The sequence below is a fragment of the Chiloscyllium plagiosum genome, unplaced genomic scaffold (assembly GCF_037043375.1).
Source record: "Chiloscyllium plagiosum isolate Xiang-an unplaced genomic scaffold, Cpla_swu_hap1 HiC_scaffold_2, whole genome shotgun sequence".
Classification (NCBI taxonomy): domain Eukaryota; kingdom Metazoa; phylum Chordata; class Chondrichthyes; order Orectolobiformes; family Hemiscylliidae; genus Chiloscyllium; species Chiloscyllium plagiosum.
Genome location: NW_028270140.1, coordinates 88,894,922 through 89,471,637, shown reverse-complemented (window position 1 = coordinate 89,471,637; position 576,716 = coordinate 88,894,922). Strand labels below are relative to the sequence as shown.

The window sequence follows — 576,716 nt, the reverse complement described above, 5'->3', positions numbered from 1 at the left end:
GGATTCCGTTTTCACTGCTCCGGGATTTGGGATTCCACTTGAACTACTCCGGGTTTCGAGTTTCCCCTCGCTCTGCTCCGGGATTCGGAATTCCACTTGCTCTACTCCGGATTTCGGGTTACCCCTCGCTATACTCCGGTACTCAGGGTTTCCTTGCATTGCTCCGGGATGCGGGCTTTCCTTCACTCTTGTCTGAGACTCTGTTGTCTTCTCGCTCTGCTCCGGGACTCGGAATTCCACTTGCACTACTCCAGGATTTGTGTAATCCCTCACACTTGTCCAAGACTCGCATTTCCCTTCGTTCTGCAGGACTTGGGTTTCCTCTCGTTCTGCTCCGGCACTCGGGTTTCCCCTCACTCTGCTCCGTGACTCGGGTTTCCTCTCGCTCTGCACCGGGACTCGGGTTTCCTCTCGTTCTGCTCCGGGACTCGGGTTTCCTCTCGCTCTGCACCGGGACTCGGGTTTCCTCTCATTCTGCTGTGCGACTCGGATTTCCTCTCGCTCTGCACCGGATCTCGGTTATCCCACGCATTGCTCCGAGACCCGGGTTTCCTTCGTTCAGTTCTGGGACTCGGGTTTTCCCCTCGCTCTGCACCGGGACTCGTGTTTCCCCTCGCTCTGCTCCGGGTCTCGGGTTTCCCCTCGCTCTGCTCCAGGTCTCGGTTTTCCCCTCGCTCTGCACCGGGACTCGGGTTTTCCTTCGCTCTGCTCCGGGACTCGGGTTTCCCCTCGCCCTGCACCGGGACTCGGGTTTCCCCTCGCTCTGCACCGGGACTCGGGTATCCCCTCGCCCTGCTCCGGGACTCGGGTTTCCCCTCGCCCTGCTCCAGGACTCGGGTTTCCCCTCGCTCTGCACCGGGACTCGGGTATCCCCTCGCCCTGCTCCGGGACTCGGGTTTCCCCTCGATCTGCTCCGGGACTCGGGTTTCCCCTCGCTCTGCACCGGGTCACGGGTTTCCCCTCACTCTGCACCGGGACTCGGGTTTTCCCTCACTCTGCACCGGGTCTCGGGTTTCCCCTCGCTCTGTTCCGGGACCCGGGTTTCCCTCGTTCAGCTCTGGGACTCGGGTTTCCCCTCGCTCTGCTCCGGGACTCGGGTTTCCTCTCGTTCTGCTCCGGGACTCGGGTTTCCCCTCGCCCTGCTCCGGGACTCGGGTTTCCCCTCGCTCTGCTCCGGGACTCGGGTTTCCCCTCGCTCTGCACCGGGACTCGGGTTTCCCCTCGCTCTGCACCGGGACTCGGGTATCCCCTCGCCCTGCTCCGGGACTCGGGTTTCCCCTCGATCTGCTCCGGGACTCGGGTTTGCTCTCGTTCTGCTCTGCGACTCGGATTTCCTCTCGCTCTGCACCGGATCTCGGTTATCCCAAGCATTGCTCCGAGACCCGGGTTTCCCTCGTTCAGCTCTGGGACTCGGTTTCCCCTCGTTCTGCTCCGGGACTCGGGTTTCCTCTCGTTCTGCTCTGCGACTCGGATTTCCTCTTGCTCTGCTCTGCGACTCGGATTTCCTCTCGCTCCGCACCGGATCTCGGTTATCCCACGCATTGCTCCGAGACCCGGGTTTCCCTCGTTCAGCTCTGGGACTCATGCTTCATCTCGCTCTGCTCCGGGTCTCAGGTTTCCCCTCGCTCTGCTCCAGGTCTCGGGTTTCCCTTCGCCCTGCTCCGGGACTCGGGTTTCCCCTTGCTCTGCACCAGGACTCGGCTTTCCCCTCGCTCTGCTCCGGGACTCGGGTTTCGACTCGATCTGCATCGGGACTCGGGTTTCCCCTCGCTCTGCTCCAGGATTTGGGTTTCCCCTCGCTCTGCCCCGGGACTCGGGTTTCACCCCACCCTGCACCGGGACTCGGGTTTCCCCTCGCCCTGCACCGGGACTCGGGTCTCCCCTCGCTCTGCACCGGGACTCGGGTTTCCCCTCGCTCTGCTCCAGGCCTCGGAATTCCCCTCACTCTGCACCGGGACTCTGGTTTCCCAATGCTCTGCTCAGGGACTCGGGTTTCCCTCGTTCTGCTCCGGGACTCGGGTTTCCCCTCGCTCTTCACCGGGACTCGGGTTTTCCCCTCGCTCTGCACCGGGACTCGTGTTTCCCCTCGCTCTGCTCCGGGTCTCGGGTTTCCCCTCGCTCTGCTCCAGGTCTCGGTTTTCCCCTCGCTCTGCACCGGGACTCGGGTTTTCCTTCGCTCTGCTCCGGGACTCGGGTTTCCCCTCGCCCTGCACCGGGACTCGGGTTTCCCCTCGCTCTGCTCCGGGACTCGGGTTTCCCCTCGCCCTGCACCGGGACTCAGGTTTCCCCTCGCTCTGCTCCGGGACTCGGGTTTCCCCCCACCCTGCTCCGGGACTCGGGTTTCCCCTCACTCTGCTCCTACACTCGGGTTTCCCCCTGCCCTGCTCCGGGACTCAGGTTTCCCCTCGCTCTGCACCGGGTCTCGGGTTCCCCCTCGCTCTGCTCCGGGACTTGGGTTTCCCCTCTTTGTGCACCGGGTCTCGGGTTTCCCCTCACTCTGCACCGAGACTCGGATTTTCTCTCGCACTGCACCAGGACTCGGGTTTCCCTTCGTTCTGTTCCGGACTCGGGTTTCCCCTCGTTCTGCTCCGGGACTCCGGTTTCCCAATGCTCTGCTCCGGGACTCGGGTTTCCCCTCACTCTGCACCGGGACTCGGGTATCCCCTCGCCCTGCTCCGGGACTCGGGTTTCCCCTCGCCCTGCACCGGGACTCGGGTCTCCCCTCGCTCTGCACCGGGACTCGGGTTTCCCCTCGCTCTGCTCCAGGCCTCGGAATTCCCCGCACTCTGCACCGGGACTCGGGTTTTCCTTCGCTCTGCTCCGGGACTCGGGTTTCCCCTCGCCCTGCACCGGGACTCGGGTTTCCCCTCGCTCTGCTCCGGGACTCGGGTTTTCCTCTCACCCTGCACCGGGACTTGGGTTTCCCCTCGCCCTGCACCGGGACTCAGGTTTCCCCTCGCTCTGCTCCGGGACTCGGGTTTCCCCCCACCCTGCTCCGGGACTCGGGTTTCCCCTCACTCTGCTCCTACACTCGGGTTTCCCCCTGCCCTGCTCCGGGACTCAGGTTTCCCCTCGCTCTGCACCGGGTCTCGGGTTTCCCCTCGCTCTGCTCCGGGACTTGGGTTTCCCCTCTTTGTGCACTGGGTCTCGGGTTTCCCCTCACTCTGCACCGAGACTTGGATTTTCTCTCGCACTGCACCAGGACTAGGGTTTCCCTTCGTTCTGCTCCGGGACTCCGGTTTCCCAATGCTCTGCTCCGGGACTCGGGTTTCCCCTCACTCTGCACCGGGACTCGGGTTTCCCCTCGCTCTGTTCCGGACTCGGGTTTCCCCTCGTTCTGCTCCGGGACTCCGGTTTCTCAATGCTCTGCTCCGGGACTCGGGTTTCCCCTCGTTCTGCTCCGGGACTCGGGTTTTCCTTCGCTCTGCTCCGGGACTCGGGTTTCCTCTCGCCCTGCACCGGGACTCAGGTTTCCCCTCGCTCTGCTCCGGGACTCGGAATTCCCCCCACCCTGCTCCGGGACTCGGGTTTCCCCTCACTCTGCTCCTACACTCGGGTTTCCCCCTGCCCTGCTCCGGGACTCGGGTTTCCCCTCGCTCTGCACCGGGTCTCGGGTTTCCCCTCGCTCTGCTCCGGGACTTGGGTTTCCCCTCTTTGTGCACTGGGTCTCGGGTTTCCCCTCACTCTGCACCGAGACTCGGATTTTCTCTCGCACTGCACCGGGACTCGGATTTCCCCTCGTTCTGCTCGGGTCTCGGTGTTCCCTCGCTCTGCACCCGGACTCGGGTTTCCCCTCGCTCTGCACCGGGTCACGGGTTTCCCCTCGCTCTGTTCCGGGACTCGGGTTTCCCCTCGTTCTGCTCCGGGACTCTGGTTTCCCAATGCTCTGCTCAGGGACTCGGGTTTCCCCTCGTTCTGCTCCGGGACTCGGGTTTCCCCTCGCTCTTCTCCGGGACTCGGGTTTCCCCTCGCTCTGCTCCGGGACTCGGGTTTCCCCTCACTCTGCACCAGGACTCGGATTTTCTCTCGCACTGCACCGGGTCTCGCTTTTCCCTCACATTGCTCCAAGACCCGGGTTTCCCTCGCTCTGCTCTGGGACACAGGATTCCCCTCATTCTGGACAAGGACTCAGGTTTCCCCTCGTTATGCTCCGAGACTCGGATTTCACCTTGTTTTGCACCGGAACTCGGGTTTCCCCTCGCTCTGTTCCGGGACTCGGGTTTCCTCTCGTTCTGCTCTGTGACTCGGATTTCCTCTCGCTCTGCTCTGCGACTCGGATTTCCTCTCGCTCAGCACTGGATCTCGGTTATCCCACGCATTGCTCCGAAACCCGGGTTTCCCTCGTTCAGCTCTGGGATTCATGCTGCCCCTCGCTCTGTTCCGGGTCTCGGGTTTCCCCTCGCCCTGCTCCGGGACTCGGGTTTCCCCTCGCTCTGCTCCGGGACTCGGGTTTCCCCTCGCTCTGCACCGGGACTCGGGTATCCCCCCGCCCTGCACCGGGACTCGGGTTTCCCCTCGCTCTGCTCCGGGACTCGGGTTTCCCCTCGCTCTGCACCGGGACTCGGGTATCCCCTCGCCCTGCTCCGGGACTCGGGTTTCCCCTCGCCCTGCTCCGGGACTCGGGTTTCCCCTCGCTCTGCACCGGGACTCGGGTATCCCCTCGCCCTGCTCCGGGACTCGGGTTTCCCTTCGATCTGCTCCGGGACTCGGGTTTCCCCTCGCTCTGCACCGGGTCACGGGTTTCCCCTCGCTCTGCACCGGGACTCGGGTTTCCCCTCGCTCTGCACCGGGTCTCGGGTTTCCCCTCGCTCTGTTCCGGGACTCGGGTTTCCCCTCGTTCTGCTCCGGGACTCCGGTTTCCCAATGCTCTGCTCCGGGACTCGGGTTTCCCCTCGTTCTGCTCCGGGACTCGGGTTTCCCCTCGCTCTGCTCCGGGACTCGGGTTTCCCCTCACTCTGCACCAGGACTCGGATTTTCTCTCGCACTGCACCGGGACTCGGGTTTCCCCTCGCTCTGCTCCAGGCCTCGGAATTCCCCTTGCTCTGCACCGGGACTCGGATTTTCTCTCGCACTGCACCGGGTCTCGCTTTTCCCTCACATTGCTCCAAGACCCGGGTTTCCCTCGCTCTGCTCTGGGACACAGGATTCCCCTCATTCTGGACTAGGACTCAGGTTTCCCCTCGCTCTGCTCCGGGTCTCGGGTATCCCCTCGCCCTGCTCCGGGACTCGGGTCTCCTCTCGTTCTGCTCTGCGACTCGTGTTTCCTCTCGCTCTGCACCGGATCTCGGTTATCCCAAGCATTGCTCCGAAACCCGGGTTTCCCTCGTTCAGCTCTGGGATTCATGCTGCCCCTCGCTCTGCTCCGGGTCTCGGGTTTCCCCTCGCCCTGCTCCGGGACTCGGGTTTCCCCTCGCTCTGCACCGGGACTCGGGTATCCCCTCGCCCTGCTCCGGGACTCGGGTTTCCCCTCGCTCTGCTCCGGGACTCGGGTTTCCCCTCGCTCTGCACCGGGACTCGGGTATCCCCTCGCCCTGCTCCGGGACTCGGGTTTCCCCTCGATGTGCTCCGGGACTCGGGTTTCCCCTCGCTCTGCACCGGGTCACGGGTTTCCCCTCACTCTGCACCGGGACTCGGGTTTCCCCTCACTCTGCACCGGGTCTCGGGTTTCCCCTCGCTCTGTTCCGGGACCCGGGTTTCCCTCGTTCAGCTCTGGGACTCGGGTTTCCCCTCGCTCTGCTCCGGGACTCGGGTTTCCTCTCGTTCTGCTCCGGGACTCGGGTTTCCCCTCGCCCTGCTCCGGGACTCGGGTTTCCCATCGCTCTGCTCCGGGACTCGGGTTTCCCCTCGCTCTGCACCGGGACTCGGGTATCCCCTCGCCCTGCTCCGGGACTCGGGTTTCCCCTCGATCTGCTCCGGGACTCGGGTTTGCTCTCGTTCTGCTCTGCGACTCGGATTTCCTCTCGCTCTGCACCGGATCTCGGTTATCCCAAGCATTGCTCCGAGACCCGGGTTTCCCTCGTTCAGCTCTGGGACTCGGGTTTCCCCTCGTTCTGCTCCGGGACTCGGGTTTCCTCTCGTTCTGCTCTGCGACTCGGATTTCCTCTTGCTCTGCTCTGCGACTCGGATTTCCTCTCGCTCCGCACCGGATCTCGGTTATCCCACGCATTGCTCCGAGACCCGGGTTTCCCTCGTTCAGCTCTGGGACTCATGCTTCATCTCGCTCTGCTCCGGGTCTCAGGTTTCCCCTCGCTCTGCTCCAGGTCTCGGGTTTCCCTTCGCCCTGCTCCGGGACTCGGGTTTCCCCTTGCTCTGCACCAGGACTCGGCTTTCCCCTCGCTCTGCTCCGAGACTCGGGTTTCGACTCGATCTGCATCGGGACTCGGGTTTCCCCTCGCTCTGCTCCAGGATTTGGGTTTCCCCTCGCTCTGCCCCGGGACTCGGGTTTCACCCCACCCTGCACCGGGACTCGGGTTTCCCCTCGCCCTGCACCGGGACTCGGGTCTCCCCTCGCTCTGCACCGGGACTCGGGTTTCCCCTCGCTCTGCTCCAGGCCTCGGAATTCCCCTCACTCTGCACCGGGACTCTGGTTTCCCAATGCTCTGCTCAGGGACTCGGGTTTCCCCTCGTTCTGCTCCGGGACTCGGGTTTCCCCTCGCTCTTCTCCGGGACTCGGGTTTTCCCCTCGCTCTGCACCGGGACTCGTGTTTCCCCTCGCTCTGCTCCGGTTCTCGGGTTTCCCCTCGCTCTGCTCCAGGTCTCGGTTTTCCCCTCGCTCTGCACCGGGACTCGGGTTTTCCTTCGCTCTGCTCCGGGACTCGGGTTTCCCCTCGCCCTGCACCGGGACTCGGGTTTCCCCTCGCTCTGCTCCGGGAATCGGGTTTTCCTCTCACCCTGCACCGGGACTCGGGTTTCCCCTCGCCCTGCACCGGGACTCAGGTTTCCCCTCGCTCTGCTCCGGGACTCGGGTTTCCCCCCACCCTGCTCCGGGACTCGGGTTTCCCCTCACTCTGCTCCTACACTCGGGTTTCCCCCTGCCCTGCTCCGGGACTCAGGTTTCCCCTCGCTCTGCACCGGGTCTCGGGTTTCCCCTCGCTCTGCTCCGGGACTTGGGTTTCCCCTCTTTGTGCACTGGGTCTCGGGTTTCCCCTCACTCTGCACCGAGACTCGGATTTTCTCTCGCACTGCACCAGGACTCGGGTTTCCCTTCGTTCTGTTCCGGACTCGGGTTTCCCCTCGTTCTGCTCCGGGACTCCGGTTTCCCAATGCTCTGCTCCGGGACTCGGGTTTCCCCTCACTCTGCACCGGGACTCGGGTTTCCCCTCGCTCTGTTCCGGACTCGGGTTTCCCCTCGTTCTGCTCCGGGACTCCGGTTTCCCAATGCTCTGCTCCGGGACTCGGGTTTCCCCTCGTTCTGCTCCGGGACTCGGGTTTTCCTTCGCTCTGCTCCGGGACTCGGGTTTCCTCTCGCCCTGCACCGGGACTCAGGTTTCCCCTCGCTCTGCTCCGGGACTCGGATTTCCCCCCACCCTGCTCCGGGACTCGGGTTTCCCCTCACTCTGCTCCTACACTCGGGTTTCCCCCTGCCCTGCTCCGGGACTCAGGTTTCCCCTCGCTCTGCACCGGGTCTCGGGTTTCCCCTCGCTCTGCTCCGAGTCTTGGGTTTGCCCTCTTTGTGCACTGGGTCTCGGGTTTCCCCTCACTCTGCACCGAGACTCGGATTTTCTCTCGCACTGCACCAGGACTCGGATTTCCCCTCGTTCTGCTCGGGTCTCAGTGTTCCCTCGCTCTGCACCCGGACTCGGGTTTCCCCTCGCTCTGCACCGGGTCACGGGTTTCCCCTCGCTCTGTTCCGGGACTCGGGTTTCCCCTCGTTCTGCTCCGGGGCTCTGGTTTCCCAATGCTCTGCTCAGGGACTCGGGTTTCCCCTCGTTCTGCTCCGGGACTCGGGTTTCCCCTCGCTCTTCTCCGGGACTCGGGTTTCCCCTCGCTCTGCTCCGGGACTCGGGTTTCCCCTCACTCTGCACCAGGACTCGGATTTTCTCTCGCACTGCACCGGGTCTCGCTTTTCCCTCACATTGCTCCAAGACCCGGGTTTCCCTCGCTCTGCTCTGGGACACAGGATTCCCCTCATTCTGGACTAGGACTCAGGTTTCCCCTCGTTATGCTCCGAGACTCGGATTTCACCTTGTTTTGCACCGGAACTCGGGTTTCCCCTCGCTCTGCTCCGGGACTCGGGATTCCTCTCGTTCTGCTCTGTGACTCGGATTTCCTCTCGCTCTGCTCTGCGACTCGGATTTCCTCTCGCTCAGCACTGGATCTCGGTTATCCCACGCATTGCTCCGAAACCCGGGTTTCCCTCGTTCAGCTCTGGGATTCATGCTGCCCCTCGCTCTGTTCCGGGTCTCGGGTTTCCCCTCGCCCTGCTCCGGGACTCGGGTTTCCCCTCGCTCTGCTCCGGGACTCGGGTTTCCCCTCGCTCTGCACCGGGACTCGGGTATCCCCCCGCCCTGCACCGGGACTCGGGTTTCCCCTCACTCTGCTCCGGGACTCGGGTTTCCCCTCGCTCTGCACCGGGACTCGGGTATCCCCTCGCCCTGCTCCGGGACTCGGGTTTCCCCTCGCTCTGCTCCGGGACTCGGGTTTCCCCTCGCTCTGCACCGGGACTCGGGTATCCCCTCGCCCTGCTCCGGGACTCGGGTTTCCCTTCGATCTGCTCCGGGACTCGGGTTTCCCCTCGCTCTGCACCGGGTCACGGGTTTCCCCTCGCTCTGCACCGGGACTCGGGTTTCCCCTCGCTCTGCACCGGGTCTCGGGTTTCCCCTCGCTCTGTTCCGGGACTCGGGTTTCCCCTCGTTCTGCTCCGGGACTCCGGTTTCCCAATGCTCTGCTCCGGGACTCGGGTTTCCCCTCGTTCTGCTCCGGGACTCGGGTTTCCCCTCGCTCTGCTCCGGGACTCGGGTTTCCCCTCACTCTGCACCAGGACTCGGATTTTCTCTCGCACTGCACCGGGTCTCGCTTTTCCCTCACATTGCTCCAAGACCCGGGTTTCCCTCGCTCTGCTCTGGGACACAGGATTCCCCTCATTCTGGACTAGGACTCAGGTTTCCCCTCGTTCTGCTCCGGGTCTCGGGTATCCCCTCGCCCTGCTCCGGGACTCGGGTTTCCCCTCGCTCTGCTCCGGGACTCGGGTTTCCCCTCGCTCTGCTCCGGGACTCGGGTTTCCCCTCGCTCTGCACCGGGACTCGGGTTTCCCCTCGCCCTGCTCCGGGACTCGGGTTTCCCCTCGATCTGCTCCGGGACTCGGGTTTCCTCTCGTTCTGCTCTGCGACTCGGATTTCCTCTCGCTCTGCACCGGATCTCGGTTATCCCAAGCATTGCTCCGAAACCCGGGTTTCCCTCGTTCAGCTCTGGGATTCATGCTGCCCCTCGCTCTGCTCCGGGTCTCGGGTTTCCCCTCGCCCTGCTCCGGGACTCGGGTTTCCCCTCGCTCTGCTCCAGGACTCGGGTTTCCCCTCGCTCTGCACCGGGACTCGGGTATCCCCTCGCCCTGCTCCAGGACTCGGGTTTCCCCTCGATCTGCTCCGGGACTCGGGTTTCCCCTCGTTCTGCTCTGCGACTCGGATTTCCTCTCGCTCTGCACCGGATCTCAGTTATCCCAAGCATTGCTCCGAGACCCGGGTTTCCCTCGTTCAGCTCTGGGACTCGGGTTTCCCCTCGTTCTGCTCCGGGACTCGGGTTTCCTCTCGTTCTGCTCTGCGACTCGGATTTCCTCTTGCTCTGCTCTGCGACTCGGATTTCCTCTCGCTCCGCACCGGATCTCGGTTATCCCACGCATTGCTCCGAGACCCGGGTTTCCCTCGTTCAGCTCTGGGACTCATGCTTCATCTCGCTCTGCTCCGGGTCTCAGGTTTCCCCTCGCTCTGCTCCAGGTCTCGGGTTTCCCTTCGCCCTGCTCCGGGACTCGGGTTTCCCCTTGCTCTGCACCAGGACTCGGCTTTCCCCTCGCTCTGCTCCGGGACTCGGGTTTCGACTCGATCTGCATCGGGACTCGGGTTTCCCCTCGCTCTGCTCCAGGATTTGGGTTTCCCCTCGCTCTGCCCCGGGACTCGGGTTTCACCCCACCCTGCACCGGGACTCGGGTTTCCCCTCGCCCTGCACCGGGACTCGGGTCTCCCCTCGCTCTGCACCGGGACTCGGGTTTCCCCTCGCTCTGCTCCAGGCCTCGGAATTCCCCTCACTCTGCACCGGGACTCGGATTTTCTCTCGCTCTGCACCGGGTCTCGGTTTTCCCTCACATTGCTCCAAGACCCGGGTTTCCCTCGCTCAGCTCTGGGACACAGGATTCCCCTCACTCTGGACTAGGACTCAGGTTTCCCCTCGTTACGCTCCAAGGCTCGGATTTCACCTTGTTTTGCACCGGGACTCGGGATTCCCCTCACTCTGCTCCAGGATTTGGGTTTCCCCTCGCTCTGCTCGGGGCATCGGAATTCCCCTCACTCTTCCCCGGAATTCAGGATTCCCTTTTCACTGCTCCGGGATTTGGGATTCCACTTGAACTACTCCGGGTTTCGAGTTTCCCCTCGCTCTGCTCCGGGATTCGGAATTCCACTTGCTCTACTCCGGATTTCGGGGTACCCCTCGCTATACTCCGGTACTCAGGATTTCCTTGCATTGCTCCGGGATGCGGGCTTTCCTTCACTCTTGTCTGAGACTCTGTTGTCTTCTCGCTCTGCTCCAGGACTCGGAATTCCACTTGCACTACTCCAGGATTTGTGTTATCCCTCACACTTGTCCAAGACTCGCATTTCCCCTCGTTCTGCAGGACACGGGTTTCCTCTCGTTCTGCTCTGGGACTCGGGTTTCCCCTCGCTCTGCTCCGGGACTCGGGTTTCCTCTCGCTCTGCACCGGGACTCGGGTTTCACCTCGCTCTGCTCTGGGACTCGGGTTTCCTCTCGTTCTGCTCTGCGACTCAGATTGCCTCTCGCTCTGCACCGGATCTCAATTATCCCACGCATTGCTCTGAGACCCGGGTTTCCCTCGTTCAGCTCTGGTACTCGGGTTTTACCCTCGATCTGCACCGGGACTCGTGTTTCCCCTCGCTCTGCTCCGGGTCTCGGGTTTCCCCTCGCTCTGCTCCAGGTCTCGGTTTTCCCCTCGTTCTGCACCGGGACTCGGGTTTTCCTTCGCCCTGCACCGGGACTCGGGTTTCCTCTCGCCCTGCACCGGGACTCGGGTTTCCCCTCGCCCTGCACCGGGACTCAGGTTTCCCCTCGCTCTGCTCTGGGACTCGGGTTTCCCCTCGCTCTGCTCCGGGACTCGGGTTTCCCCCCCACCCTGCTCCGGGACTCGGGTATCCCCTCGCTCTGCTCCTACACTCGGGTTTCCCCCTGCCCTGCTCCGGGACTCAGGTTTCCCCTCGCTCTGCACCGGGACTTGGGTTTTCCCTCTTTGTGCACTGGGTCTCGGGTTTCCCCTCGCTCTGCTCCGGGTCTTGGGTTTCCCCTCTTTGTGCACCGGGTCTCGGGTTTGGCCTCACTCTGCACCGAGACTCGGATTTTCTCTCGCACTGCACCAGGACTCGGATTTCCCCTCGTTCTGCTCCGGGTCTCGGTGTTCCCTCGCTCTGCACCGGGTCTCGATGTTCCCTCGCTCTGCACCGGGACTCGGGTTTCCCCTCGCTCTGCACCGGGTCACGAGTTTCCCCTCGCTCTGCTCCAGGATTCGGAATTCCACTTGCTCTACTCCGGATTTCGGGTTACCCCTCGCTATACTCCGGTACTCAGGATTTCCTTGCATTGCTCCGGGATGCGGGCTTTCCTTCACTCTTGTCTGAGACTCTGTTGTCTTCTCGCTCTGCTCCGGGACTCGGAATTCCACTTGCACTACTCCAGGATTTGTGTTATCCCTCACACTTGTCCAAGACTCGCATTTCCCCTCGTTCTGCAGGACTTGGGTTTCCTCTCGTTCTGCTCCGGGACTCGGGTTTCCTCTCGCTCTGCACCGGGACTCGGGTTTCCCCTCGCTCTGCTCTGGGACTCGGGTTTCCCCTCGCTCTGCACCGGGACTCGGGTATCCACTCGCCCTGCTCCGGGACTCGGGTTTCCCCTCGCTCTGCTCCGGGACTCGGGTTTCCTCTCGTTCTGCTCTGCGACTCGGATTTCCTCTCGCTCTGCACCGGATCTCGGTTATCCCACGCATTGCTCCGAGACCCGGGTTTCCCTCGTTCAGCTCTGGGACTCGGGTTTTCCCCTCGCTATACTCCGGTACTCAGGATTTCCTTGCATTGCTCCGGGATGCGGGCTTTCCTTCACTCTTGTCTGAGACTCTGTTGTCTTCTCGCTCTGCTCCGGGACTCGGAATTCCACTTGCACTACTCCAGGATTTGTGTTATCCCTCACACTTGTCCAAGACTCGCATTTCCCCTCGTTCTGCAGGACTTGGGTTTCCTCTCGTTCTGCTCCGGGACTCGGGTTTCCTCTCGCTCTGCACCGGGACTCGGGTTTCCCCTCGCTCTGCTCTGGGACTCGGGTTTCCCCTCGCTCTGCACCGGGACTCGGGTATCCCCTCGCCCTGCTCCGGGACTCGGGTTTCCCCTCGCTCTGCTCCGGGACTCGGGTTTCCTCTCGTTCTGCTGTGCGACTCGGATTTCCTCTCGCTCTGCACCGGATCTCGGTTATCCCACGCATTGCTCCGAGACCCGGGTTTCCCTCGTTCAGCTCTGGGACTCGGGTTTTCCCCTCGCTCTGCACCGGGACTCGTGTTTCCCCTCGCTCTGCTCCTGGTCTCGGGTTTCCCCTCGCTCTGCTCCAGGTCTCGGTTTTCCCCTCGCTCTGCACCGGGACTCGGGTTTTCCTTCGCTCTGCTCCGGGACTCGGGTTTCCTCTCGCCCTGCACCGGGACTCAGGTTTCCCCTCGCTCTGCTCCGGGACTCGGGTTTCCTCTCGCCCTGCACCGGGACTCAGGTTTCCCCTCGCTCTGCTCTGAGACTCGGGTTTCCCCTCGCTCTGCTCCGGGACTCGGGTTTCCCCCCACCCCGCTCCGGGACTCGGGTTTCCCCTCGCTCTGCTCCTACACTCGGGTTTCCCCCTGCCCTGCTCCGGGACTCAGGTTTCCCCTCACTCTTCCCCGGAATTCAGGATTCCCTTTTCACTGCTCCGGGATTTGCGATTCTACTTGAACTACTCCGGGTTTCGAGTTTCCCCTCGCTCTGCTCTGGGATTCGGAATTCCACTTGCTCTACTCCGGATTTCGGGTTACCCCTCGCTATACTCCGGTACTCAGGATTTCCTTGCATTGCTCCGGGATGCGGGCTTTCCTTCACTCTTGTCTGAGACTCTGTTGTCTTCTCGCTCTGCTCCAGGACTCGGAATTCCACTTGCACTACTCCAGGATTTGTGTTATCCCTCATACTTGTCCAAGACTCGCATTTCCCCTCGTTCTGCAGGACTTGGATTTCTTCTCGTTCTGCACCGGGACTCGGGTTTCCCCTCGCTCTGCTCCGGGACTCGGGTTTCCTCTCATTCTGCTCTGGGACTCGGATTTCCTCTCGCTCTGCACCGGATCTCGGTAATCCCACGCATTGCTCCGAGACCCGGGTTTCCCTCGTTCAGCTCTGGGACTCGGGTTTTCCCCTCGCTGTGCACCGGGACTCGTGTTTCCCCTCGCTCTGCTCCGGGTCTCGGGTTTCCCCTCGCTCTGCTCCAGGTCTCGGTTTTCCCCTCGCTCTGCACCGGGACTCGGGTTTTCCTTCGCTCTGCTCCGGGACTCGGGTTTCCCCTCGCCCTGCACCGGGACTCGGCTTTCCCCCCACCCTGCTCTGGGACTCGGGTATCCCCTCGCTCTGCTCCTACACTCGGGTTTTCACCTGCCCTGCTCCGGGACTCAGGTTTCCCCTCGCTCTGCACCGGGTCTCGCGTTTCCCCTCGCACTGCTCCGGGACTCGTGTTTCCCCTCTTTGTGCACCGGGTCTCGGGTTTCCCCTCACTCTGCACCGTGACTCGGATTTTCTCTCGCACTGCACCGGGACTCGGATTTCCCCTCGTTCTGCTCCGGGTCTCGGTGTTCCCTCGCTCTGCACCGGGACTCGGGTTTCCCCTCGCTCTGCTCCGGGACTCGGGTTTCCCCTCACTCTGCACCGGGTCTCGGGTTTCCCCTCGCTTGGTTCCGGGACTCGGGTTTCCCCTCGTTCTGCTCCGGGACTCCGGTTTCCCAATGCTCTGCTCCGGGACTCGGATTTCCCCTCCTTCTGCTCCGGGACTCGGGTTTCCCCTCGCTCTTCTCCGGGAATCGGGTTTCCCCTCGCTCTGCTCCGGGACTCGGGTTTCCCCTCACTCGGCACCGGGACTCGGATTTTCTCTCGCACTGCACCGGGACTCGGATTTCCACTCGTTCTGCTCCGGGTCTCGGTGTTCCCTCGCTCTGCACCGGGACTCGGGTTTTCCCTCGCTCTGCACCGGGACTCGGGTTTCCCCTCGCTCTGCTCCAGGCCTCGGAATTCCCCTTGCTCTGCACCGGGACTCGGATTTTCTCTCGCACTGCACCGGGTCTCGGTTTTCCCTCACATTGCTCCAAGACCTGGTTTTCCCTCGCTCTGCTCTGGGACACAGGATTCCCCTCACTCTGGACTAGGACTCAGGTTTCCCCTCGTTATGCTCCGAGACTCGGATTTCACCTTGTTTTGCACCGGGACTCGGGTTTCCCCTCGTTCTGCTCCACGATTTGGGTTTCCCCTCGTTATGCTCCGGGACTCGGGTTTCCCCTCGTTCTGCACCGGGACTCGGGTTTCCCCTCGTTCTGCTCCACGATTTGGGTTTCCCCTTGCTCTGCTCCGGGACTCGGGTTTCCCCTCGTTCTGCACCGGATCTCAATTATCCCACGCATTGCTCCGAGACCCGGGTTTCCCTCGTTCAGCTCTGGGACTCGGATTTCCTCTCGCTCTGCACCGGATCTCGGTAATCCCACGCATTGCTCCGAGACCCGGGTTTCCCTCGTTCAGCTCTGGGACTCGGGTTTTCCCCTCGCTGTGCACCGGGACTCGTGTTTCCCCTCGCTCTGCTCCGGGTCTCGGGTTTCCCCTCGCTCTGCACCGGATCTCAATTATCCCACGCATTGCTCCGAGACCCGGGTTTCCCTCGTTCAGCTCTGGGACTCGGGTTTTCCCCTCGCTCTGCTCCGGGTCTCGTGTTTCCCCTCGCTCTGCTCCGGGTCTCGGGTTTCCCCTCGCTCTGCTCCAGGTCTCGGGTTTCCCCTCTTTGTGCACCGGGTCTCGGGTTTCCCCTCACTCTGCACCGAGACTCGGATTTTCTCTCGTACTGCACCGGGACTCGTTTTTCCCCTCGTTCTGCTCCGGGTCCGTTGTTCCCTCGCTCTGCACCGGGATTCGGGTTTCCCTCACATTGCTCCAAGACCCGGGTTTCCCTCACTCTGCTCTGGGACACAGGATTCCCCTCACTCTGGACTAGGACTCAGGTTTCCCCTCGTTATGCTCCGAGACTCGGATTTCACCTTGTTTTGCAGCGGGACTCGGGTTTCCCCTCGCTCTGCTCCGGGACTCGGGTTTCCTCTCGTTCTGCTCTGCGACTCGGATTTCCCCTCGCTCTGCTCTGCGACTCGGATTTCCTCTCGCTCAGCACCGGATCTCAGTTATCCCACGCATTGCTCCGAGACCCATGCTTCCCCTCGCTCTGCTCCGGGTCTCGGGTTTCCCCTCGCCCTGCTCCGGGACTCGGGTTTCCCCTCGCTCTGCTCCAGGTCTCGGGATTCCCCTCGCCCTGCTCCGGGACTCGGGTTTCCCCTCGCTCTGCTCCGGGACTCGGGTTTCCCCTCGCTCTGCACCGGGACTCGGGTATCCCCTCGCCCTGCTCCAGGACTCGTTTTTCCCCTCGTTCTGCTCCGGGTCTCGTTGTTCCCTCGCTCTGCACCGGGATTCGGGTTTCCCTCACATTGCTCCAAGACCCGGGTTTCCCTCGTTCAGCTCTGGGACACAGGATTCCCCTAACTCTGGACTAGGACTCAGGTTTCCCCTCGTTATGCTCCGAGACTCGGATTTCACCTTGTTTTGCACCGGGACTCGGGTATCCCCTCGCCCTGCTCCGGGACTCGGGTTTCCCCTCGCTCTGCTCCGGGACTCGGGTTTCCTCTCGTTCTGCTCTGCGACTCGGATTTCCTCTCGCTCTGCACCGGATCTCGGTTATCCCACGCATTGCTCCGAGACCCAGGTTTCCCTCGTTCAGCTCTGGGACTCGGGTTTTCCCCTCGCTCTGCACCGGGACTCGTGTTTCCCCTCGCTCTGCTCCGGGTCTCGGGTTTCCCCTCGCTCTGCTCCAGGTCTCGGTTTTCCCCTCGCTCTGCACCGGGACTCGGATTTCCTTCGCTCTGCTCCGGGACTCGGGTTTCCACTCGCCCTGCACCGGGACTCGGGTTTCCCCTCGCCCTGCACCGGGACTCGGGTTTCCCGTCGCCCAGCACCGGGACTCAGGTTTCCCCTCGCTCTGCTCTGGGACTCGGGTTTCCCCTCGCTCTGCTCCGGGTCTCGGTGTTCCCTCTCTCTGCACCGGGACTCGGGTTTCATCTCGTTCTGCTCTGCGACTCGGATTTCCTCTCGCTCTGCTCTGCGACTCGGATTTCCTCTCGCTCAGCACCGGATCTCCGTTATCCCACGCATTGCTCCGAGACCCATGCTTCCCCTCGCTCTGCTCCGGGTCTCGGGTTTTCCCTCGCTCTGCTCCAGGTCTCGGGATTCGCCTCGCCCTGCTCCGGGACTCGGGTTTCCCCTCGCTCTGCTCCGGGACTCGGGTTTCCTCTCGCTCTGCACCGGGACTCGGGTATCCCCTCGCCCTGCTCCGGGACTCGGGTTCCCCCTCGCTCTGCTCCGGAACTCGGGTTTCCTCTCGTTCTGCTCTGCGACTCGGATTTCCTCTCGCTCTGCACCGGATCTCGGTTATCCCACACATTGCTCCGAGACCCGGGTTTCCCTCGTTCAGCTCGGGTTTCCCCTCACTCTTCCCCGGGATTCGGGATTCCCTTTGCACTGCTCCGGGATTTGGGATTCCTCTTGAACTACTCCGGGTTTCGAGTTTCCCCTCGCTCTGCTCCAGGATTCGGAATTCCACTTGCTCTATTCCGGGATTCGGGTTACCCCTCGCTATACTCCGGTTCTTAGGATTCCCTGGCATTGCTCCGGGTTTCGGACTTTCCTTCAGTCCTGTCTGAGACTCTGTTGTCCTCTCGCTCTGCTCCGGGACTCAGAATTCCACTTGCACTACTCCGGGATTTGTGTTTTCCCTCACACTTGTCCCAAACTCACATTTCCCCTCGTTCTGCAGGACTCGGGTTTCCTCTCGTTCTGCACCGGATCTCGATTATCCCACGCATTGCTCCAAGACTCGGATTTCCCTCGTTCTGCTCTGGGACTCGGGTTTCCCCTCGCTCTGCTCCGGGACTCGGGTTTCCTCTCGTTCTGCTCTGCGACTCGGATTTCCTCTCGCTCTTCACCGGATCTCGGTTTTCCCTCGCATTTCTCCGAGACCCGGGTTTCCCTCGTTAATCTCTGGGACTCGTGTTTCCCCTCGCTCTGCTCCAGGACTCAGGTTTTCCCCTCGCTCTGCTCCGGGACTCAGGTTTTCCCTCGCTCTGCACCGGGACTCGGGTTTCCCCTCGCTCTGCTCCGGGACTCGGGTTTCCTCTCGTTCTGCTCTGCGACTCGGATTTCCTCTCGCTCTGCTCTGCGACTCGGATTTCCCCTCGCTCTGCTCCAGGTCTCGGGTTTCCCCTCGCCCTGCTCCGGGACTCGGGTTTCCCCTCGCTCTGCTCCGGGACTCGGGTTTCCCCTCGCCCTGCTCCAGGTCTCGGGTTTCCCCTCGCTCTGCACCGGGACTCGGGTTTTCCTTCGCTCTGCTCCGGGTCTCGGGTTTCCCCTTGCTCTGCACCAGGACTCGGCTTTCCCCTCACTCTGCACCGGGACTCGGGTTTCCCCTCACTCTGCTCCAGGATTTGGGTTTCCCCTCGCTCTGCTCCGGGACTCGCGTTTCCCCTTGTTCTGCTCCGGGACTCGGGTATCCCCTCGCACTGCTCCAGGCCTCGGAATTCCCCTCGCTCTGCACTGGGTCTCGGTTTTCCCTCTCATTCCTCCAAGACCCGGGTTTCCCCTCACTCTGCACCGTGACTCGGATTTTCTCTCGCACTGCACCGGGACTCGGATTTCCCCTCGTTCTGCTCCGGGTCTCGGTGTTCCCTCGCTCTGCACCAGGACTCGGGTTTCCCCTCGCTCTGCTCCGGGACTCGGGTTTCCCCTCACTCTGCACCGTGTCTCGGGTTTCCCCTCGCTCGGTTCCGGGACTCGGGTTTCCACTCGTTCTGCTCCGGGACTCCGGTTTCCCAATGCTCTGCTCTGGGACTCGGATTTCCCCTCGTTCTGCTCCGGGACTCGGGTTTCCCCTCGCTCTTCTCCCGGAATCGGGTTTCCCCTCGCTCTGCTCCGGGACTCGGGTTTCCCCTCACTCGGCACCGGGACTAGGATTTTCTCTCGCACTGCACCGGGACTCGGATTTCCACTCGTTCTGCTTCGGGTCTCGGTGTTCCCTCGCTCTGCACCGGGACTCGGGTTTCCCCTCGCTCTGCACCGGGACCCGGGTTTCCCCTCGCTCTGCTCCAGGCCTCAGAATTCCCCTTGCTCTGCACCGGGACTCGGATTTTCTCTCGCACTGCACCGGGTCTCGGTTTTCCCTCACATTGCTCCAAGACCTGGTTTTCCCTCGCTCTGCTCTGGGACACAGGATTCCCCTCACTCTGGACTAGGACTCAGGTTTCCCCTCGTTATGCTCCGGGACTCGGGTTTCCCCTCGTTCTGCACCGGGACTCGGGTTTCCCCTCGTTCTGCTCCACGATTTGGGTTTCCCCTCGCTCTGCTCCGGGACTCGGGTTTCCCCTCGTTCTGCACCGGATCTCAATTATCCCACGCATTGCTCCGAGACCCGGGTTTCCCTCGTTCAGCTCTGGGACTCGGGTTTTCCCCTCGCTCTGCTCCGGGTCTCGTGTTTCCCCTCGCTCTGCTCCGGGACTCGGGTTTCCCCCCACCCTGCTCCGGGACTCGGGTTTCCCCTCACTCTGCTCCTACACTCGGGTTTCCCCCTGCCCTGCTCCGGGACTCAGGTTTCCCCTCACTCTTCCCCGGAATTCAGGATTCCCTTTTCACTGCTCCGGGATTTGGGATTCTACTTGAACTACTCGGGGTTTCGAGTTTCCCCTCGCTCTGCTCCGGGATTCGGAATTCCACTTGCTCTACTCCGGATTTCGGGTTACCCCTCGCTATACTCCGGTACTCAGGATTTCCTTGCATTGCTCCGGGATGCGGGCTTTCCTTCACTCTTGTCTGAGACTCTGTTGTCTTCTCGCTCTGCTCCGGGACTCGGAATTCCACTTGCACTACTCCAGGATTTGTGTTATCCCTCACACTTGTCCACGACTCGCATTTCCCCTCGTTCTGCAGGACTTGGGTTTCCTCTCGTTCTGCTCCGGGACTCGGGTTTCCTCTCGCTCTGCACCGGGACTCGGATTTCCCCTCGTTCTGCTCCGGGTCTCGGTGTTCCCTCGCTCTGCACCAGGACTCGGGTTTCCCCTCGCTCTGCTCCGGGACTCGGGTTTCCCCTCACTCTGCACCGTGTCTCGGGTTTCCCCTCGCTCGGTTCCGGGACTCGGGTTTCCACTCGTTCTGCTCCGGGACTCCGGTTTCCCAATGCTCTGCTCCGGGACTCGGATTTCCCCTCGTTCTGCTCCGGGACTCGGGTTTCCCCTCGCTCTTCTCCGGGAATCGGGTTTCCCCTCGCTCTGCTCCGGGACTCGGGTTTCCCCTCACTCGGCACCGGGACTCGGATTTTCTCTCGCACTGCACCGGGACTCGGATTTCCACTCGTTCTGCTCCGGGTCTCGGTGTTCCCTCGCTCTGCACCGGGACTCGGGTTTCCCCTCGCTCTGCACCGGGACCCGGGTTTCCCCTCGCTCTGCTCCAGGCCTCAGAATTCCCCTTGCTCTGCACCGGGACTCGGATTTTCTCTCGCACTGCACCGGGTCTCGGTTTTCCCTCACATTGCTCCAAGACCTGGTTTTCCCTCGCTCTGCTCTGGGACACAGGATTACCCTCACTCTGGACTAGGACTCAGGTTTCCCCTCGTTATGCTCCGGGACTCGGGTTTCCCCTCGTTCTGCACCGGGACTCGGGTTTCCCCTCGTTCTGCTCCACGATTTGGGTTTCCCCTCGCTCTGCTCCGGGACTCGGGTTTCCCCTCGTTCTGCACCGGATCTCAATTATCCCACGCATTGCTCCGAGACCCGGGTTTCCCTCGTTCAGCTCTGGGACTCGGGTTTTCCCCTCGCTCTGCTCCGGGTCTCGTGTTTCCCCTCGCTCTGCTCCGGGACTCGGGTTTCCCCCCACCCTGCTCCGGGACTCGGGTTTCCCCTCACTCTGCTCCTACACTCGGGTTTCCCCCTGCCCTGCTCCGGGACTCAGGTTTCCACTCACTCTTCCCCGGAATTCAGGATTCCCTTTTCACTGCTCCGGGATTTGGGATTCTTCTTGAACTACTCCGGGTTTCGAGTTTCCCCTCGCTCTGCTCCGGGATTCGGAATTCCACTTGCTCTACTCCGGATTTCGGGTTACCCCTCGCTATACTCCGGTACTCAGGATTTCCTTGCATTGCTCCGGGATGCGGGCTTTCCTTCACTCTTGTCTGAGACTCTGTTGTCTTCTCGCTCTGCTCCGGGACTCGGAATTCCACTTGCACTACTCCAGGATTTGTGTTATCCCTCACACTTGTCCAAGACTCGCATTTCCCCTCGTTGTGCAGGACTTGGGTTTCCTCTCGTTCTGCTCCACGATTTGGGTTTCCCCTCGCTCTGATCCGGGACTCGGGTTTCCCCTCGTTCTGCACCGGATCTCAATTATCCCACGCATTGCTCCGAGACCCGGGTTTCCCTCGTTCAGCTCTGGGACTCGGGTTTTCCCCTCGCTCTGCTCCGGGTCTCGTGTTTCCCCTCGCTCTGCTCCGGGTCTCGGGTTTCCCCTCGCTCTGCTCCAGGTCTCGGGTTTCCCCTCTTTGTGCACCGGGTCTCGGGTTTCCCCTCACTCTGCACCGAGACTCGGATTTTCTCTCGTACTGCACCGGGACTCGTTTTTCCCCTCGTTCTGCTCCGGGTCTCGTTGTTCCCTCGCTCTGCACCGGGATTCGGGTTTCCCTCACATTGCTCCAAGACCCGGGTTTCCCTCGCTCAGCTCTGAGACACAGGATTCCCCTCACTCTGGACGAGGACTCAGGTTTCCCTTCGTTATGCTCCGAGACTCGGATTTCACCTTGTTTTGCACCGGGACTCGGGTTTCCCCTCGCTCTGCACCGGGACTCGGGTTTCCCCTCGCTCTGCTCCGGGACTCGGGTTTCATCTCGTTCTGCTCTGCGACTCGGATTTCCTCTCGCTCTGCTCTGCGACTCGGATTTCCTCTCGCTCAGCACCGGATCTCAGTTATCCCACGCATTGCTCCGAGACCCATGCTTCCCCTCGCTCTGCTCCGGGTCTCGGGTTTTCCCTCGCCCTGCTCCGGGACTCGGGTTTCCCCTCGCTCTGCTCCAGGTCTCGGGATTCCCCTCGCCCTGCTCCGGGACTCGGGTTTCCCCTCGCTCTGCTCCGGGACTCGGGTTTCCTCTCGCTCTGCACCGGGACTCGGGTATCCCCTCGCCCTGCTCCGGAACTCGGGTTCCCCCTCGCTCTGCTCCGGAACTCGGGTTTCCTCTCGTTCTGCTCTGCGACTCGGATTTCCTCTCGCTCTGCACCGGATCTCGGTTATCCCACACATTGCTCCGAGACCCGGGTTTCCCTCGTTCAGCTCTGGGACTCGGGTTTCCCCTCGCTCTGCTCCGGAACTCGGGTTTCCTCTCGTTCTGCTCTGCGACTCGGATTTCCTCTCGCTCTGCACCGGATCTCGGTTATCCCACACATTGCTCCGAGACCTGGGTTTCCCTCGTTCAGCTCGGGTTTCCCCTCACTCTTCCCCGGGATTCGGGATTCCCTTTGCACTGCTCCGGGATTTGGGATTCCTCTTGAACTACTCCGGGTTTCGAGTTTCCCCTCGCTCTGCTCCAGGATTCGGAATTCCACTTGCTCTATTCCGGGATTCGGGTTACCCCTCGCTATACTCCGGTTCTTAGGATTCCCTGGCATTGCTCCGGGTTTCGGACTTTCCTTCAGTCCTGTCTGAGACTCTGTTGTCCTCTCGCTCTGCTCCGGGACTCAGAATTCCACTTGCACTACTCCGGGATTTGTTTTTTCCCTCACACTTGTCCCAAACTCACATTTCCCCTCGTTCTGCAGGACTCGGGTTTCCTCTCGTTCTGCACCGGATCTCGATTATCCCACGCATTGCTCCATGACTCTGATTTCCCTCGTTCTGCTCTGGGACTCGGGTTTCCCCTCGCTCTGCTCCGGGACTCGGGTTTCCTCTCGTTCTGCTCTGCGACTCGGATTTCCTCTCGCTCTTCACCGGATCTCGGTTTTCCCTCGCATTTCTCCGAGACCCGGGTTTCCCTCGTTAATCTCTGGGACTCGTGTTTCCCCTCGCTCTGCTCCAGGACTCAGGTTTTCCCCTCGCTCTGCTCCGGGACTCAGGTTTTCCCTCGCTCTGCACCGGGACTCGGGTTTCCCCTCGCTCTGCTCCGGGACTCGGGTTTCCTCTCGTTCTGCTCTGCGACTCGGATTTCCTCTCGCTCTGCTCTGCGACTCGGATTTCCCCTCGCTCTGCTCCAGGTCTCGGGTTTCCCCTCGCCCTGCTCCGGGACTCGGGTTTCCCCTCGCTCTGCTCCGGGACTCGGGTTTCCCCTCGCCCTGCTCCAGGTCTCGGGTTTCCCCTCGCTCTGCACCGGGACTCGGGTTTTCCTTCGCTCTGCTCCGGGTCTCGGGTTTCCCCTTGCTCTGCACCAGGACTCGGCTTTCCCCTCACTCTGCACCGGGACTCGGGTTTCCCCTCACTCTGCTCCAGGATTTGGGTTTCCCCTCGCTCTGCTCCGGGACTCGCGTTTCCCCTTGTTCTGCTCCGGGACTCGGGTATCCCCTCGCACTGCTCCAGGCCTCGGAATTCCCCTCGCTCTGCACTGGGTCTCGGTTTTCCCTCTCATTCCTCCAAGACCCGGGTTTCCCCTCACACTGCACCGTGACTCGGATTTTCTCTCGCACTGCACCGGGACTCGGATTTCCCCTCGTTCTGCTCCGGGTCTCGGTGTTCCCTCGCTCTGCACCAGGACTCAGGTTTCCCCTCGCTCTGCTCCGGGACTCGGGTTTCCCCTCACTCTGCACCGTGTCTCGGGTTTCCCCTCGCTCTGCTCCGGGACTCGGGTTTCCCCTCGCCCTGCTCCAGGTCTCGGGTTTCCCCTCGCTCTGCACCGGGACTCGGGTTTTCCTTCGCTCTGCTCCGGGTCTCGGGTTTCCCCTTGCTCTGCACCAGGACTCGGCTTTCCCCTCACTCTGCACCGGGACTCGGGTTTCCCCTCACTCTGCTCCAGGATTTGGGTTTCCCCTCGCTCTGCTCCGGGACTCGCGTTTCCCCTTGTTCTGCTCCGGGACTCGGGTATCCCCTCGCACTGCTCCAGGCCTCGGAATTCCCCTCGCTCTGCACTGGGTCTCGGTTTTCCCTCTCATTCCTCCAAGACCCGGGTTTCCCCTCACACTGCACCGTGACTCGGATTTTCTCTCGCACTGCACCGGGACTCGGATTTCCCCTCGTTCTGCTCCGGGTCTCGGTGTTCCCTCGCTCTGCACCAGGACTCGGGTTTCCCCTCGCTCTGCTCCGGGACTCGGGTTTCCCCTCACTCTGCACCGTGTCTCGGGTTTCCCCTCGCTCGGTTCCGGGACTCGGGTTTCCACTCGTTCTGCTCCGGGACTCCGGTTTCCCAATGCTCTGCTCCGGGACTCGGATTTCCCCTCGTTCTGCTCCGGGACTCGGGTTTCCCCTCGCTCTTCTCCGGGAATCGGGTTTCCCCTCGCTCTGCTCCGGCACTCGGGTTTCCCCTCACTCGGCACCGGGACTCGGATTTTCTCTCGCACTGCACCGGGACTCGGATTTCCACTCGTTCTGCTCCGGGTCTCGGTGTTCCCTCGCTCTGCACCGGGACTCGGGTTTCCCCTCGCTCTGCACCGGGACCCGGGTTTCCCCTCGCTCTGCTCCAGGCCTCAGAATTCCCCTTGCTCTGCACCGGGACTCGGATTTTCTCTCGCACTGCACCGGGTCTCGGTTTTCCCTCACATTGCTCCAAGACCTGGTTTTCCCTCGCTCTGCTCTGGCACACAGGATTCCCCTCACTCTGGACTAGGACTCAGGTTTCCCCTCGTTATGCTCCGGGACTCGGGTTTCCCCTCGTTCTGCACCGGGACTCGGGTTTCCCCTCGTTCTGCTCCACGATTTGGGTTTCCCCTCGCTCTGCTCCGGGACTCGGGTTTCCCCTCGTTCTGCACCGGATCTCAATTATCCCACGCATTGCTCCGAGACCCGGGTTTCCCTCGTTCAGCTCTGGGACTCGGGTTTTCCCCTCGCTCTGCTCCGGGTCTCGTGTTTCCCCTCGCTCTGCTCCGGGACTCGGGTTTCCCCCCACCCTGCTCCGGGACTCGGGTTTCCCCTCACTCTGCTCCTACACTCGGGTTTCCCCCTGCCCTGCTCCGGGACTCAGGTTTCCCCTCACTCTTCCCCGGAATTCAGGATTCCCTTTTCACTGCTCCGGGATTTGGGATTCTACTTGAACTACTCGGGGTTTCGAGTTTCCCCTCGCTCTGCTCCGGGATTCGGAATTCCACTTGCTCTACTCCGGATTTCGAGTTACCCCTCGCTATACTCCGGTACTCAGGATTTCCTTGCATTGCTCCGGGATGCGGGCTTTCCTTCACTCTTGTCTGAGACTCTGTTGTCTTCTCGCTCTGCTCCGGGACTCGGAATTCCACTTGCACTACTCCAGGATTTGTGTTATCCCTCACACTTGTCCACGACTCGCATTTCCCCTCGTTCTGCAGGACTTGGGTTTCCTCTCGTTCTGCTCCGGGACTCGGGTTTCCTCTCGCTCTGCACCGGGACTCGGATTTCCCCTCGTTCTGCTCCGGGTCTCGGTGTTCCCTCGCTCTGCACCAGGACTCGGGTTTCCCCTCGCTCTGCTCCGGGACTCGGGTTTCCCCTCACTCTGCACCGTGTCTCGGGTTTCCCCTCGCTCGGTTCCGGGACTCGGGTTTCCACTCGTTCTGCTCCGGGACTCCGGTTTCCCAATGCTCTGCTCCGGGACTCGGATTTCCCCTCGTTCTGCTCCGGGACTCGGGTTTCCCCTCGCTCTTCTCCGGGAATCGGGTTTCCCCTCGCTCTGCTCCGGGACTCGGGTTTCCCCTCACTCGGCACCGGGACTCGGATTTTCTCTCGCACTGCACCGGGACTCGGATTTCCACTCGTTCTGCTCCGGGTCTCGGTGTTCCCTCGCTCTGCACCGGGACTCGGGTTTCCCCTCGCTCTGCACCGGGACCCGGGTTTCCCCTCGCTCTGCTCCAGGCCTCAGAATTCCCCTTGCTCTGCACCGGGACTCGGATTTTCTCTCGCACTGCACCGGGTCTCGGTTTTCCCTCACATTGCTCCAAGACCTGGTTTTCCCTCGCTCTGCTCTGGGACACAGGATTACCCTCACTCTGGACTAGGACTCAGGTTTCCCCTCGTTATGCTCCGGGACTCGGGTTTCCCCTCGTTCTGCACCGGGACTCGGGTTTCCCCTCGTTCTGCTCCACGATTTGGGTTTCCCCTCGCTCTGCTCCGGGACTCGGGTTTCCCCTCGTTCTGCACCGGATCTCAATTATCCCACGCATTGCTCCGAGACCCGGGTTTCCCTCGTTCAGCTCTGGGACTCGGGTTTTCCCCTCGCTCTGCTCCGGGTCTCGTGTTTCCCCTCGCTCTGCTCCGGGACTCGGGTTTCCCCCCACCCTGCTCCGGGACTCGGGTTTCCCCTCACTCTGCTCCTACACTCGGGTTTCCCCCTGCCCTGCTCCGGGACTCAGGTTTCCACTCACTCTTCCCCGGAATTCAGGATTCCCTTTTCACTGCTCCGGGATTTGGGATTCTTCTTGAACTACTCCGGGTTTCGAGTTTCCCCTCGCTCTGCTCCGGGATTCGGAATTCCACTTGCTCTACTCCGGATTTCGGGTTACCCCTCGCTATACTCCGGTACTCAGGATTTCCTTGCATTGCTCCGGGATGCGGGCTTTCCTTCACTCTTGTCTGAGACTCTGTTGTCTTCTCGCTCTGCTCCGGGACTCGGAATTCCACTTGCACTACTCCAGGATTTGTGTTATCCCTCACACTTGTCCAAGACTCGCATTTCCCCTCGTTGTGCAGGACTTGGGTTTCCTCTCGTTCTGCTCCACGATTTGGGTTTCCCCTCGCTCTGATCCGGGACTCGGGTTTCCCCTCGTTCTGCACCGGATCTCAATTATCCCACGCATTGCTCCGAGACCCGGGTTTCCCTCGTTCAGCTCTGGGACTCGGGTTTTCCCCTCGCTCTGCTCCGGGTCTCGTGTTTCCCCTCGCTCTGCTCCGGGTCTCGGGTTTCCCCTCGCTCTGCTCCAGGTCTCGGGTTTCCCCTCTTTGTGCACCGGGTCTCGGGTTTCCCCTCACTCTGCACCGAGACTCGGATTTTCTCTCGTACTGCACCGGGACTCGTTTTTCCCCTCGTTCTGCTCCGGGTCTCGTTGTTCCCTCGCTCTGCACCGGGATTCGGGTTTCCCTCACATTGCTCCAAGACCCGGGTTTCCCTCGCTCAGCTCTGAGACACAGGATTCCCCTCACTCTGGACGAGGACTCAGGTTTCCCTTCGTTATGCTCCGAGACTCGGATTTCACCTTGTTTTGCACCGGGACTCGGGTTTCCCCTCGCTCTGCACCGGGACTCGGGTTTCCCCTCGCTCTGCTCCGGGACTCGGGTTTCATCTCGTTCTGCTCTGCGACTCGGATTTCCTCTCGCTCTGCTCTGCGACTCGGATTTCCTCTCGCTCAGCACCGGATCTCAGTTATCCCACGCATTGCTCCGAGACCCATGCTTCCCCTCGCTCTGCTCCGGGTCTCGGGTTTTCCCTCGCCCTGCTCCGGGACTCGGGTTTCCCCTCGCTCTGCTCCAGGTCTCGGGATTCCCCTCGCCCTGCTCCGGGACTCGGGTTTCCCCTCGCTCTGCTCCGGGACTCGGGTTTCCTCTCGCTCTGCACCGGGACTCGGGTATCCCCTCGCCCTGCTCCGGAACTCGGGTTCCCCCTCGCTCTGCTCCGGAACTCGGGTTTCCTCTCGTTCTGCTCTGCGACTCGGATTTCCTCTCGCTCTGCACCGGATCTCGGTTATCCCACACATTGCTCCGAGACCCGGGTTTCCCTCGTTCAGCTCTGGGACTCGGGTTTCCCCTCGCTCTGCTCCGGAACTCGGGTTTCCTCTCGTTCTGCTCTGCGACTCGGATTTCCTCTCGCTCTGCACCGGATCTCGGTTATCCCACACATTGCTCCGAGACCTGGGTTTCCCTCGTTCAGCTCGGGTTTCCCCTCACTCTTCCCCGGGATTCGGGATTCCCTTTGCACTGCTCCGGGATTTGGGATTCCTCTTGAACTACTCCGGGTTTCGAGTTTCCCCTCGCTCTGCTCCAGGATTCGGAATTCCACTTGCTCTATTCCGGGATTCGGGTTACCCCTCGCTATACTCCGGTTCTTAGGATTCCCTGGCATTGCTCCGGGTTTCGGACTTTCCTTCAGTCCTGTCTGAGACTCTGTTGTCCTCTCGCTCTGCTCCGGGACTCAGAATTCCACTTGCACTACTCCGGGATTTGTGTTTTCCCTCACACTTGTCCCAAACTCACATTTCCCCTCGTTCTGCAGGACTCGGGTTTCCTCTCGTTCTGCACCGGATCTCGATTATCCCACGCATTGCTCCATGACTCTGATTTCCCTCGTTCTGCTCTGGGACTCGGGTTTCCCCTCGCTCTGCTCCGGGACTCGGGTTTCCTCTCGTTCTGCTCTGCGACTCGGATTTCCTCTCGCTCTTCACCGGATCTCGGTTTTCCCTCGCATTTCTCCGAGACCCGGGTTTCCCTCGTTAATCTCTGGGACTCGTGTTTCCCCTCGCTCTGCTCCAGGACTCAGGTTTTCCCCTCGCTCTGCTCCGGGACTCAGGTTTTCCCTCGCTCTGCACCGGGACTCGGGTTTCCCCTCGCTCTGCTCCGGGACTCGGGTTTCCTCTCGTTCTGCTCTGCGACTCGGATTTCCTCTCGCTCTGCTCTGCGACTCGGATTTCCCCTCGCTCTGCTCCAGGTCTCGGGTTTCCCCTCGCCCTGCTCCGGGACTCGGGTTTCCCCTCGCTCTGCTCCGGGACTCGGGTTTCCCCTCGCCCTGCTCCAGGTCTCGGGTTTCCCCTCGCTCTGCACCGGGACTCGGGTTTTCCTTCGCTCTGCTCCGGGTCTCGGGTTTCCCCTTGCTCTGCACCAGGACTCGGCTTTCCCCTCACTCTGCACCGGGACTCGGGTTTCCCCTCACTCTGCTCCAGGATTTGGGTTTCCCCTCGCTCTGCTCCGGGACTCGCGTTTCCCCTTGTTCTGCTCCGGGACTCGGGTATCCCCTCGCACTGCTCCAGGCCTCGGAATTCCCCTCGCTCTGCACTGGGTCTCGGTTTTCCCTCTCATTCCTCCAAGACCCGGGTTTCCCCTCACACTGCACCGTGACTCGGATTTTCTCTCGCACTGCACCGGGACTCGGATTTCCCCTCGTTCTGCTCCGGGTCTCGGTGTTCCCTCGCTCTGCACCAGGACTCGGGTTTCCCCTCGCTCTGCTCTGGGACTCGGGTTTCCCCTCACTCTGCACCGTGTCTCGGGTTTCCCCTCGCTCTGCTCCGGGACTCGGGTTTCCCCTCGCCCTGCTCCAGGTCTCGGGTTTCCCCTCGCTCTGCACCGGGACTCGGGTTTTCCTTCGCTCTGCTCCGGGTCTCGGGTTTCCCCTTGCTCTGCACCAGGACTCGGCTTTCCCCTCACTCTGCACCGGGACTCGGGTTTCCCCTCACTCTGCTCCAGGATTTGGGTTTCCCCTCGCTCTGCTCCGGGACTCGCGTTTCCCCTTGTTCTGCTCCGGGACTCGGGTATCCCCTCGCACTGCTCCAGGCCTCGGAATTCCCCTCGCTCTGCACTGGGTCTCGGTTTTCCCTCTCATTCCTCCAAGACCCGGGTTTCCCCTCACACTGCACCGTGACTCGGATTTTCTCTCGCACTGCACCGGGACTCGGATTTCCCCTCGTTCTGCTCCGGGTCTCGGTGTTCCCTCGCTCTGCACCAGGACTCGGGTTTCCCCTCGCTCTGCTCCGGGACTCGGGTTTCCCCTCACTCTGCACCGTGTCTCGGGTTTCCCCTCGCTCGGTTCCGGGACTCGGGTTTCCACTCGTTCTGCTCCGGGACTCCGGTTTCCCAATGCTCTGCTCCGGGACTCGGATTTCCCCTCGTTCTGCTCCGGGACTCGGGTTTCCCCTCGCTCTTCTCCGGGAATCGGGTTTCCCCTCGCTCTGCTCCGGCACTCGGGTTTCCCCTCACTCGGCACCGGGACTCGGATTTTCTCTCGCACTGCACCGGGACTCGGATTTCCACTCGTTCTGCTCCGGGTCTCGGTGTTCCCTCGCTCTGCACCGGGACTCGGGTTTCCCCTCGCTCTGCACCGGGACCCGGGTTTCCCCTCGCTCTGCTCCAGGCCTCAGAATTCCCCTTGCTCTGCTCCGGGACTCGGATTTTCTCTCGCACTGCACCGGGTCTCGGTTTTCCCTCACATTGCTCCAAGACCTGGTTTTCCCTCGCTCTGCTCTGGCACACAGGATTCCCCTCACTCTGGACTAGGACTCAGGTTTCCCCTCGTTATGCTCCGGGACTCGGGTTTCCCCTCGTTCTGCACCGGGACTCGGGTTTCCCCTCGTTCTGCTCCACGATTTGGGTTTCCCCTCGCTCTGCTCCGGGACTCGGGTTTCCCCTCGTTCTGCACCGGATCTCAATTATCCCACGCATTGCTCCGAGACCCGGGTTACCTCGTTCAGCTCTGGGACTCGGGTTTCCCCTCGCTCTGCTCCGGGTCTCGTGTTTCCCCTCGCTCTGCTCCGGGACTCGGGTTTCCCCCCACCCTGCTCCGGGACTCGGGTTTCCCCTCACTCTGCTCCTACACTCGGGTTTCCCCCTGCCCTGCTCCGGGACTCAGGTTTCCACTCACTCTTCCCCGGAATTCAGGATTCCCTTTTCACTGCTCCGGGATTTGGGATTCTACTTGAACTACTCCGGGTTTCGAGTTTCCCCTCGCTCTGCTCCGGGATTCGGAATTCCACTTGCTCTACTCCGGATTTCCGGTTACCCCTCGCTATACTCCGGTACTCAGGATTTCCTTGCATTGCTCCGGGATGCGGGCTTTCCTTCACTCTTGTCTGAGACTCTGTTGTCTTCTCGCTCTGCTCCGGGACTCGGAATTCCACTTGCACTACTCCAGGATTTGTGTTATCCCTCACACTTGTCCAAGACTCGCATTTCCCCTCGTTCTGCAGGACTTGGGTTTCCTCTCGTTCTGCTCCGGGACTCGGGTTTCCTCTCGCTCTGCACCGGGACTCGGGTTTCCCCTCGCTCTGCTCTGGGACTCGGGTTTCCTCTCGTTCTGCTCTGCGACTCGGATTTCCTCTCGCTCTGCACCGGATCTCGGTTATCCCACGCATTGCTCCGAGACCCGGGTTTCCCTCGTTCAGCTCTGGGACTCGGGTTTTCCCCTCGCTGTGCACCGGGACTCGTGTTTCCCCTCGCTCTGCTCCGGGTCTCGGGTTTCCCCTCGCTCTGCTCCAGGTCTCGGTTTTCGTTCGCTCTGCTCCGGGACTCGGGTTTCCCCTCGCCCTGCACCGGGACTCGGCTTTCCCCCCACCCTGCTCTGGGACTCGGGTATCCCCTCGCTCTGCTCCTACACTCGGGTTTTCACCTGCCCTTCTCCGGGACTCAGGTTTCCCTCGCTCTGCACCGGGTCTCGGGTTTCCCCTCGCACTGCTCCGGGACTCGTGTTTCCCCTCTTTGTGCACCGGGTCTCGGGTTTCCCCTCGCTCGGTTCCGGGACTCGGGTTTCCACTCGTTCTGCTCCGGGACTCCGGTTTCCCAATGCTCTGCTCCGGGACTAGGATTTCCCCTCGTTCTGCTCCGGGGCTCGGGTTTCCCCTCGCTCTTCTCCGGGAATCGGGTTTCCCCTCGCTCTGCTCCGGGACTCGGATATTCTCTCGCACTGCACCGGGACTCGGATTTCCACTCGTTCTGCTCCGGGTCTCGGTGTTCCCTCGCTCTGCACCGGGACTCGGGTTTCCCCTCGCTCTGCACCGGGACTCGGGTTTCCCCTCGCTCTGCTCCAGGCCTCGGAATTCCCCTTGCTCTGCACCGGGACTCGGATTTTCTCTCGCACTGCACCGGGTCTCGGTTTTCCCTCACATTGCTCCAAGACCTGGTTTTCCCTCGCTCTGCTCTGGGACACAGGATTCCCCTCACTCTGGACTAGGACTCAGGTTTCCCCTCGTTATGCTCCGAGACTCGGATTTCACCTTGTTTTGCACCGGGACTCGGGTTTCCCCTCGTTCTGCTCCACGATTTGGGTTTCCCCTCGTTATGCTCCGGGACTCGGGTTTCCCCTCGTTCTGCACCGGGACTCGGGTTTCCCCTCGTTCTGCTCCACGATTTGGGTTTCCCCTCGCTCTGCTCCGGGACTCGGGTTTCCCCTCATTCTGCACCGGATCTCAATTATCCCACGCATTGCTCCGAGACCCGGGTTTCCCTCGTTCAGCTCTGGGACTCGGGTTTTCCCCTCGCTCTGCTCCGGGTCTCGTGTTTTCCCTCGCTCTGCTCCGGGTCTCGGGTTTCCCCTCGCTCTGCTCCAGGTCTCGGGTTTCCCCTCTTTGTGCACCGGGTCTCGGGTTTCCCCTCACTCTGCACCGAGACTCGGATTTTCTCTCGTACTGCACCGGGTCTCGGTTTTCCCTCACATTGCTCCAAGACCTGGTTTTCCCTCGCTCTGCTCTGGGACACAGGATTCCCCTCACTCTGGACTAGGACTCAGGTTTCCCCTCGTTATGCTCCGAGACTCGTTGTTCCCTCGCTCTGCACCGGGATTCGGGTTTCCCTCACATTGCTCCAAGACCCGGGTTTCCCTCGCTCAGCTCTGAGACACAGGATTCCCCTCACTCTCGACGAGGACTCAGGTTTCCCCTCGTTATGCTCCGAGACTCGGATTTCACCTTGTTTTGCACCGGGACTCGGGTTTCCCCTCGCTCTGCACCGGGACTCGGGTTTCCCCTCGCTCTGCTCCGGGACTCGGGTTTCCTCTCGTTCTGCTCTGCGACTCGGATTTCCTCTCGCTCTGCTCTGCGACTCGGATTTCCTCTCGCTCAGCACCGGATCTCAGTTATCCCACGCATTGCTCCGAGACCCATGCTTCCCCTCGCTCTGCTCCGGGTCTCGGGTTTCCCCTCGCTCTGCTCCAGGTCTCGGGATTCCCCTCGCCCTGCTCCGGGACTCGGGTTTCCCCTCGCTCTGCTCCGGGACTCGGGTTTCCTCTCGCTCTGCACCGGGACTCGGGTATCCCCTCGCCCTGCTCCGGGACTCGGGTTCCCCCTCGCTCTGCTCCGGAACTCGGGTTTCCTCTCGTTCTGCTCTGCGACTCGGATTTCCTCTCGCTCTGCACCGGATCTCGGTTATCCCACACATTGCTCCGAGACCCGGGTTTCCCTCGTTCAGCTCTGGGAGTCGGGTTTCCCCTCGCTCTGCTCCGGAACTCGGGTTTCCTCTCGTTCTGCTCTGCGACTCGGATTTCCTCTCGCTCTGCACCGGATCTCGGTTATCCCACACATTGCTCCGAGACCTGGGTTTCCCTCGTTCAGCTCGGGTTTCCCCTCACTCTTCCCCGGGATTCGGGATTCCCTTTGCACTGCTCCGGGATTTGGGATTCCTCTTGAACTACTCCGGGTTTCGAGTTTCCCCTCGCTCTGCTCCAGGATTCGGAATTCCACTTGCTCTATTCCGGGATTCGGGTTACCCCTCGCTATACTCCGGTTCTCAGGATTCCCTTGCATTGCTCCGGGTTTCGGACTTTCCTTCAGTCCTGTCTGAGACTCTGTTGTCCTCTCGCTCTGCTCCGGGACTCAGAATTCCCCTTGCTCTGCACCGGGACTCGGATTTTCTCTCGCACTGCACCGGGTCTCGGTTTTCCCTCACATTGCTCCAAGACCTGGTTTTCCCTCGCTCTGCTCTGGGACACAGGATTCCCCTCACTCTGGACTAGGACTCAGGTTTACCCTCGTTCTGCTCCACGATTTGGGTTTCCCCTCGCTCTGCTCCGGGACTCGGGTTTCCTCTCGTTCTGCTCTGCGACTCGGATTTCCTCTCGCTCTGCTCTGCGACTCGGATTTCCTCTCGCTCAGCACCGGATCTCAGTTATCCCACGCATTGCTCCGAGACCCATGCTTCCCCTCGCTCTGCTCCGGGTCTCGGGTTTTCCCTCGCCCTGCTCCGGGACTCGGGTTTCCCCTCGCTCTGCTCCAGGTCTCGGGATTCCCCTCGCCCTGCTCCGGGACTCGGGTTTCCTCTCGCTCTGCACCGGGACTCGGGTATCCCCTCGCCCTGCTCCGGGACTCGGGTTCCCCCTCGCTCTGCTCCGGAACTCGGGTTTCCTCTCGTTCTGCTCTGCGACTCGGATTTCCTCTCGCTCTGCACCGGATCTCGGTTATCCCACATATTGCTCCGAGACCCGGGTTTCCCTCGTTCAGCTCTGGCACTCGGGTTTCCCCTCGCTCTGCTCCGGAACTCGGGTTTCCTCTCGTTCTGCTCTGCGACTCGGATTTCCTCTCGCTCTGCACCGGATCTCGGTTATCCCACACATTGCTCCGAGACCTGGGTTTCCCTCGTTCAGCTCGGGTTTCCCCTCACTCTTCCCCGGGATTCGGGATTCCCTTTGCACTGCTCCGGGATTTGGGATTCCTCTTGAACTACTCCGGGTTTCGAGTTTCCCCTCGCTCTGCTCCAGGATTCGGAATTCCACTTGCTCTATTCCGGGATTCGGGTTACCCCTCGCTATACTCCGGTTCTCAGGATTCCCTTGCATTGCTCCGGGTTTCGGACTTTCCTTCAGTCCTGTCTGAGACTCTGTTGTCCTCTCGCTCTGCTCCGGGACTCAGAATTCCCCTTGCTCTGCACCGGGACTCGGATTTTCTCTCGCACTGCACCGGGTCTCGGTTTTCCCTCACATTGCTCCAAGACCTGGTTTTCCCTCGCTCTGCTCTGGGACACAGGATTCCCCTCACTCTGGACTAGGACTCAGGTTTCCCCTCGTTATGCTCCGGGACTCGGGTTTCCCCTCGTTCTGCACCGGGACTCGGGTTTCCCCTCGTTCTGCTCCACGATTTGGGTTTCCCCTCGCTCTGCTCCGGGACTCGGGTTTCCCCTCGTTCTGCACCGGATCTCAATTATCCCACGCATTGCTCCGAGACCCGGGTTTCCCTCGTTCAGCTCTGGGACTCGGGTTTTCCCCTCGCTCTGCTCCGGGTCTCGTGTTTCCCCTCGCTCTGCTCCTACACTCGGGTTTCCCCCTGCCCTGCTCCGGGACTCAGGTTTCCCCTCACTCTTCCCCGGAATTCAGGATTCCCTTTTCACTGCTCCGGGATTTGGGATTCTACTTGAACTACTCGGGGTTTCGAGTTTCCCCTCGCTCTGCTCCGGGATTCGGAATTCCACTTGCTCTACTCCGGATTTCGGGTTACCCCTCGCTATACTCCGGTACTCAGGATTTCCTTGCATTGCTCCGGGATGCGGGCTTTCCTTCACTCTTGTCTGAGACTCTGTTGTCTTCTCGCTCTGCTCCGGGACTCGGAATTCCACTTGCACTACTCCAGGATTTGTGTTATCCCTCACACTTGTCCAAGACTCGCATTTCCCCTCGTTCTGCAGGACTTGGGTTTCCCCTCGCTCTGCTCCGGGACTCGGGTTTCCTCTCGTTCTGCTCTGCGACTCGGATTTCCTCTCGCTCTGCACCGGATCTCGGTTATCCCACGCATTGCTCCGAGACCCGGGTTTCCCTCGTTCAGCTCTGGGACTCGGGTTTTCCCCTCGCTGTGCACCGGGACTCGTGTTTCCCCTCGCCCTGCTCCGGGTCTCGGGTTTCCCCTCGCTCTGCTCCAGGTCTCGGTTTTCCCCTCGCTCTGCACCGGGACTCGGGTTTTCCTTCGCTCTGCTCCGGGACTCGGGTTTCCCCTCGCCCTGCACCGGGACTCGGCTTTCCCCCCACCCTGCTCTGGGACTCGGGTATCCCCTCGCTCTGCTCCTACACTCGGGTTTTCACCTGCCCTTCTCCGGGACTCAGGTTTCCCTCGCTCTGCACCGGGTCTCGGGTTTCCCCTCGCACTGCTCCGGGACTCGTGTTTCCCCTCTTTGTGCACCGGGTCTCGGGTTTCCCCTCACTCTGCACCGTGACTCGGATTTTCTCTCGCACTGCACCGGGACTCGGATTTCCCCTCATTCTGCTCCGGGTCTCGGTGTTCCCTCGCTCTGCACCGGGACTCGGGTTTCCCCTCGCTCTGCTCCGGGACTCGGGTTTCCCCTCACTCTGCTCCAGGTCTCGGGTTTCCCCTCGCTCGGTTCCGGGAGTCGGGTTTCCACTCGTTCTGCTCCGGGACTCCGGTTTCCCAATGCTCTGCTCCGGGACTCGGATTTCCCCTCCTTCTGCTCCGGGGCTCGGGTTTCCCCTCGCTCTTCTCCGGGAATCGGGTTTCCCCTCGCTCGGCACCGGGACTCGGATTTTCTCTCGCACTGCACCGGGACTCGGATTTCCACTCGTTCTGCTCCGGGTCTCGGTGTTCCCTCGCTCTGCACCGGGACTCGGGTTTCCCCTCGCTCTGCACCGGGACTCGGGTTTCCCCTCGCTCTGCTCCAGGCCTCGGAATTCCCCTTGCTCTGCACCGGGACTCGGATTTTCTCTCGCACTGCACCGGGTCTCGGTTTTCCCTCACATTGCTCCAAGACCTGGTTTTCCCTCGCTCTGCTCTGGGACACAGGATTCCCCTCACTCTGGACTAGGACTCAGGTTTCCCCTCGTTATGCTCCGAAACTCGGATTTCACCTTGTTTTGCACCGGGACTCGGGTTTCCCCTCGTTCTGCTCCACGATTTGGGTTTCCCCTCGTTATGCTCCGGGACTCGGGTTTCCCCTCGTTCTGCACCGGGACTCGGGTTTCCCCTCGTTCTGCTCCACGATTTGGGTTTCCCCTCGCTCTGCTCCGGGACTCGGGTTTCCCCTCGTTCTGCACCGGATCTCAATTATCCCACGCATTGCTCCGAGACACGGGTTTCCCTCGTTCAGCTCTGGGACTCGGGTTTTCCCCTCGCTCTGCTCCGGGTCTCGTGTTGCCCCTCGCTCTGCTCCGGGTCTCGGGTTTCCCCTCGCTCTGCTCCAGGTCTCGGGTTTCCCCTCTTTGTGCACCGGGTCTCGGGTTTCCCCTCACTCTGCACCGAGACTCGGATTTTCTCTCGTACTGCACCGGGACTCGTTTTTCCCCTCGTTCTGCTCCGGGTCTCGTTGTTCCCTCGCTCTGCACCGGGATTCGGGTTTCCCTCACATTGCTCCAAGACCCGGGTTTCCCTCGCTCAGCTCTGAGACACAGGATTCCCCTCACTCTGGACGAGGACTCAGGTTTCCCTTCGTTATGCTCCGAGACTCGGATTTCACCTTGTTTTGCACTGGGACTCGGGATTCCCCTAGCTCTGCTCCGGGACTCGGGTTTCCTCTCGCTCTGCACCGGATCTCGGTTATCCCACACATTGCTCCGAGACCTGGGTTTCCCTCGTTCAGCTCGGGTTTCCCCTCACTCTTCCCCGGGATTCGGGATTCTCTATGCACTGCTCCGGGATTTGGGATTCCTCTTGAACTACTCCGGGTTTCGAGTTTCCCCTCGCTCTGCTCCAGGATTCGGAATTCCACTTGCTCTATTCCGGGATTCGGGTTACTCCTCGCTATACTCCGGTTCTCAGGATTCCCTTGCATTGCTCCGGGTTTCGGACTTTCCTTCAGTCCTGTCTGAGACTCTGTTGTCCTCTCGCTCTGCTCCGGGACTCAGAATTCCACTTGCACTACTCCGGGATTTGTGTTTTCCCTCACACTTGTCCCAAACTCACATTTCCCCTCGTTCTGCAGGACTCGGGTTTCCTCTCGTTCTGCACCGGATCTCGATTTTCCCACGCATTGCTCCGAGACTCGGATTTCCCTCGTTCTGCTCTGGGACTCGGGTTTCCCCTCGCTCTGCTCCGGGACTCGGGTTTCCTCTCGTTCTGCTCTGCGACTCGGATTTCCTCTCGCTCTTCACCGGATCTCGGTTTTCCCTCGCATTTCTCCGAGACCCGGGTTTCCCTCGTTAATCTCTGGGACTCGTGTTTCCCCTCGCTCTGCTCCAGGACTCAGGTTTTCCCCTCGCTCTGCTCCGGGACTCAGGTTTTCCCTCGCTCTGCACCGGGACTCGGGTTTCCCCTCGCTCTGCTCCGGGACTCGGGTTTCCTCTCGTTCTGCTCTGCGACTCGGATTTCCTCTCGCTCTGCTCTGCGACTCGGATTTCCCCTCGCTCTGCTCCAGGTCTCGGGTTTCCCCTCGCCCTGCTCCGGGACTCGGGTTTCCCCTCGCTCTGCTCCGGGACTCGGGTTTCCCCTCGCCCTGCTCCAGGTCTCGGGTTTCCCCTCGCTCTGCACCGGGACTCGGGTTTTCCTTCACTCTGCTCCGGGTCTCGGGTTTCCCCTTGCTCTGCACCAGGACTCGGCTTTCCCCTCACTCTGCACCGGGACTCGGGTTTCCCCTCACTCTGCTCCAGGATTTGGGTTTCCCCTCGCTCTGCTCCGGGACTCGCGTTTCCCCTTGTTCTGCTCCGGGACTCGGGTATCCCCTCGCACTGCTCCAGGCCTCGGAATTCCCCTCGCTCTGCACTGGGTCTCGGTTTTCCCTCTCATTGCTCCAAGACCCGGGTTTCCCCTCACTCTGCACCGTGACTCGGATTTTCTCTCGCACTGCACCGGGACTCGGATTTCCCCTCGTTCTGCTCCGGGTCTCGGTGTTCCCTCGCTCTGCACCGGGACTCGGGTTTCCCCTCGCTCTGCTCCGGGACTCGGGTTTCCCCTCACTCTGCACCGTGTCTCGGGTTTACCCTCGCTCGGTTCCGGGACTCGGGTTTCCACTCGTTCTGCTCCGGGACTCCGGTTTCCCAATGCTCTGCTCCGGGACTCGGATTTCCCGTCGTTCTGCTCCGGGACTCGGGTTTCCCCTCGCTCTTCTCCGGGAATCGGGTTTCCCCTCGCTCTGCTCCGGGACTCGGGTTTCCCCTCACTCGGCACCGGGACTCGGATTTTCTCTCGCACTGCACCGGGACTCGGGTTTCCCCTCGCTCTGCTCCAGGCCTCGGAATTCCCCTCGCTCTTCTCCGGGACTCGGGTTTCCTCTCGCTCTGCACCGGGACTCGGGTATCCCCTCGCCCTGCTCCGGGACTCGGGTTCCCCCTCGCTCTGCTCCGGAACTCGGGTTTCCTCTCGTTCTGCTCTGCGACTCGGATTTCCTCTCGCTCTGCACCGGATCTCGGTTATCCCACACATTGCTCCGAGACCCGGGTTTCCCTCGTTCAGCTCTGGGACTCGGGTTTCCCCTCGCTCTGCTCCGGAACTCGGATTTCCTCTCGTTCTGCTCTGCGACTCAGATTTCCTCTCGCTCTGCACCGGATCTCGGTTATCCCACACATTGCTCCGAGACCTGGGTTTCCCTCGTTCAACTCGGGTTTCCCCTCACTCTTCCCCGGGATTCGGGATTCCCTTTGCACTGCTCCGGGATTTGGGATTCCTCTTGAACTACTCCGGGTTTCGAGTTTCCCCTCGCTCTGCTCCAGGATTCGGAATTCCACTTGCTCTATTCCGGGATTCGGGTTACCCCTCGCTATACTCCGGTTCTCAGGATTCCCTTGCATTGCTCCGGGTTTCGGACTTTCCTTCAGTCCTGTCTGAGACTCTGTTGTCCTCTCGCTCTGCTCCGGGACTCAGAATTCCACTTGCACTACTCCGGGATTTGTGTTTTCCCTCACACTTGTCCCAAACTCACATTTCCCCTCGTTCTGCAGGACTCGGGTTTCCTCTCGTTCTGCACCGGATCTCGATTTTCCCACGCATTGCTCCGAGACTCGGATTTCCCTCGTTCTGCTCTGGGACTCGGGTTTCCCCTCGCTCTGCTCCGGGACTCGGGTTTCCTCTCGTTCTGCTCTGCGACTCGGATTTCCTCTCGCTCTTCACCGGATCTCGGTTTTCCCTCGCATTTCTCCGAGACCCGGGTTTCCCTCGTTAATCTCTGGGACTCGTGTTTCCCCTCGCTCTGCTCCAGGACTCAGGTTTTCCCCTCGCTCTGCTCCGGGACTCAGGTTTTCCCTCGCTCTGCACCGGGACTCGGGTTTCCCCTCGCTCTGCTCCGGGACTCGGGTTTCCTCTCGTTCTGCTCTGCGACTCGGATTTCCTCTCGCTCTGCTCTGCGACTCGGATTTCCCCTCGCTCTGCTCCAGGTCTCGGGTTTCCCCTCGCCCTGCTCCGGGACTCGGGTTTCCCCTCGCTCTGCTCCGGGACTCGGGTTTCCCCTCGCCCTGCTCCAGGTCTCGGGTTTCCCCTCGCTCTGCACCGGGACTCGGGTTTTCCTTCACTCTGCTCCGGGTCTCGGGTTTCCCCTTGCTCTGCACCAGGACTCGGCTTTCCCCTCACTCTGCACCGGGACTCGGGTTTCCCCTCACTCTGCTCCAGGATTTGGGTTTCCCCTCGCTCTGCTCCGGGACTCGCGTTTCCCCTTGTTCTGCTCCGGGACTCGGGTATCCCCTCGCACTGCTCCAGGCCTCGGAATTCCCCTCGCTTTGCACTGGGTCTCGGTTTTCCCTCTCATTGCTCCAAGACCCGGGTTTCCCCTCACTCTGCACCGTGACTCGGATTTTCTCTCGCACTGCACCGGGACTCGGATTTCCCCTCGTTCTGCTCCGGGTCTCGGTGTTCCCTCGCTCTGCACCGGGACTCGGGTTTCCCCTCGCTCTGCTCCGGGACTCGGGTTTCCCCTCACTCTGCACCGTGTCTCGGGTTTACCCTCGCTCGGTTCCGGGACTCGGGTTTCCACTCGTTCTGCTCCGGGACTCCGGTTTCCCAATGCTCTGCTCCGGGATTCGGATTTCCCGTCGTTCTGCTCCGGGACTCGGGTTTCCCCTCGCTCTTCTCCGGGAATCGGGTTTCCCCTCGCTCTGCTCCGGGACTCGGGTTTCCCCTCACTCGGCACCGGGACTCGGATTTTCTCTCGCACTGCACCGGGACTCGGATTTCCACTCGTTCTGCTCCGGGTCTCGGTGTTCCCTCGCTCTGCACCGGGACTCGGGTTTCCCCTCGCTCTGCACCGGGACTCGGGTTTCCCCTCGCTCTGCTCCAGGCCTCGGAATTCCCCTTGCTCTGCACCGGGACTCGGATTTTCTCTCGCACTGCACCGGGTCTCGGTTTTCCCTCACATTGCTCCAAGACCTGGTTTTCCCTCGCTCTGCTCTGGGACACAGGATTCCCCTCACTCTGAACTAGGACTCAGGTTTCCCCTCGTTATGCTCCGGGACTCGGGTTTCCCCTCGTTCTGCACCGGGACTCGGGTTTCCCCTCGTTCTGCTCCACGATTTGAGTTTCCCCTCGCTCTGCTCCGGGACTCGGGTTTCCCCTCGTTCTGCACCGGATCTCAATTATCCCACGCATTGCTCCGAGACCCGGGTTTCCCTCGTTCAGCTCTGGGACTCGGGTTTTCCCCTCGCTCTGCTCCGGGTCTCGTGTTTCCCCTCGCTCTGCTCCGGGTCTCGGGTTTCCCCTCGCTCTGCTCCAGGTCTCGGGTTTCCCCTCTTTGTGCACCGGGTCTCGGGTTTCCCCTCACTCTGCACCGAGACTCGGATTTTCTCTCGTACTGCACCGGGACTCGTTTTTCCCCTCGTTCTGCTCCGGGTCTCGTTGTTCCCTCGCTCTGCACCGGGATTCGGGTTTCCCTCACATTGCTCCAAGACCCGGGTTTCCCTCGCTCAGCTCTGAGACACAGGATTCCCCTCACTCTGGACGAGGACTCAGGTTTCCCCTCGTTATGCTCCGAGACTCGGATTTCACCTTGTTTTGCACCGGGACTCGGGTTTCCCCTCGCTCTGCTCCGGGACTCGGGTTTCCCCTCGCTCTGCTCCGGGACTCGGGTTTCCCCTCGCCCTGCTCCAGGTCTCGGGTTTCCCCTCGCTCTGCACCGGGACTCGGGTTTTCCTTCGCTCTGCTCCGGGTCTCGGGTTTCCCCTTGCTCTGCACCAGGACTCGGCTTTCCCCTCACTCTGCACCGGGACTCGGGTTTCCCCTCACTCTGCTCCAGGATTTGGGTTTCCCCTCGCTCTGCTCCGGGACTCGCATTTCCCCTTGTTCTGCTCCGGGACTCGGGTATCCCCTCGCACTGCTCCAGGCCTCGGAATTCCCCTCGCTCTGCACTGGGTCTCGGTTTTCCCTCTCATTGCTCCAAGACCCGGGTTTCCCCTCACTCTGCACCGTGACTCGGATTTTCTCTCGCACTGCACCGGGACTCGGATTTCCCCTCGTTCTGCTCCGGGTCTCGGTGTTCCCTCGCTCTGCACCGGGACTCGGGTTTCCCCTCGCTCTGCTCCGGGACTCGGGTTTCCCCTCACTCTGCACCGTGTCTCGGGTTTCCCCTCGCTCGGTTCCGGGACTCGGGTTTCCACTCGTTCTGCTCCGGGACTCCGGTTTCCCAATGCTCTGCTCCGGGAGTCTGATTTCCCCTCGTTCTGCTCCGGGACTCGGGTTTCCCCTCGCTCTTCTCCGGGAATCGGGTTTCCCCTCGCTCTGCTCCGGGACTCGGGTTTCCCCTCACTCGGCACCGGGACTCGGATTTTCTCTCGCACTGCACCGGGACTCGGATTTCCACTCGTTCTGCTCCGGGTCTCGGTGTTCCCTCGCTCTGCACCGGGACTCGGGTTTCCCCTCGCTCTGCACCGGGACCCGGGTTTCCCCTCGCTCTGCTCCAGGCCTCGGAATTCCCCTTGCTCTGCACCGGGACTCGGATTTTCTCTCGCACTGCACCGGGTCTCGGTTTTCCCTCACATTGCTCCAAGACCTGGTTTTCCCTCGCTCTGCTCTGGGACACAGGATTCCCCTCACTCTGAACTAGGACTCAGGTTTCCCCTCGTTATGCTCCGGGACTCGGGTTTCCCCTCGTTCTGCACCGGGACTCGGGTTTCCCCTCGTTCTGCTCCACGATTTGGGTTTCCCCTCGCTCTGCTCCGGGACTCGGGTTTCCCCTCGTTCTGCACCGGATCTCAATTATCCCACGCATTGCTCCGAGACCCGGGTTTCCCTCGTTCAGCTCTGGGACTCGGGTTTTCCCCTCGCTCTGCTCCGGGTCTCGTGTTTCCCCTCGCTCTGCTCCGGGTCTCGGGTTTCCCCTCGCTCTGCTCCAGGTCTCGGGTTTCCCCTCTTTGTGCACCGGGTCTCGGGTTTCCCCTCACTCTGCACCGAGACTCGGATTTTCTCTCGTACTGCACCGGGACTCGTTTTTCCCCTCGTTCTGCTCCGGGTCTCGTTGTTCCCTCGCTCTGCACCGGGATTCGGGTTTCCCTCACATTGCTCCAAGACCCGGGTTTCCCTCGCTCAGCTCTGAGACACAGGATTCCCCTCACTCTGGACGAGGACTCAGGTTTCCCCTCGTTATGCTCCGAGACTCGGATTTCACCTTGTTTTGCACCGGGACTCGGGTTTCCCCTCGCTCTGCACCGGGACTCGGGTTTCCCCTCGCTCTGCACCGGGACTCGGGTTTCCCCTCGCTCTGCTCCAGGCCTCGGAATTCCCCTTGCTCTGCACCGGGACTCGGATTTTCTCTCGCACTGCACCGGGTCTCGGTTTTCCCTCACATTGCTCCAAGACCTGGTTTTCCCTCGCTCTGCTCTGGGACACAGGATTCCCCTCACTCTGGACTAGGACTCAGGTTTCCCCTCGTTATGCTCCGAGACTCGGATTTCACCTTGTTTTGCACCGGGACTCGGGTTTCCCCTCGTTCTGCTCCACGATTTGGGTTTCCCCTCGTTATGCTCCGGGACTCGGGTTTCCCCTCGTTCTGCACCGGGACTCGGGTTTCCCCTCGTTCTGCTCCACGATTTGGGTTTCCCCTCGCTCTGCTCCGGGACTCGGGTTTCCCCTCGTTCTGCACCGGATCTCAATTATCCCACGCATTGCTCCGAGACACGGGTTTCCCTCGTTCAGCTCTGGGACTCGGGTTTTCCCCTCGCTCTGCTCCGGGTCTCGTGTTGCCCCTCGCTCTGCTCCGGGTCTCGGGTTTCCCCTCGCTCTGCTCCAGGTCTCGGGTTTCCCCTCTTTGTGCACCGGGTCTCGGGTTTCCCCTCACTCTGCACCGAGACTCGGATTTTCTCTCGTACTGCACCGGGACTCGTTTTTCCCCTCGTTCTGCTCCGGGTCTCGTTGTTCCCTCGCTCTGCACCGGGATTCGGGTTTCCCTCACATTGCTCCAAGACCCGGGTTTCCCTCGCTCAGCTCTGAGACACAGGATTCCCCTCACTCTGGACGAGGACTCAGGTTTCCCCTCGTTATGCTCCGAGACTCGGATTTCACCTTGTTTTGCACCGGGACTCGGGTTTCCCCTCGCTCTGCACCGGGACTCGGGTTTCCCCTCGCTCTGCTCCGGGACTCGGGTTTCCTCTCGTTCTGCTCTGCGACTCGGATTTCCTCTCGTTCTGCTCTGCGACTCGGATTTCCTCTCGCTCAGCACCGGATCTCAGTTATCCCACGCATTGCTCCGAGACCCATGCTTCCCCTCGCTCTGCTCCGGGTCTCGGGTTTTCCCTCGCCCTGCTCCGGGACTCGGGTTTCCCCTCGCTCTGCTCCAGGTCTCGGGATTCGCCTCGCCCTGCTCCGGGACTCGGGTTTCCCCTCGCTCTGCTCCGGGACTCGGGTTTCCTCTCGCTCTGCACCGGGACTCGGGTATCCCCTCGCCCTGCTCCGGGACTCGGGTTTCCCCTCGCTCTGCTCCGGGACTCGGGTTTCCTCTCGCTCTGCACCGGGTCTCGGGTATCCCCTCGCCCTGCTCCGGGACTCGGGTTCCCCCTCGCTCTGCTCCGGAACTCGGGTTTCCTCTCGTTCTGCTCTGCGACTCGGATTTCCTCTCGCTCTGCACCGGATCTCGGTTATCCCACACATTGCTCCGAGACCCGGGTTTCCCTCGTTCAGCTCTGGGACTCGGGTTTCCCCTCGCTCTGCTCCGGAACTCGGGTTTCCTCTCGTTCTGCTCTGCGACTCGGATTTCCTCTCGCTCTGCACCGGATCTCGGTTATCCCACACATTGCTCCGAGACCTGGGTTTCCCTCGTTCAGCTCGGGTTTCCCCTCACTCTTCCCCGGGATTCGGGATTCTCTATGCACTGCTCCGGGATTTGGGATTCCTCTTGAACTACTCCGGGTTTCGAGTTTCCCCTCGCTCTGCTCCAGGATTCGGAATTCCACTTGCTCTATTCCGGGATTCGGGTTACTCCTCGCTATACTCCGGTTCTCAGGATTCCCTTGCATTGCTCCGGGTTTCGGACTTTCCTTCAGTCCTGTCTGAGACTCTGTTGTCCTCTCGCTCTGCTCCGGGACTCAGAATTCCACTTGCACTACTCCGGGATTTGTGTTTTCCCTCACACTTGTCCCAAACTCACATTTCCCCTCGTTCTGCAGGACTCGGGTTTCCTCTCGTTCTGCACCGGATCTCGATTTTCCCACGCATTGCTCCGAGACTCGGATTTCCCTCGTTCTGCTCTGGGACTCGGGTTTCCCCTCGCTCTGCTCCGGGACTCGGGTTTCCTCTCGTTCTGCTCTGCGACTCGGATTTCCTCTCGCTCTTCACCGGATCTCGGTTTTCCCTCGCATTTCTCCGAGACCCGGGTTTCCCTCGTTAATCTCTGGGACTCGTGTTTCCCCTCGCTCTGCTCCAGGACTCAGGTTTTCCCCTCGCTCTGCTCCGGGACTCAGGTTTTCCCTCGCTCTGCACCGGGACTCGGGTTTCCCCTCGCTCTGCTCCGGGACTCGGGTTTCCTCTCGTTCTGCTCTGCGACTCGGATTTCCTCTCGCTCTGCTCTGCGACTTGGATTTCCCCTCGCTCTGCTCCAGGTCTCGGGTTTCCCCTCGCCCTGCTCCGGGACTCGGGTTTCCCCTCGCTCTGCTCCGGGACTCGGGTTTCCCCTCGCCCTGCTCCAGGTCTCGGGTTTCCCCTCGCTCTGCACCGGGACTCGGGTTTTCCTTCGCTCTGCTCCGGGTCTCGGGTTTCCCCTTGCTCTGCACCAGGACTCGGCTTTCCCCTCACTCTGCACCGGGACTCGGGTTTCCCCTCACTCTGCTCCAGGATTTGGGTTTCCCCTCGCTCTGCTCCGGGACTCGCGTTTCCCCTTGTTCTGCTCCGGGACTCGGGTATCCCCTCGCACTGCTCCAGGCCTCGGAATTCCCCTCGCTCTGCACTGGGTCTCGGTTTTCCCTCTCATTGCTCCAAGACCCGGGTTTCCCCTCACTCTGCACCGTGACTCGGATTTTCTCTCGCACTGCACCGGGACTCGGATTTCCCCTCGTTCTGCTCCGGGTCTCGGTGTTCCCTCGCTCTGCACCGGGACTCGGGGTTCCCCTCGCTCTGCTCCGGGACTCGGGTTTCCCCTCACTCTGCACCGTGTCTCGGGTTTACCCTCGCTCGGTTCCGGGACTCGGGTTTCCACTCGTTCTGCTCCGGGACTCCGGTTTCCCAATGCTCTGCTCCGGGACTCGGATTTCCCCTCGTTCTGCTCCGGGACTCGGGTTTCCCCTCGCTCTTCTCCGGGAATCGGGTTTCCCCTCGCTCTGCTCCGGGACTCGGGTTTCCCCTCACTCGGCACCGGGACTCGGATTTTCTCTCGCACTGCACCGGGACTCGGATTTCCACTCGTTCTGCTCCGGGTCTCGGTGTTCCCTCGCTCTGCACCGGGACTCGGGTTTCCCCTCGCTCTGCACCGGGACTCGGGTTTCCCCTCGCTCTGCTCCAGGCCTCGGAATTCCCCTCGCTCTTCTCCGGGACTCGGGTTTCCTCTCGCTCTGCACCGGGACTCGGGTATCCCCTCGCCCTGCTCCGGGACTCGGGTTCCCCCTCGCTCTGCTCCGGAACTCGGGTTTCCTCTCGTTCTGCTCTGCGACTCGGATTTCCTCTCGCTCTGCACCGGATCTCGGTTATCCCACACATTGCTCCGAGACCCGGGTTTCCCTCGTTCAGCTCTGGGACTCGGGTTTCCCCTCGCTCTGCTCCGGAACTCGGGTTTCCTCTCGTTCTGCTCTGCGACTCGGATTTCCTCTCGCTCTGCACCGGATCTCGGTTATCCCACACATTGCTCCGAGACCTGGGTTTCCCTCGTTCAACTCGGGTTTCCCCTCACTCTTCCCCGGGATTCGGGATTCCCTTTGCACTGCTCCGGGAATTCGGATTCCTCTTGAACTACTCCGGGTTTCGAGTTTCCCCTCGCTCTGCTCCAGGATTCGGAATTCCACTTGCTCTATTCCGGGATTCGGGTTACCCCTCGCTATACTCCGGTTCTCAGGATTCCCTTGCATTGCTCCGGGTTTCGGACTTTCCTTCAGTCCTGTCTGAGACTCTGTTGTCCTCTCGCTCTGCTCCGGGACTCAGAATTCCACTTGCACTACTCCGGGATTTGTGTTTTCCCTCACACTTGTCCCAAACTCACATTTCCCCTCGTTCTGCAGGACTCGGGTTTCCTCTCGTTCTGCACCGGATCTCGATTTTCCCACGCATTGCTCCGAGACTCGGATTTCCCTCGTTCTGCTCTGGGACTCGGGTTTCCCTTCGCTCTGCTCCGGGACTCGGGTTTCCTCTCGTTCTGCTCTGCGACTCGGATTTCCTCTCGCTCTTCACCGGATCTCGGTTTTCCCTTGCATTTCTCCGAGACCCGGGTTTCCCTCGTTAATCTCTGGGACTCGTGTTTCCCCTCGCTCTGCTCCAGGACTCAGGTTTTCCCCTCGCTCTGCTCCGGGACTCAGGTTTTCCCTCGCTCTGCACCGGGACTCGGGTTTCCCCTCGCTCTGCTCCGGGACTCGGGTTTCCTCTCGTTCTGCTCTGCGACTCGGATTTCCTCTCGCTCTGCTCTGCGACTTGGATTTCCCCTCGCTCTGCTCCAGGTCTCGGGTTTCCCCTCGCCCTGCTCCGGGACTCGGGTTTCCCCTCGCTCTGCTCCGGGACTCGGGTTTCCCCTCGCCCTGCTCCAGGTCTCGGGTTTCCCCTCGCTCTGCACCGGGACTCGGGTTTTCCTTCGCTCTGCTCCGGGTCTCGGGTTTCCCCTTGCTCTGCACCAGGACTCGGCTTTCCCCTCACTCTGCACCGGGACTCGGGTTTCCCCTCACTCTGCTCCAGGATTTGGGTTTCCCCTCGCTCTGCTCCGGGACTCGCGTTTCCCCTTGTTCTGCTCCGGGACTCGGGTATCCCCTCGCACTGCTCCAGGCCTCGGAATTCCCCTCGCTCTGCACTGGGTCTCGGTTTTCCCTCTCATTGCGCCAAGACCCGGGTTTCCCCTCACTCTGCACCGTGACTCGGATTTTCTCTCGCACTGCACCGGGACTCGGATTTCCCCTCGTTCTGCTCCGGGTCTCGGTGTTCCCTCGCTCTGCACCGGGACTCGGGTTTCCCCTCGCTCTGCTCCGGGACTCGGGTTTCCCCTCACTCTGCACCGTGTCTCGGGTTTCCCCTCGCTCGGTTCCGGGACTCGGGTTTCCACTCGTTCTGCTCCGGGACTCCGGTTTCCCAATGCTCTGCTCCGGGACTCGGATTTCCCCTCGTTCTGCTCCGGGACTCGGGTTTCCCCTCGCTCTTCTCCGGGAATCGGGTTTCCCCTCGCTCTGCTCCGGGACTCGGGTTTCCCCTCACTCGGCACCGGGACTCGGATTTTCTCTCGCACTGCACCGGGACTCGGATTTCCACTCGTTCTGCTCCGGGTCTCGGTGTTCCCTCGCTCTGCACCGGGACTCGGGTTTCCCCTCGCTCTGCACCGGGACTCGGGTTTCCCCTCGCTCTGCTCCAGGCCTCGGAATTCCCCTTGCTCTGCACCGGGACTCGGATTTTCTCTCGCACTGCACCGGGTCTCGGTTTTCCCTCACATTGCTCCAAGACCTGGTTTTCCCTCGCTCTGCTCTGGGACACAGGATTCCCCTCACTCTGAACTAGGACTCAGGTTTCCCCTCGTTATGCTCCGGGACTCGGGTTTCCCCTCGTTCTGCACCGGGACTCGGGTTTCCCCTCGTTCTGCTCCACGATTTGGGTTTCCCCTCGCTCTGCTCCGGGACTCGGGTTTCCCCTCGTTCTGCACCGGATCTCAATTATCCCACGCATTGCTCCGAGACCCGGGTTTCCCTCGTTCAGCTCTGGGACTCGGGTTTTCCCCTCGCTCTGCTCCGGGTCTCGTGTTTCCCCTCGCTCTGCTCCGGGTCTCGGGTTTCCCCTCGCTCTGCTCCAGGTCTCGGGTTTCCCCTCTTTGTGCACCGGGTCTCGGGTTTCCCCTCACTCTGCACCGAGACTCGGATTTTCTCTCGTACTGCACTGGGACTCGTTTTTCCCCTCGTTCTGCTCCGGGTCTCGTTGTTCCCTCGCTCTGCACCGGGATTCGGGTTTCCCTCACATTGCTCCAAGACCCGGGTTTCCCTCGCTCAGCTCTGAGACACAGGATTCCCCTCACTCTGGACGAGGACTCAGGTTTCCCCTCGTTATGCTCCGAGACTCGGATTTCACCTTGTTTTGCACCGGGACTCGGGTTTCCCCTCGCTCTGCACCGGGACTCGGGTTTCCCCTCGCTCTGCTCCGGGACTCGGGTTTCCTCTCTTTCTGCTCTGCGACTCGGATTTCCTCTCGCTCAGCACCGGATCTCAGTTATCCCACGCATTGCTCCGAGACCCATGCTTCCCCTCGCTCTGCTCCGGGTCTCGGGTTTTCCCTCGCCCTGCTCCGGGACTCGGGTTTCCCCTCGCTCTGCTCCAGGTCTCGGGATTCGCCTCGCCCTGCTCCGGGACTCGGGTTTCCCCTCGCTCTTCTCCGGGACTCGGGTTTCCTCTCGCTCTGCACCGGGACTCGGGTATCCCCTCGCCCTGCTCCGGGACTCGGGTTCCCCCTCGCTCTGCTCCGGAACTCGGGTTTCCTCTCGTTCTGCTCTGCGACTCGGATTTCCTCTCGCTCTGCACCGGATCTCGGTTATCCCACACATTGCTCCGAGACCCGGGTTTCCCTCGTTCAGCTCTGGGACTCGGGTTTCCCCTCGCTCTGCTCCGGAACTCGGGTTTCCTCTCGTTCTGCTCTGCGACTCGGATTTCCTCTCGCTCTGCACCGGATCTCGGTTATTCCACACATTGCTCCGAGACCTGGGTTTCCCTCGTTCAACTCGGGTTTCCCCTCACTCTTCCCCGGGATTCGGGATTCCCTTTGCACTGCTCCGGGATTTGGGATTCCTCTTGAACTACTCCGGGTTTCGAGTTTCCCCTCGCTCTGCTCCAGGATTCGGAATTCCACTTGCTCTATTCCGGGATTCGGGTTACCCCTCGCTATACTCCGGTTCTCAGGATTCCCTTGCATTGCTCCGGGTTTCGGACTTTCCTTCAGTCCTGTCTGAGACTCTGTTGTCCTCTCGCTCTGCTCCGGGACTCAGAATTCCACTTGCACTACTCCGGGATTTGTGTTTTCCCTCACACTTGTCCCAAACTCACATTTCCCCTCGTTCTGCAGGACTCGGGTTTCCTCTCGTTCTGCACCGGATCTCGATTATCCCACGCATTGCTCCGAGACTCGGATTTCCCTCGTTCTGCTCTGGGACTCGGGTTTCCCCTCGCTCTGCTCCGGGACTCGGGTTTCCTCTCGTTCTGCTCCGCGACTCGGATTTCCTCTCGCTCTTCACCGGATCTCGGTTTTCCCTCGCATTTCTCCGAGACCCGGGTTTCCCTCGTTAAGCTCTGGGACTCGTGTTTCCCCTCGCTCTGCTCCAGGACTCAGGTTTTCCCCTCGCTCTGCTCCGGGACTCAGGTTTTCCCTCGCTCTGCACCGGGACTCGGGTTTCCCCTCGCTCTGCTCCGGGACTCGGGTTTCCTCTCTTTCTGCTCTGCGACTCGGATTTCCTCTCGCTCTGCTCTGCGACTCGGATTTCCTCTCGCTCAGCACCGGATCTCAGTTATCCCACGCATTGCTCCGAGACCCATGCTTCCCCTCGCTCTGCTCCGGGTCTCGGGTTTTCCCTCGCCCTGCTCCGGGACTCGGGTTTCCCCTCGCTCTGCTCCAGGTCTCGGGATTCCCCTCGCCCTGCTCCGGGACTCGGGTTTCCCCTCGCTCTTCTCCGGGACTCGGGTTTCCTCTCGCTCTGCACCGGGACTCGGGTATCCCCTCGCCCTGCTCCGTGACTCGGGTTCCCCCTCGCTCTGCTCCGGAACTCGGGTTTCCTCTCGTTCTGCTCTGCGACTCGGATTTCCTCTCGCTCTGCACCGGATCTCGGTTATCCCACACATTGCTCCGAGACCTGGGTTTCCCTCGTTCAACTCGGGTTTCCCCTCACTCTTCCCCGGGATTCGGGATTCCCTTTGCACTGCTCCGGGATTTGGGATTCCTCTTGAACTACTCCGGGTTTCGAGTTTCCCCTCGCTCTGCTCCAGGATTCGGAATTCCACTTGCTCTATTCCGGGATTCGGGTTACCCCTCGCTATACTCCGGTTCTCAGGATTCCCTTGCATTGCTCCGGGTTTCGGACTTTCCTTCAGTCCTGTCTGAGACTCTGTTGTCCTCTCGCTCTGCTCCGGGACTCAGAATTCCACTTGCACTACTCCGGGATTTGTGTTTTCCCTCACACTTGTCCCAAACTCACATTTCCCCTCGTTCTGCAGGACTCGGGTTTCCTCTCGTTCTGCACCGGATCTCGATTATCCCACGCATTGCTCCGAGACTCGGATTTCCCTCGTTCTGCTCTGGGACTCGGGTTTCCCCTCGCTCTGCTCCGGGACTCGGGTTTCCTCTCGTTCTGCTCTGCGACTCGGATTTCCTCTCGCTCTTCACCGGATCTCGGTTTTCCCTCGCATTTCTCCGAGACCCGGGTTTCCCTCGTTAAGCTCTGGGACTCGTGTTTCCCCTCGCTCTGCTCCAGGACTCAGGTTTTCCCCTCGCTCTGCTCCGGGACTCAGGTTTTCCCTCGCTCTGCACCGGGACTCGGGTTTCCCCTCGCTCTGCTCCGGGACTCGGGTTTCCTCTCGTTCTGCTCTGCGACTCGGATTTCCTCTCGCTCTGCTCTGCGACTCGGATTTCCCCTCGCTCTGCTCCAGGTCTCGGGTTTCCCCTCGCCCTGCTCCGGGACTCGGGTTTCCCCTCGCTCTGCTCCGGGACTCGGGTTTCCCCTCGCCCTGCTCCAGGTCTCGGGTTTCCCCTCGCTCTGCACCGGGACTCGGGTTTTCCTTTGCTCTGCTCCGGGTCTCGGGTTTCCCCTTGCTCTGCACCAGGACTCGGCTTTCCCCTCACTCTGCACCGGGACTCGGGTTTCCCCTCACTCTGCTCCAGGATTTGGGTTTCCCCTCGCTCTGCTCCGGGACTCGCGTTTCCCCTTGTTCTGCTCCGGGACTCGGGTATCCCCTCGCACTGCTCCAGGCCTCGGAATTCCCCTCGCTCTGCACTGGGTCTCGGTTTTCCCTCTCATTGCTCCAAGACCCGGGTTTCCCCTCACTCTGCTCTGGGACTCGGACTTTCTCTCGCACTGCACCGGGTCTCGGTTTTCCCTCGCATTGCTCCAAGACCCGGGTTTCTCTTGCTCAGCTCTGAGACACAGGATTCCCCTCACTCTGGACTAGGACTCAGGTTTCCCCTCGTTATGCTCCGAGACTCGGATTTCCCTTTGTTTTGCACCGGGACTCGGGATTCCCCTCACTCTGCTCCAGGATTTGGGTTTCCCCTCGCTCTGCTCCAGGCATCGGAATTACCCTCACTCTTCCCCGGGATTCGGGATTCCCTTTGCACTGCTCCGGGATTTGGGATTCCTCTTGAACTACTCAGGGTTTCGAGTTTCCCCTCGCTCTGCTCCAGGATTCGGAATTCCACTTGCTCTACTCCGGGATTCGGGTTACCCCTCGCTGTACTCCGGTTCTCAGGATTCCCTTGCATTGCTCCGGGTTTCGGACTTTCCTTCAGTCCTGTCTGAGACTCTGTTGTCCTCTCGCTCTGCTCCGGGACTCAGAATTCCACTTGCACTACTCCGGGATTTGTGTTTTCCCTCACACTTGTCCCAAACTCACATTTCCACTCGTTCTGCAGGACTCGGGTTTCCTCTCGTTCTGCACCGGATCTCGATTATCCCACGCATTGCTCCGAGACTCGGATTTCCCTCGTTCTGCTCTGGGACTCGGGTTTCCCCTCGCCCTGCTCCAGGACTCGGGTTTCCGCCCACTCTGCACCGGGACTCAGGTTTTCCCTCGCTCTGCACCGGGACTCGGGTTTCCCCTCGCTCTGCTCCGGGACTCGGGTTTCCTCTCGTTCTGCTCTGCGACTCGGATTTCCTCTCGCTCTTCACCGGATCTCGGTTTTCCCTCGCATTTCTCCGAGACCCGGGTTTCCCTCGTTAAGCTCTGGGACTCGTGTTTCCCCTCGCCCTGCTCCAGGACTCGGGTTTCCGCCCACTCTGCTCCGGGACTCAGGTTTTCCCTCGCTCTGCACCGGGACTCGGGTTTCCCCTCGCTCTGCTCCGGGACTCGGGTTTCCCCTCGCTCTGCTGCAGGCCTCGGAATTCCCCTTGCTCTGCACCGGGACTCGGATTTCCTCTCGCTCTGCACCGGGTCTCGGTTTTCCCTCGCATTGCTCCAAGACCCGGGGTTCCCTCGCCCAGCTCTGGGACACAGGATTCCCCTCACTCTGGACTAGGACTCAGGTTTCCCCTTGTAACGCTCCAAGGCTCGGATTTCACCTTGTTTTGCACCGGGACTCGGGATTCCCCTCACTCTGCTCCAGGATTTGGATTTCCCCTCGCTCTGCTCCAGGCATCGGAATTTCCCTCACTCTTCCCCAGGATTCGGGATTCCCTTTGCACTGCTCCGGGATTTGGGATTCCACTTGAACTACTCCGGGTTTCAAGTTTCCCCTCGCTCTTCTCTGGGATTCGGAATTCCACTTGCTCTACTCCGGATTTCGGGTTACTCCTCGCTATACTCCGGTACTCAGGATTCCCTTGCATTGCTCCGGGATTCGGGCTTTTCTTCACCCTTGTCTGAGACTCTGTTGTCCTCTCGCTCTGCTCCGGGACTCGGAATTTCACTTGCACTACTCCGGGATTTGTGTTTTCCCTCACACTTGTCCAAGACTCGCATTTCCCCTCGTTCTGCAGGACTCGGGTTTCCTCTCGTTCTGCACCGGATCTCGGTTATCCCACGCATTGCTCCGAGACTCGGATTTCCCTCGTTCTGCTCTGAGACTCGGGTTTCCCCTTGCTCTTCTCCGGGACTCGCGTTTCCCCTCGCTCTGCTCCGGGACTCGGGTTTCGCCTCGCTCTGCTCCGGGACTCGGGTTTCCCCTCGCTCTGCTCCGGGACTCGGGTTTCCCCTTGCTCTGCACCCTGACTCAGCTCTCCCCTAGCTCTGCACCGGGACTCGGGTTTCCCCTCGCTCTGCTCCGGGACTCATGTTTCCCCTTGCTCTGCACCGTGACTCGGCTTTCCCCTCGCTCTGCACCGGGACTCGGGTTTCCCCTCGCTCTGCACTGGGACTCGCTTTTCCCCTCGCTCTGCTCCAGGGTTTGGGTTTCCCCTCGCTCTGCTCCGGGACTCGGGTTTCCCCTCGCTCTGCACTGGGACTCGGTTTTCCCATCGCTCTGCTCCAGGGTTTGGGTTTCCCCTCGCTCTGCTCCGGGACTCGGGTTTCCCCTCGCCCTGCTCCGGGACTCGGGTTTCCCCCTTGCTCTGCACCGGGACTCGGGTTTCCCCTCGCTCTGCACCGGGACTCGGGTTTCCCCTCGCTCTGCACCGGGACTCGGATTTTCCCTCGCTCTGCACCGGGACTCGGGTTTCCCCTCGCTCTGCTCTGCAACTTGGATTTCCTCTAGTTCTGCACCGGATCTCAGTTTTCCCTCACATTTTTCCGAGACCTGGGTTTCCCTCGCTCAGTTCCGGGACTCGGGTTTCCCCTCGCTCTGCACTGGGACTCGGTTTTCCCCTCGCTCTGCACTGGGACTTGGGTTTCCCCTCGCTCTGCTCCGGGACTCAGCTTTCCCCTCGCTCTGCTCCAGGACTCGGTTTTCCCCTCACTATGCACCGGGACTTGGGTTTCCCCTCGCTCTACACCGGCACTCGGGTTTCCCCTCGTTCTGCACCGGGACTCGGGTTTCCTCTCGCTCTGCTCCAGGACACGGGTTTCCCCTCACTCTGCACCAGAATTGGTGGTAATCCTCACACTAACCTCTCTGCTTGGGGATAGTCTTCTTTCCTGTCCCTTCTACCTGAGCATTATATTTTTTTGTGCATCTCAGTTTAGTCATTTTTCAGCATCCTCTGTTTTAAGGAAAATTCTCCTGGTTTCTCTCGTCTTTCCTCACAGCTATAATTTTCAATCCTTGGCAGCATTCTTGTGACTGTTCTGCTGAGCAAATATGCCCTTCCTGCAATATGGTGACCAGAACTGTCCACAGAATTCCAGCTGTGGCCTAACCAACACCTCCAGTAGTTCCAGTATTATATCCAGCACTCAACAACTTGCCCAATGAAGGAATGGATCCCGTATGCATTCTTCACGACTTGTCAGGTACCTGTGGTCATGCAGTCCAATGTCTCTCACTATCTCAACCCCTCTCAGTATCCTTTCACTTATTGTGTCCCCTTCTTTGTTTACCCTCCCCAATGTTTACCATCACCTTTCTCTGCACTGTTTACCATTTCCTACTTTTCCAGCCACTCAACCAAACCATTGATATATTTCAGCAGTCAACAGCCACTCTCTTCACAGTCAAATACCTGGCCAATGTCTGTGTCATTCTCCCACATTTTTAGATTCAATTCCTTCGGCCCAACAAGTCCAAACCGACCCTCCGAAGAGGAACCCACTCAGACCCATTCCCCCTACCCTATATTCACCCCTGACTAATGCACCTAACCTACACATCCCTGAATACTATAGGCAATTTAGCATGGCCGATTCACCTAATTTAAATCTCACTCATTAATATGTATCACAAACAGTGAGTGACCTAAACTGAGACCTGTGCAACAGCATTAGAAAGCATTTCCATTTGTCAAAACATTAGTTAACCATTACCCTTTGTTTCCTGTCACTGAGCAAATCTTTGATCCAATTCACCATAGTACCTGACGTTCCATGTTTGTTATATTTTGTCGCCAACCATGATCATATTGGCTTGAATTATGGAATTTACGGTACAGAAGGAGATCATCTGAACCACTGGCTCTGTACCAGCTCCCAAAAGTACAAACTCGTTTGTCACATTCTCCAGCCCTGTCTCTGTAGTGCTCTCAATTCATCACTTTCAAATATATATCCAGTCCTCTTTTGAAACCTCATATGGAGCTGCCTCCACCACTCTCCCAAGCAGTGTATTCCAAATCCCAACAATCCTCAGAGTAAATATGTTTCTCCTCATCTCACTCTTAGCTATCTTGCTGACAATCTTAAATTGTGACCCCTCATTACTGACATACCAACTAATGGAAACAGAATATCCTGCAGTTCCCTGTCAAAATTGTTCATTTTGAACTCTTCCATAAGGTCACTTCTTAATTTTCCCTGCTCCAAGGAGAATAAGCCCAAGACCGGGAGCAGTGTGAGGGAAAACCTGCAAACCAGAGCAGAGCAAGGGAAAGTCCATTGCTCTAATCATTCTGTATACCTAAAATTACTCATTCCCTGGTATCATTGGAGTCAATCTCCCTTGCACTCTCTAAACGCCTTGAATATCCTTCCTTAAATAAGATGCCCAAAACTAAAAACAATTCTGCAAATGTCATCTGACCAATGATTTGTAGAGGTGTAATCTGTCCTATATTTATAAACCGAAGGATCTTCCTAATAACGTGCCAGACCACCTTCAGAGAATTCTGCATTTGAATTCCAAGGCCCCTCTGCTCCTGTACATATTGTAAGTTGTACATTAAGCCTGTATCATTTCTCCATGTTTCTTCTATCAAAGGGCATTGCCTCAGAAATGGTCCAAGTTTCATATTTCTGCTCTGATTTTCTATGCTTCTATGTTAATTGAGTGGGTAAATATAAAGAGGGAGCAGAGGGACCAGCGGGTGCAGAAAATGTGGGGTACATAGTTGACAAAAAAAAGCAGTCTTGTAGTGTACTGGTAGTGTCTCTTTCTTTAGGTTAGGAGGTATGCGTTGAAGCTGCACCTGCTCCAGAGGTGTGCAATAACATCTCTGCAGAAGTTGATGAGAAAGTATCTAGATTTAAGTACAAAGAACAAAGAAAACTTTCAGCCCAGGAACAGGCCCTTTGGCCTTCCAAGCCTGAGCCGATCCAAATGTACTGTCTAAACCTGTCAGTCAATTCCTAAGCATCTGTATCCCTCTGCTCCCCACCTACTCATGCATCTGTCCAGATACATCTTAAAGGAATCTAATGTGCCTGTCTCTACTACCTCTGCTGGCAAGGCATTCCAGGCACCAACCACCCACTGTGTAAAGTACTTCCCATGTGTATCCCCCTTAAACTTTTCATCTCTCACCTTGAAAGCATGAACTCTCGTTATTGAATCCTTCACCCTGGGAAAAAGCTTGTCTCGATCCACCTTGTCTATACCCTTCATGATTTTGTAAACCTCAATCAGGTCCCCCTCAATTTCCTTTTTTCTAATGAAAATAAATCTACCCTACTCAACCTCTCTTCATAGCTAGCACCTTCCATACCAGGCAACATCCTCGTAAACCTTCTCTGCACCCTCTCCAAAGCGTCCACATCCTTTTGGTAATGTGGCAAGCAGAACTGTACACAGTATTCTAAATTGGGCCAAACCAACGTCTTGTACAATTTTAACAAGATCTGCCAGCTCTTATACTCAATACCCCATCAGATGAAGGAAAGCATACCATATACCTTCTTGACCACTCTATCCACCTGTGCAGCAACCTGCAGGGTACAATGGACCTGAACGCCTACATCTCTCTGCCCATCAACTTTTCCCAAGGCTCTTCTGTTTACTGTATAATTCGCTTTAGAATTATACTTGCCTAAATGCATCACCTCACATTTGCCTGGATTGAAATCCATCTGCCACTTCTCCGCCCAACTCTCCAGTCTATCTATATTCTCCTGGATTCTTTGACAGTCCCCTATGCTTTCTGCTACTCCACCAATCTTCATGTCATCTGTAAACTTGCTGATCATACCAACAGTGCCCTCTTCCAGATCATTTATGTATATCACAAACAACAGTGGCCCCAACACTGACCCCTGTGGAACACCACTGGTCACCTTTCTCCATTTCGAGAACCTCCTTTCAACTATTACTGTCTGTCGCCTGTTGCTCAACCAGTTCTTTATCCACCTAGCTAGAACACTCTGCACACCATGTGACTTCACTCTCTCCAATGGTTTACCATGGGGATCCTTATCAAACACCTTACTAAAGTCCATGTATATGACATCTACAGCCCTTCCTTCATCTATCAACTTGCTCACTTCCTCAAAGAACTCTATTAAGTTGGTAAGGCACAATCTTCCTCACGCAAAACCATTTTGCCTATCACTGATAAGCCCATTCTTTTCCAAATATAAACAGATTTTATCCCTCAGTACCTTCTCCAGCAACTTTCCCACCACTGAAGTCAGGGTCTGTAGTTACCCGGAATATCCCTACTACCCTTCTTGTACAGGGGAACAACATGAGCAACCCTCCAGTCCTCCGGCACCTCACCTGTATTTAAGAATGCAACAAAGATATCTGTCAGGGCCCCAGCTATTTCCTCTCCCACCTCCCTCAGCAACCTGGGATAGATCCCATCCAGTCCTGGGGATTTGTCCACATAAATAACCTCTAGCCTACCCAACAATCTTCCCTCCATATATCAACGTGATCCAGAATAATCAAACTTCTATCTCTAATCTCAACATTCATCATGTCCCTCTCCTCAGTGAACACTGATGCAAAGTAATCATTGAGAATCTCACCCATTCTCTCAGGTTTGACGCACAGCCTTCCTTCCTTGTCCTTTAGTGGACCAATCCTTTCTCTAGTTACCCGCTTGCTTCTTATATAAGAATACAATGCTTTGGGATTATCCGTAATTCTGCTTGCTAAGGCTATTTAATGACCCCTTTTAGCCCTCTTGATTCCTCATTTAAAACTGGTCCTACTCTACCGATATTCCTCCAGGGCCCGTTCTGTTCTGAGCTGCCTGGACCTTATGTACGCTTCCCTTTTCCTCTTGGCTCATTGTAAGGTTTCTCTTGTCATCCACAGTTCACGAATCTTGCCCTTCCTATCCTTTGCTTTCAACTGGACATGCCTATCCTGCACTATCTTTGAAAGCCTCCCACATATCAAATGTGGACTTCCCTTCAAATTAGTTGTGTCAAATCTACATTTCCCAGCTCCTGCTGAATTTTGATATAATTAGCCTTGGCCCAGTTTAGTAGCTAAAGATCTTGAGGTACAGTGGTAATATTTCTCCCTCAGAGTCAAAGGTCTGGATTCAATCTCCATCTACACCAAAAGAGTACCACAACATAACTGAATAAATTAATTTTAAAAAGTACCTAAACTGAATAGTTAACATGTCTATCCACAAGGAAAGATAACTTGGTTCCATCTCATTGCTGGCTTTGCTTCAAACTGATAGATAAGGAAGTTCAGATCCAGATCAGACATTATCTCATTGAATGGTGAGTGTCTTTCCGGAACTGAATGATATCATTCTGGACATCCATTTGTTGCCTACTCCGCTGGATTGATTTGGGGTCATGGAGACTGTGATGAAAACTGAAACCTGGCACATCTGGGTATTGCTCTAGTTTGTGACAAATTCCACAGCATGCCAGAGATTATGACAGGAATGTTTGAGGATTTCTGCAGATTTTGTTTTGTCCCATTCTATTTGATTGTTCAAATATTCCTTTTGTGTATTATGTTTAATATTTAGTTAAAAGCTAAACAACTGCTGCTCTGGAGCAGCAACAAGAAGGGTCATTCATTTCTGAAGACTATATTTATTCTTTTTTTTGCATCCAGCAGTCTGAGGAGAATACAGAGGTCAAACCTCTGGTTTACTAATAAAAAAGGACTAGCATTTGACCCCTTGTAACCTATAGCAGAGCAAATTTCTATTTTGCGAGAGTTTTGTTGGACAAATGCATTCATTTCTCTGGCAGATTGATTGGCCTGAGGGAAAGTTGAGCCTTCTCATTATTTATATGCAGTCAATGTTCATGCCCATATGATTATAGCTGATGCCCCGATCCCTGCTGATTCCCCCGTGCCAGCATTTTAGATTAGCTTTGGTTTCAACCTCACTGATATCTGGAACACACACTGGCTCTAAAAGCAACATTGAAACTTGACGACTCATTCGTTCCCTATGGAACGATGGATAATTCACAATTCCTCTTGGGAAAATGTAAATTCAACTATGAACTTTCATGAGACTGCCTCAGCATTAGCTTAATGACATTTCAAATTACTCATAAAATAGTGCATAATTAGGCCAGGCCTTTCAGATCTTAAGCACTGTGGGTTGCATTTTGTGACTTAACTGGAAGGCTAATCTCTGGAGCTGAAAATAGAAGGTGACCCTGCAGTAATGGTAACAATTTGCTCCTACTGGTCAATGAAGACTGGTCTGGGAATGTATTCCAATAAATGCGACTGCCCCACCGACAGCCCTGCCAGCTCAACCAGCACTCCAGGCTGAGGCTGCAACTCCCGGCTGAGTATCTCAATGGCAAGACAGCTTTGGTCTGAAAGTAAATCAGGATGCTCCACGCAGTCTGGAAGGAGAGACCACATCCGGACGGAGACGCAGCCTGAGTGAGTATACAGTTTGGAGAATTTCGAGGCAGCATGGGAATTCAGTGCAGAGAAGAAGAGGTGCTTTTTGCTTGCCTTTTTTGGCTCATAGTTTGCGAATGTTTTAAATTGAAGACTAAGATAAAGAGCCCAGCACAATAGACTGACCTCATAGGTAAACTGTAAGTTCATTGGTTGGTGATAGCAACTAATCTGACTATCCATAATAGGTAACTTTCAGATTGAAGGTAAGTAGGGAAAATATTTACAGATTACAAACTAAAAGACCAGTAGGATTTAAAAAAATATTAAGAATGAAGTAAATAAAGTAGAGATCCCAGAACAGGCGATATGTTGCACCTGCATGATGTGGGAGCTGATGGACCCCACTGTGGTTCATAGTGACCACATCTATAGCAAGTGTTGGCTGCTTGAGAAAATCTGGTTTAGAGCTGATGAGCTGGAGTCTGAGCTTTAAACACACGAGAGGGAGAGGGAGAGGGAGAGGGAGAGGGAGAGGGAGAGGGAGAGGGAGAGGGAGAGGAAGAGTTACCAGGATACTGTGTTTCAGGAGACAATCACACTCTTTAGACTAACTACCTCAACTTTGGTCACTGGTCAAGGACAGGAGGGCATGACTACCAGCGAGGCAAGGAGAGGAATCCTGGAGGTAGTTCTGAAGGAGCCTCAGCTCTTGAGCATGTCTAACAGGTTTGAAATGCTTACTCCCTGTGTGGATGAGAGCAGTAGGGAGCATGAGCAAATTGACCATAACACCATGGTACAGGGGGCCATTAAAGAGGGGGAAGAATAGAGAAAAGTAGTTGTAATCAAGGTAGTAGAATTAGGGGAATAGACTCAGTTCTCTGTGAGCAGGATCGAAAGTCCCAAAGGCTGCGTTGTCTGCCTGGTGATTGGGTTCAGGATATCTCATCAGGGCTGCAGAGGAACTTTCAAGTGGGTAGAGAAAGATCCAGTTGTCATGGTTCAATTAGGGTCCAATGGTATTGACAGAAAAAGGAAAGAGTTTCTGCCGAGAGAATATGAGCAGCTAAGGGCTAAATTAAAAAGCAAAACGACAAAGGATTACTACCTGAACCATGAGCTAATTAGCACAGAATCAACATGATTGAAGAAGTAAGTGTGCTACTCAAAGACTGATGTTGGAGAAACGGGTTTGAATTCACGAGGAATCGGCGTCAGTACTGGGGACGGAGGGAGCTGTTCCAATGAGACAGGCTCCATCTGAATCATGCTGGAACCGGGGTCCTGGCAAATCATAATAATAGAGCTGGGGATAGGGCTTTAAGCTAAATAGTCAGGGGGAGGGTTCATTTGAGTGGAAAGTTATGGGGTAAGGTAAAGTGGGGAAGGGCTCAGCAGAGGTTATTAAAGTTTCCAGAACAAGTAATAGGACAGATTATAGAAAGGGTCGGGAATCTAACTTCTGGAACAGCAGGTAAGAGGACAAGTAGGAGAAGGGGAATGGCAGTGATTGTAAGACTGAGGGTGTTGAACGTAAATGCACGCAGTTTACAAAGCCAGGTCGATGAGCTTGTAGTGGAGATTGAACGTGGCAGGAACGATGTTGTAGGTATCACAGAGACGTGGCTGCAAGGGGATCAGAGCTGGCCACTAAATGTCCAAGGACAGACAGATGGACAGAGGGGGTGGTGTTGCCTAGTCAGTAAGAAATAAAGTTAAATGATAGCAAGAAGTGATATTGTGTCGGAAGAGAATCTGTTTTGGTAGAATTGCAGAGTTGTAAAGGGAAAAAAAGACCCTGATTGGATTTTTGTACAGGACTCCTTGCAGTAGTCAGGATGTGGGAAAGTAAATATCACAGGAGATAGAGAGAGCATGTAGGAAAAGCGCTATTTCAACAAAGATCAGGTTGGTAACAGATCTCAAGAAAAGGAATTTGTAGATGTTTTCGCAAACCAGTTTATGGTAAAGCCCATCAGGAACAGGAAGTTCTGGATTTGTTGATGTATACAGAGGCAAACTTGATTCGGGAGCTTAAGATGAAGGAACCTTTGACAAGGTGCTGCTGAATAAAATAAGAGCCCATGGTATTCGGGCAAGTACTGGCATTGTTAGAGAACTTGCTAACTAGCAGAAGGCAGAAAATAGGGACTTTTTCAGAATGGCAGTCAGTGACTGATGGAATTCCGCAGCGGTCAATGATGGAACCAGACCTATTCATGTTATACATTAATGATCTAGATTAACAAACTGAGGACATTGTTTCTAAGGTTGTAGAAGACACAAAAGTGCAGGGATAGGTGGTGTTGAGAAGACGGGAAAGCTGTGGAAGGATTTGAGCAGGCTAGGAGAGTAGGCAGGGAAGTGGCAGATTGAATACAATGTGGGAAAGAATGAGGTAATGCATTTTGGTAGGAAGAATAGAGGCATAGACTATTTTCTAAATGAGGAAAGGGTTTGGAAATCTGAAGCACAAAGAGATTGCGGAGTCTCAGCCAGGTTTCTCTTAAGGTTAACATGCAGGTTCAGTTGGCGGTTAAGAAGGAAAATGCAATGTTAACATTTGTCTCAAGAGGGCTAGAATACAAGAGATGAAATGTACAGCTGAGACTGTATAAGGCTGTGGTTAGACTGCATTTGGAAAGTTGAGAGAAGATTTGGGCACCGCATCTAAGGAAGGATGTATTAGCATTAGAAAGCGTCCAGAGGAGGTTTACAAAAATGATCCCAGGGATTAAGGGCATGTCGTAGGAGGAACAGTTGAGGGCTCTGGATGTGTACAGTATGGAGGTTAGAAAGATGAGGGAGAATCTCATTGAAACTTACAGAATGCTGAGAGGCCTAGATAGGGTGAACATGGGGAAGATGTTGCTACCAGTAGGAGAGGCTAGGACCTAGGGCATGATCCTTTAGAACTGAGATGAGAGGGAGTTTCTGCAGCCAGAGGGTGGTGAATTGTCTCCAGAAAGCTGTGGGGAGGAGGGGAGGGGTAAATTCATTGAGTGTATTTAAGATGCCGAGATTTGGCTTCTTGATTGGTAAGGGGATAAAGAGTTACAAGGAGAAGGTAGGCGAATGGTGTTGAGAAATATATCAGCCTAGTATGGGGCAGTACAGACTCAATGGGTCAAATGGCCTAATTATGCTTGCATATCTTATGGTCTATATCTCCGTCAGAATCATTAAAATGAAGTGGGAGTCAGGGATTTGTCTGGAATTCCTGTGTTCCTCAACTCATTTATCTGTGGTTTGGACAATTGTGTGTGCACAAAATAAAACATGTCTTTCTTTTTGAAATAACTGCTTTCAAAAATTCAAGTTGTGTGGATATTCTTGATAGATTACTTTATTTGCTGCTGTTTCTGTGACCCACTTACCCCAGTTTACAAATGTTTGTATACTGCAAATATTCAACATGAATCCAGCAAGACAAAAACTGGTGTTAATTTTAGGGGAGACACTGGCACAGTGGGACAAGACCAATAATTCAGAAAGTCAAATCTTGTTGTTCAAATCTCACCTGAGAGTTGATGGAATTTAAATTCATTTAAAAATAGACTGGAGTTGAAAGTTAATCTCAATAACAGTAACCATGAAACCATTATAGATTTTTGTGAAAACTTATCTAGTTTACTAATGCCACTTAGGGTAAGAAATTTACGAGATTACACAGTTTGGTCTAATTGAGAAGTCAGATCAACAAGAATGTAATTGACACTTAACTGTCTTCTGAAATGGCCGTGCAAACTACTCATTTCAAGAATAAGTGAGAATGGGTAATAAATGCCAATTTTTGCTAATGGTGCCCACATCCCTGTAAGAATAAATATCAAAAACTGACAGTAATATGTTTTGTGCCTCAGAGATATGCAGAGAATACATAGCAATTTTTATATGCCTAGTTTATTTTACTTATTTACCATGCTGTTATAAAGCTGTCTGTTCTTTTCTGCTTCGAAGTTGGCTACTTCTCTCAGTATACTCAATAATTGCATGTAGATTTGAGCAATAAAACACAGCAGTCAATGAACAGTCAACATGCAGACATAATCAAACATTCAACAATTGAATGCTACACTATTATCAGAAACCAGAGAACAGTGCAGTATGAAGGTACATAGACTCGAGCATTCAAAGCTACTTAAGGGAAGAGTAAATATCAGCATAAACTAAAGTTCCCAAAGTTTTCAAGGAGATGTTTTGCTGGATAAATTTGATAAAATCCATTGTATTATTTACATATATTTTTAATTTGTTTTCTAAATTTGGGAGGCTTCTCCAAGAGCGCTAGATTTGTAATACAAATATTGCCAGTTCACATTGTCTCGTAGGGAAAATCCTTGTGCTTGTGTTCTTAAAAAGCATATCATATCAGGGGAACTTGGGAATAGTCTGTGCTTGAGGCTGTCTTTGACATTGAATCTATCCTGCCTTTGTTCCCCTTCTTCATTTGAAAAAAGCAAAATTCCCATTCCCAAATGTAATTGATATGGAACCAACTTGATATTAATATCAAAATCTGAAATCAGTCTAGTTCTCACCATCCCTCTAAAACAATATGAGGTCAATAAGAGGAAATGACCTTTGCACTTGACCCTTTAATCATATTCATGAATTATTTAAAGCAAAAACTCTAATATCAAGGGCAACAGAAACAATACATTTTAAAAATTTTGTACAGGACCGAAAATACATGTAGGCATAACCAGATCTTTATTACAATGAAAAATATTTTTAAAACTAAATACCTAAAAAAAGCTATTAAAAATGTAATAGCCCCAGAGGACTATAGCAATAGTGTGAGCCATTGGAGCAACATTACCGCTGAACCAAGATCTGAATAATTCTTGATGAAAGTGCATGAGATTTGTGGAAATGTCTGACTCTGACATGAATGCTTCATTATAACTTTGCTGCTAGCTTCTGTATCAACATTCCTGCCTCTTTCTTCTGAGGAGGAAAGCTATATGAGTAATTGCTTTACAATAATTTATTGTTCTATTCAAGCTTCTGGTCCAGAGAATGGTAGAACTGATATGCCTACATGCCGGAAGGAAGATGATGGTGAAAGAGAAATGGAAGTTTGACTCCACTAAAAGTGTTTTCACATCTCGCTAACTCAGCACCCACACAATTCAGTCAGTAAGCTTTCTCATCATTCAGTGACTGAGTCGACCTCTGCACAATCAGGCTGCTTTTAGAGGTGCTCTTATTGCCTCCGTCACCTAGAATTGGCCAAGGGTATCTTGTCACCTTCTGTGAAGTGGACAGTATTGAGAGGGGATCTGATAGAGGTATACAAGATTATGAAGGGCATGGGCAGGGAGAATAGCTAGTCCTTTGTATCAAAGGTCAATAATAAGGGGATACTATTTTAAGATTTTTTTCACCCAGAAGGTGGCGGAATCCTGTAATGCACTGCACGGTAATGTAGTTGAGGCAGGTAACCTCACAACATTTAAAGCACACTTGAATGAGCACTTGAAATGTCATAGCATTCAAGACTATGAGCTGGATGGATGCTGAAAGATGGCACTAATGTGTATGCAGTGTTGTGGCACAGACTTGATGGGTTTTCTATACTCTATGATTCTGCCTCATGGTCAGACCAAGGAGTTGAATGGCCTATCTCTTACCTCTGCTGCAGAGGGATTGCATTGTGTATGAGTGAAAAGTAAACTCGAAAGCACTCAGGAAGGTCAACCCAAACAAGTAGCTTGCTTTAATTGGCACTTCATTCACCAATTTAAATATTCTTCAGACTTCTTTCCAGCTCTGAAAGCTTAGACAGCCGCAAAATAGGATTGTCTAAGGATTGTAGATGCATAAAAGTTCCTGTGGAAGGCATGCACTATCCTGATATGGAATTATGTTAATGTTCCTTCATTGTCACAGCACTGTGGGTGTATTTACATGTGATTATGGGAGTTGAGTGTCACTGGCAAGGTCAACATTTATTATCCATCCCAACTGACATGGAAGTGTTAGGGGTGAGCTGCCTTCTTGAACTGCTGAAGTCCAACTGGTTAATACATCCAGCAATTGGACTTCAGCAGGTCAAGAAGATAGCTCATCCCTAACTCTTCAATGTCAGTTGGGATGGATAATAAATGTTGACCTTGCCAGTGACACTCAACTCCCATAAACAAATTTAAATATCTGAAATAAGATGCAAGGTTCTAACCACTGGGACATAACAACTAAATGAGGGTTGGGCCCATTTTCAGATCACAGCTACACTATGGATGGGCAATTGTCTGGCACCATGATTGCTGTGATCCCAGATGACAGTAATTTGGACAAGTTAGGTCTCAGACTAAAGCTTAGTTTGATAGATCATAAGCTTTATTTTTTCTGTTTGGCTACCGCAATGCTCTGTTACACATTATATGGATGTGAGTCTGCCAATGTTCTTTTAAGAAATGAATTCAAGTTTATTAAATAAAATAAAAAAGCTATATATAGGACGAGTTTAAAAGTCATGACATAAATGGCAAAAAGAAGCATTCAATATTTATCCTAGATATATATTTTACAGACACTTGACCCCAAAAAGTATCACTCCTCCTTTAATTCCTTAATTTCTCACTTAACTAATGAGATTCCAAGCATTTCCCATTCAGTTACTTTCTAGCCAATGATGAGGCAGGATTCTCTTTGTTACTGTCTCTTCTTGAGGTAGACAGATACTGGCTTCTTCACTCACATTTCCCAATTGAGCTTTAAGCAAAACCCTGTCTACTTAAACTGCTACAATGATTTCAAGGCTTCTTTCCAGCTCTGAAAGCTGGGCTGTCACAAATTAAATTGCTGTTCTACAAATACAAAGATGTTCAAAACTGAAACCTGATTATGACCTTAGTCAGTTTATCTGTACGTTATGAAAACTCAACTTTATAGTCATCTAGCAGTTCACCCTCCAGGAGACTTATCTAGTTTAAGTCACATGCTTTCTTGGCTACAATGCAATGTTTAAAAATGGCATTCTGATCTCTTAAAAAAGATTATCTTCAGAGAACTAAAACAAAACTCCCATTTACCATTACTTTAAAATCCAAATGATCAAATGATAGTAATATATTATAAACCGATATCACATGATGTTTTGGGAAATAGGCAATTGACAGCCAGTATCCATGTTCAGTGTCTGATTAGGAATGGAGAGAGAGGCAGTGACTTGGGAAACCCAATGAGAGAACCTGCAGATGTAAAGGATCAACAACACCGCTAGGAGAATGGATACTACTGAGGTAGTTTGGTGATCATGGCCCATCTCAAAATGGACCTGTGCATGCAAAACATTTGAAACAAAACCTAAGGCAGAATTTTCCAAGCCACGAAAATAAGGGGAGATAAAAAAAATATGTTTTTTTTGTGGCAAGAAAAAGCTTGCTTCTCCAACTAAGTTTTGAAATGCTAGATGAGTATCCCGCTACCGAGTGACAAGAAGTCAATTTGCATCCAAATATGTGCATCATTATGACATAATCTTGCCCCATTGACATGCAGTTCCCCGTTTCTCCACCCTCTGGTTAGATTCTAGACAGTGACAACTCCCGACCTGAAAGTTAGAGCATGATTGACATTTAGAATTTACATTTAGAAAAATATGGATTTATTAGTGACAAGCAGCATCGTATTGTGGGTACGATTGTCTCTCACAAACTTGATTTTGAAGAAATAAGAATGGTTATTGATGACAGCAGAGTGGTGGATGTTGTCCACATGGACTGTAGCACAGCTTTTGACAAAGTCTTTCATGGCAGGCTGATACAGAAAGTGGAGTCACTTGGGATCCACTGTGAGCTGGTAAGGTGGCTACAGATCTGGCATACACTGGATATCTTTGACCAGTGGTGTTTCAGAAGGATCAGTACTGGGACCACTGTTGTTTTTAATGTATGTAAATGATTTGGAAGAGAATGTAGGTGGCCTGATTAGTAATTTTGTGAATGACAAGTTGGGGGAGCTGCGGAGACTTGGGTGGAATAATAAAAAATAGATTTTAATCCAGACAAATGTGAAGCAATACATTTTGGAAGGGTTAATGCAGGAGGGGAGTATGTCATAAATGGCAGAATCCTCAGTAGCATCAACATACAGAGGTATTGAGGCATACAGGTGCACAGTTTCCTGACAATGGCAACACAAGCGGATAAAATGGTCAAGAAGGCATAGAGCATGCTTAGCTTCATCAGTAGAGGCATAGTGTATACAAGTTAGCAAATTATGTTGCAGCTGAATAGAACTTCAGTTAGACCACATTTGGAAAATTGCATCCAATTCAGGTTGCCGTACTACAAGAAGAATATAAAGGTCTTGGAGTGGACACCGAAACGGTTTACCAGGACTGCTTGGTTTATTAGCTGTGAGGAGAAACTGGGCAAACTTGGTTTGTTTTCACATGAACATCAAAGAGTGAGAGGTGTGCTTATAGAAGTTCACAAGATGCTGTGTGGCATGGATAGAATGGATTAGATTAGATTACTTACAGTGTGAAAACAGGTCCTTCGGTCCAACAAGTCCACACTGCCCCGCCGAAGCGCAACCCACCCATACCCCTACCTTTACCCCTTTCCTAACACTACGGGCAATTTAGCATGGCCAATTAACCTGACCTGCACATCTTTGGACTGTGGGAGGAAACCGGAGCACCCGGAGGAAACCCACGCAGACACGGGGAGAATGTGCAAACTCCACACAGTCAGTCGCCTGAGGCGGGAATTGAACCCGGGTCTCTGGCGCTGTGAGGCAGCAGTGCTAACCACTGTGCCACCGTGCCACCCACACAGATAGTCAGTCTTGTTCCCAGGGTAGAAATGTCAGTTAGTAGTGGACATAGGTTTAAGATAAAAAGGGGTATATTTAAAGGAGATGTGAGAGGCAATTAGTTTTGACACAGGTTGGTAAATTCCTGGAATGCACTGCCAGAGGAGCTGGTGGAGACAGATACAATGGCAACATTTAAAAGGCATCTTGACAGACCCATGAATAGGCAAAAGTGAGGACTGCAGATGCTGGAGATTAGAGTCAAGAGTGTGGTGCTGGAAAAGCACAGCAGATACATTAATAGGCAGGGAATAGGGGGATAGAGACCATGTCGGGGCAAAAGGCTTCCAGTTTAGAAAGGCAGCTTGTGCTGGCACAGTTTTGGTGAGCTAAAGGGGTCTGTTCCTGTTCTGTACTATTTATTGACAGGGAAAATAGAAGAATGTTCAGAAATAGTTAATATGCAATCTTCTAGAACTGTGTTATCACTGTCAGGCTAGCACAAAGTTAGGTTAAGAGTTTCCATAAGAATGTAACCCCGTACTTTCTAGAGAATAGGAAGTACTGTGTCAATGTAAATGGAATGTATTGTTATAGATGATGTAAGGAGAATGTGCACAGAATCATACACATGGATAATGGAAACAGTCCTGAAATGCTGGAAACAATATAACCAAACCCTGTGCATCTAATCAGTGGAATTGTGCATTATCTTCGAATCTATATAGTTCCTCTTGCCTGTGCTCAAATGAAACTGTTGAACAAAGGAACTCAAGGCTTGCCTGATCATTGCAGGTATAGGAGCGAGGAAAACCTTTCTGCTTCATGGCAGTAACCTGGAGACTCCAGTTTACCTCTTGTTTCTCAGCCTCCATTTTGGACATCAGTTGCCAACATCTCAGGGCATGTTCTGTGGGCAGCAATCACTTGCCCACCTGGTCCATTGGTGTTGGCACGGGACACATATCAGCTTAATGTACCTTGTTAGCATATGTCTGATTCAATTACAATGCAGTTCTGCAATGTTACACCGGCACCTTTCATTGCACTGCTGCTGCTGGGACACCTTGCACACTGAGATAGACAGGTAGCTCATGGATTTGACCAGGGTACACCTTAGGGTTCCTTACTTGCTCTCTCACTGCTCACTCACTTGTTTGTACTTGAATGCTCACAAAATCTTGCCTTGCCCTGCCTTTTCAAACTTCACCCCCTCAGCCAGAGAGTAAAGTACTCATTTTGCTGTTCAGCACAGATACAAGTCCAGGCAACTTTGCACAGTTGTCAGCACTCATCAGTCAAGGGGGTGGACACATTGCTGTATATCATTGAGCATCACCAGTCCTGATCATATGGAGGACAGAAGGTTATTGCTGAAGCAGCTGAGTGTGATTGGGCCAAGGGCGGTACACTGAGGAAGTCCTGCCCAATTGACCTGAAGCTGAGATGATTGCTGTCCAGCAATCATAACAATCTGTCTTTGTGCCAGGGATGACTCCAACTAATGGAGAACCTATTCCTTTGCCTGAAACCCCAGTGAAATATTGATAGAAGCGTCATATTATGGAAGAGATATTAAACCAAAGCCGTATCTGACTTTGCAGGTGACTGTGAAAGAGAGGACAATGGATTTAACCTGCTGCCTTCACAATAATAATCCATCATCCAGCATCACCAGAACACAATACTTGGTCATTCTCCCATTGGTGGCTGTTGGAGCTTGTTGAACATAATCTGGCTTCCTCATTTCCCTATGTCAACTGTGCATGCATTTCAAAACTAATTCCTTTGTTGTAAAGTTAATTAGATAATCAAGTTATTCTTCCATTTTCCCCTGTCACGAAACAGTATTGTTTCTTGAAGGAGAATATTGATCAAAATACAAAGGAAAAATCCCCTGATCTTCTTGAAATAGCTTCATATGATCCTTCATTTAAAACAAACACCAGTTTCTATCTCTCCTTTCTCGGTCCTTTTCTGGTTCAGAAGTCAATACTGCAATTTGAGAAATAAAAGCTAGATCTTTTTAATCAACCCATTCAGATGCATAATGTCAGATATCAGCAGCTGGTATGACTTGAATTGAGACTTACCTGCGGTAGAGAAAATAGCTCTTTCATTTTGTAACGAAACTCCATCAATAAATTGCATACACTGACCAGCACACTGAAGAAATGCTCATGCCTGAAACGTCGATTCTCCTGCTCCTTGGATGCTGCCTGACCTGCTGCGCTTTTCCAGCAACACATTTTCAGCCCCGCAGGATAATTGTCAAATTAACTTGTTCAGAGTTGTTATTGTGCACCTCAAGAGCAGGTGGGCCCTGAATGCAAGCCTCCTGGTCCAGAGGCATGTATACTTCATCTCACCTACTGCCAATGAACTCTGGAACTGCCTGGTTTACACTTAAAGAAAACTGCATTTCAAATATTGTTATCTATTATAATTAAGCAGTATCGTAGCTCACAGTATCGGGGACCGGGGTTTGAATCCTTCTTCGGACAATTCTCTGCATGGAGTTTGCACACTCTGCATGGGTTTGCTCTGGTTTCCTCCCAGAGTCCAAAGCTGTGCAGGTTAGATGCATTGGCCATGGGAAATTACCCATTGTGCGGGTTAGGTGGATTGGCCATGGGCAATTGCCCATTGTGCAGGTTAGGTGGATTGGCCATGCTAAATTACCCATTGTGCAGGTTAGGTGGATTGGCCATGGGAAATTACCCATTGTGCAGGTTAGGTGGATTGGCCATGGGAAATTACCCATTGTGCAGGTTAGGTGGATTGACCATGCTAAATTACCCATTATATAGGTTAAGTGGATTGGCCATGGGAAATTGCCCATTGTGCAGGTTACGTGGATTGGCCATGCTAAATTACTCATTGTGCAGGTTAGCTGGATTGGCCATGCTAAATTACCCATTGTGCAGGTTAGGTGGATTGGCCATGGGAAATTACCCATTTTGAAGGTTAGGTTGATTGGCCATGCTAAATTACTCATTGTGCAGGTTAGGTGGATTGACCATGCTAAATTGCCCATTGCACAGGTTAAGTGGTTTGGCCATGGGAAATTGCATATTTTGCAGGTTAGGTGGATTGATCATGCTAAATTACCATTGTGCGGGTTAGGTGGATTGGCTATGGGAAATTGCCCATTGTGCAGGTTAGATGGATTGACCATGCTAAATTACCCATTATGTAGGTTAAGTGGATTGGCCATGCTAAATTACCCATTGTGCAGGTTAGGTGAATTGGCCATGGGAAATTGCATATTTTGCAGGTTAGGTGGATTGACCATGCTAAATTACTCATTGTGCAGGTTAGATGGATTGACCATGCTAAATTACCCATTGTGCAGGTTAGGTGAATTGGCCATGGGAAATTGCATATTTTGCGTTAGATGGATTGACCATGCTAAATTACCCATTATGTAGGTTAAGTGGATTGACCATGCTAAATTACCCATTATGTAGGTTAAGTGGATTGGCCATGCTAAATTACCCATTGTGCCGGTTAGGTGGATTGGCCATGGGAAATTGCCCATTTTGCAGGTTAGGTGGATTGACCATGCTAAATTACCCATTATGTAGGTTAAGTGGATTGGCCATGCTAAATTACCCATTGTGCCGGTTAGGTGAATTGGCCATGGGAAATTATCCATTGTGTAGGTTAGATGGATTGACCATGGGAAACTGCCCATTGTGACGGTTAGGTGGATTGGCCATGCTAAATTACCCATTGTGCGGGTTAGGTGGATTGGCCATGGAAAATTACTCATTATGGCGGTTAGGTGGATTGGCTATGGGAAATTACCCATTGTGCAGGTTAGGTGGATTGACCATGCTAAATTACCCATTATGTTGGTTAAGTGGATTGGCCATGCTAAATTGCCCATTGTGCAGGTTAGGTGGATTGACCATGGGAAATTACCCATTATGTTGGTTTAGTGGATTGGCCATGCTAAATTGCCCATTGTGCAGGTTAGGTGGATTGGCCATGCTAAATTACCCATTGTGCGGGTTAGGTGGATTGGCCATGGAAAATTACTCATTATGGAGGTTAAGTGGATTGGCTATGGGAAATTCCCCATTGTGCAGGTTAGGTGGATTGACCATGCTAAATTACCCATTATGTTGGTTAAGTGGATTGGCCATGCTAAATTGCCCATTGTGCAGGTTATGTGGATTGGCCATGGGAATTTTCCCATTGTGCAGTTTAGGTGGATTGAGCATGGAAAATTACCCATTGTGCAGGTTAGGTGGGTTGGCCATGGGAAATTACCCATTGTGCAGGTCAGGTGGATTGGCCATGGGAAATTGCCCATTGTGCTGGTTAGGTGGATTAGCCCTGCTAAATTTCCCATTGTGCAGGTTAGGTGGATTGGCTGTGGGAAATTGCCCATTGTGCTGGTTAAGTGGATTAGCCCTGCTAAATTTCCCATTGTGCAGGTTAGGTGGATTGGCTGTGGGAAATTGCCCATTGTGCAGGTTAGGTGGGCTGGCCACGGGAAATTGCCCATTGTGCAGGTTAAGTGGATTAGCCATGGGAAATTACCCATTGTGCAGGTTATGTGGGTTGGCCATGGGAAATTACCCATTGTGTAGGTTAGGTGGGTTGGCCATGGGAAATTACCCGTTGTGAAGGTTAGGTGGGTTGTCCATGGGAAATTGCATATTTTGCAGGTTAGGTGGATTGGCCATGGGAATTTACCCATTGTGAAGGTTAGGTTGATTGGCCATGGGAAATTACCCATTGTGAAGGTTAGGTTGATTGGCCATGCTAAATTACTCATTGTGCAGGTTAGGTGGATTGGCCATGCTAAATTACTCATTGCACAGGTTAAGTGGTTTGGCCATGGGAAATTGCATATTTTGCAGGTTAGGTGCATTGATCATGCAAAATTACCCATTGCACAGGTTGGGTGGATTGGCTATGGGAAATTGCCCATTGTGCAGGTTAAGTGGATTAGCCATGGGAAATTGCCCATTGTGCAGGTTAGATGGATTAGCCATGGGAAATTACCCATTGTGCAGGTTATGTGGGTTGGCCATGGGAAATTACCCGTTGTGCAGGTTAGGTGGGTTGACCATGGGAAATTACCTGTTGTGCAGGTTAGGTGGGTTGGCCATGGGAAATTGCCCATTGTGCAGGTTAGGTGGATTGGCTGTGGGAAATTGCCCATTGTGCAGGTTAGGTGGACTGGCCACGGGAAATTGCCCATTGTGCAGGTTAAGTGGATTAGCCATGGGAAATTACCCATTGTGCAGGTTATGTGGGTTAGCCATGGGAAATTACCCATTGTGCAGGTTATGTGGGTTGGCCATGGGAAATTACCCGTTGTGCAGGTTAGGTGGGTTGACCATGGGAAATTACCCGTTGTGCAGGTTAGGTGGATTGGCCATGGGAAATTGCATATTTTGCAGGTTAGGTGGGTTGGCCATGCTAAATTACTCATTGTGCAGGTTAGGCGGATTGGCCATGGGAAATTGCCCATTTTGCAGGTTAGGTGGATTGGCCATGCTAAATTTCCCATTGTGCAGGTTAGGTGAATTGGCCATGGGAAATAGCATATTTTGCAGGTTAGGTGGATGGCCATGCTAAATTACTCATTGTGCGGGTTAGGTGGATTGACCATGCTAAATTACCCATTATGTAGGTTAAGTGGATTGGCCATGCTAAATTACCCATTGTGCAGGTTAGGTGGATTGACCATGGGAAATTGCCCATTGTGCAGGTTAGGTGGATTGGCCATGCTAAATTACCCCCATTGTGCAGGTTAGGTGGATTGACCATGGGAAATTACCCATTATGTTGGTTAAGTGGATTGGCCATGCTAAATTGCCCATTGTGCATGTTAGGTGGATTGGCTATGCTAAATTACCCATTGTGCGGGTTAGGTGGATTGGGCATGGGAAATTACTCATTATGGAGGTTAAGTGGATTGGCTATGGGAAATTACCCATTGTGCAGGTTAGGTGGATTGACCATGCTAAATTACCCATTATGTTGGTTAAGTGGATTGGCCATGCTAAATTACCCATTGTGCAGGTTAGGTGGATTGACCATGGGAAATTGCCCATTGTGCAGTTTAGGTGGATTAGCCATGGGAAATTGCCCATTGTGCAGGTTTGGTGGATTGGCCATGGGAAATTGCCCATTTTGCAGGTTAAGTGGATTGACCATGCTAAATTACCCATTGTGCAGGTTAGGTGGATTGGCCATGGGAATTTACCCATTGTGTAGGTTAGGTGGATTGACCATGGGCAATTGCCCATTGTGCAGGTTAGGTGGATTGACCATGCTAAATTGCCCATTGCACAGGTTAAGTGGTTTGGCCATGGGAAATTATCCATTGTGCAGGTTAGGTGGATTGACCATGCTAAAGTACCCATTATGTTGGTTAAGTGGATTGGCCATGGGAAATTGCCCATTGTGCAGGTTATGTGGATTGGCCATGGGAAATTGCCCATTGTGCAGGTTAGGTGGATTGGCCATGCTAAATTACCCCCATTGTGCAGGTTAGGTGGATTGACCATGGGAAATTACCCATTATGTTGGTTAAGTGGATTGGCCATGCTAAATTGCCCATTGTGCATGTTAGGTGGATTGGCCATGCTAAATTACCCATTGTGCGGGTTAGGTGGATTGGGCATGGGAAATTACTCATTATGGAGGTTAAGTGGATTGGCTATGGGAAATTACCCATTGTGCAGGTTAGGTGGATTGACCATGCTAAATTACCCATTATGTTGTTTAAGTGGATTGGCCATGCTAAATTGCCCATTGTGCAGGTTAGGTGGATTGGCCATGGGAAATTTCCCATTGTGCAGTTTAGGTAGATTGAGCATGGGAAATTACCCATTGTGCAGGTCAGGTGGATTGGCCATGGGAAATTGCCCATTGTGCTGGTTAAGTGGATTAGCCCTGCTAAATTTCCCATTGTGCAGGTTAGGTGGATTGGCCATGGGAAATTGCCCATTGTGCAGGTTAGGTGGACTGGCCACGGGAAATTGCCCATTGTGCAGGTTAAGTGGATTAGCCATGGGAAATTACCCATTGTGCAGGTTATGTGGGTTGGCCATGGGAAATTACCCGTTGTGCAGGTTAGGTGGGTTGACCATGGGAAATTACCTGTTGTGCAGGTTAGGTGGGTTGGCCATGGGAAATTGCATATTTTGCAGGTTAGGTGGGTTGGCCATGGGAAATTACCCGTTGTGCAGGTTAGGTGGGTTGACCATGGGAAATTACCTGTTGTGCAGGTTAGGTGGGTTGGCCATGGGAAATTACCCATTGTGCAGGTTAGGTGGGTTGGCCATGGGAAATTACCCATTGTGCAGGTTAGGTGGGTTGGCCATGGGAAATTACCCATTGTGCAGATTAGGTGGATTGACCATGTGAAATACAAGGTGACAAGAATAGTGTAGGAGTGTCAGTGTAGGTGGGATGCTCTTCGGAAGGTCAGTGTGGACTCGGTGAATTGAATGGCCAGCTTCCACATTGTAGGGATTCCATGATTTACCCCAAATGGAAAAGACAAATGAGAGCTTTGATTAATTTCTCAACTGAAAGTTGCATCTTCCGAAATGGAGTGCTTCTTCACGCTGCACTGACTCCTCAACTGACCCTCTGTGCTAATGTCTCCAGCATGGAACTTTGCACCAATAACCTTCTCATTCAAAATACAGAGTGCTGCCACTGGGTTAAGGCAGGCTTTATTGACGTTGTGTAGATACCACTGGGTTAAGGCAGGCTTTATTGACGTGGCGTAGCTACCACTGTGTTAAGACAGGCTTCATTGACGTGGTGTAGCTACCACTGGGTTAAGACAGGCTTTATTAATGTGATGTAGATACCACTGGGTTAAGGCAGGCTTTAGTGATGTGGTGTAGATACCACTGGTTAAGACAGGCTTCATTGACGTGGTGTAGATACCACTGGGTTAAGACAGGCTTCATTCATGTGGTGTAGATACCACTGGGTTAAGGCAGGCTTTATTAACGTGATGTAGATACCACTGGGTCAAGGCAGACTTTAGTGATGTGGTGTAGTTACCACTGGTTAAGACAGGCTTCATTGATGTGGTGTAGATATCACTGGGTTAAGACAGGCTTTATTGGTGTGGTGTAGATACCACAGGGTTAAAACAGGCTTTATTGGTGTGGTGTAGATACCACTGGGTTAAAACAGGCTTTATTGATGTGGTGTAGATACCACTGGGTTAAGGCAGGCTTTATTGACGTGGTGTAGATACCACTGGGTTAAGGCAGGCTTTATTGACGTGGTGTAGATACCACTCGGTTAAGGCAGGCTTTATTGATGTGGTGTAGATACCACTGGGTTAAGGCAGGCTTTATTGATGTGGTGTAGATACCACTGGGTTAAGGCAGGCTTTATTGATGTGGTGTAGATACCACTGGGTTACGGCAAGCTTTATTGATATAGTGTAGATACCACTGGGTTAAGGCAGGCTTTATTGACGTGGTGTAGATACCACTGGGTTAAGGCAGGCTTTATTGATATAGTGTAGATACCACTGGGTTAAGGCAGGCTCTATTGACGTGGTGTAGATACCACTGGGTCAAGGCAAACTTTATTGATGTGGTGTAGATACCACTGGGTTAAGGCAGGCTTTATTGATGTGGTGTAGTTACCACTGGTTAAGACAGGCTTCATTGATGTGGTGTAGATATCACTGGGTTAAGACAGGCTTTATTGGTGTGGTGTAGATACCACTGGGTCAAGGCAGGCTTCATTCATGTGGTGTAGATACCACTGGGTCAAGACAGGCTTTATTGATGTGGTGTAGATACCACTGGGTCAAGGCAGGCTTCATTGATGTGGTGTAGATATCACTGGGTTAAGACAGGCTTCATTGATGTGGTGTAGATACCACTGGTTAAGACAGGCTTCATTGATGTGGTGTAGATATCACTGGGTTAAGACAGGCTTTATTGGTGTGGTGTAGATACCACTGGGTCAAGGCAGGCTTTATTGATGTGGTGCAGATACCACTGGGTCAAGACAGGCTTTATTGATGTGGTGTAGATACCACTGGTTAAGACAGGCTTCATTGATGTGGTGTAGATACCACTGGGTTAAGACAGGCTTTATTGGTGTGGTGTAGATACCACTGGGTTAAAACAGGCTTCATTGATGTGGTGTAGATACCACTGGTTAAGACAGGCTTCATTGATGTGGTGTAGATATCACTGGGTTAAGACAGGCTTTATTGATGTGGTGTAGATATCACTGGGTTAAGACAGGCTTTATTGGTGTGGTGTAGATACCACTGGGTCAAGGCAGGCTTCATTCATGTGGTGTAGATACCACTGGGTCAAGACAGGCTTTATTGATGTGGTGTAGATACCACTGGGTTAAGGCAGGCTTCATTGATGTGGTGTAGATACCACTGGGTCAAGGCAGGCTTCATTGATGTGGTGTAGATACCACTGGGTTAAGACAGGCTTTATTGGTGTGGTGTAGATACCACTGGGTTAAAACAGGCTTTATTGGTGTGGTGTAGATACCACTGGTTAAGACAGGCTTTATTGACGTGGTGTACATACCACTGGGTTAAGACAGGCTTCATTCATGTGGTGTAGATACCACTGGGTCAAGACAGGCTTTATTGACGTGGTGTAGATACCACTGGTTAAGACAGGCTTCATTGATGTGGTGTAGATATCACTGGGTTAAGACAGGCTTAATTGGTGTGGTGTAGATACCACTGGGTCAAGGCAGGCTTCAGTCATGTGGTGTAGATACCACTGGGTCAAGACAGGCTTTATTGATGTGGTGTAGATACCACTGGGTTAAGGCAGGCTTTATTGGTGTGGTGTAGATACCACTGGGTCAAGGCAGGCTTCAGTCATGTGGTGTAGATACCACTGGGTCAAGACAGGCTTCATTGATGTGGTGTAGATACCACTGGGTTACGACAAGCTTTATTGATGTGGTGTAGATACCACTGGGTTAAGGCAGGCTTTATTGATATAGTGTAGATACCACTGGGTTAAGGCAGGCTTTATTGATATAGTGTAGATACCACTGGGTTAAGGCAGGCTTTATTGACGTGGTGTAGATACCACTAGGTTAAGACAGGCTTCATTCATGTGGTGTAGATACCACTGGGTCAAGACAGGCTTTATTGACGTGGTGTAGATACCACTGGTTAAGACAGGCTTTATTGATGTGGTGTAGATACCACTGGGTCAAGACAGGCTTTATTGATGTGGTGTAGATACCACTGGGTTAAGGCAGGCTTTATTGATATAGTGTAGATACCACTGGGTTAAGACAGGCTTTATTAACGTGATGTAGATACCACTGATTCAAGGCAGACTTTATTGATGTGGTGCAGATACCACTGGTTAATACAGGCTTCATTGATGTGGTGTAGATATCACTGGGTTAAGACAGGCTTTATTGGTGTGGTGTAGTTACCACTGGTTAATACAGGCTTCATTGATGTGGTGTAGATATCACTGGGTTAAGACAGGCTTTATTGGTGTGGTGTAGATACCACTGGGTTAAAACAGGCTTTATTGGTGTGGTGTAGATACCACTGGTTAAGACAGGCTTTATTGACGTGGTGTAGATACCACTGGGTTAAGGCAGGCTTTATTGACGTGGCGTAGCTACCACTGTGTTAAAACAGGCTTCATTGACGTGGTGTAGCTACCACTGGGTTAAGGCAGGCTTTATTGACGTGGTGTAGATACCACTGGGTTAAGGCAGGCTTCATTGATGTGGTGTAGATACCACTGGGTTAAGACAGGCTTCATTCATGTGGTGTAGATACCACTGGGTTAAGGCAGGCTTCATTGATGTGGTGTAGATACCACTGGGTCAAGGCAGGCTTCATTGATGTGGTGTAGATACCACTGGGTTAAGACAGGCTTCATTCATGTGGTGTAGATACCACTGGGTTAAGGCAGGCTTCATTGATGTGGTGTAGATACCACTGGGTCAAGGCAGGCTTCATTGATGTGGTGTAGATACCACTGGGTCAAGGCAGGCTTCATTCATGTGGTGTAGATACCACTGGGTTAAGGCAGGCTTTATTAACGTGATGTAGATACCACTGGGTTAAGGCAGGCTTTATTGATATGGTGTAGATACCACTGGGTTAAGGCAGGCTTTATTAACGTGATGTAGATACCACTGGGTCAAGGCAGACTTTATTGATGTGGTGTAGTTACCACTGGTTAAGACAGGCTTTATTGATGTGGTGTAGATACCACTGGGTCAAGGCAGACTTTAGTGATGTGGTGTAGATACCACTGGGTTAAGACAGACTTTATTGGTGTGGTGTAGATATCACTGGGTTAAGACAGGCTTCATTGATGTGGTGTAGATACCACTGGGTCAAGGCAGGCTTCATTCATGTGGTGTAGATACCACTGGGTCAAGACAGGCTTTATTGATGTGGTGTAGATACCACTGGGTTAAGGCAGGCTTCATTGATGTGGTGTAGATACCACTGGGTCAAGGCAGGCTTCATTGATGTGGTGTAGATACCACTGGGTTAAGACAGGCTTTATTGATGTGGTGTAGATACCACTGGGTTAAGGCAGGCTTTATTGACGTGGTTTAGATACCACTGGGTTAAGGCAATCTTTATTGATGTGGTGTAGATACCACTGGGTTAAGGCAGGCTTTATTGATATAGTGTAGATACCACTGGGTTAAGGCAGGCTTTATTGACGTGGTGTAGATACCACTGGGTTAAGGCAATCTTTATTGATGTGGTGTAGATACCACTGGGTTAAGGCAGGCTTTATTGACGTGGTGTAGATACCACTAGGTTAAGGCAATCTTTATTGATGTGGTGTAGATACCACTGGGTTAAGGCAGGCTTTATTGATGTGGTGTAGTTACCACTGGTTAAGACAGGCTTCATTGATGTGGTGTAGATATCACTGGGTTAAGACAGGCTTTATTGGTGTGGTGTAGATACCACTGGGTCAAGGCAGGCTTCATTCATGTGGTGTAGATACCACTGGGTCAAGACAGGCTTCATTCATGTGGTGTAGATACCACTGGGTTAAGACAGGCTTTATTGACGTGGTGTAGATACCACTAGGTTAAGGCAGGCTTTATTAACGTGATGTAGAGACCACTGGGTCAGGGCAGACTTTATTGATGTGGTGCAGATACCACTGGGTTAAGGCAGGCTTTATTGATGTGGTGTAGTTACCACTGGTTAAGACAGGCTTCATTGATGTGGTGTAGATATCACTGGGTTAAGACAGGCTTTATTGGTGTGGTGTAGATACCACTGGGTCAAGGCAGGCTTCATTCATGTGGTGTAGATACCACTGGGTCAAGACAGGCTTTATTGACGTGGTGTAGATACCACTGGTTAAGACAGGCTTCATTGATGTGGTGTAGATATCACTGGGTTAAGACAGGCTTTATTGACGTGGTGTAGATACCACTGGTTAAGACAGGCTTCATTGATGTGGTGTAGATATCACTGGGTTAAGACAGGCTTTATTGGTGTGGTGTAGATACCACTGGGTCAAGGCAGGCTTCATTCATGTGGTGTAGATACCACTGGGTCAAGACAGGCTTGATTGATGTGGTGTAGATACCACTGGGTTAAGACAGGCTTCATTGATGTGGTGTAGATATCACTGGGTTAAGACAGGCTTTATTGGTGTGGTGTAGATACCACTGGGTTAAAACAGGTTTTATTGGTGTGGTGTAGATACCACTGGTTAAGACAGGCTTTATTGACGTGGTGTAGATACCACTGGGTTAAGACAGGCTTCATTCATGTGGTGTAGATACCACTGGGTCAAGACAGACTTTATTGACGTGGTGTAGATACCACTGGTTAAGACAGGCTTCATTGATGTGGTGTAGATATCACTGGGTTAAGACAGGCTTTATTGGTGTGGTGTAGATACCACTGGGTCAAGGCAGGCTTCAGTCATGTGGTGTAGATACCACTGGGTCAAGACAGGCTTTATTGATGTGGTGTAGATACCACTGGGTTAAGGCAGGCTTTATTGATGTGGTGTAGATACCACTGGGTTACGACAAGCTTTATTGATATAGTGTAGATACCACTGGGTTAAGGCAGGCTTTATTGACGTGGTGTAGATACCACTGGGTTAAGGCAATCTTTATTGATGTGGTGTAGATACCACTGGGTTAAGGCAGGCTTTATTGATGTGGTGTAGATACCACTGGGTTAAGACAGGCTCTATTAACGTGATGTAGATACCACTGGGTTAAGGCAGACTTTATTGATGTGGTGCAGATACCACTGGGTTAAGGCAGGCTTTATTGATGTGGTGTAGTTACCACTGGTTAATACAGGCTTCATTGATGTGGTGTAGATATCACTGGGTTAAGACAGGCTTTATTGGTGTGGTGTAGATACCACTGGGTCAAGGCAGGCTTCATTCATGTGGTGTAGATACCACTGGGTCAAGACAGGCTTTATTGATGTGGTGTAGATACCACTGGGTTAAGGCAGGCTTTATTGATGTGGTGTAGTTACCACTGGTTAAGACAGGCTTCATTGATGTGGTGTAGATACCACTGGGTTACGGCAAGCTTTATTGATATAGTGTAGATACCACTGGGTTAAGGCAGGCTTTATTGATGTGGTGTAGATACCACTGGGTTAAGGCAGGCTTTAATGATGTGGTGTAGTTACCACTGGTTAAGACAAGCTTCATTGATGTGGTGTAGATATCACTGGGTTAAGACAAGCTTTATTGGTGTGGTGTAGATATCACTGGGTCAAGGCAGGCTTCATTCATGTGGTGTAGATACCACTGGGTCAAGGCAGGCTTCATTGATGTGGTGTAGATACCACTGGGTTAAGACAGGCTTTATTGACGTGGTGTAGATACCACTGGGTTAAGACAGGCTTTATTGACATGGTGTAGATACCACTGGTTAAGACAGGCTTCATTGATGTGGTGTAGATATCACTGGGTTAAGACAGGCTTCATTGGTGTGGTGTAGATACCACTGGGTTAAAACAGGCTTTATTGGTGTGGTGTATATACCACTGGTTAAGACAGGCTTTATTGACGTGGTGTAGATACCACTGGGTTAAGGCAGGCTTTATTGACGTGGTGTAGATACCACTGGTTAAGGCAGGCTTTATTGACGTGGTGTAGATACCACTGGGTTAAGGCAGGCTTTATTGACGTGGTGTAGATACCACTAGGTTAAGGCAGGCTTTATTGATGTGGTGTAGATACCACTGGGTCAAGGCAGGCTTCATTGATGTGGTGTAGATACCACTGGGTCAAGGCAGGCTTTATTGATGTGGTGTAGATACCACTGGGTTAAGGCAGGCTTTATTGATGTGGTGTAGTTACCACTGGTTAAGACAGGCTTCATTGATGTGGTGTAGATACCACTGGGTTAAGACAGGCTTTATTGGTGTGGTGTAGTTACCACTGGTTAAGACAGGCTTCATTGATGTGGTGTAGATATCACTGGGTTAAGACAGGCTTTATTGGTGTGGTGTAGATACCACTGGGTCAAGGCAGGTTTCATTCATGTGGTGTAGATACCACTGGGTCAAGGCAGGCTTCATTGATGTGGTGTAGATACCACTGGGTTAAGACAAGCATAATTGATGTGGTGTAGATACCACTGGGTTAAGACAGGCTTTATTGACGTGGTGTAGATACCACTGGGTTAAGGCAGGCTTCATTGATGTGGTGTAGATACCACTGGGTCAAGGCAGGCTTCATTGATGTGGTGTAGATACCACTGGGTTAAGACAGGCTTTATTGGTGTGGTGTAGATACCACTGGGTTAAAACAGGCTTTATTGATGTGGTGTAGATACCACTGGGTTAAGGCAGGCTTCATTAATGTGGTGTGGATACCACTGGGTTAAGGCAGGCTTCATTGACGTGGTGTAGATACCACTGGGTTAAGACAGGCTTTATTGACGTGGTGTAGATACCACTGGGTTAAGGCAGGCTTCATTGATGTGGTGTAGATACCACTGGGTCAAGGCAGGCTTCATTGATGTGGTGTAGATACCACTGGGTTAAGACAGGCTTTATTGGTGTGGTGTAGATACCACTGGGTTAAGGCAGGCTTCATTAATGTGGTGTGGATACCACTGGGTTAAGGCAGGCTTCATTGACGTGGTGTAGATACCACTGGGTTAAGGCAGGCTTCATTGATGTGGTGTAGATACCACTGGGTTAACGCAGGCTTTATTGATGTGGTGTAGATACCACTGGGTTAAGGCAGACTTTATTGACGTGGTGTAGATACTACTGGGTTAAGGCAGGCTTCATTGATGTGGTGTAGATATCACTGGGTTAAGGCAGACTTTATTGGCGTGGTGTAGATATCACTGGGTTAAGGCAGGCTTTATTGACGTGGTGTAGATACTACTGGGTTAAGGCAGGCTTTATTGATGTGGTGTAGATACCACTGGGTTAAGGCAGCCTTCATTGATGTGGTGTAGATATCACTGGGTTAAGGCAGACTTTATTGGCGTGGTGTAGATATCACTGGGTTAAGGCAGGCTTTATTGACGTGGTGTAGATACTACTGGGTTAAGGCAGGCTTTATTGATGTGGTGTAGATACCACTGGGTTAAGGCAGCCTTCATTGATGTGGTGTAGATACCACTGGGTTAAGGCAGCCTTCATTGATGTGGTGTAGATACCACTGGGTTAAGGCAGCCTTCATTGATGTGGTGTAGATACCACTGGGTTAAGGCAGCCTTCATTGAAGTGGTGTAGATACCACTGGGTTAAGGTAGGCTTTATTGGTGTGGTGTAGATAGCTGGGAAATACACAAGAGGCCAGAGTCAGAAAGAACAAGCAACTTTAATTACTAAAGATTCAGAGAATCATCTATCGGAAACAGTAACACTTAGATGCAGTTTTAAAAAATGAAATTATCAATTAAATAATTCCCTTGCTGCCCTTGAAAGGGTTGAATGTAAGATATTGTTATCTCGGTAGTTCCAGGAAAAATCAAGTATCTTGACTTCCCTTTACTCTATTTTAGTAGAGTGCTGAGCTAAGCTGTTGCCTGTCGGGCTGTTAATTAATTGAATATAATTAGTCTACAAACTCCAAATGCGATAGCACTTTTCCTTATTTTGGTAACACAATACTAACCACAAGACAAAAGTGTTGTCTGCTGCATGTGATTCCTCTGTCATCAGCACATTTAATACACAATAATAAACCAATGGTTTGTTGGATGATGATGATTTTTAACTATAGTACATAATGGGCGGAATAAGCAATACAGGTTAGATAAAATAACTTATTTCCAAAGCATGAATAATTCTTTACTGAGACATTGAGCTCTATCTACTGGTAGGACATTACATTTCTGTCATCTGCTTCTAAATAAATTATTGAGACAGCCAATTGGTGTGTTGATACTGCCCCTCAGATTGACAGACTATTGTATGTTGTAGATGCACTCGAGTATAGCTTTCACTGAAACAAAGAACTCACCTGTCCATTATTGTCAGATCCAAGATATTCTTTAATCTGTTTGGAACATCTAGATGGCTCATTGGTGTCAAGTAATCACTTATGAGCTCTTTTATCTCATTTCTTGAGAATAATAGTGTTCTTCTGCTGGTTGGAAAAATCTGTGGTGTTAATTTGAACACTTTGAAATCACATGAGACTGACTGCTTTGGCACATTTTGCCATTCAAATGGAATTGCCATTGCTTTGTCATAAACACAAGCTGGAAGGTGTCTGAATCCCAAATATCACCATTTTCTGATTTCAGAGAAGGATACCAATGCACGTTTATCAGAAATATCATAGAGTCATAGAGATGCTTGGAATAAATCTACATTCCTTTAGATTTGTATATGTTCTCATGTTTCTGTCATGGGTGACCTCTAAGCGTTGTTGATTCTGGCTTTATCATTTTATTTAATTAAATTTAGCACATAAACCAGTGTCTCACACACATACCAATTTCTGTGACATCTCCCTGAGAAGATTAGATTACATTACAGCATGGAAACAGGCCCTTCGGCCCAACAAGTCCACACCGACCCGCCAAAGTGCAATCCACCCATAACCCTACATTTACCCCTGACAATAGAGCTGGTCATCTGCCTTCAAAGTAGTTTCAATGCAGCCATTAGTGAACTTCTCTTGCTGCATTTTTAACTGGAGAAACAAAAGGATAAGGTCCCTAACTGGGCATCAGTTGCCCACTGGGGACCTTCAGTTGAGCCACAGATGGATGACACACCTGACACTTCCCCAGTCATTCATAAACTCACGGTGGAAGAAGATAGGTGACATGCACCCCAATTTAAGATTCCAATTCACCCACTGGTGGATCTGAAAATTAAAGGTCATGCAATAGCGAATTCTGTATTACCACCTCTTTCCATGTTGGAAATATTACTCCCAATTTCCTAGTTGGATTCCATGTGATTGAGAATGGAGGATGCTCATTGGCCGAAACTACATCCAGGAGAAGTACCTTTACCATTATACAAAGATGCTCTTGATATATTTAGAGAAAAATGTCCAATCTTAGAAATGGCACGTCAACAGAAGGTTCAACAGCTACATGAAATTAATAAAAGCTATGGAGGGAAAAGGGGCTGCTTAACCTCAAACTAGAACAAGCCAGCCTTGTTCATACAGAGCTCCTGCAAAAACAGCTAGGTCATAGTGACAGCAAATTACATGGAAATGTAACCTGAGTCTGTAAACTTTAAGGAGCATGTCCTCTCTGAAAAAGGTTTGGAGATGGTCTCTTCAATAATGTTGATGTTCACTTATAAGAGTTGCAGGTATCACATTTTTACAAGGACTGATAATAACAGTCCATTTGAGGCTACACCTGCGTTTTATTGATTTTTGTCATATGTTATTGGCTTTATCCTCTCTACCATTATTTACAAAGTCCAGGATTCCACGTGCTTTCCAAACTATGTGTTCAATTTGCCCTCAACCTTCAATGATTTGTATATGGATTTTCTTTTTGTTATTCGTGTGTCATCTCCTAAACATTTTACATCATTTGATAATTTCAATTTTAATTTCCTTTCTGTCATTGTCTCATCATTTCCTGCCCTCCTTTGTTATCATTCATCTTATTGCCTTATGTTTGTGAATCCCCTTTCCTTTCATTGTAATTTTAACTCTCTCTCTCTTTGGATTGGCATGGTGTCTTATGTATTGAGTTAAATGGCATAACCGACATCACACAAAACTTGAACAGCAGGTATTTTGAATTAAGCAACTTTAAGTCAACCTGGACTATTTTATGAATCAGTATTCAAGGAAACTGAATGTGATGAAGAATGAAATAAAACACTTTAGAGTAGTGTCCACTTTGAAAGATCTCTGAAAATCAGTCCAGCAATTTCTAGATGTTTTATCTAACACTTAGTGTTATAACTTAAGGAAGAATTTCTCAGGTCTCCATGGAAACTATGTATCAAAGCTTCTGAGATTACAATTCATTCCAGATAATGTTACACTGAATCCTATGAAAAATGAATGACTTCTGACTAACCCCAGATGGACAATGTCTTCAAATGTTATTGAATTTTAACCAACTATAAGATTTGAATATTATGGAGCAGGTTTATCCTTAGATGAGATAAAATTTGATTTGTCAAATGATAATTTTATAAGTGTACCACTTAGTATTTTAGAAACCCAGAGATCAGTCCTGTTCAGTTTTTACCATGATGAAGAAGCTCTTCTTTAACAAAAAAATAATTTATTGCTTTCTTCCTTCACTGCATCCTATTTGGCAGAAACTATTTTCCTTCTCCCACTTCATTGGAATGAGAGAGTAGAAGTGAAGCCAGGACAGAACCACTAGTGCTGATGGTGAATGAAATTTACATCCACAATTGGAAAAGGTTAGAACAGAAATACTTTCCCAGTAAAATTACAGAATTATAGAATGGCTACAGCACAAAGGGAGACCATTTGGCCTGTTGTGTCACTGAATGATCTCTGAATGAACAACTCACCTATTCTGGTGCCTTCTGGGGCCTACTCCTCATAAAACCCCAATATTCCTCCTTTTCAAATAATAGTCCAACTTTCTCTTGGGTACCTGTGTTGATGAGTGTAAAAGCACCACTTAATGCTGAATGCTTTACTTAACCCTTACATTTTGAAAGATGTTTGTTTTAAATTCCCATTATGATAGGGGATGCATTGGCCAGCTAGTGGGAGCAAGTCATGTGCTGAAACCTCCAAGAATGGAATAGATCATGGTTGAGGAGAAAGTGAGGTCTGCAGATGCTGGAGATCAGAGATGGAAATGTGTTGCTGGAAAAGCGCAGCAGGTCAGGCAGCATCCAGGGAACAGGAGAATCGACGTTTCGGGCATTAGCCCTTCTTCAGGAATGGGGAAAGTTTGTCCAGCAGGCTAAGATAAAAGATAAGGAGGAGGGACTTGGGGGAGGGGCGTCGGAAATGTGATAGGTGGAAAGAGGTCAAGGTGAGGGTGATAGGTCAGACTGGGGTGGGGGCGGAGAGGTCGGGAAGAAGATTGCAGGTTAGGAAGGCGGTGCTGAATTTGACTGAGACAGGCTGGGGGGAGGGGAAATGAGGAAACTGGTGAAATCCGAGTTCATCCCTTGTGGTTGGAGGGTTCCTAGCCGGAAGATGAGGCGTTCTTCCTCCAACCGTCGTTTCGCTGTGGTCTGACGATGGAGGAGTCCAAAGACCTGCATATCCTTGGTGGAGTGGGAGGGGGAATTGAAATGTTGAGCTACAGGGTGGTTGGGTTGGTTGGTCCGGGTGTCCCAGAGGTGTTCCCTGAAACGCTCCGCAAGTAGGCGGCCCGTCTCCCCAATATAGAGGAGGCCACATCGGGTGCAAAGGATGCAATAGATGATATGTGTGGAGGTACAGGTGAATCTGTGGCGGATATGGAAGTTTCCTTTGGGGCCTTGGAGGGAGGTGAGGGGGGAGGTGTGGGCGCAAGTCTTGCACCTCCTGCGGTTGCAGGGGAAGGTGCCGGGAGTGGAGGTTGGGTTGGTGGGGGGTGTGGATCTGACGAGGGAGTCACGGAGGGAGTGGTCTTTACGGAATGCTGATAGGGGAGGGGAGGGAAATATATCCTTGGTGGTGGGGTCCGTTTGGAGGTGGCGGAAATGGCGGCGGATGATGCGCTGTACATGGAGGTTAGTGGGGTGGTAGGTGAGGACCAGTGGGGTTCTGTCCTGGTGGCGGTTGGAGGGGCGGGGTTCAAGGGCGGAGGATCGGGAAGTGGAAGAGATGCGGTGGAGGGCATCGTCGACCACGTCGGGGGGGAAATTGCGGTCCTTGAAGAAGGAGGCCATCTGTGATGTGCGTTTTTGGAACTGGTCCTCCTGGGAGCAGATGCGGCGGAGTCGAAGGAATTGGGAGAATGGGATGGCATTTTTACAGGGGGCAGGATGGGAGCAGGTGTAGTCCAGGTAGCTGTGGGAGTCGGTTGGTTTGTAGTAGATGTCCGTGTTGATTCGGTCGCCTGAGATAGAAATAGAAAGGTCGAGGAAGGGGAGGGAGGAATCTGAGACTGTCCAGGTGAATTTGAGGTCGGGGTGGAAGGTGTTGGTGAAGTGGATGAACTGTTCAACCTCCTCGTGGGAGCACGAGGCGGCGCCGATACAGTCATCGATGTAGCGGAGGAAAAGGTGGGGGGTGGGGCCAGTGTAGTTGCGGAAGATGGATTGTTCCACATATCCTACGAAGAGGCAGGCATAGCTGGGGCCCATGCGGGTTCCACATATCCTACGAAGAGGCAGGCATAGCTGGGGCCCATGCGGGTTCCACATATCCTACGAAGAGGCAGGCATAGCTGGGGCCCATGCGGGTTCCACATATCCTACGAAGAGGCAGGCATAGCTGGGGCCCATGCGGGTTCCACATATCCTACGAAGAGGCAGGCATAGCTGGGGCCCATACGGGTTCCACATATCCTACTATGCCTGCCTCTTCGTAGGATATGTGGAACAATCCATCTTCCGCAACTACACTGGCCCCACCCCCAACCTTTTCCTCCGCTACATCGATGACTGTATCGGCGCCGCCTCGTGCTCCCACGAGGAGGTTGAACAGTTCATCCACTTTACCAACACCTTCCACCCCGACCTCAAATTCACCTGGACAGTCTCAGATTCTTCCCTCCCCTTCCTCGACCTTTCTATTTCTATCTCAGGCGACCGAATCAACACGGACATCTACTACAAACCAACCGACTCCCACAGCTACCTGGACTACACCTCCTCCCATCCTGTCCCCTGTAAAAATGCGATCCCATTCTCCCAATTCCTTCGACTCCGCCGCATCTGCTCCCAGGGGGACCAGTTCCAAAAATGCACATCCCAGATGGCCTCCTTCTTCAAGGACCGCAATTTCCCCCCCGACGTGGTCGACGATGCCCTCCACCGCATCTCTTCCACTTTCCGATCCTCCGCCCTTGAACCCCGCCCCTCCAACCGCCACCAGGACAGAACCCCACTGGTCCTCACCTACCACCCCACTAACCTCCATGTACAGCGCATCATCCGCCGCCATTTCCGCCACCTCCAAACGGACCCCACCACCAAGGATATATTTCCCTCCCCTCCCCTATCAGCATTCCGTAAAGACCACTCCCTCCGTGACTCCCTCGTCAGATCCACACCCCCCACCAACCCAACCTCCACTCCCGGCACCTTCCCCTGCAACCGCAGGAGGTGCAAGACTTGCGCCCACACCTCCCCCCTCACCTCCCTCCAAGGCCCCAAAGAATCTTCCATATCCGCCACAGATTCACCTGTACCTCCACACATATCATCTATTGCATCCTTTGCACCCGATGTGGCCTCCTCTATATTGGGGAGCCGGGCCGCCTACTTGCGGAGCGTTTCAGGGAACACCTCTGGGACACCCGGACCAACCAACCCAACCACCCTGTAGCTCAACATTTCAATTCCCCCTCCCACTCCACCAAGGATATGCAGGTCTTTGGACTCCTCCATCGTCAGACCACAGCGAAACGACGGTTGGAGGAAGAACGCCTCATCTTCCGGCTAGGAACCCTCCAACCACAAGGGATGAACTCGGATTTCACCAGTTTCCTCATTTCCCCTCCCCCCAGCCTGTCTCAGTCAAATTCAGCACCGCCTTCCTAACCTGCAATCTTCTTCCCGACCTCTCCGCCCCCACCCCAGTCTGACCTATCACCCTCACCTTGACCTCTTTCCACCTATCACATTTCCGACGCCCCTCCCCCAAGTCCCTCCTCCCTATCTTTTATCTTAGCCTGCTGGACCAACTTTCCTCATTCCTGAAGAAGGGCTAATGCCCGAAACGTCGATTCTCCTGTTCCCTAGATGCTGCCTGACCTGCTGCGCTTTTCCAGCAACACATTTCCATAATAGATCATGGTTGGCAATCTTAGGTCTACTGTTGCACCCTAGTCTTCTCAGGTAGTTGATAGCGCCTGAGCCTCAATTATCTTCTCCCTGGTGATTTCTTCTTGATTTCTTCCAGATAGGGGAGAAAACAAATACATAATTAATTCCCCTGTTGAGTACCTAGACCTGCTGAGTTTGGCCAGCAATTTCTGATTTGTTTCCGATCTCCAGCATCCACAGTTCTTTGTTTTATTTTGCTGCTTCTATTGTAAGCTGTCCTCAACGCTTGACGATCCTTTGCCACTGATTGTCCAAGAAGCTCTTGTTCTTCTTTGATGCCTTTTGCCATTAATAAGGCCTTTAACCATTGTTATGAATATGTGGGGTTAGTATAGGTTGGAGGGTATTTTTGGTGGCACACATCAATGGGCCGAAGGTCCTCCGCTGTAATGTCTGATTCTCCGATTCTGCTTTAATAGATGGCTAACCTAACATTGTTTTCAAATCTAAATTATTACAAAAATACTTTGTAATTAATATTTATTGGAGAAATTTAGTTTTAAAGAATTGTGGAAAGACTGATTGTTTCAGGTTTTATGTAAATATCTGGAGTGGTTTGTTTAAAAGAAATATTTGAAACATCACTGCGAACATTTGAAGCTCCTTTTAACAAGGCCTCCTGACATTATATGATTGATGATAACTGCTTGACTTACTGTAGGATACTGCTGGGCCTGTTGGAACAGTGACTGGATGGACAGCGCTTTGGTGTCTGAAATTGTTTGGGGAGCAAGAAACCTTTGAGGCAGAGCTTCCCAGCTGATCTCTCCTAATTCAGAGAAGAACCATCTTGTTGTGTTCAGAGTGAAACTCATTCGTTCTTCTGACTGATTGAAGAAACTTCAACATGTACTTTTTGAGCAAGATTCCAGGGACTACCACCATGCTTGATAAATGACTTGACACCAAATGCTAGGACGTCAAAGCAACAGACTCCAGAATAGTCGAAGCTTTATTCTAATGCTTTCAAGAATTAACCTCATCGCTAGAGAGTGCTTTATTTTAAATAAACCACTGCAGAGAGAAATCTATTTTCTCTTCCTGATATATATATTGAGTTATTTATAAAGTTAAAAATCACACAACACTAGGTTATAGTCCAACAGGTTTAATTGGAAGCACACTAGCTTTCGGAGCGACGCTCCTTCATCAGGTGATAGTGGAGGGCTCGATCCTAACACACAGAATTTATAGCAAACATTTACAGTGTGATGTAACTGAAATTATGCATTGAAAAATCGATTGTCTGTTAAGCCTTTCATCTGTTAGAATACAGTGATAGTTTCCCTTCTTTCATGTGTAAATCACAAAACCTTTTTTTTTAAAACGTTAGCTGTTAACAAAGGTGATAGCTAGACAATATGTTGAAGCTGTTGGCCCCCTGTGTTCTCTGTCTATGCCATGATGTTTAGATTGATTCTAATCTAAAAAGTGAGATAATGGAGTTTTACATAAATTCATGCAGTTTTTGAGCTCAGAGTTCTACATGAATGCATGCAGTTTTTAAGAAAAGTACAATGTAACCCTGCAAGTACAAATTCACCCCACAAAATATATGTGTGTATGTGGGTCTTTGTCTATCTGTGTGTGTGTGTGTCTGTCTGGGTTGGAGGTTGTGAGTGTGAGAAAGTGTGTGTGTATGTGTAGTGAGTGCAGAGTGCCTTAAGTCTGTGAGGGGGTGCATGTGTGAATGTGGATGTGTGTGTGTCTGTAAAGGTGTGTGTGGGTGTCTGTGTGTGCGTCTGTGTGTCCATGTGTATGTGTGTATAGAAGTGCCTGTGTGTGTGTGAGAGTGTGTGTGTGTTTGTAGGAGTACCTGTGTGTGTGTATAGTGCAATGGTGGTCACCTGTAATGTGACATGAACCCAAGGTCCCGGTTGAGGCCCTCCCTATGGGTACCGAACTTAGCTATCAGCCTCTGCTTGGCCACTTTTCTTTGCTGCCTGTCCCGAAGTCCGCCTTGGAGGATGGTCACCCGAAGGTCCGAGGCTGAATGTCCTGGACCACTGAAGTGTTCCCCAACTGGGAGGGAACCCTCCTGTCAGTTATTTATAGGGATATTCATAAGGTTTCAGAAAAGATTTACAAGGATGTTACCAGGGTTGGAGGATTTGAGCTATAGGGAGGGGGTGAATAGGCTGGGGTTGCTTTCCCTGGAGTGTCGGAGACTGAGGGGTGGCCTTATAGAGGTTTATGAAATGATGAGACATATGGATAGGATAAATAGACAAAGTCTTTTCCCTAGGATGGGGGAGTCCAGACCTTGAGGGCATAGGTTTAGGGTAGGAGGGGAAAGATATAAAAGAACCTAAGGGCAACTTTTTCAATAAGAGGGTGGTATGTGTATGGAATGAGTTGCCAGAGGAAGTGATGGAGGCTGGTACAATTGCAACATTTAAGAGGCATTTGGATGGGTATATGAATAGGAAGGGTTTGGAGGGATATGGGCCAGGTGCTGGCAGGTGAGACTAGATTGGGTTGGGATATCTGGTCAGCATGGACAAGTTGGACCGAAGGGTCTGTTTCCGTGCTGTACATCTCTATGAGTCTATGACTCTATATCATAGAAGTACTAAGCATTCTTCTTTAAGCCCACATTTTGAAAGCTTTATTATTTGGTTACATATTATTCAGGCTTCTGAGATATAGATAACTGTTAATTAAGAATAACACATGAGTAAATATTTTCTTGTATACAGATTTGTTTGGTTTGTGTCTGCAAACAAATACCTTTAATAGAAAACACCTTTTGCCATTTAAATTGTACTGATAACTTCAAAGATGAATTTAGCATCTTTTATATCCATTTGACCAAGGTACATGTATTTGTCCACTTAGAGTTAGAGAGTTGTACAACACGGAAACAGACCTCTCGCCCAATCAGTCCATGCTGAACATAATCCCAAACTAAACTAGTCCTGCCTGCCTGCTTCTGGCCATATCCCTCCAAATCTTTCCTATTCATGTACTTATCCAAATGTCTTTTAAACATTGTAATTGTACCCACATCCACCATTCCCTCAGGAAGTTCATTCCACACGCGAACAACCCTCTATGTAAAAACTTTGCCCTTGTGTCTTTTTCAAATCTCTCTCGTCTCACCTTAAAGGTAATTCTTTAAGTTGGGGATTTGATTTTGTGGAATTTTTACCAAAAATCAGTAATTTGGTTTTCTTAACATTATTTTTTATTCTAAATTCCTCACTTACATTGTTAACATCATTTGCAACCCATTGCAATAGCTCTTTAGTCTCAGACATCAACAAAATGTGATCTGCATATATAAGATTGCATTTCTATCACATTTACTTATCCCTTCAAGGTTTCTACTGATTATAAACATCACCAAGTGTAGGGATGTACTGTAAATGTTTATAACAAAATGACTCATATCTGATCACATAAAATGGCCAAAAAACAGAAAGAGGCAGCCTGCCTTAGAATTAAAACACAAGATGGCTGAGAGGAGATAAATAAGACTAACAGTCTGTTTCAGCCTTTAATTAAAGAAAATGACAACATCTTTGAACAAAGTCACACCAAGGCCATGATTTCCCATTCCAGATAATACTGATATGGGCATGTCTGTAAAATACATGCCTTTCCTGAAGAAGGGCTTATGCCCGAAACGTCGATTCTCCTGTTCCCTGGATGCTGCCTGACCTGCTGCGCTTTTCCAGCAACACATTTCCAGCTCTGATCTCCAGCATCTGCAGACCTCACTTTCTCCCCATGTCTGTAAAATAGACAAGCAACTAATCTTAGCCCACATTAATGGAAAAGTAACTGCCCCTGTGTATGAATGAATACCAGGCATGCGTTAAGCCCAGTCAACTTTTTAACTCGTTATCAGAACAACGGTTAAAGTTATTTTGTAGTTGTTTCTTTGGAATTAATTACTCTGCAATAAGTTCTCATGAGAAATTCCCTTGGGATTCTAAGGATAACTTTTAGCATGAAGAATATATACATGCAACTAACACTTAATAAAAGTATTAAAGAAAAAACCATTTAGACCAGGATGTGAAAGTTAGTTAACTTCAGGAATTACCATCATGCACCTGGACAAAATAGATTGCTTACAGACTATTAAACATAAAGTACTAAGAGAAGGAAAAGCTGTATTTAATTTACTCTTTATAACTAACTTCCTAACAAAAATCAATTTTACAAATCTTATAGCAACTAGTTGAAACTAACTGTCTTTTGTATTTTTGCACGCATAATTAGGACAGTGGGCAAAATAACAGTAATAACTGAATTTGACAAAGACAGTACATGAGATACAAGAAATAATTGAATTTAAACCATCTCTAAAGCCTGCCTGAGAGGCCTGAAGGAGTACAGCAATAAATTTTGGAATCTGAGTGAATAGGATGCACAGAAAGATCCCAAACCCTAGAGATTATAGAGTTCGTTATACACCATGAGATTATGAGAACATAAGGCTGGACATGGGAATGCTCATCATTGATTAGGTGTTTTACCAGATTGGGTGTATGGACTGGAGGGAAGGGCTGTACCCATATTGTGTGTGATCATTATAATACAGCAATGTATAAAATACTGCTTTTCACTGCCCGAGTTACAGTGTGTCATTGACCTATCTTCTGATCTGAGCCAAAGATTAAGCGAATAATTGAGTTCGTAGGACGAGGCGAGATTCAGGGAAGATCGTTTGGCCCTCTCCCTGTTTGGCCCCTCCCCCAGGCCCCTCCTCCCTCTCTTTTATCTTAGCCTGCTGGACAAACTTTCCTCATTCCTGAAGAAGGGCTTATGCCCGAAACGTCGATTCTCCTGTTCCCTGGATGCTGCCTGACCTGCTGCGCTTTTCCAGCAACACATTTTCACCTCTCACTGCTTTAACTTGTTTCCGTATGAATAAACTTCCCCTTGCCTGCGTTCTGCCTGCCTCCTGAGTTTTCATTCCGTGTTATGGGAAAACGCTCCGATACCAAGTAAAGCAATTAAATAAGTATGGCAACAAAACACAACCCTGACATACTCCTCATTTGATTTGTATTTCATTTAAAACATTTTTAAAATTTTTATTCATTACAAAATTTCATAATAATCTTAGGTCTTGCCTATTCATTCCTATCTGTTGACATGCAATAAATGTTCACAATTCACAATAAACCATGCTAATGGTTTATTCATCATCTATGAAACATATGTACACTTCTTCATCCATCTCACATGTGTCCTCCATGGATAGTTCACATCTGAACATTGTTTTGTGCATTTGTTTGCCAGATTTAATAACCTTTGATTGGAATGCCTTACAAGAATCGATCCACCACTGCCTTCAAAGTTTTAAATAACCGTGCTTCTGCTGCATCAAAGACTTCCAAAGTTGCACAGTCGGCTGAGGGACAATAAATCTTCTCAACTCTGCCCTAAAAGAGCAATCTCTAATTTTAAATGGTGCTCCCTGGACTCACTCACCCGCACCAGGATACATTCTTCCCATGTCCACCTTCTCCAGACCATTCAGAGTTTCTATACTCCAACCTCACTCTTCTAATCTCCAGTGGAAAAGGCCTGTCCAACCTTTCCTCATAAGATACACATTTATAACAGATGTCAATCTGGTAAAATCTCCTCTGAATCACCTCCAACAAATTTACACTGCTCCTTAGATAAGGAGACTAAAACTGCATATAGTATTTGAGATATGGTCTCACCCATGCCATGTGTAACTCATAGAGTCATAGAGATGTACAGCACAGAAACAGACCCTTTGGTCCAACTCATCCATGCCAACCAGATATCCTAACTTCATCTAGTCCCATTTGCCAGCACTTGGCCCATATCCCTCTAAACCCACGCTATTCATGTACACATCTTATAAATGTTGCAATTGTACCAGCCTCCAACACATCCTCTGGCAGCTCATTCCATACATGCACCACCCTCGACGTGCAAATATTGCCCCTTAGGTCCCTTTTATATCTCTCCCCTCTCACCCTAAACCTATGCCTTCTAGTTCTGGACTCCCCCACTCCAGGGAAAAGGCATTACTTATCCTATCAACGCCCCTCATGATTTTATTAACGTCTATGAGGTCACCCCTCAGCTTTTGATCCTCCAGGGAAAACAGCCCCAGCCTGTTCAACCTCTCCCTATAACTCAAATCCTCCAACCCTGGCAATATCCTTGTAAATCTTTTCTGAACTCTTTCAAGTTTCACAACATCCTTCCGATTGGAAGGAGACCAGAATTGCACGCAATCTTCTAAAAGTGGCCTAACCAACATCCTGTACAGCTGCAGCATGACCTCCCAACTCCTGTACTCAATGTTCTGACCAATAAAGGAAAGCATACCAAATGCCGTCTTCACTATCCTATCTACCTGTGACTCTACTTTCAAGGAATAATGAAGCTGCACTCCAAGGTCTCTTTGTTCAGCAACACTCCCTCGGTGTATAACATCCTTAGTTTTTTATTCAATTTCTCTCATATTAAAGAATTCCATCCCATTAGCCTTCTAGATTACATGCTAAGTCTTTATCTAACTTTTTGTAACTCATGCATTAAAATGCTTAAATCCCACTGCACCTGGGATTTCTCCTGCTATTCTCCATTTACGTAACACTCTTTCTTCTAACTGAAGTGGACAACTTCACTTTTTTCCATATTCCACTTGATCAGCCAGACTTTTGCCGTGCACTCAACTTATCAAAATACTTCTACAAACATACTATTTTAACTATCCTGTGTCATCTGTAAATTCAGTTACCATATCTTCACTGTCCTCTGAGTCAATGATGCAAGTTGCAAAATGTTGAGGGCCCAACACAGACTTCACTCACCACATCCTGCCAATCAGGTAAAGTTTTCTACCTATAGCCAATCTTCTCTCCATACTACTATGTTGTCCCTTACACCATGAGCTTTCATTTTCCACAAAACATCTTTAACGTAGCACCTGTGGAAACGCCCTGCGGAAATCTAACTACAATACCTACTGGCTCCCTTTAATCTACCGCACATGTTATTCCTTCCAAATATTATTTCCTCATCATGAAACCATGCTGACTGTTCCCCAATTATCTTGTGTTTCTCTAAGTGCCCAACTATAATCTTTTTAATGGTCAATTCTAACACCATATTCATGACAGATGTCAAGCTAACTAACCTATGGGGGTTTCCTGTTTTCTGCCTCCATCTTTTCTCGAATAGAAGGGTTACATTTGCTACACATCAATCCAACAAAACCTTTTCTGAATCAAGGGAATTTTGGAATATTAACCCAATGCATCTACGACCTCAGCAACATTCTCTTTCAAGATGCTCATATGAATTGCATCTGGACCCAGAGACTTGACAGACCATAGTTCCATCAGTTTGTTTAGTTCCACTTCCCTGGTGATTATAATTCCACTAAGTTACCTTTCCTTCCACCTCCTAATTTACAGCGATTACAGGAATGTTTTTCATATCTTCCATAATGAAGGCAGAAGTAAAATGTTAGTTTATTTTATCCAACATTTCCTTGTTATCTATTAATTCTTTTTATTCTTACTCTGCAGAGCATCAGCGTTTCATAATATTCGTGTTCTGTAATGCTACTCTCAGAATATGACTCAAATGTTCAGTGCTGTTAAATATCCCTGGCTTCTTTGGTACCTTAATGAAAAGAGAGTGATTCATGTCTTTTGATATTACACCTGTATTGTTGCACTGATTGGTAATAACCTTTATGCCTACTTCATCTAAAACCTGGATCATATCTGTAGATACTTTGTCTGCTTTGAGTTCTCTCATCGTTTTTTTTCCAGTTCTTCTACCATAATTTCACATCCGTTTAATTGGTCTCTTTTGGTGGTTCCACTTTTATCAAGGTACAGTTCATAGAACATATAATATAAAATAGTACAGCACAGCAACAGGCCCTTCATCCCATTATATCTGCAAACCATGATGCCATTCTAAACTAATCCCATCTGCCTGCACGTGGTCCATATTCCTCTATTCTCTGCCTGTTTATGGGCCCGTTTAAATTTCTCTTAGACAGTGCTAGCATATCTACTTGCACCACCTCCTCTGGCTGTATGTTCCAGGCATCTACCATCCTCTATTTAAAAGACTTTCTTCACACATCTCATTTAAACCTTTCCCCTCTCCTCTTAATCGCATGCTCCTTTGTATTTGACATTACCAACCTGGGAAAAGGACTCCAAATATCCACCCTATCTATGCATCTTAGAATTTTATCAGGTCGCCCCTCAGCCTCCAATGCTCTAGCTAAAGCAATCCTTACACTCCAACCCAGGCAACATCCTGGTAAACTCCTTTGCACCCTCTCCAAAGCCTCCACATCCTTTCTATAGTGTGGTGACCAGAACTGCACACAATATTCCAAATGTGCCCTAACTAAAGTTTTATATAGCTGCAACATGATTTGGCAACCTTTACACTTAATGCCTATCCGATGAAGGTAATCTATCCATATAAGTATTTTGCCACCTTATTCACTGTGCTGCCATTTTCAGGGAGCTACGGACTTGTACCCCAAGATTCCTCTGTGTATCAATGCTCCTAAGAGTCTTGCCATTTACTGTAAACTTTCCTCTTGCATTTGATCTCCCAAAATGCATCACCTCACACTTGTCTGGATTAAACGCCATCTGCCATTTGTCTACCCAACTTTCTAACTGAGCTATATCCTGCTGTATCCTTTGACAACCTTCCTCACTATCTGAAACTCCACCAATATTCACCTACAAACTTATTAATCAGACCACCAAATCAAAATCATTTATATATATTACAAACAACAGTAGTTCCAGCACTGGCCCTTTGAACATCACTGGTCACAGACTGCCAGCCAGAGAAAAACACCCTCCACAACTATCCTATATTTTCTAAGTTTAAGCTAACGTTGTACCCAACTTACTAACTCACTGTGGATCCCACATGACTTAATCTTCTGGACAAGCCTCCCATGGGGGATCTTGTCAAATGCTTGGTCCATGTAGACTAGAAAAATCCATGTCGATTATGTATAGTACCCTAGCCTCATCAATCATCTTAAATATTCACTTACATATTCTTCCCAATTTGTCATAATTTCATATAATATATTCACACATCTGTCTCTGATAGATTCACCACCTTTGTGTTTATTTTTTGAAGCTGTCATCTTTTTTGTTGAATCACAAATTATTGTATTGTTTCTTTGTTAATTTGGTTTATTTCATCTTGGGTACGTTTCACTTTCATTGCATTGTTGTACTCACCGTGTCAAGTTTTTTTATGAGTCAAATAACATTACTTGTCATGGTTTTCTTTTCTGGTGTAATTTTCTTTGGAACTTTAGTCACGCTTTCTTTCAACTTCACCCATTTGTTTCCAACTTTACCCTTGTCTGCATCTCTTTGTACAGATTCACGGCAATGCTTAGCATGTCAATCACATTGTTAATGTCAATCCCTCATTTTTGTCTTCTCTCTAAATATCTCATACCTAAATAAAGATTTTTTTTTAATTTGAACTCTGCATTGTTTCTTGTATTTTCACAGCTAAAGACATCGTGACTGGGTTATGATCAGATCCAATGTTTTTCTTTCTTCAAATGTGGGTGTTACAGATAAGACCAGCACTTGTGCCCCATCGCTAATTCCCTTCAAAGTTAAGCACATTGCTGTGGCTCTGGAGTCACATGACCAGGTAAGGATGGCAGATGTCCTTCCTAAAAGGCATTAATAAATTAAATGGACTCTTGTGACAATTGGCTTATTGTTACCCTTTACTTTATTTGAATTTTATGAACAGTTGTGATGGGATTTGTACCCATGCTCCCAAAGCATTTCTTAAGCATCTGGATTACTACTTAAAAATGTGTGGCTGGAATAGCGCAGCAGGTCAGGCAGAATCAAAGGAACAGGAGAATCGATGTTTCGGGCATAAGCCCTTCTTCAGGATTACTAGCCCAGTAACAGAACCACCACACCAGCTCCTCCCCGTAATACTGTAGTTTTTACTTATCATACACAGTTCCTAATTCTTTGGTTCACCATAAGAAGGCTCAGGCAGCTTAGGAAATTCAACATGTCCATTCAGACCCTCACCAACTTTTAGAGAAGCACCATAGAAAGCATTCTATCCAGGTGAATAACAGCCTGGTACAGCAACTGCTCTGAACAGTAAGAAACTACAAGAAGTTGTGCACACAGACCAGACCATCACAGAAGCCAACTTTCCATCCATGAACTCCATTTACACTTCTCATTGCCACGGAAAGGCTGTCAATCTGGAAGTGCTCTCTTCCAAGCGCTTCCGTCAGGCAGAGGATACAAAAGTTCAAAGACATGCACCAACAGGTTCAAGAACAGCTTCTTCCCTGCTGTTATTAGAGTGCTGAATGGATTCTCTAATTTCAAATCTAATGTAGATCTTGTTTTGTGCACATCCTGTCCAGCCGTAACCTTGTATGCTTCAGTCTGCCTAAATACCCTATGATCTTTATATCCTTGTTTGCTATGATCTACCTGTACTGCTTGCAAAACAAAACTTTTCATTGTACTTAGGTACATGTGACAACAATAAACAATAACAATAAAAATAAGATGATCTATTTGGTTTTGATGATCTTTTCCATGAATACAGCCTTCTCTTAAACAGAATGTTCATGAGTATAAAGTTTTGTTTTTTGATTTTATAAATTGTAATATGATCAGCTTCACAAAGTTCAATCCATTTTGACCCACATTCATTGATTGTATCTGAACCAAGTTTTCCTGTGACTGAATAATCTTTCTCTTACTCTACTTTTGCAAACAAACCACTCAAGATGACTGTCTGTTTGTTTGTCTTAATACACATTTAAAATTTATTTTCTGTTCAAATATATCTTCATCAATGAGCTGGTGTTGCAGCATGTACCTGGCAATGATATTGAAAGCATTTCCATCTAACTTCACTGTCAAGATTCTGTTAGAAACGGGTCAAAAAGTTATCACAGAGTTAAGAGTCTTCTTTTCAGCAATATGGCAGCACCATGCTTATAATCGTCACTTTCTGAATGAACCATTACCTATTCTTCCACTGCTATCTTTGGCGTTCTGATCCATCTAGTCTCAGTCATAGCAAGAATGTCAATGTTCACATCTGCAATTTGCCTTTTGACCTTGTTACTGTTTTCAGCTTTCAATAAACATCCTGTTCTGCTAATTTGAACACTTTTCCTCTCAAATTCAGAAGCCTGTTCTCAGATTTAAGCTGTCCTTTGGAATTTAAACTGACATTGTCACTGTTTGATGTCCTGATCTGAGTCACATCTTCCACATTTAAATGAATCCATTGTAAGGTCCTTAGTATCTTTCTTTCCAACTTGTCTTTCTAGCTATGGAATGATACTCCCTATGGTCCCATCTTTTTCTGAGGCGACTGCTCACAAGTCTCCATTGTCATGTTGCTGATATCTGCCTTCAGAGTCATTTCCCTCTTTTTAGGATCATCTGTCTGTTCCATTTGTTCAAGACTTTACCCACATCTAGGAATGACATCTTTTATCTTCACTAGAAAAGGTTGATGATAGTTTCACTTGGTTTAGCTCATCAGCTGAGGTGAGGTACATTAGCAGCTGTCTGCTGGCATAAGGGAAAGCTTTTAGGTGGGGCATCAATGAGCCTCAGCCAAATACACTAACCGTGTAGCCAGAAGTGACTCATCCTAGCCCTATCCTGTATGTGCTCCCAGTTTTGTTTTTAATTCATTAGGTAAGATTTCCACTCCTTCAGGTGACAAGAATAATGGGAAGCATGATGAATTAAGAATGCAAAATTTAGATTCCCACCTCCTGCATAAACCTTTGTAATGAAGGTCTCCATCCTCAGGCTTCAAAACCATTTTGAGATGCATTGGCATCTCATTAATTACACTATTCACTAGAATTGACTTCCTCCTCTCAATTCTGCCCAATGAAGGTACCAGATGCTATTGAAACTCAACTATGTACACCAAGCATGTATCTAGTGACCTTAATCAAACATACACACCTAAATATGTGAGTTAGGAGTAGGAGTATGCCATTCAGCCCCTCAGGTGTGCTCTGTAATTTAATAAAACAATGGCTGATCAGATTGTCACCTCAACTCCACACTTCCATCTACCCCTGATGACCTTTCACCTCTTGCTTATCAAGAAGACATCCACCTCTGCCTTTAAGCTATTCAAAGACTCTGTTTCCATGGCCTTTTAAGGAAGAGAGTTCTAAGGAGAGTTTTTAAAAAAGCCTGATGTTTGTCTTAAGTGGGCAATCCCTTACTTCTAGATCAACTTCTCCTTGTTCTTGATTATACCACAACAGAAAACATTTTCTCCACATCCAGGCTGTCATGATCCCTTGGATCTTAAATGTTTCAATCAAGTCAACTTTTACCCTTTAACTCCAACAGGTACAAGCCAAGCCTGTCCAACCTCGTCTGGCTGTTCCAGGTATTAGTTTAGTAGACCGTTAATGAACTCCTACGCATTCACATCCTTACCTAATTGAGGAAATCAATATGTGCCCAGTATTCCAGGTGCGGTGTCACCTATGGTGTGTATAACTGCAACATAATGTCACTATTTTGTGCACAATTTTCCTTAATATGAACATTTTATTATTTTCTTTCCTTGCTGTGCCTGCATTCTAACCTTTTGCAGTTCATGCAATGAGGCACCCAGAGACCTCTGTAACTCAGAGATCTGCAGTCTCTCACCATTTAGAAAATGTGATTCATTTAGATTCTTCCTGCCAAAATGGACAATATCACATTTTCTCACATTACAATTGATTTGTCAGAATTTTGCTCCTTCACTTAACTCCCTTTGGAATTTTTCTTGCCTTTGGAAAGTATTCCAAAATATCCCCTTAAACATTTGTCACTACACAACAATTGACGTATTCCTTAACCAACATTGCTAGTTCACTTGAACTAGCTCTGCTTTTATGCCATCATAATTACCTTTATTTACATTTAAAATACTAGTTGTGGACTCACTCTTCTCTCCCTCAAACTAAATATAAAACTCAATCACGTTAACATCGTTGCGACTTAAATGAGCTTTTACACTGAGGTCATTAGTTAATCCTATCTCATTACACAATATCAGGTCTAGGATAATCTACTCTTTGGTCAATTCCAGGATGTGCTTTCCTAGGAAACTATCCAGAAAACAATTAATTAATGCCTTTTCTGGGCTACTTTGTCCATCTGATTTTTCCAGTCTGGAAGTAAATTAAAATCCCCAGTGATTAGCGAGAAAACTCCTGGTATTACTTCATTAGCAGCTCACTAAAAACTAGTCCCTGGAGACCGTCCAGAGATTATTACTTTTGTGGTTCTGTATTTTCATTTCATGCTACACTCACATATTGCCCATGCAGAACCCCTTTCTTTGTCCTGTCCATGTCAGTGATACCTACATACACCATGACAACTGGATCACTCCCCTGTTACTGTAAACTCCTCTTCAGCCCTGAACTGATGTCCTGTCATCTGGTACCGATAGGCAACACAGCTTTGTGGATTCTCACTCTTTGTTGCAGAGAAATGTGCTGATCTTCCACTACATTATCCCCTGCTACCACTATATTCCCTAATGCACCCACCACTTTAATAGCTCCCTGCACAATGATGCCATGATCCTGCTGATTGACCCTGTAGAGGTCAGTTGTATCCAAACGATCCAAAATTACCTCAAACTTGTTGGATAAGCCTGAAGATCTGAAGAAAATTCATATTAGACTTGAAATATTACCTCTCTCTATCCACAGACACTTGGGCCTGCTGAAGTTCTCTAGCACTTCCTGTTTTATTTCAAATTTCCATCATTTGTACTTTTCAGACTGTATAGCCTGTGAAACACCGGCACAGTGGCAGAGTCAGACTGAGTGGTGCCCTATGACTATGAGGTAGCTGAAAAAACATGGTGCTATTTGTTCTTTTGCAGTACAGGAGATCATTGACTTTGCATTCAGCACAATTTTCCAGTCCATTAGTGTGAAACAGTGGCAATGACCTTGGCCCAGGCTGAAAGTCTCCTGTGCAGTTATCCTGGAAGAGATTGTCCCTACATCAGTGATCTGGTCCAGTAGCCTCTGGAGGGCAGCACTGATGAATCGGGAGCCAGCATGGATTTCATAGGAGGCACCTCTAAGCTCCTATACCACGGGCTAAGGGCTACTACCTGGTTTGCAGCATCTAAAGTGGTACCCAGTCAGCCTTTAAAACTGGCACAGGAACGTTCAAACCCAGAAGGTGCTGCCAGTGACAAGAACCTCTGGCTTGCTTGCCATGTGGTTTGCTGAGTACTTTTGTGTGTAGATAATAAGCTGAGGGGCACATGATCATGCGGGATACCTCCGCCCTGAGCTTTGGTGGATATGATGCCATCCTGCAAACTCAAAGTCTTTTTCTTAACTTTCAAATGGAAAATATCAGCCCTTTCCAAATAAAATATGCTTATAGTTACTAATACTTCAATCAAATGTAGAGGATTGATAGGACTTAAGTCTGACCATTAAAATACCAGCCTATTTGAAAAAGTGATTTATGTAGCATATTCGGGGCAACATTTAGATATAAATAGCAATATATATATCTTAAATTGGAATTTCACTAGCAATTTATTTACACCGGCAATAATTTTAAAATATCCCATATTAAATGGATTGACTGTATAGATTCCACTCTAAGTTAAGTAAATGCTTTTCAATTTGTTCAAAGGGTCAGTGGCTGGCCTCTTACATTGGATAAGTATAGTTGCCTTTGACCAGCAACATAAAATATCACATTCAAGATAGCAAGGTGTCAGGACTTGCTTTCAAAATTGTTGTCGCCGCTCTGTGCCTTCTTGTAGCTGTTTTGGTTGTACATGCAATTCATGTCCTTTCATTGCCACTTTAAAACCACTTCAAATAATTACCTTACTCCAAGGCATCACTTAACATTGTGTCATCAATCTGAAAGATTACTATTTTGCTCTCTCTCTCTCTCTCTCTCGCTACACATTGCTAGTGTTCTTTATGCTTCTTCAATTCCAGTCTCGGCCACCTTCTCAATTTTGCCTGCTTCGTCATTAGTGACCATACCTTCTGCTGCCATGGCCCTTGGCTCCATAATTCCCCTTGATAACATTGTCTCCTCCTTTCAGATACTCCTTGAAACCTACCTGTCTGACAAGTGGTTAGTCACCTATTCTCAAATCTCTGTATATAGCTTGCAGTTTGGTATCGATTTCTGTTTGATGCCCTTGCTGTGAGCAGCCTGGCGACATTTAGGAAACAAATACCAGTTGTGGTCTTATTACCGTGATGGGCTGTGTGAAATGTTGGTGTTAGAGTGGAGAGGAGATATCCTTGACCACCATTGTGATGCTATTGAATATTTTTAATCACAGCAGTCAGGTCTTCAGGGTCATATTTGGGAATTGAGCTCTCTTGTCACCCGCTACCTTTCCCTTCTCAACTTGTGCCTTGAGGACCTCTTGATCTCAATGCAGATTAACCTTCTCTCCACCTACTCAACTCCATTACTAAGGCCTCCAGCTTTGCATCTGTAAAACTGGGAGTCCTTCTGTCTGGTCCACTTGCTGTACATTCCTTACAGCCAAATTTCCAGAAATAGTTGCAGCAGTTTTTGTTGCATGAGTGCAGTTCCACTTCAGGAGCGGCGCATTGCCTTCAGGAGTCCCAGCTTAACTGAGCATTATGTGTGCACCTGATGCCCCTGCTAAACATACAGCCAATTGTCTCAGAGGTTCATGAGAATAAGCAGCTCCCTGCAACTTATCCTGCTCCTTATATCAGCAGACCAGGAATACAGGATTGCAATGCTCAGTTACCAAAGTCTGATATTGGGCCTAATTTGATCTTTCCCAAAACTGCTCTAACAATTATGGTCGGCTCCAGCAGATTAATTCAATCTGATCCTCTAAGGTAAAGATTTGTTCCATAAGAGCTTGCGCAAATTTTAATGTGAAAGCTGTAAAATCCAAGAAACTAAACCATGTAGCAGTTTCATCACCCACATCTATCGCAATGAATAGCTGTTTGCTACCAACATTGATGTATCAATGATCAACAAGGACAAAATAGTGCCCCTGGGGAAGATAGAATAGGAAAAAGAAAACTTGTCATATCAGATGGCTGAATATTAATTACTTGAATCCCAAAAGGGTAATATTTCATATTGTATCAACGATTCTTCCTGGCTCCGCGTATTGGTTCAGTGAGAATAATTTGTGAGTTTGTCTCCCAAATGCTGCAAATTCCCAATGACCGCTTCATCAGGAGAGACCAGACAGCAAGAATGTAGGTGTTCTCTTTGAGAAAAGACAGAAATAAATTAAATCAGAGGACAAGTAACCCTGAGGACACACTTGCAAATCTTTTAGCTGCAAATGACTAGAGTGGAATTGACAGGTATAGCAGCTGATCAGCTGCTTGCTCTTCTAACAGTGAAATAGCACAAGGACACAGAGCACTTGGGTGAGCAAATAACAAAATCTTCAATATGAAGAAAGATAATGTTTCTGAAAGCCTTACATGTCAGAGTTTGACTTGATTTGCTTTCCAAATTCAATCATCATTTCAGCATGCTATCAGTTGACTTTCTCTGTGCCAGTATTTAGTTTATTTTAAAATGGTTCTTTTTTTACTAATTGCGATCCCCCAGAAGTCTGCAGCTGTAAGTCCCTGTTTGGGAGGAGTTTTCACTGTCTCCTGTCTCTCTCTGGAGCATTTTCATCAAATGTACCAGTGGTAGCAAATATATAGGAGATAGAGCAGCTTAAACAGCAACATTCCTGATTTAGCATTTAATTGCATAAATGTTAAGTACTGAAGTTGTTATGTGATTTTTCCCTTGTAGTGCTGAATGCTGTTTGCCTTGTACTTATTGATTTTCCACCAAAATCTGGACCAATATTTAAATATAAATACAATGTAACAAGAAACTAGGGAGTTCACAGTGGTGGATAAAGGCACGTTTTCTCTGACAGTATTATTGACATTCGAACTTTATACAATCAACACGGGTCTAATACTATGCTATTTGAGCAAAGTGAATCCTGCCATCCATTTCAGAAAGCTGCACATTATATTTCACAGCAGACAGTATTCATTTGAAACTTGATATATTAATGAAATAAGGAATAATAATCTGTATGCAATGTTTTGCAATAAAGTGCATTTTGAATAGGATACAATGGCCTGAATCTTAACAGAAATTGGCTAAGTTGTTGAGTTTGAATGAGGGCTTCTCTCCATGAGGCCCAGTAAATTTTCTGACACTACCATTCCGATCTCACCTCATGAACTATGCAAGGTTCTCCTTCTGATTATCTAGCTTCTCCTACTCATCATGGGTGGAATTTTTGCTGCTGCTGGGATATTCCCTGGTTCCTGCATCATCTTGAAAAGCCATGTGGTCAAGTGCTTACAGTCAGTGCAGTTTGATAAACTTACCCTGGACATGGCAGTGAATGGGAAATTGGTACCGTGGTCAGTGAACCTGGATGACTGAGGTCATGGTGATGCAGAAGAGGGCTGTTTCCTTCTGCCAGGGCCAGTCGAGGAGGCCATGACACCAGACCATGTCAACTTGGTCTGATGTTGCTCTGGATCAGGGTATTGCCCACAGATGAGACATGAGGCCAGCAACGTAGCAAGAAAGTGAATAACCTTCTCTGCTCAGCCAAAGTGCATGCCACCATCTTCTCTCTGCTACATCATGCTACCTCTGTCTCTGCTCCTGCACATATCTCCCACCGATCTCTCATGGTCTACCATTTTCTATATTACATGTGAATTTTTTCCTCATTCAAGACTTAGTAATGACTGAGAGATAAATTGGAAGCTGTGTGGCTTTCCTATTCCTCAAAAAGGCTGATCAGCAAATGTTGTCAGGATTGGCAATAATTGGATTCCCTTATAGTCAGTGCATGATTCAGGGATCTAGCATCAGACAGGGTGTGCCCACTGAAGGCTCCCTTCACTCCTCATGACCCTATATACAGGACTTCAGGTACCAGGCACAGATAGCTCATAGTTGGGATTGCACATTGCCATCAATCTTCCTTTCTACGTGCATCTCCGAACCTATCTAATTATCAATGGTAGAAGATAACCCACTAGTGAGTATTAGCATGAAGAGGCACTTGCCTTCCACAACTAGGGGTAGGTTATTTCATAATATTCTACCAATCACTTCTCTTACAACTTCTGCAAAAAAACTTTTTAAAAATCAGTGATTGAGGACTGTCTTTTCACTAACATGTTGTATTGTTTAACAGTCCAATCTCTTTCGAGAAGAGTATATTTCACAAATTCTTTCTGGCATCCACCTTAGACTGAAATTAAAATAAGAGACTAATCATTTCCTATTTCAGATCTGATGCCTATTTATAAAAATGCACATATTAAACCCTTCCTCTGTGTAACATGTAGGTCAGAGCCATCCCTTCAAGAGTAGATTCCTAGCTCAAGCAACAATCAAGCTCCCAAATGCAGCAGTCAGAGCAACAAATCTAAAAACAGCTACACCAACAGGCACTGATGTGCTCAAAAACTCAAGGAAAACTCATCTGGAAATTCCTGAACTCATTTTAACAGACAAAAGTACAAATTGGAGTTTGAGTATACCATTTGGTCCCTTAAACCTGCTCTATTATTCAGCGAGATCATGGCTGTATCTGACTATGGCCTCAATTCAACATTCTTGTCTAACCCTAACCTTTTGACTCCCTGTTTAATCAAAAATCTATCTGTCACTGCCTTAAAAATATTTGATGATGCTGCCTCCACCGTTCTCTGTGGGAGAGAGTTCCACAGACACAAAATTTCCTCGGTGCCACTTTGTCCCTAGTTCTAATCTCTCCACACGAGGAGCATTATTTTAGAATCCACCCTGTCAAGTCTCCTCAAGATATCATGTTTCAATAAGATGAACATTTTTTTCTTAAGTGAACCATTTCTGCACCCATTTCTGATTACAATCTGCTGTCTGTCGGTTTCCCAATACACTGTATATGCTAAAGTGTTCCTCCAATACCATGAGTCCTTATCTTGTGCAGTAGCACCTGATGTGGCACTTTGTCAAATGTCTTCTAGACATCTAATTACACCATATCTCCAGATTTACTTTTCACCACCTTACTTGTTACAATTTCAAAGAACTCAAATAAATCAGACAAACACAATTCACAAAACTGAGATGATTCTATTTGATTGCGTTGCTATTTTCTAAGTATCATGTTATAACCTCCTTAATAATAGATTCTGGCATCCTTTTCATGTGAAAGCAAACAGGCATTTAGGTTTCTTCTTAGCGACTCCCTTCTTTCTTCAATAGAAGAGTTGCATTCTGATAGAATCTTGGGAATTTTGGAAAAGTGAAACCAATGAATCCATTACTTTGAGGGTCCTTCTTTTAAGGTCCCAGAATTAAGTCCTTCAGGACCCTGGGACTTGATAACTCCTATTTCTAAGCATTTATCATTACCTGTCCCCAGTGATTGTAATGTTTGAAGTTCTTCCCTCTTTTGTAGAGCGTGGGGAATTGTACCTTTACTCTGAACATAGCTACTGAGCTTGCTATGCCATAGTGACTTTATATCTGTAGAGCTTTCAGTAAGATATCCTTTCTTTTATCCTCTGCATAAAGTCTGTTGCTATTCAGTTATGAGTGTAAATCTCACATTACTACATCACTCACTGCTTGGTTTTCAAATATTTCTGACATACCATTTATATCCTTTACAGTGAGGACAAGATATCTGTTCAATTCACATACGTTTCTTTATTTTCCATTATTTATTCGCCAGATTTGCTTTCTGGTTATCAATATTCACTTTATTTACACTTTTCTTTTTAAGAATTTGTAGAAAATTTTCCCATCCATTTTATATATTTCTAGCTAACTTTGTTTTTTTTTACTTGTTCGCCCCTTTTAAAATCATTATTTCTGCTTTTTATTATATTCTGTCCAATCTTCTGAACAATCACTATTTTGTTGCACAATTGTACACTTGTTATTTCAATGTGAAACCATCTTTATTTCCTTAGTTTGCATTAGATAATGCATGCTTTCCCTAGAGTCGTTCATATTTGAATGAATCTCTCCTGACATAGAATATATTTTAAAATATCTGCCACTGGATCTCTACTGACCTATCACTTAACCCAATTGTCCAGTTCACTTTCATTAGCTTTTTCCACTTAGTCCCATAATTGCCTTTATTTCAATTTAAAATTCTAGTTTTAAACTTATTTTTCTCTCCCTCAAACTGAATGTGAAATTCAATCGTGTTATGTAAACTGTAACCTAATATATCTTCCACTCTGAGGTTATTACTTAATCCCATGTTGTCGTACATTACCATACCAAGAAAAACTTGCTCTATTACACACTTACTTCAACTCTTTCTTTCTGTAGCTCTTCAATGAATATCTGGGCCATTTAAACTTACTAGAATGTGCTGGCTACCCCATGTAAGAAGGAGTTGTCACTGATCTATCCTTTAAAATCCAGTGCTGTGAAAAAAAACCTCTATTTCAGGTATACCCCGCATATCTTAAGAAGCCAGGATCACAATTTACAAGCAAAAATGTAAAGACTCAGCATTATTGTACATATAGGCGTAATGAACTCAGACACTAATTGACAGTCCTTGGAAGATTCAGGATTGTACATCATCCATTTTTGAACACCAGAACTTTATTTGAACAGAGGAACCAGTTTTGACACTATGATATTATTTCACCATTTCATTTTTGTCTGTTGTATTATCTGCGGTATGATAATATCTGATGATTTTTGGTTGGTTAATTGCATGATATATCCGTGCTAATAAGCTTTTAATAGAAGAGTCAGAAGCAGAGCAGTAAAATAATTGTCAGGCAAAAACGTTTGTGAGGCAGGAATACAATAATTTTTTTAAAAAATGGCAGGAGTCAGCCAAAGCTTTTGTTTAAGCTTTTTTCTGCTCTGGCTCTTGGTCTCCTCCCCCAGTGGCTCACATCCTTTTGTATGTAGACAGCAGTTCTACATGACTACTAGTGTGAAAAACAAATTGCAGGCTTGAGTGCCTACAACAGCTGAGTTTGCTCCTCGATCAGTCAGAGAGTTGCTCAGTTAATTTGAGGCAGCTTGTGTTAATGATAAGGTTCATTATTTTTCTGCCAGGTTTGGGTGGTAGCCACACAGTTATTCTGACTGTGAACTAATGGAAGGTTTGGGGAATGGCAGCGGGTGTTTTGGGACACTGAACAAGTTGCCACCCACATAAAAGAATCTTTGAAAAGCAATTATATTAATGCTCACACGGCATTCTTTATCCTGCACAATGTATGCAAGAAAATAAAGCATCATTCTTTTAAAAAGGAATATTTTCTTTTCAAATTAGTACCTCCTTTTACATAAGTTACTGCTTGAAGAAGCAAATCTTCTGATAACTAGGTCAATTTTCAAAGCAGGTGTTGGATGATACACGTGGCTTAGCTACAAAACATGACCTTGACTTAGCAAAATAAACATTTATAAGGAGGCTTTTGTAATAGAGCCAAATTCTCTTTCTGAATGAATGCCTAGTTATAGTTGGAATATTAACTTTTGGATTCATTTTAGTTAATGGATATTCTTCCAAGCAAATAATATCTTTGAGAGATATCAACACATAATATTGATCTCAACAAAGGTCAAAAGATTTACAAATATCTTTGATTACAAATATATTGATTCATATTAACTATTAACTGCTTGCCTGTCGGTGACGTTCAAGGCCATAAAGTTCTTAAATAACCTTTGTTTTAAGTAGTTGTCTTTGTAGGGCTACTCCTCTTTTAAGCAAATCTTGTAGCAATCACAATAGGAAGTATAAGCCAAGGGGGAATTCCTTTGGAATGTGCTTGCTTCATAACACTAGTGTCAGAAAGATCAGATTTAGAAACCGTTCACAGCTCGTCTGTTTTCTTCACTGTCTGGCAACTAGCTGCTGTGTTTTAGCAAACCAGCTGCAACAAGCAAACAGTTACCAACTGTGAGGTCTCAGCCACAAGGAAAGATGTGCATAAGTTCTAAATCAAAGCTGCATTTTTAAATTGAACACCTAGTCCTGTCCATCTATTAACTATCAAGAGAAGTGGCACCAATTTCTGGAAATTCCATAGGATTTCGAGGTCGCGCTTTTGGATTGCTATTATATTCAAATTCCAAAGCATCTTATCCAATTGGATACCAACATTCAAATTCACACTGCAGTTCCTAACAGCCCAAATTTCAGATCTAAATTACAAACCAACCAACTTATTCTGTGCAAACCTGATTTCCTCAGACAATATTTTATGCCATTTGGAGTTTTAGTACTTATAATAGATTAAATATGTGAAGGTTAGCACAAAGGTCAAACAGACTAAGGTTGTAATTACCACCATTTTGTTTTGAATGGCATTACGAATCTAACAATAGGCATCTACAGCTATATCACAAAATTTGAATGGATAGCACACGTAATTTTGGTACAATCAGTACCATTTGGGTTCCAAAAGAGCATTTAGAAGCACACCTCTGCTCCTGCTCTCCATATTCACCATTACAGTGAGTATTTGCGCATGTGCAGGGGATGTGATGCTGGGTAAATAGAACAGAATAGAATATCCTCTGTTGTCACTAAATCATTGCCACTGTTCCTTATATGTTATCCCTTGTAATATATACCACAAAGATGTAGCTCTTGTTGAGAATAATTTCTTGAAGTTTCTTAATACACTAGTATTTCCAAAGCAATAAGATCTCAGACTTACACAGTCTGAACTCTGTGCTTACTGATTACATAGAGCAAATCCATAGTAACTGCAGGTAAGCTAGTTTTTTTTTGTTGCTGAACATGAGGAGGGTGTCTTTATACTGGAATGTTCCATTCAGGTCCAGTGGAGGATGAAGGACCATTGGGTTCCTCTGAATGGGGGTGGGTCAGGGAGAGTGGTGTGAAATGTAGGCTCAGAGCCTGCAGGGTGTAAGAGATCTGGGAAAAGTGTAGTTGGAGGTCTGTGAGGGAAATATGGTGTCAGTTCAATAGCTAGTCAGGAGTTAGGTTATGTATTTAATAGTCCAACTTTTCCCGAGTCGCTATTTTGCTTAGTTTCATTGGATCCCAATTCAAATGGAGACATTCAGAGGCTTCCGGGTGTTAGCAAACTGCTGAGCGGAATATTCAAAATCCCGGGGAATTTCCATTGGAGCTTGCCACCCTTGGCTCCCTTACCCTAGTTGTGGGTCAATTTCTCCTGCAATGAGACAAAGGGAGAGATTGATGATGATGGAATAATGGAAGAGCTGTTAGCAGTGATACAGGAGCAGGAGCAGTGATGAGGTTTGCCCAGTTAATGGTTAGGGAAACACAGTGTTTCCTAACCAAAGGAAGAGTTAGTACTTTGGGAGAATGGGGTGTGTGAGATCAATTGAGTGCACATAGTGCATGAAATAAAGTTGGAATCCATGAGCCTAAGTGAAATGTGTGTCCAGTGGCAGAGTTAGATAAGTCCTGACCCTGTGAGTGTGAGGTAACAGAGAGAAGCTGGTGCCAATTACATTTACAGAGTGCAGAATATCACTGACCTTCTCCCTGTATTACCAGGCATTCCATTTTATTTGAGACACTGCATTGACCCAGGCTGCTATCTCAGTTCAGGCTGCTGAGTCTGGTGGCACGAACGCCTTTGATGGTTAGTAGGATAAAGCACATCCTCCTCTCTGCAGGTACTTGCACCTCCAGGTCACTGTTGGCGAATGGGGTATCAGCTTCCATATCAATGTCATGTCCTCGGTTTTAATCCTTCAGCAAAAACAGTGTAAGGACCAGTTTTGGTTCCCAGTGTGTAGCTAGTCTTTAAATGTGGTGTCAGTGGAGTGAACACTGGAAGCAGTGGCTAGCATTTCCTTCTTTCCTACCATCAGATTCCCAAAGAAGTCTCCCAAGTCTATGGATGCATAATTAATGAGGTCATAAAGTTATAGAGATCTACCAGCGCAGAGAAGGGTCCTTTAGCCCATGGAAGTTGTGTTAGTCTCAAACAACCACCTAACTATTCTAATCCTATTTTCCAGCACTTGGATCATTGGCTTGACGTCACAGTGCATATCTAAATAGTCCTTAAATGTTATGAGAGTTTCTGACTCTGATACGATTACAGGGAATAATTTCCAGATTCCCATCACCCTCTGGATGAATAGAGAATCTTTACATCCTCTCTAAACATCCTGCACAATACCTTAAATTAATGCCTCCTTGTCATCGAGACCTTCACCAATGGGTGAAGTATCTTCCTGTCATTCCTATGCCTCCCATACTTTTATACAGCTCAATCATGTCCCTATTCAGTCTCCTCTGCTCTAATCCAAACTTTCTTTGGAACTAAAATTCTCCATCCCAGGCAACATCTCGATGAATCTCTTCTGCACCCACTCCAGTGCAATTACATCCCCTTTCGAATGTAAATTCCAGAACCACACACAATATTCTAGTTGTGGCCTAACCAGTTCCAGCATCACTTCCCTGCTCTTAAATTCTATGCTTCAGCTAATAAAGGAGAGTATCTCATATGCCTTCTTAACCATTTTCATCTACCTGTCCCACTACCTTAAGGAACCAGTAGACATGCATACCAAGGTGTTCCCTTATATCATGTGTTAATTTTGCTTTGTTTGTTCTACCCAGTGCATCACCTCACATTTATCCAGGTTAATTTCCATTTGCCACTGATCACCCCGGCCGACCAGCCTGTATATATTATCCTATAATCTCCTCCACAATATTTACCATCCCACTAATTTTCATATTTTTGTGAACTTACTAATCAATGTTCCCACATTCCAGTCTAAATAGTTTTGGATCTACCACAAACAGCAAGGGCCCAACCAGACGCAGGTTTCCTGTCGCGAAACAAACTCAACCATTACCCTCTGCTTCCTGCCACTCAGCCAATTCTGTACCTAATTCACCAAATTTCCTTGGATTCCTTGGCCTCTTACCTTCACTATCAATCTCTCATGTAGGACCTTATCAAAAGACTTGCTGAATCCAAGTAGACTACTTGAATATATTGAGCAAAAGTGAGGACTGTAGATGCTGGAGATTAGAGTCGAGAGTGTGGTGCTGGAAAAGCACAACAGGTCAGGCAGCATCCGAGGATCCAGGAGAATTGACATTTTGGGCATAAGCCCTTTTTCCTGAAACTTCAATTCTCCAGCTCCTCGGATACTGCCTGATCTCCTGTGCTTTTCCAGCACCACACTCTCTGCTTGAATATATTGCCCTCATCTACTCATTTGATCACCTCTTCAAACAATTCAGTCAATTTGATGAGACATGACCTCCCCTTAATGTAACCAAGAGGAAGAGAAGAAGATTAGGTAAGAACAGTTGCTTTGAGCCATGGCAAACTAGGCACCATGAGTTTCATTTGACAAAACACTTTAAGTCAAAAAAGGAAAATTCAAAACATCGTGTCAGAGAGGGAGGAAGAAATGAAAGCCTTTGTATTTTCAGATATCGTTTCTGCAAATTCAAAACAACTAATAACAGTACAATAATATTACATGACTTTATAAAAGTTATTCATGCATAACAAGGAGCTATTTTACCTATTTTACAATGAATCTTTCCTGACATTTCAATATCAGAAACTGAGTAAATATCTCCGACAAAATTCTGGGTAATTTGACAAACAGGAATGAAAGAAAGTCATGTTACCTTTGATGCGACATTCCATATTCTATTTTAAAAATATCTTGTAAACTGTCTCACATGACAGCTTGACTACGCAATGGCATTTTAATGTTTAGCATGTTGCATAGATTGCTAAGTGAGAACATTCTCTGTATTGACGAGAAAGTTAGTTAAATCAAATATGAGGCATGTCGTCTGAAGTACTCCTGGCATTGTAATAGATCAAGGATTAACTGGGAATTATGTCAATCTTATCAAAACTATTTTAAGGACAACATGATTTTATTTATTCCTGGAATGTGGGTAATGTGGGCAGGACCACACTGATGTCCCATCTCTAGCTTGTCTGGTGCTGGCCTACACTTGAACTGCACAGTCTTTTCAATGATGATATTCTCACATTAGGGTTATAATGTCTTCCACATAGATTAGTTTTCAATTGCAATTTCCACTGTTTTGTATAGCAGTAAATATGAACACAATAAAGTATCACACACAACAATGGAGTCAAAAACTAATTAATTAATTTTAGTTTTTATGATTAAGGATTTCTTTTTTTTTTAATCGGAACACACAAAATATTCCTTGGTTTTTTCATGACTTTCTGTCATATATTTGACATCCATCTCCAGGAACAAGAAAACTTCAATTTAACATCTCATCCAATAGACAATATTTTCAATGCACTCAACTATTGGCTAGATTGTATGCTAAGTCCTGGAGTAGGTCTGAATCCACAATTTTCTGTCTCTAATTAAGAAACCTATGACTGAGCCAAGCTAAAACATTGATGTGTGTCTTTACCAGGTATCCACTGGAACAAACATAACATTAAAAAAATTCAAATAACATGAACAACCACCTTGCTGGCTATGAAGAGGAATAGCTTTAACAAATGTCATATTTGGTACACATAGGGAAGTGATGGCATAGTTATATTGCTGCTGGAATAATAATCCACAGGCCTACATAATGCTCTTGGGCACCATGTTCAAATCCATGATGACAAATGGTGAAATATGAATTCAAGTTGAATCTGGAATTAAACCTGTAATGAAAATTTACAGGAAAAAAGCAGGACAAATCCAACACAGCCAATTACTGCCCCTCAGTTTACTCTGGATTATCAGTAATATGATAGAAGTTGTCATCAACAGTGCTATCAAACAGCAAATGCTCAGCAATTATCTGCTCAGTGACACCCAGTTTGAGGTCTGCCAGGTCACTCAGCTTCTGAACTTATTGCAGCCTTGATCCAATGCACAAAAAAGAGTGGAACTGCAGAGGGGAGGTGAGAGTAACTGCACTTCACATTAAGGTAGGGTTTGATCAAATGTGGCATCAAGAAGCCCTAGCAAAACTATGGTCATGGTGGGGGGAACTCAGAGTTTGTTGGAGTCATTCAGGCAATTAGATGGATGGATGCAGTTGTTGAAGATCAGTCATCTCAGTTCCAGGACATCACTGCAGGAGTTTTTTGGTGTACTGACCAAGGCCCAATCATCATCAGCTACTCCATCAATGACCTTCCTTCCCTTATAAGGTCAGAAGTGGTGATGTTCGCTTATGGTTAAACAATATTGAGCACCATTTATGGCTCCTTAGATACTGGAAGAGTCTATGTCCAAACGCAACAAGATTTGCATGATATCCAGGCTTGGGCTGACAAGAGGCAAGTTGCATTCACACAAACAAGTGCCCAGCAAAGACCATCTTTAACAAGGAGAGATTCTAACTATTGTCCTTTGAAATTACCATCATGGAATTCCTCATTAACAACAGAGATTCATAGAATCCCTACAATGCGGAAACAGGCCATTCAGCCCATTGAGTCATCACCAACCCTCCAAACAGCATTCCACCCAGACTCACCACCCCTCCATCCCTGTAAACCTGTAATTCCCATGGCTTATCTACCTAGCTTTAACATCCCCAGACTCTATGGGCAATTTAGCATAACCAATCCACCTAACTCGAACATCTATGGATTGTGGGAGGAAATCGGAGCACCCGGGAGGAATCTCATGCAGACATGGTAAGAATGTACAAACTCCATACGGACAGTCATTAAAATGTGGAATCAAACCCATGTCCCTGGTGCTGGGAGGCAATATTGCTAACCACTGAGCTATTGTGCCATCCAGGTGGTGGAGGTGACAAACACCTTGGAGGTTCCAATTAATCGGAAAGTGGACTGGACTAGCCATATATTATGCTGCTGCAAGAGCAGGTCTGAGGGTTAGAATCCTGCAGCAAGTAACTCACCTCCTAACCTCTCAAAGCCTGCCCACCATCTACGAGGCAAAAGGCATGAGTGCAGTAGAATACTCTCAACTGATTGCAGCTTCAACGACACTGAAGAAGCCTGACACCATCTAAGACAAAACAGATACTCAATTGGCACATTCATAAACATTTTCTTCCTCCACTACCAATGCTCAATACTAACAGTGTGTACTGGCTACAAGATGCACTGCAGGAATTCACCAAGCTTCTTAATCAACAGCTTCCAAACCCATGGTCACTTCTATCTAGAAGGACAAAGGCAGCTGATACATGGGAGCTCCACCACCTGGAAGTACATTGCTGTTCCTTCTGTGTCCCTGGGTCAAAATCCTGGAACTCTCTCCCCAGCATATTGTCGTTCAACCTACAGCAAATGGACTGGAGTGGTTCAAGAATTCAGATCATCATAACCTTCTCAAGGGCAACAAAGAGATGAGTAATAAATACTGACTCAAGTTAAGAGATGCAGAAATCTTAGCCTCTGACCTGCTCCTGCAGTAATATGGCTACTGGAGATGGTAGCTGCACAAGCACACCATCATTCATGTACAAACCAGTACAGGCACACAATCCAGGCATTAGCAGTGGGATAAGGCACCCTGACACTAGCAGAGACAGTGCAAGCCAAGTGCACTTGCATAACTCTTCCAGTTGCATTTTCAATCAGCCTCAGGCTTTTCTAAACAGATTACCTGGCTACTTAACTCATTTCTGTTCATGGGAGATGGTTCTCACAAGCTGCTGCTTCATTTATGTAAATAATGGTTTAAGAACAGTCCATTGACAGTGACCTATATTGGAAGGAATTACAAATTCTTTCTTTCACAGCATTGACCACATGTCTCTCCCTTACTGAAGCTCTAAAAATCTACCAGGAGGTTTTTTTCTCGTGTTGGCCTCTTAGCTAAGTCTAAAATGTTTATTTTGTCTGTATCGAGCAACTAAAATTATGCATATTCCAAGGATGTCAAGTTTTTTTGGCAACAATATCCCCCATAATCATCATGTCCTTTTGTCAGAATAGCCTTTCTGCAGATGGTGACACTGTGGTGTCTCCGAGATGTTGCCAACAGTTAATATCAGCAGCTGAAGGGGACGTTTCTCTATTCCTTTACCCTTACATTGATAATCTGGTCAGAAGACTGTATCTGAAAAAGTTTCTGATTTTGATATTGTTATCTTCATTGTTACTAAATAATCCAGATTCATTATTGTATTGTAGTGATCACGTTTTTTGACTGTGTAACATACAGTCTGTCTAGGTCCTGGGAAAGTGGTGTAGGTAACGGTGATATGCACATTGTTTATGTTAGGAACCCAAACTCCTGTGATCTTTTACTTAACTGCCTTAAAAGAGGTGTAAAGGAAGTACTTTATTTGAGTGACAGGAGAGTTTCTAAATTCTAGAAAGCAAAAGTAAGGCAATTTGGCAGAACAATTCTCTATGAATTGGTGCAAATCATCAAGAATATTGAGCAGTTGGAATTGAAAGGCTACAACTTCTGAAACCTTCCAGGTTTGCAACTTCTTTTTGCAATTTCAAACACATCCATAAATTTTATTCAGAAGTGCCAGATTCAAAATTTCACAGACCTTACAGAAATCTTCACTAATCAAAGAAAAGGACAGCAATAAATCCCCAAATTTCACAACTTCCAAGATGTTCCAAAGGGTTTATGGCTAATGAAGCTGTTGTCTTCAGTGTCTGCTAAACCTCAATTCCTTGGTTATTGACTCTCTCTAACTCCCCATCAACTCTCTGAGACTGTTCAAAACTATCAGGTCATGTTTGACCTTAAGATGAGCTTCTGACTGTCACTCAGACAAGCTAATTCTACTACTTTAACAGGGCCTGACTCCACCCTTAACCTGTCTATTACTGAATCACTCATCCATTCCTGTGTTACGTCTAGACCTGACTATTCCAATGCCAGCCTTCCACTTTCTACCCTCCATAAACCTGAGGTTATCCAATGTACTTATTCACATCAAGCCCCACATCACCCTTGATCTCACTGATTTGCACTGGCTCGCACTTAAATCACACCTCAGCTTTTACATTCACATCCTTATTTTCAATTCCTTTCTTGACCTAAACTCTCCCTATCTCTGGAAACTCCTCCAGCCCTACAAGATTTCTGCACTCATTCCAACTTTAATTGGTCCAGTATTTTCTGTGCCTGCAGTTATCTAGGGGTGCTAAGTTATGGAATTGCTTCCCTGCACTTCTCCATCGCTTTTCCACTTTTCCACTTTTAAGATACTCCATAAACATCTAACCCTTTGATCAAGTTGTGGGCCATCTCGCCTAACATTGCTTAATATGGTTCATTCACAAAATTTACTTTGTAACACTCCTGTGAATCACCTTGTGATGTTTTACTGCATGAAAATGCACTATATAGAGTCACACTGTTGTTGGACCTTTCAGTTGTAGTCACAATTTGAATACAAGAAATGCAGCAGTCATTTTGTACACAGCAAGGTCCCACAAAACACAACTACGAAAGCAACTCATCTATTTCAGGCAAAGGATGACGGATAAATGTTGACCAGGATATCAGGAGAACTTCCTTGTTCTTTGAAAAGAATCATTTATGCTCACCTTAAAGGCTAGATGTGTCTCAGTTTATTATTTCATTACAATGAATAACACCAGTAGCAAATGCAATGATTGTTTCTTCATTACGTATTTCTGGAGAATAAAGAACTGCTTATCTGAAAGGTAGATTGACATGATCCATCTTTCTCTGTTATGTGCCAGGAGAATCCTCAGTCATGCCAGGTTTTCACACATTCTGTTATCAAAGGCACTCTCGTGTTTCTCCATAGTGGACTGTACAGTCAGCGAGCAAGCAATCTGAAGAGTGGCTAGAAGCAGGAGGCTTCAGCTTTACCAGCTCATCCGATTGAAGCATGATTCCAGACATATCATTGATCCAAGATGGAGGACAGGAAAAATTTCTGGCTGTAACAGCTGCTTCTTTTTTGAGGTGTTTTAGGTGTTGGTGGTGATTTCCTTGAATTCCAGAAGCAGCATTTAAAATTTTATATGCTGTTGTATTGTTTTGGAACTTTGGAGAAAAACAAGTCAAAACAACAGCACTTTTAAAAGGGAGAAGAACAGACAAAGGAAGCACCTGGTGAGGTCATTGCAGGAGAGAGAGAGAGAAAGAAACCTACATTGCTAATTGACAGAGTTAGCAGTTACTGCCTTTGCTGTTGAATTCATGTATGATGGCCACCACTTGGAATCATAGGAAAATCAACTTCTTTCCACTTGCCTCGTAGACAGAACTGGATCAAGGTCATTGTCATTGGACATCTGTCCATAGAGGCCATAGTTAACTGGAATAGGCAGATCCATGGAGCACAGACAAACCCATACAAATTAGGCAAGGTCTACATCACTAGCAAAGCTTTGCTAGATGTTCTGAACATAGCATGAAACCTTATATAATTTCACATAAATTATGGTTATGCTTGCACAAAAGTCTCAGATTGGTCAGATGGCTTACTTTGCCTGTTCCCTCCCACATCTTGTCAAACACTATGCCTGTACTGGAGAAGCATGGGATCTATTTAAATGGTCGAACCCGTAAGTGCCGATGGATTTAGATCAAACCAGATGCAGTTCATCTGCTGCTCCATTATTATCCAAAATCACTCACTATACCAATAAGCTCTGAAATTATGAAGGTGTGGCTGTTACACATTCCCCCTGGTGACATGACTCAATGGCAAAAGTAGGCCCACAACCTTATGCTCCTGACTGATTCAGCATAGAATTATGTGAAGGCAAAACAGGCTGCTTTTCAAGACAGTGTAACCATCATTCCTGTGAAACAATTAATTTACTAAGGCTGCTATTGAATTCGGAATTGCTGGCAAAATTCTGTTCCCAATGTGAGCTCGCCTAATTTATAAAAGTGTTTCAGTGTTCCATGGACCAGCCCTCTTTAATAATATCTTTAAAATACATTTACTATTTTCAGTGTTGGTTTACTGTAGTTTGCTTGCTGACACGCATTTAACAACTTTTCCATTTAATATTTCAAATAAAAATGTTCCGTGTGTATTTTACTGTGCAAGATTTTTCTGAATTTTATTTATTTTGTTGTTCTTTAGAGGGAATAGCAGGTCTGACGCTCCTGGGTTTGTTTTTCTTCCCCCCACACTACCACCTAACAGTGGTAGTGCTTAAATTTCCCTAGCAACAAACGTCATGCATGTGCAAGTGTCGGACATGGTGAAAAACAACAAATGTGTAAATTCTTTTCCTGAATGTTATTGTGTTAGAGGAGCTGTACAAATGAACAATGCTGTAATTGCTGTCATACTGCAAGTTTCTCCAAACAGTTGACAGCTTGAGAATTCCTTTGAATGCATCCATTGTGTATTTGATTTCGACGAGAAGGGCAATCTTATGAGGGGCTCAAATTACCTGAAATAAAAACCAGCTCAAGCAGTAGGTTCACTCTTGTTAAAAGCCAGCAACAATGTATATAGAACATGTTGTTCTACCTGGTATGTCAGGGAAAGATTTTCTTTGTTGCTTCCACTTTATTGTCGAGGCAGTGACCAAGCTGGGCCATCTGCTGTGAACTGCCAGATCTACAATCTCAAGGACAATGCCTGCTCTTCCTGTGGCTGTGTAAACCACAAAGACATTAAGCCTTTAAGCTGCACCTCAAGGGGTATCTGTTAGATAATCTGGTCTGCTGAACCAGAGTTACATAGAGAAAAGGACTGATGCCACATTTGCCAACACTTTTATAATTGCGAAGGAGCCTATAAGCCAATATACTTAGATACAGATGCACAAATGCAAATACAATCTCTGTACACCAATGTAGGATGTAATCTTGTATTAAGTATTTTGAATCATGTAACTGCGCTTTTATTTCTTTCCTGTTCATCAATGGGAGCTAGTTGCGGTGAAGTCCTGTGTGTTGGATTTCCCTCATAGAATCGGTATTGAAAATGAGATTGGTATCCTGAACAAATACTGCGTGATGGGCATGAAGACAGAATGGCAGGATGGGAAATATTGGGTAAACCAAAGAGATTTGCGAAAGATCTGACACTGTTTTGAAGCTGTGAGAGAACTGTGCCAAACTGTATTTGCGACCATAAAGTTAAATGAGTTCAAGACATCACCCACAAACAGCTGCTATTTTTCTTCCTCTTGAAAAGAGGCCAGAGGAAGTATATCTGCTGAGGGCTTCAAGCCGAACAATGTTGCTATTAAAAAATACAATGAGAGGGACCAAAATAAGGTATGATTTATATAGTATTCTGTCAAAGTCCCAAGGTAAAGGTGTAAAGGAAGAAGTGAAGAGCAAGTCAGGGCTGCGGCCAAGTGGAGTAGTTTGGTCACTTGCTCCAAAGATGCACCAGGCAATCTGTTGCTGGATTGATCACTGAGACAGATTTTGTTTCACAAGATTTCTAAGCAACCAGTGTCATTGTGTATGTACTTCATAGTTTAATAAAAGTTTATTACACTTATGTAAATGTATCAAAGTTGTTGGGCACTATTGATATCTAGGCAAGACCGTTACGATCCAATATGAGAATATTCCACCCAACACCTGGAGAGGGAACTGAAGTTAACTGGCCAACTTCCCAAAAGTCTAGATGGCAGCATAGGTTACCAAAGCATTCCCTTTGACAGACTTACCGTCTAATTGAACAGAAAGGTTTATCATTCGACAAATACCCTGATGGCTTCTGGCCAGAAAAATACAATTGTCCCTCTTCACGATATTATCAATGCTTGTTTTTACTTCAGTGTCTGTATTATTCAATACTCTCAAGAAAATGAATGAAGATTTTTGAGAGACCAAGAATATACCTTTTACCCAAAACTGATTATCCCAGTCAGAAATCCCTATTCAATAGCAGATTGCAAATTTCTCGAAGTTCATACCATCAGCTGAACAATTGGGGAGCATACCATTGCAGAGAAAAATAGCAATTCCGCTCCGCATACATTTGGTTGTGTTTAGCTGGAGTTGAACTACAGCCAATCAGTTTATTCTGATTGATTTGAGCAGACTGTGTGAAATCCAGGAAAAGACTGATAGGTAACTGCGCTAAATGCTTAGTATATTGTCAGGCCTGCCAAACAAATTACTGTCACTGTCAAGAAGCATGCTGCAAAGACCAAGCTATAGGCACAGAGTTTTACAGCAAACTTGGAGTTTATTTTTTCCAGTGTGGAGGTGGTGGCCAAATCCATCAAAACACTGACAGACAAAACAGTGTTGCAGCATCTGATGGCCAATGTCTAAGCTCCAGGGCAATGCCAGCAGAAACCACCTAATCTCTGAGTGCTGCCGTGGAAACCCAGAGTGAACTTACGGAGTCTCAAACTGCTGTCATCGTGGCTACAAATATCAGTGGTCAATGAAGATTTTAGAGCCTCACATTAGTCTAAGAATTTATGTTCCGGCCGAATTATTAAGATTACAATGATGCTAGGGGCATGTAGAGCTGTGGAGCATGATCTTGTTATTTTATTTGAGGTGATAACATTACTGTTTCCATTCTTGTCACTCAGCTAATGCCCATGGTATTGCCTAGAAACCAGTCAGTGATGACATCCATGTCAAGTTGATGCAGTCTGAAGTTTGGGCTTTTTTGGCCATAACAGTCCAGAAACCAGAAGCATTGCTTCATCATTCTCATTTTTGGTATTTTGAGTAACAACATGGCTCTCATTTAGCACATACTGCCAATAGGTGCAGTGGCTACACTCTGATCTCCAACATCTGTAGTCCCCACTTTCTCCTATCCAGATAATGAGCCAGGCTTCAGCAGTTAGTCCTTGGTGAAAGTGAGGACTGCAGATGCTGGAGATCAGTGTCAAAAAGGGTGGCACTGGAAAAGCACAGCAGGTCAGGCAGCATCTGAGGAGCAGGAGAGTCAATGTTTCGAACATAATCTCTTCATCAGGCCATAGCTCTTGGTGCCCAGTAACCATGGCATTTCTTGTTGTGCCACAAAATAAAGGCAGTTTGGCTGCTGCTAGGATGTTTGGCAGTGATCATTGTGATACTATAAGTATGATGGCACGACATCTAATATTGACAATATAACCCTTTACTCTCTAAAATGACATTTTCCACCCAAAAAGCAGCATTCATGCAGTCAATGACATGCTGCAGAATGGGAAAGGCTACTATCCTTGTGAGAGTGCATGTCCTACCTGTTATTCTCTGTAAGGATAGAATGCTAAGTATACTGCCTTTATGTGCATATAGAACATCAGCCATCTCTTTTTTACAATCTTAAATGGTAAACTGTGAATTGGTAGAGATGTTCCATGCTCTGGTTTATAAAGATTCCATCACAAAATGGCCATGGTGATCTTTATAGTCATCGGCAATACTATCTGTGCCCTACTCCAAGCCGGTAGGAGATGGCAGATGCTCAGAAAGAAGCTGTTCAGTAAAGATAGGAGCAGGATACTTCAGAGCAGGTCGATGACAGTTGACTCCTCAAGCCAGCTCTCCCATTTCTGAGATCATAGCTGATTTGGTTATAGTTTCCAGCTCCACTCTCCTATCCATAATCCTTAACCCTTGACTCCTTTGTCTGTTAAAAATTAATCAATCTCTGGTTTAATCAAATTCAAAGATCTCATCTTCACTACCTTTTAGAGAAGAGAATGACACATTCTTAACAGACAAATTGGTCACTCTATTCTTGGCTTCAGTTGGAATGAAGAATTGATTCCTCAAGATATTGGGAGAATATTTTCTTCTGAGACTGTTTTGCCTTCTCTTGTCCTCCTTCTTAGAGCTGCTTGACCTCTTCTACTCTGTATCTGCTCATTCTTCCTGTCATGCTATTAGTTGAGTGAAGTGAAAACTGTAGCCACCTTTCACTGGAGGCATGTGGTCCCACCAAACCTTTGAAGTCAGCCAAGTTGTTCACCACAAGCCTCTAAAGTAAATAGACTTTACAACTTCAAGTTGCACCACAAACTCCTTCTACGAACTCAATGGGACCCAGTAGAAAATCAATCCATCAATTATAATAAAAGTAGTTGCTTTTCGCTGAGGTTATCTCTGGGGACCCAAGGAACAATGGGTTAGTTAGCATAATGGCTATCATTAGGCAAAAGTGAAAATCCATTAATAAGGAGATAGCAGAGCAGCTGGACAATTAGAAAATGATAGTATAATCAGACTGAGTCCACCTGATTTTGTGAAAGAGGAACCATAGCTGATCAATTTAGTAAAGTTCTTAAAGATGTAACAGTTGGTTAAGGAGTAGTAGCTTCAAAAAGACATTCAATAAGCTGTTACATACAAGGTTAATAGACAAGATAAGAGCTTATGTATTGCCATGGATTGAAGATAGGCTAATAAACAAAACAAATGAGATTTGGGTAAATAGGTCATTTTCATCGTAACTGGTAGATCGCTAGAATGCTATCATGGATGACTGCGTTAAAAACACATCTGCTTACAATATAGCATTTAATAGTGATACTTGAATACATCAAAACATTTTACACATAACTTTCAAAATGGTCCCAGTTCTTGATCAGGCATCACACACTCTCCAATGAGGTATCATCTTTTAGAGATTACTTACAAAACTCACATAAGCAACAAATAAGAGGACCCTAATCTTGGAAAATGTGTTAATGCATTTTACAACCTCGGCCTTCACAACTCACCAAAAAGTCATAAAAAAAGTCACTAAATTGTGAGTGCACAGGACAGGAATTTCGGAAAGAATAAATTCAGCTTGCAGTTCAGATTTGTGTTTCTATTAAGAGACAAAAATCCAGCCTAAGCCTGCCTCTATTTAAAAAGACAAGGTCCCATATATTTTTCTAACAGCCTTCTGAACTCGTCTTGTTACTTTCAAAGTGAGGCTGTGTTTATCCCCCTTTAGAATTGTGCCATTTTGTTTATATGCTTCCTATCAGAATGAATCACATCATACTTTTTTGTATTGAATTTCACATATCTGGCAACTTCAACAGTATATTTTTTTGGTAGTCTGCAACTATCTTCCTAAATTTTTTTAATATATTTCTAAATTTTAAGTAATTTTGTGTGGACCCTGTGACAATTGGAGAGATGCTAAGCGAATATTTCTCATCAGTTTTCACTCAGGAAAAGAAGAACTTTGTAGAGGAGAAGAATGAGATATGAGATATTAGACTAGAAAGGATCGAGGTTAGTAAGGAAGAGGTGTTGTCAACTCTAGAAGGAGTGAAAATAGACAAGTCACCTCAGCCAGATGGGATTTGTCTGAGGATTCTCTGGGAGGCTAGGGAAGAGGTGTTGGAGCCGTTGACTGTGATCTTTGAGTCATCATTGTCTACAGGTTTAGTACCAGAGGACTGGAGAATTTCAAATGTTGTGCCCTTGTTCAAGAAGGGCAGTAGAGATGACCCGGTAATTATAGATCAGTGAGCCTTACATCTGTTATAGGAAAAGTTTTGGAAAGGATTATGAGAGATAGGATTTATAATCATCTAGCAAGCAACAAGTTAATTGCAGATAGTCAACATGGTTTTGTCAAGATTAGAGTGGTGGTGGAAAAGCACAGCAGGTCAGGCAGCATCCAGGGAGCAGGAAAATCAATGTTTCGGGCAAAAACCCTTCATCAAGAATGTTTCGTCAAGGGCAAGTCATGTCTCACAAACCTCATTGAGTTTTTTGAGAAGGTGACCAAGCATGTAGATGAGGGTAAGGCAGTTGATGTGGTGTACATGGACTTCAGTAAAGCCTTTGATAAGGATCCGCATGGTACGCTGTTGGAGAAAATGCAGAGGCATGGAATTGAGGGTGATTTAGCAGTTTGGATTAGAAACTGGCTTTCTGAAAGAAGGTAGCGAGTAGTGGTTGATGGAAAATATTCATCCTGGAGTCTGGTTACTAGTGGTGTGTAACAAGGATCTGTTTTGGGGCCACTGCTGTTTGTCATTTTTATAAATTAGTTAGATGCAGTCATAGGTGGATGGGTTAGTAAGTTTGCAGATGATACTAAAGTCGGTAGAGTAGTGAACAGTGTGAAAGAATGTTGCAGGTTACAGGGGGACTTGGATAAACTGCAGAATTGGGCTGAGAGGTAGCAAGTGGAGTTCAATGCAGATAAATGTGAGGTGATTCACTTTGGGAAGAATAACAGGAAGAGGGATCTTGGAGCCCAAGCACATAGATCTGTGAAAGTTGCCACTCAGGTTGATAGTGCTGTGAAGGCATACGATGTGTTAGGTTTTATTGGGAGAGGGATTGAGTTCTGGAACCGTAACATCATGCTGCAACTATACAAAACGCTAGTGCGGCTACTCTTGGAATATTGTGTACATTTCTGGTCGCCCCATTACAGGAAGGATGTGGGAAAGATGCAGAGGAGATTTACCGGGATGTTGCCTGGTCTGGAGGGAAGGCCTTATGAGGAAAGGCTTAGAGACTTGGATCTATTCTCATTGGAAAGAAGAAGGCTAAGAGGGGATTTGATACAGACACACAAGATGATCAGAGGATTAGATAGGGTAGACAGTGAAAGTCTTTTTCCTAGGATAATGACGTCAGATTGTACGAGAGGTAATTGCTACAAATTGAGGGGTGATAGATTGAAGACAGATGTCAGAGGCAGGTTCTTTACTCAGAGAGTGGTAAGGGCGTGGAATGCCCTGCCTGCCAATATAGTTAACTCAGCCACATTAAGGGCATTGAAAAAAAATCCTTGGATAAGCATATGGATGATGATGGGATAGTGTAGGGGGTTGAGCTTAGATTACTTCACAGGTCAGTGTGACATCGAGGGCCAAAGGGCCTGTTCTGCGCTGTATTGTTCTATGTTCTATGTTCTAATCGGCAAACTTTGTATACTCAAATAAAACAAAAAAATTGTGGATGCTGCAGATCTGAAACAAACAAAAACAGAAGTGCTAGAGAAACTCCGCTAGTCGGGCAACATCAGTGGAGAGTGAGAAACAGAGTTTCACTTTGACTCCAGTGTGGGTCTTTGGACTTGAAGCGTTAACTCAGTTTTTCTCTCCCCAGAGACTGCCAAATCTGCTGAGTTTCTCCAGCAATTCTTGCATACCCCAGTTAAGGTCATTAATATATATCAAAAGTTGAAGTAGACTCAAAACCAGAAGACATGTGTTCACTTCTCTCCAATCTGAGAAACAACAAATAATTCAACATTCCTGTCTGCTAACTCTGTTTCCATCCAGCATGAGAATTTAAATTTTCTCCTTTTTATTATTTACCTTTTCATATAGTTTTAAGATGAACACATTAGTTACTTCAAGAATTATTGACTACACATATCATTATGGAATGTCTTGATCGCTATCACTCTGTCTTTTAACCAGAAGGTTGTGGTTTCGAATTGTACCCCAAGGACTTGAGCGCAAAATCACTGCTGACATTGCCAGTGCAGGACTGAAAATTTGCTGCACTGCTGTCTTTCAGATGATAAACCAAGCCCCAATCTGCCTCATAGATCGATGTTAAAGATCAAATGATGTTATTTTTAAAAAGGAAGTTATCCTGGCTTTCCTAGTGAATATTTATGCCTCAATTAGCATCCCCCAAAAATAATTTATCTGATTATTATTGTGTTGCTGCTTGTGAGAACTTGCAGTGGGAAAATTAGTTGCTGCACTTATTATATGACAACACTGACTACACTTCAAAAGTAGTTAATTGGCTGTAGAGCACTTTGAGATATATTATATTCATGAAAGGTGCTATAAAATGGCATATTTTAATCCTCGGTGTATTATATTTTACTCCTTTCAAGTGAAATATTTAAAACCAGTGAGACAGGTTAATTAACAATACTTTTTTTGGACTAATCTTAGTTTATTTTTTGTCATATTCAACCAAATGTGAAATACAACTGACAATTCATCTTTAAAAATTGGCATTAATTGTCACTACTGGGGACAATATACAGAACTAGAGTTAGTTTTTTTTTGTATCTATTCGCTGTAGGTAAAATTGTCTTTATCATTTTAATGATGTCATTTATTATAGTTTGTTTGGACAGCCATTTACAAAGGGGCATGTAAAAAGCTTCTGATTTGTTATAACAAAGCCTCTACATGCCTCTTGTTTCCCTTGCTCTTCTATTAACACAATGTGAAAAATACATACCAGGAGAGTCAGAACAGTGAAGAAATGCATAGGCTAGATATTGGTATGCTTATACTAGTTGCAAGAGAACATTCATATCAATTGGAACCATTGATGTTCCATTGTTCCATTGAAAATACCAAGTGTAACAAAGTTCCAGTGTGGGAGAAAGTTCAAATGTTAACAACATAAGGGAAAAGGGAAAGAAAGTAAATTGTGCTTTTCTTGCAATGATGCAGAAAGTCTGACAAAAAGGATGCTTGACCTGGAAAGTCTTGCATGAAGTGATAGATTGAATATCATTAGCATCGCAGACACATTGGTGGAATAGTTCCAATTAACAGTATACATTTACGAAAGGGAATAAATTCTTCAATGAGATCATATCAGGAGATAAGATTGTTTTGTGTCAGCACGTGTAAATTCCATAACAGAGGCATAAACGGGAAAGGACGTGAAAGCAGAAAGGATATACACAGATCAACTTTAGATAGAATTAGTGCATGATATCATTGGTAAACTGTTATTGGGCAAAAGTTATAGATCCTAGGCTGGGAGAATGCTGTGAATAGGGTGAGTCAGAGAATTGCAAAATTATTACAATGCAGAAGGAGGCCCTTCGGCCCATTGTGTCTGTACTAGCTCACTGCGCATTTTAACTAAATGCCAATCTCCTGCCTTTTATTATAATCCTAAACATTGGTTCAGTTTAAATAATCACTCAATGCATCCTTGAACTATATCCACATCCAAGAAATATATTCCGGACCCAATGACATGCTGTGACAATAACCTTTTTATCACCTCAGATCTACATTCTTCATAAAGTACTATAAAACTGGGCCTTTTAGTTCTTGTCACAAGCAGTTTCTCCTTAGATACTCATGATTCAGTCAACTTGGAGTAAATCTCCTCTCAGCCTTTTCCTGTCCAAAAAATCCTAACTTTTCCAAACTTACCTCATAACTGATGTGTCTCACTCTGAGGATCATTCTCATAAATCTCTTCTGTGCTCACTACAATATTCACATTGTGTAGTTTCCAGATCTGCACACAATAATCCAGCTGAGATCGAATCGGTACATCAGGTGAAAGTGAGGAGAATCAGTGGATCAGTGCAGATGCTGGAGATCAGTGTTGAGAGTGTGGTGCTGGAAAAGCACAAAAGGTCAGGCAGCATCCAAAGAGCAGGAGAATCGACATTTCAGGCAAAAGTCCTTCATCAGGAATGAGACTGTGAGTCAAGAGAGTGGAGAGATAAATGGGAGGGGACTGGGGCTAGGGGAAAGGGAGTTAAGAGTGCAATAAGTGGATAGAGGTGGGCGTAATGGTGATAGGACAGAGGAGAGGGTGGAGTGGATGGGTGGGAAAGATGATGGGCAGGTAGGACAGGTAATGAGAGTGGTGCCAAATTGCAATGTTGGATCTGGGATAAGGTAGGGGGAGGGGAAATGAGCAAACTGGTGAAATCCACATTTTTCCCTCTCCCCACCTTATCCTAGTTCCAACCTTCCAATTTGGCACTGACCTCATGATCTGTCCTACCTGTCCATCTTCTTTCCCAACTACCAGCTCCACCCTCCCCTCTAACCTATCACCATTATCCCCACCGCCATCCACCTATCGCACTCCCAGCTACCTTCCCCCCAGCCCCATCCCCCTCCCACAAATAATCTCTCCACCCGTTCGGCTCACAGTCTCATCCCTGGTGAAGGGCTTCTGCCCAAAACATTGACTCTCCTGCTCCTCGGATGTTGCCTGGCTGCCTAACCAGTATATTCATAAGAAGTCCATTATGACATCCCTGCTGTTGTTCTCTGTGCAACTATATCTAAAGCCTAGAACACGGTGTGATTTATTAACCACCCAACCTAACTGTCCTGCCAAATTGAATGACTTAAATAGACATACCCCATGTCTTTCTGCTCCCACATGACATGTAGAACAGTGCCCTTTGTTTATATTGTCTCACTATGTCCTTTCTACCAGAGTGTATCACTTTACACATCTCACTGAACTTCACCTGCCTCCTAACCACCTACTCCAACATCCTGTCAATGTCCTTTTGAAGTTCTACGTAGAGCACCTCTCAGTGTGTCACCTGCAAAACTTTGAAATTGTCCCCTGCACATCAAGATCTAAATCTTTTATATATATATTATATATATCAAGAAAAGCATTGGGCCCTAGCACAGATCTCTGAGGATTTCAACTACAAATCTTCTTCAGGCCTGTAACATACTCATTAATTGTTTTTCTTTGTTCTATTCTGAAAGAAGACATATTGGACTCAAAGTATGATGCCAACCTGCTGGGTGTTTATAGCAGTTTGTCTTTTATAATCATTTCTCTTTGTTTCCTACCTTTCAAGCAATATTGTATCCACATTGCAGCTGTCTCTTTTATTCCATGAGCAATAACTTACCTCACAAATGTGTTTTGTAGCATTTTGCTGAATGGCTTTTGAAACTTTATCTAAACTATACCAACAATATCTCTGCTACCACTTCATGCAATTCTAAAAGTTAGTTAGACACTATTTTCTCTTAACAAATCCACACTAATGCTTCCAAATTAATACATATTATGCCATGTGATTATTAATTTCATCCCAAATAATTGTTGCTCAAAGTTGCCCCTTCACCAAAGTTAAAACTGACTGGTCTGTAATTGATGGGCCTATATTTACAATATATTTTGGACAAAAGTATATTGTTTGCAATTTTCCAGTCCTCTGTTACCACACCCAAATTCAAGGAAGATTAAAAGGTAATTGTCAGTGTCTCTGTAACTTTCATTCTTTGGATGTATCTCAGCCAGCCCAAGTGTCTGAACAACATTAAATACCAATAACTCATCCAATGCATCTTCCTTATCAATTTTAAACATTTCTAATGTCATAGAGTCATTGAGGCCCCCATAGCTTTGTATGTCTGGGCATCAGAAATGCACATCTAAATGCTTCTTAAATGTCAGGGGTATTTATGCCATTAGCACCCTTACAGGCAGTGAGATTCCTCTGATCTATTTGGCCCAAGTCATTCCTAAAAACCAGATCCAGCAGTGCCCCTATCTATTTGGTGTTGACAGATACCGCTGTGGGAAATTCTCCTGAACAGAATCCAGGGACACTTACATCTCACTGGCCCTTACGCTATCATTATCTTTGTCTATAGATGGGAAATTAAAATCCCTTATTCTAACTACTCTAGAATGCTGTCCATTTTAAATTTTAAATCTGAGTTGTATGATTTTTTATTAAACAAAGGTGTTAAGGGATTTTGACCAAAGGCAGCTATATGGAATTAGGTCCACAGATCAGATAGGATCTCATTGAATATTGGAACAGGTTTGAAATGCTGAATGGTCTACCTGTGGTACATTCCTATGTTCCTATGTTAATGATCTCTATAATTTCCTTGCCAATCTGTTCCTCCATGTCTTTCGCACTAGTTAGTGGTCTATTGATTATACTGAGTAATTTAATTGAATTCTTCTTATTTCTAACTTTAACCAAATCGATCTTTCCTTGAACCCTCTGATAAATCCTCCTTCTCTCCAACTACAATGGTTGCCTTAATCAAAAACACTACCTTTTTTTATCCCGCCTTTTTATATATTTTATGAACGCATTGTAACCAGCAATATTTAACACTCAGACTTGCCCTTCCTTAATCCATGACTCTTAACACCACAACATTATCAACCCACAAGGCAACCTGTGCCTGTAATACATCTCTGAACCTAATAAGCATACTCCATGCATTCACACACATGATATTGTACCAGAAATTAATTGAGACATTTAGCAAAACAGGAAAGAAACTTCTCGAGTTAACAGAAGACTGCTTTATGGTGCAATTCCATTCAAGGACAGGCTAATCAAAAAGAATAAAAGAGAGTCCGAGAGTTGATTATAATTAATTGGGTCAATCTCAAGCATAAGTGTGGACAAGGCTTTTGAGTACCAGTGATCATGCACTAATCATATTCAAGATTCTAAGTATTGGAAAAATTATAAAAACTGAAACAAAAATGCCACATTACAAGAGGAACAATCTTACATATTTGTGACGTTATACCTGGAATACTTGCGTATGGCAGAACATAGGAATTCCTTCATGACGGTGATTCTAATAAAAATGGATCAGTGCAGGCCAACGCAGAGAAGAATTAACTTAAAGACACTGTATTTTATTGAAAGCACGAAGAAACTCAAGCATTAAAGAAGGAATACAAGTTCGAATGGTGTAGAGATGTAAAATAGACTACAAACCGACAAGGATAAGTTTTCAAAATGATAGGAAGATTTTTTTTAATTTGCTCAGAGAAAAAAGGAAAACAAACATTATGAGGTCACTGACAATAGGATAGGTGAGAGCATATCAACTGATGCTTCTTCACTGCTACAAACATTCAAAACCAACAAACAGAAAGTACTGGAGGAACTCAGCATCTGTGGATAATATAACTAAATAATTAATTAACAGCTCATCAAGAATGGCAGTATAATGAATGTGTTCAAGTTGCACTATGTGGAAGCTCACAGATATGATTTTGATCAGGGAAAATCTATTTGTGATCAGTGTTTGAAGTCTGAACAACTTCAGTTCTGAGTTTGACTGGACATTGAACGACAGACGCTGTACTTCACCAGGGAGGGGGACAGCTCCCTTGTTTCTTTGTACCAGGAGGCAGTCACATCTCCCAGAGTGTTCTGATATGGTCAGTGGTCAGCAACAGGCAGGTGTGATAGTAAGTAAGTAGGTAAGGGGACCAGAAGACAGGAGTGTCAGCCTATGGAATTGTCCAACAGGTTTGAGATTTGAATGAGAACAGGGGCTGTGGGATGGATGAGCAAAATTAACATGGCACCATAGTATAGAAAACCATCCCAATGGGGGGAGCCAAAAGGAATGCAGTAGTGGTAAAGGACAGCATGGTCAGGGAGAATGACACTTTTCCTTGCAGCAAAAAGCCTGAATCAAGGTGACTGTGCTGTGTGCTGTTGCCAGGGTTCAGGGCACATATTCACAGCTGGAGAACATGCAGTCAGAGGATGGAGAATCCAGTTGTTGTGGTCTATGTAAGTACCAATAATATAGGTAGAACTAGGAAAGAGGTTCTGCACAGTCAATATGAGGAACTACGCACTAAATTAAGAAGCAGAATCATAAAAGTAATCGCCTCTGGAATATTACCTGAGCCACATGCAAATTGGCGTAAGATAAAGACAGTTAGAGACTACAAGTAAGAAAAATTCTAAGAGACAGACCTGCCATTATGGTGAACTCTAAAAGCCAATGATTGTATCTAACTCAAAGAAAATACATATAATTCTACCAAGATAGGTGGCAGGTCAGAAGATTGGACCGAATATGAAGTACAATATAAATATATGTATAAAAGATTACTAAAGAGGGAAAAAATTAAAGTATGTGCAAAAGTTAGCCAACAATATAGAAACGGAGAGGAAATATAAAGATATTTAAAGATAAAGGAAATTGATGTTATATTTTAAAAAATGAAGTAAATGTTTATCTTAGAGAAAATGAGCCTGGAGACTGAGTAATGGATGATAAAAAGAAGCGGATGAATTGAACGGATAGTTTTCAGGCTTTTTCAAGTTGGGAGGATGTCACAATGGTTTGTGCTGTGGCCCCAGTTGCTTACAATTTATATCAATTCTATGGATGAAAAGATCAAAGATACACTCATTAAATTTTGCTGATGCTAGACCAAAGATGAGGAAACATTTCTCTCAGAGAGTTGTGAGTCTTTGGAAATCTTTTCCTCAAAAGGCAATGAATGTAAAACTTTTAAAGTATTTTTAAGGTAAAGATAGAAAGATGTTTGATTACCAAGAGGATGCAGGATTATTTTGAGATTAAAATAAGATCACCCATGATCTTGTTAAATGGTAGAGTAGGATTGGAGGACAGTGTGGCCTATTCTTGTTCCTTGTTCATAAGTTTATACAAAAGTGGAAACTAATAATTAACTTGATTTGTCAAAAGAAATGAAATATTTTACAGAGTTAACTTATTACTGCCAGTATGGTTGCTGAACAGCTAGTCAACCCTAAGGTAAGTAAATTCTTGTAAGGATATGATGAATCTAAAGATCCTTAAGGAACTAAATTAGAAAACTGCAGAAATTCTGGGACAAACCTACTGGAAATTTCTGTACTGTATACAATACCAGGAACGTCCGCTAGGATCAAGGGAAGGCAAATTAAACTTTCCAAAAATGGAGTAATAGTGACCCAACAAACTACAGACCAGAGATTCTGATGCTCATTGTAGATAATGTTATGACAGATGCTTATTAAAAATAAGATTGCAGAACATATAGTGGAAAAAAATCAAATGAGGCAGCTCGTATGGGTTTCACAAAGGGGCGATAGTATTGGTCTAATTCACTGGTTTTCTAAGAGAGATAAATTACCTAAATGGAGTTATGGCTGTGGTGTGATGTACTTGGATTTCAATAAGATATTTGATCTAAGTGCTCAGGATAGACTCGAACTGAAGCTAATAAAGAGGGAATCAACTGAAATATTTTCCAATGGATATGCTATTGATGGACAAATAGAACTTTGAAGCTTGTGATGTGGGGATTGCTATCATGTTGGAAGAAACTTCCTCGTGAGATCTCATTGAGCAAAAAAAGCAAAATTGACTCAGTTCTGAAGAAGGGTCACCGAAGCCGAAATATTAACTCTTCCTTCCCACAACAGGTGCTGTCAGACCTGCTGAGTATTTCCAGCAATTTCTGTTTTTGTTTCTGAGGTCTCATTGGGATCTGTTTTGCCGTCATAATGGAGAAGATCAGGAGCTGAGAACTTCTCATGCATGCCATCTTTGGTGAACCAGACTACAGCCGTTACCGCACATAGGGGATTGATGTCTTAGCCTCTTATACATTTCAACTACAAATACTGATTGACCAATAAGCACAAATTTCCCTTCAAGTAACTTAATCCTTCATATTCTTTCCAACCTACCTACAGCCTTTAACAGACCACATCAACTTCCTCCAAAGACTTTCCAACTTCATCCAGGTGGATAGAAATACACTCTCCTCATTCCATTCTCATTTAATGGCAGACACAGCATTACTGGAAGTGGTTTCTCTTCCTGATCCCACACTATTACCTCCAATGTCCCCAATGACACAACCTTGGCCTCTCCTATTCCTCATCTACATACTACCCCTGAGGAACATCATCCAATTACAGTCTCCATATTTATGCTAGTGACATGCAATTCTACCTCATTACCATCTCTCAAAATCCTTTCAATGTTTAAAGTATCAAATTGCTTGTACAGCAGTCAGTACTGAATAAGCAGAACTTTTCTTCAATTGAATAATGGGAAAAACAATATCAGAATCTTTGATCCCCATTACAAACTCTACTCCCCAGCCAGTAAATCCATCCCTCCCCTTTGGCAACAGCCTACAGCTGAACCAGAAAGATGACATTGCTTGTGCCATATTGAATGCCATAATGAGCTTCCAACCAAACTATATCATCACAAAAAACAACTATAACCACCTCCTCAACATTATCCAGTTCCACCTCCAGCTCAGACTAGCTGTTAAAACCCTAATTCATGTCTTTTTATCTCGAGGTTTGACTATTCTAACTGACTGTTTGCTCACCTCCCACATTACATAGCCCAGAACCTTTAGCTTAGCCAAAACTCTGCTGTGTCCTAATCTGCACCTAACCTCATTAACCCACCCCTCTGTGCTTGTTGATATACTTTGTCTCTCAGATGGACTATGCCTTGATTATAAAGCTCTCATCATTTTTTTCAAGTATCTTCATAGTTCAATCCTCTTGTATCTCTGCAATCTACTCCAACACCACGACTTTCTGAGTTAGCTGTGTTCAACTAATTCTGAATTTTTAGCATCCCCAATTTGAATCTCTGCATTACTGGCTGCGTCTTTGGCTGCCTACAATCCTAAACACTGGAATTCTTTCCCTTATCTCCTCTATCTCTTTAATTTACTTTCTCCTTTAGGACACACCTTAGAATCTACCTCTTTGACCAAGCTTTGGTTATCTGGACTAATACCAGTTTAAGTGACCCTGTATTATATCTAGTTAACTTACGATTACCTATGAGGCACCTTAGAGGTGCTTTATGAATATAACTTGTTGTTCAGCAAAAGGCAGACGCAGTATAGCAGGGGAAGAAGTGCCCTGAAACACCTTTACCAAGATACGAGCCTGTCTCATGTTCTTGAGTGGTATATCCATGATTATCCACTTATGTACAAACATCCATGTATGGTATTCAAAATGATGGAAAAACAGAGAGAGAGAATAGTATATAAATTATCAGTCATAACAGCTATTGTCTATTTGTTTCCAGGTGCTAGTTTTTAAACTGCTTGTTTAAATGGACAGTGAATGGCAACAGCATATCGGAGAGAGAAACCTGAGGCCGTTGTCATCGATTACAATGTATAATATCTTTGCAAATGATCTGGAGCTCAGAACCACAAGCACAGTGGCTGAATTTACTGGGGATGCAATACTAATGAAGGTAGCAGATTGTAAAAATTGAACAGGATTAACTCCAGAAGGATATGAATATGCTTGGGAATTGGGCCGACAAAACATGGACAAAATTCAATAACGAAATCTGTGAAGAAATATTGAAAACCCTGGTTGAGAATCAGTTGCAGCTAAAGAACGACAGTAGAGATTAAAACAAAGTGGATTTTGGGAAGTATTAAAAGGTCATTATTGAACTAAAATGGCAAGGCATTCTGCCACTGTACACATATTAGCACAATTACCTGTGTATCGTCTGGCCACTACAATACATTAAAGATAATGAAACTATCGAAAGGATACAGAAGAATGATTGAGTGGAGAACGAGATTGGCATTGGAACTTAAGGATTGAGTGTATAACTTCAGTATGTTTTCAGCAAAAGACAAAAGATTAAGAGGTGATATAATTTTTGTCTCCTCTATCTCTTTTAGACTATAACGAGCTACTTCACTTTGTCCAGAACAGTAGAGCCAGAGGATACTGCCTGTCCTTGGAGAGGGGTGAATTCATTTATTTTCTGTGAGATCTGGACCAATGGTCAGGTTGTCATGGGACAGTGCAGACTGGATAGCATATCGAAACTCTGCAGAATCCCAGACGCTCAAACTCCATGGGAATTGTCCAGAAAATTGTAATGTACTCTAATTCCTGGATAATTATTAAGTTGTCTCCTCAATTAAACATGTAATTTCCCTCCACCCTCCCCTAACTCCTTACACCTCACCCCGACACCTTATACCCACACCATCAACCAGAGCCTGACAACCCAAGAAGATTCCATTGCCCAAACCTGACAATAATCCCCCTCCACCTGTAGCCCTTTCTTAGTTGCTCACCTGAACCACTGCAATTCCCCCACTGGACCTGATAACACCACCCACTGCCAGCCTACATTCCCTCAGCTCCTGCCAGACCAGATACCCACCAACTGCCTGCCTATTGTGCCCACTCAAACACAGCCCTCCAGAGTGCTAGATCCAACACACCCACCTCCTGACTTAAAGCATTCCTTCATTTACTGCAAGGAGAAAGTGAGGACTGCAGATGCTAGAGATCAGAGCTGAAAAATGTGTTGCTGGAAAAGCGCAGCAGGTCAGGCAGCATCCAAGGAGCAGGAGAATCGACGTTTCAGGCATAAGCCCTTCTTATGCCCGAAACGTCGATTCTCCTGCTCCTTGGATGCTGCCTGACCTGCTGCGCTTTTCCAGCAACACATTTTTCAGTTCATTTACTGCAACCCTATCCATCTGGCACCAATTGGATCTCTACCCTGCACCTAATCCATCTAGCACTGTGACTCCCTTAATTAACTGCCACTCTAACCCCACATTTGCCTTACACACTTCCCCTTTCACAGCAGCTGTCAAATTGTCTATTGCTGGACATTTAAATCTCTGAGAACATGGCACACACTGCTGCAAAAGAGGCATTGTCTAACATCCTTCGACTAACTTGAACTACAAGGGAACTGAGAGAAAGTGAGGACTCTCGATGCTGGAGATCAGAGTCAAAAAGTGTGGTGCTGGAAAAGCACAGCAGGTCAGGCAGCACCCGAGGAGCAGGAGAGTTGATGTTTCAGACATAAGCCCTTCATCAGGAATGGTTTGACTTTAGTTACATTCCGCATTTCCGAAGGAGCCGGGATTGGAATTCCCAGCTAGAAAAGTGGAGTTCAGTCGTAGCAGAAATAAAACGAGAGCCAAATGGCAAGCTGTGATCACCACACCTTGGAATATCCAGACATTCCTTTAGCAGGATGTGCTAAATAGCTTAAATGACCTGGTGTCATTATACAGCTGCCGAGTGTCTAATTCCAAGAAAAAAATTCCATATGGTTTTACAATAATAATTAAGTCCTTTGTGCTATGTTAGTTTCTACCTAAGTTCCATGTGTATGAGCTACCACTTGCAAATGTAAAATTAAAAGTGAAGAGATGAGTTTTTTTATGATCTCACTTGCTGCCTGTGAAAACACTGCATTATGATTGATTGTTTAAACTGCTCGAAGACATAATTACTACTGGATCCCTGGAAATCCTCATGAGCTGGCACTGGATTCAAAATGAGATCAGGAAACAGGACATGCAGACCATAGAGTCCACTTGATATTTGTGACCAGCTTTCAACGATATCAGCAGTGAGTGCTCTTACTTCACAATGGATTACAAAATACAGCCCAATATTTTGGAACACAGAATACTATATGAATAATGTGAATCATGATTTGTGTGATAAGTGAAGCATGTTTTGGGAAGAGAGGACTTCCAATCCAGTATTTTCAAATATCCTCCAATGGATCTTTTTCATACTTTGAGTGGAATTTTCCCAACATCTTGGTGGTGGCTTCAGTTCCAAGGGAAGAAGGTAAGCAAATAATCTACTTAATTAAGACCCAAATTTAGGATCATTATCTCAAACTGATGGCATTTTTAAAAATCGAATCTGGAGTCCAGTAGCTAGATGAAGGTAATATCCCAGCTGCATACTAAAGTACCATCAGGAATCCATTCAAATTCCCAGTGACAGAGCCATAAAAGAACCCTCAGTCACACTCATAAACATTCCTGTGAAAACATTCCCCTTATAAGGCTGATGACCCTAACACCAATAAATAACATGCTTTCACATCTCTCCACAGTCATGCCAATTTTGAGGTGACATGCTTAACTCCCTGCTTCAGTGGGACCCATCTCTTTTGGTAGGTCTGCTGACTCTCCAGTGTTTTGGGCCCTCTCATTCAGCTCATGAATCATCAACTTTTCCACCATACTTAATTGCAAAATGAACTCAAAGTTGGCCTGTTTATTGACTGCCTCCAAACAGATCCATGCAGAATGCAGAAACTAAGTTAGTGGTTGGATGATGCCTGACTTTCTATTACTTTCAATGTCACAAAGGTTCTGCTCGTCATGACTAATTCCATTGCAAACTATCTCATAACAATTGATTATCATAATTATTCAACAACTTCATTACTGTTGTATTGTATCATATCAAGATGATAGAAGACAAGCTAAATTAACCAAGGTTTTTCTTTGTCCAGCACTTACAACATTTGAGGCAGGGGCTCTGCAACAAGAAGATGGTTCCAAGAGTTAATTCTGTTGTCTCCAACATCAGCCTGAAATGTAAAGGTAGTATTGTTTCTCCCCTGAAAATTTGAAATCCTTTTCCTGAGTTTATCCCACCTTCACCTCCAACAGTATATGGGAGGAGATTGTGGACTTATTGTCATTAGCATTGAGCCTATTCAACAGACTGCCTCTGGATTTCCCTCCCTTCTCCTAGTCCACTGAACTTTGCTTCCAGTTGCCATACATGCAATAATCCTCCAGTAGGTTGTTGTCATCATTCACCTGTATGACAGGCCTTACATCCTTGGACAGTCTCTATGAATCTTCGCCTCAGAGTGATTGTCATAAAGTTCTTGTCTGCCCTTGCTATGAATTTGCAATTTCTCCAATTTCCTTCCTATTTCTTTCCGTACCCTCCTTTGTCTTGTGAGACTCTCCTCCTCTCTCATCAAACCTGTTCCCACTAAGGACTCGACATCCTTTATTGACCCCATGTTAGTTGATATTATTAAAGGTTCTCACGCCAAATCTGCCATCATAGCCATTCTCCTCAGTAAACATCCTTTAGCTTTCTCCCTGCTTGCATGCTAATACCCACTTCCAGTTTCCTTTTCCTCCTCAAATTCCCGTCTCCTTAAGACTGTTCTTAAAACTTATCTATTTTATAAAGCCTTTGTTCATCTGTCCTAATATTTAATTTTGTGACTTCATGTCATATATTTGCATGTGTGCTGTTAATCTGGATTTCAAACAGTCTGTTTGTGTACATTTCTAAAAGCATATGTCTTTTTAATTCCTCCCACACAGCTTCTCAGTAAAGACAGGAAAGATTCAGGTCTCTCGAAAGAACTAATTGTAGTCAAAATGTAATTTCAAATCTTTCTTATTTTTTATAATAACCTGAAGGCACTTAGGTTTCTAGTTGTGTAGTTAATAGAGATAAGATTGTACAGTACATCCCTGTCTTATAAATCTCAGCCTCAATGTTCCAGTTTCCATTACCTAAGGAAACAAATCTGCACAATGCAGTTTAACCTTGAACACAAAGACCTTGATTTCCACTCTCACACACTTCTTACACAGGCAATCATTTGAAGTGTAATAAACAAATCTTTCCAGAAAACCTTGAGCCACTTTCACAAAGTTGAATTATTGGATTTAGAAATATGCACCCCATTGTGATTAAGACAAACCAACTAAATTATATATCCTTGCATGTTATTTGCTGGATTTTATAATTAAAGTGGAACTAAAAATTGACAAAAGCATATTTCGTTTTCATATTTAAAAAGATAAAACAGTCATAATAATACCATTTGTATGTATTTATGACATTGCTAAAGATCACAGATCATTCCTATTTATTTTTCCCTAAATTATGTCAGAAATGTTGGCTTGTGTATTCATGATTATGCATATGCTGTATTCTCTGGTAGGAAGCTTGATTGCCAGGTTTGTAATTGACGAAACATTGGTCTTTATTGCCCTCTACTGTTCATGTTAATACAGTCACGTCTGTTTCTGCCCAAACCTGATGTTCCAAGGCTTTTTCATCTTTCAGTTGTATGTAATTTCATCTTTATTCTAATTCTTGTGCAATTGAATTGATTTGATTTCTGCAATGTAAATGTTCCAATCATTCTTTATTAAATGAATTCATAATCTTTTGATTGTCCTTGCTATTTTTGATGTTCTGATCATCTAATTTAAACAGATTCTTTCACTTGGAAATTTGATTTCTTATATAATGAGTGAATCTGTGTACAAGGTACAAATATAAATGTTTAATTATTCTCAAAAGGCAATACTGGTAATTACCTGATGTCAGCTGGATTTTAGTGTTGAGTCTGTATTTTGCTGCCACTTTTATTAAATGATGGTTGGCATTCTTACAAATTGGATGACTATCCTGTTATTCCAAAACAATCAAATATTCAATACCTGCCACAACCAGCGATTATTGACTTATTTAGTCAAGGTGACTTTTTTTTTACTGGATATACTTTCAACCCACTCTTCCCAGTGCCTGAAGGCTTAGAGGAAAGCGTTTTCTTAGCATGAATGTTTTTGACCTCATAATAGATTGGTGAATACTTAGGAGAAAGTGAGGACTGCAGATGCTGGAGATCAGAGTCAAGAGTGTGTTGCTGGAAAAGCACAGCAGGTCAGGCAGCAGCCAAGGAGCAGAAGAATCGACGTTTCAGGCATAAGCCCTTCATCAGGAAAGGCTTACACCCAAAATCTCGATTCTTCTGCTCCTCGGATGTTGCCTGACCTGCTGTGCTTTTCCAGCAATGCAGTGCTGAATACTTAGGCATAGAAAGCGGTATAAGTAATAGCAAAAGGTAAAGATCACTTCAAAGTGACTAAAAAATAAAAATCTTTGTGCAGGGAAATACAGAGGGTCATTCTTCAGATGGAAAGATTCAAACATTGAAATAGGTCCTTAGTCTCCCTTCAACACATTTTTAACATTGGTTTATGATCTGTGGTAACCAACCGAGCATGTCCTCCACCATTTTGCTCTTGTGAAAAGCTTACAAATTGAACTTCTGAAGGGGAGAGCACACATGAAAGATCCAAGATAACATGTATGGACAATATCTAAATGTTGCTTGGACTCTTTTTCTGTCAGTGAAGGCAGCAAAGAATAGAACTTTGTCAAAAAGATGGTTCCTAATGTGGACAATCCTCAGAATGAGGACCGATGAAAAATGAGGAGAATCATAGAATCCCTACAATGCAGGAAAAGGTCAATTGGCTTAACAATTCTGCACTGAAGTCTTTCCAAAGAGCATCCCATTCAGACTCGCCCCATCCCTGCATGGAGTTTTTAAACCAAGGCCAACCCATCTAATCTGCACATCCCTGGACACTACAGAACAATTCTTTTTTAGCATGTCCAATCCACTTAACCAGCACTTTTTACTGTGGAAGCGAACCCACACAGACATGGTGACTCCACAAAGTCACCCAAGACTGGAATCAAATGCAGGTACCTGGCACTGTGAGTCAGCAGTGCTAACTACTGAGCCACCCTCTAAACTAGCTTTGTGATCAGTATGAGTTCAGCCTTTTTTGTTTGTAAATTCCAGATAATCTTATGAATGCAAATGTCCCCATATGAACGGCATTCCTGAATTGCAGGATCACTGGCCCAGTGAGAGCACCAGTATGGCACCAACCCCCTCTACTGGTTACCATTGAAATCAAAAATGACCTCGCGAGAAATAGAAATTCAACAAGGGGACGTTAAGGCAGGCTGTTAGTAGAGAACTAGAAGACAGATTCAGAGAGCTAATAAACATTATCATATTGTACGATATCTATAACCGAATTGTTCCATAATGTGAAAATATAGAATCAACCAAAGTGCTCCATTCATCGCCAGAGGCCAAGTTTTCTAATGGTTTCAAATGCTGACACTCCCTCTCTGCAGTAAAACCTTGAAGTAGATTTCCTTACGATTTTCAGTGATGATGGTGTCATTATGCCATTATTGCATCACAAAGGTTACTTTGTGTTTTTGCACATTATACTACAGGCACAGTGTTATTGCACTACATGTTCTTCCCTTGATTTTTTAAATGGTATTAATCTTACATCCATCAAATAACTTCAGGGCTGTTTTGCATTATGCAAATATGTGGAGGTTTATCATACCATTCTTGTAAATATAAGTGCTAGCTCCATTAACACAAGAGCTGTTGAGAACTAAGTGAGTCAGAGAAAAAATGAGACTCACTTATTACCTACTTCAAGACAATATATTTCTTAAGCCCCTTCCTTCATAGTGGTTAGTGCTGCTGTCTTACAGCACCAGAGACCCAGGCTTGATTCCACCCTTGGGTAACTGTCAATGTGGAGTTTGCACATTTGCACCCATGTCTGTGTGCATTTCCTTTGTGTGCTCTGATTTCCTCCCTCAGTCTGAAGATGTGCAGGTTGGGTGGATTGGCCATGTTAAATGTGGAGTTACAGGGATGGGGATGGAGGGAGTGGGCAGGGCAGGAAGGTCACTACACACTTAACGGGTCAAATGGCCTCTATCTGCATTGTAGGGATTCTATGATTTTTAAAATCACTGACATCTGCACTTTATAGTGCCTCTCAGGAAAACCATCTCGGTCATTTCCACCCTCAAACTTGCACTCAGGTCAAAATTGGAGAGATGATGATGCTCTCAGGGAGCAATCCAAGCCACTTCTGGTGGAAGTCCATTGGGGCAACCATCAGTAACATGTGCAGAAACCTGACTGGGAAGCTGTGTATCAATGGCTGAGGCTAAGTCATTAGGAATCCCCAGAGAAGTGATTACACAGATTTGTAAAGCAATTCAACTGAGACAGCTACTCTGTCTATGATAACTAGAATTACAAAATCCCTGAATATTCATGACTTCATACATTTCCAGGTTGCCATAAGGATCTTCACAACATGAGACATGATAACGCATGGGGCACAGAGGGAGCTTGGGGTTGTATTGCTGGCCTAGTGATCCAGCGACTTGGGTTACTCCTTTGTGGACATAAGTTCAAATCCCATCACAGCAGCTTGGAGCTTTAAATTCAATTAATTGTAAAAAAGCTGGAATAAATGCTTTGTCATAGTTTTGTGGTAACCATTATTATCAAATTGACTTGAAAATCCGTCTGTTCAGTAACATCCCTTCAGGAAGGGTGCCTGCCACTTTTGTTCAATCTGGCCAGCGGTTAGACATCGACTCTTAACTGCTTTCTGAAATGCTCTCACAAACCAGTCTGTTATGCTCAAGAGTACTTAGTTCTCCAAAACAATTCATGATGAACAAGGAATCGTTAGCCTGTACTGCATGGATAGCCCGTGGTTGTTGGAATTTTCTGCAAAATATTTTAATCAAATGATTAGCAGCAATGACATCACCTTCGTCAACACACACTAACCAATTACACTATAGAAAACCTATATGCCCCAACAGCATTAAAGCCTCAACTGAATGTGAAACCACAAATTAGCAGAGTGGTTCCCCCTCCTGAGAAACATTCACATCCATAAATAACAAAGGAACAGGTAGCTACAGAATGGGCTGGATTTTCTGAGGATTGGCAATCTCTCAGAGATTACAACATCTCTCCACTTGCAATAAAGAAATCTACATTTCTGACAGGAGATTCTGATCAGGGCTCCCTCAGAAATGCAGAGCCACCTTTCCATTCAGAAAGAGAAAAACTACAACCCCTTTTTTCATAGCAGTCAGCTGCTGTATTCTGAAATTTAAAGGTCATTTAAATCACAGACAAGAACCTTGACAGCTACTGTCAAACGGTAAGTGTATAGATGAAGAGTATGTTTAGGATGGTGGGAGGGCAGTGTATCAGATAGGTGTGGGGTAGGGTGCCGGGGGGAAAGGAGAGAACATAAGAACATTAGAATTAGGAACATGAGTAGGCTATCTGGCCTTTCGAGCCTGCTCCACCATTCAATAAGATCATGGCCTCAGCTCCACTTACCAGCCCTCTCACCAGGACCCTTAATTCCTTTATTGTTCAAAAAAACTTAGCTTTAAAAACATTGCTGAAGTGATGTCAACTACTTCACTGGGCAAGGAATTCCATGGATTCACAATCCTCTGGATGAAGAAGTTCCTTCTCAATTCAGTCCTAAATCTGCTCCTTTTAATTTTGAGGCTATGCCCTCTTGTCCTAGTTTCACCCGCCAGTGAAACATCCTCACCACTTCTTTCTTATCTATTCCCATCATTATTTTATATGTTTCTATAAGATCCCCCCTCATTCTTCTAAATTCCAATGAATATCATCTCAGTCTACTCAGTCTCTCCTCGTAAGCCAATCCCTCAACTCCGGAATCAACCTAGTGAACCTCATCTACACCCCCTCAGGTGCTAGTGCGTTCTTTCTCAAGTATGGAGACCAAAACTGCATGCAGTACTCCAGGTGTGGCCTCACCAGACCCTGTACAGCTACAATATGACCTCCCTGCATTTAAACTCAATCCCTTTGATGAAGGATAAAATTCCATTTGGCTTCCCAATTACCTGTTGTACCTGCAGACCAATCTGCTGTGATTTATGTACAAGGACACCCAGATCCCTCTGCACAGCAGCATGTTACAACATTTTGGACATCATGTGAATAGGGGTTAGGGTGCCTGCTGGGTAGGATTTAAGGTGCCAGGTTTGAAGGCGGTAGGCTTCCAGTTGGATAGGAGGTAGGCTGCCAGTTGGGTAGGGGGTATGCTGCCAACTGGGTAACACATTAGGGTGCAAATTGACAACAGTGGTAGCTAGGTGAAGTGTTTTGGGTAGGTTGTGATGGGTCAAGACATCAGTTCTGGTGGGTGTTGGTCAGATCTGGAGATTGAGGGATTGGGCTCAGCTGCAAAAGGTAGGTAGGCTCCAAAATAGGGAAGCGGGTAGTTGGGTCTGTAGCATTGGAGGGAAGAGGGAATCTGGTCCCAAGGGGAAGATTTGGAGAGATATAATTGGAGATGGATGAGGTTAGAATCGGGTCAATGTAATAGTCATTTAGAAGTTCAATTTTGTATTTAATAGTCTAGCTTTTCTTGAGCAACTATTTACTTATCTTCAGGGTTTCAGTTGTAGAGGAATTGTCCATTGTAATTTCCAATTTCCTGAGCTAATCCTTCATCTTCTCCTCAAATGAAAATTCTGCAGAGTCTCCATACAGGACTCCATCCACACTGGAATAATGACTGGCTGGCCAATGGAAAATTCAGGCCATTGTTTTCAGTCTTGGCCTTCCTCTACTCTTCAACCAGTTGAACATTCGGAAGAACACTGTAATTATATCACTGTGAAACTGCTTAGGAAGTTCTATGTTAAAGTAGTCATACTTATTGCCATTATCATTCTGCAACATTCTTCCTGTCACAAACTAGTTTATTCCTGACATTCAAGCTTATGATAGGAGAGATAAGGAGATTTGAACAGAAATAGCTAGCTTGCTTGTTGCAGTCAATCATAGTGCATTTGAATACATTGATCAATGTATCATGTTTTTCCCAATAGAGGCAGAGAACCTTCTGTATGCCTGATAAAAAAATTCTAATCTTGAAATATTGGCTAGGGTGACAAATGAAGCCATGATGATTTTACAAAGTTCATCCTGCTGAAATCATTTCAGGCTTTGACCAGAGCAGGGAAATCTCGCCATTAACTTCCAAGAACGAGTTTTAAAGCGCAGGCAAAATGGAGTAGTTGTTTCATTAATGCCAATTCACAAAATTACAACCTTAATGCACAATTACTGCATGCATTGGCTGTAATGCGCAGAGAAAATTAAACCTTCCGGTTATTACTTACCCATCATTTACTTCTCACACAAGCATAGCTAAAAGGTTAATCATGTGTAAACCTCTTAGCCTCCACACCACATGAAGATTTCTGACTGTCAGGATCATTTAGACACTCTCTGCATGCCCCCAACCTGGCCAAGCCGCAATGTGCTAAACAAGCTCCTTAGTGAACTCAATCTGTTCTCCTCACAGCCCGTCATATCATTCACTGCACAGTTTTAGTAAACAAACAGCAGTGGCTGTTAACCAGGGGTCAAAAGTCTGTGTTTAATTTAGCAAAGGCATTGATTTTTTTTTAAAGATCAGTCAGTAATAAGGTAAATCTGTAACAAACAAATAAAGGGATTGACAAGTTGAGACAATATAGGAGAGGTGAGCTCCTAGCCCTGACTGAACATCAATTAATCATTCACTTTTGAGCTCCAAACTGAATTCTCAGTCCAAACATGACATAACCTGCACATACAGCTGTAATAGAATGCTCCATGAGAACTGGCAGAGCTTGCACAAAGCAGAGGCAAAATATTTTATGGTGTGCAGTTGAATATCATTTGCAAAAATTTATTTTCAAATAGTTCAGTTGTTAGAAAGGAACTATTTTAAAGTACATGTTGTCTGCTGTGGTAGCAAGAGCAGTCAAGTGGTGCATTAACACTGTCTGAAATCTCACTAACATTCAATGTCACCTGCTGGTACTAGCACAAAGCAGTTTTCTGTTATTGGTGCAACCATCTTCAGCTACTTCATCAATGGCCTTCTCTCCATCTCAAGGTCAGACTGGGGATGAATGCCCTCTGTTCAGCACCATTCATGACCCCTTAGGTACTGAAACAGTCTGTGTTCAAATGCAGCAATTCGGATAATATCCAGATTAAGGCTGACAGAGGTATGTAATATTCATGTCACTCACGAAAGCCAGACAATGACTTTCTCCAACAAGAGACAATCTAACCACCACCCCTTGACATTAAATAGCATTATCATCACTGAATACCCACTATCAGCATCCTAAACATTACCATTGAAACTGAACGAGACTAGCTGTATCAATACTGTCGTTACAAGAGTATGTCAGAGACTAGGAATCTTGCAGTGAATAACTCACCTCCTGACTCCCCAATGCCTGCCCACAATCCACAAGGTATATGCCAGGAGTGTAATCAGATATTCCCCACTTGCTTGGATGAGTGTAAAAACACTTAAGAAGCTTCAAAAAGTCTTGGACAAAGTAACCCACTTCATTGGCATCACATCCACCAAACATTCAGTCTCTCTAACAACCACTTGCACAGCAGTAGCATTTTGTACAATAGAAGACAGCACCATCCAAACACACAACCATTATTAGACCATAAGAATAGAAACAGCAGTAGGCCACTCCGCCTCTCGAATCTGTTCCACCATTGAATACGATCATGGCTGATCCAAAATTCCTCACTTCCACTTTCCTGCCCTTTTCCCATTTGAAACCCTTATTGATCAAGAAACTATCTCGGCCATAAATATTCACAAGGACTCTGCCCACGTAGCTCTCTGTGGCAAGGAGTTACAAAGATTCACAACACTCAGAAAAAAGAAATTTCTCCTCATATCAATATTAAATTGGCGTCCCTTCATTCTAACATCATGCCCTCCCCTGACTCTCCCATGAAAGAAACATCCTCTCAGCATTTACGCTGCCAAGCCCCTTAAGAATCCTACCCATTTCAATGAGTTCACCTCTCATTCTTCTAAACTCCAACGACTAGAGTCCCAACCTGTTTAGCCTTTGCTCAAAGAGAGGTGGGAGAGTCCAGAACTAGAGGACATAGGTTAAGGGTGAGAGGGGAAAGATATAAAAGAGACCTAAGGGGCAACTTTTTCACGAAGAGGGTGGTACGTGAATGGAATGAGCTGCCAGGGGAAGTGGTGGAGGCTGGTACAATTGCAACATTTAAAAGGCATCTGGATGGGTATATGAATAGGAAGGGTTTGGAGGGATATGGGCCAGGTGCTGGCAGGTGGGACTAGATTGGGTTGGGATATCTAGTCGGCATGGACGGGTTGGACCGAAGGGTCTGTTTCCATGCTGTACATCTCTATGTGATCTCATCGAAACATTATACAGTTTCAAAAAGACTTCCCTACTGTTATGCTCCAACCCTCTTGAAATAAGGGCCAACATTCCGTAAGCCTTCCTGATTACCTGCTGCACCTGAATTCCCTCCCCAACAAAGCAAATGGACTGCAGCAGTTCAGAATTACTACTCATCATCACCTTCTCAATGGCAACGAGGGATGGGAAATTAATGTTGGCCCATTGCATGAATTAATAATAAAAAAAGTTATCTTAGCAGGTTAGAAGCAAAAGGTAATGGTGTCTGTGAAATATTCTTGACAGACAATTCAACCAGTTTATTAGTCAAAAATGCCTTTACTCAGGCATTCTCATTTTATGAGATAAACAAGGGACTACAGTTCAAAGTTAATTTTATTAAAACACTTGCAAATTAAAGAAACAAGTCTTATGCAATAAATAAAGCTTTCCCCAAACTAGGCTGACCAGGCTTCCTAGAGATAGGAAGGAGTAAAGTCATACAGGGAGTTGAAAATGTTAGTTAAGACATTGGTGGTCTTGGACCCTGCATACTTGAAAAGGTTCAGTGCAAGTTAAGGTATGGGCAGCAGAGTTTGGACTAACTCAAGTTCATGCAATCAGGCAGAAGATCCTAACATTGCTGAGTCTGAAAGTTATACGTGCACAAATGATGGTTTTAGCAGTGTGTGGCTGAACAGAGGATACTGACCATTGGCGTTCTGGAGGTGGAAGTAAGCTGTTTCATATGGACAGGGTATGGGGCAGAAATTGATGCTAGGTAGCAGATAGATCACCACTCCCTGAAAGAAAGTCATCAGCCACCCTTCAGAAGCCTGCTCCATAGCTATAAAGCTCTGTGGGTGGGCTATATTGGTGCAGAGTGTGACTTCTGGCCCTCAGTGGGAAAAGGTTCCATTCTCTGGAGTTTCCAGTCAACCTGACCAACTGGCAGCTCCAACTGTCCCTGCAGCACCAGTGCTCAGTAGTGGATGCTGCTGGGATTGCACTCAGGGTGAAGGCCCCAGTGGTTCCCCAGACTAAGGTAAGTTTGGCATCACTGAGTAAGGTTTGAACATATTAGGAAAGGGAAGAGAAGTGTTGCATTTTCTATGTCTTGCCTTGCCAATTGGCATAATCACACGACCAGCACAGCTTGTCTTGTTGGTCAGCAGTCTTCTGTCAAGGGGGAAGATATGTTACTGCACAGCAATGCTGTACTTCAATTTCACACTGCACCCTGTGTCAGCAGCTTACATAGTAAGTACAGTGCATGTACTGTCAGCAGAAAACCAAGTCCCATAGTCTTGGGGAAGTACTCCTCACCAAGGTCCATGGATACACCTCTCAGTCTCATCACTATAAGTCAAGGGGAGAGCCCATTCTATTCCAGGGGATTGGCCATAATCAGGCATTCAGTCAAGAGTTCTGGGTCAGGGGATCTGAGTCTTTTTAGCCCAAGGTGTATGTCACGATCAGTCCTGTAGCTCCATAGCAACTAGCCCATGGTCTAGGTCTAATGCAGTCAGGGAGATGTACAGTTATCAGTCAGGGGTATGAACACTTCCCATCCAGGGCTGCCTGGTTAGGTCACTCAATTCACTCAAGAGGGTGGCCACTCCATTGGTCTGTCAATTTGCAACCACACCTGGAATGGGTGAGTGACTGGACCTGTGAGGGAGGGGCCTGAAAGTCCAACTAATGCTGGGACTTTTAAAGAGAAAGAACATCGCTTTTGGACACATGCCAGAAAAAAAGTATCCAGATGTTGTAAGAAGATGGATCAATTTCCCAAAAGAATCTTGTGTTTCCAGATGCTGCAGTAGGTACTCAACACAGACACTGATCCCTGTGAGATTCTGTGTGGCCAGGAAGCCATGCCTTCTTCTGAAACAGGTACAGCCAGTGAGTCAAGCAAACAGACGTACAAGTAAAACAATGCAATTTAAAGAAAAGTACAAAATAATGTACACAGCCTTATCGCATGTGCCACCAAAGTTCCCTCAGTAAATTTTCTTCTTCCATTGCTATTGAAGAGAGCCTGCTTGGATGGGGAGCCCCTTGGCCCTGGATATTTGTTCACGTGATTAGGGGGACATTTGAATCCGAACACACAGACATGCCAAGGTGTTTATCGTCAGAGACAAGTGGACAATCCTTATCTTCAATTTCCAAGAGCCGGGGTGGGGAGCAGGTAGGATGGTGATCATCTTTGCAATATGTAAAAACGAGGAGACTTCTGAGGGGGCTGCATGTGGTTCCTCCTCCAGATGGTATCGGCTTGTGTCCTGGACAGCTCCCCAGGTTCCCACCTCCCTGTCACCATGCCTTCAGTCCTGAAGACCATTGACTGAATGGTGGAGTGCAGTTGTGTGTGTCTCTAGCAGACCTTGTAGGGTCTACATGGCAGCAGCCAACCTATCCATAGCAGCAGACTGAAAGTTGTATTACTCGTAATACTGCTACAGCTTCTGGGCAATATTATGTTCCTCTCTGGGCATATGGACAAAGTCCCAAATTGCTAACATCACAGGGTGTTCTCGTGCTGGGGCTGAGCAGGTACCTGGTCTCTGGCAGTCCTCCAAATGCCAGTGGCCTGGGGAGTTGTTTCTTCAGCCAGTTGCCAAGCTGTTGCAGTGAGGTACTCACCAGCTTGTGCTCCCAAAATTAGTGGTATAGTAGACAGTAAAGAAGATTATCTAAAGTTACAAAGAGATCTTGATCAATTGGGTCAATAGACTGAGGAGTGGCAGACAGAGTTTAATTTGGTTAAATGCGTGGTATTGAAGTTTGGTAACAAACAAGGCCTGGACTCATAGTTAACAGTAGGGCCCTGGGTAAGGTTGTAAAGCAGAGAGACTTAGGATTTAAGTACAGAATTCTTTGTGTCACAGGTAGACAGGGTGGTTAAGAAGGCATTAGCCCATTTGCCTTCATTGTTCAAACCTTTGAGTATCAGAGTTTTTCGGGTTGTGCAGGAAGTTGGCGATGCCTCTCCTGGAGCACTGTGTCCAGTTCTGGTCACCCTGTTATAGGAAGGATATTATTAAACTGAAGAGGGTTCACAGAAGATTTACCAGGATGCTGCTGGGAACAGGGAGTTTGAAACATAAAAATAGACTGGAAAAGCTGGGATTTATTTCCACTAGAGTGTAGGATGTTGAAGAATGACCTTATTGAGGGTTTATAAAATTATGAGGGGTATAGATAAGGTGAATGGCAAGGGTCTTTTCCCTATTGTAGGGAAGTTCAAATCTCGGGGGCATATCTTTAAGAAAAGAGGAGAAAGATTTATAAAGGACATGAAGGGCAACTTTTTTTATCCAGAGAGTGGTTTGTGTGTGGAATGAACTGTCAGAGAAAGTGGTGGATGCAAGTGCAGTTACAGCATTTAAAAGACATTTGGATAAGATCATGTATAGGAAAGGTATGGAGGGATATGGGCCAAGTGCAGGCAGGTGGGATTGGTTTAGTTTGAAAACATGGTTGACGTGGACTGTTTCCATGCTGTATGACTCTATGATTTTATGCAGGGTTCAGGAGGCAGCCTTGCCAATATTTCCTCTGTTGTCTCAGTATTCCCATCCTCTGAGGTTAAGCAAGTGGCTTCTTGGCAAGCAAGCTGTTTCACCATGGAGGATGTGATGAAGATGCTGGCAGTAACTGCAAGACACAAGAGAGAAGGTATCATGGCCTGTGGTTAGAAATGATGTGCAATGAATGACACTGTTGGCAGGGTGGAAGAAAGAATGGTTCCTCTTCAGTTAGAGGGACATGGATATCCCAAGATCCCTGCAGGAGCGGTCCTAGTCTATTCCCATGAGGTCTAGGACTCCATCATCATATTGTGTGAGAGGGTTAATGTTGGCATCCAGCCATCTGCTGGGCCCTTTTGGTGGTATAATGGACAGTAAAGAAGGCCCTTCAGCCCAACAAGTCCACGCCAACCCGCTGAAGCGCAACCCACCCAGACCCATTCCCCTACATTTACCCCTGCCCCTAACACTATGGGCAATTTAGCGTGGCCAATTCACCTAACCTGCACATTTTTGGACTGTGGGAGGAAACTGGAGCACCCGGAGGAAACCCACACAGACACGGGGAGAATGCGCAAACTCCACACAGTCAGTTGCCTGAGGCAAGAATTGAACCCGGGTCTTTGGCGCTGTGAGGCAGCAGTGCTAACCACTGTGCCACCGTGCCACCCATAAAAGTTACCAAGAGATCTTTATCAATTGGGTCAATGGACTGACGAGTGGCAGACAGAGTTTATTGGCCTCTCCTGGGAGGAGAGAAAGGGAGGGACTGAATGAGATGAAAGTGAGGTAATGCTGGTGCGGGTGATCAAAACGCGGTTCTTTGTTCTGAGGGAGTGAGGAGGCAGTGTGGAATCTGTGCAGTCTGGGAGGCTGGGGAGAACAAACAAGAGTAACAGAAGATGCTACAGACATTAATGAGAATGCCTTGGTGGGAGGTTGGCTGCAGTAGCAGAGATGGAGTGAATGCAAGGCCACAACGAGTAGAATATGGTACTAACCTGGCAGAGTGGAGGTCATTGACCTTCTTCCAGCACTGTCGGCCATTCCTCTGTTCCAGGAATGGTGCATTTTGGGGTTAGAATTCGATGGGATGGACACTATACGGGCAAGTAAGTAGGTCCCCTTCCTGGACCTCTCCATCTCCATTAATGACGACCGACTTGACACTGGCATTTTTTACAAACCCACCGACTCCCACAGCTACCTGGATTATACTTCTTCCCACCCCATCTCTTGCAAAAATGCCATCCCGTATTCCCAATTCCTCCGCCTCCGCCGTATCTGCTCCCAGGAAGACCAGTTCCACCATAGAACACACCAGATGGCCTCCTTCTTTAGAGACCGCAATTTCCTTTCCCACATGGTTAAAGATACCCTCCAACGCATCTCGTCCACATCCCGCACCTCCGCCCTCAGACCCCACCCCTCCAACCGTAACAAGGATAGAACACCCCTGGTGCTCACCTTCCACCCTACAAACCTTCGCATAAACCAAATCATCCGCCGACATTTCCGCCACCTCCAAAAAGACCCCACCACCAGGGATATATTTCCCTCCCCACCCCTTTCCGCCTTCCACAAAGACCGTTCCCTCCGTGACTACCTGGTCAGGTCCATGCCCCCCTACAACCCACCCTCCCATCCTGGCATTTTCCCCTGCCACCACAGGAACTGTAAAACCTGTGCCCACACCTCCTCCCTCACCTCTATCCAAGGCCCTAAAGGAGCCTTTCACATCCATCAAAGTTTTACCTGCACATCCACTAATATAATTTATTGTATCCGTTGCTCCCGACGTGGTCTCCTCTACATTGGGGAGACTGGGCGCCTCCTAGCAGAGCGTTTTAGGGAACATCTCCGAGACACCCGCACCAATCAACCACACCACCCCATGGACCAACATTTCAACTCCCCCTCCCACTCTGCCGAGGACATGGAGGTCCTGGGCCTCCTTCACCACCACTCCCTCACCACCAGATGCCTGGAGGAAGAACTCCTCATCTTCCGCCTCGGAACACTTCAACCCCAGGGCATCAATGTGGACTTCAACAGCTTCCTCATTTCCCCTTCCCCCACCTCATCCTAGTTTCAAACTTCCAGCTCAGCACTGTCCCCATGACTTGCCCGGACTTGTCCTACCTGCCTATCTCCTTTTCCACCTATCCACTCCACCCTCTCCTCCCTGACTTATCACCTTCATCTCCTCCCCCACTCACCCATTGTACTCTATGCTACTCTCTCCCCACCCCCACCCTCCCCTAGCTTATCTCTCCACGCTTCAGGCTCACTGCCTTTATTCCTGATGAAGGGCTTTTGCCCGAAACGTCGATTTCGCTGCTCGTTGGATGCTGCCTGAACTGCTGTGCTCTTCCAGCACCACTAATCCAGAATCAAATAAACATTGGCCAGCAAATTACTATTGCAGAGGGAGGGGGAAGTTGTAAGCCCTGTTAGACATCTAGGATGGGATATCTAGTGGGAAAGAGTGTAGGCTGTGAACCCAACGTCAGTTCAAGACAATTTAAAGACACCCTTCCCTTTCTCTGCGTTTTGCCAAATGTTGCCAACTTCAGCAGCAGCTACTGCTATGTCACCCATGTTCCATTTACAGACCTTACATCCCAACCTTCCTCATACTTGATGTCTCACCCCAACTTTTTTTTGTGTGTAACAACAAATTTGGCAGTCCTTTGGCTTATTAACAAGTTCAATAGCTTGTTAATTATCTTATTTTTCAGAAGGGTGGGTGGGCATCTATTCACAGCACCCTCTCACTTTCCATATTAATGGAGACTAGCTGAATGATATCAGATTATTGACCTGATGTCAGCACACCACATTTTATGGAAATGTGAGGGGGAGATCTGCGCTGTTTGTGTCCAGTTCAGTCTCCCCATTACAGGAAGGATATTATTAACCTGGAGAGGTTCAGAAGAGATTTAGCCAGGATGTTGCCAGGAATGGAAGGTTTGTGCTATAAAGAAAGGCTACATAGGCTGGGATTTTTTCACTGGAGCATAGGAGGTTGAGAGGCGACCTTATCTAAGTTTATAAAATAATGAGAGGTATAGATAGAGTTAATGTAATTGTCCTTTCCCTCAGATGGGGGACTTCAAGACTAGGGGGCACATTTTTAAGGTGAGAGGAGAGAGATTTAAAAAAGACATGGGGGCAATCTTTTTACACAAAGGATGGTTCCAGTGTAGAAAGAATTTCCTGAGGAAGTGGTGGATGCAGGTACAATTACAATGACATTTGGGTGAGTACACAAATAGGAAAGGTTTGGAGAGGTATCTACCAGGAACAGGCAGGTGGGATTAGTTTAGTTTGGGATTATGAACTGGTTGGACTGAAGGGTTTGTTTCCATGCTGTGTGGTTCTATGACTCTGTAACATTAAAATCCAATCCATTAATTCTGTGTCTCTTCCCACAGGGGCTGGCAAATGTGTATTCTCAATATTTTCTGCTTCTATTTCACAAAAAGAATTGATTGTCTGGTGATTTATTTCATTGTTTATTGGGTTTGGCTGGCACACAAATTGGTTGCTGCATTTCTTTCTCTTCATTATAACTGTCACTGCAGTGTGAAGGTACTATATAAAGCACTTTGGGATGTTCCAAATTTGTGAAAATTCTTCTATATGATGTAATCTATAGCTTCTCCGCCTGTCCAGTCTGCTCCAAATCAGTTGCTTAATCAATGTATTATAGAGATTGATTGATATTTGCATATTCAAATACGTATTAAACTTGACAATTTCTGTGTTCCTACAACCACTGGGCAGTGCAGTATGACAGTGATTCTGTTGATCTTTCTTCTACTTTAAGAGATTTGTACTCTGATATATTTTTAGTAAACCTCAAATACTTAGTTGTGATATCAATATTCTGAGGTTTGTTTGATATTGTTCTGGCAATGATGGCTTTTTATAAAAATTATCCTTACTTGGAAATCATTGAGCAGTGCAGATCGGTTAAAATGTTAACAATTTGTCCTTGGCAGGACAGTGATCTCTACAGAGGACAAGCATGCATATGGACACACTTTGAATATAATCACAAAGTTACAAAGGGTAGGCCATCAGCACTGAAACACAGAAGGGGACAATTTTAGCTGTAGATGGAGAATGGGGGAAAACACTGAGACAGACATCTGCCCAACATTGTGTCAAACTAAGACCACTCCTCTCCACCCATTTGTCTACACCTGAACCTAGCAAGAAGTGCCAGGGAATGGCATCATCTGGTATATTTAAGGGGTAGCCTGTTGTTAGACTGCCTCCCTCAGCTACAGCTGAAAGCTACACTTCACAGTTGCACTGAGTTCAGTGCAGGTTAAATCTCACAGAGCATGTTAACAGTACACCTGCAATTTCCAATAGTCAGACAGGATGAATATTGTCCCTTGTTGACGCATAAACATCATGTAAATACAAGAAAAAAAAGTTTGAAATCCATATTGTATCCAATAATGTAATCATTGGAATTTACTCGTATGACCTACTTCAATGCACGAATACATCTGCAAATGTGCAAGAATGTATAAATTTTCTTCCAGTATACTCAGTAATCTGTTTTGCCATATTTGAATACATTTTATGGACTTAACTTTCAAAATAGTAATTGTTCTTAATTTTTTTTGGAAGTACACTTCAAACATTTATTTTAAAATGTTTACAGTTTTCCATTTTGGGCCCAATGTGTCAAAGATATTTGAACCATAGATTTCAAATTCCAGCAAAGATCATCTGCATCCTTGTTCAAAACAGACCTGGAATCCAATACAGAATGCCCCTGCTGAGCATTTCATCCTGTTCACCTGCCAGAAAACAACCAAGTTACAAGACGATCAATTTAATTGAGAGTGGAGAGTGCTGTTAAGGTGCCAAATTTAAATGCCAATGGTGATTTTAAAGACCAGGCATCATCACAGTGTGTTTTTTAAAAGGTCAAAAATCATATGACTCCAGGTAATATAGACTGGGACTGCCATAGTGTTAAGGGTTTAGATGGAGAGGTATTTGTTAAATGTGTACAAGACAATTTTCTGATTCAGTATGTGGATGTACCTACGAGAGAAGATGCAAAACTTGACCTACTCTTGGGAAATAAGGCAGGGCAGGTGACTGAGGTGTCAGTGGGGGAGAACTTTGGGGCCAGCAAGCATAATTCTATTAGTTCTAAAATAGTGACGGAACAGGATAGACCAGATCTAAAAGTTGAAGTTCTAAATTGGAGGAAGGCTAATTTTGACGGTATTAGGCAAGAACGTTCAAAAGCTAATTGGGGGCAGATGTTTGCAGGTAAAGGGGCGGCTGGAAAATGGGAAGCCTTCAGAAATGAGATGATGAGAGTCCAGAGATGGTATATTCCTGTTAGGATGAAAAGAAAGGCTGGGAGGTGTAGGAATGCTGGATGGCGAGAGAAATTAAGGGTTTGGTTAAGAAAAAGAAGGAAGCAAATGTCAGGTATAGACAGGATAGATCGAGTGAATCCTCAGCAGAATATAAAGGCAGTAGGAGTATACTTAAGAGGGAAATCAGGAGGGCAAAAAGGGGACATGAGATAGCTTTGCCAAAGAGGGTTAAGGAGAATCCAAAGGGTTTTTACAAATACATTAAGGACAAAATGGTAACTAAGGAGAGTATAGGGCCCCTCAAAGATCAGCAAGGCGGCCTTTGTGTGGAGTTGCAGGAGATCGGGGAGATACTAAACGAGTATTTTGCATCAGAGTTTACAATGGAGAAAGATATGCAAGATTTAGAATGTAGGGAAATAGATGGTGACATTTGGAAAAAGGTCCATATTACAGAGAAGAAGTGCTGGATGTCTTGAAATGCATAAAGGTGGATAAATCCCCAGGACCTGATCAGGTTAGCAAGGTTAGATCTCATGGAATACAAGAGGAACTAGCCATTTCAATACAGAACTAGCTTAAAGGTAGAAGACAGAGGGTGGTGGTGGAGGGTTGCTTTTCAGACTGGAGACCTGTGACCAGTGGGGTACCATCAGGATCAATGCTGGGTCCACTACTTTTCGTCATTTATATAAATGATTTGGATGTGAGCATAAGAGGTACAGTTAGTAAGTTTGCAGATGACACCAAAATTAAAGGTGTAGTAGACAGCAAAGAAGGTTACCTCGGACTACAATGGGATCTTTATCAGATGGGCCAGTGGGCTGAGAAGTGGCAGATGGAGCTTAATTTAGATAAATGCGAGCTGCTGCGTTTTGGGAAAGCAAATCTTAGCAGGCCTTATACAATTAATGGTAAGGTCCTAGGGAGTATTGCTGAACAAAGAGACCTTGGAGTGCAGGTTCATAGCTCCTTGAAAGTGGAGCCGCAGATAACTAGGATAGTGAAGAAGGTGTTTGGTATGCTTTCCTTTATTGGTCAGAGTATTGAGTACAGGAGTTAGGAGGTCATGTTGTGGCTGTAAGGGCATTGGTTAGGCCACTGTTGGAATATTGTGTGCAATTCTGGTCTCCTTCCTATCAGAAGGATGTTGTGAAACTTGAAAGGGTTCAGAAAAGATTTACAAGGATGTTGCCAGGATTGGAGGATTTGAGCTATAGGTAGAGGTTGAATAGTCTGGGGCTGTTTTCTCTGGAGCGTCGGAGGCTGAGGGGTGACCTTATAGAGGTTTATAAAATCATGAGGGGCATGGATAGGATAAATAGACAAAGTCTCTTCCCTGGGGTTGGGGAGTCGAGAACTAGAGAGCATAGGTTTAGGGTGAGAGGAGAAAGATATAAAAAGGACCTACCGGGCAACTTTTTCACACAGAGGGTAGTACGTGTATGGAATGTGCTGCCAGAGGAAGGGATGGAGGCTGGTAAAATTGCAACATTTAAAAGGCGTTTGGATGGATTTGAAGGGATATGGGCTGGGCGTTGGCAGATGGGTCTAGATTGGGTTGGAATATCTGGTCGGCATTGACGGTTGGACCAAAGGGTCTGTTTCCATGCTGTACATCTCTATGACTCTGACTCTATGACAGGCTGTGGAGAGTCAGGAGGTGAGTTATTTGTCACAGTATTCCTAGCCTCTGAACTAATGTTGTGCTGATTGTGCTTATGTGGTGAGTCCATTGAGTTTCTAGTCAATGGTAATCCCCAGGATATTGATAGTGGGGGATTTAGTGATTGTAACACCATTGAAAGTCAGGGGATGCTGGTTGGATTGTCTCGATTGAAGGTGGTCATTGTGTGGTGTGAATGTTACTTGCCACTTGTCAGCCAAAGCCTGGATATTGCCAGATCTTGAATTTGAAAATGGACTGCTTCAATATCTGAGAAGTTGTAAATGGTGTTGACCATTATGCAATCATCAGGGAACCTCCCGACTTCTGACCTTATGATGAGGGAAGGTCATTGATGAAGCAGCTGAAGATGTTTAGGCCTAGGACACTAACTCGGAGGAACACCTGCAGAGATGTCCTGGAGCTGAGATGATTGGCCTCCAAAAACCACAACCATCTTCCTTTGTGGCAGTATGACCGTAACCAGCAGAGAGTTTGATCTCTGATACTTACTGATTCCAACTTTGCTAGGAATCCTCGATGCCACACTCGATCAAATGGAACTTTGATAGCAAGGGCTGTCACTCTCACCAACCACTGGAATTTAGCTCTTTTGTCCATGTTTGAACCATGGCTGTAATGAAGTCAGGAGCTGAGTGACCCTGGCAGAACCCAAATTGGACATTACCGAGCAGGTTGTTGCTGAGCAGGTGCTGCTTGACAGTACCGTTGATGATCACTTTACTGATGATCGAGAGTAGACTGATGGAGTGGAAGGTTGGCCAGATTGGTTTTGTCCTGCTTTGTGTACAGGACATTCCTGATCAGTTTTCCACATTGTTGGGTAGATGTCAGTGTTGTAATTGTACTGAAAGAGCTTGGTTAAGGAAGCAGCAAGATCTGGAACAGAGATCTTCAATGCTATTTCTGGAATGTTGTCTTTGCAGTATTCAGTGTCTTCAACCTTTCTTGAGATCATGTGGAGTGAATCAAATTGGCTGAAAACTGGTATCAGTAATGCTGGAGACCTCTGAGGAGGCCAAGATGGATCATCCATTCTGCACTCTGGCTGAAGATTGTTGCAAATGCTTTCGCCTTACATTTTACACTGATGTGTTGAGCTACTCCATCATTAAGGATGGGGATATTTGTGGAGTATCCTCCTCCAATTGGTTAATTAATTATCCACCACCATTCATGACTGGATGTGGCAGGACTGCAGAGCTTCGATCTGATCTGCTGGTTGTGGGATTGCTTAGCTCTGTTCATCACTTGCTGCTTATGCTGTTTTATTCAAGTTGTCCTGTTTGGTAGCTTCACCAATTTATTACCTCAATTTTAGGTATATTTATACTTATCCTTATAACTGACATTTCTCATTACTGGAACCATTCTTGTAAATCGCTTCTGTGTTCTCCAGTGCACACTTTCCTATAGTGTGGTGCCCACAACTGTACACAATACCTCAGTTGAGATTTAACAAGTGTCTTGTACAATTTAAGCATCACATACTGCTTTTGTACTTTATACCCCTATTAACAGCCAAAACCATGTTGTGCTTTATTAACTACTCTCTCCACTTGTCCTGCTTCCTTCAATGATCTGCGCACATTTGCACCAAGGTCCCTCTGCTCTAGCACCCCTTTAGAATTGTATTCCCTATTTTATATTGTCTTTCAATGTTCTTCTGACCAAACTGCACCACCTCACATTTCTCTACATTGAACCTTATCTGCCACTTATTTGCCTACTCCATCAACTCATCTATGTCCTTTTGGAGTTCCACACTTGCCTCTTCACAATTTACAATTCTTCTAAATTTCAAGTCATCTGCAAACATTGAAATTGTTCTCTGCACATAAAGATCCAAATCATTATATCTATCAGGAAAAACAAAGTTTCCCATACCAATCCTTGGTGAACTCCACAAAAAAACCTTCTTCAAGCCTGAAAAAGTTCCATTCATTCTGTTTCCTATCACTCAGCCAATCTTGTATTCACATTATACCTAGCCCTTTTATATCATGACATATAGCTTTCCTCACAAGTCTGTTGTGTCCCATTGTATCAAGCACCTTCTAGGAATCCATGTATACCACATTGAAACTTTCTGTTACCTTTTCAAAAAAGTCCAACAAGCCAGTTAACATGATTTCCTCATTAGAAGTTGACTCTTCCTACTCAACCCACCTTTCCCCTTGTTCTGTTCAGGAATGTAGCCAGAGAAGTTAGTGCTGCCTCCTTGTGCACACAAAGCAATTCATTGTGCTAAGGGTGTAATGGCCTTACCAGTTCAAGCAAAGAAAGAGGAGGCAGAGAACAGTTCCCTGCATTCCTCCGGATTTGTCTGACCCAGCTATCGGTTTACAGTCAATCTCTCACTCCTGGCTCTAAACATCACTGGGTCAGTTCAACTCCAAATAAATAGTTCATGAAAATTACTTGCGCTAAAATTATACATGAAATCCTTTTCTATTAATGCTTTAATATATTTTACTAAAATGATGCAGAGTAATCACAAGCATACATCTAAATGAGTGAGGCACTTAATGGGCTGAGCCGCTAATAAATCTCAGCAAAGGAATTAAACTGGACAGACTATATGGCACTGAACTAAGCAACAAAAATGACAATGGCAAATTCTGACTGTGCAAAGCCCTCCTTACCAAAATGTGGGCGCCAATATTAAACTCGGAGGAAGTGCCTTGCAGACTGTTAAACTCAGATATCAAGCTTCACGCACAATGTTCCACCATCACCAACCCCGAGTAAGCCTTGCCCAGCATCAGGACTGACCGTGTAGAGGCAGTGGCACAGTGGCAAACAGTCGGGAGAAAGGTGCCCTGTCAGTGTTCAGCATTGATCCTGACACCATGATGTCTCATGGCACTAAGTCAAACATAGGCACAGAAACCTCCTGGTGAAGCTGGTTAGTGGCAAGTGACAGACCATTCAGCCTCAGTGAGTTCGAGGCCAGGCGGTTACTGAATATGTGGCAAGGCTCAAGGGTGGGGTTTTGCGGGGGGTCTCGAGGAGGCTGAAGGAGGGGAGAGGGGAAGGGTGATGGCATGTGGTGGATGAGGGTTGAATGTGGTGTGGTTGGGGGCATGGGTGTGGGAGAGAATGGAAATTGGGATGGGTATGGGCTGGCGAGTGCGGTGGCGGTGTGGGAAGGGGTGTAGGGGCCGTCCTGAAGTCCCAGTCACCGCCCATTTTAATTCCCCTCCCCACTCCCTTTCCAACATGACCATCCTTGGCCTCCTCCATTGCCACAGTGAATCAAATCGCAAATTGGAGGGACAACACCTCACCTTCAGCCTGAAGGACTCAGCATTGAGTACTCCAATTTCAAATAACTTCCCTTCCCATTCCCTGACTTCCTTCCCAGACTCCCCCCTCCCTTCCATTGCTCCCATCAATCCTTCCTTCCAGCCACCAATTGCATTCATTCCTCCCATTGACCAACCTGGTCTTACCCTCTACCTGCCATCACCTATCCCATCTCACCACCCTGCCCCCATCTCCCCCTTTATCTGCAGCTCCACTTACACCCACCCCCCCATTCTGGAGATGAGTTACACCCGAAACGTTGACTTCTCTACCTCCTGATGCTGCCTGTATTCTTCCAGCCTCCTGCTTGTCTACCCTGCTAAATGCTAAAGACAACAAATTGCCGACAGGCCTAAGCAATTCTGCTTGAAAATGCTGGAGTCCATGAGACCATAAGAAATAGGAACAGGAGTAGACTATTCAGCCCCTCAAGCCTGCTCCAACATTCAATAGGATCATTGCTGATCCGACACTCCTCATGCCTACATTCCCCATAATCCAGGATTCCCTATCAATCAAGAATCCAATCACTGTGGAATTCAGCTGGTAATTGAAAGTAAGTTGGTGGAGCAATAATCTTTTGTATTGAATGTATCCTGCTTTAGTGGACTGAGATATCTGGGCAATTTTGCACATTGTAGTCAGATGGCTGTGCTGCAGCTAGCTGTATTACCACTGCCCAGGAATTTTTCTGTGCCCGACTATATTGTGAATTCTTAGTCAGGATATCGGATCCCAGCTGGAGCTGAAATCAGCCAATGCTGTATCTCCAAGTCAAGACCAGCAAGTACATCAAAATGACTTACACTCCTTTTTCCGGCCATATTATGGTAATCTCTAAAAGTTCCCAGTCTATTAATGAGTGGTCAACTGGATGAGTGAATGCATGAGTAGGTGAGTGAGTGAGTGATAGAGAGAGTCGGTGATTATATAATTGAGTGAGTGGGTGGCTAGGTGGGTGGTTGTGTGAAGGGTAGTGGAATGCGGTCAGGATGTAGTTGTGCTGGCAGGATAATAGGGGTGAGGAGATAGTTGGGTCAGAGAAATAGTTCAGATAATGGTTAGTGAGAGAAATATTCAAGTCAGTCAGGGGCAGACAATTATTGGAGGAGTCAGCCGAAGTGCTCAATGCAGTTATGCTGGTTACTCCGTGAGTTACACCAGCTCAAACCAGCCCAGGTTTCAGGCTCCTGACATTACCTTCACTGTTGCATTCAAAACCATTTCAACACAGATTTGAATTTAACACAGTTAGCTCGGATTCTCTGGAATTCCAATAATATTCCAGTTCATTCTGTTCCAGGTTTCCTTTCAGGAGATGAGGGACATTGCCAGACTGTAAAATAGCATTAGGTTACCTCCCTCCCCTTCCTGGACCTCTCCATCTCCATTAGTGACGACCGACTTGACACTGACATTTTTTACAAACCCATCGACTCCCACAGCTACCTGGATTACACCTCTTCCCGCCCTATCTCTTGCAAAAATGCCATCCCGTATAGCCAATTCCTCCGCCTCCGCCGTATCTGCTCCCAGGAAGACCAGTTCCATCATAGAACACACCAGATGGCCTCCTTCTTTACACTCCGCAATTTCCCTTCCCACGTGGTTAAAGATGCCCTCCAACGCATCTCGTCCACATCCCGCACCTCCGCCCTCAGACCCCACCCCTCCAACCGTAACAAGGATAGAACGCCCCTGGTGCTCACCTTCTACACTACAAACCTTCGTATAAACCAAATCATCCGCCGACATTTCCGCCACCTCCAAAAAGACCCCACCACCAGGGATATATTTCCCTCCATACCCCTTTCCGCCTTCCGCAAAGACCGTTCCCTCCGTGACTACCTGGTCAGGTCCACGCCCCCTACGACCCACCCTCCCATCCTGCCACTTTCCCCTGCCACCGCAGGAACTGTAAAACCTGTTCCCTCACCTCTATCCAAGGCCTTCCACATCCATCAAAGTTTTACCTGCACATCCACTAATATCATTTATTGTATCCATTGCTCCCGATGTGGTCTCCTCTACATTGGGGAGACTGGGCGCCTCCTAGCAGAGCGCTTTAGGGAACATCTCCGAGACATCCGCACCAATCAACCAAACCACCCCGTGGCCCAACATTTCAACTCCCCCTCCCACTCTGCCGAGGACATGGAGGCCCTGGGCCTCCTTCACCGCCACTCCCTCACCACCAGATGCCTGGAGGAAGAACGCCTCATCTTCCGCCTCGGAACACTTCAACCCCAGGGCATCAATGTGGACTTCAACAGCTTCCTCATTTCCCCTTCCCCCACCTCATCCTAGTTTCAAACTTCCAGCTCAGCACTGTCCCCATGACTTGCCCGGACTTGTCCTACCTGCCTATCTCCTTTTCCACCTATCCACTCCACCCTCTCCTCCCTGACTTATCACCTTCATCTCCTCCCCCACTCACCCATTGTACTCTATGCTACTCTCTCCCCACCCCCACCCTCCCCTAGCTTATCTCTCCACGCTTCAGGCTCACTGCCTTTATTCCTGATGAAGGGCTTTTGCCCGAAACGTCGATTTTGCTGCTCGTTGGATGCTGCCTGAACTGCTGTGCTCTTCCAGCACCACTAATCCAGAATCAAATAAACATTGGCCAGCAAATTACTATTGCAGAGGGAGGGGGAAGTTGTAAGCCCTGTTAGACATCTAGGATGGGATATCTAGTGGGAAAGAATGTAGGCTGTGAACCCAACGTCAGTTCAAGACAATTTAAAGACACCCTTCCCTTTCTCTGCGTTTTGCCAAATGTTGCCAACTTCAGCAGCAGCTACTGCTATGTCACCCATGTTCCATTTACAGACCTTACATCCCAACCTTCCTCATACTTGATGTCTCACCCCAACTTTTTTTTGTGTGTAACAACAAATTTGGCAGTCCTTTGGCTTATTAACAAGTTCAATAGCTTGTTAATTATCTTATTTTTCAGAAGGGTGGGTGGGCATCTATTCACAGCACCCTCTCACTTTACATATTAATGGAGACTAGCTGAATGATATCAGATTATTGACCTGATGTCAGCACACCACATTTTATGGAAATGTGAGGGGGAGATCTGCGCTGTTTGTGTCCAGTTCAGTCTCCCCATTACAGGAAGGATATTATTAACCTGGAGAGGTTCAGAAGAGATTTAGCCAGGATGTTGCCAGGAATGGAAGGTTTGTGCTATAAAGAAAGGCTACATAGGCTGGGATTTTTTCACTGGAGCATAGGAGGTTGAGAGGCGACCTTATCTAAGTTTATAAAATAATGAGAGGTATAGATAGAGTTAATGTAATTGTCCTTTCCCTCAGATGGGGGACTTCAAGACTAGGGGGCACATTTTTAAGGTGAGAGGAGAGAGATTTAAAAAAGACATGGGGGCAATTTTTTTACACAAAGGATGGTTCCTGTGTAGAAAGAATTTCCTGAGGAAGTGGTGGATGCAGGTACAATTACAATGACATTTGGGTGAGTACACAAATAGGAAAGGTTTGGAGAGGTATCTACCAGGAACAGGCAGGTGGGATTAGTTTAGTTTGGGATTATGAACTGGTTGGACTGAAGGGTTTGTTTCCATGCTGTGTGGTTCTATGACTCTGTAACATTAAAATCCAATCCATTAATTCTGTGTCGCTTCCCACAGGGGCTGGCAAATGTGTATTCTCAATATTTTCTGCTTCTATTTCACAAAAAGAATTGATTGTCTGGTGATTTATTTCATTGTTTATTGGGTTTGGCTGGCACACAAATTGGTTGCTGCATTTCTTTCTCTTCATTATAACTGTCACTGCAGTGTGAAGGTACTATATAAAGCACTTTGGGATGTTCCAAATTTGTGAAAATTCTTCTATATGATGTAATCTATAGCTTCTCCGCCTGTCCAGTCTGCTCCAAATCAGTTGCTTAATCAATGTATTATAGAGATTGATTGATATATTTGCATATTCAAATACGTATTAAACTTGACAATTTCTGTGTTCCTACAACCACTGGGCAGTGCAGTATGACAGTGATTCTGTTGATCTTTCTTCTACTTTAAGAGATTTGTACTCTGATATATTTTTAGTAAACCTCAAATACTTAGTTGTGATATCAATATTCTGAGGTTTGTTTGATATTGTTCTGGCAATGATGGCTTTTTATAAAAATTATCCTTACTTGGAAGTCATTGAGCAGTGCAGATCGATTAAAATGTTAACAATTTGTCCTTGGCAGGACAGTGATCTCTACAGAGGACAAGCATGCATATGGACACAATTTGAATATAATCACAAAGTTACAAAGGGTAGGCCATCAGTACTGAAACACAGAAGGGGACAATTTTAGCTGTAGATGGAGAATGGGGGAAAACACTGAGACAGACATCTGCCCAACATTGTGTCAAACTAAGACCACTCCTCTCCACCCATTTGTCTACACCTGAACCTAGCAAGAAGTGCCAGGGAATGGCATCATCTGGTATATTTAAGGGGTAGCCTGTTGTTAGACTGCCTCCCTCAGCTACAGCTGAAAGCTACACTTCACAGTTGCACTGAGTTCAGTGCAGGTTAAATCTCACAGAGCATGTTAACAGTACACCTGCAATTTCCAATAGTCAGACAGGATGAATATTGTCCCTTGTTGACACATAAACATCATGTAAATACAAGAAAAAAAAGTTTGAAATCCATATTGTATCCAATAATGTAATCATTGGAATTTACTCGTATGACCTACTTCAATGCACGAATACATCTGCAAATGTGCAAGAATGTATAAATTTTCTTCCAGTATACTCAGTAATCTGTTTTGCCATATTTTATGGACTTAACTTTCAAAATAGTAATTGTTCTTAATTTTTTTTGGAAGTACACTTCAAACATTTATTTTAAAATGTTTACAGATTTCCATTTTGGGCCCAATGTGTCAAAGATATTTGAACCATAGATTTCAAATTCCAGCAAAGATCATCTGCATCCTTGTTCAAAACAGACCTGGAATCCAATACAGAATGCCCCTGCTGAGCATTTCATACTGTTCATCTGCCAGAAAACAACCAAGTTACAAGACAATCAATTTAATTGAGAGTGGAGAGTGCTGTTAAGATGCCAAATTTAAATGCCAATGGTGATTTTAAAGACCAGGCATCATCACAGTGTGTTTTTTAAAAGGTCAAAAATCATATGACTCCAGGTAATATAGACTGGGACTGCCATAGTGTTAAGGGTTTAGATGGAGAGGTATTTGTTAAATGTGTACAAGACAATTTTCTGATTCAGTATGTGGATGTACCTACGAGAGAAGATGCAAAACTTGACCTACTCTTGGGAAATAAGGCAGGGCAGGTGACTGAGGTGTCAGTGGGGGAGAACTTTGGGGCCAGCAAGCATAATTCTATTAGTTCTAAAATAGTGACGGAACAGGATAGACCAGATCTAAAAGTTGAAGTTCTAAATTGGAGGAAGGCTAATTTTGACGGTATTAGGCAAGAACGTTCAAAAGCTAATTGGGGGCAGATGTTTGCAGGTAAAGGGGCGGCTGGAAAATGGGAAGCCTTCAGAAATGAGATGATGAGAGTCCAGAGATGGTATATTCCTGTTAGGATGAAAAGAAAGGCTGGGAGGTGTAGGAATGCTGGATGGCGAGAGAAATTAAGGGTTTGGTTAAGAAAAAGAAGGAAGCAAATGTCAGGTATAGACAGGATAGATCGAGTGAATCCTCAGCAGAATATAAAGGCAGTAGGAGTATACTTAAGAGGGAAATCAGGAGGGCAAAAAGGGGACATGAGATAGCTTTGCCAAAGAGGGTTAAGGAGAATCCAAAGGGTTTTTACAAATACATTAAGGACAAAATGGTAACTAAGGAGAGTATAGGGCCCCTCAAAGATCAGCAAGGCGGCCTTTGTGTGGAGTTGCAGGAGATCGGGGAGATACTAAACGAGTATTTTGCATCAGAGTTTACAATGGAGAAAGATATGCAAGATTTAGAATGTAGGGAAATAGATGGTGACATTTGGAAAAAGGTCCATATTACAGAGGAAGAAGTGCTGGATGTCTTGAAATGCATAAAGGTGGATAAATCCCCAGGACCTGATCAGGTTAGCAAGGTTAGATCTCATGGAATACAAGAGGAACTAGCCATTTCAATACAGAACTAGCTTAAAGGTAGAAGACAGAGGGTGGTGGTGGAGGGTTGCTTTTCAGACTGGAGACCTGTGACCAGTGGGGTACCATCAGGATCAATGCTGGGTCCACTACTTTTCGTCATTTATATAAATGATTTGGATGTGAGCATAAGAGGTACAGTTAGTAAGTTTGCAGATGACACCAAAATTAAAGGTGTAGTAGACAGCAAAGAAGGTTACCTCGGACTACAATGGGATCTTTATCAGATGGGCCAGTGGGCTGAGAAGTGGCAGATGGAGCTTAATTTAGATAAATGTGAGCTGCTGCGTTTTGGGAAAGCAAATCTTAGCAGGCCTTATACAATTAATGGTAAGGTCCTAGGGAGTATTGCTGAACAAAGAGACCTTGGAGTGCAGGTTCATAGCTCCTTGAAAGTGGAGCCGCAGATAACTAGGATAGTGAAGAAGGTGTTTGGTATGCTTTCCTTTATTGGTCAGAGTATTGAGTACAGGAGTTAGGAGGTCATGTTGTGGCTGTAAGGGCATTGGTTAGGCCACTGTTGGAATATTGTGTGCAATTCTGGTCTCCTTCCTATCAGAAGGATGTTGTGAAACTTGAAAGGGTTCAGAAAAGATTTACAAGGATGTTGCCAGGATTGGAGGATTTGAGCTATAGGTAGAGGTTGAATAGTCTGGGGCTGTTTTCTCTGGAGCGTCGGAGGCTGAGGGGTGACCTTATAGAGGTTTATAAAATCATGAGGGGCATGGATAGGATAAATAGACAAAGTCTCTTCCCTGGGGTTGGGGAGTCGAGAACTAGAGAGCATAGGTTTAGGGTGAGAGGAGAAAGATATAAAAAGGACCTACCGGGCAACTTTTTCACACAGAGGGTAGTACGTGTATGGAATGTGCTGCCAGAGGAAGGGATGGAGGCTGGTAAAATTGCAACATTTAAAAGGCGTTTGGATGGATTTGAAGGGATATGGGCTGGGCGTTGGCAGATGGGTCTAGATTGGGTTGGAATATCTGGTCGGCATTGACGGTTGGACCAAAGGGTCTGTTTCCATGCTGTACATCTCTATGACTCTGACTCTATGACAGGCTGTGGAGAGTCAGGAGGTGAGTTACTTGTCACAGTATTCCTAGCCTCTGAACTAATGTTGTGCTGATTGTGCTTATGTGGTGAGTCCATTGAGTTTCTAGTCAATGGTAATCCCCAGGATATTGATAGTGGGGGATTTAGTGATTGTAACACCATTGAAAGTCAGGGGATGGTGGTTGGATTGTCTCGATTGAAGGTGGTCATTGTGTGGTGTGAATGTTACTTGCCACTTGTCAGCCAAAACCTGGATATTGCCAGATCTTGAATTTGAAAATGGACTGCTTCAATATCTGAGAAGTTGTAAATGGTGTTGACCATTATGCAATCATCAGGGAACCTCCCGACTTCTGACCTTATGATGAGGGAAGGTCATTGATGAAGCAGCTGAAGATGTTTAGGCCTAGGACACTAACTCGGAGGAACACCTGCAGAGATGTCCTGGAGTTGAGATGATTGGCCTCCAAAAACCACAACCATCTTCCTTTGTGGCAGTATGACTGTAGCCAGCAGAGAGTTTGATCTCTGATACTTACTGATTCCAACTTTGCTAGGAATCCTCGATGCCACACTCGATCAAATGGAACTTTGATAGCAAAGGCTGTCACTCTCACCAACCACTGGAATTTAGCTCTTTTGTCCATGTTTGAACCAAGGCTGTAATGAAGTCAGGAGCTGAGTGACCCTGGCAGAACCCAAATTGGACATTACCGAGCAGGTTGTTGCTGAGCAGGTGCTGCTTGACAGTACCGTTGATGATCACTTTACTGATGATCGAGAGTAGACTGATGGAGTGGAAGGTTGGCCAGATTGGTTTTGTCCTGCTTTGTGTACAGGACATTCCTGATCAGTTTTCCACATTGTTGGGTAGATGTCAGTGTTGTAATTGTACTGAAAGAGCTTGGTTAAGGAAGCAGCAAGATCTGGAACAGAGATCTTCAATGCTATTTCTGGAATGTTGTCTTTGCAGTATTCAGTGTCTTCAACCTTTCTTGAGATCATGTGGAGTGAATCAAATTGGCTGAAAACTGGTATCAGTAATGCTGGAGACCTCTGAGGAGGCCAAGATGGATCATCCATTCTGCACTCTGGCTGAAGATTGTTGCAAATGCTTTCGCCTTACATTTTACACTGATGTGTTGAGCTACTCCATCATTAAGGATGGGGATATTTGTGGAGTATCCTCCTCCAGTTGGTTAATTAATTATCCACCACCATTCATGACTGGATGTGGCAGGACTGCAGAGCTTCGATCTGATCTGCTGGTTGTGGGATTGCTTAGCTCTGTTCATCACTTGCTGCTTATGCTGTTTTATTCAAGTTGTCCTGTTTGGTAGCTTCACCAATTTATTACCTCAATTTTAGGTATATTTATACTTATCCTTATAACTGACATTTCTCATTACTGGAACCATTCTTGTAAATCGCTTCTGTGTTCTCCAGTGCACACTTTCCTATAGTGTGGTGCCCACAACTGTACACAATACCTCAGTTGAGATTTAACAAGTGTCTTGTACAATTTAAGCATCACATACTGCTTTTGTACTTTATACCCCTATTAACAGCCAAAACCATGTTGTGCTTTATTAACTACTCTCTCCACTTGTCCTGCTTCCTTCAATGATCTGCGCACATTTGCACCAAGGTCCCTCTGCTCTAGCACCCCTTTAGAATTGTATTCCCTATTTTATATTGTCTTTCAATGTTCTTCTGACCAAACTGCACCACCTCACATTTCTCTACATTGAACCTTATCTGCCACTTATTTGCCTACTCCATCAACTCATCTATGTCCTTTTGGAGTTCCACACTTGCCTCTTCACAATTTACAATTCTTCTAAATTTCAAGTCATCTGCAAACATTGAAATTGTTCTCTGCACATAAAGATCCAAATCATTATATCTATCAGGAAAAACAAAGTTTCCCATACCAATCCTTGGTGAACTCCACAAAAAAACCTTCTTCAAGCCTGAAAAAGTTCCATTCATTCTGTTTCCTATCACTCAGCCAATCTTGTATTCACATTATACCTAGCCCTTTTATATCATGACATATAGCTTTCCTCACAAGTCTGTTGTGTCCCATTGTATCAAGCACCTTCTAGGAATCCATGTATACCACATTGAAACTTTCTGTTACCTTTTCAAAAAAGTCCAACAAGCCAGTTAACATGATTTCCTCATTAGAAGTTGACTCTTCCTACTCAACCCACCTTTCCCCTTGTTCTGTTCAGGAATGTAGCCAGAGAAGTTAGTGCTGCCTCCTTGTGCACACAAAGCAATTCATTGTGCTAAGGGTGTAATGGCCTTACCAGTTCAAGCAAAGAAAGAGGAGGCAGAGAACAGTTCCCTGCATTCCTCCGGATTTGTCTGACCCAGCTATCGGTTTACAGTCAATCTCTCACTCCTGGCTCTAAACATCACTGGGTCAGTTCAACTCCAAATAAATAGTTCATGAAAATTACTTGCGCTAAAATTATACATGAAATCCTTTTCTATTAATGCTTTAATATATTTTACTAAAATGATGCAGAGTAATCACAAGCATACATCTAAATGAGTGAGGCACTTAATAGGCTGAGCCGCTAATAAATCTCAGCAAAGGAATTAAACTGGACAGACTATATGGCACTGAACTAAGCAACAAAAATGACAATGGCAAATTCTGACTGTGCAAAGCCCTCCTTACCAAAATGTGGGCGCCAATATTAAACTCGGAGGAGGTGCCTTGCAGACTGTTAAACTCAGATATCAAGCTTCACGCACAATGTTCCACCATCACCAACCCCGAGTAAGCCTTGCCCAGCATCAGGACTGACTGTGTAGAGGCAGTGGCACAGTGGCAAACAGTCGGGAGAAAGGTGCCCTGTCAGTGTTCAGCATTGATCCTGACACCATGATGTCTCATGGCACTAAGTCAAACATAGGCACAGAAACCTCCTGCTGAAGCTGGTTAGTGGCAAGTGACAGACCATTCAGCCTCAGTGAGTTCGAGGCCAGGCGGTTACTGAATATGTGGCAAGGCTCAAGGGTGGGGTTTTGGGGGGGGTCTCGAGTAGGCTGAAGGAGGGGAGAGGGGAAGGGTGATGGCATGTGGTGGATGAGGGTTGGATGTGGTGTGGTTGGGGGCATGGGTGTGGGAGAGAATGGAAATTGGGATGGGTATGGGCTGGCGAGTGTGGTGGCGGTGTGGGAAGGGGTGTAGGGGCCGTCCTGAAGTCCCAGTCACCGCCCATTTTAATTCCCCTCCCCACTCCCTTTCCAACATGACCATCCTTGGCCTCCTCCATTGCCACAGTGAATCAAATCGCAAATTGGAGGGACAACACCTCACCTTCAGCCTGGGCAGCCTACAACCTGAAGGACTCAGCATTGAGTACTCCAATTTCAAATAACCTCCCTTCCCATTCCCTGACTTCCTTCCCAGACTCCCCCCTCCCTTCCATTGCTCCCATCAATCCTTCCTTCCAGCCACCAATTGCATTCATTCCTCCCATTGACCAATCTGGTCTTACCCTCTACCTGCCATCACCTATCCCATCTCACCACCCTGCCCCCATCTCCCCCTTTATCTGCAGCTCCTCTTACACCCACCCCCCCATTCTGGAGATGAGTTACACCCGAAACGTTGACTTCTCTACCTCCTGATGCTGCCTGTATTCTTCCAGCCTCCTGCTTGTCTACCCTGCTAAATGCTAAAGACAACAAATTGCCGACAGGCCTAAGCAATTCTGCTTGAAAATGCTGGAGTCCATGAGACCATAAGAAATAGGAACAGGAGTAGACTATTCAGCCCCTCAAGCCTGCTCCAACATTCAATAGGATCATTGCTGATCCGACACTCCTCATGCCTACATTCCCCATAATCCAGGATTCCCTATCAATCAAGAATCCAATCACTGAGGAATTCAGCTGGTAATTGAAAGTAAGTTGGTGGAACAATAATCTTTTGTATTGAATGTATCCTGCTTTAGTGGCCTGAGATATCTGGGCAATTTTGCACATTGTAGTCAGATGGCGGTGCTGCAGCTAGCTGTATTACCACTGCCCAGGAATTTTTCTGTGCCCGACTAAATTGTGAATTCTTAGTCAGGATATCGGATCCCAGCTGGAGCTGAAATCAGCCAATGCTGCATCTCCAAGTCAAGACCAGCAAGTACATCAAAATGACTTACACTCCTTTTTCCGGCCATATTATGGTAATCTCTAAAAGTTCCCAGTCTATTAATGAGTGGTCAACTGGATGAGTGAATGCATGAGTAGGTGAGTGAGTGAGTGATAGTGAGAGTCGGTGATTATATAATTGAGTGAGTGGGTGGCTAGGTGGGTGGTTGTGTGAAGGGTAGTGGAATGCGGTCAGGATGTAGTTGTGCTGGCAGGATAATAGGGGTGAGGAGATAGTTGGGTCAGAGAAATAGTTCAGATAATGGTTAGTGAGAGAAATATTCAAGTTAGTCAGGGGCAGACAATTATTGGAGGAGTCAGCCGAAGTGCTCAATGCAGATATGCTGGTTACTCCGTGAGTTACACCAGCTCAAACCAGCCCAGGTTTCAGGCTCCTGACATTACCTTCACTGTTGCATTCAAAACCATTTCAACACAGATTTGAATTTAACACAGTTAGCTCGGATTCTCTGGAATTCCAATAATATTCCAGTCCATTCTGTTCCAGGTTTCCTTTCAGGAGATGAGGGACATTGCCAGACTGTAAAATAGCATTAGGTTACCTCCCTCCCCTTCCTGGACCTCTCCATCTCCATTAGTGACGACCGACTTGACACTGACATTTTTTACAAACCCACCGACTCCCACAGCTACCTGGATTACACCTCTTCCCGCCCTATCTCTTGCAAAAATGCCATTCCGTATTCCCAATTCCTCCGCCTCTGCCGTATCTGCTCCCAGGAGGACCAGTTCCACCACAGAACACACCAGATGGCCTCCTTCTTTACAGACCGCAATTTCCCTTCCCACGTGGTTAAAGATGCCCTCCAACGCATCTCGTCCACATCCCGCACCTCCGCCCTCAGACCCCACCCCTCCAACCGTAACAAGGATAGAACGCCCCTGGTGCTCACCTTCCACCCTACAAACCTTCGCATAAACCAAATCATCCACCGACATTTCCGCCACCTCCAAACAGACCCCACCACCAGGGATATATTTCCCTCCACACCCCTTTCCGTCTTCCGCAAAGACCGTTCCCTCCGTGACTACCTGGTCAGGTCCACGCCCCCCTACGACCCACCCTCCCATCCTGGCACTTTCCCCTGCCACTGCAGGAACTGTAAAACCTGTGCCCACACCTCCTCCCTCACCTCTATCCAAGGCCTTCCACATCCATCAAAGTTTTACCTGCACATCCACTAATATCATTTATTGTATCCATTGCTCCCGATGTGGTCTCCTCTACATTGGGGAGACTGGGCGCCTCCTAGCAGAGCGCTTTAGGGAACATCTCCGAGACATCCGCACCAATCAACCAAACCACCCCGTGGCCCAACATTTCAACTCCCCCTCCCACTCTGCCGAGGACATGGAGGTCCTGGGCCTCCTTCACCGTCGCTCCCTCACCACCAGACGCCTGGAGGAAGAACTCCTCATCTTCCGCCTCGGAAAACTTCAACCCCAGGGCATCAATGTGGACTTCAACAGCTTCCTCAGTTCCCCTTCCCCCACCTCATCCTAGTTTCAAACTTCCAGCCCGCACTGTCCCCTTGACCTGTCCAGACTTGTCCGACCTGCCTAGCTCCTTTTCCACCTATCCACTCCACCCTCTCCTCCCTGACCTATCACCTTCATCTCCTCCCCCACTCACCTATTGTACTCTATGCTACTTTCTCCCCACCCCCACCCTCCTCTAGCTTATCTCTCCACCCTTCAGGCTCTCTGCCTTTATTCCTGATGAAGGGCTTTTGCCCGAAAGGTCGATTTTGCTGCTCGTCGGATGCTGCCTGAACTGCTGTGCTCTTCCAGTGCCAGTAATCCAGAATCTGGGTTCCAGCATCTGCAGTCATTGTTTTTACCTTAGGTTACCTCAGCCTAATGGCCATAATTGTTGCAATTTTGTGAGATGTTTAGTTTTATATTTCTTTATTAGTGCTTTTCTGCCCCCAGCCCATAAAAATCTTGTCAATTTTCTATCCCCTCTTGCAAAGAATACCTACGTTAATAATTTCAGTGCTTCAAAATGGATACACAAAGTCTTCCCTTATCAGAGCGACTATTTTTGTCCACTATTCCAAATTTTCCATGAATGATTTAACATGTTTTTACACTTTATACGTTTGTTATGGTGGAAAGATTACTGACCCAGCTTCTAGTTAATATTCAAGGGCATCGTATAATTAGAAACATGAGAAGTAGATGACAGATGGTAACACACCAGGTAGGCTTCAGACACTCGCAGACAACTGAGAACAGTCTAATCTGAGCAGACTCAATTCAACTGACTAGCATCTGATAGGTTTAGTCATTTAGTGAGCTACAGACACTTCATATGATGGGGTGGGGGGGCGAGATTTCCTTGAGTCTCTGTGTATTAATCTGATAGAAAATTCCTGCAAAAACATAAATGTACTCTTCTAAAATGCCTTTACAAATCTAGAGTAAATTGATAGAAATATTCTGGATTGTATCAGGAGTATTGTTCAAGAATTATGGCGTAATGAAGATATTCAAAATAAAACTGTTGAAAGGGCCTCTTCAACGATTGTATTTCCGTTTTCACGATGAGCTTTTTTTTATTTTGAGTTTTTGAAAAGTGCCAGTTTGGATTGAAAACATTAACTTTATTTCTCTCTCCACAGATGCTGAGTTTCTCCAGCATTTCCTGGTTTTAGTTCAGACCTCCACTATCCACAGTATTTTGCTTTTATCTGAGCAGTTTTGATTGGTGATGGCTTTATTGTGCTCCATCTTGGCAGTGGTGCAACCTGGGATTCTAAAACATGATTCGGTCAAAAACAGGGCAACTCACAACAGTTGGGTTTACATTTTTACTTTGAAAACATTAAATAAGCCAAATGCAGTTGGTCACATCTGCATATCTTAACAAAATAATTAACACATCTCAACAGTCTTATTTCTTTGAAAAGGTGCATTTCCAACTAATTTTAAACAATCCAGTTTGTATGAAAACAAAGTGAAGCCAAGGTGAAGGAGGATAAAAGGAAGATATTTGACAGCCACAACCATCCACTACCACTTTCTATTGTCTATTCAGTGGCTGTGTATTGCACAAACTCTACCGAGAACCAAGTGGAACCAGTTATAGAGGCTCTTCAAGCAATGCATGCCTTAAAGTGCTATAAACAGGGAAGCAAACATTTTTTTTTACTGTTTTTAAATCTATGGAGAAAAATGCCTCCCATCAATCAAGAATCGAGAAAGAAACCAGGTTTTGTAGATTCTTTCAGTGTAATTAATTCATCCAGATGTACTGCCCCACCTCCCATTAGCCCAAAGGCAGGATACATTGTTCCAGAACATTCCACCCTTCTTTCATACAAACACTGCATAGTATCAGCATTGTAGAAATTCACTTTCCCTTTGTCGTAGTCCAGGCAAATGCCAATCCGGCTGGGAGTGGATACAGAGCGCTTGCAAGATTCTGTGGATGAACTGGCAGAACCTTTCGGGATGAAAAGTCTCTTCATCCCTATGGTAACAAAAGTGAAAGGTTGGGACTGTTCCAAAGCAATATCTTCACTCCCGCTGTCGTGGCCACTGTCTTGATCATACCTGTGAAAAACAAGCAGTTAAGTCAGAGAAGAGAGACAAAATAAACACAGATGATGTCTATCCATTACTGGCATATGCAGCTGTGCTTTCGAACAAAACAAGGTAGTTTTCAGTTGGAGAAAAGGAGGTTGACTAGAGACAAAATAAGCTCTCACAAATCTAAGACTCATTTCTCAGCATTTGCTCCAGACGGGGTTTTGTGAGATTAATTGAAAGGCTTTGTATATATTTACAAACTACAATACTTTCTTTTATCAATTGCGTATTCATGTTCACCACATGCTAGAAGAATCAAAGAGAATGACAGACTACAGTTTCAAGCTAATAGTTCATCTCTATTATGTGTTGTACCACACCCACAATTATGTTGTATCTATTCTATTCTGTCCACTTTCTTTAGATAGATTAAATTACCTACAGTGTGGAAACAGGAGCCCTTCAGCCCAACCAGACAACACTGACCCTCTGAAGAGTAACCCACCCAGACCCATTTCCCTCTGAATGATGCATCTAACACTATGGGCAATTTAGCATGGCCAATTCACCTGACCTGCATATCTTTGTAACTGTGGGAGAAACCGGAGGAAACCCATGCAGACACGGGGAGAACGTGCAAATTCCACACAGATTGGAATCCACCCAAGGCTGGAATCAAACCTGGGACCCTGGTGCTGTGAGGCAGCAGTGCTAACCACTGAGCTACCATGCCATTCCTATTGTATGAGAAGTGTGAAGTCTCAATTAGGCCTGACTGGGGCAGTAACAAATGTCCCCCTTAAAACTAATAACGGAATGTTAAAAAAAACAGCAGCCCTGTAGTTATCGTAGCCAGATGTTTTTATTTAACATGTTTAGCAGTGTCCTTATTGGGCTATTAACAGTTTAGGAAGCTGAAGAGTATCTCACACAGATTGTAAATTCAGGTATGCGCAGAGTATGTTCCTCAATTTGCTAATAGCAAGGACAGAATTTAGAATACTTCATCTTCCAGTTCTTGACTGTATAACCAGCAGCCAGCTGAGAAACTTCACGTGCAACATCAGCAGTCTGTAAGACCATAACATATAGTAGCAGAATTAGGCCATTTGACCCAACCAGGCTCCTCCACCATTCTATCATGACTGGTATGTTTCTCAATCCAATTCTCCTACTTTCTTCCCATAACCTTTGATCCCCTTACCAATCAAGAACTTACTTATCTCTGTCCTAAATGTGCTCAATGACTTGGCCTCCCCAACCTCTGTGGTAATGTGTTCTACAGATTCACCACTCTCTGGCTAAAGAAATTCGTCCTCATCTCAGTTCTAAAGGGAGATCCCTTCACTCTGAGACTGTGCCATCAGGTCCTAGTCTCTCTTACCTGTTCACTCTATCCAAGCCTCTCAATATTCGATAAGTTTCAAACAGATCCCCTCTTCATCCTTCTAAATCCCATCAACTACAAACCCAAAGTCCTCAACCATTACTCACTTGACAAGCTCTTAATCCCTAGGATCATTCTTGTAAACCTCCTCTGGATCCCCTCCAAGGCCAGCATATCCTTCTTTAGATACAAGGCCCAAATCTGCTCAGTTTCTAGCCTTCTTGAAATCAATGTCATCATTGCATTTGCCTTCCTGCCAACTGAACCTGCATGTTAACCTTAGGAGAATCCTGAACCAGGTCTCTAAAGTCTCTTGTATTTCAGATTTCTGAAGTATTTCCCCATTTAGAAAATAATCTATTCCTCTGTTCTTCCTAACAAAGTGCATAACCTCACACTTCCCCACATTGTCTGCCATCTGCCATTTCTTTGCCCACCTGCCTAGCATGTCCAAGTCCTTCTGCAGCCTCCCGGTTTCCTCAACGCTATCTGTCCCACCAACGTTTTGTATCATCTTCAACCCTAGCAACAATACCCTCAGTTCCTTGTTCAGATCGTTAATGTATAACGTGAATAGTTGGGGTACCAATACTGACCCCTGTGGAATTGCACTAGTCACTGACTGCCATCCTAAAAAAGACCCCTTTATCCTCACTCTCTACTCTCTGCCAGTCAGCCAATCCATTATCCACACCAGTATCTTGCCCCTAACACCACAAGCTCTTATGTTATTTAACAGCCTCTTGTGTGGCATCTTGTCAATGGCCTTTCAGAAATCCAAATAATCAGATCCACTGCCTCTCCTTTGTCTAACTTGCTTGTTACTGCCTCATAGAGTTCTATGAGGTTGGTCAGGTCCTGTATAATGCTGTAGAATGTACACAGGAACCTTGATTATCCGAAGGACATGGGCAGGAAGTATTTTGTTCAGTTAATCAAATTCCAGATAATCAAATGTTGGATAATATAGTGTAGCTCAGCATCGGGACCTTGCGATCTTGCTGGATAATCTGATATTCGGATAATCGAATGCCAGATAATCGAGGTTCCTGTGTCAACTGTATTATGCAATTTTCAGGTGGGCTTTCATACACCTAACATTAAACCTACTTTCCTCACATTTTTAGATCAAGCTTTTGATTGTATCTGTCTTTATCAGCTTTATACTTAATTGGTCATATCTAGACTAGAATTGCTGAGGCTAAGTGACTTTACATTTATGCTCCATTTGCATGGCAATTCTAAATAATAACAGCCATTTAATTCAGTAAGTAATGTGGGTGATTATAATTGTCAAATTCATTAAGCAGTGGTCTGGACCATATGTTATTGATGTGTTTGACTAAGTTATTGACAGCTTTTGGCAAAATTCGAAGAAAGGTGGATAAAGAGGAATTAGTAGAAAAGGTACCGAGATTTTCACAAGGTGTTGATAAGGTGCCTTGACAAGGATTTCTATATAAAATGAGAGCTTGTAATGTTAAGTTAACAAGACATAGAGAATGGGGATAAATGGGTTTTTTCAGGCTGCAAACTGTAACTAGTTGATGTTATAGGAATCAATATTTATGCATCTATATCAATGACTTGGATAAAGAGTCTGACTAAATGGTGGTTAGTTAGGATAGTAAGTTGGCAAGGAAGATATAGTGTCTATAAATGGGATAAATTCAGTGAGTGGGCAAACGTTTGGTAGATGAATATAATGCAGAAAAATGTGGACTTGCCAACTTTTATTAGAAGATATAAAATCATTATACTATTTAACAGAGATATATTGCAGAACTCAATGGTACAGAGGGACCTAGGTGTCTTGATACACAAATCATAAAAGGTTAGTGTGCAGGTATAGCTAGCGATTAGCAAGGAAAATACAATCTCGTCGTTTATTACAAGGACAATGGAATACAAAAGTAGGGAAGTGTTACTGCAGCTATACAGGTGATGGTGGGATCACATTTGGAACATTGTATAGAATTTTGGTCTCTTAGCTTGAAAAAGGACAAATTTCTATTAACAACAGTTCTGAAAATGTTCACTTGATTCATTTCTGGGGTGAAGGAATTATGTTATGTCGAAAGGGTAATCAGAATGGCCCCAAACCATTGGAATTGAGAAGAAACAGAAGTGATCATAATGAAACATGTAAGATCCCAATGGAACTTGACAGTAGGGGAGTCTAGCACTAGGGAACACAGTTTAAAACCAGCAAGTGTCTCTTTTAAGACAGAGAAGAAGATTTTTTTTCTCTGTCAAAGGATTGTTAGTTTGTCAGTCTCTCTTCTCCAGAAAATAGTGGAGGCTGGGTCATTGAACTTGAAGTTATATTTGGAAGATTTTAAAACATTTTTAACCAACAAGGGAATCAAGTGTTGAGGGAGTAGACAGAAAAGCCAATTTGAGACCATAATCAGATTTGCCATGATCTTAATGAGTATTGGAGCAGTTCGAAGAGCCAAAGGCCTACTCCACTGTCATCGGAGGGGGTCCAGAGGAGGTTTCCAAGAATGATGTCAGGGATGAAGGGCTTGTCTTATGAGGATCGGTTGAGGATTCTGAATCTGTACTCAATTGGCGAGGGGGGGAAGTGTGGTGGTTCTTATTGAAACCAACAGTATACTGAGAGGCTGGATGGAGTGGATGTGGAGAAGATGTTTCCGCTAGTCGGAGAGACTCGGACCTTTTGAACTGAGATGATGAGGAATTTCTTCAACCAGAGTGCGGTGAATCAGTAGAACTCTTCGCCACAGATCGCTATGGAGGCCAAGTATTGGTTGTATTTAAGATACAGCTCAGTAGTTTCTTAATTAGCAGGGAGATCAAGGGTTATGGGGAGATGGCAGGAGAATTGGATTGAGGAACATATCAACATGATTGATTGGTGGAGCACACTCGATAGACTGAATGACCTAATTCTGCTCCCACATCCTCTGGTCTTATGGTCCACCTCTAAGTCCTATATTCTGATGTGAACTTAAAGACATTTAAGGAACCTGCCAGACATCCCAAAACCTGCCGCTAAGATTGATACACATTTGGACAGTACTCTCACTAACCACTCTTTAAGACCCTCACTTTCTTACCGTGACTTTCCTTATTTTCTTACATTTTGTCTTTATGTATGAGAACATTACATCACATGTCAGACTACTATGGTGCACAATGGCATCCAGAAATTCTTATCAAAAAACTCACTTAGTAACCTTTCCTGCACCATTGCATTAGAACACAACAAAAATCAGCAGATGTCTCTTTTAAGACAGAGAAGAAGATTTTTTTTCTGTCAAAGGACTGTTAGTTTGTCAGTCTCTCTTCTCCAGAAAACAGTGGAGGCTGGGTCATTGAACTTGAAGTTATATTTGGAAGATTTTAAAACATTTTTAACCAACAAGGGAATCAAGTGTTGATGGAGTAGAATGGAGGTTTTGGGATGTCTGGCAGGTTCCTTAAATGCCTTCACCAAAAATGGTGAACTAGGATTCTATTAAAGAATTTATTATTGACGATTAAGCAGTCCTGCAGTTGATCAATTTTGTAATCATGCTAAATAAAGAGGATATACCTCAGCATCATTCACACAATTGACTGGCAACAGTTTCAAATAGTCCAACATCCGCTACTGGTTCGAGATGGTTTCATTTTTCTCTTCATGTATTATTCAGGAAAAGTTTTCCAAAACTTTATTCAAAAATTGCAATAGAAAGTGGATAATCAACTTGACCTTCACTCTATGGCCACAAATTCATTGCCAGAAAATGTTTGCAGCCAATGTTTACAGCTTGTAAATTGATGTACAGTTAGTGCCATGCAGCTACACTGAATAGGTAACGAGGGACAAACCTGGGACTGTTGATATCTGGTGGACTGTGAAACCACTCTTGAAGCTTTGTGTCGGACACCACACCTACTTTAACCAAGTATGAGCAGAGCTCCACGCGGAAAGCCCAGTAGTATTTTCCTTTTGTTACTCCTGTGTCTCCGGTGATGAAGTTGAGAGACATATAACTTCCAACCACAATCCGTTCTGCACTGAGCAACATGGGGAGCCCAGCGACACTCTCCACAGAGTCTCTCTGTTTGTTTAAGATCAGGTGATCACTGTTGTAGCCACACTTCTCATCAAACAAAAACCTTAAAACTATATTTAAAAAGAAAGAAAAATGTTTTCAATCATGAGTTCACTATTTCCATTACTAAGTAAAATAAAACTGACAGTTTGTGTTTGTTTCCTGGCTCTCATTCCCAGAATATATTGTGTTTACTTACTCATGGGACATGGACATCACTGGCTGGGCCAGCATTTATTGACCATTTACTCTGCCTAAAACACATCATTACTTCTGTTCTCAAGAAGCAATGATGCTTCTCTAGCAATACTGTTATAAATCATCTGTGTGGGGGTTGCTTTCGGTGTGATATAAATGATACTGGCTGCAGTGGTTCATGGAGACATTCCTCTTCATCTCGCCCCACACTCGCAGTCTGGTGCCCCCAGCTATATGTAACCAGTTCTCTCTTTCTAATGGAGAGGACTACCTGTGGTGTTTGTGCACTATGACTAGTTTCTAAGTGTTAGAACAATGCATTTCGATTCATTGCGATGAAAGTCAGGAGTGTGATGGAATACTCCACACTTGCCTGGATGAGTGCAGCTCGCATAACACTAAAGAGGCTTCACACAATCCAGGACAAAGCAGCGCCCCTGATTGGCACCCGATCCACCACTCAATCATTGTGCCCCTTCACTGCTGATATACAGTGGCCACATTTGCATGCTGCCCTGCAGTAACTCACTAAGGCTCTTTTGACTGCACTTTCCAACCTAAACCTCACCTCAGAGGACAAAGGGCTCCTCTGGGCCAATCAGCAGTACTTTGCAAGGGTTTCTCTTCGTTTCAAAGTTGTTCTCCCTTTCCTCCATGATTCCTGGGGCAGCTTACCAGAGTTAAACTGCAGGCTGTAAATCAGAGGCTACAGAATAAATATAACATCTACATTATCCAGCGACCTTCCAAAGGTAGATGCCCTGCCTCTATCAAGCCTGAAGTGAGCTATTTGGAAATGGGATTTTGTTGGGTCTCAAAGTTTTAAAATCTTGTCATCCTGATGCAAATTGGACCCATCTGATTTTATGCACTACGTTTTCTGCAAAATCAATTGTTTGATATGAGCTAGGCATGTGATTACTTTCCTCATCTACTTTAAAGGCTGTACTTCTGAATAAAAAATCCTCAAAATATTTCATCTTTCAGCACTCTGTCAGAGACAAGGAAATATTGTCAAAACCAATCATATCTCATGCAAAATTATCATCTACGTGCAAATGACAAAACAGCATTAATACAGGGTAGACCACTCCAGACTTCTGCTTGACAGTCATATAACTAATTTCCAGTCATGGAAGTGTCACATTACAAAAAGCTGATCTTATCTTTATCGTGCAACTGTCAATGTTATATTTTGTCAAAGAGTTGTTTTCCAGAGAAAGGTAAATCATATAAAACATTCAGCACGGACATTTGGAAACCGTGATGGAAGATTTAAGACTGGAACTGAATGATCTAATTACCATCTATAAGAAAATTAAAATTAATCACCAAAAATATTAAGAGCACCAATTTCAGCATCAAATTCTTCAATCATGAACAATTCTACATCAGGAGCTGAGCCCTATTAAATTGGTTTTATACTATCTCCGTACTACATGACACATAATTACATGCATAACAGTAATAAGCCTTTCTTTTATAATATCACGGGTCTGCCCACACACATTGTTCAAAGGCAGTTTACATCTCCAATGTTTGAAAAGATGTTTTTGCTGGCTTGGTGTTGTTGGGTACTTCAAAGCTTGATCTATTTGAAGCAAATTTATCTTCACTTGAGAGTACTAAGCAAAACTGCCTTGGGCATACAGGAGAACCAGAAAATCTTTGTGTCAACGGTTTTTGACATAATCTCTTCTGTAATACACATGATGCTACATTTCAATTTGATTTATGTTGCTGCATTGTATTTTTGAATAAAACTGAGAAATGGTTTACTGAGCACTTGGTCATGACAATATGAAACCTTTTAAAGTCTACAAAATACTTTATTGCTGTCAGGAGAACATTACAAAATTAAGTGCAATAATTCATATTGGTCATTCTGGTGAGAAAAGTTTAAATGTTTGAATAAGACAACTCTAAAAGCTTTGGTGTAAAGGCATGTTGTACAACTCAATGTACAATGTAACTTCTGCTGTAATTAATAACATTTCATATCTATTTACATACTGGGAAAGTCTAAATTAAAGTACTCAACCATTGTACAAAAGTAAGTCCACCCATGACTGCACCTAAACAAAAGTGAATCCTGCTTTTATAGCACAAAGAAACACAGAAATAATAAAATGCAAACAACTGAATGTAGGTAGACATGGCAACCTATTTTACCCACATCAAGCTCCCATAGACGTAATGGTATTTACCAAGTTCAGTAAGTATAAATGAGAATATCACATATGAGATAAATTAAAATAAACAAGAATGTTAGGAAGAGCAAGCTGTATATAACAGTAAAAAATGTTAAAAATGTCATTGTTTAGAAAGTGCAAAACAACCAACCTAGATGGCAATAGTTTAACATTATATAATAGTTATGGCAATAGTTTAACATTATATAATAGTTATGTGATGAATGCAGAATCTATTAACATCATACTGTGGAACCAACATGACCTAATTCAGTTGTGATGCTCCAAATACAGTCTGGTCTATTATTCTGCTTTAATTTGTACAAGTAAACAAAATGCTTGAGAACTAAATGGATATTTCAACCTTCAGTGGCTTTGATGTAGACTTGGATTCTTTTTTGTTTAATGTGCTTCTTACTTTGTCTTATAGCATGCTCATAGGGCAATATAAATTACTAACTATAGATATTTCTGAATATTGCTGAACAGAGGGATATGTTACTGAAGTTTTTCATCTCATACCCATCAGGACAAATGCCAAAAATGCTAAATTTCAAATGATTACTTCAAATTATATTACATGAGAAAAGGATGCTAATTAGTCAGCAAGTCATTTCAGATTGACTGAGGCATTGCCATCAAGAAAACAGCATGAAACTAGAAACTTACTCTGATTCTCCAAGTTAATTCAAGAAAGGGATAAGTCTTGAACACATTCCTTTTGCTTAGAGAATGGACCCCTGCATTTGAATGTGTTTACTTCGACCAAGTGTAAACCAACCATGTAATCAGTTTGACTGATTATCTTGAACTGGTTGTGAATGTGGCTATTTAGCACACTCAGGATTCTCAGCAAGTGCTGTTCACACATGCCTGACTTTCAGATCTGAAAAGTGTTCAGGGACCTAAATTTACCCACAATTAATCAGGGGTAAATATAGAGTAATGAGTAATGGTTTTGGGTGGGAGACTCTTCAGGGGGTCGGTGTGGACTAGTTGGGCTGAAGGGCCTGTCTCCACACTGTAGGGATCCTAAATTCTGAAAAAATTCTAAATTCTAAAAGACATAGTTTCTCAAAGTTTGATCAACATGTTAGCAAACCATTTCACACTCTAAATAGACAGTGGTAATTCCAAAAACATTTTCTTCGAACACGATACTGCTATCATTCTAAAGGGATATTATGCTTTTTAAGCCGTCTCTGAACATGTGATCATCATTCAACGTTACTGATTATGACTGAACTCACTTATTCACGGTCAAAAGTCTGGGCTGACCTTTATGAACCATACTGGAAAAAAAATGAATAATGCAATCAATATTGCTTTTAGATTTTGAATAATGAGAGTATGTTTCATACATTTAGTGAATCTCAATATAGCAGAACAAATGCTAAATGTTCTTATGATTAATTACAAAATAGTTCTTAAACTCCCAAAAATCTGTGGTTCGGACATGTGGGGCAACTTTCCACATGGCAGCGGGTTGTATGCAGGCCCTGGATGAAGTCTCTTATCTGGTTAACATCCTTGGGGTTGTTACTGCTCCTTGGATGCTGCCTGAACTGCTGTGTTCTTCCAGCACCACTAATCCAGAATCTGGTTTCCAGCATCTGCAGTCATTGTTTTTAAGATTTTACTGCTCCTCAGATGCTGCCTGAACTGCTGTGTTCTTCCAGCACCATTAATCCAGAATCCTTGGGGTTGTACCTACTCCTTGGCATATGTAACTTCCTTTGGTCCTGATTATAAAGACAGAGAATAGGAGTTTGCCTCCATGTTTCTTTCTTTCTTCCACTATTAACCCCTTCGTTTCTGAGGATGCCCCACCTATATCATTTTCGGACTGCTCCACTCAGACAGCAAGAACAAATAAAATTGCCTTGACTGGTTGTCTGGACAGAAAGTTTGTTTGAATGTATATTGTTTTCCAGCCCCTTGACCAGCTGGCATTGTGAAACAATGGGAACTCCAGGTCTTGAATATTGTACAATGTGCGAACTGCCTTCCAGTGGGCTCTATCATCTCCTTGATTATATCAAACTTGTTGATGTCAGTATCTCCCTGGCCAATTTGGAGCAAGGGATTAGATGATCAATGTCTCTTTTGGCTGGGATTGGTTTAGTTTATTGTTTGAAAAAGATTTGTCCTTTCTGGTCTTGGGACCAACAACCAGTGTTGGGGTTGTTTTCCTCAAAAATGAGATATTCTCAAGAAAATCCTTGGATTAAAATTATGACCCTTCAGATTATCAAACAACTGAGCAATGTTGTGTATGAATTTCAATGCCAGATTAACCAGTTTAAGATAATCAGTGAAGCTCATAACATGCCCCATCCATGCTTTTCAAAGGGACATGCATACACTAGGCCCCATTCTCTGCAAGTAAAAGGAATATGTTCAAACTTTACACCTGTTTTGACATACCCAGAAGCTGGGGGAGATTACAGTTCTTCATTGCTTTCTCGATCACAAAACTCTAGTCAATCAGAATAACTTGATAAACAATCAACAATCATTTTCTCCTGTGATATAAATTGTTCTGATCATTTAGAACATAGAAGATTACAGCTCAGTACAGGCCCTTCGGTCCTCAATGTTGCGCCGACCTGTGAAACCAATCTGAAGCTCATCTAACCTACAATTTCATTTTCGTCCATATGACTATCCAATGACCACTTAAATGCCCTTAAAGTTGGCGAGTCTACTACTGTTGCAGGCAGTGTGTTCCACCCCCCTACTGCTCTCTGAGTAAAGAAACTACCTCTGAAATCTGTCCTATATCTATTACTCCTCAAGTAAAGCTATGCCTCCTTGTGCTAGCCATCACCATTTGCCCTGACAAGTGCAAGATGAAAAGCTACAGCAGCATATCTCAGTTTTTAGCAAACTGTACTATTGAGTGATTATTGATTTTTCATCACTTCATTTGTAAATATATGCTACTGGATACACCACTACTATCCTATACACCATAAACCCTCATTATCACCAACCCTAATAGTACCATTATTGGTCTGTAAACAGTCCCTTTTGTTCAATGTACTACATTGAAACTAAAACAGGAGTCCACTAGGCACTGCCAACATTAATGTTATATTTTATACTGCAAGTGGAAACTGAAAACAAGGTCTGCACCAGTTTAAACCAAATGCACATCCAAGTACTTTAGTGTAAATGAGGGTGTAGGTTACCTCTCATTTAAATTGATTGATCTTTCAGAATCCATACTATATTTCTGATACAATGACTCACAACAGGACACTGAACTGCATCAGGGAGTAGTGATAATGTCATTGGACTCGCAATCCAGAAGCTCAGGTCCATGCTCTGGAGACATGGATTTGAATGTCAACTTGTTTGTCAATTTTCTAAATTTGAGTTCAATAAAAATTTGGAATGAGAAACTAGCCTAATGACCACAGTGTCGATTGCTGTAAAAACCCATCTGGTTCACTCATGTCCTTTAGGAAAGGAAATGTGACATCCTTATCTGCTCTGGTCAACATGAGACTCCAGAACCACAGCAATGTAACTGCCTCTTTACTGCCTTCTGAACAATTAGGGATGGGCAACAAATTTTGGCCCAATCAGTGACCCTAGCATTCCATGAATGAATAAAAAGAATGTAAAATTTACTCTGAGTGTGGAATATCATGCCCCCAGAGGCAATGGGCCTGAAAGCTGGAAGGCAACATAATTAGACTGGGTGGAGGCCAGAGTACCTGAGCCTTGTTCTCTTCACAACTCCATCAAAATTAAGTTCTGGTAGAAAGACCCACGTTCAACTTCCCTGCCTGGCCACCAATTATTTAGTTTATTAATGATCACATAAGGAAACCTCCTTGCCACTATCTGGATGAATCCAACTCCAACACCCAATGGGTTACAGAGCTTCAAGCACAGACTTGGTTCATTTTAGATGGGTTGAGGACTTTCAACTCAATCACCAGCCGAGCAACAAATTCCACACACCTAACAATCTCTCAGTTAAGAAAATTTGCTTCATTTCCTCAATAATGCTTCTACCAATCACCTTACAACTGCTTCCCCTAGTACTTAACCTCTCTGAGAGGGAAAACAGGTCTTCTTTGTCCATTCTAAACAAGCCCTTCATTATTTCTACACCTCAATTAATTAACCCTCAGCTTCCTATTCTGTAAGAAAAGCAACCCGAGCTGAGCTTGCAATTTTCTGTCCTGGAAATATACTTGCAATTCTCCCCTGTACTCTATCTGAAGAAATTATTTTCCTGCTACAACGTGTAAACCAGTACTGTTAACAAAACTCCAGTTGTGTCCTGAACAATGTCTTATATAGTTACAGCATTACTTCCCTGCTAATATAATCAGCACCACACCCAATGAAGGAAAACATCCCAGATGCCTTCTTCACATCCTGCCACCTTCAGGGACCAGTGAGCATGCACTCCAAGAGTTCTCACCTCCTCTAATACTCTCAATGCCCTCCCATTTATTCTGCATTCCCTTGCTTAGTTTGCTCTTTACAAGCACAAAACTTCATATTTCTCCAGATTGAGTTCAATTTAACACTTTTCTGCCCAATGAACAAAACCATTGATACCTTACTGCAGTCAACAGCTGTCCTCTTCATGACCAGCTCCCATCCAATTTTTTGTGTCATCTGGAAGTTTCCCAATTATGCATTACACATTTAAGCTTTTAAATAGAATACATACCACAAAGAGCAAGCGACTAAAACTGATCCCTGTGGGCCATCATTGGAAACAGTTTCCATTCATATAAATATCCAATGACCATTACCTCTTATGTCCTGTCATTGACCCAATTTAAAATCCAATTCCACTTTCGCCCAAATCCCATGGGTTTTAATTTTTCTTAGCAGTCTGCCACGAGGGACCTTGTCAGTTGGTTTATTAAAATTCATATAGCCAACATCCACTACACTAACCTCCCTGTTACTTCAAATCCCTACAGTGTGGAAACAGACCCTTCAGACCAACAAATCCACACCAACCCTCCGAAGATTAACCCAAGCAGACCCATTCTCCCTATCTTATATTTACCCCTGACTAATGCACCTAGCCGACACATCCCTGAACACTATGGCCAATTTAGCACTACCAATTCACCTAACCTGCACATTTTTTGGACTGTGGGAGGAAACTCACGCAGACACGGGGAGAACGTGAAAACTCCACACAGTCACTGAGACTGAGACTGGAATCAAACCCATCAGACAGCAGTGCTAACCATTGAGCCATCATGCTGCTACTGACTAAACCCTTAACAAAATCATGCTGACTATCCCTGGTTAATCTATTAATCTCCAGGAAATAGTTAATCTATCTCTAAAATATGTAGTTCATGAAAGGCAGGCAGATTTCAAGATATAGATCAAAGTAAGTGAATTGAAGACAATTGGAGAATAGTCCCAAATTGTCGGTCTACCTATAGACCAGCTAGGCCAGCATCTAACGCCTATCCCTAATCACTCAAAGGAAAGCTATGAGTTAGCCACATAGCTGTGGGTTGGTGGAGCATATTGGGCAGACCAGATAAAGATAAAGATGGCTGATTTTTTTTGTATGACGAACATTAGCAAACCAGATGGGCTTTTATGACAATTGGCAATAATCACCATTAGCCTAACTTTCTATCCCAGATTTTTTTTATTTAATTCAAACTTCAAGACCTGCCATGGTGGAATTCAAAGCTGAAAATGTGTTGCTGGAAAAGCGCAGCAGGTCAGGCAGCATCCAGGGAACAGGAGAATCGACGTTTCGGGCATAAGCCCTTCTTCCTGAAGAAGGGCTTATGCCCGAAACGTCGATTCTCCTGTTCCCTGGATGCTGCCTGACCTGCTGCGCTTTTCCAGCAACACATTTTCAGCTCTGATCTCCAGCATCTGCAGACCTCACTTTCTCCTCATGGTGGAATTCAAACCAATGTCACCAGGATATTAGCCTGGTCCCCTGGATTACTATCGCAGTAACAATATCACCAGGCCATCACCTCCGATCAATGTCTTAAATTTCTTAAGAGTGTCTGATATGAAAAGTCGGTTGTCAAGATGGAATTCCAAAACATGAATCTCGTCAAGGACTCCAAGTGGTAAAATAATGTGCTCTAAGACAAATAGGCAATCATCAATTAAAGCTAGTGAAATTTGGGGATATACAAGAGGCCAAAATTAGAAGACAGATATATTGGACAGTTGTAGGGCTGAAGAAATTCACAGGAAGCAGTTATCAGGTGAAATAAGGTCATGAAGTTTTTTGAAACCAAGATGAGAATTTCAAAATCAAGACACTACAACACCAGGCCCCAGTGTAGGTCAGTGAACATGGAGATGATGGATGAATGTGATATGGTGTGAACCAGGACATAGCAGCAAAGCTTTGGAAAAAAATCAGGTTTATGAAGGTTGCAAGTTGGGAGACACTGAGGAAAACAATGAGTTTGTTAAACTCAGAAGTAATTTAGATTTTCAGCACTGAGACAGTGATAGGCTGAGACAGTCCATAGAAGACAGTAAAGCAACAGATTTGACTGCCATAGACTTCATTCATAATCAAGGTGATTCATCACTAACACAGGTTTCTTGGATAGACATGGACATGAACTGAGGCAATTAATTCAAACATGTGTGATTAAATCCATTCTACACTAACATCAGCAAACTTGTTCATGCATGTATGGATCTTTTTAAAAGGGTAACTTCAAAGGGTGCATTCTTAATGACCAATTGCAGAATATTGGAAGAAGGATTTAAGGGAGCATCTACCAATTATGTATTGCTAATCAAATTCTACAGGCTTGCATAAAAATAAAGACATTCTTTCTAATTTAATACATTGCTAAATGTGAATATTTATGAGAGCTAAGATGCCCAACAATCCTGGAATTAACGGAATTAATGACAACTGATCTTCAGTTAGTTTGAATAGTTAAGAAAAACTTATTTTTCAAATGGTGGCAAATCCTGTCCTGTCGAATAAACGAGTTGGCAGGGAGCCCAGCCCTCCTCTTGATGGTTGTTCTAGTTATACATTAAGGAGTAAAAATTACCTTTGGGAGTGTCTTCCACTTCTGTCTTGGGAGGAGGTTCCAGCCTAGTGAGTGCTTGGCTGCTCTCCAGCCCCAGCACTGAATTCCATTGCCATTGCTGAGACTACATCAATTCCATGGAATTCAGTGGGACCCCAGGAGAACAGTGCCATGTTGATGGGGAATGATGTGGGTGGGAAAATGTGTTGCAATGGTCAGGGCATGAGGATACACATGTAGATGCTCCAGTTGGGTAAAGGGCTCACAAGAGAGGCATTCCAGCCAAATACCCAGAAAGGTCCAGCACTGAGTGGAAAGTGACCACGTAAGAGGTTCAATTGAGGGAAAAATGGACCTCATTTACCACTCCACCTCCAAGTAAAATCCAGGGTGGTAGCAGGTAGCATGATAAACCAACCAAAGAATTTTACATCTCCATTTACAAATTCCCCAATGGAGTTGTGGGGAGGGGACACAAATGTCCAATCTTAGAAAATGCAGATGGTTAGAGTTGAACTCTTTAAGCCAGCCACTAAAGCATCAATTGCAATGTCTGATTTACAAGGACTTTACTTTTAGAATTTTGGAATTGTATTGAATCCAAAATCATTTTCTTCATTAAGTAAATCAGAAAATGAAAAACAATTCAATGCATACAGAATCAAAATACTTTTGTCTCAAATTCAATCACAATGGAAACATATTTAATGTGCATATGAAAATATAATGAAATGTCTTGGTATCAGGCAACAAAGGAGTTTTTACTTCAACAACACATCCATAAACTTCATGACAAGTTGTCCAGAATTAGAACATAAAATGAAGCTCTGCGATTTTCTGCCCAAGGGTTGGTCCTAACTCATATTTTATATGTGAAACCCTTGTGTCACATTCGGGGCAGCAGTGTTGATGAACTTTCTGTACAGATTTTCTCTTCAATCTGCAAGTGAAGTTTGGGTGACACGGTGGCTCAGTCGTTAGCACAGCCGCCTCACAGCAGTAGGGGCACGGGTTCAATTCCAGGCTCGGGCGACTGTCTGTATGGAGTTTGCATGTTCTCCCCGTGTCTGCGTGGATTTCTTCCAAGTGCTTTGGTTTCCTCCCACAGTCCAAAGATGAGCAATTTAGGTGGATTGGCCATGCTAAATTGTCCTGTAGTGTCTAGGGATATATAGGCTAGGTGGGTTAGCCATGGGAAATGCAGTGGTGGATTAGGGTGGGCCTGGTGGGAGGGTTTAGGAGGATTGGTACAGATGCAATGGGTCAAATGGACTCTCTCTGCAATGTAGGATTCTAAGTGAAAGTTACCATAGTCCCAGAGGACCATAAATGGTTCCTTCATTGCAGAAAGTTGACTGGTGATCAGTTTAAACTCAGGTTCACCATGCTTCACATGAGGGACAGAATTGGGAAGGTAGGGTCTCAAATGGTTTCAATTTGGGATCGATTAGAGGCAGAGAAAGTGTGTGGGGGAGGGGGGGGAGGGATCCAATTGAGTGCCCTCTGAAAACCATCCCCGATCCCTTTGCTTTTAACATCTGTGAGCCCCTTCTCCCATGACACTGTTCCCCACGGAAAAGAGAGACCTACCTCCTTGTAGTTGATACTGGAGGAATAGGCCCAGACTTTAGGAACCAGCCTCTGATTGTCCACCATTTAAACTCATCAGCTGATTGGCATACAATTGTTCAAGTTACCTTGGCAATACAGGTGGTGGGTCATTTGGCATATTGCACACCTGCCTCCACAATTAATTTCAAACAATGGAAAATCACCCAGTATCTTTCCACAAACTGGGCTGCATGAAAGGCTGCTCTATAATCAGGAGGAAGGGGAAACCCACATGTGTCCATATTGGGTGCTAACCCCATTCAATCGCTCCAGTTCTGAGTGGAGTGAAGCCCAAACCCAATCCCTCTGACTCATAGCCAGCAGCAGCACCACAGGACCAGTGCGCAAACAATCCAGGCACAAGCAAACTCAGGGATATCAACCAGTATTTTGGAGCATCGTCTAGTAACTATTTACCAGACTGCCTGGTTTGAGGCTTAAATTCTTCACCTTCTGACTCAAGAAGCGATCTCTAAGTTAAAGATTCACCCCTGTGGTATAGATGTGTTTCTATTTCAGTGGGCAAAGCAACTGATGGAAGATGGATAGCTGAGGTTCGGTTTGCTCATTCTGCTTCCAAAACCTGATACAAAATCTTCAAAAACATTACTTCAAAGCTGTTTATAAGTACACACAAATTCTAGGTAATTTCTTGTGAATATTTTAACTGGCTCTCTTTTGGTATAAAGAGAAAAAGTATAATTCTCTCAATTAGATTAGCTAACTCATAATTAAAAGAGCATCAGTGTGACTAAAAACAAACCCTCAGGTAAAACGCAAAGTACAAAGTTTCTGGTTCCACTGTAGGAAAATTCTAAACTACTCAGGATTGTTCATCACTCAATTATGCTCCTCGGGCAGATCACCCAGTTTTAGTAATGATTAATTACTATTTGAAAGAATTAACTTCATTTACGACACAGTATAACTCTTGTTCTTCCAAAGAGAATACCTGGAGCAGGCGGCGTATGGAAAAGGACCTCCTTGCTGTAATCACTGTAGATGGAATTCTTGCACCCCTTCACTCTGAAGATGTAGCTCATATTGGTGTCAAGATTTGAGATGACTTTACTTGTGCTGCACACGTCTTCAGTGGACTCCCAGGCACAGTCTCCATCTTGGTCAAGCCTCCTATACTCAAGCTTGTAGTGGTCAACAGGAAGAGCACCATTGGGCTGCTGCCAGCAGATGATTCCGTCATCATACAGTCGGCTTTGTGTCAGGTCGATAACTGGTGCATCTGGAACTGGAACATCAGTCAACTCTCAGTATTGCACAGACTGACAAATATAGACAGAGTCAATAAATCCATTATTAAGCTTCCATTCTTAATAATGACTTCCAATTAGGAGCTTCATGAAACAAGGAGCAATGTAGTTCCATGTTTTGACTGAAGATGATTAAAGGTTCTTAAACCATTTCTTAAGCAACTCACATAATTGCTTATGCTAATGTTACATTCAAAAAATAATTTCTAAAGCAGAAAGATCCAAAATACATAATTAAATGTATGGTTTAGCAAGACATTCAATGAAAGACACGTATTGTGTGGAAATACAGATCAGTCTGAACTACTGGTCGACATGATCCATATGGGCTTCAGTAAAGCATTTGATAGGGTTCCTCGTGGTAGACTGGTTAGCAAAGTTAGATCATATGGAATACAGAGAGTGGATTAGTGGTGCTGGAAGAGCACAGCAGTTCAGGCAGCATCAGAGGAGCAGTAAAATCGACATTTTGGGCAAAAGCCCTTCATCAGGAATACAGGCAGAGAGCCTGAAGGGTGGAGAGATAATTGAAAGGGAATACAGAGAGAACTAACCATTTAGATACAGAGCTGCTCAAAGGTAGAAGGCAGAGACCTGTGACAAGCAGTTTGCATTTGACACCAAAATTGGAGGTATAGTGGACAGCGAACAACGTTACCTCCGATCACAACCGAATCTTGATCAGATGGACAAATGAGCTGAAGAATGATGGGTGGAGTTTAATTTAGATGCATGTGAGGTGCTGCATTTTGGAAAGTCAAATCAGGGCAGAACTCATACACTTAATGGTAAAGTCTTGGGAAGTGTTGCTGAACAAAGAGACCTTGGAGTGTATGTTTGTAGTTCTTTGAAAGTGGAGTCACAGGTAGATAGAAGAAAGCATTTGGCAAGCTTGCCTATACTGATCAGTGCATTGAGTACAGGGATTGGGAGGTCATGTTGTGGCTGTACAGGACATTGGTTAGGCCACTTTTGGAATACTGCATGCAATTCTGGTCTCCCTGCTATAGGAAGAATGATGTGAAACTTGCAAGGGTTGAGAAAAGATTTACAAGGACATTGCCAGGGTTAGAGAGGTTGAGCGATAGGGAGAGGTTGAATAGGTTGAGGCTATTTTCCCCACACTATTGGAGGCTGAGGGGTGACCTTGTAGAAGTTTATAGCCAAAGTTTTTTTTTCCCCAGGGATGAGGGTGTCCAAAACTAAAACACATAGGTTTGAAGTGAGAGGAGAAAAATGTAAAAGGGACTTATGGGGCAACTTCTTCACACAGAGGGTGGTGTATGGATTGAGCTGCTGGAGGAAGTGTTGGAGGCTGGTACAATTAAAACATTTAAAAGGCATCTGGATGGGGATATGAGTAGGAAGGGTTTAGAGAGATATTAGCCAAATGCTGGTGAATGGGACTGGATTAATTTAGGATATCTGTTCGGCATGGAGCAAAGGGTCTATTTCTGTGCTATACAACTTTATGACTATGATTCTTAATTGGATAAGCAGAAATTGCTGTCTATGGCTGACAATTGGAAAACAACATTCTTTCAGTTGCTTCCAATGTCTTAATGGGTACACTGACCACATGATGTAATACTGATCTGTTCAGGTTTGACCTTGGGCTTTTGGTGAGTTGCCTGGTTTCAGATATTCTAGACAAGGGAGAGACTGTATTGCTTGCCCCTGCTCTTCTGCAAGAACCAACTAGCAGCTGATGTGGCAAAGAGAAGCTATGCCCACACAGCTGGACAGCAAAGCCACAGGCTCAAACTAGAACGTCTGCTCCAGAGTGGGAGGCTGTTCCTGCCTCAAGGGCTGCCACCCCATCAGATTGTCTGGCATTTCTAACACCCCCAGCAGCACCACACCTTGGTAGTGGGCACTGCCAGGGCTCCAAGTGGGCCCATGCAGAACTTTGATTATTTTGAAAATTGGGTAAGTCCTTTGCTTGTAGGGCCGTGAAGGCTCATATGGTCTGGGAGGGACAGAGTTTGGGTTTTTGGGAAGAAGGGAGCTGGTGGAGGTCTTATGGGGAGGAAAACGGTGGAGGTAAAATCTCATGAGGGTTGCTCCCAATACACAGGGATGACTCAAAGAGACATTCCCCCTTCCTTCCTGACTTTTAATCATGTTTTTGAAAAAACGCAGCCTGCCCACTTCCATCTGCCTGCCACAGAATCTGTGTTAAAGCAAGGGCAGCATAATAGCCAGGTCACCTAGCTTGGTGACAAACTCAGTTGCTCCTAAAAATGGCAGGCAGATTTCCGTTCCCCTGCCTGCAAAAACATGCCCACCAGGGATCCAGAAAATGCATAAAGCTGATTGGCTGCACTCCAATGAACTGAGGAAAATAAAAACCTCACACTTGATCGCTATCCAGAGAATCCTGCAAAGAAGATATTCATCTGTCAACATAGAATCAGCATGAATGGTGCATCAGATCATTCAGGAGTCTGTGTTGCCATGGCAACATAGGTTTTTACATACGGTGTAGTCTGGGGCTTTGGATAATGATGATAGGGCCTCCAACCTCATGTGGCTGACAGGGAAGCTCTCTTTCTTTTACCGTCTGCCCTTGAAGGTTGGAAGGATTTGCAGGTTTATCATCAATCTGTTGTTTGTATCAGGAATATGCCTTTCTCGAACGGGAAGTCCTTGAGTGGGATTCAAACCGAGAGCTCCTGGAGCAGATGAAAGGCAGTGCTACCCACTGCACTGCAGACCCTCCTGCAGCAGGATGAGTGCAGCTTCATAATGAGCCTGATCCATTTTGTATAGTCTAGGCCTAGATCCTCTGCAGAGGTTACCATCCTGTTTGCCACAATGTGCAATGTGAAAACCCACAGAAATTAAGCGTAGTGAATGCTGAATGAATCCATCATTGTCCACAAAATTTGGACTGACACAATCAAACTTAAAGTGCTTTCATCTTCTGTGTATCTTATTTTCTTTAAGCCACAGGGAATCATCATACAAATGCATGCAGCTTACAACTTAGAACGCTTTACCTATGTCAATTTGTAAAGCATATTTAAGCCTAGCCTCATCATAGATGGTGACCTAGTGGTTGTTCATTTCTTAGGTAGAGATTAAGTAGCTCCCAGATTGTCATTAGATTCATAAAATCAAAATCAATGTAGGAACAGTGCCATAATCTTGCAACTTTTCTCAGGCAATCTCAATTCTTGGGAGAATTTCCAGCAACAATCTACTCCAGAAATGCTGTTATTTTAGCTCATGAACGGTGGGAATGGAGAGGAGTTCATGAAATCTCCTGTTATTGCATCACCCAGAATATTAACTATTCAACTGCAGTTTATGGGTTGACTGAACAGAATTACATTGCAGATTTAAGCAATTGACACCAACTATGTTACAGTTTCACAGCCTTTACAGTTGAAGAAATAATTTGCATTTCTATAGTCTCTCTTTGACCTCAGCCTTTAGCATAATAAAATGTTTCAAGGTGCTTTAGGAAAACAAAATATGACTTTGAGCCACACAGATGATCAAAAGCTTCATCAAAGACATAAGGTTTAATGAGAGTCTTCCAGGAAGAAAGTGAGGTGGAGATGCAGAGAGAATTCTAAAGGTTGGAGCCGAGGCAGCAGATGTCACTGACACTGTCACTAATGATGGGGTAATTAAAACTGAGGCCAGAATTAAATAAGTGCAGAGCGTGATGGCAGGGAAATAGTGCTGCTTATCATCAGTGTACACATAAAAATTAACGCTGTGCTTTTGACTGATGTCTTCAAAAGGCAGGATGTAGATAGAAAGAGGAGATGTCAGGGAAAAATGTTTGGGAGACTAGAGGAAATGGTATGGAAGCTGAAAGAGAAGCCTTTGCAAGAGATACGCTGATTATGATTGAGTAAGTAAGAATGGAACCAGGTTTGAACATTTCTACTCATCTGAGAAGAAGGGGAATGGTGTAGATTAGATTACTTGTACAGTGTGGAAACAGGCCCTTCGGCCCAACAAGTCCACACCGACTCACTGAAGCGCAACCCACCCATTCCCCTACATTTACCCCTTTACCTAACACTATGGGCAATTTAGCATGGCCAATTTACCTGACCTGCACATCTTTGGACTGTGGGAGGAAACCGGAGCACCCGGAGGAAACCCACGCAGACACGGGGAGGATGTGCAAACTCCACACAGTCAGTCGCCTGAGTCGGGAATTGAACCTGGGTCTCTAGCGCTGTGAGGCAGCAGTGCTAACCACTGTGCCACCGTGCCACCCAAAAAAGTCACGTAGGATGTCATTTGTGACATATGAACTAATATGGCACAATGGCAAATTTAATACCTATTTTTTTAAGTTCAAACGTGATGTAGAAAATAGAGCAGTCAATTTGCCCACCACAAGCTCCCATGAGCAGTCAGGGGATGATGAACTGATACCTACTTCAGTGATGTTAGTTGACTGATAAATATTGTCCACTGTTTTAACATTCTTATGGCAATGATTTATATGTTATCATGTGTTTCAGTTATGAAAATAACCCATAGGGGGACATAATTTATTGGGGGACATAATTCAGATGCTGAAATGTAATGTTTCAATTTTTAAAAAATTAATGCAGCTCATGAATATCAATTAAAGCACAGGAAAGTTATTATCCCCCCACCCCCACCCTCCCCCCCCACCCCCGTGCTTTTAGTGGATCTTCAAAAAGTGAGCCTATGGCATTAATGTTTTGAAAAATGATTCTTACTTAATCAATAATGTGCTAAGTTTTGACATTCAGCTTCTGAATTCCAACTCCAAATGGCACAAAGTGCATTTAAACTACATCCTGCCTCAGCAAAAACTATCTCCATGGAGACCAATTCCTGCCTAAAAGCCTCATCAATCATCACTCTTAATGCAGTTTATTGATTTGCTCTCAACAAGTGAAAGCAGCCATTGAACTCACTGCAGACTGCTAGCGGTTTTGTGGACAGGTCAGGGGGTGTAGAAGGGCAGTGGGTAATGGGAATACCACCCCCAACGCCACCTCCACCCCCCCCAACACCCGATTTGAAGAGCCACCTGCATGGCAACTTTAAAATTCTGTCTCAAGGGTACGTCATTGACTCAGATATCCTAAAGTTCAAAACGTGTTATATGAATGTCTGCTTTTTAAGGTTTTGGTCAGTTCTAAATCAGTTGTTAAGGGAGACCACATTCTCTGACATATCCTACACCAATGCTTTGCCAACATTTTCCTGTTGTGACTCCATTGTTATCCCACAGATGTCATGTGATCCCAGAATGAAAATTGGGAGTGGATTTGCAAACTGCGGGATTTGCCCTGATTAAATGAAGACCCATTTTGTTTTTACAGACTGGAGTTGTAACAGCAATCAGGCCTCAGAGAACAGTTGATTAAATAACACCCCCTGCCAGAAATCGTTAATGTGACCACAGTCCAGGGTATTAGAAAAACTCAGTCCCAGATCCATAGCTTGCATTGCTGCCTGTATGCCTGCAAACCCACAGGGGGTTACCTTCAACAATTTGAGAACCCCTACTTTATACAATATTAAACCTATGAAATAAATGAATATGCTTCCTGTCAGCCTTTTTTTTCATATTAACATCTTACTTATACATTTAGAAATAGGACAATGTAAACTTGTCACACTTCACTGATGAAGGGCTTACGCCTGAAAAGAACTCTCCTGTTCCTCAGATGCTGCCTGACCTGTTGTGCTTTTCCAGCACCACACTTTTCGACACTTCATGATCTTTGAGCTAGGAGAAAGTGAGGACTGCAGATGCTGGAGATCAGAGCTTAAAAATGTGTCAAGAATGTCATAGAGCAGCTGTAAGATATCTTTCTGAGTGATCAGTCAGAGATCATGGTCCATATTGGTATCAATGATATACATAGGAAGGAGTGTGTGGTCCTGCAGTCAGAATTTAAGGGAGCTAAGTAGAAAATAAACATGCATGACCTCAGACGTAGTCACCTCCAGATTACTCCCAGCGCCATCTGTGAGTGAGGACAGAAATAGGAGTACAAGGCAGGTGAAAAAGATGGTGCAGGAGGGAAGACATCAAATTCCTGGCACACAGAGACTGGCTCATGGGCTAATGGCATCTACACAAGTCAGATTAATTGCAACTGAACAGAGGTTGGACTGATTTCCTTGCAGTAGGTTTAGATCGTGGTTTTAGGGAGAGTTTAATCTAATTTAGCAGGGATGTGGGAACCAGGAGAGAATATAAGTGAATAATATCAGAGCGCGCAAAATACTGGGAGACACAGCTAGCATTAGAATAGGGATTAATAAAATAATACTGACCTCAATGCATAGGAGAAAATAAAACATTGAAAATAAGGGTTACATTGCAAGTAGGTGGATTCATGAAATGCAATAAATAAAACTGGTAAATTACAGGAGCAGATTACTTCGTAAAATTATAAAGTTGTGTTGATAAAAAGAGCCTGGCTAAAGGAAGAGTCAGATTGGATGTCCCTGGTCACAAGGTGTACAGGAATCATAGAATCGCAACAAATTGGAAACAAGCCATTCGGCACATCAAGTTCACATCACTCTTCTGAACTTCATCCCACACACTCGACCCTATAACCCTGCATCTGCCATGGCTAACCCATTGAGCCTGCACATCCCTGGACAGAATAAATATTTTATCACGGTCAATCCACCTAACCTGTTCATTTTTAGACTGTAGGAGAAAACCAGGGCACCCGCAGGAAACCAACACAGACACAGGGAGAATGTGACAGTTGCCCGAGGGTGGAATCGAACCTGGATCCATAGCACGATGAAGCAGCAGTACTAACCACTGAGCCACCGTGCCAAAAACTAGGAAAAGAAGAAAAGCATCGATATGACAAGAACCAAGGCATTAGAAGGTGCAATTACGTTGCTTGGTGCAGTCTACAGAACACCAACCAGTGGGAAGGACACAGGGGAAAAATATGTGCATGAAAATTACAGAGAGATGTGAGCATTTTATAAAGGGGTACATTAACTACCTGAATATAGTCCGGGATAATGACACTGTGAAGGATAGGATGAAGTGAGTGTCCTTAGATTGTGTTCAGGAGAAATTTCGATGTCAGTGTATGTCAAGTCAAACAAGAAAGGACATTCTGCTGGGCTGGCTTCTTGAATGGGAGGTGGGCCAGATTGATCAGGTGTCTCTGGGAGAGGATATTCAAGAGGACACTGTTGTATCATATGGATCAGAATGACAGTGGAAAAAGAAAATGGACAATCCAGATTAAGAATAATGAACAGGTGGAGAGTTGACTTCAATGGAGCACAAGCAGAGCTCAGCCAGATAGACTGGAGCTGTAGATTACGAGGATAGATTAGAAAAGTTGGGAATATTTTCCATGGGGAAGAGAAGACTAAGAGGAGATTAAACAGAATGTTTCACAATCATGAGACATCCATACAGAGTAGACAGAGTGAAACTGTTCCACAAAGGAATTGAAAACTGTGGAGAAGGAACAGAGCTAAAGCAATTTTTAAAATAAGTAAATGCAATGCAAGAAAAACACTTCACGTAACAAGTAGTTAGACTATTCCTGAAAAAGTAGTGGAGGCAGGTTCACTCGAGGCATTCAAGAGGGCATTAGATGATTATGTAAACAGAAATAATGTGGATGGTTATGGGGAAAGGACAGGAAAACAGGAGACATCATGCTTTTTTGTGAGCCACTACAGTCACAATGGGCTGAATGGCCTCCTTCTGTAATGTTTAAATTCTGTGATACTGTAATATTGTGGAACTATGTAGCTACATAGTACAACAAATCTGTGCAGATGTGGATACTTGTGGTTGTATGAGACCGTTCTGTTGTATGGACTGTTTAAAGAGAAACCTTTTATTTGAAATACCATTTGCTTTTTAATTCATGTTTAATTTACACTAGTTTGGATTTGTGTTTAAAGTAAAGGCAACAAAAAATGGAAATCTTGCTGCAAATTCTTTCATTGGGTAAATTGGGTTATTTTGGTTTGTAATTTCCTCACCAGGATCATGACACACAGTAATTGCAACCTCCGTCTCAAGGTGGCACTGTATCACCACTGCTGGTTGGAGGGCAGAATTACACATGAGCGAACTGACATCAACAAATTCCCTTCCTTATGTGAACACAAGAAATGTAGAATTAAATTATAAAATGTACACATCTGCATGCTTGGGCTCTAAGTCTTCATCCTCCTCTGACTTCATTTTATAATAAGATTTCACACTCGATCTTGATTCCCCAACAGGAGATTGGTTAGTTCATATAAATCTATTATCTGTAAATCCAAAAATGATTTGCGGTCACATTGGTGTACAAAATTCAAATATTGAGCCTATGGATTTAATCACTGGTGGAAGTGTGAGAGCTTCATTCCAAATAATTCACACACAGCAAGTTGTTGATCTTGGCTGTGCATGAATGCAATGTTGGATGAAGCACAGGGAACAAAGCACTAGAGAGCAAAGAAAAGGAGCCTGGGAAAAGGATGGTTTCTTGGTTGAGGTGGTTGATCTGTACAGGGATGTCTTGCACAAGTAAGAGATGCCTTTGGTGTGTTTATTGAATAGAATCAAACTCAAATGTTTGTTCCTTCATACACTACTGTACAGAACCAAACTGCTTTAGTGACTGTGTATGTAAATAAAGATATTTTTTATAACTGAAGTATGTTTTGAAATTTTTTAAAAATCTGAACAGGGATGCCTCCCATGATTGGTTCTAAACTATCCTTTATTTTTCATTTGTAGAAAAGTTTTGGGTATTGATTATAAGGTAATAGTATTTCAATTTCTTGATAATACTAAATTGAACCATCACAACAAAGAGGTAAAAACGTAGGAATTAAAGTCCAGACACAGCTTAGAAGAGTGATCTGATAGGTGGAAAATGGAGTTCACTTTGCTGTGGTACATTTTGGGAAACAGAATATTGAAAGGAAGCATGACCCTTCTATTAAAGCTCTCAAGGGTGCGCCAACCAAGAGATTGCTGACAATGGTTATGCATTTCAACAGCTGACTTGCTAAAACTGACATTAATGAGCTTATTTAATCATGTAGAATGATATTGATGTGGAATTTAAACTGACTTTACTTCCTTATTATCTATTATTAACATATTAAGCCTTAGTGAATCATCATGAAAATTAGTTTACAGTGCATTTCATAATGGTTGATAGTCACATTTTAAAAATATAACTCTGTTTTAATTAAACTTACTAATAAACATTCATCTTCACACACATGTAATGTCCAGCTGTATTTTTATTGAGTAATATTAAATAAAGTTAGCTTTTAATCTTATTGCTTATGGTCTATTTAGCCAATATTCTATAATAGATGACCAGAAATTTCCTCCAATTAAATACTGGGTAGAATAAATCTGTTTTCAATCCGAACTTCAAACTTCATTTCCTAACTGCCAAGTTCTCAATTAATATATTTGACTTCATGAATTAACCATTACTGGTCAAGTAAAAACCCTTTCACATAAGTTTAGAACTCATCAAGGTGAAACCTGCTAGTGCTGATAAAATGCTACCAAAGCACCTACGTTCAGTATTCTCAGTGGAGCTAACGTGTGGGTAGTTCCATCTGCTCTACCTCCACAGTGTGCTTCAGTACAGTTCTGGCTACAAGCCAAATCAGCATTGTTCTTTTCTCTACATCAGCTAAAATAGCATTTCACTACCTTCTCAGAAATAAATTACCAACTTAGTGACAAATTGGGGCATTGTTTTGCTCTTGTCCACACTCTGTATGAAGTCGACTGTAATTGTTCAAATTTAATTCATATAAAGCCATTGCAGCCTATACAGAAACTTATTCAATTGGTCTAGGATGGACTCAAATTTTGGAGCTTAAAAATGAAGGGCTGAATTTTACCAAAAAGGTGTCAGTTTTGTGTGTTTCATGTCGGGTTTCCCTCTCTGAACTCTGGTGAACTTCATTATGTATCAGCCGTGCCTCCACGTCATTGTGTGCATACCAGCAATGGCAATACTTGCCATTTCAGGACCTTATGAGATTTCTACCACTGCTGCCATATTTAAAGCCAGCCATACACCAGGTTAAGGACTACTAGTCACAAATAGCCTTTCACAGTACAGGGTAGACAAGCAGGAGGCTAGAAGAACACAGCAAGCCAGGGAGTATCAGGAGGAGGAGGAGAAGTCAACATTTCAGGTGTAATCCTTCTTCAGGAAACTGTGCACAGAGCAGGAGGGAAACAAAAAAAGCTCCTGAGGGCACATAGGTGACATGGTGGCATTTCACTGGAAATAGGAGTGCGCATTCGTAAATATACTACCACTTTATATCATCACCTCTCTAACCTACCATCAGCTACAAGAATCAAATTACACAGGCGCTCTGTCTTTTGTCCCATACCATTTTAGAACTCTGTCAAAGGGAGTGCAACTCTTTCCTAACATTCACAATTAGGTCTTGTTATTGATCAGACTTGGGAAGACAACTGAGTGACCAGACCCCTAATTGATCTCCTTGAAGCTCACAGCTTACTTCCCCCTAATACCCTATCTGGTTGCGCTGGACTGCAGGACTGGATCATGGTCCACTCCCAGTACTGTAATGAACCACTAACCCTGACTGCCCCTAGTTCCTGGACTAATATTGGACAATGCTTTTGACTTATTTTACCACTATCCCCTGATGACATTCTCCCATGACGACTGAAAACAACCTCTTTAGATCTTCAAGGAGAAAGTGAGGTCTGCAGATGCTGGAGATCAGAGATGGAAATGTGTTGCTGGAAAAGCGCAGCAGGTCAGGCAGCATCTAGGGAACAGGAGAATCGACGTTTCGGGCATTAGCCCTTCTTCAGGAATGAGGAAAGTTGGTCCAGCAGGCTAAGATAAAAGATAGGGAGGAGGGACTTGGGGGAGGGGCGTCGGAAATGTGATAGGTGGAAAGAGGTCAAGGTGAGGGTGATAGGTCAGACTGGGGTGGGGGCGGAGAGGTCGGGAAGAAGATTGCAGGTTAGGAAGGCGGTGCTGAATTTGATGGATTTGACTGAGACAGGCTGGGGGGAGGGGAAATGAGGAAACTGGTGAAATCCGAGTTCATCCCTTGTGGTTGGAGGGTTCCTAGCCGGAAGATGAGGCGTTCTTCCTCCAACCGTCGTTTCGCTGTGGTCTGACGATGGAGGAGTCCAAAGACCTGCATTTCCTTGGTGGAGTGGGAGGGGGAATTGAAATGTTGAGCTACAGGGTGGTTGGGTTGGTTGGTCCGGGTGTCCCAGAGGTGTTCCCTGAAACGCTCCGCAAGTAGGCGGCCCGTCTCCCCAATATAGAGGAGGCCACATCGGGTGCAAAGGATGCAATAGATGATATGTGTGGATAAATAATCAATCCGGGAGCGTAGGGGAATGAAGGTGAGGCCTCTGCTGAGGACTGATCTTTCATCCTCAGAGAGGGGTAGGTCTGGAGGGATGGTGAAAACACGGCAGGGCTGGGAGCTAGGACCTGGTGTGGGGCTGGATGCACCCGATGTGGCCTCCTCTATATTGGGGAGATGGGCCGCCTACTTGCGGAGCGTTTCAGGGAACACCTCTGGGATACCCGGACCAACCAACCCAACCACCCTGTAGCTCAACATTTCAATTCCCCCTCCCACTCCACCAAGGATATGCAGGTCTTTGGACTCCTCCATCGTCAGACCACAGCGAAACGACGGTTGGAGGAAGAACGCCTCATCTTCCGGCTAGGAACCCTCCAACCACAAGGGATGAACTCGGATTTCACCAGTTTCCTCATTTCCCCTCCCCCCAGCCTGTCTCAGTCAAATCCATCAAATTCAGCACCGCCTTCCTAACCTGCAATCTTCTTCCTGACCTCTCCGCCCCCACCCCAGTCTGACCTATCACCCTCACCTTGACCTCTTTCCACCTATCACATTTCCGACGCCCCTCCCCCAAGTCCCTCCTCCCTATCTTTTATCTTAGCCTGCTGGACCAACTTTCCTCATTCCTGAAGAAGGGCTAATGCCTGAAACGTCGATTCTCCTGTTCCCTAGATGCTGCCTGACCTGCTGCGCTTTTCCAGCAACACGTTTCCATCTCTTTAGATCTTCAGACATGGCCACATGGTTGAAGCGCATATAGTGTACGAGCACAGTGTGTTGGAACACACTGCAGTTATGATATTGATGCAAATATATGGAATCAGCTTCTCGTCACTCGCTAGTAAGATTCTTTCTCGATGTTCAAACTTTGGGTGTAAAGTCAAAACTTTTTTCTTGACATCGCAAAAATCATTTTCCCAATTGACTCAGCATTGCCCATATCATTCAGGGACTGGGAAACCTTAGCCCAAAGCGTCTAACTCACTGCTCTGTTAAGAAACTATCTGTTTGATAAGCTGCTCCCATGCTGATGGAGCCAACTTGAGGGAAGAAATGTTTTGATAGAAGATTTGGAGAAAGCTAACTCTGGACAGTAAAGCAAAGTCCCAAAGCACTCCTCTCTGGAACAATGCATTCTAACCTGTCCCAGCCATAATGATGCCACTTATCTCCACATCCCCACCAAGTAACTGGCGCAATTCCAGAATGAAAAGGTTGTTAACTTTCTCTTTTGGTAATTGTTGCTCTCCTTCCATCACAGATGGAGAACTGCCAAATCTGGAATCGTCCCAAACTTAAAAGTACAGGTCCACAATCCTTTATCCGAAATCCTTGGGGCCAGTTGTTTTTTGGAATTTGGAATTTTTCAGATTTTGGAATTTCAGATAAAAGATTGTGCACCTGTACGGATGAGATGGAATACATTAATGTCATTGTATTGTGCAGGAAAACACCCCACATGCTTGTAGTTATGAAACAACCTGACTAAATTGCATCAAGGCATGCAGCAACAGACTGATTTTAGCGCGTACAATCTTTGATTCTTCTTATTGACAGCAGTTTTGTGATTCAGGTCACTAATGTAGTCATAGGGACAAGCTGGAGTACTACCATTGAATGAGCTAAAATTCATTGACTCAACGAACCAGACACTGAATTTAATCTCCTGTGGAATGAAGATATGTGGTGGTGATAAATAATTCAGCACAGTGTTCTCCCGAAGGATTACGCTAGATTGAAGTACAAAGGTAAACATTGTTCCAAATCTCTGGCCAAAACACTTTAGCCCAGAAATTCCTGTCAAGTACAGATGATGCTAATGGCTCTTATCATTATGCATGCCAATTTGCACAGCAACTTATGGCAAGGGTAAACACAGGGTCCAAGTGAAAAACCCAAAATTGCAGGCAGAAACATCATTTAAGTTTCACAATAAAGCATCCCTCTGTCTGATGAAATGAATTAAATAACAAGAAAATCATGCACTTGCATGGACGACATGAAATAAATTAGCCACAAATACAGTTCAGTCAAGCATACTGTTGATAATTTACTGCTATGTGTTAATTATTAATAAGCATTCTGGGACTATTATTAAATATAATCTCACTTCTTTTCATTTCTGTTAAGCTTTAAAACAATAAATTTATTTTTTAAAATATATTTTTGTCTCTTTTCTCTCCATTCTCTTAACACAATGTTTCTTTTCCTCACTAGTTTCCTTCCTGTGTATGACTTGGCCACTGAATTCATGATTTGAACTCGCACTTCTTGGTTCAGATTGTCTGGTTCATTTCACAACCCTTCACTCTGATTGGACAGTTGCTTGTCCTGCTCACTCAGGTTTCAGGTGCTCTGTAGAGGACGCTGCACTGTTCCAGCTCCCACTTCCAGCAACCTGTTCCACAAAATATTAAACAGGCAAGTACAAGTCTAAATTGCAGCATCATTCATTCAAGGGACCCTTAAGATTAGAATCTTAGTGTTATGATTTGGTTTGAAACAGCTGGAGAGAAATTAGTGGCAGGGAAAAGAGAAATGTTAATAACAATCTTCTTCCTTTCCTCTTCTCTAGCTTTTTTATGTTAAAATATACTTTATTCATAAAAGGAGTCTTATATATATATACACACACACACATACAGTCGGTTCTGCTGTAACACAGTAGTTCCGTTTTCATGCGACCCCGTGTTTTAAGATAATCACATAACAGCAGCACCATTTAAACTATTGGGGCCAGAATTGCTTTATAACCAGTACACACTTTAAAAGTTTGCATTTTAGAAACAGTATCCCCAATTCGTCAATCGGTTTATAGCGAATTCACATTAACAAAACACGCGTTATAGCAGAACAACCTGTATAGTCAACAGCATGAGCTTAGATTTGTTTCCATAGCTTTTCCTGGAACAGGTCACTAGCCTGTCACCAGGTGCTTTACCATGAGGGGTCCCACTTCCATAAAACATGGCTGACCACTCACATGTCTGGGAGTTCTGCAACTGGAAAATAGGTTTTCCATGATCAGTGAAGGCCCGCAGACTGGCAACCCCTGTAACAAAAGCAAATCATCCCAGTTTTTGGGTTATGTAAATCAAACCAAGTGTGCATAAATAATAGGTGTCTGCATCAGGCTTGTCTGAGCCACCAGAGATCTTTGTCTTAGTGCAAAAATCATGGGATTACATGAGTTTCTAGAAAATTGGTTCACCTCACTATGTAGACTGTAGTAGAAAATTATTTATGGAAAAGAATTTAAAAGGCTGAGGCTATTTTGGTCAGCAATGAAGGAATGGAAGGAAGCTTCAAGCACAGAAATACTGAACTGGCAGGCTTACATTTAAGCAGAGAGATACTGAACTGGTGGTTTCCCCTTTGCAGATTGAGGAGGGTAGGGTGTCAGAGGGTGAGAGGAAAACATATGGGTTGGTAGGGGTAGTGAGTGAGCATGTAGAAATACTGGCTCATTGGATGGAATCAGCCAGCAGATCAGAGCAAGCACATTTGGGTCTAATAGTCATTCTGGATCTGTACAATATGAACACTAGCACAGATATTCACCACAACTCAAAATTGTTATCAGAACTTTCTTTGGGAGATGAAAGATGAACATTTTGCCAATGTTAGGCTGCTCCGTGTAATGAGGGAAGGAATGGCCCTGTGTCTAATTTTTGTCAGTTTCAATCAACATCTGACTCTGACCTTTGGCAATCAAGCAGAGTGCTGGTGAAGAACAGTTTGTGCTTTGTAGTGGTCGAGCGTGAGAAGGAGAGTGTAGGAGTGATTTTGGAGATTCATCAAGCAAACTTTAAAACCTTGTTTTGTTTTTGAATTGAGCTGAAGCTTTGTGAATGTCCAAAGTATCAAATTTCTGAAACTAAATTTGAACATTCAGCTGAACTGTGAATCACTGTGTAAGTTGAAGTGGAGCACAGTTCTCCTAGTCAAGTTACCTCACTGTTTGATGCTTTCACTTACTCTTCTGTAAGTCACTGCTTGTGCTTATATTTTGTTTTCTTTAACCACATGGAGGAAGGTCTGTGCAATAGTACAAGCTGTGTCCTTGTGCAAATAAAGTGAGGGATGTAATGAGTAACTATGTGGGAAGAAGAACACCTTTCTTCCTGAAAGGTAAATAAAGGTAAAACATTTTTAAAAGTTGCTGTGAAAATTCATTTTAGCAAAATTTAGTGGGTTGGGCTCCATTTCTGTATCCTAAACACATAGTTAAAGACCAGCAGTGTCTTATAACTGAGATGCTCCTTTTAATTCTCTGCCTTCTTTCTGTTATTCACTTCTTTAAGTTGAAAATTAATTATTTGTTGTTTTAAAGGCTGAACCAAAGATCAAAGTAAGGCTTAGATCAATTCACAGGTCGGCGCAACATCGAGGGCTGACGGGCCTGTTCTGTGTTGAATTGTTCTATGTCCTATGTTCTAACTCAGTATCAGTCTTTCTATTAACTGTTCCTAAGAAATTTGTTGGCACATTTTGTCTTGTTTTAACTTTAACCCACATCAAGATCCAGAGATGTTACTGTTATGAGGAATCACATTCTCACCCACTAACTTTCTTAAGCATAGTTTACACACATCTCTACCCTATTTACTCCAATCCCTGGTTCCTCCCTTATTCCACGTAAGTGCCTCAGCTTATCTCTGTTGGTTGTATGAATCCTTTGTCAATTAAATTTGAGCAGCCACATCCATTCTGTACTGGATACAGGCCCAAAGCTCAAAACTGCTCATTGTTTGAATTAATCTGACAATCTTGACAGAGGTCTAAAGGATAATAAACATGAAAAATGTGACAAAATATACTCACGCAGAAGTGATAATAATCTGAATTTCTGGCTGAAATACATTGTTGAAGCAGTGATAAGTGACCTTTACTCTCTACCTAGCCATGTTATGTTTCTTGACATGGATACAGAATAATAAAGTGAGTGGTCCATTAACTGACCTCACCTTGGTGGAATCATGGGTTAATTATACCCTTAGACTAGGAGTAACTAATGATCATGTCAGTTCATGAGCTATCATGGAGTCGTCAGACAATTTGGTAATGAAGCTGAATCTGTAAAGTTCTAGGTGATATGCTCTCTTATAATTGCTTATGTATGGTTATGTTTAATAAAACGTGTCAATGTACATTTAGCTGAGGGTATTAAGTGGTAGGAGCAGTAACTTTATAGAACTGGAGAGAAGGGGTAAGAAGAAGCCTAAGCCCAGATACAGCCCAGCAAATATATAGTGCTATTGATGAAGGACAAGGCCAGCTTAGCAATCCAACTTCAGAAAAGCCCAGTGATGAGGGGAAACAAGAGAAAATGAATTTCAAGACTCACTAGGTGCTGAGCTGTGGAGAGGGAAAGCCTGCGCAAAGCTGACAAAGTGTGGAGAAAAGAAAAACCCACATCAGGGGATGTGGCAAACTGCAAGAAGAGTCAATCAGCCTTAGTATGTAAATCATTACGTGAACAGAGGTCTTTACAGCTTGGGGAAGAATAGAAAACTTAAAGTCTGCAGCAGAATGTGAATGATACGCACTGCTGCTACTGAGCATGGTGGAGGGAGAGAATGTTTGAGGAAGCGGTGCCAATCAAACGGGTTTCGTTGTCATGGATTGTGTCAAGCTTCTTGAGTATTAGTTGTTGGAGTTGCACCTATCCAGACCAGTGGGTAGTATTCCATCGCACTCCTGACTTGTGCCTTGTAGATAGTGGTCAGGCTTTGGGGTGGTCAGGATCTGTCCTACCTGTCCATCTTCCTTCCCTCCTACCTGCTCCACCCTCTCCACCAACCTTTCACAATTACCTCCCATCTGCATCCACCTATTGCCTTCCCACCTACCTTCCCCCCCAGCCCCATTTCCACATTCCTGATGAAGGGCTTTTACCTGAAACACCAACTCTCCTGATCTCTGGATGCTGCCTGAACTGCTGTGCTTTTCCAGCGCCACACATTTTGACTTTGGGGAGTCAGGAGGTGAGCTAATTGTTGCAAAATTCCTAGTCTCTGATCTGATCTTGTCATCACAGTGTCTATGTGGCTAGTCTAGTTTAGGTTCTGGTCACTGGTAACAGGATGTTGGGAGTGGAGGATTCAGTGATGCTACTGAGCCTTAGAGACTAAAAAATAAATTATTACAGAAGATTTCCAAAAACCAGATGCAGAGATAGCCAATGTTTTCATGCATTTGACACAATGAAAAGATACCCAAAAGAGAGATTCGGAGTTCCCAGATTACTGTGAGCTTCCAATGTAAGATCAGCATTCATTGGTTACTGCTATTAGCTCACAGTAACCAATGAATGCTGATCTTACATTGGAAGAGTAAGCCCTTATTAACAATGGTGATCACCTGTACAATGATAATAATCTTTTGAAAATACATGAAACATCAAATGCAGGTCTTTAACCCTCAACAGCTAACAATTCCAAACATTGAACAGAGATTAAGACTAGTAAGCAGGGGACTTATTCTATATTTCATATTATTGATCAGTTTTCCATCCAACCTACAAACCATAGTGTTACACAGGAACTTCTTGTGGACCCTGGCTCACCAGCCTATTTCCTTATTGACAATGATGTGCTTCAGCTTTCTGATGGAGATCCAGAGCTGTTCTTGCCTCAGCATCACCCTGAAACAAGTATGGAACTGATACCAGTGCCTATAGAAAGTCTCACACCTGCTTTACAAGTAATAAGGAGATCTTCAGTTCCTCAGTTCCAGATGGCCCTTTCTTCTTATTTTTGTCCACCAGATTTCTCCCTGCCTCACAGTGAGTCACAAATAGACATGGAAGAGAATTTCAGTACAATAAGTTGTTATACCCCAAGTGATGGACAGTTGCCTCTTCCATCCTTTTTTTTCCCAATGGTCTTCACTGCTGTACAGCCCAAGAACCATCCATTCTTAGAAGCTGCCATCCCACTCCAACCCCACTACCACCCCCCCCCCTCCCCCCCCCCCCCCCCCCCCCCCGCTTGTTCCCCTTTTAAGACAGTAATAAAGGAGCTTGTCCCTTTTTACACATCCTCCTAGAGAGCTGACAACATTGTTGGAGATTAATGCTTCTTCAAGCAAAAACGAATTGGAGAAAAGAAAAAGTCAGAGTAAATAGTTAAATGTTGATGATTAAAAAGGGCACTGAGAATGAACTTGGAGCTCTGAAGTAATAAATTAACTGTACCTCTACACTAAGAGTAGCTACTGAACACGTGCAGAAGAAAATATGGCCTAGCCATGGTGTCAACGTCAGATGAAATGCAAGTGAAGTCTGAGTGTAAAAGTTCCAGGACATTTTCTTTTTTATCATCTCTCACATGTGGTTATTTTTGACAAAGTTGGTCAATGTTCAAATCGCTGAAAGAAAATCTGATCTTATTAAAACCTTGATGAATGTAAAATTGCAAATTTTATCTCTTTTAAAACCAAAATGATGTTTTTCTGTATAAGTATTTCATTGCAAGTACACCATTGGAAAGGCGATAATTTTTAAAAATCTTTCTCATCCCCTGACATATGTGTTATGGGACAGCAGTTAAAGCACAGCCATGACTTCTGATGAATGAATTGAAGTGAGAAAGTTCTGAGAGTGAATAGAGGATATTATTTAAGACTATATTGTGGGTTTCCTAACAGATATTAAGCCAAGTGAGAGACAATTTACTCCAAACAAACTCACCATTTGTGAATGACAGTTCTTTAAGGAGTTCCTCCTCTCGGGAAACATCCAGAGTGAATTCTGTGAAGGAAGGTTCTGCAGCTGGCTGGAATGTCTTCAGGGATTCAGTGGCCATTCGGATCCTAAAGCACAAGGAGTACAAAAGACAAATGAAAAACAATGTTCCTCAAGTCAAAGTTGATTATAAAACAAGGCACAGAGGTAATATTTTTCTTTTGTTCAAAATGTCTCCTAACAACTGGCCAATGGTTTTGCTTCATTGAAGATGTTGCTACATTTACACTGCAAGCTCCTTCCATGTTACAGATTCTACTTGTGATCAATCTTAGAACTCAACACAGAAAAATAACATTTCATTTCAAATTTACACTGATGCAATTTTATTAAAATATCTCCATGAATTGTTCAAATGTTATTAACACACAATCAGAATGATAACAGCACAATATTTAGATTTATTTCTCACTATCATAATGGACTGGTAGGCTGTCACCTAGGTAATTTTGAAGAGGTGAGAAAGGACATGGATGCATTAAAAAGGATTCAAATAGATTATAGACCCAATAGAATTCAGAGCTGTTAGGATTTCAGTAATATAGAACCCCTCCTGATATGCTGCCTTCCATGTCACCTCATCGCCTGGATAGCAGGCAGTAACCTTGAGAACAACATTGTCTTCAGTGTTCCTTTTAGTAAGGAATTAATATGTGGTGGTAATGGAGAGTGGATATCCCTGATCGAACAACAGATACTTAATGTAATAAGTTTGATAAGCAGAATCGCCTACTGATCGATTTTCTTACATTCTCAAAAGTAAAGAAGGCAAATAGCTTCCCTGTAGGAGGATACGTGTGGTAGCTCAGACAACTGAAAAGATAGGGAATGATCAGACAGAGGAGGATACACACTATAGTTACTGAGACAGGTAAAGTTATTTCTTACTGGTTGGAATGGGATCAAAGAGAAAATGGAGGCTGGGAAGAATGGGCCAACCACATACCAGAACATAGAAAGTAGTACTGGTTTGGGTCCTTTTCCTCCATGATAGACAATGTTAGTTGAGTATGGTGCCATTGGAACATTAACATACCAACCATGCCTCATGTTACAAATCAAGTTTTAGTTCTTGAAATTTCACTTTATGCTTCGAAACATAGAGAAGCTACAAAATCAAGTCAAGCCATCTGGCCAAGCAATCTGTGTCAGAAGTTCTATCAATGTGAGCATTAGAGTTTGATAATCTTGAAATGGGAGATTCTGTGGAAACTCTCCTAAAAGTGGCCATTGGAATGGCTCAAACCAATGTCCCATCTATTTTCACCTGCTTGATTTCCGTTCTGTAAAGTGTATAACAGTAGTTAAGTGGCAGTAGTTCTCTGTTTTATAATTCTGGAAGTGGTAATGATGAATTATATTGAGCTGTATCCAATTTGATGAGGTCACACAGGCTTTGGGCAGAGAAAGAGTTAATCTTGCATGTGATCTCAATAGAGATAGAGATGATATATGTGACTCCTGATTACGTGTTTTAATTATGTCTAACTAGTCAATATGGAGTGTGTCTACTGCTACCATGAAACAAATGACCTTGTTTCGTAAGATGAGTACCTCTTATTAACGCTCTATAGTGGTCTCTGATAATTAGAGAGGCCCCTAGACTCTGCCAAAGAAGGAGGATTGAGTGCTGCAAATTACCACATCCAGAAGCCATCGTGGTTTGTAACAAAAGGTTACAACATTCTACATCCCCAACAATATATTTCCAAATTAGAGGGTTTGGGGTTTCAGGTAAAGAGACCTATTCACATGTTGTAATGAAAGTCACCGAACAAGAATATATCAGTTACCCAATGAACAGTGAGACAACTATGGGCGTTCTACAGAAAATTAGGCATTAATTTTACTGTCAGAACAATCCAAAAATATGAATGTTATCTATTATCTTCATCATTTGGACAGTGAACAAATTTCAATGGAAATGAAAACTGGCTAATTCTATAATGGGAGAGTGATCGACTTAATCAGTTCACTTCCCAAGCAGTGAAGGTGAAAATAACTTCTCTGTTTATTATCTGTTAATTTTAGAATGTTAAAAGAATTAAACTAGAAGGTCCTTCAACCTTTTTGAAAGTTTAGGAAAGGCTTAATGACAGATGGCATTATTATAAACAGCCTAGGTAGAAAAATGTAAAACCTTTTACAAGCAGCTGGAATGATAGTTTTATGGTAGACAAGGTGATAAAAGGAGATAAAGTCAAGATATGCAAATAAGCAATGATCTCATTTATAGGTTGAACAGGCTCAAGAAGATGAATGGACTACTTCTTTTCTCTACTTTTATGTTCCAAATTTTACTATATGTCCCTGAACAAAATATTAAGAAGGACTGTAGTGATTGTAGAAAGGTCAGCCAGATGGATTACATAGAATATGAATTGCCTGATTGGGACTGTAAATCTGGCTGATAGATAAGAAGGATGAGTGTCAGAGATACTGTCAAGGACTGTTCGTGTGTAAATAAAGGGTGACTTGGAGATGGAATACTAGCCTCTGTGGAATTATTTCAAGAAAAAGTAATAAAATGAGTTTGTGTTTTACTGGTAAGGTGTTTGTGAAATACCCCACTCCAAATTTATTGGAGTTGCACTGGAACTGAAATAATATTTCAGGTAACTGGGACTGTATAGAAATCAAGCAATGTCTAGCAGACATTTTGAAATATGTGTGAGATGGGTTGATGTGATGTATAGTAGCTGGTTACTGTTAGTGATGTTACTGTTAGCTGGTATTACTCATTTCTAATTCTACACAAAAAGTTGTTTCTATAACAAATGTCGCACAAAGGGCTGTAGTCTGATTTCCTACTTTAAAATTATTATAAAGATGGACTGAGCTAAATCAGTTTAACAAGGCAACATTTGTAAATTTCAATTCAGTTTCACTGAGCATAAACTGAATCAAATGTTTCTGTTTCTCTGCTTCAAGCAATTTAAACATTTTATAGCAATTCTTAAGATAACTGTAATTCGATAGTGCAAAATAAACCCACAGTACCAGATCAATCATTTCTGCTGCTGGACATGTTGGCTGATGAATATCAGCCAGGACACTGAAAGCATGGGCCTGAATGAAAGCTGTCAGAGCAGAGGTGATCTGAGTATGAATATAAAAGGGGAGAAGGCCCAAAGCATGTCTGGATTGAGCAAAAGGAGCAGAATATGGTCAGAAAATCCAAAAGCAAATGAAATCAAGCATCACAAGACAGAGGTAGGTGAGTGGTTGGTGAATACCACTTTTATTTTCTCGCTCCCTAAGTCTAGCCAATGAATTAAACCATGCAATTTAGCTTTGGTCTGATGAATTGAGGCATGGCATAGTACCTCAATCCTGTTAAATGCACACCCAGAATGCTTTTTATGTCCAAACCCACCACATGTGCAAGGCTGAACCATCAAACTGGAAAATCTCAAGCTGTGGATTTTGAAATTCCAGCAGCAGTGAGAATTAATGTTGTACTTCTTCAAGGCTGTGAGCTCCCCTGATAGCACAGTTCAGGAGGCAAACACCAATACTCCTGCTAAGCTGCATTGCTGCAGAAACCTTCTCACAGACCAATCACAAGTTGACACCTTTAAGTTGTTACACACGTGCTGCTTTGCAGAAAATGGAAACAGCCCATGCATTTGAATAGACTATGGACAGTCTAAATAAATGAGACGGCACATTAGTGGTCACCCTTCAGTTTAAGAATGTACAGACAGCAAAACTTGGGAGACTGCTAGATGGGCAAGGAGGCGTGGTAGGTGGGACAGATGTACCCTGCTTGCATCTCAATCCCTCACCAATATTCAGAATACCGATGGGAGCAATGGTTCCTCGTAGCACCATCAATGGTTCAGCTATCCAGAGTGAATTAAAGTCAGAAAAGTAAAGGTAATAAATTATTCTACAGATTGGGGAACAGACAGAGGTTTCTGCAACCATATACATAACTCCAGAATACAGCATGGCTTCCTTAGTGCCAGAGTCAAGAATGTAACTGAGTGACTGACTGCAAAACATAGTCTGCAGCTGTGCCCATATCAGTGCCAATAGCATTGGCAGAAAGAGGGGTGTTGTTCTGCAGGCAGATTTTACGGAGCAAAGCAAGGAATTTATAAAAGAAAGGACTTCAACAATAGCAACTTCTGGACTTCTCTCAATGTTACATATCAATGAATTCAGAAGTAGAAAGATATTGGAGATGAACATGTTGGAAAGATGGTGCAGGAGATGCTTTAGGATTATAACCAATTTTGGGGGATCTGTTCAAGCTGGACAGGTTGTTCTTCAATGATATTAGGACTAGTATCATGGTTTGCTTGTGCCAGTGTCAAGCTTTACAGGGGGATACAAATTAGAGTTAGAACAACATTTAAAATAGAATGTATAAATTTGGTATCCAAGCACTGGAGGCAGAGAATACAGCATCTAGAAAATTCAAGTGGTTCAGGAATTAGTAAGATATACATCAGTGAAGTCGAGTGAAGAAGGCAGGTGGACTGCAAATATAGGCAGATACTGGAAGAAAGATGTCATTGTGTTTACTGAAACATGGCATAAAGATGGCAGCACTCCTCCTAATAGAACTTTCCAACTGATTACAGAGCTTTCCTTCAGAGTAGAGAGAGGAAGTGGGGAGGAATCACAATATTAGTTAAAGAAACAATCGCAGCTGTATGAACGTGGGATAATATGGTAGATTGTGATCATCAAATATGGCTAGCTGGGCTGAACTGATAAAGAATAAACTACACGATAAAGGCAGTCACACTGCTGGGAGAGTACTGTAAACTTGTCTGGGAACATAAACACTTCAAACTCATGAGCGCATGTTTGATTGATAGCTCTGGCTGTCTATCTCTGCTCTCAGTTTCATAATGTTTATTTACACATGGTTAACTTGCAAGTGCTTTGCAGTTTCAGCTACTGATACTTTAAAGGATCCAAATGGTTATTTGGGCTGTAGTAGGAAGGGTTTTAAGTTTTTGGATGGAGTTGACACTCACTTTAAGGTCCGTTCCTTCTACATAAAGTATGTGTGGGTGAATGGGCATGGAAATGCCAGAGCTCAGCATAAAAATCTCTGAGGGATCACAGAACAGGAGGTGAGTACAGACATACAATGGTATTGCACCATGGTGGGACATGAGATTTGTTTGAGGGGATGAGGGGGGTGCGTGTCTTGGCTTGGGGGTCAGTGAGGAGAATCTTTAGAACTCACATTTTCAAAGCTTCCCTAAAGTAGACAATGAATGATGACATCTCTGCTAGGCAATGAACCACAAGCTTTATAAAGCTGGCCCAACTCTACAAAAGTAGGTGAAGCCTATCTTCAGAATGGAATTGGCTAGTGTAGAGTAACAGTGTTGGCTGGTAACAGTTAAAATACCCTGTTGGAAATCTGAAAACCTCAGCATGGACTCAGAAACTTGGAATTGAGTTTGGCCTCCCATTAAAGGATTCCAATGTCATCCTGACATGGTGACAGTTAAGATAATTGGTGTAAAGGGTGTAGAGTGTAACTGTCTATCTTTTAACCTCTCCTCATTTCCAAGGGCTGGGCCATGGACTTCCAACTGATTTCTCCACACTAACAGGAAAGAACAGCAGTGGGTTACCATTGCCTTCAGCTGGATGATAGACCAGGAAATTCCCTCCATCTTTAGACATCTTGGAAGGATTTACAAGCTTAAACTCAACTTGCTGGCCCTGTCATAAATGCACCTTGCACAGCCACCAAATCCTGCAAGGCACTTGAACCTAAAGTTTCTGACCCAGATGCTAGCACAGTGCCATAAGATCTCTATATAGAAACCTTATATAGTGGCAAACCAAATGCATCTCTTCTACATGAATATTGGCCTCTAGTGTCTGCCAACTCATTGCAGCCATTATGGCACCTCTCTGATAAACTTGCAGGCCACTCACAAAGCTTAGACTCGCACTGCAGCGGGCACCACCAACCAGCAAGGAAGGGCTGCAACAGTCAGGCACAGAATCAATGGGGCAAAAGGACTCTTCTATACTGTATGGTTCTGTGACCCAGATCACAGATTGGACCAGTCCGCATCTCAGAGCTGCTCACTTTCTCTCTTAGCACTCATTCACTTAGCCCCCACCTAAATTTGAGCAGCAAACAATGTCCTGCATTGTGATTCCATGCCATGCCAGGACCACTAGCATGTTGTTACCCTAGCCAGTACTGCCATTTTGAGGTGCTGTTTTGTGCAGACACACAGACAGATTGCTGGTCAGTAGGATCCTGCTGGAAGAGGACATCTTACTATATAGTGCACCGAGCTGTCATTCTAACCCCCATAGCATGTACCAGCTCCCCATGCAGCAAACAAACATATTAAAGCAACCAAATGGCCATATCCAGTCAAGAAAAGACCACTGTCAGTCAGAGAGTCTGACTACCATCAGTCCAGGGATGTTAGCATGGTCAGTCATCCACTTGGGATGTTCATGGTCAGTACAAGTGTCCCGTACAGTCTGGGGTATGGTCATTAATCAATCCTATAGGACCAGCACCAATATCAGGGCAATCGTGTATTGTCAGTCATGGACCTGCAAACAAAGCAGCTGGGATCTGCTCACTCAAGTCAGTCAGAGACCTGGGATAAATACAATTCTAATCAGGAGGAAGGATGGGCTCCTGTGGGCAGCAAGGAGATCACTGCCTGATGGGGTGGGGGATTCAAGCTGGGGTGGAAAGCAGAGGCACTTGTAAAGTGGGGGATAAGATTTACAATGGGGAAAATGCTAAAAGTCTCCCAGAAATAATGGAAAACCTAGTGAGTAATGTACATGGGGCTCTATAAGACATTAACTGTAGAAAAGGAAATTATATTGGACAAACTAATGAAAGTTAAAATCAATAAACAAATTCTCAACCTGATGATATGTGGAATAGCATTAAAAGGCATGGCAGGCCAAGACAGGGGGAGGATTAGGCAGGGAGTGTCAGGGGCAGGGAGGACATTTCGTGGTGAAGTTCAATGTGGTGGCTGTCCACAAGAGGGGAGCATTGAGTAGAAATGGACTGCTAGGGTACTGCAAGGTAACAGGGGACGTGGAGGCTTTGTGGATGGGGGTGGTATTTGGTAACCAAGTGGGGCCTGGTGCAGACAATGCCCACTGTGAGCTGTATTCCATACCATCACTCACCTTGAAATACCTACTAGAAAATAGCTCAAATATGACACAAGGTGAGCGAAGTCAGTGTCAGTTTGATGGGAGAAGGTATGGGATCCGGGCGCTTTCTGGATGCTACGACATTGTCGCAAGTAGCTGTTTGCAAAGCGTAGCTAGTTAATTTGCAGTTGTTTCATCGGCCATTTGCTGTCATGCAGAGTGGGTCAGATATTAGTCAAAGGCAATTTGAACTTGGGCATCTCAATAATGCTGAAGTGAGCAGCAATGACATTACAAAAGGCCAACATCGGCTGAAGGGGAAATTGCTATTTGCCCATCTTCCAAGCAGTCTGTGTTAGCCTCATAAAATCTAAAATAAAAAGCTAGCCCAATGGCATCCATGTAACCACTGTTAATTATTGTAAAAAAAAACTGGTTCATGGATGAGCCTTTGGAAAATCTGCCATCCTTATCTGATCTGTCCTACATGTGATTCCAGAGCCACACCAATGTGGGTGACCTTTAACTGCTCTCTCAGCAATTAGCATTAGACAATAAATACTGACCTAGCCAGTGACAGCCACATCCAGTAAATGAACAAAACAAAAGAACATTGATTGATCATCTGTTACGTAATGTTAATGAAGATTTGTACTAAACAGTGTGTGAAGATGAGTGTTTGATGTGGCTCTTGGATATGAAGGGTGTTGGAGTACTGCCTTCATGATGACATTGGGTGGTCACTCAGCCAACTCCACCAAGTTGCTGCACGTGCTGAATGGGGTGAATAATGGAGACATGTTCCTTGCCAACCACATTCAGCTTGTCTCACTCTGTGGTGAAGTGCACTCAGCTTCCATCAGCACAGCATGACACCAGTGAACCTTCAGAGGTCAAAAAACACTTCTGTTCCCATTCTGGGTCAATTCCACTGAGAATTGTGAGCCTGGCTGTGGTTGGGATACTGGTCGCTGTGGCTGCTTATTGAAGAAGGCAAGGGCAGGTGAGGGGCAGTGGGGGACCAGGCCCGATAGCAGGTCCAGGAACAGCAGCGGGCTACTTGGGAGGATAAGGAGTGTCCAGCCTGGGGACAGGTTGCTGTTGCTGGGCTCCTCAGGCTGGGGGTCAGGTGGAGAGAGGAGGTATTGTGGGGGTGGGGAAGGGGTGCAGGAGGACCAGAGGTTTCTAGCCCTCCATTTCCAGTGAATGAACGAGGTGCTGTGGGCTCAACTGTCTCTGACTGTGCCCATTTTCTATGAATTGTTCCCATTATAACGACCTTTGCCCCATTTTCTTTTAAAGATCCAAGTGAAAGAAAGGAATACCTCCAGCAGTACGTCTATTGAAGTCGATATGTACAGCATTGACCTCACCAGGAAACTCCCAAAACAGTGATAATGACCTCTTTTAGAAAGAGCTGGCATTTCATGGCCCTGTGCTGGATGCAGCGAAGAGTCACTACGTTGCATTAGTTAAATTTTGGAGACTTCACTTCATGTCTCCAAACCTTGACCATCTTCACATCCTCCACACACATTTACCGGATTTTGTGTCATCTGCAAATTGGAAATCCGCATATCTAAATTATTGTAATTGTCTTTAAAGTTGTGTCTCAATCACTGATACTTACAACCCACCAGTCACAGCCTGCCAACCTGAACATGAATCAATTATTCCTCTGTTTTCTGTCCATTAAACAGCTCTGAATCCATGCCAGTACATTTCCCCTCATCCTATGTGTTTAAGTTTGTTTACTCTTAATGCAGAAACCTATCAAAACATTCCTGAAAATTTAAATTAATTACATCCACCAGTTCCTCCCGTGTCAGAGATACCTCATTATGAAAGAAGTGCTTTGCGAGATGACAGAGCTACCCATTCTCTGAAATTCAGCAATTATCTTGTGGATTTATCAAAAGTAAAGGGCAATAGGTGCTACTTGGAGAATGTAGAAAGCCATTTAGTTTTGGAGCAGAGATACAATTTTATGCACCCACCTAATGTGTAGTTGCTTTGCTGTCTGCACAAAGCAAGATTGGTCTGTTTCCTTCAGTACTTCTTGGGCATATCCGACCAGGCCACTGTTTTCCAGCATCCCCTGATATTCATCCATTTGGTTTTGTAGTTTCTCCAGTTTTGATGAACGACTGTCCTCGATTGACTTGATGAATTTCATTTTGCGTTGTTCCAGGATGGCACACAGTCCATCAATCAAATCAGTGGCTTCTCTTTTTGCCTTTTCTCCATTGCTCTACAAAGAATTAACCAAATGAAAAGAATGGCTTTTAATCCAAAGTTTCATTCAATTCACTCCAGTTGGGTGATCTAATGTAATAAATTTAAATACTACTTGTCAGGGAGTAATAGTGACCAGAGCCAGGACAGAAAATTAAACTTTTGATTTTAAAAACTTATGTTCCCATGATTTGTGTGCAGTAGTGTCACAACTTTACACTCACACAAGTTAGCCTTTTGTTTACTTTGAAAGCCAAGAGTGCAATGTCTTGCCAGGATTAAAGCAGTGCTCATTACATATTTCTTCCCCAATTAACTGAATCAATCAGAGGCTTAATGAGTGTGTGGAATTTACTGTCACCTCCACCCCTGTTAATATATTTCAAAATGCCATTGAAACCTGTACGACTCACTTTAGAAACAAAGCAATTTCTCGTTTGCTTTATGAGCTTATTAACCAGTTGTATACCAAAATATTTTCTGACATAGAGTCATAGAGATGTACAGCATGGAAACAGACCCTTCAGTCCAACCCGTCCATGCCGACCAGATATCCCAACCCAATCTAGTCCCACCTGCCAGCACCCGGCCCATATCCCTCCAAACCCTTCCTATTCATATACCCATCCAAATACCTTTTAAATATTGCAATTGTACAAGCCTCCACCACTTCCTCTGGCAGCTCATTCTATACATGTACCACCCTCTGTGTGAAAAAGCTGCCCCTTAGGTCTTTTTTATATCTTTCCCCTTTCAACCTAAACCTATGCCCTCTAGTTCTGGACTCCCGAACCCCAGGGAAAAGACATTGTCTGTTTATCCTATCGATGCCCCTCATAATTTTGTAAACGTCTATAAGGTCACCCCTCAGCCTCTGACGCTCAGGAGAAAACAGCCCCAGCCTGTACAGCCTCTCCCTAGCTCAAATCCTCCAACCCTGGCAACACCCTTATAAATCTTTTCTGAATCCTTTCAAGTTTCACAACATCTTTCCAATAGGAAGGAGACCAGAATTGCACGCAATATTCCAACAGTGGCCTAACCAATGTCCTGTACAGCTGCAACATGACCTCCCAACTCCTGTACTCAATACTCTGACCAATAAAGGAAAGCATACCAAACGCCTTCTTCACTATCCTATCTACCTGCGACTCCACTTTCAAGGAGCTATGAACCTACACTCCAAGGTCTCTTTGTTCAGCAACACTCCCCAGGACCTTACCATTAAGTGTATAAGTCCTGCTAAGATTTGCTTTCCCAAAATGCAGCACCTCGCAATTATCTGAATTAAACTCCATCTGCCACTTCTCAGCCCATTGGCCCATCTGGTCAAGATCCTGTTGTAATTTGAGGTAACCTTCTTCGCTTTAATTTTGGTGTCATCTGCAAACTTACTAACTGTACCTCTTATGCTGGCATCCAAATGCTGGAGAGCATTGTGCTGGTTCACATGAAGCATGTTAAAGTTGGTTAGGTTATTTTAATTATTGACAATGATGTGTACCCAAGCAAAGTTGAGTTAGCCAGCCATTATCTCACCCCACCTGGCACTCCTTTCCAATGCCTTCACAGATTTCCTCAACTATATTTCAGCAGGATTGCCACCTTGGCCACTCAATAAGGCACGTAATTGGACAAAGGCAGTAAATGTTTGTGCCTGAATGCTGCAATTAGAAGTCTAAAATGACACAGGTACTGATTTGCATACTTAACAGCTTCAGGCTCAAAACATGGTAGCAGGTGCCTCAGTCATTTAAATCTCCACCTAAAAACACGTGGACCTTGTGCAGCGTTAGGGTGGCTGACTTGCCCCTCCCATCCCAATATCCCATTACCGGCCTCGAGTTAGTCAAGTCAGAAGTAAGCAGTCAGCATTTTAAAATTTTCCCATCAGTGTTATTAATATTTATTCATTATTATTCAGACATAGAAAACTGTTTAGAGTAAGATTATTAAAACTGGCAGATGCATCATGTTCTTCTTGAAAAGAGTTTGAAAATGAAGAGTTTGCACTTTTAGCTTGCATTTTGGTGGAAGAGAGCATAGACCTTACGCTGATGTGTTTACTCCCCAGGACCTTACCATTAAGTCCATGTGTTTTATGAATTACGTGCAGCACTATGTTAAACAATTTTATCTATTTAAAGTTTAACAATTGGTTTTATATAAGAATCATCAATTTTAATTAATTAAATACAAAAGTATCAATTTATGTTAATTCCATATTCCAGTTTGTCAAAGTGATCAATTAAAGTAAAGCCAATGTCTTAAACCTAAGCACTTTTCAGAGCAAGTGATTCCTTAAACAAAGCAAGCTCCAGCTCAGTCCTCTTTGTTTATAATGCTTTCAGGCCCTTCAAAATTGGATCATGCATACTTTAACTAGTAAAACAATCGGATATGAGACATAGGCTGTCATCACATATTAAATGGTTCACTACCTAAAAGGTTCTCTGCTCGTGACAGAGCTTCGGTGTTGATTTTCTTTAATTAAAAAAAATCAATTAAATTGAAAATGATAATTAATCATCAAAGCAAACACAGACTGGCTTAGCTGATCTTTGTTTTTATTTATGGGATGTGGGTGTCACTGGTATGGCCAGTATTTATTGCCCACATCCCAAATTGCCCTTGAACCACATTGCTGTGAATCCTGAATTGCAGACATGCCAGACTGGGTAAAGACAGAAGACTTCCTTCCTTAAACAACCATATTGCTTCTTATGCTAACCAACAATTGTTGTCATGGTCACCATTAATGAGACAAGGTTTTAATTCCAGATGTTTCAAATGTGGTGGGATTATTATCCTGCGCTTATTTTAAAAAAACGTCTTAGTTCAACTTGAATTAACTGCAATGTCAGTGGAGAGGGGAAAACAGAAAGCAGAAAGTTAAATGCAAGGCAGTTGCTGTTGACAGTTCTGAGAGCAGAGCTCTGTGCAAGGTAACGTAGAATTATCCATCCCTTTGGTATGTGTTCCAAGTCAAATTAAACAAGAACATGAAAACCACAGGAAAATTGATTCATTGCCAATATTTTTGTCAATCAGAGCAGAGCACATATGGAAACTTGGACTGTAAGGTCACAGAGTCATAGAAATCTACAACACAGGAAAAAGGCCCTTTGGCCCATCGAACTTGCACTGGTTAAAACAAACAACCACTCAACTATTCCAATCCCATTTTCCAGCACTTGGCCCATAGCCTTGGCATAGCAAATGCACATCTAAATATTTCCTAGATGTTACAAGAGTTTCTCCCTCTACCACCCCTTCAGGCAGTGAGCTCCAGATTCCCACCACTCTCTGGATGATTGAATTTTTCTTCACTTGACAACTACTTTGACAGCTGCTGTCAAAGTGTTAAACACATAACCTAAGCTTCTTGTCAGGGTGCTGGGAGGTTTGAGTGCCAGTTAAGTAGATGCCAGATGGATACAGTGTCAGCTGGGGTGGGGGTAGGATGCCAATGGGTAAATGGCAAGGAAGCTTGTTAAGTGGTATGGGTAGGTCAAGATAATTAGGAGAAATTGTGGTTGGCAAGGGGTGAGGAAGCTGGTGTTTCTCTAGGAAGGATGTTGTTACTCTTCCAAGGGTTCAGTAAAGACTTACAAGGATGTTGCCAGGGATGGAGTGTTTGAGCCATAGGAAGAGGCTGGATAGCCTGAGGCTTTTTTTCCCTGGAACGTCAGATGCTGAGGGATGACTTTACAGAGGTTTATAAAATTATAAGGGGCATGGATAGGATAACATAGACAAGAGTAGTGGAGTCCAAAATTAAAGCCATACGTTTAAGCTGAGAGGGGAAACATTTAAAAGGGACCTGAGGGGCAACTTTTTCACACAGACCATGGTGTGTGTATGGAACGAGCCACCAGAAGAAGTGGTGGGGACTGGTACAATTACAGTCAGCTCTTCTTTAATGTGGTAGTTCCATTCTTGTGCAATCCTGTGTTATAAGAAAATGATTTAATAGCAACACTATTTAAACGAATGGGGCCGGAATTACGTTATAACCAATATACGCTTTAAAACTTTGCGCTTTAGAAACAGTGTCACTAATTCATCAAACATGTTATAGTAAATTTGTGTTATCGAAATGCACATTATAGCAGAATGACCTCTACAACTTTTAAAAGGCATCTGGATGGGTGCATAAATAGGAAGGGTTTAGATGGATATGTGCCAAATGCTGATAAATGGGACTAGGTCAGTTGAGGATACTAGTCCACTTGGATGTGTTTGACTGAAGGGTCTGTTCCATGCTCTATGACTCTATGAATGTCCTCTAAACCTCCTGCCCCTCATCTTAAATCTATGCCTCCTAGTCCTAAGGGAAGAGTACTAAACTGGGGCAAGGCCAATTATATCAAAATTAGGCAGGAGTTCGGAAATGTGGATTGGACACAGCTATTTGAAGGGAAGTCCATATTTAAGTTGTGGAAGGCTTTCAAAGCTAGGTTAAAGATAGTACAGGATAGGCATGTCCCGTTGAAGGCAAAGGATAGGAAGGGCAAGATTCGTGAACCGTGGATGACAGGAGAAATTGTACAACTAGCAAAGAGGAAAAGGGAAGCATACATAAGGTCTAGGCAGCTAAAAACAGAACAGGCCCTGGAAGAATATCGGAAGAGTAGGACAAGTCTTAAACGAGAAATCAAGAGGGCTAAAAGGGGTCATGAAATAGCTTCAGCGAGCAGAATTAAGGAGAATCCCAAAGCATTGTATTCTTATATAAGAAGCAAGCGGGTAACTAGAGAAAGGATTGGTCCACTAAAGGATAATGAAGGAAGGCTGTGTGTCGAACCTGAGAGAGTGGGTGAGATTCTGAATGATTACTTTGCATCAGTGTTCACTGAGGAGAGGAACATGATGAATGTTGAGATTAGAGATAGAAGTTTGGTTACTCTGGATCACGTTGGCATAAGTAGGGAAGATGTGTTGGGTAGGCTAGAGGTTATTATGGTGGACAAATCCCAGGTTGCTGAGAGAAGTGAGAGAGGAAATAGCTAGGGCCCTGACAGATATCTTTGTGGCATTCTTAAATACAGGTGAGGTGCCGGAGGACTGGAGGGTTGCTCATGTTGTCCCCCTGTACAAGAAAGGCAGTAGGGATATTCCGGGTAACTATAGACAAGTGAACCTGACGTCGGTGGTGGGAAAGTTGCTGGAGAAGCTACTGAGGGATAGGATCTATTTATATTTAGAAAAGAATGGGCTTATCAGTAATAGGCAACATGGTTTTGTGTGGGGGAGATCGTGCCTTACCAACTTAATAGAGTTCTTCAAGGAAGTGACCAAGTTGATAGATGAAGGAAGGGCTGTTGATGTCATATACATGGACTTTAGTAAGGCATTTGATAAGGTTTCCCATGGTAGACTAATGGAGAAAGTGAAGTCACATGGTGTGCAGGGTATTCTAGCTAGATGGATAAAGAACTGGTTGAGCAACAGGAGACAGAGAGTAGTAGTTGAAGGGAGTTTCTCGAAATGGAGAAAGGTAACCAGTAGTGTTCCACAGGGGTCAGTGTTGGGGCCACTGTTGTTTGTAATATACATAAATGATTTGAAAGAGGGCACTGTTGGTATGATCAGCAAGTTTGCCAATGACACGAAGATTGGTGGAGTAGCAGAAAGTATAAGGGACTGTCAGAGAATCCAGGAGAATATAGATAGACTGGAGAGTTGGGCTGAAAAGTGGCAGATGGTTTTCAATCCAGACAAATGTGAGGTGATGCATTTGGGCAAGTATAATTCTAGAGCGAATTATACAATGAATGGAAGAGCCTTGGGAAAAGTTGATGAGCAGAGAGATCTGGGAGTGCAGGTCCATTGTACCCTGAAAGTTGCTGCACAGGTGGATAGAGTGGTCAAGAAGGCATATAGTATGCTTGCCTTCATTGGAAGGGTATTGAGTATAAGAGCTGGCAAGTCATGTTAACATTGTACAAGACATTGGTTCGGCCACATTTAGAATACTGTGTACAGTTCTGGTCGCCGCATTACCAAAAGGATGTGGACGCTTTGGAGAGGGTGCAGAGAAGGTTTACGAGGATGTTGCCTGGTATGGAAGGTGTTAGCTATGAAGAAAGGTTAAAGTAGGTTAGGTTTATTTTCATTAGAAAAAAGGAGATTGAGGGGGGACCCAACTGAGGTTTACAAAATCATGAAGGGTATAAACAGGGTGGATAGAGACAAGCTTTTTCCCAGGGTGAAGGATTCGATAACGAGAGGTCACACTTTCAAGGTGAGAGATGGAAACTTTAAGAGAGATACATGTGGCAAGTACTTCACACAGAGGGTGGTGGGTGTTTGGAACGTATTGCCAGCAGAGGTGGTAGAGGCAGGCACGGTAGATTCATTTAAGTTGTGTCTGGACAGATGCTTGAGTAGGTGTGGAGTATAGGGATACAGATGCTTAGAAATTGACCAACAGGTTTAGAAAGTACATTTGGATCGGCTCAGGCTTGGAGGGCCGAAGGGCCTGTTCCTGGGCTGTAAATTTTCTTTGTTTTTTGTTCTTTGGTAATTGATGCTTCCACCAAGGCCACACATAAATGAAAACTGGATGTTTACTGCACATCCTTATTAAAGTCTCCCTGCATGGATAGCATGCAAAAAAATAGAATATAAACTCCCAACAGGGGAAGCAGTATTGCCGCAACTCAAAGTTTATGGGTTTAAACAACATAATTGAGGCCAAAGGTTAGGCTGACACTTAGGGCTGAATTTTATGTCTATTTGACTGAGTCTCAGTTATGATGACTTTCACATGAGGCCGAGTGAGATTTCCCATCATATCATACCAAACTCATCTTATTAACTACCTACTCCAACCGTATTGAACACGTGCCCAATTCTAGCCCCTTCTTATCTCTCACCACTCTTGAAAAAAACTAGCCACTCACCAGACATTTGCCAAAAGACCAGCACCTTCATGATCTTTAAAAGTCCACCATGCGCCTGAATGAGCAATGGCATTCTGAAGTCGCCCTATTTGATGATGAACAATCACTTTAAACATGTCGGAGAAGGGGGAAATGGTCAGGAATCCCCAGACTTCAGCATATGATCAGACCTGGCATGGTCACCTCATTTACCACGGGCAGAGGTAGATGGGCATGAGTAGGGTCATGTCAATGGGTTTGGTGGGGACATGAGCTTGCACCTAGCTCCCTTTAACCCCCAGGCCCTAGTAAATGAGGTGACCATGCCAGGAGTGATCATGAAGGTAAAAACAATGACTGCAGATGCTGGAAACCAGATTCTGGATCAGTGGTGCTGGAAGAGCACAGCAATTCAGGCAGCATCCGAGGAGCTTCGAAATCGACGTTTCGGGCAAAAGCCCTTCATCAGGAAAAAAGGCAGTGAGCCTGAAGCGTGGAGAGATAAGCTAGAGGAGGTTGGGGGTGGGGAGGAAGTAGCATAGAGTACCTGGGAGTTGCAGTGGGAGAGGGACTCCCTATGGAGTCAGGATGCTCCTGAATATGAACAAACATAGAAGAACCATATGAACCTGGAGCAGGAGTAGGCAATTCAGCCCCTGAAGCTGATCATGGCTGATTTCATCTCAGCCTTAACTCCAGTCCAATCTCCATAACCTTTCAACTAGTCACTAGTTAAAAATCTGTCTATCTCCTCCTTAAATTTACTGAATGTTTCAGCATCCTCTGCACTCAGGGATAGTGAATTCCACAGATTCATGACCCTTTGAGAGAAGTAATTTCTCCGCCTCTGTTTTAAATCTACCGCCTCTCATCCTAAACTTATTCTAGATTGCCCCACATAAGGAAACATCCTATTCTACGTCTACTTTGTCAGCCTCTTTAACACCTTATATAGCTCAATTAGGTGTCCTCTCAACTTGAGAGTATATGTCTAAACTGCTCAATTTCAACACGCCTCCCATATTACACCAACCCTATCCATGGTCCACTGCATTCCCACCCCCTCTCAAATACTGCTGCCCCACTTCACAATTGTTATCCACCATTCCCATCAGCCTGCAGCTCCCAATTTGCATCTATAAGTCCTCGAGCCTCTTTGTTCCCCAATCTCACGTTCCCCTAGTTTCTCTGAGAAGTCCCAACAGACTGGCCATGGCACATCCTCTTGAGCAACCCAACTGGAGATTCCCAGGTGAGAAGCTCCTAACCGATGCTCGTACATCTCCCTGACTAGACTCACAAACTATGGAGCCATAGGATTAACTGGGACCCAATGCCCACACTGCAGAGGTACTTACTCCATTACCAATAAGACCAAAAAACCCTGGACTGGTATTGAAGCTTACCTTTGACTTACTGTGCTAGGGATTTAAATCAGGACTGTTCTCTCATGAGACACACAACTGGTGGTGGGTTAACCTGAGGGTCACCATGGCGCAGATGTAGGGCAAGGTGTGACCTTCATGGTGACCGCAGTCAGCCCAGGAACTGAACTCGCACTGTTGCCATCACTCTGCATTGCAAGCCAACCATCCAGATAACTGAGCTAACTGATCCCTAGCAGTGCCAGGTTCCTTAACTAACGGGTACCTCCTTGGACATCAGTGGGGACTGCTCCCCAAAGAATAGAGAGATGGCTATGTCCTTGCTGCAGGCGTAGTATATTTATTACATAAACTGTTGACACATGGTGTAGGTATGAAGTGGATGTAGCACATTACCATACAGCAAGATGTACACTCCCTTATCTGGACATAAGGGAGCTGAGTAGCAATGCAAGCTGCCTGGTTGTGCAAGTGAGCAAATAGGCAAGGCAAGGCAAGTAATGCAGAGACACAGTGAGTATCAAGGTCAGCGCTAAATGAGCAAGTGTTAATAGATGAAACCTGGTCTAACCATGAGCTGGCCATGTCCCTGTACACCACGTGTCCTGCAGCAACCTTTCAACGTGAGGTGCCAGTGCACCCTGTAACACAGCTCTGTGCTGTCAGAGCACACTGCCAGTGGAGGTGAGAGGTGTCATGAAGATGGGAAGGCAAATATCAGATGCCAATGTCCATGGATGAGGGGTGCGCGCAGCTGGTGCCCATAAATGGTACCCTGAGATGGTCTTGTGTGTTGCATAAGGTGGAGGCTGTTTGCAGCCAGGCATGAGCTAAAGTAACCAGATACTGCTCTGACTTCCATTTCACAAATTCTGAATGTTTATTTTCGTTTCAGCGCACAATAGGATAGAACTTGAATATAAATAAAGTGATGCGGATGTGCCAGTGCTGGACTGGGGTGGACAAAATTAAAATCACAACAGCACCAAGTTATAGGCCAACAGGTTTGTTTGAAAGTACAAGCTTTCAGAGCACTGTTCCTTCATCAGGTAATAAGGTATTCAAAAAGCAATAATACCCCTAAATAGACACCTAGCAAGAATCTCACCTCAACACCCAGAACTTAATTAAAAGATGCTCTGAATTATTCCTGATAGTAATTCCAGCACATTTTTCACAAAAGCCCACATCATTCAGACCCCTGTAAGATTCTCCCTTCAGTAAACTTCCAAACATACTACCTTTTGAATAAGACATTAAAATTCTCAGGAGCTTGTAAAACTTTCCATGTCACTTAGAATAGAAGAGAATCTCTTCATGTCCTAGTCAACATTCATCCTTCTACTAACACCATAAAACAGATGATTGCTGGTTGTGGGATCTGAATGTATTTACGTTGATTCTACATCACAACAGCACCTGGAAGGTACTTTGGAAAGAGTCACGATTGCTAAAGTCATCATATATTTGGAAGTGCTTTTTAATTCTGTGCTAAACCTGAAAACATCTCATTCTTTCTCGATAATAGTGTAATTTGGAAACATTTCAAACCAAGGCAAATGCAGTCAGGTGGTTACAGAGTCAGGACTGGGCACACAATTTAAATGTTTAGCACCCATTTTGGGGTAACATCAGCAGCATGTGAAATGAACTCACACATCCTGCACGAGTTGCAGTAACGGTCATGTTAGTGTAACAGTGATTTGACATCATCTATTTTGCAGTCAATGCCATTACGAAACAGACAAAATCACGCCATGTGAGACACTTCACTGAGGACAAACTCACGTACTTGATTCAGCCACAAATACCAACTTCAGAGTCATGTGGAGCACATTGCCAATACTTGTGAAGACGAACTGGTACAAAGCCTTTAAGCATTAGGCTCCAGCCAGGCTGGAGATATTCGCAAACTGTGACAATTTTGTGTTTACTGTTGCATAAGGGAGATTACTGAGGCTCTCAATTTAAAGAGAACTAATTACCTTTCATTCTGTCTTCAAAGTGGTCATTAGAGTTCTCCATATTTGATCTCATGTGATACCTGTCTCTACAGTGAGTTGGCACCTTCACTACCCTCACCTCCTACTCTGATTACAGGGAATGCCTGCCCAGTGACTCATTATGTACAAATCCCTCCTTTAACCACCCTGTAAATTGCATGGTGTCATACCTAAGCTTATGGCTGTAAGTGACTGAATGACAGTGTTTCGTCATCCCCACTGTCTTTTTTCACTTACACCCATTGCTCTTTGACCACCACCGGGCCAGGTTGCCATTCCTGGGTGTCTGAAAGATGCAAGGTGGAAGGATATGGTCGGGGCAAAGGGAGCTGGAATGTGCAGTTTGAAAATCAGATGAGATTTTGAGATGAGGGGGCAGTGGGATGTGAAACAATATGAAGATATGCCATTATTATTAAGACGTGCCATTATTGTTTCCGCCATGCTGTTTGCCACCACTTTAGTGTTGCTTGCTCCAAATATTAGCAGCACCATCTCCTTCATCAGTCAGGACATTAAGAATAATGAACTGCTCCTACCCCCCCTTAAATTGCTGCAGATTCAAGCCAATGAGTGCAGTAGTCTGTGCCCTTAATGGTTTTCCTGTCATGATCAGCACTGTCGTCATTCCAGTTTTCAGCAGTTTGGAATTTAACTCTAAATGCATATTATTATTGGAAGGAGGTAAAAGAATAACTTCATACTTCAGCTTGGTAACACATTAAGAACCCAGAAACTAGTGTAGTCAGTGTTAATTGACAAAGCGTAACACAGCATGACATTCCTCTATATGTCCTAATTAAAGGTGTTAACCATTTAATGGAGTTTTAAACTATTAAAATAAATAGGTTAATACTTCATTAATATAGCAGAGAGAAGAGATTCATTGGGATAAAAACATTCTTCTTTTGGTTAAAGTGTTAAACTGCCACTTTGTCGACTCTCTCAGGTGAATATTAAAGTTCCCTAGTGCTCTGGCCATTATTTAACCCCCACCCTCCAAATCATAGAAACAGATTTTCTGGTCACTGTCATATCGCTGTTTTTGGGAGTTGCTGTGCACTAATCAGCTGTCACATTTCTGATATACAACAGTGTTCTGCATCTCAAAATTATTTCATTTGCTGTAAAACACTCTAGAGTGTCCTGAAGTTGTAAAATGTGTAATACAAATGCAAGTTCTTTCCTTATTTGCCCATCAAGAGCATGACCTTGCATATGCTTTCAATTCCCTTCCACAATGTTATTGAAATGCCAACCCTACACGTTAAGTGTTGAAATTTGTATAAAATAATATTAAATTAATATTAAGACTGACAATATAGTGTTAACTTTAAAGAGGAGCCTCTTTCTTGATAAAACATGTGGCAGACTATTTTTAAGATGCTTACAAAATACATGATGCAAAAACAGGCATCACTGCTTTAATTTTAATTTTATAGGGAAAAGGCAGGAAAGTGGTGTTGAAGATTAGCCGTGATCTCATTTTATGGCAAAGCAGACTTGATAGGCCAGATGGCCTAATTATAGACTCAGAGATGTACAGCATGGAAACAGACCCTTCAGTCCAACCCGTCCATGCCGACCAGATATCCCAACCCAACCTAGTCCCACCTGCCAGCACTCGGCCCATATCCCTCCAAACCCTTCCTATTCATATACCCATCCAAATGCCTTTTAAATATTGCAATTGTACCAGCCTCCACCACTTCCTCTGACAGCTCATTCCATACACGTACCACCCTCTGTGTGAAAAAGTTGCCACTTAGGTCTCTTATATCTTTCCCCTCTTACCCTAAACCTATGTCTTCTAGTTCTGGACTCCCCGACCCCAAAGAAAAGACTTTGCCTATTTACCCTATCCGTGCCCTTCATAATTTTGTAAACGTCTATAAGGTCACCCCTCAGCCTCCGACACTCCAGGGAAAACAAGCGCAGCCTGTTCCGCCTCTCCCTATAGCTCAAATCCTCCAAGCCTGGCAACATCCTTGTAAATCTTTTCTGAACCCTTTCAAGTTTCACAACATCTTTCCGCTAGGAAGGAGACCAGAATTGCACGCAATATTCCAACAGTGGCCTAACCAATGTCCTGTACAGCCGCAACATGACCTCCGAACTCCTGTACTCAATACCCTGACCAATAAAGGAAAATATACCAAACGCCTTCTTCACTATCCTATCTATCTAGTTCTGCTCCTGTGTCTTATGGTCTTATGGACACTTGATGTTTTTAAGTAGTCTTTACTAAATAGATTACATTACAGTGTGGAAACAGGACCTTTGGCCCAACAAGTCCACACCGACCCGCCGAAGCACAACCCACCCATACCCCTACATTTACCCCTTACCTAACGCTATGGGCAATTTAGCATGGCCAATTCACCTGAACTGCACATCTTTGGACTGTGGGAGGAAACCGAAGCACCCGGAGGAAACCCACGCAGACACGGGGAGAATGTGCAAACTCCACACAGTCAGTCGCCTGAAGTGGGAATTGAACCCGGGTCTCCGGCGCTGTTAGGCAGCAGTGCTAACCACTGTGCCACCGTGTCACCCACTATTTACCCTATCCGTGCCCTTCATAATTTTATAAACGTCTATAAGGTCACCCCTCAATGTAAGTTTTCAGTAAGATTTTTCTCTTGAATTTTCTTTAAATGTTTTCTAAACAAGTGAAACTTTTATTCCTGAATAAAGGTGGGTTTACAAACTCCTAGTCTGAGATCTGATAGACAGATTATTGTCTCATGGATAATCAAGTGAATAGGCAGTAAAGTGGAGTTGAAGCCCAAGATCAGCCATTGAATGGCAGAGCAAGTTTGACATGCTGTATGGTCTACGCCTGTTCCCTTCGCTTCAATTCTTGTGTCACAACACTGTGACCTCTACCGCCTAGACAGACAAGGGCAGTAGCTGTATCGGAACACTAGGATCTGCATGTTCACCTCAAGCCACACACCACCCTGAATTGGAACTGCATCACTGTTCCTTCTCTGTCACTTAGTCAAAATCCTACAACTTCCTTCCTACCAGCTCTTTGGGTATCCCTATACCCCAGGGTCTACAGTGGTTCATAAAGATGGCTCACCACCTCTTTTTGTCCAGGCAGTTAAGAATTGGGAGTAAATTCCGGCCTACCCAGTCATATCTACATCTCATGAATGAATGAAAAGAATTGTCAGAATAAAATGTTGTAATTTTAACCTTTGAAGATCATCAGAAACAATTCATCATCCATTTAGAGGTAAGGAGAGCTTTTTAGTGGCAGCAGACCTTGATAGAATCACAAAGCACAAAAGAAAAAACACTGTACTCTGAATCACTTCCTGAATTAAAGAAGATATCACCAGAAAATTATTCAGATGCTGTGAAGTGTTTGGACTGATAATTAAAAAGGCATTTTGGCACTCGGCTGACGTTAAAGTTTACAGCAATTAGAAGGTGGAATGCACGTGAATCTTGGAGATTAAAGCACATGGGTTTATACACCATAATAAAGTATATTTTTATCCAGTTAGATAATAAAACGTCTTCAGACAACATAAAAACATGAGACTAAACAGAGCTTTGTCTCACATGACTATATCCAATCATATTATAAAGTGAACAGTAAATAATGCAAAAAAGCCTTACACTTAAAACAGTGGAATGGATTTTACACTGAGAGTGGCCTCCCTGCTCCATAGCATAAATGTTAGCCTGCTTCCCCTTAGTTGGACTGTCACATTTTAATATTTTTAGATGAAGACTTTTTAATTAGCATGAGGCAAGACTTCTCTCCATCTCCAGGAGGGGATTCAGCCTCTCAGAGCTTCAACAAGTCAGAGGTGACAGCTCTGCAAGACTGTGGTCACTGCTGATTCTGCAGGTTGGGCATCCTAATTCTATCTTCTAAGGCTAGAAGATTTTGCCCTTAGTGTCCTAACTGCACTGTTCTGGAGACATGTTCAAATGGACAGTTTATAATATTGGACATGTCCATCAGATTGTATCATACCTAGGCCATCTCAATGGGACAGTATAACATGCCAGAAAAGCTTGATCATATTTGTAGCACTGGACTTCAAAATGGAAAGTCACATTGACCTTCTATTTTGGACAGATATCCAGATGTTAAATAGATGTATTTTGCTAGTTTAGAGTTAGACCATTGTTGAGTTGTGCATTGGTCTTCAGCATTTGATCCCCGAATAAAAAAAAGAGACAGCATGAGTTAAGTGCAAATGAAGGATATTCTTATCTGTCAGCCACAGAATGACAGGGGCAAGGTCAGTGAACAAACTATTCAACGTTGTACATGAGAAAGACACACAGTAGTGGCTACAAAATTCAAAATACTAGAAAGGAAAACGGGCAACACATTATTCTAATAGTTTAGGTTGGTGCGATCAACACTGATCCTTTTATTTTTAATCCTGAATTGGATTATAACCAGACTAATGCACACAGTACATTGCATATCCTATCATTCATTTACTGCCAGGCGTTGGTGAATCAGCTGGTAGATTTATATTAAATTGGATTATGACAAAACCAAATCATGAACAAGACAAAGCATTCATGCCTCACAATGACAAAAGACAGAATCTAATCCCTGTTAGAGACAAATGCACAAATTGTTTCTGTTTTAATTCAGGTCATTCATTCGCTTTGAATTTTGTACAATTCACAATTATGTCTTTGTTTAAATTTTAAAAATGCTCATTCACATCTGTTATGTTTGTGAAAAGTGCATTTAACAAGATACAGTTCTGTATATGATTACATTGCAGTGGCGAAGCTGCTAATTTCATTTACCTTTCTCCTGCCCCGCCCTTGCCATGACTTCCCACCTCCAGCCACTGTTTCTGTTCCATCCTCTGAATTTGCCTGCTGTATTAGGTTTGATACCTCCTGACAATACTGGTACAATTGCTAATGGCGGGGATTGAAGTTTCTGTATAACACATTTAGGAACTCTCACAAGAGTATTTATTCGAGTTTACTGAATTTGGGGCTCAACAATATTCTGCCTTTTAAGCCAATAGTAATTCCCCCTGCAAGGATTATGGGTGTTTTAAATATGAGCATAATAATGTTGTAGGAATACAACAGAACTGTACAGGATCCAATTCCTTTCATTGGCTGTCTAAGCAGGAGGTGCCTGTTAATCAGTAGCCCAAGCCACATCTACAGCACTCCACATTCACAAGCTAAAAACTGTTCATTACCTCAGTTGTCACCATGCATTTTCTGAGCTTTTTAAAGAATCTTTTATAGATGTGGGCATCACTGACTAGGTCTCTATTTAACGCCCATCACTAATTGCTCCTGTGAATGAATTTTATTTTGTGATAAGGGTTTTTCAAAAGATGACAGAGCATGATTACAAAAATAAACAAAAACAGAAATTGCTCGAGAAACTCAGCAGGTCTGGCAGCATCTGTGGAGAGAAAACAGAGTTAACTTTTTGAGTTCACTCCAGTTTCAAGTTTGCTTCAGTATTGATGATTGTCAAACCATGGAAGGTTTTACAGGCATTTGGCAATTGCCAAACAATTAGGCAGCCTGCACTTAAAGATTCATTAATGTTCAGGAGTAAAATGCAGAGATAGTGTTGAATGAAGAGCTATGTTGGAAGATAGCCAACAAGTACATTTTCCCCAATCCAGATTCTGCTGCCATATGTTCTATCAATAAAGGATGAGATCAGTACAGTAATGACAAATTGTCTTGGCTTAAAAGAACAAGATTTAAAATTTGTTTGAGTAGGAAAAGAAATACGAAGAGAACAAAGCCACTGAAGGCACTGGTAGAAATGGTTTATAGATCTCCTGACAGTAACCACACTCTCTGACAGAGAATACCTCAAGAAATAATGTGTGTTTGAAACTAAGGTACTGAAATAATGGTAGGAGACTTTAATTTTCATATAAATTGGACGAGTCAAATTAGGAAAGGCAGGTTTAAGGACAAATTCATTTCATGTATTAAGGACAGTTGTTAGAATAATGCTTTGTGGAACATACATCTAAAGGCCACTTTAGGTTGGTTAGCATGTAATAAGAGGGGATTAATTAATAATCTCAGAGTAAAGGCTCCTCGAGGGAAGAGTGATCTGTTATTTTTTTATTCACAAAATGCTTGATTGTCTGGGCCAGTCCTGAGTTGCCCTTGATGAAAACATAAAAGGATTTCACACTCAATTGGAGAGTCTTAAAATTAATTACAGACAACTGCAAAGGTTTGAAGACAAAGCTGGCCGAAGTAGAAATAAATGAAAAGTTGTCTGCAGATATGTATTACCATATATTTAAGCAAATATGTCATAACTAGCAACAAAGATATCCCTCTGAGAAGCATGGACTCTCTGAGAAGATTGAAACATCCCTAATTACCTGAAGAAGTTTGGGATAGTGTCAAAATGAAAGAAAAGGCATATTATGTTGCTCAGGTAGAAAGGATAAGAATAGACAATAAAAACTTCCACAAAATATATAAAAAGGAAGAAAGTAGCTATGGTCCTCCCTTAGAGAATGTAAAGGGGAAATTATTGATGGAAATCAAAGAACTGACAGAAACAATGATAAAATGTTTTGTATTTGTAGTCATATGAAAGATGTTAAAAATATTCCAAGAATAGTCAAAAAACAGGGAAAAGAAGCAAAAATTAATTTCAAGCTATCAGCATCACTTATTAATAGAAGGTGATGGTATTGTCAGTGTAGTAATCTAATCCCATGCTTTGGGAGCATAGGTTCAAATCCCATATTGCCAGAAGGTAGACTTTGATCTCAAGTAATTAATCTGAAATTAAATCTAGTCTAGTCTGACCATGAACTGATTGTTGTTAAAAACTCATCTGGTTCAGTAATGTTTCTTTTGGGAAGGAAAATCTGCTGTCCTCACCTGGTCTTGCCTACAAGTGACTGCAGATCCACAACAATGCGGTTAACTCTTAAATGGCTTCTGAGATGGTTTAGCCAGGGATGTAACCTACCTAATTACTTCAAAGTCTTACAAAAGAAATTGAACTGGAAGGACAGCCCAGCATTCTCCTTGGCACAAGAAATGATAACAGAAACCTAGAGCCACCAATGTTGCAAAGTCCTCCTCACTTACAGCTGGGGCCTAATGCCAAAATTGGCAAAGCTGTCTCACCAACTACTCAAGCAGTAGTATGATATAATCATAGTTATAGACAATATCCCAGGCATCATTATCATCAGCCCTGGGAATGTGTGGTCACTTTGACATGAGATGCAGACACAGTGGGGAGGAAATTGCCTTGGGTATGCCCAAAATTGACATCAAACACCATAAATTCTCATGAAGCATGGGAAAAAAACCTCCTGATTATCATGTATTGAATCCCCCCTCAGCTGATGAATCATTCGCTGTCCCTATTGAATATCACTTCGAGGAAACTCTGAAAGTGGCAAGGGCACAGAATGTACCCTGGGCAAGAGTCTTTAATGTCCATTACCAAGAGTAGCTAGCCAATACCATTATTGACTGAACTGGGTGAGTCCTAAAGAATATGTTGTGGTTCTGTTCGCCGAGCTGGGAATTTGTGTTGCAGACGTTTCGTCCCCTGTCTAGGTGCTTGGGAGCCTCCTGTGAAGCGCTTCTGTGATCTTTCCTCCGGCATTTGTAGTGGTTTGAATCTGCCGCTTCCGGTTGTCAGTTCCAGCTGTCCGTTGCAGTGGTCGGTATATTGGGTCCACGTCGATGTGCTTATTGATTGAATCTGTGGATGTTGCCATGCCTCTAAGAATTCCCTGGCTGTTCTCTGTTTGGCTTGTCCTATAATAATAGTGTTGTCCCAGTCGAATTCATGTTGCTGGTCATCTGCGTGTGTGGCTACTAAGGATAGCTGGTCGTGTCGTTTCGTGGCTAGTTGGTGTTCATGGATGAGGATCGTTAGCTGTCTTCCTGTTTGCCCTATCTAGTGTTTTGTGCAGTCCTTGCATGGGATTTTGTACACGACATTGGTTTTGCTCATGCTGGGTATCGGGTCCTTCGTTCTGGTGAGTTGTTGTCTGAGAGTGGCTGTTGGTTTGTGTGCTAGTGGTCACAGTAGTCTGGTTGTCAGTTCGGAAATGCTCTTGATGTATGGTAGTGTGGCTAGTCCTTTGGGTTGCGGCATGTCCTCGTTCCGTTGTCTTTCCCTTAGGCATCTGTTGATGAAATTGCGCGGGTATCCGTTTTTGGCGAATATATTGTATAAGTGTTCTTCTTCCTCTTTTTGCAGTTCTGGTGTACTGCAGTGTGTTGTGGCCCTTTGAATAGTGTCTTGATGCAACTTCTTTTGTGTGTGTTGGGGTGGTTGCCTTCATAGGTTGCTTACATAGGACAAACAGGAAGACAGCTAACGATCCGCATCTATGAACACCAACTAGCCACGAAACGACACGAACAGCTATCCTTAGTAGCCACACACGCAGATGACCAGCAACATGAATTCGACTGGGACAACATTACTATTATAGGACAAGCCAAACAGAGAACAGCCAGGGAATTCCTAGAGGCATGGCACTCATCCACAGATGCAATCAATAAGCACATCGACCTGGACCCAATATACCGACCACTGCAGCGGACAGCTAGAACTGACAACCGGAAGCGGCAGATTCAAACCACTACAAATGCCGGAGAAAAGATCACAGAAGCGCTTCACAGGAGGCTCCCAAGCACTGAGGATGTCACCTAGACAGGGGACGAAACGTCTGCAACACAAATTCCCAGCTCGGCGAACAGAACCACAACAACGAGCACCCGAGCTACAAATCTTCTCACAAACTTTGAATCCTAAAGAATAGTTATTAAGCTAGGTCTGCAGCAAGTTGTTACGGAACTATCAAAAGTGAAAAAAGATACTTGACCTCAACCTAACCGGTCTATATTTGGAATGTGCATATGTCCATGACAGCAATAGTACAGTCCTTAAGAAGACAAAAACGAGCCTTCAAGTTGAGCATCTCTCCACTGTGATGTGTACTGTCGCCCTGTCAAATGGGATAGATTTTAAACACAAAGCAGTAGAATTGTACTCAAACAGAACCTATAACCTCATGGCCAGGTATATACCCTACCCCATCATTACCATCAAGCTAGGGAATCGACCCTGGGGACATTTCAGGAACAGCACCAGGCATTCCTAAAAGCTGCAAGCAGCACTACTCGCATGCTAAACAGCATAAGTGGTGAGTGATAGGCATTTTTTATTCCTTCATGGGATGAGAGCATCACTGGCTAGACCAGGAATTTTTGCCCATCCCTAATTGCCCAGAGGGCAGTTAAGAAACCCACACAGACATGGGGAGAATATGCAAACCTCACACAGACAATTGCCAGAGTCTGGAATTGAACCCAGGTCCCTGGCACTGTGAGGCACCAGTATGAACCACTGTGCCACCCTATAGATAGAGGGGTAAGGAGGAATGGGCTTGCATCATTGAAGGCATTTCAATTTAACTGATTCCTGGAATGAAGAGGATTTAGAAGAAAAGCTGAGCAAATTAGGTGTATGTACATTGAAGTTCATTAAATGAGAGGTAATCTTATCGAAATATATCAGATTCTATCAGATAAAAGGTAGCTTCACAGGCTCAATGCTCAGAGGATATTTCACCATGTGGGGATAGGTAAAACTATGGGCTCGAGTTTCAAGGCAAGAGATAGTCCATTTAAAACCAGAACTATCAGAGATTTGTGAATCTTTGGAGTTCCCTACCCCACAGCTCTTTGAAGACTAGAATATATTAAAAGATAATCTTTGAAATAAATAGGAATCAGGAGTTCCAGAGAATAAGTCAGAATACGGAGCTGAAGGGACATTTGGATCAGGTATTGTCGAAAGGTGGAACAGCTGAGAAAGGCTGTCTGGTCTACTCCTGTACCTATATGTTCTTTTACTACCCAAGCTCTTCCTGTAATATTGGAGTTACTTCCTCTCCTTCCATTTGTGATAGATTACATGCTCCTGATTAAGCAAGTGCTCTACTGTCATCACCAAGGAAGAACAATTCTAAATCCTAGCTATATCAGGATAGGAATATCCAAGTGACAGTTTGTAAATGCCATTTGTATCCTTAGTACTCAATTGCCTAGGATAGTCCCTGAATACAGATAATTTTGTATAGAAACAAGTCAATTCTAAAAATCATTGCAAACTGTAGCAGACTGGGAAGATACAAACAACACTCAAATATTCTGAATGAGCCATTTGCATAAGCGAACATAGATCCAGTTGCAAATTAAGAGAGGTGTCCAAAGCATGATACTGATATGAATGCAAAACCTAGGCAACTAAAGTTACGTAATGTTTACAGCACAGAAAAGACCAGTATATGTACTGCACATGGACCTCAACCTCACCCTTCAAACCCATCAACATATTCTTCTCGTTTTGATTATTGGATTCAAAACGTTAACTGTTTTTCTCTCCACGAATGCTGCCGGAACCGCTTGGTTTCTGCATCTTTTTTAGTTTTTATTACATATTCTCTGGTCCTTCTTCCGTGTGTTACATCCAGCTTCTGCTTAAATGTATCTACGTTATTTACCTCGCCTACTCCCTGCGGCTGTGAGTTCCATATTCTTTCAGAAGAGAGTTTTCTCATGAATACATTATTAGATTTATTGATTACTAGCTTATATTTTTGGCAACTGTAGAATCATAGAATCCCTACAGCTTGGAAAGAGGCCATTTGGCCCATTGAGTTTGCACCAACCCTACAAAGAACATCCTACCTGGATCCAGCCCCATCCCTCTCCCCCATCCTATTCCCGTAACCCCACATTTACCTCAGCCAATCCACCTAACCTACACACTTTTAGACTCTGATTTCTCTTCACATATGCTGCCAGACCTGCTGAGCTTTTCCTGAATTTCTGTTTTTGTTTCTGATTTCCAGCATCTGCAGTTCTTTCAGATTTTTAGTTTTGTATCTTCCTCATGCCCTCATAACAATTTGTTTTCATACCTATCTTTGTGTTGTCAGCAAACCTGACTACCATGCTTTCCATCCCTTCAACAAAGTCATTGCTAATGAAATGTAGACAGTTGAGTGGCACATCAATCACATTTTGCCAACCTGAAAAAGATCTATTTACACCTACTATCTCCTTCCTGTTAGTCATCTATCTATGCCAACTACCCCAACACTACCACCTTTTATTTTTCACAAAAACAACTGATATGCCTCCTTATTAAATACCTTCTAGAAATCTAAGCACACCATGTCTACAACACACGCTACCTCCTCTAATAGATTGGTCAACATGATTTCCCCTTCCCAAATCCATGTTTCTGAATTCTGATGGCACTGTCAAACCAATTCTGAGGGATAGATTTAATCTATATTTGGAGAGGAAGGGATTAAGCCAGAACAGATAGCATGGTTTTTCTCAGAGTACGTCATGTCCGACCAAATTGATTAAGTTTTCTGAAGAAGTGACTAGGTGTGTAGACAAGGTCAATGCATTTGATGTAGTCAATTTGGACTTCAATAAGACTTTTGACAATGTCCCACATGGGGGACTGATAGCAAAGAACAAAGAACAAAGAAAATTTACAGCCCAGGAACAGGGCCTTCGGCCCTTCAAGCCTGAGCCGATCCAAATCTACTGCCTAAACCTGTTGCCCAATTCCTAAGCATCTGTATCCCTCTGCTCCCCACCTACTCATGCATCTGTCCAGACGCATCTTAAATGAATCTACCATGCCTGCCTCTACTACCTCTGCTGACAACGCGTTCGAGACGCCCACCAACCTCTGTGTGAAATACTTGCCGCGTGTATCCCGCTTAAACTTTCCACCTCTCACCTTCAAACTGTGACCTCTCATTATTGAATACTTCACCCTGGGAAAAAGCTTGTCTCTATCCACCCTGTCTATACCCTTCATGATTTTGTAAACCTCAATCAGGCCCCTCTTCAATTTCCTTTTTTCTAATGAAAACAAACCTAACCTACTCAACCTCTCTTCATAGCTAGCACCTTCCATACCAGGCAACATCCTTGTAAACCTTCTCTTCACCCTCTCCAAAGCATCCACAATCCTTTTGGTAATGTGGCAACCAGAACTGTACACAATAAGAGCAATAGTAAGAGCTCATGGAATCCAAGAAACTTTGGCTAATTGGAACCAGAATTGGTAGGAAATGGAGGATGATGCTCAAAGGTGTTTTTACTGACTGAAAGCCTGTGTCCGGTGAGGTACTGCTGGGATCAGTATTGGGGTACTTGCTGTTTGTGGTATATATGAATGATTTAGACTTGAATCTTGACGGGTTGACCACTAAGTTTGTGATGACACGAAAATTGGTGGGAAGTTAAACGGGGGATATCCTTAGGTTACAGGAGAATATAGACAGGCTAGACATCTGGGCTGATCAGTAGCAAGTGGAATTCAATCCAGATATATGTGTGGTGGCATTCTAGTGCAGGACAAACAAGGCAAGAAAATACATGATAAATGGTAGAACCCTGGGAAGCACCAAGGAAGTTAACAACAGGTACAGTGGCTCAGTGGTGAGCACTGCAGCCTCACAGAATCAGGGACCTGGATTCGATTCCACGCTCAGGTGACTGTCTGTGTGGAGTTTGCACACCCTCCCCATGTCAGAGTGGGTTTTCTCTGAGCAGTCTAGTTTCCTCCCACAATCCAAAGATGTGCAAGCTAGGTGCAATGGCCATGCTAAATTGCTAATAGTGTCCAGGGATTTGCAGGTTAGGTTGATTAATCTTGGGAAATGTAGGTTACAGGGATGGGGTACGGGGTGGGTCTGGATGGGTTGCTCTTCAGAGGGTCGGTGTGGACTCAAAAGGTGGAATGGCTTGCTTCCACAGGATAGGAATTCTATGATTCATATGGAATATTTACCTCTGTTGGCTGAAGCATAGTGTTTTAAGAGCAGGGAACTGTATCAAAAGTTGATTAGGCCATAGCCACAGTATTGTGTGCCGTCCTAGAATCTACATTATAGGAGGGATGTGATTGCACTGGAGAGAGTGCAGAGGAGATTTACCATGGTTGATACCCAGACTGGGGAGTTTTAGTTATGAAGAGGTTTGACAATCTGGGTTTGTTTTCTTTACAACATAGGAGATTGAGTGGGGAAATGACTGAAATATATATAAACTATGAGGGGCATAGATAGGGTAGACAGAAAGGAACTTTTCCCCTTGGTGGAAGGAGCAATGACCAGGGAACATAGATCTAAGGTCATGGGACAAGAATTTCAAGGAGATATGAGGAAAACCTTTCCCATCAATCTGGAGTTCACTCCCTGTGAGAATAGTACAGGCAGAAACCCTTATAAGAATTAAGAAGTAGTTAGACTTGCACTCGCAATGCCAAGGTATACAAGGCTGTGGACCCAAGTGCTGGAAAATGGGATAAGAATAGTTAGTTGGTTGTTTTTGACCAGCGCAGAACCAATGGGCTTTTCTCAGTGCTGTAGACCTGTACGGTTCGAACAAAGTTATGAAAGATTTCTACCCAGAGTTGACAGCTAAGTGGGATTTAATGATAAGTACAGTTAATTCCTTAACATTTTTAAAGGAGACAAGAATTGAGACCCTTTTTGACTCAAACTCATCAGGACTTGGATGCAAGGAACAGATTTTAGAAAGAGAGCACCAACAGAAACTAGCAATCTCCATTATCCAACTCTTTGTGATATTCATCATGAAGGCTAACATATGGAAAACCACAAAATTCATTGTATTGGCTTGACATTACATCATGATAGTAATAGTGGCAGCAAGTGGGTACAAGAAAGCATGCAATATAATCTGATGATTGCAAGTTGGTAGTAAAAGCTTAAAGAATATTTCAGTGGTGACAAGGGCTTGTAGGAAGATGTGATGATATTTTGCGCATTCCACTTTAATCGATACTGTCACCAACAGCAGATAAATCCTGTGATGATACATCTGAGTTGTACATAATCAACCATCCATTACACAAGATGACAATTCTGTTACTGAAAGTATTACACCAGACAGAAACCGGACCTCCAAAATGTGTTACAGACATCTATGCACAATGACAGATAGCACACCACAGAATGAAACAACAGAACCAAGTCATGATAATTTTACAAAGACTAGATCCAGTCATTTTATATGTCCGTCAAAACATTATTCTAATTTATAAAGATAATCTGTGCATCTATTTGCATGTTTATCAAAACAGATTTCCTAATCTTCAAAGAGAAAATTAGGGATCCTGTGTCTGAACATGTCTCAGAAAGGCCGAGTATCTTAAAGGCAGCCAGATGACATCATTATATTTGATACTCTTGTATAAGAGGTCTCCATCTTAATCTCTGTATGTTGGTGGTTGATCTGTTAGCAAATAGCCAGCCCATTAGTCTGTTAGTCATGCAATCAATTATATATTTAATTTAATAGTAATATAAGTAAACAAATAACCCAGACTGTATATTTAAGTCTGAGATGTCATATCAGTGTATATGGTTGATTACCAATAGATTTCCAGATATTACTCAGTATATGGGTTAATGTAATGTGGGTTAACATATATAAAGCATATTATGCTGGCTGTAAGTAATTACATTACCAAAGTTGACAATTAACTGTTCCAATTGCGTTACTGTTTGGCACCCGTTTCTGATTCTATACAAGTTAATGCCCTTTTTTATGTGAATGCCACCCAATAGTGTTTGCCCTGGTCCGGAAGAATGAAAGAAGAAACCTTTATCATCTTGTCTCCTTTAAGCAACATTTAGGTTCTATACGACCAAGCAAATGTTTGCAGTTTGCAAATATATGTTAGGTCCTAAAGCCTAGATCTATGAGCAGTTTATAAAAGAATGTCATTTTCCAACAGGGCCTGTGTTATTTTCCTAAATCTAACAAATAAGCTTGTGTCTGATCTGATTTCTGTAACCCCACTCATTCATTCTAAGCTGTAAACAAACCTGTCCTTACATTTCATTTGGCTCCATTACAAGGAAAATGACCACATTGCACAGAAGACCCATTTATTTGCTTCAAACTCCATAAATACTCATGACTACCATGGAAGCAATTTTATAAAACTTTGGATAAACTTTCAGAATTGGTAGAAAATAACCAAGACTAGCCAGAAATATCTGAACACCACTCATTAAATCAATTCACCCTTCACTCTGGATCTATCCTTTAGGAGCCAAATATATCATTTTGACAATGAGTTTAATCATTCCAAAAATAAGTGGAACTTTATTCATTGTTGTTGAAAGAGACATTTTAGCAAATAAACAAATTTACGTTTAATTGGCCTTTTTGTTTTAAACACTCCAAAGATATTTAAACATGAAGTAAAATGACATTTTAGCAATATATCAAAAATAAATCTGGTATTGTCTGAACGATATTCATATGTAACACAGCTGTTCAGTTATCAGTTTGAAACCTGCTATACTTAATTTTACACAAATAATTAAATCTCAATAGCAGGTGCTCGAACTAACAATGGTAGATCTTTCATATGTTGAATATCTCAACTTATCAACATTTGGTATTGCTCTGCTGCAGTTGCTTCATTTGATTCATTTCAAAACAAAACCTTGATACAGAGGAACCTCGATTATCCAGAGGACACGGGCGGGGAGTATTTTGTTCGTTTAATTGAATTCCAAATAATCAAATGCCAGATAACATAGTTAGCCAAGCATCGGGACCTTGCGATCTTGCCAGATAATCCGATATTCAGATAATCGAATACTGGGTAATCGACATTCCTCTGTACATCTAATAGTTTTGAGACACCATATAGCAATATTTGCTGCTACCTAATTAATTTAAGGTCAATCATCAATGTCTAAGCTAATCCTGCTACAGTTGATTTCACATAATTAACTAAATCTCCTTATTTTGTGACCCTCAATCAGCAGCATTCATCTTTGGCATGCACAGATATTTCAAGGGCCAGTTACACTTTCTGCAATCTTCAAATCTTCTCTTCTGTATTTCTTGATCTGTTCTCCTGCTCACATTGATGCTTACACAATCATATACCATGTTCCTATTTAATACTAAGAATGGTCAAAATGTATTTAGAACTTTTATAAAAGTTTTGTTAAGATTACATTTTGTGCATTGAGTGTTGAGCTCCTAACTATTGGAAGGATATTCAGGTAATAGAAAAGCCGTAGGAGGGAAAAATTAAGAGTAACCGTAGATTGACATTTAGGTAAAAGAGCACAAGGAAATTTTTTTTTAAATAAAGGACTGTGATGCTGTGTGGAATGTATCCCAGAGTTAAAGACTATTAAGCAGAGATCCTCAGATCAGTTTTAACTGGTATTGACTGACACAAAAGGGTCTTACACAGTGTGTTCCCATCACGGTCTGATCAATTAAACACATAAGTTGGAGGAGATAGTTATATGTTCCTGTAACTGGTCAAACAATTCTTCCATATGCAGACAGATTGCTGATGACATCATCATACCCAGTTACTAGTTTCATCCTGCGGGCAGATGTTTGATGGCTTTCTTTCCACGTAAAAACTCTAGGGACCTGGATCCAGAGTCACAAAAGACCCAGTTGTGTGCAAACTGTTTAATTTCTTATGGTTTCCATTGTCTGTCTCTGCGTCAGGGAAGCTGACATCCACCAAGACCACAAATCCTCTGCCTAAGCCCTCCAATCCACTGATCTTAAGCTTAGCCAATTCTCTTGATGTAACTTGCTACCTCTGGCCTGGCTGTGCTTTTAAGGACTACATTTACAAAATAATCCTAACTGGACTCAAAATTACACCAGATCCATATTTAAGCTTATCAGTTGGGCTCACAGTTTGGTTCTTTGCACGTTCTAGAATTTATATGCATTTATACAAGGGTCTCTGTTTTTTGCTGCCAAATTGAATATATGGTCATTTACTCAGTGAAAAATGTGTGATCGAAACAGCCAATCCTCACTGCAACCCTATGGCAAGACCTTTATAAATCAGAGTTAACCTGCCTCATTTGAATTTAATGAAGTAATTAAGACTATTAGCAGATCATGCTGCATCTCTATAGCACCTAATCAGTGCCCTCTTTCATTTTGTATAAATGATTTCCTTTCTAAAGTCATTTTTTGCCTCTTTTTAGTAAATTGAAGTTCTGTACTATCAAGTAAATATTTATATACAAGGTGTTAAATTCTTTGGCATTAGCACTCAGGCTATGATGCAACTGTTCCAAATTTCTTTCTTATCTCTCGCGGTTTGCCAGTGATGGTACACTGCCCCATTAATAGCAGTCACATGAGGAAAGGTAAGAAATAAAAACTGTAAGTGGATGTTAAGCAACCCTTTTGGTTTTTCAATTTTATCTTTCTTCACACTCACTGGACAGTGAGCAAATGTGACAGATGATAATAACAAGAGAAATGTTTGCTCCATTTTCAGATCAAGATCGTGGTCATTTCGCTGTCTCAACATATCCTCCTTATTCTTAAAGTGCATGATGTTGTAACATAACCTCACCATAGGATGGAAAGAACTGTCATTCCAGCTGACTCTTACCTCTGTCTGCTCAATCATGTGCTCCAGTTGAAAGATCTGAGTTTTCACTTGGTCCTCTTTGCTGATGAGGTAACCGATACTCTTGGATAGCTTCTCCTGTTGTCATAACAACAAAGCATACCGCAGAGTGAAACCAGAGAAGACCATTCAAATTGCACCAGCTGTCAATGTGCCCTCATTATCTCACTTTACACAGGCATAAAGCAACCAACAATTATGAGACGTACAGAAACCAAATATATATAAAAGAGTAAATGGATAAATAGTGAGGCCAGGAATCAGGAAAGCCACTGATACATTAAAGTCATTAAGCATTTAAAATCTAATTGTGTACAAGAAATAGAGAGAGGAAATTGGAGCATTTTTATGTCTTGATATTTGAGAACATAATAAGCACTTTTGGAAAATGGAAGTAATCAATAGGTCTTGGTCTTCCATCAACATAACTTACCTTCAGAGCTTTGTAAGCGCTGCTCATAGAGGTTACTTTGTGGTTGGCATGTGATCCGCCCAGTTTACAGAGATGGCACACGGGCCGTCTGCATACCTCACAATACATGGTAACTTTCTCCATATCATGCTCAGGACACATCAGAATCTTGACCCAATTAAATTGGGCGAAGGAATCAAACAACAAGACATTAAAACTACAGTCATTCAAAAATCGCTATGATAATAGATACGGCACGATCCAAACAGTCAACATCTCCACTGATTTCAGTCAATTTCTATATACAATCAAATCTACAGATGAGTCAAATAAACCTTAGAATTGCAGCTTTCCAGAGACTTATTTAGTTTGCAATGGCATTTGCTGGCTTCCATCATTTTGGATACGTGTTCATAAAAGTAAGTGGATTACCCAAGAAACATACTGTTGCTGAAGTTGATGCTTTGAGTACCTATTTTCCAGGCTAAACATAAACGCAAAAAGTACTCATTTTCCGTGCAATGTGCATTTGTAGATTAATTGGAATTAATTATATGCAAGCATTAATTGGGGTTTCACTTAAGCATAGAAAAAGAGACACTGAAGTTGTGGTGGGATTGAGTTAGCAAATGTATGCTTGTAATGTTTCACTCTTTAAATAACTATTAGACTGAATGAAGATTGGCTCCAATATTGTCCCTCACCAACAGGCTTTCTGGAATGTAATACAATGTCCTTCATTCAATGAGTTCCAGAAAGATGTTTGATCCCATGTTGGTTCACTGATTTTTCATGATTCCCTTTTGCAGTCAAATACAACAGGTAATAATTAAATACTTTGGGATTTGGTTTGGGTAATTTTAGATTTCCTCTACTGAACTAACAGATTTTCCACACTTGTTTCAATGAGGAATTATTGGGACGATCTATGACCAAGTCAATTTTTAGAAATTGCAAGCCAGAAAGAGTGCTCCCCCGGCTCCCCAGCATTCCCAATGAACACCATTGGTTTATAATTGTAAATCCCTTCCAATTCTCTACAGATCACTGTCTCAGGAATGTTCTGAGGCTTGCTGCTAACAGAAGGAACCAGCCTTACTTCTGAGAGTCATTTCATTCAGCCAAAGTTTTGCTTGAAAAATCTATCTCATGGCGTAAGAGGTGTGCTAAAAGAACAGAACTTTAACTAAATACTAAGTTGATGGTAATAAAAATTAATTTGCTTTCTATTTTCCTATATAATCTTGCACTTATTTATGAGCATTTTCTGCTGGTTAATATTTGTCAATTTGGGGATTAAATTTATTCAAACTCACTTCACTTTCATCCACATTGTCTTTCTCATGTTCTCTGAAACTATTATTCCTTCATTCCCTTTCTTTAATTTCTTCCCCTTTACTCTGTTCCTTATTCTTTCATCCTTTGTCTCTTATTTCCTTTTGTTTCTTCTCATTCGTTTCCTTTACCTTTAAAAAAACACACAATTTCTAATTTCTCTTCTATCTGTCTTTCTACCTATTCCCTTTCCCACTCTCCAGTCTCGTGCAGTTAGTTCAGGTTAAAAGAAGAACAGGTCGAGGTTTTAATTCATTCATTTCTGTCTAAATAAGCAGGAAACATTTTGAACAGGGGAGAGAGTTGTGAGATGGGAATTTAGTCCAGAAACACTCTGGTCAGAATCTTATCAGTGTCTGAGTGACATGGGCTATGGCTAATTTTGTGGCAGATTCAGACGAGAAGACAGACAAGGTCATTCGATGTCGGAAGAATATTGCTCCATCTCTTTTGCTTCTCATTAGTGTTATGGAGAGATTCTCATTGGGCAGCAACAAGTCCAGCTCACCTCATTAACCTCAGCATGGAAATCAAAACAGGTATCTGGCAAATTCAACTAGATCTAGAAGACCTTCATATTGAACTTTTCCACCATCATCTCAGGGCATGCTCAATTGGCACCGCCTACATGGACTTCATGTCCACAGATACTGACAGATATGCACCAATCTCTAAGAATTCTCTTGGTGCATCTCCAATTCACTCAAAACTTCCGTGTTGCACTTCGGGTGGCACTGGCTACTGTCATTATAGTCTGTAACAAAAACACTGGGAGTTCAGAGTCAAATACCTAGCTCAGAGGCTGGAGGAGGTTTCACCTCTGAGCTCTTGGCCTGCTGTAGTTGCGTACACTCACTCTGAGCCTAATTGGATGTGGACAGTATTCCTGCCCCTTCTTTTTGTTCCCTTACCCAGAGATACCAGGCTCACATTACTTCTGCTTTGCCTTGCCACTTAGTGCAGACACAAAGGAAGTAAGTTGTCATGTTCAGTAAAAGGATAGGCCACACCTAAAAGTTGAAGTTCTAAATTGAAGAACGGCCAATTTTGACAGTACTAGGCTGATTGGGTGCAGATGTTCGCAGGTAAAAGGACACTGGACAATGGGAAGAAAGTATATTCCTGTTAGGGTGAAAGGGAAGGCTGGTAGTATAAGGAATGCTGGATGACTACAGAAATTGAGGTTTTGGTTAAGAAAAAGAAGGTAGCATATGTCAGGTATAGACAGGATAGATTGAGTAAATCCTTAGAAGACTATAAAGGCAGTAGGAGTATACTTAAGAGAGAAATCAGGAGGGCAAAAAGGGGACATGAGATAGCTTTGGCAAATAGGGTTAAGGAGAATCCAAAAGGGTTTTATAAATACATTAAGGACAAAAGGGTAACTAGGGAGAGAATAGAGGCCCTCAAAGATCAGCAAGACGGCCTTTGTGTGGAGCCGCAGAAAATGGGGAGATACTAAACAAGTATTTTGCATCAGTATTTACTGTGGAAAAGGATATGGAAGAGATTAGAATGTAGGGGAATAGACAGTGACATCTTGAAATTGTCCAGATTACAGAGGAGGAAGTGCTGGATGTCTTGAAGCGCATAAAAGTGGATAAATCCCTAGGACGTGATCAGGTGTACGCTAGAACTCTGTGGGAAGCTAGGGAAGTGATTGCTGGACCTCTTGCTGAGATATTTGTAACATCGATAGTCACAGGTGAGGTGCCGGAAGACTGGAGGTTGGCTAGCATGGTGTCACTGTTTAAGAAAGGAGGTAAGGACAAGCCAGGGAACTATAGACCAGTGCGCCTGATGTCGGTGGTGGGCAAGTTGTTGGAGGGAATCCTGAGGGACAGGATGTACATGTATTTGGAAAGGTAAGGAGTGATTAGGGATAGTCAACATGGCTTTGTGCGTGGGAAATCATGTTTCACAAATTTGATTATTTTGAAGAAGTAACAAAGAAGATTGATGAGGGCAGAGCAGTAGATGTGATCTCTATGGATTTCAGTAAGGCGTTCGACAAGGTTCCCCATGGAAGACTGATTAGTAAGGTTAGATCTCATGGCATACAGGGAGAACTAGCCATTTGGATACAGAACTGGCTCAAAGGTAGAAGACAGGGTGGTGGTGGAGGGTTGTTTTTCAGACTGGAGGCCTGTGACCAGTGGAGTGCCACAAGGGTCAGTGCTGGGTCCACTACTTTTCATCATTTCTATAAATAGTTTGGATGTGAGCATAAGAGGTATAGTTAGTAAGTTTGCAGATGACACCAAAATTGGAGGTGTAGTGGACAGTGAAGAAGGTTACCTCAGATTACAACAGGATCTTGATGAGATGGGCCAATGGGCTGAGAAGTGGCAGATGGAGTTTAATTCAGATAAATGCGAAGTGCTACATTTTGGGAAAGCAAATCTTAGCAGGACTTATACACTTAATGGTAAGGTCCTAGGGACTGTTGCTGAACAAAGAGACTTTGGAGTGCAGGTTCATAGCTCCTTGAAAGTGGAGTCGCAGGTAGATAAGATAGTGAAAAAGATGTTTGGTATGATTTCCTTTATTGGTCAGAGTATTGAGTACAGGAGTTGGGAGGTCATGTTGCAGCTGTTAGGCCACTGTTGGAATATTGTGTGCAGTTCTGGTCTCCTTCCTATCAGAAAGATATTGTGAAATTTGACAGGGTTCAGGAAAGATTTACAAGAATTTTGCCAGGCTAGGAGGATTTGCGCTATAGGGAGAGGCTGAATAGGCTAGGGCTGTTTTCCCTGGAGTGTTGAGGCTGACGGGTGACCTTACAGAGGTTTATAAAATCATGAGAGACATGGATAGGATAAATAGACAAAGTATTTTCCCCTGGGGTGGGGAAGTCCAGAACTAGAGGGCATAGGTTTAAGGTGAGAGGGGAAAGATATAAAAGAGACCTAAGGGGCAACTTCTTCATGCAGAGGATGGTATGTGTATGGACTGAGCTGCCAGAGGATGTGGTGGAGGCTAGTACAATTGCAACATTTAAAAGGCATCTGGATGGGTATATGAATAGGAAGGGTTTGGAGGGATATGGGCCAGGTGCTGGCAGGTGGGACTAGATTGGGTTGGGATATCTGGTCAGCATGGACGAGTTAGACCAAAGGGTCTGTTTCCATGCTGTAAATCTCTCTGACTCTATGACAATCAGCAGGCCTCATTCAAGATGCGTAATAGCCATTGGTCATGGAATCCCAGCACAGTAGGTTAAGGGTAGCCTCTGATGCCAATCCAGCAGCTTGAGAATGGCCAGTCAGCCTCATGGGGTGATCAGAGATAGGACAGTCTCCATATGACTGGTGAGGAGCTGAACATTAGGAAGCACATCATCACAACTGGGCCTAAACAAAGTGAATTACAATTAGCACCAGGGGAGGGTAAGCTGCAGAAACTACAATCCCTGTCCCAAAAAAAACGTTAGGAAAATGAGTTTTTCTGAATCAAGTTCAGCTGTGATGCCTCTAACATTGATATCATATTTTATCCAAAGTCAAACATGAAACATTTTCCCTTCGGCAAGGTATCATTGCCACTGTGGGGTCATACGATACTTGGAGGAGGGAAAGGTAATCTATATTTTAAAATAAATGTAGCTGATATTTGCAATTGGTGCATCTTTCTTTTTGGTCATATTTGCAGGAATCCTCGAGAAATGCCACAGTCTTAAGGGTCTGATGTGCAGCTGTTGCACACGTGAGTAATATGACAGCAACATTTGTCACATATTCATCGACAGATCTTATAATTATAGCACAGCTATGATTATATTTGTAAGATTGACAGACTAGGATCTTTAACTCTTTGTTAGAAATAACACCCTATTAACAAGAAAGGAAGCTGGAGATGAAATATTGTGAATCACACAATCGTGCCACATGAAAAACCAGTGATCACTCCGCCAAACTGGGATTTTGAAATTTAGAGAGTTAAGGTAAACTGTTTAACAAAACCTGGTAATAAGATGATAGCATTAAAAAAAATTGCTTGAAGATTGTTTCCTGTATGTATTTAGGTTACTTTAATCTGTCGCATCATTAATGTCCTCAAGGGAAATGCTAAACTTAAAGTTGATCTGTGCATTTGAGTCAGAATGAATAAATAAGGAAATGAATTCAGCTGTGCAATCTATTCAATGGCTCCCCTTTCCACTTAGGTAACTAAATATATTTCAATTTTAATGAATAAATGCAAAATGTCTATAATATACAGTGACCAGATCTGTACAATTTATATATGCAAGATATTACTGATTAACTTAACACATTGTTGAGTGTTAGACATGTCACTTCCAATATTCAATGCTGTCTGTTGGTTCTGCTAACTCTCTGTAGTCCTGAATGCATTTCAAATTAATTGTAAATAAAGCATCATCTTCATGAAAATGTTTTGGTCCTTTTCCTGTTTGTGCATTTGTGGAAAGGGATAAGTTCAACTGATTGGGCTGTGTACAATCATATATTTGCAAAGAAGGAGTGGGAAATAGTTTGTTTACTTATTTAATCATGATTTTTCAGCTTGCATAAAATGTCTAAGAAAATAAATGCATTTCAGGGACTGGTCTTCTGAAATATGTTGTACAAATGTAGTGAAAAGAGAAGCTCTGTACCTTAGGTCGGAAGTTGGTTGTTGGTCCTACATATTCATGCTGGGCCTTTGGAGTCCCCCAAGGATGATGGAGTTTGAAACACTCATTGCAGTAACTCGCCTTGCAGTCCATGCAGCTCTTTGTGGCCTCCTGAGGTGGGGGCTTGCAGAGATTGCACATGATTGCCACCGCTGCTCTAGCGGCCTGTCTGTATCTTTCCACAATTGTTTCCAAGGTGAAGTTTCGGAACAGACCACTAAGGCCACGTTCTCCAAGATCTATGTCATATTTGCAGCTAGGACAAGGGAAGGTGGTGATTCCTTGACTGTGGATGGTTCGTTTCCAGCCTGGATGGGCAGCAGATCCTTTTTTAGTCAACCAACACATGAAAAAATAACGGGAAGGTAGAGAGGAAGGACAGATAAGGGAGAGTGGAAAAGAAAGAGGATTGACAGAGTAGCAAAATTATATAGATTATTAGAATTGCTAGAAAGAAGATGTTAGAATATCAGAATAGTACAGCACAGAAAGAGGTCATTCAGCCTATTAAGTTTGCACATGCTCTGTCAAAGAACAATATAGTTAGAGCCACTACTTCCTCCTGCCTATACCCATGCAATTTTTATCATTTAAGATCTTAAGCAATTCTTCTTGTGAATCTGTACAGACCATTTAATTGAATATGCATTTCAAATTGTAATGACTCATTGCGAAAAAGGTTTTCCCATATGTTACAACCAGCACGTATGCCAACCACTTTAAATCTGTGCTTCTTGCCGAATAAGATTTCAGCTGCTGGAAACAGTTGCTTTTAATGTTCTCCATCCAACACTTCACAATGTTAAACACGTGTATTAGAGCTCCTCTTAGCCTTCTCTGCTTTAAGAAGAACAGCCTTAGATTCTCCAGTTTATTGACATTACTCAAAGCGCTCATCCCTGGAATCATTCTAATCAATCTCTTCTGTATTCTCTTCAAAGACTTCACACCCTTCTTAAAATTGTGCCCAGAACTGAACATGCTGTACCAGCTGGACTGAACCAACATTTCATCTAGGTTTAGCATAAGTTTCATATTATTTCCTAGCCTCCAAATTCCATATGTTTTCTTACCTTTATTAACAATCCACCAATTTCAAAGATATGTGTCCAAACAAACTTAGATCTCTCTCTGTTTGGAATCTCTTTACAATTTTGCCATTTGGCTTATAACTTGCTATGAAAATGTTTTCCATAGCCTAACAAAATCCTATTTAAAGTGCAATGTAAACCCATTTACAATATTGATACAACTTCTATGGAGCCAGAAAATAATTGACCATTGTAAAGGTTCTTGGGTATGCTAGATATGTTTAAGCAATGTAACTTAAACAAAATCAATATTTCACTTCACAGAAAGTAAAGTTTGGTTGTCAGTGGTTTAACTTTTGAAAATTGCTCATCTAATTTTTATAGTTAGTGTACAAGTCATGACAAATTAGAATCTTTCATTGCAACTCTATGCAAGAGGCATTTTACGAGTCAGTAAAGCTAAACTATTTACTGAAATAGTGCAAGCTGACACAAGATTACTTTAAACAAATTATTACATTGCATTTAATGAACTTTCAGTTTATTTAGAAAACCTTAGATTGGACTACTTGGAAGTATAAACACTATTATTTGGCATATCCAGTCTTCTTTCATCATTAAAGTAACCATGGTTAATCTACCCTGGGATGTTATCCCAGAAGGGGTGTAATGTAATCTGGAGTTTAAGGTACAGTTTCACACATTCACTGATTTTTCTAATGGCAATAATATCAAGTGTCTATTTTGTCCAGGTAAGTGACTTGATCAAAGTGTTATCTTGTTGTTCATGGAGACATTGTGCTGTGTAATATGAATACAGGTTTATAACACACAGAACTAGGAAAATAAACACACATCCAAAAAAACAACTAGGTCATTTTGACTTCACTTTTATTAAAGGTCACTCTGATGCTTTTCCTTCCAGCTCCCCCCAACCGTGCCCCCCCCCCCCCCCCGCTATCTTGTCAATGTTTTTCTACAACTACAAATCCTGAAGATAGTGCATATTTGCACAAATTGAAGTGCTTTGAGTTTCTACCCCGCCCCCCCCCCCACAAAAAGCCACTTTCAATCTGTGACTGTCTACCATGGGACACGGCATGGCATGAATACATATCAGGAATTTGAACATCGCCTCACTGAATGCAAAACCCTGCAGGCCATGAATTCGGCATCGAAGCCCAAATTCCTGATAGGCAGTCCGGAAGCTCTGTGCCAAGACTGCTAAGTCATTTTATTTATCTCAGTAAGCACTGCTAGTGAAATTAATCACTCATCATAGGGAAGGAAATATTACCCTCATCTGGCAACTACAACAAGCCATTCCAGGGGGGAGTCACTTCATAGCAAATCAGCAGCAGAAAGCTGAGCTAACATTCCCTCGATAGCTCAAGGAGTAGGGACATAAAAAGACTAAAAACCGCCAGCTCAGATATTCTGGGTTCACACAGCTCTATGTTACACTAGGTAATGCATCACCTCCTGAGCTAGTCAAGGATGGGAGCTTGGAAAATTAACTTAAATACATCTTTCTGCAACACATGTAGCAAATTAAAATGAGGTAATTAGATAAAAGAAATATGCTACATTGATAATAGCAGCTTTCATCCCAAAGCATATTTGAGTGCTTTTGGAGCGTAGTCACCGTTGTAATGTATTGGATCTAATTGTTAGATAGCATCAAATTTACAAAATCATAATGTTCAATAATCACCCAGAATAAATGAATGAAATTTCCAAAACGTTTGAGTTCTTTTTTGTTTCAAAATTAAGGAAGGCAGACTAATTATTATTAACATACAATAATATACAATCATACCAATTAGGAACAGGAGTGGGATATTCAGCTCCTTGAACCTCCTTCACTTTTCAATACGAGCATAACTGATCTGATTACTCCACATCCTAACCTACCTTTGCTAACCTTTCACATTCGTATTATCAATTATCTATATAATTCTGCCATAAAAATATCCAAAGACTCTTCTTTTGAGGAAGAGAGTCCAAAGATTCAACAACATCTCACAAAAAAGTGTTCTCATGTCTGTCTTAAAGGAAGGACCTCTTATGCTTAAGCAGTGATCCCTGGTTTTAGATTCTCCCAAATCTACCATGTCAATGCTGCTCAAGAACTTATATGTTTCAATCAATTTTACTCTTCTAAATTTAAATGAATAAAAGCTAACCTGTCCAATGTTTCCTCCTAAGACAATCCATCTATTCCAGGTATTCATCTAACAAATCTTTTTGAACTGCTGCTAAAGCATTTATACACTTCTTTAAATAAAGAGACCAATATTGTTTGGTGTACACCAGATATAGTTTCAATTCTGAAACAACTGAAGGGGTATACTCCCTAGTGTTGTATTAATTTCTCCTCCTAATAAACCATAACCTACTATTAGCTTTCCTCAGTACATACCTGCATACCAATGGTTTGTGATTCATGCACTAAAACATGTAAATCTGTATTCACAAGTCAGGAATGTGATGGAATACTCCCCACTTGCTTGGATGAGGGCAGCCCCAATGACACTCAAGAGGTTTGACACCATCCAGGACAAAGCAGCCCACTTGATTGGCATTGCATCCACTCCCTTCATCACTGATGGTCAGTAGCAACAGTGTATACTACCTACAAGATGCGCTGCAAAAAATGATCAAAGATACTCAGAAAGCACTTTCCAAACCCACGACCACTTCCTTCTAGAAGGACAGGGGCAGCAAATATATGGTTCCACTCCAAGTCACTCACCATTCTGAGCTGGAAATATATTGCCGTTCCTTCAATGTCGCTAGGTCAAAATCCTGGAATGCCCTCCCTGACGGCACTGTGGGCCAACCACCATGGGCAGACTGCATCAGTTCAAGAAGGCAGCTCACCACCACCTTCTCAAGGGCAACTAGGAACGGGCAATAAATGCTGGCCAGCCAGCCATGCCTGCATCCCACAAAATAAATAAATACTTCAGAGGTCTGCGACCTCTGTACTTACATAACAAACTGATCAGTTGCATATTTTGTCACGTTATATTTCAGTTGCCAGATTATTGCCCACTTACTGGCCTATCTAGATCCCTTTGCAGCCTCCTTATCTCATCTTCAAAGTATCTTTGTGCCATCAGTAACTCGAACTACCTTTTTTCAGTACTTCCATCCAAATAATTTACATAAATTATAAAACATTAATACCCCAGCATTGATCCCGATGTGCACCACTTATTACTCCTCATCAACCAGAAAATGATGCATTTATGCCTACTCTGTTTTCTGTTAGCTAGCTATTTGCCTAACCATGTCAATATGTCACTCTTATATCATGATCATTTTCCTTTCCACAATAACCTTTGCTGTTGCAATTTATTAAATGCCTCCTGAAAATTTAAGTGCAGTGCATCCCTTAAGTTTGTTTTTTTTTTAACCACCTATTACTTCTTCAAAAAACTCCAATGAATTGGTTAAACATGATTTCCCTTACACAAAATTATGCTGACCCTATCTAGTTTCATGGAACATTGTTCAGTGGCTTGTCATCAGGTCTTTAATTCTAGTTTCTAATACCTTCCCTATGATAGATGTCATGTGAGAGGCTTTGCATTTCCAGCTTCCTGTCTCATAGAACATAGAACATAGAACATAGAAGAATACAGCGCAGTACAGGCCCTTGGGCCCTCGATGTTGCGCCGATCCAAGCCCACCTAAACTACACTAACCCACTATCCTCCATATACCTATCCAATGCCCTCTTAAATGCCCATAAAGAGGGAGAGTCCACCACTGTTACTGGCAGGGCATTCCATGAACTAACGACTCGCTGAGTGAAGAACCTACCCCTAACATCAGTCCTATATCTACCCCCCCTTAATTTAAAGCTATGCCCCCTTGTAATACCCGACTCAATACGCGGGAAAAGGTTCATACTGTCGACCCTATCTAACCCCCTAATCATCTTGTACACCTCAATCAAGTCACCCCTAAACCTTCTTTTCTCTAGTGAAAACAGCCCCAAGTGCCTCAGTCTTTCCTCATACGATTTTCCTTCCATACCAGGCAACATCCTGGTAAACCTCCTCTGCACCCGTTCCAATGCCTCCACATCCTTCCTATAGTATGGCGACCAAAACTGCACACAATATTCCAGATGCGGCCGTACCAGAGTCTTATACAACTGCATCATGACCTCAGGACTCCGGAACTCAATTCCTCTACCAATAAAAGCCAGTACGCCATATGCCTTCCTCACCGCACTATTTACCTGGGTGGCAACTTTCAGAGATCTGTGTACATGGACACCAAGATCCCTCTGCTCATCCACACTACCAAGTATCCGACCATTAGCCCAGTACCCCATCTTTTTGTTATTCTTCCCAAAGTGAATCACCTCGCACTTAGCTACATTGAATTCCATCTGCCACCTTTCTGCCCAGCTCTGCAGCTTCTCTATATCCTGCTGTAACCTGCCACATGCTTCCTCACTGTCAACAACTCCTCCGACTTTCGTGTCATCCGCAAACTTGCTCACCCAACCTTCTAACCCCTCTTCCAGGTCATTTATAAAAATGACAAACAGCAATGGTCCCAAAACAGATCCTTGCGGAACACCGCTAGTGACGGCACTCCATGAAGAAACTTTGCCATCAACTACTACCCTCTGTCTTCTTCCATCCAGCCAATTCCTAATCCAAACCTCCAACTCACCCTCAATGCCATATCTCCGTATTTTCTGCAGTAGCCTACCATGGGGAACCTTATCAAACGCCTTACTAAAATCCATATATACCACATCTACCGCTTTCCCCTCATCAACCTCCTTCGTCACCTTTTCAAAGAATTCAATAAGGTTTGTGAGGCACGACTTGCCCTTCACAAAACCATGCTGACTATCCTTGATCACATTATTCCTATCTAGATGTGCATAAATCCTATCCCTTACAATTCTCTCTAAGACTTTGCCCACAACAGAAGTGAGACTCACCGGCCTATAGTTACTAGGGCTATCCCTACTCCCCTTTTTGAACAAGGGAACCACATTTGCTATCCTCCAGTCTTCTGGGACTACTCCTGTAGACAAAGAGGACATAAAAATCAAGGCCAATGGCTCTGCAATCTCCTCCCTTGCTTCCCAGAGAATCCTAGGATAAATGCCATCAGGCCCAGGGGACTTATCTATTTTCACCTTTTCCAGGATTTCCAACACCTCTTCTCTACATACCTCAAAGCCATCCATTCTACTTATTTGTGCCTCAGTATTCTCATCGACAACAATGCCCTGTTCCTGAGTGAATACTGAAGAAAAGTATTCATTCAGTGTCTCCCCAATCTCTTCCGCCTCCACACGCAACTTCCCCCTACTATCCTTGACTGGACCTATTCCTACCCTAGTCATTCTTTTATTCCTAACATACCTATAGAAAGCCTTAGGGTTTTCCCTAATCCTATCTACTAAGGACCTTTCATGTCCCCTCCTTGCTGCTTTTAGCTCTCTCTTCAGGTCCTTCCTGGCTACCCTATAACTCTCAATCGCCCCAATTGAACCTTCACGTCTCATCTTGAGATAGGCCGCCCTCTTCCATTTAACAAGGGATTCCAATTCCTTATTAAACCACGGCTCCCTCGCACGACCCTTTCCTACCTGCCTGACAGGTACATAATTATCAAGGACACTCAATAGTTGCCCCTTGAACAAGTTCCACATATCATTTACACTCTTGCCTTGGAGTCTACTTTTCCAAGCCACACATCCTAAGTCATGCCTCACCGCATCATAATTTCCCTTACCCCAGCTATAATTCTTGCCCTGTAGTACACACTTATCCCTCTCCATCACGAGTGTAACTATTAGAATGAAAGTTACATTTGCTATTTTCCAAACTAATGGAACTTTCCCTGAATCTATGGAACTTTGGAAGATTAGTGGGCGGCACGGTGGCACAGTGGTTAGCACTGCTGCCTCACAGCGCCAGAGACCCGGGTTCAATTCCCGCCTCAGGCGACTAACTGTGTGGAGTTTGCACGTTCTCCCCATGTCTACGTGGGTTTCCTCCGGGTGCTCCGGTTTCCTCCCACAGTCCAAAGATGTGCAGGTCAGGTGAATTGGCCATGCTAAATTGCCCATAGTGATAGGTAAGGGGTAAACGTAGGGGTATGGGTGGGTTGTGCTTCGGCGGTGCGGTGTGGACTTGTTGGGCCGAAGGGCCTGTTTCCACACTGTAAGTAATCTAATCTAATCTAATCAAAGCCAACACATGAACTATCTTACTAGCCATTTCTTTTAAGACCTTGGGATGAGGTATAGTTAGCCCCAGCTACAACAATTTACACAGGTGCAGTTTCATGATGAGTGAAATTTTCCACTCTCCCAGTTATTTCTAGAAATCACAATTTCAGAAATTTCTGGAATGCTACTAATTTCCTCTACAATTAGGACCGATGCAAAATACTTGTTCAATTAACTTGTCATCTCCTTATTTCCCATTATTTCCCAGACTTACTTCCTATATGACTAATGCTCACTCTGCTAATTCTTCTCTTGTTTTAAAATTTCTGTAAATTTTTTACTGTTTTTATATTTCTAGCTAGCTTTCTATTGCATTCTAATTTTCCATCCATATCAATCTCTTAGTTATTCTTTCCTTTTTGAAAATTCTGCCCAGTTTTGTTTTAACTTGCCAGTGAATCTTATGAAATTCTTTGTTTTTAAGTTTGATAATTTCATTAAGTTTTTTTTGTTACCTATGGGTGGTGAGGTGTACCTTTGGAATTTTTCTTTCTTGTTGAAATACATATTTTCTGTGTATTAAACATAGCAACATAGAAACTAAGCACAGGAATAAGCTATTCGGTCTTTCAAGACTGCTCCACCATAAAATGTGATCATAGCTGATCCTCTATTTCAATACCACAGCCCCGCTACCTCGACCCACCCCTTTGACAACTTTTAAAAAAAACTATTTATTTCTTCAATAAATTCAGTGACTAGGCCTCCATGGCATTCTGAAGTAGAGAATTCTATATATTAACGACCCTTTAAGTGAAGAAATTTTTCCTCATCTTCAGTACTAAATGGTCTGTCTTGTATCCTGACACTGTTTTCTGAAATATCACTTCAAATGTCTGTCCTTTAAATATTGCTCTAATTTATCAATTTATAGTAGTTGGCTCTGCTTGGATGCCCTCATAATTGGCCTTATTTAAGATTTAAACACTTGTCTTAGACTCATGTTTCTCTTCCTCAAACTGCATGCAAAATTCAAACATATTGCAATCACTCTTGCCTAGCAGGCACCTTAATTATGTGATTACTAATTAGTCCTGTCTCATTGCACAATACCAGGTCTAGTATCGACTGCTTTCTGGTTGGCTCCAGAATGTGTTATTCTAAGAAACTATCCTGAAAACATTTGTTGTTTCCAGTACATTAAATGAACTCCTCAACTAAGCTACCTTTTCCCATCTAATTTTTCCAGGCTATACATAGATTAAAATCTGCCCTGATTATTACAATACTTTCTGACAAACACCCTTTTTTTTACCTTTCTAATCTATTCTGCAATCTGGTTAGTGGTAGGAGGCCTGGACATCATTCCCACAAGTGACTTCTTACCTTTATAATTTTTTATCTCGACTTGGACTGTTTCTACATCGTGACTTCCTGAACTTAAATTAGTCATTTCTAATGTTCTAAAACTATCATTAATTCATAAGGTGTGCAGACTGTTGTACTGCTGCTGGAGCAGCTAACACAGCCACTGTGCTACCCTGTGGGCCATCAAGTCCCCAAACAGCAGGCTTTCTTCTAGCCAGTACCCACTCAGAGGCAATCAAGTTTTACAGGGTGGTCTCCCCCATTGCAATAAGCACCTCAGATGCAGGCAAAATGCCATTGGAGGTGGGACGTGGCATTTAAAAGTACATGTCATGGTACGTATTACACTTAAGTGGCTCAACTGGCTGTCGTGTGGCAGCTCATTTGCCATTTGGTCACCACCAGCAAACATTGGGGACTTCCACCAGTGCTTTTCTCTGTCATTCTGCAAACAATCCCTCCTCCTGGTCTGCTGCCATAGGACTCATAAGATTCTGCCCGATGATTGAAAATGACATAAGAAGTTATTGTTTTCTTAATTCACCTGATGTAGAGGTGCCAGTGTTGGATTGAGGTGGACAAAGTTAAAAATCACACCACACCAGGTTTATTTGGAAGCACTAGCTTTTGGAGTGCTGCTCCTTCCTCAGGCCTACTGAAGCAGCATTTCACCTCATTTGATTAGTTACTGATCAAGTACACCAAACTGTCCTGCTTGGTCAATTTGGTATTCTAACTTCAATCTTGAATTTATATAGCATTTTATGAAAATATATATCATTGTTCTTTGAAAATATTTCTCATCTTAAAATAAACTTTAGAGAGTGTTTTGCTATATGTTGGTTAATGTCAGTTACACTTCCTCAGCGGAGACCATTGGCATTCACTGGTGCATAAGAGACTCTAATTAGACATGCCTGAAATTGTTAACGATCACTAGCTATGAACTTAACAGCTGCTCACCTTAATTTTAAACACAACTGCTACTGAATACCTATCCATGTCACATTGTCAGAATTTCTTACAACCCTCCCAACCCACCCACTCAAAAACAAACAATTGAATCCACACTACCGCTGTATACTATTAAAGATAAAACTGATTGAGTTAATAAAACTATTTTATAACTAAATTTTTCTTCCAAAATTAAACTATGCTAACTGAACTTGTAATTGATTAATTCAGATTTTTTCTGTTTACAATTCCAGAGCGATATTTTAATTTAATTCCTAGTCTCAGGTTGTTGAGGGTTTATCATATCCCTTAACAACCCTTTAGCAAATATCTTTTATCTTATTTGATGGGTTATTATATAAATATTAATAATTAAGTTTGGAATGAAAACCTTGTGCAATTTATGACAGTGCTGCAGATTTTACTGCCTGAATCGCAGCAGCTGATGTATTTTCAGCACAGGTGAGTAACTACAGGTGGTAAGTGGATCAAGCCTTCAAGGAGTCAGATGATGTTGGACATTGCTTTAAACAAGGGTAGATGTAACATAATTGGATATATTCTCTGGTACTGAAAATTCAAATGAAAAAACTTATCAGCACACGTGTAACATTGGTTAAGCTTTCGGTGTGAATGACATTCACAATATTCAGTGTATTGATACTTGCTGCTCGCACTTAGACTAATGCAAATTTGAATGGAAACACCAAAACTGACACTAAACAGATGCTTTTAACCTCAAATTGGTTTCAGGTATGTGTGATTTTCTTTGGATGAAGGTGGGGGTGGTGTTGGCGGGAGCAGTTGGTGGATTGTCACTGAATGAGAGCCACACTTCCAGTCTTAGTTTTTCAGATTTATATTAAGTCCCAGGGATTGTTCAAATGCCACAGTTCCATTTCCTTTTTGCATCAGGTATGTCTAGGTGATGACTTCCTTTGTGATGACCAGAAGCACACTCTTGACATTCCTAGCACCACAAAGGCATGTTTGATATAATCAAATGGCTTTTGTGTCCTTCCTGCAAGCAGTTGATCTGCTTGCTGGTAGGAAATTGAAATTGGTTTTCCTTTCGATGTTCAGGTTAAAATACAATGAGACCCCAGTGAAATCATGGAACTGTAATTTACAGAAGGTCATGATGTTTTTATCTGAGGGTGCCTCGGCCACCTGTAAGAGCCTATAGGTTAAAATTAGCATTTTCTCACAGCCCACTCCCTCAATATTCCCAAGATAGAGACAATTAAGATTGACTCCACAATATATGTTTGTTGCTTATAGGAAGTACTACTCCAACCTGATTTTTTATACATAACCTAATGTTAAGTTACCCGAGCCTTTTAGTCAGTGATTTCTGAGCCTCTTTATCATATTACCACCATGGATATTTACAGTTCCTGATAAGCTCAATTAAAAGATAAAAAACATGGAGCCCATGCAGTTTCCTTTTTTTTAAAAAAAGATTGGAGATGGAATGTGACAGAAAATGAGAAAGAGGGAAGAAAATATGAGAGACAGAAAAAGATAAAGTGAGATTGAAACAATGACTCAATGAACAGATGAAGGATAAGAACGCTGCATAACAATGCCAACATTTCCTGGGAAACCATTTTGCTTATGTTCAGCTACCCTGTTCAGATGATATAGCTGAGAATGTTAATTTAGCATTAGTAATTTACAGGATAGTAATATTTGGTTATTTATAGGATAGTAACAATGTTATTAATATGCAGACTAGCAATGTTGTTAGTCAGAAGAGAGAAACATTAATAATTCACAATATAATATAATAAGTTAGCAAGCTATAATATTAGTAATAACTCAAATGCTGGTGTCAGTACAACACAATATTTTCAAATGTGAACATTTATGAACAATGTGAGCATGCTGAACATTTATTGACTGAACATAACTATTTTAAAACAAGTTAGTATGCCCGAAAATCATAAAGTAAAATGTACTAAGTAATGCGAAATAATATCTTAATAATTCATTAGGACACAGGATTAGCTTGGTTAGTATTGGTCAGTCACTTCACATCAGAAATATTTCATGTAAAACATTGAATGTCAATTAAAAAGGTAAAATAAACTGAAATAAATAATGTAAACATATAACATCTAAGCAATTGATTGACACAGTCTAATGATGGATTTTAATTTTTAGCTTTTTTTCCCCTATCCCCTTTATTGTGCTCATACTATTTCATTCCTGGCACTTACTCTTAATATTTCCTCAATGTCAATGTTATCCAGTTGCTGACAGCTGCAGGAAAGTGTCATAGGACAATGCTCTCATTAAGTACCTTCCAGCAGCTTGTGGGACAGACCATTTAGTTCATGGTCATCCATCGTCCTGAGTTGAATGGCTCAGAATGTCAAATGACTATGTAGCAATTAATGGCCATGAAACTGCATTCAGAAAACTTTCACTCCAATGCTTTCTAAGAAAACTCACTGACTTTTCTTTGGATAAATTGAATTGGTATATCTATAAATCTATCGTATGCTGCAATACCTACTGTTGATTTGTATTTTGCAATATTTCAGGCAGTAAGAAAGAAACATAAACCACAGCAAACAACAATACCACACAAAACACAACAAAATCAGGAAACAGTGGGATGTAGCACAATCAGAAAGCAGCAGATCACAGAAGCAAGCACTGGGACAGGCACACTGTTGTTACAAACTAATGAACCAAGCAAAAGAGAACTGAATGCCAGAAACAAAATACTCAGCAGTGGTCAGGTTACACTGAAGTTCACATAGGGTCTGGTTCCGTTCTCACTTGTGCTGGAATGAATAAGCATGCATTATTACACAAGTATTATATGTGTCACAAATTGACAATTCATTTGGTCATTAGATGAATGCCTAATCTCAAAACATGTTGAGACCCGTTGATAGATTTTTATTCAGTGGTACTATCACTTCTGAGGTTCAGGTACAAAATTGCATTTTAGATTATTCTAAACATCACTTCCCAAAAGTGCTGAAGTGATGTTCATCATTTACAAGCAAGTATTACTGTATCATAGAATTTTAGTTGATTAATTTGTTGAAAAAGCAATTCTATTGTAAAGATGTCTTCCATTTGTTAACTTCAGCACTTGACCACCATTTGTTTGAAAATCACCAAACATTTTCTTCTCTTGCAAAGACATTCATTGTAATAGAGCTGTAGTGAAGAATCATCAAACCTAAATAAACACAGAATAGGTCTACCTTTTCTCCCAAATGACCTTCGCAGTGAGGCTGTAATCAATTAACATAAAATCAGGAAGGATCCTCCAGTACCATTACGCTATAATAAGTAAGCCCTATATTAGTTTTATACTTCACTGGCTGATCAATACATTACCTCAGAGATAATGCAACATAAATTAGGTTACATTTTTAAAAGCATGATTTAATTTGTAGAATAGGATTAGTTCACTACATTTCTGAATCAGAAAAACAGTACCAAAACAGAGCTACAATAAACTGCAGCACCTCTTGCTTCTCAATATATTTAAAACACTGACTTGTAGTGTTTATTTATCCAGTTTAAAAAATTACAACAATTTACTTTGACATCATTCAATTAGTGTACAGAAAGCACAATGCAAACTATTCCTCAAGCTATAATGCAGCCCAAAACATTTCATTGGGTAAAATATTCAAAATGAGTTTGCACATCAACAGTACAGCAACTGGTAGAAAATGTACAATAGTTTATATATAACATTTACTCCATTGGAATAATTTTGGAAATGATATGAAGTATCACACATAATTCCCACTCTCCTTTTTTTATGGCATGAAAACCTATTATAATAGTTCCATATTTTACACATAATTTATGATGTCTTAAACAAAAGCTAGTGATTTCTGTAATTTGACATAGTGAATGCTGACTATTTCATAACTGAGAGCAGCACAAGTATTCTTGTACTCTTAACCATTGCCCTAGTAAACACCTTTTCCAGAAGAATAATCAGGAAAGAGAATCCTGACTGATTTTTATTCTCCTCTTATCTTAGAACACTGGAGCCAACTATACCATTACTAATGTCATTCCAATGGAGATCAGTTAACTTGAAGATCAAATCTGAAAACATCTTGCTTGGTATGTCTCCTCTAATATAATATTTACATAAATATAATAACATAAGTTAATAAGCATTTAATAAACAAGCTACCAAAGCACATATAGAGACGACATTTTTCTCTCAGGTAAGAACATAAGAATGAGAAGTAGGTAATTCAGCTCTCGAGCCTGCTCTGCCATTCAATATGATTAGGGCTGATCTAATTCCAACCTCTATTCCACTTTCTCATCTACTCTCCATAACCTTTCAACCCATTACTGATTAAAAATCTGTCTGTCTTGTCCTTAAATTTACTAAATGTCATGGCATCCACCGTACTCTGGGGTAGTGAATTCCACAGACTCATGGCCCTTTGAGTGAAAGAATGTCTCCTCATCCCCATTTTAAATGTGCTACCCCTTATCCTTAAACTATGACATCTCATTGTAGATTGCCACACACGAGGAAACATTCTCTGTATGCCTATTTTGTCAAACCCTTTCAGCATCCTAAATACCACAATTAGAACTCCTTTTGTTCTTATAAGCTCCAGAAAGTATTGGCCTCTGTTACTGAATCTCTCTTCATAAGACAAATCTCTCAACCTCTAGAATCAATCTAATGAATGTAATTACAAATAGACTTGAATAAAGGGACCAAAACTGTACTCCAGTTATGGTCTCACTAATCCTTGCACAATTGCAGTTACATTTTGCTACTTTAAACTCTACTTATTTAGTAATAATTGCAAAAATTCCATTTGCCTTCTTTATTACCTGCTGTGCTTGAATACTGGTTTTCTGCAATTCATGCATGTGGACACTCTGAAGGTGCTCTCTATTTAGATAATAAATTGCCTTTCTATTCTTCCAATGAAAATGGATAAGCTAACACTTATCTACATTAAACTCCAACTGCCAATTTTGGGCAATTCACCTACTCTGTCCATACCCATTTGTAAATTTCCTACTTCTTCATTGCAATTATACCTATTTTAGTATCATCTTCAAATTTGGTTATTGTACCTTCTATCCCTGCATCTAAGTCATTAATAAAGATTGTAAATAGTTGGGACCCAAGGATCAAACCCTATGGCACCCTACTAGTTACACCTTGCCAACCAGAAAAAGACCTAATTATCCTGATTGTCTGCTTTCTGTTGGTTAGCCAATCCTCTATCAAACCTAATAAGTAGGACTTAGTGGTTTCGAGCACACTCATTGCATTTTGGGATTAGGTTTAAAACCAGTTCAGGCTGAAACTTGGGACAAAACTGTTATTTAATTCCAAGAGCCAGTCATAGAGATACGAGGCATAAAGTTCCTCCCAACATGAGGCTGATGAAAGCAGAGTTCAGCAAATCAAATATCCTAAATGCTTTTTGACTTGAATGGAGTCCTGATCTGTAACAAGTGATAAAAAATTCAAACATTTATTTTCTAAGGTTTCTGTCTTGTGCTTGCTTCAAAAATATTATTGCAAATGCTGCAACACTTTTTTTTAAGAGGTATCAAATTTGGATAGAACGTTGACCAGCAACAGCATTCAAAACGGATAAGAACTGTCATCAAGAATTCCTGCAAAAAAAATCTATTTATTCATGATTTCCAATAAATAAGCATCAACCCATCTCCATTTTCTCTAGAACAATGTTTAGAAAAAGGTTTTTCAATAAAAGTGCACCACCACTGTACAAGCATTTTTCACTTGGCATGGATTATGTTGTTAACTTTGGGTGTTGTTGACTGTTCATTATAACCACCCTAGTGATAAATGTCATCATTAATTTCTGAACAATCACTTTATATCAATAGTAAACTTCTGAAATTATAAAATACTTTTTCAAACTCACTCTGAACAATTTAACTGTAATTCCCACTCTACCTTGTTAGCTTTCTTGTGTCACATGTTCACTGCAGTTTCAATGTCAGAACAATTCTTGTTTTCTTAACTGTATTCCACTATGAAATTCTGGATACTCTGCACTGCCGTATCAAATTCTCCCAAAAGATTGTTCATCTCATTACCCTCTTTTGCCCTTCCTCAGCAAGGTATTTCTCTCAGGAAAAAGCCAATGTTTTGTTCTACAATTTAGTAGCATGACTTAAAAACAATTTGGTTTTTTTTGTTCATTCATGAGATATGGTTGTCTAGGCCAGCAATTATTGCCCATCCCATGTTTTTCCTAAGAGGATGGTGGGAAGCTACTTTCTCGAACTGGTGTAGTCTTGTGTTGTAGTAGATCCACAGTGCTGTTAGAGAAGGATTTCCAGAGATCTAGTGACACTGAAGAAACATTAATATAGTTTAAATTCAGGATAATGAACGGTATTGAGGGAGCTTGCAGGTGGTTCCCATGCATCTGCTGCTCTTGTCTATCTAGAAGGTAGCATTCAGGACTTTAGAAGGTTCTGTCAGAGGAGCCTTAGTAAGTTGCTGCAGTACATCTTGTGATGGTATGCACTGTTGCTACAGAGAGTTGATGTTGAGGGAATAAAATGTTTATGAATCTGGTGCCTATCATGTGGGCTGGTTTATCTGGATGGTGTCAAGCTTCTTGAGTGTTGTTGGAGCTGCACCCATCCAAGCAAGTGGGATGTATTCCATCACACTCCTGACTTGTGCATTGTAGATTTTGGACAGACCTTAGGGAGTGAGGGGGTGAGTTCCTAACCTGTGACCAGCTCTTGGAAGCACAATAATTACGTGTCTAACACAGTTCAGTTTTTTGTCCATGGTGTCTAACACTACAAATATTTATTAATTGCATTTGCTGAATAAAGAATTAGAGTTCTGGTATTTATAGCAAAGATGGCATTGGAGTGGTAATATCATGGACTAGTTATCCTGAACCCCTAATGTTATGGGGATGTGGGGTTGAAACCCATGATGGCAAGTGGTGAAATTTGGATTCAATAAAAAACTGACCTAATTGTAGTTATGGAATAACTGTTGATTGTTATAAAAACCCATCTGGTTTACTAATCACTTTTAAAGAAGGAAATCAATTTTGTTTACCTGATCTGGCCGACATGTGACTCTAGACATACAGCAATGTGGTTTCCTCTGAAATGCTCTCTAGGCAACTAATTGTGGGCAATAAGCTCATATCCTATTAATATTGTTTTAAAATCATAACTTGGAACTTCTAGTGTAGATGAAAATGTTAAGAATGAAATATAACAACCTCACCCTGGATTTGAATGATGGATATCATTAATCACAACATGAGATGATACATTAACCTATCCATCTTCCACTTATTAATATAGTTCAATATTATTCACGAACTAATTGTTGACAGAAGTTATTGGAAATGCGCAGCAAGTCAGACAGCAATCATAGAACATAGAACATAGAAAGATACAGCGCAGAACATGCCCTTCGGCCCTCGATGTTGCGCTGACCTGTGAACTATTCTCAGCTCGTCCCTCTACATTATCCCATCATCGAGGAGAAAGTGAGGTCTGCAGATGCTGGAGATCAGAGCTGAAAATGTGTTGCTGGAAAAGCGCAGCAGGTCAGGCAGCATCCAGGGAACAGGAGAATCGACGTTTCGGGCATAAGCCCTTCTTCAGGAATTCCTGAAGAAGGGCTTATGCCCGAAACGTCGATTCTCCTGTTCCCTGGATGCTGCCTGACCTGCTGCGCTTTTCCAGCAACACATTTTCAGCCATTATCCCATCATCATCCATGTGCTTATCCAAGGATTGTTTAAATCTCCCTAATGTGGCTGAGTTAACTACATTGACAGGTTTGGCATTCCACGCCCTTACCACTCTCTGAGTAAAGAACCTGCCTCTGACACCTGTCTTAAATTTATCACCCCTCAATTTGTAGTTATGCCCCCTCATACAAGCTGATGTCATCATCGTAGGAAAAAGACTTTCACTGTCTACTCTATCTAATCCTCTGATCATCTTGTCTGCCTCAAATCATAAAGTAAAAATGTAGGCTAATCCTATGGTGAGGGGGATAGTGCCTGAATTGCTAACTATCCTTTTCTCTTTATAGTTATAGACTGACCTGCTGCATATTTCCACCATTTGAAGAACTTTAAACTTTTCTTTGTTAACTTATTTATTGCTTGAAAGCTCTACTCACACCATAGGACTGGGATATGAATTAGTTAGCAAAGATCTGTGCTTAGAATGACATATACAGTGTTGTGTTCAAGTGCATTATAGACAGGTCTACATTATACACTTTGCATTGCAACACTGTCAAAAACAAAGAGTTAATTTTTTTCTGCATGTTGTTGTCTTAGGTTTTCAAGGATGTGTGTTGACTTTCACACGCAATTTCATTTTCTTTGAAATATTTCAAGAAAATTATATGTCCAGCACTGTATATTTGTACATATTCAATATAGCACAACATTGCTGTAAATAGACACAGATTACATAGGGATTCAGTAACAGCTGAAATGATGTCATACCAGATGCTTTTGCTTTTTTTCTTTCTTTGAAAGGATGCCATAGTGTATGATTCAAATTGGCTTTTGAGAGTTTTAAAATTCACAATCATTGCTGTGGTGGATATGGATTATCCTGTAACAGTCTAACATAATAACCTTATAATAGGTTGTGTTGTTTCTGGTGAGGGTGGCAGTCAAAGCAGCCAGTGCTCCCCTTCCTGATTGCTATCTGATGTCTGCTGTAAATCCACGCATGGCCATATTGCAAGGTTTGAACTGCTCTTGGCCATGATATCCCACCATAACTGCATAGGCTGTGAGAATTCACTGCTCAAGTTTATACATATATAATGCCACTTGGTAAATGCATTAAACTCATGAACTAGAAACGTTGTCATGTCTGACCATAATAACTAATTCAGAATCCCAGAAATCTAGCGAGTGAAAAAGCTTTTCCTGTCTGATAGACAATAAATATATTGCAATTCCTTCACTGTGGCTGAGAAGATCCTGAAATACCTTCATAGCAGCACTTTGGGTGTCCTTACGTCCCTATAGAGACAGCTCAAGAGACAGCTTACCACCACCTTTTTAAGGGCAGCTAGGAATAGACAATAGATGCTGGCTTAGACAATGCTGCCCTTAACTTGCAAATGTTTTTTTTAAATCATATTAATTCTAAGTGACATTGAGTTGGTGGATATGGGGCGTGATAAAAGATATATTTGTGTCACTGGTTGCCTCTGAAGTAGAGGCAGAAACTGGCTTCTTGGGTATGACAGAGAGGATTATATTCTGTATCTAACTTGGTTATGCTTTACTTTAGGTATATGAGAGTGCTCAATGCTGACTTTGGATGTTGAAAGCATTGAAATAGGAGAATTAGTGTAAATAAAAATCATCAAAGAAACCAGTAAATTGTGTTGGTGCACTTGGTTTTAAACATTTAGTTCCATATGCGGAAACTTAGAGCTAATCTTAGATACATGCTATCTTCATTCACATATCCATTCCCACTAGATTAGATAGGGATGACTTTGACGAATAAATTTAATATGTCTTTGATTTTCATCATATTATGCCACTATAAAAGGTGCCAGATAAAAAAGTAATAAAAACTAAATCTCTGCAGTCTCAGTTTAAGGCTAAGTGGAGCATCTTTCCAATAAACATCTTTGTGTTATTTGAACAGCATTTGTGACTTTACCATAGTAGTTGTGGACTGTCCAATGAAAGACCAGCAAAATTGAAATAGCACTGTAACTCAATAGCTCAGCCTACTCCAAGTCAAAAATAAGTATGGTGATCCTGCAAGCAAGAGGCATTGCCAATGCTTTTGGCACTTTCAGTGTTCCACTTTCAATAAGGAAACTAATGCAACTCACATAATGTCATGGTCTGTGCTCCATGTTCTGTTGCTGAGGTTACAATCTTGCTTCTAAAGATTGGAATATGAATGAAGTATAAAGGTATAGAGGGAAGGACACTGGATACATAATGTTTTGCATTTATATTAACAAACCCTCAGAAAAGGGTTAGAATATAATTTTTCTGAGGTTTGTTAGGAGAGTTTCTTTAACTGGATTTTCATTTCAATTTCATACCTCCTAATGTTCAAAAGGTTTTCATGCTGCTAATCTTAATAGTCTTAACCTTTTCTCATTCATATGGAAACATTGATTTTCCTGCTGCTTGGATGCTGCCTGACTTCTGTGCTTTTCCAGCACTACTCTAATCTAGAAAAGGATCAGGAGCAGACCATTCACTTCACTAAACCTGTCTCACCATTCAACACAATCATGGCTGAACCTTTATGTCTACTCCATAAACTGACATCTTTAGCTTTTAGAAACCTAACTCTTTCTTACTTAAATATATTGAGTGAAGTTGCCTTTTCAGCTTTCAATGGTAGAGAATACCACACATTTACCAACCTCCAAGCAAAGACATTTCTTCCCTTTGCAGTCCAAAATGGCCTACTGCATATGCTGAGATTGTGACCCTCCATTCTGGAACCCCAGCCAGAGAAAACATTATCTGTGCATCCAGTTTGTCCAGCTCAGTCAGAATTTTATATATTTCAACGAGATGGCCTTTTGTTCTTCCAAACTCCAGTGAATGCACACCCAGTCGACCCAACATCTCTTCAGTTAACAAATGATTCCAGAAATCAGTCTGGTGAACCTTCACTCTTCCCCGGTCAGTATATATTTTCTTGGATAAGGAGACCAAAACTGCACATAATGCTTCAACACAGCTGCACTGAAACCCTCCTGCAATGAAGACCAACATGCCATTTGCCTTTCTGTTTGCTGCAGCTGCATGTTTGCTTTCAATGACCAGTGCATAAGGACACCCAGCTACTTTTGTAAGATCATAAGATCATAATAGATTAAACAGGAGTATAAAATTCAGCCCCATAAGCCTGCTCCATCAGTCAACAGAATTATGGCTGATCCAACCTTCCTCCCAATCACTTTCCCAATAACCCTGAGTCCTCTGCTGATCAAGAATCTATTCAGCTCAGCTTTAAATATACACAAGGACTCTGCCTCCTCAGCTCTCTGTGGCAAGGAATTCCAATGACTCTCAACCTTCTAAGATGAGAAATTCCTCCTCATCTCAGTTTAAACTGGCTGCATTTAATTTTGAGACAATGTCCTCTGGTCCTAGACTCTCCCACGAGGGTAAACATCTCAGCATTTACTCTGTCAAGCCCCTTTCAAATCCCATATGTTTCAAGTGGATCATCTATCATTCTTCTAAACTCCAGTGAGTACAGTCTCGACCTGTTTAAGAAATTTCTCATCAGAAAATCCCTCCTTGCTGGGCATCATCTAAGTGAACCTTCTCTGAACTGCCTCCATTGAAATAACATATTTTCCTCAATGAGGGGACCAAAATGTCTCTCAGTACTCCAGACGTGGTCTCACCTTGTACAGTTGCAAGAAGAAATGTCTACTCTTATACTCCAGCCCCCTTGAAATAAGGGCCAAAATTCCTGGTTAGCTGTGATACCCTGCTGTGTGCTAACTTACTGGGTTTCATGCACTAGTATCCCCAAGTTTCTTTGTGTAATAATTTTCCACAACCTTTTTCCATTTAAATAATACTCTCTTCTTTTGTTCGCCCTTCCAAAATGAAACTTTTTATTTTCCCACATTATACTCCACTTGCCATCTTTTTGCTCACCTACTTAACCTTTCAATATCTATCTGTAGACTTTGTATCCCTCTCCCAACCTGCCTTCCCACTTATTTTTGTGTCAACTGCAAATTTGGCTACGGTACATTCACTTGCTTCCACCAAGTTACTAACATATATTGTAAACAGTTGCGGTCCCAGCACTGATCCCTGTGGAACCTCACTAGTTATAGGTCAACAACCTTAAAAAAAACTCCTTACTCCTACTCACTGTTTCCTGCCCATTAGCCAATTCTCTATCCATGCAATAAAGTACCTCCAACATCAACATTTCCCAATCTATCACCATTTAAATAATACTCTGCTATTCTGCTTTTCCTGCTGAGTGGACAACTTCTCACTTATCCATGTTATATTGCAACTCTAATGCATTTACTTTCTATCCTCTTCACTGCTCACAGACCCACCTAGATTTGCATCATCAGTAAACTTGGAAATGTTATGTTTGATTACTTCACCTAAATGGTTGATATATATATATATATATGTGTGTGTGTGTGTTGTGAGTAGCTAGGACCCAGCCACTGATCCCCACTCGTCACCACCTTCCATTCTGAAAAAATAAGTTATTTTTCTTACTCTGTTTCCTATCTGCATATTAATGTTTATCAAACTTTAAACCAAATCATAAAGGTGAGCTGCACAAAATGAATCACTATCTCCAGACTATCCTTCACATGGTCCCCTACACAGGTTGGTGTTGGTTAATGGGTTAATCTTCCTTCTACATATAAAGCAAAGGCATTTACGATGGGCAACAAATGTTAACCTTGCCAGCAATGCTCACAGCAAGTGAACAACTTAACTAAGATGTTTGGATCACAAAGGAAAGACATTTTTTTATTTTGCAGAACACATAAATATTCTCTTAGAATCCCACTGAAGAAGTCACTTATTTCTAATGTCAGCATTTATAATGTAATACCATAATGCATATTGTAACCTAATTAATGGTTAGATAAGTGATGTCTCATTTATTTGGATTATATTATATTACAGAACTCACACTAACTCTGAATTACATTGAAGGGATGACATCATTTTGTTAGGGTATTTTGAAGTACAATAATCTCCTGTACAGACTCCTCGAAAACTTCAATTCCTGATTAGCATATGGCTTTTGCCCTTTCAAGACTGAGGGACAGGTTTTCCTTGGATACATATTATCCCTAGTTTTAAGGTTAAAGTTTCAAAATGAAATAAGAAAACAGCTAAAGCTAAATTTTCATTCCCCGATCCCAAGCCTGTCGGAGGTTAACATAGAACATAGAAGAATACAGCGCAGTACAGGCCCTTTGGCCCTCGATGTTGCGCCGATCCAAGCCCACCTAACCTATACTAACCCACTATCCTCCATATACCTATCCAATGCCCGCTTAAATGCCCATAAAGAGGGAGAGTCCACCACTGCTGCTGGCAGGGCATTCCATGAACTTACGACTCGCTGAGTGAAGAACCTACCCCTAACTTCAGTCCTATATCTACCCCCCCTTAATTTAAAGCTATGCCCCCTTGTAATACCCGACTCCATACGCAGGAAAAGGTTCACACTGTCAACCCTATCTAACCCCCTAATCATCTTGTACACCTCAATCAAGTCACCCCTAAACCTTCTTTTCTCTAAAGAAAACAGCCCCAAGTGTCTCAGTCTTTCCTCATACGATCTTCCTTCCATACCAGGCAACATCCTGGTAAACCTCCTCTGCACCCGTTCCAGTGCCTCCACATCCTTCCTATAGTATGGCGACCAAAACTGCACACAATATTCCAGATGCGGCCGCACCAGAGTCTTATACAACTGCATCATGACCTCAGGACTCCGGAACTCAATTCCTCTACCAATAAAAGCCAGTACGCCATATGCCTTCCTCACCGCACTATTTACCTGGGTGGCAACTTTCAGAGATCTGTGTACGTGGACACCAAGATCCCTCTGCTCATCCACACTACCAAGTATCCGACCATTAGCCCAGTACCCCATCTTTTTGTTATTCTTCCCAAAGTGAATCACCTCACATTTAGCTACATTGAATTCCATTTGCCACCTTTCTGCCCAGCTCTGCAGCTTCTCTATATCCTGCTGTAACCTGCCACATCCTTCCTCACTGTCAACAACTCCTCCGACTTTCGTATCATCCGCAAACTTGCTCACCCAACCTTCTAACCCCTCTTCCAGGTCATTTATAAAAATGACAAACAGCAATGGTCCCAAAACAGATCCTTGCGGAACACCGCTAGTGACGGCACTCCATGAAGAAACTTTGCCATCAACTACTACCCTCTGTCTTCTTCCATCCAGCCAATTCCTAATCCAAACCTCCAACTCACCCTCAATGCCATATCTCCGTATTTTCTGCAGTAGCCTACCATGGGGAACCTTTTAAAAGCCTTACTAAAATCCATATATACCACATCTACCGCTTTCCCCTCATCAACCTCCTTCGTCACCTTTTCAAAGAATTCAATAAGGTTTGTGAGGCACGACCTGCCCTTCACAAAACCATGCTGACTATCCTTGATCACATTATTCCTATCCAGATGTGCATAAATCCTATCCCTTACAATTCTCTCTAAGACTTTGCCCACAACAGAAGTGAGACTCACCGGCCTATAGTTACTAGGGTTATCCCTACTCCCCTTTTTGAACAAGGGAACCACATTTGCTATCCTCCAGTCTTCTGGTACTACTCCTGTAGACAAAGAGGACATAAAAATCAAGGCCAATGGCTCTGCAATCTCCTCCCTTGCTTCCCAGAGAATCCTAGGATAAATGCCATCAGGCCCAGGGGACTTATCTATTTTCACCTTTTCCAGGATTTCCAACACCTCTTCTCTACATACCTCAAAGCCATCCATTCTACTTATTTGTGACTCAGTATTCACATCGACGACAATGCCCTGTTCCTGAGTAAATACTGAAGAAAAGTATTCATTCAGTGTCTCCCCAATCTCTTCCGCCTCCACACGCAACTTCCCACTACTATCCTTGACTGGACCTATTCCTACCCTAGTCATTCTTTTATTCCTAACATACCTATAGAAAGCCTTAGGGTTTTCCCTAATCCTACCGACTAAGGACCTTTCATGTCCCCTCCTTGCTGCTCTTAGCTCTAAATTCCGCACAGCATTCGGAGGTGGCCGTGGCATGGCCTTGGAAATAATTTTCAGGGCACACTCCCGAAGCCATGTCCAATTAAAAACAGAGGGCATTCTTCACAGCTGAAAGGGCATCGGAATCAGCTGAGGCTCTGGGTGTTGACACTGCAATGGGAAGAGGTGCCCACTGCAGCTGTAGGTGGGGACTGTGAGGGTAGTTATCCTCAGAACAGAGATGCTATGTATACTGTGGTCACAGTTGTCATGATAGCAGAAAGGGAACCCTACACAGGATGGCCTATGGCAATGGCCCTGGCCCTCAAAGTTCAGCAGATCCCTGCTGAGGTTCTTTGCAGGATGTGACTCTCGCCCATTCCACCCGGCCTGTTGCAAGGAGACCACCACCTTTCAATCTACAAGCTCCAGCTTGGACAAATGGGAACTTGTCTTCTGTCTTGAAAGTCAACTGTGTATGTGAAGAATATCCTCAAGTGGCAGTTTCCCACATGGATACTGGTCTCAGGAAGCCTCGAGTAGTGGTTATATTACTGGGCCAGTCATCCAGATTTTATCTAATAATCTGAAGAATAAGATTTATTCTTCAGCTTAAAAATACGGGGTAGACCATTTAGGACAGAGCTCAGGAGAAACTTCTTCACCCAGAGAGTGGTGGCTGTGTGGAATGCTCTGCCCCAGAGGGCAGTGGAGGCCCACTCTCTGGATTCATTTAAGAAAGAGTTGGATAGAGCTCTCAAAGATAGTGGAATCAAGGGTTATGGAGATAAGGCAGGAACAGGATACTGATTAGGAATGATCAGCCATGATTATATTGAATGGCGGTGCAGGCTCGAAGGGCTGAATGCCTACTCCTGCACCTATTGTCTATTGTCTATTTAAAATCCCAGCCTAAAGATTTGAGATTTTTGAACTCAGTTTAAACATTTGAAAATAAAATGCTGCTGTCAGTAAAAATGATCAGAAAGCTGTCAGAGTACAAGAAAAACTCAGTTCTTTCATTATGGCTCTTTAGGGAAGGTAATCTGTTTTCCTTACTTGGTCTGATCTAAATGGACTTGCATTTCCATATTGATGTGCTTGACACTGAACTGACCCATGAAGTGGGCTCATGAACCATTTTACAGTTTCAAACTGTGAAGGTGAAGATCTGTTACTACTATCTCAGAAAATTTGAGCAATAAGTGGTGATCTTGTCACCAATACTAACATTCAAGAATGAAGAGAAGTTATGAAGTAATTTACTGCCTGGTTAGATGACGTTGTCAGAGCAATGTCTTTGGACCCAATCATCGAAGTGCCCAGCTTAATGCTCTGGAGATCCAGATTCAAATCCAATCACAGAAACCAATGGAATTAAAATTCAAATAATAGATCTGAAATGTAAAGTTAGTCTCAGTAATGGTGGCTATGACAACTAAACCCATCTAATTCACTGATATCCTTTAAGGAAGAAAATCTACTTCTTGCCTTGATCTGGTGATTCCAGGCTCACAGCAATGTTTGACTGTAGGAACCACTCAGTTTAAAATGCAATTAAGATGGGCAACAGATGCTGCCATTGCCAGCAATGCCTATTTCTCAGAATAAAGGACAGGAACTTGGAGTACAAAACATTTCCTCACACACCTTGCCCCTAATTGCATGAAATAAAACTGATATTTAAAAAGATGCTATAAAATTCACATAAATATTCTGGAAAAGTCAAAGAGGACTCAATGCTGGACCATTCATCTACATTAAAAAAAGCTATATAACCCTCACAACAACATCCAGTGTGTTTTTTTATAAATTTTGTCACTTCTCCCATACCAATAAAAGGGATGAAGTACATGGTCAGCTATACAGTGCTGTCACATTAGTGATAGACAACAGAAAGATTATTCACCGTAGCTAACGGTGAACTTGGAGACAAATGCGACAACTATTTCTCACAGCCAGCTCTCCAAATGCCTGTGAAATGTTAATGCAGAAGACAGCAGGCAAGACATCACCATTTTAACCTTTAAAAAAACGCCCACTTTTAGATGTTACTGTGTTACTTAATAAACTGAGTTACAGTTATACGACAGTGGTGGTGATGCCAAATGATGTAAGGTCAGGTAAATAGTGCGGTGAAGAAGGCATATGGCGTACTGGCTTTTATTGGTAGAGGAATTGAGTTCCGGAGCCCTGAGGTCATGTTGCAGTTGTATAAGACTCTGGTGCAGCCGCATCTGGAGTATTGTGTGCAGTTTTGGTCGCCATACTATAGGAAGGATGTGGAGGCACTGGAACGGGTGCAGAGGAGGTTTAACAGGATGTTGCCTGGTATGGTAGGAAGATCGTATGAGGAAAGGCTGAGGCACTTGGGGCTGTTTTCACTGGAGAAAAGAAGGTTTAGGGGTGACTTGATAGAGGTGTACAAGATGATTAGGGGTTTAGATAGGGTTGACCATGAGAACCTTTTTCCACGTATGGAGTCAGCTATTACGAGGGGGCATAGCTTTAAATTAAGGGGTGGTAGGTATAGGACAGATGTTAGGGGTAGATTCTTTACTCAGTGAGTCGTGAGTTCATGGAATGCCCTGCCAGTAGCGGTGGTGGACTCTCCCTCTTTATGGGCATTTAAACGGGCATTGGATAGCATATGGAGGATAGTGGGCTAGTGTAGGTTAGGTGGGCTTGGATCGGCGCAACATCGAGGGCCAAAGGGCCTGTACTGCGCTGTATTCTTCTATGTTCTATGTTCTATCTCAGTGACTTGCTTCAATGGATTAAACAACCCAAGTGGGATGTTCTGAACTCCCCCAACATGACTTCTCAATATGTCCTCACACCATACAAAGATTTGGATCAGGGAAATTTATTAAAATTTATGAAAATGATTTATGACAATTGATCCCATGTCCTAGTGGTGCATGTAATTGTATAATGCTGTACAATATCATAATTGTAATAATTTATTCAACTTTTCATTAATATTAAGTTGAACACTTAGAAGAATGTCCAACATTTAGTGGAGAGAATGTTTTTTAAGAACATACACTAAAATATTAACACAGCAGGTACTATTAAAAATCTATTCATGGGATGTAGGCATTCCTGACATAGCCAGCATTTATTGCCCATTGCCTGTTGCCCTTGAGAAGGTGGTGGTGAGCTGCCTTTTTGACTTGCTACAGTCTATGTGCTGTAGGTACACCCACAATGTCATTAGGGAAGAATTTCCAGGATTTTCCTAATGATACTAAACGGACGCCGATATATTTCCATGTCAGAATGATGAGTGGCTTGGACAGGAACTTGCAGGCAGTGGTATACCTGTGTAACCGCTGTCCTTATCATTCACATGATCATGGGTTTGGAAGGTGCCATCTGTGGAGCTTTGGTGAAATTCTGCAGTGCATCTTATAAAGAGTACACATTGCTGCTACTGAGTGTCAGTGATGGAGGATATTGTGGATTTGGTGCCAATCAGTGGTCTGCTTTGTCCTGGATGATGTTGAGCAGCTTGAGTGTTATTGGAGCTGCACTCATTCAGACAAGTGTGGAGAATTCCATCAAACTCCTAACTTGTGCCTTATAGACTTTCTGACAGTCTTTGAGGAGTCAGAAAGTGAGTTACTCACTGCAAGATTCCTAGCTTCCAACCTGCTCTTGTAGCCACAGTATTTTGGTGACTAGTTCAATTCAGTTTTTGTCAATGATAACATCCAGGATGTTGATAATGGTGGATTCAATGATGGCAATGCATAATTGTTATAGTCTCTCTACTTGGAGATGGTCAAAGCCTGGCATTTGTATGCTATGATTGTTACTTGCCATATGTCAGCCCAAGCATGGATGTTGCCCAGATCTTGTTGCATTTGAACATGGTGCTGCCTCAGTATCTGAGGAGTCATGAATGGTGTTGAACATTGTACAACCATCAGCGAACTTCTCTATATCTGATCTAATGATGGAGGGAAGGTCATTGATGAAGCAGCTGAAGATATTTGGGCCGAGGATACTACTCTAAGGGACTCCTGCAGAGTTGTCCTGGAGCTGAGATGACTGACCTTCAATAACCATAACCATCTTCTTACGTGTCAAACTACTGGAGAGCTTTCTCTTTGATTCCCACTGATTTCAGTTTTTCAAAAGCTCCTTTAGCCCATTCTTGGTCAAATTCAGCCTTGATGTCAAGCGCTGTCGCTCTCTCCTTATCTCTGGAATTTTTAAAAATTCATTTTGTGGGATGTGGGCATTGCTGACTGGGCCAGCACTGACTACCCTGCTGCTTAACATTAATGACCACTTCCATCATTTTACTGATGATTGAGAGTACACTAACGAGGTAGTAATTGAGCAAACTGGATTTTTCCCGTCTCTTGTGTACAGAACATGGCAAGACAGCTTTTCACATGGTTGGGTAGATGCCAGTGTTATAGCTGGACTGGAACAGCTTGACTAGTGGCAGACTTGCTCTGCAGTACTTCACAGGAATACCATCAGAGTCCATTGCCTTTGCAATATCCAATGCCTCCAACCTCAACTAGAGGTTAGAAAAAAAAAGACAAAATTTAAGGCATTGTATTGAATGCAAGTAGCATTCAAAACAATATAAATAGGAGAACAAATTGAGATAAGTAAGTATGATCTAGTGGCCATAATTGAAAAGGCTGCAGTATGGCCTAGACTGGGACCTGAATGTTGATGAGTACTTGACATTGAAAAAGGACTTGATGCTAGGAAAGGGTGGAGGAGTAGCTCTGTCAATTAAAGATGATATTAGTATAATAGAGGGATGACCTAAATCAGGAAACTGGGCTTTGAAGCAGTCTGGGCAGAGGTGAGGAATGATAAAGGAAAGGGGTCATTTGTAGGAGTTATGCACTGATAGTACATTTGGATCAGTTCAGGCTTGAAGGGCCAAAGGGCCTGTTCCTGGTCTGTAAATTTTCTTTGTTCTCCTTTGTTCTTTGATTATCATGAAGGATTTTAATGTTCATACAGACTGGAAAAATCAAATAGGAAGGAATAGTCAAGATGAAAAATTCATTAAATGTTTTTGGGATGAGTTCTTAGACCAGTATGTTATAGCACCAACCTAAAAGGTCACTATACTAGACCTGGTTTTGACCAAAGAAACAGGATTATTTGCACCTCTGGGTAGCAGCAACTATAATATGTTATCATTTTATATACAGTTTAAGGGAAGAAATGTAGGTTCAATATTACCATTTTGAATTTAAATAAGAATAGGACAAATCCAAACCCAGCCAATTATGAGTGCATGAAAACAAAGCAAGCAAAGTGCACTGGTAATTTCAGATAAGGTACAGGTTATTAGAGATGCAGTGGTGAATAGTTAAGAGGATATTCCATAAAGCACAGAATAGATACATTCCAGCAAAGAAAAAATAATCCAAGGGACAAACCCACCATCAGTGGTTAACTAAAAAAGTCAAAAAACTCAAACTCAACAAAAGGAAATAGAATTGTGCAAAGATAGGTGGCAGGTGTGGTGAAACGGTTAAAAATTATGTCCCAATACATGTGTGAATCTAACCGGAATGGAGGTGTTGCTTAGTCCCGTGTGAATCTTATTACACACCTCCCCGTGTGAATCTTCTTATCTGTATGTAACCAGAATGGAATGTGTTTTTTAGCCTTGCTCTGCTGTTCACATGAATGTTTATATCTGGAAAAGAGTATATCAGCTGGAAAAGTCTCCAGTTCGGTGAGTCTGCTCCGGGGTTACGTTTAACCGCCGAGCGTGGGTTGTTGGCAACCGCTCTACGAGAACTGACGGCTCCCAGTTCCGGTAACATGTAGAGTGAGTATAAGCCAGACCCGGGAGTCTGCTCCGGGGTTACGTCTAACCGCCGAGCGTGGGTTGTTGGCAACCGCTCTACGAGAACTGACGGCTCCCAGTTCCGGTAACATGTAGAGTGAGTATAAGCCAGACCCGTTGTAAGTATGAGACCTGGTTGTGGCGACGCTGCGGGGAATAAAATGCTCATATTCTAGCAGACTCGCCTCTTGGTCGTTTGTTCTGTGTCAGACTACTCTCCTACGAACCTGACCTTGAGAATTTTTTAAAACATTTGGCGCTGCGAGCAGGGTCAATCGCAATTGAGGAGAGATTTTGATACAGAACAATGTTTTGGAAAAAGACTAAGAAACCAGAAGAACAAACTGTGGAGGTCCCGACCGTCCCGGGATGGCATGGACCGTGGCATGACGTGGCAGTTTGTTTGAGAAATGGTGGGGGCGACCGGAGGAACCCCAGGGTCGCTGCTGTCCACCCTTGAGAGGATCCCAGTCCTGCCGAAGAACCCCTTGCCTGGGGTACAGCGGAGGATGTGGGCATGTCCAAAAAGCTGAAGCAGAGTTAACAGAATTGAATGGGATTGAACTGAACTGAACTGAGTGGAACTGAACTGAATTGAACTGAAGTGAATCAAATTGAATGGAACAAAATGGAACTGAGCTAAATTGAATTGAAATGGACGGAACTGAATTGAACACAATTGAATTGAACTGAACAGACCTGAACTGAGCTGAATTGAACTACACTGAATTGACTGAACTGAAATTAACTGAAACGAATTGAACTGAATTAAGCATAATGTAACACATGTATTGGGCCAAGCAGTGGAATGTGGTGTAAAATTATGTCCCAATACATGTGTGAATCATAATGTAACACATGTATTGGGCCAAGCAGTGGAATGTGGTGAAACGGTTAAAAATTATGTCCCAATACATGTGTGAATCTAACCGGAATGGAGGTGTTGCTTAGTCCCGTGTGAATCTTATTACACACCTCCCCGTGTGAATCTTCTTATCTGTATGTAACCAGAATGGAATGTGTTTTTTAGCCTTGCTCTGCTGTTCACATGAATGTTTATATCTGGAAAAGAGTATATCAGCTGGAAAAGTCTCCAGTTCGGTGAGTCTGCTCCGGGGTTACGTTTAACCGCCGAGCGTGGGTTGTTGGCAACCGCTCTACGAGAACTGACGGCTCCCAGTTCCGGTAACATGTAGAGTGAGTATAAGCCAGACCCGGGAGTCTGCTCCGGGGTTACGTCTAACCGCCGAGCGTGGGTTGTTGGCAACCGCTCTACGAGAACTGACGGCTCCCAGTTCCGGTAACATGTAGAGTGAGTATAAGCCAGACCCGTTGTAAGTATGAGACCTGGTTGTGGCGACGCTGCGGGGAATAAAATGCTCATATTCTAGCAGACTCGCCTCTTGGTCGTTTGTTCTGTGTCAGACTACTCTCCTACGAACCTGACCTTGAGAATTTTTTAAAACATTTGGCGCTGCGAGCAGGGTCAATCGCAATTGAGGAGAGATTTTGATACAGAACAATGTTTTGGAAAAAGACTAAGAAACCAGAAGAACAAACTGTGGAGGTCCCGACCGTCCCGGGATGGCATGGACCGTGGCATGACGTGGCAGTTTGTTTGAGAAATGGTGGGGGGCGACCGGAGGAACCCCAGGGTCGCTGCTGTCCACCCTTGAGAGGATCCCAGTCCTGCCGAAGAACCCCTTGCCTGGGGTACAGCGGAGGATGTGGGCATGTCCAAAAAGCTGAAGCGGAGTTAACAGAATTGAATGGGATTGAACTGAACTGAACTGAGTGGAACTGAACTGAATTGAACTGAAGTGAATCAAATTGAATGGAACAAAATGGAACTGAGCTAAATTGAATTGAAATGGACGGAACTGAATTGAACACAATTGAATTGAACTGAACAGACCTGAACTGAGCTGAATTGAACTACACTGAATTGACTGAACTGAAATTAACTGAAACGAATTGAACTGAATTAAGCATAATGTAACACATGTATTGGGCCAAGCAGTGGAATGTGGTGTAAAATTATGTCCCAATACATGTGTGAATCATAATGTAACACATGTATTGGGCCAAGCAGTGGAATGTGGTGAAACGGTTAAAAATTATGTCCCAATACATGTGTGAATCTAACCGGAATGGAGGTGTTGCTTAGTCCCGTGTGAATCTTATTACACACCTCCCCGTGTGAATCTTCTTATCTGTATGTAACCAGAATGGAATGTGTTTTTTAGCCTTGCTCTGCTGTTCACATGAATGTTTATATCTGGAAAAGAGTATATCAGCTGGAAAAGTCTCCAGTTCGGTGAGTCTGCTCCGGGGTTACGTTTAACCGCCGAGCGTGGGTTGTTGGCAACCGCTCTACGAGAACTGACGGCTCCCAGTTCCGGTAACATGTAGAGTGAGTATAAGCCAGACCCGGGAGTCTGCTCCGGGGTTACGTCTAACCGCCGAGCGTGGGTTGTTGGCAACCGCTCTACGAGAACTGACGGCTCCCAGTTCCGGTAACATGTAGAGTGAGTATAAGCCAGACCCGTTGTAAGTATGAGACCTGGTTGTGGCGACGCTGCGGGGAATAAAATGCTCATATTCTAGCAGACTCGCCTCTTGGTCGTTTGTTCTGTGTCAGACTACTCTCCTACGAACCTGACCTTGAGAATTTTTTAAAACAGCAGGTCAGAAGATTTTGCAGAATATAAAAAATAGTTATTATAAGTCTAATAACAGTATAAGAGAAAATTAGCTAAAAAATATAAAAACAGAGAAGAAACCTTTCTTCATATATTTAAAAAAAGTGAACAAAGTAAGAGTTATTTCGATAGAAAATGAGTGTAGGGAATTACTAATAGATGATAAAAAGATGGCAGATGAATTAAACCGATATTTTGTGTCAGTCTTCACTAGGGAGGACACAAGTAACATCAGAAATAGCTCTAAGTCAGGAATTGAAAGGGAGAGAGGAACCCAAGAAAAATACAATGACCATGGAAGCAGTATGGAGTAAATTATTGGAACTGCTGTTGACAAGTCCCAGGTCCTGGTGGATTTTATTCTAAAGTGTTAGGAGATCGCTAGTGAGATCGTTGATACATTGATTTGAATTTTCCAAAACGTATTAGGTTCGGGGAAGGTTTTTTTAGATTGGAAAATAGCTAATGTGACTCTTTCATTCAATGAGAGAGGGAGGCAGAAAGAAGGAATGGACAGGCCAGTTAGTTTAACATCTGTCACAGGGAATATGTTAGAAATTATTCTTCAAGACGTTGGATAAGTTCAAGTTAACCAGACAGAACCAAGATGGTTTTGTCAAAAGGAAATCATGTTTAATTAATCCATTGGCGTTCTTTGTTGAAGAAACCTGTGCTATCGATCAAGGGATGCATAGTTGATGTATTGTACTTAGATTTCCAGAAGGCATTTGATAAGATGCCATAACAAAAGTTATTGGAGAAAATAAAAACTAATGGAATCATGGATAACATATGGCATTGATAGACGAGTAGCTAGCTAACAGGAAGCAGACAGTAGGAATAAGTAGCTCTTTCTCAGGCCGGCTGGATACACAGGGTCAGAGCTGAGGCCTCAACACTTTGTAATTTATATAAGTGGCTGATGAAGGGACTGAAAGTATGATTGCTAAATTTCTGATGACACAAAGATACATAAGAAACCTGTAAAGGTATATAGATAGGTTAAGTAAGAAATCTGGCAAATAGAATATAATGTGGGAAAGTGGGAGTTGAACAAAATCTAAACAATGAAAGGTTGCAGAGCTCTGAGATGCAGAGAGATCTGAGTGTCCTAATGCATGAATTGCAGAAGGTCAGTGTGCAGGTACAAGAAGTAATCATGGGCGGCACGGTGGCACAGTGGTTAGCACTGCTGCCTCACAGCGCTAGAGACCCGGGTTCAATTCCCGACTCAGGCGAATGACTGTGTGGAGTTTGCATGTTCTCCCCGTGTCTGCGTGGGTTTCCTTCGGGTGCTCCGGTTTCCTCCCACAGTCCAAAGATGTGCAGGTCAGGTGAATTGGCCATGCTAAATTGCCCGTAGTGTTAGGTAAGGGGTAAATGTAAGGGTATGGGTGGGTTGCGCTTCGGCGGGGTGGTGTGGACTTGTTGGGCCGAAGGGCCTGTTTCCACACTGTAAGAAATCTAATCTAATCTAAATGAATGTTATGGTGTATTTTGAGGGGAATTAAATGCAAGAGCAGGGAGTTTATGCCTCAGTTATACAGGGCTTTGGTAAAACTGCACCTGGAGAGGTTATAGAAAGGATGTTTCCTCTTGTACGAGAATCTAGAACTAAGGATCATTAAAACCAGGGGAGCACCCTTTTAAGACAAATTTGAGGGAATACTTTTCTCATGGAGATTTGTGGTTCTTTGGAATTCCCTTCCTCAAAACCAGTGGGTACAGAATCTTTAAATATTTTTAAGGCAGAGGTAGATTGATTCTTAATTATCAATGGGATGCAACATTATAAGGATATGTGGGAAAGTAGAGTTGAAGTGAAAATCAGATCAGCTATGATCGTATTGAATGGTGGAGCTAGCTGAAAGAGCTGAGTGGCCTACTATTGTTCTTTATTCATAGGTTTGTATGTATGTACTCCATTACTAGGGATGGAGTGCTGTTGAGCTTCTCCCTCCTCCTTCAGTGAGTTGTTTAAATGTCCACTATTTTTCATAAGTACATATGATAGGATTGTAGAACTTAGATCTGATGACTGTTGAATCGCTTAGCTTGATCAGTTGTTGCTTGTGATGTTTGTCAAGAAAGTTGTCCTGTTTTGGAACTTCACCAGGCTGACAGCTCATTTTCAGGTATGCTTGGTGCTGGTCCTGGCTTTTTCTCCTGTACTCTCCATTGAACTAAGGTGGATTCCCAAGCTTGATGGTAATGGTTGAGGGGGGAGGGGGGAGGGGGGTGTATGCTTGGCCATGAGGTTGAAATAGTGCTGGAGTACATTGTGCTGCAATTGATGGCCCATAGTGCTGCATGGAAGACCAATCTTGAGTTGCTAGATCTGTTCAAAGTCTATCCCAAAAAGCACAATGATGGTGCCACAGTGTGAAGACAGGATTTTGTGGTCACTCATACAGATACTGTCATGCACAGATGTACCTGTGACAGGCAGATTGATGAAGGCGAAGTCAAGTATATTTTTCCCTTTTCTTGATTCTCTCACGACTTGCCTCAGACCCAACATAGCAGCTACATCCTTTAGGACTTTACCAGCTCAGTCAGTAGCAGAGCTATGGAGCCACTTTGGGTAGTAGACATTGAAGTTCCCCACACAAAGTACTTTCTTCACCCTTTCTATCCACAGTGCTTCCACTAACTGCTGTTCAACATGGAGGCATATTGATTCATCAGGTGAGGTATATGTGTGCCTGTGTATATATGTGCATACATGTGTATGGCAGGGGTGGGGGGGAGCAGTTGGTGAGTAGTGGTATATGGTAATCAGCTGGAGGTTTACTTACCCATGTCTGAGACATTATCTTGAGTCAATGGTAAGGACTAAAATGAAAACCACTTTAGGAGCCAACAAAGCACTGTAATTTTATGTAGCGTGTGAATACACAGTGTGTGCTAATGATCTGAGATAATAACTGCAGAGTGCTATTTACACCTAACCCTACTAGGGACACCCATACCCAACAACCCCACTGCCCTATGGCTGACCACTTCAACTCCCCCTCCCACTCCGCCAAGGACATGCAAGTCCTGGGCCTCTTCCACCACCAAATCCGAGCCACCCGATTCCTGGAGGAAGAAAGCCTCACCTTACATTTTGGAACATTCCAACCACACTGCATCAATGTCAATTTCACCAATTTCCTCATCTCCCCACCCCCCCAACCTCATCCCAGATCCAACCCTCCACCTTAGCACCTCTCTCTTGAACTGTCTTATCTGTCCATCTTCCTTCCCACCTATCTGCTCCACCCTCCGCTCCTATCACCATCACCCCCCACCTACAGCTACCAATCGCCTTCAAGCTACCTTCTGCCAGCCCCACCCCCTCCCCATTTATCTCTCAGCCCCCTTACCCCACCCCCCAACATTCCTGATGAAAGGCTTATGCCCAAACGTTAACTCTCAGATGCTAAATAAAAGCAAAAGCAAATAAAAGCAAAGGGTCAGTTAGACTCGAAACGTCAGCTCTTTTCTCTCCTAACAGATGCTGCCAGACCTGCTGAGATTTTTCAGCATTTTCTCTTTTGGACTCTCAGATGCTGCCTGACCTGCTGTGCCTTCCCGGCGCCACATTTTTGACTCTGATCTCCAGCATCTCTTCTTCTTGTGTTCTAGAACTGCTCATTCCAGGATCGAATTGGAGATGCTGGGGTTGGACTCAGGTGGACGACGTCAGAAGTCACACGACTCCAGGGTATAGTCCAACAGGGTTATTTGAAATCGCAAGCTTTTGGAGCACTGCACCTTCATCAGGTAGAGACTTCATTGATGAAGGAGCAGCGCTCCGAAAGCTTGTGATTTCAAATAAACCTCTTGGACAATAACCTGGTGTCATGTGACTTCTGACATTCCAGGATTTTCCATAGCCAACCTGTTCCACCAATCATTTAAGTCAGGTTTCACCTTTATCATAACTTCATTTTTTTCCTGCATACATTTAATCTCCTTCTACACCCTCGACCAACAAAAACCTGACACCCTCAGTTTTGAAATGGTCAACTGACCTTGCATTGAGAGCTCTTCCATTGGAGAGAATTTCTGATTTCCTGTATCAAAAAATGTTACCTGGCAGTGCACCTTGAACGGCCTAATTCTCATTTTATGGTTGTGTCCTTTTATTTTCTTTATTACCTTTATATGCAGGAAATAATTTATTTCTATCTTGGCTGTTAAGTCCTTTAATCATCTTAAACACCTTAGATCACCCTTGACACTGAATACTTTCTGGAATATAAGCCTGGTCTCATCATTTAAACTTTACAGTCCCAATGTTGAAGACTAAAACGAAGACCACTCTAGGAAGCTATCAAGCAGTGTGGTTTGGTTTAGTTTGTGAATACACAATGTGTGCTACTGCTCTGAGACTAATAACTGCAGGGTGTTGTTTACATTTAACCCTACCCAGGAACCAGCTCACCGGTTTCTAATGAATCTTTACTGCTCCCCAGCCAAAGCCGGTACCATCCTTCCTTAAATTCTGGATTTAGATTCTGCACCTGTAATTTTCCTTTGGCAAAATGGAAAGTTGCAGATGCTGGAATTTCGAGGCAAAGGCAAACATTATTGCTGGAAATCAACAGGTCGGCGGATGGAGTGTTTGCCAAACCTGCCCAGGATGTTGTTGCAATGGGTCACGGTAGCGCCTGGCACCTACCTGTCCGGGTGAGTCTATCGAGCCTCTCGACACTGGCCGAGGAGAGGCGGCGGATCCGGGGGCTACTGACCGGAGTGGCCGGGTTGGAGAACTCCGAGTCCAGCTCGGAAACCGCATCGTCCCGGGACAGCAGCAACTCTTTGGCGCATTTGTGGCAGACGCTGTGCTGGCAGGGCAGGATCAGGGGGTGGGTGAAGAGCTCCTTACAGCACGGGCAGATCAGTTCCCGCTCGATGTTTTTAATGGGAACCTGCAAGAAAGGGACGACAAAATAATTACCTGAGTCCAGTGGTTCTTCGAAACAACCAAACTCCAGGCGGATCACACATGACAGTAATAAGCTCGGCTCTGAGGAATGTGCTGGTGGACGGAGACCGCTCTATAGCGCGGGGAGATGAGAAATTAATCACACTCAGCGAGCTTGTTCAATCCAGCTCCAGTTAGTCTCTGAGTCTGGGTTGTGTGTCTATGTGTCTGAATGTGATTAGTCTGGTGTGTGACTCTCTGTGTGCGTGAGTACCTATGTGCCTGGGTTTATGTGTGCGCGTGTGATGTCTTTGTGTATATGGCTTTTGTGTCTGGATGGTTGCGTTTGAGTATGTCTGTGTGTCTGTCTATGTGTGTCTGTGTTTATGTGTGGCTGTGTATGTTTATGTGTGTCTATCTGTGTGCGTGTGTCTCTGCTTGTGTTTGTGTGTCTGTGCATGTGTGTGTGGTGCCTATGTGTGTGTGTGACTATGCATGTGTGTAAATGTATGTGTTTGTGTATGTGTGTTTGTGTGTGTATGTGTCTGGCTTTGTGTGTCTGTGTATGCGTGTGTCTGTGGTGTCTGTATACTTGTGTGTGTGTGTGTTTGTGTGTGACTATGCATGTGTGTAAATGTGGGGGGGGGGGGGTGTTAAGCGTGTGTCTGTCTTTGTGTGTGTGTGTGGTGTATCAGTTCTGCAAACATTTTACCATATCCTCCTTCAGGAAGTAACTGCTGATATATTACGCGTTTGGACTGCCATGGTCCACACCAATTACTGTTACAGCGGCGTGACTAAAATGGGAAGGACCCCAGATCCGAATAGCTAGCAATCTTATCAGGACGCTAATCTGAGCTGAAGGAAAGTTCGCCATGGAACCATTGGAAACTGTTACATAAAGCTGTAGTTAGTAATACGTGTCTGTCCGAGGATCGGCACATTGTGACTGATTGGGGGGAGGGGGGGTTCAGATCAAGTTTGCACTGATGGTGGAGGTGGCTGGAGAGGCGAGGGGGATTACCCAGAGATAGCTGGTACAGGGAGGTGTGTACACACAGCTCAGTGGAACTGAAGCGGACATGAGAAAGGGACTCATTCAGGCAGACGCTAGAGAGGAGCAGCCCAGACTCAGACAGTGTGTGTGTGAGAGAGAAAGGAGCTGGGATCAGCGCCTTGAAAGCTTGAAGGAGACAGACGGGATTCACTGACTGTGTTCACTACGGACAGAGCTTGGAGGGTTGGATGGAGCGAAGCCATCGCCTGTCCTGCTGTCCACACCTACCTCGCCTCTGGAGATCCTGTCAACGATAAATCCAAACTCACTCAGGTCATCCGAATCGGACATGCTCCTGGTTTAAAGGTACTTTCCTGGACAGAAGCCAGTTGGAGATTAGGTGTGGACTCTGCCCTGTCAGTGGAGCCGGGGACAGTCAGGCTGCTGCTGAGCTCCGAGCACCTCCTGAGACCGCCCTGAAATCCTCAGCTTGGCCTCAACTCCAGCACTTTCCTGGATGTGAGACCCCGCCTTCCGGGCGGCCAGCCTCTGTCGGGGAGGGGAGAGATTCCCGAACCAAGCGGCGGAATGACAGCGAACATTCACTGACACTCTGTGCTAACAGATGGGAGCATTAGACTAATGGGTTTAGCACAAAGCTCTGTCTCTCCCAGGCTTTCAGGAGAGCCATCAGCAGTGCCCTGCACCTCTGGTCACCTTCAAATGGACAGCAAGTCCGTGATCCCACATTTTTAGCAGCCCCTGTCAGTTCAGGACCGCAGCTAGCACCAGGCACGGTGGGTTTTACTGAATATTGAAACAGGAAGTGGTCAAATGGAATGGAGCTTTCTCCGTTTCCCAGCGGGGGGTTAAATAATAGATAGAGTGCTGGCACTATAAAGCTGCAGTCAAGGTGGGCTGCTCAAGGTCAGACACATTGACTCGGGGACGGGCAGGGGGGAGACAGTGCATCTATCTGTGTGAGAGGTTAGCGAGGGGCACCTGCACAAAGGTTCATTTCCAGCCGGTTCAGTTGCCTCGCCCTGATCTCCCAGAGCACGGCCCTGGCACACCGCTAAATCCCCACAGCCCCCCCTTCCCAGAGACAGGAGATTCCCCCCACCCCACCCAGTGGGAGAGCGCCGCTGTTACACGCACCCCAGAGCCAGCAATAACCCTCCGCTCCCCCACCCCAGAGCCAGGAATAACCCTCTACCCCCCACCCACCCCCAGAACCAGGAATAACCCTCCTCCCGCCCCAACCCCACCCAGAGCCAGGAATAACCCTCCGCTCCCCCACCCACCCCCAGAGCCAGGAATAACCCTCCCCAACCCACTGTGGGAGAGCCCCTCGATCCCTATGTGCAGCTGTTCCCAGAAATGATTCCGAATCCACTGTTAGTGTTTAATTGCCGAGATGAATTGTCAAATAAACTAAGAGTTTGATTTGAAGATGTGGTTACAATATTCCAACAGCAAGTGGCCTCAGCTGAGACCGCCCTTCACTGACAGTCACTGTGGGAGTGTTTCCCTGGAGCACTGAGCCACGTTTCCAGTTCTGACAGGGTTGGCATTGGATTCGGATTGGTTCCAAGTGATCAGGTGCGAAACCGGACCCCAGCTCCCGAACTGAAACCGCGATCCCACGGGGAAACGCTGAGTGCAGGTGAGCTCCTGCCGAGCCCCGTGCTCGGCTCTACCAGCCAGTGCACCCAGACCGCGGAAATGTTTGTGCAAACCCACAGCCGCTGTCTATTTCTGTCTCAGCCCAAGGCGGCGGCGCTGCCCGGCCACACTCACGCTGTGTCTAAAGCTAATGTATCATTCACGTTTCAACACCGCCACTCATTACAGCCTCTCCTTCTAAGCATTCCAGATGGAGCACAGGGATAAACAAGGACAGAACACAATCAGACAAAGTCCAATCAGACGTGTCACCCTCGGGTGTTAAGCTTGGGCGTTCCTACATTGTTTTTAATTCCACCAAGCACACTTCAGTACGCTGTAACCTCCCTACCCACTGTGCCCAGGATACCTTTGTGTTCATTGTAAACCCAGATTCTGTTTAATGACCGAGGTAAATTGTCAAATAAACGTAGAATTTGTTTCTAATCTATGGTTACAATATTAACAATATTCAAACACCAAGTGGCTTCAGGTTAGACAGTTCTTTACTCATAGTGACCCCCAACATTTCTTTGAAGTCATCGACTTAAGAGTCCTGAAATCATAGAATCCCTATAACATGGAAGCAGGCCATTCAGTTCGTCGAGTTCACACTGACCCTCTGAAGAGTATACCACCCAGACCCACACCTACATAGAATCACAGGATAATATGGTACAGAGGGAGACAGTTCAGCCCATTGTCTTTGTGCTGGCCCTTGAGAAAAAATCCCTTGTCCCTCTGCTCTTTTCCCTGTTGCCCTACAAGTTTGTCCCCTTCACTTATCCAATTCTTTTTAAAATTATGAATATGCTTCTATCAGCATTTCAGACAGTGAATTCCAGATCATAAAGACTCATCCCTAAATCATTTATTCCTCATGTCAACTCTGGGTCCTTTGTCGATGAACTCACATACCTAGAACATAGAACGTTACAGTACAGTACAGGGCCTTCAGCCCTCGATGTTACACCATCCTGTGAAACCAATCTGAAGCCTATCTAACCTACACTATTCCATTCTTGTCCATATGCCTATCCAATCACCATTTAAATGCCTGTAAAGGTGGCAAGTCTACAACTGTTGCAGGCAGTGCGTTCCACGCTCCTACTCCTCTCTGAGTAAAGAAACGACTTCTGACATCTGTCCTATTATCTATCACCCCTCAATATGAAGCTATGCCCCCTTGTACTATCCAACACTGTCCACCTGATCTAACCCTCTGATTATCTTATATGTCTCAATTAAGTCACCTCTTAACCTTCTCTAACGAAAACAGCCTCAAATCCCTCAAACTTTCCTCATAAGACCTTTTCTCCATACCAGGCAACATCCCAGTAAGTCTCCTCTGAACCCTTTCCAAACCTTTCACATCCTTCCTATAATGCAGTGACCAGAACTGCACATAATACTCCAAGTGTGGACGCACCAGAGTTTTGGACAGCTGCAGCATGACCTCATGTTTCCGAAACTCGATCCCTCTACTAATAAAACCTAACACACCATCTGCCTTCTTAACAGCCCTATCAACTTGAGTGGCAACTTTGAGAGATCTATGTACATGGACACCAAGATCTCTCAGTTCATCTACACTATCAAGAATCTTACCATTAGCTCAATACTCTGCATTCCTGTTGCTCCTTCCAAAGTGAATCATCTCACACTTTTCCACATTAAACTCCATTTGCCATCTCTCAGCCCAGTTCTGCAGTTTATTGATGTCCCTCTGTAACCTACAATATCGTTCTGCACTATCCACAACTGTACTGACCTTAGTGTCATCTGCAAATTTACTAACCCATCCTTCTATGCCCTCATCCAGGTCATTTATAAAAATGACAAACAGCAGTGGACCCAAAAACAAATCCTTGCAGTACACTACTAGTAACTGAACTCCAAGATGAATATTTACCATCAACCACCACCCTCTATTTTCTTATAACTAGCCAATTTCTGATCCAAACTGCTAAATCGCCCTTTATCCCATGCCTCTGTATTTTATGCAATAGCCTACTGTGGTAAACCTTATCAAACGCCTTATTGAAATCCATATACACATCAACAGCGTTGCCCTCATCCACCTGTTTGGTCACCTTCTCAAAGAACTCAATAAGGTTTGTGAGGCACGACTACCCCTCACAAAACCATGTTGACTATTGCTTATAAACTTATTGTTATCAAGATGATTATAAATCCTATCTCTTATAACCTTTTCCAACACTTTATCCAAAACCGACGTAAAGCTCACTGGTCGAAAATGACCAGGGTTGTCTCTACTCCCCTTCTTGAACAAGGGAACAACATTTGTATCCTCCAGTCTTCTGGTACTATTCCTGTAGACAGTGACGACATAAAGATCAAAGCCAAATCTCCTCAACAATGCTGTCTTTATCCAGTGTGAATGCTGACAAAAAATATTCATTTAGCACTTCCCCTATCTTCTCTGACTGCACACACAACTTCCCACTATTGTCCTTGTCCTACCTGTTCCTGGTTTCTCACACTTCCACCCTTGTAAACAACTTCTCTTTATTTCCTGTTTCACAACTGTTTGTAAACTGGCTTGCTGAGCTGGTAGTTTTGTTTTCAGGTGTTTCATCACCATGCTAGGTAACATCATCAGTGAGCCTCCAGTGAAGCGCTGGTGTTTTGTCCCAATTGCTATTGATCTGTCTTGGTTTGTTGTGGTGGGTGATATCACTCCAGTTCTTTTTCTGAGAGGTTGGTAAATGGGGTCCAAATCGATATGTTTGCTAATGGATGCCAGTTTGAATGCCAGGCCTCTAGGAATTCCTGTGCACTGTTTAGCCTGTCCCAGGGTGGATGTATTGTCCCAGTTGAACTGGTGCCCCTCTTCGCCTGTGTGTATGGATACCACTGTTAGTTGGTCATGTCTTTTGGTGGCTAGTTGGTGCTCATGTATCCTGGTGGCTAGTTTCCTGCCCGTCTGTCCAATGCAATGCTTGTTGTAGTCCTCACAGATTATTTTGTAGATGACATTTGTTCTGCTGGTTGTTGGTATAACCTATACGATGTATTCAGGAACAATGGGTAACCAATAAGTACAGTCTGCCAATTCCTCCACCACAGACCTAAACTAGAAAATACAGAGACTCTGCCACCCTACCATACATTAAAGACATCTCAGAGATGACAACCAGACTACTCCGGCCTCTAGGCATCATGGTAGCCCACAAACCTACCATCGCACAAACAGCTCCTGATGAATTTAAAGGACCTCATATCAACAACCAGCAGAACAAATGACATCTACAAAATATCCTGTAAGGGCTGCAACAAACATTACATCAGACAGACAGGCAGGAAACTAGCCACCAGGATACATGAGCACCAACTAGCCACCAAAAGACGTGACCGACTATCACTAATATCCATATACACAGTTGAAAAGGGACACCAGTCCGACTGGGACAATACATCCATCCTGGGACAGGCTAAACAAAGAACGCACAGGAATTCCTAGAGACCTGGAGTTCAAACCAGAACTCCATTAACAAACATATCGATTTGGACCCCACTTACCAACCTCTCAGAAACATAACTGGAAATGATATCACCCACCACCACAAACCAAGACACATAAATAGCAAGTGGGACAGGACACCAGAGCTTCATTGGAGGCTCACTGATGATGTTACCTAGCATGGTGACGAAACCTCTGAGAACAAATCTACCAGCTCAGCAAGCAAATTTACAACCCAATCCACAACCTGAGCTACAAATCTTCTCCAAAATCGCTGTATCACAACTCTTCATAATTTTGACAACTTCTATTAAATTTCCTCTTCTGTGCTGTCAGGAAAACTCAAATGTCACTAACTTCTGGTGGTGACTGAGTTGTGGTAAATCAATTGGACCCTGAGCAACTCACCGTCACCTCTCCATCAGAAAAATGCTTCAATTTCAGCCCCATACTGCCTTACAATAAACCACACAATGTCATTCATAAAAATGACCCATGTAGAGTTAGGGATATCTGTGGAAATCAAGACCAACACTTAATATTTTATCATATAATTTTTGAAATTTCAAATACAGATCCACTCAAATATAACATGTTGTTAGTAGGAAAGCTAGAATAGTCTGTAAGTTATCTGATGCCTTCTTTACACTTTACAGATTATTCCTGTGTTGCTGAAGAATGAATGGTGCTGCTGCTGATGAACACTTTGCTAACGGGCTGCTATATTCCTTCCATGTTACAGTGGCAACTACAATTCAAAAGTACTGAGTTGGCTGGAAAACACTTTGTGACATCCTCAGATTGTTAAAGCTGATCTTTACCTGCAAGTCTTTTTTTTCTTCAATGTTGGTGCAAGCCATTGACTGTTTGAACACATGTACAGATCTGTTACTTGCATTTCCTCCATTTAAAAAGCACCCCTTACAACCAACTGATATCCCTAAATGTTTTACAACCAATGAAGACTTCTTAAAAGTGTAACCAATATAGTAATGTAGGAGACGTCGCAAATAATTTGCAGGCAGTAAGAGCCCAGTTTTAGTGGTGCAGGTTGAGACATATGTAATCACCAGAACACTGACTGAACTCTGACTGACTGAGCCGCAGTATTATGCTACAACTATACAAAATGCTGGTGCGGCCACACTTGGAATATTGTGTACAGTTCTGGCCCCTATATTCCGGGAAGGATGTGGAAGCATTGGAAAAGGTGCAGAGGAAATTTACCAGGATGTTGCCTGGTCTGGAGAGAAGGTCTTATGAGGAAAGGCTGAGAGACTTGGGTCTGTTCTCATTGGAAATAAGAAGGCTAAGAGGGATTTGATAGAAACATACAAGATGATCAGAGGATTAGATAGGGTAGACAGTGAAAGTCTTTTTCCTAGGATAATGACATCAGGTTGTATGAGGGGGCATAACTACAAATTGAGGGGTGATAGATTTAAGACAGGTGTCAGAGGCAGGTTCTTTACACAGAGAGAGGTAAGAGCGTGGAATGCCCTACCTGCCAATGTAGTCAACTCAGCCACATTAAGGAGATTTAAACAATCTTTAGATAAGCACATGGATGATTTTAGGATAGTGTAATGGGACGAGCTGAGAATAGTTCACAAGTTGGAGCAACATCGAGGGCTGAAGGGCCGGTTCTGCGCTGTATTGTTCTATGTTCTAACTCCCCAGCTTGTCTTCAAAACAGCGTGTTAGATTTTTTTATTTAATGAAGATCCCTGAGACAGGGCTGAAACTAAGATTTCAAGTGGAGGGCAAAAGTTGATATGAAAATTTCATATAGTGCTAAATTTAGATTACAATATTGAACTCATAAATTAGTTTGTTTATTCTGTTTTTTTTCCAAATCATTTTGGATGCCGTTGTTACATGTCAGTATATTTAATGTCAATTACTTGTGATATCAAGAAAATGGTTCTGGCCATTGCTATTGCAGCTATTATCAGGAATATGCTTTCTGTCACTTCATCTATAAACTGGGTTTTCTGGTCTTATACATGCAGCCTTACTAATAATGATAGAAACATCCTCCACAGTAAACAAACACTGAGCAATCCCAATTTAACTCACTTAAATAGCCACAGTAGCATTTTAATATAAAGTTAAAAACTGTCTAAATTAAACAGTATTATATGGTTGTCATCTAACAATGCCTATAAGATCCTGATAAAGTGACAAGTTTTTTTTGTGAAGTTTTTGACTAGATTACATTGCAACTCACTGAAAATACATATCATTTTATATTTTTGTCAAAGTATATCTGAAAATTTCATAACACCTGATGGTACAAAATTTAATATTCTACAGTTCTGTGAACTTTTCAAAGTGCAGACTCCTTCATAATAGTGATTTAATTTCAGAAATACATGTAGAAAATCCCTACACTGTGAAAGCAGGCCATTTGGCCTATTGCGTCAACGCCAAACCTCCATTCAGACCAACCTCCCTACCTCTGTATTTCCCATGGCTAATCCATGTAGACTGCAGATCCCTGGAAACCAATTTAGCATGTTCAATCCACCTCCCCCACACATCTTTGGACTATGAGAGGAAACCAAAGCACCTGGAGAAATCTCATACAGACACATGTGGAATATGCAAACTCCACACAGACAGTTGCCTGCAGCTGGAATTGAACCTGTGTTCCCTGTGCTGTGAGGCCACAATGTTAACCACTGAGCCTCCCAAAATACACCTTTTACTATGCCGTAACTTCCTTTGCTCAGATGGGAACTAGAGCAGTTCAGACAAAAAGTGATGGAAACAAATTTTTGGCAAAGTTCTTTTAGGCATTCTGTATAAATTTACAAATCACACAACACCAGGTTATTGTCCAACAGGTTTAATTGGAAGCACTAGCTTTCGGAGCATCGCTCCTTCATCAGGTGATTGTGTGATTTGTAACTTTGTACACCCCAGTCCAACACTGGCATCTCCAAATCATGTACAAATCATGTATAACTTTAGTGGGCTAAAGTTTGACAGAAACCTAAGAAATGATTCAAAAATCAGAATTGCAGTTTTCCAGTATTTTTAGTGTTCTTCTGCTTAAGCTACGATGAACAGCTCACCCTCTGACAATCTCCCTATTCCAAACCAGAACAAAAGGGACATTTATTATTTGGGTCACATCTTGGTTGAACTTATACTAGTCAGTCTCAAGATAGCACCACATGTAACTACATCCCAACCATGGTGAAAAGCTGTAACTGCTGAGAGAGGAACTCAGTTTGGATGCATAATTTGAATGTTGCATAAATAAATCATAATTGATATTGGAAGCCAGAAGCTTTAAATTTAAATGCATTGCAGGAACTTGATAGTCAAGGATGGTATACTTAAAAAGCAGCTAAACAGATCGAATACGAATCATTCCAACAAATGCCGAAGATTGGTAATAAGAACAGGACAGATTCCTGGTCAGCCCTGTGATTGAAAAAATGTGGAGACAGTACCATCACTATTCATGTCTCCTGAGCTACAACTTACACATCCGAATGATGCCAACAGCATAGGATTCAATCCTAGTTTGGGCTGGAGGATTCATATGAATCTGTGTTAGTCATAACAGAAGCCATGGAGCTGCGGGTCAGGCTTACTTTTGGACCGAGAACTGAAGACGATAACTAGCCTGGACACTTTTACAGTGACAGTAGTTTCTCATGGAGTAACATATTTCATCTGTAACACATGCATTAGCAAAAACATCCTGCTAATTTCAAAGAAAAATGTATTTATCAAGTGTCTTTCTTGCCCATAGGACCTCAACATGCTTTAAAGCTAAAGAAAACCTTCTTAAAGTATAGCAGCTGGGGTAACTGGATAGAATCATGTGCACTCCTCTGTGGGAACTTTGATGTTGGACATTAGGTAGGAGGGAGGGGGGCCGGAGAGCCTGAGAGCTTCTTGTCTCCACTCTGATTGAGTTCAGGATGGAAAGGTCTATGGGCGGTCTTCCTATCCTTCCACCAATTGTGGCTTTTAAAATAATTGCATGAAGTCTGCAAGGGTGAGGACATTCATATTCAAAGGCCATGTAGTGCTTGAATGAGGGACCTTGCATTGGTAAGTAAAGACTTGGTCCCTCTTAGAATCATCTTTTGTCTTTGCTGCTGATTCCCTTCATCCTCCTTACACACCCATCCTACTAGAACTAATAAGCTATGGTCATGATATCACCAGGAATGAGGATAGTTTCCAAAATTTTTCAGAATTAAGAAATGTCATTAAGTGATGCATTTAAATATCATACATCTCATCTTAAAGTAGTTAGCAGAGTAATTGGGAAACCTATTCTAGAAATATACACTCTGGCCATTTTACTTCAGCCATGATTAGTGACCCCTCTCATCCCATAGAGTTTACTACTGGTAAGTGCCTTGACAACCAACTAGACTGTCATTTTTCTGGCTGCACAGCTTTTCATTACCTACTGTTCTAGAATACCACCATGATCGTGAGATTCTTGTGTTAAATTCAACACCTCCTCCTCATTCTTGGTCTTGTCAGATTCTGTGACCTACTTTGGCCATTCCCCACCATTTCCCCAACAAGACCACTTCCCTCTACCCCATTCCACCACGCTCCATCTCCCTGGAAAGATTAGGCCCTTTGTGCCTACTAAAGCTGACAGAGGTTAATAATGACTGGCAGTGCAATTCAATAAGCAGCTCTGATGACATCTAAAACCGTGAGTGTAACAAGATCAGTTTTTTCTTGAGTCAGCACAACCTGAGACTGAATTATTGCCTGGAATCTGTCACCAAATATGAGTTATTCTTTGTTAAAAAGAAATGTTCTCTATCTCTTTTAGGATAGCTCTTACACTGACCACAGCAGATAACTTGGAAACATAGATGATATGTTTTAAAAAAACACAGATACAGCTGAAGGAATAGCTTTGTATCTGGTGTTATTTATATTACTATTTTTTTGTTCAAGAAAATATATCCTAAATTAAAACCTCTACAAGTATGCTTAAAGGACAACGATTAACACACATGCAAATTTTTGGGTTACTATTGCAAACAAGATGCTACTATGTATGTCTGATTTATAGACATTTACACTTTCCTGTAGTATCATTCTGAATAAAAACAGAGATACTTGAAATGCTCAACAAATTACAGTCCTGATACATTGACGGTGAGTTTACTCGTTATCATCTGGTGAGCTATTAGAGTTGTGGCTCTCAATAAAAGCCAGGGAAGTAGATTAGAAGGGCTTCCATACACAGTGCTGCTGCTGACTCCGGACTGGAAATAGGTGGTCACTTTACATAATTAAAGTGGCAATTGATAGACATTTTTCCAGGGCCAGAGGGCTGACACTGTCTCTGCATAGGGTGGCCTCCAGCTACTTGGAGCTAGCCTCCCAGTGTAGCTTCCAGAGTGATGCTAAGGGGATCCAGGGACTGCAAGGCACAAGGCACTCCCAGTGGGCATCCTTGTGGGCCCAGCATCACTGGTGAAAGGACCATTTCTAAAAAAAAAACAAAACAAATGTTTTATTCATAAAAATATCACAATATATTTATAGTCACTAAAACAGTAGCATATAATGAAACAAATATTGGAGTGTGACTCTATCTAGCAAACAAACACAAGACATTTGTCACTTGCATAATATGTTTACAGATATTTGAGGCACCAGGGGGTGGGTCTGATAACAGACCAGACTCCCATTTAACTTTGGTAGGAAGACCTTAGATCGTGGTCTTTCCTTACAGCTGCCCCAAGCTTTAGTCCGTCCCTCAGCACGTAGTCCTAGACCTTGGAATGTGGCAGTCTGCAAGTTAGTCATGGTCACCTCCTTGCTCTGGAAGACCAACAAGTTCTGGGCAGACTAAAGAGTGTCTTTCATCGAATTGATGGTCCTCCAAGCATAGATGATGTTTTTCTCAGTGCTTGAGCCTGTCTGGCACAGGAAAATATTTTCTACTTGTTTTCTCATTCCCCTTCAAGCCTCAATAGTGGCCACCTTTCTCAGTGGTGTCGCCAAGGCGGCAGGGAAGTCAACTTTCTACTAGGTCATTAGCATGGAGAACCAGTATGTATTCCTCATTGTATAATGCACCTTGCACTGCCGCTAAATTGGCAGTGTCAGGAAAAGTGCAGCTATGCACCAGCAGGCTGCCACTGCTGGTTTGTGATCTGCATATGGTCCCAATATCATGAATCACTATGTACTAGGAAATTCCTGACCATTAACTTTATTTCTTTCTGCATAGATACTGCCAGATCTGCTGAGTTTTCCTGTTCAATTTCAAATTGTTTTGCTTTTGTATCATTATAAATGTTGTCCAGCACTAACAGGTCAACTGCAGTACCTTTACCAGATCTCCAATGAGATCAACTAACTTGGCATACTTCGGGTATAATGCATTCAGGTTGGAGGGTGACTGTTTTGAAATAGGAGATAGTGAATCTGGAGTCTGTTTTACACAATGCCCAAAGTTCAAGATAAATTCCACACCATCCATTTCATTTAGAAAAGGGTTAATTTTATTCAACACTCTCTTGGGGGTATTTAAAAACAGAGATATTTGCACAATGTTGAAAAACCAAACATTATTGAAGTTTTGCATTTTGTACCTCAGGGCAAATGCCAAAATTTCAAACAAATGCAATAATTTCTGTGACAGGAGAAATAGAAGGCTGATTTGTTGGAAACTGGCTCAGAAATTGACAACAATCCCCAAGCTCTTGGGTAATTCAAAGAAACAATGCTTGATCAGATTCCTTTTGGATGCAGAGAGAAGGATACTGTGCATGAACGTTTGTTGCTTCTCACAAATGCAAATGAGTCAGATTATGAAATTAACTGATTATCTTAAATGCTGTTGTTCATGCACTCAGGATTATTCCCTGCTTATTCTACCTTCTTTATTAATAGGGATCTACCTGATCTCTTTACTAATGGTTATACTATAAGTAGCTCTAAACTCTAATAATGATCCTGCACTATATAAATTTGGAAGGATTGCTCCAGGTTTTATTGTAGCAGAGCATCCCAGAGTGTGTCCTGTTAGACTTCTTTGTGCATGTTTTAAGTTTGAAAATCTTTCTTTCCCACAATGTTTCTGGATGTTTAAGCTGATAATGAAGCATCAAAGCCTGCAAGAGGGCTTCTGAAACCTTGGTGAACAGTTGGATGGTCTATTTTCTTAGCCAATGAGATCAAAAGATTGAGAAATTGGCCGAGGATTGAGTGTAAATTCAGTTTCAAATTAGGTGCTGAGTGAAAACAGAAGACAGAAAGTGAAAGGAAATAAAAGTATTTTTTGAAAATCTCCCAACAACAATTCACAACTTGCAAGAATAAGACTCCAGGGATATAATTGCTCTCTTCCTGGAAATAGTTTGGGATTTATTCGTAATTATCACATTATTATAAAAATACCTAGCACTGTTAATATTAGACTTAGCTTTCAATGTCAAGTTTAATTGCAATCAATGTGCCAATGCAGGAACTTCCTGAAAATTGCAGGGAGGTTAAGCATGAGATGTCACTAATATAAAACTAATGGTGCAGTGCAGCAAATTGCTCAGCAACTTGGGGTATTTTGTACCATATTGTACTTCTTTGAATGCCACAAGTTGTTAATTCATTTGTAACTCATAACAGAAAGCTAAATTTTCAATGGCACTTGGAGGCACACTGAGTGGCGTTGGGGTAGACTTTGGGACATGCAACAACACAAAGTCACTGAGCAGAGGCTGATAGCCAAGTTCAGTATCCATGAGGACCTTGGTACCTTGGGTTCATGTCACACTACAGGTGACCCCACCCCACCACACTATACACTCACACACATACTCACACTCAAGCACACATACACACACACTCACATATGAACACACTCACACAGACCCTCTCTCATACACATGCTTTCTCTTTCTCACACATACACACACAAACTCATGCAGATACCCTCTCACAGGCATATACTCCGTCACACTTGCATGCATTCTATTAAGCATGCACAAGTACACACACACTCTTACAAACACACACACCCTCAGACCCTCTCCCTCTCTCTCCCCGACACACACGCACACACAAGTCTATGGAGTGAATAAGCATTTGCAGATGCATTCTATTTTGTTCAAAAAGCACACAATCTGTAGGCAGTCAGTCCATGTGACATTTTATAAATTCCGACTTTGGAAATATAACTAGTCTGACTCAAGGTTGGGATACAGACAGACTCGAAGCTGACATCCATAATGCATTGTCTGAGCTGAGATGTCCCTTTTTTGTATTGATAAAGCCTTGTTATCTCGAAGCTGTAACTTGAAAGAAATTCTGGGATTTACATATTAATCAACTGAAACCTGCATCCAAATTCTAAGTGATTAAAGACTTCACAGCAATCTAGGTTTGTACAAGACATCGCATCATTGTATGACACTTAGCTTTTTTTACCATAAATTCTATGTCCTATGATCCTGCCCCACTAGTCACCAGATGAAGGAGAAGCAATCCAGAAGCTTGTATTTTCAAATAAACCTGTTGGACTATAACCTGGTGTTGTGAGATTTTTAAAAATGAAGAAGGAAATTCTTTTGGGACAGTTCCTTGATACCTCGCTGCCTTCATGGGATTACACAGGAGTCAGGCTGATGGTGGGACTGGCTACCTGCACAGGCCAATAAAGAATGAATCAAGGCATTTTTCTGATGCTGGACTTTCCTATGGGCTTGCAGGCTACCATAGTGTCAGGAGGTCATCAGTAGCAGGGAGGGTAAACCTTGGAGCCAGAGACTTCAATCAATGTGGAAGATGCCACTCCAATATTTGGTCGCAACGGTAGCAGTGCCTTTACTGTGGGATCACTCTCTCACATGTCTGATGGGCCTAACCCTTTTGGTCCTCTTATTTATCCCTTTTCCCACTGACAACCAGGAGTGGAAGGACCTACACATCCTCATTATATGTTTCAACAATGTTCCCCTCGAAACCCTTCTGATGATGGGGTTGTTGATCTTGCTGGAAGGCATCCTGTTGGCCCTTCAGGTTTTAGAGGTCTTCATTTTAAAGTCATGCAGTCTCTTTTCACATAATACTGTGATTCTATATAAACATTTATAGCAAAATGAGGATGGGAAGATTATGATGTATTTCTCTAATTCCATTACTTAATGGTTCACAATTGATGTAATTTATTTGATTTCCCCAATTACTGTACCCAATCACCAATTGTACTCCTCCAAAATGTCTGTGTCCATTTGTGGATTCCCAGTCCACATTTGATCCCAGCAGCATAATTAGGACCTGGGAATGTAAATCCTACCCAATCCGTTGAATTGTGTGGCAGTGTCAGGATCTTGGCCATTGGCCAGACAGCTGGCAACTGCACAGTGTCACTAATTTTTGGGAAGATCTTCTGTGCCTTTTTCCACTCGGGCACTTGACAAGCCAGCAGTGGGGCTTTCCCTGGGGTCAAGGAGTCCAGGATAAAAGTCTTGGTTGCTGCCAGCCACTTTATTGAGAAGCAGCTCCACTGAGCACCCACCTGAGGACTAGGATTATCACTGAAACCCAGGTCAGAGCTGATTGGTTGTGAGTGGAGAGTTGGGCTAGGGTTTTCAGGAGAAAGACATAAGGGATTTCTTTTTTCTCCCCTAGCACCCATGTGTGTGTGCGCAGGTGAGACACAGTGAAAGACACAAGGTGCACAAATTTTTATTCAGTTTCCACCACCAGGACATAAGGGATTTCAGCAGCAAGGACAGGTGTTAGCTCTCAATAGACCCTCAATCAGGCCTGCAATGCCTTTAAACACTGTTTTAACTAAAAACAAACATGTGCTCCCTCTCTAATGCTGGGTTAGCACTAACAGCATGGGATGAGGCTATTAAGATACATTAATTGCTCACTTCAGAGCAGCAATTGCTAGCAGGGCAGGGAAACCATGCTCAGCTTTCTCACTGGAGTAAATTAGGTCAGGGCCAGCCGTAATGGACCCGACTGCTAACTGACTGCTTGATCAAAACTTCCCCCCTCCAATTAATTTGCCACAAGGAGTAATAGACTCAAGGTTTTTTAAAGAAACCCAAACAAAAAAGAAACAAATATCTTCCCTAAGCAAGGAGGAAAAAAGGCAAGGAAACTCCTCTCCTCAGTAGCAACAGGAATACACTGACTGTAGCACCAGCCAATGCCCGAAACTGAGGAGACTCTAAATCTCCTGGTTATATTTTTTTCCTTATCCCCACACTGCGGTAAGACTCATTGTTCTAGATTTTATTGAATTCAAATACCACCATCATCCATGGTGGGATTCAAATCAAAGTTCCTGGAGCATTTCCAGGGTCTCTGGATTAACAGTCCAGTGATAGTACCAGTAGGCCATTGTCTCCCCCTCACTCAGTTCTTTTTTTCAGACTCACTAAATTCATCAGTACAATCATTTTACTGATGCTAATATACTTTAACTCTTTCTTCTCCCTAGCCATGAGTGAAATAATGCCACAGAGGCCAGTATCCTGTCACCAAGTCCCTCTCGATTTATACACCGAGAGTCCTTGACACTAATGCAGCTCCGGCAGAGCCAGTTCTCCGAGTGAACAGGACGTCTTAGACTCCTGTTTATATTTTTTTGTTTTTTTTAACCCTACACTACTGCCCAACTGCGGTAGTGCTTATTTTTTCCCCAGCATCCATGTTGTGTGTGTGCAGGTGTGAGACACAGTGAAAGACACAAGGTGCACAAATCTTTATTCAATTTTTCACCACTAGAAAGAAAGGAAACACCTGAGTGGCCTGTGACAAGCAGTGCCCTTCACATCAAAGGGCAATGCTGTGTGATCAAACAGTGAAGGGGAGGGCAGGGATCAAATCAAAATAGAGTTGGAGGGGGAAATACTGAAGGTTCTATCCTGCGTATGCCATTGAGATGCTGTTAATATTTCAATGAAACGTTTAATTGAACAAACCTTCCCAAAATGAAGTGAGCCCACAGAACGTTGGTGCCATCACCTATATTAGGGTTACAATCTTCAACACTACACCTCATCTGCTAATGAATTAAAATTAGTAAGGGACGATATTGGGTGGCAGACATAGTATGCTACTCATTTTAAAGACATGCAGTCTATTTTCACATAATACTGTGATTTTATGTAATCATTTAACGTGAAATGAGGCTGGGAGGTGTATGCTGTCTTCCTCTAGTTCCACAATGGATTTAAGTTAAGTGATCTCCCCAATTACTGGTACCCAATCACCAATTGTACGCTTTGCTTATACTAGACTTAAAATAAGAAGAGCCAAACTTGAGTTACTGAAAAAAAAGATGCATTATGTTGAAGCTTTTCAGCTTGTACTTATCAGAACAATTTGTAAGAATACCAATTTAAGGAGAAAAAACCAGCAGTTAAATGCCAATTATCATTAATTGATGTATTCTCCATTGCTATATTTTTACCATCAGTGTCCACCTATACTCTTATTTCCATCTTTTTCTGTATTTGCTTAATAAACACAACATTATTGATTTAGTATAATTCAAAACTTAGTCAATGAAATTGCAGAATTGGTTTGTAACATGAAAATATAAATAACCCAAAATATGCAGAATCATCATACCTTTGTGCACTCCATGTCAGATTTTTGAACTTCATAAGTTTTCTCTCCCTTGCCAATAAAGTGTTAGCTACTGGACCAGAATAGATCACCTTTTACTCCATGATTCATTGTTGCTCGAGACCATACCTGTCATTACTTGTGCCGTGTCTGAACACAGACTGTACCGTAGTCAAACCACATCTGTCTAAATCTGAATCTTACTATGTGTAGGGGCATTCCTGAGGTTTCCTTCAATCCAGCAATGTTACCAAAGGCTTGTGACCCACCTCGACCTAGAATTTCAGTCCCAAGAGGTAATTACAAACCTTTCACATCCCATTGCAACTGCCAACACTTCCTTCTTGATTGAAGACCTCTGTTGGTCTCCAGCAGAACTCTCAAAGTGGATGATGCATCTGTGGCCGTTGTAGCTAAGTAAACCTGGATTGTAATATGTGAGAACTTCAGCAGAAGGTAACTTCTCTTTAATCCTTCCAAAGGCTACACTCAATGCCTGACTCCAATAAATTGCTGGACTTCCTTCCAAAGTTCTGTTAAGGTTTGACTAAATTGACAATAAATATTCTCATTTGGTTCACCATTCCAATAAGACATCATTCAGTGCTAGAAATTCCTTGATGGCTTTTGTGTGGTTTGGATCCACCATGATGCCTTGTACTTGGACAATGTGTCCAACAAATGCAATCATTAGCCTAGAGAGTTGGCATTTCTCAATGTAAGACCCACATCCTGTAATACACTGTATACATCCCTGACTCTCTGCTCATTTTCCTTCTTTGTTTTATCATGCATTCATCTGTCATCCATTTGGCAAATGATTCACTGTTCTCTTCTGGGCTTTTACACATTGTCTTATGAAAGTCATTAGCTAGATGCAGCAACTTCTTTTGGAATGGTGGAAACATAGTCAGCAATCTTGACCCTTGGTCTGAGGGTATCTGCCAAAACTGCCTACTGTTGTCCTGACAAATGCGAAACTTTCCAAGTGATTGAAGTCTGACAAAGTAGGATGGGGATTCCCCCTCTTAATTCCTTTGAATGAAATGCAAACACAATCATTGTTCTTCATTTGACCTGTGAACAGTTCCTCATGCTAAATATCATTGAATTGGCTTTGCCACTGGTGTTATGACCTTTCTTTCATTCATACTATCTAACTGAAATTTGACTTTTCTCATTAAAGGATGAGGAATCTTCCTGCAAACAAAGATACTGACGGATTGAACATCTTCTTACAGAGTGATGTGATGCTCGTGCTTCAATGTGTTCAATGTTTTCCAGCTTTGGAAATTTTTGCCAAAATTCCCTCCTCTCTGCACTCTGAAATATTGTATTCATTCTCTGACGGGCCTAGGTGAGTCCATGCATTTTAGCTCAACAATAAGTTATTCTGATTCCTCACTCTAAAAAGTGTTTCACAGATACTTTGTACACTGTGACTAGCTTCACTTTGCCCATGCACCTGAAGATCTGTGCCTCCTAGACCTAGGAATATTATGTTATCGATTGTCCTGGATAGGCACCTGGGTATTTCCTTGTTACTGTCCAAATGTTCCAATCTTGTGTTTTCCGACTGCAGAGTTTTGCTGATTCATGGCTAGGCTACAAAGTCTTCTGAGGTTTTGATTCCTGCTGTTTGACATCTTCTTGCTCTCTGTAATCAAAGTCATCTGAAGGATTTTCCTTGCCTTCGGAGTCCTCCAGCTTTTCAGTCAATTGCATCAACAAAGTCTTCCCCCTTTCAAGATTTTATTCCCCAAAGTCATCTGATATCTTGTCCTGCCTTTGTGGTGTTCCCTTTTTGGTTGTATTCCTTGAAATCTATTTATTTCCAGATCCTGGCTTTGGAGGGGGTTTTTTTCTCCTGCTTGGTTACCAGCATGCGTTGTGGTGGACAATAAATGATACGGCCACCCTCAAATTAAGATGCCAGTATGTGGTGTCTTATACATACATTGTTCCCAAGGCTGCCTGCTCCTTACCTCCTCATAAGACTATTCAACTCCTTAGGTATTATAATATTCCTTAATTTGCATCTGTGTGTAGTAGGTTATCAAATACAGCTCTCTTCAAGTGCATTTTCTGGAACTGTGTTTTTTTTTAATGAATCATGTGATTGGTTACATCATGATGATGCACTTCAATCCTATTATCCCACAGTTGGAGCCCATAGACCACAGACTGAGGAATGGGGTGTGGAATTTAACGACACTGCTGCCCATGACTGGAGGAGGATATAATTATCATCTAGTTCATACAGACAGGCAGCTTACATTATGAATGTACACAAAGGAGTTTTTAATGTGATAATTGACAGAAGTGATCTCAACTTAAGATTTTGAGACAAGAAATGCATGCAGATGTAAAGTTTAACACTGTTTTCCAGAGGTTAATGGATTTTCTTTTGCAGTACCCAAAGTAAATGTCATATTTCATCAGATTCCTCTATGGTTTTGCATTGAAACATGCCATTAAGGAAATTAATATGTATGGGACTGTTTGTAGCAAAACTACATCACCAGAACATCCCCATCCACCTGGCTTAGTCCACATAGAGCTGGAGAAATCTTAGATATGTGCAAAATACTGACATACCTTAGTCAGAGCTCTTAAAAACGGTCTCAATTTGTATTAATGACAAACTGAATGAAGAGCAGAGAGAAAACAGAGGTGGTTGGAATTCTGGTATCCATGGATACTATTCAAACAGATCAAATGACTTACATTGACATTCTTAATCTGTGTAAAATCAAGAGATTTGTGATTGGTATTGTCGTATGGCTGCATCTGACGTTACTTTCAGATAGTAACCTTTTATTTGATTTAAGCTCCTATCCATTGTCTTCAACTTTAATCAGTTCAAAGTCTTCTACTTTATTTTGTCAGTCATTCACTATCCACTCAACATCAGATAATCTATTTAAATTCAGCAATCTTACTGGACTGACCAGTACTAGTTACTGTGTGGGCAATCTTTACTAGGATCACTAACTTTCAATGCATGGTCTCATTTATCCAATGACAACTTCAGATTAAAATTATTGCAATTGTTAGTCACTGAATTTGAAAGTCACAGCACATGTACAAGTTAGGAGCAGGAGTTCCTAATTCAATAAGATAATGGATCATTTGCTTGTGGCATAACTCCACATTGCTGCCCTCCTCCAATAAATTTCGACGCCTGTGAGTCAAAATCTATCAGCCTCTGTCTTAAAAATATTCTGTGTTAATGTATCCCAGCTCAGTATGACCTTACAAAATCATATACCACTAACATTTCTTTATATCCATGGATTGTGAGCATCTCTGGCAAGACCAGCATTTATTGCCCATCCCTAATTGCCCTCCACAAGGTAGTGTGTTCTTGAAGGATTGCCATTTGTGCGGTTTAGGTAAACACTCAGTGTTATTTCTGCAAGCAAATCCCAGCTCCTTCTGTGGAGGGTGTTGAAAATCCCAGAAATATGGCAGGGAAGGTGGTTTACACAATGTCCCAGGTGTTTCAGTCGACATACTGCCCAAGTTATGGTGCCAGAGAATGAGCAACCTCCACAGAAAATTTTACCTCAAGTTAAATCACCCAGAAATGTTCAAGGTCCTATTCACTGTTTATTAAATAATTCAAGATGTGGGAGTCAAGTGCAACCCAATGAAAAGGCAGCAGCATAACATCATCAACAAAGCACCAAACTGTGTGGAAATCCCAAATCAGATATACTTGCATTACTTATAATTAATCATTGATAAAAACATCCAAGATTGCTGTCAGTTTGCATCATACCTCATGCTCAATCATTAGATACATATTCAGTGAGTCCTCCCTCCATCCATCCCTTCAGGAATCTTAGGGCTGTTGACTATAATCTAGTTAAAAACAGAAGGCTTAAACCATACTTGAGGACAGGATGGCACTGCTGTTTCACAGCACCAGAGATTTGATTTCAGTCTCGGGCAACTGTTTGTGTGGAGGTTGCACATTCTCCCTGCGTCTTCTGGGTGCTCCAGTTTCCTCCCACAGTCCAAAGATGTGCAGGTTAGGTAGATTGCCCTGAGATTTCCAGGGATGTACAGGTGCTCCAGTTTCCTCCCATAGTCCAAAGATGTGCAGGTTAGGTAGATTGCCCTGAGATTTCCAGGGATGTACAGGTGCTCCAGTTTCCTCCCATAGTCCAAAGATGTGCAGGTTAGGTAGATTGCCCTGAGATTTTCAGGAATGTGCAGGCTCGGTGGACTAGCCATGGGATAATAGGGATAGGATGGATGCTGTTCAGATGGTTGGTGCAGACTTGTTGAGCCAAATGGCCTCCATCTGCACTGTCGGGATTCTATGATAGTTTTCAGCTTCTCCCTAAGGATCACAAGATCAGTGGATTGTTATGGAGCAGAAAGCCCTTCAGCCCATTGTACCTGCATCAGCTCTCCAAATGAGCATTATGATTTAATGCCATTTTCTCTGGAATGCTGTAGATTATATTCTTATTTAAATAATCAAATGCCTTCTTGACTTCTTTTATCAAACTTATCTCCACCACACTTTTAGATAGTATATTCTGACTACTCCCTGTGTGAAAAATTCTCAGATCACACTGGTTGCATTTGCAAATCACACTGGGAGTATACATAGCTAAATACATACCAACGAATTACTGTGCTGGTTGGCCCATCTAGCTTTTGAAAGTTATATATGGCAACAATAAATAACTGTTTTCTCCTTGAAAGGGAAGATAAAGATGAAATTAGAAAAAAATTCTACTGCCAAGAATGTGCTCAGAAGTTCTCCGGATTGGCCAGTATGGTTTTGGTGATGTTTACATATGGGTTTCACCAATACAAGAGTTTCTGCCAGTCTCCAGCTGAATTTTGATTGGGAGAAAATCTGATGGCATTCCTAGTGCTAATGTGATACAGTTTTGTTTCATGTTTGCCCCATTTTCTTTACAAAGTCAGGATGGGTAGAGTTTAACACAGAGGAAATATTGGAATCATATTTGATATTGTGGGAAGGGCATTTTAATAAGTTTAGTTTCTGTTTTTGTATTGTGCAACATGAGAGGCAGTTTGTTTGGTGTAACTTGATGAGACTGGAATCTAGGCAAAATATATTTGGCATGGTGCACTGAAGATTATTCTTTGGTGAAAGAGCTATCTTTCACTGGTCTATTGTCCAAGTTCCAACATGAAGGAGGCAGTGGAGGGTCAAAATTGAGTTAAATAGTTTGATTCATTTGGAGTCTTGCTGCTATGATTTTTGAGCAAATTATAACTTATACAACTAGTTCTTGCACTGAGCACAGGCAAGAATTGGTGTCTTTTGGCAGAATTAAAACCAGGATTGTATTTTTGGGCTGAATCAAAGTTGTCACTACAGCTTCCTGTGACCACCCACAATCATAGGAATTAAAGGGCAGGATAGGGTCAGTTCCAGGAATATTTAAAGGGACACTCATCTCCTATAATCTTAATTGTTATAAAAGTTTGACTTATTTCCATTTCTCAGTTGCATTTGTATCTCCAGTAATGAAATCTGCAAACCATTCCACAGTGGCATTATTGTGAGATTACTTTGGTCTCAGTTTCTTGTACCATTGACCACAGTATCTCAGTTAGAGAAAGACTGTAACTAATCTCCATACCTGATCATTATCTCATGATACCTATATAAATACACATGCAGGGGTCTTGTGGTGCAGTGGTAGTGTCCCTACCTCTGAGCAAAGAGGCTTATGTTCAAGTCCCACCTACTTGAGGTGCGTAATAACATCCCTGAACAAGTCTGTTAGAAAATACTTATAAATTAATAGAGTGAATATTAGATGAGGACAGAATCAGACTTCAACATTATGGCCTGCTCCACTCAAGGTTAAACAGCTTTCGTGGTCTCGCCTCACAATTATTACTGGAGAAAATTCTGCAGAACCAAATTGCCCCGGATTTCAGGAGAGACAATTATTAAAGAAAAAGCAAAGAAGTATAAAGTGTAATTAAGAAAACTGGAGGTTAATTGTCAGTACATTACTAATCCAGATAATTCCAATGCAAATCCTTCTTCGCATAAAATCTCTTTACTGTTTCACCTTATCTTATGACTTGTAAAATAAACTATTATTTTCAAGTATTAATAATGCAGTTGTCCGCAGATACAGATGAGCAATTCACAACACAGTCGTTATTGTGCAGTCCGTACAGGGTACTTACAATGCTGGTATAATTGTCTTCTGTATTTCTGTTAAAATCCTCTGAATACAAGTACTGAGCAATTCTTGGCCCAGTGCATGTTCACGTTAATGCCATCCAATTCAGTGGAAAGAGTGTCAACGGTTTTCTTTCAGATTTTACATGTAAATTTAAATAAATCTTGCTAAATTTTCATAGACTACGTTTCATTGAAATCTTATTCTATTTTCTTCACTTAAGTGAAGATCCTCTAAGTATTTTGAATTATCTTTCCTTAGTCAAGCACCAATGTATAAACAATTAAAACCCGAAGTCATAAAATCAGGCACGTGAGAAAGCTTTCAGGCATATCAAGCAGGCATTTTTCTAGATGATTTAAAGTTTAAACTTCCTCACTGTCTTCTATTAGAATACATTCCCAAGGGAAATGTACTAAAACAAGTAACACTAAGTTGATGAAATTTTGATAAAGTCCTTCTTGATTTTTGAAAGAAATATCGCAATAATTGATGGGAATACAGTCATAGAGTCATAGAGATGTACAGCATGGAAACAGACTCTTCGGTCCAACCCATCCATGCCGACCAGATATCCCAACCTCATCTAGTCCCATCTGCCAGCACCCGGCCCATATCCCTCCAAACCCTTCCTGTTCATATACCCATCCAAATGCCTCTTAAATATTGCAGGACCAGCCTCCACCACATCCTCTGGTAGCTCATTCCATACACGTACCACCTTCTGTGTGAAAACGTTGCCCCTTAGGTCGCTTTTATATGTTTCACCTCTCACCCTATACCTACACCCATTAGTTCTGGACTCCCCAACCCCAGGGAAAAGACTTTGTCTTTTTATCCCATCCATGCCCCTCATAATTTTGTAAACCTCTATAAGGTCACCCCTCAGCCTCCGATGCTCCAGGGAAAACAGCCCCAGCCTGTTCAGCCTCTCCATATGGCTCAGATCCTCCAACCCTGACATCATCCTTGTAAATCTTTTCTGAACCCTTTCAAGTTTCAAAACATCTTTCCGATAAGAAGAAGACCAGAATTGCATGCAAAATTCCATCAGTGGCATAACCAATATCCTGTACAGCCGCAACATGACCTCCCAACTCCTGTACTCAATACTCTGACCAATAAAAGAAAGCATACCAAACGCCTTCTTCACTATCCTATCTACCTGCGACTCCACTTTCAAGGAGCTATGAACCTGCACTCCAAGGTCTCTTTGTTCAGCAACACTCCCTAGGACCTTACCATTAAGTGTATAAGTCCTGCTAAGATTTGCTTTCCCAAAATGCAGCACCTCGCATTTATCTGAATTAAACTCCATCTGTCACTTCTCTGCCCATTGGCCCATCTGGTCAAGATCCTGTTGTAATCTGAGGTAACCTTCTTCGCTGTCCACTACACCTCCAATTTTAGTGTCATCTGCAAACTTACTAACTGTACCTCTTATGCTCGCATCCAAATCATTTATGTAAATGACAAAAAGTAGAGGACACAGCACTGATCCTTGTGGTGCTCCAGGCCTCCAGTCTGAAAAACAACCCTCCACCATCACCCTCTTCTACCTTTGAGTCAGTTCTGTATCCAAATGGCTAGCTCTCCCTGTATTCCATGAGATATGACCTTGCTAACCAGTCTTCCATGGGGAACCTTGTCGAACACCTTACTGAAGTCCAGATAGATCATGTCTACCACTCTGCCCTCATCAATCTTCTTTGTTGCTTCTTCAAAAAACTCAGTCAAGTTTGAGAGACATGATTTCCCACGCACAAAGCCATGTTGACTATCCCTAATCAGTCCTTGCCTTTCCAAATACATTTACATCCTGTCCCTTAGGATTCCCTCCAACAACTTGCCCACCACTGACGTCAGGCTCACTGTCTATAGTTCCCTGGCCTGTCCTTATTATCCTTCTTAAACAGTGCCACCATGTTTGCCAACCTCCAGTCTTCCGGCACCTTACCTGTGACTATCGATGATACAAATATCTCAGCAAGAGGCCCAGCAATCACTTCTCTAGCTTCCCACAGAGTTCTAGGTTACACCTGATCAGGTCCTGTGGATTTATCCACCTTTATGCGTTTCAAGACATGCAGCACTTCCTCCTCTGTAATTTGGACATTTTGCAAGGTGTCACCATCTGTTTCCCTACAGTCTATATCTTCCATGTCCTTTTCCACAGTAAATACTGATGCAAAATACTTGTTTCGTATCTCCCCCATTTTCTGCAGCTCCACACAAAGGCCGCCTTGCTGATCTTTGTCGGGGCCCTATTTTCTCCCTGTTACCCTTATGTCCTTAATGTATTTGTAAAAACCCTTTGGATTCTCTTTAATTCTCTTTGCCAAAGCTATCTCATGTCCCCTTTTTAAATCTTTTATAATCTTTTTAAAATTATAATCGTCATCCAATCCCTACTTAAAGTCCCATAAGTACACCTTTTAACCTACTATAGCTCGAGTTTTAAACACTATAGGTCAGCATTTTGCCATTACAAAAGAAGAGCAGAATCATTCAGTTCGTCGCCACAGGGGTACAATGTGCTGGCAAAATCAGAAAGGTAAGTTTTCAACTGTACAGGATGCCCAGCAACATTAAGGAATGGATTGCCAACCTGCGATGGAATACACACAATTTTTAATCCTGGGTAATGAATTCAGATATTACAACAATGTTGGTCAATTCTTTTGCCAGATTACCAGCCAAGCATTTAAAAGTAACACATTTGCCAATTTGGTGGTGTATGTTTAAAAATAATATATTATGGGTGTGCTTTGAATTAATCTATCTTATACCTGATGCCAACTAAAGTAATGGAAGAATGATTGTGATTGGCCTCACTTTCTGTGGATCATGTGAAAGAAAAGAAAGCATCAGCTGATCTCCCCACCTAATGGTCAGATGCTTTATCCTGTAGTGAGAAACTCATCCCCTTGCTCACCAAAACTGAATACCATCTAAAAATCATGTCAGGGGTATGATGGAATGTTGTCCATTTGTTTGAATGAATGTAGCTCTAATAACACTCAAGTATATTGTTGAGGAAAATGAGCATTTTTAAATATTCACACTCTCCAGCAGGGTGCACTGTGGTTGCAGTGCAGTGATATCCGACATAAGGTGCACTACAGCAATTTGTCAAGCATCCTTTGACAGCATCTTTCAAACATAAAACATCTACCAGAAAACAAGTTTTTTTAAAAAAAACGATTCGTGAGCACAATATAGACAGTTGACAATTTATTGTAATTTTTTTGATTGTTATTCAGAAACAGTGTTGTGGATAGGGTACATTAATTAATTAAAGTACCCATGACAGATGAGAATGCTTTACTGATTTCAGAGCTGTTATATGGAATAGTGGAACAGAGGCAGTGCATCTCATATTCCAGTGGTGCTACGCATTTTTCTGGTGTTCTCAGCTAGTCTTTGGCACTCTTACTACTAATGGCCCATGTTATTCTCTCATGCTGATGTAGGGAAACTCTTGGTATTTCCCAAAGCAAATGGTGTGGCTCATCTACAGCTGCACATAAAAATCACTATCTTTACATTCCTTACAAATCAAACACTATCCTGACTTAGAAACACACTAACTTCATGATTCCCAGAACAAAGTCCTAGAATTGTTGCCCTTATCCTTTTAGATAGTTGTGGTTGTGGGTTTGGAAAGTGCTAAAGGTTCTTGGTAAATTTCTGCAGTACATCTTGTGGATGGTACACACTGCTGCTGCTGAGCATTGGTGGTGTAGGAGGGGATGGTTGTGGATGTGGTGCCAATCAAGCGGGCTGCTTTGTCCTCAATGGTTTCAAGCTTCTTGAGTGTAGTTGAAGCTGTGCTTATCAAAGCAGATGCTGAGTTTTCCATAACAACACTGTCTGTGTCTCTGAGATACTTCTGGGGCATCAGGATTCCTAGTCTCTGACCTGTTCCTTTAGCCACAGTGTTCAAATGGCTAACATGATGAAAGTTTTGTGAATTGACCTATCCTTCAATTTTGAAAAATGTGGTGCAGGAAAAACACAAGCAGGCCAGGCAGCATCCAAGGAGCAGGAGAATCGACGTTTCGGGCATAAGCCCTTCTTCAGGACAGCCCCGGCCGACCCATTGTCTCAGCCTGCTCCTGCCCCACCGAACCCATCTCTACAAGTTGATCTATCCCTCAATGTACAAAGACTTCAGACACTGTTTTACGTAAAATAGGAATAACTATGCATTACTAACAAAATGTACTTTACAAAATTCAATGAGCAGCAATAATACAAACTATTTTAAAAAAACACTAATTAACCATGTAACCTCTTCAGGAATCCAAGATGCCAGAGATGGAATTCAGGCTTCTCAGCCCCGGGCTTGGCCTGCCGTCAGCTTTTTTCTTTTCTTTCCTTTTTCTTCCTCTCTCTTTTTTTAAAGTGATTTTTTTTCATAAGAAAATTTAGCTGGGAGCAGCTGAAATCCAGAGCAGAGCGGGCTGGAGGTTTGAAATGGTATGGAATGGCTGAGATCCAGAGCAGAGCGGGCTGGAGGCCTGGAATGGTATGGAGCAGCTGAGAGTCGGAGCAGAGCGGGCTGGAGGCCTGTAATGGTATGGAGCGGCTGAGAGTCGGAGCAGAGCGGGCTGGAGGCCTGTAATGGTATGGAGCGGCTGAGAGTCGGAGCAGAGCGGGCTGGAGGCCTGGAATGGTATGGAGCGGCTGAGAGTCGGAGCAGAGCGGGCTGGAGGCCTGGAATGGTATGGAGCGGCTGAGAGTCGGAGCAGAGCGGGCTGGAGGCCTGGAATGGTATGGAGCGGCTGAGAGTCGGAGCAGAGCGGGCTGGAGGCCTGGAATGGTATGGAGCGGCTGAGAGTCGGAGCAGAGCGGGCTGGAGGCCTGGAATGGTATGGAGCGGCTGAGAGTCGGAGCAGAGCGGGCTGGAGGCCTGGAATGGTATGGAGCGGCTGAGATCCGGAGTGAAGCGGGCTGACGCCCGGAGCATGGCGGAGATGGGGTCTGTCGCAGGTGGTCAGCATCTTGCGAGGCCAGTCAGACACATGTGGAAGCCCTGATCTACTGAAATGTAATGTTTATATGTAATCTATTTATTGAACTGTAATATTTATCCTTTTAACTATTTCAACTATGTCTTTTTTCTAACTCATACTATGAATCACTATAAGATAATGCAATTTTTTTCTTTAGTCTTCTTTTTGTATCTAAGATTAGTACCTCGGTACTTTGTATGAGAGGCGACATTGTAAACGTTTCACTGTACTCCTACTTTTGTATTTGAGTACATGTGACACTAAACCTAATTCTAATTCCAGAGTATCAACCCAAAATCCTTCCTTTCTCCCAGCTTCTGGTCAATAATAACTTCAGGATATTGATAGTGGGGGGCTTCCATTAAATGTCAAAGAGTGATTGGTTACATTTTCACTCCTTTTGGAGATGATCATTGCATGGCATGAGTGTGGCTCAAATATTACTTGCCACTTGTAAGTTCAAATCTGCACACTATGTCTTCCTGCTATTGGACATGGAATGCTTCAGCATCTGAAAGGTCATGAATGTTGCTGAACATTGTGCAATCATTCATGAAAATCCCCACTTTTAACCTTATACTGGAGGGAAGCAGCTGCAGATGGTTAGATATTGTTTAAATAATACCAGCAAGCTTTGAGACTATGGAAACATCGCAACATTAGACACCAGACAATACTCAAAGATGGGATTTCTGATTGATTTCCCCCCTTTCTCTCTTTCTCACCTGGGACCCTGAGGCTAACTAAATTACACAATAGTGGTCTCAGCTGAAATAGAAAAAGAAAATATTGTAAACATTCAAAATACATACGGCTTTAGTGGATAGAAGAGCTAATATTTCAGATTAGTTATCGTGTGCCTCTTCTATCATTCAAAAAGAACCGAGAAACAGAGATAGATCATTTGGCCCTACAAGCCTGCACACTGTTCACAAATTCATGTTGATCTCAAGCCTATTTTCTTGCCATAACCCCATATCTCTCAATTCCTTAAGTCTGAAAATCTATTGATGGACTTTTGAATACGTTTATTGACTCAGCTGACCTGTGACTACAGCCTTCTTGGGTACAGAATTTCAAAGATGGTATATCCGGCATGAAGAAATTTCTCATGTCAATCTTAACTAGTCAACCTTACCTTGGCCAGCTATAACTCTTTGAAACATACAGAGTCATAGAGATGTACAGCACGGAAACAGACCCTTCAGTCCAAATTGTCCATGCCGACCAGATATCCTAACCTAATCTATTCCCACCTGCCAGCACCCGGCCCATATCATAGAACATAGAACATAGAACATAGAAGAATACAGCGCAGTACAGGCCCTTTGGCCCTCGATGTTGCGCCGATCCAAGCCCACCTAACCTATACTAACCCACTATCCTCCATATACCTATCCAATGCCCGCTTAAATGCCCATAAAGAGGGAGAGTCCACCACTGCTACTGGCAGGGCATTCCATGAACTTACGACTCGCTGAGTGAAGAACCTACCCCTAACTTCAGTCCTATATCTACCCCCCCTTAATTTAAAGCTATGCCCCCTTGTAATACCCGACTCCATACGCGGGAAAAGGTTCACACTGTCAACCCTATCTAACCCCCTAATCATCTTGTACACCTCAATCAAGTCACCCCAAACCTTCTTTTCTCTAATGAAAACAGCCCCAAGTGTCTCAATCTTTCCTCATACGATCTTCCTTCCATACCAGGCAACATCCTGGTAAACCTCCTCTGCACCCGTTCCAGTGCCTCCACATCCTTCCTATAGTATGGCGACCAAAACTGCACACAATATTCCAGATGCGGCCGCACCAGAGTCTTATACAACTGCATCATGACCTCAGGACTCCGGAACTCAATTCCTCTACCAATAAAAGCCAGGAACATATATCCCTCTAAACCCTTCCTATTCATATACCCATCCAGATGCCTTTTAAATATTGTAATTGTACCAGCCTCCACCACTTCCTCTGGCAACTTATTCCATACATGCACCACCTTTTGTGTGAAAAAATGCCCCTTAGGTCTCTTTTATATCTTTCCTCTCTCACCCTGACCTATGCCCTCTAGTTCTGGACTACCCCACCCCAGGGAAAAGACCTTGCCTATTTATCCTATCCATGCCTCTCATGATTTTATAAACCTCTATAAGGTCACCCCTCAGCCTCCGACTCTCCAGGGAAAACAGGCCCAGCCTGTTCAGCCTCCCCCCATAGCTCAAATCCTCCAACCCTGACCACATTCTTGTAAATCATTTCTGAACCCTTTCAAGTTTCACAACATCCTTCCAAAAGGAAGGAGACCAGAATTGATTGCAATATTCCAAAAGTGGCCTAACCAATGTCTTGTACAGCCACAACATGACCTCCAAACTCCTGTACTCAATGCTCTGACCAATAAAGGAAAGCATATCAAACGCTTTCTTCACTATCCAATCTACCTGCGACTCTACTTGCAAGGAATTATGAACCTGCACTCCAAGATCTCTTTGTTCAGCAACACTCCGTAGGACCTTACCATTAAGTGTATAAGTCCTGCTTTGATTGGCTTTTCCAAAATGCAGCACCTCACATTTATTTAAATTAAATTCCATCTGCCACTCCTCAGCCCATTGGCCCATCTGATCAAGATCCCATTGTACTCTGAGGTAACCTTCTTCACTGTCGACTAGAACCCCAATTTTGGTGTCATCTGCAAACTTACTAATCATAGTTTTGAAAAAAAAAAGTTTGGTCACCTGTCCTCATAGTCTTTTCTTAGTTGATTATTCATTGCTTCCTTACAAACAATATACCAATTTATCATCATTAGTCCTTCTGGAATGATAATTTCCTACATGCTATCTACAGAAACAAAGGCAATCATCCATATTTCATGGCCCCAAACCTTTTGCAATGACATAGGATTTCAGGGATCCTGAGAAGAGTAGAATGGTTCCAACACCACATCGCCACATGAATGTGAGGCTTCTTCTCTCTTTTCTGACAAATGCCAGTGAGAGGTAGCGACTGGCTGGCACCTATTTTGTTGGGCTGAAACAAGCAACCAATGTGTGTACGCATTCATCCTGTGTAGGAATATATATGTAACTTGCAGTATATACAACTGCAAGACACTGAAAGCTGAGTTGACAATCCTAAATTGGTTGTCGGCATAATTGCACATACGAAGGAGTGTTTATCAAATGCAGAATTACTTCTAATGTTGGCCACTACTAGGAGTTTTGTAGATTGGTTGATCAAAGTGCATTGAATATACGAGTTTGCGGGGGGGGGGGTTGTCATGTTGCAGCTGTACAGGATATTGGTTAGGCCACTTTTGGAATACTGCATACAATTCCAGTCTCCTTGCTAGAGGAAAGATGTCGTTAAACTTGAGAGAGTTCAGAAAAAATTTACAAGAATGATGCCAGGGTTGGAGATATAGGGAGAGGCTGATTAGGCTGGGCCTATTTTATCTGGACCATTGGAGGCTGAAGGGTAACCTTATAGAGGTTTATAAAATCATGCGGGGCATGGAGAGGATGAATAGTTAAAGAGTTTTCCAAAGTGGGGGAATCCAAAACTAGAGGTCATTGGGTTAAGATGAGAAGATTTAAAAGGGACCCAAAGGCAACTTTTTCACAAAGTGGGTGGTGCGTGTATGGAATGATCTGCCAGAGGAAGTGGTGGAGACTGGTACAATTACAGCATTTAAAAGGCATCTGGATGTGTACTTTGATTATTGTAAACAGCCAAAGGATATACTGTTTGACATGATCTACCAGTCTTTGGGACATTCAGCTTATATACCTGGCAGTTCACTGTCACTTGTCATTAATAGATGCATTCTACTCGGCAATGGCTCTACCAATCAGAGTCCACTTTCCAATAAATCACCACTCTCCTCTCATGCAGTATAAATATTGGATTTCTCTGTGAATTAATTTTATAAGATTATGTCCTGATTCCTAAATTCAATCCCAGCTCTTAAGATTCATGGCTACAAACTATCAGCCAGGTACATTTAAAGCAGCAAATCTACCTATAACCGGAGAGGATATTTTCCTCCAACTGCTATTTGTAGCAAAATTGCAAAAACATTTCCCATAAGCAAACTATAAATATTGCAGAAGAAACCTTGCAACCGAATCACATTATTTACACAATCATATGTTCCTCCTTGGAGTTCTAATAGCTGAGTTAGGAAACTTTCTTGAAAATGAGATTCAACAAAACTACTGACTACAACTTTTTAAACTTGTGGCTACATCATTTGTAAGTGGATCCACTTCTGAAGGAGAGCCATATAACAGTAATATGGTAAAAACAATGACTGCAGATGCTGGAAACCAGATTCTGGATCAGTGGTGCTGGAAGAGCAGCTGCTCGTCGGATGCTGCCTGAATTGCTGTGCTCTTCCAGCACCACTGACCCAGAACAGTAATATGGTCCCAGACCTATTTTTTTTCTAGCACTGTTCATGATTTTCAGTCTTCCAGCAGCCTCAGAATTATGTTGTTATCTTATATTTACTGTAAAACATACAAGATATATTTGAAAAATAATTTTGAATACCAAGATACTTACAGCAATTTTACATTGCAAAGTTCTCATCCTATTTTTGCTTGTGTTTAGTTCTATTCTTAGCCCTAAGTCAGTCTATCACCTGTGTTAATTAGTTTTAATTGCAATCATGCCCTTTCAGTAAAATGTACTAAATATTTCTATTGCAGAGTTTCCAAGTGCTTGTGGCAATTCAGTTTGTTTTAAAGTCAGTTGTCCAAAACATGGTGTAACATGTTTTTCACTTATGATTATAAAGATTAAATCAGGATTAGCCACTGATCTGATTTGTTAATGAAAATGAGTAAGACGTCACTATTATAACGATGCTGTTGCTTTAAGAGATGTATTTTGTCATAGTTTCTTTTAATAGCGAGATTAAATGAAAGGTTACGAGCTGTCTGTGGTAACAAACAGCTCGTGAGGTCTTGGCTTTTCTTTTTTAAGAAGTTGGAACAATAGAAGCAGCCTGGATAGTTGTGGCCAGCTCTCGATTTTTTTCAAAAGAAGAGTTTTTAAAAAAAACTTTAGGCAGTTGCTGTTGGAGACGCAACAGGGCAGAAGTTTTGAAGCAGCAGCTATTTTCTCCCCTCTTTCAGTTACAGCTAGGAGCTACCGTTTCTTTTCCTATTGCAGGCAATGCATGCGAGAAAATCTGATTTGTCAATTTACCTTTTTGCCTAACGGGTGTGTTTATGAGATGCTACTAGATTGGAACAGTTAATTAATAATAGTTAATATATCTATTATTCTGTTAAGTTTTGCAACAGAGTTAAATTATTCTAAGTTCTTACTTCTCTTGTATTTTAATTATAGCATTGAATAAATGGCATTTTGCTTAATGTCAAGTCGTTTAACCAGTCAAATTGCATGCCGAATACAGCACATTACATTTGCCTTTATAAATAAGAAAAAGTCAGGGTCTAGGTTACTTGCTTAAAATATTTTGAGGGGGTTTGGTCTGGTCCATTAAACTATGAGTCTGATGGAAGCCATGTTAGGTTTAACAGGAAGGACAAAGAGTCAATACTAGCTAAATGGTACAAAGGCTTAGATCCATGGGGTGATTAATGCAGCCACCCTTTCTCCAACCCCCAGAGTATTTGAAGATGGGGGCGAGATACACAAAACAGGATAATCAGGCCACATCCTTCTTGTACACCCATTCCAACCTCTCCCACATGTTACAAAGAGGGTGGAGGGTGAGGCATCAACTAACTAATGGATACTTAAGGATCTCTTTCTCCCACTATGCGTAACTGCAGAACATAGAAGGAATGCAGACCAGACCAGCAAATTTCACAGCACAGGTCTAAAAAGTGGTCATGAACCAATGTGTCCTCCTTTGGAAGCTCCCCTGTACACAGCATGGGGGCACTCCTACTTATACATCTGGAAAGGTACTCCCATTGGTGTCTCTCCCCTCCACCTCTGCAGTCTGAACTCCGTCCACCTCCCTTGCTGTGGTGTCCATTTTGAATTTCAATTTCTTTGTGTCTCTCCCGTCCACCCTAGGGGCCCCAGCAGCCAGTCAGTGCTTACTTCTGGCACTGCAGGGATCAGAGCTACCAACCTCAATGCCTGGCAGCCTCAGGGTCAGAGCTCCTGCTTCTGAGGAGACAGCATATATTCCTCTGCAAAAGACACAGCTTATACTAAATCTTTATAAAACATTAGCTCAGTTGAAGGTAGGGCATTGTGCCCACTGCATGAAACCTTACGTTAAGAAAGTTGGAAATTTTGGGAAGGATGCAGAAGTTTATTAGAATGGTTCCAGGACTGAGTGATCACAATTACCTGGATAGACTGAAGAATGGGGACTTGCTCTCCTTTGAGCAGAAAGGCTAAGAGGATACTTGATAAAAGTACTCAAAAGCATAAAGGATTTGAAAAATGTATATTAACATAACCATTTTCCAAAGGCTGAGGGGTTGACAACCAGACAGCACCAACTTAAGGTGATGATTTAAGAACTTCAGCCATTAAAAGACAAATTAAACAGAGTACTTATGGTTTGAAATGAAATAGTGTATATAGACTAACAGCAACCTTCAAAAGGGACTGGATAAATACTTAAAGCCTAAGGAAATAGGAAGAGGACTGGACTCCATCAAATTGGACCAGCGCAGACTCCACAATTTCAAGAGCCTCCTTCTGTATTTTACCATTCTGACCTTATAACTATGTCGACCAGGTGAGTATTCCCTTCCCACCAACAGTCTTCTTCATGTACAATCAGACAGCACAGAAGCAGACCCTTCAGTCCAACCAGTCCATGCCTACATAATCCCAAACTAAACTGGTCCCACCTGCCTGTGCTTGGCCCATATCCATTCAAACATTAATTTATGTACTTTGCCAAGTATCTTTTAAATATTGTAACTGTACTCACATCCACCACTTCCTCTGGGCGTTCATTCTATTTGCAAATCACTGTGTAAGAAAAATCGTCACTCAAGTCTTTCTTAAATCTTTCTCTGGTCACCTTAAAAAATGCCCCCTTGTCTTAAAATCCCCCGCCCTAGGGAAAAGACACTTTCAATTCACCTTTCCTCTACCCCCACAATTTTATAAACCTCTATAAGGGTCACCCCTCAATCTCCTACCCTCCAGGGAAAAAAGTCCCAGCCTATCCAGTATCTCCCTATAACGCAAACCCTCCAAACCCAGCTACATCCTAGCAAATCTTGTCTGAATGCCCTGTAGCTTAATAACATCCTTCTATATAACAGGGCAATCAGGACTGAGCACTGTACTCCAGAAGAGACCTCACCAATGTCCTGTAAAACCGCAACATGGCATCCTAACTCCTATACTCAAAGGTCTGAGCAATGAAGACAAGCATGCTAAATACTTTTTAACCACCCTGCCCATGTGACACAAACTTCAAAGTGTTACGTGTATGAACCCTTAGGTCTCTGTTCTACAGCACTATCTAAGCCTTACTTTTAAATCGCACAAGTCCTGCCCTTGCTTGTCATACCAAAATGCAATACCTCACATTTATCCAAATTAAACTCCATCTGCTACTGCTCATCGTATTGACCCAAGATCCCTTTGCAATCTTAAGATATCCTTCTTCACTGTCCACTATACCACCAATTTTGATGTCATCTGCAAACTTACTAACCACGCCTTCTATATTCTCATCTCATCCACAAAAGTAGACCCAGCGCCGGTCCCTGTGGAATACCACTGCACACAGGTCTCCAGTCCAAAAAGCCCTTCACCATCACAGTCTTCTGCCATTGTCAATTTTATATCCAATTGGCAAGCTCATACTGAATCCCATGTGATCTAACTTTATTAATTAGTCTACCATGAGGAAACTCATCAAAGGCTTTACTAAAGTCCAAATAAACAATCCACCATTCTGCCCTCAACCGTTTTGGTTGCATCCTCAAAAATCTCAAACCTTTTACCTCACACCAATCCATGTTGTCTATCCCTAATCATTCCATGCTTCTCCAAGTGTTCGCAAGTTTTGAGAAGATTTGTAGCTCAGGTTGAGGTTCTGGATGTAAGTTGCTCACTGAGCTGGAAGGTTCATTTTCAGACATTTCATCACCATACGTGGTAACATATCAGTGAGCCTCTGGTGAAGCACTGATGCTATGGCCCACTTTTTATTTATGTGTTTAGGTTTCCTTGGGTTGGAGATGTCATTTCCTGTTATTTTTCTCAGGGGGTGGTAAATGGGAGCCAAGTCAATGTGTTTGTTGATAGAGTTCCGGTTAGAGTGCCATGCTTCTAGGAATTCTTGCGCGTGTCTCTGTTTGTCTTCTTCTAGGATGAATGTGTTGTTCCAGCTCACAAACCCACCAACACACTAAAACAGCAGCTAATGAACTTGTAAGACCCCATACAGACAACAAGCAAAACTAATATGTGAGAAAAGATCTGCCACCCTGCCCACCCATAATAGGCCCACACAGAGCATAGGAAAGCAAACTTTGCCAAACTATACCAAACAAAACACCCAGAATGCCTCAGCAGTGACCAAACAGGCTGACAAGTGAAACCAGACAACACTCACAGACAAGGGAATACACTTCCCAAAACACACTAACAATACCCGGTCAACACAGCTGTACCAAAGCCCTGAGGGCAGTCTCATAACACAGCAATACCAAAGCCAAAGAACAGGTCAAACGGAGAGGCACCACCAAGACTTCGCTCCCAGTACAAGACAATGGAAGCACCTTACTGTTTCAAAAGAGACATTCTCACTCACCTGCCAAGAGAACTGGAATCCCCTGACCCATTGATACTGTCAGGATGTTGCATTGCATCAAGAATCAGGACATTCATCCAATGCCTGTTTTTCAATTATTATTATTTTAACTAGATTACTCCATTTCCAAATACATTGTATCTTTCCCCATTTTAATTACCCTTATTGTATAAGATTCCTCGAAAACCTGGCTTCATCCTCAGCTCCAGGAAGAGAACCCTTGATCTATCTGTACAGACTGTCAGTTCTGTGTCAGCCTAGTCAATTTCTCTTCTAGCGATATCGCTTGTAATAAACCGCATGTCAATTTCACCCAATCTGGCTTGTGTGGTCTCTGCTTTGTTGGGCTAATTTCTCTGACAGTTTAGCGCCAGTCGGCAGCCCCTTTTTTTCCCAACAGGGTAAGCGAACCTGATATTTTAAATTTAGCCCAATTCAGACCTGGCGGCCAGCCCTGCCCCAGTGGGTCAGACCAGAGAAAGGCTGGACGACTGCAGGGGGTGGCCACAATTCTGATAGAAAATAGAACATAGAACAATACAGGACAGAACAGGCCCTTCGGCCCACGATGTTGTGCCGAACATTTGTCCTAGCTTAAGCACCCATCCATGTATGTACCTATCCAATTGCTGCTTAAAGGTCACCAATGATGCTGACTGTGCCTCTCCCACAGGCAGCGCATTCCATGCCCCCACCACTCTGTGGGTAAAGAACCTACCCCTGACATCCCCCCTATATCTTCCACCCTTCACCTTAAATTTATGTCCCCTTGTAACACTCTGTTGTACCCGGGGAAAAAGTTTCTGACTGTCTACTCTATCTATTCCTCTGATCATCTTGTAAACCTCTGTCAAGTCACCCCTCATCCTTCGCCGTTCCAATGAGAAAAGGCCTAGCACTCTCAACCTATCCTCGTACGACCTATTCTCCATTCCAGGCAACATCCTGGTAAATCTTCTCTGCTACCTCTCCAAAGCTTCCACCTTTTTCCTAAAGCGAGGCGACCAGAACTGCACACAGTACTCCAAATATGGCCTTACCAAGGTCCTGTGCAGCTGCAACATCACCTCACGACTCTTGAATTCAATCCCTCTGCTAATGAACGCTAATACACCATAGGCCTTCTTACAAGCTCTATCCACCTGACTGGCAACTTTCAAAGAGCTATGAACATAGACCCCAAGATCCCTCTGCTCCTCCACCTTACTAAGAACCCTACCGTTATTCCGCATTCTTATTTGTCCTTCCAAAATGGACAACCTCACACTTGACAGGGTTGAACTCCATCTGTCACTCCTCAGCCCAGCTCTGCATCATACCTAAATCCTTTTGCAGCTGACAACAGCCCTCTCACTATCCACAACTCCACCAATCTTCGTATCGTCTGCAAATTTACTGATCCACCCTTCAACTCCCTCTTCCAAGTCATTAATAAAAATTACAAACAGCAGAGGACCCAGAACTGATCCCTGCGGAACTCCACCTGTAACTGGGCTCCAGGCTGAATATTTACCATCTACCACCACTCTCTGACTTCGACCGGTTAACCAGTTCTCTATCCAACTGGCCAAATTTCCCACTATCCCATGCCTCCTGACTTTTCGCATAAGCCTACCATGGAGAACCTTATCAAATGCCTTACTAAAATCCATGTATACTACATCCACTGCTCTACCCTCATCCACATGCTTGGTCACCTCCTCAAAGAATTCAATAAGACTTGTAAGGCAAGACCTACCCCTAACAAAACCATGCTAGCTGTCCCTAATCAAGCAGTGTCTTTCCAGATACTCATAAATCCTATCCCTCAGTACCCTTTCCATTACTTTGCCTACCACCGAAGTAAGACTAACTGGCCTGTAATTCCCGGGGTTATCCCTATTCCCTTTTTTGAACAGGGGCACAACATTCGCCACTCTCCAGTCCCCTGGTTCCACCCCCGTTGACAGTGAAGACGAAAAGATCATTGCCAACAGCTCCGCAATTTCCTCTCTTGCTTCCCACATAATCCTAGGATATATCCCGTCAGGCCCGGGGGACTTGTCTATCATCAAGTTTTTCAAAATGCCCAACACATTTTCCTTCCTAACAAGTATCTCCTCTAGCTTACCAGTCCGTTTCATACTTTCCTCTTCAACAATACAGTCCCTCTCATTTGTAAATACTGAAGAAAAGTACTCATTCAAGATCTCTCCTATCTCTTCTGACTCAATACACAGTCTCCCACTACTGTCCTTGATCAGACTTACCCTCGTTCTCGTCATTCTCATGTTTCTCACATACGCATAAAAGGCCTTGGAGTTATCCTTGATCCTACCTGCCAAAGATTTTTCATGCCCTCTCTTAGCTCTCCTAATCCCTTTCTTCAACTCCCTCCTGGCTATCCTCTATCCATCCAACGCTCTGTCTGAACCTTGTTTCCTCAACCTTATGTAAGCCTCCTTCTTCCTCTTTACTAGACATTTAACCTCCCTCGTCAACCAAGGTTCCCTCACACGACCGTTTCTTTCCTGCCTGACAGGTACATACATATCAAGGACACGTCGTATCTGTTCCTTGAAAAAGTTCCACATTTTAACGACATCCTTCCCTGACAGCCTATGCTCCCAACTTATGCTCCTCAGATCCTGTCTTGTAGCATCGTATTTACCCTTCCCCCAATTGTAAAACCTGCCCTATTGCACGCACCTGTCCCTCTCCATAACCAAGGTGAAAGTCACAGAATTGTGGTCACCATCACCAAAATGCTCACCCACTAACAAGCCCATCACTTGTCCCGGTTCGTTACCAAGTACCAAATCCAATATGGCCTCCCCTCTGGTCGGACAATCTACATACTGTGTTAGAAAAGCTTCCTGGACACACTGCACAAACACCGCCCCGTCCAATCTACTTGGTCTAAAGAGCTTCCAATCAATACTTGGGAAGTTGAAATCACCCATGACTACTAATCTGTGGCTTCTGCACCTTTCCAAAATCTGTTTCCCAATCTGTTTCTCCACATCTCTGCTGCTATTGGGGGACCTATAGTAAACACCCAACAAGGTGACTGCTCCTTTCCTATTTCTGACTTCAGCCCATACTTACCCCAAAGGCAGATCCCCCTCGAACTGCCTTTCTGCAGCCGTTATACCATTTCTAATTAGCAACACCACCCCTCCTCCTTTTTTACCACCCGCCCTTATCTTACTGAAACATCTGTAACCAGGAACCTCCAACAACCATTCCTGTCCCTCTTCTAGCCACGTTTCCGTGATGGCCACAACATCGTAGTCCCAAGTACCGATCCACGCCTTAAGTTCACCCACCTTATTTCTGATACTCCTTGCATTGAAGTATACACACTTGAGCCCATCTCTGTGTCCGCAAGTATTCCCTGTCAGTGCTACCTTCTCCACAGCCTCCCTACACTCTTGGACATCCTGAAAAACAGCTAACCTACTTGCTGGACTACTGGACTAGAAGTCCGGATCCCATCCCCCTGCCAAATTAGTTTAACCCCCCCCCCCCCCCAAGAGTGCTAGCAAACCTACCTCCCAGGATATTGGTGCCCTTCTGGTTCAGGTGCAACCCGTAAATCTAGTTGAGCTAGCAACTGCGGCGAATTGGCTTCAGCTACCACAGACTTGGCCTCGGGAGGTAGTCGGGTAAGCAAATAAATTAATCACCAAAATTTTAACTAATTTGGCAGCCAGTTACTGTGGCAATTCGGGAGTTGAGCAACCACAGACTTGGCCTGAGGAGGTAGTTGGATAAGCACCTCAACTGATCAACTAAATTTTAAAACAATTTGGCACACGCGTGATCCAATGTGTCACGATCCTAATCCAGCCAGGGGAAAGACGGATGGGCAGAGAGAGAATGGCAAGATAAACGGAGAGATTGCCAATTACATTTTTGCTTTAATACTGAGAAATCCCCAGATCGTGGGAAATTGACAGGGGCCCTGCTGTTTTGTTTGTCTGTCTTGCGTTTGTCCTGTAGTTGTCAGGTCTGTTTGTCCTGTTTGTTCCTGTGTTTGTCAGTGCTGCAGTCTGTTCTCTATTGCCATCTCGAACCAGAGGTCCATGAGGTTGTGGGACCTCAACACTCGGGAGAAGGTCCGCTCCGGGGACAAGTCTAACTGGTCCTGCTGAGGCAGCAGTCCGCAGACACCGACTCTCTCAAGGAAGTAAGAAGCGCCAGGGTAACCACTTTCGCTCAGAGAGTAAGGTATGGAATACCCTGTTTATACAGGCCACCGGCCAATATTATTATTAATACAGGCCACCGGCCAATATTATTTGGGAGCAGAACAGGGAAGGTAAGTACAGCGACCCTTCGTGGCCTGAGTTTAGATAAGTTTAAAGTGTTCAGCACAACTTAAAATCACAGAGTCCTGAAAACTCTTTGGGGAAAAAAAGGACCCCTCCCAGCCCCCTTTCCCTCATTGCCCCACACTTACCTTGTTGCTGAGGAACTTGATCCTGGAGGGGTGGTGGCATGAGGTGGTTGTGTTACTGGCTTCCCAGTTGCACAGGGCAACAGAGACAGAGACAGAGAGAGAGAGAGAGAGAGCAGAGACAGTGGCTGTCACAATTCATGTTAGTACTCAACAGGGTCCTAGCGCCCGGATGCACTTATACACTGAACCTTGGAGAAACTTTAACTCTTTGTGTTCGGCCTTGCATGGACATTTGCTTGCTGTTTGTCTGTTTCAATCCCTGCAGCTGAAGATCCAGAGATGACTTGATTTATTTTGCATTTGGTGATCTATGATTGTTTTTCTTTTAAGGAATCATCGGTGCTTATAAAATGAAAATTCTGCACAAGTTTTATTAATAAGGTATTAACGGTCCTACCCTCCTTAGACACCATGACTGCCCCACTGGCACTCTCCAATTAGTTAAAGAATTGACTAAAGTAGATCAAAGCAGTCGCACTATAACTAAGTTGGCATCAGACTGTACACTGCTTCTCCATCAGAGTTTTTGGCAGTATGTTTATTTAAAAAATAATATATTAAGATTCAATGATATAGTATAATACAGTGTAAGTAACATTTTGGCATCCTGGGCTGAGGTGCAGAATGGTTCTGCATGAGAATAAATATGAACTTTATATGGCTTAATTAAAATACAAAAGAAAATTGTAAAACTAAGTCTAAAGACGATTCTAAATCTCCCAAATCACCAATGTGGCTTTCAGAAAATTATACTGGCATAATTAAATTTTATTTTGGGGTCCACAAAATTTTAAGACTGCTGCATCTCATCAGGAAGTATAGGATATCTGTGTGGAGCTACTATCTGGCCCTGTCAACTTCAGCTTAGGACCCGTCACTGTCCCGATACTGCAATCATATCTGCTGCATGCCCAGTGGCCCTCCTGGGTCGGCTGACATTGTGCAAGTTGGATGTTAGCAGTCACTGCTCCCTTCAGGGTCTCCATGCTGGAAATCCCAGACACACACTACTCCATGCTGCAGGCAGTGATTTCCCGCAGCCCTGGATCCTCCGACCCTGGTAGCTCCAGCTGCGCCTGGTCGCCTTGCACGCACTTAGAGTCCCCTCAGTTGAACCGGCGTTGGGCTTTCTCTTTTATAAGTGTAACCCCTCCACTTTGCACCCCTTAGTCAGGCCCCGTCCCCCGGTACAGGTTGCCCAACTTGGGCAGCATGAGTTCTGTGTGTGCTGCGATCCTCCAACACTCCAGGCCACTTTCACCACGCAAGCCCCAAGCACTGCCCCCTCCTACGAAAACCCCCTGTTGCTAGTTGACCTTCCAGCATCACGGTGGGCACAGCACCCCAACCATGCAGGCCAGGCGAGGTCTGCCCCGCCACACATTGTCACACTAAAACGGGAGGCATACTGCTGGCAATACGGCATTATCCACTGTCCCCAGTAAGAGCAGAAGGCATTAAGCTGGTGGTTGACTCCCTCCTAAAGCAGGGTGTCCTAGTTCCAACAAGCAGTCCCCGGAATACATCCATCCTACCCATCCCAAAACCCGGAAGGCCAGAAAAGTGGCGTTTTGTCAGGGATCTGAGGGCTGTAAACTCAATTGGGATTCCCTGCTCCCCAATAGTCCCGGACACTAACACCATACTCACTAATATTCCCGCTTCCACCACCTGCTTTTCTGTAATCGGCCTCTGCTCAGCCTTTTCCTCCATCAAATTGTCCCTTGCAAGCCAGTACCTTTTCGCTTTTATGTATGGTGGCTGCCAGTACACATGGACCAGGCTTCCCCAGGGTTACACAGAGACTCCCACAGTCTATTCCGCTGCAGTACATTGTACCCTCTCTACTTTACACCTGCCATGCAACAGCATCCTCCTGCAATATACGGATGATTTGTTACCACCCTCCACCTCCATGGAATGCAGGACCCTGTAGCATTGCTCTGCTATCTGGCAAAGGGTGGACACTGTGGGTCTCTGTGGAGAAAATGCCACTCTGCCAGTACACAGTACAGTACTTGGGGTATGAACACTCACATGGCCTCAGGGCACTATCTATAGACAGAGTCACGCCATAACTCAGCTTCCCCCGCCAGCCACAGGAACTCAGCTGCAGGCTTTCCTGGGGATGGTAAATTATTGCAGGCCAGACCACCGTGCCATTGACGAGCCCCTATGGGAGGCATCCTCACCAAAGCAGCCAGCGAAAGTGACCTGGACACCAAAGATGGAACAGGCATTCACTTAATTGGAACAGTGGTCTCTGCTCCTGTCCTGGAGGTCCCAGACTATACTCAATCCTTCTACCTCTATGTCAATGAATCTGAGGGGTTTGCATCCAGCATCTGAACGCAGCTCAATGGGGATTTCCGACGCCCTGTTGCTTTTTACTCTGTACACTTACCACCTGTTGTAAGGGGAATGCCGACATGTTTGAGCGCAGTAACAGTAGAGAAGGCCACCCCTGTTGTCCTGGATCACCCATGCACTGTTTTGGTTCCCCATTCGGTCTCCCTGCTGCTAAATTCTGCAGCTACCCGACACTTCACTGCCACCCAGAGAACTGGCTAGGAGGTTACTTTATTGTCCAAAGCCAACCTGTCCCTACAATGTGCCCCTGCCCTGAACCCCCGCCACCCTGCTCCCACTCACTCTGAACGTCATTGCGGACAATCATGACCGTTTAGACTTTGTTCAGCAAGTCGTCACCCCGCACCCTGAGTTTAGATCAGAGTGGTGATGGAAAAACCCAGCAGGTCAGGCAGCATCTGAGGAGCAGCAAAAGCCCTTCATCAGGAATGCCCCGCTCCCTGTACCCTGCGCCCTGACCTCTCTGAAACACCAAGACAACCCTGACCTCATACTCTATACAGATTGGTTCTCCTTCAGGCCCTCGGACCACTGCACACTGGCAGAGAATGCCATCTGCACCCCTTTTGCAGTGCTAGAATCAGCTGCGCTGCCAGATGGCACCTCCACACAGGCTACGGAGCTGTTTGCACTTACTCAGGTTTGTATCATTGCTAAAGGTCACACAGTAAACATTTATACTGACTTCAGATATGCCTTTGGAGTTGTCCATGATTTTGGCACACTCTAGAAAACAGAGAGGCTTCATCACGTCAGCAGGGAGGCCACTACAACATGCTGTGCTGATCTCTAACCTCCGGAAAGCAATCCTGTTACCCTCAGCCCTAGCAATTATCAAATGCACTGCCCATGCCTCTGCCACTGCCGTGTCACCCTCAGGAAAGCCTCAGCTAATACAGCAGCCTGGGAAGCCGCACTGCACCCCACCACCTACGTCCTGCAGGCCCCTGGAATAGTGAAAGCTCCAGTCTTCCCTGACCTCTGGCCGCTCCACAGCAGGAAAAGTACAGTTGGGCCTGCACTGGGGCCATGCAATCAGCTTACCTACAGCTGCTAATACACCCCGATGGCTGATCATTTGCCCAAGAGCCCACCTACACACATTGGCCACATGGGCAAGAGGGACATGATACACACTGTCACACAATCCAGGTATGCACCTGCCCAAGCCCTGCTGTCACAGTGCCTCATCTGCCTCCAGAACAATGCAGGAAAGCCTGTTGCCAAATACAACCACCTGCCAGTTCCTGAAGGGGCCTGTCAGCCACTTACAGATTGACTTCGCACACATGCCCCAAAAACAGGGTTATAAGTACATCCTGGTCATCATAGACATGTTCTCCAAATGGTTGGAAAAGCATTTCCCACAAGAAAGGATGATGCACGGTTAGTAAAATACCTCCTAAGGGATGTCATCCTCAGACTTGGGGTCCCTGGCAACATAGAGATGGACAGGGGGACTCACTTGATTGCTCGGCTCACGACTGGCATTAGCGAGGCACTGGGGATACCATGGCGACACCACATCTCCTACCAACCCCAGTCATCAGGCATGGTCGAATGGATGAATGGCACCCTTAAGACTACACTGACCGAGATCACCTAGGAAACAGGACTGACCTGGCCAGACGCCTTGCCACTTGCCCTTTATACTATACGTGCACAGGCAAACCGCACGACTGGACTCGCCCCTTTTGAATTGCTTATGGGGCAACCTATGCCCATTGCTACCAGACCCCCGAAACTCTCCACAGATACAGCCCTTCTCCTGACGCAAGATTATGCTAGATTATGTCCAGGCCTTTAGCAGGAATATTAGTGTTACACACGACCAAGTCAGGGCCACGTTGCCTACATCCCAGTCAGTGCCCATTTATCCATTCTGACCCGGGGACAATGTCATGATAAGATCATTGGACAAGGCCTCTCTGTCCTCTAGGTGGAGAGGCCCATACCTGATCCTGTGACGACCCGGACAGCTGTGAAAGTGGAAGGACGGCCCTAATGGACACATACCATCTACTGCAAGAGAGCTCTACATCTGACAGACAGGGACTAGACAGAAGAAGATGCCACTCGGAACACCAAGGGTGGATCCAGCTGCTCCACCTGACCTGTCTGTTCATCACACGGTGGGTTGCAGGTAAACAGGGACAAGGGACGAGACATTTGCACACCTGTGTGCAATACTACTACCCTCTGCCCCCTTCACCACTCAGCTAGCACTGATCCACTGGGAAAATGTCCCTGCCCCTGAGATAACATCTGCTGAGCAAGACTCAGACACCGAGAGCTGCTTGATACCAAGCCCACCCCACCTGACAATCCCCCTGGCTCCGGCTACATTGCCCCCTCCCCTAACCAAAAAAAAGGAGGAATTGTGGGAAAAGATCTGTCACCCTGCCCACCCATAGTAGGCCCACACATAACATAAGAAAGCAAACTTGGTCAAACTATACCAGAAACACCCAGAATGCCTCAGAAGGGACCAAGCAGGCTGACAAGTGAAACCAGACAACACTCACAGACAAGGGAATACACTTTCCAACACCCACTAATACCCGGTCAACACAGCTGTACCAAAGCCCCGAAGGCAGTCTCATAACACAGCAATACCAAAGCCAAAGAACAGGTCAAACGGAGAGGCACCACCAAGACTTCGCTCCCAGTACAAGACAATGGAAGCACCTTACTGTTTCAAAAGAGACATTCTCACTCACCTGCCAAGAGAACTGGAATCCCCTGACCCATTGATACTGTCAGGATGTTGCATTGCATCAAGAATCAGGACATTCATCCAATGCCTGTTTTTCAATTATCATTATTTTAACTAGATTACTCCATTTCCAAATACATTGTATCTTTCCCCATTTTAATTACCCTTATTGTATAAGATTCCTCGAAAACCTGGCTTCATCCTCAGCTCGAGGAAGAGAACCCTTGATCTATCTGTACAGACTGTCAGTTCTGTGTCAGCCTCGTCAATTTCTCTTCTAGCGATATCGCTTGTAATAAACCGCATGTCAATTTCACCCAATCTGGCTTGTGTGGTCTCTGCTTTGTTGGGCTAATTTCTCTGACATAATGTCATTTACAAAATACCTTGCAAGAACTATAACAAACACTACATTGGACAAACAGGCAGAAAACTAGCCACCAGGATACATGAACATCAAGTAGCCACAAAAAAAAGACCCTCTCTCACTACTATCTTTCCGTCCAGATGAGAAAGGACACCACTTCGACTGGGACAACACGTTCATCCTAGGTCAAGCCAAACAGAGACATGCGTGAGAATTCCTAGAAGCATGACATTCCAACTGGAAATCTATCAACAAACACATTGATTTGGATCCCATTTACCACCCCCTGAGAAAAATAACAGGATATGACATCACCACCCCAAGGAAACCTAAACACACAAAAAAGTGGGTCATACCAACAGTGCTTCACCAGAGGCTCACAGATGATGTTACCTAACCTAGTATGGTGAGGAAATGTCTGAAAATGAACCTTCCAGCTCAGTGAGCAAACTTAGAATCTCTAAGTGTATATAAATTCTGTCTTTCAGAATCACCTCCAACAACTTAACCACCAAAATCGGACTCACAGGTCTATAGTTCCCAGGTCTCCCCTTGTATTCCTTCTTAAACCAATATACAACATGAGCCACTTCCAGTCATCCAGTACCTTACTCGTAGTTACAGATGACAAATATTTGTGCCAGAGACCCCACCATATCCTCTCTAACTTCCCACATTGTCCTGGGATACACTAGATCAGGTACTGGAGATTTGTCCACCTTTATATTTTCTAAGACCTCTAGTACTTCCTCTTCTGAAATGTGAACTGTTTTCAAAACAAGTATTTATTTCCCTGATTTCTCTAGCCTCCATTGCTTTCTCCACAGTAACAAAAAAGGTGCAAAATATTCAGTTACTCTCACATCTGAGTTTAACAAAGATAAGCTCTTTGATATTTAGCAGTCTCAACTCTCTCTCTCGAGTTGCTCTCTTGCTTTTTAATGTACTTGTAAAATAGATTTGGATTATCCTTAATCTCATATCCTCTTCAACTTCTTGATTTCCCTTTTAAGAATGCCCCTACACTCCTTATATTTTCAAAAGATTCATTTGATCCCCGTTGTCTACATCTAATATGACTTCTGTTTATTCTTGACTAAAGCCTCAATATCTTTATTTATCCACTGTTTCCTAATCCTACAAGCCTTACCTTTCCATCTGAACAGGAACATAACTGAACTTTCATTATCACACTTTTGAAAGTCTCTCACTTATCAGATGACCTTTACTTGTGAACACTCTACTCCAATAAACTTTTGAAAGTTCTTGTCTCATTCTATCAAAACTTACCTTACTCCAATTAAAAATTAACTTTTGTGGAAGGCTTATCCAGTTCCATAATTATTTTAATCTAATAGAGTTATGATCACTAGACCTGAATACGATTATCTTCTCAAGGGCACGATGGGCATTAAATGTTCATTTTACAGTGATAACCACATCCCTGAAAGAAGAAACAAGACAATAATCACAGTTGCTGATTCCCATATCACAAATGAATCAGCATTCAAGGAGAAGGGAGAATGAGAAAACTTGAGCAAACAAAAGTAATTTAAATTTGCTGGTTAAAACTTCTTATTTGTCGAGTAAGCATGAGGAGGCATGTAGACTACACTGTCATCTGAAGCATAGATTTTCTGGCTGAGAAGTGTCATAAAACTAGTCCCTTTTTTCTAAAAGTTGTTCCTTGGCTCAAGGAGACTCTGTTCTTGATTTTTTTCAGCGGGGCAATGAACTGGGCCAGGCTCCAATCAGTCTTGTTTGCTACAGAGATGAAAAAGATTTTGAGAGGCCTTTTGTTTATATGTAAACAGATGTGACTTCAGGCCAAAGTGGTCATGTTTTAGAAGTGACCTGTAAAATGAGAGTGGCTAGCTCACTAGCAGAGCTGAGCAGTTTTTAGTTCAGTCTTGAACTGGTTGGAAGTTCAACAGGGACATGTGTGGAAACTCTCTCTCTCTCTCTCTGCCCTTCAACTTCAACCTGTAAGCATGTATTCCATTTATACTGGTTTTTAAAGGGAGTTTGCTTATTGAGACTGTTGTGTATATTCGGAACAGCATAATGAAGTCTATTGGATAGGCTGAGTTCTGTCAGGGTTCTTTATTCTGTTCTTTGTGTTTCATTGTGTAATTTTGTGAATAAATGTTTGCCTGTTTTAAAATCTAGTTGTCAACCTAGCTAGCCTAATCTGGGTTATTTTCACCGTACACTTACCAAAACAAATTGGAAAGTTATGGTCTGAGCTGCCTGCTTAAGCATGTTTTGAGCAGTCTGGCCTAGTCCATAACAGACTGAGGGCTCGTCCAGGATTTTAAACAGCGAGTGGTTGGTGCTCGTATCTTTATTTTGGGTGTTGGTTTGGTTGGGTAGACAAAGGTTGGGAAAGGAATGGCTCTTTCAGTCAGCAAAGGTTTTCTGAATGTGGATGCAATAACTTTGGAAGTTTTGCAAAAAGTAAATAAGACCAAGTTGCAGGAATTAGCTGAGAGGCTGGAATTGGAGCTGCTTATTTCTGTAAGATAATTACAGCTGGAGAAACCATCAGAATCTATAGGGTTGGCAAGAATTCAATTGCAAATGAAGCAACTTGAGTTAGAGGCAAGAGATAAGGAAAGGGCAGCAGAAACAAGTTATGATTAAAAGCAGGAGAGAGGAGAAAAGTGACAGCAGCAGAACAGAGAAAGAGAGAGAGCAGCAGAGGGGGAAAGAGAGAGCAGAGAAAGTAAAAGAGAGCTTTTGAACTTCAAAAACTGATACTTAAAAAGGAGAGTCAGCGCAAAGGCTAGAGATAAAGGCTTAGTGAGGAAGAGAGTGAGGATAAGCAAGCCCCTGGTAGTCAGAAGTCTAGTGAGAAACTGGTTAAGTATGTTCAAGCATTGCCTAAATTTTATGAGAAGGATGTAGAAGCCTTTTTCATTTCATTTGAAAAGGTGGCTAAAGAAATGCAATGGCCAGTGGCAATGTGAGTTTTATTGATCTAAATGAAACTTGGAGGTAGGGCTAGTGGGGTATTCGCATCACTATCAGTGGTGGCATCTGGGGAGGATGAGGAGGTGGAAAAAAAAACAATTTTAAGTACATATGCGCTTGTACCAGAAGCCTATAGACAACTACGGAACATAAGGAGGGACCCTGGTCAAATCCACATTGAGTTTGAAAGGATCAAACAGAGTAATTTCAATAGATGGATAAGAGCTTAAAAATTATTCTGGAGGAGTTCAAAAATTCACTGCCGGAAGTAGTGTGAACTCGTGGAAGAGCAGAGTGTTAAAACAGCAAGGTTAGCAGCTGAAGTAGATGATGATTATGAGCTGGTTCATAAAACTCGGTTTGGCTTCCAGAATCAATTTCAGTGCATGAGGGATAGAAATTGGGGCAAAGAGGAATCCTCATGTGGAAAGGGAAACGTGAAGATCATGAGGATAATTTACCACAGGGTAAAAAAAGAAACACTTGAGGGCAACAAAGAAGTTAAATAGATCTGGTATTTTCATTGTAATAAAGTGGGCCATACAAAATCACTGCTGGTGGGCTAGCAGAAAGCCAGATGTAAGAAACCAGACAAGTCTGGAAGTTGTTTTGGACACGTAACAAAAAGCACAAGGGAAGTTAGACAACTGCCTCAGAGTGTACAAGATGATCAGAGGTTGATTAAGGAGGAAGTGTTAGATCTACTTAAAAAATATACATGCAAGGGTATAGTTTATTCACACAGGCCAGGAGCAGTAGGTAAGGAGGTTATAATATTAAGGAACACAGGATCCTCTCAGTCAATGATGCTGAGGAATGAGGGGATATGCACTCCTGAGTAGCTATTGCCAGAGAAGGTACTTGTAACAGAAATTCATAGTGAGACAAAAAATGCTCAGTTATGTAAAGTAAGGCAAGAGAGTCCAGAGAAGAGTGGAGAATTTGTAGTAGGAATACTGAACAAACTCAGTTCCAGGAATACAATTTGTCCTTGCAAATGATATTGCTGATTCATCGGTAGGCATGCTGCCTACTCTACTCGAAAAGCCAGTGGTGACACAGGCAACTAAAGACATGGAGAATGTTTTTGCAGGAATTTTCCCTGATTGTGTGATCGCAAGATCACAGAGGCACAAGCTGAAGCAAGAGGGATCAAAAGGCACAGATAAGGAAGCTGACATAGTGTTATCCAAAACTTTCTTTGATCGGATGAGTGGAACAGAGAAGGAACAAATAGATAAATATGCCAGTATCTTTAGCTCTACTAAGCTGATTGAATTACAACAGAAAGATGAGGAGTTAAAACAGTTATATCAAAAGGCATATACAGAGAAAGAAAGTGAATGTATTCCTGTGTTATTACTTAACAAATGATGTCTTAATGAGGAAATGGAGACCATTACACATTCAAGCGGATGAGAAGTGGGCAGAGATACATCAAATAGTTTTGCCAGTAGAGGAAAGTAAGGAGGTGCTGAGAGTGGTGCATGAGCTACCACTGGTAGCTCCTTTCGAGGTGAGGAAAACATAAGCTAAAATACAAAGACATTTTTATTAGCCTGGACTACGCAAAGATGTAGTTGAATTTTGACAGACATGTTAGCTAATCAGAAAACCACAGGCATTAGTAAAACCTGCACCTTTAATACCTATTCCAGCATTTGATGAACCTTTCATAAGAGTCTTGATTGAGTGCATAGGTCCCCTACCTCAAATAAAAAGTGGAAATAAGTATTTATTAACAATAATGGATGTGTCGACTAGATTTCCAGAGGCAATTCCATTATGCAACATCACAGCTAAAAGAGTTGTAGAATTACTTAAATCTTTTACGAGATACGAACTACCAATAGAGATCCAATCAGATCAAGGATCAAACTTCACATCCAAACTATTCAAGGTGGTTATGGATAACTTGGGAACAAGGCAATTCAAATCTACTGTGTACCATCTGGAATCACAGGGGGTGCTGGAGAGATGGTATCAGTGAAGACCATGTTGAGGGTTTATGGTCAGGATTATCCAAATGATTGGAATAAGGAAGTTCAGTTTGTACTTTTTGCGATCAGAGATACACCGTCTGAATCGACCAAATTCAGTCCATTTGAATTATTTTTTGGGCATGAAGTAAGAGGACCATTAAAATTGATTAAGGAGAAATTAATAAGTCAGAATTCAGAGACCACCCATTTGGACTGTGTGTCAAATTTTAGAGAACAATTAAATTGAGCTGGAGAGTTGGCATTTACAAGTATCACAGCATACAATGAAACAAGCAGCGAATAAGAAATCACAAATTCACAATTTTGCAATTGGGGATAAGGTATTGGTGTTACTTCCAGTGTAACAGGTAAGTCTTTAAAAGCAAGGTTTGTTGGACCTTAACAAATTGAGAAGAAATTGATAAGGACTCCAGACAGGATGAAATCTCTTAGTGTGTCATTTGCATATGCTCAAAAGGTACTTTGATATGGAAGGAAAGCAAGAGGAGAAGGTGTTGATGATTACAGCACAGAAGGAAGAACCAAGTTCACAGGATTCTGAATTGGACATTCCTCAAATCAAATTGGACATCAAGGAAGTTGTCAAAAATTGGGATAAATGATCGAGTTTCCTTCCACAAGAAAACTGAAATGACCTGAACGATTTATTACTATCACATGGGGAGCTATGTGGAAATAAACTGGGAAGTACTAACCAAATCATATATGTAGATATAGGAGATGCTGTTCCGATTAAGCAATACCCTTATCGGCATAACTCCCTGAAGTTGGCACAGGTTCAGAAGGGGATAGAACGCATGCTCCAAGATGGCATAATCGAAGTGAGTTAGTGACTGGAGCTCACCCATAGCCATAATGCCAAAGCCAGATGGTATCCAACGGTTATGTGTGGGCTATCATAAAGTCAAAGCTGTTACAAAGACTAATGCATATCCAATTCCATGGTTGTAGGACTGTGTTGAAAAAGTGGGACAAGCAACTTACATTTCTAAATTGGACTTGCTCAGAGGCTACTGGCAAGTACTTCTGTCAGAGACAGCAAAGGCACTTTCGGCTTTCATAACACCAAATGGACTATATCAGGTCAAAGTCATGCCATTTGGTATGAAAAACACTCCAGCCACATTTCAGAGACTGACTAATAAGGTCATTGCCGGATTACCAAACTGTCTGGTGTATATTGATTACCTGGTGATTTTTAGTCACTCGTGGAAGCATTTATTGGACTTGTTCGATCGGCTTCGGAAGGCAGGCTTGGTGGTAAACCTAGCTAAAAGTAAATTTGCCAAAGCCCAAGTTACCTTCCTGGGCCACGTTATTGGACATGTAAAAATGGACCGGAATGCAAAAACGAAAGTAATTGGGGAATTTCGCACACCATCGACAGAGAAAGCAGTACTTTGGTTCCTGGAGTTGAGTGGACTTTACCGAAAGCTTGTGCCGAACTTTAGCAGTGTGGTTGCTCCACTCACCGAATTGTTAAAAAAGGGCAAGTTTTAGCGGACAGCGGAATTTCAAAAGGCATTTGACAGCCTGAAAGCTGTGTTAAACCATTGCCCCAGTATTAGCCACACCAGATTACACAAAGCCTCTCAAGGTGTCCATCGAAGCCAGTGCTGTGGGTGTCGGTGCAGTGCTCCTGCAGGATGACGACGAAGGGACAGAAAGACCCATTGGGTATGTTTCCAGAATGTTGAACACATCAACAGAAATATTCAACGGTGGAGAAAAAGGCTTTAAGCTTGGTGTTGGCCTTACACTATTTCAGTGTTTATATTACTAGCAATGTATGAGACAATCATATACACTGATCACAACCCATTGACATTTGTGGAAAAATTTAACCACAAAAATGCCAGACTATTTAGATTAGATTACATTACAGTGTGGAAACAGGCCCTTCGGCCCAACAAGTCCACACCGACCCGCCGAAGCGAAACCCACCCATACCCCTACATTTACCCCTTACCTAACACTACGGGCAATTTAGCATGGCCAATTCACCTGACCCTGCACATCTTTTGGACTGCTTGTTGTTGCAGCCATTCAATTTGACAATTGTGCATGTGGCAGGTCACAAAAACATGATTTCCAATGCGTTATTGAGACTCGAATGAAATACAGTGGCGTTTGGTGGTGGGTGTGCCGTGGCCTGAATTTGCACGTAGTTGTGCATGCTTATAGTCAGTATAGTGTATGCATTTAGACTACTAATTGGATTTTTGAAGGGTTAAAAATGAAACCATCTTTTGGTATTGTTGGGTTCATTTTTTTTTAAAAAAGGGGGGGAAGTGTCACAAAGCTAGTCCCTTTTTTCCCCTAAAAGCTGTTCTTTGGCTCAAGGAGACGCTGTCCTTGACTTTTTTCAGAGGGGCAATAAACAGGGCCATCTCCAATCTGTCTGGCTTGGTACAGAAATGAAAAGGATTTTGAGAGGCCTTTTGTTATATGCAAACAGATGAGACTTCAGGCCAAAGTGGTCATGCTTTAGAAGTGATCTGTATAAAGAAAAGGGAGTGGTCAGCTCTCTAGCTGAGCTGAGTAGTTTTTAGTTCAGTCTTGAAATGGTTGGAAGTTCAACAGGGGGCTGGCGCTCTCTTTTCTGCCCTTCAACCTGTAAGTATGTGTTCCATTTATACTGTCAACAATTCTATTCTGTCAACATAATTTTGCTGGAAGTGTGTGATTGCATTTGGAAATTAATGCAAGGATTCAGTGGAGGTAGAATACCAGTTGAGAGAGAAACTGTATTTCAGTGTGTTACTCGTAATTTAAATGAATTAGAAGTTCACTTCCCTCAAATCAAAATGACAAATTGATGCACGGTAGAATTTCTTCAATGCATTTGATTTAAATTTACTGAAGCACAAATTCAATCAAATTGATATTAGTTCTATAAAAGCAGGTACAGAATTTTAAAATATTTTATAAAACCTGAAATGTTCCCAATGTGATTTAAACCTTAGAACTGAAAATTGAGAGTGTCTTGTGAGAAAAAGGATTAGACAACAGGCAGAGGTATTTTTATTTATTAAATGCTCAAAATTGTTTAGAAAATTAGTATAAATGATTTCCTACAGAATATAGACAAACGTCCATCCACTCAAAACACACATTCAATGCATTATCAGAATTCAGAGCAAACAGCAATTGGTCTATTAACTGACCAATGATAATTTTTAAAACAAACATTCTTTCGAGCTGTCTTTTTTAATATGGAGTCTCAGCATTCAAGCAAGACCTCTTCCTAATGACATGGCTTTTTCCTTGGGCTAGAATATTTGATCTAGTTTCAGTTTTAATTCTGTAACCACCTTTGTCATGTGTAGTCAGGCATCGATTCTGATTGCTGCTCCTGCCCCTGAGTCTCCGCTGTCTGATGCAGGTGCTGAAGATGTTGAAAAGCCCTTATGCTCATATTCAGTGCAGGATGCACTTTGCAAACACCAGATTCTCCAATTAAAGACAGACCACAGACTCCAAAGTATGCATGTAAAGCATCTGAAATAGACAAAGGTGAGAATAAGTATTATGTTAAAAGAAAAACAGAAGACTTGTTGAAAACTGGATCCAATGTAATAATTACAGAGTATCACATTTGATCGTCTCAGCAAGACAATAAACTCCTTTTATTTTTCTTTCATAAAAGGTACTAACTAAAACTACAGTAACATGGAATCCACTGGTCTTTTCCAAACTGAACTGAAGATCTGAGGCTGGCTAGAGTCAAACAGTTCTAGCATGACTATTCAGAACTGGAGCCAATTGTGATAACTTTGCTAAGATGAGCTAATGGCACAGATCCAAGAAGAAACCAGGAAATCTTACATTATACTGCATACAGTTGTGGCAGATCTTCAAGCAAGCTTTATTATCTATTTCATTAAAACTTCAAAGTATTTAGATGGAGGTGTAAACAAGTAGGAAGAAACAAATCCAAAATGTCATCCTGATAGTATATTACAACAATTTAAGTACGTCAATGCTATTTGTTCACATTTGATTGACAGTAAACTGTACACATTGGTATGATGGTCACCAATACAGAGATGTCCCTAAGCATGTTTTTATTAAGTTACAGAACAAGGGACAAATGGCTCATCAGAAAATTGTTAAAGTTATGCACGTGACAAAGACAACACAATTTAGGCACATTCTTGCATGTTAGAAAATGTGCAATCATTGCAAATCCTGAGATAACAGCATGACAGTCAATATGTATAATTCAAACTGTGAGCTGTAGTGAAAGGGCCCACACCAAAACTTACCTTAATCCTTTCAGGTGTTAGCAGAACTGCCTTAATTCCTGCATCTTCTTTTTCAGTTTATTACCAATTCGAAAGCGCATTTCAGACACATGAAGAGGTCAAATAGCTGTGCACAATAAATTCATTCTGTTCGAATGTCTGCTTACTCAAAGTGAACTAATACGCCGAGTTGACCAAAGTTCTGCGAATGATTCCTAGCCCTAGCTACCTGAATTTCGCAACTTAAGGCAATTCAGCTGTGCAATAATGCCACAGAAGAAAATGGTAGTCACTGAGAAATAGCAAGTCAAGGAATATATAGCCATGAAGGCACATTCATTGTAACCTAGCAAAGTGAATTTGCTTAATTGTACCTTTGTTTTAATTCCCACAGAACCAGTTTGAAAATTCTATATTAAATCAACCAAACTTCAAAATAAAATCTTTTCCCACCCATATTTATGCACACTTCGTTTTTATAAATTTGAGAAAAAAAATCCAAGAGTTTACCTGGGTGACTATCTGGCCACTTTGCAAATCCTCCGACAATATGATCTTGGGTTGACAAAATGTAATTCCTGTTTTTCTCAAAATTAGTATACTGGAAAATCTGCAAAAGCTGAAAGATATTCAAAAAGTTGCAATTTATTGTTTTCTCTATTTTCCCAAGAGCTGTTGAACATTTTGCTGAAGCATCAATAAAACATTATTTATTGCTCATATTTCTGTTTCAAAGTAACTTGCAATGTAACAATGAAATTACTGCTACTCATCTTTTTTTCATAACATTTTAGCAAAGATACTCAAGCATTTCACAGTCTTTTCCGAGGTGTCCCTGAACAATTGACATCTCACTTGAAGGATATCACCTCTAACGACTGAGCACTTCCTCAATTGCACACTGAAATGTCAGCCTAGATAACGCATTCAAGTCCTAAAGGTGAGCTTGAACTCCTCCAGAATAGACTTCATAGCACCAGTGAAAGGACAAGCTTTATTTTCTCCTTAAAAAGCCATTTTTCAGCTGCAGTGAACTTTACATGGAGAGGCCAAGCAAGTAGCCCATACATGCTTTCCATCAAACATCGAGCAGTTTAGCAGGATTTTGATTGGCAAGTCCAACCGGAAAAGGCTGCAAGAAAGTATCAGGGCAGAATTCCCACAGAACTAGGCTTCCATACATACTGCAGCTGAAGGTTTCTGATCTACTCACTCTCCCCCTGATCCCAGCTGGATTCTTCAAACTAGTGTGGGTAGGTGAAAGATTAGAGTAGTGCTGGAAAAGCACAGCAGGTTAGCCTGATGAAGGGCGTTTGCCTGAAATGTAGACTTTCCTGCTCCTCAGATGTTGCCTGGCCTGCTATGCTTTTCCAGCACTGCTCTAATCTTGACTCTAATCTCCAGCATCTGCAGTACTCACTTTCGCCCGGCTGGGTTGTGTGAAAATCAAATATTGATAAATACAAAATGAAGAAAAAGCATAAACCTTTAAGCATAAGTAAAATTCTAAATTTTGAATTACCTTTAGGGTTGCGCCAACCCAGAATGAGTAGCAGGTATCTACAGGTTTATTGGGTCGGCCATGGAAACCATTTTGCTGCCTCATTATACACCACCGTCTTATTCTATTTAGTTCCTTCTCAGAAAAAACCTCATTCAGTTTTCCCATTAGACACAGTGAAGCAATGGCACAAAATGTGGATCCACCTAAATTAATACAACACATAGCAAGCTGTGTTATACAGAAGGTCATGTTACTATGTGACTATATCACTTAATAAAAACGTTAGAGTGAAAGAGGATTCCTTCAAAAGAAGGATGGCAGTGATGGCTAGTGACCACTGGACGTTCATCCTCCCCCATGGAAAGCTGTGCAGTTATTTAATGACATTTTGATGCTGGCACAAAGGAGGCAGCATGCCATCTCGAATTCATGTCTCTGGACTGTTTCCTTATTGAATTCCCTGTCACAGCAATCTTTTCCAAACTTTCTCCCACTCCCACAAAGTTAAAAATCACAACACCAGGTTACAATCCAACAGATTTATTTGGAAGCACTAGCTTTCAGAGCGCTGCTCCTTCATCAGGTGGTTGTCAACCTCTTGATGAAGGTGCATCACTCTGAAAGCTAGTGCTTCCAAATAAACCTGTTGGATTATAACCTGGTGCTGAGAGATTTTTAACTTGGTACACTGCAGTCCAACACCAGCATCTCCAAATCATGACTCCCACTCCTACATACAGCTCAAACTTCTGTGATGCATTGGACTTGTCACCGGCTGCATTCTCCTAATAAACAATTCAGAACTGAATATTTGGAGAGCAAGATGCACTCAACTGGGTGCCTGTACCTTCTCAACTGCTGGTCACCTCTCTGCCTGCTTACCCTCAAACTATTAGATGACCACATGCACAAAGGTGCTAATAATGAAACACTCAGCAAGACATGAGTGTCAACTCAGGTGGAGAAACCTTGGACTCAGCTAACAATATTTCTTACATATGAGTATCCAAGATGAAAGTGACTGAAGTGAGTTTCATATAGAACAAAATATACTTTCCACAGGTGCAACCTGCCATACTTTTTGACTCTATCTCTCCAGCATCTGCAGTCCTCACTTTCTCCTATGTTTTATCCATTAGTTGATTAACATTTGCTACTCCAGTAAATAAAGACAGACCATTTCTTTATCCTTTGTTGTGAGCCTGTTAGGTAGGGACTGTTACCTTTTAATAAACAGCAACTAATTGACAGACAAGATCCCAAACTTTTAAAACAGAAATAAACTTTTTAACACGCACAAATGTTCTTTTAACTTTAATATTGCTAATAAATACTTCCAGATAGCCTGAACCATATCTGGTATATGCAGAAAACTAGCGATTTTAAGAATGACATTTTGCCGTTCAGCACATGGGATCAGTACATCAGCAGTCCTGGTTTTTACCCAGTCAGCATAACATGCCAATGCAGCAGCTTTTAATGCATCACTCCAATGTCAATAATAAACTATGTATACATTCCGCTTGTAATTATATCAATGATGTTTAGCAGTGTAACAGGAGGCAAACATGCTGATAAACAAGTTTTGAACTATAAACTATCACTTACCATGCGATTCCAGTCCAGCTCCCTGAGCAAGTCCACTGTCATATGACTGAAAAGACAATAAAGAAAATATTTAAGTTGATAAACACTGTAATTTGCACCTAAAACTTTTACAATCTTAGTAACACAAATCCACTAATGTTCTGCATGACAGCACATCTGGTTATGCAAATTATTTGTGTCTATAACATTTAAGCTGTTGATTAACTTTTCTTACCAGCTTGGATACTGACTTCTTCAAAATTGTTTATGCTGTTGGAATCTCTTTCAGTGATTGGAATAGTTTGTGGGAGAACATAACATTTGCCCCAGTTGACATTCTCTATAGAGAAATACAATGGACCTTCTTTCCATGAGTTTTCCACCTCAACTGTCAAGTCCCAATCACTTAGGCTCTCATCTGTCCAACTCCATTCTGATGGATATGTACAAGTACTATGTTTAAATTTCTGATTCAACAGAACTCAAAAAAAGTTCAAGTGAAGCAGTGCACACTGAGTTTGAGTGTGGGTAATTGTGTATGTGCTTTATCCCCAGGCAAGCGAGTCATTAAAACAGGCACAACTATACAACTTGAAAACAGAATAGCTTACAAGCCAATCTTTAAAACATGATCATGTATCATTTTCATTATATTAGTCTTATTGTAGTATATGAGACAAAATGAAGGAACACTGAAGTTCTAATCTATTTAGTAGAATTTTGCCTACTTATAATTAGATGTCTTCCTAAGAGTTCAATTCCTTTATGAATTATGGTACTTTGCCATTGTGCTTAGGAGCATATTAAGCAATTCTGGCCATTTTCATATAACATAGGCCCTTTTGCTCACCCACGATAGAATCAGCAGACAAAGCACACAAAGAAAGCACAAGTATATATTAGAATTTAGGCATTTGAACTCTTAAAATGGAAGGCCACTTTAGGGCTGCTTATACCTTCAGCTATTCTGTAGGTTTCTCTGTACTGCACTGAAGCATCAGTTTAGACCATACTGCTGTGGGTCTGAAATTATGTGTAGGCCAAATCACATCCTTGGGCTTGAACTGACAACTTCAAACACCTGTGGCTTCATTATAATAGGTAACAAATAGAACCTCAAATTATTCTAAGGCAATGTTTTTAAACTCTTACTTGCAAGGACTCATTGCAAATATGATACACTCTTCTACATTCAAAATACCAACAACAAAATTTAAATTCTGCACCCTTGCACCCTGTTGTAAATTTGACATGTAGTCGCTTTCCAAAGGACATTAAAAATGGATAAACAAAAATGTCAAAAATGACAATTTTGGTGGTCTAGAGACCAGGATTACAGTTCAAAAACAAGACTGCTCCTCATCATCTCCAACTATATTGCTCTTTCACAAAGATAAACACACTGCAACTGATCTTATGATTGAGGATAGGTCATTGATGCAGTGGAAGATGGCTGGCCCTAGGACACTCTCCAGAGGGGTCCTGGAACTGAGATGACTGATCTCATCGATCTTCCAATGCACCAGGAATGATTCCATCAGGCAGAGGTTTATCCAATTCCAGTTTTCCAAGGGCTCCCGGATGCTACACTCTGTCAAATTCAGCTGTGATGTCCTTATCAGTCAGGCCTACGTGTGATTTCAAACCCACAGTAATATGGTTGACTCTTAAGTGCCCTTTGAAGTGATCTAGCAAGCCACTCAATTGTACAAACCGCTAAAAAAGAAAACAAGGGAATGAAATGGACAGACCACCTGACATCAAACTGGATACCAGAAATGACAACGGCAAAAGCAGCCCTGCTGACCTTACAAAGTCCTCCTTACTTAGAATCTAGGGGGCAGTGCCAAAATTGGGTAAGTCACTCTCATCTCACCTCAGGAATTCAGTTCCTTTGTTCAAATTTGAACTAAGCCTGAAATGATTTCATGAGTTGAATGGCCCCAGAAGTACCCAAACTGAGCAGTGAGCAGATTATTGCTGAGTAGGTGCTGCCTGACAGTAATGTTGATGACACCTTCCATCTCTTTACAGATGATTGAGAGTAGGCTGATGGGGCAGAGGTTGGCCAGAATGGATTTCCTTTTGCATTTAAGACGTATGTGGGGCAATTTTCCACACTGTCACGTAGATACCAGTTTTGTAGCTGAGCTGGAACACGTTCGATAGAAGTGCAGCACAATTGTCAGAATGTTGTCAGGGCCCTTAGACTTGGCAACATTCAGTTCCACCAACGTTTTGATATAGTTTTTTTTTGCTATTACACAGAATGAATCGAAGTGGCTGAAGACTGGCATCTATGACGTTAGCAACCTTTTTGAGAGGACACCTAGGCTACCACTATACCACCATCTCTACTGGGCCTGTCCTGCTAACAGGACAGGACATATCAAAGGAAGGTGATAGGGGAGTCTGGGTGATAGTCATGCTCAGAATCACAGCTTACAGAATGTCTGGCTGTTGCTTGACTAGTCAGAGACAATTCACCCAATTAGCTCTGGTTTTTAGGTGTTAGTAAGGAGAGCTTTGCAGGGTTGATAGTGCTGTTTCTGCAATCTAGGTCAATGCCAGATGGTCTGGCTATTTTAATTCCCCATTTCCTTCTAATGGTTTACATAACTGAAAAGCCTGTCACTTCAGATAATAGTTGAGAGTCAACAATATTGCTATGGGTATGAGGTCATGTCAACCAGATCAGGTAAGGACAGCAGTTTCCTTTCTTAAAGGACTTGGAAATATTGTATCATTCCTTTTATCACCCGAATCAAAATATAATAGTGTGGGAATATGGTGTTCATGTGGATTATCAGCCAAGAACTAAATTGGGGGAGCAGGTTCAGGGGCTAAATGGCGTACTCCTGTTCTCAGTTCCTAAGGCAGTTTGCCACCATTTCTCAAGTGCAATTAGAAATGGGCAATAAATATTTACCTTTCCAGCATCACCCGCATCCGGTGAATGAATAAAAACTGCCTAACTTCCCAGGAGTAACAAAAATTTGCTGCTTGTGTATTTTAATTTGGAGTTAACCTCATCCCAGCAGGATGGTACAAAGATCCTGTTAATGAGTGACTAATGGTTTGGTATGCCACTCAACAAGAGACTCAGATAAAAACAATTTAAATTGTGAAGCCACATGCCTGCAAATGGCAATGTGCACCTGTAAACCTTTATATTTTTATTTCTCTTTTATCACTGTTTCTCTGAACCTAATCTTTTCTTTGTCTGTATCAAATTTTACTCAAGTTTATCCTATTTCCTCATCTCACTTTTCATTCTGGATTCTCAAATTTAATTGGTTGAGGTGGTACAGACTGATCTCATTCAATCATAGAGAGATGTACTGCATGTAAACAAAACCTTTGGTCCAACTCATCCATGCTGACCAGATATCCTAAATTAATCTAGTCCCATTTGCCAGCATTTGGCCCATATCCTTCAAAACCCTTCCTATCCATGTAGCCATCCAGATGCCTGATAAATATTATAATTGTACAAGCCTCCACCACTTCCTCTGGCAGCTCATTCCACACATGCACCACCTTCTGTATGGAAAAGTTGCCCCCTAGATCCCTTCTAAATTTTTTCCTTCCCACCTTAAACCTATGCCCTTTAGTCCTAGACTCCACTACCATGGGAAAAAGACAGTGGTTATTCACCCTCTGTAAGGTCATCTCTCAGACTCTGACACTCCAGGGAAAAAAGTGCCAGCCTATTCAGACTCTCCCTGTAGCTCAAACCCTCCAACCTTGGCAACATTCTTGTAATTCTTTTCTGCACCCTTTCAAGTTTTACAACATCTTTCCTACAGCAGAGAGACCAGAATTGCGTGCAGTATTCCAAAAATGGCCTAAGCAATGTCCAGTACAGCTGCAACATGACCTCCCAAATCCTGTACTCAATGCACTCACCAATAAAGGCAAGCATACCAAACATCGTCTTCACTATCCTCAATCAAGAAAATAGATGCTCTATTGACCTTGTACACTTCCAACGTGCTGTGAAAAAAATCTAAATCAACACACACCATAAGATTCCCTACTTCAATAAATTCTGGGCGTCATCGAAGTTATTAAGTAATTGTTTTTTGCAGGAACCTAATCTACTTCATGTATTTTCTGAGAAACTAATAGAAACAAATTATTGCAATTATGTTCACCGGTCATTCTCCATAGCTCTTTAGATAAGCATGATACTTGATGTGAACAGCCCGGCAGATGTGGAAAACCAGATTTGTTTGGATCTGTCCTAGTAGGCAGTCAGACAGGACCAGCACAGTTACTTTAATTAACCACAATACTCTGGTTTCATGAGGGGATAAAACATGCCTGTGGCAACATAATCAGGTTCAATTGTGGCAATTGCCAGTGTCAATTTAGCAGACATTATCTACAGTGAGGAGAAGGCTGTGGCCATTTGTAGAGTTTTATTTAAAGCAAACATTGATTTTACAAAGAAGGAAGAGAGATGAATAACATATTCAAATGTATTTTATTATTAAAGCAGAAGAGCACTGGGACACATTAAATATGCCCTGCAATATATATTGGCTGCTTTGGCTGACGTGGGAACAAGTCCATTTGTTTATTAGTACCTTCAGCATCTCGTTCATTCAAGTTTTTTCTTTATTACGTATGTCGGATTGAGCTAGATTCTGTGGAAAATGTAGTTTCTCCCCAGTTCCTTGGAACTAACTAATATGACTGAATTCTCAAAGTCAAAGCAGAAGAAGCTTGTTTAAACTCATTATAGTGAGTTTTAAAAGAACTTTAACAGCATTGAAAGAAGCAGCTGAAAATTGTTACCAACCCTTATGTTCAACCTCAAAACCTTTTTGCAATTAGACCACTTTCCTTCCCAAAATACTTAGTTTCATTTTCTTGCTTACTCCTTTAACACAGATAGTCTTGATATATTTTGATGAAATCAGTGTTTTGCTATAACAGAAAGTGTATAAAATTTCAACCTTTGAGATAAAAAAAAGTGTGCTAGCTCCCAGTTTCAATTAATCACCCCATGTATATTTAAAGCAAACATTGCCACAAAAGTGCTTTAATAGAAGAAGACATTATCTTATTTTATAGCAACAGCAATAACAGATTAGATAGCTAATATGGTTTCAGGATTGTGCATATACTGTGACCAGGGTCTCAAGTTTTAAAACCCATCTGCCATTGTCACCACTACAGATTGGACCTCCTTAATCTGGCACACTCTGGTCTGTCAATTGCAGTACTGCTCCCCAGTCTGCACTTGTATAAAGCTGAAGCATTGTGAGCAGAGTGAAGACTGCATTGCTGACAAAGTAGCTGCAATTGTTTTGTGGGAAAAGAAAACCCTTATTTTCTAAAATAACTATTTTTCATCTCATTTTATGCTGCACATTTTTTTTCATGTTTCAAAGCTCCAGTGTTGACATGTGAATTCCTGTGGCCTGGCAAATTCTCCAGTCGAGTAAAGGTTTTGTTTTGAGACAATTAAAGCGATGCAACCAACAAATAGACTTGATTTTTCAAAAGCACTATTGGCTTGTCTCATTCCACTTTTCATTAGATTGAGGTTACCCAAAGCTCCGTTCTTGTACCAAATCCTGTTCAACCATTATACCTGTCCAGGCTGACATACATTGCTTATTGTTGAACCAACACCTCAAATTTAAAATTCTCGTCCAACAAACACCAAAATGGACTAATCCCATTTCCCTGAACTTAGTCCATAACCACATATGTCCTTGCATTTCAGGTACTCACCAAGATGCTCCTTAAATATTGCAAGCATACTTGCCTCAACCACTTTCTCAGGCAGCACATTCCATGTAGCAAGTCACTCTATGGTGTTCATTTTTGATATTTTTACATTCTCAAGCCCCATAACAATGGTATTGTTGATAGTGTGAAGCACAGTTTCTGGCTACAGTCTGACATTGATCAGTTGGCAAACTAGACAAAGCAATTGTAGATGGAATTTAGTCCCGTTGGTGCAAAGTCATGTATTTTTGGAGGTCTCATAAGGGAAAAATATGCACAATGTATGGTAAGTCCTTAAAGAGTACTGAGGAACAAGACGTTGGTGCTCAAATCCACAGACACTTCAAAATTCCAGTACAAGTTGACAAGGTAGTGAAAAAGGCATTTGGGATGCTTGCCTTCATTTAGGAGCAAGGACGTCTTGTTAAAACTTTATAAAATATCGGTTAGGCCACAAATGTAATACAGTGAGCAGTTCTGGTTGCAATGCCATTGGAAGGACATGGTTGCACAGGAGAGGGTACAGAAGAGATTTACCAGGACATTGCCTGGGGTGGAAAATCTCAGTTCTGAGGAGATTCTAGATAGGCTGCGTTTGCTTGCCTTGGAGCAGAGGAGGCTGAAATGACGATCTGACTGAGGTACACAAAATTATGAGAGGCATAGGTTAGATTGTGAGAATCTCTTCTTTGTGGCAGACGTGTTGAAGACCAGAGGTTTGAAGTGAGGTGTAAGTGGTTGAGAGGAGATTTGAAAAAGAATTAGCAACATGCAGATACATGGAATGAGGTGGTTGAGGTGGTCAAGGCAAGTACTCTTGCAACATTTGAGGAGAATCTGGATGAGTACCTAAAATGCAAGGTTATGGACCAAGTTCAGGGAAATGGGATTAATGCAGTTTGGTGTTTGTTTGTCAGTACACACATGGTGGACCAAAGGGTCTGTTTCTATGCTGAATCAGTGACTCACGGCAACAAACAACATGGTCAGTTTAAAATAGCACATGGCTGCAAAAAAATTGAGAGATTATGCACTTAAATAAATCAACATTTGAGAACAAGCATTCAAGGAGACATTGTAAACAATCCACAAAATATTACACTCACCCATTTCTAAACTCTTGAGTCATCCCAGTTTTATCTGCCTTCAGCCACCTAGGCCCAAAACTTTGGTATACGCTCCTTAACATTCTCTTGTCTCTTTAATGATTCTACTTAAAAGACACTTCTTCGACTAAACCTATGGGCTTTCCTATCTAATATCACCTGCCGTGGCTCCATGCCAAATTTTGTTTCATAATGCTGCTGTGAAGCACGTAGAGATGCTTTACTACATTGAGTTTTGTTTTTGCACAAGGTGTTGAGGTTAGATTTCTTAATTTTATGCCAAATGCTACAACTCAAAAACACCCCAATAACAGTTACTAGAACACAAATAGCTGACCACAGTAATTGCTCGACAAAGAGTTGGATGAGTAAAAAGATGAAGAGATTACAAATAAGGGGAGGAGATATGGACATGGAATGGGGTATGGAGAAAACTAGATTTACTATAATTTGTTGCATGTTACAGAAAAACATACTAAATCCAGAAGACTGACAAATGTGATGTTCACCAAAATGTCTCAAAGATTAGGTTATTAATTAATTGAAAAAATATGACAGTTATGAATTTGCAATCAATTTAGAAATAAAAACTCGCCTTGTAGTTGGAATTAGAACAAATCAAGGATTTGACATTGAAAAGTTGAATCAGGGCTAAATGAATTAACAAAGCAAAATATTCTGAACTTAGAGGTACCAGACAGTAATTAGAATTAATGATTTGTGATTACATTGGAGGGGGTGCAGGGAAGATTCACCAGGATGTTGGCCTGGGATGGAGCATTTCAGCTATGAAGTGAGGCTGGATAAGCTCCGATTATTTTCTTTGGGGCAGAGAACGTCGAGGGGAGACCTGATAGAGGTGGATAAAATTGTGAGGGACATAGCTAAGAGGAGAAAAAGCAGCTGTTCCCCTTAAATGAAGGATCAAGAGCAAGGTGCACACATTTAAATTGAAAGGCAGGAGGCTCAAGGGGATTTGAAAGAAATGTTTTTCACCCAGAAGGTGGTGGTGGTCTGGAGTGCACTCCTGGGAGGGTAGCTGAGGCAGGTAACCTGAATGTTTTAAAAAGTACTTGGATGAGCACTTGAGGTGGCATTACATTGAAAGGTATGGGCCTAGTGCAGGGACGCAGGGCTAGTGTAAGGTAGTAGTGCAATTTTGGTGGTACACACTTGGTACAGCCTTTTCTGTACTGTATTATTCTATAATTATTATAATTATTCCAAACCTGCTAGCTGAAAAGCAAAAAGACAACACATGACAATTGAAATTTGAAAGGTAACTGAATTATTCACTGTTTAACATTTTGAAATATCCAGCAATATCAAAATATATTGCCACCTTGGCTAACTTGAGCAACAACTTATGCACTAGAACAGTTTCATGACACTGCTATTTTTGAATATTAACACATGCCAATTCTGGTTATGGCTCAAAAGAAAGAGCCGATTTCAATAAAATTCCTGCAAGTGTAAGTGTACAATTAAACTGAAGTTGGTGTCTCAACATGACACCTGCTGGTGCTATTACAACAGATTGGAACATTACTGTGTAATGCAGCTGATCCTTTCGACCACTAAAGAGATTAGAAGACACACCCTTTAGGCAAGTCGACAAAAGTGAATGTGCAAGAAGAATATACTAGCAACAAGAGCAAAATACTGAGAAGTTGGAAATCTAATTAAAAGGAAAAACTCAAAATACTCAACTGGCCTGATATTTGTTGACAGAAAGAAAAGTTAACCGTTCAGGTTAGTGACACATTAGAACTGGATAGAGCCATTTGATGCTTTTAAGTTAAAAGCAAACCTCCTTATTTCGAATCAATAATGCATGATTTCAAAATCTGCAAAAGCCTTTGTTATGACAACCAGATATTAATATTCTAAACCATTTTTTATATTTTTTTCCAAATGATTTCCTCTTTTTATTCCATAGATGTCATCTCATAATTGAATTTGTCTTTACAAAATGTGTCTTTTAACTTCACTATTGTAAATCTATTTCTAGGTAACCAAGTATTGGCATAAGATCACTTTTTATTAGGATCAATGCTATTTGTTAAGTATTTCTCACTGCCCTTGTCTAATTTTTAGATTAAAGAATAGATCAATAGAAACAGAATAACAGACATTTAAAAGTGCATTTCAGAAAAGATTCTATCCAATACCAAAAGTAGAACCCACAAACTGTGGTTAACTAAGAAACTTAAAGATCGTATCATACTTAAAGAAAAAGATGGGCAGGTCAAGATTGGACAGGAAAGCAAATATTGACTAAAGGATTAATGAGGAAAACAATAGCATGAGAGAAAGCTGGTTGGAAATATAAAAACCATAAGAAATTCTATAAACATACATATAAAAAGAGGAAAAGAGCTGAGTTTACACCAGCCCTGTCCAAAATGAGTGTGCAAATAGTAATTGAAAGAAGATGAATTAAATAAGTATTTTGCATTGATCTTTACAGTAAATAATACTGAAATAGTTGTAGGTCAAGAAACAAAGGAAGGAAGAAATAAGAAAATAATAATTATTAAGGAAGTGGGACTGAGCAAACTATTGAGCTGCAGGCTGATTTATCCCCATGACTGGTGAATTCTTTCCCTTCGGTCTTAAAATAAATGGCTCATGAGATAATTGACAAATTTTTCAGAATTGCCTAGATTTGGAGAAGGTTGCATGAACAAGGAAAATAGTCAATGTAATGCCTTTATTTGAAAAGGAAGTGAATAAAAAAGTAGGAAAACAGTCTCACATCTGATGTGGGGAAGATATTAGAAACTATTAAGTACTTAAAACAAGGCAATGAGAAATGCTTTAGGTAGTCGTCAGGCAGAGTCAAAATGATTTTATGAAATGGAAATCACATTTAATCAATTTATTGGTGTTTTTGAGGAAGCACCATATAATGTGAAAAAAGAGAAAGCTACAGACAGATCCTTTGGAGGACACTAGAAGTAATGACAGTGGAAAGAGAAGCATCTGCTTGAGATAAATAGCAACAAATGGAGTTCACTTAAAATGGAGGAATGGCAATGGTTACAAAGGTGGGAAGAAATGGCTAATGTCAAGTCGCAGTTGTCAGCACTGTAACCAAAAGTCAGAGTAAGGGTGTCCCAGTTTTTGGGAACCAAAATCTTTCACACACAAAATCATTATTTATGGAACTATGCCCATCACCTGTTGTAAATCTAATTAATTGCCTCCAATTCTGCACTTTATTCTGAAAAGAAAAATACACAGCAACTTCCTGAAACTCTAAATAAGACTTTGTGTCCTTCTTAACTACTCCACCAGCTCAATCAAATGTGTGCACATCTTTCTGTTTATTGTCTAAATCACCTTCTAGATATCACTGGGATCATGTTATGCTAGAGTAAGGAGCACTCAGCAGATATGTCATCTGCTTCTACCTATTCTGTGATAATTAAGGATAATGAGAGGAGTTAGAATGAGTTGTATTAGAATTAACTGTTAGTCCTAAATTCATTACTTAAAAGTAAAAATGAAGCTGGTTAAGAATGCAGTCTGTTGACAACCAGAAATGCAGCTGATCTCCACCCAATCTTTGCTGGGGCGATAACTACTTATAATTTACTAACAACTTGGGTTACAGAAGTAGATGTGCAATCACTATGTTTGTGGATGACAAAATAGGTGGGAAGGCAAGTGGTGATGACAACAGTCTTCAGAAGGATATAGACAGGTTAAGTGAGTGGGCAAGAACTTGGCAGTTGGAATATAATTGAGGAAAATGTAAGGTTATCCATTTAGGAAGGATAGAGAGGAGCTGATTATTATTTAGATAGAGAAAGCCTCCAGAAAGCTGCATTTGGGATTTGGGAATTTTCCAGCACAAAGACAAAAACAAGCTAACAACCAAGTTTAGCAGTTAACAGGGAAGGCAAATTGGCCTTTATTTCAAAGGGAATGGAATATAAAAAGTCTTGTTAAACTATTCAAATCAGACTGACATTCTGTAAACAGTTTCTGTCTCCTTATTCAAGGACACTGGCGCTGGACGCAGTCCAATCAAGTTTCACTTGGTTGTTCCAGGCATGGGGGGATTGTTTTATGAGTAGTTCAGTAATTTGGGTTAGTAGTCATTTGCATTTAGAAGAATGAGAAGTTACATTATTAAAAGATTCAAAATTCTTAGGGGACATTGATAAGGGAGATGCTGATAGGCTGTTACCCTTTCTGTGGAAAGTCTAGGACAGAGGGTATAATAAGTCACTCGGTTAAGACAGAGATGAGGAGGAATTTCTTCTCTCAGGACAGTGGAATTCCTTACCCCACATTGCTGTTAAGGGTGGGTCATTATTTAAATTCAAGGTTGACACAGACTGTCTTTTAAATTGTTAAGGGAATCAGGGTATGGAGAAAAGACAGGAAAATGGAGTTAAGGATTATTAGATCAGTCATAATCCAAATGAGTAGTGGATCAGTTTTGATGGGCTGAATGGCCAACTTGGCTCCTAGAAGTTTTAGGTTCTACCAAGTTCTGACCACCTGTTTGTTCACTTACAACACTGCTTTCTACTAAGGGGGTTGAAGTTACATGGAGAAAGTGAGGTCTGCAGATGCTGGAGATCAGAGATGGAAATGTGTTGCTGGAAAAGCGCAGCAGGTCAGGCAGCATCTAGGGAACAGGAGAAAGTTACATGGGCCATCTGCAGTCAATCACCTTGTCATATGGCTGTCTTAAATGTCAGAAATCAGAATTTTGTTGTAATGAAATGCAATAGAAGCAAAGATATCAATCCCTATAATGGAGGCTAGTGGTATTTCAAACAAGTAATAATTTGCCCCATTATATTCCGACTGCTACATGTGTAAAGGGGTTCATCCATTCATAATCAATAAATGGACAAACTATAGGTGGAACTGGAGGACAAAAAAAGGTCTCAGAATTTCTTGATCATTAAGTAAGCTCTTAAATCTTAACAGTGATGAGAATGTAGTTCTAAATGAAAAACATGCCTAAAAGACCACATTCTTGCAAGATATGACAAATTCCCTTCATTGCCAAGACAAATATTCTTGCACTAAACACCCACACTTGGGAGAGGGTTGAATAGGTTACTTGGGACAGCTCCTTCCAAACATGGTCTCTTGGTCTCCTCACCAAGCTGTCAGGAATTCGTCAATTTCTCTGAAAATTTGGAAACATTACACCTTGCATCTGAATTGTCACACATTTAACAGATTAACTCATTTGGGGAGGGAGCAATTAATTCAGTCACATTTCCCAGATTCATTGATATTTTCTTTCGCACATACCTACATACATTGCAAGTGTTCAGTTCATCCGTGGGTTTCAATCTTTTGAATTGCTTAGGTTTGTCAGCACTGGCAGTTAGGAACAGAAAGATGAAAACATGTGATCTTAATGGCAAGAACATTGCTATTAATAGCATTCTCCCAATAGTGTACAAAAAGTGCATTCATCAAGCACTACTTGGAATTTTAAATTCACATATTGCAAATATTTATATTTCTATTTAATTAAAGCACATTTTTAAAAAATGGTAGAATCAATCACAGAATCATCTAAATATTGGAAACGTTTTCTACCCAAGCACCAGCTTTACATTAAACCTGCCTTACAATGCTGCAACATGGATCTCTCGTATGATCTCTCGTATGTTTTAAAGATGAATATAATTACTGGTTGTGTTTAAACTTTGGATCGCTTTTGCAAATTTTAGCAATTACTTGCAATTCTGCATGCAAATTGCCAGATATTCCCTCCAATTACCACTGTTGTCAAATCCCTGCTTTTAATCACTCTGTAATTAAATAGGATTACAGAATTGCTGGTCTACTGCTAGTTGAGTTGAGATATTTGCCAGGAGAAAGTGAGGGCTGCAGATACTGGAGATCAGAGCTGAAAATGTGTTGCTGGAAAAGCACAGCAGGTCAGGCAGCATCCAAGGAGCAGGAGAATCAACGTTTCGGGCATAAGCCCTTCTTCATTTCCTGAAGAAGGGCTTATGCCCGAAACGTCAATTCTCCTGTTCCTTGGATGCTGCCTGACCTGCTGCGCTTTTCCAGCAACACATTTTCAGTTGAGATATTTGCCAGCCCAGATGAGATATTTGCATCATTGACAGCCATGGTGAGGTGCTGGAAGACTGGAGGTTGGCTAATGTGGTGCCATTATTTAAGAGAGGCTGTAAGGAAAAGTCAAGGAACTATAGACTGATGAGTCTTACATTAGTGGTTTGTAAATTGTTGGAGGGGATTCTGCGGGACAAGATTTACAAGCATTTGGAAAGGTAAGGACTGATTAGCATAACTTTGTGTGGGGAAATAGTGTCTCACTAACTTGATTGAGTTTTTTTTTGAAGAGGTGACAAAGAAGACAGAGTGGCAGATGAATAAAATGGACGTCAGCATAGCGTTCAACAATGTTCTGCACAATAGAATGGTTAGTGAGGTTAGATCATATGGATAAAATTGGCTTGAAAGTAGGAGACAGAGGGCGATGATGTACAATTGATTTTCAGACTGGAGGCCTGTGACCAGTGGTGTGTCACAAAAATCAGGGCTGGGTCCACTGCTTTTTGTCATTTATATAAACGATATGGATGTGAATATAGGAGAAAAGATTAGTAAGTTTGCAGATTACATCAAGATCGGTAGTGTAATGGATAGTGAAGATGATCTCGGAGTAGAACAAGATCTTGATCAGATGAGACAACGGGAGTTTACTTTATATAGATAAATGTGAAGTGTTGCATTTCACTAAGACAACTCAAGGCAGGCTTTCTACAGTTAAAGGTAGGACTCTGGAGAGTATTGTCAAACAAAAAGACCTCGGGATGCCAGTGCATTGTTCTTTGAAAGTGGAGTTTCAGGTAGACTGATTTGTAAAAACAGCACTTGGCGCACTTCGCTTCATTGGTCAGAGCATTAAGTATAGGAGTTGGGATGTCATGCTGAGGCTGCACAGGACATTGGTGAGGCAACTTTTAGAATACTTTGTACAATTCTGTTCACCTTCTTTAGGAAGGCTGTTGTTAAACTTGAGAGGGTGCAGTAAAGATTTACAACGATGTTGCTTATATGGAGGGTTTGAGCTGTAAGGTAAAGCTGAATAGGCTGGGGCTTTTTTCCTCCTGGGGCAGAGACTGAGGGGTGACCATATAGAAGTTTATAAAATCAGGAGTGCCATTGATAGGGTAAATAGCCAAGGTCTTTATCGTAAGGTGTGGAATCCAAAACTAGACTTTAAGGTGTGTGGGGAAAGATTTAAAAAGGAACTGAGGTGTAATGTTTTCATACAGAGTTTGGTGTGTATATGGAACGAGCTGCTTGAGGAAGTAGTGGAACTGGGTACAATTAAAACACATTTGGACGGGTACATGAACAGGAAGAGTTTAAGAGGGATATGGGCCAAATGCTGGCAACTGGGACTCTCGACTCAGATTGGGATGTCTGGTCAAGGTGGATGAATTGGACCAAAAGGGTCTGTTTGGAGAAAGTAGGGACAGCAGATGCTGGAGGTCAGAGTCAAGAGTGTGGTGCTGGTAAAGCACAACAGGTCAGGTAGCATCCAAGGAACAGGAGAATTGGCGTTTCATCAAGATGAAGGGCTTATGTCCAAAATGTCAATTGTCCTGCTCCTTAGATGCTGCCTGACCTGCTGTGCTTTTCCAGCACCACACTCTCAACAAAGGGTCTGTTTCCACGTTGTATGACTTTATGCTTAGTGTAAAGCAGTTGAAAAGATTGGAGTAACACCAAGAGCATGTGAGGATGTGGATGAGGAGGATGATGATGCACACAGCTCAGCCGATCTAATTCATTATTTTGTCGTAAGTTGAGGGGGCAAGGGCCCGTTTGTGTTCCTATCCTGGACTCTGGGCCTTGCTCAAGTCCCACCTGCTCCAGAGGTGTTTAATAACACCTCAACAGGTTGATTAAACAGGTTTAAAAATCCAGTACTTTCCAGTAAAATAATCAGATAAAATAAGCAAGCCTTAGTAGTAACATACATGCATAGCCACATATCCAACCAAATACATCAAACTTGAATGCAATCTAAATATCTGGAATTAAAAGTCTAATGATGATCATAAAACAACCACCATTTGTCAGGAAAAACCCAACAGGTTCATTTATTTTCTTTTTGGGATGGAAACTGCCTTGCTCACCTGGTCAGGCCTACATATAAATCTCAGACTCTCAAAAATGTACTTAACTCTCAACTAGGAGAAAGTAAGGACTGCAGATGCTGGGGATCAGAGCTTAAAAATGTGTTGCTGGAAAAGCGCAGCAGGTCAGGCAGCATCAAAGGAGAAGGAGAATCGACGTTTCGAGCATAAGCCCTTACCCTCCAGGGTAATGAATGCATAAAAATAAATTCCAGATTTTTAATTATTTTATATATTCCTACCAGATTCACACTATTCTGAAGTAAATGGATTGTGCTCCCTTCCTATGTGGGAGTATCTTCACTACAAAGTCTACAGCCTTCCAAAAAGGCAATCACCACCATTGAAGGCAATTAGAAACTGGGCTCGTCAATGACATCCACAATCCATAACTAAAAAGCCCCCTTGTGCAACTATGGTTGAAGTATCAAATGAATCATTAAGCTTGTTTACCCATCAAATTGAACAACTGAGCATGCTTGACAATTGAATGCATAATTCCTGTTCCAATACTCTTCAAACATTCAAATTTCAAAAGCATCTTTAATGCAAAAGTCCCAAAGTCCTTCAATGTACCAAATAATACTTGAAGGCCTTACAAGGTGACATTAGGACAAATGACCAAGAGTTAGGTTTTAAGAGATATCTTAAATGAAGAGGTTGAGAAGTAAAAAGGTTTAACAGGAGAATAAGATCTTAATTGCAGTCGAAATGATAAATTACGCAAAAATATAGGAGAGCTGCTCTTACGAGCGCGATATAAACTCATCTCTTTATAAATACTATGTAATTAAGCAAGCAAAGCTACGGTGAAATAAGTAAACCCGTATGACATAGGAGCAGAAACAGTCACTGGGTGTTCCACAGCAATATCAGGATGTGATCTACTGAAACAAAACTAGATTGCAGCTTTGGAGAAGCATTGCCAAAAAAAGGATTATTCCTGTGAAGGACTGATCTATTTATACAAACAAGGATAAGTGTTTTATTCTAAAAAAAACTTTAAACTCTGTCAAAGTTTATCCATAAGCTTCAGGAAAATACTGTAACCCAAAAGTGCATTATGGAAAGCTGATAATTATATTTTAAAATCCCAGAAAGCCTAGCCTTGATTTGTTTTGTGTAATTGTGAAGTTATGATTACTGGCAACAAATCACTAAAGCTACGAGATTCAGAAGATGTAACTTTAAGACTGGAAAGAAAAACAAAATGTCAACTTTATTCTTCAAAACTTGAAGGTCAGGCACTGATTCAATATCTTCATTTTAAGAAGTCAAGAAAGTAAGACATTTAAAACAATGTCACACAAACTGCTCAAAATGTTGACCATTTTCATTTGTACTATAGAAATTATTTGGAAGCATGAAATCGAGCATGACAGAAGAGGAAATTTCTACCAAAAAACCAGCATCTATTGGGATAATGCAACAGAGAAGCCCCATCATCCTAAACTTCAGATTATAGCTGATAATGTAAAACAATTATTTCAAAATAGCTTGTCAAATACAAGTGGTACCAACATTAAATAGAAAGGTTGGGTTATGGTTGCAGAACACAGCACAGGTATGACTTGTTTCTAAAATTCAATTCACATCGTTATAGGTTAATGCTGTGGAAGCACCATAAAACCAAAAATAAATCAAGGGTCAATTGAACTCCACAAACAAAAACTATGATTATTAAGTGTGCTGCAGTGCTTGAAGGAACTTGTTCTGCATGGTATTTAGAGGTTTAGCATTCACTGGAGTGTTATATCCCTAGTTACCAGAACTATAGTAAAGCACAATGGAAACTGTGCTAGTAATTGCTGATTATGTTACATCGCTATCAAGCCTTTTATGTCTGCATAGAAGTTAATGAAAGGTTATCAGGATAGGTAGATGGAATTTATGTTTAGCACAATGACCCAAGTTTAAATACCCTTATTATACACGTGACAAAAGATCTGGTGGCAAAATGATAAAACTGAAAAGAAATTGACAGGTTATATAACTTGCAGTGATATACACCAAAACACTAACATCTAATCACCAATATTAATCTCTAGCATTTTGTATTATTGGTGAACTTAATGTTCCAGAACTTCAATCAGTGCCAAAACTGTTCTGAACAAAGCTAGGATAAAGTGCCCACTTATCAGCAGCCCTCCGATGCTAGTTGTTCACTTCCTGAAGCCTCCACCACAAGCGAGGTGGGAAGACATCAACAGCAACTGGGAAGTGAAGTCATGGCCCCATAGGATACCAGTGGTGGTGGGACGGCTTGGGGGAATCAGCAGCAAAAAAGATTAGACTGTTGTTGCATGTGAGAGATTGTGAAGAGTGTTGTTTTACATGCTATACCATACCATACAAAGTGCATCGGGGTAGCAGAACACAGTGAAGAATACAGTCTTACAGTCAAAGAAAAGGTGCAGAGAGTGACGAGAATTAACATTTGAGAGGTCCATTCAAAAAAACTGATAGCAGGGAAGAAGGTACTTTTGAATCTGTTCGCATGTGTTTAAACTTCCACGTCCTCTGTCTGACGCAAAAAGGTTTATGTTCGTTGCGTTCCCAAAGTAGGAAGTACAGCTGGAGTCAACGGATGGAATGCCGATTTGCGTGATGGACTGAACTGCGTTCACTACTCCCTGTAATTTCTAACTATCATGGGAGCAATTGCCATACCATGCTGTGATATGTCCAGAGAGGATGTTTTCTATGATGCACCTAAAAAGTTGCTAAGAGTGATAGCGGACATGCCAGGTTTTGAGAAGATTTGTAGCTCAGATTGAGGTTCTGGATGTAGGTATGCTCGCTGAGCTGGAAGGTATTTTCAGACATTTCATCACCATACTAGATAACATCTTCAGTGAACCTCCAGATGAAGCACTGCTGGTGTTTCCTGCTTTCTATTTATATGTTTTAGTTTCCTTGAGTTGGTGATGTCATTTCCTGTGGTGACATCATTTCCTGTTCTTTTTCTCGGAGTGGTAAATGGGATCCAAGTCAATGTGTTTGTTGATAGAGTTCCTAGGACAAGCCAAACAAGAGACACGCACGAGAATTCCTAGAAGCATGGCATTCCAAACGGAACTCTATCAACAAACACATTGACTTGGATCCCATTTACCACCCCGAAGAAAACGAACAGGAAGTGACACCACCATAGGAAATGACATCACCAACCAAAGGAAACTCAAACATATCGATAGGAAGCAGGAAACACCAGCTTTGTCTGGAGGCTCACTGAAGATGTTACCTAGTATGGTGATGCAACGTATGAAAATGAACCTTCCAGCTCAGCAAGCAAACCTACATCCAGGACATGCAAACTTCCTTAGCCTCTTGAGGAAGTAGAGAAATCATGTTTTCTTGACTGTTGAGTCAACGTGGGTAGACAAGGACAGCTTGTTGATCATCACTCCAAGGAACTTGACATTCTTAACATTCTTGATACATACAGGGGCCTAAAATCTGCTTTCTGAAGTCAATAACCAGCTCCTTTGTTTTGATGTTAGAGATTATTGTTTTTATATCATGCTAAGTACTCAATCTCTTTTCTACATTCTGTCTCGCTATTGTTTGAGATCTGACCTATAACAATGGTGTCATCAGCAAACTTGACAAATAGAACTTGGGCAGAATTTGGCCACACAGTCTCAAGCATATTAGGAGTACAATAGGGGGCTGAATATGCAGCCTTGCATGACACCAGTTTTGACAGTGGAGGCGGTGCAGTCACCTATTTCTACAGATTGCAGTCCATGGGTCAGGAAGTAAAGGATTCAGTTACAGAGGGAGTAGCCAAGACTTCTACCTCTGAGTTTACAGGAGTTTGTTTGGAATTATGATGTTAAAGGAAGAACTGTAGTCAATATGGAGGAGCCTGATGTAGGCATCCTTGTTATCCAGACGCTCTCAGGATGTGTGTAGGCCAGGGAGATGGCATCTGTTGTGCACCTGTTTCAACTGTAACAATTGTAAAGGATCAAGGCAATTTGGTAAGCTGGAATTGACATGAACCTCTCGAAGCACTTCATAATTATGGAGGTCAGAGCATTGTAAGTGTAATTGCGTGTTGAAGAAGAAAAAATATTTTGTGATTCTTGATAAATGATTGTAGGGGAAGGGATTGATGTAAGCAGGTAAGGGATAGGTTGGCTTGTGGGTGTAGGGTTATGGTGAGGCAGGCAGGAGTTAGCGGTGGGAGTGGGAGTCATTATACTGCAAAGGTCATTAGTTAATAATGAATCTTTGCAGTGGTGGTGATCAGCTTTGCACTTACCCAAGAGCTACAGCAACTTTTAATCCTTTTAACTTTTCCTGAGTTTAAAAAAAGTGTGCAAGAACCTTTTACAGTCGTAGATTTTAACTCATAGTTGGTGACTTCTTCCACAGGATTTCAGACTCCACCTATGTACAAATTGGAAGTTTCAATTTTCCAAATACCATATTCAGATATATTGGGACTTAGAGAGTCATAGAGATGTACAGCGCGGAAACAGACCCTTCAGTCCAACCTGTACATGCTGACCAGATATCCCAACCCAATTTAGTCCCAACTGCCAGCACCTGGCCTATATCCCTCCAAACCCTTCCTATTTATATACCCATCCAGATGCCTTTTCAAGTTGCAATTGTACTAGCCTCCACCACTTCCTCTAGCAGCTCATTCCATTAACATATGACCCTCTGCATGAAAATGTTGCCCCTTAGGTCTCTTTTGTATCTTTCCCCTCTTGTCTTAAACCTATACCCTCTAGTTCTGGACTCCCCCACCCCATGGAAAAGACTTTGTCTATTTATCCTATCCGTGCCCTTCATGATTTTATAAACCTCAGCCTCCGATGCTCCAGGGAAAACAGCCCAAGCCTATTCCAACCTCTCCCTATAGCTGAAAGACTCCAACCCTGGCAACATCTTTGTAAATCTTTCCTGAACCCTTTCAAGTTTCACAACATCTTTCCGATAGGAAGGAGATCAGAACTGCATGCAACATTCCAAAAGTGGCCTAACCAATGTCCCGAACAGCTGCAACATGACCTCCCAACTCTTGTACTCAATACTCTGACCAATAAATGAAAGCATAACAGATACCTTCTTCACTATGCGACTCCACCTTCAAGGAGCTATGAACCTGCACTCCAAGGTCTCTTTGTTCAGCAACACTCCCTCGGATCTTATCATTAAGTGTACAAGTTCCGCTAAGATTTGCTTTCCCAAAATGCAGCACCTCACATTTATCTAAATTAAACTCCATCTGCCACTCCTGAGCCCATTGGCCCATCTGATCAAGATCCCGTTGTAATCTGAGGTAACCCTCTTCGCTGTCCACTATACCCCCAATTTTGTGTCATCTACAAACTTACTAACCGTACCTCTTATGCTCACATCCAAATCATTTATGTAAATGACGAAAAGTAGTGGACCAGCACTGATCCTTGTAGCACTCCACTGGTCACAGGCCTCCAGTCTGAAAAATAACCCTCCACCACCACTCTCTGTCTTCTACCTTGGAGCCAGTTCTGTATTCAAATGGCTAGTTCTCCTTATATTCTATGAGATCTAATCTTGCTAACCAGTCTCCCATGGGGAACCTTGTCGACCGCCTTATTCAAGTCCCTATAAATCACGTCCACCGCTCTGCCCTCAATGTTCTTCATTACTTCTTCAAAAAAACTCAGTTAAGTTGTGTGGTCCCAACATCTATGTTCACTCTCTGCTGCTACAGGTACTATAATCATATTCAAAAGGTATGGGTCCATATGTTAGAAATGCACCACTTCAAGAATTCAACCACACCCTTATTGTGGTTAGAGTTTCAGAACTGAAAATCCATATCCAAGAATTTAACAGCAAACAAGATATTCAAAGAATATTTCAACCGCTGCAAGGTTTTGCTGAACATTTTTGTACAAGTGGTAACTCAGGACTAAACATCACGATTGACCATAAATTAATACATAAAATAAAGAAACTAAGTACAGGAGAATGGAAGCATCAACAAAATTAAGTACTTTGTGTTTTCTTCAATGGCCATTTGGTTTGCTCACCAAAATGCAAATCAAAAACCATTTTTTTTTTACTTCCTACCCTGAAACAACTAGCTTCCAAAACACACTTTCATAGTGGATTAAAAAATAGCCATGCTTGTCAGCAGAACCAGAGGCTGCACCTTCTCTGCATTATCCCCTCGATGAACACCAAACCAACAATACTGCCCCAGGACACTTTTTCATAGAACACTCTGCATTATCTATAAGACTAAGAGACCATAATATTAGCAATTAATGTTGCTGGTGCACGATTGAAATAGGTATGGTTCTGTCCTGGAAACTTTTGTATTTGAGTTGCTGCCTTGACATTCAGTACTCTTCAAACTACTGAAAGAGAAACCTATGAAGTCAGCTGCATTAAAACACAAAGCACAATTTATAACAAGACGACTCTAGAACAAATGCATTAAGTTCCTGTAGCAACACAAAAATCCATACTTGCCACATTATTGAAAAATTGTGAAATCAATAGTTCCCTATGAATTAGTCAAAAACAATTACTGTAATTTTATTAAAGAGTATGGAATATTACTATTTAAACAGTTTTAATCATACCCATTTTGCTTATAATTTGTTCTAAGATATTACTAAAGAGCACATTATCCCAAATTCCAGATTAACAGTAAGTATTATAGGGTGAGTTTTTTTTAAAAATAGCATCATGCCCAGTATTTAATTACTAGTACCCGATACTCAAAACAGTAAAATTGTTGAAATGAGAGAGGAGCATTGCATCAAAAAAGGTTTTTAACAACCTTTTCATAACAATGCAAAATAATTTCAACTAAGTGATTTTCAAAACACTACCAAATTGCCTCAAGCAACCAAAATACATTGTATTTGATTTCTAGTTGAATAAACATGGACATTTTTATTAAAGTGCAATGTAAACAAAGTGACAAAGCACAACCTACAGCAGCTGTTAAAATGTCACCAGGACGATTGTGGTATGTTTGATTTTATTGCCTGTAATTACATTCTCTGCTGGGCAAGTCTCAAATCAATGAGCAAAAGACAAGCATCTGTCTCTATTATTTGCCAATATTACAGTATTAAAATGGTTTGATCCTCTTTCAGAAATGAAAAAAAAATTGGATCCTCTGAAGAACTATAGCTGCCATTTGTATAACTGGTACTTCTAAGGTAAATTCCATGAGCTCAAGTTGAGAGAACTACAACATATGAACCATTCAACAGAACAAAATCAAGAAATTCAATAACTCAAATGATGTATTCAGGTTAAAGATCTCATTTTTTTCTCTTTTGTCACTTACCATGCTTTTCCTGATATATTCTATGGCTTTCTGTGTATTCATTCCTGACCAATCATTAAGCATATAGCAGATACAAGCGGCACAATACACAAATCTCATGTCATTTTCACTTCCTTCTGGTACTGCATAGAAACTGCAAGGCAGAAAGGAAAACAGAAAGCGATATAAGTAAATTTTACTAAAAAATTAAATACAAATAATACATCAAAAAATACTGCAGCAACTATCTAGACATGGTAGACCACTTAGTGGTTCTAACATTCACTTCAATCTTCAGTGTGAAAATAAAATTTAAGATACTGAAAACGAAAGGTCAGATTTCCAATGCAGAGTTCAGAATGTGACACAAACACAATGCCAGAGAAACTCAGGTGGTCATAGAATCCCTACAGTGCTGATACAGACCATTCTGCCCATTGAGCATGCAACAATGCTGTGAAGAGCATTCCAAACAGCCCAACCCCTCACCCTACCCCTGTAACCTCATATTCATTCCATCTGCCCTGTACATTCTGGGGGCAATTTAGCACAGCCAATCCACCTAACCTGTACATCTTTGGATTGAGAGAGGAAACCAGAACACCCATTGAAACCCAAATAGACAGGGAGAAAATGCCAACTCTACACAGTCACCCAGTCTGGAATCAAACCCAGGACCCTGGCGATGTGAGGCAGCAGTGCTAACTACCGTGTCACCACGTTACTTCTATGACAGCAACTGTGGAGAGAGTTATTAAAGAGTTCAGATGTTTCAGATTTCCATCATATGCAGCACTCTGCTTTTATTTAGAATATGTCACCCTAATGAATCCAGGTTCTGACTGTGGGTCTGATCTGCATTACATTTATAATTCTAGCTTCAATGCTTGGCTTGGAGGCAGGAGCCATGCTCAGTGCTTGGAGGGGAGGGGAAGTGGGGTGGAGAAGGGAGGGGTGAAGTGGCATCAGCAGCCATGTTGAGATCTGCTCCTTTCACCTTACCAATTAGAACAGGCAGCACTTTGAACTGCAATACATTACAGAAAATGGCCATGGATGAGTGAGAGCAGTGCATGCCAGGTTTACTTACTAAATTTAAGGAGATGTTCAAATCAAGTTTTGATCTGCGCAGTGAACCAGTTAACTCTGCACTAATGTGCACAAAACAACTTGGTATGTCAGGAGAAAATGACAACTTTGCTCTATTTCAGACTGCCCTTTAAGGAAGTTAACAAACTGTTAATTGGAGTGAGATGCCTTTCCTCTTCACTCCACCCCAACTATCTGTTGGTAGCTGAAAATTCAAAACCGACAGAGATCCTGACACAACCTCTCGAACTGTGAATTGCATAGCCAGCCCATAGAGTCCTGGGCTCTACACCCTTTGAAAATCCTGGCCATGTTTTTCTGTACTTACTGTTTTAAAAATGTATCAATCCTAAAATTCCAATTTGCTTCTTGATTAGGACACTTTCAGTAATCATTCCAAACTCTTAAGATATATTTTGCGATCAAGCAATTGCATTAAATTTTACAAAAGCAACCAACTACTGTCTACAAATGTATTTTGTAGTTACGATGCAAAGAATAAATTCAATGCTATAGTGGAACTATGGTTTCCTAATATTTCAATGGGTGAATATTCCACCAGTTGACGAACTGAATTGTAAATATCCCAACACCAACCCTTCAATCTCTTAGTTTTAGCTGCATTCAACAATTTGCTTTAATGCAGACGATGTGATTTCTGCGCTGGATGAAAACGTACAGTGGAAATAATAACACTCCTGCTCCCACTGACAAGTTTATACATATGGCTGATAATCAGTATTAGAATGTTATTTCCATACCATAATCATAAAATCTCACAAAGGAAAGATTCATTTGGATAAAAGTTACAGACTTGACAAACAATACCACATGATAAGTCAAATTTTGAGGGGGAGTTAAAAAAAAGATCAAACAATTGTATAAAAGATATATAGAAGAAAGATAGTGGATTAGAACTCCACCCACAGCAAGGGTAAAGGAAATCAATCATTTGTTTCACAAAAAAAAAGCAATGTGTTTTATTCACAGGCACCAAAGATCCCAGCTGAGCAAAGCTTGAACTCTCCAATTCAAGTCAGGATAAAACCATAGAACACAACTAGCCATTACATGTCATTATTTTATCAATTTCATTGGGTGCTTCAAAAGGTACTTGAGCAACTTGTTTGAGTGCAACAGAAATATTTCACTGTACCTGCCATCTTCCAGTTGAAGAGCTCCAAGCCCTGCCAGACAAGCTTCCTTATTTACCCGTTTCAGATCATCTCCGAGGATCACTAGGCTAGCTAAACCAGTATATGTCATGGCTATGTGACCACTATCATATAAATGATGAGAACCATTATCCTAAAGAACATCAAAAAGCATCATTAGACAAAACGGTACAAAAGAAGTCAAAATATTCAAGTTTGGTAACATGTGAAAAGAACACATTATGGATTCTGGGAATACCACCTACTAAAAAGAAACCAAAGTTCTCAAGCAGCTAAAGCAACTTATTGCCTAAAGATGGCAGTATAGGATGCAAAATGAAATTGCCTACAAAATGTAACCCTAATGAGTTAACTTTATTTTCCCTCAGCAGCCACACACACACTCCAACTCCTCCTAGTCCTGCATTCTTTGCCCAGTATTTCAATCACTCCAAGCACAGAAGTGGTTCGCTTATAGTAGCGAATCACCCAATTTTGTTGGGAGGCTGCCATTCCAAAGCAGACAGCCGCAGCTTCACCCCAGGCCGCAGCACATGCGCTGAATGATTTCACCATGCACAGACTACAATGACATCACTGTCACATGCACTGACACCTTCCTATGACTTTTCCTGTTGTGGCCAGGTGATGTCCCCTGTCACATCTATGCAGTAGCCAAATAGTATCATGCATAACTACTCTAGAGAGAAAAGCTGCGTTAACATTTCAGGTCATTAGTTTTTCAAAGGGCTATCAGTCTGAAATATTATTGGTGTTCTTCTATTAACGGGTACAGTTAAACTCAAGAAATGGGGTGAAGTTAACTGGTCTTGACATTAAGGCTGCATGCATTATCAAGGAATCCTAGTGAAGGGTCAATAAGAATCAGGAGAGATCTATTCAATGGTTGACTTTACAATATCCAGCACCACTGTCTACTCCTAAATGCTGTATATGGACATATTCTGCTTCAGAATTTATCTGGACCACATTCAGGCTTTTTATGAAAAGTGCAAAGTAATCTTTGCATCACACACTGGCAGGGAATGGCCATTTCCTGCAAGAAAGAATCTAACAATCACCCCGTGGCATTCAATGGCATGGCCATGATTATCAATGTGTTTTCCATCGACTGAACAGAAATTGATTAGGACGCCATATTTATATGGTTGTAAATTAGAGGTTGGGATTTCTGCAGGTAATTCACACAACATCCAAACTTCGCCACACCTAAAATACAGAAGTCGTGATGAAATACTCTCGTTTGTCTGGACAGGTGCAGCTTCAATGACAAAATGCTCAACACCAGGACAAAACAAAGCATCTGATTTACACTCTTCTACCACTAATGCAATTGCAGCAGTGAATACTGCATACAAGATTCACTCAACAAGGCGGCTTCAACAAGCCCTCTCAAATCATGTGACCTCAACCATCCCAAAGAACAAAGGCATCAGATGCTTGTTAATAACTTGCAAGTTTCCCTTCCAAGCCACAGATCATCCCGATTTGAAATGAAATCACCATTCCTTCACTGTTGCTGGGTCAAAATGCTAAAGGTCTCTCCCTCAACATTGCATACATAGCTGCAGCACATCAGCTTCAGTGGCTCAAGGCAGTGGCCCACCACACAACCTTCTCAAAAGCAAGTGGAGATGGAAACAGTCCCTCCTCCAGCCAGTGAATTCATATTCAGGCCAAATTTCTCTCACCCACTGACTTACACTGGGTTCTAGTTAGGCAATGCCTCAATTAAGAAGTTTTTATACTTGTTTTTAAGGTCCCTCCACATCTTTATCTCTCACTATCTCTAAACTTCAGCTTTGCAACTCTAACAGATTTTCTGCACTCAATTTTGAGCCTATGCGCAATATCAATTTTAATTGCTCCACTAATGGCAGCTCCAGAATTCCCTCCCATAACCCATCTTTTTTCAAAATGCTCTTTTGAATTTACCTCTGATCAAGCTTTTAACCGTCTGCTCAAATATCACTATAGGTGGCTCTGTTACACACCTGTACTTCCTTACATTTGAGGGTCAACACAAGAACAAGCATTACTGCTGGTTTATGCCGCTTTGGGTGGCTTGCACAGAATGCTAAGATGTCTAAAACAATCAATCAAGAAACCTGCATATAACTGTTCCTCAAGAGAAAGATGATGGCTTATGTGAGGATGTGGCGTGAAAGCTAATTAGGGAGTTTGAGAGTTATACATTAGCCAGAAAAGAGAGGGCTAAGAAGAGCCATGAGAAGTTGTTGATGGATAGGATTAAGGAAAACCCTAAGGCCTCCTATAGGTACAATCAGGAATAGAAGAATGACGAGAATAAGATTAGGGTCAATCAAAACAATAGTGGGAAGTTGTGTGTGGAATCTGAAAACATGGGAGAAGCGCTTAATGAATGCTTTTTGTCAGTATTCATATTGGAAAAGGGCAATATTAGTGAGAATATGGAGATACAGACTATTAAATTAGATGGCATTGCGGTTGACAAAGAGGAGGTTTTAGCAATTTTGGAAGATCTGAAAATAGATAAGAACACTGGGCCGGATGGGATTTAAATGAGATTCTCTGGGAAGCTAGGGAGGTGATTGCAGAGCCTTTGGCTTTGATCTTTATGTCATCATTGTCAACAGGAGTAGTGCCAGAAGACTGGAAGATAACAAATGTTGTTCCTTTGTTTAAGAAGGGTAGTCAGGACAACCCTAATAATTATAGGCCAGAGAGCCTTACTTTGGTTGTGGGTAAGTTGTTGGAAAAGGTTACAAGGGATAGGAATTATTATTCCTTTCCAGATGTTTATTTGATGAGAGATAGTCAACACGGTTTTGTGAAGGGTAGGTCGTGCCTAACTAACCATATTGAGTTCTTTGAGAAGGTGACAAAATAGTGGATGAAGGTGAAGCAGTTGATGTGGTGTATATGGACTTCAGTAAGGCATTTGATAAGATTCCATACGGTAGGCTATTGCACAAAATACAGAGTTTTGGGACTGAAAGTGATTTAGCAGTTCGGATCAGAAATTGACGAGCTGAAAGACGACAGAGGGTGGTGGCTGATGGGAAATGGTCATCTTGGAGCTCAGTTACCAGTGGTGTGCCACAAGGATTTGTTTTGGGGCCACTGCTGTGTGTCATGTTTATAAATGATCTGGATGTGGGCGTAGAAAGACGGATAAGTAAGTTTAGGGATATCACTAAGGTAGGCAGAGTTGTGGATAGTGCCGAAGTTTGTTATGGGTTACAGAGTGACATAGATAAGATGCAGAGTTGAGCTGAGAAGAGCCAAATGAAGTTTAATGTGGAAAAGTGAGAGGTAGTTCACTTCACTAGGAATGCAGAGAACTGGGTTAATGGTAATGTTCTTGGCAGTATAGATGAACATAGAGATCTGTATCCAGATGCATAAATCTCTGAAAGTTGCCACCCAGATTGATAGGGTTGTAAGAAGGCATATGGTGTGTTGGCATTTATCTGTAGGGGGATTGAGTTTCAGAGCCACGAGGTCATGCCTCAGCTGTACAAGACACTGGTGAGGGCACACATGCAGTATTGCGTGTAGTTCAGGTCACCGCATTATAGGAAGGACTTGGAAGCTTTGGAAAGGGTTCAGAGGTGATTTACTAGAATGTTACCTGGTATGGAGGGACGGTCTTATGAGGAAAGGCTGAGAAAACTGAGGTTGATTTTGTTGGAGAGAAGAAGGTTGAGAGTTAGATAGGGTGGACAGTGAGAGCCTTTTTCCTTGGATGATGAAGGCTAGCACGAGGGGACACAGCTTTAAATTGAAGGGTGATGGATTTAGGAGAGATATCAGGAGGTAGTTTCTTTACTCAGTAGTAGGGGCATGCCTGCAACAGTAGTAGACTCGCCAACTTTAAGAGCATTTAAATGGGCATTGGACATATATATGGATAATAATGGAACGATGTAGATTAGATGGGCATCAGATTAATTTCACAGGTTGGCGCAGAATCGAGGGCCAAAGGGCCTATACTGCACTGTAACATTCTATGTTCTAATTCACTCTAAGACTTTCTCATACAAACACAGCAATAATTAAATTGGCAACATTAGTGCTTTCTCAGTTTCAAAAACAATTTTAACATCAAGATACAAAAATGGTCCCCAAATTCTTTCTTAAATCTGCAGACAGAGGTGAGTTTTACCAATTGGAACAATTAAGTAATAGACCTTACTCATCACTGGACCTGAATAGTTACTTGATCTATAATATTGCTACACACATACTAAATAAAATCTCTCAAGAAAACAGTGAAAATGAACAGCACTGAGGAACTTAAGATTAGATACGACTAATGGCAAAAATCCTAAGAACTACACCAGTTAAAAATTTATAGCAAAATCTGCAAATTTAGAGAATGAGACCTGCTGAATGCGACTTGAAGTTACTTCTAGATCTTTTTGAGGAATATTCCAGAAATTCTACTCTGACCTTTGAAACAGTCACTATGAGAAAAGTAATGGCTACATACTAAGGCACTTCAGAGTTCAACTAACCTTCGATTGATTATACGAGATTCCCAGATGTGAAGATCCCCTGAATCCACAACGATCCAGATTGGATTCTGAAAAGCAAAGATAATTCTTAGTTAAAATAAAATATAAAATTAGCTCATTAAAATATGATTTTAAATCTTTTGAAATGTAAGCATCTAAGTTCACTGCTAAAAGCTTCAACTGAAATGTTAACTGTCTCGTCTGATACTGCTAGATCAGCTGCATTTTACATTTTTAATTTAGTAAACAATGATAAAGTTTTCAAACTCAGCTTATTGTTCACAACTTAAATTCTATGGCAATGATGAATTTTACACATTACAATGTTCAGAAAAAGATTCCAGCCACATAAAATAATCTTTATATTTTACTGGTGTAGTATACCACACTTGTGTAACTTCCTTTCTTGCATTAACAAAACTCTGCTAAGTTGGTGGCTAGAGAATAAATTTCTGGTAGGGATTGAAGGCAATCGCTTTGTCTTTCTAAAAGCTATTTGGAGAACATTCAATACATCCAACACTGGATTTGGATAAGCAGTGAGACTATTCAGAGACATTGGAGAGGTTTGCAGAAGTGGCTGTAAAGTACAGCTGTGTCATTGTATACATGGGACTTTGATTTCTACAATGATAAATAGGTGGCCAAAGATAAATCCTTGCGAGATTCTAAAATTAACTGCAAAAGTTGAGAGAAAAGCGACAGCAGGAGATTCTCTGTCTATACATTCAAGAGTAGGAAAGAGAATAAGCTTAGGGAAGCTGGATTGGCAGGCTAAGGGTGAGGGACAGATAGGATCAGGTCACTAAAAATAACAAATCCCCCATTCACAAAACACAAGGGCTTTTTGAGATTTCCTTGAGTTTGCTTTCCTAAATGCCTTCCCCTTCCTGCATACGCTCCGGCACACCCCCACCTTTAAACACCTTGTATCCTCTCTCAACAGAATGCCCTCTGCCCACAACTGCTCTTGGAACCGGTAGACAGAACTCCCAATTGTCACGCTTGATCATTCTCCCATGTTTACGGTTGACAGGCTCACAATTCTACATATTCTACTCATTGGAGGATAACTTTTCTCATGATCAAATTTTACTTTGGCATTGGGGGTGGGGAGAGTCAAATTTATTTACTTGTCCCAGGCACTGAGTCCTGGACATGGGTAGAGGTCATTAACTGCCAGTCTCAATTTTGGTACAGAGCTCCTCGCACTTAGAGGATAATGCAGAGTAGAAAGGGGAAAAAAAGACAAAGCCATGTTGCTCATTAGACATACCCATCCAGGCAAGTTAGGTAGAGTACTAGGGTGTACAAGTACATTAGCTTGAAGGTCCTGCATTAGTTCTACAAGGTGCTAAAGAATTTCATTTGTTTTTTGTTTCTGCTGCATTATTTCAGCATCCCTTTGTTTTCTAGCTGCAACAGATAAACCATCACCCTTTCTATTTTGTTTACTTTGATCAGCTGAGTTTTTTTGATTTTTTTTAAGGCTACAGCTTTTGTGGAAAAGCAAAGAGTCTGCAGTTGGGTGGCAGTTGTGGAAGGGAGAAGTATTTATGTTAGAGGAAGATTAGGAACAGCGTGCAACCTTCCTAGGAGTACAGCAGGATCAAATAATGCTGCAGATGATCTAGGTGATAAAACCAGAAACTCTCAAACCACCCTCATCAACAAACATGGAATACCAATGTATAGTCAATTGGAAACTTTTCACTCAATTCAATGAAAAATATTTAAGCATATACAGCATATATTAAGACTATTAAAGCAATTTTGTTTTGCCCCTGTCCCACAAAATCTGGTTGTGGCTTTGTTTTTTTTAATATATAGAGAAAACCACAAATGCTTAATATACAAAAGTAGCATTTGAGTGTTGTTCAAGTTTCTCCAAAGAATCACTTCAGACTGTAATACATCTCATCGTTTGATGAAGCTGAGTGAAAAGTTAATCTCCTGTCAGATCCCTATAACAAATCAATTTCTTTTCATATGTATAGCATGCTATAACCGTGCAAAACATAGATCAATATATCACTAACAGTTGCAAGAGCTCACTCTTATCCCAATACTGCCATCTAATGGGAGAGAAAATACTGCAGATGCTGACAAGCAGAAACAGAAAAACCTGGAAATACTGTAGCATCTATGGAGGGAGAGGTTGATAAAAGTAGCAGAAGATAAGGTGATCTGAAAATTTTGCAAACCAAGCAACCATGTATCATAGTCAAAAATGGTGGCGTTAGAAAAGCAGAGCAGTCAGGCAGCGTCAAAGGAGCAGGACAGTCGACATTTCAGGCATAAGCCCTTCATCTGGACATGCCTCAAATGTTGCCGGATCTGCTGTGCTTTTCCAGTGCCAGCCTTTTCGATTCTGATCCTCCAGCATCTGCAGTTCTCACTTTCTCCCAATCATTATAACACTTTTTAATAACTGTATTAAGTGCAATGGTCCCTTCAAATTGGTTGAATTCAGACTTCAAATGAACAGAAATATTGACATTCAGTTTGATTATCACTGATGATCATGATAGTATACCAATGCATTTTGTATCAAATGACCAGTTACCTCAGCATTTGGTTTTGCATCTACTGTAACTTTATTGCGTCAGTTTCACTATTGCTTCCTTTAAAACCTTCCAGTGTCTTGAAACTGTTCAATATTTGTATGGGGTGCACAAAAGCTTCCTCCATTTAAATATTAAGATCACAGCTCTGAAATATCCAATTTCATCCCTGCCAAAGGCTGAACCAGACTGTTCTGACACCAAGATGAATTTCCAACAACATATCTGTGAAAGTATTTAGGTAATTTGTTTCTATCTTTCCAAAGCCTTCATCTACTGTAGCAAAGGTGGTGGCCCTGTAGGCCCGGCTCCCAACAGCCCTGCATATTACTCCTTTTCATATAAAAGGGTCTAATTCCTTGTTGGTGTACTCGAATCCTAACCACTGGACTGAACAAGTCTTTTGCCACGTGATCGCTATTTCTTTTGTCAATTACCTAAAATCCTTGTCCTCTGGTTCTCAATCCTTTGAATAACAGGAACAGGTCTTCCCTGTTTACTCTGCCCACACACCTCAAGAGTTTGAATATCACTATCAAATCTCTTAATCTTCTCTTATCCAAGGAGAACGGAACACCCCCAATATCTCCAATTATGTAGGGAACTGAAGTTACATCAAGGTCTAGTGCCTATATCAGGAAGAGCAATGGTCCCATGTGTCAGGTTTGAGAAATTCAAGTACTGTACACACCTTCCTCCAGTCCAAAAAATATCAAACCACAAATATTCCTAGTCACTCAACCAACTCTGTAGCCATGTTGCTGCTGTCCCTTTTATTCCAGCAACTCTCAAATTTCCTTAGAAGTCTGTCTTGGAGCACTGTATCACATGCCTCAAGGAATTAACGTACCACTACACCTTTCCCTTTATCTTTCCTGAACACACTGTCTCCAGGTATATTTGACACACTGTCCAGCCCTCCTCTACGCATAGTCTTTGTTCCAACCACATGTTTCAACATAGCAGTCAGCACCTGTAGTTTCATTTTATTTAATAAAGTCCATACATTCCCATGCATAACTTTTTTTTTAAATTACTTCCTTCATTACTCTGAACCCACCTAATAATTTACTATTTCTTACTCTAGTGCTGCCTTCTCTCCACGTATTCTATGCAGTTCAGAATTCCTGTCTAATCTTATTCCTCACTCATGCCCTTGCTCAGTTTATTTATACCCTCCCCAAACACACTAGCAATTCACCCCACATCGATTTCAGACACACAGATGCAACCAATTTGGCGTAAGGAATCCCAATTCCACAAAAGGCTAAATCCTTCCCTCCTCTGCCATCTTTCCAAACCAAGTATTTGTCTGCTTTATCTTACTTTTATACTTACTTGCAAGTAACTTGCAAGTGGTACTGGGAGTAATCTACAGATGTTCACTTTCAAGCTTATGATCAATAACTTCCCACCTAGCTCTCAAAATGTGACTGCAGGATCTTCATAGTTGCAGCAATACAGACCATAACTACTGAGTGTTCACCCATTCCCTTTGTGTACTTTGCAGCCAAAGACATTGTTGACCCTGACACTAATGAAGCAACCCACCACTCTGGATTCACAACTACATTGCTGAATTTGCCAACACTGAAGATAGGTAGAAAGGGAATGATGGTGGGTGGGGGGGGCGGAATCTATACCCTCACATGATATATTCAAAAAAGTTTTGGCATTGTAACCTTGATTGATATAACTCAGTATTTTATTTAAAGCTCTTCTATGTGGCAGCACATAAGCAGGCTCAATTCTTATCAAGCAGTCAGTTCAAACATATTCCAAATACATTTCACAATAATTGATGGTTTTCAGCAAGCATCGATTAAAACAAGAGACACCTTTGTCTAAAATAAAATACAGGACGTTCTGATATAACGTGCATTTCATCAACTTGAATTTGCTGTAATGCGATTGACGAATCGGGGATGCTGTTTCTAAAGCGTGATGGCAGTAACATGATTACATCACTAACACCAAGTACAATTTTTTTATATAATGGAGGGTTGCACAAGAACAGATTGAATTGATGTGAAATGTCAGTTCAAATAGAAAACCTTTCTATATAATACTCAATCACCATATTTTTAATGAGAATGGCAACAAATGGAGGAGTGTGACGAGATTTGCTTTTCAGAGGGATTTGTTCTACCCTGTTTCTCTGGAGCGGTGTGTCTGCTCCACTGAAAGCAGAATAAATAGTTTTGAATGAAAGTTAGACAAAAGAAGCATGAGTGGTGGAGTTAGGCTCTCAGACCCAGGGTTTTAGTTTTGCTTTCAGTTGCTGAAGTAGAGTTTTTAGAGTTGAAGTTGCCAGATACTCTCTGCTGCCAGACTATTTCTTTTGGTACTTCATTCTCCTGGACTGGATACAGCAAGTAAGAAATCGTTTTTTTCTTTGCCAAGGGTGTGTTCATTGGATGCTGCTATATTGAACAGTTGATAAGTAGTAGTTAACTAAGATATTATTGAAATACTTCAGAAAATAGAGTTAAAGTTAGGCCAATTTCTTTTTTGTTGGTATTTTAACTGTAGTGTAAGAATAAAATTTATTTTGTCTGAAGTCTAGTAGGTTGACTAATCAAATCACATCTGGAAAGCAGCACATCACTTTTGCCTTATTTCAAGGCAAGTGTAATGTCTAGGCTATCTCCTTGATGCATTGAGGGGACCCTGGTCTAGCCCATAACATGAGTTATGCTATATGATTGAGAACCCATAAATTGGATACAAAACGAAAATACTGTGAAGATAGCAAACTGCTAAGATTAAACACACACTACTTTCTCTCTGGACAGAAAACCTTGTTCAATTACTTATATTGATTTTGTACAACATAGGCACACTTTCCTACATCATCTCTTCAGATTTCAATAAGCGTGTTTGCTACGAGCTTTCAAATGGCAAAAAACAAAATCAATATGCTCCCTTTCACAAACTGCAAGGAAACAGGTACATACTGTGAAACATAAGAACTATGCAACTTAACTAACTGGCATAAAAGAATGGGTCATCTTTCATAGAACCTCTATTGTGTGGAAGCAGGCCATTCAGCCTATCAAGTCCACACTACCCTCTGAAGACCATCCTAACCAGACCTACACCCCTACCCTATCCCTGTAGCCCTGCGTTTCCCATAGCTAACCCACCTAGCCTGCACATCCCTGGACTGTGGGAGGAAACTGAAGCACCTGGAGGAAGCCCACACAGACATGTGAAGAACATGCAAACTCCACACAGACAGAATCGAACCTGGGTCGCTGGCACTGAGAGACAGCACAGAGCCACTCTGCCAAGCAGACAATTGTGTGTTTTCTTTAAAAAAGAAACAAATAGAAAGATTTTAAGTACCTTATTTAAATGACATTCTTGGTTTGGCTTTCTGAGGTGGATAGTCACAGAAGAATTAAAATTATTTGATCAATTCCAACCATCAAGAATGGTTTATAGTTTGTTATAATCTCATATTTCAAGACACAGCATCCAAAGGAATAGCAGTACACAGTTCTCCACAGCAATAAAATGAAGATAACATCACATGCAGATTATCACAATTGACAAAAAACATTCAAGATTGTGAATATTTTAAGAACTTGTGGTCATCTCAAATGTCCACAAATAGATAAGCCAATACACCATAACATTTCCTAAACGTTTGTTGATTTCCTGAAAGATGTTCATTTCAGAAAATGCAAGCCTGGGTCAACATTCTTAGAAGAAAAAGTCTGTCATGTTTAAAAGCTCTAGTATGTCATTTCCAGTTTTAATTTAAAATATTATACCAGTTAGATAAATATTACAGAACAAAAAAAGCATTGCAGCCTGTGGATTCTCAAACCTGCTCCTCCATTAAATAGGATCATAGCTAATTTCATATGTCACTTCCATTTTCCTGTCTGATCGCCACGTCTTTTGATTTTCTCGAAGTTCAAAAATATGCCTCAGTCTTGAATGGAGCATTCACTACCCTTGGGATAGAAAATTCCAAAGATTCACAATCATTTGAATGAAGAAATTTCTCATCTCATTTGTAAATGATTTACGATTCATCCTGAGTCTGGATCATGGAATCCCAGTCAGGGAACCTTTAAAATGACTAACCTATCAATCATCTTCTCAACCTTGCCCAAGGTGTGGTGGTCCTCAGGTTCAACCCACCACCAGTAATCTCTCTCTCTCTAATGGCAATGCAGCTCCATGGTCCTCTGGGACTAGACATCTTTACCTATGACATCTTCAATGAGATCCCACTTTTCATTATTCTATACTCCAAATAACATAGTGCCAATTTATTCAGCCAAACACAGAATACCCTCATTTCAGGGGCAAATCTAGTAAATGGTCACACTTTATCCATCATCAGGTCTACTGGACTGCATCATGTGCTGTCAGACCTCACTTGCCTCCTTCATAAATGCCCAGTAAACTAAGATCATGTTGGATATTAAAGATAATCCATACTATAAACCATCACTTTAAATCCCTTCATCCTTTCCACCACCATACCTGTATTTCCCCAAAATCTCACCTTCAGAAATCCAAGGGATGTATGAACATCTTTAGCAGTAGCATCAAGACAATCCATCCAGTTCCTTCAACAAAATCTGCCCTGTCCCAGCTTTCAATGTTTTACTACACTTGACCCCCATTCAAGTCTCCCATGGCCCTCCAGTTTCTCCGAGGAGAAAGTGAGGACTGCAGATGCTGGAGATCAGAGCTGAAAATGTGTTGCTGGAAAAGCGCAGCAGGTCAGGCAGCATCCAAGGAACAGGAGAATCGACGTTTCGGGCATAGAAGGGCTTATGCCCGAATCGTCGATTCTCCTGTTCCTTGGATGCTGCCTGACCTGCTGCGCTTTTCCAGCAACACATTTTCAGCCCTCCAGTTTCTCGTCCAATTCTGCTCTCCAAGTTCATCCTCGGGTGATCTAGGAGTCCCATTTCTGAAAAATTATCCTCCTACTCACTTGCTGGTTACTCAAACTTCCATGTTGATTCTATCAAATGTCTCCAATTTGTGTTTCCTTTCCCTTCAAAACTGCCATCAGGCCTAAGCAAAACAACTCTACCTGTTGCAAACAGCTGCTTATTTCAAACCTCCTTTACCTTTCCAAAGTTCTCATTCATACCCCTCTCTCCCACATTTTTGTACCCGTCTCTCTAATAAGATTCCCACTCCACCACAACAACCAGCAAAGTGACAAATAACATTCTTCATTGAAAGTTGCAAGCTCTAAGTCAGATCTTTCTGTATCACAGTCAATTGCATTACTCTTTTTCAACGGTCTATCCTCAGCCATTACTTGATAAAATAATTATATCTGACTTCATCATCTACTCTTTATGCTTTAGGTAAATCAAGTCTTTCTCACTACTAACAGAACTGACTCAGTCTCTGTTCGACATCTATATTACCTATGAACTGCACTGCAGATAAAGCAATTTTCTAAATCAAAATATCCTAGCAATATTCAAGTACGATGACTAAACCACATTGTTAGAATGATGGTCATGTACCAGAAATTGCAGTGTATGGAGAGTTTGATAGTGCCAGACAATCCACTGGGTGGTCAAAAATAAGATACAATGATGATACAAGACTTGCAATCAGATAGGAGGAGAATGTACAACTACGAAAGACAAAGGCAAATTGGTGGAGAGGCAGGTAGGTGTCAGCTTAAATTCAGTGTGGAAAATCTGTGAAGTGCTGCATTTGTGGGAACATGTAAAGACAACAGAATTGTACTTTTCCATTTTATAAAGAGAATTCAGAGCAGAAAAACCAGAATATATTTGTATATCAGTTATTGAAGGTGGCAAGGAAAATTGGAAGATCAGTTAATAAAGCATACAGTATCATGAGCTGGAGTTAAAGAGGCATAACTTATTTGTTTAAATGAGTGTCGCTGGCTAAACCAGCATTTATTGCCTATTTCCAGTAGCCCTGGAAAATATCATGAGCTGCCTTCTTGAACTCTTGCAGTCCTTGGGGTGTAGGGACACACTCAATGCTGATAGGAAGGGAGTTGCACAATTTTGACCCAGCGATAGCAAAGAGACAGTTATATATTTGATTCTTGATGAAGGGCTTTTGCCCGAAACGTCGATTTTACTGCTCCTCGGATGCTGCCTGAACTGCTGCGCTCTTCCAGCACCACTAATCCAGAATCTGGTTTCCAGCATCTGCAGTCATTGTTTTTACCTAGTTATATATTTGAGTCAGGATAGTGTGGCTTGGCAGGGAAACTCAGATGGTCATTCACATTTGCATCTGCTGCCCTTCTACTGCTAGGTGGTAGAGTTCACAAAGAATTTACATTGAACTTATAGAAGACTCTAGCTTGGCCTCAGCTGGAGTACTGTGTCCAGCACTGCACATTGTGGAGGATGTGGAGACATTGTATAGAAGAAGTTTACGCAAATGTTCTAGGAAGAATAATTCATTTATGAGGATAGATTGAAGCTGGAATTCCTCTTGGAGGAGAGAAGGCCGAGAAGAGAGCTGATTGGATTATTCAAAATCATGAGTAGTCTGAATAGAGTAAACAGCAATAAAATGTTCTCCCTCGTGAAAGGCTCAAGAATAAGGGAGCACAGTTTGAAAGAAGTTAGTAAGATTGATAAGGAAAATACTTTTTCCCATCAATAAGCAATTAGGGTCTGGAATCCATTCCCTGAAATTTTAAAGGAGCTAGGTTCAACTGAAGCATTCAAAACGGAATTAGATAGCTAGCTATCGGAAAAAGAACAGCATGCAGCATTACAAGATAGAAGAATGGCACTAAGAAATATGTTCATTTGGAGAGCTGGTGCAAGCATGATGGGCTAAATCACCTCCATTGGCACTGCAATGATTGATATTCTGTGACTCATGTGTGCAAGACAATCTTGTTTCAGACTGTTCCTAATTGAAGTCAGTCTGTATGTGACCAAAGCACTTAGTGCCAAAGTCTCTATAGTGGATATGGAAATATGAAGTACTACAGAAGTGTGCCATTGCAAATAGCAGTGTGCTGCAATTACACCTGCAAGAACAAATGATGACATTTGATGGCTCCATTAAAATAGATAATACTTTTTGAAATGGATTATTCTTTCACTTAAAGACCCAACAGATGAACAAAAGATGTAAACCATTGCCAAAATGCAAAGTCAAAGGTCTACTGGACCAAACTATGAGTCATAGAATCATACAGCACTGAAACAGGCACTTTGGTCACGTTTGCCCACGTTTCCCAAATTAAACTGGTCCTACTTGCCTGCATTTGGCCCGCCCACATTCCTCTAAATGTTTAATATTTATGTACCTATCCAAATTTTTAAAAAATATTGTAACTATACCTGACTCTACCAATTCCTCTGGCAGTTCATTCCACATACACTCCACTCAGTGTGAAGCTGCACCTCAGGTCCCTTTTACATTTTCTCCTCTCACCTTAAAACTGTCCTCTCCAGTTTTGAAATCCCCTACCTTACAAGCCCAATTTCTTCAATGTCTCTTCATTATACAATCTTGCTATTTCAGATATTAATCTGAAACCTCATTTGAATCCCTCTATAGTAGGAATATTCTCCTTTAGATAAGGAGGCCAAAGCTGTGCAAAATACTTCAGTGCAAGTCTCACTAAAGCTCTATGCAACTGCCACTGAACAGAACAGTGGACATTGTCTATATGGACTTCAGCAAGGTATTCAACAGGGTTCCATATGATAGACTAGACAGCAAGGTTAGATCACATGCAATCCAGGGAGAGCTAGCCATTTGGATACAAAATGGCTTGAAGGTAGGAGGCAGAGGGTGGTAATGAATTGATTTTCAGACTTAAGGGCTGTGACCAGCAGTGCGCTGCAATCCACTGTTTTTTGTCATTAGGCATTTTTTAATATATAAATGATTTGGATGTGAATAATGGAAGTACGGTTAGTAAGCTTGCAGATGGCACCAAAATTGGTTGTGTAGCGCACAGAATAGGGTTATCTCAGGGTAATGTGACCTTGATCATATGGGCTAACAGGTCATGGAGTGGCAAATGGAGTTTAATTTAGATAAATGTGAGGTCTTGCATTTTAGTAAGGCAAATCAGGGCAGGACCTAAACAATTAATGGTAAAGTCCTAGGGAGTGTTGCCAAAGAGACCTTGGAGTACAGGTTGTAGCCCCTCACTCTCACTCTCCTACTTCCTCTCTTCTTAAAATTGTAGGATTACATTTGTTACCTTGCAGTCAGCAGAAGCCTTTTGAGAATCCCAAGAATAATCAAATGTTAACTAACAATGCATCCAGTGTCTCTTTTGGTACAACCTTCAATATTCTGGGACAAAGCTCATCTGGTCAAGGAGATTTATCAACACTCACTGTAGCTATGTTTTTCAAGTACCATCTCTTTACGAATATTTTTAAACACTGCAGTTACAGAAGTCCCTTACAGAAAATCTCCCAGAAATAGTATCTTATTCCATAAAACAGACGCAAAGTATACTGGCACATACGTGTCCAGGTTTTTTTTAGATTTTTAGATTAGATTAGATTACAGTGTGGAAACAGGCCCTTCGGCCCAACAAGTCCACACCGACCCGCCGAAGCGAAACCCACCCATACCCCTACATTTACCCCTTATCTAACACTACGGGCAATTTAGTATGGCCAATTCATCTAACCCTGCACATCTTTGGACTGTGGGAGGAAACCGGAGCACCCGGAGGAAACCCACGCAGACACGGGGAGAACGTGCAAACTCCACACAGTCAGTCGCCTGAGTCGGGAATTGAACCCGGGTCTCTGGCGCTGCGAGGCAGCAGTGCTAACCACTGTGCCACCGTGCCGCCCACAAGGTTCTGATGGCTTGCATTCTAGGATCCTAAAAGAGATAGCTATGAGGTAATGGATGCATTGCTTTTAATTTTCCAAAATCTTTGGATTCTGGAGAAGTACCAGAAGATTGGAAAACTGCCAATGTATGCCTATTCAAAAAGGGAGACAAAAAGCAGGTAACCACAGGCTGAATAGTATAGCACTTATTGCTATAAAAATGTTCAAATCAATTAAATAATAGCAGCACACTTGGAAAATCGTAATATAATCAAGCAAACTCAACATGGCTCTTTGAAAGGGAAACCATGTAATTGGTAGCCACTTTTGCTGCCTGTCACACCTCACACCTGAAAGAAGAGACAGAAAGCCACATAAAAGTTCAACAGGATAATTCAAGATGATAAGGAGGGACTGATGTCGTGAACAGCAAAGATGTTGTAAGTGGATGCAACTGCCTAAATTCTGTGTGATATCACAGAACATCGATCAGAATGAAGAACATAGGTTAAACAAGAGCACTGATGTTGAAAACTGTAAAACAAAATTCAATACTTCACAGCAAAAACTTCTGTGCAAACTCCATTTGCGTCTTATTGGTATTTATTTAGTAACATTACAGTTGGCAGTGACCATAAGATATAGTGACAGAATAAGGCCATTCGGCCCTGAGAGTCCGCTCTGCCATTCAATTATGGTAGGTATGTCTCTCAACATCATTCTCTTGTCTATAACTCTTACAAAATGAAGAAAATCTTCAAAATTGCTTTTCCTCACAAGTGAATCTACTCATATCTTGATTCTCCCAAATTTTCTTCAGAACTTCATGTCAATAGCCTGGCTTTATAGGAGGTAAAAGTAAGTTAGTTTGCAGATAACACCAAATTTGGAGGTGTAGTGGACAGCAAAGGATATTACCTCAGATTACAATGGGATCTTGATCAGTTGGGCCAATGGGCTGAGGAGTGGCAGATGGAGTTTAATTTAGATAAATGCGAGGCGCTGCATTTTGGAAAAGCAAATCAGAGCAGGACGTATACACTTAATGGTAAGGTCCTGGGGAGTGTTGCTGAACAAAGGAGACCTTGGAGTGCAGGGTCATAGTTGCTTGGAAGTAGAGTCACAGGTAGATGGGATAGTGAAGAAAGCATTTGGTAGGTTTTCCTTTATTGGCCAGAGCATTGAGTATAGATGTTGGGAGGTCATGTTGCGGCCTTGCAGTATGTTGGTTAGGCCACTTTTGGAATATCGTGTGCAATTCCGGTCTCCATCCTATAGGAAGGATGTTGTGAAACTTTTAAGGGTTCAGAAGAATTTACAAGGATGTTGCTAGGGTTTGAAGTATAGGGAGAGGCTGAATAGGCTGGGGCTATTTTCCATGGAGCATCAGAGGCTGAGGGGTGACCTTATAGAGGTTTATAAAATCATGAGGGGGCAAGGATAGGATAAATAGACAAGGTATTTTCAATGGGCTGGGGGAGTCCAGAACTAGATGGCAGAGGTTTAAGACAAGGGGCGAAAGATATAAGAGATCTAAGAGGAAACATTTTCAAACACATGGTGGTACATGTGTGGAATGAGCTGAGAGAGGAAGTGGTGGAGGCTGATACAATCACAGCACTTAAAGGCTGGAATATGAATAGCAAGGAATAGGGGCCAGGTGCTGGCATTTGGGACTAGATGAGGTTAGAATATCTGGTCAGCATGGACGAGTTGGACCAAAGAGTCTGTATCCATGCTGTACATTTCGATGACTCTATGCTTCCAGCAGGAAGCACCTTTTCCACATAGATCCACCCTATATGCGATTAGGTTTGTAGTTCCCTACTGGCCAACTTTGTGTATGTCAAAAATTCTCAGAATTTGTAATTCTGGCTGCTTGTCACCTTTCATTAACTTATCTTCTAATCTTTTCATGGCCACCAGGACTTGCTAATCATTGGTATTGTACTTCTGCTAATACTCCTGGTTTGTACTTTTTCTTGTCCCTTTGCATTATACCCTCTGTCTTGCCTTTTATCTGTTTCTTCAATTAATAGGATTGCTTTCAATGCTCCCAGACCTACTATCCAATTTATATTGCTTTGTCAATTCAACACCTAGTTTGATATTTTTCAGTAACTTTCCTTGCACTAATTAGAATAATGCCATTTCTCCATTGACTCGCTCATTTGAACAAATATTTGACTTTAGAACCCACTTTTAGCAGTTGTCTTTTGGACTGATAACCTCATTTTGATTGTCAGAACTGATCTGTCCATTATTAGACCAAATACCAACTGCAACAGTTTGATCCTCATGCTGTCTGCAAGAGACGTGCCCGGTTCCTCTTTGCAATCTATGCCAAGCAACTTTGAAGAAGGTACCACAAGATTCTGTCTCCTTTGCAAGTGTTTTTACTAATAAATTTTTCCAAGTCTCTCCAGCACTTAAGCCTCACACTCATAATAAACCCTATACCTCCAGTTGAAACATGTTTACAATGGCTTTACATCTTAAGCCTTGTTGAATTCTTGAGATATTCTGGCTTTCTGCCTGAATGAAGCCCATTCAAATACTTCAAAACAAAGCTTATTGTAATCCTTTTCCAAACTAGCATTGAGTGCTTATTACAAATGGAACTTCAGGACCTCTACCAAAAAACACAATTAACATGGACTTTATCTTTTGATCCACAATGAGTTTTTTTTTTGCCCCACATGGGCAGTCCACATTAGTGCAAATGATAATTTATAGACTGGGCTTTATCTTACAAAACTTTATGAAGTATTGCACTGTGATTTCATTCACACACCCTATTGTTAATGGGGCTTTCTACTGCCGTATTCATAACTATTAAGATCCTATTTGCCAAATATTTAAATTCCCCTCCTCCTATTATGAGAATTTGTTTCAGTGGTCCAAGTCCAGTCTCTATCCATTTTCCATTACTGAAGTTCACCACTATATTCTTATTATATATAATTGTTCTTCGGCTAAGGCTAGTTGCCAAAAATATGAAATATAAAGTGAGACAGTTTTCTTCGTTATGTTCCATCTTAAATTAATAGCCACTACCTTGATTAAATCTCTTGCTAAGTGCAGACAGTCCATGGGCTAACTATGGAGTCCTCTTGTGGCACAGTGGTAGAGTCCCTACCTCTGAACCAAAAGCCTTAGACTCATGTGCCACCTGTTCCAGAGGTATGTCTTAACATACCTGAATATATTGATTAATAATAGCTAACTACAGGCTGTGACGGTATCCTTTAGTATTTCTTACATCTATCACTTTTTCTATTATAAACATATCTCCCCATCCCCTATCCCTGCATCCTTCAGTAATACATTTAGTCTTCTGGAAGGCAGATGATCAAACTGACTCTGCAGTTTAACACAAAAAAACATTTTGTCTTCTCAATTTCTGCCCCCTGATGGCAATAATAGTTCGTCCATTTCTTAAGTGGAGAAGATATTGTCCATTAAAGGAATACAATGGTCACCTGATGGTATAAATGACAAATTCACAGAATTTCCAAATGCAATAACTTTGTTATTTTCAACATCCAGTTTCATCTGTGCTTTCTGCATTGATGGTCTACCTGATAACAAAGATATCAGACTGGATACTAAACATCTGAGAAAGTTTATATCCTTAAAACTTGTCTTCAAACTAAAATGTAATGATGAATTATAGAACATATTTACTGCAGTAGAAAACACAGGCAGGAAGGTTCAGAAAAAGGGGGGAACTCAAGGAATGCAGAAGATAGGGACATCTAGGCTGACCAAGTGATAACAGGATGCTGTAAGGCAATTAAGAACATTTGCCTTAACATCGGTGAATCTGTGCAAACAGGACACCAAGTGATAATATTCACAGCCGTTCCCCTGCGAAATTAATGGCAGTGTTTGATTCTGTCCCTGAAACAAACTCGGTACCATCAAAAGCCTTGTAATTAATGGTCAGAACCTGTCAATTATAATGGATTCATATTACCCCTTGCAAGCGGGGCAGACAGAGAGAGAAAAACATCTTTGCTGTTGCAAGACCCTGAATTGAGAGTTCAAAAGGACACGAGAGAGAGAGAGAGAGAGACCATTTTAGGTTGTTGGAGCCAGTAGAAAATTAACTCTTAGTGTTTATCTGCTATGGATTGAATTTAATTGCATTTTGGGACTTTATGATATTGAGTAGCCATTACCGGTTATTAAATACAAACTTTGTAAAAGGTAATATTAGTGAGGCTTTAATTTATTTGCTGTTCTTGCAGATCACTCTACAGATCTTGCAGACTGCTCCACTGTCAATTCTAACTAATCAGATCTTATGTCTTATTTAAATTTGAATCACAACCCTGAAAAGCAAGCATGTTTAATTCGAAGACTAATGAATCAGTTTAAATGCAACCTTATGGTAACTTCTCAGCCTCAGGTACAGAATGATTCAGTGCTTAAAAAGGAGTCTGCTTCTAGCTTAGAAATTATTCTAAGCCTAACATTGAAGAGATTCTGGCACAATGGACCAGGAAGCCACTTTATGATCAAAAGTTTGCCTTCCTTGCTAAGAAGCCATTTTGTAAAACAATTGTACCTCCCTGTACATGGATGATGTCGCTGTTTTCTGCTCGGATCTGCTGTCCGTGCACAGAGGCAGGTGCATATGTGACCAGTTTGAACAGGCCTCGGGGGCCAAGGTAAACTGAGGCAAGAGCGAGGCTATGCTCTTCGGGAACTGGGCCGACCAGTACTCGATCCCCTTCACCGTCAGGACCGGCCACCTGAAGGTGCTGGGTATTTGGTTCGGGGGGGCTGGGGTGTGCGCCAAGTCTTGGGAGGAGCGTATCAGCAAAGTGACGCAGAAACTGAGCAGACGGAAGCTACGGTCACTCTCCATCGCGGGAAAAAAACCTGGTCATCAGGTGTGAGGCACTGTCAATGCTGTTATACGTGGCACAGGTTTGGCCTATTCCCAGAACCTATGCCGCAGCAGTCACCCAGGCCAACTTCCATTTTATATGGAGATCAAAGATGGCCAGGGTCCGAAGGGACTCGATGTATCAAAGCTCTGGGCAACGGGGAAAAATTACACCCAATGCCACCCTCACCCTGATGGCCACCTTTGTGTGTGGCTGCATCAAGCTGTGCGTGGATCCCCGGTACGCAAACACCAAGTGTCACTACATACTGAGGTTCTACCTGTCCCCGGTGTTGCGAAGGATGGGCCTGGCCCCGCTGCCGCGGAATGCTCCGAGTAGTTGGACTGTTCCGTATCACCTGTCCTTCGTGGAGAAGTTTATGAAGAAAAACACCTTTAACCGCAAGTCCATCAGGAAGTGGTCTGTACGTAGTATCCTTGAGACCCTTCGGGAAAAGGAGAGGGCGGATCCTATCGAGCGGTTCCCTGAGCAGACTGTCAAAGTCGTTTAGCAGAATGCCTCATCAGCAGAACTTTCCAACAAGCACCAAGACATGGCTTGGCTGGTGGTGAGAAGGGCTCTGCCTGTGAGGTCCTTTATGCACGCCTGGACTCTCAGCCGCACCGCACGCTGCCCTCGAAGCGGCTGCGGGAGGACGAGACTGTCACATACCTCCTTCTGGAATGTGCCTACGCAGAAGTAGTCTGGAGAGGAATGCAGTGGTGTTTGTCCCAAGGTTCGTCCCGAGCAGCGCCGTGATGTGGGACTCCGTGCCACTTTATGATCCCCAGGATGCACACAGAGACAAACATCAACTGTGCATGGAGGATCATCAACTCGGTGAAGGACGCTCTCTGGACGGTCTGAAACCTGTTGATCTTCCAGCTGAAGGAGTTGACCCCGACTGAATGTTGCAGACTGGCACATTCCAAGGTCCAGGACTACGTGTTGAGGGACGCGCTGAAGCTTGGGGCAGCTGCTGCCAAGGCGTGGTGGGGAAAGACCACCGTGTAACATCTGCCTGTCTGAGAAGAACAGGGGGCCCACGCAATCATTTGGGCTCTGCTGATGCCTCAGCTAAATATATGGATATATGATATATACAGGTCTGTACGTTTATCAATGAATGATAAATTCTGATCTCTGTATGCAAATGTATATGTATGTATGGCATGACCAACTGTACAGACCATCAAATTATTTTATGAATAAAGTATATTTTTGAAATAAAGAAAATTGTATCTGACATGTGAGCTGTGCAAGGTTACCTTATGAACTCTCCAATTAGCTCAGACTGGTACCTCCTTATGATAAGAGTTTATCTCGCTAGCAGGTGCCTAACTCGGCTAGGTATGTTTTTCCCACCTGATGAATGGGCCTGTGGGAGTCATTAGTCAAGCGTACACAGACTTGTCAATTAATTTTTCTTCCTTACGAATTATTGTCTTTCACTGTTATCTGTCTAATTAAGAACATGCAATGTTTCTGTAAACTCTTGTATAAAGGAAGCCACTTTGTATCAGTGCATCGGACTAGCCTGCTGGGACACTTGAAGAGCTGGTACCCTACTCTCCTAGGTTATTAGAACCTAGCTAGTTTAGTTTATAAGTATCAGTGTTATGTTGTAACAGTGATGCTATGAGTGAATAAAGGGATGACTAAAATTAAACCAATCTGTTTATAAGAGGTTTTTTATTCCAGATTTCCAAAGAGTACGATCTCCAGAACGAACCAAGAGAGAGGCTTTACAGGTCTGAGTCCACAAGAGATTGCCTGGGCTGTCACAAATCTTACTTCAACATATCTGTGTGAATGAAGTGATTGAGAGTGGAATACCAATCATCAGAATCAATGTACAAAATTATTCAAGATCAAAAGAAACTTTGCAGAAATAGACTGAACACAAAATAATCAAGTATCGTTAAAAAAACAGTAATTCCAAGATTTAAAACAAAAACTCACTCACTGTCTTCAGTGGGAAGGACCTGGAGGGAATAAATCCATTCGATGATGCTGGTTTTATCCACTAGATGCAAGGCACTCAGGATGTCCAGGCCAGATAATGCAAAGAAAGCAATGGTCAACCTAAATTAATAAAAAACAAAAGTAAAAAAAAGTAAACATTTTCACAACCCATATTACAGGATGCACACAGAATAAAATATTAGCTGAGAACCAGACAATTCCTGCTCTGTGTAACTTGTAGTTTAAAAACAAATCACATGCATATAAAAATATCTGGCAGTATTCTACGTACAATCCTTGGGAAATCCTCAATTACGTAAAATGTTCTATATACCTGCAGAACCATTTCAATGAATCTATTGAATGGGCAGAGATTCAAAAAGTCTTTGCACTCTGCAATGCAGTGCCAATATTTGGATCTGAGCAAGAAATGAAAACAACTCCAAAATACTTAAGTTCTGATTTTTCCAGGGATTGAATGGAAGATTATACTAAAGTGTGTAGAATGATTTTATTTCAGCAAAATTATACTTCATTACTGAAAATGTGAATTTCTTCAATGGATTGCAAGGTACTTAATTTCAAAATTTCACATTTTAAAATGTTAATGCCAGAACTAAAATAAAAACTGACCTACTTAATCATTATTCCATCAAACAATGAACCTCAAGACCTCTGCAGACTTGTCCAATCAGATATATTCTACATGTAGATAGCGTAAATTTTCATAATTGCAATTAGATCCAATTGAAACAATACTTAGCTGATAGACATTTACTGCATATTCCTGGATTTTTTTTTAAAACATCTGACCAAACCAAGAGCAATGTACGGTACTGGGCTCAGCTTTCTGGAATTCAAATTCATTATATCAAGGAATAAAGACTTCTTGTCGTTATTCTGCATTCGTGCTAGCAACCTAAAAGACATTCTAGCTATTTTCAGCTAGGAAATCTATGCTGAGATGTGAAGTCTCAAAAGCTTGAAAGGGATGAAAATACAAAATCAATGTGGAAGAAAGGTACTGGATTACTAGTTGGAGATTTGTACTAAATGAGTCAGAATTGATTCAGCCTCTAAAGCTCTTGAATATATGATGGAGTTCTTCAATTCAATGTTCAGATTAATGCTCCGCAGCATTGTTTTAAAAAAGCTGTACAAGCTGACAGATGAAAAAAAGGTAGAGTTCTTCATTTTACTTTACGATGACAATACTGTATACTGGACGTAACAGCTTTAATACATGCAAGTCATCGACTTAATTATACTGCTAACTCTACACAAATCTTGAATTAACAGAGCAGTATGCAAAAGTACTTAAATAGATACATGGCACTGACAACTTTAATTGATTCTCAAATACAGATGAAGAACTGGCAGCATCTGTGAAGAGAAAGCAGTGTTAATGTTTCAAGTCAAGTGACCGCTCTGACCTGAAATATGAACTCTGCTTTCTCTCCACAGATGCTGCCAGACCAGCTGACATTTTCCAGCAATTTTTGATTTTGTTTCAGTTTTATAATATTAAAGAACTTGACTTTATTTCATTCATTTCATGGTCAAAGGACATCCCAAGTGTTTCACAGCCAAATGAAATGCTTCTGCTGTAACACTGTAGTGCAGGATATGTATACAGATAGCATGGTTTCAGAAACTACAGGTTACTAGACCTGCTGTGTTACTCTAGCACACGGTTTTTGTTTTCAATAATCAGTTAATTTATTTTTAAAAGGGTTGATTGAAAGATAAATGTCAGTGAGGACACTAGAAGAGTGTCTTATTCTTTTGTGACTTCTACTATTGGTTGCGTACCAGCATATGGTAAATAGGTTTCACATTTCATCAGATGGTGCACTAACTGTACCAAATATCATGCTTTCGGTGCTGGGTAGAGTTGAACCACAACCTTGTGACTCAGCTTAGCATTACCACTTTCTTGAGGTTGTCACAAAAACTGTTCTGTCTGGCCTAAATCAGATTTTAGTTCTACAGTAATATGAAGGACACTGACTGCCCTATGAAGTCAGTCTTTTTTCTAAACTGCCCCTAGTGGTTGAAGTAGAAAGCTCAGCAACAGGTAAACAAGCTCTCATAAGCACTGAATACCAGCTTTGTCAGTGGCCACCTTCAGAAAATGTATTCAAAAGGCCAAATCCCAAACATATTCTCTACAATTTACCCAAAGCAAAGAAAATCCATAGATAATCCCTCCAACTACTGAAAGGAACCAGCCTAATTTTCCTCTCCCTCCCTTCCTTTGGCATCTTCTCAAATGATTCTGAGAAGATGAAGGCTAGTCATTGTGGAATTAAAAGGCTCATCGCATTCCCCAAAACCTCCTTAATGTAAACGCACAAAGGATAGAATAACACGTGCTTTGTCAACACAAATTGGCTGTAACATGATTGACGAATTATGGATGCTGTTCGGATAATGCAAACTTTCTACTGAATGGGGTATAGAGATTTTATATAGTGATTTTCTAAAGCACGAGGTTGCAGAGGAACAACTGTCACATTATACCAGAAAACCCTGTACAATTAACAAGAAAGTGAACAGAACCAGCCATATGGATATGGTGATTCCATGAGGTTAAATATTAGGAATGCCACAAACTTTCAACTCCCTAATCTATCCACCATCTACAAGGCACAAGTCAGGAGTGTGATGGAATACTCTTCACCTGCCTGGAAGAGAGCAGCTCCAAAGTATTCAAGCAGCTTGATACCATATTGGTCAAAGCAGCCTGCTTGTTTAGCACCCCATCTATACCTTCTGTATTCATGCAGTCCACTACAGACAAACAGTGTCAGTGTGTGCCAATTAAAAGACACACTGCCAATAACTCTAATTTCCTTCAAAAACACCTTTCAAATCAATGACTTCCAGCACCTTGAATGCAGGGGCAGCAGATGCAGAGCATCACTACTGCAAACTCTCCTTCATGCCACATTCAATCCTGATTAAAAACTACAACTCCTTTCCTATCAGTATGGTGGGTATCTGACAAAGGACTGCAGTAGCTCACCACCACTTTCTCATGGGCAATTAGGGATGTGCAATAAATGCCAGGCTACCCAACTATCTCCAAGCGAAGAACAAATAAGAAAAAAATTCCATCAGACAAAAGAAATTTAAATTTAGTGATATGAAAAAAATGTCTTCAGCGAGTTAAATGAGACTCAGCAGATAAACAAAACACGCTATTGATGATTATGCTATTTTACTGACATCTTCCCTTGACAATTTTTTGTTGTTTCTCCACTCGTCGCATAAAACCAACTTTTGTCTGGCATCTTGCTCCTGCCTTCCACCCAATCACAGACTCTTCCTATTGTTATCATCCCTCCCACTGCCTACACACTTTTGATTGTATAGATATCTTTAATTTTTCAGTCTGACAACTTGAAAAAAGTTAACTTTCTCCCTCTCCACAGATAAAACCTGAACTGCATTTTTCAGAGTCATGATAGCACGGAGGCAGCCATTCAGTGCATCCTGGCCACGTAAATCACATTAATACCATTCTCCAACCCTCCCCCCACATCCTTGATCATTTTTCCTTTTTCAATATTCAAAATTTTAAAATTTTAATATTTTATAGCACAAAAGGCAGCTGGTCTCTCCATTGCGTCTCCATTAGCCAAAAAATGAACTGCCCAAGCAAATCCTACATTCGGCAATTGATCCTAAATTTTTCAGGTGCACATCCAGCCACCTATTAAAAAGGTTTCAGCCTTTGTTGTCCATTCAGACAGATTTTCAGACCCTGCCACCCTCCAGGTGAACATGTTTTTCCTCATTTCATCTGTAATTCCTTTACAAATCCCTTGAAGTCTACCCAAATGGGACCCTCCCATCTGCTCTATCTAGGCCTTTCACAGCCTTATGAAATAAAGTCTCTCCTCAAGCTTTCTCTGTTCCAAGAAAATAACACCAAACTGAGTCTTTCCTCATGGCTGTGATTTTTCCATTCTGGTCGCATCCTCTGTTTGCTAAATGCGATTACATGTTTTCTGTATTGAGGGAACCATGGCTGCATGCAGTACATAACGCATGATTAATTAATGTTGTATATAGCTTCAGCATACCAGTGTTCCTCTGTCCTTTGCTTCAGCTGATAAAACAAAGTATTCCAAATACCCTTTTAAATCGCCTCATCAACACATCTATCTTCAGGCCCCTGTGCACATTTGCTCAAAGGTCCCTTACTGCCTCAAAACCTCCCTGCATTCCACCAATGAACTGTATAGTCCATTGCTTTTTTTGACTTTTCTGAATACATCACCTCTGACTTCTGGATGAATTCCATTTAACACATACCTGCCTACTTGGTCAATCAACTGATATTCACCTGCAGTCGATACCTCACTATCAAAAACGTGGCCAATTTTTGTGCAACCTGCAAATTTCTTGATCATAGTCCCTGCACCTGCATTCAAGTCATTAATATACACAACAAACTGAAGGGACGCAGGACTAAGTCCTGTGGAACATCACTGGAAGTAGCCTTTCAGAGGCAACAACACCCATCAATAATTAAACTTTTTTTCCTGCCACCAGGCCAATTTTATGCAGCTTACAATATTCCCTAGCATCCCCAAAAGGCCTTTTTGTTTAAACAAAACAGACTGCTACTTGGGGCCTTGTCATTGGTCCCACACAAATCCACATAGACTATCACAAGCAGTACCCTCACTAATCCACTTTATTACTTCAAGAAATTCAACCAAGTTATACACCACCCTTCCTGAAATCCACGTTGACTGTCCTTGATTAGTCCATGCCTTTTAAATTAAACAATTTATTCTGTGCTTCAGAATTAGTTTCAATGATTTGCCTACCACAAAGGTTAGACTAAATAACTACAAGCCAGACAGCCTATGAACAAAAAAGTAATAACAGCAGTCCATCAATTCTATGACATACAGTGAGGATCCACAATGCAGTGACAAGTGACCAATTATGATTAGAAAACCACAAAATAATCAGAGACATAGCCACATCTTCTGCGTCTGCACATTAGCATTTTTGTTTTTAGTGGTACTCTTACTTTCTCTTACTCAATGAACTGAAAACATCTTTGGGTTCACTTGATTTTTAATTGCCAATATTCTTTTACATCCTCTTTGCTTTCCTAAATTCCTTTTTGATTTTAACCCCACACCTTTTATAATTATGCTCAGAACTCCACCCTCTCTTGTTGCTATATGCTGGCCAAAAAAAGTTTGTTCCATTTCTATCACATCAACATTCTGCCCGTTAAACTTGAGGGAGTTAAAATAATTCATTATTGTCCTGATGTTTTTCCATTTTTCAGAAATTTATCCCCATAATTTGCTCTGCCTCCTGACAGTTTGGTAGTCTAAAAAAGACTTCCAGTACTGTGACAGAATGTTTTTTTAAAAAGGTTTTTAACTCAATGCATATGGTCTCCTTTGATGATTTCCAGTATTTTGTTTTTAATTTCACATTTCCAGCATACCCAGTATTTTGCATTACAGGTAGACAATCCTTTATCTGAAATCCAAAGCTGTTTTCATTTTTTTCTCCATAACAAGGTTGTTTGGCGTGCAAACATTTTAACGAACTCAACACCCACTTGACCCACATCACTCAGCTGTGACGTGGTGGCGTGGCCCAGGACTGGCAGGCGTCAATTCTGTTTCTGTGCTCATAGTAGTCACATGTGCGCCTGCTGCTCAGTAAAAAATTTTTATTTCAATGTGAAAATGCCATTTATTCCAAAATCCCAAACATTCCAAAATCCGAAAACCAGCTGGCCACAAGGGTTTCGGATCTTTGGTCTACCTGTACCTAGTTGGATTTAACAAGTAGTTCTAGGGTTCAAACTAATAATGTTTCTTTTAACAAACGTAGCGTTGCTACAACTCAAACAAAATGCCTCAGCTCTAAGCTGACAGTAGACAAGCAGAAGGTTGGAAGGACAGGCCAAGCAAAACCCCAGTTATAACATTTAATAATTTTGCAGGATGTACTGGACACTGTGATTTAAGTTTTCAGCAGTATCACTTAAGTTCTCAGAGTTGCCTTTCTGAAGCAAAATGGGCATTTTGTTTGAGATTCCCACTGAACACCAATATCCAACTATGGAGTTTGGTACACTGGATCATAAGCCAAAACCAATTTTAATTTCTGAAAAGAAAAGGAATTCTACACAGCGCCCGAAAGCAGATTATTTCCCAACCAATTACATGGACAGATACTTTTCAATGTGTTAATCGAGGGCAGCATAGACTATTGATTTAGAGCTCTTACGTTGCAGTGGTAGTTTCAATACCTTAGAGCCAGAAGCCAGGGTTCAAGCCACACTGCAGAGGTGTGTCATAACAGTTGAACAGATTGTTTAAAAAATATCTAGACAAGAGCAGTCAAGGATAAGTGGGACAGGAACCAAGATAATCTTCTTGCAGAGGCAGAGGCTTGGCTGACTTACTAAATGAGTACTTTACAGGTGACTATATTAGCAATGAGAATTCTACTAATATAGTAAAAAGAGGAAGCAGTTGTGACACTGAACAGGATAAAAATAGATAAAGAAGGATTAAAATGCCTCAAAGCAGGAATGTCACCTGGTCCAGAGGTGAAGCAACCTAGATTACCGATAGAAATAAGGTGAAAATTGCAGAGTATCAAACCTTAGTCTTACAATCCTTGGGCATAGGATTGGTGCAACAGATGGAGTACTCAACTTTACATCACATTCAAAAAGAAAACCGGATAAACCTGGCTATTGGAGGGCAGTCAGCCAAATATCATTTGTGGAGACAATAATCTGGATATATTAAATTGCAATTTGAAAACAAAATAGGCTAATAAATGTAGGTCAACAGATTTATTAAAGACGGAATGTGCTCAATCAACATGTCAAGAGTTAAAGTTACAGAGGAATGATGGCTGCATTACAGCTGATCTCCATGTATTGACTTTTAAAAGGTAGAGTACCCACAACGGACTTGTCAGCAATATTGAAATTCATGGGATTCAAGGGCTAATAGACATAAAGAACACAAAGACAGTATGAACAAATCCCTCGAGAAGGAGAAAGTGAGGTCTGCAGATGCTGGAGATCAAAGTTGAGACTTTATTGCTGGAACAGCACAGCAGGTCAGGCAGCATCCAGGGAACAGGAGATTCGACGTTTCGGGCACAGGCCCTTCTTCAGGAATGAAAAATCCCTCGAGAATGAAAAGGAACGGTGCTCCCCATGGCGCAACACTAGGACAGCCACTACAACTATTAATGACTGATACAATGCATTATTTCAAAGTTTATAAGTGATACAAAACTTGGAAATGAAATAATAAGGACAGAACACAATTTCAGAAGAGCATAGACAGGCTAGTGAAAAGGTCATGTTCATGACAGATGAAACTTAGTTAGACGAACGTGAGGTGAAACACTTTGGTGGGGAGAATGTGTTATGGACCAGGCCAGACCCCCTCAAAACATTTCAAGAAAGTAGCCTGGACCATAACTTTGCTAGGTATTTTGAGCAGGGGTGAGGTGGATATTCCAGGAGTGATGCACCTGGCCTAGCCACTTGGTTTTAAACAAAACAGAATTTATTTGCAAGATTACTGAATGAAACAAAAGAGAATAGAATATCTTAGCCTATCCGACAACCCAAAGGATTAACCAAACTTAATGATACTTTTGCATCTACTTGCAACAAATCCCCAAAACACCCCTAGGTAAAAAGAAAAAGTCAAAGACAGGTCTTACAGGAGAGACGTCAGCGAGAGAGAGAGATTGCAGAGAGGTTCAGCATTGAACACCTTCTTCCATGCAGCTGTTTCTTTGACCAGCAGCCTCAAAATTGGCTGCCTGCTAAAACCAAACCAAAGTAAAGCTGAACGGGGAGAATGGACCACTCCCCTTTCATTGTACAGGTGTTTTTTTTATAAAACTTAAAAAGACTTTTGCCTGATGCAGTATCTGTTAGCTACAATCAAATTGGCCCGAAAGCCCCTCCAAACTAGACCCCTTACTGGTGTCTTTAGGACCACTGAAAAAAAAAACTAAGGACAACATAACCTAGTTAAAGCAGCACCATCGTCACAAATGAGAAAAGACAACATGAACTAAATGGTACCATTTTCAAGCAAGAGGAGATTTGGAGGCATGTTTAAACAGTCAAAACTAAAATTATCAAGGCTGGTTTAAAAGAAGCATTTGGAATTCTTAGCTTTAAGAGAGTGTACAGAAGGAAAGAAATTATGCTAAAAATTTATAAATGCTGGAATATGGCATTCAATTCTCAGCATTGGACTGAGTGCCATAAACAGGCCTGAAAATCTCAGATTATTTGCCAGGATCAAGAGGCTTCAACTATGTGGATAGACTGGAGAAATCAAGATTGTCCTCATCACAGCATAGGTTTAAGAGGAAATCTAATACAAGTTTCAAAATCATGAAGGGCTTTGCAGTGAAAATAAAGGGAAACTGTTTACAGTAGAAGAGCTGGTAACCAGGGAACAAAGTTAGATGACTAACAAAAGAACCCAAAGTGACAAAAGCAAACTTGACATATATTATGTTGTTTGTGATCCAAAATGCATACGCAAGCAAAAATAAAACCTGCCAATGCCAGCATTAAATACATTCAACGATAGAGATTCTGCAACCCTCTCGGGTAGATAATTCCAAAGATGTACAGTCGCTTGAGTGAAGAAATGTCCAATCTTGAATGATTGGGCTTTAATCTAAAGACTGACTGTGTATTTTGGATCCTCTGACCCGAGGAAATAATCTATCAGTGTCTACCCTAAGACCTTTAGAATCTTGTATACATTAATGAAATCAGTTCTCATTTCTTCTAAACTCCAAAAAAAAGATTCAATTTATTCAGCCTATCATAGGACCTCAGTTTTATATATATAAAATTTATACATCTTTTAATATCACGTACACTGGATTTGATGTGTCTTCAAAAGGATTTTATTCATTAAAGTATTTACAACTATTTCTGTGGCTACGGTGGTTTATTTTCAAACAAAGGAAGAAAGACATCCTGCAGAGTATAGGGATTTTGTTTACGTTGGGAGAGCTTTAGGAGTGAACAGAATAAACAGTTATGTATGAAGGTTTCAGTTCAAAGAATTAGAATTGTATTTGGATTATGGGTGTTTAAGGAAAACACCCACTGAGTCAGATATACAGCACAAAAACAAACCCTTTGGTGCAACTTGACCATGCCGACTAGATATCCTAAATAAATCTAGTCCCATTTGCCAGCACCAGGCCCATATCCCTCTATACCCTACCTATTCATATACCTATCCAGATGCCTTTTAAATGTTGTTATTGTACCAGCCTCCACCACTTCCTCTGGCAGCTCATTCATTTTGCCATCCCTGCATCCAAGTCATGAATGTAGATTGTAAATAGTTGGGAGTCGACATTTCGGGCATAAGCCCTTCTTCAGGCTTATGCCCAAAACGTCGATTCTCCTGCTCCTCGGATGCTGCCTGGCCTGCTGTGTTTTTCCAGCACCACATTTTTCAACTCTGGTACTCCTACATCTGCAGTCCTCACTTTCTCCTCCTTGTAAATAGTTGGGAACCAAGGACAGAACCCTGTAGCACCAGTTACAGCTTGCAAACTAGAAAGAGATCCACCTATTCCAACTCACTGCTTTTTGTTGGTTAGCCAATCTTCTACCTGAAGAAGGGCTTATGCCCGAAACGTCAATTCTCCTGCTCCTTGGATGCTGCCTGACCTGCTGCGCTTTTCCAGCAACACATTTTCAGCTCTGATCTCCATCATCTGCAGTCCTCACTTTCTCCCCTAGCCAATCTTCTACCCAAGCCAGCACATTAACACTAACCACGTGCCATCTTAATTGATGCATTAAGCTCTTGTGCAGCACCTACTCATATGTCTCCTTGCAGACTGGATATACATTTACAGGACCCCATTACCTGCTTTGCTCGTTACATCTTCGAAGAACTCTCATGAATTAGTTAAACATTATCTACTTTTCAGAAAATCATGTTTACTTTGATGGATTGCATTTTGACTCTCCAAATGTCTTGTTGCTACCTCCTTAATAATGGATTCCAATAATTTCCCAACAACATACATTAAACCAATTGATCTATAATTTCTACTTTCTGCCTCCATCCATTTCCGAATAAGGGCATTACATTAGCATTTTTCCCATGGACTGGAACCTACCCACAAACAGGGAATACTGGAATACTATAACCACTGGATCCATTATCTCTGCTGACACTTCATTTAAAGGCCCTAGGAAATCAGCCATCAGGCCCTGAGAACTTGCATGCCTTTGGTCCCAGTCATTTGTTCAGTACATTTTCCTAGTAATGGTGATTATTTTAAGTTCCTCCTTTCCTCTAATCTCTGCTTACCTGTTATTATTGGGATGGTTTCAGTTTGTCTCACCATGAAAGCTGAGGCAAAGTATTGATTTAGTCTCACCGGAGTTATGTTCCCCATTATTAACTCCCCAGTCTCATTGTCCAAGGAATCAACATTCACTTTAGCTATTTTCTTCCTTTACACTTGTTGAAACATTTGCTATCCATCTTGATATTTCGCACTGGTCTTTAACAATTAACCTTTGTTCTCTTTATTACTCTTTTTAGTAACTTTCAAAGCTTTAAAAGCTTTCAAAACCTCCAGCCAGCCATTACCCTTGGCAATATGGCACGTCTTAGGTTTTGCCCTCATGTTATCTTTAACATCCATATTTAGCCATGGATACTTTTCCTCCTTTTACAAACTTGCTTCGTTGCTGGAATATATTGCAGTTGGAAGGAACTGAATTATCTCCTCAAATGTCTGCTGCTATTCATCAACTATTTTCCTGTTCAGTCTTTCTGCCCTATCCACTGAGGCAGAATCTGACTCATGCCAGATTACCTTTAACACCAGAACACTAATATGGAACTCCTATTTCCCTTCCTCAAACTGTTAACACTCATCCCTAGAGGCTATTTTACTACAAGATCATTAATTAATCCTATCGCATTACATAATACTAAATACAAAATAAAATGCTCCCTGTTTCCCCAACATATTATTTCTTGGAGCAATCTCTAATACACGATGAATTCTCCAAGGCTAACCTTGCCAAATGTAATTAATCCAGCATATATGCCTATCACCCATGATTACTGTCACATTTTTCTGACAACCTTCCACTGTGTTTTATACTGTATCTTGGAATATAACTTCTCCCAGGAGTTTATTTTCTTGGCCATTTCATTTTGTTATTTCACCCAGTTGGATTCTACATCTTGATCCTACCTTGTGTTTCCTGCAAACTAATGAAAGCATCTGCAGAAGGAAAACATGAGAAACAGCATTCTGATCAGCATATCAACCACCTCAGCAGATTCTGCGTAAAAAGAACCACTGACCTGCTTTCCCAGATTTAGCAGCGTTCATAACAACCATGCTTTTGTTTCCTGTACACACATCTTTGTCTATGATTGGCTTTATAATGGGTTCAGAGTTTAACCCAATAGGATTATATGCTAATAATTATAATTGTCTCCATGTAGCTCGAATCCATTTACTTGGAACAGCAATTCTTGTTAGGTACAGAAATCCTTCCTGTCATCTTGGTTTCGAAAATCAGGCAAATTGGAGAATTTTCGTACTTCTACGCAACCTTTAAATATTGGGAATACTCTGGGTTTAGCCGGGCTTGACTTCCAATGCACCAGCCCAACAACCACTTCCAACACAAGTATATTTTTTTCTTAAATGTGGAGACCAAAATTGTGCACAGTACACCAGATAAAATGGCAAAGGAAATAAACCAGTCTTAATGGTAAGTTCCTGGGGAACGGTGCTGAACAAAGAGACCTTGAAATGCAAGCTCATAGTTCCTTGAAAGTAGAGTCGCAGGTAGCTAGGATAATGAAGGTGGTGTTTGCTATGCCTTCTTTTAATGGTCACAGCATTGTGCATAGGAATAGGGAGGTCATCTCGCAGCTGTACAAGATGTTGGCTAGGCCACTTTTGGAATATTGCATGCAATTCTGGTGTCCTTCCCATCAGAAAGATGTTGTGAAAGGTTCGGAAAAGATTTACAAGGATGTTACCAGGGTTGGAGGATTTGAACTATAGGGAGAGGCTGAATAGGCTGGGGCTGCTTTCCTGGAGCGTCAGAGGCTGAGGGGCCACCTTAGAGGTTTATAAAATCATAAGGGGCATGGATAGGATAAACAGACAAAGGTCTTTTCCATAAGGTGAGAAGCCCAGAACTAGAGGGCATAGGTTTAGGATGAGAGGGGTAAGATATAAAAGGGACCTAACGGGTAACTTTTTTAGGCAGACCGTGGTGCATGTATAGAATGAGCTGCCAGATAAAGTGGTGGAGGCTGGTACAAATTCCACATTTAAATGATATCTGGTTGCGTATATGAATAGGAAGAGTTTAGAAGGATATGGGCCAAGTGCTGGCAAATGGGACTAGATTATATTAGGATATCCAGTTGGCATGGGCAGGCTGGTCCAAAGGGTCTGTTTCCATGATGTGCGTGACTATGTAGTGCTATTAAAATCCTCCACGATTGTATTAAGACTTCATTATATTTTTACTTGCAAGACACTCTGTAATTAAGGACTAGCCCTTTCTCTTTATGGTCTCTGTACTAATCATTTTCTCGTACTTTGTAATAAAATCCAGATGCCATTTACTTTAATTGCTTGTTATACCTCCATGGTATGTGTACCTTGTAAGAGTTCATAGAGTGCAAGTTTTACACTTTTAAAGTGATCTGCTGGTAAACATTCAACACAAGTGGTTTCCTTTGGTTTTGCTGCACCGTTCTAATAAATTTCTTCTGCATGCCAATAATTGTTGTGGACCTGCTTTATAAATATTTGGCATAAATTCCTCAGGTCTATATTCTAAAATGCATTATGATATGAAAGGCACTACCAGGAAGAGCACTTGAAGCAAGTTGAGTGTGCATGGAAAAGTAAATTGGATAAATTCTCAAAGGGAAACATTTACAAGACGACAGAAAGAGCAGGGGTGTGATGAGCATGGGGCCAAGGAGAAGGGTCGTGTTCTGCACTGTAATATTGTGTCACATAATTCCTACATGATGATTCACAAATATCTCAAGCAAATGTATACCAGTCTATTTGAGTAATTCTAATAGCAAAGTTAACAATTTAGAGATGTCTCAGAAGGGTCGGACAAACCTAGCCTGAAAATCATGTTGCGATCTTACTGAACAGTCACAGCCTTCGAGAAAATAAGCAACATGAAGTATTTTTTTATTCAAGTTGCAGCCTTCCGTGCTTGGCAACTTGTAAATTGAAAGAAACATTAGAACGCGCTCCCATACACTAAGCAGCTCACTGTTGTCATCTCAATCGCCCCACCCAACAAAACGAGCGGTGAGCTGTCAGTTGAAGACCCTGTCCCTACAGTAGGAGTGGCGGAGGGGATATTGCCCCCACTCCCCGGTTTACCCGCCTCCCCATGCCCCCGGACATGGCTGGCGGGTCAGGCCGAGTTTACAGACCCCTCTGCAGAGGCCTGCCCGATTCTGGATTAGTGGTGCTGGAAGAGCACAGCAGTTCAGGCAGCATCCGAGGAACAGCATTCGTCATCCTGATGAAGGGCTTTTGCCCGAAACGTCGATTTTGCTGCTCCACGGATGCTGCCTGAACTGCTGTGCTTTTCCAGCACCACTAATCCAGAATCTGGTTTCCAGCGTCTGCAGTCATTGTTTTTTACCTGGAGGCCTGCCCGAGCCCGTCTCGCTTCATCTCCCACCTCCCAGACCCGATTCGGAGCCCGCCCTTACCTACTGGTCTCCAGTGAGCAGTACCTCTCAGGTAAGATCTTCAGACATCGTTCGAAGAAGCAGATGTGCCGATCCTTGAGGAACTCCAGATGCTCACCAAGTGCCGTCTCTTCGGCCATTTTGGATCGCCATGGACACGCCCCGCCCCCGGTCCGCCGCGGACTGCGCATGCCCCCCCCTCCCGGTCCGCTGCAGCCAATCAGAACCCACTCCCCCAGGACACCCTGCGCTGCGTCCTGCTCCTTCACTTTGCAGAAGTAGCGGATCGACCCGAACCAAGTAAAGGCAAGCCCTTACACTCTGCAACGGTTTGCATCCAGTTAGTTAAGTACGAATTGTTACAGAGTTTCAAAATACCGTCACGTTTCTCCATGTCAAGGCTACGTTACGTAGTTTAAAAGGAGCAATCGTGGTTGAAATAAACTTCAACAGTTTGGTTAAAAAATGTATGATAATGCCTTCCTTTCCCCTTCCTAATTCCCGCTTTTTGAACAAATTTTGGAACCGATAAACTGTTCTACAATTAGGAAGGGGAAAGGAAGGCATTATCATATCAAAAAGTAGAGGACCCAGTGCCGATCCTTGTGGCATTTGTTTTACTATTTATCTCCAACCAATTGGATTCTACATTTTGATCCTCCAAACTGTTATTTTTCCACTATTGTACTGATACTGTTCTTTAGAAACAAAAATTCAATTTCCTGTTACTTTCTGACTTTTTCTGAAATGCCAAATACCCTTGAATATTTAGTTCTCAGCCCTGCTCAATTTCATATCATATTTATTTATATAATCTATTTTTCTAATCAACCTGTCAGAGATGTTTTTAACACACCTCTTGAACAAGTGCAACTTGGTCTCAGTCCAGGGGCAAGGACACCACTATTGCACCATAAGAGCCCCTCCTCATTAATTTATTTTGGTGCAATTAATTTATCCATTATAACTCAGAAAGAACCTTTATTGTACTATTTTTATCAATTTTCACTACTGACCTTGTTGCTGTTTATGCACTCTATCCCTTTCCACATCATTACCTGTATTGCTAATCTGCACGACTGAGTCATCTTCTCTCAAATTGTACAAATCTCCGTGCATGAACTCTTCCCTCCGCCCACTATTTAATTTAAAGCTTGCCCTCCAGCCCTGGTTGTACAATCTGTCAGTACACCAGTCCCAGCGTGCTTCAGGTAAACACTGTACCAACTGTTCTCTTCCTCCAGACCCTGATGCTGTGTTTCATGAATTGAAATAGCATTTCACCCATAGCAATCTGCATCATCCATTCAAATCTGATTTTATTTACCCTATGACAATTTGCATTATGTTCTGGTATTAATCCAGATATTATTACCTTTGTATTCATGCTTTAAATTTAGCTCCCAGGTTTCACATTTCTTCAGCAGAAACCTTTTTTGGTCTTAGTTGTTGGAATGCATGTGGACTGTGATAATTGTGTCCATCCCCTCTCCAAATTCCACTCCAACCTTGAGAAAAATTCATCATCCTGGAATTTGGTAGGCAACATAATCTTTAGAACCATATTGCAGCTACAGTGAACAGTACTTATTCCCATTTCTATACTGTCATGTACAACTACATTACTTTATACTCCACCCTATTTTACACGAATGGCTCCTTGCACCAATGTTTTGTGGGCAGTTTGTCCATCCACCCTGCAGTCTCAAACTCTTGTCTACAAAAGTTACAGGAAATCAAATCTAATGGACAACTGCAAAGGCTAAAGTTCCTGTGTTGCTAGATCTCGATTCCCATACCTGTCTTCCTCACCTCCCTGAATATACAGCAACTAAGAGGTGTGAATACCTTCCCAAATTTTGCAAAGCTCAAACTTCAGCTCATCAACTTCAAGCTGAAGTTCCTTAAGGTGAAGCCACTTAGTACAAATTTGGCTGACATTGTGAATCGCACTACTTTCTACCAGTTCCCACATTACAGCTGGAACACATTAACTACTCTTATGTAAAATTTACCTAATTAGGTTGAGTTTTGAAACACTAAATTTTTGTCCATAGTTATACCAAGCAGTTTAACTAGTTTAGCCATACATTTAATGTAACACAATACTGCTTTTAACTATTACCCATGTTTTAGAGGAATTACATTTTAGCAGTTCAATCACTTACTTATTCCATTAAAGCTTTGAAAACTCATCAGCTTGAGGCCGAAGTGAAAAAAGATCAGATGGGATGCCTGGGGAGCTGGTCAATAAGATAAAAAATTGGCTTTAAGGGAGGAGACAAAGAGTGATGGTCGAGGGTTGCTTTTCAGACAGCAGGCCTGTGACCAGCAGTATACCACAAGGATTAGTGCTGGGTCCATGGCTTTTTGACATTTATATAAATGATTTGGATGTGAACGTAGGAGGTATGATTACTAAGTTTGCAGATGACACAAAAGAAATAGGTGGTGTATTGGACAGCGAAGGTGATTATCTCAGAGTACATTGGGACCTTGGGCTGAGGAATACCAGATGGAATTTAAATTAGATAAATGTGAGGTGTTGCATTTTGGTAAGGCAAACCAGGGCAGGATGTATACAATTAATGATATGGGCTGAAAATGTGTTGCTGGAAAAGCGCAGCAGGTCAGGCAGCATCCAAGGAACAGGATTCTAGCAACACATTTTCAGCTCTGATCTCCAGCATCTGCAGTCCTCACTTTCTCCTCGAAGAATTAATGATATGGCCCAGGGGAGTGTTGCCCAAAAGAGACCTTGTGGTGCAGGTGCATAGTTTTTTGAAAGTGGACTTGCAAGTAGACAGGATGGTAAAGGAAGCATTTAGCACACTTGCTGTCATTGATCAGAACTTTATGAGTGTAGGAGTTGGGATACCATACTGCAGCAATACAAGACATTTATGAGGTCACTTTTGGAATACTGCATACGATACTGTCACTCTTATATAGGAAGGATGTTGGTAAACTTAAGAGAGTTCAGAAAAGATTTATAAGCATATTGGGACTGGAGGGTTTAAGTTATAGGAAGAGGCTGAATAGGCTGGGGCCATTTTCCCGTGGAGCATTGGAGGCTGAGGGGAGACCTTGGAGGTTTATAAAATCATGAGGGGCATGGATAGAGTGACTAGTCAAGATCTTTCTCTCCAGAGAATGAGAGTCCAAAACTACAGTCATATGTTTAAGGTGAGAGGGGAAAGATTTAAAAAGGATCTAAGGGGCAACTTTTTTAAGCAGAGGGTGGTGCACGTATCGAATTAGCTGCCAGAAAAGTGGCGGAGGTTGGTACAATTACAACATTTAAAAGGTATCTGGATAGGTATATGAATAGGTAGGGTCTAGAGGGTTATGGATCAAATGCGGGCAAATGGTACTAGATCAGTTTGGGATTCCACTACTCCATGTGTAAATCCCCTCTTTTGGTCGCTACTCAGTCCTCGTTCTCTTTTAACTACACTTTTACTGTTTATGTGCCTAAGATGACTTCAGCATTTCCTTTTGTTAGCTGCTAGTTTTTTCTTTGCTCATTTTTTTCTCACTACACCACCCCCTCCACCCCCAAAACTTTCATTATTACCATTGGTTCTCAAGTTGCTCAAGATTTGAACACTTCCATTGAATCTCTATCATCCTCCTCTTCTGGGGAAAACAAACCCAACTTCCCCTATGTTTCCATATAACGCAAGTTGAAAGGGTTCAGAAAAGATTAACAAGGATGTTGCCAGGGTTGGAGGATTTGAGCTATAGGGAGAGGCTGAACAGGCTGGGGCTGTTTTCCCTGGAGAATCAGAGGCTGAGGGGTGACCTTTTGGAAGTTTACAAAATTATGAGGGGCATGGATAGGGTAAATAGGCAAAGTCTTTTCCCTGGGGTTGGGGAGTCCAGAACTAAACGGCATAGGTTTAGGGTGAGAGGGGAAAGATATAAAAGAGACCTAAGGGGCAACTTTTTCACACAGAGTGTGGTACGGGTATGGAATGAGCTGCCAGAGGAAGTGGTGGAGGCTGGTACAACTGCAACATTGAAGAGGCATTTGGATGGGTATATGAATAGGAAGTGTTTGGAGGGATATGGGCCGGGTGCTGGCAGGTGGGTCTAGATTGGGTTGGGATATCTGGTCGGCATGGATGGGTTGGACCGAAGGGTCTGTTTCCATACTCTACATCTCTATGACTCTAAGTTCCTAGATCGAGACAATTCTTGTGAATGTTTTGTACGTCCTGTCAAAAGCCTTCATTCCTTCCTAAGATTTAGTTACCAGAATTGGATACAATAATTCAGTTGAGTCTACACCAGTGTTTTATGTTATATCCCGATTTAGAAGGCCAAGGATTATTTTTTAAAAACTTATTTTCGCGCTGCCCTGCCTTCTTCAATGATTGGTGCATATATAAACCCAGGTCTCTTTATTCCTGTGGCACCCATTTTTACAACTGTACCCTTTTCCTTTATTCACTCCAAAAATGCATCACTTCTGGGTTCTCTGCCAAGATTCTGCCCAATTCATCAGCCTGTCCATGTCCTCTTGCATCTTATCCCTATCCTCCTCTCAATTCACAAGTTGAAAATATTGCCATCTAAAAATGCTGAAATTGTGCCCTGTACTCCAAGCTTTTAAGACATTATTATAGTTCAAGGAGCAACTAGAGGAACAATGTTGTAGAACTGAAGTAAGTTAGAGATAGAAACTGCAATGCTGCAAAGAGGTTCAAAAGTAGATTAAAATTTAAAATTGGATCAATAGCTCAAGGCTAGGGCTACCAGATGAATATCAATATTGCAGCTTTATTACCCCATATCTCTGCCAAGCCCCTTAGAATATCCACTCTTCTCTCATATCAATTGGTCATTTAAAATATGTACACTTATAGAATTTATATTTATTTTTAGTTCTAACCTGTGTCATAATGTCTTCCTCAGGATATTTTTGTGTTTGAGTGGTGATGTTATTCTTTACCAGCACATACCCTTGTTTCCCTTTGTATCGATTCTAAAATTATAATAATCTGGAATATTAAATTGTCACTGCTGTCTAAACCCAAGAAATTCGGTCTGAAGAAGGGTCACAGAACTCAAAATGTTAACTGTTTTCTCTCCACAGATGCTTCCACACCTGCTGGATTTCTCCTATTTTGTTTTTATCAGTCCAAATCCTAGCTTTAACTATCATGCTGGTCCAGTTATTAATACTTCTCACTCTCCAATTCTACTTTGATAGCTTTGTGCATTCACACATACACCATCTCCATTTTTTTCTGATCGTTAACATTTATTTCCCTTCCTAATTTTCAGAAGAATATTTTTGCCATTTTACAACTTGAACTAACTCATCAACTACTTACTTCATTTCCTTTAAAAGCCTTGCACAATTTATTTAATTATACAGACAATATATACTTCTAATGGTCATTACAATTCTTCAAAACTCATGGAATAATACTGTTATATCCCTTGCCTCCAAGATGGAATAGCTCTGAAAAACAATACAGCAAATAAAACGGTTACATATGGAAACAAAGCAAAGCAAATGTTCAAGTTTGTTTTATTTGTTTCATATTAAGAGATTTTTTTCTCATGATAATCACTTACCGATGGGGAAGAAATAGCATAGGGACACCACCATTTTGGCCTGTCTCTTTTATGTGTTGCTCCCACCCTTTGGTGGGTTTCAATAGTCTAGATGGATCTCTTTGTATCTGAGCATCAATCTATGTAAATTTAGAGCATAACAAGAGTTTAATTTGTTAAACCTCTTTCCAAGGGCAACAGACAATTAATTCAGAAGCAGTTATCTTTCCCTCTCCAAAAGATGGTATTTGATATTAAGCTATGGCTGTATAGATACTTAACTTGGAAGTAACTTATCTAAATGGCTCTGCGTGTAAATGAAACTGGGCAGTAGTAAAACTAAGCTTGTCATCATGCTGTCAATCCTTGGTAGTAACTGAAAACAAAAACAATCTAATTTTACCTCTCCTGAACATCAATTCACTCAGGACCAGTAGTTGAACCTGGGGCCATCCTTAGCCTGTATGGTACAACATCACATTAATACTCATTGAGTCAGAGGCTCAATAATACTTAATTTTTATGCAGGATTATATGAAAAAAAACTAGCTGAATGGGCATTTTATCTACAAAACAAAGAGTGGATGCCATCGGTTATATACATTTCCCCAATCCAAATTCAAGTAGTAGTAGTTTCCTACTGCACTATTTAGGGGGACTTTCAGTGAGTTATGTGATATCAGAATGAAGTAGATAAATTTCAGAATTTTGTTCATTTGGGAAAATAGAGGCACTCACCTTCATTTTGTTCACCAGCTCAAATTTAACTTCAAGCCAACTCTCTCAGTGTAATTATGGCTACCATTTCCATAAGGTTGCCATAGTCCCAGAGGACAATAGGGCGGCTCTCTCACACCAGAACAACAAGTGGTGGCGGTTTAACCTGAGGATGACCACGCTTCGGGCAGGGGAGAAGTTGAGAAGGAGAGTCCTTCATGGTAACCCCAGCTGCTGTAGGAATTGAACCCATACTGTTGGCATCAGTCTACATTGCAAACCAGCCAATTCAGCAAATTGACACTATCTCCCTTCTGTAACACATGACAGCATTTAAGAAATGCAAACAGCCATTAAGATCAAATCCTGCCAATTTAAGTTTTCAAATAACATCTGAAGACTTTTTCTCTTAACTTAGTTAACGTGACTTCTGATCAGGATGCTAATTATAAACCCACCATCAAAACGGGCATTAACAGCCCATCCTTATGCCTTTGAACTGAATAGCTTAAAAAAGGGCAGTTAAAATTCTGTGCTTCTGGATTCATATGTATGGCAAACCAGGTGAGGATGGCAGGTTTAATTCGCTAAAGGGCATTAGAGGAGCTTTTACAATAACTGATCATAGTTTCATAGACATCATAACCGAGGTTAGCTTTAAATACCAGATTTAGTAATTAAATTTAAACTGCATCAGCAAACATGGTAAAATTTGAGCTGCTGTTGCCAAACAATTAGTCTCAACCTCTGGTTTACTAGCCCAGTGATATTACCGCTATGTCACTACCTCAAAAATGACAATTTATATGAGATTTACCAATATTCCCTGCTGAGTACATCTAAATTGCACAATGTTCTCATAGTATTGTTTACCATATCATTTAAAAAGAACCTCTGGGACGGACAACAGATGCAGGGGAAATTCCACTTTCCTTGATCCAGTTGCTGAAGCAAGTAAAGCACTAGGATTAATAAAATATTAGAACCTCCATGGCTACAACATCTGCCATAAATTAGAGGAAGATAAATCTGAAGGAAGATATGAAACCTGAATTACAGAAATTATGAAGGCCTGAGGCACAAATTAGCTCAGATGGATTGGGAAAATAGATTAAGAGGCAGGACTGTAGATAGGCAATTAACAGTCTTTAAATAAATATTACATGGCTTTCAGCCTCTGTACAATCCTTTAAAGAGCAAAACCTCAAAAAGGTCAGTTAACCACAAAAACAAAGGAAGTTTAGGATTACTTAAGATTAAATGAAGAGGCCAATAACGTTGCCAGAAATAGCAGTAAAACAAAGCATTGGGAGCTTTTTGAATATACGAAAGGAGGACCAAGAAACTGACAAAGGACAAGGAAAATAGAACATGAATGCAATCTAGCAAAAGTAAAATGGACTGTAAAGCCTCTATAGTTACATAAAAAGAAACATTTGGATAAAACAAAACTTGGATCCATTATAAGTAAATTCAGAAAAATTTATAATGGGGACTAGAGAAATGGCAGAGAATCTTAATGCTAACTTCACATTTGTTTTCACCACCATATTATGATCCCTGCCTCCTAAGTGTTCCCTCATTTTAAGATCTTTTATAAAGTCTGGCTCATTACATAGCACTAAGTCCAGAATAGCCTGCTCCCTTGTGGGCTCCATCACAAGCTGTTCCAAAAATCGATCCTGTAAGCATTCCATAAACTCCCTTTCTTTGGATCCACCAGCAATATTACTCACCCAGCAATTTGCATATTGAAGTCCACATGATCAATGTGACCTTGCCTTTCTGACGTACCCTACCTATTTCCCGGAACATCTTGCGCGTCCTGGTCCTGACCACTGCTGGGAAGTCTGTACATAACTCCCATTATGGTTTTTTTGCCTTTGTGATTCCTCAACTCCACCCACACAGACTTCACATCATCTGACCCTATGTCATTCAGTGCCATAAATTTAATTTCATTCTTAACTAACAAGGCAACCCGCCCTCTGCCCACCTCCTTGTCTTTTCAATAAGTTGTAAATCCTTGGATGTTTAACTGCCAGTCCTAAAACCCCTTCAATCATGTCTCTGTGATGCCTACCACATCATAATCATTCACGATGATTTGTGCCATTAATTCATCTACTTTGTTACGAATACTACGAGCATTCTGGTAGAGCGCCTTAATACTAATTTTTTTATCCTCATGATTTCCATCATCTCTAGTAATATGTCCTAAGTTATCCTTCCTTTTTGCTTCATTTCTATTCTGCCTTGAGCTTAAACTCTGCAGAATTGCTAACCTGCTGCTTATCTTGCTACTTGATTCCATACTCGCTGTTGCTTTCCCTTTCCCTTCCCCCCGACTCACAAGTTTAAAGTCCTAGTGACCACCCTATTTATCCTTTTCGCCATTGCTTTCCAATGCTACGGAAGGACAGAGGTAATTAAACTTGGAAATATTATCCACAAAAACAGACATTGCCATGCTGAAACTCTGTGCAGATTCACTACTACATGGTTAATGCACAAGATGGCTCAAATCTGGGCAAGTACTATTACAGTGATAATTCCCTGTCTTAAAATTCATATCTTCAAAACTAAAAACTGTTGAATTTGAACATTCAAAAACTAGATCAGACTTTTAAGAACCAGTAGAGTTGGTTCTTTACTGGAAGAACCAAAACAGCAGATGTCCATGAGAATGCATTTTGATTACTAGCTACAAATATACCAGAGTACAGATATTTTAGCTTATTCACCAGCTTATAAACAAGTAGCAATCTGAACCACCTGAAGCACTGTCCTTTAGGAAGTTCACGTGAACAAATGGAGTTAATCAAACTGTCTCCCAATCAGCCAGTTGTTTTTACTCATATTAAACACAGTATTTGCCAAACCTTCTCTTTCAGTTTGGCTAATCGTTTCTCTTGCTCATCCTTCTTCTCTTGCTTCATTCGTTTTTCTGCTAATTTGCTTTCCAACTTTTGAAAATCCTGCATGGTATAAAAAAGATCTTCATTAATTGCCATATGATTACCTTTACTTCAAACCAAAATTCTAGCTTCCATTTTCTATTTCTTTCATGTAGAAATTGCAAGTGGAAGCACTGTGTACTTGAATGCATGGCTATAAAGCATAAAAAGGCAACATACTTTAGGATTACACTGTAAAACTTCTCTTTAAAATGCAAATTTTTTTCTGTGTTTAATAAAAATTAAGTTTTTTTCATATGACTATTGAAAATTAACTATACAAAAATTTCATCTCATTTAGCAATTTCATTTACAAATTACTTTATACAAGACCCACCCGGTCTTGAAATCTGGAGATTTCTTTTGTCACAAGCCACTGCCTTTCCTCTCGTTCAGCTTCCTCTCTCATTTGTGCTTCCAGTTGTAGAAATTCTTCTTTCTCCTTCTTTTGTTCAGTAAAATCTTTGAGCATTCTTTTGATTTCAAGCCGCCTCTGACTGTCCTTCCTTTGTCTTTTCATTTTCTCTGCTTCTTCTTTCATTTGTTGTTCTTTCTCAAGAGCAAATTCCAGTTCTTTCTGTTTCTTCCACAATTGAAGCTGAGCTTCTCGCTCTTTTCTCTCTTTCTCAAGCCTAAGCCGTTTTGCCTTTTCTTTTGCTAGGCGCTCTGCATTTGTCTTCTCTTCCGCTTCTGTTTGCATCTTCAGTAACTTCATTTTCTCATTTTGCTTCTTTGTTTTCCATTTCTGAATAGCCTGCAAGGTAAATTCATCAGAGATTCATTTTAACTGTTATGACATTATCTATTTCAGAGGGTACAGATTCAAACTTTGAAAGTTCAGGGTTAATCTCAAATAATTTAATTTCAAATGCTAGGAGTTACACAAAAGCATTACTGACTCTCTGATGTTGAGTTTCTGCAGAAACAATTTATCACCATGTTTCTTCATGTAAAATTGAGAGTGTGGACCTAAAGAATATTCTCATTTATTGAAGCTCTACTTGCTGTTTAGGATGTGATCACAATCTTATTCTTTGTATTTACTTAAAAAAAACAAAAGGCTACTGATGAGGAGATATAGCTACTTGTACAGAAATGCAGGGCATATTAAATTTTACCAGGAAGAATAATGTAGAATGCCAGGGGAACAAAAACATCAGGCTCCTAAATTACATTCTACTCTGTACTTCAAAATGTTCTAACCAAATATTTCTACAAATTCCTACCTCCTTCTGCCTCTCTTCTAGAAAGAGAAACTCTTGGTACCATTGCACATGTTGCATTACATCCTCACGGGTCCTCCCAACCAAATGCTGCAGAGCTTCTTCAATAAATGATGCTTTTCCTTTATGTCTTGTCCAGACTTTAAGAAATTCCTGATGATCAAAATCATCCCAACCACCTTGGCGTCCAGTCTGCTGAAGGTACTTATCAAGTTCTGTAATTTCAACTAACACATTATCTGGACCAGAGTTAGTTGATATTCCTTTTGCTATAGCGGACTTGGGTATCACGGCTTCTAGTGGAATCAGGGCCCACACTTCCATTTTTTTTTCAACAGCTGAAATTTCCTGAGTCGTAGCTTTTTCTTCCTTCAGAAGTTCTTCATACCTTAATTAAAAATGAATAGAAGCACATTTAATTATATTTTCAAAGGTTTCTCTGATCACAAATCTAATGTTGCAGGTCAAAAAAAGATACATACAATTAAAGAACTTTTGAATCAAACCAAAACAGTTGTTTTTGTATGGTTTGCACACCCTCACCCTGAATCCATTCCTGATTGGTAAATCTGACCTTCTTCTAGACAAAGTCCAACTACAGTAATTCAAATGTTCTGATGCATCATGTCATTATAGATCCCTTTATATTACAATACTAGTAATGCCAGGTCATGTACCTTAAAATGAAAGAAACCAGATTTTGTGATGTCCCACTATGCTATGAAATTCACTTCTGAACAAAAGCTACAAGGAAACTGAGTGGGAGGAGAGAATAATAGCATTTTTTTTTCTAGTTTTTCATAAAATATAAAGAACAGATTGACATGCTGTTTTTTTTTGCAAATTGAAATTTATTGAGCTTGGAATATTTTTCAGCTTATATTTTAACAGATAGTTTAAAGCACAACAAGCACCATTTATTAACATTGGACCCATTAACATTTGGGCAAGTGAAAGATGGCGGATACAAATGCAAATTTCTTTATCAAGTTTTCTGTCCCAGCAGCGAATGAAGGTATTAAAACAGTGGTGAGTTGGAGCATGTGGGACGGATTCAAATTTCCTCAAAGATAATATCTTACAAGACTCAGTAACAGAAGAGGAGGACGACGACAGTGGAGAGGGTTCCTTTATCATCTCAAATTGCTCCCAGCTTTACATTGCAAATTACTAATATTTTAATCGTAACTTTATAACTTGTTCTCTTGAACCAACCTAAATTTATAAATTTATAAATGTGCTGTTGGTGTTTTGCCATAGTTCAGTGAAGATAAACAATGACAATAAAGGGTTCAGATAGCTAATTCCTGCTATAGCCACTCTTCCTTAAACTCCGAAATCCTAGTAAGTGATAAAGTAGCACCAGAGCTCAATGCAGACACCCAAATTCATTTTTACACTTGTAAGTGTAAGTTTTTTCTGCATAGATATTAAAAATAAGTTCACAGATCATGATTAAAAAAAGTGCAGTCAGTTCAAGTCTGAAATCTCAGATTCAAAGATTCAGTTTTAATTTTCATTGCTTCTGAATTTTACTTTGCTTTTTCAGCATTAACAAATACAGCAACTCAGTCGAAGGTCTGAATTGTTATGGTGCTGAGAAATTTAGATATACAAGAACTTACATCTGCCTTTGTTCTTCTTTAAAGATACTGATTGCGTTTTCAACTTCTTCCATGATTTCCTTCAACTTCTCTATAACTGAGGGCATTACATTTATTAAAGCATTAGTAAATATATGTTACATATATCTCATCGCTGTATAAATCAAATAGTTGTAAAGATGATAGATCTAAAACTATTCAAGCAAATAAGCATTAGAGGAAATAATACATTTGTACTGCTATGAAATCAGTAATACTAAAATGAAGCTGACCGTCTCCAAGTCAGAAAGGGATAAAATGATGAAGAATCATCGCAAAGTCACCATCACTCACCACCTAAAAGCTACAAAGGAGCTTTGTGAACCATAATAACAGAATAAATATATCTTAAATTTCACAGAACTTTGGTAGTCAAAATGACATGCATTTATTAGAAATTCAGGACTACCAGAGATCATAGATTGGTTTCAGAACTATCTGTGAAGCAGTTTGAGGTTTTGACATTCATGGCAGTTGTTTTTGTATTGGTGTGTAATTGCATAATCCACTGTGATATGGCTTATAAATTTATGCACAATTAATTCTTCAAATTCACTATCGGTAGACAATGTGAACATTTAGCAAAATGAAGATTGATATGGATTGTTGAATTGCTTTACTTAACATCACACAAAGTTGTTCAAGTCATTGAGTTGCTTCTCAACTATAAATAATTGTCTCTCTGAATTGTTGTCCACAGACCAGAGGATCTCTTTCCCTGCAGTCTCCTGAATTCATTGAGGAGAAAGTGAGGTCTGCAGATGCTGGAGATCAGAGCTGAAAATGTGTTGCTGGAAAAGCGCAGCAAGTCAGGCAGCATCCAGGGAACAGGAGAATCGACGTTTCGGGCATAAGCCCTTCTTCAGGAATGTCCAGAACGTCTCCTGAATTCATCTGAGCCTGCCGTTCAGAGCCAGCTCAATCCTACAACATTTTTTGTGCCAAAAACATAACAACCCTTTTCTCACCTAAAGTAAAATTTTCACAGATAAATCAACATAACAAGAATGTTTCTGAAAACTGAGATGTTAATAAATTGCTTATTCTTAAATGCCTGAAGAATCCAACATTTATCATGGTTTGGCAAAACACCCATTAGAAAAATATTTTCTTTTCAATAAAGGAATATCAAAAGTAATTAAGAATTTAACCTTTTAAGGAGGGAGGTTATGCTGGAACCGTATAAAATGCTGGTTTGGCCGCAACTGGAGTACTAGGCAAAAGTTCTGGTCACCACATTATCGGAAGGATGTGATCTTACTAGAGAAGGTGCAGAAAGCGAGAGATTTACCAGGTTGATCCCTGGTTCTGGTGGGTCTGAGTTGTAAGGAAAGATTATATTTGCTGGGCCTGTTTGTGTTGGAGTTGTGAAGGTTGAGATAGAAATGGGGTGGATAGAAAGGCGCTTTTTCCAGTAGTGCAGGGGTCAATGAACAGGGGACATAGATTTAAACTAAGAGGTAGAAGATTAAGAGTCAAGTTGAGAAATCTTTTCACCCAGAGGATGTTAGGAATCTGGAACTCATTGCCTGATTGAGTTTTGAAAGATTTAAACAATATTTAGATATTCACTCCATAGCTATGAGCGAAGAGCTGGAATGTGGGATTAGTGTAGTCAGACCTTTGTTGATCGGACCAGGTATGCGCCAGATTCTGTGCTGCTATTCTTTAAGAATGTTTGCGATTTTTGAGAAGATTTGTAGTTCAGGTTGTAAGTTTGCTCACTGAGCTGGAAGGTTTGTTTTCAGATGTTTTGTCGTCATGCTAGGTAACATCATCAGTGAGCCTCCGGTGAAGTGCTGGTGTTATGTCCTGCTTTCTATTTATGTGTCTTGATTTCTTAAGATGGGTGATATCATTTCCGGTTCTTTTTCTCAGAGGATGGTAGATGGGGTCCAAATCGATGTGTTTATTAATAGAATTCCAGTTAGAATGCCAGGCCTCTAGAAATTCCTGTGTGTGTCTGTTTAGCTTGTCCAATGATGGCTGTGTTGTCCTAGTCAAAGTGGTGTTCATCCTCGTCTGTGGGTAAAGATACTAGTGATAGTGGGTCATGTCTTTTGGTGGCTAGTTGGTTTTCATGTATCCTTGTGGCTAGTTTTCTGCCTATGTGTCCAATGTAGTGTTTGTTATAGTTCTTGCAAGGTATTCATTTTGCTGGTTGTTTGTAAAGGGTCCTTTTGGTTCATTAGCTGCTATTTAAGTGTGTTGGTAGGTTTGTGAGCTACCATGATGCCAAGGGGTCTGAGTAGCCTGGAAGTCATTTCAGAGAAGTCTTTGATGTAAGGTATTGTGGCTAGAGTTTCTGGGTGTATTGTGTCTATTCCTTTGGTTTTGTTGTTGAGAAATCAGCGGACTGTGTTTATTGGGTTCTTCCTAAATACACTGTATAGGTATTTTTCTTTAGCTGTTCATGGTTCCTGGGTACTGCAGTGTGTTGTGGCTATTGAAATAATGTCCTGATGGAGCTCCATTTGTGGGTATTGGGATGATTGCTTCCATTGGGATACCAATACTAAGCAGGAAAAAGGAAGGGAACAGACTCAACACACAGGAAAGGAAAGCCCTAGAAAAACTCAAAAAAGGCAAAACCATTGTAATCCTACCTGCAGACAAAGGCGCGTGACCATCATTCTAAACAGAATGGAGTACATTGAAAAAGCGAACTCACTGCTTGCAGATACTGACACTTAGCAACAGGTGGCAATAGATCTGACCCCACAACTAGAAAACTGTATCAAGTCCACACTGAAAAGGCTTTAGAAATCAAGACAATTAAACGAGACAGACTTCCAAAAAATGACACCGGATGGATACAACACACCCCGCTTTTACGGACTACCTAAACTACACAAACGAGGCAGCCCCCCCCTCAGATCCAAAGACTCACTACCTGGAGCACTGACATACAGACTAGTCAAGGACCCCAGCTACCATCCTCTGACAAAAAGAACCGGAAATAATATCACCCACCTTAAGAAACCAAGAGACATAAATAGAAAGCAAAACATAATACCAGCACTTCACCAGAGGCTCACTGATGATGATACCTAGTATGGTGACGAAACATTTGAAAACAAACCTTCCAGCTCAGTGAGCAAACTTTCAACTGGAATTGTTTAAGAGTCTTTCTGTAGAAGAAATGACCAAAATGATTCTGCAATGTTACACCATTGCAAACACTGGACTTGGGTGAAACCTCATTAAAAGAGACAGAAGTCTGAATTAACATTCAAACTTCTCAGTACGCAGGATAAGATGAAGTACTGGATTGATGCAGTACACTCTGGCTCTAGCTAATTTGACAGTTTATAGAAATGCAACTCTTAACGAGAATGAAGCAAAGAAAGAAATCATCATGACCAAATCAGCACTAATGTCAGTTGATCCTGATCAGTTATCTAGATTGTTGCAATACTTTCTTGCTAAAGAAATAGAAAATAAAATTTGGCTTACCTGGTCCATGCCTGTCTTTGTACTCCATAGAAACATCCAACCATTCTCCTTGTACTAAAGGCCTAAAGAATTTCTGCATAGCTTTTGATAGTATGTTATTGATTCACAATCATTGATTCACATACATTTTATTTGCATGTTGTACATACATTCTGGAGTGGGCTTGACATCCATAAGTTGGCTCTGGAATCTCTTCACATTGTGACGTATTTTTGCAAGCCGTTGTTGAACCTTCATCTCTGTTAGAAGAAAAATTAAAACAATAAATTATGAATTAAGCTTACAACATCTTGGAAAGCACCTTTCATGTAATAAAGTCTCTCAAAGGTACTTCAGAGGAATGTTAAAAAGCAAAGTTTGAAATAAAGCCAGGTATTAGAAAATAGAAAAGCATTCAGTCTCAGAAGAGAGGTTACCACTTAACACAAGGCATAAAAGTACAGCAGTAATAAGAAAAGAACTCCATGTAGTGCAAAATACATTTTTGGATGGCTCTGGGAGGGGAGCGGGAAAGAGAGGGGAGGGAGGCAGGGAGGATTAAAGGGGACAGGAAACTCGAAGATTTCAGGGAGAGAGGCAGAGTCCTCCACTCCTGACCCTCTCCTCCCAAATCCACTTCTCTCCTTTCCCTCCACCTGTCCCAGGTCCTATACCCCTTGCCCTCTTTTGTAATGCTACAATCAGAGTCAACTTTCCAAACAATCAGCACCCTTCTGTCCTGATACATGATTTGTGATCATCTGAAATTTGATATTTTTTCATTTGTTCTGGTGATTGCAAGACAAAAACCTTTTTTCAGCAATATTCAAAATATATTTTATTGTTTGTTATATTGGGGAAAACACAAAGGTTGCTAATGACAGCAAAGGAATATCCCCATAAATTCATGAATTCTTACTTTCTGTTTTCCTGTTGTTAGTCAGTTTCAGCTCCAGCTCTTCAAGTGTGCTATATTCAGCTCTAAACTCATTCCTTTTATTGAAAAGATGAGCATTCTTGTCTTTTTCTAAATTGGCTATTCTGGATTGGGAGGAAAAATAAAAAATGTTTAAAATTCTACTTCATTATTTGCAAAGATTTTCCAACTAACAGTGCATTTGCACTACTTCATATTAAAGTAACTAAAGATAGACATGAGTATTGTGTTTCAGACAGCTAAATTATTTATTCTACAGTTATAATCAACGTGATAATGCAAAAAGTATATTATCTCAAACTGAAATGTTAACTGTTTTTCTCCACAAATGTTGCTTGACCTCCTGAGTAGTTCCATCATTGACTGTTTTTTTCAAACGTGAAAGGTTTGAATGCAAGTGCAACAAGTGATTAGGAAAGCTAGTAAAAACTAATCACTTGATGGGGAATTGAAACAAAAATAACAAGGTCATGCTTCAGTTATAGTGTGGAGAAAGTGAGGTCTGCAGATGCTGGAGATCAGAGCTGGAAATGTGTTGCTGGAAAAGCGCAGCAGGTCAGGCAGCATCCAGGGAACAGGAGAATTGACGTTTCGGGCATAAGCCCTTCTTCAGGAATGGGGAAAGTTTGTCCAGCAGGCTAAGATAAAAGGTAGGGAGGAGGGACTTGGGAGAGGGGCGTCGGAAATGTGATAGGTGGGAAGAGGTCAAGGTGAGGGTGATAGGTCAGACTGGGGTGGGGGCGGAGAGGTCGGGAAGAAGATCTCAGGTTAGGAAGGCGGTGCTGAATTTGATGGATTTGACTGAGACAGGGTGGGGGGAAGGGAAATGAGGAAACTGGTGAAATCAGAGTTCATCCCTTGTGGTTGGAGGGTTCCTAGCCGGAAGATGAGGCGTTCTTCCTCCAACCGTCGTTTTGTTGTGGTCTGATGATGGAGGAGTCCAAAGACCTGCATATCCTTGGTGGAGTGGGAGGGGGAATTGAAATGTTGAGCTACAGGGTGGTTGGGTTGGTTGGTCCGGGTGTCCCAGAGGTGTTCTCTGAAACGCTCGTTTCAGAGAACACCTCTGGGACACTCGGACCAACCAACCCAACCACCCTGTAGCTCAACATTTCAATTCCCCCTCCCACTCCACCAAGGATATGCAGGTCTTTGGACTCCTCCATCATCAGACCACAACAAAACGACGGTTGGAGGAAGAACGCCTCATCTTCCGGCTAGGAACCCTCCAACCACAAGGGATGAACTCGGATTTCACCAGTTTCCTCATTTCCCCTCCCCCCACCCTGTCTCAGTCAAATCCATCAAATTCAGCACCACCTTCCTAACCTGAGATCTTCTTCCTGACCTCTCCGCCCCCACCCCAGTCTGACCTATCACCCTCACCTTGACCTCTTTCCACCTATCACATTTCCGACGCCCCTCTCCCAAGTCCCTCCTCCCTACCTTTTATCTTAGCCTGCTGGACAAACTTTCCCCATTCTTCAGTTATAGTGTGTTGATACAATCACATCTGGAGCACAGTGTACAGTATTGGTTTCCTTATTTAAGGGAGCAGAGAAGAGCAGGAGAGATGAGGACACCAAGACAGTCAGCATCACCAAGAATAGGCGAGGGATGACCCCAAGTCAGGTAGTCAGCAGCATTGAAAGGAGTAGGTGAGGTGAGAATCTCAAGACAGGCATTCAGACAGAGCTAGATTCATTAGAGCTGACTGGAATTGGTTTTTGCTCTGCAACAGAGAAATGAGCTAGCTGTTGGTGAGTAAGCGGTTAAGATCTATTCCATTTTTAAATCTTAACAGGTCAGACAATTGATAAAATTACAATGAACTGAGAGTGACAAAAAAGGTTAATCAGGAGGAAGAATTCAGAGTATCAGAGACAGTGAGGAATGTAAAAATTGATAGCAAGTGTTTCAACAGGACTTAAAAAAAACAGTAAGGACAGTGTTGGTCCTCAAGTGAGAGAATGTAGAGAACAGTAGATAATAAGGAAAAGTCAAGATGAAGTGAATATGCTCATCTTTGTTAGAGGACAGAAAAAAAAATCCAGTAATAACTGCAAATCAGGAGATGGAAGAGAGGAACTTAGCAAAATTACCATCTGAAGAGAAGTACCACTAAGCAAACCAATGGAACTGCGGGTTAACAAGCCTCACATCCAAATGAACTTCAGTTTAGGGTGTGAAAGCAGGTTAGTTGATGCATACCCTACATTCAGGAAAGGTTCCAACAGACTGTAAAGTATTCAATATAACCCATCTATTCAAGAAGGGAGGAAGGTAGAAAAGAGCAAGTATAGGCCAGTTACCTAATTTAGAATTGATCATGAAATTATAGCTGCATATCTTGAAAAACTCAAAGTAACTAGGAAAAGCCTGCATCATTTTGTCAAATGATAATGACATTTACAGGCAGTTTCCAGGTTACGATGGGTTCCATTCTAGAGTCTGTTCACAAGTTGATTTGTGTATAAGTTGGAACACAAAGCCATTTTTAAGAATCAGAAATGTGGGTGTTTAAAATTACAACCAGATTGCATTCGTGAATTAGAAAAGATTTACAAGGGCGTTGCCAGGATTGGAGGATTTGAGGTATAGGGAGAAGCTGAATAGGCTGGGGCTGTTTTCCCTGGAACGTCAGAGGCTGAGGGGTACCTTATAAAGGTTTATAAAATCATGGGGGGGCATGGAAAGTATAAACTGACAAGGTCTTTTCCCCGGAGTGGGGGAGTCCAGAACTAGAGGGCACAGGTTTAGGGTGAGAGGGGAAAGATATAAAAGGGACCTAAGAGGCAATCTTTTCATGCAGAGGGTAGTGCATGTATGGAATGAACTGCCAGAGGAGGTGGTACAATTGCAGCATTTGAAAGGCATCTGGATGGGTATATGAATAGGAAGGGTTTATAGGGATATGGGCCAAGTGCTGGCAAATGGGACTAGATTAGGTTAAGATATTTGGTCAGCATGGACGTGCTGGACTGAAGGGTCTGTCTCCATGCTGTATGTCTCTATGACTCTAAGTCGCACATTCATAAATCTGAGACCCGCTGTAATCAATTTACTAGACCTCTTTGAAGGAGCATGTGCTATGAATAATTATGAGCATGTATGATTTATTTAAGCTGCTGCATTGAAGAAAACAAAAGCTCATGGTGTAAAGGGTACCATATCAGAATGAAGAGAAGAATAGAAAGTTGACAGAAGGTAGAGAATGTATTAAACAGTCTATAATAGGTCTCTGTCTGACAGGATGTGACGAATGGAGTCCCTCGGGATGTGTTGGAATCCTAACATTTTACAATTTACCTCAATGACATAAATGACGGAGAAGGCACAGTAGCTAAATTCACAGACAATATCAAGAAATATAGGAAAGTACATTGTAAAGGACATACAATGAAGTTGCAGATGAACAATAGATAGATTCAGAGAGCGAACAAAAATCTGGCGGATAGAGTAAAACGTGGTGAAATGTGAATTTGGCTGGAAGAACAGAAATACATAGAATATTACTTAGATAAAAACTGCAAAATTCTGAGGTGCAAAGGGATTAAGTTACAGAAGTATGCAGGTACAGCTTGTAATCAAGAACATTAATGGAATGTTATTCTCACTCATTAGAGCAATTGAACATATAAAGCTAGATGTTATGGTTCAGTTCTATAGGACATTGGTTAGACCTCATGACAAATATTGTGTACTGTTTTGGTCTCCTTATTGAAGGTAAGATGTAAATACGTTGGAGGTGGTTTCCTAGACTGATATCTGGAAAGGGTGAGTTGCCTTATAGTTGGATAGGCTGGCCTTGCTTTTACTCAAATTTAGAAGAACGAGGAACAACTTAATTGAAGTGAATAAGATTATGAATGATCTTGCCAAGGTGAATATGGAAATGATGTTTCCTAACTGGGTAGCTCCTTGTTAGACAGGGGAAACAAGGGTTATGGGGGAGCAGGTAGGAATATGGAATTTGAAACGTAACTAGATCAGCCATTATCTTAATGAATGAAGAGCAGGATTGAGGAGTCAAATGGTCTACTTCTGCTCCTATTTCACATATTTGTGTGCTGTAAATACATAGTAAGCACTTTGGAAATGGTTTACTAGACTAATACCTGAAACAGGTAACCTTTCCTGAAGAAGGGCTCATGCCCGAAACGTTGATTCTCCTGCTCCTTGGATGCTGCCTGACCTGCTGCGCTTTTCCAGCAACACATTTTCAGCTAATACCTGAAACAGGCAGGTTGTCTAAGGAGGAAAAGTTGGGCAAGCCAGGCTTGGTCCCAAGGGAGCTTGATAAGCTGCGTCTAGGAAAAGATGTTTCCTCTTTGACAGAAACTAGTATTTGGGGCTCTGTTTAAAAATAAACAGGTTGCTCATTTAAGACAAAGATAATGAAATTTTTCTTTCCCCTCAGAATGTCTTCGGAACTGTCTTCCTCAAAAGGTGATGGAAGGAGAGTCCTTGCTTTTCAAAGCAGGTGGCAGAAAGATTTTGATAAAGAAGGGATGAAAGGTGATCAAAGGTAGGAAAAAAACTGGAGTAATCAGATAAGAAAAATCTTATTGAGTGGTGCAGCAAGCTTGAAAGACCCAGTAACCATTCTTGCACTGAATTCATAAGTTCATATTTCAGCTTTCCACTTATGCAGTATTTCATTTTATTTAATTCACTTGTGGGATGTGGGCATTGCTGGCATTTGTCTGTCCTTCGTTGCCCTTGACAAGGTGTGGTCAACTGCCTTCATGAACCACTGCAGTCATGTGCTGTAGGTAGATCCACAATGTTGTCAGGGAGGGAATTGTAAGATTTTGAACCAACAACAATAAAAGAGCAGCAATATATTTCCAACTCAGGACTGAGAGTCACTCAGAAGGGAACTTGCAGGTGGTAGCCACCCCACATATCTGCTGCTCATTATTCTGGGTAGTAATGGTCATGAATTTGAATGGTGCTATCTAAGAATCGTTCTGCAGTGCTCCTATAGAAATACATAGGAACATTATATACATATTAACTGATAGCTGTTTATTGTAGAGTTACTTAGTAAGTAAGGTAACTTTAGAAGTCAATGAAGTTTAGCTTATTTTAAAGGGTAACACCATTCTGGGAAAGGTACGCAAGGCTTTGGAATGTCATTAAGCACAGTTCTTATCTTGGTGAAATAATCTAATGTTTTACTACTTTAGTATGAAAATTTTCCCAAACCATTGAGGCAATTGCTCAACTGAGTGTCTACAGCAAGGCAAGGCAGGAAAGGGATGTGCCAAAACATAATGATTAGAACTACGTCAGTCTGGGTCTGGAAAAGGAGTTTAGCAGAAAAGCTGGTTGAGGAACAATGGCAATTTTTAAGAAAATAGTTCATGACATGCAGCAATGATATTTCCCAGTGAAGAAGGCTTCAAGAAAGGAAATAAGCTGTCCATGGTTAATAAAGGAAGTTGAGGATAAAAAAAGGAAGAAAAAAAACATGCTGTGTGGCAGAAATTAGTGGTAAATCCAAATAATGGGAAAGTTTTAAAAGCCAACAAAAGATGACCAAAGAAAACAAAGGGGTGAAAATAAACTTTGAGGGCAAATTTGCATGTATAATAAAAACAGAAGGCAAGAACTTATTTAAATATGTAAAAAGCAAGAGGCCTCTTAGAGAATGAGGTTAGGGAAATGATGATGGAGAATCAGATAGTACAGGAGTAGAATAAATACTGTGTCAGTTTTCATGGCAGACACCATTAACAGCAGTCCAAAACTATAAAATAATCAAAGGAACTAAAAGTGTTAAGGGGAGGGATGCAAGGAGGTAAGGAAATAAACAATAACTATCACCCAACCAAAAAAAACTAATGGGATGAAAGACTGATAAGCTTCTGATTCATCCTGGAATTTGAAAAGGAATAAATAATCTTACAAGAATCTGTATATTCTGGCAGATTCTCAGAAGAAATTAAAATTGCCAAATTGACATATTTATTTAAAAGAAGACAAAAATTTAGTAATTATAGGGCAGTCAGCTTAACAGTTGTCTTGAAATAATGTTACACTTTATTTATAAAGGCACAATGATTAGCACTGCTGCCTCACAGCGCCAAGGACCTGGGTTTAATTCCAGACTTGGGTGACTGTCTGTGTGGAGTTTGCAGAATCTCACTGTGTCTGTGTGGGTTTCCGCCAGGTGCTCCAGTTCCTCCCACAGTCCAAAGGTGTGTAGGTTAGGTGCATTGGCCATGATAAATTGTCTCTTAGTGTCCAGAGATGTGCAGACTAGGTGGATTAACCATGTAAATTCAGATTATGGGGCTAGGGTGGGGTGCTCTTCTGATTGTTGGTGCTGATTCAATGGGCCAAATAGCCTCTTTCTGCACTGTAGGGATTCTATAAAAGATGTAACAACAGAGTATTTAGAAATACACAATTTGATTTAGCAGAGTCAGCATTGCTTCATGAATGGGAACTCCTGGGAGAAAGAGAAGACTGCAGATGCTGGATATCAGAATCAAAAAGCGTGGTGCTGGAAAAGCACAGCAGGTCAGGCAGCATTCAAAGAAAGTCAATGTCTTGAGCATAAGCTCTTCATCAGGGAGGGGAAGTGCTGCCTGACAAATTTGCTAGAATTTTTTGAGGAAGGAACAAGCAAGACAGTTAAAGGAGACGTAATGGATATAAAATATTTGGATTTCTAAAACAAATTTGGTAAAAATACCACATGTTAGGCTATTAATTACAGGGCATGGTGTTGGTCACCTTGGATAGAGGGCTGGCTAACTAGTTAGAATATGGGGGGGCATTTTTAGAACAGCAATCTGTAAGTAGGAGTGCCAAAAGGATCATCGTGGGGCCACAATTACTTACAATATACATTAATAATCAGGATGAGGAAATTGAATGTTGCAGATTGACAAAAATAATTGGGAAGCCAAGTGCTGAGTATGACACAGAGAGTCTGCAGAGGGATTTTTACATATTACGCAAGTGGGCAACAACTTAGCAGATGAAATATAACATGGGAAAATGTGCTATTAATCACTTTGGCAGGACAAATAGAGGAGCTAAATATTTTTAAAATAGAGAAAGACTACAGAAAGTTATGAAGAGGGATTTGGGAGACCTTGTTCATAAATGAGAAAAAGCTAGCAGATACATTCAGCAGGAAATATGGAAGACAAGTAGAACGTTGGCCTATATTTCAACGCAATTGGAGTATAAAATGGGGCGATTTTGCTAAAATAAACAAGATCCTATACTAAGCACAGCTTGAATTCTGATGATAGTTTTTGTCCCCTTATCACAAAAGGGATATATTAGCATCGGAAGCAGTCCAGAGAAGATAAACTAAGTTGATGTCAGGTGGGGGGACTGTTTTATAAGGAGAGCTTGGGCCTGTACCCATTATCATTTATTGAAACATTCAAGATTGTTAGAGACATAGACAGGGTAAGTCCTGAGAAGCTGTTTCTCCTTCTGGGAAAGTCTAGGACTAGAGTCAGAATAAGGTTACACATTTTGACAAAGATTAAGGAATTTCTTCCTTCAGACAGTAGTGAATCTGAGGATTCTTTACCACAGAGGGCTGTTGAAGTTCAGTCAATAAGTATATTCAAGGCTAAGATGGACACATTTTTAATCAGTAAAGGAACAAGGAGAACAAGGCAAACAAATGGAGTTAAAGGTGATCAGATCAGCCACGATTTCATTGAGTTTCCTAGTTATTTTCATTCATTTTATGAGAGGTGAAGTTAGAAGGATAGCTTTCAGCCAGCACATACACTGCGGGCCGAAAGGCTCTATTTATGGCTTTTGAACAGCACAGCGCAGCACTGTGTGCCAGGCTGGAGGTGAAGGTGAAGGTGAAGGAGTTACTGACACTCACTGGAGCCACAGTTTGCGGAGCTCCCGGCTGAAGGCGGCCTTCCTGCCCGAGTCCCTGCGCTCAGGGATGAGAACCTGCAACCGCTGCCCCAACACTGAGTCCGGCTTCCGACCGCAATCGCCAGCCTGTCGTACAGAGAGAATTTAACCACAGCCTTTAAACGAGAAACTTCACACCGAATGCAAACAGCAGAAAGAGTGACTCCTCACCATCGTCGCTGTTACTATGGTTGCCATCTTTGTCAACAAAGTGCTGGGTGTACGCAGACGCAGAATGACCCAAACGGCCGGGGTTTACGCAGACGCAGAATGACCTAAACAGCACGGGTGTGCGCAGATGTAGCATAACCCACCGGGCCCGGGTGTGCGCAGACGCAGAACGATTCACCGGGTTTGGGCGTGCTCAGACGCACAATGATTCACCGGGCTCGGGCGTGCGCCGACGCAGACTGACACCCAGGCACACTTATACCAAGAAGAGTGAATGCGCAGGTGCAAACACTCTGTCCGCTAGATGGCGCTGGAATTGCAGCAAAGGCACCGGCATCTCAGCAAAAAAACAACTTTGCAAAGCAAACATATGCAAGCAGAGTGCTGCAAGCTGGCACAACTCCTACTGTAAATTTCTATCGACCCCCGCCTACTCACCAAACTCCTTCCTTTCATTCTGCACGCAGATATAGCAGATGTTGTAGAAGTTTTCCGCAAACGAAGTTGCTGTGTTGCAGAACGTCCATTGATTCATGAACTTTATGCATAATTGATAAAGAGGTATTAGGACTGTGGATTCTGCAAAATAAGCTTTTAGGCATGTTGACAACATGCAAATGAATATTCTGTTGGGAGTTAGCCACGTGGTGCAAGGAGTTTGCAGATTTCAGCAAAATGGCAGAACAGCAGCAGAGGAGACAGAGATTGCCCAAATTCAGCTCAGATGAGCTGGAAGTATTGATTGCGGAGGTGACTGCGCATAAGGATCAACTTTTCAGTCGTGCCCACAGACTGTCACAGGGAGAGCGTGACAAGATATGGCAAGATATCACTGCCAAGGTCAACGCAGTCTCACAGGTCAAACGGTCTGTAAAGGCCATCAAGACCCGTTGGGATGACCTTATGCGGCGCACTAAAGAAGTTGCCCATTTGGCACGAGAGGCACGTCAAATTCAAGTAGAACCCTCTGGAGCAGAAGATCTAATCCCAGAGGAATGGAGGGTCCATCAGGTCATGCATCCTCAGTCTATACTTTGGATGGGTGGACTGGATCCTGCGGACTTTCCTTACTGGAGGGCAAGTAAGTGTTTCCCTTCAATGAATTCGTCATGCTTCTAAATATCATTTAATTTTCATTCTGTTTGTAACTAATGGACATTATAGAGAGATTAAATTATCATTTGAAATAATATTTTGCTTCACTTTGGGAGGTACTGATGGATATTTTCTAACCAACCTGTTCAGAGATGTTTTTAAGCACCTCTGGAGCAAGTGGAATTTGAATCAGACCTCCTAGCTCAGAGGTATGGACACTACCTCTGCATCATTGCTAAATATCATCAGATTCATAAAACAGAACCCCAGGCTACTGTTCTGGAGATATTGATTTGAATCGCACCAGATGATGGTGAAATTTGAATTCAATAGAACCTGGATTAAAAGCCTGCCAGGTAGTCATCAGAAAAGCCACTGTCAATTGTTGTAAAACACATCTGGTTTAGCAATGTCCTTAAGGTTAGGAAATCTGCCACCTTATCTGGGCTGACTCTGGCAGCCTAAGCCATTCAGTTGTATCAGACCACTCCAACATCTCAAGAAAGGAATGGAAGTTCTCTCCGTGTGGTGCAGATTCGATGAGCCGATGGGCTCTTTCTGCCCTGCAGGAATTCTCTGATTCTATAACAGCACTGTGTCCCCACATACCATGGACAGCAACTGTTCCAGAAGGCAGACCACCAACACCTCGCCCAAGGCAGTAAGGGATGGGCAATAAATGGTAGCCGAGACAACGATGCCCATATCTCAAGAATAAACAAAACAAAATGCAAGTCCATTGGGACTGTTAAGTTACTTTTTGTGTAAGAAAACTCACCAGGAGATAGTTATGAAATGTGCAATTCCTTTTTCCACGTTACAGTAATGACTACACTTCAGGAAGTAATTCACTATCTGTAAAGTGCTTTGGGATGTCCTGAGTTCATTGAGATGCTTCATACAAATAAAAGTTTTTTTCTGAATTCATGGTCTAGACATTCATGTATTGGCTGGGCCAAATGACCCTTTTGTATGTTGTACTTGTATGTGCCAAAGTTCAGATATGAATTGACTGTTTAAATAATGAAAAACATAAAACTAAAAAATATATTCCCACGCCAACTGGCATGATAAAATGCATAAGGGCTCAGAATCCATATTCACACCTGGAATGACAGGTTAAAAAACAACACATTCAGTTAAAATGAACTACTTCTGTCAGGTATTTCCAGACATAATATGAAAAGTAATCATGCCTCTTTAACCTCTTGTTTACTGGAGTAAGAGCTTGGCCCAGTCCAGTCAAGCTGTAGTAAATGGATCCATTTCCTGATTCTTTTGTCCTTTCAGTTTCTTGGTCATTGGCTTCTTGTTGAGATCAGAATTTACAGTGCAATTGGAAGAAACATCTTTTCCCCTTTTTTTTAGAATTCCTACAGAGTGGAAACAGGCTCTTCGGCTCTACACTGACTCTCCGAAGAGTCTCCCACCCAAACCCATTACTCTATATTTACCCCTGACTAATGCACCTAGCTTACACATCCCTGAATACTTTGGGCAATTTAGCATAGCCAATTCACCTAACCTACACACCTTTGGATTGTGAGAGGAAACTGGAGCACCCAGAGGAAACCCACGCAGACATGGGGAGAATGTGCAAACTCCACAGATGGTCACCCAAGGCTGAAATCGAACCCGGGCCCTTGATGCTGTGAGGCAGCAGTGCTAACCAAAGCCACCATGCTGCCCATACGACTGCCTGTAAATTTTTCAACTGTAGCCCAATCAGATTTAGTGTGATTTGGTGCAGTCTAAAAGCTCACTCCCCTCTGTCCAAACAGTAGGCTTTCATCCTAATCTGAGGGGAGTAAGGCCTACTGTTTGGATGTGAGTGATCTCAATTTGCATAACAGACATCTGAATGGCTCCTGAATGAGTTCAGTTGTCAGCAGTTTGTTTTGAACCTGATCTTGGCATTCTTCACCAAGGCTGTATTTTATGATTTTTGATTTGATTTATTTTTGTCACAAGTACCGAAATACAGTGAAAGGTTTTGTTTTGTCTGATAACCAGACAAATCAGACTTTACATAAGTATATCAGGGTAATAGAACAGAATGCAGAATATATTTTTACAGCTACAGAGAATCATGGAAACCCTAGAGTGTGGAAGCAGGCCATTCAGCCCATTAAGTCCACACCAACGCTCTGAAGAGCATCCCACCCAGATCCACTCTGATGCCCTATCCCTGTAACCTTGCATTTCCCATGGCTAATCCACCTAACCTACACATCTCTGGACACTGTGGGTAATTTAGCGTGACCAATCCATCTAACTTGCACATCTTTGGACTGTGGGAGGAAACCAGAGAGCATGGACACGGTGAAAATGTCACCCAAGGGTACCAAGGGTAGAATCAAACCTGGGTCCCAGCTAATCGCTGAGCCACCATACTGTCCTTTGAGAAGGTGCAGAGGAAGATCAACTATGATATATGAGAGTTCTGTTCAGAAGTCTGATAACAGCCAAATCTGTTGTTGCGCATATTCAAAGTTTTGTATCTTTTACCCGATGGAGAGGGACAGAAAAAAGTATAACCGGGGTGGGGGGGGAACTTTGATTATGTTGGCTGCTTTCCCGAGGCAGCGGTCTTAGGCAGAGCAGATGCCTTGTCAAACTGTGATACATCCAAAATGATTTGGAGGTGCTGGTGTTGGACTGGGGTGGACACAGTTAATTTAAATCACACAACACCAGGTTAGAGTGCAACAGATTTGTTTGGAGTGTTCCGAAAATTAGTACTTCCAAATAAACCTGTTGGACTATAAGCTAGTGTTGTGTGATTTTTAACTTTGTATATCTAGTTAGATTGCTTTCTAAGATGGGCGTAAGAGTCATTGTGCACTTACTGAATTCCCTTAGCCTTCTGAGGAAATAGAAGCGGTGGTGTGCTTACTTGACTGTAGCATCAATGTGGATGGACCAGGACAGATTGTTGCTGATATTTACTCCCAGGAACTTGAAGCCCTTGACCACCTCCATCTCAGCACCATTGACACAGACAGGGGTGTGTCCTAAATGCACCTCAAGTCACTGTTTTGTTTTCTCAGTGAGCGCAACACTATACTTGGATCATGAATTTCCCTTGAATTGGGACTTTTCATGTGATCCTTATAATTATGAGGATGGAGACACTCCCAGCACATCCATCTCGGGTGGAATAAAACATAGGCTTGGGAAATGAAAAATCAAATTGCAGAGGGCTCTCCCACAATTTCATGTTTAAGTAGAGCTTTGAGATAGCTGAGGAAGCCACTATATAACCTGGGTTTGTCTATAAATGTACATAATGTCAAAAAAAACAAGAATGGAAATATACAGATATAGTAAATATGTGAAAAACATATTTATTTTTCAATTTGTCAATATCTTACTACAGCCTGGACTTGTGCATTAAACGGCACTGAAAAATATTGGGGAGTTAGCAGTGGTAAAAGTCTTCTTTTGTTGCTTAGTGTGCAATTTTAAGACAAGGGCAATACAACCTGCCATCTCCTCAATGTAGCTAAGACTTCTATCTGGGTTTTCCTGCTGCAATCTCACGTCCTAGAATCTTTCGACAGCTTTTACTGCTTCAGCTCTGGAATACTGGCAGGTGGGCATTTATCAGGGTCTAACTCCACACCCTCACCATAATGCCATGACTTGAATTGGCCCAGCTATCCATCACTGCAGCTGTATTGCTATGGCCCTGGCTCTTTGCCAGTGTGATTCCTATTGCCTGCAGAGTTGGGAATGTTCTCTGCCGCAGCTGGTAGAGCCACCCTGCTTGGATCAGATGGTTAGGATCACATGGTTATATTACCATGTGTACACAGATTTGATTAACGTGAAACTACCAGTCTGAAATTATTAGATTTCTTATTCTGCTGTGAGAATGGCTGACAACTTTATCACAGTCGGAGTTTCAGGTTATCTGGATTTGACTCATGATTTCACTCTACACTGACCCAATGCACCAGTACCTCTCCTGTTGTTTTACTTTGATATATGCAGAGCTGAATCCATATCTAAATGAGATTACTGTTCATACGGATTCATTGTGTACATCAGAATTAGGCGCAGCAGGATCAGTTCAGATATGGAGCATGCTGTGGAGTCAATTGATGATCTTAGTTTCTGTTACTGGATTGCCAGTCTTAATGTGCTTCTGTAAAAAAAGATTTGGCATGCAACTACCATATCAGGACTTGGTCACACAGTTCCCAGCCAGCTTTCCAGTGTAATACTGAGGCACTGCTACACTCCGAGAGCTGCTATCTTTTGATGAAATGTTAAACCATCATCTTGACAGTTCATTTGGATGGTCAAGATCCTTGGCACATTTTTAATCGATATTCAAATTAGTATCACTGTCATTTATCTCATTATTGGGATATCTGGCACAAAGCAACTGCTACTTTTACATAAATCACACTTCTAAAGTATAGTGAACTTATATGGAATGTTTTAATTTGATTGGGGTGCCAAATTAATTCAAATATCATATAGATGTGGTAATATTGATTTAAAAGTGGAAAGTCTATCCTCTCCCCATGTTGTTCTTACATTATTGTAGTGCCCTATATCATCCTCAGCTCATCCCAAACTGTTGCGCATTAGATTCTGTTTGAAGTGTGAGTGGTTGAAGGAGATAACATCAACTTTAAAGTTAAAATATTGATCAATCCATGAAACAGAAATTGAAAGATAATACTTCCTCACAGATTTAAAATCAGAGTGGTCCTAACAAAATGCAAGGCTTGTCTTTATGGAGGAAACAGTTCCAAAGATAAAGAACTGCTTCAAAGCTGAATACTAAATCAGAAGCGGTACAAATGATGGGTATATGAATAGGAAGGGTTTCGAGAGATATGGGCAAAGTGCTGGCAAAGGGGACTAGATTAGTTTAGGATATCTGGTAGGCATGGACGAGTTGGACTGAAGAGTCTGTTTCTGTGCTGTACATCTATATGACTTTTAAGTTACTGCACTACTAAATTTAATAGGTTCTATAGCTGATTATGTTAAATCACCGGAAGATAAAGGTAGGTAGAGACATTCAAGAGCAGCAGCCGTTGACAACAGCAAACATGCCCAAGCACTATTCATTTGGTTTGGTCACTTTTTGTCATTTCCTGAAGTTGTTTCTCAACTTGATTTATTAAGAATCTTTAGAAGAATAACGAAGAATCTTTCCTTAACAATATGTTGTATTCATTACTGAGTTTGCCTGATTCTGTGAGCAATTTTTGATAGTCTGTCTCAAAGAAACTTTTCTCCTTATGGTGATGTAGGTTTTGAAGAAGATTGAAGACACAGTATGCTTTCTTGCTCAATAGTCTGGTTTCCTTACTTTCAATGATTGATGCATTCTCTACTATCTGACATCCTTTATGTTGTAAGATTAATTGCAGGTTATAACTTTTTTTAAAGCCTTAGCATTTGTTTGAATAATCCAGTCATACTTACCCCTGTATCAAGCTTAAATTGAGTACGATATCCAGTGACATAAATAAATTCAGTCTTTTTGATAATGGTGGATCTTCTGTATGCTATAGGAATGCTTTGAGTACCTATTCCAATGGAGTTATATCTTCACATGAGGGTTTCTCTTTTAATGGAGATGGCTGATCTAGTGTATTAAGATCTTTATGTTAGTACGTCCACTGTTCTGGAACTTGTTTCAGACCCTACTCATCTTTTGGAAGTTACCCTTTTTTTAACAGATGCAATACACTTTGTCACAGCTGAACACTGCTTTTACCCTGTCAGGCGTTTTATGTCCCACCACACTAACACTGACTCGAAGCATTTGATCTCATGCTTATTTTTTTTGTTGACTTGTCATATATCTGTTTAGAGTGTGTGTGTGATGTTAATAGGTTCTGTTCTTCTTATGTGGCGAGGTTGTTTTTTTCCTGTGAGGAGTTTTCTGTGATTTTCCCTCGTGTCTGCTTCATAGTCTCTGTGTGGTTTGCACAGTTAGATCTCCTTTGGTCTGTAATCTGTCTGACAAAGACTGACCAAGTGTTCCTCCAGGAATTGTGACCTTTATGAACTTGGTCTGCAAGGTTCCATGTACACAGGTTTCAACTAACTTGGAGTGGTCACTCATGAAATTGTCTCTGAAATCCATCTTGCCTGTTGAAAAATTGTATTTGTTCTCAAGTAAAAGTATTGTCAAAGTTTTTATAACATAATCAAATCTTCTGGTGATTTATTACATCATCAACTGTAGGACCTATTAAATATAGTGGTGTAGTAACTTGTTCTGCTTCGGAGTTAGTGTTCAGCTTTGAAGCAGTTCTTTATCTTAGTTAAAAATCACACAACACCAGATTATAGTCCAACAGGTTTAATTGGAAGCACACTAGCTTTCAGAGCGACGCTCCTTCATCAGGTGATAGTGGAGGGCTTAATCCTAACACAGAATTTATAGCAAAAATTTACAGTGTGATGTAACTGAAATTATACATTGAAAAATTGATTGTCAGTTAAGCCTTTCATCTGTTAGAATACATTGATAGTTTCACTTCTTTCATGTGTAAATCACAAAATCTTTTTTTAAAAAGTTGCATTCTCGGGTTAGCTGTTAACAATGGTGTTAGCTAGACAATATGTTGAAGGTGTTAGCCCCCTGTGTTCTCTGTCTATGCCATGATGTTTAGATTGATTCTAATCTAAAAAATTCTTTATTTTAGGAACTGTATCCTCCAAAAATTCCAATCTTGGGTTTTACTAGGAGCTCTCTGATTTTGAATTTGCTAGGAAATGTTATTTTTTAATTTCTCCTTTAATGGATTGACAAATATTCTGACTTTAAAGGTATGCAATATTTGTTTATAATTAAATATTCTATCTGCTTGCCTTCTTATATTTAGGAATACAGTTTATTTGAATCACTGTAAACTTTGCTAGTGATGTGTGTCATTTTTCACCAGTCTTTGTTATTTCAATTTCACAGTTGAACTGTATCAAATTCCTCTAATAAAGCTTGAAATTGTATTTACTGGGTATTCTACAGTGATTTACTGTTCTAGCTTTTAAATTTTATTTTCTTGAAAAGGTCAAGTATTTTTAAATGGTGTGGCAATATTCTCCTAATAAAGCTTTTACAATTCTTTTAAATGTTTAAAAAGTTGTGGAAACTTTTAAATACATTTCTTAGTAGTGTTATTATACCCTTCCTTATTTCAGGATTCAAAATGAAGGAATCCTGCTTCTTTTGTTTCTTTTTGGGAAGTTTCACGTCTTTTTGAACAAAATGGAGGGTACATGTCATTTTCTATTTTTGGGGTGATTGGCGCATTTTTCCCCTGACAAAATAGTATATTCATACTTGTTCCACTATTAAATATGTTCTGCATTTTTCCTTGCTACTGACGTGCTTTATTCATCCTAATTGTCTTTTGCAGTGACTTGGAAGGTGAATTTTTTTGATGGTTCAAAGGAATTGATATATGTTCACTTTTACATTTCGTAAACCATTGTACCAAAAAATCGGTTACATTGTTGCAGAAGATAATGGTCGTGATAAGGGGTTAACATTCATATTACACCAGTCCCACCCATTCAACTGATGGTTGAGACAGGGACAAGATATAGGTGTAACAGCTCTCAGTGGTCCTCATAATTAGGCAATAAACCTTCTTATTATCTAAGAACAGTACCTCTCTTGTAGATACTCTTCACTAATTGCCAGATAGGCTCAAGATAAAGCAAAGAAAAAGGAGAATTGGTGTCAGTAACTTATTCCAAACAACCCTTAGGCAGTTGGTAGAGGTTGCAAATTCCAGAAGATACCTGGTGTCATCATCTTGGAAAATACCACAATGATAATGTTTCAGAATGTATACTGTTTGAACAAAAGGTTGTTTAACTGACTAATTTGTTTATAACCTTTAAAAGGACAGTGTTGCTGTGGACTGTTGATCTTGCTCAATATTTTCCATTGTTTATATTAAAAAAAGATTGCAATGGTATAATGTGTTGCCAGTTGCACCTGAGGCCAAGAAAGTGTGTATTTTTATTTGAATTGCTGCTACAGACATTTCACTGATGGCCAACTCAGTAATTTCTGTAAATAATTTGGAGCGTGCTGTTCAATTCATCAAGTCAGCTCAAAACTGCCCATAATGCAATATAATTCAAATTTTAATACCATTTAAAATGATTAGTAGGTTTGAAGTTTTAAAACACATTATAGGGACCTTACTGATGGAAAACAGTGTTTGTCGGTTCTTGTGATTTAATACAGTAACCTCTAATTATATTTTTTCCAGTAAAGGAAGAAGGAGGATCCTATGCAGAGGAAGCTGGTCCATCGAGAGAACAACTCATTTGCAATGAGGATGGAGCAAGAAGTTGGACACCATCCTCAGAATCTCCAACTAACCCTAATATGCCACCCTCACTATCAGAGACATACGTTTCTCACAGGGATGCATGCCCACCGCCCAATGCCAAATTAGTGAATGAATTTGAAAGGCAACTGCTTGAATCTCAAAACCAGCAGACTGTACTCTTGAGAGATTTTTGGGTAGAATTCCAGCCCCTTATGCGGGATCTCATACAGGCAACCCGGGAGTTAGCTCATGAAACTCACTTAGTAGCTGAGCATACCCATCAGGTGGCCCAGCAGACAAAGGGAGTGGCTGAGAACACCAGAGAATTGGTGCTGCAAAACCAGCAGTTACTCCTTCACACCCAGGAAATGGCACAAAACATCTCAGAGATGCATCTGTCCTTGCAGCGGCATTTCTCCCACACATCCCTTGAGCCACCAAGGCTCATGAGGTCCATGCTCGAACAACCAATCCACAAAACAAGTTCAGAAGGCCACTCTCCCATACACCCTCCTCAGCCCCAGAGTCTAGGATCTTCTACAGTGCAGCAATCAGAAGCACTTTGTTTTGCATTAACAAGGAGGAAGTCTAGGACCCCCGAAAAGAAAAGACGATTAGTCTGAGGGAGACATGTGACATAGACTACAATGTGTCAAACAAAGATGTTTAATTCTTTACTGTATATATTTTAAAAATATTTTGTTATATTTTTGATTGCAACGTGTTGTTCAACTTTTTTTCTATGTATATGTCAAAATAAAACATCATTTGTTAGTTTTGTTTCAACCGTTTTTAAAGAATCTGACATAGAGCAGCATTGTGCCAAATCTGCATGACAGGAAAAGTTTGATTTGTATTTACACTATCTTCATCCCTTCTAGGTGGCACACATTACATTATTGGATGATAGGACTAGCAATAGGTAGTTATCATGAAAAGCTAGGACACTGTTTAGTTCTTACCATTTTAAATTTGTTCACACGACATAGGTGTCATTGGGTAGGCCAGCATTTGTCTCCCATTCCCATTGTTACCAAAGCTCTGGCCTGTGCCTCTATTCGTGCAACAAAGAAAAAAATTTCCCTCATGTTACTGAAAATGATATCGTAGAGTGCAGTCCAGTGTTTTGTTTCACATAACTCTTTGAAGTTCTGGGCAGCAGCCCTCTCCTCGGCAGCCAGTAGGAGGTTGGCACATCCTCGTTGAATCCCCACTCTTCAGGCTGCCATGTGTTGTGTGAATCACCTGATGTCACTTCCTTACCAGCCTTTTCTAATTCCCTCAGGTGAAATAATCTGAATTGAGCAAGGAGTTTGAGCTGGAGAAGGAACAGAGAATAATGGGAAAAGAAGTTTGAGCAGTGCTGATGGATAGTTTCGGATCCAAGTTGATCTCCACTCTCACTCCTTCATCCTCGTTCTCCTTTGTTCCCCATCATTGTTGTTTGCATGAGATAGTTGTGTCCCTATTGTCCTCATCACTATCTTTTCCCAACTGTGCCACCATGCTTACCTCACCCCATTGCTGATCGATCTACAGGAAAGAAGATATTAGCTGAGAATGGGATTGAAGCTTAAGGGGCTCACTCTGCCTCCATCCATTTCCCAGTATCCCTGAACAGGAAGCATGCAATTGCAATATGTTTCAGTATATGTGGACCTTGTCTACCAAAAGGACACAGGAGAGGTATCATTGCCTTCAGAAATGCTAATTTAGTTTGTTAGGTAACTTTTCAGTTTTATTGTGGTAATCCTTTCAAAAGGGGTCACATATTACAATCAATGGAAGTATAACAGCTAGAAGGTTATGGTGTTTCACAGGGAAGTCACAATAAGTGTGTTCAACCAGTAACTCAGGCAGCAGCAATACACTTTTCGATCTGATCATCTGTGAGGAAGCAGCAGAGAACCTCCCAGTGACTAATCTATTTTAAACATTTCTCCTGAACAGACAACATTAACACCAAGTTGAAGTCTTTTGGAAATGGTGTCTGGTATGGGCAGAGGTTAGGCTTTGTGGCTTTCCCATCAAATCCCAGCAAACTGAGTTAATCAATAATTCACTTTAATTGCGACAACATGTTTTTTAGAAGCCTTTATAATCAAGATCTCTTAGATATGTCGCCAATTAATAAGACAGGAATCAAGGCAGAAAAAATTGGATTGAATTTTTCAAAAAGTTTTCTTTCACTCCTCTAACTCTGACGTGAGTCAAATTTAAATCTTCTCTCACTTGCACCTTCACATAGAACCCTTTCTCCCTATCTAGATTAGATTAGATTACATTACATTACATTACATTACAGTGTGGAAACAGGCCCTTTGGCCCAACAAGTCCACACCGACCCGCCGAAGCGAAACCCACCCATACCGCGACAGTTACCCCTTACCTAACACTACGGGCAATTTAGCATGGCCAATTCACCTGACCTGCACATCTTTGGACTGTGGGAGGAAACCGGAGCACCCGGAGGAAACCCACGCAGACACGGGGAGAACGTGCAAACTCCACACAGTCAGTCGCCTGAGGTGGGAATTGAACCCCGGTCTCTGGCGCTGTGAGGCAGCAGTGCTAACCACTGTGCCACCTTGCCGCTCACTTGGACAGCACTAATCACTTTTTGATCCCACCCTCCAGCCAACTGTCACTTGATGCCAAGCTGAGATAAACAATTAGGCAGAAGTGGGTACTGCAGATGCTGGAGATTAGAGTGGTGCTGGAAAATCACAGCAGGTCAGGCCCTCATTCCTGATGAAGGGCTTTTGCCCGAATTGTCAATTTTCCTGCTCCTCGGATGCTGCCTGACCTGCTGTGCTTTTCCAGCACTACTCTAATCTTGAGACAAACAATTGCCAACTCACAAGCAGATAAGGTTTGGAAGTTGAAATTGTCCAGGCCTCACATTGAGAGGTCAAGGTTCAGCATTTGCCTGAACAAACATTGCGTGTCTGTTTTCTACTTGTGGTTAAAAAGGGGCTTGTGTACACTTTGGTGGGACTAATGGTTGACCAAATGCTAAGTAGCTGTTGGCCCTCAGACAGCTATACTCTTCAAATGCAAAAGGAGCTATGGGGATGTCAGTTCCCAGTCATGATCCCATGCACTTTGAAGAGTTAGTTATTCCTGATGAAGGGCTTTTGCTCGAAACGTCGATTTTACTGCTCCTTGGATGCTGCCTGAACTGCTGTGCTTTTCCAGAACCACTAATCCAGAAAAGAGTTAGTTAAAGTCTATTTGTTAATTTCAAAATGAGAAATTTGCTGTTGCCCTTAGAAGAAATGGTAGGATAGTTCCTCGTTACCTTGATCAACTCATTGAACATTTTCCAGCGCTTGGATTGAGGACACAAGGAAACTGCAAGGTAGGCTGAGTGAATGTCCAAAAATTGGCAGAGGGAGTTTAATATAGGAAAGTGAGAGATTATACACTTGGTCAGGAGAAAAAGTGAGCCCAGTGCCAGTGCCTTCTCTTGGCATAAGTAGTCTTGTTATCCATCTCAGTTCCATGGAAACAAAACAGTCTACCTGTCCGAAATAGAGCAAAATACTGCAGATGTTGGAGATCTAAAATAAAAACAGCAAGTTCTAGTTCTGGCAGCATCTGTGGAGAGAGAAATAGAGCTCATATTTCGAGTCCGATATGACTCTTACTTGGAACTCCATTCTCTCCCTGTCCCGGTTACTCTTCCAAACTTGTGATGTTTATTTCAACTGACCGTTTTGTGACCCTATTCCTTCTATAGTTCTCCTGTGTTAGACATTCTTAGAAAATGGCACAAAACAGTTATGTCACATTCTATCAAGCCGACTGAGCCAAACAATCTTTTTCTACTTTTCTGCTTGTGCCCAGCCTGTTGCTGCAATCTTCAACTGCATTTTTGAACTGTAAATTGTAATGTAATTTACAAGGAGACTACTATTGTTTATGTAGGTTTTAAGCCAAGTGTTGCTTTTTCATATACTTGAGCAGGTCAGCAATATTCTACTTTAAATATCTCTCCACACCAGCCAATATGTACCAGTGGGGTAACCTCGCAAGAATAGAAGGGAGGACATAAGGAATCTCAAGGGGTGTAGATATCTTGAGTGAGTGGGCTAAGACTTGGCAGATGGAGCATAAGAAGGTGAGATCTTACACATTGGCAGGAAGAATCAAAGCCTGGCTATTGTTTAACTGGAGAGAAATTGTAAAAGAAAAGTGTAGTGCAGAGGGATGTGGGTGTGCAGAGGGATGTGGGTGTTAGTATGCAGGTGCAGCATGTAATTTAAAAGACAAATGAGATTTTGGCCATTATTGCTCAGAGTTTGGAGTTTAAAAATAGAGAAATCTTGTTATAACAGTACTGGTGTACACTTGGAGTAATATGTACAGTTTTAGTCCTAGTATTTAAGGAAGCACATGTTGGTATTGGCAGCTTTCAAAAGAGATTCATTAGATGATTCCTTAGTTGAAGCAATTGATTTGTCAAGAATACCTAATCAGGTTAGGTCTTTGTTCATTAGAGTATAGACGAATGAGGGAGTAATCTCATTGACATGTAGAAGAGTTTGAGAGGCCCTGACAGCATAAATGTTGAAAAGATGTTTCCACCAGTTGGGAAATCTTGAACTTGGGACATAGTTACAGATAAAGGAGACACTGAGAGTGCAGGAATTCCTTCTCCCAGAAGACAATGATGGTAGTCTGGAAATCTGTACTCCAAAGAATTGTGGTGGTTACATCACTGGAAATATTGATTGGGGAAATTGATAGATTTTTAAAATATTAAGGAGTTAAGGGCAATGAGGAGCTGGCACAATGGAAGAGCTGAGACGGGCAAATCAGCCATGATCTTGTTGAATGGTGGGGCAGGCTTGAGGGACCGAATGGCCTACCTTTGCTCCTATTTCTGACATTTTTATATTTATAAGCCAATTTTCTTTTTCTTGTCATCTATTTTTCCATGTGGATGCAAGGTCAGGTTTCCTAAACTGAACCTGTCTCATTTGTCATTTTTTTTAACACAGAGGGTGGTTCATGTATGGAATGAACTTCCTGAGGAAGTGGTGAATGTGGGTACAGTTACAATGTTTAAAAGATGTTTGGGTAAGTACATGAACAGGAGAAGTTGGATTGATATGGGCCAGGAGCAGGCAGGTAGGACTGATTTGGTTTGGGATTATGATTGGCATGGTTGAACCAAAGGACCTGTTTTTGTTCTATTTAAATCTATATCCATTTAAGCCTTCCCTGTCCAGGTACCTATCAACTGCAGGTAGTCTCCAGAGAAGCAGCCATGGAGGGGTCTCTGGAAATGGACCTGGTTTTCTGAAGCCGGACAGGCAGGCAGGTGCTGGAAACCAGATTCTGGATTAGTGGTGCTGGAAGAGCACAGCAATTCAGGCAGCATCCGAGAAGCAGTAAAATCGATGTTTCGGGCAAAAGCCCTTAATCAGGAATTAAGGCAGAAAGCCTGAAGTCTGGAGAGATAAGCTAGAGGAGGGTGGGGGTGGGAGAAAGTAGCATAGAGTACAATAAGTGAGTGGGGGAGGGGATGAAGGTGATAGGTCGGGGGCGGGGGGAGGGTGGAGTGGATAGGTGGAAAAGAAGATAGGCAGGTAGGACAAGTCATGGGGACAGTGCTGAGCTGGAAGTTTGGAACTAGGGTGAGGTGGGGGAAGGGGAAATGAGGAAACTGTTGAAGTACACATTGATGCCCTGGGGTTGAAGTGTTCCGAGGCGGAAGATGAGGCGTTCTTCCTCCAGGCGTCTGGTGGTGAGGGAGTGACGGTGAAGGAGGCCCAGGACCTCCATGTCCTCGGCAGAGTGGGAGGGGGAGTTGAAATGTTGGGCCACAGGGCGGTGTGGTTGATTGGTGCGGGTGTTCCGGAGATGTTCCCTAAAGCGCTCTGCTGGGAGACGTCCAGTCTCCCCAGTGTAGAGGCCCTAGTGAGGGGATGAGGGAGGGTCATTGTGGAAGAAAGATGCAGCTGCACCTCCCTTCACTTCAGGTAGAATACCAACGGCAGATAGATGTGACATTTAGTCAGCAAGTTAAGGACCCCAGTGAATCAGGGGTGTGGTGGTGGGAGTGTGATGTGGAATGAGTAGAGTGATGTGGAGAATCAATCGAGAATGTAATAGCTGTCCACTCTACACCATCCCTTTGGATTACACACCTCTCCCCTCCCTTTCCAACTTCCAAACTGCTTACACTGTGTGCTCATGAAGAGGCAAAAGAGCTTTTCATAGAGGTGAACACAGACTGTTTTCACCTAATTGGTAAGGATAGTTTTCATCTTCACCATTCATTATCAATATGATCAAATTTGCATGCAGAATAGTAGTACAGTCATTAGTCTGAGTTGTACACATTTGTGTACTGTAAATTGTAAAACTGGCAAGATGAAAATTTAAGAAAGTTAGGCTGCAAATTTTAATTTGCACCAAGGACTATTTCAGTATTAATGTTATCAAAATTAATATCTGCACACATTTTACCACTTTACATGGTCTCAAAAATAACCTAGAAACCCCATTTATTATATTTGTGGTGAGCGCATAAGCAACTCTGCCTATTCTGAGTTGCTTGAAACAGAAGGTAGTCCTTTTTCTAGGTGTGTTTATTCAAAAACAAGTCTCTGGCTAGGCCACTTCAAAGGACATTATGAATGAGCAGACAGTGCATGGAGAAGCAGATTATACAGGCCAGGATCAGTGTGTTTCTTTCCTTGAAGCACATTAAGAAATCCATTGTTTTGTTTTGTGACAATATAGCAGATTTCATGTCAGTTTCCTTGGATTATGTCACAAATTATTTGATTTTGCACAGTGGAGTTTGAAGTCAGGGTATTGAGGTTAGTAACTAGTATTATAGTCAGTGTACTACCGTATGACTCAAAATGGAGGTGAATTGTCAGAGTTTCCATGAAAAAGACAAACTACTATTGCTTTAATGGAAAGCAAAAACTGAAAATGCTGGAAAAATTCAGAAGGTCTGGCAGTATCTGTGGAGAGAGAAACACAGTTAATTAACCTTTCAATTCATCTACCTTTATGTGCCTGTCGCGTTCCCAGCTGCCTTCTCCCTGGCTGCACCTCCCTCCCATTTATCTCTCAGCCCCCTTGGGCCACGGGCTTCATTCCGGGGGTGGCTTGTGCTCGAAGCGTGGATGCTCCTGATCCCTATTCTAACCCCATCTTCTGCTTCCTTTTCGCTTGTATTGCGCGCATGTGTCTTACAAAGGTGGTTTCTCTGTTCTCACGGCTGGAGGTTGCAAGGCAACAGATTGAAACCTTGTAACTCCAAATTAGTGGGTTTTTTTAGATTTAATTTCTATAGGAACTTCTCAGAACTGACCAAGAGTCTATTTAATGTCCTCTTTCCAAGTTCAGTTTCTAGTTTGGCTCCAGGGACAGTCCTGAAAGAACAGGATGAAGAGTAACTTAAGAGCTGATCATTTTGAATGCTTCTCCAGGTTAACTGGAGACTGTTGTTAGGGTTGGTAACAAGACATACGGTGTATTGGTTTTGTTAGGAGAGGGATTGAGTTTCAGAGCCACGAGGTCATGCTGCAGCTGTACAAAACTCTGGTGCGGCTGCACTTGGAGTATTGCTTACAGTTCTGGTCACCGCATTATAGGAAGGATGTGGAAGCTTTAGAAAGGGTGTAGAGGAGATTTACTAGGTATGGGAGGGAAGGTCTCACGAGGAAAGGCTAAGGGAACTGAGGCCATTTTCGTTAGAGAGAAGAAGAGTGAGAGGTGACTTAATTGAGACATGTAAGATAATCAGAGGGTTAGATTGGGTGCACAGTGATGGTGGTGATGACTAGCATGAGGGGGGCATAGCTTTAAATTGATAGATATAGGACAGATGTCAGATGTAGTTTCTTTACTCAGAGAGTTGTAGGGACATGGGACATATTGTCCGCAACAGTATTATACTCGTCAACTTGAAGGGCAATTAAATGGTCATTGGATAAACATATAGATCATAATGGAATAGTGTGTGATAGATAGGAGTCATAGAGTCATAGTGATGTACAGCATGGAAACAGACCCTTCGGTCCAACCTGTCCATGCCGATCAGATATCCCAACCCAATCTAGTCCAACCTACCAGCACCCGACCCATATCCCTCCAAACCCTTCCTATTCATATACCCATCCAAATGCCTCTTAAATATTGCAATTGTACCAGCCTCCACTACTTCCTCTGGCAGCTCATTACGTACACGTACTACCCTCTGTGTGAAAACGTTGCCCCGTAGGTCTCTTTTATATCTTTCCCCTCTCACCCTAAACCTATGCCATCTAGTTCTGGACTCCCCCACCCCAGAGGAAAGACTTTGCCTATTTACCCTATCCACGCCCCTCATAATTTTGTAAAACTCTATAAGGTCACCCCTCAGCCTCCGATGCTCCAGGGAAAACAGCCCCAGCCTGTTCAGCCTCTCCCTATAGCTCAAATCCTCCAATGCTGGCAACATCCTTGTAAATCTTTTCTGAACCCTTTCAAGTTTCACAACATCTTTCCGATAGAAAGGAGACCAGAATTGCACGCAATATTCCAACAGTGGCCTAACCAATGTCCTGTACAGCTGCAACATGACCTCCCAACTCCTGTACTCAATATTCTGACCAAAAAAGGAAAACATACCAAACGCCTTCTTCACTATCCTATCTACCTGTGACTCCACTTTCAAGGAGTTATGACCTGCACTCCAAGGCCCCTTTGTTCAGCAACACTCCCTAGGACATTACCATTAAGTGCATAAGTCCTGCTAAGATTTGCTTTCCCAAATTGCAGCACCTCTCATTTATCTGAATTAAACTCCATCTGCCACTTCTCAGCCCATTGGATCTGGTCAAGATCCTGTTGTAATCTGAAGTAACTCTCTTTGCTGTCCACTACACCTCCAATTTTGGTGTCATCTGCAAACTTACTAACTGTGTCTCTTATGCTCACATCCATATCATTTATGTAAATGACAAAAAGTAGAGGACCCAGCACAGATCCTTGTGGCACTCCACTGGTCACAGGCCTCCAGTCTGAAAAACAACCCTCCACCACCACCCTCTGTCTTCTACCTTTGAGCCAGTTCTGTATCCAAATTGGCTAGTTCCCCCTGTATTCCATGAGATCTAACCTTGCTAATCAGTCTCCCATGGGGAACCTTGTCGAACGCCTTACTGAAGTCCATATAGATCATATCTACCGCTCTGGCCTCATCAATCGGTGGGTATGGAATTTTGTGTCGGGAATCGGTTGTCAGTGTTCACTTTCCTTCGGTGCTGGAGATTATTTCCTCGAATTCCAGAAGCAGCATTTAATGTTTTATAGGCTGTTGCATTGCTTTGGAACTTTGGCAAAAAAAAGTCAAAACACCAGCAGTTTTAAAAGGGAGAACAACAGACAAAGGAAGCACATGGTGTGGTCAGTGCAGGAGAGAGAGAGAGAGAGGGGGGGGGAGAGAGAACCTGCACAGTTACTGCCTTTGCTGTTTGAATCCGTGTATCGCTGGACATCGGAGTGCATGTGGGAAAATTAACAAATCGTGAAATTCACAACTAATCTTGGAGGAACTGTTAGGCTAAGTTCACAATACAGAATCAGATAAGTTAAGCATTGTTTTAAGTGTGGCCTACAGAGAATCTGTAGAGTGGGTTCTTTCTTGATTATATGTTTTTTGGAGATATGTCTTTTGATTAAACTTAAAATATAAGCCATAACTATTAATTTAACCTGGTTTGGAGATGCCGGTGTTGAACTGGGGTGTACAAAGTTAAAAAATCACACAACACCAGGTTATAGTCCAACAGGTTTAATTGGAAGCACAATAGCTTTCGGAGCAACGCTCCTTCATCAGGTGATAGTGGAGGGATCAATCCTAACACAGAATTTTTAGCAAAAATTTACAGTGTGATGTAACTGAAATTATACATTGAAAAATTGATTGTCTGTTAAGCCTTTCATCTGTTAGAATATAGTGATAGTTTCACTTCTTTCATGTGTAAATCACAAAACCTTTTTTTTAAAGTTGCATTCTCAGGTTAGCTGTTAACAATGGTGATAGCTAGACAATATGTTGAAGGTGTTAGCCTCCTGTGTTCTCTGTCTATGCCATGATGTTTAGATTGATTCTAATGTAAAAAGTGAGATAACAGTTTTACATAAATTCATGCAGTTCTTGAGCTCAGAGTTCTACATGAATGCATGCAGTTTTTGAGCAAAGTACAATGTAACTCTGCAAGTACAAATTCACCGCACAAAATATATGTGTGCATGTGGGTCTTGTCTGTGTGTGTGTGTCTGTCTGAGGTGGGGGTTGTGAGTGTGAGAAAGTGTGTGTGTGTGTTTGTAGTGAGTGCAGAGTGTCTTAAGTCTGTGAGGGCGTGCATGTGTGAGTGTGGGAGTGTGTGTGTCTATAAGGGTGTATGTGGGTGTCTGTGTGCGCATCTGTGTGTACTGTGTCCGTGTGTGTGTGTAGGAATATCTGTGTGTGTGTGTGTAGTGCAATGGTGATTACCTGTAATGTGACATGAACCCAAGGTCCCGGTTGAGGCCCTCCCTATGGGTACCGAACTTAGCTATCAGCCTCTGCTAGGCCACTTTTCTCTGCTGCCTGTCCCGAAGTCTAACTTGGAGCATGGTCACCCAAAGGTCTGAGGGTTAATGTCCTGGACCACTGAAGTGTTTCCCAACTGGGAGGGAATCCTCCTGTCTGTTGATTGTTGTGCAGTGCCCATTCATCCATTGTCGTAGCCTTTGCTCGGTTTCCCCAAAGTACCATGCCTCCGGGCATCCTTGCCTGCAACGTTGGCTGGGTCACATGAGTACCTGCCATGTACAAGGTGGGAGGTGTTCCCATGCGTAATAGTAGTATCTATGTCCACAATCTGACACGTCTTGCAGCGTCCACCGTGACAGGGTTGTATGGAATTGTCCTGAGAGCCGGGCAGTTTGCTACAAACAATGATCTGTTTGAGGTTTGGTGGCTAGTGGAGGTGTGGGGAAGGTCTTGATGAGGTGCGCATCCTCATTGATAATGTAGGTCACGAAGAACATGGCGTAATTTTTCAGCTCCTGGGAAGTACTGAACAACGAAGGGTACCCTGTCAGTTGCAGCCCGTATCTGTCTCCTGAGGAGGTCATTACGGTTCCTTGCTGTGTCACGTCGGAACTGGCGGTCGATGAATTGAGCATCGTACCCCGTTCTTGTGAGGGCATCCCTGAGTACTTCCAGGTGTCCGTCACATTCCTCCTCACCTGAGTAGATCCGGTGTAGGGCTTGTCCATAGGGAATGGCTGTTTTAATATGTTTTGGGTGGAAGCTGGAGAAGTGTAGCATTGTGAGGTTGTGTGTGGGTTTGCGGTAGAGTGTGGTGCTGAGGTGTCCATCCTGGGGCAGTATTTGTAGAGGAATAAGACGGTGTTATTTTCTGGGTCTGTAGATTGTGAAGGAGCAAAAATGGCCTTTAATAGAGTGATATGTACTTCTTGTCAGATGTGGGAGTTTAAACAGAGTTTATGGGTTACTGTGAATTATATCTGCCATAAATGCTGTTGGCTGCGAATCTTATCAGATCGAATGGATCGGTTGGAGAGACAGTTAGAAGCAATGAGGAATTTTCAACAGCAACAGTATGTGATGCAGGTACAGCAGGTAGTAAAGAAGGTTAATAGCATGCTGGCCTTCATAACAAGAGGGATTGAGTATAGAAGCAAAGAGGTTCTTCTGCAGCTGTACAGGGCCCTGGTGAGACCACACTTGGAATATTGTGTGCAGTTCTGGTCTCCAAATTTGAAGAAAGACATTCTGGCTATTGAGGGAGTGCAGCGTAGGTTCACAAGGTCAATTCCTGGAATGGCGGGATTACCTTTCACTGAAAGACTGGAGCGACTGGGCTTGTATACCCTTGAGTTTAGAAGACTGAGAGGGGATCTGATTGAGACATATAAGATTATTTAAGGATTGGACACTCTGGAGGCAGGAAACATGTTTCCGCTGATGGGTGACTGCTGAACCAGAGGACATAGCTTAAAAATACAGGGTAGACCATTTAGGACAGAGATGAAGAGAAACTTCTTCACCCAGAGAGTAGTGGCTGTGTGGAATGCTCTGCCCCAGAGGGCAGTGGAGGCCCAGTCTCTGGATTCATTTAAGAAAGAGTTGGATAGAGCTCTCAAGGATAGTGGAATCAAGGGTCATGGAGGTAAGGCAGGAACAGGATACTGATTAAGGATAATCAGCCATGATCATATTGAATGGCGGTGCAGGCTCGAAGGGCAGAATGGCCTACTCCTACACCTATTGTCTATTGTGATGGATGGCAGTTATAGGAAGGGGGAAAGTCTCAGATACAGTCACATAGATGGGTTAACTCCAGGAAAGGGAAGCAAGGTAGACAGCGAGTGCAAGAGTCTTTTGTGGATATACCCATTTCAAACAGGTATGCTGTTTTGGAAAATGTAGGGGGTGATGGATTCTCAGGGGAACGTAGCAAGAACAGTCAGGTTTCTGGTATTGAGACTGGCTGTAATGAAATGAGGGGCACGTTTGGCTCAAAGAGATCAATTGTGTTCGGGGATTCTCTAGTCTGAGGTACAAACATACGTTTCTGTGCCAGAAGCAAAATGATGTGTTGCTTCCCTGGTGCCATGATCAAGGATGTCTCAAAGAGGATGCAGAATGTTCTCACGGGGGAGAGGGACCAGCAAGAGGTCATTGTCCACATTGGAACCAACAACATAGGAAGGGAAAAGGCTGAGACTCTGAGGGGAGATTACAGGGAATTAGGCAGAAATTTAAAAAGGAGGCCCTCGAGTGTAGTAATATGTGGATTGCTCCCAGTTCTACAAGCTAGTGAGGGCAGAAATAGGAGGATAGAGCAGATGAATGCATGGCTGAGGAGCTGGTGTATGGGAGAAGGATTTACATTTTTGGATCATTAGAATCTCTTTTGGGGTCGAAGTGACCTGTACAAGAAGGACAGATTGCACCTAAATTGGAAGGGGACTAATATACTGGCAGGGAAATTTGCTAGAACTGCTTGGGGGGATTTAAACTAGTAAGGTGGGGGGGTGGGACCCAGGGAGATAGTGAGAAAAGAGATCAATCTGAGACTGGTACAGTTGAGAACAGAAACGAGTCAAACAGTCAGGGCAGTCAGGGACAAGGTAGGACTCATAAATTAAACTGCATTTATTTCAATGCAAGGGGCCTAACAGGGAAGGCAGATGAACATGGGACTGGGATATCATAGCAATTACAGAAACATGGCTCAGGGATGGGCAGGACAGACAGCTTAATGTTCCAGGATACAAAAGCTACAGGAAGGATAGAAAGGGAGGCAAGAGAGGAGGGGAAGTGGTGTTTTTGATAACGGATAGCAGTACAGCTGTGCTAAGGGAGGATATTCCCGGAAATACATCCAGGGAAGTTATTTGGGTGGAACTGAGAAATAAGAAAGGGATGATAACCTTATTGGGATTGTATTATAGATCCCCTAATAGTCAGAGGGAATTTGAGAAACAAACTTGTAAGGAGATCTCAGCTATCTGTAAGAATAATAGGGTGGTTATGGTAGGGGATTTTAACTTTCCAAACATCGACTGGGACTGCCATAATGTTAAGGGTTTAGATGGAGAGGAATTTGTTAAGTGTGCACAAGACAATTTTCTGATTCAGTATGTGGATGTACCTACTCAAGATGGTGCAAAACTTGACCTACTCTTGGGAAATAAGGCAGGGCAGGTGTCACTGGGGGAGTACATTGGGGTCAGCAACCATAATTCTGTTAGATTTTAAATAATGATGGAAAAGGGTAGACCAGATCTAAAAGTTGAAGTTCTAAATTGGAGAAAGGCCAATTTTGACAGTATTAGGCAAGAACTTTCAAAAGCTGATAGGGGGCAGATTTTCGCAGGTAAAGAGATGGCTGGAAAATGGGAAACCTTCAGAAATTAGATAAAGAGAATCCAGAGAAAGTATATTCCTGTTAGGGTGAAAGGAAAGGTATAGGGAATGCTGGATGACTAAAGAAATTGTTGGTTTGGTTAAGAAAAGGAAGGAAGCATATGTAAGGTATAGACAGGATAGATCAAGTGAATCCTTAGAAGAGTATAAAGGCAGTAGGAGTATACTTAAGAGGGAAATCAGGAGAGCAAAAAGGGACATGAGATAGCTTTCGCAAATAGAATTAAGGAGAATTCAAAGAGTTTTTACAAATATATTAAGGACAAAAGAGTAACTAGGGAGAGAAAAGGGCCCCTCAAAGATCAGCAAGGCGGCCTCGGCTTCAGATTGGTTCCACAGGTCAGCGCAACATCGAGGGCCGAAGGGCCTGTACTGCACTGTAGTGTTCTATGTTACCCCTTAACATTCTGGTAAATCTCCTTGATACTCTCTCCAAATCCTGATGGGGGCTTGTGCTCGGGGTGTCAGCTCTCCTGCTCTTCGGGTGCTGCCTGGCTGACTGTGCTTTTCTGACACCACACTTTTTGACTCTGTTCCCCGGCATCTGCAAGTCCTCACTTTCTCTTTCTGTCTTCAACCCCTCAACATTTCCTGAAAGTGTGTTGCTCAGAAATGGAGAGGAACAGGAGGAGGCCATTGAGACCCCAACCCACCTCCACCCCTCCCTCCCCCAACTGCAGGAGACCATTCAACCTCATCTAGAGCCTGATACATAGGAACAGGAGAAGACTTTGAGATAAAGCAGGCTGCTGTGTCACTCTGATAAGCAGGATTCTGCAGAGAAACTCCAAACTGGCACATTGTATAGAAATGTTTGCATCCACAAGCAAGGCCAGTGAGTTAATGATCTTTATAGCCTGTTTCTCTTTCTATTTTTCTCTCTATATATCCAGCTGTATTTTATTTCACTCCTGGCCTTCACTCCATTCCTGTTTTCCTCTCCTTGTCTCTCTCTTTCCTGCTTCCTCTTTTTGATGTACTGGCCTTTCTGTTTGTCTGTCTTAGACACTCTCTCTCTGTCTAGAATAAATAGACAAAGTCTTTCCCCTGGGGTGGGGAGTCCAGAACTAGAGGGCATAGGTATAGGGTGATAGGGGAAAGATATAAAAGGGACCTAAGGGGCAAGTGTTTCATGCAGAGGGTGGTGCTTGTATGGGATGAGCTGCCAGAGGAAGTGATAGAAGCTGGTACAATAACAGCATTTAAAAGGCATCTGGCTGGGTACATGAATAGGAAGGGTTTAGAGGGATATGGGCCAAGTGCTGGCAAAATGGGACTAGATTAATTTAGGATATCTGGCCAGCATGTACTAGTTGGAACAAAAGGTCTGTTTCCGTGTTGTACATCTCTATGACTCTATGACTAAGTCCCGTGACCCTTCGTCAGAACTGCATTAATGTAACTGTACACTAGATGGAGCACTCAGATGTATTCATGAGTACAGTTTTGATAATATTGCAAGTACCAGGCAATCACAAAAGTTTATCAAATTGATAGTTAAATAAGGTGTAAAGTTAGGAAATTGGTTATTTTATCCAAACAAATCCAAATGACGTTTCTGCACATAGCAGTATCAAAAATGCAAATGCACATCCTCATACAACATCAGTGTACCTGGATACATTGGGAAAATGGCTACTGACTGAAAAGATTGCTGTAATTTATTCACATTTGATAAATATATCTGGTATTGTGTCCAAACACTACCAAGTTAAAATCATGTTCAGATTCAGCCTCTGCACAAGCCAATGGTTCTAAAGTCTAAAGATGAGAATGGGTAGGTACTTGAAGATGCCAGGGCAGATCCACAATAGAGGCAGATTCATACCCACATGTACCTAGACAGCTGCCTCACATCACAGAGGGTATGCTGCTGTATGGGGAGATTGCCCAGTGAAGCCTGGTGGAATCCCACTATGGCAGATGGTGGAATTTTAATTCAATAGATATCTGAAATTAAGAGTTTAATGATGACCACAAAACAATTGTTGATTATCGTAAAAACCCACCTGACTCACTAATGTCATTTATGGAAGGAAACTGCCATTCTTATGTAGTCTGACCTAAATGTGACTCCAGAACCACAACAATGCAGTTGACTCTTAACTGCCCAGTGGACAATTAGGGATGGGCAATAAATGCTGGCCTATCCAGTGATGCCCTCATCACATTAATTAATAAAAAAAACCCAGACAGAACTGGAGACCGGGGTCCTCAAACATGGCCATGAAGGGGTGACATTGTGCACTCTGAAACCTCCATCACGATGGTTGGGCTGGTCCTCCTGGCCACCCTCACTTAGTCTTCTTCAAAGGTTCCGTGACTATTGAGATATGAGGGCCCTGGCCCCTGGATCCAATTGGAATTCCATCAGTTTTCACTGGGCAGTTTCCTCATTCAGCCGCCTGCCCTCCATGATGCAAGCAAAACACCTATAGCAGCATGAAGAGGCCACTCATTGACCATAACTGGCTCAATTAGGTTTCTAATGGGCAGCCAATTGTCCAGAATCCCTCCAATAGCAAAACAATATGGTGATAGGAAGACACCTCATCATGCCTTGTTGCATCGTTTTGGCCACTTTCCAATTAATTGTGAAGGCACTGGTAACACTCAGTCTACACATGCGTCTGTCTAATTTTGCAATGCAGAGTGCAAAACCCTTCAGCTAAAGGTCCAAAGGCCTGACGATTAATCAGAGACAAGATGAGGAGCAAACAAGCAGAGGATGAAATAGATAGTGATAGGAATACCTGGGGTATTCCTTCAAATTCTGTAACTGTGGCTTTGCTTGAACAGTCTTTGGTCTTCGTGTTATATAAATCCCACATACAACTTTAGGATGTATATCGAGGGTTGTGATTTAGTTATGGTTCGTCGGCAATAATTTGCTCCTTGCTCTTTCAGATTCAGAAATGGCCAAGTGATGGGCTTTCAGTCTTCTTGATGTGATTTCAGTCTCTGTCAGAGCTTCAGAACAATACCTCATTTGTAGCCAGGAATATACTAGCTGAGTCTAATAGTTCAATAGCTTCCCAGCCTGCCTCAAATCCCCTGCAATTTGCCTACTGTTGAAATAGGTCCACAGCGGACACTATCTCCATAACCCTACACTCATCCCTGGAACATCTGGATAACAAGGACACCGATGTCAGACTCCTACTCATTGACTACAGCTCAGCCTTCAACACTATAATACCTTCCAAACTAATCTCAAAACTCTGAGACCTAGGTATTGGCTCCACCCTCTGCAACTTGATCCTCAGTTTCCTGATCCACAGACCACAATCTGTGAAGATGGACAATAGCACTTTCTCTACCTGCAAGGATACGTCCTCAGGCCCCTACTGTACTCTCTGTACAACCACGGCTGTGTGGCCAAATTCTGTACAAATGCCATCTACAAGTTTGCTGATGACACCACTGTGTTAGGCTAGATATCTAACAATGATGAGTCGAAATACAGGAAGGAGATAGAGTGCCTGGTGCTGTGGTGTAATGACAACAATCTCTCTCAGGTTAAGTGAATTAGTCAGGGGTAAATGTAAAGTAATGGGGAATGGATTTGGTGGGGTACTCTTTGGAGGTCGGTGTGGACTTATTGGGCTGAAGGGCCTGTTTCCAAACTGTAGGGATTCTAATTCTAATTCTATGTTGGCAAAACAAAAGAACTGATCATTGATTTCAGGAAAAAAGGAGGACATACCTGTAACTACATCAATGGAACTGAGATTGAGAGGGTCAAGAGTGTCAAGCTCCTCGGAGTGAGGATAACCAACAGTCTATCCTGGACCTCCCATGTAGATGCGACAGTCAATAAGGCACAACAACGTCTCTTCTTCCTCAGATGGCTTAGGAAATTTGACATGTCTATAAGGACACCTCATCAATGTTTACCAGTGCACTATAGAAAGCATTCTGTCTGGATGCATAATGGTCTGGTATGGCAACTGCTCTCCCCAGAGCTGTAAGAAACTAGAGAAAGTTGTGTGCACAGCCAGACCATCATGGAAGCCAACCTTCTATCCATGGACTCCATTTCCACTTCTCATTGCTGTGGAAAGGCTGCCAACATCATCAAAGACCCCTCCCACCCCGGTAATGCTCTCCTCCAAATTCTTCCATCAGGTATAAGATACAGAAGCTTGAACAGATGCATCAACAGGTTCAAAAACAGTTTCTTCCCTGTGGTTGGACTGCTGCATGGACCTCTCTAACTTCAAATAATGCTGATCTTGCTAATGTTGAACTTGCTTTCAGCACCTCCTGTATGGCCATAACTTTGTATGCTTCGCTCTGTCTAAGCACCTGTATGTCCTTGTTTGCTATGATCTGTCTGTGTTGCTTGCAAAACAAAGTTTTTCACTCGGTACATCTGACTACAATAAATCAAATCAAATCAACAACACAAAATTGGAGACAGCTCACCCCTGTGACATGAGGATATTGGATATTTTTACCTGTAACATGTGCTGTTAGGACAGGGCCTTTAGTATTGCGTGCAGTTCTGTTTCTCTGCCTTACAAAGAATGTACTTGCTGTAGAGGAAGTGAAGTGGAGATTCACCAGATTGACTCCACTGATGATGGGACTGTCCTGTGAGGAGAGGTTAAAGAGACTGGATCAGTATTCTCTGAGTTTAGAAGAAGGAAAGGTGAACTTAAATAAACTTATGAAATTCTTAAAGGGATAGGCAGAGAACATGCAGTAAGGATATTTCACCAAGTCGAGGGGTCTAGAACCAGGGAATGCAGTGTGACATAAGGAAGAATGACTTTACTCAGAAGATAACAAACCTTCTGAATTCTCTAACCCAGAGTGTTGTGAAAGCTCTGTCATTAACTAAGCTCAAAGGGAGATTTATACTCCCATATCTCTTGATGTCATTCTAGTTATTCACGCCATCAACGGATATGGGGATAGTACAGGAATGTGTTGTTGAGGCTTTGAGCCGTAATTTGAATGATGGAGTAGAATTGAGGGGCTAAATAACCCACTCCAGCTCCTGAGTTCCAAAGAGGAAATGTACCAAGGTGCTGTAGTTATTGCATGAAAGGATATTAAGGAAGATATTTATCATGAGAATATAGTGTTATATCTGAATGCTCAATTCTACTAGATGTAATTTCTTGCCATTTATTTTGGCTTTCTCTAATTGACTGTCTTGGACAGGCTTTCAAATCTGAAATGTAATACCTTTCATTATAGAGGCATATAATTTTTCTCTATCACTTTAACCGAAATCATCAAAGGTGTTATGGCCTTTGATCTAGAAGACATCAAGTTAAGGAAAATTTTAATTATTTTGAAGCATTTGGGAAATCTTCTGTTTCTGAAACATTTGACAAGGTACTTTATGAGTTTGTATCACTTGTACAGGAATCAGTTTTAATATTTGGACAAAAAGAAATACAGAGTCTAAAAGTGTGTGGTGGAAAAACACAGCCAGTCAGGCAGCATCCGAGGAGCAAGAGAGTTGACCTCTCAGTAATAAGGTGGAGGCCCAAGGGGGCTGAGAAATAAATAGGAGGGGGGATGGGGCTGGGGGAAAGGTAGCTGGGAATGCGACAGGTAGATGAAGGTGGGGGGGTGATGGTGATAGGGTGGAACAGATAGGTGGGAAAGAAGATGGACAGGTAGGACAGTTTAAGAAGGCAATGCAAAGTTGGAGAGTTGGGTTTGGGATAAAGTGGGGGGAGGGGAGCTGAGGAAACTGGTGAAATCAACATTGGTCACATGTGGTTTGAGAATCCCAAAGGAGGAGAATGAGGCGTTCTTCCTCCAGGCGTTTGGTGGCTAGAATCTGGTGGTGGAGGAAGCCCAGGACTTGCATGCTCTTGGCGGAGTGGGAGGGAGAGTTGAAATGTCCAGTCACAGGGCAGTGGGGTTGCTAGTGTGTCCCAGAGATGTTCTCTGAAATGTTCTGCAACTTGGTGCTCTCTCTCTCCCCAATGTAGAAGAGACCACATCGGGTGCAAAGGACACAGTAAATGATGTGTGTGGAGGTGTAGGGAAATAAGAAATACAAGTCCATCTAACCTAGCAATACTTATCTGAAAATATGGGTAACTAGAAAGAAATTAAAGTGAAGAAGCCCTTGTAGCACCCACGAACACAGAAGCTGGGAGAGCTAGAGAGATGCCCACAGTCAGCCATACTGTATGAAGCTAACATCCGTCCCATGTTACAATAACAAACAGAGGTTAGCCATGATTTGGAGGAACCGGTGTTGGACTGGTGTGGAGAAAGTTAAAAATCACACACCAGGTTATAGTCCAACAGGTTTATTTAGAAGCACTTGCTTTTTAAGCATTGCTCCTTCATCAGGTGGTTGTGAAGCAGGACTATAAGACACAGAATTTATAGCAAAAGATTACAGTGTCATGTAGCTGAAATGATACATTGAACAAACCTAGTTTAAGTCTTTCATCTTTTATAATGGATTTGCTAGTTCCAGTTCTTTAATATATAAATCCCAGAACTTCTTTGAAGTCACATTCTCAAGATAACTTAACGTTTTGTAACAAAAGGTGCCATCTCAGCTCAAACAATACATTAAAGGTGTGAGGTTAAAGTCTACCTGTATCCCAATCTTGAGTCAGACTTTTGTAAATTCCACTTTAGAAATAGAACCAGTCTGACTCAAGATTGGGATATAGGTAGACTTTAACCTCACACCTTTAATGTATTGTCTGAGCTGAGATGGCACCTTTTGTTACAAAACATTAAGTTATCTTGAGAATGTGACTTCAAAGAAGTTCTGGGATTTATATATTAAAGAACTGAAACTAGCAAACCAATTCTAAAAGATGAAAGACTTAATCCAGGTTTGTTCAATACATCATTTCAGCTGCATGATACTGTAATCTTTTGCGATAAATTCTGTGTCTTATGGTCCTGCTTCACAACCACCTGATGAAGAAGCAGTGCTTAGAAAGCTAGTGATTCCAAATAAACCTGTTGGACTATAAGGAGAGAAGGATCCACAAAGGAGTGTGTTGCTGCGTGCAAGATGACATAGGAAGACCCCAGTTTACATGGATGCTGCTGCCTGTGAAGACATTGACTAAGTTCTTGAAGAAAATAAGTCACAATTTTGCCAGCAGAGGGTCCGAGTTTGGAAGAACCTGGAGCTGGGAGAAAGTGAGGACTTCAGATGCTGGAGAGTCAGAGTCGAAAATTGTGGCGCTGGAAAAGCACAGCAGGTCAGGCAGCATCCAAGAAGCAGGAGAGTCAACATTTCGGGCAAAAGCCCTTCATCAGCAATGTGGCGGTGGGAAGGGGACTGTGAGATAAATAGGGGACTGGGGGTGGGGCTGGGGGAAGGTAGGTGGATGCAGGTTAGGGTAATTGAGATTGATTGGTCGGTAGGGTGCAGAAGAGTAGATCAACTGGGAACTCTGTAGTATATGTTATTCTATGTTTAATTTATAGTTTATCTCAACACTGATATTTCAGTTAAATGCTTAATTGACATTGCTTTTGGTTCATCTCAAATCAAAAATATTAAAAAGTGAAACATTGTTTGGTGTATTTCCTCATTGGGATATTATTTGGTAAATTTTGTTCATTTGGTTTGATCTTAAATATTCCACTGGTCACTCTAGCCCTGCCAATAAATGTTGGTAGGGGGAGGAGATATGTCCTGAGTTTCCAGTCCAATCCCAATCCATTTCCTTGCTATCCACCCCATTCCTGCTATTTCCTGTAAACCAAGTGTTTCGGTGTTGGGTTGTGGCTCCACGTATGATAAATAGAGGGGGAAAGCCTTTTCCTCCAATTTCTCACCTTCTGAAGACAGGACATGATGTTGAGGCCTTCAGACCACATCTTGATCAAATGTCTGAGGATGTTATATTATCTTCCATTTCTTCTGCTGCTGCAATTGTCTTGGATCTATTGGTGTTCCCCGCTTTCAGCTATGAATACCTACATGAATACCAGGAAGTTGACTCAAGTAATTCCTGGTGGCTTGGTGGTTAGCACTTTTGCCTCACAGCACATGGGACCCAGCTTTAATTCTAGCCTTGGGCAACTGCCTGTGTGGAGTTTGCATATTCTCCCTGTGCCTGCATGGGTTTCCTCTGGGTGCTCTGGTTTCTTCCCACAGTCCAAAGATGTGCAGGTTCGGTGGATTGGCCATGGGAAATTGTCCATAGTGTCTAGGGATGTGCAGATTAGGTGGATTAGCCATGAGGATAAGGTAGGGGGGCTGGGTTTGGATAGGAATGTCTTTGACAGGCTATCAACTAGATGGGCCAAATGGCCTCTTTCTGCACAGTAAGGATTCTGTGCCATCCAAACCACTTGACTGTCTCCCTGACTAGTTCACACAGTCCATCTCCATTAGTGCATGACCTTTTATCAATAACTCACTTACTAGAAACATTCATAGAATCACAGAATTGTTATGGTGCAGAAGGAAGCCATGCGGCATTTATTTAATATTATTATCATGATTATTGCATTAATTTAACTTCACATCTATGAAACCTTTTCAAAGCAGAGGTTGATTATGTCTTTCTCTTAAGTAGGGAGGAAGTAAACACATAAGGATAAAACTAAATTAATGGAAAACAAATTGAGAAGGGCTGTGCTTTTCTTACAAGTGGTAAAGATAAATATCTATTCTATAAACTGAGAAAGCAATGTTGTTCAAAAGAATAAAATCTGGAAGTACAACTTTCATACCACTGGATAGTTTTAAATTGTAAGTTCGAGTCAGTTAGAAAACTACAGCTGCTTGTAATGTAATAAATAATGTTAGCCTTGTTATCCCTGTGTTATGTGAATCTGAGGGTTCATATAAGTGTGAAAACTTTGCAGAAGAATATAATTATCCATTACCTCTTTTATGATTCAGCTCAAGGCCTCAAGCAACATTATGTAAAACGGCCTTAAAATTACTTTGTCGTGATTCACATAATTGTTCAAAATGACTTACTTGTCAACATTTCTATTCATCGTGCCTGGACGTTTTGCAGGAAGCATTGTTTATGATTGTACATGAATCAATAAATAATAATCAACTCTTGGTAAAACATATTTCAATGGAGTTCTTCTGCTATAGATCTCATTCATAATCCCTCTATAAATAATCAAAATCTTGATATCAAAGGAAATCTGTAGTTCATGCAATATTAACTGCTTTCTTCTGAAGTTAAGTGGTTCTGCTTAACTAACCACAAACTCCTGGGTAAAGAAATCTCAGCTTCCTGGTGGTTCCACGGCTTTCTGGAGTATAATCAGCTGTGGCTATGCATACCTTCATGCACCCTATTCTAGAGTTAACATACATGTCATAGAGCTAATTGCAGTGGTGTTGAGCTAACTGTGGTCTCCCAGAGGTAAACCATAGTATTACGGACCTTTCTCAGTTTCAGGAGATAACTAGAGTCGTGGATGAACTGCAGTTGGAACAAACCACAGTCTTGTGGAGTTAATCACAGTCCCCTCGAACAAACTAAAGGCAATTGAAGTTAATCTGCTGCAACAAACCATAGTGCCCTGAAGGCAGCTACAGAACCTGGAGATATGAAAAAAATGGAAAGGAATTCCTGATATTTGTATCTTTAATACACTACTCATCTGAATACCAGCTTTTAGCCTCAACCAGGAGCAATATTATTAGCATATTGCTAGCATATTAATGGGCATGTTGAATAATGTTAACCTAGTAGATGTGACAAGCGAGCTGGTCTAATAGTACTTTCATAGCCTTCCTCTAAGTTTTGTTTTCATATTGCATTCCCTGTACATTTTTTTTATTCAGAAATTTGTTGTCAAGAGCATTTCCAATAAAATATGTAAACAGTAAATTTAGGACATAACATTTTGGAGGATTTGAACAACAGGGAGAGGCTGAGTAGGCTGGGGCTGTTTTCCCTGGAGTGTCAGAGGATGAGGGGTGACCTTATGAGGGGTGACCTTATGACCAATAGAGGTTTATAAAATCATGAGGGGCATGGTTAGGGTAAATAGACAAAGTCTTTTCCCTGAGGTGGGGAAGTCCAGAACTGGAGGGTGAGAGGGTGAGAGGGAAAAATTTAAAAGGGACCTAAGGGGCAATTTTTTCATGCAGAGGGTGGTGTGGGTGTGTGAAATGAGCTGCCAGAGGAAGTGGTGGAGGCTGGTACAATTGCAATATATGAATAGGAAGGGTTTCAAGGGATATGGGCCAAGTGCTGGCAAATGGGACTAGATTAGGTTGGAATATCTGGTCACCATGGATGAGTTGGACTGAAGGGTCTGTTTCCATCCTGTACATCTCTATAACTCTATGACTGTAAGTGATGATTGGTTTACATTACTGACAACAACATGTATGCATATTAGATTGTTAATGAAACAAAATGTTCTAAGCTTCATCACAGGAGAATTGTAAAGCAAAATTTGATGCTGAGCAACATAGGCGACATTAGGTTAAGTGGCTGTTGGCGAATGAGATAAGTATTAAAGAGCACCCTACAAGGGGAAAGTAAGATGGAGAAGTTAAACTTAAGAATCCTAGAGTTTCGAGCTTGGTTAGCTGAAGGCATGCCTATCAATTATTGAGAGGTTAAAATAAAGGAGGTTGAAAAGACAAGAGAAACACAGATATCTTGGATAGTGTGACGGTGAAAGAGATTATACAGTTGTGAAAGGGAGAGGACATGGAGGGATCTAAAAGCAAGAATGTGAATTTTAAAACTGAAGCATTGCTTAAAAGGGGTAGTCAGTTTAATTCAGTGAGCACAGAGATGATGGGACATGTTTTTACTCTTTCCTGCAATGTTGGCATCCCACAAAGGTCGCATTTGTTAGCCATTCCTAATTGTCCTTGAGAAAATGGTGGTGACATAACTTCTTGAAACACAGGAGTCCATCTGTGTTGCCATACACACAATGACATTAGGGAGAGAATTCCAGATTTTGACCAAATGACAGTGAAGGAAAGCTGATATAGTTCTAAATCATAAGACATAGGAGCAGAAAAATGCTATTCAGTCCAACGAGATCATGACTGATCTGAGAATCCTCTCCTCTATTTTCCTGCCTTTTCCCAATCACCCTTGATTCCCTCACTGATGAAAAATCTATTTATCTCACCCTTGAATGTACTTGATGACCCAGCCTTGATACCCTTCTGCAGTAAGCAATTCCATAGATTCACCACCTGGCAGATTCTGGCAGATGCCTATGGTTGTGTATTTTGGCAGTTCTAGGAATAATGTTGGTCACACAGAAATCTACAAGAAAATTGAAAGAATAGAAAATCTGCAGATGGAAGAAGTACTTGTATTAAAGAGCAGACAAAAGTGCTGTAAAAACCGTAACATGCTCCCATAATAATAAGGCTAGGCATAACAAATGCAACTGCTGGAAATTAAATGGAAGACTGAATCCAATGATGGGAATGTTTAATAAATCTTTAAGAATGTGGTATCAGAAAAGGAAATAGGTATTCAAACTATAGCAATAGTACAATGACAACATGTTTCCTTGGAATGTACTAAGAAGGGAGAGGTGGCTCTGGACAGTCATGAAAATTCTTTTTAAATATTAATAAGGGACATAAGACTGCTGGAGGTTTTGAGTATTGTCTCTCAAAAGAATCAAGGCGGTAAACCAAAAAAGATATCGAGAGACAACAAAGGAAGTCAATTACTGATGCTGGCTATGTTTCGTCTTCTAGAGAGAATAATGAATGAGAAAATATTAATTAGAGATATGCATGGAGGTTACAAGCAAGTCTCATTACACTCAGTCAGATTAAAGAGTGACTTGATAAATTGAAAAGTTGTTGTGGGGGTAATAAAACATCTCCTATTGAAGGAATTGACTTTATTTTGGGAAATGATCCACCTGGTTCAAAAATATTGACCTCAACAAGGGTAATGAAAAACAATCAAGGGAGGTAGAAGAAATGGAAATTTTACAAGACGATCATCCTGGATTATTCCTGACTGTGTTGTGACTAGATCTTGGATGTAAAAAAATTTGAAAGACAAAGTATCATACATAGTCAAGCAATAGTCAATTTCTTTGACTACTTTTTAAGGTTAAATTTATGGGGTTGACTACTACATGGCTACTATTTTTGAGGGGCTGAAATTCATGCCTGCCAAAATTCGATACCGTACCAGTAGCAGAAGCCCAATTAATCTCTACACAAATAAAGAAGAAAAAAACAAATTATGGTAGGTCTGTAAACCTGGAGTGGAACACAACAGCCAGCAGACTGGAAAGCTGAAACAGGATGTGACGGCCAGCATACTGACTCATAAATGTTGATCTGTTATCTGTGAAGAACAAGGTCGACTTTTACATAAGATATGTGGAAAATTCCAGGTTATTTGGCAAAAATAAGGGGTCAACCTTTACATGAGATCAGCTATTACTTGAGGATACATAGTATTAATGAGGAAATGGTAATACCTCAAATACCAGCTATTGAGCAATGGACATCTGCTGGGAGTCTTATTTGAGTATCATGGTTAACTGTTTGGGGCTGCTTACATAATTCCAATGATCATCAAATTTGGTGATCATATCATATATGTCCCAATAATTTGGAAAGGGAATTCATTTACTCCCATTTGTCATTAGGTGTCCTCCTAAGAGTTCACAAGCTTTTCTCTTTTTTTGCTCATATGGACAGGGAGCAACAAAAGCAAAAAATGTAACTTATTCCAAAATTGGAGGATTGTATTGAACAAATTAGATCTGCATGAAAAGTCACAAAATTGATTTGCTAAAAGGGTATTGGTGAGTTCTGTTGACTGATAGCGTCAAAGAAATGTCTGCTTTTGGAACACCATCTGGACTTTATTACAGCAATGTCATGCTTTTTGAATGAAAAATGTACCAGCAATATTTCAATTATTAACCAATAAAATCATTGAAGAACTATGTAACTGTGTTGTATACATTGGCAATTTAGTTTCTCTTTAGCCAAACCTGACTGAACTGTTTGGCTACAAAAAGCCAATTTGGTTATAAATTTGGCAAACAATGAATTTGCCAAAGCCAAGTTGTCTGATTTGAAGTATACTGTGGAGCAGTGTCAAGTTGAACTTCAAGAACTGATATTATGGAGTATTTTGGATTTTCCTGTGTTTGGGACAAAATATGCAAGTTTACATTTTATTATCAAGAATAGATTTTATTGTAAACTTCAGTGCTGTCTTTGCACATATAAAAAATTTGTTGAAAAAAGGCAGAATACTTGAACGAATGCCAGAGTATGAATGGTGCCTTTGAAAACTTGAAAGCTATGCTGACAACCACACTGGGTTTAGCTGCACTGACTTCACAAACCCATTTAAACTGATTGTTAATGCCATCAACATTGATGTGAGGCTGTTTAATTGAAGGATGACAAGATTAGAAACGTACAGCGTGTCATGAAAAATATTGCACAGTGGAGAAGGAGACATAGGGCTAAGTTTGAGTTCTGTTAATTATTTTGGAGAGACTTCTGCCACATGGCCTGATGAGCTCTCTTATTGTATCTTACCAAACTTCCCTCATTAACTATCTATCCTCCACTATAGCTACCATCATTTGCATCTCCCATCTTACTATTCTCAGAAAAATGCTGCTCAGCATTCATCCACTGAAAGATGGGCAGCTCGTGTGGCTGCACCATCTTCAAAGGGCTGCTGTACACCCAAATGTGTCCTGAAGAAGGGTTACACCCAAGACGTTGACATCTCCACCTCCTGATGCTGCCTGGCTTGCTGTGTTCTTCCGGCCTCCTGGCTGTCTACTTTGGATTCCAGCATCTGCAGTTTTTTTGTCTCGTATACCCAATAGAGCACTAGCATTCCAAAAATGTGCTGCTTGGTCATGGGTATTTCCAGAAGACGTTGGAAATAGGGAAGAAAGCAGTGTGATTCCCTAAACAGCAAGGTCCTGTCGAGGAGGTGATCGCATGGAGAGATTCAAAGAGGTCTGATAGAGGAGGCCATGACCCTGGTATATTGCAGCAAGGTCAACACCTGGGTCAGTGTTGGCCAGAGTATCACAGGAATGGCCAGCAGCTTGTCCTTGACTTTCTCCACTGCAGCTGGGTAAATATTATACTCTTTTCTTTGCCACCTGATACTCACTCTATCTCTGCTGATGTACCACCCTCAAACCATCTCATTTTCTGTCACTCTCACAACTGCCCACAGCATCTTTCATCATTCGCTGTCACCACCCTTCAACATCCAACAGCACCAACTCAGCACGTTCTGTGCTCTGCCTACTCACTACCTCAAAGCTGCTCACTGCCTTTCAGCCATGTGTATCAGCACCTCACTGCTCTAGCTGTACAGCCAGTCAAGGAAGAACCTCTCCAGGCTACTGATACTCAGAGGACAGTCAGAGACCAAGCACCTTCTCTGCCCCAGGCAGGAGGGGACCCTGCAGTGTCAGCAATCATGGACGTTGTCCACATGCCCAGTGAGGAACAAGAGCAGCAGGCAGGGATGTGGGAGGTCCTTATTGCCCAGAGGCTTCAGCAGTGCAGTGAGTCACGTAACTATCTGTCTGACACTATGGGCAGGTTGGCACCTGCCACATAGAGCCAGGCCCAGTGTAGTCAGAGTCTATTGGAGAGGTCCACACCTAGACTCCATTCCCCCCCACCCCCCTCAAGCCATAATTCCTCAAAGGCATGGTGCCAGGGAGACGGGGAACGTAGCGATCACTCTTGCTCCCGCTTCCTCATGAGTTAGGGCAGATGCCAAGAGGTACCCAGCAGGAGGAGAAACCACATGCAGCCCCCTCAGAAGCCTCCATTCAGGAACCCCAGAGGTGCCAGGTCCTCCACCTGCACCCTGCCTGCCCCATTTGATTCCTGGGGTTCATACCGAGGACGGTCAACTTGTCTCTGGTGGGAATATACTTGGCTTTCCTGACCAATCTATTCACAAGCCCCCACAGTGTCACCTGACTAAACATCCAGGACTACTGAGTTTCACTACTGAGCATGTTCCCTTCATCCCAACTTCAGAACCAGGAAGTGCTTTCAGATCTAATGGAAGGAAGAGAAAGGAGAAGACTTATTGACTGCACTTTGGTGACATGGGTGCCAATGCACGGTAAGGTGTTTTGCATATTTTTATGTGTGTCAGTTCTCACACCTTACATCTGGCCATTTGTTTTGATCCATGACCCCAAATGTCATTGTTCCAGCATGAGGTATCAGTTCATAGCCACAGACAATGTCCCATGGATGGACGTGAGTGCTGAGAGCTTGCTGCAGCATCTGGAAGCAAAGAGAAAAATGCTTACAGAGGGTATTAGTGCTGACAACATTGATCCTCCTCCTCCTCCTCCTCCTCCTAGAACATCCCTATTCTTTCCCATCCTCTGTGTCTAAAAGTATTGGTGTGAATGAGTGATATCTGAGACGGAGAGGTGCCACACCAACAGGATGGCAAAGCATTACGATAATCAGACATTAGACACCCTTGTAGATGTCCTGTGCAGTACATTGCTCTCGGTGCAATTTTCTTTCTCTTCAAAGTCCTGCAGCCCCCTCCTTCACAATTCAAATCACTTGCCATGCCAACTCCATATGTAGCTTCAGCCATTTTCTTTGCAATGGTTTGCTTTCAATTGCCACCAAGGTGGAAGGTGACGGTGACTGCTCCTCAGCTTCTGCCTCAATTGTTCAGTGAGTTCCCAAACATCCAAATCCTCTTTCTGAGAGTCCTTCCCAAATCCCCAAAGGTGGTTCATCTCCCAGGTCCCTAATGAACCTATCTACATGAGCCTGCACCTGCCCATCTTTCCATCCATCTCTTATGAAAGATCATGTCTGTGGTCATACAGTCACCCCCATTTGAAACTGGAGTACCACTGACCATGCATGAGTGTCTCCTCTCTTCCTTCCCATCCATGCTATTATCTCTCCCTGAAAGATACCATTGCTCCCTTTGCCCGCAGTCCTCAGTTCCAAAGGACAATTTGCTAAGTCTCCTTCTCCTGTCCCATTTTCTCTTGTATTTCTGTCAACCTGACGGACTGACCTTGACCCATGCCCACAAGCAACCAAACCAGGTAACCCAGGATAAGAAGGGCCCAGACTTCTGACTCAGCTTTTAAAACCACTGGGCCAATCAGAGATGGTTTATCAGAGAGCATGGCGTGAAGCTGTGATAGCAAATAACTAAGAGACTGGGTACTTCAAGATGGAGTTGCCCGTCCTCCAACATTTTGACGTTTTAGTTAAAATTTACATGCAGCATATCCAAGCCATCACTATTGATGGTGGTTAGAGGTTGCTAGATGGAATGGCGATGTGAGTGACAGGGCAGTCTGTGGAAGGCAGTGAGAGTTTCTGCTAAACTCAACCCACCAGGATGATAACTGGAAGGTGACTGGAAAATTCCTTTAATTGGACTCAATAAGGTTCAGGATGAGACTGGACAGTCACCTCTAGCTCATGCAAGCAGGTTATCCCAATTCCTGGTGAAGCAATGGTCTTAGCAATATTATTGCTAGTCACCTAATCCAGAGACCTAGATAATAGTCTGAGGATCTGAGTTTGAATCCCAACATAGCAGATGGAATTTGAATTCAATGAAAAAAAAATCTGGGATTAAGTATCTAATTATGGCCATAAAGTTGTTTCCAATTGTCAGAAGGAAAATAATTCATCTGGGCTGCCAATGCCCTTTAGGGAAAAAAATCTTTCATTCTCAACTGGTGTGGTCTACATTGTGAGTCCAGACCCATAGCAATGTGGTTGACTCTGAACTGGTCTCTAGGTTTTGCGATAAATGCTAGTCTACATCCCATGAGTGAACTTTTAAAAAATCCCTCAGTAAAAGTGGGATGGAGGTGAGGAATTGACCTGATGGTTCGTAAGTCTAGTTTTCACTTCTATCATAGCCAGGATCAAAGATCCAGGTCTTGGTGTGAGTTAATATACAGGCAGCAGTGTTTGGATGACCCGCATTTTATGGCTCACACAAAATCTCTGAAAATCATTTCTTGTACTTGACAACAGTTGATCTATCATTGATGTGAAAATGGTCATCATGAGGCTGTACTTAAGTGATTGAGGCCAGCCAGACCATTAGGTCACAGTGTAACAAAGGTAAGGTAATTGAAATTGAAGTATTGCCAATTATTTGTTAAACAAGCAGGAATTTCAAATAGATTGATTAAAATTACATGTTGTTATTTTATGTTAATAGGAACTCTTGCAAGTTTCGGCACAGAATTTAAAAATTGTTTCATTTTGGTTCAGTACTTAATTCCAGCACTTGCCTCAATTCTCCCCTCCCCAACTGAAGAAAGTGAGCCTACTACCCCTTGAAGCAGTTTATGCTGTTTATTTCAATGCCTTTCCTATTGCACTGAATTCCCCTGAAATAATTGCCCTGAGAATTGCAACACCAAGGCATTGACTTATTGATAAGCATGTAAGCACATAATAAATAGGAACAGGAGCAATCTACACAGCCTAATGAATCTGCTTCACCAGTACAATCATGACTAATCAGTAACCTGCACTTCACTGCCTGTTCCTGATACTCCTTAATTTCTGACAGACCAAAACTCTACTCATCCTTTAAAGTTGGGCCACTGACAATTGTAGAATTTCCTGATTGGCCCAAAGGGCAGAACCTCTGTCCTTCAAAACAAGGCTAATGACACCTAGAACCAGAAAGAGGGTGTCGAGTCCTTATTTTATGACAGTGGTGTCCAAAATATAAGCCACTTGCCACATGTAATAAATTGAAAATCCAGTTGAGGCTAGTGTTATTCTGGATTTGTTAAAGAAAATGACTAATAGACCTTGTTGACAGGCATGTGATCTTATTACCCATACTTGTACAGGGTACACATATGTATTTTAACTTTTTTTGCATGTTTGTTGGGAGAATGGTAATTGAAAAGGAGGGTGTGAGCTTATTTGTTCATTATGATTAATACTTATTGGTTTTTTTCTATAGTAATGTATAACACCAAAGAGCTCTTGTGACAAAGTGGCTGTGTTCTGAGCCAGGAGGCTCAGTTTTAGGTCCCATCTACAGCAGAGATATGCAATAATATCTCTGAACAGATAGGGTATAAAATATCAATCGTACCAAAACATCTTTATTCAACATCGTAGAAACAACAGCAATATTGTTCAGAGAGCAAAGCTATCAATTCAGTCAATTCAACCAATCAGAACAAATTCACCAGGCCACCAAAGTAAAATTTGTCCAACCAGTAATGGGCAGCTCCAATAAAACACATGATGGCAAAGGGAAAGCAGCATTCAGTTGAGTTCTAAATAGAGAACAATGGGTTGGGGAAGGCAATGATGAAGCTGCCAGTGGTCAGGTCATGTGTGCAAACATTTTCAACTGTTAATCTGATAAAGTTACGAAAATATGCTAAATCTGATAAATTTAGGTTAGAATATCAAAGATTTTTGAAAGACTTCACATACTTTTTCATTGAATGGTGACAATTGCTTGTTAGTAAGTATAAATGAGTGAAGTGCATTGGAAAATTTCATTCTTGGATTATCAGGGCCCATGTGAATGTTACATTTTGTGTGAAATACTGTTGTTTTACCTGAATCCCCTGGAAAATTTAAGATTGCAGGGCTAGAGAAAGATAAGGCTAGTATGACTAATTCAATAGCCTTTTCAAAGAGGTGGTAAAAACTTAATAGGCTCAATAGCCTCCCACTGTGCAGTAAGATAGGGCCATATATTGCAATCAGTAGGGAAAGAGGGAGAGCCACTGCTGACACAAACATAAATCTCATTCAAGAGATTGTCAGAGTCATGGTGGGCATTTCACCTCAAGTCTTAAGCAGTGACTCTGCTTGCTGTGTTCTTTACTCGGCACTCATACCATGGAGTGGCACTGAAATCAGGACAGCAGATGATGGAGATCAGAGTCGAGAGTGTGGTACTGGAAAAGCACAGCAGTTCAGGCAGCATCCGCAGAGCAGGAGAATTGATGTTTTGGACAAAAGTCCTTCATCAGGAATGATGAAGTCAGACAAATACCGAAATATCAACGCACACTAAAGGATTTTTAAGTCTCCCAAACAAGAAGCTGAGACCTCGAAAGTGACAATCACTTGTAAAAAATTTTGTATTGAGCAAATCAAATGTTAGGACATGTGTATGGGATGAAGGACTAAAATCTTTTAATTTTAAAAATCAATTTTAAAAATTGCTTACAAATCATTAAACAAGAGTTCACAATTATGAAATTATATTTTCACAGTCATTTCCATTGTCTATCAAATTTTATTAAACATGTTGCTATTAAAAAGAGATTACCATTGGATTTGACATGTAAAGATTTAGATTACTTACAGTGTGGAAACAGGCCCTTCAGCCCAACAAGTCCACACTGACCCGCCAAAGCGCAACCCACCCAGACCCACTCCCCTACATTTATCCCTTCACCTAACACTACGGGCAATTTAGCATGGCCAATTCACCTGACCTGCACATTTTTGGACTGTGGGAGGAAACCGGAGCACCCGGAGGGTGCTCACGCAGACACGGGGAGAACGTGCAAACTCCACACAGTCAGTCGCCTGAGCCAGGAATTGAACCCGGGTCTCTGGCACTGTGAGGCAGTAGTGCTAACCACTATGCCACCGTGCCGCCCATTTTTAGGTTTTCAAGTGATGATGTGGAAGCAAGAAATGTGAAAATCCCAGTGATTGCTGGCTCTGGGAGGAGCCACAGGGCAGGCTCCATCCGAGCTCTGACTGATAGGTAGCAAAGTCTGAATTTCTACGTTAATTTGCAGACATCCTGAAGTTATGGACATTTTCAGAGTCATAATAATAGCAATAACTAATAGTTCAACACCAACTTTCCTGCAAAATCCAGACAATTGGTTCTTTAGTTCTCATTTTCTGGACTGCCTCCTAATGTTTGGCTGTTAATTTTCAAGTTGGACTGGAATCCAATGATACCCAACATACACCCATCATCTTCTTATTTGACCTGTTCATCTGAGGAAGCGGTCAGGAAATCTGCATGGAAATAACAGAATATTTTTAAAGAATGAGATCAGGAAGTGAACAAGTCATTGGGTCCCAAAAGCTATTTTAAACAGTTGCCTGAGTAATGTTGTGATTGTCAGAGAGTCATAGAGATGTACAGCATGGAAACAGACCCTTCGGTCTAACCAATTCATGCCGACCAGATATCCCAACCCAATCTAGTCCCACCTACCAGCACCCAGCCTATATCCCTCCAAACCCTTCCTATTCATATATCCATCCAAATGGCTCTGAAATGTACCAGCCTCCACCACTTCCTCTGGCAGCTCATTCCATACACGTACCACCCTCTGTGTGAAAAGGTTGCACCTTAGGTCTCTTTTATATCTTTCCCCTTTCATCCCCTTTGCCCTCTAGTTCTGGACTCCCCAACCTCAGGGAAAGACTTTGTCTATTTACCCTATCCATGCCCCTCATAATTTTGTAAAACTCATTAAGATCACCCCTCAGCCACCGACACACCAGGGAAAACAGCCCAGGCCTGTTCAGACTCTCCCTATAGGTCAAATCCTCCAACCCTGGCAACATCCCTGTAAATCTTTTCTGAACCCTTTCAAGTTTCACAACATCTTTCCGATAGGAAGGAGACCAGAATTGCACGCAATATTCCAACAGTGGCCTAACCGATGTCCTGTACAGCTGCAACATGACCTCCCAACTCCTGTACTCAATACTCTGACCAATAAACGAAAGCATACCAAATGCTGCCTTCACTATCCTATCTACCTGCGACTCCACTTTCAAGGAGCTATGAACCTGCACTCCAAGGTCTCTTTGTTCAGCAACACTCCCTCGGACCTTACCATTAAGTTTATTAATCCTGCTAAGACTTGCTTTCCCAAAATGCAGCACCTTGCGTTTATCTGAATTAAACTCCATCTGCCACTTCTCAGCCCATTGGCCCATCTGGTCCAAATCCTGTTGTAATCTGAGGTAACCCTCTTCGCTGTCCACTACACCTCCAATTTTGGTGTCACCTGCAAACTTACTAACTGTACCTCTTATGCTCACATCCAAATCATTTATGTAAATGACAACAAATAGAGGACCCAGCACCAATCCTTGGTGGCACTCCACTGGTCACAGGCCGCCAGTCTGAAAAACAACCCACCACCACCACCTTCTGTCTTCTACCTTTGAGCCAGTTCTGTATCCAAATGGCTAGTTCTCCCTGTATTCCGTGAGATCTAACCTTGCTTATCAGTCTCCCATGGGGAACGCCTTACTGAAGGAGAAAGTGAGGACTGCAGATGCTGGAGATCAGAGCTGAAAATGTGTTGCTGGAAAAGCGCAGCGGGTCAGGCAGCATCCAAGGAGCAGGAGAATCGACGTTTCCGGCATGAGCCCCTCTTCAGGAAATGAAGAAAGACTCATGCCCAAAACGTCAATTCTCCTGCTCCTTGGATGCTGCCTGACCTGCTGCACTTTTCCAGCAACACATTTTCAGCTCAGAACGCCTTACTGAAGTCCATATAGATCACATCTACCACTTGGCTGTCATCAATCCCCTTTGTTACTTTCTCAAAAAACACAATCAAGTTTGTGAGACATGGTTTCCCACACACAAAGCCATGTTGACTATCCCGAATCAGTCCTTGTCTTTCCAAATATATGTACATCCTATCCTCAGGATTCCCTCCAACAACTTTCCCACCACTGAGGTCAGGCTCATTAGTCTATAGTTCCCTGGCTTGTCCTTACCACCTTTCTTAAACAGTGACACCACATTAGTCAACCTCCAGTCTTCCAGCACCTCACCTGTGACTATTGATGATACAAATATCTCAGTAAGAAGCCCAGCAATCACTTCCCTAGCTTCCAACAGAGTTCTAGGATACACCTGATCAGGTCCTGGGGATTTATCCACCTTTTTGCGTTTCAAGACATCCAGCATTTCCTCCTCTGTAAAATGGACATTCTGCAAGATTTCACCATCTATTTCCCTACAGACTATATCTTCCATATCCTTTTCCACAGTAAATACTGATGCAAAATATTCATTTACTATCTCCCCCATTATCTGCGGCTCCATGCAAAGACCGTCTTGCAGATCTTTGAGGGGCCCTATTCTCTCCCCAGTTACCCTTTTGTCCTTAATATATTTGTAAAAACTCTTTGGATTCTCCTTAATAATATTTGCCAAAACTATCTCATGTCCCCTTTTTGCCCTCCTGATTTCCCTCTTAAGTATACTCCTACTTCCTTTATACTCTTCTAAGGATTCAGTTGATCTATCCTGTCTATACCTTACATATGCTTCCTTCTTTTTCTTAACCAAACCCTCAATTTCTTTAGTTATCCAGCATTCCCTATACCTACCAGCCTTTCCTTTCACCCTGACAGGAATATACTTTCTCTGGATTCTCGTTATCTCATTTCTGAAGGCTTCCCATTTTCCAGCCGTCCCTTTACCTGTGAACATCTGCCTCCAATCAGCTTTCAAAAGTTCTTGCTTAATACTGTCAAAATTGGCCTTTCTCCAATTTAGAACTTCAACTTTTAGATCTAGTCTATTCTTTTCCATCACTATTTAAAATCTAATAGAATTATGGTCGCTGGCTCCAAAGTTCTCCCCCACTGACACCTCAGTCACCTGCCCTGCCTTATTTACCAAGAGGAGGTCAAGTTTTGCACCTTCTCTAGTAGGTACATCCACATGCTGAATCAAAAAATGTTCTTGTACACACTTAACAAATTCCTCTCTATCTAAACCCTTAACACTATGGCTGTCCCAGTCTATGTTTGGAAAGTTAAAATCTCCTACCATAACCACTCTATTATTCTTACAGATAGCTGAGATCTCCTTACAAGTTTGTTTCTCAATTTCCCTCTGATTATTAGAGGATCTATAATACAATCCCAATAAGGTGATTATCCCTTTCTTATTTCTCAGTTCTTTCCAAATAACTTCCCTGGATGTATTTCCAGGAATATCCTCCCTCAGCACAGCTGTAATGCTATCCCTTATCAAAAATGCCACACCCCCTCCTCTCCTGCCTCCCTTTCTATCCTTCCAGTAGCATTTGTATCCTGGAACATTAAGCTGCCAGTCCTGCCCATCCCTGAGCCATGTTTCCGTGATTGCTATGATATCCCTGTCCCATGTTCCGAACCGTGCCCTGAGTTCATCTGCCTTCCCTGTTAGGCCCCTTGCATTGAAATAAATACAGTTTAATTTATTAGTCCTACCTTGTCCCTGCCAGCCCTGACTGTTTGACTCGCTTCTGTTCTCAACTGTACCAGTCTCAGACCGATCTCTTTCCTCACTATCTCCCTGGGTCCCACCTCCCCCACCTTACTAGTTTAAATCCTCCCGAGGAGCTCTAGCAAATTTCCCTGCCAGTATATTAGTCCTCTTCAATTTAGGTGCAATCTGTCCTTCTTGTACAGGTCACTTCTACCCCAAAAGAGATTCCAATGATTCAGAAATGTGAATCCTTCTCCTATTCCTGCCCTCACTAGCTCGTAGCACCGGGAGGAATCCAGATATTACTACGCTCGAGGACCTCCTTTTTAAATTTCTGCCTAACTCTCTGTAATCTCCCTTCAGAATCTCAACCTTTTCCTTTCCTATGTTGTTGGTTCTAATGTGGACAATGACCTCCTGCTTGCCTCTCTCCCCCATGAGAACATTCTGCACCCTCTCTGAGACATCCTTGATCGTGGCACCAGAGAAACAACACACCATTCCAGTTTTATCGCTGCTGGCCACAGAAACGTCTGTCTGTACCTCAGACTAGAGAATCCCCTAACACAATTGATCTCTTGGAACCCGACGTACCCCTCGTTGCATTAGAGCCAGTCTCAATACCAGAAACTTGGCTGTTCGTGCTACGTTCCCCTGAGAATCCATCACCCCCGACATTTTTCAAAACAGTTTGAAATGGGTATATCCACAAAAGACTCCTGCACTAGCTGCCTACCTCTCTTACTTTTCCTGGAGTTAACCCATCTATGTGACGGTATCTGACACTTTGCCCCCTTCCTCTAACTGCCATCCATCACATACTGTTACTGTTGCAAATTCCTCATTGCTTCTAACTGACTACCGCCCCCTTGACCGTGACCCCACCCCCCCATCACCAAACCATCATCTCCCAGACCAGACAGAACCTCATCACCTCAGGAGATCTTCCACCCACAGCTTCCAACCTCATAGTCTGGGAACCCTGCACTGTCCGGTTCTACCTCCTTCCCAAGATCCACAAGTCTGACCACCCTGGCCGACCCATTGTCTCAGCATGCTCCTGCCCCACTGAACTCATTTCTACCTACCTCGACACTGTCCTATTCCCCCTAGTCCAGGAACTCCCCACATACTTTCGAGACACCACCCATGCCCTCCACCTCCTCCAAGACTTCCGTTTCCCCGGCCCCCAACACCTCATCTTCACCATGGATATCTAATCCCTCTACACCTCCATCCACCAAGTCCTCCATTTCTTCCTCTCCTGATGTTCCCAACAGTACCCTTCCACCGACACTCATTCGTTTGGCTGAACTGGTCCTCACCCTTAACAATTTCTCCTTTGAATCATCCCACTTCCTCCAGACTAAAGGGGTAGCCATGGGAACACGTATGGGCCCCAGCTATGCCTGTCTCTTTGTTGGCTACATAGACCAGTCCATCTTCCGTCGTTACACTTGCACCACTCCCCACCTCTTGCTCCGCTACATTGATGACTGCATTGGCGTCACCTCGTGCTCCCGCGAGGAGGTTGATCAATTCATCAACTTCATCAACACATTCCACTCTGTCCTTAAATTTACCTGGACCATCTCTGACACCTCACTCCCCTTTCTGGACCTCTCCATCTCCATTAATGACGACCGACTTGACACCAACATTTTTTACAAACTCACCAACTCCCACAGCTACCTGGATTACACCTCTTCCCACCCTACCACTTGCAAAAATGCCATCCCGTATTCCCAATTCCTCCACTCCGCTTTATCTGCTCCCAGGAGGACCAGTTCCACCACAGAACACAAAAGATGGCCTCCATCTTTAGAGACCGCAATTTCCCTTCCCACGTGGTTAAAGATGCCCTCCAACGCATCTCATCCACATCCCGCACCTCCGCCCTCAGACCCCACCCCTCCAACCTTCTGTAACAAGGACAGAACCCCCCTGGTCTCGCCTTCCACCCTACCAACCTTCGCATAAACCAAATCACCTGACGACATTACCACCACCTCCAAACGGACCCCACCACCAAGGATATATTTCCCTCCCCACCCTTTTCCACTTTCCGCAAAGACCATTCCCTCTGTGACTACCTGGTCAGGTCCACGTCCCCCTACAACCCACCCTCCCATCCTGGCACCTTCCCCTGCCACCGCAGGAATTTAAAACCTGCACCCACACCTCCTCCCTCACCTCCATCCAAAGCCCAAAAGGAGCCTTCCACATCCATCAAAGTTTTACCTGCACATCCACCAATATCATTTATTGTATCCGTTGCTCCCAATGCGGTCTCCTCTACATTGGGGAGACTGGAAGCCTCCTAGCAGAGTGCTTTAGGGAACATCTCTGGGACACCTGCACCAATCAACCACACCGCCCTGTGGCCCAACATTTCAACTCCCCCTCCCACTCCGCCGAGGACATGGAGGCCCTGGGCCTCCTTCACCGCCGCTCCCTCACCATCCTACGCCTGGAGGAAGAACGCCTCATCTTCCATCTCGGAACACTTCAACCCCAGGGCATCAATGTGGACTTCACAAGTTTCCTTATTTCCCCTTCCCCTACCTCACCCCAGTTCCAAACTTCCAGCTCAGCACCGTCCCCATGACCTGTCCTACCTGCCTATCTTCCTTTCCACCTATCCATTCCACCCTCCTCCCTGACCTGTCACCTCCATCCCCACTCCCATTCACCTATTGTATTCTATGCTACTTTCTCCCCACCCCCGCTCTCCTCTCATTTATCTCTCCACCCTTCAGGCACTCTGCCTCCATTCCTGATGAAGAGCTTTTGCCCAAAACGTCGATTTTCCTGCTCCTCGGATGCTGCCTGAACTGCTGTGCTTTTCCGGCACCACTCTAACCTAGAATCTGTCTCTCCAACCGATCCATTCGATCTGATAAGATTCGCAGCCAGCAGCATTTATGGCAGATATAATCCACGGTAACCCTTGAACTCTCTTTAAACTCCCACATCTGACAAGATGTATATATCACTCTATTAAAGGCCATTTTTGCTCCTTCATAATCTACAGACCCAGAAATTAACACCGTCTTATTCCTCTACAAACACTGCCCTCGGTTAAATTAATAGTTATGGCTTATATTTTAAGTTTAATCAAGAGATATACCTCCAAAAACATAATCACGAGAAAACCCACTCTACTTACTGCTGCAGATTCTCTGTAGGCCACACTTAAAACAACGATTAACTTATCTGCTTCTGTGCTGTGACCTTCACCCAAACAGGTTCCTCCATGATCAGTTGTGAATTTCACTGTTTGTTAATTTTCCCAGATGCACTTCGATGTCCAACAATATATGAATTCAAACAGCAAAGGCAGTAACCGTGCAGGTTCTCTCTCTCTCTCCTGCAATGTGTGATTGTTTCACCAAACAAAGATCCAGGTGCAGAAAAGCTCTAAAGAAGTAGAGTTTTTTACAATGTTCCTTGAGGGGTCAGAGTGTACAATAGCTCCTCACTACCCTATCCCAGTAACCCCGTATTTCCCATGGCTGACCCACTTCGCTTGCACATCCCTGGACACTGTGGGCAATCCACCCAAACTGCACACCTTTGTATTGTGGAGGAAACCTGAGCACTTGGAGGAAACGCATGCATACACAGGGAGAATGTGCAAATTCCACACAGACAGTCGCCCAAGGATGGAATCAAATATGGCTCCTTGGTGCTGTGCAGCAGCTACCTTCTAAGCCACAGTACCACCATGTGAAGAAGATTACCTCAGCATACAATGGGACCTTGATCAGGTGGGCCAATGGGCTGAAGAGTGGCAGATGGAGTTTAATTTAGATAAACGTGAGGTGTTGCATTCTGTAAAGGCAAATAAGGGCAGGACTACTTACTGGTCGGGTCCTGGGGAGTGTTGCCAAACAAAGAGATTTTGAGGTGCAGATTCATGGTTCCATGAAGATGGGCTCACAGGTAGACGGGGTAATGAGGGTAGTGAAGAAGGCACTCAGTACACTTACCCTTATCAGTCAGTGCATTGAGTAGAGGAGCTGGGAGGTCATGTTTAGACTGTCCAGGACATTGGTTCAGCCATTTTTGGAATATTGCATTCAGTTCTGGTCTCCCTGCTATAGGAAAGACATCGTAAACTTGAAAGGGTGCAGTAAAGATTTACAAGGATGTTGCCAGGGTTGGAGGGTTTGAGCTATAGGGAAAGACTGAATAGGCTGGGGCTGTTTTACCTGGAGCATCAGCAATTGAGGATTGACCTTACAGAGTTTTTCAAAATCACATGGAGAAAGGATAAGGTGAATAGCCAAGACCTTTTCCCAGGAATGGGGACTCCAAAACTGGAGGGCATAGGTTTAAGGTGAAAGGAAAAAGATTTAAAAGGGACCTAAGGGGAAATGTTTTCATGCAGAGGGTGGTGTGTGTATGGAATGTGCAACCAGGGGAAGTGGTGGAGTCTGGTACAGTTACAACATTTAAAAGGCTCCTGGATAAGTACGTAAATAGGAAGAGCTTAGAAGGAAATGTGCCAAATGCTGGCAAATGGGACTAGGTTGTTTTGGGATGTCTGGTCACTGTGGACAAGTTGAACCGAAGGGTCTGTTTCTGTGCTGCACAACTCTATGACTCTATAGACATAGTTGCCGGAATTTTGTGTAGAAATAGTGGTCTCACCGCCAACTGAAAAATCAGAAATGCCTCTTCCTCCGCTTTTCTAGGTCACTCTTCAGCTGTTAATGTGCCATCAATTGTTTCAATAGAGGCTGCCACACGGTCTGTCTCTGTACATAGCCACTTATAGAAAATATATAATATTAAATTGTAGAGGATTTTGTATGCAGATATCTTCATCCTCCATTTCTTCTTGTGGACCTAAGTCTCAATGAGACCAGTTCCATGACAGTTAATGCAATCTCTTCCTTGGAATTTAACATGCGAGGCAATCCTCCCGACCTCCTCCAGGTCAGTTTCACTCTCTTCTATTATGCTCCTTGCAAGAAAAGGGCAGTGTATCAGCGAGTGTCTTGCAATCCTTTTGAGTGATGTCACTGAATCACTGCCAGTGTTCATGAGTTGTAGAAAGTGAGAGGTTAAAGTAAACCATATGGATGATCGAGTTGAACACTAATTGATGGAGCTTGCTGATCAGTAGTTTATGTGGCTTTTATGGATTGAGCAATGGGTGAGATTACTGATCCAGTTGGTGAGATACTCCATTTGAAAATCTTTTCAACTTGTGCCAAAAGTTAAATTTTACCCTGCATTGTATCCACCTTTCAGAAGCTACACTCCCAGCTTTCACATAATCGATTACATTTTCTAGAGTGTCGTGAGCATATAGCTCAAGGGTTTCCTGCTTTTCCTTTTGTAAGTTGACTTTACTGCTCTTCACATCTTGCAATTAACTCCTCCAGTTCATTCTTGGAAAGCACTGTTGCATATCCTCTTGCATATTTAACCAATCTTCATTGATGATGTTCACAAAGTACTCTTATTGGTTTATTCAGATGCAATGTACCTCCCTTTTACGAGATACAAGCTACCTTTAAATTGCAAACTGTGGATGCATCTAGTCAGTTAACAGCACAAGGTGCACATTTATCATGAGAAGTAGCAGGCAGCATTCATTTAATGTGCAACCTACAATGTAATGAATATGTGGGTGTTAATCAGATACTTTGATCCTATGCTTAATTTCAACGATTGTCCCATTAAATCTCCAATAAAGCTGGTTCATATCATGAAAATAATCGCACTGCTATGATAGATTGAAAAAGGTCACTTAAAACATAATAACATCACACATCTCGCTGTCTGTCTCTGTAAATAACCACTTATACAAAATGTATAATTTTAAATTGTAGAAAATGCATGAAAAGAGAAAGTGGGGACATACAACACCTGAATTAAAAATACATTTTTATCACCGGTAATTGCTCTCTACATCCAATCTGAATAGACTGCAAAGATTGGAAGGAGGTCTTCACCAAATGATATCAATAAAAATGAAAATTGGGTCCAGTGTAAAATTCACAATCAATGTACCTTGCTTTGCTAATTTAGACCAATTTCACCTCCAGTCTTTTTAAGCTTCTTTTAAGATCCTTCACAGTTAGGACATAAGTAAGCTTTTGATTCTGCCTTTAAAAACAAGGCATACCTTATGATTTTTCAAGCGTGCATGAATGCTTTTTAAAAGTGCAGTTAAATATGAAACAGAGTGTGAGAGGCAGGAGGAGTATACAGCAATAAAAGTACGTCAAGCACTTATTTTAAAGCATTTCATTTTGTCAGGCTGTTTTCCCATCTGGCATTATCTACTCATTCAACCTCTGCTCTTTTTCATATTCGTTCTCAGGATGTGGGCGTCACTGAAGGCCACCAATTATTGTTGATCCCTGAGGGTTAACCACCTTCTTGAACTACTGCAATCCATGTGGTGATACTCCCACAGAGCCATTTAAATAAGGAGTTTGAAGATTTTAATGCAAAATTTTGCTCCTTATCATTTTAAAGCTAACTTGTCTGATCTCCATGATTAAGAGGCAGATGCACAACTGCACGTAAGTCATAGCAGAAATCATAGAATCCCAAAATGCAGAAACAGGCCATTTGGCCCATTGAGTCTGCACCGACCCTCAAAGAGCATCCCACCCAAACCCAGCCCCCCTCATTTTCCCATCACTAATGCACCTAGCCTGTACATCCCTGGACACTACAGGGCAATTTAGTAGGGCCAATCGACCTAATGTAAACATTTTTGGACTGTGAAAAGAAACCAGAACACCCAGCAGAAACCCACATAGAGAATGCATAGATTCCACAGTGACCCAAGTTTGGAATCAAACTCAGGTCCCTGGCGCTGTGAGGCAATAGTGCTAACCACTGAGCCACTCCGCAGTAGTGAAAGTGACTGGAGCCTTGATGTCGCAACGTCTGATTTTCGAATGGGCTGCGGGCTGGAGCCCAGCCCTTGCAGGACATTCTTCCACTGAGGCTCAGTAGTCACTCACCAGCAGAGGTTGCTGACTTGGGAAGACACTGGGCCAGCCAATCATTTGGTAAGGGAGAGATCCTTTGGCCAGAAGAGGAGGTCCAAATTAGAGTGTGGGATGAAGATAAAGGGGCCATAGTCTGAATCCTGAGTACAGAGAAGGACTGGGAGGAAGACCCTTGTGGGGAGGGAGACAGAGAGAGAGAGACAGAGAGACAGAGAGACAGAGTGAGAGAGAGTGAATGGGTTAGAGAGAGAAAAAGAGAGAGCTGAACAGCCAGGAAATGGAGCAGGATTCCAGACTGTGAGCCACATTGTTGAGGAGCCAGGCTTATAGATTCTGCGAGTTGAGACCTCCTACAGGACAAGAGAACTAAGAGGTTACAGTGTGGTGGACAACCAACAACAGGAAACCCAGGTCAACTGTCTTGAGAACACCATTGGTTCAAGAGGGCACAAGGATGAGACCTTTGTGTTAGATAGCCAAGGAAAGATCAAGGTCACATGATCATGGAAAGCGAGCAATGTGACCTTCATTGACTACACTGATACCTAGCTGATTATTGACTGGGGTTAAACCTTTGGCAGTGCCCTATAAGAGTGAGTGCATCAGCTTTCAATATTTCTTGTATATAGTTTTTTCTTCTACAATCTTCCATTGATGTTTGTAAAGATTCATTGCTACTACATTGAAGAATTAGTGTCTTATAATCTTTGTACAATGCGTGTATTTAAATTGCTTGTTATATTTTAACAGAGAACTGGGTCAGAAGGTTTCCAGTTAACAAAATTACTTTTCCTACCTTATCAGGATTGCTCTTTGGTGCACTCATCAGCAACATGGATTTCCATTTCTATTCAAATAGAATGTCATAATATCCTACTTTGAAATAAGAATGAGAAATGTACAAGTAATCAATAGCCTGAGAAAAGAAAAATCAGTTAAAATTCCAGACAGAATTCTCCATCAAAGGCTGTATTGTAGACATTGATTGATTGATGAACATTTTTTTTGTTTTTAATGGAATGTGTGATAACCTAATTGAAATGTACAAACTTCTTACAGGCAAGAAATGATGGATGTGGTTAAGATGATGTGGTTAAGATGGATGTGATTAACCAGAGACTTCCGCTCAGGATAAGGAATTGGTCATTGAAGTTTGAGATGAGAAATGTCTTCACTCAGAGGATGGTAAATCTTTGGAAATCTGTACCACAGAGAACTGTAGAAGCTCTATTGTTGAACGTGTCCAAGTCAGAAATGGATGGATTTCTGGGAATTAATGAGGTCAAGAAATAGGGAGATGATACACGAAAGTGGCATTGATGTAAAGGATTAGCCATGATCTGATTGAATCACAGAGCAGGCACACTTGCTACATTGCCTACTCCTGCTCCAATGTTCCTATTGTTTATTCCCAATATCCAGGGCTGTCTTCACAGAGGTGACTCTGAAAGTCCCCCTGTTGGGAAAGCCATTCTTTTACAGGATGTGGGTTAGGGTTAAAGGTGTAAAATTGTAGCCATAATCTCTAATTTATGATCTTGGAAGTCAGAGTCCATTTCTTCAATTTCGAGCAAAGTTCACGTTTAATACTTTCTCTCTAATACTTGTTGTGTTGATGAAATTGCTAATGACAGACTCCCAAGATGACTAATCAATGACCAATCAGAATAGTCACTGCTGAATCTAGCAACATAGCTTAATGTTGGTAGTTTCATAGAGTCATAGAATCATAGAGATGTACAGCATGGAAACAGACCCTTCGGTCCAACCTGTCCATGCCGACCAGATATCCCAACCCAATCTAATCCCACCTGCCAGCACCCAGCCCATATCCCTCCAAACCCTTCCTATTCATATACCCATCCAAATTCCTCTTAAATGTTGCAATTGTACCAGCCTCCACCACATCCCCTGGCAGCTCATTCCATATACGTACTACCCTCTGCGTGAAAACATTGCCCCTTAGGTCTCTTTTATATCGTTCCCCTCTCACCCGAAACCTTTGCCCTCTAGTTCTAGACTCCCTGACCCCAGGGAAAAGACTTTGCCTATTTATCCTATCCATGCCCCTCATAATTTTGTAAACCTCTATAAGGTCACCCCTCAGCCTCCGATGCTCCAGGAAAACAGCCCCAGCCTGTTCAGCCTCTCCCTGTAGCTCAAATCCTCCAACCCTGGCAACATCTTTGTAAATATTTTCTGAACCCTTTCAAGTTTCACAACATCTTTCCGATAGGAAGGAGATCAGAATTGCACGCAATATTCCAACAGTGGCCTAACCAATGTCCTGTACAGCTGCAACATGACCTCCCAACTCCTGTACTCAATACTCTGACCAATAAAGGAAAGCGTACCAACCACCTTCTTCACTATCCTATCTACCTGCGACTCCACTTTCAAGGAGCTATGAACCTGCACTCCAAGGTCTCTTTGTTCAGCAACACTCCCTAGGACCTTACCATTAAGTTTATTAGTCCTGCTAAGACTTGCTTTCCCAAAATGCAGCGCCTCGCATTTATCTGAATTAAACTCCATCTGCCACTTCTCAGCCCATTGGCCCATTTGGTCTAGATCCTGTTGTAATCTGAGGTAATTCTCTTCGCTGTCCACTACACCTCCTATTTTGGTGTCATCTACAAACTTACTAACTGTACCTCTTATGCTCACATCCAAATCATTTATGTAAATTACAAAAAGTAGAGGACCCAGCACCGATCCTTGTGGCACTCCACTGGTCACAGGCTTCCAGTCTGAAAAACAACCTGCCATCACCACCCTCTGTCTTCTACCTTTGAGCCAGTTCTGTACCCAAATGGCTAGTTCTCCCTGTATTCCATGAGATCTAACCTTGCTAATCAGTCTCCCATGGGGAACCTTGTCGAACGCCTTACTGAAGTCCATATAGATCACATCTACTGCTCTGCCCCCATCAATCTTCTTTGTTACTTCTTCAAGTTTGTGAGACATGATTTCCCACGCACAAAGCCATGTTCACTATCCCTAATCAATCCTGTCCCTCAGGATTCCCTCCAACAATTTGCCCACCACTGAGGTCTATAGTTCCCTGGCTTGTCTTTACCGCCCTTCTTAAACAGTGGTACCACATTAGCCAACCTCCAGTCTTCCGGCACTTCACCTGTGACTATCGATGATACAATATCTCAGCAAGAGGCCCAGCCTCTTGAGGTAATGTTGAGGTACTTGTGTTTGCATGTGCAATTAAACAATTAAAGAATACATCTCATTCTTTATCCTCATAATCAAGACGAGGGATGGTACGACAGTGGGGGAGGTTTGAGGTCCACAGCAATGAAAGGTGGAAACTCTCCCAGTGCATGCCTAGCACCTCCAACTGCTTCCAGTATAGCATACAGCCATGTTAGGAAAGGTGATTACGTGGGCTTTTCCCTGTGTAGTTGGGTATAGCTATCTGAAATGGCCAAGTCACCATGTCAAATAGCTATACTTGTTGTTTTGATTTTATAGCACACAGGTCCACTCAACATCTTTGGTTGTTCCTCACGAAAAAATATTTGTATAACTTCAAAGGGAATCTGATGCTAGATTTTTAAAGGACTCAGAATATAGAAACATAGAAACATGGAAGATAGGAGCAGAATGAGGCCATTCGGCTCTATGAGCCTGTTCCACCATTCATCACGATCATGGCTGCTCACCAAATTCAATAGCTTAATCCTGCTTTCCCCACCATAACCTTTGATCCTATTCACCCCAACTGCTATATTATCCACCTGTTAAAAAAAGCTTCAGTGTTTTGGCATTAACTACTTCCTCTAGTAATGAATTCCACAGACTCACCACTTTTTGTGTGAAGGTATGCCTCCTCATCTCCGTCCTAAATGGTCCACCCGAATCCTCAGACTGTGACCCCTGGTTTTGGACACACCCATCATTGGGGATTATCCTCCCTGCATCTACCCATTCCTGATGGAAGGCTTTTGCCCGAAACGTCGATTCTCCTGTTCCTCGGATGCTGCCTGATCTGCTGTGCTTTTACAGCACCACACTCTCAACTCTAATCTCCAGCATCTGCAGTCCTCACTTTCATCTAGTCCTCTTAGAATTTTAGAAGACTCTATGAGATCCCCTCTCATTTTTGAGCTCCAGCAAAAACAGTTCTAACAGTCAATCTCTCCTCTGGTCAGTCCTGCCATCCATAATGGAGAGGGAAAGGATTTCAATTACTGCCTACTATTCCAAAGTATCTAATGGCACAATGGAGTGTTTTTGTGGTAAAATTATGTTTAGTGAACAAGAAACCATCTTAAATTATCATTAAAAACCCATTTGGTTCATTATTGCTCTTTAGGGAAGGAAATCTGTCATCCTTACTTGGTCTAACTATGTGTGACTCCAGACTCACAGCAACATGAGTGATACATAAATGCCCTTGGAAACAGCTGAGCAAGTTATTTAGTTGTGTCGAACTATTACACAGTCAGACGGGAATGAAACTGATCAGACGACCCCTGACTGGACTAGACAGTGGAAATGACCCAGCTCTATCAAAGTCCTCCTTACTAACATCTGGGGCATGTGTGCCAACATTTGGAGAATTGTTCCACAGACTTGTCAAGGCACAGTCTGATGTAGTCATTTCCACTAAATCAAACCTGACCGACAATATCCCAGACATTACCATCTTTGGACATGAACACCACCAGGGACACCAGAGGAAGTGACATAGTGGCACATGGTAAGGGCGTAGCTGACCTGGGAATCACAGATTCGTACGACATGGAAACACACCCTTCAGTCCACCTATTCCATGGCAGCAGTGATCCCAAACTAAACTAGTCCCACCTGCCTGCACTTAACCCATATCCCTTCAAACATTTCTTATTCATGTACTTATTGCAGTGTCTTTTAATTATTGTAATTGTGCCCACAACCACTACTTCCTCTGGAAGTTCATTCCCCACACTAACAACTCTGTGAAAGAGAGCTGCCCACAAGTTCTCTTTAAATTTTTCTCCTCTCACCTTAAAACTATGCCTCCTAGTTTTGAAATTCCCCCACTGTAGGGAAAAGTCAACTTATCTAAACCCCTCATGATTTTAAAAACCTCTATAAGCTCACCCAACAACCTTCTACGCTCCTGTGAAATAAGTCCCAGCCTTTCCAGCCTCTCCCTTTAACTCAAACCTTCCATTCCAGGCAACATCATGGTAAATCTTTTCTGAACCCTCCTATGACAGGGCAACCACAATTTGACGCAGAACTGCACAAAAGGCCTCACCAACTCCTGTACAACATCAACATGACATCCCAACTCTATACAGCAGTCTGAATAATGAAGCCAAACATGCTAAATGACTTAACCACCCTCTCTACACGTGATGCAAACTTCAAGGAATTATGTTCCTGAATCTCTAGGTCTCTCTGTTCCTCCCACAGTCCAAAAATGTGCAGGTTGGGTGAATTGGCCATGCTAAATTGCCCGTAGTGTTAGGTGAAGGGGTAAATGTAGGGGAATGGGTCTGGGTGGGTTGCTCTTCGGAGGGTCAGTGTGGATTTGTTGGGCCGAAGGGCCTGTTTCCACACTGTAAGTAATCTAATCTAATCATTACCCCAAGGGCCTACTTTCAATTGTGTAAGTCCTACCCTTGTTTGTTTCACCAAAATGCAATACCTCGCAATTATCCAAATTGCATTTCCTCTGCCACTCCTCAGCCCATTGGCCCAATTGATCAAGATCTCTTTATAATCTTAGACAACCTTCTTCACTGTCCAGTATACCATTAATGTTGATGACAATGGCAAACTTATCAATCATGTCTTTTATATTTTCATCTAAATTATTTATATAAATGACAAAAAATGAACAAAATGACGGATGATGATCTCACCCAGTTCCTGCTTTTGCCCCAGCCAAACTGTTCCAATGCAATATAAAACTTAAATTGATACAGTAAATTGAAAGAAAAGCCCAGCTATGTCATGTCCACAAAAGCAGGACAAATTCAACACCACAAATTAATCTTACTCTCCATTGTCAGTAAATTGATAGAAATGCTGTCCCATTTCATCCTCAAAATTGACTCTGGATTCAATGAAGTCTTATGATATCAAGCCAACATAGACAAAGAAACCCTATGCTGATTATCTCATCTGAGTAGCTCCCCATGTTGGAAGAAGCACTGAAGGTAGCAAGAACACTGAATGTGCTCTGGGTTGAGAGATTTTCATAACCATTACCAAAAATGTCTTGCTAGCATCACTCCTGAAAGTTACAGCTGCTAGACTGGGTCTGTGAAAGGTGGTGAGGGAATTTAATTCTTAAATTTATAACTGAAGTTACAAGTTAATTATGAAGACTGCACTGATAATTGAGCCACACTATTCTACCATCTGTCACAAATATAGAAATATCCGCTTATTAATTTTTTTATTTAAACTATAAAACTGGTGTCTGATATCAATTATTTCACAAAGTCTGGTATGGGTTGTTCAAATAGTCTGGTTACAAACAATTGGGGTCACTCTTGAGTGACTTTGAAGGTTTTAATTTTATTGTTGCAAATGCAGAGATAGGGAGGCCAATATGATTTGGCTATCTGTGTTTAATGTGGTAACACTGTTCAGCAATAACCTGCTCACTGACATTCAGAATGGGTTGTTTTGTGGCCATTCAGGTCATGACCCCATTGCTGCCCTGGCTCGATCAGGGACAAAACAATAGTGCTCCAGAGGGGAGATGAGAGTGGGTATCAATACCCTCAATAACAAGGCTGCAGTTGAACAGGTGTGGCATTGTGGAGCCCAAGCAAAACTACATTCAATGGGAACCAGGGGAAATTTCTCTGCTAGTTGGAATCAAACTTGGCACAAGGAAGATGGTGGTGGTTATTGGTAGTCAATCATTTCTGCTCCAGGATAACTTGGCAGAAATATTCTTTTTCACAACACAATGTTGGTATATAGTTTACTTGCGAATTTATTAAAACAGGCAGTTTCGGTAAACAGTTCACAAAATGGTCACTACCAACACGAACATTACGATCTTGCAGAAGAAGATCACACACAGCAAGTACCAGGAAGGTGCCTGCATTCTTCTATGCCGCCAGTGTCAAAGCTTTGAGTCATTGTGGCTCTATACTCTGGAACACTCACTCTAAGTTACTCTGCACAGCTTCAACTTTAAGTCTTCCCACCACACAGAGCTCTTCACATTTGCCCCTCGGTTGTAGATACTTTCCTACCCAACACCCTCCCTGTCCTTCACAGTTACGTTTTTCTGCTCATTCAGAGGTATGAAAATAGCCATAACAATGTCCATTTCTATAGCATTCTGTATATAAAAAAAACTCTTCATGTTCTTTACAAATTGGTGTATGAAAAACAGAATATAAGCATTTACTTCATACAGGTTAACCTTTTTATTATCAGAATTCAGTGGAATCATTCATCAGACATTGTTCGTGATGAAGCCCTTTGCTGGTTGCCATGGCATGAAGTTTGTGTCGTCACTTCAGATTTCTAACATTCATTTTTAGATGATATTTTTGCAACTCATCAGCAATTTGATGAGTCACTGCCTTACAATTTTAATTGTGATTCTATGCATTTACCCATTCCTTGCTGCAGAGTTCTTAGATATCTCAGAACACCTGAAAGCCCAGAATCACTGTATTATGCAGTGAGTTATAAATAAAAAATGAAAAAGAAACTGTTAGATTCATTTTGTTTATCTCACAAGCTTCTAAATTTCACAGCTTTTATTTTGATCTGATATTTGGTTCTTTTCTTTCAGCTGCTTTGGCACTCGTGCTGTTTTAGTTCAGATTCTCAGATACAAGCATCTGTGAACCAGTTATCAGGATTTACACTGATAAATTCATCATCTTAACCCAATGGTGTACTCATGGGATGTCATGCCACTGAAATAAAGACACCAGATTTAGATTACAGCCATCAGTCATCTGGAATAGAAACTGAAATGATACCATCACCAAAGTGGCATTTTTCTAGTCCCACAATATCCCTTTTAAAATAGATTCTTCAAAATCTCAATAAGGAGGTGTGCACCCATAACAGAATTTGTTTGATGTGTTACAAATTAGCAAGATGTCTGGCATTTTTACATACACAATGAGCATTACCTTTAACTAGGTAATGGAATGGGTTAGTTTTTAAAATTTGGTTTTATTGGCACAGAGGGGGCTGCAGTAATGGTGATGGTGGCTCTCAGCTGCTTTTTCCCTTCCCTGATTCCAGTTTTTGGTGCCTGCACTCTGAGTCTCTTTAGGTTTCAACCTACCTGAATTGGTGATTGCAAAAGCCCATCAACCAAGGAAAAAACAAGTGATCTCCCAGAGAATTGGGTTACCTGAATCATTGAGAATATTGGTTATTCAAAGGTTTCTGTTTGCTCAAATTCACACGCAGACTCATGAATAATAATTTTCTCAAATTAACCTTTCAAAGTTCACCTAAAAAATTCACAAAGATTAAAATTATGACTAATGGTTGTCCTATTAAATTCATAGGGATGAAGATCAAGTAGTCTCCATTACAGGGTTGTGTAATCCTGATTGCAACCCTGATTGTAATCCTGCAAAGAGGAAAATCTTTGCATAATTTCTTATTCTCGCTTTCATGATATGAAAGTGCCAGGAGTACATGAAAGGGAAAACAACAATTCGGCAATTATTAGCTCAACGCATGGGGTTTAATTCAGATAAATGTGAGGTGCTGCATTTTGGGAAAGCAAATCTTAGCAGGACTTATACACTTAATGGTAAGGTCCTAGGGAGTGTTGCTGAACAAAGAGACCTTGGAGTGCAGGTTCATAGCTCCTTGAAAGTGAAGTCGCAGGTAGATAGGTTAGTGAAGAAGGTGGTTGGTATGCTTTCCGTTATTGGTCAGAGTATTGAGTACAAGAGTTGGGAGGTCATGATACAGCTGTACAGGACATTGGTTAGGCCACTGTTGGACTATTGCATGCAATTCTGGTCTCCTTCCTATCGGAAAGATGTTGTGAAACTTGAAATGGTTTAGAAAAGATTTACAAAGATGTTGCCAGGGTTGGAGGATTTGAGCTATAGGGAGAGGCTGAACAGGCTGGGGCTGTTTCCCCTGGAGCGTCGGAGGCTGAGGGGTGACCTTATAGAGGTTTACAAAATTATGAGGGGCATGGATAGGATAAATAGACAAAGTCTTTTCCCTGGGGTCAGGGAGTCCAGAACTAGAGGGCAAAGGTTTAGGGTGAGAGGGGAAAGATATAAAAGAGATCTAAGGGGCAACTTTTTTCACGCAGAGGGTAGTGCGTGTATGAATGAGCTGCCAGAGGAAGTGGTGGAGGCTGGTATAATTGCAACATTTAAGAGGGATTTGGATGGGTATATGAATAGGAAGGGTTTGGAGGGATATGGGCCGGGTGCTGGCAGGTGGTAATAGATTGGGTTGGGATATCTGGTTGGCATGGACAGGTTGGACCGAAGGGTCTGTTTCCATGCTGTACATCTCTATGACTCTATGATTCTATAAGACCACAAGACATAGGAGCAGAAATTAGGCCATTCAGCCCATTGAATCAGCTCTCCCATTCATTCATGGCTGATAAATTTGACAACCCCATTTCCTCTTTTCTCCCAGTAACCTTTGATTCCCTCGACAATCAAGAGCCTATCTATAATCTATTATGAAATACACTGAAGAACTAGTTATACTATACATGCACCCATTGATGGAAGAATCAAGAACAAGTGGACAAAGATTTAAGGTTATTGATAGAAGGACTAATGATCACATGGAAAAGCCTTTGCTAATAAGAGGCAAAGATTTGAAGCTTTTAGTCTTTTACTCATCAGGACTGACACACAAGAAACTAAGTTTAAAGTTGCAGGAATGTTATGAGCTAGCAAAGTATCAAATTTCTCTGGAAGCGTTTTAGATAAATTGACATTTGCTTTCTAAGTTTGGTTTCTTGCATATTGATCCTGACAAATACAAAATGAATTAACTTCGAATTTTAAAAGTGTTTAAGCTCTGCGCATCCAAGCGATTATTATATTCCTGAGCCAAAGGTACAACAAAGACACATTATAGGGATATGACTGATATAGTTAGACTGACAGGAAAAATAAAGTCCAGCAAACAATCTAATAAAATTCTCTGAAGGTGTATTAGATAAATTAATGTTTCCTTTTTATGTCTAGTTCCTTGTGTAACTACAAAATTAGAAGTCTCCACTTTATTTTTCTTTATCAAAATTTGAAGCAAATATATTTTACATGACAAGCAGGCAACAAGTGTAAAGCACAATCTGAGAGTTTGGTGGAGGTAGGTTAAATCATAGTTTTCAGAAGGATGTTTGATAAGCAAATAATAGAAAAATGTCTGGGACAATGAAACAAGGATTTGTTCCTGCAGAGAGCAGGTATAGATTCAATGTTCTGAATGGCATCCTTTAGTCCTGCAACTATCTTGTAATTCTAAGCTTTATTGACCCCACATCCAGTGAGGAAACCTTAACAACCTACTTTTCTTCTTCGCATTGTACATTGTATCTGATATATCTTCACAGCAATTCATTTTCTACTTTGCACTAACCCATCTTAAACTTTTAACAATCTTCTTGGTTATTATCAGTATCTAAACACATTTGATAAGGGATGTAAATAATGCCAAAATTCAACTGAGAAGATTCTACATAAAAGCTTAAGTTGTGCAGTATCCTGACAAACATGGCCAAGATTAATAGGTTTCTTTTTTCCCTTTTAAAACTTCATTTCACACAGTTCTGTTTAGGCTTGTAATAACATTTTTGTTTCATGTCATATGTGACAGTTATAAAGATTTTTTCACAATCTAGTGCTTTCAGAGATGCTTGCAGGGGGCTTATATTTGGAAATCATGGATGTGCTACACATTGTTTTCTGTCTGTTCAGAGAATTACTTGCTTTGATACTGAATTATCCTGAAAGTATATTCTCACTACAAGCATTGAATGATCATATTGTCCTCTTCTGTAGCCTTCTATTCACCTCTTCAGCAATATGCAGTCCTTCATTTCAAAATACATTGGAGCAAGGTCAAAGAGTGAGAAAAACAAATCTAGGATATAACGTGCTGAATCATGAAGAAATAATCGATAATGCACTGCTTTGCTTGAAGATGTAACAAGGAGTCATGTTAAAAACTTTTAAAACAGTGAAATGTATGAATAATTAAATATATTCAGGTTATTAAATTTAGTTTTAGGTCTAGAGAAAATGAACACAGTATAGCTTAATTACATCAGAAGGGATTATCTGTTTTATTGAGCTTTCCCTTTAGCGAGAGCTGTTTGCCTTGGAGTGAAGTGAATACACTGCAGTCCAGACTGAGCTCAAAGTCAAGATTTAATTTTATGAATGAACAGAGTACAATGGGATCTTGATTAGTTGGACCAATGGGCTGAGGAGTTTAATTTAGATAAATGTAGGTGCTGCATTTTGGAAAGTCAAATTGAGGCAGGACCTATACATTTAATGGTAAGGTCCTGGGAAGTGTTGCTGAACAAAGAGACCTTGGAGTGCAGGTTCATAGCTCCTTGGAAGAGGAAACGCAGGTTGAAAGGATAGTGAAGAAGGTGTTTGGAATGCTTTCCTTTATTGGTCAAAGCATGAGTATAGGAGTTGTGAGGTCGTACTGTGGCTGTACAGGACATTGGTTAGTCCACTTTTGGAATATTGTGTGAAATTCTGGTGTCCCTGCTATAGCAAGAATGTTGTGAAACTTGCGAGGGTTCAGAAAAGATTTACAGGGTTGGAGAGTTTGAGCTATAGGGAGATGCTGAATAAGCTGGGGCTGTTTTCCCTGGTTAGAAACAAAACATCTGAAGATGCTGGAATCCAAAGTGGACAGTCAGGGGGCTGAAAGAACACAGCAAGCCAGGCAGCATCAGGAGGTGCAGAAGTCAGATATAACCATTTACACCCGAAATGTTGACTTCTGCACCTCCTGATGCCGTCTGGCTTGCTGTGTTCTTCCAGCCTCCTGCCTGACTATGCTGTTTTGCCCGGAGCATCAGAGACTGAAGTGTGACCTTATAGAGGTTTATAAAAACATGAGGGGCATGGATAGGATAAAAAGCCAAGGTCTTTTCCATAGGGTGGGGGAATCCAAAACTAGAGGGCATAGGTTTAGAGTGAGAAGGGAAAGATTTAAAAGGGAACTAAGGAGCAACCTTTTTCACACAGAGGGTGGTGCATGTATGGAATGATTTGCCAGAGGAAGTGGTGGAGGCTGATACAATTACAACATTTAATAGGCATCTGGAACAGTATATGATTAGGAAGAGTTTAGAGAGATATGGGCCAAGTGCTGGCAAATGGGACTGATTAATTTAGGATAACTGGTCGGCAGAATGTTAGGTTTAGGTGGACGGATACTTGTTATGTAAAACCAGGGACAGACAGCAGGTTTGAGGGAGTAGAAGTCGGTGTCAGGAAAAAAATTAGCTGCTTTGCTAAACTCTTAAAAATCACTCAACACCAGGTTATAGTCCAACAGGTTTAATTGGAAGCACACTAGCTTTCGGAGCAACGCTCCTTCATCAGGTGGTAGTGGGGGGCTCAATCCTAACACACAGAATTTATAGCAAAAATTTACAGTGTGATGTAACTGAAATTATACATTGAAAAATTGATTGTCTGTTAAGCCTTGACTCTCGACTATCTGTCTCATTCTTGGACACATGCATCTCCATCAAGGATGGACACCTCAGCACCACACTCTACCGCAAACCCACAGACAACCTCACAATGCTACACTTCTCCAGCTTCCACCCAAAACATATTAAAACAGCCATCCCCTATGAGGAGAAAGTGAGGACTGCAGATGCTGGCGATCAGAGCTGAAAATGTGTTGCTGGAAAAGCGCAGCAGGTCAGGCAGCATCCAAGGAACAGGAGAATCGACGTTTCGGGCATAAGCCCTTCTTCATTTCCTGAAGGGCTTATGCCCGAAACGTCGATTCTCCTGTTCCTTGGATGCTGCCTGACCTGCTGCGCTTTTCCAGCAACACATTTTCAGCCATCCCCTATTTCCCAGGAGCTGAAAAACTACGCCATGTTCTTCGTGACCTGCAACATGTTATCAATGAGGATGAGCACCTCACCAAGGCCTTCCCCACACCTCCACAACTTGCCTTTAATCAACTGCCAAACCTCAAACAGATCGTTGTTCGTAGCAAGCTGCCCGGCTCTTAGGACAACTCCATACAACCCTGTCATGGTAGGCGCTGCAAGACGTGTCAGAGTGTGGACATGGATACCACCATTTTGCGTGGGGACACCTCCCACCTTGTACATGGCAGGTACTCATGTGACTCAGCCAACGTTGTCTATCTTATACGTTGCAGGCAAGGATGCCCAGAGGCATGGTACATTGCGAAAACTGAGCAAAAGCTACGACAACGGATGAATGGGCACTGCACAACAATCAACAGACAGAAGGGTTCCCTCCCAGTTGGGGAACACTTCAGTGGTCCAGGATATTCAACCTCGGACCTTCGGGTGACCATGCTCCAAGGTGGACTTCGGGACAGCAGCAGAGAAAAGTGGCCGAGCAGAGGCTGATAGCTAAGTTCGGTACCCATAGGGAGGGCCTCAACCGGGACCTTGGGTTCATGTCACACTACAGGTGACCACCATTGCACTATACACACACACAGACACTCCTACACACACACACTCTTACACATACACAGGCACTCCTATACACACATACACACGGGCTCACATATACACAGACGCGCACACAGACATACACACACACCCTTACAGACACACATACTCCCACATGCACCCCCTCACAGACTTAAGACACTCTGCACTCACTGCACACACACACATACATACAATTTCTCACACTCATTACCCCCAACCCAAACAGACACACACACAGGCAGACAAAGACCCACATGCACACATATATTTTGTGGGGTGAATTTGTACTTGCAGGGTTACATTGTACTTTGCTCCAAAACTGCATGCATTCATGTAGAACTCTGAGCTCAAAAACTGCATGAATTAATGTAAAACTCCGTTATCTCACTTTTTAGATTAGAATCAATCTAAACATCATGGCATAGACAGAGAACACAGGGGGCCAACACCTTCCACATATTGTCTAGCTATCACCATTGTTAACAGCTAACCTGAGAGGTAAAAACAATGACTGCAGATGCTGGAAACCAGACTCTGGATTAGTGGTGCTGGAAGAGCACAGCAGTTCAGCCATCATCCAAGGAGCAGGAAAATCGATGTTTCGGGCAAAAGCCCTTCATCAGGAATACAGGCAGAGAGCCTGAAGGGTGGAGAGATAAGCTAGAGGAGGGTGGGGGTGGGAAGAAAGTAGCATAGAGTACAATAGTTGAGTGGGGGAGGGAATGATGGTGATAGGTCGGGGGCAGGGGGAGGGTGGAGTGGATAGGTAGAAAAGAAGATAGGCAGGTAGGACAAGTCATGGGGACAGTGCTGAGCTGGAAGTTTGGAACTGGGGTGAGGTGGGGGAAGGGGAAATGAGGAAACTGTTGAAGTCCACATTGATGCCCTGGGGTTGAAGTGTTCTGAAGTGGAAGATGAGGCGTTCTTCCTCCAGGCATCTGGTGGTGAGGGAGCGGCGGTGAAGGAGGCCCAGGACCTCCACGTCATCGGCAGAGTGGGAGGGGGAGTTGAAATGTTGGGCCACAGGGCGGTATGGTTGATTGGTGTGGGTGTCCCAGAGATGTTCCCTAAAGCGCTCTGCTAGGAGGCATCCAGTCTCCCCTATGTAGAGGAGACCGCATCGGGAGCAACGGATACAATAAATGATATTAGTGGATGTGCAGGTAAAACTTTGGTGGGTGTGAAAGGCTCCTTTAGGGCCTTGGATGGAGGTGAGGGAGGAGGTGTGGGCGCAGGTTTTGCAATTCCTGCGGTGGCAGGGGAAGGTGCCAGGATGGGAGGGTCGGTTGTCGGGGGACGTGGACCTGACCAGGTAGTCACGGAGGGAACGGTCTTTGCGGAAGGTGGAAAGGGGTGGGGAGGGAAATAGATCCCTGGTGGTGGGGTCTTTTTGGAGGTGGCGGAAATGTCGGCGGATGATTTGGTTTATGCGAAGGTTGGTAGGGTGGAAGGTGAGCACAAGGGGCGTTCTGTCCTTGTTACGGTTGGAGGGGTGGGGTCTGAGGGCAGAGGTGCGGGATGTGGACGAGATGTGTTGGAGGGCATCTTTAACCACTTGGGAAGGGAAATTGCGGTCTCTAAAGAAGGAGGCCATCTGGTGTGTTCTGTGGTGGAACTGGTCCTCCTGGGAGCAGATACGGCGGAGGCGGAGGAATTGGGAATACAGGATGGCATTTTTGCAAGAGGTAGGGTGGGAAGAGCTGTAATCCAGGTAGCTGTGGGAGTCGGTGGATTTGTAAAAAATGTTGGTCCCCCGACAACCCACCCTCCCATCCTGGCACCTTCCCCTGCCACCGCAAGAATTGCAAAACCTGCGCCCACACCTCCTCCCTCACCTCCATCCAAGGCCCTAAAGGAGCCTTCCACATCCATCAAAGTTTTACCTGCACATCCACTAATATCATTTATTGTATCCGTTGCTCCCGATGCGGTCTCCTCTACACTGGGGAGACTGGATGCCTCCTAGCAGAGTGCTTTAGGGAACATCTCCGGGACACCCGCACCAATCAACCACACCGCCCTGTGGCCCAACATTTCAACTCCCCCTCCCACTCTGCCAAGGACATGGAGGTTCTGGGCCTCCTTCACCGCCGCTCCCTCACCACCAGACGCCTGGAGGAAGAACGCCTCATCTTCCGCCACGGAACACTTCAACCCCAGGGCATCAATGTGGACTTCAACAGTTTCCTCATTTCCTCTTCCCCCATCTCACCCCAGTTCCAAACTTCCAGCTCAGCACTGTCCCCATGACTTGTCCTACCTGCCTATCTTCTTTTCCACCTATCCACTCCACCCTCCCCCCACTCCCGACCTATCACCTTCATCCCCTCCCCCACTCACCTATTGTACTCTATGCTACTTTCTCCCCACCCCCACCCTCCTCTCACTTATCTCTCCACGCTTCAGGCTCTTTGCCTGTATTCCTGATGAAGGGCTTTTGCCCGAAACGTCGATTTTACTGCTCCTTGGATGCTGCCTGAACTGCTGTGCTCTTCCAGTGCCACTAATCCAGAACTAACCTGAGAATGCAACTTTTTAAAAAAAGATTTTGTGATTTACACATGAAAGATGTGAAAATATCATAATATTCTAACAGATGAAAAACTAACAGACAATCAATTTTTCAATGTATAATTTCAGTTACATCGCACTGTAAATATTTGCTATAAATTCTGTGTGTTAGAATTGTGTCCTCCACTATCACCTGAAGAAGGAGCGTCGCTCCGAAAGCTAGCGTGCTTCCAATTAATCCTGTTGGACTATAACCTGGCATTGTGTGATTTTTAACTTTGTACACCCCAGTCCAACACCTGCATCTCCAAATCATTGCTAAATTCTGACTTCTTTCTCAGTAGTAGCCAGGTTCTCTGAATGCTTCAATACTATTTACCACATCCACTTCTCCATTTCTGTACAATTCTTCTGTGAAGGGGATATTCTGGAATACAGAACATGACCACCCCCTCTTGTCTCTTTTAAGGTGGGAATGAATTTTGAATTAGAACATATAAATGCACCACTGCTGTCTAGCTTCACCACCCCAACCCCCACTTCCCCTAAGCCTTTCTTGATCAGCCACAAATGTTTGCTTTAAATTGCTACTATGGCAGTGGAATGGTATCCCTAGCAGCTGTGCATAGTCTTCCACAGACAGACTGCTGTGCAGACTGGACAGTGCAGTCATTTGAACCTTTGAGCAGGCTGCTCTCTCATTGGTGCAGAGAATGCACATGGTGAGACCCCTGCTCACTATTTTCACCATGCTCCTGTAATGAGGATCATTTAGCAAGCAGGCAAACTCATTGGAGGAGTTCACTGCTAAGAAAGAGGTCCAGTGTCTGCCCAAAAGGAAAACAAAACAAAAAAAGACTACTACTTAGAAATGAATGTGCTGTTCATACAGATCCAAGTATGGAAGATAGCTTGGACTGGTATGCCCCATCCACCAGTTTCACTGCTATTTTCTTCTGGCAGGCTGAATGGGAAATGAGGTGCTACTGTTTTAGCACAAGAGCAAGTGCTGAGGGGTTTTAGTGCAAAGGTGAAGACAGCTCCTGGCTTTGTTGACTTTGGCAGTAATCAATGTCTGAATTAAAGGGCAGCAGGCCACAAGTAACGACTATTTCTACATTTATAAAGTTTGAGGCCTAAATGCTGCTTCAGGCCCAACTTCACCAGGAAGTATCAAAGACCAGCAATAAGACGAGCAGATAAGAGTAAAGGAGGGGTCTGCTTTCCTAACATTTATAAGCTACTGATACAGAATGGGGCTTCTTATATTTTCATCTCTACTTATGTAAATGTAAGTTTGAAGTGATTACTGATCTTAGACCATTAGTGATCGCAAATCTCTCAAATGGACAATGAGAAGTTTGGTAAATTCACAAACTACCCACTTATTAAAAATTTACCATTTTTGCTGACAGCTGATGGAGAAGTCAAAAGGTGTCTGTAACCTTTGAAAAATAAAGATATTTAAAGCTGCGGTTGAGATTTATTTGGACCTTATTTCCTTGGGCATGGGCATCACTGGTGAGTCCAGTACATATTGTCCATCTCTAGTTGCCAGGAGACAGTTAAGAGTTGATATCACATGAAATCAACCTTTTCTAAAGAACTTTCATGAACTAGATGGGTTTTTACAACAATCACCAGTGAGTAAATTGTTGCCATTAGAACAATTGAATCCCTATAATGTGAGTAGGCCATTCAGCCCACCGAGTCACATTGAACCTCTAAATAGCATTCCACCCAAACCCATCCCCTTTCCTATAACCCTGCATTTCCCGTGGCTACTCCACCTAGCCTGCACATCCCTGGATACTAAGGGCAATTTTGCTTGACCAATTCACCTAACTTGCACAATTTTGGAATGTGGAGGAAACTGAAACACTGGGAAGAAATCCACACAAGCATGGGAAGAATGTGCAAACTTCACATAGACAATCAAACCTGGGTCTCTGCTGCTGTGAGGCAGCAGTGCTATCAACTGAGCTACCATGCCTCCCTGGCTTTATGTGCCTTTTTTTAAATTGCATTCAAATGTCATTATCTATCATGGTTGCCAGTTGAACGCATGCCCCCAGAAGATTAGCCTGGGATTCTGGATTACTAGTCCAGTGATATTGCTACAATGCCAATGCTCCCCTGGCTGACAGGAAATCATGGTATCACTTACTTCACTGTTACAGACTGACTCTTTCCTCAACCATTGGGAGGATTCCAGGACACTTATTTTTGCACATCATATGTGTATACATCTTTCGGAGAAGGCCCACAGAGCTATGATCAATACACATGTGAATGCAATTGAGAACAGAAAAATCAAATAAAGGTAAATGCAGAGTTGTAGGCAATAAAATGCTTGTAAAATGCTTTGGTCACATTGAAAATCAAAAACTCCCTTGCAACTTCTAACCAGTTGTTTTAACTAACACAAAAAGGTCAATGATCACTGTTAAGCACAGTTCAAACATGAACTGTGTCATTCTTCAATGCACTGAAATTAACAGTCATAAGCATTGAACCCAACTTCAACGTCAATAACTCAAATGAAGAGCTTGAGTTAAATGAGACCTTCCTGGTGTCACAACAATGCCCATGAGAGAAGATGCCTACTACACAGGTGATTATGTTACAAAGATAACTATTTTTAGCTGGCAAACTAATCCTTTAACTCATTGAGCATCGCTGAGTGCACTGTTAAATTAATGCAAAATTTTGCTTTTGCAATAGTTTTCCTGGTGAAGTTGAATTATCATGATATATTTGAGTTTATTGCTTAATCATCTGGAAACAAAGTATTGAAATGTGCACTGTCTCTCATTTACTTAGAAAGAGAAGGTTGTAGTAAGTTGAAAATTCCATTGTTTATTTTGTTGCTCACATCCAAAAGGTTGGGTTCATGACAGACTGGTTGAGGAGAATTCAAGTTCAAGAACTGTCTTCAGGCTTCATTTTCTTTATAACACTGTTTGTTACATATTAATACTAAATATAAATACTACAATATACCATAATAAATAGAGATTTAGGAGGTTCTAATCTTCTTCATACATTATTGCAAGACTATTCCATGAACTCTACTGTTCTGTGCTAAACAGCTTATTCCCAGTGCTTTTTTGTACATGTTTCTAATATTTATATGGCTTGATTCAGGTTTCTGCCTAGCTCTCCATGTTACTCATTTCTCTCTTAATTCCATCCCCACTGTGTGATTTATATCCAGTGAAGAGCAGCTCCATGGCATTATTGCAAGTTGCTCTAGTGTCCTAATATCCTTTCACAACAGGACTCTGCCTAATGGCTATGAGATTCTATCTAACGTCTGGGGCACCTTGCAGTAGATTCATGAACTAGATGGGTTTTTACAACAATCTCCCCAGATGTTCAATGGAATCTCACAGCCATTAGGCAGAGTCCTATTGTGAAAGGGCTTTAGGACACTGCAGCAACATTGGCTGTGGAATCTTGATGTAGGCCATGGGTCTCTTGCCAGAGGTCAGGATTCTGCTAGAAAACAGGGGTCTAAAACAGCAAACAAACTTGGGACAGCTGCAGAATTCATTTTATTTTTTCACAATTTTTTGTCATATTGAGGCTTTTATAACCCCTTTCCTGCACTATAGTAAAGCTGGGTGTCTGGAATGTATTTGAAATTGCACCTAAGACTTTCAGAGAAGCTATGCACTTGTTTTGACCAGTAAAGCTTATAAATTACTAATTTCTGTATAAATGAGGCTGTCTAAAAGGGAATGAAGAGAGGTTGTGAGGAAGTAATCAACTAAAAAAATGAACGTTGGGCAAATTTCATTTTGCTACTAGTAAAATTTCTTATATTCTGACATGCTGATTCTGAAAGTGTCCTTTTCCAGTAAGTATGGAGTGGTGAAGGCAGTTTAATTGTGTGGGTCTGTGAATGGGGTGTGAAAATTATTGGACAAATGTGGACATTATTGCCCAGTTATTACCACTGAATATCATTGACAAAAGCCTGTCAGAGGAAAGCCTACCTACTTGACAAGTGTGGGAAAGAGGGAGATCAAAACAGGGAGGCAATCTCTTTTAAAAACAATAATGTGAGGACAAAAAATGCCTTGACAAAAATCAAAATTAAGCAGTTTTTTTCCAACACATATTTAGTACTTTGCATCTATAGGTACATTTTACAGGATGAATGATGGTTGACAAAGTGTCCCTTAATTCCGACACCTGTTCATATACCGTTATGGTATATCTCTGGAATGGATTTTCACCAGAATTATAGCATTAATGAAATGATACAAGTTACATTTAAAATACTGATTGGAAGCAGTTTTGTTTCATGAACACTGTTAAAATTGTCCCAAGAGCATTTAATTACAATTTATTTCTGATCATGACATCTAAGTGATATACTTGGACAATGCCAGCTGCCTAATTCTGTGAAAGGCTATTCCCATTATTACTTTTCATCACCCTGTCACTGGCAGGTCACACCTGTTGCCCTGGCCTGCTCTGTACACAGAGAATCTTGTCAATGAACTTCAGCTAACTGATAGTTTTGGGGAGGCTGCGGTGGATGGTGATTGGTGATTGGGGTGACTGGGGTATTGATGATTAAAATATTAACAAGGTCTAAAGCTTTCACAATCAAAATGAAGGGAATTCATTCATTCAATATTTATTATCTGAATTTGTGGTTTCACTAAGCATCTTCAAAATAAACACAGAAATTGTTTAGCATTTTCCGCTGTCGCAAAAAAGTTACTGTTGAATACATCTGATGTTTTAGAAACAGTTGGAAAAATCACAAATGTGTTCCTGGAATAATTCAGATCTGCCAAATGCTTCTGCATTTATAATAGGACCTCCACCAGTAGGTGGCAATGGTGTAGGAGGGCAACTGAACCAAATTAAAGGGTGTCTGTCTGAAGTAGGGTTGATGGAAAGAGGGATCAGATAGACAGAAGATACCTTAGTTTAAAGTTAATTCACTGACTTCATTCAAAGTGTATACTGTAAATAGTTCATTTGATGATCTTAATTTCTCCTTCTGTTTGTAAAGCATGCCTGTTCATTGTCTTTGTGTGTGTGTGTTTAAATCTTGTGTTACATATTTTTGAACTTGCTTAGATTGTGTTATTACAAGTTTTGTCTCACTGTTTCAAGCAATAACAGTTTTGTGAGCATGTTCTTCATTAAAGACATTGTAAACAGTTGAACACATCCCAACACTATTCCTTTGAAATTACCTATATCATGTGACAGAAGGATTCAGCTTTTTCTAGTTGTATTTTTAATGTGGTTTTGGATAGGTTGCCTCTTGTATGTTCATCATTATTTTATGCTATATGATTTAGAAATGGTTGAACTTTGTCAATAGACTTCAACTTGTGAGATATTCCAAGAAAACCAAAAGTAAAACTCTTTGCTCAGGGAATATTGGCGCAAGAGTAAGTCAGTGTAGCTTCCAATACCAGTCCAAAGGCTTGCATACTGGAATTTATCCCCTCAGGATCATCAGAGTTAACACACTCTGTATTAGGGTGGGGATCTCAATGTCAGAAAGATCACCAACCATCTTGACTCTTTCCGACCTACTGTTGACTGTGTTCCTCATGACGGAGAGGTATCTGTGAAGAAAGATGAAAGTAACTAACACAATTGTTACTTTTGGTGGAGGTGGGGAGATATCCCAAGCAAATTGGTAGGCAGCACAGAGGGGATGCAGGGTATTTACTGTAACGAGCAAGTGAGGAAAGATGTTGCAGGCTATAGTGAATGTGGTAGAACATGATCCTTGGTGGGAGCTGGGTACAGATAAAGTGGGTTGTGAGGTATCAGAGAGAAGATGGTGGCACTTACATTGGCAGAGTGGAGAAGGTCATGGATCTTCTTCCTGCACTGTTGGGCATTCCTCCAGATTGTTGGGATTGCACTCACCTGAGTGTCTATCTCAGGTCAAGCTGGCAGGGTCTGGTGTTGTGGCATCAGTAGCTGGTACTGGGAGAAGTGCTAGTGCCCACACCACCCCATTCAGCAGGACCTGCAGGTCTCTGCTACAAAGAGTAATGCCAATTGTGCCATGTCTGTCATGTCCAGGGCAAATGTCAGGACTGACAATGCTAGTCTGGGTACACATCAGCCTTTCAAATATGAAGCCAACATCAGGGATGCCAGTCAAATCTGCAATATTCTGGCAATGATGAGTTGTTTTGTGTCGATAGGTCAAGATAAGATTGGACTGGAATCAGATGTGAGTTTGGTAAGATATATTGAGAAAGCTTGCTAGACGTCACTGCAAGAAACACTCAAAAAACTCATGATTACCCAAAAAACATAACATTCAGCTTGACGTTCATTCAAGTATCTGGAGTAGAGTGGTGCTGGAAAAGCACAGCAATTCAGGCAGCATCTGAGGAGCAGTAAAATCGATGTTTCAGGCAAAGGCCCTTCATCAGGAATACAGGTAGAGTGCCTGAAGGGTGGAGAGATAAATGAGAGGAGGGTGGGGGTTGGGAGAAAGTAGCATAGAGTAGAATAGGTGAGTGGGGGTGGGGATGAAGGTGATAGGTCAGGGAGGAGGGTGGGGGAAGGTAGCAAAGTATCCAAGCTGGGCAAATTACCTTTTGAGGTGATAGCTCTGTCTCTTTTGCCTTGATCACTCACATTACAACATTCAACCCTTGACCGACCATATTTTTTTTGTCAGGATCTTTACTACAAATTGCATAAATATTTGAGATCACAGACTCCATTTACTTCTGCCAGTAACTGTAAATGTGAGATTTTGTAATCAATTCTGATTAGTTGTGAGGGAATCTTAATAGACTGATGCCATATTTGCTTATTACTGTTTTACCATCAAATACCACACAGGGACATCCACCCACCAGGGCATTTCCATTTCTTGTCACGCTCTCTTTCTGAATGCATCAGTGACTGGATTCTCCACTCCTGTCAGAGGAAGGCTACAATAAAAATGGCTGTCTATTGTCTCTGTTCCACCCCTGGCCATTTTGAGCAGTGCAGAAAAGGACTGAATTGTGAACAAGCCTCTGCGCACTGAAAAGGAAACTAATCTCATTAAGGCATTAAGAAGAATGCCTAACTCTTGACTGAATGGAACTTTATGAAAAGCAATTGGATTTGGGAATCCTCAATGATTACTTCGCCTGTGCAGTGAGAGAATATGTGAATGGAGTCAGAGGTGTGTCAAAGGCAAGGAAACTTCTGTGAAGGCAATGGGGAAGTTTCCAACTCGTCGAAAGTGTTCCATGGATTGAAAGAAAGATTGAAGAAAGGCAAATGTGAGAGGGGATGAGGCAATGGTGAGGGTCTGTCCATTTTCCTGGAATGGGCTGGGAATTGGGCCATTGATTTAGGCTGTTAGGACAACACTTGACAAGTGGAAAGTTGGACGTGGAAAGAGGAGTTGCACCATCACAAACAGCAACAATCAAGAGTTGAACCCCCAGATATGACACTGAGCACTCCATCCACTGGATCAGTTAGTGAAGGATTCACACCTCACTCCACTCGAAACCATGTCCTGCTAGTCACAGTCAGGTTCACTGTGGTCTTGATTTGTTTTTAGAATTTGGATCCCTTTGAGGCTCAGCTGGACCTATGCAGCATTTCCCAATCAGCTCCACCTCACCTCATCCTGGAGACAGACAGCCTCTTCACTGGGGCTGGGAATTACATCAAATTTCCCATGGATGGGATCTCATTGTGTCCTGTATTTTGCCACAATTGCAGGTCTAGGGAATGTTTCCTTCAGGGCAACCACTTTTGAAGACTTTCATGTGCAGAATGTTGTACCACTGCTTGAATGTATAGTTACTCTGTGACCACAAGAAGAATCTCCTATTTATATGTATCTGCTGTCATGGAAGCTGCCACGACACACTCACTGTTTGCTGACAATTCTTCTCATTCCATCCTACCTGCAGGCGTGAGGTAGGATTTGAAGGAATAATGGCTATGCTTTGAGGAACTGGCTCCTCAACCCTCTCTGAGCAAACTGAACAGTCACAGATGTACAGCAATGACAGGCATCTATCTACTCATTGAGCTGACTGGAGATATGATTTTGCTGTTTGGTAGCTCAGGTAGTGCTTTGTAATACATAGCTGTGAAGGCCTCTCACATTGTCATAGTCTGCTGGTCTCTTTCATAATATGACTCAGCAAAAGGGAGTCATACCTGAAGCTGTGGAGACATTGGCAGGTGTGATTGCCAGAGGATGAGCAGGATGTGGGGTGAGAACATGGAGATAGAGTCATAGAGATGCACAGCACATAAACAGACCCTTCGGTCCAATCTGTCCATGCCGACCAGATATCCCAACCCAATCAAGTCCCACCTGCCAGCACCTGGCCCATATCCCTCCAAACCCTTCCTATTCATATACCCATCCAAATGCCTTTTAAATGTTGCAATTGTACCAGCCTCCATCACTTCCTCTGGCAGCTCAGTCCATACACATACTACCCTCTGTGTGAAAAATTGGCCCCTTAGGTCTCTTTTATATCTTTCCCCTCTCACCCTAAACCTATGCCCTCTAGTTCTGGACTCCCCCACCCCAGGGAAAAGATGTTGTCTATTTATCCTATCCATGCCCCTCATGATTTTGTAAACCTCTATAAGGTCACCCCTTAACCGCTGACGCTCCAGGGAAAACAGCCCCAGCCTGTTCAGCCTCTCTATACCTCAAATCCTCCAACCCTGGCAATATCTTTGTAAATCTTTTCTGAACCCTTTCATGTTTCACGGCATCTTTCCAATAGGAAGGAGTCCAGAATTTCACATAATATTCCAACAGAGGCCCAACCAATATCCTGGACAGCCACAACATGACCACCCAACTCCTGTACTCAATACTCTGACCAATAAAGGAAAGCATACCAAACATCATCTTCACTATCCTATCTACCTGCGACTCCACTTTCAAGGAGCTATGAACCTGCACACCAAGGTTTCTTTGTTTACCTTACTATTAAGAGTATAAGTCCTGCTAAGATTTGCTTTCCCAAAATGCAGCACCTGACATTTACCTGAATTAAACTCCATCTGTCACTTCTCGGCCCATTGGCCCATCTGGTCAAGATCCTGTTGTAATCTGAGATAACTTTCTTCGCTGTCCACTACACCTCCAATTTTGGTGTCATCTACAAACTTACTAACTGTACCTCTTATGCTCACATCCAAATTTTTATGTAAATGACGAAAAGAAGTGGACCCAGCACCGATCCTTGTGGTACTCCACTGGGTACAGGCCTCCAGTCTGAAAAACAATTCTCCACCACCACCCTCTGTCTTCTACCTTTGAGCCAGTTCTGTATCCAAATGGCTAGTTCTCCCTGTATTCCATGAGGTTTGACCTTGCTAACCAGTCTCCCATGGGGAACCTTGTTGAATGCCTTACTGAAGTCCATATAGATCACATCTAAGTTCAGCTCTCATCAATCCTCTTTGAGCTTTTTGAAGAAGTAATAATCAAGTTTGTGAGACATGATTCCCCACACACAAAGCCATGTTGACTATCCCTAATCAGTCCTTGCCTTTCCAAATGCATGTACATCCTGTCCCTCAGGATTCCCTCCAAAGACTTGTCCACCATCGAGGTCAGGCTCACAGGTCTATAGTTCCCTGGCTTGTCCTTACCACCCTTCTTAAACAGTGGCGCCAAGTTAGTCAACCTCCAGTCTTCTGGCACCTCACTTGTGACTATCGATGATACAAATATCTCAGCAAGAGGCCCAGCAATCACTTCTCTAGCTTCCCACAGAGTTCTAGGGTACACCTGATCAGGTCCTGGGGATTTATCTACCTTAATGCGTTTCAAGTCATCCAGCACTTCCTCCTCTGTAATACAGACATTTTTAAACATGTCACCATCTATTTCCCTACATTCTATATCTTCCAGGTCCTTTTCCACAGTAAATATTGATGCAAAGTACTTGTTTAGTATCTCCCCCATTTTCTGCGGCTCCACACAAAGGCCACCTTGCTGATCTTTGAGGTCCTATTCTCTCCCTAGTAACTGTTTTGTCCTTAATATATTTGTAAAAACCCTTTTGGATTCTCATTAATTCCATTTGTCAAAGCTATCTCATGTCCCATTTTTGCCCTCCTGATTTCCCTCCTAAGTATATTCCTACTGCCTTTATACTCTTCTAAGGATTCACTCAATCTATCCTGTCTATACCTGACATATGCTTCCTTCATTTTCTTAACCGAATCCTCAATTTCTTTAGTCATCCAGCATTCCCTATACCTACCAGCCTTCCCTTTCACCCTGACAGGAATAAACTTTTTCTGGATTCTCGTTATCTCATTTCTGAAGGCTTCCCATTTTCTAGCCGTCCCTTTACCTGCGAACATTTGCCCCCAAGCAACTTTTAAAAGTTCTTGTCTAATACCGTTAAAATTGGCCTTCCTCCAATTTAGAACTTCAACTTTTAGATCTGGTCTATCCTTTTCCTTCACAATATTAATACTAATAGAATTATGGTCACTGGCCCCAAAGTGCTGCCCCACTGACACCTCAGTCATTTGCCCTACCTTATTTTCCAAGAGTAGGTCAATATTTGCACCTTCTCTAGTAGGTATATGAATCAGAAAATTTTCTTGTCCACACTTAACAAATTCTTCTCCATCTAAGCCCTTAACTCTATGGCAGTCCCAGTCTCTGTTTGGAAAGTTAAAATCCTCTACCATAACCACCCTATTATTCTTATAGATAACTGAGATCTCCTTACAAGTTTGTTTCTCAATTTCCCTCTGACTATTAGGGGGTCTATAATACAATCCCAATAAGGTGATCATCCCTTTCTTATTTCTCAGTTCCACCCAAATAACTTCCCTGGATGTATTTCTGGGAATATCCTCCCTCATTATAGTTGTAATGATTTCCCTTATCAAAAACGCCACTCCCTCTCCCCCTTGCCTCCTTTTCTGTCCTTCCTGTAGCATTTGTATCCTGGAACATTAAGCTGCCAGTCCTGTCCATCCCTGAGCCATGTAATTGCTATGATAGCCCAATCCCTTGTTCCTAACCATGCCCTGAGTTCATCTGCCTTCCCTGTTAGGCCTCTTGCATTGAAATAAATTCAGTTTAATTTATCAGTCCTATTTTGTTCTCTGCTTTGTCCCTGCCAGCCCTGACTGTTTGACTCACTTCTGTTCTCAACTGTACCAGTCTCAGATTGAAATCTTTCCTCACTATCTCCCTGGGTCCCACCCCCCTACCTTACTAGTTTAAATCCTCCCGAGCAGTTCTAGCAAATCTCCCTGCCAGTATATTAGTCCCCTTCCAATTTAGGTGCAATCTGTCCGTCTTGTACAGGTCATTTCTACCCCAAAAGAGCTTCCAATGATCCAAAAATGTGAATCCTTCTCCCGTACAACAGCTCCTCAGCCATGCATTCATCTGCTCTATCCTCCTATTCCTGCCCTTACTAGCGCGTAGCACCGGGAGCAATCCAGATATTACTACTGGAACCTTCTGCTGCAAAAGATGTTCCAGATGACCATGGAGCTGGCTTGGTCTGGAGTGTCACAATGAGATCCCAGGAAGCCATGATTGTGAGGGAACGTCTGATCCAGCAGAGGTTTAGCTGATGAAACCTGATGCTTTTACAATGGACCACATGGCTGACAATGTGGTAATTATGCAACCATGTGTCCATCCAAATCAATGCTTCTAATACAGAGATGGACCTGTGAAAAACTAAAATTTTGTTCATAAATAAATTGGTAGAATCCTGATCCCATGATGTCAAGCAATGGTTTCATTTACAATGAGCTTATGTGCAGCCTCAACATAACACCACAGTGACCCGCTAAGGGCTCATATACAGTGCCCTCTACTCGTGAATCTTCTGTGTTGATCTGCCCCATTGTCTTTGTAAGAACCAGCCTGCTCACATCCCTATCTTCATGGCTGTGGTGACTGAGCCAGTCATCGTTATCATGGAGGGAACTGTTGGATTTCTGCTAGGATTGCTCTGTCAGTGTTACTGCAGAGCAGCCCCAGACACTGGGCCCTGCTCCACAGATGCTCCTTCTGTCAGAGCCACTGAAGAAGCTAAGGATGAAGAGGGTGTCATGAGAGCTATAAAATCTACGTTCTTTTCAGGTACACTGTTGAACAGATACTGGGGCATCAACTCCAACCACCTGCAGACTCCCTGCATGACTGACCTTCCAGGCTGCATTGTATTTCATGTGTGATATGGATATTAGTGTGTTGATACCAATTGGCTCAGATTTCTTCATGAATCTTAAATTCTGTGCAGGAAGTGAGATTGGTTACCTTCCCAATAGAGGAACTCACACACTCAAAACTTTGGGATACACTTTAACCTACTTGCTGCATGAACTCCCCAATTCACAGTCCATGAGCCTGCACAGCCTCAGGGAACTCCGAAATCTTACCCTGCCACAGGAAGTAGCAATCCCCAATCTAATACTCTGTCCTGAAGCCCTTATAGTGGAATAGTTTTCTGTTGTGAGGCAAGGTTACTAAAGCTCAGTCCTCCCTGAGGTCCTCACTCCCATTGGCTGGTGTTAGGTTAGGAGTGCCCAAAGCACTTCTCAATCAGTGACTTCATTTCTTTGGGGTGGTCAGATGGGACTACAGGGAGAGGCACTTAATTCAGGATGTCAGATTCGCTTTATGACGCACCTGTGAAATGCATGATGAGGTTTTATTTTTTATAAATAGTTTGATATAATTACACGTTGCCATTATTATTGTTTGATGGTTATCCTTTACTGATGTAGATGCATGGTGCCAACTTCCTCATTAACACTAAGAACACTTTGCTCCTCCTTTCCATTCCTGACATCAATCCCACTGTGTCACCAATTCCTTCAGCTGCTTGGATGAGTCAAATATGCAGTTAAACAATGCCGATCGATATTGACTTACTGCCAGTCTTAATACCCTCAACATTGTAACCTGCCACTTTACACTTAGACCCAGCATGGATAGCTTAACCTCAAGTTTTTACTACCTATCACCCACATCCAATCCATCACCGGACTTTTAGTTCCATTACATTAACTGACCCTAGCTCTACAAACCAATGAATCTCCAACCACCACCCAAACTGTCCTTGACTTCAGTATTTCACAAATTCACCTGGGTGTACAAAGGAGAATGTTGAGAATGTGGAAAGGTTGGTAGACGGTTGAGGGAGAGATGGTAGGGGAATGCTGCCATATCACTATCTGTCAATAAATGACTATTTAGGATAGTAAAGCTAGTCCATTTTCAAGGTGAGGCAATCAATATTTTGAATACTTTTAACAATTAAATAGGGAGGGTGTGGGCAGCATTCTGTTTTTCACTAGGAATCTTCTTTGGTGGATTTCCAGATTAGTCACTTTAACCTCAAAGCAAGATTGCTCACGATTCATGTAAATTAGATCTCATGAGGAAATTCCAAATCTTGCTTACAAAGCTGAACAAAAATTCAAATCAGAACATTGTCTGACTGTATGAGCTGGTGTTGATCAATAGAATATCTGTTCTTCTTCAGAAGAGAGAGCCAATTGATTTCCACAGACATCTTACCACACTCCCACTTTAACTTTGGTAGGCTCATTAGATTGTGATAATATCATGAACAAACTACTCATCATTGTGACTTGGTGACGTTCCTTACAAACTCCTGGAACTCCCTCCTTAATGGCATTGCAATGGTTAATGATCAAAAATAAAATAGAACGCTGGCCTTTATATTAAGAAACTAAAATCACTCTTCAGCTGCACAAAGCAACTCTGCTCACAACAGTTTTGAAAAGATGTGTTGACCTTGGCGGGAGTGCACCATAGATTGTCCAAAATGATACCTGTACTCAAAGAGTTAAATTACACAGTGAGATTAGGGTTATGTGCCTTAAGAAGGTTAATGTTTAATTTGATCAACATTTTCAAGATATTTAGAGCAAGCAATTGATTGCGATAAGCTATCCTGCCTTCTGGGGAGTCTGGAACTAGGGCACATAAGCGACTACCTTATCCCCTCTCTCACCTGCCAACTAAGCCTGTTACCCACATTTCACCCGTGCTCCTCACCCTACTCCCTTACACGCCTGCCACCTTACCCTGACTTGCACTTACACACTTACATTCCAACAGTTCTTGTTAAAATGGCTTTGGAACCTTTAAATAAAAGGTCTGCTGGAACATGACTGCAATTGCAGTAAAAAGGCAATGTGTTCTGCGACAATCCATTCTGACGCTGTCTTTGTGCTTTGCTGAGCTGCTTCTCTTGGGATGGAATCTGCACTGGAAGTCCAACCAAAAAACTTATAGGAAGCGGGCAACATTTTGTCTGACCTGGGTCAGAAAGAGGGAATTCATAAAACAGATATTTAAGATCTTCCAATAACCAAGAAATTAATGCAAAGGCTTAGAAAAGCTTTTGATAATTCTTATGTAGAAATAGAATAGATTACAAAGAATTCCTCACTCTCTATTTCTATCTACAGTTGTATCTTCTATTATAAGTTTGAGATGTAACTCTATTAGAACTGACTTTAGATATACTGTCTAGCTGTTGTTTGCCAAATTTCTTCTCGAGTAGCATATGTTGTTTATTTCTTTATCCGAGCCTATGTTTCTTATCCTTGCCCAACCCTAGCCAAAGGGTTGTGGCGACAAGCAAAAAAGTGTATTAGATTGTAATCAAATCAGTAATGATAATATTGAATGGAGGAATAGCCTTAATAGTTTGAACGGCCTAACCCTATTTCTTATGATCTAATGACCTTATTTAAATACTGAATCGTCTCATTGCTGTATGTGGGACCTTGTGTGTAACTTGGCTGTCAAATTTCCCACATTACAACATTGCCAGTCCTTCAAATGTGTTTAATTCTCTATTAGTATCTTAGAACATCTTGAGGATGTGAAAGAATTGCAAGATCCAACAAGATTTCACATTTTTAAACGCTCTGTGTACCACTATTGTCGAAAGCCTGTTTCCTTTCTGTAAACAACTTGTACTTGAAATTATGAGCAGATTTCCCTTTTTTTTTAAGAATTTAAAAAAATCACTCACTATGGCAATATGTTACACTGTCACTTAAATGGACACTTAAGCCTCCAGGAACTGTTCTATTGTTATTCTCAGGTCCCTGGCTGATCACTTGTGTCCTTTTTTATATCCTTAGCTGGGTAAGTTTTGATCTAAGAGCTAATTTTCATTGTTTGGTGTTATACGTCTTTCCTCCCCTGGAAATGTTTTCCCTCTAGCCCAAGCTGGATTAGCATCTGCCAAATCATCACAAGCCTGATCTCTTCAGTCTGGGTGCAAGCTCTCAACTGTATTCTGTGTGGTGCAGAGTTAGCATCGTCTCTGCTTCATATTCTGTGCTTTTTGCCTTTATCTCCTGTTCCCTGCCTCTCAGATGTTTGCTGATTACACCAAAAGAAATATTGCCTGTCTGTGATGGATTCATTAATTTTTAGTAAAACCTACAACATGGTCTCAAAAATGTCTTCCTCTGCCTCCTTCTTCCTGAGAACATGAAACACATGAGCTATGTATCTGGGTAGAAATACTAACGAGCCACCTTTGATCTCAACTCACTTCCAGTTTTGAAATAAATTAACAGTATACAGTTCATCAGTTTCCAAACCAATACTAACATAACCTTTCTGGCACTTTGGGAAATTCCGGGTATACTCCTGGTAAACCCAAAGGCTGTTGTTATTGTCTCCAAATATAAATATTTTCTTCCTAGTAAAATAACCTAATCCTCCCACTAATCTCTAACAGTCAAAGCACTGAGGATTACTTTCAGTCAAACCTCAGAACATGACCCCCTTTTATTTTCCCTAATGTCAGTCTCAAAACATAATAATTTATAATTGTAACAATAGAAAGTTATTTCTTGTTCCATGCTTTCCTGCTTTATTTTCTTTACTCCTGTTCCTTTCTCTTTGTTAAAAAAGATGTCAAGATGCTGGGACTATTATTGATGGAAAGTCACCGACCTGAGAGGTTAGTTATATGTGGAACCTCATAGGAGTCTGAACAATGTGCTTTATGGTGAAGTAAGTGACCGAATCTGGTGACAAGTCTGATGAAGTCCATCTCGATGTCAAGATCATCTTGCTCCATCTTTTATGCTTTTCACATGCAGCATGATGAGATTCTTGCTCAGCCGCAGCATGACACCAGTTGATGGTCATTATTGACAGTTAAACACCTTGTTAGTAGTATAATATGCCTTATTATTACTCACACCCTTATTCCCAAAAACTTGCCAATCTCAGGGAAACATGACAAGGAAACCAGAACAAACACCTGCTGACTTTAGTCCACCAATTGTTCCAACTGATCTCCATGTTGGAAACAGGGCACTAGCAACTCAGGGCATGCTCCATGGGCACCAGCTACATGCACCTCCCACCCACGGACCTTGGCAGATGCCAACCTTTAAGAATGCTCATGGACATCATTTTATTATATTATGGAAGGATGATCATTCTAAATGTTTTATTTCTTTATTTTTCTAAGTTATTATCATGATGTACTTTTGAAGGGCTGTAATGCTGGACTTTTTATTTCCTTTTTCTTCCTAGGAATCTGTACCTAGGTATCTTTGTACCTAAGATGATGCCATAAGTGGCGACTTATAAACTTTTCACTACATTCATGTGACTATATGCGACAATAAATTTAATTCAATTAAATTCAGTTTACCCACAAATCACTTCTGCACTTCAGTACTGTGTCGCAGGCTGTACCAGTAACTATCATTATAATGTTGCAGCAAAGACACTGTGTTCTCACAGGCACACACCCAGCTCATGAACTGGACCAGACTGCATCCCTGCTGTCTTAGTGCTCACTCACACTAAGCCTACCTGAATGTTCACAGGACCCCTATCTTGTATTGCATTGCCTTGCCTTTTGCAACTTGCCCCCTCAGCCAACAGGCTCATATTACTCCTGCCTTGCCTTGCCATTTATTCCAGATATAAAGCTTGGCTTCCTATCAGCAAGCCCCAGTCAAGTCAAGACAGATAACCTTCATCCAGGGTGTTCTGACACAGTAAGCCAAGAGCAGTTTCTGATAACAGTCCAGGACCTGGTCGGGGAGGTAAGTGTCAGGACCTTTTCCTTATGAGGGGTGAGGAGCCAAATGTCAGGCAGCCTACCACCCCTTTTGACTCTTTCTGCCCTATTGGAGCAGTTTGCCTCCTGGAATGAGAGAGAATGATATTATGGAAGATGAATTTTGGTGGCACAGCTAATACTGTTGGTACAGGTGGAGGTGTGTCCTGAGTGAGTGACTAGGCAGAACAGAGGGCATGCAGGATTAGTGATGTCAGGGATTGGTGTGGATGAGTGAGAGTGTGACTGGGGAAGATGCTGAAGGCAATAGTGAGCGTGATCTTTAAAAAGGAAGTGGGCACAGTTGCAGAAATTGAGTGACTGTGAGGTATTAGAGAGAATGTGGTAGACCTCACCCTGGTGGAGTGGAGAAGGACATTGACCTTCTCCCTATGCTAGGTGTTCCTCCAGATAGTTGAGACAGCTCTAACCTGGGACTAGGCTGGCATAGTCTAGTATTGAGACCTACACTGCCAATCCTAAGGGAAGAGGAAGTCCCACCAATGCACCACCCTCATCCAACAGTAGCTTCAAGTCCTTCTCTGAAACGTGGAACAAGGATTTCCTCCTGTCTGCCATGTCTTATCAGAAACTGTGCAGAATAGCTGTGGACTGATAGATCATAGAACATAGAAAAGTACAGCACAGAACAGGCCCTTTGGCCCACAATGTTGTGCTGAGGATTAGTCCTAATCTAAAATAAAATAACCTAATCCCTCAATTCACTGCTATCCATGTGCATGTCCAACAGTCACTTAAATGTCCCTAATGATTCTGCTTCCACCACCACCACTGGCAATGCATTCCATGCATTCACAACTCTCTGTGTAAAGAACCTACCTCTGACGTCTCCTCTACCTTCCTCCTAATATCTTCAAATTATGCACTCTCGTGCCAGTCAATCCTGCCCTGGGAAAAGTCTCTGGCTATTGACTCTATCCATGCCTCGCATTATCTTGTATACCTCGATCAGATCTCCTCTCTTCCTCCTTCTCTCCAGAGAGAAAAGTCCGAGCTTAGTCAACCTCTCTTCATAAGGCAAGCCCTCCAGTCCAGGCAGCATCCTGGTAAACCTTCTTTGTACCCTCTTCAAAGCTTCCATATCTTTTCTATAATAGGGCGACCAGAACTGGACACAATATTCCAAGTGTGGTCTCACCAGGGTTTTGTAGAGCTGCAGCAGAACCTCGCGGCTCATGTTAATGAAAGCCAAAACACCATATGCTTTCCTAACAACCCTATCCACTTGGGTGGCAACTCTGAGGGATCTATGTACTTGCACACCCAGATCCCCCTGTTTCTCCACACAGCCCAAGAATCCTGTCTTTAATCCAATATTTAGCGTTCAAGTTTGACCTTCCAAAATGCATCACTTCACATTTAGCCAGGTTGAATTCCATTTGCCATTTCTCAGACCAGTCTGCATCCTGTCTATGTCACGCTGCAGCATGCAATAGCCCTCGATACTATCAATGGCACCTCCAACCTTTGTGTCATCAGCAAATTTACTAACCCACCCCTCAACCTCCTCATCCAAGTCATTTATAAAAACTACAAAGAGCAGAGGCCCAAGAACAGATCCATGCGGGACACCACTCACTACTGATAGTGACTGTCCAGATGCACAATAAGCTTTTAAAGATGGTGCAGATTGCAAAAGGTATCCAAGAAATCTGGAATATCCGCTGCATGGTGAATTCTTGTGAGAATAGTTATGGTATGCGGGGAGAAATCAAACATGGGAGACCATTGGGCATAACAGGTAATTCATGAGGCATCCAAAAAGCTCAACTCAACTTGGATGTAGTCAAAAAACACATAAAGTTCCTCCTTCTGTTTCTTCCTCCACAGATGCGACTCGACCTTTTGGGTATTTTCAGAATTTTCTGATTTTACTTTCTATTAAGACCATTGAGAGCAGGAAATAGAGAAATCCATCTAGCTATGAAACATCTTGCTCATTTTGAGGAGAAAGGGAGTTGGACTGAAGCTCCAGGTTTAAACTAGTTTCCAAGACTCAGCCATAGTCTTGTTCTGCAGACCGGAAGTCTTGCAGTATTTCCTGTTTTCACTTTTTTACATAGTATCTATCTCAAGTTTGTTAGCACCTTAAATATTTGCATTCTGTTCTGTTTCCAAATAGATTTTATTTCCTCACCAAATTGTTCTTACATGCAAGGTTTCCATGTATTCTATTAAGCAGCTAAGAACTCAATTGACCCATTGACATAATTTGGGGGTTGAGCTAACAGTTCACTGTTAAAACCCTCAACAAGTGGAAGTTGCTGTTGGTGAATTCAAGGTAGCTTGACTCACTTTACCTTTGGCAATGTTGGGTTTGGAAATTTTGTCACTTGTGTAAAGTCCCTTGTGGTTAACTGCTGGTCAGCAAATAGAGACTTGTAGTTGGATTTTACAGTGAGGATGATGGGGATGGGGATAAAATATGAGAGGTTGCAAGCTCGCAATCTTCCTGGCCACTCCAGATTGGGCCCCTGCAATACGTTGGGTCAATGGATGCTAACAGCATCATCTGTTCACCAGTTAAAAATAAATAATTAATGGACAACTGAGTGTGTTACCCAGTCAATTAACCTGTATTTCACATTGCCCGTGTTCTAATCGTGTTATGATTACTATCTAGAGCACATACCAGACTGATTTTGAAAAATCTTACGTAAAGGTGGGGTGGAAGTGTGCGAGGTTGCTCAGCATATTCTGCCCATGTCTTCTGAGCATCAAGTACGAATCAACCCCGGCCAAGACATTTTATCCCTTTTGTTCCTTGCTGTACGCCTTTAAAACCCTCTCCCCATCTCCCTTGATGCTTCTGCAGGCTGCCCAATCTCTCCTCATCCTAAAATGCCAGGATTTCCCTGACTCTCTGCCTGCTTGTACTCCTGGCAGCACTCACTGTGCACGCCCAGCGTTGGCTTGGACTATGGCAGAGTCTGGTCAACCAGCTTATCTGACCTCTCTTGAAGGTAGAATTTCCTCTCACTGAGGGGGCTTGGTCTCACTCTGTCTAACTCACTAGTAGTTCGTTAGCAGGTATTTTTCTTATTTCAGTGCTCGCTTCAGTCTGAATCTTGTAAACCCTCTAAACCATGTGCTGTGAAATGCAGCCCTTCCAGTCGTATCTGTGCACTAGATTTCAGCGACAGAATCTTCTTTCAATGAATTTGCACAACTCTCTTCACTGCAAACGCCACCAGATCTCTCTGATACTTGAATACAAGGTGTAAATGAGGAAATAAACTCAATTTTGAAGAAAACAGACCATGCACAATGATTCAAAAGAAAGAGTAACATAGCAGTTGAATAACTGAAATAAAGGAAATGCTGGGAATGGTCAGCAGATCTTGGAGCATTTAATGTTTCCTGATTGTATGCTTCATCAAATGCAGATCAGTTGCTGCTCACCAAACATCTAACTAACAGAAAACTTGTTCACATCTCAACAGTTTTAATGAGCAAATGATCAGTTTCATTATCTACACACTATTAGTGTATGCCAGCTTTAATGTGCAAAGAAAGTTAAACCCTAACAAGATAAGAATAATATAGACAATGTTTTTTTTGTAAGGAAAACATTGAAGTATTTGTAACAACATTTTTTTAATACTTCAGAGCAGTACAATTACAAATCAAAATTATAAATACATTTTGCTAACCTATCTACATATTTAGGGGATGAACAGATATCAGTTTTTGATGAGTGGGCCAATGCTTCTCTTGGTATAATTTCAGAAAGCTAGATATTTTTGGACCTATTAGATAACATTTACAAAAGGTCAAGCATGACTATGTCGATGTTCATAGGAAAGGATTGCAAAGAAATCTAGGCCATCACCATAGGGATTTAATGTGATATGAATGTTCTTATTCCAGTTCTCAAACCAGCTGAAGCCAGTCTTTGAGTTGGCATAAAGACCAGAGACAGACAACTCATGATATTTATTAGCATCAGACAGGAAACTAAGTGATATTCATGTGCAAAACCATATGTAGAAATGTCAGCAATATCTCCTCTGGGAAATCACTTGGTCCAAACTAATTCATTCACTTTGGCTTACTTTATAATCTATTATTTAATGATTTGTGTAAGTTTTTTTATTATAAATCTTACTCCTAATAATTTCTAACCTTGAATAAGAAGAGTCTTCTAAATAAAGGCACATTAAATCAGACCACAAACCATTGAATGTTAAATTCAGGTACTCCATCAGGGAGGGAGGAAGGAGTTATAAGTGACTGGACAGAATTGGCCAGAGGTAGGCAGAGAATGGCAGAGACAAAAACATCACGTGCTCACTATCTAGGTAAAGCTTTGCAATTAAATTATTCCCTGCAGTATTGAGCCAACAGGTACCAAGAGACCTATCTGAACATATGAACTTAAGAACGAGGAACAGAAGTAGGCCATTCTGCCTCTCAAGCCTGCTCTGCTATTTAATAGGATTGTGGTTGATCTCAACTTGGCCTCAACTGCATTTTCTTGCCCACTTCCTACAACCCTTTAAACCCATTGCTAATTAAAAATCTGTCTATCTCCTCTTTAAAGATATTCAGTGACCCAGCACCCACCACTCTTTGGGGTAGTGAATTCCACAAATTGTTGCATAGAATCCCTACGGTGCAGAAGGACCATTTGAAGTATCAAGCCTGCACTGACCCTGCCAAGAACATCCCATCCATCCCCAGCTTCCACACTATTTCTGTAACCTCGCATTTTCCCATGGCCAAACCTACTAACCCACACATCTTTGGGTTTGGGCAGAAGCTGGAGTACCTGGTGGAAACCCGTACAGACTTGGGAACTCTTACTGTTCATCACTTGGTTGGAAAATGGGACTTCTTTCCCTTGATATTGAGCCAAATAAATTCTGCAACTTTCTCATCAAAATATACATGATTCAATGCTTGGATGATTCCACCACATTTGCACCACATCGATAGACTTACCCTCCTAAATTCTCAACATTAACACTGTAAAAGAAAAATTTCTTACACATAATTTTACCCTGAACAAATCCACGCTGACTCTTTTAAATCAAACTACATGTTTCCAGATGACTATAAATTCTATCCCAAATACTCATTTCTAGAAGCTTCCCCACCAGCAAAGTTAAAGCAACAGATATATAATCGCTGGAGTGCTTTTTACAATTTTTTTAAAATAAGGATATAATGTTTGCGGAGCTCCATACTCCAACACCATCACAAGTTCAAGAAAGATTGAAAACTCTCCTGCAATTTCCACTCTCCTAAACCAGGATGAATGCCCTTTTCCTTATTGAAAGGTTTGTACAAAAAAATACCTTTGACGTAAGTCTATCAATTCGTAAGCTACGTCTTCTGTTCCGAACAAAAAGGAAATGGTAGATTCTGTTGAATGGTTCCCATGAGCACACTGTCAAAGACATTTGGCAAAATGCTTCCTCTCCAAAACTTCCAAATAATTACCAAGATACAGCTTGGATAGCACTGAGAAATGTCCTTCCTATCAAATCCTTCCTGCACCTTCTGAATCTCACCATCCCTTCATGAGAAGCCATCATCTACCTCATTCTAGAATAAATGGTAACTGCTGGAAGAGGACCGTCAACTTGGTGAAGGAGGCTCTTTTGTTCTGCTTGAAATCTGCTGGTCTTCCTTGCAAAGATTTGTTGATGACCGATCGCTCAGACCGGCACATTGGAATGACTTTGCTTGACAATGTTCTGTGGCATGTACTAAAATTTGAGGTGACCACCACCAAAGCTCAATTGTGAAATGGAATGTCCTTTAAGGCCCTTCCATTGTAGTATATTGAGGGGTTGAAAACCATCTAAAAGCCCATCAGGTTGTATGCAACAGAGAATGACATGAAATGTAAATGTAGATTTTAAATATAAGAAATGTAGTGAGTCACCTCATGCACTATGCACTTTATATATTGTTCAATATCAGCTGTTATGTCCTATACTCTTACAAATGTTATGAATTAAGTATTTATTTGGTCACCTCAAACAAACATTCAAATGAGCAGGCAATATGAACTTGGCATTCTGCTTACACTCCAGTAAACAAGTGTGGATTCATTCTGCATCATGACCTCTGCACCTGCTTTCATTGGATTATCCAACTTCAATTAAAATAATAATTGTTTAGTTTCTTATTACAGTAAGAAAATAAGAATTCTCGGCTTTAATGTATTTTAGTTTGTTCAAAATCAAACTTTTCTTGAGTGGCTTGGCTCACGATTCAGTTCGCTATTAATTTAAGCGCTTAAAGATTCATTAATTTGTAGGAGGTGGTGAGCGTGATGGGTCACACTGACTGACACTAAGAAATAACCTTCACTAGGTACACACAGTACCTTTTAAAACCTGGGGAAGAGAACATCCAGCCTCAGCTGAAATATACCTAAGAATCTTTTTATACCAATCCAAACATCCTACGATAAATTTCGTATTGTTTCTTAAAAAATCACAGTGACTAGAGTATCCAGAGGAACTGATGTTGATAGACAAGGTGTTGCTGCTCTGAATTTGGAATCTTTTATGACTTCAATGAATGAACCATGATTATTGTTAATATTTTCAGTTGCCTGGCAACAGAGAAGCAAACTAGCCATGACTGCACTTTAAAATTGTGCCACCCATTTAAAGTCGTGATGTTTAGGTTTGTGGTCGTGACCAGCCTTGCATAAATTTATTACTAGTAATGATTAGAACTGAGCTAACAGAGAGCTCAGTTTGGATGCTTTAGAACAGTATCTTTGTGAATAATGTTTGATTCCCAACACTTCAGGGAAAGAGAGAAAATGTGTAATCACTTCTCGAATTTCAGTGTAAAAATTTGAACCTGTTCGGATTCACTGCTTTCTAGTTTTGACGCAGAATATACACAGTCATAGCATGTCATTTTCATCTGCTTGAATGGATAGCCGTGTTTCCTATATGTCTGCCATACTGTTGAATGCAGGTGGATTTTTTAATATTATAGAAACTACAATGCAGACACAAGTCATTCAGTCTATTGACACCAATGCTTTTCTTCATGAGTTACCTTCAACAACACGTGACTTCAATTCTTTTGTGGGCTGAATTTCCAAGGGGGAAAGCTCACAATATTCCTTGTTGCCTTAGTAGACAGTCAGCAGACACTATGGAAATGCAGTATGCCATGATCCCAGAGTAGAGTGCCAAATTTATGTCATGATCTGGCTAGGGGCCAGTAACTTCTGTTTTTAAAGTAGAAAAATGTGAGACCAAGGGGAGACTAAGAGACTAAAACAACAAGGTTCCACTGTTTTGAACAAACAACAGAAAACTTTCATGTACAATGTTAGAATAGAAATAAAATTTACAATACATGTACTGCTTATTTCTGTGGCCAAGCGACCTTGAGCCCAAAATTGGACATACTAAATTGACCCACAACCAGGGAAATTAGGCCTGTCAGAAAATTGGCCAAACTGCAGCCAGCGGCTTTCAGCTACAAAGAACAGTGGTCCCGCGGGAGCCTGTGCCCCACAACCTGAACCGCCTCCAGAATTTTAATTTTGTTCCCTTTCAGGGGGTAAAAAGGCGGGCCCTGTATAGACTGCTGCTGCACACCGTCCACCTCTTCTCCCTCATACACCATCCGGACACGCCTTGGCGTGCCCATTTGCCACCATGCGGTGGGGATCCCCAGTGGAGGGCTCTCTACGTGGGAGTCCTCCCCCTTTCTCTCGGGGATCTGGGGTGGAGGGTGCTGCATGCAGCAGTCCCCTGCAACTGCAGGTTGCGGTGGTTCACGGACTCCCAGCCCAACTGCTTGTTCTGTGGCGCTGTGGAGTCCGTGGACCACGTGTATATTGGGTGTGGGTGTTTGCACTCCCATTTTAATTTTCTCAAAAACCTCCTCCTCTGCTTTTGGTTGCACTTCAGTCCCTCGCTCCTGATCTTTGGGCACCCGGTACGGAGGAGGGAGGACAGGTCTGAAGACCTCTTCGTGGGTCTGCTCCTGGGCCTGGCCAAACTGGCCATCAACAGGTCCAGGCAGCGGGCCGTGGAGGGGGTCGTTAGGGCCGACTGCCTGCCCCTCTTCCGCGGTTACGTTAGGGCCCGGGTGTCCTTGGAGAAGGAGCACGCGGTGTCCACCAACACCCTGGAGTTGTTCAGGGAGAGGTGGGTGCCGCAGGGAGTGGAGTGCATCATTTCTCCCTCCAACTCTATTTTGATTTAGTCCCTACCCTCCCCTTCACTGTTTGATCACACAGCACTGCCCTTTGATGTGAAGGGCAGTGTTTGTCACTGGCCACTCGGGTGTTTTCCTATCTTCCTGGTGGTGGAAATTGAATAAAGATTCGTACACCTTGTGTCTCTCACTGTGTCTCACATCTGCACACACACACACCATGGGTGCTGAGGAAAAAATAAGCACTACCGCAGTTAGGCGGTAGTGTGGGGGTTAAAATAAAAAAAAAAAAAAAAGAAAGAAAAAAACAAAGAACAGTGGTAACCAAGGCCAAAGAGGTTACCAAAGTTCAAGGGAAACCAGTAACAACCAGTCCGAGAGTTGTGCGTCAGAAAAGTACTGATCAGACGTTCTGGCACCTAAACTGCCTGAGTTTGTGCACTTTACACCTCCTAGCATGACAACAATGAAGGGTGTTACTATGACCCCACTGCACCCCAGCTCATCACCCCGTTGGCCAAAGGCCAGAGAACATTCTGGGAGGTCAGTCTGAGGGAGATTAAAAACGCACACACCTGGAAGCCACCTTCAGCGAAGATGCAGTGAAGACTTAGTGAAGATGCAATAGAGACTCAGCGAACTCAACATGGCCCAACAGTGGAGCTCTGACCATCTGCAGAGAGGGAGAGAGAGAGTGTTAGCGAAGATCTGCCCCAACCTGTGAGACCCACCTCAGAGGAAAGAGATTGCCTGTGTCAGAGAGGAAGGAGATTCCAATGGCCCAGTCATAACATGTGGATCATTGTGGGTAATATGCTTTCTCAGAAAGAGTTAGATAAAGAGTAAATATTGTTGGAATTTGGGAAATGCTCACATGGTGTTTTAATAAGGACTTTATTGTTAATAAAATCAAGCTGGACCACAAACTGAATTCTTTGTCCATCTCACCAACAAGAGCACTTGGGTAAAATGTTTTTAATGCATGAAGTAGTCAAGGTGTTCGTATAACCTCAAGTCGAACCCTATCAACTTTCAACTCTCGGGCATCCAGCTTGAGCCTAATTTAAAAGGACAGCTGTCCTGTGTGATGGCTCGGATTCAAGTGGGTGAAAGTGATTGCAATCACTTGGTTTATGGCCCAAAGTGAGGAGGACGAACAGCCAGGGTTAGTGCAGGGGCAGGGACCTGCAGAAAAGAGAAGCAAAGAAGCTGAATACAGGATTAGAAGACTCACAAAGGGAAGCAAGAGTAGGGTCTGGTACCCACAAGGCAAGAGATAGTGAAAAGGCCCGAGGACCCAAAGTCACAAGGAAGTGAAAAAACACTAATATAGGGTCAGGTGCTCACGAAAGAGAAGTACATTTAAAGGGAAACAATTGGCGAAATGGCACATAGCCCAGATTGGGAGGAGACATTAAGAAACTATCTCCACTAGAAGTGTCCCAGGTGGGTTGACCATTGCAGTGAGAAAATATCGGGTCTAGCACCTGGGGGACATAAATGCTGGGAGGCAGTGGGGAAAGCTGAAGGGAACCTCAGCAAGGTTATAGCGATAGCAGCCGCAAGGAGCACCTGAGAGAGAGAGAATGGGGGAAGGTGAAGCTAAGTGAGGAACTGGAGGAAGTGAAACATGAACTGGAGAAAGTATAAGTCAAAGCAGCAGAGCAGGATCAGAGGAACCAGGCGACATTAGGACAGTTTCACAAGCAGTGCGTGGAGAATATCAGGAGGCACACTGCGTGTTTAGGGTCAGGACACAGTCCAAAAAGCTGTAGATGATCTGACCAAGAAATGGAAAAACCTACAGGTTGTTCTCAGAGCCCTGAACCAGGCAGGCAAAGAAAACTGAGCCTGCGCTATGGACCACACGGAAAGCCAACGTAGGATTGAACAATTAAAGTCCCACCTCTCTATGCAAAAGGGAATGGTGTGAGCATTTGGGACAATAGAATCATATGGGACAGCAACTATGGGGTAGATTTGGAGGAAATGGAAGAACACGCCTGTAGATACACCGAGAGCAACGAAGATTGGGGAACCCCACGTACCTTTCCTGAATGAGGAGATCCTTTGACACCCCACCGGATCTTACCTTGGCCCAATGAGCTCATTGACCACAACCCATTGGGACGGCTAGAACAATAATCCAGTTACTTATACAACCCCATTTAGAGGGGCAATGGGCAGAGATATTACAAATGGTCCCTGTATTTGAGCCCACAGTTGATCCCCAGGTGTTTATCAACAGCACTCACCAACAAAGGATTTTTCACGGGCTGAATGATGTCGAGGAGGTAAGATTAATGCTCATGTGCCTGAGTTCTGCAATCCGCTCTGCTTTATCCAATCCTCAGAATGTGGGAGGAGGAGAGTTGTAAGCCATGAAAACTGAGCGTTGGGCCGAAGGGCCTGTTTCCATACTGTACGGGTTCTATGATTCTAATATAAATTCACCTTCACATTTCATGTCCAGTAACATTCATGGACCCAGGGTTTTCATAGTCCTCTGTCAATATGTCATCAGAGGCTGGCTAAAGGGCTAGAGAAGTTTTCCGACCAGACTGCTTGGTACAGTATGTAGACAATCTCCCCTCACTGACAGAGGACATAGGGATAGGGTTCATTTGACACTTTTAAATGAAATGTTAACACTCCTCACCAGCCCAGGACTAAACGTTAACTTCAAGGAGTTACAGATCATGAGATCCCAGGTCTCCTCCTTGAGAAAGGGGAAGTATGAAGTAGAAGGGAAGCACGTTGAGGCCATTACCAGTTTGCCCCTTCCTCGAGATGTGAGCCCATTGCATTCCTTTCTGGGCTTCATGGGATACTGTTGGAACCACACGGATGGTTTCACCACTAAATCTGTCCTGACCTCCTGTAGAAAAATGCACTGTGGGAATGGGCTAAACAGCACACAAACACACACACACAAAACCCCTCTCAGAACTTCCCTTCACCGTGGAAGTTGCAGTCATGGATACCATACTGGCAGCTGGACTTATCAAGAATGACACAATAAACCTAGACCAGTAGCTTCTGCTTCCTAGATTGCTTACAGCGTGGAAGCAGGCCCTTCAGCCCAACAAGTCCACACCGACCCGCCAAAGCGCAACCCACCCAGACCCATTCCCCTACATTTCACCCCTTCATCTAACACTACGGACAATTCAGCATGGCCAATTCACCTAGACTCTCTCACCAGTAGAGTGGAGCTTCTCTATATGTGAGAAGCACTTGCTAACTGTGTTCTGGACAGTCAATATATTGCCAATATTATCAGCCTCAACCCCCACACCATTCTGATAGGGCACACCCCCAGTCAACTTCTGCTGGATGGCAGGACAAAGGCGGTGCAATCATGCCAAAACCACACAGCACACTGGACCCTAATGTCATAAAATCACAACATTATGGTCAAATGTACCAAAATGAATACCATTCTAAATTAAAATTTGAACTAATGTGGAGAATCCTGTGAGTGTCAGGTTGTGGCAACAAATGTCCCCAAATGACTATTTATGCAAAAGCAATAGGGGGCAAGACCCAAGGGGAACCTGAAGAGAATGGAGAATAGACACTGAAAGGCAGGATGTAGTGTGCAGATCAAGACCAACAGAGATGAAACCCTAATAGTATTAGTTTTGCAGTTCCCCAACAAACTGACAGCTCAGGCAACTCAGCTAGCAGCAGTGGACTACACAGTTAGCCACTCTGAAAAATTTCCCCACCAGCGGATAAGCACTCAGACTTTCTGTATGCCTGCAACAGTCTAACTGACTTTCTTCCTCAGTGGGAAGCTAGATTATTCATCTCAGCAGATAGGAAACCCATTACCGTCTGTACCCTGCTCAAATTTATTCTCCAAACATATCAAGACCGCGAATACCATATCATTAAGCTTAGAGCACACCACCGAACTTACCCAACTGGGAACCCAAGGGCAGATGGACTGGTGAAGCAAGTGCCCACAAACAAGAACCCTAGCAGCCCCCCCTCCCCCATTCCAGAGCAAATGGATTCTATCACTACGAGGCAAACCAAGGTGGAAGGTTGATATGGGCTCAGAGCAGCAATGCTGAATTAAAGTAAGTACAGGACAGAATGATCCCTGCCTCTCATAGCAAGTCAGAAGGCAAGTTAAATACTAAGGACAGGCTGGTTCTCAAAGGTAGACGGTCTGTGGTACCAGTCCAGAACCAAAATCTAGTGATTTGTCAATGCCATGATGTCCAGCGTCATCAAGGGACAGAAGCCACGACTGACAGAATTAACCAATTGTATTGGTGGCCAGAAATGGGAAAAGACGTAAAACATTATGTCCAGCATTTTATCTTCCTGGGCCCAGAACAATCCAGACAGTAAAGCAATAAAGGCATGTTGAGGCATACTATGCCAGTGGCATGATGATGTATTGGCCTACAAATAGACGATGTCAGTCCCCTTCCACACTGTAAAAGCCAATATAACTCTACCCTGGCAATGGACATTTTTAGCAAAGAGGTGTACCCCATTCAAATGAACAAAGCTAAAGTTGCAGCAGACATCTTAATTTTGCACATTTTCCGCAGTATAGGTTCAGACCAAGGAACCCATTTCACATCCCAAGTAATGCAGGCAGTGATGAATATAATTGGTGTCAGCCAAAATTATCAGAAAATTGGCTGAGCTAAAGTAAACAGCAGCCATCAGCTACCATCTACAGATAACCATGGAAACAGTTCAAACAGGTTACAAAAGGTTCAAGGGGAACCAGTTACAATCAGTCTGAGGGTTGTACATTAGAGAAGTGCTAATTCTCTAATGTCTGAGAATGTACACTTTATATCTCCTGGCAACAATGAAAGGTGTTGACACGATCCCATTGGATGATTTGAACCCAGCTCATGACCCCATTGGTCAAAGGTCACAGAACATTCTGGAGGGTCTGGTGCAAAAAGGCGGATAGAAACACTTGGAAGCCACCCCACCATGAAGATGCAGTGAAGACTCAGTGAAGATTTGACGTGGGACAATAGTGGAGCTCTAACCGTCTGGAGATTGAACACCCAGAATTAACAGGTGTATATATTGTAATAGCGTATTGAACACCCTACAACATATGTTGATTAGCAAATGAGATCAAGAGAAATCTCTTGGATTTCTTAGCAACGTTAATTGCACTGTGGGTCTTTATGATGAATTAAAAATTTTCACTTTTCCTGATCTAACCTTGAAATTCCCTCTCAAGAATTGCTCTTTCATGGGATTTCTTGACAGCTATCCTTGCTATGGTCAATCCTCTTCCTTTCCTGGGTCTATGCTCCCTTGGGCTACAATACTCATTCATAAGCATAGTTCCAGTGGTTCACTGAGACAATCCTACCATTGGGATTTTCCCCAAGCTCCAACCTTGCTCAGTTGCATCCAACAAATATCACTTGTGAGCGTTTCAACCCCACTCACATCTGCACTGAAGTAGTAATGCTTTCTGAACCACTCTTTCTTCTACTAAAACTAAATCAGTGACCTTCCCACTTTCGCAGGACATCTTCTGAGTTCTAACTCCATCACTTGGCCCCATACTAATTCCTAGAACTTCTTCATTAAGTTCATGTAGAACACCCAACATGGAGCGGACCTCTGCCTTCCCTGTTTCTTTGTTGAACTGCCATTCAACTACACTTTAATGGCTCTTGAACTGTCCTGGGTGACCTATTGAGAACCTTGAGTAAGTCCTGCCCCTATGACTTTTGAAGAGGTTTCCATGTTATTGATATTTTTAATTAGTCACTCATATCACATTTAGAACACGATATACTTTGAATGCTACTCTTCCACAGAATTCAAATGCCAAGACAAAATAGTGTTAGCAATGGGGTGGAGTTAGGGGCAATGCAGGTAATGCTCAAGGCCAAAATAAAAGAATTTATGGTTTGAAAATGTTCGCAGGATATAATAAAATGAGGGCATTAAAGGATTTGAAGCTTCATTAACTTCTAGAACATTTATAGCATGAAATGTATGCTGGCCATGTCAGTCAACAAAGATCTAACTACACCAAGCCCATTTTCCAGCTCTTGGCCCATATCCCTGGAGGCTATAGAAAGACAAGTCAATATCTACATACTGCTTAAGTGCTACATTCTGGGTCAACTCTTGCAGGTAATGAGTTCCAGATTTCCACCATGGGGTGAAACTACGTTTGCTCAAATTTCCTCTTAAACTTCTTCTACTTACCTTAAATCTATAGCCCCCTGCTTATTGATCCCTCTACTAATGAAAAAGTGCCTTTCTTTTCACCTGTATGCCCCTCATAACCTTTTTCACATATATGTAGTCCCCTCTTAACCTTCTGTGTTCCAAGGATAACAAATACAATCAATCCTTTCCTCATTGTTCAGACCCTCCAGTCCAGGAAACATTCTAATAAATCTATTCTTCACTGTCTTCAGTGCAATCACATCATTCTTCAAGAGTAGTGACTAGGCCTGTATGCAGTACTCTAGTTGGAGCCTACCCAGCATTTTATACAGTTCCAGCTCTTGTATTCTATGCCTTGACTTATTCAGGCACGTATCCCATATATCTTCTTAACCAGCTTACCTTCCTGTCTTGATACTTCCAGGAGCCTGTGGATATGCACATCAATATCCCTCTGATCTTCAATATTTTCCAGGGTCCTACAACTTACTGTATTATGTTAGACCCAAATGTGAAGTAAATCACACTAACCAAGGTTGAATTCCATTTACCACTGTTCAGCCCATCTGACTCTCCATTAATATCCTCTTGCAATTTATGGGTATCCTCCATACTATTTCCAACCCTACCAATTTTCAGGTCATCTGTGAACTTTTTGATTATTATCTCTTACATTTAATTCAAATTCATTTATGTGCATGATAGATAAACAGCAAGGCCCAAGCTCTGAGCCCTGTGGGACTCTACAGGAAACAAACTTCCAGTCACAGGAACATCTATTGTACTATCACACTCTGCTTCTTGCCAATTAGTCAATTTTGGATCCAATGTCTAACTTTGCCGTAGATCTCACAGGTGCTTACTTTCTCAGAACATTATATTCTGAGGTCCTTATCAAAAGTCGTGCTAAAGTCATGTAGGCCAAATCAACTGCATTACACACAAAATACACTTGGTTACCTCCTCAAAAGATTTAAGCAAATTTTTGAAACATGACCTTCTCTTAACTAATCCATATTGACTCTCCCTAATCGAGTTCTGTCTCTCCAAGTACAGATATATTCTATCTCTTGCAATTCTTTCTAATAACTTTCCCATCATTGAAGCTAAACTAACTGGCTTGTAATTTCCTGGTCTATTCCCTCTTCCCTTATTTAACATCAGTATCCTTCAGCTTTCTGGTACCTTTCCCATGGCTAGAGATGATTTGAAGTTTGCTACCAAGGCCTGTGAAATGATCTCCCTCTGTCAAGAGCCTGGGATTAATCACATTCAGGCATGTGGATTTATGCAATTTTAAGATAGCTAAACACTCTAGTGCCTCATTTCTTTATGTGTAAACGTTTAATATTTCATAGTCCTTCACTCTGATGTCTATACCTGTATCATTCTTTACCACTGTGAAAACCAATGCAAAGTATTTATAAAGGTTTGAGCCGGTGGGGGGGGTGGGGCGGGGAGTCGGGGGGGGGGGGGGGGGTGGTTGGGGGGGGGGGGGGGGAATGACTCTAAATCTACAAGAAACTCAGGAACTACTGTAACCTTAAGGGGCCAAATAGGATTAGAGATCGTATGTTCAGTATTAAAGGTTATTGTAACTTTGTTCCTAATGAAGTTGGGACTGTTTAGCATTGGTGCTGGCTCTTGTTCATATTGATTTGACTGCTTCAGTTTTATGCGACTCCTGCGCAACTTCATTCATAACGTACTGATCGTGGTTGTCTAATTTGTTTAAGGAGACATTAGGCAACATAACATTTGTGCCTCTCGACATCCAGTGTTCTTTGGTCTTGATCCCAACCTTTGTCTTTATGGGACTTCATTTTTGCCCTCTATTCTTGTGATTTCCTCCTCCTTTTCTGACTAAGTTTTATTTGCAAGTAGCTGTTCCAAATTCACTTAAACCAAAATGTGTGTTATCTTAGTAAAATTAGGGTTTCCCCTGTTTAGAACTTTTATTCCCAGTCCACTCATAACATTTTCCATAACTATCCTACATCAAATTGAGTTATGGTCACTATCTCCAAATGCTTCCCGACTGGTACACCTTAAAGATATTTATCGGGGTACAGAACTATCACTTCCCTTGTTGGAATTTCTATGTACTGGCTAAAAAGATTGTTCTGAATGCAACTTAAGAATTTTGCTTCCTCCCCACCTTGCGCGCAAAGGATATCCCAAATAATATTTAGATAGTTGAAATCCACTACCATTAATCCCTTATTATCATACTACTTTGAATTTGGTTATATATTTGATCTTCTGTTTCTGCCTGATGATTTGTGGGTCGATAGTATGCACCCAAGAATGTGTTTACACCTTTTGTGTTTAATTACTTTGATCCATCTGGCATCATTTGATTATCCTTCCAAGATATCATTTCTGTTTACTGTTATAATTCATTCCTTGGTCAATGACATGACCCAACCCCTCCTCAACCCTCTCTCTGTCTGTTGTCTGAATGCTGGATTAGTGGTGCTGGAAGAGCACAGCACTTCAGGCAGCATCCGAGGAGCAGTAAAATCGACGTATCGGGCAAAAGCCCTTCAGGAATAAAGGCAGAGAGCCTGAAGGGTGGAGAGATAAGCTGGAGGAGGGTGGGGGGGGGGGAGAAAGTAGCATAGAGTATAATAGGTGAGTGGGGGAGGGGATGAAGGTGATAGGTCAGGGAGAAGGGTGGAGTGGATAGGTGGAAAAGAAGATAGGCAGGTCGGACAAGTCATGGGGACAGTGCTGAGCTGGAAGTTTGGAACTAGGATGAGGTGGGGGAAGGGGAAATGAGGAAGCTGTTGAAGTCCACATTGATGCCCTGGGGTTGAAGTGTTCCGAGGCGGAAGATGAGGAGTTCTTCCTCCAGGCATCTGGTGGTGAGGGAGTGGCAGTGAAGGAGGCCCAGGACCTCCATGTCCTCGGCAGAGTGGGAGGGGGAGTTGAAATGTTGGGCCACAGGACGGTGTGGTTGATTGGTGCGGGTGTCTTGGAGATGTTCCCTAAAACGCTCTGCTAGGAGGCGCCCAGTCTCCCCAATGTAGAGGAGACCGCATCGGGAGCAACGGATACAATAAATGATATTAGTGGATGTGCAGGTAAAACTTTGGTGGGTGTGAAAGGCTCCTTTAGGGCCTTGGATGGAGGTGAGGGAGGAAGTGTGGGCGCAGGTTTTGCTATTCCTGCGGTAGCAGGGGAAGGTGCCAGGATGGGAGGGTGGGTTGTGGGGGGCGTGGATCTGACCAGGTAGTCACAGAGGGAACGGTCTTTGCGGAAGGCGGAAAGGGGTGAGGAGGGAAATATTTCCCTGGTGGTGGGGTCTTTTTGGAGGTGGCAGAAATGTCGGCAGATGATTTGGTTTATGCGAAGGTTGGTAGGGTGGAAGGTGAGCACCAGGGGCGTTCTGTCCTTGTTACGGTTGGAGGAGTGGGGTCTGAGGGCGGAGGTGCGGGATGTGGACGAGAAGCGTTGGAGGGCATCTTTAACCACGTGGGAAGGGAAATTGCGGTCTCTAAAGAAGGAGGCCATCTAGTGTGTTCTGTGGCGGAACTGGTCCACCTGGGAGCAGATACGGCAGAGGCGGAGGAATTGGGAATACGGGATGGCATTTTTGCAAGAGATGGGGTGGGAAGAGGTGTAATCCAGGTAGCTGTGGGAGTCGGTGGGTTTGTAAAAAATGTCAGTGTCAAGTCGATCGTCATTAATGGAGATAGAGAGGTCCAGAAAGGGGAGGGAGGTGTCAGAGATGGTCCAGGTAAATTTAAGGTCAGTGTGGAATGTGTTGTCTGAATACACCATAACCACGAATATTGAGCTGTCCATCCTGCTAATTTTTCGGCCAAGTCTTGTTCATAACTATGATATCATATTCCACGTATTGTATCTGTGCTCTCGGCTCGTCTATCTTATTCCTCAGGCTCCTTGCATTAAAATTGATTCCATTTAGTCTTAATTCTTCTTTCTTATCAAATCTATATTTCCTCTGCCTTACAGACTCACAACTTTCATTTCCATCTCAGCTTCCCTCCACATTGAACTACTTTTCAGGACCTGTCTCCATAGCCAAAGTTTGCCCCTTTTTCTATGTCATTTAACAAACTTTGGTTCTCCTTTGCATTCACACATAGAATGTTAACCACTCTGCCCTTAGTGAATTCCATCATAGCAATAGACAATATTTTGTGCGTCTTCAGTTTTGCAACTGGTGCTAAGTCGCTTGGTTCTGAGCATATGGCCTTGGGCTATTGTTCTGTTAAAGGCTGACAGTTTTAACAATGAAGTACTTGAAATGTCTTTCCTGACGTCATTAAAACTACTTGTCTTTGACCTCCTACATCTCATGAAACAAGAACAAATATTTCAATAAAACAATTTTCTTCTCTCGTACGTTCTGTAGACCTAGGCTGATCATTGTTCCCAGCACCTTTTTAGAACTCAATCAAAGCTCTGTGAGGTTGAAGTTACTCGGTGTGCTATTTTAATTCATTGGCTAATTTTATCAGTCAAATGTGCTAAAACAATGCTCACATGAATTAACATGTGCACTATAAAAAAGCAAAAGCAAGGATTTCAATCTGTTTTATCTTTCAAATGTCTTTTCTGTCTTATTCTAATAGCTTCATCTCTGGTATTGTTATGGATAAATAAAACATACCAGCTCCCTCTTTTTGAATATGTTTGAATATGCGATTCTTTTACCAGTTGCCCTCCTTTTTCAGTTGGTCATACTTACAAACACACTGGAGCTGAAATTCTATGATCCCATTCTGCCACTGTGACTGGGAATCATGCTCAGTTGCTGACCTGTTTTCCTAATCCCACTGAAGAATCTGGTTTAGAGTGAGGTCAGGTAATTAAACTGAGAACTCCCAGACGGTGAAGGAGATAGAAATTAATTTAAAGAAAAAAACTGTGCTTACGACCAGTGCCATGTAGAAAATACAATTGAGAACAAAGCTCAGTGCAGAAGGTTCAGAAGGGAGGTGAAAAAAAGAAATAATCATAGAGATGTATAGCATGGAAACAGATGCTTCAGTTCAACTCATCCATGCCGACCAGATATCCTAAGTAACTCTCATCCCATTTGCCAGCATTTGGCCCATATCCCTCTATACCCATCCAGATGCCTTTCAAATGTTGTAATTGTACCAGCCTCCATCATTTCCTCTGCCAGCTTATTCCATACACGCACCACCCTCTGTGTGAAAACGTTGCTCCTTCGGTCCATTTAAAATCTTTCCCCTCTCACCTTAAACCCATGCCCTCTAGTTTTGGACTCCCCCAACCCAGGGAAAAGACCTTGTCTATTTACCCTCTCTATGCCTCTCATGATCTTATAAGCCTCTATAATGTCACCCCTCAGTCTCTAACACTCCAGGGAATGTAGCTCCACTCTATTCATTCTCTCCCTGTAGCTCAAACTCTCTAACCCTGGTAACATCTGTGTAAATTTTTTCTGAACCATTTCAAGCTTCACAACATCCTTCCTGGAGCAGGGAGACCAAAATTGCATGCAGTATTCCAAACGTTGCCAAACCAACGAGATCCGCAACATGACCTCTCAACTCCTATACTCAATGCACTGACCAATAAAGGCAAGCAAACCAAACACCACCTTCACTATCCTATCTAGCTGACACTCCACTTTCAATGAACTATGAATTTACATTCCAAGGTTTCTTTGTTCAGCAACGCTCCCCAGTGTTAAATGTTTAAGTCTTGTCCTGATAAGTCCTAACCTACTTCATTGTCCACTGCACCTCCAATTTTTGTGTTCTCTGCAAACTTACTAACCATACCAACTATGTTCACATCCAAATCATTTATATAACTGATGAAAAGCAGTGAATCCAGCACACCAATAAGAGCAGTGAAAAGGTATTATGAAAAAAGACTGACCTCTAACATACAGGGAAATCCTGAAGTTTATTATAAACACATAAACAGTAAAAAGGCATTAACATAGGAATAGAACTGATAAAGGACCAAAATGGGAATGTACACATGCTGTGAGGAGGCATTTCAGTGGTCTCTGTTAAATGCTTTGCATTTGACTTTATTTGTGAGACAGCGCATGGAGGAAACCCAGTCATGAAGAGAATTTAACATTGATAAAGAGGACGTATTGGATAAACTGTCAACACTTGAAGATGATTGGGTACTATAACTGGATGAGATGCATCCAGGGATACTTGAGGAGGTAAGAGTGGAAGTTGCAGAGGCACTGGCAATATTATTTCAATCTTCTTGGACTTAGGGCTGGTTCTGGCGGACTGAAGAATTGCCAACTCAAAATAAAGCCTCAGGTAGTTAGGAATAATGTAATAGCAATGGGATGAAGGACTGGTTTTAAAAAAAATTGTATTAGTATTGCACTTTTCCTGACCAGCGGAATTCTCAAAGCACTTTACAGCTGATGACAACAATAACAATGTATGTTTAGAGAACATCTTTAACTTAAGGGTATACAGGTTAGTTTGATCTTAGTGTGGGATAAAAGGTTGGCATAAAATCAAGGGCCAAAGGGCCTGTACTGTGCTGTACTGTTCAATGTAACATGATACCATACAAAAAAAAGATAAGCCCAGCAATTACAGAGCAATCTACTTAAATTTGGTGGTGGGGAAACTTCTAGAAACAATTATTGAGGATAAGATTAACGGTCGTGTGGGATATAGGTAAAGTAGTGTTACTTCTGCAACTATAATTACTTCTACAAAGTAAATGAACTCACACCAGTGTGTAATTGTTTCAGCCAAGAGTTGAGTCAACAAGAATGGAAACTATGTGGAGGAAATACATAATTGTTTTTGTATTAGCTAAAATTGTATGCAAGAATGAAACATGACTGCAAAACAATGGTAGATATTACAGATGAATAGATAAGATACTGTGAGGGGAGGAAGTTAAGCTAGATATGCCTGTACAAACAGTAGGTATAAACATCTGATTCCCACTTTTACAGAAACACAGGAACAAACCCCAATTAAAAGGGTCATAAGGATCAGTATGGTAGGGGAAGGCACAGATGGAGGGAGTAGATAATGGTGAAGAAAGGATATGCCTAACAATGACCCACAGCGGGATGAGGTCAAACGGCCTTGTGAGGCCAGATATAAGCATTTTGTCACAGACAAGGCCGGATAAGGCAAGAGATAAACAGGAGTAATGGGTGCCGGTCTTAGGGAAGTGGAAGGTGTAAACAAGGGAGGAGCAATGAAATAAAAAAAAGAAACCAAATTATATAAATATCGTGTATTAGTTGAATTCAGTGTGTGTGTGTCCCTTGCCTTGTAGACAGTGGACATCACACCCTCTTGCAAGAGTAAAATAAAGGACACTAGTGATTCAGATTTTGTCTCAGACTGAAATTATTGAAGTGTGTGAGCTTTGTTTCTCACAATTGGGGGCTCGTCTGGGATGTTTTTCCATCGCTGGGGGAGTGGCTGGCCTTGGACACTGGGAAAACACGTCCCGTTCCCAATTGAGGAGTGGTCTCGTGTCCCGGTTTGGTCCGCTCCCTTGGGCGACTGGTACAAATCCCACAAGAGAGACATCTGAATCAGACAGTGACAGGAGGTCGATAGACAATACGGCGAAAAGGGGCCAGGCAACTCTGTGCACAGACCAAGGTAAGAAACCTGACTTTTAAGTATTGCCTTGGTGGCCGGGAAAAAGGGTATTTAATCGTTGAGGGACTGGCGAGGGCCCCGGGAAATGGGGGGTAGGCAGAGTAGCTGTCACAGAGTAAAGGAAGAAAAAGTCCCTGTTAACATTCCTCCTGAAAGTCCGTTGGGGAGGATGTTACGGGAATGGACAAGCAATACTTGTACAAGGGCAAAAGATAAAAAGAAAATGATTAAATATTGTTGTTCAGTATGGACCAAAGAACCAATCTTTTGTCCGGCTGTCTTCTGGCCAAAGTATGGTTCAGACGAGGATTGGGTATGTCAGTATTTAGATTTGTATGTGAATAAAAAACAACCCTTTAGTCAAGAGGAGGCGGACTATGCGTCCTGTTGGAAGGGCAATTTGGGAATGATGGTAGTAAAGACAAGGGATTCCCCCTTTGTCCCATCCAGTCCCTGGGATCCTCTTGGCTGTTTGCCGCCCCCACCCCGTACCATAAAATCAGGTTAGGTGAAAATGGGGGAGGAGGAGAGACAGTACCGCAGCTCTGAGATACATCTTAAGTCCTATAGGGATGGCCTTGGGGATGGTACTTGGTACTTGAAGTGTGTGAGCTTTGTTTCTCACAGTCATGTGAAAAAATATAGGCTAATTTAAAAGAAAATAGATTGATACAAGGAAAAGTGTGAGCAAGTGACTTGCTGCAGTCTTTGTAAAAGTAACAGAGAATGTTGATGAGGGGAAAGCTGATGTAATGATGTACATAGGAGAAAGTGAGGTCTGCGGATGCTGGAAATCAGAGCTGAAAAATGTGTTGCTGGAACAGCGCAGCAGGTCAGGCAGCATCCAGGGAACAGGAGAATCGACGTTTCGGGCATAAGCCCTTCTTCAGGAAGCCGTTCCTGAAGAAGGGCTTATGCCCGAAACGTCGATTCTCCTGTTCCCTGGATGCTGCCTGACCTGCTTGCTGTTCCAGCAACACATTTTCAGATATGATGTACATAGACCACCAAAAGGTTTTTAATACAGCACCACTTAGAGTCATAGAGATGTACAGCACGGAAATAAACCCTTCGGTCCAACTCGCCCATGCTGACTAATATCCTAAACTAATCTAATCCCATATGCCAGCAATTGGGCTATATCCCTCTAAACTCTTCCCATTCATATACCCATCCAAATGCCTTTTGAATGTTGCAATTGTACTAACTTCCACCACTTCCTCTGTCAGCTAATTCCATACACGCACTACCTTCTGTGTGAAAAGGTTGCTCCTTACGTCCCTTTTAAATTTTTTCTCTCTCACTCTAAACCCATGCCCTCTAGTTCTGGACTGCCCCATTCCAGGGAAAAGACTTTGTATATTTATCCTATCCATGCCTCTCATGATTTTATAAACCTCTATAAGGTCACCCCTCAGCCTCCAACACTCCAGGGAATGCAGCCCCAGCCTATTCAGCCTCTCCCTATAGTGCAAATCCTCCAGCGCTGGGAATAACCTTGTAAATCTTTCCTGAACCCTATCACGTTTCACAACATCCTTCCAATAGGAGGGAGACCAGAATTGCACACAATATTTGAAAAGTGGCCCAATCAATATCCTGTACAGCTGCAACATGACCTCCCAACTCCTTTTTGTGATGCTCTGACCAATAAGGGAAAGCATATCAAACACCTTCTTCATCTATCCGTGACTCCACTTTCAAAGAACTATGAACCTGCACTCCAAAGTTTCTTTGTTAGCAACATTTCCAAGGATCTTACCATTAACTGTTTAAGTCCTGTCCTGATTTGCCTTTCCAAAATGCAGCGCCTAAGTAGATATGTGAAAAATGGATAAAAAAGTTCTCAGCAACTTGAGTACAAAATTAGCTGAGCATTACAGCTCACAAAGTTTGAAGAGAGGGGATTCAGAAAAATAGAGTAAAATATGCTGTCGTTCCAGGCAAGTTAGGTCATAGACTGTCTGTATTCAAAACCAATAACTATTATACTGACAAACTGTGACATGTAAGCTCCTTCTGGATGTGTTGTAGACTCATTGACTCCAGTCATACAGCTTGCACTGTTTCCAAATAAAATACGATTCCCTGGGGCAGCCAGTTACATTTGCATTGCAAAGTGTTCTTTCCAAAAGGTTCAAGTTGTAGGTACAGTATATGTCAGTCAAGGACATTCTAAACTACTACTTCCAACTACATTTGTAAAACACTCTGAACATTCTTCCTTTTCAATTATTATCAAATTCCCTTTTGAAAATTACCATTAGATTGTTTGCCAACACTTCCATACACTATATTCCAGAGAAAAACTTAATGCATGGCTCATTTTCCCTTTGTTTCTTATGTCAAAACATTTAAAACACTATCCTCTGGTTACTGATATATACGTTGATAATTTGGAATGCTACTTTTAAATCTTGCCTCAGCCTTTTCTGTTCTAAGAAAAATAATCCAAGCTTCGCTCATCTCTGATGTAACCAAAGTTCCTCACCCCGGTATCAATCTGATAAATCTCCTTTGTATCTTCTGGAGGCTAATTTTTATTTTCATATTTTGTGTTATTTGTATCTTCAGAGTGTGACATTATCACTGCTGTAACATTGTTATCTTTTCTGGGAGAATTTTCCATCAGACATCTCTTGACCCATATTCTCAGGAGGTCATCAGAAATTATGGAGACTGAGGCAGAATTGGCGTTAAGACCATTACAAAAACCTCCAGTCCCAGTAGCACCAATACTCAGCTGCAAAACTGTAACACAGCAATGAATTATAATATACCCTTTCAAACTTGTTCAAGAGCTGATCAAAGGCCAAAAGACGAGTGCAACAACTAAACCATTCTTTATTTAGTTTCTTCAGTATTTGAAAAGCCAGGAACTTGAAATTTGTCTCCAAATATCTGCAATGATGGGTTATGGAGCTTGGACAGATTTCTGGAAAAATGTTCTGTAGTTGGGAAAGTCTGAGATCGCAGGAGAAACAAAAGAAGCAGAAGCGGCAATTAAAAAGTAATGAAGCAGGAATTACGGAAGCCATGATTTTACAGGATTTCAATGGGCATGCTGAGAGGTGGGGCCAAAAAGGGAAAGGATATTGAGCAGAGGGACGTAGGGATATAGAGAGGATATTTGAGGACATGGGGATATGAGGAAGATGGTGGATTGTTTGGGGAATATGTTGGGACAAAAAAAGAAAATGGGAAGATGATGGGACATTGGGAAGAATACTTACACCCTCCCCCCACAACCCCGTCAAAAGGTGCCTGACTCTTCAACAGACATTCCCCAAAGTTCACAAACTGATTAACTCAGCAAAGTTACCATACAATGGAGGAACCCACCCACTCTCACAAAATTGTCAAATGCAGTTAAATTTGAATTACCAGGAACAAATTAAATTTCAAGCCTAATGTCATTATAACAGCCATGATGTGGTGGTGCCGGTATTGGATTGGGGTGGACAAGGTCAGAAGTCAGGCGACACCAGGTTATAGTCCAATAGATTTATTTAAAATCACAAGCTTTCGAGCACTGCTCCTTCATCAAGTGGAGTCACCATCTGACAAAGGGGCAACACTCTGAAAGATTATGATTTCAAATAAATTTGTTGGACTATAACTTGGCATTGTTTGACTTCTGACCTCATTAGAAGAGAGCATTGGGTCCCGACATGCCATATCTCCCAACCTGATGAAAGGGACAGGTGGCAGGAATTATTGGAGCAATTAGAAACTGTGGTCCACACACTTCAAGTCTGACCTTCCTAATTCAAATTTGCTGTCAGGAGACAAAATTTCCAGATTGAAAGAGATTATAAGAATGGTTACAAAATCCCTAACATTCACTTCATTGGAAAGTTGCCCTTCCACTTCATGTTATGTAGTTGGAACCTTTTGACACCATCCGATTATTTAGAATAGGGGTGAACACATTGTCTCCCAAAGAGACCATACAGTGCCATTATTAGTCAGAGGAAAAATAACACAAACTGACCACTCTCATTAATGCAAATAGTTAATGGTAGAATCCTATTGAGGATACATCATGAAAATATCAAATGCTGAAGCTATTAAACTGACAGCAAAGAAAGACAAAGCCAATTTGATGTAACCATGTTCTCACATTCTCTGTAAGAAAAAACATATTGGTCATCAAACAACATTGTTATATTGTACATTATTTCATAAATTGTTTTCAATTAAAAGAACACAATGAAATGAATGATGTCAAGATACAACACTGTGCAACTTGACAGTAGAAAGATGAAAATAAAAATTGTATTCTCTTTAGTGCCTTCTCATACTTCTGCTGTAATGAAATAAGATAAATATGATATTGTAACAATCTCTGTGGAGACCAGTAGCTTATAAAGAGAAATTCAAACATCCAGTTACTTGATGAAAGAATAAAATAAGTTTTCAAATATTAAAGTCTTTACTGTAACAAATAGCTGGGGAAAAAATCTACTGACCAAACACTTTTTGTTGATGAGTTACAATTGACACAGCCAAATAAGTGAGAGGTCAACAAAATTATTCTTACTGCCCTCTTCTCTTGTCCATAACTGAAGTGGTTTTAATTTTTTTTAAATCTTTGTCTATTTTTTTTAAAAAAGAGACACAATGTGTTTTCCCAAGCTCTGTTTGTGAAGTTCAGTTTATTGCATTCTTTAGTGTTTAAAAAAGAAGGGTTTATTGCAATATTTAACAGCTGGCAGAGGAATGGTTCACAACATACATTCACATAAAACCAAAAATGAAAGATAAGAGGCAAGTTGACAAGTCATATGTTGCACATTGTTTAAAATGATAGTCGGATTAGTTCTGATGAATTAGAGAGTCCAGTGAGTCAGGGTCCAGTTGAGGTTATTTCAGTTGGTTGCGTGCAAAAATCTTGTTCTGTTGGATAGCAGTAACAAGATAGGTCAGAGTTATGAAGGGGAAATTATGCTTGACCAATCTCCTGGAATTTTTTGAGAATGTAGCTCTGAAGATGGACAAGGGAGATCCAGTGGATGTAGTGTACCTGGACTTTCAGAAAGCCTTTGATAAAGTCACACATTGGAGGTTAGTGAGCAAAATTAGGGCACATGGTATTGGGGGCAAAGTACTGATTTGGATTGAAAATTGGTTGGCTGACAGGAAACAAAGAGTAGTGATAAACGGCTCCCTTTCAGAATGGCAGGCGGTGACCAGTGGGGTACCGCAGGGATCAGTGCTGGGACCGCAGCTTTTTACAATATATATTAATGATATAGAAGATGGTATTAATAGTAACACTAGCAAATTTGCTGATGATACAAAGCTGGGTGGCAGGGTGAAATGTGAGGAGGATGTCAGGAGATTATAGGGTGACTTGGACAGGTTAGGTGAGTGGACAGATGCATGGCAGATGCAGTTTAATGTGGATAAACGTATGGTTATCCACTTTGGTGGCAAGAACAGGAAGGCAGATTACTACCTAAATGGAGTCAAGTTAGGTAAAGTGGCAGTACAAAGAGATCTGGGTATTCTTGTACACCAGTCAATGAAGGAAAGCATGCAGGTACAGCAGGTAGTGAAGAAAGCTAATAGCATGCTGGCCTTCATAACAAGAGGGATTGAATATAGAAGCAAAGAGGTTCTTCTGCAGCTGTACAGGGCTCTGATGAGACCGCACCTGGAATATTATGTGCAGTTCTGGTCTCCAAATTTGAGGAAAGACATTCTGGTTATTGAGGGAATGCAGCGTAGGTTCACGAGGTCAATTCCTGGAATGGCTGGACTATCTTATGTTGAAAGATTGGAGCGACTGGGCTTGTATACCTTTGAGCTTAGAAGACTGAGAGGTGATCTGATTGAGACATATAAGATTATTAAAGAATTGGACACTCTGGAGGCAGGAAACATGTTTCCGCTGATGGGTGAGTCCCGAACCAGAGGACACAGCTTAAAAATAAGGGGTAGGCCATTTAGGACAGAGATGAGGAGAAACCTCTTCACCCAGCAAGTGGTGGGTGTGTGGAATGCTCTGCCCCAGAAGGCAGTGGAGGCCCAGTCTCTGGATTCGTTTAAGAAAGAGTTGGATAGAGCTCTCAAGGATAGTGGAATCAAGGGTTATGGAGGTAAGGCAGGAACAGGATACTGATTAAGGATGATCAGCCATGATCATAATGAATGGTGGTGCAGGCTCGAAGGGGAGAATGGCCTACTCCTGCACCTATTGTCTAAAACTGATGCAGTTGCATTTCTGTTGAAGGTGTAGTAAACATAATCTAGGAATTGGATGACTTCAGAGGCAAAACATAGGTTGTATTCCAGTAATCAGACTTTTGAGAGATATTGAAATCAGAAGCAGGAGTTTATCCAAGCTTGGTCTTCTTAGTCTTCTAGTGTTACAGGCAAACTGAGAAACAGAGTTAAAGCTGAATAGTAAAATGTGATTAAACAAACCAGCAATTTCAGTCACATGACTGGTCCTTTCAGTTGAGATATTTACCCTGTCAGAATCAGATAACTGCAGTCAAGCAGTAAATGGTTCTCTTCTGTACTCTGCTGAGGTAGTTTGGATGACAAACAAGCTTTCTGTCAGCTGACCTTGTAAAAGCTGCTATCTGTTTCACATATTCATTGATTTCGAGGGAAGGCTGTAACTTGATCTGAAAAATGGCTTCTTCTGCCCTTTCCACATTGCAATGTGAAATAGATTAACCACAGATTCCACTAGAAATGCTTCCCAGGTATCCTTGGCTCAAGCTCACTACCATCTCGTAAGTAAATGGACCATTTACAGCATGAATATTTACTACTTGGTACACCTTTCTGGAACTTTGGAAGATCATTATCAAAACTCAGAGATGGTTCCCTTCGTCTCCCAGTGTAAATGCCTTGCATCTTCTCAGTACAATAATCTAAGCCTTCCTTTGATCGCAAACTAATCTCTCAGGCAGACTTCAGAGAAGGTCATTCCATCAGTCACCCTAACTTTAAAGCCATTTTTGCAAAATGTAATAATCCTATAAACCTCATGATTGTAACAGATGTACTTGCAAAGATTGAACTTGCAAAGATTGACTAACCTTTAACAGCACTTGTTCCTTAACCTGTTGGAGGGGAGCACAGCAGGGTTATTTAAACCTTTTTGAACACCAGGACTCATTTAAATAGAACAGGTAGGCTGCCCATCGCACACAGATCTCCCATTGGAGCTTCTTAGATCCAGGTTGCCAAAATATCCACAGGCAAGAGATGACGTAAACTTTAGGAGAAGATGAGAATGGGATTGTGATCAGGGGATATATCTAGGCGAACAGTAGTGCGATAGGGCCCTGAATTAAATTTACCTTTTGAAGCTCTCAATTGAGTCAAATGGGCACCCCAGTTACCTATTAAATGAAGGGCCATAAGATGATGGCTTGCCAGAAAACCAGTGGAAGTCCAAGTCGAATGCTATCAAATTTTAACAAAAGCAAAATGATTCAGATGATGGACATCTGAAATAAATATAGAACATGCAGAAAAAAGCCAGCAATTCCAACAGCTTCCATGAAGATGGTGAAATAGTTCCTTTCAGGTGTAACCTGACTCCTCTTGGGGCAGCACGGTGGCTCAGTGGTTAGCAGTGCTGCCTCACAGCACCAGGAACCCAGGTTCAATTCCAACTGGCTGTGAGGAGTTTGCACATTCTCCCCATGTCTGCATGGGTTTCCTCCGGGTGCTCAGGTTTCATCTCACAGTCCAAAGATGTGCAGGTCAGGTGAATTGGCCATTCTAAATTGCCCATAGTGTTCTGTGCATTAGTCAGAGGGAGGTGGGTCTGGGTGGGTTGCTCTTCGGAGGGTCGGTGTGGGTTTGTTGGGCCGAAGGGCCTGTTTCCACACTGTAGGTAATCTAACCTACTGTCTTCAGAATTAGAGAGGTGGAAATGTGAGGGGTTGTAAACCATTGAAAAAGGAGCTAGAAGGAAAGGAAGGGTTGAGGAAAAGTTGGAGGCGAAGGGAGATTAAAAGTGAAAGGTGTTATAGAACAAAAGGCAAAAGGACTGTTAGTCGTTGTAGAGGCAGGACAAAGCAGAGATCCAGTGTAAATGTTAATAGCAGAATAAAGGTTAGCTCAGATTGAAAGCAAATGTATGAAAAGAAAGTACAGACACTGGGAGGAATAAAAGTATATCAAAATGGAGTTCATAGTCTGTTGGGTTTGTGTTGGGTGTAAGGAATTAATTTTCCATCAAGAGATTATGGGGTCAAATAGTACCAGAGCTTACTCGTTTGTTCAGTGGAGATGGTAGCTAGGTCATGGATAAGCACTGCTGACAACCTGACAAGAAAATGAAGATAGAATGTCATGTGCATATAGGTTTTTTGAACAAGTTATTTTTATTCAATCTAAATTTGAATTCATAAAACTGCACAGAAATGGCATTAACTGTGCAATAGAAATATTAACATAAAAGCCTTGAATGATGTCGTTTTGTAACCTATTTTCAATGGCCCATTATTTTCTACTCATTTTATTTCTTCGTGAAGAAATTATACATTGAAGTACATCTGCCATGTTGAATGTACAATTGTATGAGAATATTAAGAGTGTGGTTTCTACCCAGCTAATGCACTTTTTATTAGACACTATTTAATTATTCTATTTATCTTGGGCTGTGAAAAATGTCTAGTCTTTTGAATTGTTTTATGGAAAAGAAATAACTTGCATAACAATCTCATGCAGTGTATTGCTGCTTTTAGTGTGTGGATAAATCTGTGTGACATTTCTCATAATAACCAGTCTGAATGAAAATCCAATTTTAATGTGGTCCTTTAATTTTGGAATGATGTCAACTCAAATGCCACCTAGATACTGTTTCTGTATTTAGCAAAATGAAGCCTCTGTGAGTGATATATTTATAAACGCAGAGAAAAGTAGGCTACCATTAAGCATAACAGAAAATAAGAAGTATTTGACAAAGAGAAGTAGGAAATTATAATGCCTCAGTTAAAATACAAGTCATTTCCTTAAATCCAATGTTCTGATGTAAATACTTTTATCAGCTAAACACATCATAAAAGCTGTAAGTTAAAACCTGAAGTCACTTTTAACATTGAACCATTATGATAACTTCTTAACTTATGGAAGATCTCCTCTGGTCAATGAAATGCCATTAATAGTCATAGGTTGATGAGTACAATGATTTACAGTATATGGATTATTCTCTAATTTCTCTCATTAGATAGTATAGTCCCAGATATAATCACAGGCTGTACACTCAAACATGTTCCAGTGTGGTCTGGAACTCATACCAAAATGCTACAGGCAGCACAATGGCACCAATTCTTTACTGTTGCAGCAAATGAATGATTCATTGGGACATTAAAATTACTGTGTAATTTAAGAAAGCGTACCAACAAGAAGTGAACTGTAAAAGTTTTGGTAACAAGGTAAGTTCCATTTCTATTAGTAAACAAACCTAATTAAATATCATGTGAAGCCTATTAACAAAAAAATCAACCTGCAAGATATAGTAAGGCACCAAATTTACAACACACCCAATGTTTGTTAATGCTCATCATCCAGGTGAGCAGTTATCCACCCTGCCCTCCCTCTACATTTGTGTGTTCCCCTTTTCTTTAAGTGTCTATTTAACTTTTCCTTCATGCTATACAACATTCAAAACCTGACCAAAGTTGATGCATAGCTCTATTGAATTATCAAAGCTATTACTGAACAATGATGAAGGGCCTTTGCCCGAAGCGTCGATTCTCCTGCTCTTCGGATGCTGCCTGACCTGCTGTGCCTTTCTAGCACCAGACTCTCGAATCTATTATTGAACAAGGCCCATTTTGTTAAAGACCATCTTGAGCAATTCACAACCATAGGAAAGTACTGATTGTTGGCAAGTACACTCTGTTTAGTGGAATTATTGCTATGGAAATGTGCCATTTCATAATAACTGACAACTGAATGAAAACTCCATTTTCATCCTCACAAGCCTGGTTACTTCAGCCTAAGTATAGCTCACACCCACAATCTGCACAGTGCTAGACAATCAATTCGGTTGATCCTCTCTATTCTCTATATCTCTCCCCCTCTCTCAGATTTTGAAGATTGATAATTGAGGCAACCTTCAACACAGTAGATTACAAAAGGAAAGATGCAAACAAACCCTGTGACAGAAAAGAATTGGTGGGAGAAAGTAGCTTTAATGTTCCTGCTGACAAGGAAGGAGTCATGCATTTCCACTGAGCCCTCTGAATCAAGTAATCTATTTCAATTATTTTCATATATTGACCTTTCATTAATTAATTAATGACATTAACCAAATTAAACCTACAACTGTTAATGACATTTCATTGACCAGAGGAGATCTTCTGTAAAATTAGGAAGCTACCGTCATAGTTCAATGTTAAAAGTGACTTCAGGTTTTAATTTACAGCTTTTATGACGAGTATGAAACAGAAATAAAAGGAGTACAACCAATGCAAAAGACATAATGTTAACTGCCCATTTTGATCTATAGTCATGAAGCGTTTTAAGTGAATATGTGCAGCCCAGTTGTGTCCTCAGTGACCTTTTAAAAATGCATGCAAACTCTTGGTTCTAAGTTGTTAAACTACTTGTCTAACATGATGAAGAGAATTTTTCTTTAATTAAAACTTAGGTTGACCAAAGAAATTGGGTTGGATGCTGTTCTCCCCTACCAATGGGTTTGAATCAGGGGCTTTTAAAATCCAGTCAGCAGCCTGCCCACCGTTTACCCACACACCCAAACCTCTCTGAACTTTTACATCAGGCAGGGGTGGTCTCAGATAGCCTGCCTACCTTAGGCTTCATGGGACTGTAAACTAGACACTAATCAGTCACTGTAAGAATCTTATTCCATTGCTGCCTGTACCTTACCTAAGGTAGGGCAATATCCAGAGATAGAGCTCACATGATCAGAGAAAGTACCTGGCAGTTTTGGCAGTGAGGCCTGGCAAAGGGAGACACATCCTATGGGGACTACCCAACCTATCCGAGGCCTTCCCAAGGTTACTCCCCTCCTTAACACTCTTTTCTTGTCCTTTTGAAACCTGCTGTGTATCTCCCATAATCAACACTTCTTCCCTTACCTGTCTGTCCAGGCTCTTCAACATTGGGGACTAATTATACAATCGACAGTATCACAGCATTCAGCTAATTGGCTGGTAGTTCTCTGAGGTAGGACTCAAGTAAAGGGCAGAACTTCACAGTCAAGGATTTTGATGCTGCTCCCAATGGTGATTTGATGTTGGGCAGTTTTTGAGATTATTTATGAACTTGCCCCAGCTTTGACCAGGGATCATGTGGAACTAGTACTATGATAGCCTATCACAAACTCTGTTGTTTGCAAACTTGGTGTCATATTTTATCTTGAGGAGAGCTTCAACTCACCTAATGCAGAAATTTAGAATTTTCAATGAATTCTCTGCCGAGCCTCTAACTATCTAGCCTCCAGAAAAGGGAGTCACAGAGAATGCTGGAGATTTGCAAGTAGGATGTTTTGCAAATTTCTTCCTGACCTGAAATTACCTGCTCCTCTATGTACAGTAAACTGAACTGTTCATACATGTTGTGTGACTTAGATTAATTCAGTGATATTTGCATTGGGTTTAAACTTTTAAATTTACATCCTGTTGTGGAGTGGAAATCATTGAAGCAACAGGGGTGTAGGAGCTCTTGGTTAATCTTAGGATGTTGTATTTGCAATGTTTACTGTAGTGTTTAAATGCAGTTATTTTTATGAGATGTATTTTCCATATTTCATACTAATCCATTGACTTAATAGTATGAACCCACAAACTTTGCATAGATCATGACTAAGAGATAAAGAAAGCTGACATCCAAAGGAGGTTTAAATGTCAGGCTACTCTTGATCATCAGTAAAGTGATGGAAGGTGTCATCACAGTGCAATCAGGCAGGACCTGCTGAGCAACAAACTGCTCCCTGACATGAGGGCCACTTAACTCCTGAACTCATTACAGCCTTGGTTCAATCATAACAATAGAGCTGCATCTCAGAAGAAAGGTTCGAGTGACAGCCTTGACATCAAAGCTGCATTCGACCGAGTGTGGTATCAAGGAGCCCTAGCAAAACTGGAATCAATGGGTATCTGGACAAACTCTCCATTGGTTGCAGTCATACTTGGCACATAGGAAGATGATTGTAGTTGTTGGAAGTTAGTCATCTCAGCTCCAGGACATCTCTGCAGGAGTCCCTCAGGTTCATGTTCTGGACTGAATCATTTTCAGCTGCTTCATCAATGACCTTCCCTACATCATATAGTCAGAAGTGGGAATGTTCACTTGATTGCGCAATGTTCAGCGCCATTCGTGGTTCCCCAGATACTGAAGCAGTCCATGTTCAAACAAACAATATTCAGGTTTAGGCTGATAGGTAGCAAGTAACATTCACATCACACAAATGCCAAGCAATGACTATTTCCAATAATAGGCAAGCTAACCCTCACCCCTTGACATTCAATAGTGTTACAATTATTGAATTCCCCATTCTCAACATTCTGGAGGTTACTGTTGAACAGCAACTCAACTAGACTCACAATGACTACAAAAGCAGATCACAGGCTAAGAATCCTATAATGAGTACCTCACTTCCTGACTCCAAAAGCCTGGCCCCATCTACAAGGCTCAAGTGAGGAGTGTGATGAAATACTGCCCATTTGCCTGGATGGTTGCAACTCCAACCAGACTCAAGAAGCTTCTCACTATCCAGGAAAAAGCAGCCCACTTGATTGACACCACACCCACAATCATTCATTCCCTCCATCACTGATGCTTAGTAGTACCTCTGTACATCATCTGCTAGATTCACTGTAGATATTCACCAAAGATCCTTAGACAGCACTTTCCACATCCCTGACCAATCCCATCTACATGGATAACAGCAGCATAGGAACATCACTACCTGCAAGTTTCTCTCTAAACCACTCACTATCCTGAATTGGAAATATATCATCTTTTCTTCAGTGTTGCTGAATCAAGATCCTGAAATTCCTTCCCTTGTGAGTCTACCTACAGCACATGGTCTGCAGCTATTCAAGAAGACAGCTCACAACCACATTTCCAAAGGAAACTAGGGACGGGCAATAAATGCCAGTGATGTCCATGTCCCATAAGTGAATTTTAAAAAAAGGCAGAGGTGGCATAACTACAGCAAGCCAGACAGTATATTAGTGTTACAAGTGCATTATTCAAAATATCCTGCTTTATTAAAAAAAATGAATGAGCTACCAATTGCAGTTACAAGTTATGCAATTAACCAATACAAATGGTAACAAAGAAAACTTTCATTCATTAACAAAAATATGTCTTAATTCGAGTCGGTTTCATTTGTGTACACAATACATACACAGTCTTTAAATCATGTAGGTCAGTCACACTGTACAATTGCATATTATTGTTGGCTGTTCCTTTGGTACCTTCTTGTACTGCGATTGATATTCCTTCTCTGGGGAGTGTCATTCCTTGAGCACATGCTGTTGCTGTGCTAGCTATTGTTACTGATCCATTTCTGGATTCGTCTCGCCCTCTCATCCACTTTAAAATGATAATTACCAGGACTACATTGATTATCAGAATCTTTTATCATCTATTCAGCAGTCAACGGCTGAATGGCCTGCCCTCTGAAGATCCTTAGCTTGCTGTGGTGTTCGAAGCACCCTGAGCATTATATTATCTGGGCCTCCCTTGTCAGTAAGGTTGAGGGAGATGTTCCAGATAAAGAATGATCAATAAAATCCTCAACAGCCGAGCAAACAGCTTGGGCCAGCTGCCACAAGGCACAGTGAGGAAAGACCATCATCTAAGGTCTTTCTGTCAAAGTTAAAAGGGGGTCTGTTCAGTTATTAGACCCTCCTGGTGCCTCAAAAATATGTAAAAATAGTCTTGTACAATAAAGAAATACCTTGGGTTTGTTTGCTGGATTGAGTCAAACTCCAATGTTTATTTGTTTCTTCATATGCTACTGTACAGAACCGAACTAACGCTGCATAGAGTCATAGAGATGTACAGCATGGAAACAGACCCTTCGGTTCAACCCGTCCATGCTGACAAGGTATCTCAACCCAATCTAGTCCCACCTGCCAGCGCCCGGCCCATATCCCTCCAAACCCTTCCTATTCATATACCCATCCAAATGCCGCTTAGATGTTGCAATTGTACCAGCCGCATGAATATAAAAATATTTTTATAAATAAAGTATACATTTAAAGTTTTTAAAAAAGATGGAGGAGGGCTGCAGCCAAAATGGCTGTAAAGGTAAAAGAATGTTGTCATGGGATTAAGTTGCAGTTGTCATGCTGCTTCAGACTCTGGGATCTCGTGCTTTTTGTTTAGTGATGATGATTGTTCTAAGTTCCACACTTTCTATAATCTTGATATTACTTGTTACTATTGGGATGGTACTAATGTCTTCCACCATAAAATCTGAGGCAAAATATTGATTTTGTACATCCATCTTCCTGTCTAACTCCCTTGTGTCATCATGGATTAACAATCACTTTCATTACTCTTTTCACTTTTATATACCGAGAGAAGCTTTTGCTCAGTGGTTAGCACTGCTGCCTCACAGTGCTAGGGTCCCAGGTTTGATTTCAGCCTCAGGTGACTGTCTGCGTGGAGTTTGCACATTTTCCCTGTGTCTGCGTGGGCTGCCAGTGGGTGCTTCAGTTTCCGCCCACAATCCAAAGATGTGCAGGTTAGGTGCATTGGTCAGGGGTAAAATGTAGAGTAATGGGATAGGGAACTGGTCTGGGTGGGTTGCTCTTCAGAGAGTCGGTGTATTCTTGTTGGGCTGAAGGGCCTCTTCCCACACTGTCGGGATTCTATGATATTCTGCGCTTGTTTTCTTAAATAATTTGCCTTTGCTCTTTTTATAACTTTTTTGGAACTCTTTGCTGATCTTTAAAAGTTTCCTAATCTTCCATTCTGCCACTGGCCTTTGCAATGTGGTATGTCTTCGTTTTTGTCTTCATGTCATCTTTAATGCATTAATTACCACAGATGTTTTCTCTCCTTCTTACAATTTTTCTTCCTCTCTGGAATATATTTTTGTTGGAAATAATTGAATATCTCTTTAAACTAGCTACCATTGTTTATGAACTGTCCTACCTTATAATGTTCCTGACTAGTCCACCAGGCCAAATATTTCCTAATGTCAATGTTGTATGGTGCAGAGTAATTTGTCAGAATCATTCGCTGACGTCTCTTCAGCAGCCATCTTTATCAACTTGCTTTGCTTCCATCGAGCTAAACATGAGCATGCAAAATGGCTTAGCTTCTTGCATTTGAGAAGTGCTTTCCCAAAGTTTTCTTTCTTTTATGTGATGTTCTCTATAATATTTGCCCTCTGTAATATACCTTCTGGCATTAATCTTTCTGCTGGCTCTTCTGAAAATATTTCTTCCTTTATCTTCAAAATATTTTTTCCTTTCTTCCAATCTGTTGTTTTCAGTTGGCCTGGAATGTCTCTCAGCATAATGCAAAGCCTCATTTGTTCTCCCATTAATCTGTACTAGCTGACATCTATAAATTTCCTAAGAGTCTGCAGAAATGTGCTGTCACGGCAGGATTGCATAAGTCTAAAGCAATCCTACCTCTGATGCGTTCAGTCCTCCGAACTCTCAGGATTCAGTTAGTATCAGTACAGTCATATACTGATCAATTGTCTCCTTTTTCAATTGAGCTCTGTTGTTGAGTACATGCTGTTCATTACTAGCATCAATATGGGTTTCTGATGAATGTCCTCAAAATTTTCAAATTCTCCTCACTATACACCTTGTAGCACATTTGCCTTATCAGTGATAGCAAGGTTGTGGCTCTTATTTAAAAAGAAAGATTCTGTTGCTATTCCACAGTCTTGCTACTGAGAGTGGGGAGAATATAATTATGTTTCATATCTCCCTTCATTGTCACAGCATCAGGGAATGAAAAATACACTGTGACTTTGAATACTTGGTGAATTAAAGTTGAAATTTTTAATGACTTCTTCCTTTCTATTTCTTTTAGTAAATGTGTCTATTACAGGTCTGAAAATTCACCTGTTTTCAGCTGCACCAGTCTAACATCATGATTCAAGCGATGTGTTTAATTACTGTCCCAGACTAAACACATAGGCAGTTACAGCAGAGATAGCTGTCACGTGACTACAGCAAACCAGTCAGTACACTAGGGGTACAATTATATTTCTCTAAACAACTAGTACAATCTATAACACTCCACGGCTTTGACAATTCTGTCACCCTGTAAATTATAGAGCCTTCTCCACTATTTGTTGGCTGTCCTCTGGAAGTAAATGAAAATATTTGCTCAAGTCGCCCTGGTACCAGTTGCATACTTACTTGTCACTTCTTTGGACAGTAGTTTAGTTTTGGTTTACTTTTCAGCAAGGTTAATGTATACAATGCACAAAATGATTAGTCATCCAGTGTGACTAATTTTGTCCCATTATCCAATGAGTAGAGTTCACATTACATCCATTAATTAGACATTGCCAATTGTAAAATATGTCCTCAAAGCTCTTACCCACAAACGAGCTTACCCACATTTAACCACAGAATGGTTGGTTCTATGATTGCAAAGTGCTCATTTAAATGCAGCGCAGATTATGCAGTAAGATTACATTAAAACAATACGGGTGAACTTTCATTGTCATTCTAACTATGAAATTACTTCCTCCTAAGCCAGAATTTTCATTCTAATATCATGACTTCTTCTCTATGACTATGTTTCACATCCTAGAATCTAGCTGCCTGTAGATCTTTAATTGCTTTCATTTCTGTTCCTAGTCAGCAAAGACCGACTGCTCTGACCAAAACAAAATGAGTAAATCAGCAATTAGTTTTTAAATTTATTCATGTTGTGGCATATGGGCATTACTGGCTGGTCAGCATTTATTGCTTGTCCCTAGATGTCCTTGAGAAGGTGGTGGAGAGCTCCTTCTTGAACCGTTACAGTCCACCTGTTGTGGGTTGACCCACAATGCCATTAGGGAGGGAATTCCAGGATTTTGACCTAGCAACAGTGAAGGAACACCAATATATTTCCAAGTCAGGATGGTGAGTGGTTTGGAGGGGAACTTGAAAGTGTTGTATTCCCAAATACCTGCTGCCCTTGTTCTCCTAGATGGAAGTGGTCGTGAGTTTGGAAGGTACTGTCTGATGATCTTTGGTGAATTTCTGCAGTGCATCTTGTCGATAGTACACACTGCTGCTACTGACCGTCAGTGATGGAAGGAGTGAATGGTTGTGGATGCAGTGCCATTCAAGGGGGCTGCTTTGTCCTGGATGGTGTCAAGCTTCTTGAGTGTGGTTGTTGTTGCACTCATCCAGACTAGTGGGGAGTATTCCATCACACTCCTGACTTGTGCCTTGTAGATGATGGACAGGTTTTGGATTTCTAGCCTCTGACCTGCTCTTGTAGCCACTGTATTTATGTGGTGAGCCCAGTTGAGTTTCTGATCAATGGTAACTTCCAAGATGTTGATCGTGGGGGACTTCAGTGATGGTAACACTATTGAATATTAAAGGGCGGTGGTTAGACTGTCTCTTGTTGGTGATGGTCATTGTCTGGCATTTGTCTGGCACAAACATTACTTGCCACTCATCAGCCTGGATATTGTTCAAATCATGTTGCATTTGGACACATACTGCTTCAGTATCTGAGGAGTGGCGAATGGTGCTGAATATTGTGTAATCATCGGTGAACATCCCCACTTCTGACCTCACGATGGAGGGAAGGTTATTGATGAAGCAGCTGAAGATGGTTGGGCTTAGGACACTAACCTGCGGGACTCCTGCAGAGATATCCTGGAGCTGAGATGACTGATGTCCAGTAAACACAATCAACTTCCAGTATGCCAGATATGACTCCAACCAGCACAGATATCCATTGCCCCCTGATATTCATTGATTCCAGTTTTACTAAGACTCCTTGATGCCACATTCAATTGAATGCAGCCTAGATGCCATGGGCTGTCACTCTCATCTCTCCTTTGGAATTTAGTTTCTCTGGTCCATTTTTGAACCAAGGCTATAATAAGGTCCAGGGCTGAGTGGCCATGGTGGAACCCAAACTGAGCAGATTATGGCTGAGCAGGTGTTATTTGATAGCATGTTGATGACACCTTCCATCACTTTACTAATGATTGAGAGTAGGCTGATGGGTTGGTAATTGGCTGGCTTGGATTTGTCCTGCTTTTCATGTACAGGATGTACTTGGGCAATTTTCCACTTTGTTGGGTAGATACCAGTGTTGTTACTGTACTAGAACAGCATGGCTGAGGGGAGCAGCAAATTCTTCAGTATTATTGCCAGAATATTGTCAGGGTGCATAGTCTTTGCAGTATCTGGTGTCTCCAACCGTTTCTTGATATCACATGGATTGAATCGAATTGGCCGAAGACTGTTATCTGTAATGCTGGGACACTGGAGGAGGCCACGTTGGATCATCCAGTCGGCACTTTTGGCTAAAGATTGCTGTACATGCTTCAGCATTATCTTTTGCAGTAATGTGCTGGGCTCTTCCATCATAGAGGATCGAGATATTTGTGGAGCCTCCTCTTCCACATTCACAACCATTCATGACTGGATGTGGCACGGCTGCAGAGCTGATCTATTGGTTTTGGGATTGCTTAGCTCTGACTATCACTTGCTGCTTATATTATTTGACATGCAAGTAGTCATGTTGGTGGCTTCACCAAGTTGACACCTCACCTTCAGGTATGCCTGGTGCTGCTCCTGACATGCCCTCCTGCACTCTCCATTAAACCAAGGTTGATCACCTGGCTTGATGGTAATGATTGAGTGGGGGATATGCCAGGCCTTGAGTTTACAGATTGTGTTGGAGTACAAGTCTGCTGCTGTTGATGGCTCATAGTACCTCAAGGATGCCCAGTATTGAGTTGCTCAAGCTATTTAAAGTCTGCCTCATTTAGCATGGTGATAGTGCCACATAACACAATGGAGATTATTTTCAGTGTGAAGGTGGGACATCATCTCCACAAGGATTGTGCGGTGGTCACTCTTACTGATACTGTCATGGACAGATGCATGTGCAAATGGAGATGGGTAAGGATGAGGTTGAGTGTGTTTTTCCCTCTTATTGATTCTGTCACCAACTGCTGCATACTCAGTCTAGCAGCTATGTCTTTTAGGACCTGACAAGTTCAATCAGTAGTTCTGCTTCTGACCCATGGTTGGTGCTGGACATTGAAATCCCCTATCCAGAGTACATTTTGTGCCCTTGCTATCCTCAGTGCTTCTTCCAAGCATTGCTCAACATGGAGAAGTACTGATACATCAGCTGAGGGAGGAAGGTACATGGTAATCAGCAGGATGTTTCTTTGCCCATGTTTAATCTGAGGCCATGGGACTTCATGGCGTCCGGAGTCAATGTTGAGGTCTCCCAAGCAACTCCCTCCCAACTGTATACCACTGTGCCGCCACCTCTGCTGGGTCTACCCTGCTGATGAGACAGGACATATCCAGGGATGGTGATGGTGGTGTCTGCAACATTATTACAACATGCAAAAATGGGAGGAAAGTACTGAACATAACTTGCAAAATGAGAATGATGTTTAAATTATAGTCAATGTGAAACAAATGAAAGCATAGACATTTCTGGGTCAGGAGAAATTAAGGATGAGGATGATCTAGATGAAAGTGATACTGATTTAACAATTGGACTACTGAAGAAATACATTCTAAAACAATTGGTATTCTACTAGTTAGTGTCACAGTATGTATTCTGGTACGAAATAGCAGCAGTCTGACAAGAGGAGATGTTTCACTGGAACTATACCTTAGTGATTGTTGCTGTTGGTAATTTAAATTCTGCTGAGAAACCAATCTCTAGAGAAATACTTTACATTGTTGGAAAGTTTATCAGAAATCACTTGGTACTGAATTATTAATACAAACTGCAAAATATCACCTATTTAAGATAGGAAGTGTTTCTTGTCTTAGCAAATATCCGCTTCTAGACAGTTTCCTAGGAGATGAAGAGTGTGGTGCTAGAAAAGCACAGCTGCTCAGGCAACATCCTGATGAAGAGCTTATGATCAAAACATCGATTCTCCTGCTCCTCGGATGCTGCCTGACCAGCTGTACTTTTCCAGCACCACAATCTTCAACTCTGATCATCAGCATCTGTAGTCCTTACTTTCTCCTAGTTTTCTAGGAGTTATCTCTGTTGGATTTGAAAAATAAAACAATGTGCTGGGTACAATAGCTAATCAGATTTTAGACATAGGAAAACATTGATGTGCAAAATTCAGGTAAGAAGAATCTTTACTTTGTAGAGAAGTCATGCTCAATTTCATGAATAATACTGTCAGCTGTTCATCATGAAATCCTAACTGACAGTAAAAAATGTTTGTGATTCTTCTATAATAACAAGTATTGAAATCTTCTGTTCATAGCTCCACACCAGGTTAAACCTGCTCTTCCCAGACTTGGGGGAGGTCGAGGGTGCAACAGCAACAGGAATGCCACTGCCAGCAACAGGCCTCCACTAAGCAAGAGTGACCATTTAATTCTGGGGATAAATTTTGGTGCTGGAACTATGGAAATGGCCCTGTAGGGTTATGAGACGAGATTGATGCAAGGTCAGGTCAGGTCCTGTGACATAGCAAGTTCAGGTGGGTGCGGTGGTCCTAACCAAACGTGTGGATCACCTGAAAGGTGTTACTTCACAAATGGGGCATGACTAAAACATAGCCAGCCCCTCAGAACAGCCAAAAGGCCATGTGTCGAGTAAACTTCAGAGTCTGAGATGGATGCAGCCTCGACATCATCACCAAAGGAAGAAGAGAAGGAAACTCTTCCAAGACACTCTGGATGCAAGAGATGGGTTACGGTGTGGTACACCCCGCTTATGACAGAGTCCCAGTCAGAGGTACCGGAACTGTGGTGAAAACATCATCAGAAAGACCAGGCTTACATCCCCAGACTTGGGGGTGGTGGGGGAGTCGGGTTGTGTGGTGTGTACAGGAGGGATGTAGGGTTGGACCTCGTTAACTTTGAGGTCCTTGATCAGGATTGTTAACTTAGGCCTATCAGGAAAGCCCTGGCTGACCAATATAACCAGGAGATTCGAACCTCCTCAGTTCAGAGGAGTGAATCTGAGCCACAACCAACATCTGTGAACAAGTAAATAAAGGATGACTTGGTGATGGAATACTGGCCTCTGTGCAGTTATTCACCTTCCTTGCGCAGATCTTTGAATATAAAACATTGGTGAGACCTCTTCTGGAGTACTGTGTCCAGTTCTGGTGCGCTGTTGTAGGAAGGGTATTATTAAGCTAGAGAAAGTTCAGAAAAGATTTACCAACATGTTGTTGAAAATAGAGGGTTTGAGGTATAAGGAGAAGCTGGTAATTTTAATCACTGGAGCATAGGAGGTTGAGGCCTGACCTTATAGAGGTTTATAACATCATGAGGAGTATAGATAAGGTGAATGATGAGTGTCTTTTCACTGGGGTGGGGGATTTCAAGACTGGCAATGTTTTTACACAGACAGTGGTTCTTGTGTGGAATGAACTTCCAGAGGAAGTGGTGGGTGTGGGTACAGTTACAATGCTTAAAAGACATTTAGATAAGTACACAAATAAGTAAGGTTTGGAGGGATATGGGCCAAAGGCAGGAGGGGGGGATTAGTTTAGTTTGGGACTATGTTCAGCACAGATTGGTCGTTTCTGTGCTGTATGACTTGATGACTCCTACACGCACTGAAAATTATAGGAGGTGTAATACCCACACTGGATATGATGAGTGCTATTTCAGGATGTGAAATTGTTTACTTAAAGAGTTGGAAACTATGACCTAAGAAAAAGCTATTCAGACCAACCAGACTGTGTTTTTCACAGATTATGTACAATCCATCATATCATAGGACTAACAGGTCCACTTCTTCTCTTGAATGAATATGTCTGTATACTGTCTCCTGGGCTCCAAAAGTAATTTGAGCAAAATCTGAAATATCACTGCAACATGACATTATTTGGCTCATTGTATCATTGGCATAACAAACCATAGTAGCTGTTCAGCAATCACCACTTTCTAAAATGTTTTGCTATCTCTATCCATTATTAACACCTTCATTCTTTCAGATTCTTTTCCTAACCAAAATGCTTGAACTGTGAGAAAAACACATGAGAACCTACTTTCCTCATTATGTTAATCAGAACAAAAGGTTAAGAAGGTGTTAGTTTCTGCCTTCTATAAGACATTACTCCTCATGTTTATGTATGAATAATTACAGAGAGAGTGAAAGCGATAAAACAGTAACATGGAAACATAAAAATTTTCTTCAGGTCTGGTAAAAGATCCTTGTTCAGGGATTCAGGGATTTCAGGATAATAAATGTGTTTATTAAATTCTTTAATAATAGGAACAGATAATGCATTATTCAGATTAAAAACAATTTGAAGAAGTAATGTCATCTTATCTCACAGGAATGGAGCTATTGTGATTAGGTTCCCTACAGTGTGGAAACAGGCCCTTTGGCCCAATAAGTCCACATCGACCCTCCAAAGATTAACCCACCCAGACCCATTCCCCTCTGAATAATGCACCTAACACTATGGGCAATTTAGCATGGCCAATTCACCTGACCTGCACATCTTCGGACTGTGAGAGGAAACCGGAGCACCAAGAGGAAACCCATGCAAACATGAGGAGAATGTGCAAACTCCACACAGTCAGTCACCCAAGGCTGGAATCGAACCTGGGACCCTGGTGCTGTGAGGCAGCAGT

At 43.2% G+C, this 576,716-nt stretch overlaps 4 protein-coding genes and 2 long non-coding RNA genes across 23 annotated transcripts; 3 read left to right on the top strand and 3 right to left on the bottom strand.

Annotated features, from left to right (window-relative positions):
- Positions 1–180,552: 180,552 nt before the first annotated feature.
- On the bottom strand, positions 180,553–341,704 carry trim36 (tripartite motif containing 36). Of its 13 annotated transcripts, none has more exons than XM_043711000.2 (12): positions 341,685–341,704; positions 299,258–299,507; positions 274,492–274,521; positions 261,677–262,020; positions 255,745–255,891; positions 255,294–255,389; positions 227,269–227,522; positions 218,093–218,214; positions 213,383–213,451; positions 198,726–199,019; positions 186,515–186,812; positions 180,553–181,311 (listed from the first exon to the last, which is right to left on the bottom strand). In XM_043711000.2, the coding sequence occupies exons 4-12, from the start codon at positions 261,833–261,835 to the stop codon at positions 180,945–180,947; spliced, it is 1,806 nt and encodes a 601-aa protein (XP_043566935.1). In that variant the 5' UTR covers positions 261,836–262,020; positions 274,492–274,521; positions 299,258–299,507; positions 341,685–341,704; the 3' UTR covers positions 180,553–180,944. The 13 variants fall into 13 exon arrangements, with proteins under 13 accessions (XP_043566935.1, XP_043566834.1, XP_087854650.1 ...); XM_043710899.2 differs by lacking the exon at positions 341,685–341,704 and adding an exon at positions 300,789–301,243; XM_087998524.1 differs by lacking the exon at positions 341,685–341,704 and adding an exon at positions 300,789–301,241 and having other exon boundaries at positions 261,677–262,002.
- Positions 300,531–314,516, top strand: LOC122560386 (uncharacterized). 2 transcript variants are annotated; one of them, XR_006314735.2, is made up of 3 exons: positions 300,531–300,866; positions 301,977–302,166; positions 306,306–314,516. It is a non-coding gene; the product is annotated as an uncharacterized LOC122560386 (long non-coding RNA). The 2 variants fall into 2 exon arrangements; XR_006314731.2 differs by lacking the exon at positions 300,531–300,866 and adding an exon at positions 301,192–301,297.
- A 13,422-nt stretch (positions 341,705–355,126) lies between the features above and the next one.
- Positions 355,127–420,721, bottom strand: pggt1b (protein geranylgeranyltransferase type I, beta subunit). 2 transcript variants are annotated; one of them, XM_043711043.2, is made up of 9 exons: positions 420,579–420,721; positions 406,760–406,878; positions 388,528–388,595; positions 384,007–384,158; positions 381,783–381,915; positions 359,473–359,518; positions 357,883–358,067; positions 356,871–356,979; positions 355,127–355,614 (listed from the first exon to the last, which is right to left on the bottom strand). In XM_043711043.2, the coding sequence occupies exons 1-9, from the start codon at positions 420,695–420,697 to the stop codon at positions 355,433–355,435; spliced, it is 1,113 nt and encodes a 370-aa protein (XP_043566978.1). In that variant the 5' UTR covers positions 420,698–420,721; the 3' UTR covers positions 355,127–355,432. The 2 variants fall into 2 exon arrangements, with proteins under 2 accessions (XP_043566978.1, XP_087854626.1); XM_087998500.1 differs by having other exon boundaries at positions 420,603–420,713.
- A 123-nt stretch (positions 420,722–420,844) lies between these two features.
- On the top strand, positions 420,845–433,778 carry LOC122560422 (uncharacterized). Of its 2 annotated transcripts, none has more exons than XR_015760739.1 (3): positions 420,845–420,886; positions 431,162–431,223; positions 433,366–433,778. It is a non-coding gene; the product is annotated as an uncharacterized LOC122560422 (long non-coding RNA). The 2 variants fall into 2 exon arrangements; XR_006314738.2 differs by having other exon boundaries at positions 420,855–420,906.
- Positions 425,904–445,193, bottom strand: ccdc112 (coiled-coil domain containing 112). 3 transcript variants are annotated; one of them, XR_015760735.1, is made up of 10 exons: positions 445,120–445,193; positions 444,911–445,035; positions 437,020–437,141; positions 436,271–436,360; positions 432,648–432,723; positions 431,026–431,410; positions 430,137–430,553; positions 429,725–429,820; positions 426,147–427,787; positions 425,904–426,030 (listed from the first exon to the last, which is right to left on the bottom strand). XR_015760735.1 is itself a non-coding variant. In XM_043711034.2 (10 exons), exons 1-10 carry the CDS (start codon positions 445,144–445,146, stop codon positions 426,000–426,002), a joined length of 1,488 nt encoding a protein of 495 aa, XP_043566969.2. In that variant the 5' UTR covers positions 445,147–445,193; the 3' UTR covers positions 425,904–425,999. The 3 variants fall into 3 exon arrangements, 2 of the variants coding, with proteins under 2 accessions (XP_043566969.2, XP_087854612.1); XM_043711034.2 differs by having other exon boundaries at positions 426,147–426,265; XM_087998486.1 differs by lacking the exons at positions 436,271–436,360; positions 437,020–437,141; positions 444,911–445,035; positions 445,120–445,193 and adding an exon at positions 436,122–436,259 and having other exon boundaries at positions 426,147–426,265.
- A 32-nt stretch (positions 445,194–445,225) lies between these two features.
- Positions 445,226–455,305, top strand: LOC122560412 (uncharacterized). Its single transcript, XM_043711051.2, has 2 exons — positions 445,226–446,200; positions 454,479–455,305. The coding sequence occupies exons 1-2, from the start codon at positions 445,795–445,797 to the stop codon at positions 455,162–455,164; spliced, it is 1,092 nt and encodes a 363-aa protein (XP_043566986.1). The 5' UTR covers positions 445,226–445,794; the 3' UTR covers positions 455,165–455,305.
- The last annotated feature ends 121,411 nt before the right edge of the window (positions 455,306–576,716 follow it).

What these genes read in the sequence shown, in the direction of transcription:
- pggt1b (XM_043711043.2), bottom strand. Translation starts at nt 420,697, where the DNA reads ATGGCCGAAGAGACGGCACTTGGTGAGCATCTGGAGTTCCTCAAGGAT. An exon ending in TGCTCACTGGAGACCAGTAG is followed by an intron (nt 406,879 to 420,578) that starts GTAAGGGCGGGC and finishes TTATTAATTTAG; the next exon opens with GTTGACCATTGCTTTCTTTG. An exon ending in AATATATCAGGAAAAGCATG is followed by an intron (nt 359,519 to 381,782) that starts GTAAGTGACAAA and finishes TTGTCTTTTCAG; the next exon opens with TCATATGACAGTGGACTTGC.
- ccdc112 (XM_043711034.2), bottom strand. Translation starts at nt 445,146, where the DNA reads ATGGCAACCATAGTAACAGCGACGATG. An exon ending in TAACAACAGGAAAACAGAAA is followed by an intron (nt 436,361 to 437,019) that starts GTAAGAATTCAT and finishes TTCTTCTAACAG; the next exon opens with AGATGAAGGTTCAACAACGG. An exon ending in TCTCCAGATTTCAAGACCGG is followed by an intron (nt 429,821 to 430,136) that starts GTGGGTCTTGTA and finishes TATACCATGCAG; the next exon opens with GATTTTCAAAAGTTGGAAAG.
- trim36 (XM_043710899.2), bottom strand. Translation starts at nt 300,851, where the DNA reads ATGTCCGATTCGGATGACCTGAGTGAGTTTGGATTTATCGTTGACAGG. An exon ending in CAACCAACTTCCGACCTAAG is followed by an intron (nt 255,892 to 261,676) that starts GTACAGAGCTTC and finishes AATTGGGTCAAG; the next exon opens with ATTCTGATGTGTCCTGAGCA. An exon ending in GCAAAGCAACTACACATTAG is followed by an intron (nt 218,215 to 227,268) that starts GTGGGTGCATAA and finishes CTTGTGCTTTAG; the next exon opens with GATCCGAATGGCCACTGAAT.
- LOC122560412 (XM_043711051.2), top strand. Translation starts at nt 445,795, where the DNA reads ATGGCAGAACAGCAGCAGAGGAGACAGAGATTGCCCAAATTCAGCTCA. An exon ending in CTTTCCTTACTGGAGGGCAA is followed by an intron (nt 446,201 to 454,478) that starts GTAAGTGTTTCC and finishes TATTTTTTCCAG; the next exon opens with TAAAGGAAGAAGGAGGATCC.